The sequence below is a fragment of the Sturnus vulgaris genome, chromosome 1 (genome assembly GCF_052056855.1).
Source record: "Sturnus vulgaris isolate bStuVul1 chromosome 1, bStuVul1.hap1, whole genome shotgun sequence".
Classification (NCBI taxonomy): domain Eukaryota; kingdom Metazoa; phylum Chordata; class Aves; order Passeriformes; family Sturnidae; genus Sturnus; species Sturnus vulgaris.
This window is the reverse complement of record NC_142243.1, coordinates 95,843,162-96,327,151: the sequence shown is the minus strand read 5'-3', so window position 1 is coordinate 96,327,151 and position 483,990 is coordinate 95,843,162. Positions and strand designations below refer to the sequence as shown.

Sequence of the window (483,990 nt, the reverse complement as noted above, 5' to 3'; positions counted from 1 at the left end):
AAAAGATCAACAAGAGTAAGTAATGTATCTCCTTGCCAGGCTTTGGCTTCATAAAGTGATCAATGTGATGAAATTGAAATTACTTGAGAAATTGCTTTTGCCTTCGTTGTTGTTGTTGCAATTACTCCCTCTGGTAGTAGGGTTTATCATTTCTTATATTTGACTTTTCTTATATGTGATATAGCCATCTCAGACAATATGTCCATTTGTTTCTATCCCCTTTTTTCTAGCTTATGTCATTCAAATACTTTCACATAATTGTGTTTTCCTGTTAACCTTTTGGCCAATACGCATATTCTCCAGGTTTTTCCACAGATAGAATACAGCAGTATTTTAAGAAGAACATGCCTGTTCTTTTCTGGATTTGCTATAAAACTTTTTGTCAAGAATGACCTTAAAAGATACACAGGGCAAAATGATCCCTTTTAAACTCCATACAATAACATGTGTACCAGATATGTAGAGGCCATTGTTCTTAGCCTCTGTATTCCTATAAAGAGAAACAATGGCCTTCTAGACAAGGTGTGGTGAATTCTTTTATGATGCCCAAATTAACATATGCCTAGCTCCAGGTGCTGTCTTTCCTTGGAGGTAATCTAATTTGTTGCCTAGTATATTTTTTTTTCATGTCTTGATTTTCTTTTCCTACTGCATTTTTTTCTTATGTCTCTGTTCACCCTTAGTTTTTAAACCAGCAATATGAGCAGGGAGTTTCATTCAGAGATTGTGTTTTGCTCTTTCCTTCATCTTGCCCTGACTGCCCATATCATTTGAACATGAAATGGGTGCTCCTCTACTGTCACCTTCCCTTTGCACAGAAAGCATGGTTAGTTACCTTTTCCACAAGCTGCCAGTACATTCTGGATTCTGCAGGCAGGCTAGGAAACATATTAGAGGACTTTGAAGAGAGGTTAGTATTGAGAAAGGCCTGCATGAAGAAGAGCACTTCCTCCATTCCACCTCCATGTAACTTGGGAGGAGAGTCTGTGTCCACGAAGTCACTCATTGGGACCAGAGCTAATGCAGGGTGCTGAAGCTGTGTAAGTGATTTTGATTCTTCCTAAATCCTTGGGGTTCTGCAGAAGTTAGGTTTGAGGTTTCCTGGTAAAATACTTCCTTCTTTCTTGGTAGTTGAGGAGTCTCAGTGGAATCCTTTCACAGCTTCCTCAAATGGGAGTTATTACGTTGAGAAACAACTGGCTTCTATTCTACTTCTTTCAATGCCCAGGCTGCTTTATCACCAGAGCAAGGGAGCTTGTGGCTTGCCACAAATCCTCTCTCTGAAGCTCCTTCCTACCCTGCAGAGAAGTGTTCAGGCAGGGCTGAAAACACAACCCTCCCCAGCCACTGCTCAGAGAAGAGATCCTTACAGAGCAGGTGCACCTCGTGTGGCTGAGCTCAACACTCAGATTTTGTGCTCAGCACTCAGACTTTGAACTATTGCTGCTCAGGGTCACAATATTCCCATTGCAGCCCTGTGAGCAGAGAAAGAGGGATGGCTCAGGGCTGCCTTTTTCTGAGCATATAGTGCATGTGAGGATGTTACACTGAATTTTGTTTAAAAATTAAACAGGGAAACATTTAAAAATTAAGGAGCATTCATCTCTCTGTGTTTCCAATACCAAATTTTAGCAGTCTCCCAAGGATTTGTATGATTGTGTAGGTGTTTTTCAATGATCTTTTGTAGTTTTATTTCTGGTTGAAGTTACAGTGGCTTTTATGTGTCCTTTTCCTTCTTCCCCACTTGCATTGTTACATTCCAGTTTTGTTCTGAATATCTGTGGTTACAGTCTGTAAAACCACACATTCATGCAGTATTCATGTTTTCAGGTATTTTTCTCATTATGTCATTGAAATAATAAACTGCTACACATTTGTATTTTGCTACTCTGTGGGTAGAGGAATTACATGTAAATCTTAAAATAACATCTAATTTATTTTTTTTCTGGACAAGTCCCACACTAGTGGTCCTGTGATTTCATATTTTGAGCTAGATTGCTATTTTGGATAGTCTGATGCCCCTTAGTTGCTTTCATAAGATAATTACCAGTCTTTCCACATTATTTTTCTGTTTCTTCCCTAGAAAGGTGACTGTATACTCACACATCGTCACTCTTCCTGAATTTTGATAAAAAGGAAGATGACCATTTGTTGCAATCTGTAAGAACAGGATGTTTTCCAGTGAATGCAAGCAGTGGTCTGTTTCTGGTATCACAGACGGACTTCTGTGCTGATGATCAGCTTGATTCTCTGATATCTAAATAAGGTGCACATAGAAATATGGACAAATTGCTGTACCTAGAACTAGATCTATAAAATAGAGATGTACTATCCGTGGCTCTGAAAATTTTACATTTCTGATGGTGAAAGGATCAGGCATCTGACAACATTATCAGTCATGTTAATAAATTAAAAACTTACAAAGTCAAAAAGAAAAAAAGGGCTGGTTTTCAGAATGATTCGAAATGAAGACAGCTTTTAGTTGTCCCAAGAGATAACATTGTCACACACGTCAAACAATTTCCCCTCATTCACTTCTCTTTCCTTTAAGACTCTGGACATTTTTATCATAGCATTCACAAGTGCCTGACAATAAGAAAAGTAGCTTCAAGTAGGAATCGCACCAGAGTTATTAGACCTCACTCTTTGTAAAACTGAAGTTGGATGGTTTTCCAAGACTACATTGTCCAGAAACACATGCACACACACTGTGGAAAACCATGTGAAATCTGTCCAACACATAGTCTGCCAAATGGCATAGGATATACAGCAAGGAAAATGTTGTCCACTCCCTGGCTGTGAGTTGTATAACTATTCTGAAGAGTGTATGGATTAATCTCACCAGACAGTCAACCTCTCTAAGAATCAAGAAGTGTTTTTGCCAAATCTAATCTGTCAAAAGAGCCACACAAAAAAAAGGATCAAAAAAAAAAGGAAAATGAAGCACTCAAACTGCTAGAAGCAATCTGTTCCCTTCTTGATGAAGAGCTGGCTAGATACAAAGGCTACACCAGATATACATCTATTTAGGGAAACAAGTCTTTGTTTTACAGAAATAAGGCAAGATAGATTTGTAGATTGTAATTTTATTTAGGTAAATTTTTAAAATGTTGATTAAGATTGTTTTCCTTTTGTTCAGTCCAGCTTCAGAATCGTTGTGTGCTTCAGTCTCCAACCAACTGTTAGAGCACCTCATGAATCAAATTTGTTTGGCAAGAGAGTTGAAGTGGGTTTGTATTCAGCACAACTTGAGATTAATTGTATTCCACAAATCTTCAGATATTCCTTCTCAGATATAAGAGGCTGTTCTTGGAGAGACTTGAACCTGAAACTAATTATATGCCTATTTAGTAGTAATTTATTTTTTATATGGTACTTTCAAGTGTCCATATGAGCTGCTCGAGCTCTCCCCATTATTTGGTCATGTACAGATCCCTTTTCTCTTTTAGAGTTATGCCCTGAAATTATGTATTAAGCCACAAATGGACCAGCTGAATTGCCCATATAAACTCCTGCCACACATTCTGTGTCACACTATAATGAGGGGAGGGGGAGGAATCCTGTTTCTGTTAAATGGTGGAGTTTTGAAATGTGACCTCTTAGTCTTACCAAAGATTTGTCAAAAATTGTTTTGTTCGATTAGACTCTTATGTGGTCCCACTGATCACTCCTTCAGCCCAATTAATTGCTTGGCTTTATAACTATTTGAATTCTAATCCCATGGACTGTGTGAAGTCTGAATTGATACACACAACATAAACTCCATTTATTTGGAAAAGGTCTTATAAATACTGAGACTCTGAAAAGTGCAAATCAGGGAGGTGATGTGATGAATTTGGTATTTAAACCAGGGCAGAATTTTTGGCAGGCTGGGAGTTATCACTGCTGACCTAATAGAGAGGTTCAACCTCTGCTTTGGGAACAGTAATATCCAATGCAAATATTGCTTTACCTCCAAATTTCCGTCTAAAATGAAGTATAATGAGAAGTCCTTGCCAAATAAAGCAACACTGGTTTCCAAAATGCACTTAATTTGCTTTCAATTGCTGGCCTGCATGAGGGCTCTTAGGCTGGAATGGGAATTAAGTTGCACTCTGTTGGTGGCTGAGAGCATAAGAAGTCTTCCCCTACTGATTTTATCCTGTTTCCCTCAAATGCAATACTCCTATTGAGACATACTTAAGGCCATAGTGGTGCCAGTTGACCCATGGCAAGGTGCTCACATTCTCAGGTTGTCTGGCATATTTTCCAGTTACCAAATCAGCTGTGGTAGATGTATTTGAAAAATAAATAAGAGGTTTTAGCCAGCAAGAGCAACCATCATTGTTAACTGTATCAATGAGGTGCCTTCTAAAATTGATAAGGCAGCAAATTTAGAGTTATCATAAATAAATTATCACAATGGTGCTTTGTCTCAGCCAGTTAAAACACTGTCTTGTGGGGTAATCTTGCTTTTACTCCTCTAGTTCTTTGATAAATAAGTTGCATACTGCTGGTTTACATTTCCACAGTCCCACTGAAGACAGCAAATTGCTCTACACTGTGCCATGGCCTCGGTAGATGAGTGCTGATTTCTGCTCTCAATCTGGTCCAAATGCCACCAACTCTACTTCTGTAAATCCAGTGCAAGTGTGCTGTCAGGGAGCCAGGTTGAGAACATCAGGTGTGGGATGAGACTGGCTTAAACTTAGGCCCTTCTCTTACACCCAGCATGGACACAAGTGGCTCAAGCCTTGCAGCACAGCAAAATTAAGCCCACATCCTGCCACAGCTTCAAACACAAGTAAGGACATGGTGATAGCCATGGGCAACTTTAGTGATTCATAAAAATAGCTTGGGGTGGTAAAAAATTGGTTTTTAAAATTGTTGTACATTAAAGTGCTCCGAATCATGGGGCAAGTTAAAATTACGCCTTATCAGAGTTCAGTTACCAAGAGGAATAAATTAACACAGCTTCAGTCTAACAGGTGCAGCTTTCTGTCAAGATTCTTAAATAATAATTTAAAAAAAGCCAACTGTGTTAATCCATGCCCACTTAGATATATACATAAATTTAACCAAATAAACATTTTTTGTAGTATTTTGTATTCTCAGCTACATGTGGACCTTTACATTTGTTTATATTTTCCACCTTTTTCTTTTCCTCAAAAGTTTAAGGTTAAATAATGAGAGATCTGATCATCTTCTCAAGATGCAGAAGTTATGACATATATACAGTAGCTGAAAAAGAAGTTCTGGTATTCAGTAAATGCAAATAGAGTGATATTCCAGTCTGTCCTGCTTCCTACAGACCTAAAGGCACAGCCCTAAGAATGCCCTTCTTTTTGTAGCTGCATTTCTGAACTTCCAGTCACAAGATGTACAAGCTGTTTTACCAGCAGCTACCATCCAGCAGCACTCATGTAGTTACAGGGCTTGTTCTTCGGAGATACTGACCTGCTGGGTATTTGACTGACTTGTATTGCTCAGTAGGAACTTCTTGCTTTCAAAAAATCATGCAGTTTAACAGCATTATTTCTACAGTACTCAAGAAGTAGAAATGCTTTAAGAGATGTTTTCAAATGTGCTATGGCCATCTCTGCTAGTACTATCATCTTGTGATGGTACATTAATGGTGGCCATGTTTTGAGAAGTTTTATCTCTCCAAGGTGAAAAAGAAACTTTCACTTTAATTTGGCAGGGACTGAGGGTATTATTTGAGGTTATGCCAAGTGGTTCTTTCTCCACCATCACTTTTTCTTATCCAGCAGAATCTTTCCCTATTTTGCATATTCCGCCAGTGCTGAAATTACTCCTGAAATTGTTTGATCAAGGAGACTGCAAGGATTCTCTGAAAACCTCTGAAAGCGGTAATCTTTCCATGTGTGTTCAGGGGTCTCAGGATCACTGCAGTCTAAATGCAGAGGCATTAAAATTTGAACCTCTAAAATACTGCCATCACAGGAGCTTGAGAATCTCAAGGAGAAACCTGAATCTAGGCACTCCTCATTGTCTTTTTGTATAAATGGTCAAATACTTAGGAAATCACTGTTTCTTTGCACGGTGTTTTATGTGGCATTAAATTCTGTTGTATTTTAACAATATGTAAAATTACATTTTGTGATGTTTGTGCTTATGGTCAGTAAGAATCTGAAGCAGAATGAGCACTTAAGTACTGGGATATTTGTCATAAGGGGCTTGAACATGTATGACTCTTTCTGGTACTAAGTATTTTAATGGAGTATTAGATGGTATCTCTTGTGGTCTTTGCCTTTTAGTAGCAACAATTTTTCCTGGGGTTTGCTTTTTAAATGGTGTTTAAAACTGAATACTATTAAGATCTCCATTTTAGCCAAGTGGTAGCCCCTAGGTTGATCTGATATTCCTAGCATGGTGTCAGCCCAGTCACCTCAACTGTTGTAAATGTTATTTTAGTATTTTAGTGCCTCGGACACCACCAGAGCTGGTTCTGCCTGGAATTGCAAGTTTAAACAAATTTTTTTTGTACTGTTGTTTTTTATTAATAAAAAATACCCATATTATAGTTTGAATATCTAAGGACCTCATAGTATGTCTTAGTCCTTAGAAATGTGATTAATATAGTTTCCATTATCTTTATTGTGTGGCTAATTTTCAGACCAAATTCTTTGTTTTTCCTACAGAAACAGTGAGTAAAATAAAAAAAAGTAGGACCCTAAAATACATATATTCTCATGGCTTCAACAAGAAGTACCACTGGGGGAAGAAATTTAATAATTGTTTAAGCCAGGGGAATGTACTGTATGCTTGACACTCACAGCATATGTAATAAGGATGACTAACTGTACATTTTAGTGCCTTGTTGCTTGTAAAATGTTTAATCATAAATTACTAAACATAAATAATTATGAATTTCTGAGAAAAACATATCTAAATATTGCCAATAGAAACTGTATATTCACAGAGAAGCCAATAAATCATCATCTATTGTTGCGCTTTAATTAGATGAGATTTTTAGTCTCCATTCTTTCAGACTTGTTTTCAAATAATGTCATTTAATTTACACACAACTGTGCTATTTCTGTCTCTTAAGCAAACTCCACTCAACAGCATGGAACAGAGCAACTTCCTTAGTTGCACAGCCAGATTTTGTGGGAGAAAGTGCTGCTTGTGAGGCCTGTTGTGCATATTCACCACAGAACTTTATATTTTGTTTGATTAAGTGCTGATACAGTCATAGGTTCCACTCGAATGTTCTTGCTGTAGACCTATTGGCAGACCAGGTTTGAACTTGAGTTAAGCACCAGCAGTTTGCTTCTGGACAGCTTGTGTCAGGCACTGCTGGGCAATAAACAGAATTGGTTCCTACTAAGAGCACCTTAATAATCTCCATTCGAAGACTGTAGAAATCCAGGAAACTAAACCATGATGTGACACATCAAGAAACCAAAATCTGTCTCATACACGAGCAGCAAGATGAACAGTGGGGTTTGAAAACCCACAAGGCTGAGTGCTTAGATGGAAGAAGAGAATGAGAGCAGTAAGTGGATAAGGATAACCTGACCTTTCTCCCTGCTTCTCTAAGTTTTCTGCACAGACTAAGTGCTGAAAGCCATGCTGGTACGGGACAGTTTTCCGATGGTGTCTTGTCTATGCCGCATGTAGAACCTGATAGTGAGTATTCCAACGTCCATCCCAGAGGAACTGGGATGCAACTGTAGGGACAGCTGGATTCATGCACATAAGACCATGAAAAGCTGTTCCAAGTCAGGCTGCAGCCCCATCTAATCCAATGTCCTACCTACAAAAGGGATTTATAGCATCTCCCTGTAAAAAGTTAGAATAAGTGCAAGTGTATAACATTTCATAGCATGCACTGCTCCATGAGGCAGAGTGTCTGTGAAACCACAGTGGAATCTTTGTATATAATGATCTTTAATGGATTTTTCTTGTAGAAATCTGTGCAAGATATTTCTGAACCTATGTAAACTGTCAGTGTGTTCTAAATATAAGCAGAGTGAAGAAATACCTTTCTTGATCAGCTCTAAAGACAATTGCTGCTAATTTTGCTTCCTGCCCTCTCTCTCCATATATAACCTTGAGTTAGGAACACATAGATCTTAAATCTGGTTCAAATAAGATAAGGGCTAATACTAATAATAGCTCATTCTGTCCTTTTCTCTTACAGCAACACAAGGTTGGTTTTTAATTGATACAGAAAAATATCAACAATTCTCTTCCAGTACGTTTGATCAGAAGACCACAAATACTTTCATGAAATGTGAAAGAACAAGAGTAGAATAATTATATATAGAAGTAAGGACAGAACTTCACTTCGATAGCTTTCAAGCAGACGCTCTTCACTTAAAACTATTTGCCCTTTTTCTTTGCTAAGTCATTTTCAGTAAGAGAAGGAATAGTTCCACTAAGTTAAAAAAATCTTCATGCTAGATGGTTACTTTTGGCCAGCAGAGAGCTCCTCAAATCATTTCATCTTACTGAAGATTTCCAGAATGTGACCACAGGACAGCAAAACACAGGTTTGAAGGTTTCTGTCTACAACCTTTATATTAACACTTTGGATTCCTGAACAGAAGTAACCAGGTTTGTGGCTGACGAAACCATCAAACTTAACAGCTTTTCCATGTAATCAAATCTACAAGATCCAGTGCAATATGCCTTAATAAGGATTTTTTTTTTCCCAGATAATTTGAATGTTCTATGATAATGGTAAAAACATGAACTGAGGAACCTCATATTACAAATGTTTATAAACCTGTCTGGTTCCCTGAAATGGCTCGCTACCATGCTGCCACCATACCCCTTTAATTTCTAAACCAGCTGGGTTGAGAGGTTTCACACTTCATCTTCTTGGTGGCAAAGTGAAGAGAACAACACAAGCAGAGTCCACTTCAAAGTGGAAATTAATGTTGGCAAAGGGTGTTGTTTATCCAAGAGAAGGAAATGGAAATCAATAGTAATAAATATAGACAAGAAGGTTCAACAGTAATAAATAAATAGTGGGAAAAAAAGTCTTGATCAGCAGACCCAAATACAAGAAGAGAGTTTCTGAGATGTACAAGACAGAGAACAAAACCACTTAAAATTTTAAACTGTATGTTCCTATTAGTATATGCCAGTGGTAAATTGTTTTGGATACAAAAAAGGAAAATATTAAAAGTATTAGTACCTTTTATATTTAGAAAGCAGTGAGATATTGTTTTATGGGTGATGGCTTATTTGTTGTATGAGGATGGCTAAGAATCCCGTAGACCTTTCTACAAAAAGAGAGCACTGGATTTCTTCTAGAGGGAAAGACCAAATTTGGAGGTTTGGAGTTTTTTCATTAAAATGTGCAGAACACTTGTACCAAAAGTCCAAGGGATAATGGCTGACCATTACTGCTCAACTGATACTCATCTTGGAAGACTGGGAATATTCTGAAACCTTGAGACCCATTGATGGTTGCTAATTGAGAAAACCGTCATGAGGGAAAGCTGTGTATAATTAGTGTCCCTTCTAAGAAAAAAACCCACAACCTTATCAAATAAATCTGGTTTTGTTCTTAGGCAAAGTCAGAATTATGACCAAAAAAAGTAGCTGCACTGATAAAAATCACATGAGCATTGATAAACTCCTTGCTTCAGTCTAGCATGATTTATGAAAAAGAAACAGTCCAAATTAAATGGCCTTAAATCTACTTACCTGGCAGGCATAAAAACACTTGAAAACCAGTTATAGGTCAAAGATTTCTCTAGAGATGTTCCACAGGCATTAGCAGCAGGAATAATCTTGAAGGAAATGTGCAAGCCATCTCTGCCATTTACAGCTGGTACCAGTTTTATCAAGAGAATAGTGACCAGGCAGGGTGTACACGATGCAGCCTGGTTTGTTCTCTGAGATGGGCCAGTTTACAAAAGCATCTCAAAGCAAAGACAAAACTCTGAATTTGGAACTGGTGTGAGAGGCTACAGGGAAAAGCCTACACTCCATGTCAGTAGTGTTTCTGGATCACTGGGGCAGGCATCTGACAGGGGCTCCATAGGGCTTGCACCATCAAAAAGGATTAAAAGTAGACATAAAGGCAGGACGGTGGTAAGATATGGAAGTGCTAGCTTCCCACGTTGCCCGGGGGAGAGCAACAACAAAATACTGTTGGACCTCACACCTACACATCGATGTTGAAACTGAACAGGTGAGGGTGCTGATGGGAGCTCTCAAAGCGATGGGTGGGAGAGGATGTCTTATATCAACCATCTTAATGGGAGCAGTTGTTTGGGGTTCTAAATTGGAATTTGGTGAACTAGTATGAGCTGAATGCATAATAAATCCCCTCAGGAATAAGAAAGATTGCTGAACGGCTTTTTAATTAGAAAACAAAAGGAGCTCTAGCAGAGCAATCCTGAGAGTGAGAAGTGATGGGCAGCCAACATGCCGTGGGAAACGTCTCGCAGGTAACTGGGGCTGCTCCTCGTCCCGACGCTGTCCCGCTGGGATCAGGTGCCTTTCCAGGGGACGCGGTAATTCGGTGACGGACTCGATCTCGAGGCAGAGAACAGAACACCAGAGGCTGGCGGCCGTGCCGAGCCCGGGCCCCCGGCCCTGCCCGCTCCCTCCAGCGGGCGGCAGCCGCGGGCCGGGGCCGTGGGAGCTCCCGGCGGGAAGGCGGCTCCGCTCCCAGGTGCTACGCCGGGAGTAGGGGATCCCCCGGGGATCCCCCGGGGATCCCCCGGCCACCGCCGGAGCCCATTCAGCTGTCCTCGGAGAGCCGCTGCAAAACCGGGCAAGGATGCTGCGCAAGGGTCGGCGGTGCCGCTGCCATGGACGGGGCTGTTCCAAAACTTATTTCTTCGTCGGTGTTGGAAGCCAAGGCAGCATCTTTATTTCGTTTCGGACTAAGCCAGTGAGGGATTGGTTTACACTGAGAGAAGATCAATGACTTCCCTAGAGAAATCAGTATTGCACACTGCCTATATATAGCCAGCTCTAGTTTGCTTGTGAGCCCAGTAAGGGAGAGAAAGGCTTTCCACATCCTTCGGCTACTCCCACTAAATTCTAGGCTTTTGTGGGTTTAACACAACACCAGAGCAAGGGAAACATTGCAAGTGAAATCCTCCAATTTTTCAGCCTGTGTAAGTGTTCCCATTGATACTGGGCTCCAGGAAATCCTCCACAGGGGTCGGAGCAGGATCCGAACCCGCAGGAGATTTTGGCAGCCTACTCTTTGCTTCCTACTCAGAAAGAGAAATTCCCTAAATTTCCATCTGTCTGGTGTGTTCCTTGCATGGCCCGGTCAGGGAAATTCTTGAAAGTCTTCAAGGTATTTGTTTTGCACCAGGTTACATCTACTCTAAGAAAAAAAGTTTCATTTCAGTGATGGTAGTTGCTGCCCTATAAAACGTTAGTTAGGGCAAGCTGTGAGCATATTCCTAAGTAGGGCTTATTACAAAACCCTCCTTCTTTCATACAGGTTTTTCCTCATCAAGCCAGCATATATGAGAAATACCAGGTACTAACTATCATGTTTTAAAATCACACCATTTTGCCAATCCAGGCAAAGCCTCAGGGAAATTCTCCCAGATTTTGTTTATCCACATAGTGCATAAATCTTTTAACCACTCCATTTGCCTGAGGCCACATGGGGGTTACACACTGCACATAAGCACAGGGAACATGCCGTAGCCTTAGGCAATCCGAATTGTTGAAAAAATTGTATGTAAACAGTTATAAACAAGTTTTCAAGATCTCTTTTAAATAAGCAATAAACTAATCCTTGTCATAGACAGATAGGCTCCCATGTCTCAGCTGTTCAAGAGCAAATTGCGTAAGACAGTGCCTGAAATACCTCAGTTTAAAAGCACCATCATTGTGTTCATGTGAAAATGAAAACAAAGACAACCAAATACTGAGGAGGCTGATCAGCACAGATAACATTAAAGTACACACAAAATAACCAAAGTTCCTGGCTCTTGGTAGCATTCCTATTTGGGTTGAGTTTTCAGAGAAAGCATACCTGTACCTGCCAACGCAACTCCTAGGTACTCTTGCCACAAATGTGCTAAGTAGAACCAGTTTCAACCACTGTTCATAGACCCAGGAAATTTAATTATATGCGGAGAACTCAGCCATGAGTAACTTTTTCCCATTCTCAAGCTGAGAGCTAAACAAAAGGGCTCTAGACTACACATTTTTTGACCCAAGGAAAGAGGCCCCGGAAAAATAAAAACTGCAACAACATATAAACTTGGAAAACCTGCTTGACTAATAGGAAAAAAAGACATCCAGACAATCGTCCTGACCCAATCTAACTCTCAGCACTTCATGGTTGGTAAGACAGCCATTAGCCACTGCCCCAGCTAGTAGCTGCACCCTGCTCCCTGCTTATCATTTTGGCCTGGATGTGTACTGGTGAGCTGGGGATTAAAATTCAGGCACCATCAGTGCTCCTTCTCCAGGCAGCAGGCTCAGCTCTGGCCACCAGAGCAGCCACTGGCTCCACTGCCTGCAAGCCATGGCTCTACTGCCCACCCCAGCCACTGCAGTCCTGGCAGCTGTTGTTGTTGGACACTGACCAAACGCCAGCACCCACGACTCTTGCTCTCAGCTGGGCAAAGGAGAGGAAAAAAAATTAATGAAGGCTCATGAGTTGAGGATTGAGAGAAAATACTCTAAGGCAAAACAGGTTCAAATTTAAAGGTATAAAGTAAATTTACTATCAACAGAGTCAGAGGAGGATAATGAGCAGTAAAATAAAGCCTTAAAGCACCTTTTTTCCTGCTAGTCCCTCCCTCCTTCTCACCAACGGCACAGGGAGACAGGACATGGAGGATTAGGTTAGTTTGTCACCAGAGATCTTCTTCTGTTTTCTCAGACAGAGGAGTCTTTTCTCTGCTTATGCCATGGGGAACCTCTCAAGGGCAAACAGTCTTCCCAAAACTCTTGTGGCATGGGCCACTCATCCACGGGATGCAGTCCTCTAAGGATAGGTTGCTCTAGTTTGGAAGCAAGGGCCCTCTCTCTCTATCTCTGGAAGCAGGGGCTCGCTCTCTGTTTGGGTCTCCCACTGGATCACAGCTTTCTCTGGCATCCACCCGCTCCTGTGTGAGCACTTTTCCCATGGGCTGTGAGTGGATCTCTGCATCCCTCATGGACTTCATGCATTACAAGGAGACAGTTTGTTTTACCACAGTCCTGACCACGGCTTGCAGAGGAATCTTGGCTCCAACACTCAGATCACCTCCTCTCCCTCTTTTTTCCACTGACCTTGGTGCCACCACATTGTTTTCCCTCGCATGTCCTCACTTCCTCCTCTTCTCTGACTAGAAGAAAAACTACTGCCCCTAGATACCATTGCCAACAAGTTCCACCAATTTAAAGATTCTGACAGGATCCTGCAGCACCAAGAAGTTGATCTTGCCTAGGTTCCGCGTTGGGGACTTGCTCGCCATGTTCCCGCTGCCGGCCTGGCGGCCCTGCCCTCACCGTGTGGGCAGTGGCGGCCGCCGCGGTGCTGGTGCTATTTAAGGCCTCTCCTCATGGGGGGTGCCAGGAAGGAGAAGCCATGGCCACCACTGCCCTTCTGCCCGCGGCACGGCTGGCTAGGGGTGGCCAGGCAGGCGAGGCTGGCTGTAGGCCGCGCTGAGGTGGCGGTGGCCACAGCGGAGCATTCCTGCAGGCTGTGCTGGGATGGCCCCGGCAGTGGCACCTCGCCACTCCTGGACAAATACTGCATATACCGTGTTTTGGTTTTCTTCTTAAATATGTCATCACAGAGGCATTACCAACCTCTCTAATTGGGCCAGCGGCATGTCTGTCTTCAGGGCCATCAGAGATTGGCTCTGTCGGACATGGTGGAAGCAGCCCACCTCTGCTACCAAAAAACAGGCCATGCCAAATCAACACAGAGGCCCACTCTCCTTTTGGCCTCCCCAGCCTCTTCAGCTGTTTGGGATATTACAGACTTGTGCCACAGGTTTATTTTCTTAGGAGGCAAATGAATGGCAAACAGGATCTACATCTAATGCCTATAACCACAAGAAAGACATACTATTTTATTTTATTTTATTTTATTTTATTTTATTTTATTTTATTTTATTTTATTTTATTTTATTTTATTTTATTTTATTTTATTTTATTTTATTTTATTTTATTTTATTTTAAATTTTACTTAACTTTTATTTTCATTTTTTCCCCACTGTCTCTCTTCCATCTTGCTTGCCCAGGGCTCCTTTATCTTAGGCATCAAAGCCTCATAGGCTTCTTTTCACACTTCTCTTGGCCCTCTATCACTGAATACAAATTTAGTTCCCTCAGACCTTTATTTTAATGGGATAGCTCTAATCCAAAAGCTACAAACAGGCATCAACTGTGATGCACCCCACTCTAGTCAGCAGCTGGCACAGCTTTTCTGCTGGAGGGAAGAAGCCTGAGAGAGGCTTGTACACCTCATGAGTGAGCTCTCTCCGTGGTCTCTGGCCACTGGGATCTCATTAGAAATGGCACAGTCAAACCTGAAGAGCTCATAAACAAAAACAATTTTGTGTTCCGATACACTTGTAATACACCAAAAAATCGAGGAATTTTCTATACATAAGTGAGACTTCAAGGAGTAAATATTAAGCTATGTAAGCAGAGTAAATTGAATGAATAACAAACTGTTCTCTCCTTCCAGTCACTTCAGGGAGAAACGGAAGACTGCAAAGGACAGTAAAGAGGAACCTGTGGACTCCTGCTGTTCAGGCACTTACACAAACTACATGAAGACAAATCTACAGATATTATCAGTTACCTTCATTTCAGCAGAACTATTTATGACAAGTTTTCTGGTTTCAACTCCCCCTCCTCCCCCAATTTTTGTTTTTAATAAAGAGTATTTGTGCCAAGACTGAAAAATGTGACAGATCTCTATCTCAAGTTCCAGAAGAGTGGAAACTTGATATTTATTGTATTACTGAGGAAAGAGAATGTAAACAAGTAACTAAAGACCACTGTCTGTCTGGGTAAATCTGGAGTGCTCCTGGCTAGCCAGTTTACTGCTGTCCACAAATTTTATGCTGTCCTTGTCAGCAGAAGAGCCAAGCTATTTCTGGGCTACATTGTCAGATGAATATCTATTAGTTTGCATCCATGTGAGCTCGTTACCAACATTTTCTGAGCATCTTACGTCACTACCTAGTGCTTACCTAAATCCAGGAAGGCTTATTAGCTCACTGCTCAATCAGGCAGCAGCATGCAGCATCTCCTGGATGTGAACCTTCAGGGTTACTGTGATAGCAGGATAAAGGAACTCTGGGCATCACAGTGATCAGTAGAGGAGATTAAGAAGGTAAGACACCGGGAGAGAACTTGTGTCAGCTTTTGTCTCACAATGTTTAGTAGCTTCAGAAATTGTTCTACCACTGGAACACAGTGGTGACTATACGGGATGCAGATGCCCAGTGGCAGAGCTGGGTCAGTCCAGCAGGGGCCCATTAGCTCTGGATCTGTGCCAGTCCACATGACCCATGTGGACACAGGGAGAACTCCTTTGGTTCTCCTTCCTGCTCTCAAGTCCTTCACTGTCCATGAAACCTACTTGTCAATGTGCAGGCCCTCATAAGTACTCAGAGGTGTTTTTGATTCTGACATCATGCTCAAGCTGATAAGGCTTCCTGAGAACCACAGCTCTCGGAAATACCGTCATCAATGCAAACAGATCCTGCAGTATCTGTGAGTCTGATCTCTGTGCTTTTTTAAAATACTAATGCTAATAATAGATGAGGTCTTTCCTAAAAGCATTATAGCCATGACCACTAGGAGAAGGTCCAAATCAGCTCTGCTCTTCCTTCCTTCTCTTGGCATGTGTCAGTACCCTTACTCAAAGACTCCACCACTCATCTAAGTGAGAAGCATGAGGACACTTCCCAGGCCACCAAGACAACTGGGGTCAGGATGCAGTCAGGTCAGGTTTCAAAACCTGCATGAACTATATATCTCACAGGATTGTCCCAGTTCTCCTTCTTTCCACCAGATATCACTGTATCTTCACTGTTCCATTAGCATCTCCAATGTACGGTTCTGAAATGACAGAGTCCATACTTTATTTCTTGACACCATTTTTGTGCATCCTGCAAGCCTGATAGCAATTTTTGCACCTGAGAGGTCTGTCAGATACACAGAGGTGTCAAATCTATAGACACAGTTAAAGGGTTCCTTCTCTATCCTGGGGACTTGGGGTGATTTCCGGGGGAAGATTGTGAAGGACTCATATCCTGAATAGCACCAGGCTTCACCTTCTTTTCCACACTGATACATCAGCAAAGCTATTGCAAACAAAACCACCAAGGATATCTGACTCTTTGACCACTGCACACAGAATTACTGTTGTGCTGTTGATAATACCTATGTTTTCACGATAAATTCCTTGCTTTTAGGTTTACAGAGTGTGTCAACAGTACAACTAATAAACAAGAGACAGAGATCAGGCACCAGATGAACTGAATGCACTCAAAAGTGAGAATGGTGTGTATCATATTGGATACCACAAAAACCACAGGAGAAATGTACTAAGGGAAAGACTGACGCACTTGTCACAGAAATACCCTACATTTCTCTGTCTCTGTATTTCCATTCCTTCTGAGTAGTAGGAAAGCCAAGATTCATTGACTTTGAACTTGGACAGAAAAATAAGCAGCGTGAGTCATCAAAGAATTGGTTGGTCCTTTCTTGTGCAGTAGAATTCTGTGTGACTGAAGAAGATGCAGACAAAATGGGTAGAAAATCGTGGAAATTCTGTATTCTGACATGATGTTGATTACTATCTAATTCCTCCTTAGCAAAACATTCCTTAGAGAATATACAAGCTATACTTAACTGAAACAAAAAGACACTTTAAAACTATGATTCTGCCAATAATTTATTTTAGTGACAGAAAAAATTGACTTTGAGTGAGTGTTCTAAATTTTAAACAAGTTTTATTGGGTCCTTTTCACAGAATCACAGCAGATCACAGAAAGGCTGAGGAGGGAAAATTACCTCTGGAGGTTGTCTGAGCCAAGCCCCCTACTCTAGAAGGGTCACCTCGACACCATTACCTAGGACTACTTTCAGATGGCTCCTGAATATCTCTAAGGAGGTACATGACACAACTTTTCTGAGCAATTTGTGACAGTGTTCAGTCACCTTTACAGTTAAAAAGTGTTTCTTGATGTTTAGAGGGAACCTCTTGTGTTTCAGGTGGTGCCCATTGCCTCTGATTCTGCCACTGGATATCAATGAAGAGAGCCTGTTTATTCTTTGCAGCCCTCCTTCAGGTAATTATACACATTGATAAGATTCTTCCTGTTTCATATATTTCTTCATTCGTTTGTTGTGTAATATACTCTTTATTACCTAAATATAACTAAACAAACCAAATTGAAAAGCTGGCAAAGCTAACTTCAGGACTAAGTCCACAGAGTGTGTATGAATGGACATTAACTATGATCAAAATGATGTGATGATGACCCATTTGTGTTTTAAAAATAACTCAAATGGTAGACTGGAAAAGAGCAAAGAACAGATTCAGAAAACGAATCTTCAGTGCATAGGAAGTTCTGCTGGCAAGTGGCTTGCAGCAGATGCCCTGTTCTTCCTGCATAGCAGGAAAACTCTGTTCCCCCTGAGACAAGCCTGAAGCCCGGGATGAAGGAGGCCCAGTAGAGATGAAAAGCAACACAGTCCGTGCCTCAAACCCTCTCCGCTGGCTATGAGGACAGCGGGGGATGACTTCTGGAACGACACCACTTACATTCTTTCCACACTGTCTGTAGGGGCTGGACTAGAAGATAAGAGGGATGTGAAGAGAACACTCAAAGCCCTAGCCCTAGCGGTGAGTGACTCAGAAAGGACAGCATTCCAGTTGGCATGCGAGAGGGACTGCTCGGGATGCTTCTTCTTTTCTTTGTCTCCCTGCAGTGGGAGGAGTCCTCCTTGGGACTAGCAGAGGAACAGTCCAGTCCACTCCTTTTCCTAGGCAAAGATCCGAGCTATCTCTCCTTCCTCCACAGATGAGGAAGTAGCCGACAAGAAATAAGTTAGCTACTGGGAGGGGAAAGAGCTCTTTTCTACTGATGATTTTAGTTTCTGCATGGCGCAGGCTTTTGGGAAGAGTTTAGTTAAGATGACACATGCCATAGAGAAAAAATAGAACATAGAGGTCAGTTGAGGAGCAAGACACACTTAGAGACGCTGGCAGCAGTCTGCAGGTTTTAATAACTGGTTAATGTGTCAGTGCAATCTGCTCAGGGACAGACCTCATTCTGTAGCTACATTTTGAAAACAGGTGGTAAGAATGTAGCTGAAGTCTGACAGGTCTGCCTTTTGCAATGCACAGTGAATATTTCCCACTCCTACTTCCCCCTCCCAACATCATCATTAGTGAAGGTAAGATTACCAGTGGCATCTTGAGAAGTACTAGTTCCAGCCACAGTCTTTCTCCATACTGGGAAATGGAGCCTTGAAGGTGGAAAGCTTCCAAATTGCTGCAGAAGACCACCAGAAATCATCATTGCTTCATTTTTCCTTCCTGCTGAGACTTGTCATTCTTAAAGCTATGGGGAATGCTATTACACAAGGCTGGCCCTGCTAAGGCAAGAAAATTTCCCGACCATGACAGCCATCAGTGACACAATCTGCAAAACTCTTCATTCAAATATGGCTAAGGGTATTCTACTGTGGGTCCCCTACCCTAAATAGTTTTGCCAGGCTGTTTTAATTAATCTTGTCACTCTTTGGTGTATTAGCCCCTAATATAAGGAATAAACAGGAATTAACAAAAAGCAACGAGCAGCTTGGGGCTGTCTAATTCTAAAGAAATTGTTGTATCTTACCTTGAAGAGGCTTTTTATGGAAAAAAATCATAGGTTATTCTAAAAAGCTTTGTAAAACCTTTGAAGAAAGCGAAATGACATACAGAGTTGAATTCTGGTTCAGGACAAACACGTAGTTTGCCTTCTCTTCAAAAATTTTAATGTAGCAAAGAAGATTTTTTAGAAGTCTGCAAAGCATCCACTGGGTAACTTTATAAGGCTTCATTAAAAATAGATATGAGCACTTAATTTCTATATTGATTCTGTTTCTGGAATCTTCATGCTCCCCAGCCCACATTTTCACCAGGAAAACATAAGTAAACCACTTTGTTGCTCACATTTTACTTACCTTTCCACTGAAGAAATGAGCCATGCTGGACAAGCATCAGCCTATCTGGTTCTGGCCCTGTGGGAGTGCTGGTTTCAGCTAAGAGGCTGCTAGTGAACTGGAGCAATGCCTAGTTTCAAACACAAACCCCCCCAAAAGTGAACCAGAGTAGGGCAGCAAGAATGATGAGAGCTGTAGTAATAATGATGTGTGGAAAAAGACAGGAGAGTGGTTTTTTGTCCTGGTTTTCTCTCTTTTCTAGAAGAAACTTAAGTCCTGCATTAGGACTTAGAATGGAATGGTGACTACTTATTACTTGTCTTTACTGAGAAAAGGACCAGAATAAATGGACTTGCTTTGCAGAAAATAATAATGGGAAAGCTTTTAATAGGTTATTGAAGCACTTAAACAGGACGAAAAAGGAATTTCTGGAACCTTGCTGTCAGTCTGTCATCTGCCCATGGTCTGCATACAACTGGCAGTGTCTCAGCACAGAGATTTGGCCTAGAGAGGATAATCTCATTCAAACCATGCACCTCACCTGTATAGACTGGATGGGTCCTTCCACAGTAGAGGTAGTGATTAAGGTTGGCCTTAAAGGAAACTGCTCCACTTGCTTGTCCCCTAAACCACTTTTATCACTTTCTCCCCAACCGATTCTCCCTTACTCTTCTCCAAGCTTTCACTGCTTTAATCCTTCTCTTCCCTGCCCACCCAGAGAAGAAGATGGATGATGAGTTGTAAGAACAGTGGGTACTCTCTGCAGGCAGAAGTAATGCACGCCGTGGAGCAGGACGTTAGGAGGCGGCTGCGCACTTCCATCTGCAGCAGAGGAGGTTCGAGTGTGAAACGAAGCTGGCTCCTCGCCGACGTTTGCAGCTGAGCAAAACAAGCATGACACATGAAACGACACAATCACAGATTGCTCTTTTCAGATCTGCAGAGTATTCCTACTTCTGTGTTTGAGGCTTTGGTAGTTATGTGACAACGGCATCTGTCTCCCCACCACAGATTATGATTTCCCAGAAAAAGGAATGCACAGGGAAGAGGACATGGCTAGCTTCCTTTCCATGGTCAGTTAATACTGGAAGAAAAGGAGATAAGGTTTACCTCCTTTTCCTAGCCGGAGTACCTGTATAGGAACAACTGGTAGATGTGTAGAAGGTGGACCAGATTCTATTTTCAGTAGTGGGTAAAAAGTTGCTTAGGAGACTGGAGTTCTCTCCAATGGAGTTCCATTACTTTCCATTACAAACCCAACCATTAGATAAACTCCTACCTGAAATTATTTCCCCAAATAAAAAAATGTAAGTTCAGTAACACAACATAACCATCCTTGTCATCCAATTAATTTTAAATGACTCAAACTGAATGACTGGGCTGAATAGAGGCCTATTTGCCTTCTTCTCTACTCATTTCCCTCTTCTGACTCTATGTGATGTCCATGGAACTTTGATTAACATGATGACTCTTCTTAATGGAACATAAAGTCATATTTCTCTAAAACAAGGTAAGTTCAATGGCTGTAATCAACACCTACTTTTTCCTCCAATACAAGGTAAGTCCACGTCAAATAAGACATTTGAAGTAGACCAGGTAAACTAAGATGAAGTTTACTAAGTTTTGTTTTGCATGCTGATTTCCTGTTCAAATAACTGGCAATACAACACAATGTAAATTAATTATAAATAATTACTAGTAAAAAAATAGAAATCTCAAATAGAATTGCACAAATTACTGTGCTGAAATTTCTAGGAGCATATTTCCCCCAAAGGTTCCAAAGAATAGAATTACAACTAGAACAAAGATTTAAGCCAACATTGAGCCACTGTCCCTCACTAACTATATCTGTCCTTAAAAGTTACAATGTGAATAACATTAGCAGATCATGCCAGAGCAAGAGAGGAAGATGGAAATGGGATACACCCTGTCATTTTACCTATTAGTCAGAAGTCTACTGCTCTTAGGTCAATTGCATAGAACACATGAAAAGCACAGGTGGCTGTGATGATATTGTAACTTACCATGACCTTTTTTTAGTTTTAGCTTCTTTCACTAAGAACCTAAAACAAAACAAGAGTTTGCATGTGACTTTCTGTCCTTAAATGTACAGGATGAGCCTCTCAAGAGTAGAGGTGAAGAACATAAGCAAAAGTTCTGAAAGTTCAAAGCTATCAACAAGTTTGCAAAAAGAGCATTATTATGTACTTCTTACTATTTGTATAAATCTGCAACCACAATATTGTGTTCTCCATCACCAACCAGTTTTTATATATATGTCTTTTTGCCAAGGAACGATTAACTGTAAAAGGAAATGGATTCAATTTCCAGACATACATATCAAAATGCTTAAGACGTCTTGAAGCGCTTACTCCCAAACAAGGAAAATTAATCTGCACATCTGGACACTCAAAAGCAAGCAAAGGCTTTCCATTTGCAAATAAGTGGCATATAGAGGAGATTTAGAGAGAGTTCTTGAGGAAGGACAGTGCAAGAAGACTGTCAGAATCCTGGTGAATGGTAGATGAGCTTCCCACACAAGTGACTCTGGCAATAGTTCTGACGTAGGCTTCCAACTCCTGCGAAAGTATGAAAGACAGAGGGAGCCAGATACAACCTCTTGTCCCATTATGCCCCTGTCTAAGAATCCAGAACTAAATCCAGCTGCTCCCCAAAGTGATCTCTTGCCTCAGAGGGATATACAAACCTGCCCCATCTATAGGGACAATCACAGGATTGTAGCCAAGACTGGCTGGCCATTTGTAAAAGCCTGCTGCTCTGCAGCTGCCTCTTGCTTCAAGGCATGGCATCACGTGTTGCCTCATGGGAAGAATGGGAGGGGTGGAGGGAGAAATGTGAAGCGTGTTTCCACTTTTGGGGTCAAAGCCAACCAAAGGCACTGCTCCACCATAGTGTTGCACTATGGCCAATTGCACAATCTAAGAGTCAACAGGCACACACTGGCAAATCCTTCTGGGGTTTATCAGCTGATCCTGGTCATCACACATATCAGATGCCTGCCCCTGGGGTAAAGTGATGATGTAGACAATCCTGTATGGACACATAAACTGGTACCCTTGGTGGTATTGACACGGTAATGCTTGTTTAAGGCTGCAGATGCGACATTACAGCATAGAATGATGATCAAGGATTTGAAAGTGGCCAACAACACCACTTGAGGCAAACAGCACTCTTGGCAAGACTCCTGTCATGTCTCCCAGCTCTGAAATTGGACTGAATTGTTGGCGTGGTACACTCATTCAGATCCACACTTTTAGGCATGGCCAGAAGAAAAGATGTTGATGACAGACAAGAAGTGCCAAGAAACAAGATTGATGATTTCTCCTGAAAGTGTGCACCAGATAGCTGATGCCTGACAAGACTTTGCAGAAATGGGAGATGGCACACTATCCTCCTGCTCCAACATCAGTCATCTTCCTTCCCCTGGGAGCACTTGTCCTGTTGGCAACATTTCAGAGAAGATAGTAAAAACTGCTCTCTGCCTGAGGTTGGTATGCTGATTTCAAAGCTCAAATGCGCCAGAAGAATTTCCTTAGGATTCCCTAAGGAAACGACTATATGTTTCTTATTTCACTTTGTTTTATTACTGGAATATCAGAATTAACACCCTAGTGAAAACAACTGAATGTGAACACTTGCACATTCTTCTATGTATGCCATCTCAGTCTGGTTTTATTTTGCTTTGTCTCCTTTATTTCTGGAGAGTAAAAGTCCTGCCTCTTGCAAGCTTAGGAAAAAGATAACAATCGCCCCCCAGCTCTATCTGGGTGGTATCTGGTAAAGCAAGAGACAAAGTTAGAGATGGAGAAATAAATGTAAAGGTCTAGCAACATCCAGTTCAGCTGACCTGCCAGACCAAAACTCTAACACTTCATTGCCTTTGAGATAATTTCAGGATACTCAACATGAGATCTGCTAGTACTATGCATCCTGTAATTAAAAAGGATGACAAAATTTGTCCCCAATATCTAAAGTGTCCACCAAGGAGTTAAGGCAATTCCATAATTAGTTGTATTAAGTGTGTTTTGTAATTAACCATAAAATCTAGAAGTATTTAATATCTAAAGGGAAAAACTACCTTATTCCCCCTTCACTCCCTGGAGTCAACCAAATCAGTCCTTGTAGGACTGCATCTCCTCAGCATTTTCTAACCTTGGCCATTGCTTCTCCTGCAGGGCTACGTACCTGGCTTTCATGGACCATCCCAACACACCGTGAACCCCATCACAGAAACACTCAGGAGCAGAGCACTGCACAGGCTAAGGATTTGTTTTCTACAAAATACATTTTGGATCACAAAGGAAATCACCTCATGAAATTTCTGAGTTTCCAGTATGTATCATTTCAGAGCATTTTTTTGATAGTACAGTTATCAATCACTGTCTCAAGTGTCCCATAAATCACAGTGAAGAAGATGGCAAAGGAACAGTGAAACAACACTTCGGCTGTATTTTTTCCATGGAACCTTGTACCGCCAAACACATGCTTTGTGCCTGTTCTGGAATGTAATGACCTGCCGAGAAAAGACCAAACTTCTGATTTGAATGAGGAAAGGGAGGCCTTTGGCACAAACTGCAGGATTTTTCAAAGGTGTCTCTGAAGTAAGGAAAAGGTAAAGGAGGAGACAGAGAATGAAAGGCTAAGGATGACAGCAGAGGAAGGTGAAAATATTAAACTTGCCAGATGACCTGGCAGAAGAGGGACTCGAGATGGCTGACTGGTATTATGGCTGTTAAAAATGCCAGTTGATGCAGAGGTAACATGGCATAGTGCAAAGATGAGCAGCCAAACCCCACCAGAACGGGTGTAAGGCCCCAAACTATTTGCTTGGCAGGATCTTTGACAGGGCTCACAGTTTTTCACGTGCTCTGAGTTAGACACACAGGAGATATCCTCAAGATGTCTCTAGCAAGATATCCTCAAGAGATCAAAACAAGCAAAAAAGTTTGCTGGCAACTTTAGAAAGTCAGAGAAACCTCGGCAAAAGTTTTAGTGCAACATTCAGTTTACATACAACACCTCTCAAAGAGTTAACTTGGCCCATTCAAATTAAAGAATCTAAGTTCAATTATAAGTTACTCAGTTATAAGTTACTAATTATAAGTCACACAAAAGTTCCAAGAAGAGGGAATTAGAAGAGTAAGAAAGACAAAAAAGGTAAAAAAAAGCACACTTGCAGCTACCAGCTCCTGGATTCCACCAGCGTTCAGATAGAAATTCCAAGAGGAGGCAGAGTCAAGATATCTGATTGCCTCATGTTCAGCCTTAAATACCCATTGGCTTTCCTATCTGCCTCCTATCTTCTAAGCTACAGTATCCCCAAACCCAATTTCTGTCAGCATATAAGTGTTTAAACCACTACTAGGTTGTTGTGGTTTAACCCCGGCTGGCAGCTAAGTCCCACACAGCTTCTCACTCCCTGCCTCCAGGAAGATGAGGAAGAGATTGAGGAAAAAACATAAAACTTGTGAGTTAAGAACAGTTTGATAATTGAAACAAAAACCCAGACAAAATAATAATATTAATGATGATTATATTAATAATATAAATAATGAGAGAGAGAAAGAGAGAGAAAACAAACCCCAAGAGAGATAAGAATTACAAGAATTGACAAGCGCGTGTCTCAATTCTCCCCTTCTTGTGGGAGCAAAATGCTTTTATATCTAAAAATTTGGTTGCTGCCCTCTTACAACAACCTCGATCAATGCAGTTTACTCCAGTAACTTCATTTGGTTCATAATATTATCTCAAATTCTCCCCTTTCCTTAATTTTAACTTTTACTGTTAGCACAGTGCATAATATCTGCACTCTTGGTAACACTTATGTTTTAGGAACAAAGTCATGCCCATGAAATATCTACAGCCAAACTGTTTTCTAGGGGAAAATGAGAGTGTATGGTACTCCTCACCAAGATTTATATTTTATGGTAGGATAGGCAAGAAGCTGTTGATTGTGTAGGGTTCTCATTCAGTTGTACAATCCCTCTATTTCTCAAAATCCTCCATGAGGAACCTGGTAGGTCCAGGTGACCAAATTTGGCATCAAATTATAGTTTACAGTAGTCAAGACTTCAAATTCAGTGAAAATACTGAAATGTCTGGATGTCTACCTTCCCCTTCATCACTATATGCATGTATACGAGCATACACAATTTGTAAGTGCTGTTCTGACAGTCTGAAATTAATAAGGACATCCAGAGCATGAGCAAATGATTTCTCTACGTCTCTGTTTTCCACAGCATAAGTCAGCTGTGTCCTATCTTCAATTTATGGGCAGCTGCCCTTTGGGAAGGGCAGTTCAAGGCTGCTCCAGGAAGTTCTCCACAGAAGAACTGAGAGCTGCTCAGGACATTCCTGACCAGCATCACCTTATTGCTTATCCACATCACAGCCTGGCACTGATTCCTGTATCACTCTGCTTCATATGACAGAGGCTCCTTTAGGAAACAGCCTCATTTTCCCTTCTCACTAGTCTCTTGTTGAGGGCTGTAGAGAAGGAGCAGGTTAGGAGAGGCACAGAATCAGTGCACTGTGGGATCAGTCCTTGCCAGCCACACTTGCTCCTTATGCCTGCACTGTCCAAGCGAGTTGTGTGCAGGGGTGAAATGCACTGGTGTAGCTTCACACCAGATCCATGAGTTTTACCTCATAGAAGAAATACCCTCTATCTAATACAGGACTCAGAAAAAGATCAGGATGATTCCCCTCTTCAATGTGTTTGGTTTTGTCCCTTTGATTTGAGCTTAGCCTCTTTAGCAGTCCTAATCCTCTACTGGAAAAACTCCAGAAGAGTCTGATGAATGTGCAATTCCCACTTTATCAGTCAATGCACCAGACAGAGGAAGGCAGCAGGCAATTTTCTGAAGAGAATATGGTTACCATACTGTCATAATTCAGAGCCCAAGGTCAAAGGAAGAAGCATTTGGTGCTCCCCTCTTGTTGCATCTCTCAGGATGAAACATTTTGGATGCTTACCAGAGGAAGTGCTACACACAGTCATGAAAGCTCATGGGCTGTGCAACACATCACATTCTTCATGTGTGTGTCAATAAAAATTTTCTCAGCTCGGAGCCCTCTACAGCTATAAACAAAATCCACTGTACAGTGATACTTCCTCTGTACCTTAATCCAATGTTTCATAACAACTTTTCTGACAGCATGGCTTTTAATTCAGTTACAGACCTGTGTAGCAAGCATGTTTTCTATTCACTGGAGTGAGTTATTAAAAATACTTACTTATAATTATATATATACTTTCTAAATGTGTTTTCCTTTGGGATTAAAAGTCTAGGTTTCAGGTTGCATGCACCCCAGATTTCTGTAACAATGTGGAAAGAAAGCAGATTAGTATCTTTCAAGTTAGACATCTGTTTAGAATGTTTTGTGGCTACACTGAGTCTTAAATCAATTTGGTTATAAAAACAAATACTCTTTACAGTATTAAAATAAAAGAACGAGGATGACTTATTGCTTGTTTTTAGCAACTAACTTGTCTGAGGAAAGATGGACCATATGGAAAGAACTGACTTAAAAATTCACTAACACGATGCAGTTATTAATTGATTTTTTTATAAGCAATAATGACTTGTAAGGGCTCTGCTCTGCCTGTTGTTTTAGCACTCTCTTTTAATATTTAAAGAAATCAAATTTGTTTAGCTGACTGTATGATTTCTTACAATAAATGAAAATTATGACAAAGCATACTCATAATTTGTTGTTAAAAATATATTCTTATAATTTTCCTTCTGCTCACTTCCATTAGGAAAACAGAGTTTAGATTTCTAAACATTTTTTTCTTTTTCTCCAGTCTCCACATGACTGAGTTAAATGTTTCTCCTTGCATTTTACTGCAATTCACAGCTTCATCTGGACTTCTATGTTAGAGAGGTCAGGGGAATTGGTAGAAACAGAACTGGAGCACACAAAAACCAGAGAAGGATGCAGGTATCTTGTTATAAACACTCATTCTTCTTTTGAGCTCTCTGCATTTAAGACACTTTGTTTTTCTCTTTCATCTCTTTTTCTCTGGTGGCTTGTAAAGGTGCTTCTGTGCACCAGACAACACCCACTTACACTTTCTGTGCTAGACACCAGGTCTTATCCCCTCTAAAGTCACCTTGGTGGGGAAGTGAAGACAAAAGTGGCTGAGGTTCAATTCCAAGGCCACTGTCACTTCTAGAGTGATGCTGTCTGAGACCTCAGCTCTCCTGCTGCTCCAGACACCAGTGAGCAGCAGTGTCAGCCTTTTTGTCCCCCAAGGCTCCCTTAGCAAGCAAGCAAGCAGCTGTCCCTACATGAAGGCAGCAGCAGCACAGCAACCAAAGTTCTCTTTTTCTCTCTGCAGCATTTGGAAGTCTTCAAGAAAACATCAGCCTTACCAACCTGCAGCCTTCTACAGAGTGGTAAATATAAGCAAAAGTAGCTCAGATAATGAAATTTTTGTTGCTATGTAACACACTTGGCTTAGGTTAATAAAGACAATCCTTGGAAGTATGTCATTTTAAAGAGGTACCTAATACTGGCTAAGCACAACAGGGAAAATTTAAAAAAAAAAAACCCAAAAAACCCAAAACAAAACAACGACAAAAAATCCCAAACAAACAAAAAAAAACCCCAAATCCAAACAAAACCTATACAAAATATCTGGTCATGAAGATGCTTTTTAAGCTGCGATTTCACTTCTTCTGCATTTATTATGATCAGTTTATTAAATTGGAGGCTAAATCCACAGTGAGGACAGCTTGCAGTTTAACAAGAATGTTATCCAAACATCTCATATGCCTCTTTTCCTGCCTTGAAATAGCATAGTTCTGAAACACTATTCAGAGAAAATAAGTTAATTTGAAATAGTTTGAAATTGCTAGCTCTGGCAATCTGGAAACTGAGTGTATTTCAATCACTTTGTACTTTGAGAGTTTATAAAAGCAGTATGGAAGGAATAAGAAGCAACCAGTGTTGCTTCATGAGGAAATACTTGTGTTTATGAGAATATTAAGAATGTCTGTTTCTTTTTTCAAATACCGTGTGTTAAAGGATCAGAAATAAAATTACATTGGCTTCCAGCTCTCTGTTAGTTTCCTGTACATGATCACCTTCCTTCCCAATAGTCTAAAAATAATGGAGAATATTAAAAAATAAGCAAAAGGACATAGATGAGAAACTGGTTAGAGTCAAAAAGCTGCAACACTAGAGATAAAATGGATGTTCTAAATATGTAGGTGCTTGAAATAATTCTGGCTATAAGAAGACGGATGAAGACTGAAGTCAATAGTAATTTTCCAGAAATGGGGTTATAGGAAAAATTGATGGCATGTGGTCTTGAAAATGAAAGTGTGGATGAGTTGAAGTTCAGTGTTCAAATCAGCCTTTTGAAAAAACACGTATTTTCAAGTATGGGAAGTATTCTCTGAGTTTGGGAGAAAGAAGACTGAAATTTCAAAGACGCCTGCTTTGAAATTGCATTCAGGAAAATTTTAGTAAATGGGTGAAGCAACTAAAGTCTCTGGTGTTATAGACTACCAGTGAATCTCATGAATGGTCAGACTGGGGAGTTTCCTTTAATAACTCCTTCACTTTCCTTGCAGGAAGGAGCAAAGGAGGAGTAAGGAGAGCACTCACCCGCGGCATCTATGGTGAGTGATGGAACTTACTGTTCCATTTACAGTTCCATTTTAAAAATAGATGCTGGGCAAGTAAGCAATTAAAATTCAAGAAGGAAAACAGAAGTATCTGGCGGTCGTTCAGTAAGCCTAACTTGTATAAAAATGATCTGCACATAGCTGGTATAAGTATAAACAGTCAGCAGCATGAGATTATGAAAAACAATTCTTCCCTGGCAAGTGTAATTACTTTTAACAAAATGTAAAATCCAGAGAGTGAAGAGAACACAGCACAAATATTCTCTCTGTAGGCTTAGTCAATCAACTGTATGTGGAATGACCTCCCATAAAGCATCTGAACCATCATATTTAGTCATATCAATGCAGACAGGTGCAAAACAGTCCAAATTCCAAGCTGGACATATGCTAGCTTGGGGCCCCAGAAAAACAAGCTCAGGAAGAGATTTGTTAGAGTGACCTGAATACCATGTGGTGACACCATTTCTAATTCAAATCTGGTTCATGTCTGGTCAATGATCCCTGATGTGTCTTCACACACCAAGACACCTCCTAGCTCCCTGGCTTCTCCTCTCTGGCATTGAGTTCACCAGGAGGAGCGATGAACAATAGCAGTCCCATGACTGTCTCACCATTATCCAGCAATTTCTGGGTTCCACCCCCACCCCCCAATTGTCTTCTGGGTAAATCACTCCCTGTCAATGGCCTGGCAGCAGAAGCACCATTGTTCCATCTAGTGGAGAGCTATTCAGTGTTGATGGCCTTTGATTTCTCTTTCCAAACATAGGCCTTGACTCTGCCAGATAGGATTTTGCTGGTATGGTTACGCTGGCAAATCCTCCAAACATAAGCACAGTCTGTAGTCCCTGAAGATTTATTGCGGCCCAAGTAGTCAAGCTTACATTCAATCCTGTGAAAATAATAAGTGCAGACAATACCAAAGCCTCTCAGAAAAGTCCGATATAAAATATATGCACTAATTTACAGTGAAGGTTGCAATCATAAATAGCATTCGGAGGAAAAGTAAATAATGACATTCATAGTTTGGCATAGACATGCCGCCAGTGTGTCACATCCTGACGGATTGGGGATATGTCTGTGTCAAACTATGAATTCCGTTTTTGCTTTCTGAATGCCATTTACAATTGCAACTGTCCATGTGGATTATTACAACTATTTTTATAGCCAAGGCTCTGTCTGGGAAGATATAACAGGGCAATCAACAACACTGACTGGTTCTATTTTGCTGGAACAATAGTGTTCCTGTGAGCTGGGCTCTTCCATCTTTATGCACAGGACAGGAGGGCTGGGGTCTGGGCTTCCCCGCAAATTGAACAACGCGGGCAACAGAGAGATGGAAATTTATTATGTGGGTCCATTTGTCAAAATGCAGTTTCCCTGCTAAAACCAAGACATGAGTAGTCAAGCCAAAGATTTGACAGTGATCATGAGGTCAGGTGGTAGGGTGCTCCAGAGACACAGCTCTGAAGAGCTGGGAAAACTAGGAAGCTATAAGAGTGCAACTGTGGAGACTGACCATTGAGCTGGGGCCACCCTCCTCATCCACTGTCCAGACTGAGAGAGGAAAAGCTCGAGTACCCTCTGGTATTCCTTCTCCTCTCCTCTTCTTCCCCAGTAAATTAGTGCTTAGCCACTGTGTTTTTATTCAGTCTGTACCACAAGCAACCTGAGAGTAGAGCTTCATATGGATGAAACATCTATTAGGTCATTCAGATGGGATGAAAGGAAGAGAGTGTTTTACAACGAGGGTTGTGAAACCCTGGAAAGTGTTGTTCAGAGAAGTGGTAGATGCCCTATCCATGGAAATGTTCAAGGTCTGTTTGGATGAGCACCCTGATCCAGCTGAAGATGCTCCTGCCACTTGCAGGTGGTTTGGACTAGATGATCTTTAAAGACCCCTTCCAGCCCAAAATATTCTATGATTAGCAAAAGCAGAATTCTTTATATACATATAATACATATATATATATACATATATATACATATAATTCTTTTTTATATTCCTATATTACACATATAGTAAAGAAAATATATATTTGCCTCCTATATTCCTGCCACCTGTACTTGATAATTGACCTTTCCCAGAGGGTATAGATCACAGACAGCTGAGGCACTGTGTCCAGGATGAAGGCAGTGGGTGCAGGGCATTGCTGTCTGATCTGTACCTGTCACTGCATCTCCATCTGAGGGGACACCTCGGCAGACCAGGTCTGAGGAACAGCAGAGAATTTGTCCCCACAGCAAGGAGTCCCAGAAGTCTTCTGGGGGTTCAAACTTTGGATCTTCTCGCTAAGGACAGGCACCCCAAGGAGAGTTTTTCACTTTGTTACCTTGAATTTTCTGTATCAGCCTGGTCTGGTTTCGTCTCTCCTCAAGACTCCCGTGCAAGCGCCACTTTAGGTGCTTACCGAGCTCCAGCGTCTAACAACACCACTCACAGAAGGCGTCGCCGCTTGACCGGGATCCCCTGCCACTTCCACTACCCACCAGAAATCCGTCGGCAAAACGTTCTGGGGAAATACAACAAAACAAACACAACTAGTTGAAGACATTATCCCAGCTGCTGCTTGGCTTCCAGGGGAAGCCGGTGAATGCGGTGCTGTACTGAAGGCACCGGTGATGCCGGGGGAGCTGCGCTGATGCCGCGGGAACCGCGCAAGGCGACAAGCGCAGCGACCCCGGGGCCAGGAGGAGCGGCAGCCTGGGGGCAGAGGCACCGGTACAGGGGAGGCTGAGGCTGTTCCAGACGTCGGCGAGGCGGGGAAGGACCCGCGCGGCACTTTCCCCTTTAAACTTTTCGGGACAGCCGGGCCGCGGGGCGGCGCGGGCAGGTGCACCGCACGGCGGGCACCGGGCTCCCGGTTCCTCGCGGCTCCCCCGTGGATCCCGCGGCGGAGGGGCCGCAGCCGCGTTGGGCCGGGCGCCGAACGCCGCGGTCCCGCCCGGCAGATCCCGGCGGATCCCGGCCCCGCTCCGCTCCCGCCGGGCGCGGAGCCGCCGCAGCAGCGCCCTCTGGCGCCGCCGGGGCGCGGCGGGCGCGGATCGCGTGCGAGCGGGCAGCGCCGGCTCGCCCCGTCCCTCGGCCGCCCGCCCGCCACCTGGATCACGAGGGACGCGGCGCCCGAGCATCCTCCCCACCCCCGGCGCCCTCCGGCCCGCTCCCGCCGCTCGCTCCCGCACCTCCGCCCTGCTCCGCGGCCGGGGGCTGCCGCTCGCCCGGAGAAACTTTGCACCCCCGGGTCGTGGCGGGGACCGTGGGGTAAGTCGCTGCATCCCGAGAGCTCGCGGCGGGCAGGAGAGGCTTCAGCCTAGGTTGCGAGGGGGAAACGGGGGACTGTCGGCTCCGGCCGCCTCGCCCCTCGCTGCCCCCGGGGTGTCGGTGGTCCCTCCGCCCTTGTCGGAGGCGCTGGGACCGCAGCCGCGCTTCTTCCAGCCGGGCGCCGGTGCCGGTCCGTAGCTCCCAGGCGAGAGCCCCGGGGGTGCCGGTGCGGGCCGACCTTCGGATGGGTGATGCCCAAGCGGTGCTTCTCTGTCCCGAGGGCTGAAAGCGGGGCGGCGGAGATCCCCCCCGCGGCACCTTGGCCACATCCTTTGCGCTGCCGCTTCGAGAGACCTTTCGAGGGGAAAACAAGTGAACTAAAGTTTCACATTGCCTCTTTCGAGCCCCAGGTGTACTTGCTCGGAAAGGGACAGAGTGGGTTTGCCTTGGGGTCAGCCAGTACTTGACTTGGAAATAATTCTGAGCGTTTTATAACTTCTGCGCTACGGATTCTTGTTGTGTTTCAGTTTGACATACCAAAGGGAGAAAAAACAGTGAGGGAAAGGCTCTGGTGCTTTTTCTGACTTCGTGTTACTTTGTTTAGTAAACAAGAATTTTGTACGTCTTTGGGTGAAGCTGTAGTTTTACGTCTTTTTAAAAGAATAATTTAAATTGCATAGAACCAAGTTATATCATGTAAAAAAACTTTTTTTCCTGAAGACAGACAAAAACAATGTTTGTGCGTCATTTTGTCAGTTTCCAAGAGATGGACTATTTAACCAGAAAAGAAAAAGAAAAAAGCCCTCCAGAAAAAAAAAAACCCAAACAACAAGAATATGCTTAACGTTTGGTAGTTGGAGGTTTCAAAAAGATAACCAGGACTGGATTTAAATAAAACTGAATGATCTGGTTGGGTTCAGAAGTAGTCTGTGGAAAAGAATGTTGATGCACATATGTTTGTACTAGATAAAATAAAACAGTTCTCCTTTATGAACACGCAGAGAGTGTTACGACTGAGGGCTAAGACTAAAAAATTTCATTTAAGTGAGAGACTTAATAACTGACAAGATCAAATTCACCGGCAAGACACTTGGTTAATTTGCAACCAAGAGCGAGAATTTATTTCAGTGAAAAACAAAGTACCTTATACTGTAGATATTAAGATCCAGAAAGAGTTTCCAGTTAAGGCTTTGATTGTGACTTTCACACTGTTGCTCCTGCCGGCATCCTCTGCCAGAGCACAGGCTGAGGCAGTCTTCACTTTTCACTGCCGCATCCACCGTGTCTCTGTGTCCGCATACGTTTGTGACGAACGTTTTTTTCGCCATAGTTGACCATAAAAGTGTGTTCGGGTGTTCGTCAGTGACGAGGAGAAGATCGGGATTTTAGGGCTTGTGTTGGGCTGGTGTGCAAACACCTCCAGCCCCCAGCTCTGGAAGCACAAGGCTACACAGTCTGTAGGGTGAAGGTGTACGGAGGGGGACTGTTTTGGGAAGAGTGGTGGGGAGCAAACACTTGTACGTGGAAAAGTCGGGTTGTCGTGGCTTCAGGATTTTCATTTCAACTGAGCCGTGGGAGAGGAGAGGTATGTTATTACCTCAGCCTCCCATCGATTCAGATTTCTTCTCAGGAATTGTAAGGAGGAAATGCATTTCTAGGCCCTGTTTGCAATGTGAGTGTTTACGAAAACCAGCCAGCCAATCTAATATTGATTCATCGGTTTCAGGGCATAAACAGATTTAAACTCAAGCGAGGAGAATTTAGTACTCAGAAATGATTTTTCCATTACATTTTCCTTTCTCTAGGTATATCAAGAAATATAGCAAAGATGCTTTCAGTATCAGGAGCTGCCCATGTGTAGTTAAACGAGACTAGAGAACTCAATACAGCTTTTGCTGTTGCGTCTTTAAGGGGTTTGATCCCATCTCAGACACCACTGAACATGGGGGCTCTGCTATTGAATTATCAAAGTCCGGTGCCAAATCTTTCCTTAATATTCCTGGTAATTACTGCTGACTCATGCTGACATGTGAGTTCAATTAGCCCCAACTGGAATGTAAAGGATGTGGGAGTGTCTCTTTGTGCCCAGAGACAGCTAGGACAAAGCAGATTTTGGAGGAAAATTCAAGGAATTGCCAAGTTTGGGTAGGAAGTGTCAGCCAGGGCTTTTTTTTTACAATAATGTTCAAATAACCATTAAAGTTGAAGCTCGGGAAGGGGATATTGGATAGTGGACTTGTCTTCACTATGGAATAACTGTAGTCCTAACTCAGACATTGATTCTAATTTGAGTCATGTCCACACACACAAAGTCGTTGCTGAAAAGTGTTGATGTTTTCAATTTGAGTTGGCTTACCCATGAGGAATAAGCTATAGCTCAGATAACCACAGTTCATCAACTGTTAACCCAACCTGCCTGAGTGGCACAAGTGGGATTTTGCTCAGCCCTTTCTGCTCCCACTTGAAGGGGTTACCTGGAGAGCAGGAAGCTCCAGCCTGCTTCCCTGGTACAGGGAGAGCACAGCACAATTTGGCCATGAGGGAGGCAACGGGATATTGAACGTTCCCACACAATTGCTGCCTAACTGCCATGTTTGTGACAGGTCACTGGTGGTGGGCACTGTCACCACACGGCCATGGCAAAGCGGAACAGGAGGACTCTGCAGCAGTCCAGCGCTTTCTGGTGCTCAGAACAGAGCACTGCTGCAACAAGGCGTGGGAAGCAAACAAATGTCTTTGCCCCAGAAATTAATTTCCTGTCAGCTACCAGCTGGTGCAAAAGGTCACTTATGTATCAGAGGTACATGTTAATATACATATACGCATATATACATATGTATATAGCCACACTTGGCTGGCAGAAGCGGGAGCTACTTCTTTCGGGAGAAGCAGTTTCATTGTCGGGCCTCTATGGAAATTGCCGCTAGGAAACCGCAGGTCACAATTTCTACAATCACTTTGAGGTCAAAGCAAAGACAGTGGACACGACGGCAAATATGCAGCCTAGTGTGTACCAATTCAGCCTTTTTTTTCAAGAGGAAAGTGACCCTTCAGGGTCTGCATGAAGAATGAAAATTTCAAGGTGCTTTGCAGGGAATTTGACTGAGAGTCAGGAACCAGATGAACATCCTGAGATAGAAATGCTTTAGGATTATGTCTCTGTCTGTCCAGAGCTCCCACAGAGATGTTCACAGTCATGTTGGATTTAATTCAACTTACCTTCAGAGTCTTGAACTTTGAGATTTTGGTAGCAAGTCCTGTCTGCGTGGTATTGCTGTCAGCATATCAAATATGTCATACGTAACTACAAAACTCGAGTTGACAGACTTAAAGGGTTGCACAGGTGAGGTGGAAACAATTATGCCAGCATAACATCAACTAAATGCACCCTAAAGAATTACATACCCCTAAGGTTCCCTGTGCCAGTGTGTGATATACAACCATTTCAGCACAGACCAGGTCGAAGCTGTTCACTCAAGTGCAACCCTCAGGTTCACACGTGTGCAGCTACAATCACAAGAGACGCAGTGTATCACTTTTACCTCTTTGAAACCTTATTCTGAATCTTACCCTTTGCCTCTGAGAGGTTCCTTCTGGTGTGCAGGATGGCTGTGTAAAATTGTGCAAGGTGGCAGTGCTTAGCTGTCTGTGAGTGGAAAGTCTTCAGTATGAGCATTTCTGAACAAAGCATTTAGTCTGTACCCAGGAACTTGTCGCATGAGGGCTGGTCCGTACTGTCTTATGCTTTTGAATTAAGGCTGCATCTGCAGGCAACACAAATAATTTGCATGATGCAATCCATATGAAGCTGGGGCTGCAAAACATAGTGTTTGCAATCATGTTTGTTCTGTGTCTGCAGTGCTGCCTGGTGCACCAGAGCTATTGCTCTGTATTCAACAGCAATATCTGTGCATGCACTAAATTCGTTAGATATTTATTCCTCATTCTTTAACTGTATTAGTATTGATGCTGAATGGTCATTTCAGTATATTTAGCTTGCTGAAAGCGTGCTCACATAAAATCAAGTTTTGTCGTTTCTTAAGACTGTGGAAACCCACTATTAGAGGGCTTATCCCTCTTCTGTAACATTTCAGCTGAAACAGAGTGAAGTTGAATGCATGGCAGTTTTGGGGTCACTGTCTCTTTCCTGGTTGCTCTTTGCTGCATTTGGGAGTGTGCAGATCCCTGGGAGTCATGATGCTAAGTAATCTCTTGAACTTTTTTCTTCACTGAAACTTCAAATATTATGTTCTCACCTTACACTCAGGGCAGCATGGTTTGGAAAGCAGCTCTTCTTCTTCTTCTTCTTCTTCGTTGTCTCTCACAGGGATTTGCCTCTCCAAAATGTGTTTTTCTGATATCTGAGAACTCCTAGTGCACTTGTCAGATTGAGTCTCTCTCCTTGTCCTAAAATGAGGAATCATTCCACAAACATTGTGCTTCCTTCTTGTTTCAGGCCATTTATAGAGAAGCAAAATTTGATGAGGCTGTTTTGTGGGCATTAGAGATTTTGGAGGGGTATACGGAGAGGACTACTGTTCAGGTTGGTACTCCACAGGGTCTGTCAGACTGCTCTCTGTTTCATGAACATCTCAAATGAGGGGCCAGAGCATGTGGGCATTCAGCCTGCAGAGGTCACCAAACAGGTTTCAGGCACCCTGGAAGATAAAAGTTAAATTCAGAGTGATTTTTGACAGCCACAAACTCCAGAAAACCAACCAGGATATGAGTCTATGAGGTTTAGTGCAAAGGTTTATCTTAAATCAGTAGTAAATAATGTACTCAAATATAGTATAGGGAACGGCTAAGGAGAAAAGGATGTGGAAAAGTGGTGGTTCACAAGCTAAACATGAGTCAGTAGCATTGCACTGTTGTAAAAATAGTGTATTAGAAGAGAAATGGTTTTTCTGAGGTACGTCAATCTTTTTGTCCTGCTCAGCTAAAGTAGGTCTTCAGCTAGAGTATTGCACTCATTTGGGACCAGGGTACTTGAGAAAAAAATTGCAGATAGAATTAAGAGTCCAGAGGATTATCAGGTGTAGAAAAACATTTCTTACAAGTGAAGTTTAGAAAAATTATTTAGTCTAGAGGCAAGAAAAATAAAATAAATAAAGAGAAAGAAGTTTAAAATCATCAGAAATACGGGATTAGCTGCAAAGTTAGTTGAAGTTAAACTGTAATTTAAGTTAATGTCAGTAAGGGCAATAAATTATGATAGAAATACCGTGTGCTGTAGTAAGGAAAATGTAGTTTAACATGCTTAGGAAAAAAATTTGAGATTTTAGCGATAGTTAATTGCCAGAGTAAAATCTCTGGGGTACTCATAGAGACTGTACTTCTTCAGTATAAGCATCGTTGGGGAGTGGTTTAACAGCTGTGTTGTTACAGCTATGATGGCCTAAGCATGTAAAAGACAAGAAAGATGTGGCACTTTTTTATTAAATCAATTGATTTAGCTAGAAAAAACAGACAAGTCTTTCATGCTCACAAGCCATTTCTCAGATATGCAACCTCTGAATGGTTTTGGTACAGCTGCTTCTGTATGAAGCAGGGAATGATGTTCTGTACAGTCTCTTGAGGGTCTTTTCAGTCCCATTTGCAATGATTAACAAAATCTTTCTGTCTTGGGATAGATGGGTGTTAAGGGACTGGGGAGGGAAGGCAGGCTATAAAAGCAGATGAAAGAGCTCTCTCCTACCCTGTAATTGGGGAGATTCCCTGTGATTTTCACTCCATGAAAAATGCCTGTTTATTACTTTTCAGGAGTGGATGAGAATCAGTAAATCTTATACTAGCTTCTCTATAAGTGTCAGGTGGTTTTGGATAGTAGCAAATGCTTTATGACAAGTGATATTGTGATAGGATGTGATGTGATAAAATGTTTGCTTTTTTATCTTAGAATCCTGGGAGTTTTGAAGGCAAGAGATCAAATTTCCCCCCCATTTATTGCCCTAATTTTATGAAGTTGACTACTTGTAGTCATGACTTGTTTATGAAAATTAGTATTTTAAAATCTAAAAATACCCAAGCAAGACTTAGATGAGCGTATAGAAAACAACACCACTAGGATTATTAATGAGAATTAATTTTTATATATTAGCTACTTTAGGGTAGTAACAGATATAAATAATATTAGAAGAGAGTAGTATTGCAGGTAACTTCAAAATATATTTAAACTTTTCTTTTTTGTCTCTGGACACATGTGTCTAAAACAGTAAAAATATTTACAACAAAAAGTTCCAGAAGTTGTCATATAAAAAATTTAAAAGGTAGACATATCTACAGATCTCAAACCCCTAATGGGAATATTTTGCTTACAAAGGAGAAATTTGTGCTTCTGGAGAGGAAAACACAGAATTATAGATCACAGAGAGGTTTGAATTGGAAGGGACATTAAAGATCCTAATTCTTACCCCACTGCCATGGGCAGAGACACCTTCAGCTAGGTCAGGTTGCTCAGGGCCCCATTCAACCTGGACCTGAACACCTCCAGGAATGGGGCATCTACAACTTCTCCAGGCGACCTGTGCCAGAGTCTCAGTGCTCTCACTGTAAAAAAATTCTTCTTAACAATTCATCTAAACCTGCCTTCACTTTGAAATCATTACCCCTTGTCTTTTCATCACATGCCCTTGTGAAAATTCCCTCTCCAGGTTTCTTGTAGCCTTCTCTAGGTACTGGAAGGCTGCTGTGTGTAAGGTCTCCCTGGAGCCAAGTGCTCCTCCCCAGGGCTGCCCTCAATCCATTCTCTGCCCAGCCTGTGCCTGGGGCTGCCCGAGCCATATGCAGGACCTTGCACTTGGCCTTGTTGAGCTCTATGAAGTTTGCATGGGCCTTATACATTGGTAATTAAGGACCTGTACTTTTGTAGTTATCCAAACCAAGGTGATGGAGTAGTGCCTTGTCAGCACAGCAGACAAAACTAGACAGCCTTTCAACCAGTATAACTTGTTTAGCTGTATTTATATTAAAAGTATTAGCTACATCAGGCTTTATTCTTACTTTTGTTTTCAGATTCAGTATCCGAAAGAACAGGAACTTTTGAGTTTCCATTCTGATTTTCACATAATTCATTAAACAGAAGCCTTGCAAGAATTGAGCAAAAGCTTGACAACTCACACACCAGCCTGGCTCTTGGTGTGTGTTTCCAATCTGTGACCTGCTTCTTTCAAATTAAGTGGTTTTTACAATGCTGGAACAAACATTTTGAAACACTGAACTGGTAATAATAATAACAATGTCAATTTAAGCATCAAGCTAAGATAACTTTCAGAGTTCCAGGAGAAAATACTTCATGTTTCATTTCAATTTTTCCTGTGCTTTCCAGTTTTCCATCTCAAGCTTTGAAAAAGAAAAATAATTTTTTTTCCTCCCTGAAAGTTTTTGGTGGGTTTTTTTACCTCTGGATCTTCAGATATCTAAGCTCTGCTGAACCCCTGTTATGGGGCTCTTGTAAGTTCATCCTCATTTACTCTTTTTCTTCCACTGAATAACTGAGTAGGAACAACACAGAAGAGTAAAGCCTGGAGAACAACAGGATTGCATCTTCCCAATAAGCTGATTTTACCTCTAGATGTATTACTGGTTTTCCTGCCTGCCTTCCTAGTCCTACATACATTCCATAACTTTTAGAGCAGTCTCCATTTTGTTGGCCTTAGATCCAGGTCTCTTTTGCTTCTTTTCTTAGGGAGAATGCTATGCTGTGTTATCCTGGTGTCACACAGGCTCCTCTGAGGACAGGCTGTTTCTCTGACCCAAAGGCAGCCACTTTTGTCTCTTTCTACACTGTCTCTAGTGTTGCAGAAAAAGATGCAACTGTATGATACCAATGAATTATATATGATCTATATATATATGTATGGAAAAATAGATACTCAAAATATATGAGCTGTCACATATTTTACTCCTGCTCTGCACTGGACCACAACTAAAATCTTTTAAGAAGCCTTTTGTGGAAAAAAAAAGAGAGAAATCAGAGCAACGAGAGTACAGTTATTGTGTAGGACAGACTTTTTCGCAAGACTTGGAGTTGGATCTTGGCCCATTTTCAAAAGAGCATTGCCATCTTACTGGCTACTGTGGAGAGTCTCCCTGAATTTGACAAGCAATTCTTTCCTGACGAAACTTCCATTTAAGTTCCATTTTGGCTTTACAGTAGAAGACTCCTAGAAATTATTGCTAGTGATTCTGTCCTATCTCATCTATTCTATCCTCTAACCTTTCCATAGCACCACTTTGTGTAACTCAGGGTTTCCCATCACGCTGTTTGCATTTACTCCAAAATTACACCCATGTGGTGGGTTGACCCTGGGTGGATGCCAGGCACCCACAAAAGCACTCTATCACTCCCTTCCTCAAATCGGACAGGGGAGAGAAAGCATAACGAAAGGCTCATGAGCTGAGGGCAGCAAGAGGTTGCTCATTGATTATCATCACAGGCAAAACACACTCACCTTGGGCAAATGAATTCATTACCAATCAAAATCAGAGGAGGATATTGAGAAGTAAAACAAATCTTAAAATACCTTCCCCTCACCCCTCTCTTCTTTCCAGCTGTACCTCCTGCCTCCCAGTGGTGCAGGGGAATGGGGTTATGGTCAGTTCATCATGTCTTTCTCCTACTGCTCAGAGAGAGGAGTCCTTCCTTTGCTCCAAGGTGGGGCTCTTCCCACAGGAGATAGCTCTTCACTAACTTCTTCAGCCTGAATCTTTCCCACAGGCTATAGTGCTTCACAAACTGCTCCAGCGTGGGTCCCTTTCTACAGAGTGCAGTCCTTCAGGAACAGGTTACTCCAGCATGGATCCCCCACAAACCATGGGGGACACTCACTGGACACACTCTCTCCATGGGTTTGCAGGTCCCTGCCAGGAGCCAGCTCCAACGCAGGCTTCCCACAGGGTCACAGCCTCCTGTCAGGCATACACTTGCTCTGGTGTGTGTCTTCTCCACGGGCTGCAGGTGGATCTCAGCATCCTGTGGATCTCCATGGGCTGCAGGAGCACAACAGCCTCACCACGAGCTGTATCACAGGCTGCAGGAGAACCTCAGCTCTGGCACCTGAAACACCTCCTCCCACTTGTTCACTGACCTTGGCGTCTGAAGGATTGCTCTTCTCATATATTCTTACTCCTCTCTTCTCTGAGTGCAATTTATTCTGCACAATACCTTTTATTCCCCCCTTCTTAAATATATTATCACAGAGACACTACTGCCATCTCTGATTGGCTTTGCCTTGGCCTGCGCTGGGTCCAACTTGGAGCAGCCTGGTATTGGCTTTGTTGGACATGGGGGAAACTTCCAGCATCTTCTCATAAAAGCCACTCATGTAGCCCCTCTGTTACCAAAACCTGGCCACACAAACTCAGTACAACTAAACTCCTAGTCTAGCCTTGTGGATGGATGCAGGATGATAGATAGTCTTATCAAAGATCCTTGTTCTAGTATTTCAAAGAGAACCCCAAACCTTAGACACTGTGAAGTGTGAAATGACAAGCAGAGTATTAAAACATAGGTGGTTGGGAGAATAATACCAGGAAGGTCAGTGAACTTACAAGAGGGTTTGGAGGACCAGTGTTTAATTATATTTGCAATCTGTGGCATGTTCCGTGACTCCAAGTAGCATGTCTAATTTACTCCATCACAGTGGTGTGAGTATAAACCACCTTATGGTGCAACAGGGCATGAGGATAAAACAACCCAATAGGCAGTCAGTGCACAGCCACACGTGTTTTGTGAAAAAACGTGACACAATTAATTCAAAGGGATATTGTTATCCTCTTTTATCTGAGGATATTTATCCTTCACTTAAAATTGAAGACAAGCTAATGAACTGCATCATCTTGAGAAACTAATTAGCTCTAGAAGCCTTATCCTGCCAGCACAGAGTTAAATCTGGGCAGAACCTGTCTGAGAAATTATATATACAGTTAACAAGCATGCTCTAGTTGCTCTCTGTACTGAGCTTTGCGTTGCCAGCATAAAACTGCTGCCAAAACTTGAACCTAGCTATAGGCAGAAGACAGCTGAGCTGAGGTCTTGCTACACTAGTCATTCATGGTAGAAATATTTAATTGACCTATCTTACTGGCTTTAGTCAGATTTGCTATGGAAATGATGCTAACGCCTTCACAACATCTGCTTTTCTTGTGACCTGTTAGTCAGGTTCCAGCAAACACAACAGAGGGACAGAGATCTCACAGATACTATGTTTCTGGGAGTTTAAAAGTGAAACATGCTACGCTAATGTCCCAACCAAGAGAAAGATTGCCATGCAAGATTGGCTGTCTTGTTAGTCATCAAATAATCCTTGAGGTTCAGACAATATCCTAAATACCCCAGCTACAGAAAAACTTTTCCTTGCTGCTCATGCCTTTCTATGAAAAGTCCAGCTGCTGTGGCAACCTTATATTTTCCTCAGAAGGTAGTCTGTGGTATAGACAGTGGAGGACAAAAGTCAAGTCTGGTAGAAAGAGATACCACTCTACTAACAAAACGTCTTGTAGCAGACATATGCCCAATATTAATTTTTTTGGTATGTGCTACCATGTGCGTCCTTCCTCAAATGACAGAGTGCATGTTAGAAGTTCCAAAAACAGCTGCATCTAAGCTTTTTTAAGAAGTTATTTATTTACATCCTCAAAGCTCAAAAGAAGTGTCCTTGAACTTAATTTCAGGCTTTCTTATATAAACATATAAAGAAAGAAAGGCTGATGAGATAATTCAGTCCCCTGATGAACTTGTTTGTGAAGGAAGAATAATAATTGAAATTATTGTTCTGCTAAAGAAGACGAGTGGAGCTACATATCCATCCTGTAGCAAAGGGCTTCTCTTTTTTTAAAGTCAAGCACTTGTAAATCAGGAAACCCAGGAGTAAACATAAATTCATAAGACATTCAGATTGAAAAAGATCTCTAAGAACATTAAGTCCAGCTGTTAAATTCCTCACTTATGTGGACAGGCACTAAACTCATACTAATCTCATACTAAAATAGAAGTTGCGTATTTTGTTTCTATTATCCTCATTCACCTCATAGTCCCAGCTCTGTACTATGCACTGTTCAAATCCTGTGCAAAAAAAGTGCTATTAATTTTGTCACAGACTACTGATAATTGTGACTTTAGTATTTAAGTACATCAAATCCACCACTGAATCTTTATTATACTGCTGAGACATATGGACTTAATAGAAGTGATGAATCTGAAATACTTATTCTCATTTACTCGGTGCCAGGCACTCAGGAGATGATTTTGCAGAAGATGCAGCCTTTGGTGCACAATCCAGAGCTCAGTGCTGGCCGCCTCCAGCTGCAGCACCAAGTGCTCATCACTTTTATAGCAGACCAAGGCTCCCAGGAAGTGAGGGCTGGTGCCTCTGGTGTCCCAGGCTGTATTGGCATGCCTGGCATCCTGCAGCCCTAATTCCTACAGTCCCTGCGAGCCCCAATTCCTTCCCTCAGCTCTCCAAGCGGGGCAGGCGTCTGGCTCTCAGTGCTCAGATTGCTTCTTGTAGGGCAGGCAGTGAAGGCAAAGGAGCCACAAGAGACCTGGAAGGGAAATTGCAGCATGGAGGTGCTGGCCACCTTATTTCTGGCAAACCCTCCAAATTTTCAATGGTTACTTTGAATTCCAAATGATAATACAAAAGCAGTGCTCCCGAATGTTCCTTTTCTGGAGTGTTTCAGAGCACAGCATCTCTCTGCAGATCTTAGGGATGCTAAGAGTCAGGACTACACATCTTCCTTCTGCTTCTGTTCCCTCCCTGCCTTGTCCCAGCCCACTTCAGTCCTTGCCATGGCTGACTCCTTGTTCCCTTGCCTTTTATTTGGAGTCTTTTGTTGCACCAGGATGGGGAGGGACAGCAAGAGGGAAGGTCTGGCGCTGCCTTTGCTGCTTGGAGAGGAGGCCTGTGAAGTGCATGGGGATGCATATGCTCAGTGCAGATGCCTGTAGGAGGAATGAAGGGGATGACGTGTGCTCAGCTCAGGCAGAAGCTGCAGATAACTGTCAGACTACAACAAGTCTCCCCAGCACACGCAAGCCGGGTTTTTTTCCAGAAGCTCCAAACATAGCCAAATTTGTACACATTTTCTTCAAAGGAAATAAAAGAGAGATTTTATGTGTTTTTGTCAGACAACATATGATCCCTGGTATTTGTAGAACACCCTCTCTAAATCAAGCATTAAATACTTTTTTTTAAGCCTTCTAAAAACTCCTCATGTTTGAGATTTAGCCCTCTGCTCTTTCACTGGAGAAATAATTGAGGCAGAAAAGGAAATTTAAGGCCAGAAAGAGCCCTGTGGTCTTGCTCCAGTCTCATGTGAAACTGGACCATCAGATATCCTTCAACAAATTCTTACCACATGGATCCATTATTTTTGTTAAAAAGATTTTGATGAAAAAATGCTCAGTGATGGAGAACCCTCTACATGCTTTGGTAAATTATTTTGATAGTCATTTAATTGTTATTTGGATTTAATTAGCTTCAAGTTCAGTAAATTGGATCTTGCTAGAAATGTTTGTTTCTTGTCACGAAATGTTTGTTTCCTACATAATGTAGTTACTTATTGTACGGAAGTTGTCTGTTGCTGTTCTTCATGATAACCCAAACAGTTCGAGCTCCTGCACTCTGACTGTGGGGCTCGGTTTCACAACTCATATTAGTTCTTTGCTCCGTTTTTTTTTTTTTAAGTGGGGCTGCTTCATCTAAAAACATGCTATTTACAAGGATATATCCAAAACTGTTATCATATTTTCTCCTAAGACATGAGCATTCAATAGAAACAGAAGACTTGGCACAAATGTGCTAATCACAAGTAATTTAGTGACAACAGGCAGGTAGATTTCTGTCCTGTTGATGAGACATCGTGACTGGAAATCTTTTTCCAGAGTTGATCCTGCCAAGGTGTAAACACATAATCCTGAGAAAAACCAAGCCACTCTCCAGCCCCATCCCCTTCTTGCTTTGCTGGTGGCCATGGAGTGATAGAGATGAGCACACCCACAGCCTTCTCACTCCCGGGCTGCCTCTTCGATAACTGTGCCACTTTGAAGCTGTGGTCTGCACAGCCCTTTCTTGTAGTTCAGTCATTGAATGCATGGTATGTGATTACATTCGGGCAGGAAATGATTCATAAAATTTAGTGAAAGGAGAGATCATTCGATAATGTAATCTGACCTCCTATAGCTACCAAAGACTTTTTTTTTTCTGAGTATGCCTGCATTCAACTCAACTGTTTCTATTTAATTTAAGTATAATTTCTGTTAGGGTAAAGTGCATATTACAAAAAGGCATCTAACGGTGGTTTCAAGACAACAGGATCCATTAAATCCTTTTTACCTTGTTGCAGTGTTTAAATGCTCTTGATGTTACAGATTAATGCCTTATTTCTTACTTGGATGTATCTGGCTCAGCTTCACTTTCTATGTACTTGCTGTGTTTCAGATTAAAATAGTTCAGTACTCATACTTCCTCTGGAAGTACTTTACTCTAGTCACCTAAATATTTTTTCTATGTAAAGAAATTTCTTCAGCCTGCAAGTATTTATTTTAGTTTCTTTCCTCACTCTTACCAGTTTCTAACATTACTTAAAAAATACTTACATGCAAAATGTACACACTGTTCCAGCATCAGTCTTATCTTTAAACAGATGTGAAACCACTTCACTTAGGTTAGCATCTGCATTAGCTGCCTTTGCAGCAACTCTTCCCTGGCAGATCAAACTGTGGATTGTATTCATTTTTCACTTTGATCCCTAATTCCTTTCAAGAATCACTCATATTTCAGGATGCAATCCCTATTCACTACCAATGACGTGCATTCCCTATTCTGAGATGCAAGTGTTTGCATTTGGCTGTATTAAAATAGATTGTGAATAAAGACAAACAGCCTACTGGGCACTCCAGATTGATCTGTTTCACTCTATCTTCAACATTATTTATCAATCATTTTTATAACTTTGTTAATGTTATCACCAATGAGTTTGTATTGAACCTTTATATCTGTAAGGTCTTTATAAAACTTTTTCTATTTAGCAGTAATTTCTCTATGACTACTTTTCTTTTTATTCTGTCACTTGACAGATTATTTACTTGTGGAAACTGTGCACTGTAATGCTTTGTTGAGGCTTTTAAAAAGCAGAATCTTATGCTGCTAACTTAAGTTACTAACTAATACAAGTGAACTCCTCTGTCAGCTAGAGGTGATAACTTCTCAGTGAGCTATTTTCACTCCAAAGAGTATGATATTCCATAGAATTCTGCTAAGTGATGTAATTAATCTATCTTATCAGCTTTTCTGGTATTTTGCTTGGGATGGATGTCAGATGATCATTATGTTTCCCTTCTCTGAATATTATCATATAGCAGCTGTCTTTCAGTCCTTCAGCATTCCCCAGTGTTCAGAGATTCATTGTGACTTAATGTCAGTAGTGATTCCAAGCATCTGACAGAAGCAAATTATTATGATTCACATCTACCCTTTTCTAGCAATTCTGATTCTTTCAGTCCCAGCTCTCCTCCTCCAGAAGCTCCTCAAGCTTGTAAGTCCCTTTTCCTTCTGCTGGAGTGGTGGAAGATCGCTTCCTTGGGTTCGTTATCCTCCACCTCAAACATGTAGAGAGAATGTGAAGGCTCTTAAGCATTACAGGGAGAAAGCAGAGAGCACAGCTGTTCTGAGGAGCTGAGTGCTGTCCACCCAAGCTCTTTCTGTTTCTCATCCATATGAGATGGGTGGGCTGGCAGGAGAAGGAGCCCCCAGCCTCCTTCAGTCGTGGAGATGGGCTGTTCTGTCCTAGGGGTGGAGAGAAGAGCTCACAGGTGATCAGAAGAAAACACAGTCCAGGTAGGACTGTGAATACATACTCTTCTCCAGTTTTTAGAATAGATGTTTTCGTGGTTTATGGATCTGCACAGCTTAACAAATTCAAGTGCTGTTTTCAGACATATTTTTAGGATCATTAGCCATGAATCTCCTGACTCTGTCTTTATTCCTGTCCGTGCATTCTCAGACTCATTTTAACCATGCCACCACAGGCAATAGTGGCAGTGGCAGAAGCACCCCTTAGTTGTATGTGTATCTAGGACGTTGGTGCTCAGTTGCTGGGGCAGTGCTTCATACCATGTTGCTGTGGTAACCCCTTGTTCTAATTCTGTAGAAAGTTCCTGTAGAAAGCCTGAAGAGTGCATGGCTAATACTTGTTTGATGGTAGTGCACGATTCTCCTTCTTTTCAGAGACTAGAAATAAATCTGTTGAGCACTCTTACCTTTTATGCAGTTCTAACATAAAGCCATCTCCATTTGATTAGAACTGTACAGGTTTTAGAATTATTTTCTTCATAATATTCTTCTAAATGGCATGTTATCTTTTGACTTTAGCGCTGTGACTTGTGAATTTTCCATTGGGCCTTTATCTTTCCTAACTAGCATTTTGCACTCCATAAATTCTAGCTCATATTGTTTGCTATTTATTTCCTGGTTTTTAGTTTGAATACTGAGGTCTTTTTAGTTATTTCTATTTGCTGTCACATCTTAATCAACTGATCCAGAAAGGGTTGTAAAACACAGCCGCCCTTTTAGGAAATTGAATGAACTCTTAAGTTTCAGTTTTCAGTTGAATTATGCTGTTCAAGCCTTTCTCGTCCTTCTAACTTTGCTCATGAAGGCAAGAGAAGGGAAGTCTAGCATGTGACACTGTTTTGAAATATGAACTATGAGTCATATATTCATATTATGGACAGGAAGGACTCAGAACATGAAAGTATTACAATATTGTATTAGATTTGCATGGCAAGGATTTTGTAGTGGGGGTCTACAGGGGTGGTTTCTGTGAGAAGCTGCTGGAAGCTTCACCTGTGTCCAGTAGGTCCATGACAGACCTGCTGCTGGCCAGGGCTGAGCCCACTGGCAGCGATGGCAGTGCCTTTGGGATATTATGTTTATGAAAGGAGAAAAGAGAATATGTGAGAGCAGCAGGACACCAGGATCAGTGAAGGAGGAGAGGGAGGAGGTACTCCAGGCACCAAAGAGACTCTCCTTCATGGTGCAGCCCACCGTGAGGCAGCTGTGCCCCTGCAGCCCATGGAGGACCACACTCCAGAACAGGTGGATGCCTGAAGGAGGCTGTGGCCCCATGGGAAGCCTGTGCTGGAGCAGGGTCCTGGCAGGACCTGTGGACCCATGGAGAGAGGACCCCACACTGGAGCAGGTTTGTTGGCAAGACCTGTGATGCCAAAGAGCACCCATGCTGGAGCAGCCTTTCCCTGAATGACTGCACCCGTGGGAAGGACTCACACTGGAGCAGTTTGTGAAGAACTGCAGCCCGTGGGAAGGACTCGTGTTGGAGTTGTTCGTGGGAGAGTGTGAGGAGTCCTCCCCCTGAGGGGGAAGGAGTGGCAGGGACAGTGTGGGATGAACTGACCACAGCCTCCACTCCCATCCCCTCGTGCTGCTGCAGAGGAGGCAGAGAAAATGCAGTGAAGTTGAGCCTTGTAAAAAGGGAGGGGTGTGGGGAAGGTATTTTTGAGATTTGGGCTTATTTCTCATCACCCTGCTCTGATTTGATTGGTAATAAATTAAACTAATTTCCTTGAGTTCATTCTGTTTTGTCCATGAGAGTAAGTGGTGACTGATCTCTCCCTTCCCTTATCTCAACCCATGAGCCTTTTGTTACATTTTCTCTCCCTTGTCCTGCTGAGGAAGGGAGTGGGTTCGGTGGGCACCTGGTATCCAGACAGTATCAATCCACCACAAATACGAAGAAAATGCCTTTTAATGTAAGGTCTCAGAAGAAACTGCAGTTCTTTTGGTATCTCCTCACCATTTCTGGCAGACTGTAAAAAATAAGAGCTTGCAGATTAAACCAACTTAACAAGGTCTCCGAAGGTGGCAAGAAGGCTTTATCTAAGTAAAGGCTGTGGCATAATCTTACCCTGCAGCAGTATTTATTGCACTGTATCATATCCCTCATCAACTTTGGACAGGCATTTCACCCATCTGACATCACAGGAAATCATTCCAGTAATAGTGAGAAAAATGGTTCTGTTTCTGGAAGAACTTAATGCCTGTCACTGCGTCAACTGGAGAATGACTGGTGTTTCCACCGTAACCTGCATTTGAGAGAAGGCAACTAGTCTGATCTCTATATTATGCGTCATTTCAGAATGAATTCTCAGAAGGAAAGAACAAATAAACAGCTGTAGTTAGTTGGAGTAAAAATGGAATGTAGATTTAAATGATTTTGACAAAGTAACCTGATAGGTGTCTGTTGACACAATAACTGATTTTCCAGATGAGGGAAGCACAGTAGACCTAAGGTATCTCAATTTAGCAAAGGATGCTGTGCTTGCATGTATGAAATACATTTTTGATTTTGCTTAATGAACTGGGCTTAATTCTGTTCTCCTAAAATGATAGGAAGAAAAAGCAGTTTGTAACATGAGAGGGAAATAAAAGAGTTCTGGTTGTCCCAGAATAGAAAAATGAAGGCTGACTGAAGATATGACTGATATTTAAAAATATGCCAATGAGTAAACACAATGGAGGAGGAAGAGCTATTTAAACTAAAAGACAATGTTGGCAGAAGAACAAATGGGCATAAAATGACCATGAACAAATTTAAGCTGGAAGGCAAAAGGTTTCTAGTTATCAGAAAGCTGTCTTTCAATGAAAAAGAAAGCCTTCTAAATGGTTTTTAAATTAAGTTCAGTAAGTCTATGATTTGCCTTACATGACACACATGTTCACCAGCACGGGATATAATTCAGTGCAATAGAAGTTCCTTTTAATTTTACATCTTACACAAAGCAGTAATTACTCTTGAGATATACTAACCTCTCTGGCAGCATGCACCCACTGTTGAACAACACTTAGCATGACTAAAATATTCTTTCCAACAGAAAATCAAGAGACTTTGATATTCAGCTAATCAGCAGAAGATTTAAACAGACTGAATGTAAAGACTTTTTCCCATCCTGCAATGTCTCTAAGGCTTACATACTCAAATAAATCAATAAGACCAAGTTTTGTGTGAAAATTGTCACCTCAGTCAGCGCTGCATTGGGTCTTAGTGCTAACCACAAAACTTGTGTGTCACATTTTGAGCTGCCGACAGCTATATTCCCAGCCTTTAAAAATGAGGATGTGAAGATCTGGAGAAATGCTGATTTGAATAATTGCAACCTACTAGTCACAATGTCAGTAATGGAGATAATATTCTTGTGTATTTTAAAAGCTGTGAAATCCTCCCTGCAGATGATGGGTAGTATTATTCATTCTTATTTGTTTAGCTGAATTTAGAAATGAGCCTGGAAGGGGAAAAAAATTGGATATCCAGTAAACAGGATGTATTTTATACCCATTTTATATCATGCATAATATACTTAATTGGAAAAAATGAAAATTGAACATAAACATCAATATTCTAATAATATTAGGGTAGGAAATTGGAATAAGCTGTAAGCTTCTATCTTAACTAATGCCATCATGCTTTTTTAGCGTTGCTGAATGTCACACTCAAGGAACAAACATTTTCCTTGATGGAACTTTCTCAGTGCTGTCATTTTGTACAGCAATCTGAAACACAGAAACCTCAGAACTAAGAAACCTATTCCTTTTGTTTTTCAGTGTCAAAGCCATGATTCCTCCGGGGGAATGCCTGTATGCTGGGAGGAAAAGGAGGAAACCCATTCAAAAACAGTTAAGTATCATATTCATCAGGAGGCATCTGCCTCCAAACTTATGGGCCTAGAAATGGTGTAGAAGAAGGGTTCCCTTCCTCCTCTGGCCCACTGACACAGGAGAACCTAATCTTCTTCTCTGCAATGAGAAACCCTTGGTTGGGAGGTTGGCTCTTCATGGGTAAGATGTCTCCAGAAAGGATGCCAAGCCTGAGTCACAGCACCCTTACCCATCACTAGGGGTCCCAGGGGGACGCCAGGGATGGTTGTGGTGGCTACCACGGTGCTGCCATGGAGAGTGGAGAGGGATAGTGCCCTTCCATAGGCAGAACACACTGGTGGAATAAATGCCAGCTGGGCAGTGGGTTGGAGGGGTGGTTGCCACCTTTGTGCTTCCATGCTCCCTGCTCCCTGTTCAAGGAGCTTTTTGAGATGCCATGTGTTGAGTGGCACCAGAGCACTGGCATTGCACTCCCCCCTTCCCCTTTCCTGGGCTTAGCCTTGCTTGGGGCACTGCTAAGTCCAACATGTACGAGCTGGGAAAGTGGGTCAGTTCAGCCAGCTGAAAGATCAGACTGGTAAGGCACTTTTTGCATATACAACACATAATTTTCAGACTTCTATTTACTATGGGATCACTTTCATTAGGAGAAAAATGGGAGAGGGTAATTGTGTATGTGAAGGCAAAGCAGGAAAAGAAGAAATGCAATGGAAATTTGTTACTACAAGATGCTTGAAATGGGAGGGGGAATAAAAAGGTTGCTATCACTCAAATGTAAATGAGTTCCAGATGCCATAAACCGATCTGTGAAATAAAGCTTTTTAATGTAATCATCCCACATTTTCTATGTTACACTTGATTATATGATTACGAAACACACATTTTTTCGGTGTTGAAATTATGAACTGGCACTGGTGGCCTTCACATACAATTTAAGGATGAGAAGGTAACTAAAATAGATTTCCCTATTTTCAGTTGTTCAGAACTTCTAAAAATAACCCACTTGGCTTAAAATTGTACATATTGGTCTAAAGTCAAAGGGGAGTTTCTCTGATTGTTTTATTGACATCTGTTGATATTATTTGGATTTTGGGCAGTATTTGCTCATGAACCTCTTGTTCCCACTTAAAATGTGTTTCTTTTAGTTTAAAATGTATCATATTTCAATAGACAAAGATAATGGCATAAGCAAATGATTCTTCCTGCAAAAATCCTGAGTGTTGAATTCTGCACTACTGTTTCAGTATGTATGTGGATATTTGATTTTATAACAATTGCAAGAGGGATGGAATATTTCCAGTACATTAAATTACCTCTATGCAGAACTGTTTATGGATCATTACTTTTGTGAGAAAGGAAGGAGACTTGCAGTTGCTTTGAGAAATATTAAGCTTATGTTTGGAGTTTACATGCTAGCTAGAACTCCTCTCAAAGATGATTTCTAGATAAATGCAATGGCTAAGAAAACTACCTGCTAACAAATCACGGAAATGAACCACATTGGCCTTTACAGAAGTTCTGGCTTTAACACTCTCAGAAGCAAATTCTCACTTGCTTTACACAACCAAGTTTTCATCTTGGGAGCCATTGCAGTTAATGCTGCCTTGAAAATAGCTTTTCTATGACGTTGCAGTGCAGGTACCTGAGCATGAACTTATCAAGCCAGGACATGACAATTTTGATTAAGAAACATGGGTTAAAACAAAGGGAACTGTTTGGATTGTTAGAGTGCTGAACTCCCACACTGGAGATAGCACTCCATTTTCTCTGGTTAGTTACTTGCCACTTGCTGAGGATGATTTCTCAGTTCCTAGCAACACTGGTCTCTTCCTCAAACCTTATCTGTTTGTGGGCTTGGTCTCTGGTAAGCCTTTCCTGTGCTTAATTCCCTCACTTGGGGACTTTCCTCTAAAGAGGCTCTGAATGCCCCAGACTGGGTGACAGAGCTGCTTTCCCAGTCTGTCTTACTCACATTTCAGGACTCCAAGGTTGCTGCCTTGAATAATTTATCTTAAATTTAGAAGGGTAGACAAAGCCTACTAATTGAGCAACATATTTAACCATTATTTTATTCCATGTCGTACCATCTTTGTTACAGCTTATTCCTCCTGTTTGACAGCACAGCACTTTCTCCTCCACAGCTTTGTTTTACTTTCCCCCCTATCATTCTGCCAATGCATCAAGGTAGATACTGGCACCTGTTCCGGGAGCAGTATTTGTTCAGTTGTAAAACCTGATTTTTCACAGCAAATAAAGTTGATGGGTATTCTTTGGCCAGTCCTCTCTTTTTAATGTAAATAGTCCCCAGAATTTACCTTTCTTTTAACAAAAGGATAAGTGAGCTCAGGTGCCTCAGTGTGAGCAGGATACTTGGATTTCAATAGGGATTCATGGGTTAGTGCTTTTAAAGGTCAGAATTTAAAGGACAGAGGTGCAGCTTTCCCCTCTGCAGAACAACATTTATGTCTCCCCATACTCAGTGCATCCCAAGGAGCCAACTCTCTGACTCTACAAAATCCTCTCATCATTAGATTATCAACCAGGTGGTGATTCTGCAGCTGGTTTTTAATCCAGAATATCACAGAATGATCTTGTTCATTAGGTTCACGAATGTTTTTCAGGCACAGGAATTCTATTCTGAGGTGGTTTTACACAACAATGAAGAAACTATTTTTTGTGTATTGTATTTTGCATATTTGTATATTTTAAATATATTAAAATAGTCTTGCTTTCTACACAGAACTAGTAGAGACTATCTTCATTAGGTTGCCATTTTTCAAATAAAATATAAGGTTCAGGTTCTACTTTTATACATGCAAGAAAGTTTAAAAACCATAGTTGTTTTCCTTTTGTGTCCAAAAACTTCCAAACAAGCCCCATTAAATGTGATCTACAGTAAAGAATTTTGGCATTTATGGGCACAGTTCAAACACCTGGAGCTCAGACAGATTGAAAATTTTCCATCAGATATGCTTTTCAGCCAGGCAGCCAGCGTTTTGACTAAAGGAAACATTTTCTACCAAGTGTTTATTTCCTGTGGAAATCCAACATTTTACTGGTAATTCAAGCATCTGGAAAGTAAAGAGATCTTGTCTTTAACCTCAAGCTAAAATCACTCTGTTGAAATGAATACTTAAAAGTGCTAAGGCAGTGCTTCAGGACAGTCTCCGTTTGAGAACTTCAGCCACTTTATCTCAAACCCTCAAACCCTGGCATCTTGTAAAACCCTCTCCCTCTACAAAACATTTCTTGTAATGTTTTACAGCTCTTTAAAGGCACCTACACCTGCCCTAGCTCTGACTGTATCTATAACTGCTTCAGACTTCTTCACCAGAACCGTGCCAGGGTAAACAGAGACCTCGGGAGGTGCAGCTCTCTCCTGCTTCCCAGTTCTCATTTTAAGACACTTTGTGGCATAGCCCTTCCTCTTACTTGGTACCACACTATCCCACCTCTCATCTGCTCTGCTGGTGTTGTGTCTTCTTGACCATTAGTTCTGCTTTCACCTTTCCTTGATATGAAGAGGCAGAAGAGACATAGAAGGTGGCAAAGGGCCCCCTTCAAGCAGTTTTCTCTCATTCTCTCCTTTTGGTTCGAGGAGATGGTGAGGATCCATACACACATGGCTGCCACTGGAGCTCAGCTCTGCCAGGATTCCTATAAAATGTCCAAGCACAGCTCAGTGACTGAGGGTGCTGGTCAGTGCACTCATGATAATCATCTGCTGGTACTTTGCTCTCAGCCTATCTTTTGCCTCTCATGGTCTCTCTCTTCCCTTTCCCTTCTTACTGAAAGCTTGCTGTCATGGTAAATGATTAGACCTTTCTCAGCTCAGGTCTTCTTTGGCATACTTATAAAACTTATTCAGAGCAAAGTTTCCATTAACAGGGTAGGGCTCTGCAGAGGGTAGGGAACAGCAGACAGCTGTATTTGCAGGAAATTCCTCTGCCAGCTCACCAAACTGGTTTACACTAGTGGCGGTCTGTGTGTCACGGGCACACTGAATCACTCATGGGAAAATGGCTCAATGCCTCGTGTACCACCAGAACAGAAAATGCTCTCCACACCAGCTCCCACACAACTCCCACCACACATGGACTGCTAATGTGGATCCTGCACAGGTACAAGTACTTGTTGCTACTGGGCACTTTAACAACGTGAACAAAGGAAAGCCAGATTTATTGCTTTAATTACATGTGCTCCTTTACTATAGCAGAGTTGTATGGAAAGCAGAGTGATGAAGGATCATTGAGTGACTCCTATGTCTCTGTTTATAGTTTGACAATCCTGAGTTTAACATGAACACAACAAGCACCATGTACTTTCAGCTCAAAATAAAGGCTAGAATTGCTGTTTGCCTCAAAGCAGCCCACTGAAGATGTTCCCTGCCCGTGCCTTTCTGTTTATGGCTAGCTAACTGAGCCTTTCCATGGAACTCACATTGTTTAAAATCACATCCACTTGGCACCTTACTACCATTTACATCAAACCCCTGTTTGTTTGGATTCACTCCCTTACTGAATCATTTCCTTGAGTTTTCAGGAAGACTCTGTCCTGAACTTTCTCCCCTAGTCTTTTTACACCATTCCCTGCCATCTCCAGAAAACTATTCCTTGCACTCAGTACAAAGGCAGACCACCTAATTGCCTCAAACCATTCCTCTCTGGCATGGAGCAGCCACTATTTTATGTGGTAAATAGGCTTGAACAACTTCTATTTCATGTTACTCTTGACAATTTTTACTTCTTGAACTCATCAGTTTAATTTTCCTTATTGGAATTAATTTCTTCTGTCCTACTTTGCTTCCTTGCTTCAGCTGGTTTGTCAGATGTGAAGACTGATTAGCAAAAGCTTATGTTCTTTAGCTTCTGCTTAGTTATAGGCTATGTACCCTCAAAATTACTGCCCTTCATAGATCAGACATCCTTTTGGTGTTATTAGATGGCTCAGCCTACAAAAAGTAGCTAGCTCAGAAAAATTAAAGTGCACTATTCCTTCTTTGTTGATGGCATTTTTTATTCTCGTATTTCCTCTGTCTAGTATAGGAAACTTGTTCGTTCATTTATCCCAATCAGGAAAATCTTCTCCATGTCTTTGAAAGCAATTCATTGAGTCATTGAAGAACCACATATTAGTATCAGCAATTTTTAATGAAAAAGCAGAAATTACGTATTTTCAGTGGAACCTACCTTATATTTTTTCCATCCATTCTGTCCACTGATGCTGTTCCCTTGAAGTGAGGTTCTTAAAAGTAGCAATGAATATTTTATACCTGATTTGCTTTAAGAAGTTTTCAGTTAGCAGCAGTCACACATACAAAACTGCTCTTCAAAAACCTGATCTTTTGTTTTTTTACTAATTCCTAAATTAGTAATCCTAAATAAGTTGTCCTAAAAACACAACTTTTTTTAGAATGACAACTGCAATGACAATACTGTTGTAATTTAACACCTTAACCACCCTGTGAAATGTTAATGCTCAAAATTAAACTTATGATTGAAAAATGAAATAAATGTGTGTAGCATCAAAATGCAGTAGTAAAACGTGACAAATAATTAGTTCTTACTTTCATTGTCCACTGGAAAGTCAGCTAGCTACTTAAGATTATCATCCTGGGATTCAGTGAGGTGAAAGTAGAAACTTTTAGCACAACCATAGTTTTCTTACTTGCCCTTTCCCATTCTTGAGTATTCACGTAGTTTATGCCTCCAGTGTCCCATAGCTCATACCTGTATAATGCACTTGACTACTGCTGTGTCCAGCAACAGAACTGCTGGGTCCTGGCTACTGAAAGGAGCCACCTTCTCACCTCCCACTCAGTTCTCCTTGCTCAATGGACAAGCCTGTGCTTCAGCACTGAGCACCCCTCACCATCATGCTGGAAATAAGGTCCCCATGTCTGTGTGCGAAAGCACCAGCTTTTCCTTTACTCCCTCTTGAGAACATCTTACACTTCCTCTGGGAATATCTGTGAACATCTGAAATTGAGGTTCCTCACTTGTGATGGATTTCATCTTACTGAATTTTCAAAACAGCTATTCTAGGTTCTCTAGTACTGTCCATTATATAAGAGGAACACAAAATGAGGGCGGACTTGCTTGGCTTAGAAAGCTGAGTAACTTTAATCTCTGTGTTTTGTGAGGAATATCAATCTTCTTAAGAAACCAAATTGTTATCTTCATTATTACTGATCTAGGAATGTAAAAGTGAGAACGTACATAGGAATTTTGAGCTTGAGGAAAGAATTTCTCTTCACTTTGTCTTCCATACTTTTTAAACTCATGTCTAAAGACAGGCTCTTCTCTTAATTATCTCCTAAGCCACACGTTAACTTTGAGTCATTAAATGGAGGGAACTAAGATGCTTCGAATGAATACAGTGGGTATTGAATGGGTTCATGCATTAGTGACTGTAATTTCCCCTACTGTTCTGCCCCTCATTTGTACAACAAAGATGAGAAATTGTTTTTCCTGATATTGACTAGAACATGGAGATAGTACCCACTTCCCTAAGGTGAGAGGTCCTGACTAAGGGATACCAATTCTTCACTTTTTGCCTGATACGAAAAGAGAAGACAAAGCCTGTGTCTTTGCACCATGGAAAGCACAGAACAGTAAATCTCTTTTTATCAGAGGACAGAGACTTTAAAGATTTTAATAGAAGCTAAGCAAAATATTCCTATTATCAATTAATTGCATACAACATCTCAGCATCTGGAAGTAAAACAGGTAATCTAAAATGTGTTCTCCACCACAGAAGGCCTGCAGTTGGGAATGAAAAATCGAATCCTTCGAAGAGACACAGAGACCGCCTGAATGCAGAACTGGACCACCTGGCCAGCCTCCTTCCTTTCCCGCCTGACATCGTATCAAAGCTGGACAAACTTTCCGTCCTGCGCCTTAGTGTCAGCTATCTCCGGGTCAAAAGTTTCTTTCAAGGTAGGTTTCCTTAAGATCTCAGCATCCTCTTAAAAGTATCCCTCTAATTTATAGCCACTTTGTACTGATCCTGCGTAAAAGTAACAAATGGTATTATATTGATAAAGGCAGGGTAAAAAAAAATCTATTATTGAACTAATTTTGTTCATGGGATGTTGCATAGGAAATTTCATTCATTTCCTCTTAGGTAGTTTGTGTGTTTTTCACCAAATAGTGGGAAAACGTCCAGCTTTCATCAGCAGGCTTTCGAAAATGGGAAAACATAACTGTGAAATCTAAACTGGGGAAGAAGCTTGGGGTAAATGTAATACCTGTTAATAGTATGAATTCTCTATTTGAAACTCATGAAAGTTCAAAATGCCTGTTTAAGTACAATGGGAAAGTCAACCAAAAACTGTATTACCTATGTTTGCTGTATGCCAGGAGAAATGGGTTCACTTGAAAAGCCAAAATGATCACTGTCTTCCATGATAAGAGAGATTCAAAGTTTAAAGTGCTGAATAAAGTTGTACTAGGCTACATTTCATTTGTACAGTTGTCTGGCACACCACAAAGTGAAAGCCAAATGTGCGTTTTCGGATGCACATAAAAAGAATTCTTCCAAATTTGAAGATATTTTGAATTTCCTCTGTTGCTGAGGAGTTCACAAAAGCAAAATCCAGATTAGTGATTTAATAATGGAAATCTTCTCTAGAATTATTTTCAAAAAAAGGAAAAAAGTTCTGTGTATGAAGTAGAGTTGACCAAAACTTATAGTTGGACTGCAGAGATAAACAGAAGTATTTTTATGGACATTATTTTTCCTTTATTGCTCTTTATTATTTCTTCCTGTTACTATTTCTTATGATGCACAATGTATGTGTGTATATATATATATTTTTTTTTTTCTGTAACCAAAGAATATCTGTTGATTGCCTTCTTGCTTTTAAAATGCATTTTAGTATAAAAGAAGTGCCAGCTTGAAGAGATTTTGGCAGGCTGCAGGGCATTTTACAAGGCTGACATGAGATTACAAAGGGTGATATCACTGATAGCAGGAGCCTCCCCTGTCAGCTGTGGCAGGTGGTTGCCCAGCCTCCAGCATCCTGCAGTTTACAGAGTGCCTCTCTTTCCCTTTGAACACATACCTGAGTGCTGTGGCCCCTTCCTCTAAGCCTGACTTTTGTTTCTCTTGTATTCACAAGCAATAATATCTCTTCAGCTGCCTTTACTACTCTTCTGCCAGAGTTTCTAAGGTCCATTGTCTTCTTTTCTTAAAGGGATGAGATAAAAGGAAAAGAAGTAAACCCAGGCTGCATTATGTTGAAATGTTCTGTGTTCCATGTTTCAAGAGATTTCCTTTAATTTAATCCCCAAATTACCTAATTGAACACATAGTTTGTGTTCCCTTCATTCTTATTTTTAAATGTTTACATCATGAAACTAAGGTTACAGAAAGCATTGTTTACAGTAAAGGAAGGAAACTACATGCCATTTTAAGACAAGAGAGCAGGCTGGAGCTTCAGAAGGATGGAGTGGAGGAGAGGTGAGCTGTGGAAACTGAGCTGTGCGAGGAATGGTTGCAAATGTTGGGATTTGGCAGAGTCTGCCAAATCCCTCACGAACATCACGATGTACTTACTTCTAATTATCAATAAAAAAAGACAAAATCTGCTTGTTTGGGGGTTTTCTTAAGCAAAAACTTTGGTAGCAAGTCACCTAAAAAAGCAAACAAACATATTCATCCCAGCGTTTCAATCTGTCTTGTGATGAAAGAGGATAGAAGAGCAGAAATGGACTGTTTGTGGCTTTTAAAATCAAAGGATGGCAGTAAATTGGGAGCTTATAAACATTCTGAGGACAGAGAACAGACCAGGGGCATACAGAGATGGCAGAAAATTGGATAAAAAAATGTATCTGGAAAAATGGCTTAGTAAATCTGTACTAATTCACTCAGGGAAAATGAATCCAAAGAAACTGGTGTTCAATAGACAAGACAAACCTGGAAAAGAGAACTTAAAAACAATAATGAGAACATAAAAACAATAATTGAAGAGGGACTGTGGTCAGCAAGTTGTTCCATGCCTGTAACACGGTATGTTGACATAAACAAGAAAGCTAAGTGTGGATTTTCTTCTCTTTGCCCAGAGGCAGCATGCCACTACACAGGAGGGTTATAATCCCTCTCTGCATGAGACCAGCATGACTCCATCTGGAATAGAGCTTTCTGTTGTGGGCATCCCCTGGTCACAAGAGCATTAGTACATATTACAGGGTTTGGAACAAACACAGGCAAGAAGTGGCTATAAAGTTGCATGGGCAAAAACAAATCAATAAACAAACAACCTCCAAAAAGCTAAAGTTAGCTCAAATGAGTACAACTTAGATTCTTTGGCTGTTTTTCTTCATAGGAGGAAAAGACTAGAAAGGAAGGAATGCTTAGTATATTTTAGAGTGGCACAACGGAGGAGCCAAGGAACGATGAAGCCCAAGATGAAATTTGGCTTGAATATCAAGCAAAACATATCTGTAATGAGTTCTGTTCAGCTCTCTGATATTCCTAAAGTGGATGCAGTGGAGATTCAGTGCATTCAATCTTGTAGTGTGCAACAGACAGTACCGTGAATGTTTCATTTTAAAAAACTGTTCTCTGAGTTTTGAGGAAGTTAAGCTTAAATGTCATGTTTTTAAAACATGCTTTTAAGAATATTGCTTGCCATTTTAAAAAATAAATGAGCAGTGCTGCTTTACACATAGGTTTATATGTGACATTGCATATTCAACCCAAAACAGGTCAGCATTTCCCATGCCAATTACAGTGGCACACCTTCAACAATGCCAGCGGTTTCTGGGCACATTTACTTACCACTAGGTGTCCTTTCAGCAGCTACTCTGCCATGGTCAGGGCACAGTACAAACATATTTATGAAGATCAATAGCCAGCTATAGGAAGGAGTAACCTCACCATATTGACTTCAAGTGTGAAAATGGTTTTGCAGACAATTAGGTATTAATGCATGGAGAGCATCCATTAGTCATTTATTCCCATTTTAGTGACCATTAGACGTTAGCACCTTGAAGCATATGGCCAGTTCATCTTCCTTGAGTTGTTGACACGAAGGCCTGGTTCCTTTCCAAAACTTAGAGTTGGTTGTTGAAACAGATATTCCTAGGATTCAGTTAAAGTCATTGTGGTGAATTCCCTCCCTCATTCCTAGAAATGTTTTCCCTTTGTTTCAGAACCATTCTTCTGTCAACTTTAAGATTCTTCATATCTCTGTTATCAGTTGGCAGAGGCTCTATTAATAGCCCCACTTCCCCCAAGCTAGAGGCATTTAGTCATTTTGAATTTTCCTGATAAGCACTTCAAAACAGCTTGCAGCAATAACCTTCCAATCTCACCGAGTCTCGTGTATGAAGCAGCTGGGTCTGAACCAGGGTGAGTTGATGACGGAGACACACCAACTGCTACAGGAAATGGTGACTGTCATTTGGCCCTGACAAAGACTTGCTTTGGGTGGGGCTCCTGTGAGCATGGAGTGGTGCTTAGTGTCTCTGACCACTTGAGTTTGCTGGGCCTCTGTCTTGGATATGTTCCATCTAGTTAATTGTAGTCTGTCTTCCTTTACCACGCTTGACAATACATCCTTTAGTACTTCTCATTTCTCAGTTTTTCCACTGGTGGGGACATGGTGGTCTTGCTCCACTTCTAAACCAACTGCATTTTGTTGGTTGTTTAACTTGTTCCCTTCTAGTACAGGTAATGAGTTAGTAAATAAATGTCAGAAGAATAGCACCTTGTCCTTTCAGCAGCTCAGGTCCTTTCTGAGAGAGAAATAACTTATGTTTCCCAGTCCTTGTAAGGAAACCAGCTACAACAATTTAGATAGACCAACACAGTTACAACTAGGGCTATATAGCTCCTTATCTTTCAGTTCTTAGTGTAACTAACCTTGTATCAATAGGCCACTCAAACTTTTCCTTCAACATCTCATTCATTAATGTTAGACCTTTCAGCCATAAGCATTCCTGATAAATGATACCTGACGTTGAGTATAGTCTTAGGTGGGAAATATAGAGACCTCAATATGGATCAATTTTTAAAAATTTTAAATCCTTTACTACATCATTTATATAAAGCATAATTAAATTCAATAGCTTGTAATTTTGCCCATCTGGACATTTTTTGTATACACACATATACATATGCATAAACAGAGACGTGCATGCAAGCACAAAAGCAGTGTCTTCCCAACAAAAATCTCTCTCATGTATTATTTTGAATCTCTGTTTATTGCAGATTTCAGTGCCTTCTCTGTATTTACTTACTTCCAGACTTCATTTGATTTTGAAAGCTAAAAATCTGATAGATTTATGGATGACTAAATATGGACTGTAGAGAGTCACAGATGAACTCTGTGAATAAATATTCTTAAAGTTCCTGTAAGTTTTATATTTAAAGTGCAATCCAGATCTTTGCAAAATTAGTGACAGTCAAACATGGAGACATGTTGTTTGACCTGCCTTAGACTGAAGTTATATATGGATTGTAAACTGAATTACAGTAGAGGTTGAGAAATTTATCTACAAATGTTAGTTCATCTGTTTCCATGCAGAATTAAAATTTTTAAGGAACAAGCCTGTAGTGAACCTTCCTGAGTAATAAGTTATGCATTAACATGAGGGTCATTGTCTAATATTTTTGCAAATTTGCAACATGTCTTATTTAATACCTTCCTTTGCAATCCCTAAAATCCAAGCTGGAAGTCTCCTGCTTCAGTTTGAGCCCACCTTCTGTAGAAAAAAAATTGTTTCCATTTCTCATGGCACCTCAGCTTTTAAAGCCATGAAGGTGATCCTAGCAGATGGAAGCAAAAAGAGGCAATAAATACTAAACTTTTTTGTTTTCATTGTCTGTAGCTCCCCTTCTGCTGAGTAGCTGAAAACTATTTTCCTAACCTTGTATGGTGAAAGTGCTTCCAGCATGATTTTTATAACTTTCACTGTCTTGCTACATCTGATACTATACCTTGGCTTTTCTGTTTCTCTTCTCATACATTTGTCCTTTATTTTATTCATTTTTAAAAGAGATTTTCTGTGAGCTTCCAGTCACTGAAGAACTCAAGATTTTGTTAAGGTGGTCTTTTCTTAATTGCCCATTCTTCACTGCCACTGAGACAGTTTACAATTATCTCCTATATATTGATTTGTTGAAAAAACGGCCAGCTTCTATTTCCCTTAAACATGTATCTTCAGAGATTTTTCGAAGCATACTGAAATCTCCCTCCTGTTGGTCCTCTGCTTTCCAATGCTGTGGCTTGGATTGCTGCTGTTGCAAGAACCATTTATTCCAGGATCTCCTGGTCATTTTCGCCAAGCTGCCCTATCTCTTTCTAGCCCATTTCTCCCCTTCAATTAAACCTCTTCTATACATACACATACATACAGATAGGTAGATAGATAGATAGATAGATAGATAGATAGATAGATAGATAGATAGATGGATGATTTTTTTTTTATAGGTTTTTTATTTTTTCCCTTTTCTGACAGGGTAGCACACACTGTGTGGTTTTTGTCTTTCTCCTGATTTAGCATTTATATTAGTAGGTCATTTCCTTTTACTCATCTATGTATTTGGTGTGATCCAATTCCCATCAACGTTTCTCTTTAATGGAAATTGAATTTATCCCTTTTAAGAAGAAAGCAACAAAGGATTCCTCCCAGCTGGCCTGATTTTCAGTATCCTCAATTACTTGCAGTGTGTTCCAGCTTTGTTCTCCTCCTGCAGTGTCCATGGCTGTTGCTCTCCTAGGTCAGAAGCATACTCCTGTGACTGAGATTCCTCAGGTTCATTCATTAGACTCTCTAGGCTATTATTTATAGTAATATTTGAATATTTAATGCTGCAGCCCCCACTGCAGACCTGTTTCTGGTGTGACATGCATGACACTCCAGCGACACAGAAAGTTAAGGTCTTAAAACCAGAGATGGGTAAGGAAGCACAGAGTGATCTCGCTTTCAGTGCATAATCTGCAGTGCAATGCTACTCCACAGTGCTGTAAGAGTGCTGCTTACCTGAACCAAAGCTCCTGGTCTGAGGATCCAAGATGCCTCTACAGTGGATGTACTGTGGCTCTCAGGCATCCCTTTCTACCCCACTGCCTCTTCCTAATAATTCTGTTTTCCCAGAGTTTTCTTTTCAAACTCTCAGTAATTATTTCTTTTTCCTACACTGACACATTCTGTTTCTTTGGTATAAATACATTTTTTAGACTTTACATAAGCATGAAAAATTTTTCCACAACAAGATTCAACTGATTCTGAAACTAAGTTCATATGGTTGAGCTTACTGTTACAGTTATGGCCTATACTGGATCCATTTCCGTGGGAAAAATTTGTCTTTCATTTGTTAGACAGTTTCAGTAGCCTGAAGCTTTCCCTTAAATTTAAAACCATAGTCTTAGTGAATCACAGCTTCACAGATGGGTTGAAGATGGAAAGAACCTCTGGAGGTCACCTGATCCAAGCCCCCTGCTCAAGCAGGGTCACTGAGAACCAGTTTCCCAGGACCATGTCCAGATGGCTTTTGAATTCCTTCAAGGGTGGAGAGTCCACAGTGTCCTTGGGCAACCTCAGCCAATGCTTGGTCACCCTTACAGTGAAAATGTGTTCCCTGATGTTCAGAGAGAACCTTCTCTGTTTCACTTTGTACTCATTTACTCTGATCCTGCCACTGGACACTTCTGAAAAGAACCTTGCTGTTCTTTCCACCCTTCCTTGAGGTATTTATACACTCTGTTGAGATCCACCCTGGGCTTTCCCTTCTCCAGGCTGAACAGTTCCAGCTCTTTCACTCTCTCAGCCTTTCCTCATAGGAGAAGTGCTCTAGTCTCTTCATCATTTTTGTGTTCTTTCATTGAACTCTCTCCAGGTCCTTTATAATGGATATATTTAGAACAGATTTAGGAAAAATAAAATAATAAAAAATCTGAAATACCAATAAATATTATAGGAAAGATTTATAAGAACAGGATAAAATGCATATATCAACAAGAAGAAGAATGAGGAAATTATATCTCCTTGAGTCCATCTCTTCATTCCCACCAATCTTTTCTTGGTATGACTTATATATTGATTTCCATTATCTAAATAATTAGATTTCAGCTTATCCTCAAACTTTTTTTTAATGAAACCTGTACGTTGAGTCACAAATCAAGGATTCAAGTTGTGTTCCTCTGATTAGATTGGCTTGAAGCTTATACCTTGAGCCAAGAATTCCCCAATGTATTTGAGTTTTTTAACTCAAAGTTAAATTTGGTTTTTAAAGACATCTTCTATTGAGTTAAAGCATTCCCAGTCCTGTCCTCTGAAACTGAATGTCTGAATGATTTCTTTCTTGGAAGAGAAAGAAGAAATTTTCTTTTTTGAACACATATAAAATGTCTTTAGCATATGTATTGCTGTAGTCTAAAGTTGTAGCTTAATTAAATTTTAAGCATTTGGATCATTTAGGTTTTTAGGACAGCATATTCAATGGCTTGTACTGAGAGGAAACATTCATGGTCAGAGTGGGTAACAGGTAGGGTTGTTCCTGTGGCTGCATTGAACTGGCATATTCAAATTGCACCAATATTTGGAGTGTTTTGGCCAAAAATGGATTGTTCATGAAAGAAACATTTTCCACTCTCTAATGGTCTATAATGTTACCATCTTTTTAGCAATACAGCAACTGAAAAAAAGGAAAAATTGTTCTGCTGCATAAGTGATATATAAGTAAATTGTTGAAGGAAGACCTACTGTCTGCAAGTCATTGTCTAATCAAGTGCTAAAATACTACATCAGTGAAATTTTAGTAGAAGTGTCGAGACGTTAAGCAGGACAGCTGCATTAATTCTTCCCTGAAATCTGGCAGATCTTCTTTCTGGAGAAGCCACTGCAAATCGAACCTCCTCAACATTACCCATTTTCAAATATTATTTTGGATTATTTTTACTAAACTTTTAAAAATATTTAATTGCCAGGGAGAACATTTTATTGGGACATATTGCTTATACTAATGGGTCACTATTTTCTGCTTCCCCTTGTTTCCTGGGAACACCATTCATTGCATGTGACAAATAACTGAGGCTATTTCATACTACAGATCCTCTCGCATAACCTGGAGATCTCTCTGTCCTTGGAAGGTCTTTGCTGACTTTTGGAGGAGCACTGTGTCTGCTCTTGGTATCTTGTTGTAAGAGGGTGTACCTCCTTGTCCTGGCTAGCTTTCTCTTTAGTTTCCTGCAAACAAGATGGGTTCTGTAGGATGATTTACAAGCAGGATTTACTTCAGAATGAGCCTATATTCAGGAATAAAAAGACAATTTTTAATAGCTTGAATTCCCATAATCTTCGAAGATCAAGGGGATCTGTCTGTGCAACACTATGTTCAGTGTCATGTTCTGAGACTGGCTCTAAATTCAATACTTTTTTTTTTTTTGAGTAATGGCAAATGAAGGATCGTAGTTTCAGTTATAAATAAGTTTCAGACATTTTCTGGTGTTCCTTAGGTGCTTTTGTCATGTGCTGTGAGTCGTTTATATTACCAGAGCTATTACAAACTCAGAGCTGTTAGATTGATTTAATTACCTTCATGAGAAAGGCTGGACTACACAGATTTTATGCTGTCTTTGGGAAACACACCATCATTAGGATTCTTCTTGCAGAATTTCCTCTTGTAATGCTGATCTGTATCTCATACCACTTTTCCATTGCTGGATGCCATCCAAATGAACATCCCTGTAGGCTTCAATGTTTCTTTTGATATTATCAAGACTGATTAGAAAACCAGGGAGCTGGAAATGACAAGTGACATGAGGGAAATCTTTGTTAGATTTCTCTTGAGGGCATCTTGCACAGGGAGAGTCCCACTGTTTCTACCAACAGGACCAGACACATGGTCAGCCATGGACATGTGCCTGATTTTATAGGTGCTCCCACAAACCACAACTTCTACACTGGTCCAATGCTAGGGGAAGTCTCCAAAATACTTTGAGCCATTGAGTGTGGGTCTTCAGCTTTCTCCAGCTTGCTCAGTCATTCTTAACCATTTTGATTTGGTAGGCTTTTGTGCTCAGAGCATTTGCTTAACCCACCCTGTGCGTCCCATGTAGCATAGATGTAAATGAATGTGGCAAGGATGTGTAAATAAATGCAAGTGGCAAGGAGAAATCTGGGCCCATCTAATCCAGGAGGCTGATATGCACACAATCTTTTGCATTCTGTGATGTTCATCTTGCTTGTGCACTATGCTTGCTTAATCCCTGCTCTGCAGCTAAGGCCCTTCTTGGCCCAGCCTGTACCAGCTGTTGAAATACTCTCTCAGTCTGCCATGGCTCAAATTCCATTATCCTGTGCTGTAAGTAATGGACTTTCATTGATCTAATTCTCTTGAATTAAATTGTGTTTATATCTTGGAGACTGAGGAAAAACTTGGAGTTTAGTTCCACTGTAACCCATGTTTTCCTTGAATATATGGAAACAAGACTGGTTTTCATCACAAGAAAAAAGGCATTTTTACTTCAGAACTTGCTAGCAATTTCAGTGATTGTAGAGGATACTAGCTGTAGTTTTGTCCTTATCACTGATGCAATGGAGGGAGGCAGGAGAGCATTCCCTCAGGCATGAACTTTGGCTTGGTTTACACTTGTTCTCAGCTTCATGAGTGATTACCATCTCTGAGAGGAAGCGTGTATCTTTGCTGTCAAGAAAATGATTTACTTTGTTTCTTATTTTAAACACAGATATGTTTTAAAGGAAAGACAATACCTCTTATCCAACAGAACAAGGAATTTAGTTTGACATATTGTACTTGCATAGGACTTTGAAGACAAAGAAGACAAATAGTTTTAGGCTAGGGAATAGTGTGGGAGACTGTCCTCCTAGCTTCCCTTCTCACTTTCCTACTGCTGACTTTAGGGCTACAGCACATAGTAAAGCTCTGAAGACATCTCTGACACAATGCATATCACAAAAACACAGAATCATTTATTTTGGAAAAGACTTCTAAAGTCATCAGGTCCAGCCTTTGACTGATTAACACCCTGTCAACTAGACCATGGCACTAAGTGCCACGTCCAGCTGTTTCTTGAACACCTCCAGGGACTGTGAATCCACCACCTCCCTGGGCAGTCCATTCCAATACTCAACGATCCTTTAGTTAAGAAGTTCTTCTTAATGTCCAACCTGAACCACTCTAAGTGCAGCTTAAGACTGGTTCCTCTCCTATCCTGTCGCTGATTACCTGGGAGAAGAGGCAGACCCATACCTGGCTACTCTCTCCTTTCAGGTGGTTGTAAAGAGTGATAAGGCCCCCCTGAGGCATATAAAATACAAGCAGGAGGCTGTTTTCTGCAAACCTTGCCTCACTTTGCTATGTGATAGTCCTACAATTTGGCTCTATGGATCACTCTGAATGACTTGTCTTCATTTAATTGTATTTGGTTTAGTGTCTTTTTCATTTTATTAGAAAGAAAATCCCATGCGACTAACACAGATGCTTCTTTTCTCTATCGAATGTAACAGCAACATATTAGTCAGTGCTCTGAAAGTTCCCCACCACGAAATGAAATGCAAGTTCTTTAGATGAGGCACAGCAGATTTCCCTTAATAAGTCCAAGTTTTAATTTTGTTACACTTTTTGGTGCTAATAGAACTGACAAATTTTCTAAAATCTTGACATCAAGTAGAAGCAGAATGTGTATCATTAAACTTAGATGCTTAGTAAGAGAAGTTACAAGTGGACTTTAAAGCTTCTTTTAAAGAAGATCATAATTACTTTTGTGAAAGTTTGATACTGTACAAGAGTCTTGCCAAAGTATATATCATATGAACTTACCGTGTCCCTAAAATTCTACTGAAATCCTCTCAGTGCATTGCCTCTTTATAGCTGCATGGAATATATCAAGTTGAAGGTACATAGGAAATAAATATTTGTTATAATAAATAAATGTCCACTATTCGCATTTACCTCTGAACCTGCAATGTGAATTGGCTACTTACATATTGGTAACTGCTGAAAGAAGTTAAGAGGATGGAAAAAAAGCAAAGATCGGATCTAAATCAAAACACAACATATTTTAAGTTTTTTTGGTTTTTTTCTAGTCCATTGACAGCTTCATAACCACTTTTATGCAATACTAATTGTATATCTGCATAACATGTCACCTTATATTAGTCTCATATATTCCCCTGACTACTTCAATATCTGTGCGGAAAATGCTATCTTCTGAGTGTTAGTATTATGTTATATATCAGTGTCAGTGAAAACCTGTCACAAACTCTCTATATTTTGTTCCAAATAAATTATTAAACTGATGTTGTGCCATCAAATGACCCCTACAAACCTTGTATGGAAAAACAGTACAATAAATAATGCTTTATGAAAACCTTTCTTGAGAGGATAAATAATTCAGCCTTAATAATGTATCTTGAGCTGGTGAATGTAAGGATTTATGTGGAGAATATTCTAATATGTTATTGTAAGGAACACAACAGTGCACAGAGAAAAATGAAATTATATTTCTTCTTTCCATGCTTTTTCTGCACTGCATCTACACTGCAGCAAATAGGAAAAGGCTGTACATCTCCCAGCAAGTAATATTTGTAAGAGGAAATTAACAATGTTTGAAGTTACTTTAATAATTCTTAAAGGTGTAGTCATGCCAGGTGCAGAATGCTCTTAAATTACCACGGATTCAAGAGGTTTTTGATTGTTTTCAGCACTTCTTCATGACCACCAGAACTGTATTAAACTGTAGCAATGTAGTTCTTTCTATATGTCCCCCTAAGGGAAGAGCTCTTTCTTCTGAGCCAAACATACTCAGTAACACGTCAGAGAGTCTGAAGGTATTGCACATTGCAACATACACTCTTCATTTTTATTGACGCTAGCAAGCACCTTAGAAATATTTAATAAGTCTGGCAGTAAGTGCCATATCATTTCAGGACCGTGATGCACCCTGCATTTGTTGCTGCCAGTTTATGGTTAGGAAAGCAGAGACAATGCCAGTTTGAGGGTTACTCTGCCATCACACTTTAGAAGTATCATGGTAGTAGCTGATAGTATCTGTAAATGCAGTAGGGTGGCTGAGATTGTCACCAGTGTCAGCATGAGCTGGGAGAAGAGCTCAGTTTCAGAATGGACAGAAGATGTGCCCCTTGCAGCAACACTTAGTGCAGGGGCACTGGCTTCCAAGAGGTCATTTGGAAAAGAGGGATTTATTTATCTTGTCTTTATCTAGTCAAGTCAAGTCACAATCTCCACACAGGGATCAGCTTGCCTACTTTAGATATTGTAGCCTAGGCAGATATTCTGTCTTGTGACTCTCTGAAGATAATGTTCAACTAGTGTGGTTTCTCCAGCCAGAGAAAAGCTCCAAACTACAGTGTTGTGACTCTTCATCACTCTCTTGCCAAATGCCAATACAACAGCATGTGAAAAACATTTTGGGGAAGACTTTTAAGCTGTATATTCCTGTGCCCTGAGCTGCCTGTATTGGAGACTGGGAAATGTAACAGAAAGTTTCCAAGAAAAGAGGACATTGAGAAACTTAATCTCCTTTCCACTGAGGCAATTTGCCAGGAAAGACCTACTGTAGGCAAAATTTGGGCGAAAAGCCTATTCTCAGAAAACAACAAGTTTGTTTCGGGAGGAAACATAAAGACAACTGGTCATGTCCTTAATTCCTTAGTATGTTTTGCTTAACCTTGGCATTAGTGGAGTAATACAAGCCAGGCTTTCAAAATCTGCCCCAGTGTTTCAAAAAAACACATTGCCTGAAGTTAAATGTGTTTTTCAGAGTCATAGCAAAAATGCCACTGGAGGGGTTGAAGCCTGGGAGGCGTGAGGTCACAGCATCACCACACCAGTAATTTGGCTGGAGAATGTTTTGTGCTAGTTAAACTGGGGACCAGCTAGCCATATTATAGCCAGATTACCCATGGTGGAGGCTGCTGAAGGGAAAAAAACACTCAAAAATTAACTAAGATCTATATGGAGATAATGGGATGCATATGAAAAATTTGGGGGATTTTATCAGCATACTTTCATGTCAAGTTTTAATGAAATCTGCCAGTTTTCCTCTTTCTTTTTATTTTTGCTGCTTAACTTGGTGATTTCCCTTCCACCTACTTTTCTCTAGCAGCCTTTCTAGTGACAATCAACCTAACTTCTTTGTAAATTTTTTTTGTATCTTCGTCTTCTGTAGATTTTCTTGTTTTCTCCATATAGGTTTTTTCCCCCTGTCTTTTCCGATCTTTGCTACAACATTCTCCCTTTTCTTCGATGTTCCTTGCTCCACTCCTAAAAACTTTTGGTTACATCTGCTGTCTGCCATTCCAGAACTGGATCTCTATCTCTCCTCTCCAGTAACAGACTGACTTTGTTGGGAAAGCAATGATCTCCTCTTTCTTTTTTCCAACAAGGCATTGTTCTCGTCTCCTATTGGGTGAAAGCAGCACCAGGCAAACCTCTTTTCCATTCTCCTCCATGAAGAGATCTGGGTGTGGTGAGCCCAGATAGCCTGCTGATGCTTTCATTGCATGGGCCACAGGGAGGGGATGTACCTTTCATTCCCTCCCCTACAAAGAGCCCTACCACAGCGTCAAGATGATGAGAATCACTGAAGCAGAGGGATGAGCCTTAGGGCGGGAGGGGGGAATAAATAATGGCTTGTTGTCAACCCTCCCTTCTGCATTAGGCTGCCAGATGATTGCTTATTCCTTGCTCCCACCCACACGCTTCATGCCACCACCAGCATTTTTGGTCCTTTGTGGCTGAGGTTGTGGGCTAGTCAGCTGATGAGTCAGCTCCTGTAACCAGTGCTTTTCCAGCTCTCCATGGCAGGGATAGCTTGGGCGGAAGAGTTTCGGCCAGCACTATCTGCATGGAAGATGGGGGCTGCTTGGGCATGTTAATCGGTTTATTTAGAATTTCACCATTCTGCAAATAAAGAGCAGGTTTCCAGGGGTGTGCAATTCATCTCCTCTTGTTCTCTTTTCATATGCTCTGATGCAGGAAGTTTTGAAGCTACACCCTGTATACCATCTGTTCGTACAGGAGCGCGGAGTGAATGGGAAATTCAAACTTTGAATAGGTCAGAAAATCCAAAGTTTTGTTCTCACAGCAATTAACTACATGTTGGTCTCAGATGGTACTGTAGCTCATCGAGTTAATGCACAAAACGAATCTTGCGCCACAGCTGAACTTGGCACTGGGACCGAGTGGGAGAGGAGAGGATCCGAGCTCTGAAATACCTTTGTGCCTCCTCAATGCTGGGCAGGCCTGGACCTCTTTAGTGCTTCCCAGGGGTCAGAACACCCTCCGGGACTGGCTCATGCAGCCTCTCGCAGCTCATGGCAACTGGGGAACATCTGGCCAATGGAAAATACATCAGGCAGAAGAATGTTCCAGCTGCCCCGCTCCCAGCCTGCCCCATCCTGCCTTGACTCCATCGACTCCCGGCTCTGTTGCCGTGGCTGGAGAGCAGTCGTTGGGTAGTCCTGCTCCTTCTCTCAGTCTCCACATCAGGCAAAGGCTGTGCTGTGCTGGGACAGCCTGCATGAACCACCACATGTGCAATGCTCAGTCACAGCTAGTGACTAAACAACTAAACAATTAGTTTTAAACTAATTTCTACAGCTGCACTATTTGCTGTCCTTCTCAGTCTGCCTAGTACGAGCATATTTCCAGGCATCCTTCAGTGGTTCCGACCAAGGTAGACCTTAATTTGCATTGCAGTAGCAAAACACTCTTTTCCTTCTCTTTGAGACAAAATCTGACCATTTTCAAATATGTACAGTATGTTGGGGCAGAAGGAAGAGGGTGAGGGTAGAAGTAATTTTTTGTGTGTGTGACTATGCTTGCTGTAATTTTTATAACCGAGTTATTCAGAAAGCCTTAGGTTTGAGTCTAATGACTGTAATTTGTCACAGTACTTAAACCTATTTCTAATGAAAGAATACCTCTTAGTAGTTATTTAAAGTCAATTTATTCATTAAAAATGATTTATGGTAGACTAATCTGAAATTGTTTGATTTTGGATTATTAGTTGCGGTATCAGTGAACTCTATTATATTTCTCTGGATAATTTTCAGATTAAATGAACTTCACAAAAGGACTAAAAAAAATAACATATGGGTAGATTTGTAGCTAATCCAAATTACTGGATTATATATATAGGTGATGTACAGATCTTTCAACTATCAGGTGCAAGATATTAAGAGCCATGGAGGGAGTGAGGAAAGCTTGCAGTTATTATTTGGAAATTGGTGTATGAGAAGTCATTGTTTATCCTGATTTCACTATACTAAATTACTGACTAATTCTTCCACTAGAATTACAGATCCAGTGGGGTTTAGACACATGTATTAGCTGCCTGCTTGCATCTCCTTAGAAAATGGAGCAACTGACCACACTGTCTTTGAGTAGGAGAGGTCATATTCTGGAAAAAAAGATTAGAGATATTTTGCTTTCATATAATAGGGGCTATAAAAAGGACTCTCAGAAAGGCAAGACTTCTTAGGTACCAGCTCTGTGGCCAGACTGGCATGCAGAACAGAGCTGAGCAGCAATATTTTAGCAGCTGTTTACCCTCAAATGCCCATATATAAACTCATTTCTGCAGTTAGCAATGATTTCTTTGCCAACTGTCTCCAGAAGAACAGTGTAATTTGTTTGTATAGGTAAGGTAATCCAACAGCATTCTCACGTATCTCTTTCCATAGCTAGAAAGGAAAAATTGCCACATTCATTAAGTACTTGCATTAGTATCCGATGCTGTTTTTTCTCTATATAAACTTCTTGTGCTTTAGCCAAAGTTCATAAAGGAGGACAAAGTCTGTATATTTTTCATTTCCATGGGAAGTTGTTGCAATGATAAGTGAATGGGCACAAATCAGTAATATAAGACTAAACGTAACATCTTCAGAAGTCTCAGAGCTCTTTGAAAGTGTGACTTATCTTCAAAAATGCCTTCAGCTTTGTCTGCACTGGTACTGTTACCCTAGAGGTCACTCTGGAGGCTGTCAATACTCTCCCTTTGTAGACTGGTGTCTCATCACCTCCACTAACACTTGGACTGAGATGAGAAGCTGCAGTGATGCTTGGCACCTGAGGTTGAGCCTGTCTGTAGGATGTGAGTGCACCAAGCTCTGACAGTGAGGTACACCAGCAGTACAGTCACAATTCTCTGTCCAGTTTGCAACTTAATTCCTCTCCATAAATATAGGCCAGACCTGCAGCAGAGATAAGGCCAATTTTGGGGTGTCAGTAATTTCATATCAAAGCTGGGTTGGGACATCATCTTTTGTGTCAAACGGGAAACTTCAGTGCAGATGGGAGAGGACCTCTTTCACTGCTGGGTGAAGATACACATCACGGTCAAGCCTAAAGTGTAATTAGCCCTCATTTTGGATGAAGCCAAGGGTACTTAACAGCCTGTGGGTGCATCTCCAGAGTCCCTGAAACTGTTTGCAGCATGTATGGGCACACCTCAACAAGCTTTCACCTGTTTAGTGTGTCTAATAATAGCAATGAACTTGCAGGACGGTGTGCAAACTGCATCCCATACTGTGAGTCCTCAACAGGCTTAGTGCTGTGCCCTCATTCCTATTGTTACTCTATTTAAGCTGGATTATAAAGCTGGTTTGGGCAAGCCTGTTTGTGCTGCCATTAAATGAAATGTGTCTGCACACTAATCCTCACAAAATATCAATGAGCAATATAGCCAGCATAATTTTTTAAATTGTAAGCTTCAAAGAAATTTAACAGCTTTTGAAAACTTTATTTCAGGTAATTAGTGCAAATAATTAATGATGAAACAACAACGGTTGCTTTCATAACGTTAACTGCTTGTGAAAATAGGCCAAGCCCCTGCTTCATTGGATAGAGTTGACTTACCATAAGAGGAAAAATATTTTAAACTTTTTTTCTTTAAATTCTCCACTGCTTCTTAGCACCCAAAGTCATTCCAGCTACCACTTGCAAGAAATGTCCATACAACAGATTACTATATTGGTCATTTGTGGGATGCTTGGCTTAAATAGACTTTTCTGACCTAGGAACAAGCTCTGACTAGAACTTGCACTTTCATAGTATTCCTTTAGAATCAATTCAAAAGCCTGTTTCCGGGTTTACTATTTCTGTTTAGGTGTGTTTCTAACAGTGCAGCAGGCAATGTTTAATTCAGGGCAATTGTATTTGTTGTTTATTGAATCTAATATTTGTTTGACTGTTTACCATGACTTTAAAATATCTTAATTAGCATAATTCACAGTAGCGCCTGTTTGGCTCTAAGATAATAAAAAGAAACAGGCTAACTAAATATTTGCAAAAGGTGCCAGTATGGCTTAAAAGAATTGTAGAGCTATTTAGCTTCAGCTTTTATTTAATTCTGCTCAGGCAAACGTCATTCCATCCCAATAAAACTTGAAGCTATATGTTTCTTCCCTGATCAAACTGAAATAAAATAGTCCCGTGACAGATTTGGGGGAACCCCATGTGATAATTATGCGTGTGCCTTATATCTGTGAGGGCTGAAAGGATGAGCTGCCTCTTTAAAAATCTTCCGTGAACCTGTATTGTTGTAGTGAGCTCTGGTAGGCGAGGGGTTGCGTGACTGCAGCAGACTCATTTGTGACCTCAGAAAAGTGGTTATGAAAGTGATCTCTTGATCAGAGGAATAGAGCTCTGCTGCCTGCCAGACCAGCAAAGCAGAAATGAGCCTCCTCCCTGCAAATCTGCCCCGGCAGGAGAAAAAGCAGCATAATGATTCCTCTGAAAAATTCTTGGGCTTGAAACAAAGTGTGCTCTAGAGTATACACGGCCTCCAGTTAAATTTCATATTTTTAAAGATGATCTTTGCTTTTTACAATTTGTAGTTTTCACTTTCTGCCTTAAACCCACTCCTGTTTTCCTTAGTGTAGAGTTAGTAAGTCTTGTTTCGTTGGTTATTGGAATGACTCTGGCCATAGGCCACTGTGTATATCTAATGGAGATCATATTGTAACTGGTGAAAAGGCAATAAAAACTCATGCTTATGTCACATGATGAGTATAAAACAGATCTGATGAATCAGTAGGTAAGAAATCACTGTTTTTCATCCAGAGACCTGAGACAGACTAAGAAGCATTAGGAGTAATTTACGTATCATAGTTCTTAAACACACAATTCACCTTGCATTGATCACTCAGTGAAAGCTGCAATTGGCTATTACTGCCTAGAAAGCCATAATCCTATATATTTCATGAATGAGATACAAGATTGTTGTCCTTATCCCAAAAGGAATATTCGTTATTTCTTTGGTAGCTTGCCATGAGTCAAGGAAGCAAGCACCTTTGTAGGAGTCAGACTTGCCTGTTCAAGTCAATGACACATACAGAGGAGTTGAAACTGGAGAAAAGGTTATATTTTATTAGCTAAGACTCTGTTTCTGAAATACAGAACATTGGTTTTCCTTATCTTCAAATGGGACAAGTCTGATAAGAACTCTATGCCTACCTTGTAATTTTATCACTATATCTAAGTATTCTCTGGTTTTAAAAATTGTAAAGCAAATCAAAGCAGGAAGAAAATTTACTGTCTTAGAGCATTTAAATATTACCTTTCTTGACTTTTAAAAAGACAGAATTTTTTATTACTCTTAGAAAATTTGAAGGTCCTAATTCTGGATGTTCACCTAGGGACCATGGCACTTTTAAGAAAATTTATGTTGCTTAATGGGAGAGAAAATGTAAGCCCACTCTGTTTAGGGTCTTGAACATCTGCTTGGGATCTTTTTCTGAGTACAGACCTTGGCTGTCAGGAAAGGCAAAGCAAAACCTATCTGAGGAAGTGAAAAATAAAGGTTATTGAAGTAATTGAATACTGTGTGTGCACGCTTTTTCTACTTCTGCAGAAGGTTCCTGTTCTGCAAAAGAATTTATTTTTGGACAAACCATAGTGTCTTCTCTGCAAGCCCTCTGTCTTATGAGGGATTCCAGTTGGGAACAGCGTCCATCTGTTTGGGTAGCTTTGCAGGACTAGCTTTTAAATGCATACATTAAAATATTAATATGGATAAAAACACATTTAAGAAGTCCAGGGATTGTAACATTATCAATTTAGGCTTCTGGCAGTTCAGTTGCTGACTTCTGTTGTCAGATAGTTGTTAATTTTGAGCTTTTAGGTAAGATTGCCATGCTACTGGCTTTGTTCATCATTCCAAAATGTTCTGGAATGGATCTCAGTGTTTTAAAATTACCCTGGAAATTGATTCTGAAATAATTTTTTTAAACTTGCCCTTATCTTGTCTCATCACATGTTTTTACTTCCTGAAGTAGAAAATCCAAAGCTTAAGGACCCCCTCTCAGGCATGTTTTTCCCACAGCACATTAGGTGATGTAACTTCTCAAGTTGATGCCATCGTGGCAGCCTCCACAGGCAGCAGCAGAAAAGGCTGAGCAGAGCAGCTCTGCCTTAGAAAGAGAGTGCCCTGTTCTATGGGGTGTGTGTGTTTGTTGTTGTGCAGCAGTGTGCTCTGATATCCAGCTGATTTAAAGGTGGAGATTCCCATATTTCCTCTGTCAGGCTTCTTTAAAGTACCCTGGAAAGCAAACGTGTCTTTACCTTTAATATTGGACATAGTAAGGCTGCTATATAAAGCAAATATTAAAGAATTGTTCTTATGATATTCCCTACTCTAAAACTGTTGGATCCAGATTTGGTTTTCTGTGTAACACATGGATATCCTGTGCACTAAGGTCTCAGTGTGAATATTTTAGATGCAGTGTTTATTTCATCCTAAAGGTTTCCTTTATCCTCTCCAGATCGTGTGCATTGGCTATTTTTAAACAGTCTCTTGGATGATATACTGGTCTACTGACACATGTTCTTTCAACTCTTCTAAGAGATACTGACTTAAATTCCTCTTGGAACCAGCAGGTGTGAATCTAGCCTGTGTCTTTCCATGCAGAATGGTGCAACAAAAATTATAAAGGCACAAGAAATTGAGGAGTGGAAGCTCAGGAGATAGCCTGTTTGAATCATAGTCCTGGAAAAGAGGTTATCAAATCCAAAAAGGCTAGCAAAGATCATGTAAATCTCACGTAAGTTAGTCATTGTCAGGTTGTTTTAATCAAAAAGGGAGACAGATTCTTTCGTATGCATTTTCCTAGTTGCATTTATTTTCATGCTTGATCTTTGAGTTTGTCTTTCAGTGATTGATTACTAAATGTTCTAAACTATAGATCTAAACTGGAGAGGGTAAAATGGTGCACATCTTCTCTAGCAAATAGAGACGAAAAATGTCATGATTTTCTCAAGGTAAATCTGTTATCGAGACTTCATTGCATTTCTGCTGTAAGATGCAATTCTTACAATAACCTTTCCGAAAGCAGGAAAGATTCCAGTAGACTTCAGTTGCTTACTTACGAACACACAAACATTTCCTCTTAGCTGTCTTTTCAGTAAAAATGGATTTTGGTCTCATTACTTATGTTTCTGAAAAATATTTCAGACTCAAGTTTATTTCAATAGGCTGTTTATCACTAAAGAATGTTTTTTGTTCTTTTTGGATGCAATGATTAGTCACAAGCTGCTCTTTCATCATATGCTTAAATTTAGTCACATACAGGCTTTCTCATAAGGTTCTGATTTTTCTTATTGTCACTTCTGTGATATACTTTGCTTCACGTCACAGATGCTGCTGTTGTGCATCTGTTGTTTATTTTCTGTCTGCAACAAATTTTTTGGACAAGGCCATGGCATTGCAGTGAGAATATAACAACTTTAGAGATGCACTACTGTGTCACACCAGTGGTCCATCTAGTCTGGTATTCATGTCTTCAAAATTGCTGTCTTTTATCTACTTTAAAGCATTCTTGTGCTGATGTTACAGGGCACTTCACAGAACTCATATTGTGGGGTTGGGCAAACAGCAGTTCTGCATTCAGTTTATCCATTGCCCTTATAATTTTGTAAACCTCTGTTATATCACAGCCATATAAAAAATCACAGGCATTTTAGCTTCTCCTCCAAGGGCAACTGCCTCTGCTGTGGACATCAGTGTCCATTGATGTAGTATTTTCATCAGAAGAATCAATCCTGATAAAATGATCTAATGACAATGAAAAAGTATGAGCCATATCAAAAGAGGACAACATTCTTGGGCCAGGGAGAGAGAATATGCCGGAAATTCAGAGGATATAGAGAACACATTTTTAAAAATATATCTGGACAAGGGAAAAGATGAAAAGCTATTCAGACAAGAAGCCATTATGAAGGCTGTTTTGAAGAAGTATTCAAGTATTTTTGATATGTGCTCCATAGATCCTAGAATATGTATAATGATCAATGAGATTTGCTGAGATCCCACTCAAGTAATCAGGATGTGAGAGGTCAGAACACACGGCAATACACTTAAGGCTAATTGTGGATCAGCTGGGTGAAGTCACGAATGAAAATATAAAACTATATTCATTGTACGTTCTGAGGTCCTTAACTCTGGAACTAACCAATGTAAAGCAGATTTTCTAAATACAGAATAGTTCTCTGAAATTATTTTTTTATTCTACTCTAAACTTATGCTGGATATCATGATTCTGATTAATGGACATGTAATTCAAAAACTTAAAGGTGGAAGGAAGAAGTGTTGGAATCATCTTAATTTTTTGAGAGTGATGTGGGTATTGATTTGAAACTGGAATAAGTAGTCTGCAGATTTCTTACTCAAGGTTGCTGATAACTCAGGCTTGCAATCCATTTTGTAGTTTGAGAGAATAACCCATTTTTACTTACCTTTTTATGTGTTTATTCAGAAGGGTGTGGAATCATATACCCAGACAAGCTAACGTATTACAGCTTAATTAAAGAATGTAATAGTACACAGACAAAATTAAGGCCCCAGGACTGAACCTATAAATCAATAAGTTTCCGTGATCAAATCATCATATTTAATGTAGTAGAAAATAAATGGGATTGTGAAGACAAACAGGAAGACTGTTACTTGGAATAAGTCTTATATCTTGGGATAATTTCAGAGGACTGCATGTCTTTAGCAGTCATGTAGCCAATATAGTCTACCAGACCAACTGATAGCTCAAATATTTACTCACAGTGATGCAAACAGATCTCTAAACTATCTCCTTTGCCAAGGCACAATGTGGGGCTGTCTGTTGGGGAGATCATCTGTTGAGTCATATGAAGAGAGAAAGGTTGCAACAGTAAGCTACAGAGAAGAAATGTGTTTTCTAGACAAGTTCTTTTGAGTCTGCTGTTTGTATAGTTAGCACACAATTGGTTTCACGTGGAGCTTGTCTCTGGATCTGTGATCCCTCAGAAATTATGGGATAGGGGAGATGTTAGAGTCCCAGACTACATTTAAACTTGACATATAAGTGTGGTTTCTTATGACATACAGATAAAATAAACCAGAAAAAAACAGAAGAGTTAGTAACTTATTTTGCATATTCTCCATATACATACACCTTTTATAAAAACCACTTCACCATTCTCAGCATTTCTTAAATTATTCCACACATCTACAAACCAAGAATTGTGGAAACAGGAAGTGTCCATCCAGAATTTACCCTAATGCTCATTCACCTAAAACGTTAAACAACTCCTTATCTTACAAAATGAATCCTGTTTGTAATTAAATAATGAAAGATTTGCTGGAGGGAATGAGAAATGTCCATTACTCAATAATGAATACTCAAAAACTGAGGAACCTGCCTAAGTTAGAAATTAGCTCTGTTCTGATCAGGGTGAGGTAGGCCAGATGACCTTCAAAGGTCCCTTCCAACCTACAACTTCCTATGTATTTGTGATTCCCTATCCTGACACAGTTAACAGACCTGGGCTCTCCACAGGTGAAACACTTTCCTAAAGCTCCACAGAACTCCTTGCACTGCAGCACAACTGAACATTTGCAGGCAATTCTTTTCAGCTTCTCAGCTTGCCTCATGTAAACTCCATTTCCCAAAGGCACGTAGACCTCTTTTTCACATACAAGGAAAAAAATGATGCAGTCACCTCTGTACGAAGTCGTCAGTTTGTGTTTCTGCTTTCACCTCACCTGGGCTCTGTTGCTGCCTTTTTGCTGGGCTGCCTGCCCTGGCATCACACCTGGTGCACCCCAAGGACTCTGTCTGTCATGAATTCCAGCCCCAAAGTGATTCTGTTTCGAACACAACCTTTCTTGACAGCCAGATCAAGAGGGAAAAGATGAGACTGATGCGTTTTAGAGGGCAGAGTGAAGATGATGTTTTTTTTCTGGGAACTGGAGGAAAGCACACCAGGACTTCCCCAAGGCAAGAGGCTCGTCCTTCTCCCGTTTTTGCCTGCTGGAAACCCTGTCTGAGATCTCATCCTTAATATATTGCCAGATCACCACTAAATTTTCTAATGAGCCAGATCTCTCAGAGCCGATGTTTATAGAAAAAGTGTAGGAATGCTTCTCCCCTCTTTTCTCCATATTTCTGTAGAAATAATTTCCATGTGTACTTTTACACACACCCAGACAGCACTGGCAGCTGGATCACTGTTTTAGAAAGTTTATCTGATCTGCAATAATTTCTAAAAACACAAAACCCTCCAGTGGAATATAGCGAAACCGACCGTATTGATGATCGCTCCAGCAGAGTATTTTAGTGTTTGCAAAGGGATTTGACTTCGGGGAAACGCTCTTCACCCTTCGCACAGCGGGCTCTCTCCCTTCTCCCTGCCGCACGAGAGTTATTTTCCTGATCCTTTACCCTAAGCTCCTTTGCTTTTTTTAGGCAACTTCCAGATATCTGATACAGTCTATAATGAGGAATTAGGTTCCATTACACGAAGGCTTAACCTTCTCGAAAAGCATTCAGCGCTTGCCAGGAGTCATCAATATTTAACAGCTGTTGTTATTATGAAATACTTCATAGGGTAGCGCGGCTCGTCTGCTCGCACGCAAGGGTTTGAACGGCGGCCAGGCGCCTGTCAGAGCCGCCGGGAGATTGACAGCCGGCCCGGCTTGCGTGACAGCGGGGCCGGGGTTACTCAGCACTCTGCCTCCTCCGCAGCGGGCACTCCTCCTCCCCCTCGCTGCCTCCAGAAGGGCTCCTCCGGACGCCGTGAGACACGGGCCGGGGCGCAGGGGGGTCAGCCGGCCCCGGGGAGAGGAGCGCAGCCCGGCCCCGGCATCGCTTTGATGCCCCTCTCGCACCGGGGGAGAATGGATGAGGCTCGCTGGGAAAGGGGAGCGGTGGCTCTGGAAGGAAGAAAGAGCGGATGGGATCTGGAAAGCCGAAGGGTTCGGTCTGTACCTTAAATAAATGTCATGCTGTACTCGAGAAACTTCAAAGGGAAGTCAGATTTCAAAGCATCTCTTAAGAAGAAGCAGACTGAGAAAACCGCTAAGTTGGGAAGAAAAACCCTGCATTGCTGCTAGCGCAATTTCATCTGGTGCTCTGGTAGCCTCCGCAACAGGACCAAGCACCATACAGCTTTTATTCAGCTTTTATGCATTTTGGTGCTGATTTCTTTCCCAAAGCATTTGTGCTACCTGTGTGTTGTGGCCTTTCAGAGTGCAAACATCCCTTCCATGTTGTTTGGCAATGCATAACAACTGTTGTGCTGTTGTATTTTTTAATTTCAGTGTTCATCTAATGACCCCCATCCTAATTGTCACTCGGTGTTCTCTGTAACACAGCCAGAGGAAACAGACCATTTCAGTTCATGGCTCTAGGTTTGTTAAGCAGAATTGCTCATACTGAGTGTTTCCGAGTCAATTTGTTTTGTTTTCTTAGTATTCAGAGTAACACGCATAGCTGATCCTTCCTGCAGCTAGAAGGTCCAGGAAGAGAGACCCTGCACTCACTTCCTTTCGAGTAACAGTTACCAAACCTAAGATTTGCATGCTTATTAAAGCACTGCCTCTGAACCTGCAGTCTGGATTCAAGTATTTTCATCCACCTGTTTTAAGAAAAGATTTATCAACTGGGCATCACTGGAGAGAAACAGCAGTCCTTGTAGGAGTGCTTGAAACTGATTCAGCAGCCTGAAGCTGCAGAAGACTCTATGGTCCCCTTCCTACGTCCCAGATGGACCCAGGCAAGGTGTCCAGTTCAGAAGCAGCATCCCTTCACTGCTCATTTCTTGCCTGTGCTGTTGCTTGATGCAGAGGCCTGGGGCAGCTGGGGTACAGTTTGCCCCCATGTTAGTCTATTACACAACCTAACTTTGCAGCTAATTTTGCTAATTATTTTCTGAAGAATGAAGGTTGTGCTTATGCAGGAACAAGGTACAGAAACACTCTGGAGAATGTAATCCCATAGGTTTAAAAAGTATGGTTTTATGAGACTCCTGAAATCTCCACTCCTTTGAACTAAAGAGTATCCCACAATAAATAAATGTTCTGTTATTTCTGGGGGAAAGGGAACGGCTGGTTTCATAATGCTTCTATAGGCTGTGTTAGGCAGCCTTTCTCTTCTTTACAATACTCCAGATTTTGTTTTCAAGCCAAGGTGTTTGCAAATGCAGATAGCAATGCTCAAATCAGAACGGGAGGCTTAAAAGAGGTTTCAGATTTTTACATTGTTCTGGGCAGAGACAGTGCAGCTGTGAAAGGCTCAACAGCACTATCTGAGATGATCCCATATTCATTTAGCCAATCTAATCGTCTCCTCTGTGGACTTTTTTGCTCCATCAATTGTCAATTCTATCTCTACTCTTTTTTAGGTTTCCATTCCTTTCACTGCTTTCATGTTAGAAATTGAAATAATATCCTCAGATCTTTGACCTGTCTTCCAGGAAACTGGAATTTTATTTAATTTTTTTCCCCTCCTCTTCTTCCTAGACCCCTTTCCCCTCACCCTGTATATTTCCACAGGGTTATCCTTTGTAGGACCCAGCATTTCCAGACTTGTTGGCTTTTAATATTGCATGGGATTGCACCATGAACACTCGATCGCATGATCTTGCAAAACTGTCAGCCCTGGTACATGTATCTCTGGTATTTATCATTCTATGGTATCAATATGCTCATTCATCTTCTTTGGCAGAACAGCTCCATCTTCTGTTTTATTTCTTGTTCTGGAAGTGCAGGCTCGATACATGGTACTCAGAAAACAGTCTCTGGTGTTACCACTTCCTATCTCTCTGGTTTGCTGGTTTTGAACCTGGTAGATGAGCACTCTGTGCTGACTGTCAAGAGGGTTGCCTCTCGCATAGAAAGTAGTCCAAAGCTCCATAAAGCTAAAACTCTCAATTTTTTAATTTTATTTTTTTTACAGACAGCAGCATTCATTAGACTGCCTGCAGTCTCAGCTTTTCTCTTGCTCCATTCTTGATACATGGGAACTCCAGCAGCCTGTTTCCCCCTCAGGTCACTGAGTCATCCTTTGCTGTTTTTTATTTTTCAGTTTTCTGCAATTTGCTCCTCCCTGCCCACCAGAGACAGTACTCCTGCATTCTTCAGGCTCTCATTTATTTTCATCATCATAGGCTTCTCTGGTGCTCCAGAGGGACAGCACTTTATGAGATGTCTAAGCTTGATCACAGCTGTCTTGGCATCAGGGTCTTTTCTATCAAGCCACCCATCATAACCAATACTTGCTGTCCTGTTCTCTCTCATGATTCTTGGTGGTGACAGGGGTATTGTTAGACTGTTCTGTTTTCTTTTCCCTGTTTTTCTGCCTAGTCAGATAACATCTTGCAAGTTTCCCTCATCTGCCTGTCATGTCTTGGTTTTCCTCCTCCTCCTCCTCCTCCTCCTCCTCATTTCTTTCAGGATCTGTGTGATTTTCTGCCTGTCTTGCTCTGCTTTCTCCAGGTTACAAGCTATCACCAGAACCTCTCTTCTGAGGTGTCACTGCAGTATCAGCCCAGCCGTGGGTAGATTAATCCATGGTGAATTAATCAATATTTCCAGTGCGGGGAGGCAGAAGGAGAGCGAGCAGTGACTGACAGCTCTGCTGCCTCGGGTGCAGGGAGCAAACATTCCCATCTCGGAGGAGCATTTGCCTCTTGGAGCAATGGGGTTATTTGTCTGTCTTTGATGGTGCAGTGGGTCTCCTTGCAGTCAGGGCAGTGAGAAGGGCAGGCTATGAAATGGATGTGTGTGGCCTAACATATGGGTAACTCTAACTGGCAAAATAACATTAAAATACTTTCCGTTTGGAGATGGAATTTATAGTAGCCAGACGAGTTGCAGAACAAACATCTCTTGTGCTTCTGCTGCTGTGTTTGTATGAGCCTGAAGGCTAACAAGCAGGCAGGGAGCTCTGGCCCACTCAGTTGGATAAAATAATAGTTTCCACTAATGATGAAGTTCGAACAGATGGAATTTTCACAGCACCAAAAGAGCGCATCAAAGAAATAAACCTTCGTTTCCTCTCACCCCTCCCTGTCTGTCCTTTAACCTGAGCAGAGACCACAAACCACCATGTCAGTAATTATAAAAACGTTTTTTCTGAGGAGGGAAGCTCTGGAAGAGGCCATTGGAATAGGGCTTGGGCTTTTAAAAATTGTTGTCACAAGGTATTTAAAAGACGTGTGGATGTGGCACTTTAGGGACATGGTTTCGTCGCAGACTTGGCAGTGCTGGGTTTGTGGTTGGACTTGATGATCTTAAGGGACTTTTCAACCTAAATGAGCCTATGATTCTATGTCTGTTCTTATAGACAGGCTTAGCAGAAGGTCTAGCTGATCTGGGGGAAAAAAGCAACCATTTCCTATCAACTTTAGAGGTACACCAAAATAAAAAAAAATGCAGATTTAAGAATCTGTATATTCTATTCACAGCAGCCTAACTTACAAGTCCGAAATCTCAAAATTGTTTTGGCTGGAAAATATGGGTAGGGATCTGTTTAAAGCAGCTTGGGATTTTCCTGATGTGTTTTCCCATGCCCAGGGGAGGGATTTATTACATCTAATTATACATTTGAGATAATTGCTTTGGGGTAATGACCGACATTATCACTTTCAGCAAATATTTACAATGTAAGCTAAAAACCATCACAAGTATTCAGTTGGTGTGGTTCTGAGTTTCCATCGTTTATTGTAAAATGCTGATGTATCCTGCAACAGTCCCTTACTAGGCTGTTAAATTGATAAGGAGCTCTTGCACGGGCTCAGGACCTTTAGAGGCTTGCTCTTTCTCTCTTCTTCTTATTCTGGTTTGGTACAAACTATTCCTGCCATCTAAACCCTTTCTTGGGGGGGAGGTTTTTTTGGTGGGTTGAGGGTTTTTTGAGTTTTTTTTTTTTTTGTTTTGGGGATTTTTTTGGTGTGAGTTTGGCTTTTTTTTCAGAGGGGTGTTTTTTTGTTTTATCAACCATCTCTGGCTGTGGCTATTCCCAGTCCCCTTTGGCTGGAAGGGAGAATGTGTATCAAACGTCCCAGATAGTATCACTGGGATACTCTCCTCTCTCATTCTCTCAGTGAAAAGGAATAAAACCATAAAACTGGATTTCTGTTTGCTGCCAGAATATTTGTATGACCCTTCTCTGGAAGTAGGAGTGAAGCTGACTTAATTTTTACTGACCAAGTGATAAAGACAGATTCCTGTTGTACTCCCCAGATGATGCTGAAGCCCAATTGTCATGTGATGCCAATCTTTGCAGAAATTTTTTTATTATCTCCAGAAAAGGGATTTTATTTCAGTGACTTTTCTGTAGGATATACTGACTGGAAGAATTTGAGCATTCAAAGATATTTGAGATCAAGCAATGAGAAGGAAGAGCACTCACCAGCTGAGTTTCCCATGAAAGTTTAATCAGGAATAAGCTTTTTTCCCTATTATTAGGAAAAATAGATGGAATTTTAATCTATAATGAGAACTATTCATGAATTTCATGGAGTAAATGACCTGCTAAAAACAAACTTTAAAACTCTTTGTAAAAATTAAACAGTTTAAGAGCATTCCCTCGAATCTTACAGTCAGGCTGAAACGTGTAGAAATGAACAGGGTAAATTGAGAACAAAAATAATCTGATGTCAAGGAGGTCAGTGCAGAAAATAAGAAACTTATTCACTCCCTTTTCTTCTGAGCTATATAGACATTTCTCTGTATTGTCATAATACATATTTTTATAAACAAAACAACTTGCTAACTTTCTTTTGTTTCTTTCCTGTGGGTTTTGGTTGTTGCTTTATGTAGAGTAGACTAATGGAAAAAATATGTTCAATAAAAAATGTGATAGATATTTCATACAAAAAACATCTGGAATGCAAAATATGGATCTATCTCCAGCACAAGGAGAAAAAAAAGAAAAGAAAGTTGTCAGTAACCGAGATCCAGACCACAAAGACAGTAACCACCAATTAAATTCAATGCATGTTAAATGTCTAAACAAGAATTTTAGTTGTGACCTTAATCGTTATGATTTCTAAATTGATGATAACTCTTTCCAACAGCCATTCAAGAAAAGCACTTTAAGAAGCAAGTTGGCCAAACGATAAAAGAAGACAATATATCTAACAAGACTGCTGTTCAAGAAGGTGGACTTCTACTAGAAGTGAGTGAAAAAATGCTGGTTTTTTTTCTGGCCGTAATTTATACAGTCTGATGATATATTTAGGGTGATGATTTCTGGCAGCTTTGAACAAACAATCAGTCTTGGTGGGAGTCTTTCAAGAAGCACACTCGTGAATTCTTCTTTCAGGAGCAAGACTGGCAGTTGTGACAGTCACATTCAGTGTCCATTTGGGCAATTGCACCTTGCACCCTTGCTCACATCCTTGAAATTGCCAGTGAACTCCAGCAGGCCAGTCCACAGTTCTTTTTCACTTTTAGGTTTATTTTACTTGGCCCATATTTTGAGGATGTCAACATGAGCTTTCCTGGTTTCTGATGTGAGCTGAGAATATTCTAGGATATTTTAGTTTATCCTGCTTCCTCAAATCTGTGCTCTGCACACACACCATGTCAGCAAAAGTTATCCTTTCCATGTATTTTTATCCGCTTTAGCTGACTTTATATTGGCAGAGCAGCATACAGGGGCCATGCTGTTACTGAGAATTGGACCCATTAATTTTAAGGAAGAATTAATACTGCTGTGAACTACTGAACCAGCTAGAGCCCAGTGGTCCATCCCAGATACATCTGCATTACAAACACATGATGTAATAATGCTTTTTACACTCTGAGGTCCTTGGAAATTCCTATGTGATTAAGATTACATATGTACAGTTGTTTTGGATAGGATAATGTTCATGGTATAAAAATTGTGTTTTAATTACAGCCCTGAGAGGCATGTAAATTAAATAGTAGCCTCCAGCAAATAATTGCTGAATACTATTAAATTAAAACACATTTTGCCCTGAGACCCAATACCATAAGTTATTCAAGTCTATGGAATGGAAACTGGCACTCTACTTTCCTTCCTCTCAATATTTCAGAAGATTTTAATTTTAGATTTCAAAGCAAGTAACACGGAGGCATCTGATTAGTTACTACTACTGCCAAAACAAGATATTTGGCTGTTAGGTGTTATTTTGCAGCCATTTCCATTCTCAATAAATAGGAAATATGGGGTGTACAATAAATGATAAATATAGTGAGTATATAAATTTTAACGAGGGTCTCCTATATTTAGTCTGTGTATACATTGCACGCCCACAAGTTATTAAGCATCCTCAAACAGTAGACTGACTGCTGTGAGTACATGGAGAGAATGCTGGCACACAATTTGGGGCAGGTTACAAGAGACTCCTATAGATAAATATTCTCTGCTTACTGCAGGGTATGCAGGAGTCACATTCCCTCTGAATACAGGGGAGATATTTTATCCTGGATCATACTTAAAGTGGATCATTAACTGGATGATTAAGTGCATTTTAATATGAATGTACTTGCCAGGCTTCATTTATGGGCACGTCTGACCTAGAATAAGAGGGTGAGTTTTCCTTAGGGCTTGTTGGGAATGTTCTCTGAGGGCTGAATTTGGCTCTGATCCTCATTCAGTGGTTATGGCACATGAAGAAAAGTGTTGTTTTATGTTGTTCAACCAAATTCACCATGTTGGTTACTAAGAACTGTGGGATTTTAAATAAATATCACATTTCTGATTCCTTCCAAGAAGAAGCAAACCATAGTTGCTGTTCTGTGTATATTGACTTGTGAATCTGACCACTTTATTTGCTCTCAAAACATATTTTTCAGCTGTTAAAAGCCACTTTCTGTGTCATGACAACACCTTGCACTGTGCAACCTCTCCTAGATGTTTTGTATAATAAAAGCCAGAACAACCTGAATCACCAAAATATGTGTGAATAATACTATTTCTGAGAGCAATATTAATGGAAAATCAAGAATAATTGCTTTTATTTTTTTCCTAGTGGGTATAGTCACTCTGCTTTATGTATGGAGAGAAATATGGGATAACAAGAACTTAATTACTGGTAAATAGTGTATCTGGGACTCTTGAGTCTTGGAACAATGCAGTATTTCCCCTTTCAGCTTGAAAGAAAACAATGGAATTAGGCTGTCTTCAAAATATGTTTAAAATGTTTTTTATTTCTAAAGACTTCTGCCACAACATGTGTTTTTTATTTAAGATTTTATGGAGATTTTTTACAGCTATAATCAAATAGCTTTCATCAGCAATAATGGAATAAACAATGATACCAGTTTATCAAAGACTTTTTAGTGGAGCACAGCAGGTATCTAAATAAATAATTTCTTTTGGTGCTTTAAGATAATTTCTTCTGGATAAGAGAGACTTTGCTTGCCATCTTTGTTTCCCTTTGAAGGGAAGACAGACAAGGCTCTAAGACCCAAAGTCTAATTTTATGAAGGTTTTTTTCAAAAATATGTCTCATTCTCGCAATCTTTACTGTCCTTTGAGACTTCACATTCCAACAGTTTGACTGCAGTAAAGGTTTTGAACTTTGCATTTTCAAAATACTTTCCAAGACAGGTGGTTTTGCAGCCCTTGTGCCCCATGCCTTCTGGCAGAAAAGGGCCACATTCAGTTTCTGAAGCCTGTTAGGGAATACTTAAGGAACACTGGGCCAAACCCATAACCAGAAAAAGGGGAAAATAAGTTGTATTGGCAATCAACAAATCCAGATAGAATTTACGGGGTGATGGGGTGGAGAAACACAATAAAATGGTGACTTGGAGAAATAATGAATCACTGGTGGGTGTCTAGGCAATAGCCTTGATTGCAGGATTCATCTCATGGCTGTTAGCCACCTCCTGCTCTTCCCCCCAGCTATTCTGTGCTCGTAATCTGAAATCCAGACTCAGAGTCTACACTGTGGGGCAGGTAATTTCCCATCCCAAATGGCTGTGTAACTGTCATGTTTATCCTGTTACTGATCACTGGAAGAATTAAATGCCTGCTGTTGAGAGGGAGGCTCTACATGGACTTGCTTTCATAATGACACATAATCAGGCATCACCCCATCATCACCTCCAGCACTGCTCCTTGAGTAACCAGCACTTGTGCACTAAGCAGCACCCTGCTAAAATTGTCACTTGGGCTTTATTGACCACTTCACAGTTGCTCCTGCAGTTTTTCTGCTTGTCATGGAGGAATAATTGATGTTCAAATTTCTGTCTCAACCCTTGCTGCTAAGGAGGTGCATTCATGGACTTTATTTTCTTCTTTGTTATGTCTGTGGGTCTTCTACTATGCTCTTGTAGGCTGAAGCATAGGGTTTATGACATCTCTATCTCCAGATGTAGTGGACATAATTCTTTTCAGGTGTGAAAATAGTGTTTTATAACCAAAATGTCACAATAAATATAAAGAAATACGGACAATGCAGGCAGCTCCTGAACAGATGCTAGTGGAGTAAGGCTGCCTGGTTCTATCGTGCTCCCTTCTCACTGATGAATATTGATAAAGGCCAGACATGGCCTTTTTTGTCATTTCCATGCTCGCTGGCAGCTCAGACTCTTTCAGAGAAGATCTATGTTGCTTTTCAGGATGTTCCAAGCCACACTTTTGCACAGTTCAGGATCAGATTTCCATGAGTCTTCTACTGTTAATGCTTCAGGGCACAGGAATCACTTTTTTGTGGTCTTATCTCAAGTTTTTCTTTATGGCTGCATTGAAGATGCCAGTATAAGACTGTCCTGATATTCCTACACTGACACTGTACATTCCATTTAATACCTCTATCAAGGACCCGGATAAGGGGATCAAGGAAGCTCTTAGTCACTCTCACAAGACACAAAGTTGGATGGGAATGTTGGCCTGCTTGAGGGCAGGAAGGTTTTGCAGAGGGATCTGGAGAGGCTTACTACTTATTTAAATTTTTAGACAGAAACGCTGCAGTGCTTGGCATCTTAAATATCTTAAAATCACAGTCACATGATCCTTTACTTTAAAAATAAATAAATTACTGACACCTTCGAAACCAAGAAAGCTAGGTTTGATGGTGCAACCATTATAATTCTCCACTTATAATTAATAATCCTACCTTCATTACATTAGCTACTTAAACAGATGAAGTTGGGTTTTTCAACCTGAGCTTCCATGTTTTATAGTGATGCTTTTGTTCCACCAAAGCATGCAGATGAATTTTGCTGATTTGAGTTGTAAGTAGCAAAACTAGTGAGGTACTTCAGGTTATTTAGCTTCTGAACCAGCAGCATTTGTGCTTGGAAATGACTGCTGGTTGAAAGCCACAGCACATGTATTGCACACAACAAGCACTTTGTCACCCAGGCAAGTCCTTTATAATTTATTTCTTAACTCCATACCACAGGTTTGGAAATTCTAACTTGCTTCTAACTTGGTAGCTCCCACCAAAGTCAATGAGGTATGTTTTTTTTTGACAGCTTTGATACCAAATAGACCCTAAGTCTTCTTAATCAGAACCAATGAAAGTCAGACTTTAAATGCAAGCCAATGATTTAGGATTTGACACAATGTAAGTTTGAAGCATATAATTTAATATTATATTGCTACCTTAGAAAGGGATGCAAATAATAATCTTCCTGGGAGTTACTTTGGAGAGGTAAATGTGCACATTTTGGCACCGAAATGTATCTCTCAGTGGCCTCTACTAACAGCTTGAACTGGAGTTCAAGTTTCATTCTGAGGGAGTTGGAAAATGATACATTAGAAAACATCCTATTGGTGCTGTTCTTCACTCTGCATAAGGAAATAACATAGGAAACCCTTTTCCCACTTGGTTTCCTGTCATTTTTTAGAACTTGTTAGTGTAATTCCACTTCCTCCTTCCAAACTGATTTATGTAATCAGTTCTTGATAAAACTGTGCTCTTGAAAAAGGTACTCCAGTTTGAATTTCAGTCTGAGAGAAAGAGATTTTTCCTCTTCCTGTTATTTTTTAATTTAAACTTGAAAAGGCAAATTGCATGTCCAACATAATGCATGGAGATTATATGGATCTACGACCATGGCATAAACTTTAGGAATCAAAAACTGGTTGAAAGAGACATTTTTAGTTTATTCTGGTCTGAAATTCCTTTTCAGCTTCCAATAGTACTGACACTCTCCTAGCACAGTCCTTCTAAAGTAAATCCTGATAGATGATGATACAGTGCTTCATTTTCTTAATCTACTGTTTAAAATCGGACCATCAAAATACAAAATTCTCATAGAAAGACTCATAGTCTTAATGCTTTTTTTTTCAGTTAATACAACTTCTTGAAGTTACCCAAACAACGCTTTTGCTTTCCTTTGTTTTCAAACATGAACCTTCTCCCAGTAATTTAGATGACATGATTTAAGCTGACATTAGTCACTTGGGATGACTTACAGAGAATTTATCCATTAAAAAACCCCATAAATGGGGTTAGGAGTGCCGTTTTATCACATGCGTACATTCACTTTTTTCTTGCCAGGCATAGGCAAAACACAAAGGAACATTTCAGAGGCCCTGGTCCCTTTTTTTCTTTCTTTTCAAATAGGCATATTTCTAAAATCCAGACTTGAAATTTGGCATGGCCACAGCTCTGTGCAAAAAACATCCTTTCTCTTGCCCTTTAAACAAATAACTAATGTTCTCTCTTATTCCTTTCTTCTTTTATTTTTCCCCCCTTCTTCTCCAACAAATTTGGATAGAAAAGCCATGACCGCTAAATTCCTTTTGCTCTTTCCTCCAGTCCTTAGTGCTACTGTTACGACTGCAGCAATCGTGATGCAGTTTCTGAAATACAGGAGGTGGCACCATCCAGCTTGACAGGGGGACAGAGAAAAACAAAAACACGTTATCCCCTCCCTTCAGATTTTCAGCCTGACTATGAGAAAAGTGATAGAAGATGGATTTTGATGGGCAAAACTGTGTGGAAATAATGAACAAAATGGTAACCACAATTGCCAGCACACATAGCCTCTGAGAAGCTTGACTTTTGCCAGGACTTTTGCAATAGTTTTATGGAGGGATTTGAAGAGGAAAAATAGGTACTTGTGTAGAAGCTTGTGTGGAGCCTTTTTGTGAAAGGGAAAATGCCAGTAAGTGCTTCTTTTCAGGTTTTGTGACGTGTTGGGCTGATGAGGGTTACTATTTGCTTCTCCAACACAAAATTACAGATTATAATTGAGAGGGAGCAAACTGGGAGTGGATTGGAAAATCAGGGCCAGGAGCCTATGTTTGTTCAGAGTGACAGAGCAGGAGGAAAAGCACAGGTGTGTGGTGAGGACAGACAGGTATCATCCTCTGGTTGGTGCTGGCATCAGGAAAAAAAGTGTCTTCCATTTGTCAGGAGACAGGCAAACCTGCCGTCATATGAGGAGGGCGAGCTGAGAAACTGCAGTTGTAGCAGTGAACAGAGCAGCTGTCCATCCACAGTGCTAAGGTGAAGAATCAATTTTGGGCACAGATGCAGCTCTGAATTCAGGCTGCTGCTGCTGTCTGCAGACTGTTCATCACAGCCAACTCCACCCCAGCTCACTTTTCACAACCGCTTCCTCTGTTTCTGCTCAGGCTATTTCGGTGCCTCTTGGAGACAGTCCAGTGGCCACATAACTTCCTCCTCAACAAAACATATTCTCCCATTTCAGCTCTGTTAGGTTTTTTTTCCTCTCACTGACTTCAGAGCTAATCCTTGACAACTATTTCCATCGGTCAATAGGTTTGGTATCTGTATCTGAGGCCTGCATCATACAGATGCACCAGGACTTAGTCTGCTACTAGAGCTGACTTCCTGCATTCAGGCAACAAAGGCATTCATAACACAACATTCATTTCATACCAATTTCTGCATTTGCGGAAACATTTTTGAAAAGTCATAGTCATGTATTGCAGAAAAACCCCCAACAACCCAAAACATAGAAGAAATAGAAATGCACTTTGAATAATTGCAATTCTACATTGTTTAACTTGTCTTCAACTGGTTGAAGAGAAATTATGAGTGAGAAGCCTAAACTGCATTCACAGATGACACTTGCTTTCAGTATATTCCTCATTCTCATTTCAGAAAAGCTCATGAGCTGCAGCCTTGCTATCTTCTCAATAAGATGAAGTGATGAGCAAAAAAGCAGCTCCAGGATAGACTGTCCCGTCTTGAGAACTTTTGCAAATTTGCTGTGATTTTGTTTTGGAGGTTTTGAAAAAAACCTCTACATATTTTACGAGAAATATTGAATACATTCCACTTTCACTTTTTGCCTGCCTTAGTTAATAAAACTTAAATTCTCAAACCGAAGCAGGGGCTTGCAGAAGAGACTCGGGGAAGGATTCATTTAGTCTATAATGCAGCTTAAGATCTGGAGTCATTGGTGCTGGTTAGAGGAGTCGTCTCTAACTTTCAATCCTTATCCCTCTCCAGATGATCCACTGTCATCCACTTGATATCTTGATTAGAGAAAGCACTGCCTGCCTCTCTGGGCCAGCACAATGTCTATATAGCAGGATTCACCCCTCCTGTCAGAATGGGATAGGCTGTGTTTGATACAGGATACTTATAGGATACAAAACATGCATAAAATGATTATCTGCAAAGTAAAACTGTTCCCAGAGTCAATTTCAGGAATGCCATTCTCCCTGAAAATTCTACTGATCTGAAAGAGTGTTTTAAAAGGCTGGTTTAGCATATATTATCGTACAGAATGTGAAATACATATTGTTTGGCTCTTCTCCCCACCCCCTGAAATAGTTTCATGTTAGAAAATGTGATATATAGTGCTAAATACACAGAAAAAGAGTGCTCTGAAATTAGGACATAACATTCTGTTTTCAGTATATAGTCTGCAACATTATCTCTTTTAGGTTTTGATTCCTTACAGAAAGCGATGTCTGCCTTTCATCCTCATTAACAGTTTGCAAGTACAAATAAAAGTCAGCTGTGGATGGAATATTATGACGGCTTCCTCTCTTCAGGACTTGATGCACTTACATGTAAATAACACTGAAAAAAAATCCAGACATTTGGTACTTACATATGTCTAATTGTCCAACATGTTGGATAAATATTATTTGAGACTCTTTTCAGTAACTTATTTCTGTGAAAGATAATGCCTAATCTTACTACATTTGTTATTTCAAAGTCTACCTAACTAAATTTGTTATTACAAGTGCAGAGTAGTGAGCAATTAATGCTTCATTTTGAGTCTTCTCAAATGGAATTAATCAGGCTTGCATTTTCTATATTGAAATTGTTGAAGAGAAGACTGAAAAGCTCAGAGCAGCTGCAGAATTCAGAAAGGACGAAGAGCTGAACTTGCACTGAAGATATGATATTGCCCCAGCTTTGCTTCCATCTGTGAATACAACATCTGCTTTTGAGGAAGTGAAATGAGAAACTGCATGAATCAATGTAAAGATGGTTTCTATGTCCAAGTGTAGTCCAAGGCATAGTATTTGTGAAAGAGCATTGACAGGAGGGTTCCATTGCTAGTAGAGCACAATTTTAAATTCGACATCATGATTAATGAGGAGGCTAAAGAAACAGATACAATGATTACGTTGTAATTAATATCCTTTCATGATAATTGCTAAGGTAAATGACATGTTACTCATTCACGTACTCACTAACTATCTAGCAACATCATACCTATATATATGTACTAATAAATAAAATGTGCATTGCCTCAACAATTTTAGAATTAATAATTAGAATATTTTTCTTTATATTATTTTAAGTAGTCTTCAATGCTTGTATACCATCCATTAACCTCAGGTAGCATTCACATTCTTGATTTCCATATGAAATACTAAATGGTAATGTGAAGGGGAAAAAAATGAAATTTTTAAAACTAGACCTGAAAAAATCCACCAAATATTGTCATCAATAGAAGACATTTTTGGTGATAATATCTTTTCTAAACAAGCATGCCATATAACAAATTTGTACTGAGGTGTTCAGTGTGACCCATGAATTCACTTTTGCATCAACAAAACCTTCCCTAAGCTGCAAAACCTGTCTTTAAGCTATTAGTCATCTGTACTGCTCCTCTCTGGAAGCATGGTCTGTATTCTCTTTTCCAGTGCTTAGTATTTGTGGAAAAAGTGAGATTTAATGGGGATGCATCTCTTTCTACTATGCACCACATCAACTTTCTACACAAACAAAGTCAGCTGGTGCTTCAGCCGTGGTTTCTCAGCCCATCTTGGGCAGAGTAGTTGGTTTGGAGGCTCCAGGTTGGGGACCAGCAATTAAAGTATATGTTAACAAAGAAAGGCACTATCCCAAGGACTTGACACAAGACTAAGCAAGCTTTGTTACAAAAGCTTAGTGTGGAAGGAATATAATGGAAGAAAAAACTGCATTTTCAGTTTTGCATCGTGCATTCAAAACAACTTCAAAGGCAAAGTTGCTCTTGGTTGCGTCCAACACTTATTACATATCAAGCATATAAAAAACATCACCATGGTTTAAAATGTGTTTACATGTGTGCACACACTGCAATCTCACCCTCCAGGGAACTACTATGTTTTCTTGAAAGTTTATAGCTCACAATTACCGGAGCCCAGTGACTTACATTTTCCTAGCAGATTTCCAGGAGGCCGGTTTTGACTGCTCTCTCTTGACGAGCCACAGTGTTCCAGCTCCCTTGTTAGACTGAAGACATGTATATATAAACAAGCATCTCCAAGGTTTCCCTAATTCCTTCGTGGAAGTGATGGGATATTGAAAAATGGAATAATGAGAAATTTCACCAGCTGAATGATTCACAATCATTTGTGCCTTTCAGATGGCCCAGCTGTTCCCTCTGGCAGAAAATGGGAGGGCCTGGGCTCAAATCTGTCTGGCATTGTGAATGATTGTTGAAAATGTTGATCTTGGTAGTGCAGCACTAGATGCTGAATTTCCATACTGAAAGAAGCCTGAAGTAGTATGCAGGGTCAGGAACATGAACTTTGTATTATCTAGGGTGACAGGAGGAGTGAAAGGGGCACAATAGTCATAGGTAGATATTTCTTTGTATTTGGAAACAAACATTTGTGCTGTCTATGAAAACCAGTTGATCAGATAGAGCACTTTCTCTCCGAAAGGCTTCCCATGTAACTCCATCTCTGTAGACTTCAGCTAGTACTTCCTTCCCTGGCTCAAATGATGGAAATTTGTCTTCTGTTTTGTTTCTTTTGCCTGAAATTTAATCTGTACACGCAAACCCTTGATCAAAAATGAATGCTAAAACAATTCTGCCACTCTCCTTTGCACGAAATAGTGCTTATTCACAGAAATATTCCTTTTGAAGTTGCTTTGTAGTTACCAGAGAAATACATAAGAATCCAGAGGGCTAAGAGATACTGTACTTGTTGAGTAAAGGCCATGTTCTGATGTCACCAGATATGGTATTTCTGAATAGTCTTTTATGCTGTTTTTTTTTTTTTAATTTCAGGGTTCTGCAGGAGTTAATTTTTTTTTTAATGAAAAGAACCTCAAGGATTCAGAGGGGTTTTTGAGAAAGGCAATTAAGAGTCCTAAAAACACCAGTGGAAAGAAATACTGATTCACTAAACAATGCAGTTTAAGACAGAAGACACAATTAACTGTCTGCATTTTCCTCCTAATATTCACAAGACATGAACAAGTATATCATTTCCAGAGTTTTTAAATAGCTACTTATTTAGATCACCAGAAAACGGCCCCATCCCACATAGGATGCAAAACCACGTGATTCACTATTAAATGAAGCTGTTCCAGATAAACTGTGAGCCAACTGACCCTGGAAATTTAGTACCCAAGTTGCGTGACTCGAAAATCTGTTCAAAGCAAGGCATGGCTGCAGGCCTTGACTGTTGTACTTTAGTAGCCATAGTAACACGGTCTCTGGAGACTTAATGCTAGTGAATTTTCCTTTATTTCAAGGAAGAGTAATAAGAGAAATGTGCATTGGAACTTGTTCTCTCTCTCTTTTTTTTTCCCCCTCCTCCTTATTTTTACTATGCCATGACCTTGACCAAAATATCTTTGAAGTATTTTCTGGCTGATTTTCTGCTATGAGACCAGGAAAAAAAAGTCAGGATATATAAAGGATCTTGCCAAAGGAAGTCCTATCTTCCTCAAAATATTTGCCTTCATTCCCAAAGAGAATCTCTTGACTTATAAAATTTCAAAAACTTCTTAATGGAAGGAACTGATAACTTTCATCTAACAGCTACTGCAGGCACCAGAATAATATCATACTTTCTTTGAACTGACAGATTAATTGTTTTTATGTTTCAGTAGCAGGTGCAGCTTTTCGTGAGTACATAATTGGATGTACATGTTTTTTCAAAAGAACACAGGCCCCTATCTGGTGCCAAGCTCTTTTTTTTCATTTGGGAAAAAAGTCCCACATGATTTCATTTTTTAAGTACAATGTAAAAAACTCATGTAAGTGTTTTTAAAAAGCCAAATACAAACAAACAAATGTTCACAATACATACTTAAGTCCGTCTCACATGTTTCAGCTATTATCCTGGATTAGAAATTCCATCTGTCATTGAATCCATATGGTTTACCAAATGTCAGTATAAAACCATGTATTTTTTTCAGATTTGAAGTCAGTTGTTTTTTGTTGTAAAACTTTTAAGGCCCATACTAATACTTTTGTGTATTTGTTTCTATGTGTGCATGTGACCCTCTGTGCATGTGTAAGAATATGCAATGTTGCAAAAAAAAATTTTAGGATGCAAGTGAACTTTGCTGATTGAAACATACTTGTTGTATGCAAAACAAATACCACCAACACTGACTTGTGGAGTTTGGTTAAATCCCCCCCTAAATGCCAGAGCCCCATTTAGGCTTTCCATTATTTCTTCTGAGAGGATTAAACTGAAATGACGAGAGCTGCCTTTATTCCTCTGTGCTGTGTCCTCAGTGCTCAGGGCAAATGTGCTTTCATTAGGGAACAAACTGCACAGGTATGAGGCTGGTCCAGGTCCTCTTTCCTGTTCCCAAGTTATCCATTACCCAGGCACAAGGCTGCTGTGGTCCTGACACAGCACACCTGTGCAGCCTCCTGTTCACTGGGAATGAGAGAAAGCTATTGCTGAAAATTTTATTTCAATAACTGAGAATGTTTAAAAATCATAAGTGGAGCCATATACTTGGTTGTGCTGTTTAATGTGAGACATGGTAACTTCAAACAAAAAAGCTGGGAATAGTTTTCACTCATTCTTGTGGACTGAAGCTGTCTATCCTACTCAGTCTCACAAGTCACTAGGCTTCTGGCCAGAAAAATGGAAAAATCTCTATGCAGTGTTACTGTAAAGGATTTCAGTATGGAGTTGTATTTGGTACTTGAGAGATTTATCTGAGAGGTTGGAAAAGGTAATTCTCTACTGATTTGCAATCACCATTATCCTCTTGGGGTGGGTAATGTGCTAACAAACACCCTCCTCCTTTTCTCCACCTGTGGTCAGTAGATAAGAAAAGTATAGATTCCAGCCCAGCTCTGACTCTATTAAGAGCCTTCTGTGTTACAGATGTTTTTTTCTCACTGAACTACAGTTTAAGGTAATATTGAGAAAGCAGAAGAATTTGCAGGCATGGATGAGACTCACTGGTATAAAGTTTTACTTGATATCCAGTTTGTCTTTTTTTAATGTGTCTGAAGCAGCAGGTTTCCCAGCTAAAATGAATTTAGAGACATGGAATTTGTGTTAATCCTCAACTGAGTCATGTGGCTCCATAAAAGTTGTTTTTGCACCAAAGTGGAGATTTTGCTTTCCCTGCTTGCAGTGCAAAGCATCTGATGTCTGCAGTTGGGGTGGTGAAAACCAGGGGGTTATTTAAGAGATATAACCTCAGGAGAGGACACCCGCATTTTGAGAACAAACTGAAAACAAAGCAGTAGAAGTCTGGAAATCTCTTCATTTACATACATGCTTCAAATCCACACTTGTTTCTAGCTTAACCTAAACACATGGCTCCTTGAACTTTTCCTCCACTTCTTCTCCCTCCCTCCCTCTCACCTCTTTCTTAATACCTCCTCCAGCCTCACAGATGTAGTTGCCAATACACTGATCTGAACCCTTGGAAAAACACGTGGTGCCATTTCCCTTTCCAATTTTTAGAAACTGTTGCACCTAGTCCAGCCTGACTCTAGCTCTGTGAAAAAAAATATGTAAAGAAAATCCTTCCTGCTTTCCACAGTGGGGGATCAAGTCTTACATTTTAAGGGTAGAGACTTATGTCATATGTATGTGTCTAGGCCTAAAGAGTACGTAGCAATATGTTGAAGAAGACCAATTTTTTGAATAGATGAATTTATCTCTTGATTCATACAAGCAATCCTTGACAAAAGCAGATATTCCTAGAGGAGCTGAAAAACTCCAGCTTGCATGCAGGACAGTGGAGGGTGCATTTTAAGGATGTTCAGCATGCTACTGTGTAGGATTCTTTGATAATATTAAGATCTTGGGGTCATTGTTTAAGCTTTTCCAGGTAGGGCTTGGTCTATTTGTTTGCATAGCTTAAGAATTTTTTTTAAACTAAGTACATTTCTTTCATTTTTTTAAATGTTCTTAACTTCTGCCTGGTCCAGTTTCATGGGCAGGACTAGAGGTCTTTCAAAATATGCACGGTAAGAGCCACAGACAAAAAGGAGCTCTCTTAAGTGTCCTACAGTTATCTTTCTGGAAAATTTTAGTCTGCCCAAATTAAAAGGCCTGCCAGATGTTCAAAATGTAATAAAATTCCTAGCATCACATAACTGATGGTTTCATTGTTGTGAAGACATGTCTAAAGAGACAAGATGCCAAAAATGCTTTCTCCTCTCCATTTGGTGTTGGAAATGTATATGACAGATACCATCCATGGAGGGCTCTCTCAGTGCAGTGAGAGGTGCAGATGTGAAGATGCAGAAATCTTGACATACCATCTTCTGTTTGGTGAGGTGCTGGGACAAATTTGGGCATTATTTAGAGCAGGAAATAGCACCAGCTGAGCAAGTCCTTGTGCTTGAAGAGTTGACAAGGGTAACTAGTATTCAACACAAGCACAACTAGGCAGAGATCACTCTTACTCTGCAGAGGATCTGTCCTGATGGACCTGACCTGGAGCAAAACAAGATTTGCCATTGACTGTTCTTACCATTGACTTATGGTTACTGTTGACCTGCTTGAACCACTTGCTGCTACAGTCATTGAAGGCTTTCCTCTACTTTTCTCAAGTCATTGTTTCACGGGTTGTTCAAGGCACAGAGCCTCTGGCCAAGTGTGGTCCCACGGGGCCACGTTTCCAAAGGTGCTCCACATTTATGATGGGAGCCAAACCTTCTGAGGAGGTCAGTCTATTGTGCACTGAACTCTTGAAATTCTGCCCACCATTGTCACAGTGGGAACTGCTTTCAAGCAGTCTTGGAAATCTGGTCCTTATTTAGGAACCAAAAAGAGAACCAAGCTCACAAAAGTATGTCAGTGTATCTGGTTACTGAGCAATTGAAAATCTGTCCTCACTGTGTTTCAGGATTAACTCAGGATTAATAGGCACATCAGTAAATTGAGAGTAAGGTGAAGCAAGGATTATAATAACATAACAGTATTTCAGCAACCAGCTATTTGAGCTGCAATTTCAAAAACCTCAAAACCACCACATGAAAGGATCTAGACTGCCTTGGAATGCAAGCCTGCTGGAGTAAAGATACATTGCGAAACGTTTATCAAGAGAGGCAAAATTAGTCAGTCCTCATGCAGCATGACCTTAATGTTTGCATCATGTATTTAATTTTTGGATTTGTATTTAATTTAATCCTCAGTTTTGGATTTATCTAGTTGTTTTCCTTGCATCACCAAGTGTGTAAGAGTTAATTTAGCTCTTTTCTAGATTAAACATTGTTTTATACCAATGAGGCATTTACTGCCTACATTTTACATTCATTGCATTTATGCAATTATATGCTATATATGTATTTTTATGGCAGCTTAAGAAAAAAGCTATACAAAAAAAATACAGATCCAGTTTTAAGTCATAGTTACAACAGCACGTGTATTTAATTTTCCCTTTGGCTATTATTATATTATATGTATTAATGCACATACATTCTAAGCAATTATTATAGAATATGTAGTTTTTAATTTAAAGGAAAAACAAAGTAGTTGACACTTGCTATTAAACTTTTAATTCTATGAATTAACGAGAAAATATAATTATGCAGACAATTAAGCAGACAATAAACTAGTAATGTAATGTGGTCATTATAATGTATTTAACTATCTTAACCTTTTTAGAAAAGAAAGAAAGCATGTTCCAGGTTGTTACTCATTTTCCATGGTAGGAAAGAATTTAGTGCCCAACTTTTTGCAGAGTGAGTTTTTCATTCCTAGGATATTCTTAAAATTATTACATTCATGCTAATTTTAGTCTTTATCTTCTAATTATCTTTTAAAGTATTTTATTTTCCTTTTTCAGTCACTGAATGGTTTTGCCTTGGTCGTGAGTGCAGATGGAATGATATTCTATGCATCATCGACAATTGTGGACTATCTGGGGTTTCATCAGGTAAATATATTGGGAAGTACTTAGAATACCCAGTCACTGACATTGTATTGACTTTCTTGTCAATATACATGTTGTCGATATCATAACTTCTGCTATTATTTTTAAATGCAGCACTGTATCTTGCTGCCTTACCCACCTTATCCTTCTACTGCTGGTCAGATACACACTTACTGAAATGAGGTTATTTTATTATGCCACCTCAGACTAATTTTTTTTGCAAATCTGACAGGTGATGATTTATTTCTTGTAATTTCCTTTTATAAACCTTTCGTTAGCAGAAACATGATCTGTATAAAACCAAGATTTAGCTAGAAGTTTCTTTTCACTTTCAGTATAAGATTCAGCTTTTCCACGCTGATTGTCTGTGTGTAATAAATATATTCTAAAGTCACAGAATAATAGAACCATACAGTTGGAAAGGACCTCTGGAGGCCATCTAGCCCAACCTCCTGCTCAAAACATATCAAGGTAGAGTAAGTTGATGCAGGACTGATCAAGCTTTGAGTTTCTATGACCCCTCTGGAAGACGTGTTCCAGTGTTTAGCCACCACGACTGTCATTTTTTTGTCTTAATTATTAAGTCCCAGCTTCCTGTGTTGCCACTTGTTGTCTGTTGCTTCTTGCCCTCTCACTTTGTTCTTCTGTGAAGAGTTGGGCTTTGTCTTCTCTTCCCCTGCTCATTTGGTTGAGGTAGACAGCAATATGTTCTTTCTGTGATTTTCCCTTCTGAAGGCTGAACAAGCCCTGTTCTCTCCTGAATGTGCTCCAGCTCTCTTAAGTGTCTTGGTAGCACACTCCTGGGCTAATTTTGATATGCTAATCTCTTTCTTTTCATGGGGTACCCAAAATTAAGAGTGAAATATGCCTTTGCTGAACTTCCTGAGGCTGCTGTCAGCCTATTTTTACAGCCCTGCAAGGAGCTGCCTTGCCCTCCCCAGCTGGTACCCTCTGCAAATCTGCTGAGCAGGCATTCTATCCCATGAGTCCTTTGTCAATAAATTAAAGAGTGTTTGTCCCAGCATAAATCCCTAGGGGATGCCACTAGTCCATCACTTGCCAATTGGATGTCTATTACTCACATTTACATGTGTACAAAAGAGCTAAGAATAGAAAAAATCATCTTAGGATGTGAAGGGAAAAACCAGATGTTGAGAAGTAGGGGCCTCTGAAACAACTTCCCTCAATCAAACTGCTCTGAAGGTGTCCTACACCTGCTATTATTTTAAGCAAAGTATCAATCTAAAGATAAGCGGCTACCCCCCTACAGTTCCTAATTAACCATTCCTTGTAATTGTTTCAGACTGATGTAATGCACCAAAACATATATGATTACATTCACGTGGATGACCGCCAGGATTTTTGTAGACAACTGCACTGGGCCATGAATCCTCCCCAGATGTTGTCTGGACAGCAACTACAGTCAGAAACAGGTGGGATTGTGTATGTTGATTGAAAACACAGGCACCATTCTACAGAGGTAGAATTGCACTCCACCTACGCCCGTGTCAGTACTGTGTCAGATTCTTCACTGGAAAGATGCCTAGTGGCCATTTACTTATGTTATTGTCTCAGAGATGGTATTTCTTCCTGGTCCTGGGCATTTATAAGGTAGAGGGTACCACTGCTGCTACAAAGTTGTTTCCTTTACTTTTCTCTAACTTGCCTACACCTATTCTTACATGCTCAGAATGAGCAGCATCAGTTCTTCATACTGCCAAGGTTTTGTTCACAAAAGATGAGGACATCAGTAGTCCTCTCATTCATGAAAAAGGTTTCTGTACAAAACCACTGTGGCAGCATCACTTTCTGCCATTTGTTTTCCCATGCTAAATGATGTAGACAGGAACCTTCTGAAGAAAAAGTAGGTTTGGCAATGCACTTTTTCCTCTGAGGCTATACTTCCCTAGGATGGGAGTTGGATACCTGCGCTCAAGGTTTCTCCTACATGAGGTATTAAGCTGAAACCACAACTACTTACAATTACCACAAGAACTTACAATTGGGTTGAGATTGTTAACTTCATAAAGCATTATTGGTCCCAGCAAAATTTCTGCATTTTACCAGAAGGTGAGGTAGTGATTGAGGAAATAAATTGGGAAGTATGGTCACTAGATGAGCAGGGAGAAACTTACAAGAAATCCTTCAGCAATCTCTATGAAGTTCTCAGGAGCATAGTTATGAAACTTTGGTGTAACTTCTTGCATTTCCTGTAAAATAGTTTCTGTGTTTTACAAGTCTTATAAATATCTGAGGAGCTTTGCAAGATTTTGTAGGAAGTATGCAGGAAACAAGCAAAACAACGTGCATTAATATTTCAAATAATAAGATTTGCAAATATTTGGAATTTTTGTCATAATGTATATTGCAGAGAATTTCAGGTCCTGAGTTCACAGTTTTCTATAAATACTTGTGTTTTTTGGGAAATATTTCAAAAACTGTGCACTTTTACAAAAAAAAACAAGGAGGCGCAACAGCTGAACATTAGCTAATCATCTACTATCCATTTTTTTTTTGTTTTTTTTCCCTAGGATTAGCATTTTTCCTTATTTTGTTCTCCCGTCTAATGTATTTTCTGTGATCTCTGATCTCAATACCAGCAACATCTGTTACCCTGTTTTGCATCATTAAAAATCACAAAAACTCAGGAAAGAAAGCCCAAATTTCTGAAGAAACTCACCCAAATCCCTTTGCAGGGCTTTTATTTTTCTTTTGGTAGAGCATGTGCAGATGTATCCATACATGACACCATTGAATATTCACCCATCCATAAAGCAATTTTTAGCAATTTCCATAACAGCTTCCTCAATTGGCTACAGATAATTTTCATTATTTCTTAGTGCTATCTGATATATGTTGCCTCCACTGTTCCTCCTAGGAGAAGAATATATTCTCAGTAAATTGTTCAAAGCACAAGAGAATGACAGCATGACAACAGATTATTCTTCCTTTTTAACTCGCTGTTTCATCTGTCGAGTTCGCTGCTTGTTGGACAGTACTTCTGGATTCCTTGTAAGTACAACTCCACTTGTAGGCATGACATAATGGATTTTAATTACTTCATATGAAAAATTCTTCAACATAAATATTGTGGAAATCCATGGATAGGATACACTTCTATTTTGCTGCGTACTAACAAGAAATACCTAAAGATAATTATTAATATGGGTAAAGAGTGATGAGAGAAAAGAAGGTTGTAATACTTGAAACTGAAAGACTTTAAAAACTTTTATGTTTTAAGCTATTTTCGACAGTATCTGTCCTCAATTTGTACTGGGCATAGCACAAGGGTGGCAAGTCTGAATTTCAACAATTAACATTTAAGCCCTAAGTATTTGCTTTAAGGAGAATGAAAAATAATGATCTGTTTTTTCCTTTTGTAAAGAATCCTTTAATAATAAAACCCAGAATTAGAAAGTCTCTTGCATGCTCCATACTAGGAATGGTTCATTTCTAGAAATCACTTCTTCACCATTTCCTTAGTAAAGACCAATGCCATTTCAACTTAGGGAAAGTCCAGCACATGCAAAGAAAATGAAACGATCAGCATGAGACTGGGAAATGCCAGTTCTGTCTCAGATGCTCATTTGCTGGAAGGCTATGGGTTTTAACAGCCATCATTTCTGTATCCCTGCTTTAATCTCATAGCTCTGGAAAATGCCTAACTCAAATGGGCTGATTTTTCACTGGGCATTTTTTGGTTGTTAATTGTTTCACTGAGAGGCAGTAGCTTGCTGTTAACTTGATCCCTGCCTTCTGACTACACAGACATTTGAGGCAGGGAGGGAGGGACGGCTCCTTCCAAGTTATGTGCTCCATATCTGGCTATCCTGGGCACCCATCTGCACAGTCCTTGGGTTGTGCCAGTCTGTATACTTCCCAGAGAAAGTGCAGAGTAAGGGGAAAGAAACTAAGAAACCATCTTGCTGGAGAGAACAGAGCATGGAAAAATAATAGATCCAGCTTCAGTGGTGTGCAGAGGAAACAACTCTTTGCACCACTGCACGTGGCCCATTTTGGTGAACAGAACACAACACAAACTCCTACTTCTGAGTACACAAGAGAGAAAAAAACTCAACCAGCCTCAAAAGTCTCTTCTTACTGGTGACAGAACCTCCACCCACCCTGTCTCTGAAATGGCATGGTTTAAATTATATGAAGAAACTGAAATTCCTAGTTTTAATCCCTGATTCAAAACTGAGTTTGGTGTTAAATAACACAGTCCATAGGTTGTATTAGTATTTTAAATGTTTGTACACTAAATGCTTAAGTTGTTGTTGGGTTTTTTTGTTTGTTTGTTTTGTTTTTAAATACCAGACAATGCAGTTCCAAGGCAAACTAAAGTTCCTCTTTGGACAGAGGAAGAAGTCCTCATCAGGAACAGTACTGCCACCTCAGCTGTCCTTATTCTGCATAGTGGTACCACTTCTGCTCCCTTCTGTGACAGAGATGAAGATGAAAAGCCTGCTTGTGAGGGCAAAACACAAAGCTGATGATGCAGCAGCAGCGAACACGAAGTATTTACAAATTAATCTTTTGGTGTTTAGTGAAGATTATGGGCTATTAAGCATGTAAAACCCACAAATTATGCTAAATATCTCTCCATTTTAAAATCCTTTCTTAGAAAAGTACATAATTTATCTGGATTTAACTATTGAATACAAAATAAATATAATACAATTACTGCAATATAACATAATAGAATGCAAGATGATGCAATATATTGTGCATTATTTATAATACAAGTATTATATTTCAATATATAAAATTTTATATTAGAAATGGAACATTAGGATATCTTTCTAACCTTCAGAAGTTGCCAACACAGTAAGCCAGTCTACTAGCTGTAAAAGTGGAAAAGAAAAAGTATTTTTACTGCGAGGCTTCTAATTGCAGTACCCTCTGTTGACACAATTCAACTCGGGCATTTCAGTAACAAACAAAGGAAAAGGAAAACTTCAGAAAGCTAAATGTGTGTGCGTGTGTGTGGGGGTGTTCACAAAGAGTCTACTGAGTTGTACTTGGTGTATGCATTTATCTTTCAACAGAAGTTTTATGAACACATAAGTTTACAATTGCACTAAATGGCTTGGGGGTGATCATTTGGTAGCAATCACAAAAGATCAGGACAGATTGTGTTCAGACTCATCTCCTTCCTAACACTTATTTTTGTTACTCCTCTATGACAGAATCTGTTGATGTTTGGGGCTAGGATCATATTTTCCCTTATTTGCTTAAATACAACCTTACAGTAATGAGTTCTATTGCTGTGAAGTAAAATGCTCATCAATAAGACTGAGAGTATCATAATTTGGCTTTTAAATAGATTATGCTTGCATATGTGTGGACTCACTATCCAGATGTATAATGTGGTTCTAGCACATAGATCCTTTTGAGAAGAACGAAATTGCTGGAAGTCTGGTACAATGGACTATGCAGGCGTTTGGAATAGATTTGGAAAGTAATTTCTGCTTGCTAGTTTTTCCAGCGGCCCAGATGAAATTAACTGATGATCGGAACTGAGTTCCTGATAGAGAGATGCTTTACTACCTGACTGGACAGTGGCCAAGACCTTGACAAGAATGAAGCAATCACTTATCTTCAGTGTTTCCTTCGGTTCAGGCCTGAAGCATGGTAGCCAAGGAGGGTGGACAGATTTACAAAGTCTTATTTTTTTTCCCCTGATGTTCTTAATGCAGGGAAGCATTTGTAATGCAGTGCTACAGACATTGCACCCTTTCCAAGCCCTGATTCAAGCATTTTAACTAAAGATTGTAAGAAATACATTCAATTCATATGATGCCTATTACAAATTGAAACCATGCTAATTCTTAAATGCATTGCTGGTCACTGTGATGTACATACCTCAAGCGTAACTTGACTAGGAAAAGCAGAATATTCACAGTATTTGTCTCAATTCCAGATGAAATTTATTTTTCCAGATATAGTAAGTCATGAGCAGAATATTCCTAAACATAACTATTCCTCTTAATTGAATACAGAACCTCCAGTCACACACCAGTTTGAGCAACCAAAGGATTCAGGAAAAAGATAATTATTTACTGTTAGTTACTACATGCTTAAACCATATGTCTTTGCTGGTCACTGGCTTGAAGATCGTATCTTTTGCAGTCTGTGATTCTACTGTTGTCGTTCACTGACAGGGAATTTTCTACATTTTCTGCCCTCTACAGCTCCAGTTCAAAAGGCACTTCAGGACTCTGTGAAGCAACAGAATTATATGGAAGAAACAATCACCATGAAGGTGCTGCCTTCACTAATGCATTGCAGATTGCTGAAAACCAAATCAAAGGTACTGCTAAGTATTTCTAGATTATATACAGTTTGTGGAAAAAGAACCTCATCTTTCATTTTCTCCTGATAGGTTTTTCAGGTTTTGGTCCCAATGCTTTCTTTATTCCTCTTCTCCCTAACACCTCCTCTTTTAAAAAATACAAAAAAATTGTCCACCTACCTCAAAAGATAGTACTGAATCAGTCTGTGATTTCAGAGAGGGCAGAAAATTTACAGAGAAATAAACTATCATGGTAAATAGTAAATAAATGGTAGTAAAAGAATACTCAACATATGCTTGCTTAAAAGTGGCAGCACTGAATTTCATAAGTTTATGCGAAAATCCTAATAATTAATAACAATATCTATCCCTCTTTGAGGAAAACTGGATGATATGTTACAAATGTTTGTTTTCCCCAAAGATTAGAGAACAGAGGAAAATTAGAATGCATTGTCTCTAAAACTCATGATGTGCCCACAGCTTTGACTCATGCTTTTCCAGAGCTTGGCTGTGGAAAATTATGAGAGTCTAGGCTCTATTTCAGATTTTACAAGGGATAAAATTTTGATGGTAAATCTACCCCACTGGGCAACTTCATCTTGAGCGGACTTGTACTCGTCCTTCTGTTGTATCTGCTGGAAATCTTTAATGTCTTTAAAACCATTCCTCTCTTACAGCTCCATTTTTCATGAACATTTTTATAGTACTACTACTACTGAGAAGAAAATATTAGAAGGAATGAGTAATACTGAAAAATCCTTGGTTACAGTTTAAGTGCCTTACTAGGCTTTTCAAATTCTGGTTTTAAGACGTAATTTGCTTCCTTTTGTGATATATTTTACCTTGTACTTTCCTATGCTCATGCTTCCAGGGCAATAAAGAAATCTTTGAACATTTGCAATTTAGGAGCAAAAAAATACTTAATACTGCTTGTATTAAAATCTGTTTTCTTTTGAAATATATAGCAAAGAATAATGGAGAAAACGGCATTTCTCTAGTCAAAGTACAAACAAATGAAGATCATTGGGTCTGGGTTCAAGCTAACACTCAACTTCTGTATCGAAGTGGTTGTTCAGAATATGTCCTTGCCCAACAGCAGATGTTAAAGTAAGTATACTTTCCAGTACCAAAAAGAAAACAAAAAGGAAAATGGATGTTTTCTTTTTGTATTAAATCTTTCAAAGGGCTGCAGTAACCTAAGAGAAGAGCTGAATGAGAAAAATTTAGTTTACCTATGATATGAAAAACTATTTCTGTCTTGGAACATATGAAATGACTGTTACAATCCTAAACAATATTTCTTTTCTTCTTCAGCCTTTTCTTCTTCTGAAGTTGAGAATACATATACACTAACACGGGAAGAAAATACTTGATTTTTAATATTTGACTTCCTTCATGTAAGAGAGTTGAGCTCATGGTTTTGGCTGTGTATGTGCAACATAATCTAAAGAAGAGTACTCATATTCATTGTACGCTTGTAGACAGATAAATCCAGTTGCCTGTAGGTTCAGTCACGGAGTGTAAAACTCACAGATTTGCATTCAGAGAGAAGTCCTTGGATGAGTTTTACCCTTTCCTCCCAAATGGGCTTTTCATCCTTCCCCATGGGACTGTCTGTTGCAGTTCCTGTGGGCCTTGCTGAAGTACCTCTTCAAGCTGGTCTGAGGGAAGAGATAAGAGAGTGCACTCAGTGAGCAGGGGTTTTATGCAGCCACCATCTGGCCAAGTGGTAGAAATGTGGCTGTTATCCCAGATTTTTTCCTTCAGAATGCCTTGCAGGTGGAAGAAATAAATGAAAAAAGTCTTCTTCTTCTCACTTCCAGAGGACATATTCCTTGCAGGCAGTGTATCTCCCAAGATCCACATGAACAGTAGGGGAGCTCCCATCTGAGGATGCTGGAACTTTTTACCTTTGCTGGGTTGGCACAAATATCATCTTGCTGTGTCAGGAAGTGAATTTCTATTAAGAAGCAGATTAAAAGGGGCTGTTTATTTTATTAGTTTCTCTACTTCCAAATTGTTTTTGTGTGATTAAGCATGTTTATTTAGTTACATTTTTGCTTTCAGAGTGCTTAAAATCCTTCCTTTGTGCTTGATCGTTCCCATAGACTGAAGTATTACAAGAGTTGACCTTGGTGATTATATTCAGTACTGTCTTAACCTGCAACAGCCTTTGTGTTTGCTACAGCTTTTTTTTTTTTGCTGCTGTTAAAACGTATGCTGTCTTCCGGGAAACATATATTCTTTTAGAGAATTTTCACTGGATACTATTGCACTGTAAAATTCTTCATTTGGGTGTTTGATTTTTCTGACGATTGCATTTTGTTTAGTCCTGTGCTTCCTAATTTGACCATTTTCTGAGAAGCATGTTCGGCAGCAAACTTGTATCAGACCATTTGCATCTTGTCAATAATAAATATAAGAATATTTAGCAGAGGACTAAAAATATTTAATGCTTCATTAAAAGAAAAAAAAAAAAAGACAGAGAAAATATTCTTCTTTCATGGTGTACATTACTACAGTGGGATGTTCGTTCTCTCTTTGTAACAACAGGGACTCCCTCTACTGGAAAATCCTTTTCTTGCACATTCATTTGACAAACAAGAAAAAAGGTCTATTGTGAACTAAGAAAAAGCCTTCTAAACCCCTTAGTAGCTCTTCAGGTTTTCATTTACAGTTTGCTTTGAGATGTCTGCTTCTTGTTTGGAGAGGGATGAGGTGGTTTCAGAGCACTTGATCCCGCAGAGCAGGGAATCAGCACATGAGTGAATTCAAGACCTAAATCTTAGGATTTGGACCCCAATTCTGAAAAACAGCTGCTTTGGGCATGGAAGTGCTCAGGCAACACTCTCTGCCAGTGTTCCTCTTTAATGTTGAGTACTTCAGCTGGAGGTCATGGAAAATTTATTCACTGGCCATCTTAGAAAACAAAAGGCAACATAAATTAAGTTAGACATATGAAACAAACCTACAGCCAATATGAACATCTGTGACTATTTGTTTATTAATTTGGGCATTTAATTTCCTCTCAGCTGTGTTCTCGCAATGTAAGACCTCCACAGTTCTCCTTCAAATAACTCTGATCAGAAAGCTCTTATGTGTCCAAATATATGTCATTTAAGATACCACTTGTATTTTATCTCTAGAATTTTCTACACACAAATATTATTTAGATATATTTTAAGGGAAGAACAAAAGTGTAAGGGAATTACTGTATTACAATATTTAGGTCTTTATTGAACCGTGTGCCTGAAATGGAAGAGCAATGCATGAATTCAAATGAACCAATGCCTCAGAAAGTCAGCTGTGCACACACATTGACACCCAGATGCAGGGACACTCTTTTGTTCTCTCAAGCAAATGAAAGAGAGTGCAGAAGAGTGTGAGAGTCCCGTCTTGAGGACAATGTATGGCTTGTAACGCATGTTGAGCCACTCTGTATCCCAGAAAACAGCCATTTAGAAACCTCTGATTGACTGACTTCTTTCTTCTGTTGCTATTGAAAGGGAAGAAGATGAACAACTGAAAATACTAAGTGGTTTTGCCAGTTTGAAAGGAAACCTGGAGGGCCTTTCCTATAACAGTGCCATTGAAACTCTGGGCCAGTGGAAGCATCTTAACTGGGCAGCAGTGAAGAATGAACAAGATAATGTAAAAGTGAAGTTTGAGCCTCATACTAATGGTGAGTGTTTTACGCAAGAGGAGCCTCTCAGTTCTAACACATCCGTTTTGGGCATTCAAAACAACTGCACCACAAACAGTAGCTGGACTTTAAGAAACTCGAGTTCTTGTTCTATGAGCCAGAGAATGAACACGTGCCCAAACAGAAGAGCTGGATCATTCTACAATAGAGACCAAAATTTCTTAAATTTGGCATCAACTTGTCCTTCCCACTGGGGGAGCGCAGAAAACGGCCAGTCTTACTCGGGGCTCCCACAGCGCTGTGCAGAGAGCTATGGGACAGACCATCTGAAGCTGCAGAGACCATTGATATCCTCAGAGTCTCTCTATGACACAGCCATTCCCTTGGAGATGCCCATCAAAACAGAGTATGACTCTGATTCTGAAAACATTGCTGATAACTACCTGCTTTCGCAGAGCCGAGCCTGGCTGGATGAGAGCGGCTCGGTGAGAAAGCAGGTGTCCAGCTATCCCAACAGAATGCACCTCAAAACAGAACCGGACCTCTGCGAGCCAGCCTTGCCTTGCCAGAAGCCAAGGCACTGCCTTTACACACCCCACAATTGGCAATGCATCATAGCAAATCACCCCAACAACCTGAACTTGAACAGAGCGTGCAAGGGTTCACGGAACAAGGAGGTGGCCCCATTTTGCCCTCAGAACTCCTCCGTGTGTTTGGAAAGCATGCCTGACCCGCCACACACAGCTTGCTACAGCCACTTCTACAGCCCCAGCCCAGGGGAAGAGAAAGAGCAGATGAATGAGGTGTTCAAAATGCCATGTGAATTTAAAAACCCCTGCTTGGTTCAAGCAATTAAGCGTGAGCCCCTGGATTCTCCACCATTGCCCAACAGTGGACAGAACAGAGTACACGTGAGCTTCCCTGAAAATACATTAGCAGGTCCTGTGCCTCATAAAACCACTGAATGTACATTTTTGCAATAGATTTTATAACATTTGAAATATTTATAATGTTAAAAGCAAGAAGTTGTAGATTCTCTTCCAGTTGAGTTAAATGACTTACTAAAATCAAAAGCCAGTGGAAAGATTTTGAGAGAGTGTGTGTGTGTGTGTGTGTGTGTGTACCTGTGTGTGAAAAGAAACAGACACAGGTACACATATCCTATCCCCTGCTACTGCCCTTTTTTTAGTGATCTTTGGAAAGAGGAAAGAAAGATAAAACCTCAGGCACAGAAAAATAATCATTACTTGCTGCACAGGTATACCTGATCATTTTTCTTTATCACCTTTCCTCTCTTGTCTACAGTTCATTAGCAAGGTCTAGAAATTTCTGTTTCCTGTGTTCTGTTTGTTTTTCTCAAGCTGATGTGATGCCTCTGTGCAAATCAAAAATGTTTATGGTCTTCAGTGTGGCAAAGTGCCATAGGAGTTTTTGCTTTATAATTATTTTTCTACTCTTATAAGAAGGAGCAGCTATTCCTTCACCCCAGCATTAAATTAATGGCAACAGGAAAAGGCTTCCCAACACAACTTTTTAATTTAAAAGGACTGCATTAGTAACAAAAAACGACTCGCATAAATGCATTAGAAATTATTTCACTTCAAACTGAAGTTACTCCTAAGTTTCTTGATAACATTATTGTTTTAGAATCCATATTTTTCCATTTCACTGCTATCAGCCTTTCATGTTGCTGCTGAAAGACTGAACAATGGGATGTAATCCACTTCTATAAATGAGTTACACAATGCTCTTAAGTATATGTGAGAACAAAGTATTTTCTGATTATTTTCCTTGCTGTTACTTGTAACATCAACAAAGGAAATGCACTTTTTCACTTCATGGTATTTCTTTGACTGACAGCAGCTTGTTAGATGCTGTCACCTTACATCAAAACCAAATCCCACACTAAGATTATTTTCAAAAACATCCTAGTTTCAATCCCAAAAGAAACCCTTAATCTCACTGAGAGGTAGATGTACACCTTTCAAAAGCACTTCAGTGCACTTTAGTGCTTTTGAAAACAGAGTGTATACTTTTCTTTGAACCCAGACAGCAATGTGTTTCCACAACAAAAAAAATAAAGTTTTTTTTTGGGTTTTGTTATTGTTGTAGTTTGACTCCTGCACTAACTTTTGTTTTAAAATTGCACTATTTCCACTTTATATCAACTTCACCTATATAACAACCACATCATTTAAAAAAAAAGCTTAGATGTATGTATATGTGCTTTTTAAAAGAAGCCCTGTAATGAATGTTTTCTTTTTCAAAATGTTATAAATAATTATAATGTTTTCTTTTATCTATTAGTCACGAAGGGCATGGCTTTACATGCCATGTAAATCTGCCATGCCAGATGAGTGGCATAAAATTCTCCCAAATGCTTTAAATATGTGAGATAAGTGAAGTTTTCAGGTAGTGCAATGGTTCTGCACCTGGGAGGCTGCTCTTCTCCAGGAAGACTGACCATCTTTTCTGGTAGAATTTACTGCCTGTACCTTAGAGTTGGCAGGTGTAAAGATATACATTCTCTGCATGCTAGTGCTTATAAACTGTGGTATGAAATGTTGCACACTGGACAGTAAAGAGGGGCAACAACATCTTACTCTATCTTGGGTTAAATCTGTCATAGTCCAGTTGACCATATCCAAGTGATGAGAATGTTTCTTTTTTTGTGCCCGAGGTACATCAGCTCCCTGTTGGCACTATGCTGCCTCTTGTTTGAGACAGTCTTGATATCCTTGCTTTAATACTCCTGCCAGTGGTTGCAATGCAATATCAGACCCTGTTCTGAAGTGAGACCACAGTGGTGGAATTTACACTGCTCTTCAGCACACCACTGTCCACATCACAGAAATTCAAGCCAAGCTGCAAAAATACTTGTGGGCAAGCAAACTTGTTCCTTATGCACAGTGAGGCTGCCATAAATCAGTGTTCCTGCATAACCTCTGCCTCACTGATTCACTATCTACATAATTACAAGCAGCAGTTCTTTAGACTCTCACAGAGTTGCTGTCAAAGTCCTTTGCTTGGCTTGCAGCAGTGTCACTGCTTATGTGCTGGTGCCAGACACTTTATTGTGGGCCTCAGAGCTGCTTGTAGGGTTGTGCTATGAACCCTGCAATGTTCTCCAGTCCAGCTCCCTGTGCAGCTGCCTGGCAGAAACGAGATGATGGGGAGACATGGTAGTGTGGGAATAGATAGCTGGAGTTCGGTTTCACACTGCCTTGCACTTTGTCACATCACTTGCATTGATGAAGTGTGACTGTAAAACACTTATCTTCGTCTGGACATGCTGCATTTTGCACAACAGGAGTGGTCACACCAGGTGCAACTCTGTAGAGGACTATGCCACCAGAAGCCTTGTCTGTGCTTAGACATATTACCTGCTGTGACTACAGTGGGAGAGCTATACCAGCCAGGTTTCTCTCTTCAGTACAGAAGCAATTTGTACTAAAACCAGAAATTCTCTAATTGCAAAATTAATTCTTTTTTGTTGACATAACTCTATCTGCTCTCAGGCTTTCCTGGCACATATCAGTTAGAATTATTTTTCTCATGTTTCCAAGAAACCCAGACACATTTTACACATCTTGATCGATATTATAGAGGTAGATGAAGCTTCTGCATGTAAGGGAATGTAATCCGACACATGAGATGTAATGGGCTTCTAGGTGGGTGGATGAATGTGTGACTCAAAAGTGAGGCATCATATTCTGACTCCCTGCTGTGTAAATGCAGTCATGTTTGTTTCCCTATTATTCCATAAAGTCTGAAGCCAAGAAAAACACACTTATCCTGCACATCACATTTGATTTTAGCCCATTTTTTGTGACTGAGTTCTCATTTCAGGTCTCACATTAAAAAAACATGGTATCAGTAGAATTTCTTCTAGTCTAAATTATCACACATGCAGTACAGCAATCTCCCAATAACTGGGCTTATGAAGAGATCAGCATGTCTCCTTCTGGACAATTGCTAAACATTGTTGGTAGCAAACAAAGACCAGTTCCCTTTAAGTACTTGGAAAGAACAGAGGAAATAAATGCTTAAAATAATCTCTTGCCACATGTGTTTAAGGCACAGATCTGCCTTCATCCTCTCCCCATGATACGTGCTCTGAGTGGGGATTGCAATCTAACATTGCATTGTACCCTGTTAAATTACCACTGATTTAATCTTATAAAACTTTTTTGTATGCAGATATTAATGACCCCCTGGCACTGATCAGCAAATAGGATGAAAGAGCAGTTCTTTAAAATGGTTACATTTTCTTAGTGGTTGTTGCTGCTTTGGTATTATTCTAAAAACTAGCACTGAGAAGTGGGAATTAGCTTTTAGCCTTAATGAACTGGTATTTGTATCCCTGCAGCACAACCCAAAAGTCTATTTTAGGAACCTCCCAATGCATTTATTGTAGAAACAATAAAAAATTATTCTTGTAGAAGAAATGCCTAGTCAAATGGTTGCCTCATAGGAACTTGGAGCATTCAGGCTGAAAGAAATGCCTGACTGATAATAGCATTTAAACTTCCTCAGCCATAAATACTCCAGAGGTTGAGAAAGAATGGACTCATGAATTCCCTGATCTTTGAGGAGGGTATATTTTGGTATGGAATGTGAGCAGCTTGAAAAGCTGTGAGAAGGTGTCACTCCCTGGGTTATTACTTGGTCCACAGATAGCAGAGATTATTATCAGTGCTAAAGCTGATGATCAAGGTCCTGAATTTACTGAGAACATGACCTGATTTCAGCTGCCAGTGGACAGCTGTTGAGCACCATACAAAATGCTAGTCCAACACCATTGAAAGCTACCACTTTTACTGAGAAACAACGTGATTTGAGCTAGGGGTAAGCTTGAACAGCAAAAAGAGTGGATTTTTCCTGCACTTACATGGTGAGTGAAACTGGGGCAGACCTCCACTGTGGGTAACACTATAAATAATTTACACTGATTTTAAAGTCTTTGGATACCGAAGTAAACTTTTGTTTCAAAAATTCTGAGTGAGGGCAGCACTGTGTGAGTGGTAAGCTTGTTTTAGCTGTAAATTCACTGCAGGAAAGACTAACTTCCTACTCTTTGACGTAACATATTAATGCAAAGTTTAAATGTGTGGTTTACCCTCCCTTCACTGGAACAGTCATATATTCTTAAAGTTCTTACATCTGAGTCTGCTCTGGGTGGTATAAGGAAGTCTGACATTTGAGCATCAGTCAGTTCAGCAAGACTTTAGGTGCTGATCCTTTGATATGGTATTAAGATCAACAGGGCATGTGCAATTCTTCCGGAAATTCCTAGTGCTTAAAAAATTTAAGAGGCAACAAGCCTGAGGCAAAGAATATTCTGTGGGATAAGATCAGTTTCTTTGGCCTAGAAGCTTTTCTTAACTCTTTGTGTTGAAGCCATACTGGAACTTAAACAGGACAGCCTCATCCGCTGTAGTTATTTCAGGAAACACAATATTTTGTCTTAAAAAGGTGTTAAATTTTAATTAAAATAGTTAAAAGGCATGCTTTCCCCTACCTATGCACATATATTGCCTTAGGTAGTGGTAAAAAAAATTAACATACTTTTTTTATTTCATTTGAGTGTCACTTAACCAAGAAAACCAACCTCAGAACGACAGATGTGTAGACCCATTCTATTTTTTCTTGCCTTCCCGATCTGCTTGTTTTCTCTCTTTCTCTCTACCCTCTTAGGGTGTAAACATTCAAAATGGAAATACTTTTCTGATCATACTGAGACAAAAATCCTAAACCTTAACTAGACTGTAGAAAATTTGTCACTAGAGCAGGAGTTTCTTTCCTTCGAGTTTCTTCTTTTAAATCTTGCCAACTCCTATGAGAAACTGTGTGTCACAGCTGAAACATGTGTCTGTAACATGTAGAGAGCAAAAGATTGTGCAGGTGGCCACACTCAGGATGTAGTCACAAGGCTTTTATCCAGCTGAAGGAGATTCACACCAGGGCTGCAGCGGGTAGCTTATGTTCATAGGCACGACCACCCTGACAAACAGATCTTTGTCACATTTCAGTGACATCTGGCGTGTTCTTGTCACTATGAAGACATTTCCCTATCGGGCCTCTGAACAAAGTCATCAGGGGCAGGCTGAAATATATTCTAAACACACAAAGTACTTTTTAAAAAAGCAACTCAAACGTCTGGAGATCCAAGCACTTGGTTGTGCTTAGGCAAAGATGTTGTTCGAGTGGAATTTTAGAAGGAAAGTAAAAAAAAGAAATTTACTACAAATTTTGGGGAGACATATATTGCCATCAAGGTGTAATTATTCTGTGACTACAGCATTAATTCTTCATTCACTGTTAAAAATCCTGTGGTCTGAAATCACTTTTTTTCCCCCTGTAGAACTGGTTTTGTAATTTTTCAGGTTAAAAATAATTTCTTGGAAACAAGGACTGAGTCATTTCAGTGCTAAGATGCATTACTCAATCAGACTGAAAACATCATTCTAGGAGGCATGCTCCTGTTCCTTTCCTGGGGCTAGTTTTCCAAACTGGCAAATTCTGTGTGTGCATTAAGTCTCTCGCTGGTGGTAATTCTGTAGCTGATGCTCTAACTATGCAGTCTGAAGTTTTTCAAGATTTCCTTGATGCAACAGGGCTCCAGGGTCAGCTCCAGTTTCACATTTGTACTGGTAGAATTATGGCAAAGAAGGACGTGGCAAAAGGCAATAGAAAGAACATCAGCTGCTTGTCTAGTCTTATTAATTGTATTTTTAAAAAATCTGTTCAGTTTCTGGTCTAGAGCTCCTCGTTTTACACCACAAAGGGGGGTGAGCTCTCCCTTCTGAAGGTCTTTCTTTTATTTTCTTTTTCTTTTTTTTTTTTTTTTTAGGGTTTTGGACCATGTGTATCCTCCTTGTGTTGATTCAAAATGTGAAATAAGGAGAGGCAAGCATTAACTGTTGTAGGGTTTTTAAAAAAATTTTGTCTGTCTAGAAAGAACTTCAAAAAGGAAAAGTTATCTCAGTTCTCAATAACAGTATTCAGTTTTGTTTCTACTCTCACCATAGCTAAGAAGATTCTTCTCTGCATGGTCAACAAACTTCTGAAAGGGTTCTTCCTCACACTCTCTCCCCACTGAATTCCTTAAGAAAACCAAAGAACACTTTCATCCTTAACGTTAAAGTCAATTCCCTTTCCTCCTTTAGCTTTTTCACCTTTTTGATTGCATAGGATGGTACATTTTGGTCTCCATCCTTTCTGTTTTCTGTGTCTGTAGCTTTATTTCCACTTCAGGCATACTTTAAAAGTTTTGCCAAAAGAACAGTGTTAGGCAGAAGTGCGATCCCACATTTCTCCCCCCTCCTTAATAAGATGGAGGTACTGATTAGTAACAACTGTACCCCCAAAACCAGAAAAGAGGTCACTCTGCTGGTGAAACATCCTTTCTTCAGGAATCTGTACTGCCAAGAAGCTCCTAGCTACCACCAGCAGTTTAGTGCTGCAAAGTATGTATACAATGCCAAATCCTTTTTTCTTTATACATGGTCTCTCTTTCAAAAATCAAGGAACTAATTTTCACCTTTTTTTCTTCTCTCATTTTTTTCTACATGGGTTTATTCTTTCACTGTGCAATTGCACTTTTAATTTGCAATATTTTTTTCAATTAAGAAGGGTATGGAAACATTACATGACATGTACAGTGCAGTGCTTTCAATTAGTCCATTTTAGATTTTCAGATTAGAACCACAAATAAATATCAAGCATTTTAATGTGACTCCATGTAAAAGACTGACTGTTACAGAAATGTCCAGGTATCAATTAACATCATCAGCAAAGGGGTATAATCTGCCATCACACTCCACTTACAGTCCTGTATTAAAAGTGCCACTCCTGCTTCTCCTGAAGAAACACAGTGGAGGACAGGACTAACTCTTAACAATCTGGTCTAGAGGAAGGTGTCTCTGCCCATGGCAGAGGGATTGGAACTGGATAATTTTTAAGATCCCTTCCAACCCAAACCATTCTACAGTTCTATGATTAACAAACAGGTACACAGAGTTCTGCCAACAGTTTTGGTCTATTTGGCATCCCATGATCCCCCAAAACTTTTTTGGGGCGAGTGTATTTCTGGAAAGAACACTGCAACCACCCCAGCACTATTTCAAAACGTTCTAAATGATGCAGGTAATGCCTGCACTGGGGCATGTGACTGAGGCACGCATGCTGCCCATCTGGGGAGACAAGCAGCAGACAGGTGCAGCTCCAGCCCCAGGGAAGTCAACCCAGGGAATCTTGTGGGATCACCTCTCGTAATGTGTAACCCAACCAGCACCACTGGCCGTGCTGCTTCGTGCATAGGAGTATCATAGGTGTCATGGTATATCACTAATATACCTGTAAAAGATATTGTGGCTGATTCAAACCAGGCAGTGACCTGTGGATTTGACGTTCTGGCATGTTGTTTAAACCCGGTGCACTTTTCTGTTGTGTTTTGTACTGTCTCCTCAGCCTGCTCTTAGGAGGAACTTTCAAGCGTACTTCTTAAATTATATTTTACATTTATTACAAAGCAGAAGCATAAAGCTGAGACATTTTAAAATAAAATGTTTGCATTTAAATTAAAAGTGCTGCTGCTGTGTGTGTTTCTTGCCCCTTCCCAATACTGGGCCTAGTAACCCCCTTGCAGTGGGCCCAGCACTCCCTGGCCTCAACTGGTTCCAGTATTCCCTCTGGACTTGTTCCAGCATCTGCCTACCCTGGCTCCCTCCCAGTATTTGCTCTGGATTGGCCCCAGTACCCACCCTCAACCTGAACTGGTCCCAGTAGCCATCCCAAAAAGGTCCAGGGACCAACCCTGGTCTGAACTGGTTACAGTATCCCTCCTGAACCGGTCCCAGCATCCTCTCCTTGAAGTCCTCCCGGGGTTCCCCCTGAACTGGCCCACTATCCATGCTGGCCTCGTCCGCCGTTCCCTCCCGGCCTGGCCGCTCCCGGTTTCCTCCCTTGGTGCAGGGGTAAGAAGGGATAGGGGCGTGGGCTGGGGATGGGGGCGTGGCCTGCTGCCGGGCGCGCGGCCCGACGCTAGCTCCCCATTGGCCGAGACGAGCGGCTGCCCGCCAATAGCCGCCGGCTTGGGGGCGTGGCTGTGGCAGTGCCGGAAGTGACGAACGCTGTGCGGGCGAGGTGAGCGAGAGGGCCCGGATGTTCTGAGGTTGTGCCGGTGGTGGAAGGTGTGGATTGATCTACAGAATAAAACAATAGCTCTTAAATAGCAAATAATAGCTCAGCCGCCCGAGGCGTGGCCCTTGCTTCCACCTGGTCGCTGTAAAGCACCGTGTGAGCAAGAGTTGGTTTAAGTTTTCTTTCTGTTTTTATTTTTTTTTTCCCGGCCGTGCAGGATGACCGCCGTGCCTGAGGAAGTTAAGGCAGAAGATGGCAAAGCGAAACCTGAGAAAAAGCAGTTTTACTGCGAAGTGAGTGGGTGTCTTTGATGTGTTTCAGGCCCGGCAGGCGCTGGAAGGTGTGCGGGCATTGGGGGCCACGCTCCCGGCCGTGGGGAGCTGCGCCAGGCGTGGTGGGCAGAGCTGGGAGCGAGGGGGCTCTAATGGGGGAATAACGTGCCCGGTTTCTGCAAGAGCTGCTGGCCTCAGGATTCGGTGAATTCAGGTTGCTTTTGAGCAGTCATGGGTGCAGTGAATGGTTCTTAATTGCAGCCTTTTCAGTCTCTCCTGGATACTTCTGATGGGCGGCCCCAAAGGTTCATTTATCTCCAAAAGCTGCAACTCCGCGTTAGAACGCGTTGCTTTTTCAGTCCTGTAGTGTTTTTGTAGCGCAGAATGTTTTTCTGGCTCATTCATGTTCTGGAACAGTACGTAAAGGAAATAGACAATATTAGCATGCATTATTCGTTGCTTTTATAAAAGCTAAAGCTAATAAGAAATATTTGTATATCTGTGTTGTTTTCTCTTAATTATTGCAGTGGTATCTGCGTGTCTGTGGATCTTGATGAAATGCGTGTGTCTTCCTCCATTGTTTTTCTGATCCCTTTAACGTAGCTGAGCATGAACAATGAACGGAGTTGCAGCTATTCTAGGGAGTAATTTTGCCTCTGTTCCTTTGTAGTCACTGCACGATCATCCCGTTTTTGCTGACTCTCCATTTTGGAGAACTTTAGAAAACTAAGATTTCAGAAAGTGCTGGTAGCAGACGAGGAGGAGGCTCTTAAAAACTTCTTACCACCTAATTTATTTAAACATGTGTTTAAGTATTGTTTGAACGGGTTTACGTACTACTTCTGGACATTTTAGTAGTAAGCTGCTCTCCTAAAAGCCATGCAAAACGGTTCTGTTTGAGCCAGAGAAGACCTTGAGAATTACACGATTACGCTGTAGGAACAGATGTATTTCATATTTATAATTCACCAACGGCAGAATATTCGCAGCGTAACTGAAGATGTGCTTTCAATTTTTCTCTTTCAGGTTTGTAAAATTTCCTGTATGTGTGCCATAAATCTTCAGTCACACTATCGTGGTGCAAAGCATAGGAAGGTAAACTTTTCCCATATTAAATGTGTATGCAGATTTAATCATAAATCTGGGACTCGTGAAAGTTCAGTAGTTGATTTCACACGGCTTCAAGTGCTTATCTAACTTATTGGTTGATTTGTAATAGTAATTTGCTTGAAATATTCCAAGAAAAAGTTGAGGTGGGAATCTCACAACTCTGCTTTCTGCAGCATGTAACTTGAAACATCAGCTGTACCTAAAGGTAAACGTGTGCTAAGTATGAAATTAACGTTTGAATTACATGGGAGCCACAGATGGTGAAAGAATTCAACTTTTTGTTGGTTCAACTTTACAGTTGGTAAAAGTACTGTTTTGTCTTCCGGGTCTACATAACTCACCTGTACTTTGAATAAAATGAGCTTACCTTTTACTTTGATAGTAACACCATTTCTGATTCCTGAAGGAGTTACATAGACTTAACTATCAAGTCTGACTTGTGTTTGTTTGAAGCATCACAATAACAGCACCCTGGTTTAAGCACAGAACAAGTAAAGGCATTAAATAATTATGCACCGTTCTGTAAGGGTGTGTTTAGAGATGAGGCTTTTACAAATGATGTGTGTTGGAACCTTTGGCTGTTGATTGGCTGATGATTGTTTAAAATTCCACTACATTCTCAGTCTGTAAAGGTGAGACATAACTCAGTTGTCCGCACTCCTTTGCTGCCATCAGATTTGTTGGGGCACTGAAGACCCTGCTCTGATGTTTTCTTAATGGCATTTTTTTCTTCCTGGAACATTAGCAGCAAACAGCAAAACTGCCTTTCTTAAGTGTTGGTGTGCCCTCCCTCTTCTTTTTTTGAAGTGAGGGGCATCTCCCCACCTCTTTGCTATTAAGGCAGATTAACAATATTCTGTTACCTGTTTGCTGATCACTTTAATAACATTGATTCTTATTTGAGTCAGTGGCTTTACTTTCTCCAGCCCCTTTTTTTTTCCTCACAGCATTGAGTCTTCTTGTTCCCCATTGATCGAGTAGAAGTGTACAGTTGTATTTTTCAAGTCTTGCCAAATGTTCCTGCTGATGCAAAGAATTCCTTTGCGTTTGTGTTTTTTTTTTGTTTGTTTGTTTTTTAGCTAACCTTCTTAGCAATCTAATTATTGCTGTTTTTCACTTAAAAAGAAGGAAAAGCAGCATTTATTTTCTTAGAAAATCTGCATATAGTTTTCCTTCTGTTTCACGCTTGGATGTATGCTGGGCTAAATCTATCAAAGTTTCTTGTGTCAGTGAAGTCTTTGAGCTGATAGTGAGCAAGAGTAGGACAGGTTCGAAACTAGATTTTTATTAGGTGTGAAATCTGGTGTGAGGAGTTGTGGTCAGTCACACAGCTGCATTGCTGTAGGAGTGACTCTCCAAGCTTGCATCATCATTCTTTTCATTTATCTCTAATTTCTTTCCTTAAATTATGAACTCTGTGTGTGTCTGCTTTGGTGGAAAAAGATGAGAACTCACAGACTGATTTCAGGGTTTTGTATCACTGTTTTTGGAATAACTATAAAGGTCCTGAGCCTATATTTTTTTTTTTTTAATGCAGGGTAGGTGTAGATAGTGAATGGCTCTTAGATTGTTTCTTACTGAAGGAGTTCCTGTTCAAAATTATACCAAAAGCTGCCCTGACAACATAACAAAATTAAGAGAAGGCAGTAGTTCTTTTCCTAGACCACAGTACTAGCCCGACCAATCCATTAGCCATTTTTTATGACTTCAGTCATATTGCCTTTTTTTCTATCAGTTGCCCATTTGTTTTTAAAATGGCATTGGTAAAGATAACTCTATGCTTGTCTGCCACTAGAAGGTGTTTCAAAAATGCAAGAAAAAGCCCTTCATCAGAAGGACATTAAGAAAACTTTAAGAAACAAGTGTAAACACGTGCTACATATATGAAATGGTTCTTGTTTCATTGGCTTGTGTTTCCTATAGCTATTCAAAGATAGATGTGTTATTTTGAATAGCTGCAGTATTAAAGCTTGGCTGTCTGACAGATTTGTAGGAATATTTCAGTTGACTTTCAGTGTACATGGCTATTTTATTTTTTTTTTCTTTTTTTCCACCTGGATATTTTAGTTATTCTGGATTTTGAATAGGTACATAAGATATTTATCTAGGTTGTTTCTGCATATCTTTGTTTTATCTCTAATTTTTTTCTAGTGCTCTTAGTTCATAAGGCCAGACCCTTGTCAAAGAGGTGCTGATGGCCGAAAGATTTGTGGCTGGGATGATCACAGTACAAGGCTCTGTGTATCTTGTGCATTGAGTGTTCTGTGACCTCTGTATAGTAGCAGAATGATGGGATTTTATGGCTTCATTGCAGAGCAGGTATTAATGGGATAGGGAGTTGTAGAAAGTGAATTAGCCAAACTATTCATAGATGTGTGTATAATTCATGGCTCTGAAAATTGGAGTTGGCTGGTATTGGGTATTTTGAAAAACAGTTGAATTTTAGTTTTAGCCATTATGGTAAAATGTTTAGAAAACAACATTTATGTAAGTTTGCTAATCCTTTTAACTTAACCCAGCCTGGGAGAGTAGTGGGGGATATCATGCATGAAAGATGTGATTATTTGGTCTTTCTGGTTTTTTTTCCACAGCTGAGGAAAAATTTAGGGTTTTTTTGGGACAACAAAAATTTTATTTGGTCCCCAAATATAATACACCTGCTGTTAATATATCTGGAACATGGTGGTATATGATAAAATTTATTCAGTTTTTGTAAATATGCATTAGTTTTATAGCTCAGTTTACTAGAAAGGAAATCCTAGAGTGGAACATATTTTTTTCTATGCGTTTTGATCAGCCCTTTGCAGGTATGGCATCAGCAGAAGACCGTTGCCTATTTTGTGAACTGTGTTTGGAGCACAGATGAAGATTATTCTGGTTCTATCAAAGATTCAAGTTTCCTTGCCCTCCCTTCAGATCTGAAGTTAGATAGGCAGAAATGCCTGCCATGTCCCAAAAGGAGAAAAATCTGTATTCAAGACTACAGGCTCATTAGAAACAAGGAATGTTCAAATCTGTGAAGAGAGCTGTTAGTCTTTGTCTTCACCATTTCAGTGTTCTCATTTCTTCTGCCTCTTACCCCTGATTGTTGTGCATCAGAACCTGTGGTTGAAATACCTGATGTGCAGGCAACCTTTCTGTCCTTCTTTGTGGCAGTAGGATCAAGCATTGCAATGTTAAAACATTTCAGTCAGACATATTTGTGTTAATACTTGGAATGCTTACATAGCTAGTTGCAGGAAAATTACATTGCTGTTGGATTGTTTGTATTTATCTCAGAAAGCATGCTGTTGTGTTCTGCAGCATATCGTCATGATCCAGAGAAACTTTAATTGTGGAACATTCCTTTTGAGGGGAAAAACCAAACAGAAGACAAACAAAACCCCAAAACTTGATTTGCGTATTATGAGCTTGAAGAATTAAAATAAGTAGAATTTCCATGCATATCCTTTTATATCTAACTGATATATTTCAAGATTGCATATGTTTAAGGAAAAGCTGAATTATGTTCATGTAATACTTAACTATGCACTTGAAACTGTTCTGTTAGATAACCTGTGAACTTGAATTGTGTGGACAGCTACTTTATGCAGTAGCTCATACAGATGCACAAAAGGTTTGATCCCTTAAAACCAGTAGTTTTTGAGTTTTGGCTTCTCAAAGTTAGAAACTTTGCCAAAAGTTACTCTAACTTTTCATAGTCTTAGCTCAAAAACAGCTGGAATCCCTGAACCAGAACAGAGAATAAGTTTCTTACCAAATGTGTGAGAATCTTAATTCCTGATCTAGTAGCAGGGATCACAAGTAAAATGGACCCTTTAGCTTCAGTTGTGAAACTGCATTTCTAATATTAACAAGCAGTAACCCAGGTGCAGTCAAAGTTAATGGTCTGAAAATAGTCAGGAGGAAATTCTCTTTGAGGAGCAGCTCACAGCTGCTAATGTTTTCTGCTTGTCTGAAAAACTTGGTATTAGCAGCTGTTTGTTGTAAAACTGGAGAATGAGTAACAAAAGCACTTGGAACAACATAACTTCGAGGAACAGTGTCTGTATTTCTAAGCTTATGAAATCCTGCTGAGTTTATACAAAACCATCCACTGCCTGTGGCAATACCGGGACTTAGGTAACCTCCTTATCTTACAACTGCCATGAAAGTACAGCTACTTGGCTTTGCAGACAATTAAATGTTGTATCAGTCTTGCTTTCCTATTGCATTGACACATCCATGTCCAGCATCTCTTCCATGCCACTGAATATTGAAAATACAGCACTTAACTCCATGGACTACTCTAGACAGACAGCTGCTGTAGTGGTAGAATGATCACCCTTATTGTTCCGTTCTTGTAAATGACGAGTTTGTGTTTACTTGCCAGAAAACTCTCAAAATGAGTCAGGATTGCGTTAGCTATTAAATGGAAATTTTAAGTTCCCCTTTTCTTTAGGTTCTGCCAAAAAGTAATCATCTGTTCTAGATTCAACCAGTGAAAGACACTTTTCCTGTTCTTCATGATATGAATGATCTTTCCTGAGATTTGGCTAGCCTTGAAGTTTAACCAAATCCACTCAAAATGGTGGGGGAGCTGCTTCTAGTTAGTTTTTCTTTCTGGGATGAGTTTTTTTTAAAATTTTCTTTTTTTATTTTTTGGAACTACAGCTTCTGAAAACTTAGCCATAATCATACTTTAGGTTTTCCTGGCATCCTTCAGATGTTGTGTTTCAAGCCATAATCATCTCTTAAAACTTCATTAAATAACAGGGCTTTCTTGAAAGTAACCATGTGTTAACTGTAAGTACAGCTTTGTCAGTACTTCCAGCTTTTGCAGAAAATCGTGCAGGCTCTAATTTTTCCGATTTGACGGTGGAAAATTAGGTCTGTAATGCAATTCATCTGCAAAGGCTTTTCCGGAAGTGCTGGGTTTTTCCTTCGAATGATGCAGCACATTAATTTCTTTTTCTTATTTTATTTTGGGATGACTTGCATCTTCATAATTAAAGCAAGAGAAAGCCCTGAGACGCAGGAATTTCTATAGTAAGTATAATACTTTTTTCTTTCAGCCTCCTAGGATAGATATTGCTTGGGGATTTACTGTTTTGTTGCTGTTCTAATAGTTCAGGTATTTGCATTTACCAGTTTATATGTCTCTTAACTGTGTTTCTCTTTATATGTTGAACATTCTTCTGAGATTATGTCTACTGAACTGCTGGGCAAAGAATTGTTTTGGAGTAAGATACCTTACTTACGCCTTTTCATATATAAATATTTATATATCTATCTAGTGAAGGGATGTATAGTCAGTGTTTTAGTTTCTCGCCTTCCTAGGCTAAACTGTCTCCCACTTGTCTGTCAGCTTGTTGCACTCACTGCTGAGCTTCAAGGAAGAATGCTAAGAAGTTAAATCAGCAGGCTAACACAGCACTGTTGCAAATGCAGCTCTACCAGTGCTGAAGCTGCTTGGCTGTATCACAGGAGTGTTCTGCCTCTCTTTATTGTAGTGGACCTGGAGGAGCAAAGACGTATTCAAGGTGAATTTAGTTGTTGGGGTGTTTTTTCCCCAGAAACTGAGAATGTGAATCCAGACTGTCATATGTCAATGAAAGTAAGATGAGTGGTAAAAGGTTGAAAACGTTGTGTATGCCTAGCTCACAGTGAAAATTAAAATCTTGTTGTAAAGCTACTTATGATGACGTACAGGAAGCAGAGGCATAAGCAGATGTGGGAATGCTGATAAAAATCAATGAGATTATTAAAAACCAAAATGGTTATACAGTCAGAATACACAAGAAACAAGCCTTTCACTTCTACTTTATCTTCTTAGCCTGTTCTCCCAAGAAACAAGGCTTACATTCCACCTTTATCATCTATTCCCCAGTGTCCTTTGAACCTCTCAGCCTTTTTGAGCCAAGTTGATCAAAGGTGCCTGCAAATACACATCTGCACAGGGAAGAGTGACTGTGTACTGAGAGAAGCGCTGCCGGCTGAGCTCACTGCTTACTGGACCCTGAAGAATCAACACACAGGAAAGATCTGGGGAAACATTGGTCAGAGGTCCTTTTCTAAGAGACTGGGCTTCATTAGCTGCTCTCAGGATTTTGTGCTGATAAGGGAATTGGTGCAAGTCGTGTCATTCAAGTGTGAGATTTTGCCTCAGCATCCATGACCACTGCATGGTAATGAAGTTCTCGACAGAATTTGAAGAGTTGTGAGAACTTTCAAGTCTTCTTAAAGTCCAATGGATTCAAGCGCTACAAAACTGTATTTACACCTCAGCAACAAGAACAGATTTGTGTGGCTCTGGTCAAGGGGTTTTAGTGGAGGATGCTTTTTATGGCTTTCTTTAAACTTCTTCTCAGAAATAATCATTAAAAGTAACACTGATTAAATGAAAGAGGTTCTTTCTTCAAGATCATAAAATCTGGTTTTGGAGGAATAATGTATGGGATGCATGTGGCAGAAAGTGTGACTTGAATAAGAGGACAGAAGTGGTGGCAGCAAGACTACGAAAAGAGTGGTGCAGTGCAGGAGCCTGTTGCAAAGACCTATGGCTTTAGAAAACAGTACTATATGTACTACAGTCTGTGCTCCTTGGAGAATTAAGAGTTATTCCATAGGTTAAGAATGTGTACATGCTACAAATATTGTATCTTTGGAAATGTCATGACTTGAAAGCTTTCAACTGAGACGTATCCTGCAGAGCAAGTCAAAATATCTGATTATTAAAGTGAAGAATCTGGAAGCTTTGGTAAGCAAGTTAGCTGTAACTTCTGGAGGAGTCCCAACATCACAGGGTCCCACGTGTTGGAAGCATTGTGAGATGTGCTTTTATCCAGAAAGTTCTCTGCCTCAGCTGTCATTCTGAAGTGATCAAAAACTTACTTCTAATAAAAAATTATTACTAATGCTATTGATGTCTCTTTTATTCTTCTCTATTGCATTCTGCTTCACTGAAGGTCAATTTGCAAGCCACTAGTAGGGTTTATTTGTCCAAAGATGCTGAAATTTGGCCTGATGAAATGTAAAGAAACCCAAAGCAGTACAACTGAAATACACAAATACAAGTAGAAAAGCTTTTTTCTTGAGTAACTTTTCAGAGATGTTGAGTACTGCATTGCAGAATTATATAGTCAATATGTGTGTAGAACTTCTTGAACTCTTCCATGGACATATTACCAGTTATATAAAAAGTTGTCCTTCAAGGTCCAGCTGATCCAGTAAATTCATTGTGCTCAATCACTGATACAAAAGACTAATTTATGAATTTGTCTAACCTTTATTTTTTCATTTTAAATAGCTGATTTTTTTTTTACTGTTTGTAGACCTATGAACTAAGCATGAACAAAAATTATTAAATTCAGTAGTAAAGTTTTGTGAATGAACATGGAAAGTATGGAGATTCTTAAATTAGGTGCACTAGGTAAAGTATGAATCTTAGTTTTATTTCAGTATATAAATTAATGAGATACTTTTGTTAGTGTTGCTGGGTTTGCAATCTTGTTCTAATATTCATGCTATCAAATGTTCCAGTGAGGTTGAAATGTGACAGCATGTTCACAGAACTGGAGTTCAGAGAACCAGGAAAAAATGTTGTGAAAGTGAAGAATGAAGTTTCTTGGAAATCATTTGGGATGATACCTGACAAGTAGCTGAAATGTGCACTGTCTAAAAAGGAACAGGTACTAAACAGGATGAGGCTTGACATATTTAGAATGTTTTACACCAACATCTGCTTTTTCTTTCTTGCTGCAGAATTAAAAAAAAGTTCCTTTGTCAGTAGGGAGAACACCTCCCTCCCTTGTAAACTAAACACCCGTCATTTGTAAACCAAAATTTAAAAAGACAAAGTATTTGGATTCGGAGTGTTTCCAAATGGAATATGCTGTGTATCCTTTCTGAACCCATCAAAAGTTACTTGATAATCCAAAAGTGGTGAGTGTATGTAGCCTGTGTGAATGTACAATCACGTTGGCTTTGTAGTCAGTTAAGTGAGGAAATGCATCTGATTCCAGATGTTTGTTTTTGGAGGAGTTCCACTTCCTGTAAAAAAGGCCTCTTTCTTCATCACATTACCATATGAGTTTCCATATGGCAAAACTATCCACAAGCTATTTTTGTGGTAATGACATAATTGGATATCTTAGGTTGGGTTTTTTTCCCCTCTTTGGCAGTTCAGAGGAAAGCGACATAACAGAAGATGTGGAAATAGAAGATGCTGAAGTTCTGAGACTTTACTAAGATTGTTAAGTCAAAGCACACCTGAGTACATAAATTTCAATCATGTGATTCCTTTGTACAGTGATATAATAGGACAGATGGAATACTTCTTTCAGCTCTTTTTTGAGGCAGTTGCCCATGTGTTTGGGGATAAAGAGCAGAGGGAAATGGACGGTGGTTTTTTTTTTTTTTCCTTTGGGTCTATTGGCCAAAATAGAAATGTTATGCAAACTTTTTGCTTTGAGCGAGAGGCATTAAATGATGGGGCAATGCCTATATACACACAGGTAAACATTTACTGGCAGTAGCAAAATGCAAAATACTGTTAGCTCAGGCAAGGGGCTTAAACAAAGTATGAGCCCTGTTAAAGCCCTTTATGGGCTGCCTAGCTTTATTGGTGAAATGAATATGGCACAGAGGAACGGATTAATAAAATTTTTTTTGTACAGCCTGTGGAATTTTTCTTGCATTACAATATGATGCAGAGGTAGTTTGTCCTTCTCTTCCAGCATACAAATGAAAAGTAGTAAGGGAGGTTGTATGTTGTTAGCTGCTGGATCTGCTAATCTGCATCTATATCCTTCAACTTAAAACCTATAAATAGCACCATGAGTAAAGAAAGTTTCGTTATGGTTGTTCTGGAAAACATGGAATCAAGGAGAGGGATCCAGTCTGAAGATTAAGCTGCAAGTTCTTTCTCCAGCGAAGGCACAAATGTTGTGGATTCTGCCTTGTGTTCACCACTGATAACCTTAACCAGTATCCTGATGAATATTTCAGCTTAATATTTTAAGAAATTGATATGATTTAACATGATCCTTCATACTCAGTGTCTGTTAAATATAGATAAGAATGCAGGTTTTGGGTGTATAATTGCTGCTAAGTCTTCAAAGGGAAACCCTGGAAGTTCTATTCTGACTGACAGAGTAGAAGAGAAAATGTTTCAGAAGCCATAATAATAGAAATACAAGATGGAACACTATTTCAACACCCTTACTGCTTTTCTTTTGGGGAATTCCTTGACATGGTGGAATCTGGCATCTTTGTGCACTTCCCTTTTGTTTTCAAAAGGGAATCTGTAGTGCTGAGCTTGGGGCATCCTTGTTGCTGCTGAGTAGCTGGATTGACAGTGTCTGAAGCTGCCCTTTTGTTTTGAAACATGACTGTTACATTTCTGGCAGTCATTAGGAATGTGTGTGCATTACAAATACATACACAGATGTTTCTTTGTTCTCCACCTTTTTGATGTTCAGCACTCTGTAATTGAATGTTGAAAGGAAAGGGTTTTTTTGGGAGTTGTTCTTGTTGGAGTTTTTTTGTTTGTTTGTTCATGTACACAGTATACATGAGCTAGTATTTGGAAAATAGTTCTTACTAAATAAAATAATTAGGTGGAAGAGATTTCCTGAGACTGATTAGGTGATTTCCTAACTTCCTGATTGAAGCAGGACTACAGCCAATGCTGGATCATCACTTGCTTGCTGAATCCTTGAACATCTTCACAGGCGGAGAGTCTGCCACTTGTGTGTAATCAGTCTGTAGTTGCTCCTCTGTTCGAAGAGGAATTTTATCCTATTATCTAATCTAATAGCAACTATTTCTGGATGCTGTTTTTTAGTGCTTTTGTCACATTCCCACAGGGCTGGACATTTTGTAGCTGCTATTCAGGTGTTTATGCTATTGTATCTCCTTAGTGTCTACCAGTCTAAAGAAGTCCTGCTCCCAAACTTTTTCTCATAAATTATCTGCCTTGGGTTTGTTGTGGTGGCCATTTTGCTGGGCCTCTGCTATCTCTGCATCCTCCTTGAACTGAACAAGGATGATAGTAACCATCCTTACAAGTCCCAGATAGTGGGGGAAAAATATTGGGCAGTGAGCTGCCTGTGCAGTATCTCAGTGTTCCCAAGGTCTCCCTCAGCTGAAGCTGTGGCATCGATTGTGTCTCCTGAATTACTGTTGTCTGCGAGTTTCCTGAGGGATTTTCATGAATGCCAGCATCAGTAGCCTGTTTGGGCATGCAGCATTGCAGGCCCTGACATTTGCTCTTTGGGGGATTCTGCTGCTTACTGAACACCAGGAGGCTGCTTTTTTGGTTCTTTCCCTTTGAGCCTGATGAACCAGCTGATTTTCAGCTCATTGATCAGTCTGGTATGCTTTAGAGAAAATACTGTTTTGGTTTGGTGTTGAGATGCTTAAGAAATATATTATTGATAACGTTGCAAAGTAGTGTGGCTAGTAAGCATGAATTAAATGTTAGCCTGGAAACCTGTAGCTGAAAGGGAGAGTCTTCAAGATCAAAACTACTTTGTTAAACTTTTGTGGGCAGAAATGATCTTTACTTAATGCCTTTTCTTCTTTTTGATAAAAACAATTTAAATCTCCCAGTCTACTACCTTTGGCAATAGCAGCAGCTACAACTTGATTTTTAGCTTGACTGTATTTGTAAATTCTAACCATGTTAAGGCAGAATGTGCTGTGAACTGCTTCTGGTATAATTCTCTGTAAATTCACTTTGTTTGTAGAAGTAAACGAAATAAAGCACTTTTTAATATATCTATTCGTATCATATAGCATTCAGCCATGTTGTGCATGCTGGACCTGGAGTCTTAACTTGAGCTTTGGACACTAACTGAACTGTCCTGACATCGAGTAATTGTTATGCTTGCAGAATGCCTGGGGATCTTCTTGCTACCAGATGCTTTGAAGCTTTGAACTGAAAAAGATGCATAATTTATTTTAAGGAATCAAGGGAGATATGCTTTCCCATACCCCTTCCTTATGCTAATATTGCAGAGTTGTTTGCAAAATGTTTGTAACCTTGATTTGATTCGATCTACAGCTTTGATACCTATCTCTTAACTCCCTGTCTTGTGCAGGAAGAGGGAAAAAATTATGTATGCAACATGTTGCGTTTGCCATGACTGTAGAAAACTTTAAAACTTCAAAATTAGGAATTAATGTGTGCAAGTATTTAATAATTTAACTTTTACTTTTTCCATCAAATGAATATTAGTGTATCACCTTATTTTTGTCTTGGATGCTGTGACTAACAAAATATTGACAACGTCATTAATGCATGGTGGTTGGTTTGTGTCTCTGGATTTGAGGGAGGGGCAAGGGAGAAATTCCAACAGGAGTGTAAGTGCATACCTTAACATTCACTTTGAAGCTCTGAGTGATTAGGAACAGATACAGATCCCTGTGTAAAAGAAGATGTCATTTAATGACTACATTAATTGTGTCTGGGACTGTGTTTAGCTCTGAATGTTTAGACCAGAAGCTTTTGTTGGGTACCTGAAGCACAGATTGATTGTCATGCATGATACTAAATAGTTAATTAAAATAAGTATCCAATATGAAAAGCACTTAAAAATCAAATAAGAATTGAATATTTGCGGTTTCTGTGATTGTATGTTTGGTAATTTGTGTTGAAGGGGAAGGGGAATGGAATGGGAGACATAGAGCAATGAAGTTAATAAAGAAGTCTATCATGATGGAATACTGAGCCTATATTAAACTGCAAAATGAAGATAACTGTTCAATTCTGTAACATATTTCGATGATCTATGAAATACTTAATAAAAGCAAATGAGAAGAAGTAATCTGACTGTCAAACTCTTATCCTAGGTTCTTCAGCTCTAATCCAAGTTCCGATGAAGTTTCGAGTTCTCAGACCAGGTAGCTGAATATAAATAATGCCTTTTTCAGATGCAACTTTGAAATCAGTGGCTTTATTTCAATGATGACTAAAGCAGGTGCTTTGATTAAGGTCTAAAAAGAAGCAGTGCAAGCTGCCAGACACTTGAACCGTTGCGTTTTTTTGTGCACTGGTTAATTTATGTAAAAAAAAATCTTAGGAGAATATGAAGTTACAAGTCTTTCTACAGAAATACTTTCAAACTTGAGACATTGGTTTCTGTCTTCATGATTTTCTGACAATATCGTAGTGAATCTAGGTAGTTTTTTTTTAGTTGGTGAAGTTTTCAATAAAAAAATTTGCAGCATGCTCAGTGTAGAGTGAAGGACTGACAGACCGAAGTATATAAATCAAGAACAGCATGGGTTGTTTGTTATTAAGATGATAGACAAGAGTATTTAGACAAGAGTTGTATGTTAGGAAACAAGAAGAAAATGGCCATTACCTTGATGAGACCTTAGACCTTTTCTGTATACACCTTTCCACATTAAGTCTGAAAGATCACATGCCTTTGTCTGTCAGCTTGGGAATAACCAGCTCACAGTGAGTGCTGCACAGGCACACAAATGCATGAAAATGACATAAGGCATTTAAGTGTTGATAAAAGTGTGTCTGTGGTGATGAATTACGTGGCACCAACTTGTTACGAGTTGCCTCTGTCACATGCTACTGCTGCATGTCACCTCAGGTGAAAAAAACCACCCCAACCAAATATAGAAAGATTTTAAGAAGATTAAACTTTTAGGGGGGGAATGGGCCACGTTGTTGCTGTGGCAGGAGGTATCCCATCAGGTATTTTGTAGCACTATTAAATTGCAAGTGGTTTTTCATCTAAATGGTCCAACTTAGTGAAGTTTTTCTGTGTGTAAAATTCTGGAGTTTGACTTGATGGCAGCAGAGACATATTTCTAATGGAATGAATATTTAAGAATGAGTATGGAATTCCCTCTTCTTGTGAAGCTGTGTTTGGGATTTTTTTAGCTATAACCTGACATCCTAGTGGGAAAGAATACAGTAACAGTTCAGTGCTTGATGCATTTCTGTTTATTTGCTCTGATTTGAAGAAACTAGCAGTGTTAATTGCTCTTATGTAATTCAGTGGTCAGTTATATGTAATTAGGTAGATGAGTTCTAGTTCTGCACTGTTTTTACAGAATAAAAATATGTATTTTAACACTTCATCATGGTCTTTTATAATTCAAATAACATTTGAATATATGTAATGCCTCTTTGAGATTGTTTTGCAGGTATATTTAGCTGAATTCTGGTGTTCTAAGCTAAGCAGGAATGCCTTAGAAGTGTTTTAGGCAGAGCAAAAACTAATTTTATTAGGTTTATCCTAATAAATAATAGCCTAAAACCAGGCTATTAAAACTCAGTAAGGAGCAAGATAGAGCCCTGATTGAAACACTGCTAGTTCCAACTCAAATATTCCAACTGTGTCTGTGCAACCTTTGGGCTGCCCAGAGCTCAAAAGGTATTTGCTGTATTAGTGAAGATTATGTTCTTTGTTAGCCTTAAGGCAGTATAATTCTTGAACTTCAGACTCCAAACAAGCAGTCCCAGAATGCTGTATGAGAATTAGGATTTTAAGAGGAGGATGTTGGTGGCTTTTCTTTTTTTTATTCATGAGAACTGATCAGTCTGATACATGCTATTGGAGTAACATATCTTGGTATCTTCCCCAGTAAACTGAATTGTGTTAGAAGTCTTGTTTTGCTTATTTGATTATTTTCTTGATGACATTAAACCCTTGTGTATAAAATTGCTATGGAAGACAAAGTGTTGGACTTTTTCTGTGGGGGGCTGAGTTCTTGCCTGTTCTCCTTATGCATTTCAGAGTGCGAAGGAATTTTGTCACCATTAAAGTCTCCCATTAGAAACTCCTGTAAGATCATAGACATAATGTGTAAACTATGTAATGTGTAATGTTTCTTTATATGTTTTTACTTTAGTGAAGAGAGCATTCACAGGGTACATAACCTGTCTGAAGGATTTTATGAATGATCCCAGAAGAGAAGAACCTCTAATCGGTATGTTTTTTTGTTTTATAAATTGTATGCCTTTGAATTTGTTACCAAATTGTTTTCTTTTGAAATAAAAGGGGGATTTTAGTTAGTTTCATTTTCTGTAAATGTATTTAATAACTTACCTGTCTCATACCATTTCAATTTTAATTTATTGCATGGGGTATTACAAAGGTCTGCTTAACTGTTAACTTGTTAACTTGTTCCTGAAGGAGACTTCTAAGTAACGAAGCTTTTTCCAGATCACAGAACAGCAGAGGCTGGAAGGGGCCTATGCTGATCTTAACCCCTGCTCAGGTCCCAGAGGAGGTTGTCTGGGACATGTCTTTTGGGCTTTTGAATATATCCAAGGTGAAAACCTGCAGTCTCTCAGGGAAATCTGTTGCAGTGCTCGGTCACCCTTGCAGTCAGAGTGTGTTTCCTGATGTTCAGACAGTATCTCCTGCTTCAGTTGTGCCATTGCCTCTTGTCCTGGCACTGGGAACCACTGAAAAGCTCCTTCTTTGCACCCTCACCTCAAGTATGGTGGCTGTTCAGAGACTGTGGGTGGGTATTGATTTGCTTGTGGGGAAGTTGAGCGATGGGTTTTTGCATGTTGGTTGGTTTTGGAGTTTTTTTACCGCTCTTTCCTTTACCTATTAAACTGTCTTTAAGTCCGTGAGTTTTGTTGCTTTTGTTCTTCCTGTGTTCTTTCCACCCTGCTGAGGGGTGTGGATGTGAGTGAGCAAGCAGCTATGTGGTGGTTCTTGACCTGCTGGCTGGGATCAACCCATCACGAATACATAGTACCGGAAAATATTACATAAGGGAACAGCTGCAGGATTTTCCTATTTATTTTAAACTGCTTTTAAATTTATTATGTTCAAGCTTTTCAGAATAAAACTTTTCATGCTAGGTAAGAAGCCTTAAACTTGAAGATTTCTGAATACTTTTAAGGGATTGTCTCAGTAATTTCTAGAAAAAATGAAAAAAATCCCATTTTCATTCTTATCATTCTTAAAAGTTAATTGAATGTTTTCAGATTATGAAAGATTCAGTTTTGTGAAGTGATTAATGTCTTTCCTACACCTGCTTTTACTCACTGTCCAAATTATGTTTGACTAAGCATTTTAAATGCAGTTTTTAAATCTAGACATTTGTAGGACATTTCCTATTCTCATTCTCTTTCTTAATTTCTTGAAAAAATATCCCAGACAGGAGTAAAGGTGCATGAAATATTTTTGGTGGGCCTGGAAATCTGCCATAGATGGTGCATTTCCTTTTAGAATAAGACATTGGAAAGAGATGAATTTAGCTGATGTGAGTAATAAGTCCAAAGAAGTCTTGAAGTGATCCTGAAGGAGTGTCAAATTCTGAAAATGGAATAATTTCATAGATTAATTTTTAATATTATGAGCAGCATTGAAAACAATACATTTGTTTCAGTAGTCTGTTTTAAAATAGAGATATTTGTAACTCCTGCTTTTACAGGTTTAGAACATGTGGTTGAAATCAGATTTGAAGGAAGGAAAGAGCCACGTTACGAGTGCAGGCTGTGTGGGTGTAATGCAGAGCTGGCACCTATGATAGAACATCTTAGTGGACATAAACACAGAAGAGAATACATTGTGAGTAATTTTGATGCATTTTGATCAAAATTTCTTAATGATGCTCCTCTTTTATTTTTTTTTTCTAAATAATTAGGTCATTTGAAGTTTAAACCCCCATATGATAAATTGCCAGTATTTGTGTAGTTGACTCTCCCTGGGTCAGACCAACACGAAGAGCTCTGATGCTGTGGGCCATTGAGACAGTGCAGTCCAGGGTTGCCTGTCTATTTCAGCTCCAAAGTCTGTTCCTAAGTGTTTAGATTGCTTTCAGGATCAGGTTCCAGAAACAATGTGATACTTTTTTATTCCCCAGTTGTAGGGACACATATTGAGAAAGCAAGAAAATTACAGCCTGAAAAATACTCCAGGCTGGGGCTTTTCAGCTCTGTTCCCAGCTGATAAGCTGGTCCAGCTCAAGGCTAGGGAGAATTTCTACCAGGGTGATAACTTGGTCAAAATAAAAAGGAATTAATTACAAGGTAGAACACCTGTTGTGGTGTGTGACCAGGCCCTGGGAATGGGGTGCCTTCTCTCTGAACCAGTCACCTTTTCTCTGCCCTTGGAATTGCGAGTCATGCTATAAAACCAAGTGTGTCCTGAATAAATTTGTCTCATTCTATTATGAAAGATGACCATGTAGCTGTGTCTTATTTCTGCCGCACTTAAAGGGTTAAAACCCCTTTGCACGGCTACCCAGCATTCATATTCATTCATATTCATTCATATTCATTCATATTCATTCATATTCATTCATATTCAATTCATAGCATTGCTGGATTTGGTACAGAGGGTATTTTCTTTGGTAGCATGCTTTACATGGCATCCATTTTTTGTTTTGAAGACTACTTTAGTAACTCTAGAATTTGAGTAGATATTTTACAGAGAAGAAATCAGCTCATAATATTCAAATCAATGCTTACCAGTCTTTTGGAAGCTTGTCCAGAAGGTGAAATGTGTAATTTTTAAAATATTGTGATAAATTTTGATATTAACATTTTCAAGCTGGTTTTGTTTGCAGTCTAAAGAATTTCCAGATAAAATGAGAAGAAAACCAACAAGTGGAAAAGAATGCAAAGTCTTGTTTTTCAAACGGATAGCAGGAGAGCTAGAGAAGAGTGAAGGATTAAAAATGTATAAGGTAATTGGAAGTAAATGTAAAGTATCTGTTAATGTGCCTTTTATCAGTGCATTTATGTTTAATAGAATACATTTTAAAAGTGCTGGTGGCAAAGCTTGTTAAATTTCTGTGCTTCTAGGAAGTGTATTAATGAGTTGAACTCAGGCTTACCGTTAGGCTGCCCTGAAAAATATGGGGAAAAGAGCAGTAGTATTGAAATTCATCTGGAAAAAAACCAAAGCTTTATATTTTCAAAGTTTTAGATGTTTTAAATTGAAAGTTGTTTAGTCTGAATTCAGTGGTTCAGAAATTTTGTTACTTTAACTTCAATAATTTTTATTTTTTGCAACTTTAATTTTCTCAAATATGAACAAATTTTCTCTCAAACTTAATTTATATTTACAGGATTCTTTATCTGTATGTGAGGCATTTAGTTAATTTACTTTAATTCAATTTGATTATGTTAGCATAAATAAAATAACTTGTTTGTTTCCTAAAGGCAGTTGCAGTAGAGACTGTTGTTACGAAATTTTAATCAGAAAGTCTAATATGAAACTTCTTCTATTTTCAGACTGAAGGTTACGTGAGGCCAAGTCCCTCATGTAAGTCTGTGCATTTTTTAAATATAGTAGATTTGATATAATTGGTATTCGGCCTAATTTGACTTACTAGTTGAACTCAAAGGGTTTTATTGATGTAAAACATTCAACTTGTAATACTACAAAACGTTTTCTGAGATTTTTATGGTTTTTGTGATTTTGAAACAAGGATAGAAGGAAATTTCCAGTCTTCCTTAGATATTTTTTAACTTCTCAGTTCCAGAGATATTTATGATAACTGCACTAATTTGCTCATCAAGGAAAGTGAAAAAGTACAGAAAAATGGTACTTGATGGCTTTCTCTGAATAAAGTGATAAAGTCTCCTCCACCTCATTTCTGTCATCAAAAGACTTACGTGCTGAATCACTGGTGAAAGTGGAAATTACCATTCTTTAGCAAATCCATTGGAACAAGTGGTGGAAACCAAACCCACAAACATAAACCCAGCATCTTCCCTCATGGAGTATGGCTTTGTTACATCTTTTGTTACTGTAGAAGTGCTTTAGATCCTTAATGATGCTGATGTGGAGGAATACCTCCTTGCTACCTTTTGACCATAGTATTAATATCAGAAGGAGGGTGGGTTTGAGTGAAGTGAGTGAAGGTTGCATAGATCAACAGAATTTGTCAGCGTGGGTCCTGCTGTAGGAGCCTACCACAGCAGTGCTTTTGTCTAAATCATTGGTGGCTTCTGTGGCTTGTACTTCTGAACAGTGGTCTACAAAACAAGGTGGCAGAAATCTTTTTGATCTCTGTGCCTCTTCCAAAGAAGAGGGAATGTGACCCGGTAATAAGCTCAGTAATTCTCAGTTCAGAGTAAACTGGTATCAGTCAAGTCTGCAGACTTCCATGGAAGTGGAAAACACAATCAAATGTCAATTTTGAACATCGAAAAGTGTGATCCCACCCGATCCTACAGGATATGAAACTCTGGAAAAATGGATAAGAGGGAAGCGTTGTGCCGTTCAGTATTAAGGTTTGCTGTGGTTAGGTGATAAGGTCAACATCAAGTGAATTCCAAAAAAAAAAACCCCTCTGGTTGTTTAGAAGAAAATCGTGGTTACTGGCTTAGCATCAGCAAGTAACTTTAGATCACACTGGCAAATTTCAAAACTTTCTTCTGACAGTGAGAATGAGTTTGGGGATGTGTACGAGTGACAAATGGACATTAACAGCTTCATCAGCATGTGTTAACCGAGTTAATGGGAGCTGGTTAATATGCAACACAAGTCTTTTGGCCTGGTCTTGTAGGGCCAAAGATGTCACTTGTCCTGACAATTATTACGTCCTGTTGTTTATCTTGGAACACCTGTGTTGACAAATGCTTAAAAAGTGATGAGTTATAGACATACCATGCAGTAGCTGGTTCTCTGAATCGTAGTTACTGTTTTAGACTGTCTTGTTTTGCTGAGCTTTCCCTCCCTCCCTCCTCATGCTTATACATTGATAGAGATGATCAGACATTCCAACCCCCATAACTTCTTACTGGAATCTTAGCTATTGTATGTACGCAGGTATTTACTCAGAAGAGACCCACATGCAGACTTTTTTTCATGGAAGAGACAGGCCCACCTCAGTTTATTCCATACAGCGTTCTTGTATAGGATTCAGCTTCCTGAATACAGATGCTGTAGGGTACCCTGCAAAGCCTTTAAGGTGCAGGTCTCCCACAGACTTTTCATCAAGGATGTCTGGTGGTTTCTAAGGTGGCAGTGTGTGCCATCTGCTGCTGAATCCTGCCCTTTACAGAAGCTGCAGCCACTTCATGGCCAGTAACTGTTCTGTTTGTATAATGCTTCTGTTGCAGTAATACAGTGCAAACCTTGTGATTTTACTAATAATTCTTTTTCATTTTCTAGCCCCATTGAAGAAGAAAGCAAGGTGAGAGTACTACCCACACAGGAGAATCAAAAGTGATTTTTAAATCTGTTTTTCTGTAGCAAACATCATGACATACGTGAAAATATTTTATATTGCCTTTCCACTGTACCTACTCCTCTTCAGTAAATTGTTCCATTTTGTCTGTGGGGAAATAGTAGCTATGGCTTTTGAAATGCTGCACTCAAAAAGTAATTGCAATTGAAATTTCCAGCTGCTTCCATTCTATGTGGGATATCATTGGCTGAATGAGTTTTGTGAAAAGCTGTTTATATAGGAAGAAAAAAATCCAACTCACCATTATTTCAGTCATCTCCTTTAGCTGATTTGTAAAGAAGTTCATCTGTACTACTGGTCTCTTTGAGAGTCAGTCAGAATAAGGACCTTACGGTATATTTAAAACACTGTAATTTCTTAGAGAAATATCCAGTATTGGTAGATGATATAAATTTGGAAACAGAAATATCTTGGTTCTAGATACTATGAGTAAACTTAATGTTTTAGTAATTTTTGGAATGCATCTTAATACTGTAATTTCTTTCTTTTAAGGTGGGAAGATGATTATAAGCATGAGGTATGTAGAGACAGTAACTCAACACAAGTGTTCACATACCCACAAGTGTCTCATGGTGTAGCAGTTTCTTTATGCTTATTTTTAATTTTTTTGGGAAATGCTTACTCTTGGCTTCATTTGTTATTTTATTAATATTGTTCCAGAAGCAATTGACCTAATGAGTCAGAGTTTTGTGTTTATCACAGCAGAAGAGAAGATAATACAGTTCACCCTAGCTCTCATAAATCCTGTTTAGAGCCACTGAGAGTCTCAGAGCCAGTGTCTCCAGGCCAGGTCTCAGCCTGTGCTGCAGTCTCCCCTTCCCTGTTTTGTCCCTCTTCAGATCAAGACTATTCTATACTGAAAGTTTGGTTTAAATCTTAAGATATATCTAAAGAGTTACAATCCTTTTTTCTAACTCAAAGGTGAAATTCAAAATGATCACTGGAGTATCTGTCCTGATTAGCTCTGGAGATAAACACTGAGAAATGCCTTGTTTTTATCTTAGTGGCAGAGTTGGTTGTGTAGGCCTCAGGCTGGTCAGGTACTATGCTAAATGACTTTTTTAAACACGATTTTGCTCCTGAGTGAGGAAAGGCTGGAAAGATAGCTCTTGTGGGTGTGTGGCTTAATGTGAAGTGTGTTCTTCCTGGTATTAGAAGTAATGCAGCTGTGTTTGTGTAGCTACTACCAAACTGATACTGAGGATCTAAGGTTACATGTTTGTGGCTCTGACCTAAAATTATATCTTTTCTTTCTGTTGACTTTTGTTGTTGAATAAAAGATTAAAATGTCTCATTTCTGTACAAGATGATGCAACAACTGCTGTAAAAATCAGTCTTTTAATTTTTTTTCCCTATTCTGTAATCCCACAGAACGATCCTGTTCGGAAACAGAAAGCTCTGGAGTTCTTGGTATGTATGTAAAATAATTGTGATGAGAGTTGTGAGGTTTCACCAGTACGATGCAATGAATATTGTGAAGGAGCCTATGATTACTGATCAAACTCATTTGACTGCAACATTAATTTCTATTTTTGTGGACTCTGCCCTGAAAAGTTAGTGCAGCTGTAGTTTAGCTCAAAGTAATTGTCTGGATTAAATGTGAGCTCTCAGCCTGTTCTGTGGATGACTCTCCCCTTTGCTGAGAGCCAGCCTGACAAGCAGTGTTAATTAGCAGCACTGATGGTGCTCAAGTGCTGCTGGCTGCCCCTATCTAATGGGATTGTTGATAATGCTGAGCGAGAGGAGCCAGTGTGGTCTGGCTGCCAGAGAGAGCACAGCTGCTGGTCTTGGAGTGATTGGGGAAGTTTTATCTGTTCTGTTGTTGTTGACAGGAGCATAGTAAGCCTCAGTTTGAGTTTATGAAAATACCTGACCATTGTTGTGTTCGCTGTTTTACTCTGTGAAAGTCATGTTCTGTACCTAAGGCAATTAGAAAATTTTATTTGAGTCCGAATTGTGTTTATACACCAAAATCAGAAGTAGAATGTTTTGAAATATGTGCTTCATGTCTTCCATGCTGTAGTTACTTGTGACTTCAGAAAGAGAGAGAGAGAAAGCAAGTCTAAGGGATAATCAGTAAACTACAAAAAAACTTGGTAGTTAATTGACTTTTATCTACAGGAATCACAGCTATTTCTTACAAAAAATGCTTATGTTCTTCTAACTTACTGTAATCACTTACAAGTTCATTTATTTAGTAATCAGCCTGAAGCTTGTTTTTTAATCAATTTTCTACACAGAAAATATAAATTTAGGATTTGTCCTCTTCTCTGTCTGCAGCAAAATGTTTATGGACTTACAGTATAGGAGTGGCACAGAAATCCAGGTTTATGTTTTACCTTTTATCAAGCCATAATTATGTTCCAAATTTTATTTTTTTATGTTTTTGTGTACATTTATCATGCCATATGTTAACCAATGGTATAAATTTGGTTATACCAAAATCAAAGTATAACTTTGATCTGTTTGTGTATATGACCCTTCAGCATCCTAATGACCAATTCTAACCATGTTTTTCAACAGGAGACTTTTCACATCACCTCAGATTCAGAAGCAACGCTTGTTGTTCACATTACACAGGGACTCATGGAGGCTTTGAAGGCCTTTTGTGAAAAGAAAGCAGCAGTAAGTAACTTGATCTTGTCCAGAGCTGTTTTACCAGTGGGAGGAAAGGAGTGATTAAACTCACTGTGTTAACACCCTGCCAACCTGTAACAGTTCAGGCATGGGTCAAAACCCCCAGTTAAATGTACTTGAATTTCCTTTTTTTACGATTTCTAAGTAACAAAGATATTAATTACATAGCACATTTCTCTTAGTATTCTATCTTCATGTATCTGTTTTGGCTTTTTGTGTGTGTGTGTGTTCTCTTCTGGGCACCATTTTGCTTCTTGATGACAGGTTGTCATCCTTTTTGTGGTGGTCCCTTGCTTGATAGCTTTTGTTCTAAGATCGATGAGGCTTTAAGTGCCACTCAAATGTGCCACTTTTTTCTTTCATGGGCCTGTGGGTAGGTCTGTCTTTCTCATAACTTGTAGCTCTGCTCTCAGTTGAGAGTTTTTTAATCTGTTAAGACTAAGGTAGGCAAGATGTTCTTGACTATCTGTTGGTCCTTACAAACCTCCATAGCTTCTTTGCAAAGATGTTGACTGCCTGTGGAAAAAGGAGTCTGAAGAAGGACCAGAATTTGTGAAAAAATGAGTCATCACTCTGGTAGCTACTGGTTCACAAAATTCAGGATGTGTTTTTTTCTGAAAGCTGTTTCAGATGGTTTTCTCAATTGTATATTCCTTGTCAGGTGAGCTACAGTAACTATCTCTGTGCAAATGCTGCCACTAAAACCAGTTAAATACTGTTTTCTGTAGCTTAATCCCTTAGCTGGGCTTTCCATTCTGCATTCCCCAGATGGATGCAGGATTTGCATATGCACCAGTTCTATATTTTAGCCAGGTGATATGAGAGATGAGGCAATACATTTGAAACAGAAGATGTTGTCTTCACCAGACACTTCCTTCTGTTCTCGAGATATGTACCTTTTCCAAATAGCACTTTGGAAAATTGTGGTATAATGTGGTAACAACATACTCCTCATATAGACTTTGCTATCACCTAAAATTGTACTTTGCTAACTTTCTGTGGAAAATTCGTTGCTTTTTAGAATTTGCAGGTTCTTAAATTCTTCCATGTGCAAACAGACATTCTGATCTTTTGCTTTAACCTAGGATAATGGCACCAACAGTTCAGGCCCACTGATGTCAGTACCTCAAGATGAATTTCCAGAAAGGAAAAGTGATCCAGAACACTATGGGCCAGATGTAGAATACAGAGGTAATTTAGATATTTTGTTCTATTAGTTTGTTTACTCTGGAGACTGCACAGATTGTGAAAATTTACTTTTATGACCAGCCATACTGCTTCTCAGCTGGTGTACTATATGTCTTTGCCCTCTGAGTCAGTTCAGGATATCATTTTCTGATTCTTTAATGACTTAACTGTCTGAAAATATTCCTGTCTCACTGAACAGTGTTACAGCAGTTAAGGTTATGGAAATTCAAGCAGTAACCCTTCCTGATCTATTTACTGCCAAACTCAGATAAGACATAAGTGCAGGAAATGGGAAAAGAACAGAAGGACACGTCATAAAACCTCAAAGTAGTTGTGTTTGCAGTTGGTATTTTAATATTCTGCTAACTTTTGGTGCCCTTTATTTATTCAGAAAGTTCTGACTGGAATCAAGGTTTTTTGTCTCAGTATGAAGAGTGTTCTGAAGATGCTTCTTGTGCTCCTGCTCACCCAAACAGTTACCAAGCAGATGATGGAACATCCTACTGTCATCTGAGATCAGACAACTTTGCAATGATGTCTCCACTCACGGACTCTCCTGCTGTTGAGCCTGATAGTGCTACCAGTGGTGTCAGCAAATGGCTGAGACAGCTCAGAAACTCTGTGTCCTGCAGGAATTTGGCTGTTGGGACTTCTTCATATGAGACCAACCCAGTGAAGGAGTACTCAGCAGAATACATATCCAGTGATGTGCAAGGAAGTGAGCTTTGTGATAACAGACTGTCATTTGGCAGGGAAAATACAAAATGGAGGAATCAACAAGTATGTAAAAAAGCAAGGCATATAAGTGACCAAGAATTACCCTATCCCAATTCTTCTGCCTCATATCCTTCATCTGGAAGATACTCTACAAACTATCCTTCACAAAGCTATTCCTCTTACAAGAACAATGAGTCTGTGAATACTTACACATCTTCTGCAAATTCTGCTGTTTCAGGAAGAGGTGGCTCCAGGTGGCACCAGGACACTAGGTGGAATGAGTGGAACGAGGACTGTAGCTGGAACGAGGACTATAGGTGGAACAAGGACTGTAGCTGGAAGCAGGACTACAGCTGGAAGCAGGAATCTAGGTGTCAAGGATTCAGGTATCAGAAATCAGGCTACCAAAGAGACTGGAGTTCGCATCAGGACGCATTTTCTGGCAATGGTTCATACCGAGATCACCAGCAGTTCAGAAGCTCAGATGGACTTGATGTTGGTCTTGCTCCCAACACTGTGAACAGACTACTAGGAAAGGGTGTACCTACAATGACCAGGATTCTCAAACAGCTGGCTCCATAATATCCAGCACTTCAAAGTAAGATTGTGATCAGTTTGCATCATATGAAATGAGTTACATCAGCATAGTTGCTTTAACATAAGCAGGAGATTGCAGGTTGCAGAAATAGGATGAGCTGTTCAGGGGAGTCGAACTCATTTTTCTCACATCTGTATCAGCTGAAGAAAGGCATTGTTGCCTCTCTGAGGACACTGTGCCTCTTGGCAACTAGATGGAGCAGTGAGTGGGAGGAGATTTTGATAGTGCAAAAATTTCCTGAATTGAAAGGTTTGTCCTAGGTCGTCTTTCTAACTAGCAGTTTGTATCATGAGTTGTGCTGGTAAGTTTGCAACGATGGGAGGGGAATGTATTGGCATAAAGGAAAAAATATTGGAATGCATGCAGAACCAAACCTGAATGGAATTATAATGGATAATCCAAATGACTCAAAACCCACTGGGATAACAAGGGAAATGTTATCAAAAGAGATGGTTCATTACGTATCAATTACTTTTTTTCCAGTTACTGTAGAAATAGTCATTAATGTTGAGAATAGTGATACACAATTCAAAGTGAGAGTTTCTCCTTTGGAAATAGATTATTAGAGGGATTTAAAGAGAAGTGGGCATATGCAACTGCATAGCTCTCATTGAACAAATGCAAACTATGAGTTTGGACAAATGCAAACTATGTTTCTGGTACTAGATTTAATTAGGTAGCTACTTAATAGTAAAATTTTAATTTTCACATTCTCTATGCTGTATTATGGAAATATTATGAGATAGAAGTAACTCTAAATGTCTTTATCTCCCCTTTCCAGAAATAAATATTCAGACATTCGTCAATGTGCTAATAGAAACTAGAGAGAAAGATTTAGGAGCAACAAGAGCTGAACTGGAAACAGATGAAGAGATTTGAGAATCTCCATCACTTGGCTTTCAGGAAAGAGATTGCATTTAACCCTGTGTTTCGCTGGCTTGGGAAAGGTAAAGGGAGGTAGGGTTTAAGTTTATAACATGTGAAATATAGCTGGAACATGAACTTGCACATAACAGGTGAACATACTATTTTGTTTAGGCTTTTTGTAATGTATTTGTTATATCTTAGTATATTAAAGAGAAATAAATCTTCTGTTATTTTTTGAAAATCTGTTAAAATTATTCTGTCAGCAAAAGCTAATAATCCTTTTAATACCCCTCTCTTCAGAAGAGAAAGAAAGGTTTACTTTTATGTTACCCACTTAGGAAGAATATTCATTGGAAATACAGGTTTAATTTTCTTCACACAAATGTAAGGCCAGTTCCATTAATTTGAGGCTTTATAATTAGCATATTTTTAAAAATTGATACACTACATTTCTGTTTGCACTAAGAAAGGAGAATGTCACAGCAAAGATATTCTCTCTATCTTAATGTGATGCTATGTGAGGAAAATGTAATCTATACTAGAGAACTGGTATGTAATGGGGCAAATTAGTTTTGTTTTTGCAGAGTAAGAAATGGTGTGAAATACATGCTGGTTTTCTAATCTTATTGTTCAAAATAAAATGTCTTAAAAACTCATTTAGTAGATGGACCCACGCTAAAATAAAAATTCTTGACTTTCTACTGGCAAAAGCATATTAATAGTAGATCCCATAAGGCAATCAGATAAAATAACAGGAAAAATAAACAAAATGTCATACCGAGTAATACTTAGCAGTTCATGGTGTGTATCAGAGCCACATCCTCATGAATGCCTGGCTTTAGATATCTGCTTTATGTAATTAAAACCAGCTTACATGGAGCTGAAGAAAAGAAGTAAAGTGAGACAGTTTACTCCTGAGTGTCTGTTTTCCTTTTCACTACTGCATTGTGGACTATCATTTTTCTTTTCACCCATGCCAGAACTGTGTCTCTGTGCATTAAATACATGCACTGAAGCAAGGTTAGTCTTAATGAGGTGTCATAAAACATTTTGGATCTTGTTATGTAAATTTTAATAAAAACTCAATGAAATCATTTATTATTGAGCATGTAAACTCAATTCCCTAAAATTTTTCTTCTGTCATTATTTTGTTTCTGCATGTGAAAAGATCCACTTTCCTTTTTCATTCCTGTTCACTGTGTCTTTTACTGCTCATAGGTACTGAAGTGTTGGAGTGGTTTATGATGTCACACACCTCGTAGTTGTGCCATACACTTCCATCTACTGAATTACATAGTCAACCTTCTTGCTTAAAAGGGAGAACTATGTTTTTTCTACCACAGGTGTCTGCCAGACACCTTGATTTAAGTAAGGTTGATCAGTTATTATATCTGGATTTAAAAATGACCAGAAGTTATTTACACAAATGTTATTACCACAGTTTTTACTCACAGAAAGTGTAATGCAACTGAAATTCTTAACTGTAGAAAAAAATATCGCTAGAAAATATTACTGCTGCAACTCTGTCAATTCAAGTTAAGAACTTTTCATTTGAGGTTGTTGCAGAGAACTCTTTTCCCCATTTCTCACTCCCTTTTGGATTTTACTGCCATCACTGTATACCCCAGTGGCATACAGCAGCTGGATGACCTCCATCCAAATTAGATGCTCTTTCCACCTACACGTTCTGTTCACATTTTTCCTTCTGGGCAACAGTTATTGTCCCGCCTTTGTTGTTGTGCACAGTCCTGTATTGGAGAAACAGTTCTTGCATTTTGAAATGGAGTTGGAGTAGTTACCAAATTAAGTCAGCACTGATTTACTAAAGCTTTCCTGAACTGTAGAGAGCTGAGTACTCCTTACTCTCAAGAAAACCCTTTGCCATTTTTTGCTCATGTGTAGTACAGAATTGGAGCAGAACTATGTCTAGACTCCAATCCTTCTTCAAGACACAACCTCACAAAGTAGGTCCCACAGCCTGCAGAGCAGCTTTACATGCTGGCACCTGTCAGCACCAGTGCAGCAACACCACAGGCCTTGGCATGGAGGCAGTAGTTCTTGGAATGCATCTGAGCCCTTGGAGCAAATTTGCAATTTCTTAAAAAAGCTAGTGACAGAAATCCAGACTGGAACATGTCTTGGACTGGGGATAAATGGTCTACTTTTAGCCAGTTTCTTAGTCTGTGGTCTACCTGCTTTCACACCTTTAGAAGTGTGTTTCCCACTGTGACAAGTGTTGTTCCAATCCAGAGCCACCTTGATGATTCTCTGCATCAGTGATGCTCCTTTAGGAAGTGCTGGAGCCAGCTCTTCTGAACCAAGGGCAGTGAAATACAAGGCCAGCTGGACATGGAGACATCCTTCAGGGGAGACAACTTGGGAAGTTTCTCAGATTCCAGCTTTTTAGTTTGTACCATGGACTTACTAATACTCCTCAAAATGCTTCCCAGAATTACTGGATGTTATGTGGGTGTATGATCCAAAGGGACAGATTCCTTATTGGGAAAGAAAATGGGGAGATTTTTGAGCCCAGAAATTTGGGGCTCTTCTGTTTTGTTTCTGGAGAGCATATATAGTTACTACCTCAGCTTTCTAGGGAAGGAAGGTTCAAAAAGTAACTGGTGGAAGTCTTTTCCCTTGTTTTCTTCAACGTAAATAACTTTCATAGCTGTTGGATGAGGTGGTTTCTGACACTGGTCGTTATTCCTGATATCTCTCCTCACCCAAAACCAATTCCTTGCCTTTTGGGCAAGGACAATGTCAAAAGTGTTTTGGGAGAACTCCTGGTTTCAGTGTGCTTATGCTATGGGGGCCATTGGTTTTTCCCCACATACTTGACACCAGAAGAGTTCAGAGAGTTGCTGAGCTGTCACTGAGGGTCTTATTATCACTTGACAAATAGTAGCAGCATCTCTGCATGACGGATGTTTGATTGCAGGGTCTGGTGTCACCCTGACACCAGACATTCTACTCAGGGTGAGACACAGAATCACAGAATTGTCTGAGTTAGAAAGAGTCCACAAGGATCACTAAATCCAGCTCTTCAGTGAATGGACGGTGTCGGGATTGAACATGTGACTTTGGTGTTATTTGTGTCATTCTGACCATCTGAGCCAATCTCAGGGTCACCTGGAAGTAACATTGTAACTTTCTTTTGGGTTGAATTTGCTTCCTCCAAGTTGTTTCTTCAGAGTCACGGCAAGAGATGGTGTGTGATAGGAATCTGTTTTCCCACTCTCTCATTAGCTGTAAATGGTTAGATGTAGGGTAAAGTTACGAGACTATCAATTCAAGGCCACTGCAAATAAGTACTTCAGCACAAAAAGGAAGGTTTGTGTTGCTAAATGAATACTTAGCAAAGGGAGCATATTCAGAGTCCATTTTTGTGTGGAACTTACCAAGGGAGGTGCAGTATGAACTTCTTCACAGGTGTGAAGAAATTGTATCTGAAGCCATCCCAAGGATACCCTGAAAGGAGGCAGCTAAAAAGTAAAATAAAGGCCATCCAAGTGGAGAGATCCCTGAATCGTAGAGAATACAGAAATAAAATCGCCATCCCCTTAAAGCTCTACAAAAGTGAAACAGACTAAAAGTTGATCTAGTATTTTTACTTAATTTTAAATTCTGTATTTAAAAATTAATACATTAAACTCTTATAAAAAGTAAGGCACATGCAAAACATGTTGTGCAACTTCTGGCTTTCAACTGATATAAACTAACAAGCATTATTTTAATTTGGCATTTCTAAAGAGTCATTTCCCCCATGCAGGATATGTGTAAGAGGTAATGTTCAACACGATACTGGTTAAATCTAGATTCTGTGCTTTCTGTACTACAGTAAGCAGAGATGGTCATATCATACAATAATACAAAATAAAAACCAACTCAAGTACAGATTCTGACAATGATTACCAACATACAAAATTTAAGAATGTGATGTTACATCCATTATAATACATCAATGATCTTATTCAGTAGAGGATGATTTGGCAATTCCAGTCTGTGTAATGCTAGTGTGCAATTCCTGGTTATGGGTGTCATACGATGCTGAAGACCATGGAAAGATACTGCTCATAGGACACCTGAATCCAGCCATCCTGATCAGTATCGTAGCGTCGGAACACATCAGTCAGCCTCTGAGGAGGAGAGAAAAAAAATAATAGACATTTTTGTTCTAGGGGAGATTCAAACTGACACATACTCCCCTTGCTACTTGGGCTTCTACAGCTTAATGAAGCCTTTCTGTTCATCCCCTCTGTAGCCATTTCACAGTCTTATATATAAGATAGCTCACTGCAGTAATGATACAATTTACTTGAGATTCAAATGAATTACAAATGAAGACCACGAAGATGTTTCTAGCACTTGGCATATACTTAGTTCAGTTGGGTTACTATAAATAAAAGCAAGTTCTAAATCCACTGTTAAAAGTGAGAACCAGAAAAGCTTAAGAAAAGGTATTTTTTAAAAAATTGACATCAAAGTACATCTCCTTTCTTACCTGTAGAACAACACAGCACTGAATAAAATCATCAAAAGCAACTTGTCCTTTTCCTTGTCTGTCAAATTTCCGAATGAGGATATCGTAGAATTGATCAGACAGTCGGTAACCTTGGAAAAAGAGAAATACTTTAAAAGGATTCAATTACTGCAGTCTTTCTATAAGAAAAACAAAGTTGTTTAGCAGGCATGTGTAATAATAAAACCAGAAAACGGTAAGGAGTTACAATGATTTTCGTAAATATCTCTGTTAAACTAAAAAGCATGCAAAAAAACCCATGCACAATAATAATTATATACAGAGTCACAATAAATATAATTATAGATTAAGGTGACTGTTTGATTGAGGGAATGGTTTAGGGCTGCAGCTTGTCTTTACAGGTGAAGTGACTGGAATGAAAGTTCCTTAGCCACCAGAATGTTCTCATAGCATGGACATGTGACCTTGTTTTAAAAAGTGGCAAGTTCTACCAAGTACCCTGCAAGCTCAGACTTTGCCTGAAGCATTGGTAACCCTCTCAGAGCGTGTCACAGAGGAGACTAGAACATGTATCAGGACATGCATGGAATGGTTTTCTCTAAGGACAAAGCTTTAAAAAACGTGCCTCTAGCATGGACATCGTTAAAAGGTACCTTATACCTAAAAGGAGAGCTGCCCTTCACCTGCCTCATTTTTAGTCACAGTTGTCAGAGCAGTAGAGCTCTGCAACAGTACCAGTAAGCAGCTCATTCTATGACATAACTCAGTCATAAAAATTGTAATTACTAATGAATTACCAAAACCTGTTAGTGCTTGCTTTAGTTCATTTTTGTCAATCATTCCAGAATTGTCTCTGTCATACGTTCGAAAGACATTCTGCCAGTCTGTGATGTATTTCCAGACTCCCGTGAATTCATTGAAGTTCACACCCCCTTTGTTTTCTCTGTCAAACATGCCTGAAATAAAAAGTAAGAAACACGGGTAAAACCTTAAGTCATACTACTCCTCAGCAAGATCTGCCTGGACTTCAAGTAGATAGCAAGAGTGCTCTGTAGAATGTACTGAATAGAGAGAAGAAACTGCTAAAATCCAAGTGGTAATTTGCAAAGTTCTGCCAAGGAAAAGCAAGCAGTCATCCACTGAAGGAAAAAATGATAAAGCAAGATAAAAGTACCAGAATAAATCACAGAATGTTTATTTTTCCTAGGTTTTCATTTTCAGTTCAAAAATATGAGGGCTTGATTGATCGTCGAGTGATAAATCAAAATGGACAGAGGAGTGGACTGCTCTTTTCTAAGGACACATTAAAAAGTCTTACATAATTTCCAAGAGTGCTGGGATGTTCATCTGCATTTGACTTACTGATACTGTTATCTTTATGCAATAAGCATGTCACCCAGCAATGGAACTCAGACTGCTGCTAACACTTATGGAAAACAAAGCAAAAAAATGTAGTCCTTGGATTTATGAACTTTGTGATAGAAAAGATTTGATTTATTGTGCTTGGATCTTCATCCTGTTCTACCACCATCATCTTCCACATTACTGGCAATTGGTTTAGATACTAACAGAATTCAACCATTGTAAAACTTCTGTTTGGTATTTTTGGAGTAAAACATAGGCTTAAATTCAAGACAGGAGAAACTACTTCCCAAAACAATTTATATAATACCTTTTTAGAAAATTTAGGATAACAATCTCCTCATGCATAAATTACATTTATTATCTAATCAATTATGTAGTAACATTTTCTCAGGCTGCTTTGACAAGTGTACATGTGTGTAAGCAAAGAGCATTCCTCTATTAATCAAGAGGGAAAATAATTTAGCTTACTGCTGCTGGGCACTGACCAAAAAAAAAAAAAAAACAGTGTAGCAACTGAGCATTCTCAATCAATCATCTGAACATATCACAAAATGGTATCTTAGGACTATGTCACATCACACAACCACACTCACCAAGAATTGACTTGACTGTTGCTGGATTAAATGGAGTCCATGTGCCTGAAACAGAAATAATTACTTAACTGAGAATTAAGAATTCCTCAGCTTTTAAAAAAAATGCAACCAACCAACCAACCAAATCAGTTAAGAGCAGTGAATTCAGAGCTATGTAACATGGAACTGGCATATTAAAAAAAAATAAGGCTGCTTGAAAGTAGGAAGGTCTCACAATTCAGAGATGACTTCAGACCAATGCTTTCCAAATATCCCACAGAAACCTGCACTTTTAAGGCTGCAACAAAAAAAAAAAAAACCAAACTAACAAACCTTAGAAGATCTAAGGAATTTTTTGTCCCAGGATGTCAGGAAGCATTGGATAAAAAGCAAGATCTAAACTGAAGTACCTCTTTACTGACAGGAGCAGAAGTGTTCTAAGTTGTAACTCAATCAAGGCCTCTTATCTGTTCCCCAGTAAAAACCCATGTGCTCATTTCCTTTTTACAGGACTACTCCAGGGCATTTAGTTTCTGGCAAAAGTAAAGAAAAAGGGTTCCCAACGCAGCAAAACCATAACATTGCAGTTCAGAGTTGTTCAGTACAAATCCCACCTCCCCTGCTAAAACAATTAAGTGTTAGTTTGAATTAGTATTTTTAGACCAAGAAATGTTGCTGCTTGAAAGGGCCTGAGCAGTAATCATCTGGAGAGAAGCTCAGTACTTCTCTGAGTATTTAGAGGCTTGTCATTATGAAATAGTTTTCACTTGGCTGAGAGCATTCCCTTGGCTGAGAGCTAGGAAGCATTAAGCTTTAAACAAAGAGGAATCTTGCTGCCTCATGCAGAAATTTCACCATCGATTCTCCAGAGCCTGTGAAGGAAGCAGGAGCACGAAGCAGCGCGTAATTAACTGGCTGCGGCTGCCTGCAGGGACCCAAGGAATGGGTGGGGGCACAAAGGAGGCGGTGAGCCCAGGGCACTGCAGAGGCGCTCCCAGGGATGTGTCAGCTGACAACAAACCCCAGCAGAAGGGCCGAGCTGGAGCTGGGATCGGGATCCAGCACGTTGGCTTTGCTGGGTCACGGGCAGTGGTGTAACTCTCTCTACAGGGTGAACCCTGCACTGTAGGCAGACCCCGTGACTGTTTGCACATAAAGAGAAACGGAAGCAGAGAAAGAGAAGAGGAAAAACAGCTCTGAAAATGCTGAAGCAGTATTTTAGACAGAGAATATCAGCACCTTAAAGCTGTGTGTCTCCTCAAAAAAATAAGAAATAATGGAATTAATAAGGTGTCAGCACTTAACACTGAACAGAATAAGAGGAGAAAGTGAAAATACAGTCTGAAAGTTGATTTATTTCCCCTTGAAACATTCAAGTGACTCATACAGCTGCCACAGAGTGAAATCTGAGCAACTCCAGAGGTGAAGAACTGTACAGATTTCTGATTTCAGCCTATTCTAACAAACACTGAAGACTATTCCTGTCTCTCCTCTTCTGGCTCTAGTATTAACTTCCCACAGCAGCACAGAAGAAAACAAGAAGGAAGTGAAGGATTTTGTTGTGCAAACAAAGTGACGATCAGCCCCTCCCAGGCAAGCACACTATTAGCTGCATAAACTTCACAGGTTGAAAATGTCAAATTGTCAAAACTACACTGAACTTCAAATGTCAATGAGCACGATGCAAACTTTTTTAATGTTTTAGAAATGAACTCATAGTATTTTTTTAGCCCATGTTAAATTGCAGGATAGCCATGCACAATCATCCCATCCACTAGAGGATATATTTTGAAAATAATAAAGTGAATTGTTACTGACTTTGGTGTACAAGATCTAGAATCTCTTGGAACACAGGAAGCTTACAGTTAGACAGTTAGACAAATATTTTGTCTAACACTTGTCAGGCATTCTTCATAACTGCAAAACACTGAAACTGCTAATCTACACTGTAAATAAGGAAAGAAAAGAGCTCCGAGAGCCATCACTGCCTATTACCCTTAAATTCAATCGTATGAGGAGGTATTTAAAATATATAAAATTAAAAATACCAGGTTCATATGATAATATATTTAAAATATATAAAATTTAAAACAGCAGGTAAAATTTAAAATTACAGTTGCTCACAATTCTAAACAGTACTGTAATCTAAATGAAAATGGTGACTTTAACTTAGTTTTTGCTAAAGATTTTATTCAAAATTTTAATTATGGATCAGGTCTGGCAGCCACAACACATTGCTTTTAATTTATCAAGATACATTATTAAATAAATATTCTAGTAAATCCAGTTCAGTTACAAGACTGCAGTTTTACTGAATAGAACCTTATAAATTTATTTCAAGTCAGACAATTACTGACAAAAATGGGCCCTTCAGCCTGTGTGTGCTGCAGCTCACAACATCAGTTTAAGCCTTTCTCAGTCATAAAGCACAAGAGGGATAAAGGAACAAACTCTGGGAGAAGGGGAACTTGGTATGGACTCAAAGGTAGACAAACAGCCTATATATGCCCTTTTTCACATTTCCAAACAGAAAAAAAACCCCACAGAGTACAACCCTACCCACACTGAGTCATGGAAGTAAAGTAAAAATAGGCTACTGGAAAAATGTTTCTTTTTAAATTTTGTTTCCATGACCCTAATTATTCTTTGAGTATTATAACAAGGAACTGACAGACTACTAGAAAGTTTTAATACTAGATCTAGAGTGCATCTTTCTACTCTGTTAGGAAAAATGCCAAACATACTTTATTTCCTGTACCATACTGTATGAAAAATAATTTATGTGCAATGAAAAGGCTGGTTGTAAACAGCTTTGCCCAGGTTATACACTGATTCCGGTTAAAAACAAAGGTTCAGTAGTGATGAGCAAGGAACAGATTAATCACTGGTTATGATTTCTAGGAAGCAGAGCTGAGAAAAAAATAAAGGGATGTGCATGCCCTCATTCCTCAGAATACAGACACCAATAATGGTTACAATAGATACTCAGATTAAAACAAACAAAAAATCGCAGGGACTGTTCATTTTTTTCCCTTTACAGCCTTTTACTGTAGATTAAATACTAATTAGTATTTATTTGAGTGGTAGGAACACTTCCCACCCCCTTCCATACAAAGAATGCCAGCATCAAGTAACCACTGTCACAGAAAATTTATCATGAAGTTTACAATGATCTACTTCACTGCTCATTTAGAGACTTACCATTGGATAATGCCTGCTGAAGTTCATGATCAGATATTATTCCACTCCTGTCTTTATCAACTCTGGGAAAAAGAAACAAAACAAAACAAAACCAGGTAGTAAGCTTTAAATGGCTGAAATTAACAGGTTCCACTTACTGAAGACTTCAACATTCTGGTTCTTACTCACCACGTGAGATTATTATTTTCCTGAAAAGTCTCTGGAACATGATAAAAGCTCCAAAGAAAACTCCAAGACTTACTTATGAGTGAAGAGACACATAGAAACACACATTGATAATGAAACAGTTTGGGCATGTTCGGCACAAGGAAGTATTCTTATTTATTTCTGTTTAAGAGAACTGCAGAGCACACATGCTGGTTTAAATCCACAAAATGCCTAATGTCACAGTAGTAAGCTATTTGTTTCGAAAACTGGAGCAACAGGTTTGTCACCCAGACTCTCTCAGTGGAGAGAAAGTCACTAATGTGACCAAAGTACTGAAAGACTCAATCGATTGCAGGGCCTTGACCCTACAGAAGGGGTTCAAAGGATTCAAAGAGGAAAAAGCACAGGTAGGCTCCAGCTTTCATTGAGCCTTCACAGTTCCTTGTCTTAATGATTCAAGTTCTATGCCAAAATTAATGAATTAAGTAATTTCTGCCCAAATAAAGAATGATAATGCCTTCTTTAGAAGGGTATCTGAAATTGGTGGGGACTTCCCTCCATTTCATACAAGGATGTTCCCCTTGGACTGACAGTTTTCATTTCCCCTCATTTACTATCACTCCAAAGCAGAGTCTTGCTCAGTTGATTCCTGTTCGCAGAAGATGAATTTCTTTTCCTTTAGTTCTTGCTGACTTTTCCTAAACACTTTCTGTTCATTCTATTGCTTCCTTCCCCATCTGCAAGAATTATGTAACCTGCATGCAACACTAAAATTGCAAGCATAAATTGCAAAGATTTCAATTACAAATAGATACTCCCCTTTTTTAATCAGTTTCTTATTTTAGTATTTTGAATTTAGTATTGGGAACATTTTTTACCTTTTATGAGCTGCTACCAAGTGCTAAGCTGATATTTTCATGAAAATGCATTATGACCTACTTATCTTGCTCTTGAGCATCATCAGTCAGCACATTCCTTTTATAAACAAAAATATGCAAAATGAGAATGGGTTTTCCTTATGGACACCAGGTTCCTACTCTGGATTCCACCTGACGTATGGGGATCACCTGTCATACAGGGATCATGATCTGGCCATGACAGGCTGATACAGCCCAGTTATTCAGGACTGTAAGGTGCTCCTGCAAACTTTCACAGGCCTCAGTTACTGCAAGAATCAGCAAACCTCACGTGACCATTCACCCTCTTTTTGCAGAATCATAGAACCACAGAGTGGTTTGGGTTGAAAGGAACCAAAGATCATCAAGTTCCAACCCCTTGGCTGTGGGCAGGGACACCTTCAATTATACCAAAATGGCTCAGAGCTCCATCCAGCCTGGCCTTAAACACTTCCAGGGATGGGGCAGCCACAGCTTCTCTGAGCAACCTGTTCCAGTGCCTCACCACGCCCACAGTGTAAAACTTCTTCCCACTCTCCAATCTAAACCTACTCTCTTTTTCCCAGCTGCTCCCAAACAGATTACATAAAGATCCCAGGAGAGCTCCATCTGTCAGTGTGGCGCATGACCACACACATCCCCTTCAGTCAGTTTTCCATCCACTGAAGAAGGCTTCCATTCATTCTGCGTTTACTGGATTTCTTCAAGGGCTTTTTGATAGTGTTGGGAGTATTTTTGAAAAGCATACAGATTATATGAAGTGCTCCAATTCTAGCCATCATATCCAAATCCTTACCAAACATAGTCCGGGATTTTTACAATAGTCTGCCAGAAGAAATATTTTCAACAAAAGCCATGCAACTCTCCTGACAAACTACATTATTTAAAATTATTTTTACTGATTTTCTTGGTGCAGAAGTCAGACAGACTGTTGATCTGTTTCTTTCTGGACCCTTTAAAAAGAGAAATGGCTTCATGCATGCCTCTGCCGAGTCCTCAGAGGAAGTTCTTTTACAGCAGGCTGGGTAGGTAAGCTGCTGCATTCCTGAGTCACTCCGTAAATATCAGCCAGTTTTGGAAACTTAGTACTGTTTGTCTACTGCTTAACCTCTTCTTGCTGCTGCTTGTGTCACAGGATCTGTCTTGACTCATCTCCCATAAAAATGGATCCAACGTAGGCACCTCCCCAGTTTCCTCAACATGACATAATTGGGAAATCTCCTTTGGCATCTTTACTGATAGGATCTTGCCAGTGCGTTTGTTAAGCACAAGCTGCTAACTCCCTTGCTGCTCCAGGGGAATTCAAGGGAATACTTCACAGAATCATTTAGGTTGGAAAAGACCTCTGAGATCATCAAGTCCAACCAGGCCATGGCATTGAGTGCCATGTCCCATCTTCCCTTACACACCTCCAGGGACGGTGATTCCACCGTCTCCCTGGGCAGCCCATTCCAATATCCAATCATCCTGGCTGAGAATAACCTAAAAGTGTCCTAGTGCAGTTATGTCTTCTTGTCGGTAGCTTTAAAGTCTTCCATTAACATTTATCCGATTCCTTTTAACAAACCTTCCCTGTACTGCCACACTTATCCTCCAGACTTTACTATCCTTTCCGCAATCTAAGGTTAAAAATTTCTTCAGCGCTTTCAAGGTTACCTTCTCGCTGCCATCAATCCCCTTTACCCTCCTTATAAAATACAGCCACATTTATTCCTCCTCAACCCTTTCCTACAGATTCTTCCCACGGGGAAACCACCGCGATGTTCACAGCGCTACCAGGCGCCCCCGGTGCCCGGACTCCCGCAGCAGCCGACCCGCTTCCGGCACCTCCCCCTGCGCGCCAGGCCCGCTGCCCGTCGGTCCCACCGTGGCTCACCTCTGGAACACGTTCCACAGGAAGGAGGGGTCGGGCAGGGGGGCGCCGCCGCCGCCGTTGGGCCGGTACTGGTACCCCGCCGCCATGGCCCTCGCGCGCGCCTGCCCCGCGCGCAGCCCACACCGGCCGCCCCTGACGCAGCGCGCCCGTGACGTCACGGCCAGGCGGGGGCGCGCGCCCCGCCCCGCCGCGGGGAATCCCGAGCGGAGCCGAATCCCGGGCGGAGCCGAATCCCGCGGCACGGGGCGGGGACCGAGGGAGGGAGGCAGCGAGGCGGGGCTGCAGCACGGCCTTAGCGCGGCGCGCAGGGCGTGGCGGGCCTGCCGCACCCCGAGCCGCCACCGTCCGTCGGTTCCGGCGAGGGCAGGAGCACTCCCTGTGACCGATCCCTGCTGGGTCCCCGCTCAGGGGAGCTGGCGTGGCCCGGAGGGGAAAGAGAGTAAGTTTAACATCCAGAAAATGCCTCCGCACCATCACTGAGAGGAAGAAGGGACACACGGGGAAACAAAGCCCGCTGAACAGAGAGAGGATTAAAACACAGGGAAAGAATTTCCGGGACAGGATGGAGTCAGAATACAAGCTAAATTTGTACCACCTCACTAATCTTTAACTGAATGCTTTACTGGAGGGCTGAACACAACCCTCTGAAAAACATGCAAATTCCCCTGTGCATACCCACAATTTCTAGGCAGAGTTTACGGTCCCACGGGCCCCAAGGAGCTCCTGTGCTAAGAGCCCTCAAGCACAGAGGTACCCAGATGATGCTCCACTGAACCATCTCTGGGGACACACCGTCACCGCAGAAAGTGACAATCTCAGATCTATCTTTTATGCAAACTGCTGATCCTGTATATACTTCTTCTAGGGTACAGAGGAGCTGGGAACAGGGCTGGAATGGCACAAGGCCTGGGTGGCCACATGCTGAAGGCGTTACATACACAAACTCCAGAACGTTAAATTAAAATAATGTAGGCTCGTGTCTTGCTTATGCTTACCTCTGACAGCTCCGGTCAGGTACAAAGAGGTAATGTCTTAAATGTGTCCTTCATCAAGGAATTTTGAATCTACAATTGTCTAGTACTATTTTATAATTAGATTAATCTGAAAATACTGTGGAAATAAAACCCAATATCTTGTGTTTTCAGAAAACTATTAAATCCAATTTTTATTCACACTTAACAACAAAAAAGATTTACATGCTCTGTAAATCTACAAGGATGCAAAGAATCATAGCTGAACATAGCAACGGTTTAACATTTTATTGAACTGATGTGCTTTATGTGCTGTTTTTAGTCAATCAGTGAAAAAAAATTGTACCTTATCTCTTTATTCAACCTATAATCAAATTGCACTGTAGCAATTTCATTCAGTCCTTTAAGTCAGGAAACTGATTTCATAATTAAGTTTTCTGCAATAAACTATTTTACACCAAAGTAAGTACATACACAAAATATAATGTGAAAGTGGATTGACATGAACACTGAATGCAGTGCCATATAAAGACAGTTCTAAAGGAGCCTGCTTAGGTATTGTAAGTGATGTATGTTAGTATATCCAGCACTAATACAGCTCTGCAGGTTTTGGTATAAATATCTTTATATAGCATTGCAGTGCACTGTGCAAACATAATCCACAAGAAAAATGTATTTGCTGACAGCAAAACCAGCTGTGACAAACGGGTCAGTTAAAAAAACCCATGCCATTAAAAGCTTTGTTCTTCAAACATGACCTTTAATCCTTCTTCTTTCAGAAATCCCACATTTCCTCCTGTCCAAGTCTTTAGAAAGAAATATGCCTAGCAAGTATCAATGTATATTGAACTTTACTCAAAATAGCATTGCCAAATTTGTCCACAAGTATTTCAAACCTGTTGATCCCAGAGCAGTAATGACACACAAACACAGAGTTGTCAATTACTTCAGAAGTTTTGGCACAGTGAGAGTAGGAACTGTAATTTCTTTAAAAATTGGCACATAGTTTGGATTTGGTTGGCTTGGACCTTGATCCAGAGTTTCAATGATAGTCTGCTTCATATCTCTGCTGGCATCCCCTCTCACTGTCAGCAAAGCTGCAATGTGGTCATCCCTGCCAAAGGAAAAGGGTGTAACTGGCATTAGGAGGCTTCGTACAAGTAAGATTTTGTCAAAAACAGCACTTACTTGGCAATCTTTTCACTCAGTTCAGCAGATACTTTTTATTAATCAGATCTCTACTCAGTGAGAACTGGTTTTTCCTACTCAATATGAAGCACTGTTTTGGCTGCTTTTAGGACTCTAAAATCTATTTTATCCTCCCAACACACAGAACTGAAGTATTTTAAGTATTTCTCTGCAGTACTTAAGTAGTTAGAACTCCTAGTTCAGCACACATACATTGTACATTAGCATCATTTTCCACAAGAAAGTGGTTACATTCTAAAATATGAAAAATATGAGCACATTTTCACACTATTTTGAATTTCAAAACTTGCCCAAAACCCAAGGAACTTATGGTGTTATCTATCTATAAATCAGATGTGAGGGTAAAGAGAATTACCTGATATCTGGGTATTTGCTGACTAAAGTTGAAACTTCTAGATAGAGCAGTGAAGGATCAGTCAGCTTGATAACCTCTGCAATGGCTTCAATGATGTCACAGAGTCCTTCAGTGTCCTCTCCAGAGCCCTGCAAAAGTAAACAAAAAATATTTAAAAAGCTGCAAAACAATAGCAATATCCCTCAAATCTACAAATGATCCTTTAATTAATATTTTGTCAATATCCTTGAATTTCCCAAAAAGCTGAATTTTCAGACATTAAAAAACTCAAAATATTTGTGAATTGTCACATAATAATTTTCTTTCCCTGTTCTTCATTCAGAGACCTACTCTGAGAATATCAGTGAAGGAAGTAGTGTCCTACAAACAATATTTATTTGTATTTATCCGCATGGCGATACACTCTAGTCTTCAACTTTTGGTAATTACAAACATAAACATAGGAATAACTGACATGAAAGCGAGATCTCGTCTGAAACATTTCTTCAAAACTGTCCCTCTGTTAGACTCCTTCAAGTCATCTGGCCACCAAAGCAGCTTTCAGCAACTGACTGATTGACCTGTATCTATTTAAACTGGACTATTTTGCTATCTTAATTCAAGTCATCTGGTTCTGCCAATCAGGTATGGGGTGTTTCCTTTATTCCACAACCTCTTCCATCAACTACCCCAGTTTTTCAGGCTTTATCTTTTTGTGCATTCTTTTTGCATTTTATCAGCTCCTAGGGCCAACAGATTTCTTGAAGATTCCTGTTCCTTATGCAGTTAAAGCTTTTAGGCCTGTCTTGTACATTGATTTTCAAATACTTTTTTTAGCCTGTCTTCTCTATTTCTACTGGACTTCAAATGGGGTCAACATACTCGTCTTATTGATCCAAATGAACACACTGCATGCTCCTTAGGTAATAAGTAATGGAATCTGTTTGATGCCAGATCAGCCTTTCTTCTGGCCAGGGAAAGCAAAGACAGATTTTTTTAAATGATTTTTTTTTTCACTTACTACTATGAATTCAGGGTACCTACCTCTCTGGGGCCATTCAAACATTCAGCTGCAGAGAGCTGTATAAACACAAAGCAGTGGAAACTGGTGTTCAGGAATTTTAGCAGCTGGTCTGTGTGTTCAGAATCTGTCTGTGCCCTCAGCTGGCATCTTTGATATCCCCAAGTCACTCAATATTTTGGAGACATGAAGATTTAACTCTAGCCATTTCCCCTAAGCAATAAACATGTGTGGTTATTGCAAATTACCAGGTTAACAGCACTACCCAAAGCAAACACTTACAGCTGCAAGCTTCTTAAACAAAAATCTGAACTGTTCTGCTTCTTTGATCATTCTTTCTGCACCCTCTTTTCGCTCTTCCGCATTCTTGAAAGATATACGTTTTAGCATGATTGCTCTGATGTATTCCACAACTACTCGCCGATGGGCCTCAAGAGTCATTGTCTGAAAGAAATGGAAAAGGTGGTGCATTATGCCAGTGATACCAGCAGATGTAGCCATTATTTTTAGGCTTTGAACTGTGTAGTTGCACTTAAACAACAGTATACAATTTTTGTTACTATAGATTAAGTGGTTTTATATTTTCACAGTGCTAACAGAAATGAAAATCTCTCCTTCCCTAACAATGAGCCAATCACAAGAAGCAACAAACCCAAGATATCTTTAATAACATGTCTTGAGTTTTTTGAGGAGCACCAAAGAACAATTACTTTCTCAGATCTTCCTTGACTGATTTGCTGTTCTGCACTTGTCTCTTTATGGGAAGTATCTTCTGGTACCTGGATGAAGCATCTGGTATTGGTGCAAGAGTAATGCTGAGATTTGGAAGTAAAGAACAAAACTAAAACCCCAAAACCTTCACACGCTTATTTTTCAACAGAAATGTATGCAGAATCCTTAAATCCCACAGGTCCTCAGGTGCTTTTTCTTCCCCTTAAACATGGTGGCAAAATTACTTACTATTAAGAAAAAGCTGGCATAACAGGTAGTCACAAACTTTTTATAATATTTTATTAGTAGTATGATCAAATTTTAGTTTCAAGTTGTTCTTGAAACATGTTCTTCAGTCAAAATTTGAAAAAAAAAAAGTTTCAGGAAAGAGAGAAGGGGGGAGAAAAAAAGGGAGAAAACAACAGATTGCAAAGTACTGGAAGTCACAACCCTCATCCAGAACACAGAAAATAAAATTTCAAGCTCTGCTCTCAAGAGTCTGCAGAAATACCAGAATTAGGTGGTTGCTCAGAGATGGCTTCTCTTGCGTTGGTGGAATTGATGTCAAGTGCACAAAGGAAAATGAACTGCACAGAACAGACTGTGGGGAACTGACATGTAAGGCCCATCCTGCTGGAAAGGAACTGAGAAACAGCTCCACTACAACTGAGAACACTCCACAAGAGCCAACAGTGCTACGACAGAGAATTCAATTCACAGGAGAGAAAGAGCAAAGTAGAATGCCTTGATCCAAATTTCCTCTGTTTCAGAACTGTGTCCTTCCCATTGGGCTACAGTCTTCTTGGAGGTGCTTTGTTCATGTGGCTTTCAAAAACTGTACTTTCAAAACAGGGTTATCCAAGAATATTTTAAAACCTGAAAAAAATCCCATCACAAATCAGGGAAACAAAAGTATGGTCCAGCCTGTGCTAGAATATATGGTATTTTTAAGGGATATTTTTTTGTGCTGGGAGACAGGGGAAAAGCAAATATGCTGAATGCCAAAGAATCTGCTTGTAAGCATCTTCCCCACAAGGTGGCAATAAATGCTACATGATGAAACATATGTGGTTGAAGAGATTGGTATTAACACCTCAAAACTCATGCCAAGCACTTGTACCTCACAATAACAAACTAAACCTGGAAAAGAAAGCTGTTCCATGGTTATAGACTAATTCTGGGACTGACCTAACTTTGTGCATTTCTTCTCGACTGAAAATACTTACATAACAAGGCCTCTAGGATCTGCAAATGCTGAAGTTTAAGAGGTCATCAGATAAACTCTGAGCACTTCACTTTATCACTTTGAGAATTAAGGTAAGAAAGAGTAAGTGTATGATTTGGAGACTATCTTTTAAGCCCTTCTAAGAGCTTCTTCAAAGATCTCACCTAAATACTGATCTTCTCCTAGCTTCTACTTAGGTTCCGAAGTGTTAGACAATAATTTAACACTGTCTTATTACATGAAGCTGCCTTTAATCTTCCACATTATTGTACTTGTTTCTATCAATGGAGAAATCAATTTATTCTTTGACAAACTAGAGGGTAAAAAAACCATAACCTAGCACATTTACTATTGTAAGAGCACTTTAAACAGCTATCCATTTGTTAACCCTTACGGCACCAAGTTCACTATGCGTCATTGTGTATATTAAAACTAGGAATTACTTGATGTGCATTTATAAAAGAAAGTAATTACAGACCAGCAAAACTAGTTTCAGAAGAGCTAATTTTATCTACAAACTTCTGAGGAGATGTAGAAAAGTACAAACTGGTAAAAATATCTAGTAACACACCAAGAAGTTTCCTGGACTAAATACTAAACTTAGATCTGTCTTTGACAATATTGTATGCCTGGGAACAACAAAAAAAAAAAAAGTAGATTCAGACTTCTGCAGTATGGCAATGAACATTTTTTCCTTTCCAGTAATGAATCCATTCAAATTTCTGCATTTCAGTTCTGAATTCCATGTGGTGTTCAGAAATTCCAAATCAATATAGTGCTCAGAGTACATGAACAAAGTATCACTAAGTATTTTGCACTTACCTTTTTGTAAGGCTTTTTAATTTTTGCAAAGTCATTGAAATAATCCTCTACAGTGACACAGATTGTCCCCACTGCGTTAGATCCCATCAGCCACTTCTTCGTCATCAGCTCATTCAGATGTGGCTGAGAAGGTGACAAACAAGGGATTAGATCAGGTTTTTGATAGTTTCATCAGACCAATGCAGTTACTAAAAAATGTGAGACATTTTAAAGTGTTGACAATTTCTAAACTATGCTTCTCCCACATTCTTCCTCATGTGAGCCATTCAAAGTATTTATATTAGTTCTAAATTTTATTACAAATCTAACAAGTCCCAGAGCATCTCTCTTCACCATTTCCTGCTGTTTCTCTAATTGCCCTGTTTCCCTCCTCATACTCCCAATTTCTTTATAGTAGTAATTTTTTCCCTGGGGGATTCTATACAAGAAGCTAGAGTGATTTAGATTTAGATTTCCTAAACATGGAAATCTACCAGACAGAAAGGGCTCACTGTTAGAAGCAATTAAATATATTAATTACAGGTTAACTGGACCTGCAATGACAACTTAGTATCAACAGCAGTTTTCCCAAATAATTCTTACAACTCAACAGCATAAGACTGAGTACGTCTGCTACAAAACATTAATTATATACAAAGCACCTGCCTTAAGTCATCCTGTGAAACCCAATTAAGCACCTTCCAGTCTCCTACATGCAAACTACACCAGTGAAGAACAGTACTAATGTTTACTGACACTTTGCTAGCCCATATATAAAAACCATATATTTTATATATTTAGCAATCAAAAGGCTCCACAACTACTTCATTCTGAATTATTTTTTCTTTCTAAATAATACTTCTGAGTTTTTTGAGGAAAAAAGTTCTAACCTCTAAATCCATGAAGACTTCATCTAGCAGGCTAGAGCAGCCTTCCTTAGCAATGATGTCTAAAGTTGCATCCATGTTTGCATGACTGATTGACAACGTGTCTTCCATGTCACTTTTCAAGTATTTTCTCTTCAGACTGATGATAGATTCTCTGAGACAAAACAAAAACAAAACAAAAAAGGCTTTTCATCACCCACTGATGCACAATTACAGTGTTACATTTTGGAGTACAAACACAGAAGAAGCCACAGCAAACAATTATTTTTGCAAGGGGAAACGATGCCTGCTGCTTGCTTTGTAAGCCATAATTTACTCTCCAGTATGATTCTGGAGTGGTCAGTGCAGACTACTTGAGTGTTGGTAGAAAATTGCTGATGTGTAGACCTGCAAATGGCACCAGTTATGGATGAACAGGAAGTTGGATTGTCCATCACTGAAACGTAAGCCATTCTGATACTCTTCCCAGAAGGTCTGCCTTTACTTTTCTCCAGTTCAGGTCACCTCGATCACATTGCTAGAAGGTGATCTGAGAGAGATCCCACGTAAGAGAAGGTGGCTGGACCCAGAAAAACTGAAAAGACCTTTTCAAATTCTGGAAGCTGAAGATAAATTTTCCTTTGGCAATGAAATTCTTGGAATAACAAGTGGTTTTTTGCTGGTGGTTTGGCTTGCCAAAGGCAAAAGCAATCACAATACCTGCCTCTTAAAACAGTGCTATCTTTAAACCTGTTGTCTTTGTTTAAGGCTAAACTATCTTAACTCAAACCCTCTTTGTATACAGAAGAGAAGTTTCTGGGAAGAGGTAGTATTACAACTGAAATATCAATAGCTCTTTTCCTCACAGTACTGCAAGGATATGCAGACTTACTTGAAGGTTTGACAGTTGTTGATGACTGCAATCATGTACTGAACATAGCATTGAGGATACTGACGATTTCTAAGATGATCTTCTTTATACAATTGTGCTTCATCTTTGTACCTGTAACACATAAAAGGAATGGCATTAAACAAACTCAAATCTGTAAGAACTCAAATACGCCCATAGGACCAAATGCTTCATAAGGGTCTGTAAAGTATTTATAAGTATTTTATAAAGGGTGTGTTGCTCATGTGATGTTTAGCCTTTCTGTTCTGGGCAGAATCCAGCCAAGGATGTGTTGTCTCTCTTACTTTAGAGAAAGACACATAAATTTGAGATATAAGAGAAAGCGGAACTGACTCAAAAAATTAAGAGCTGTTTGCAGACAGGAACTGAAAGTGCCACTCACCAGCACAGAGGAACTTCTGTAGTGAAATTGGGTAAGGGGAGAAAGGAAGAAAAGGAAAAAGAAGAAAAGCCTGGTTGGCATGAATGTGATAGGAGAAAGCCAAAGCAATAAAGAAACAATCAAACAAAAAAAAGACGAGTACTGAACTGTAGGAACAGAGACTGAGGTAGGATAAAGCATTGATATTTTAAACATTATGTTACCTGGTTAGAAATGAATTCATTTGCTGAAGACATAGAATGAGTACCTTTGTTTTCAAATCTTCATTTATCTGAGCAGCCACCTGAAGATTCTGCTCAAACATCTAAGACAAAAATAGTTTAATTTATGAAGAGAGGCATTTATCAGTGGTAAAACAAAGATAGAACTCCTATCTTGGAGTCTCTCACTAGCACCAGCTCTACATATGTGTTTTGTTCTTTTTTTTTTCAGACAAGCCTATTGACTAAACCAAAAGCCACTATTCTCACAAGTGTAATTAATATATTACCAATGCACCCATTAATGCATGCTGCAGTGTTCTCCTGATACTGAAAACAGTTGCATTTTTAATTCATTAAAACAGTACTTAATTTCTTTAATTCAGCAGTGCTTTGGCTTTACAGTGTATCAAAGTTCTAGGGTCAGCTCCTGCAGTTAGTAATGAATAACGCTACAACTCAAATTCCTTTGCTTCTCCCATATATGAAAGCAGTGAGCTCACAACAGTTAAATAAAGGAGCCTCTAAACTTTAGAAACACAAGCAGTTACACGATCTAGGTGACTTAAAGGCAACTATGTTTGAGAGGAGGGAAACTAGAACGAAAGGACAGCACAAATACAGTTGGAAACATGAGCTGTTTCTATGCTAAGATGATTTTGAAAATTTCACTGCTACATGCATCTCAGCACTGCAGTCCCTCTCAGCATGACACTAGAGCCAATAATCAGCCACCAATTTCTTCAAAATCACACACTTTCTGAAATGATTAGATGAAGTAAACCTTGCCACTAATACAAATGTGAAATAATATAAAATATTATAATATAAAAATCCTGGTATAAGGTGGAAAAAAAATAAAGTGGCAAACAAATACAGGAAGAAGAGATAATCTATCTTTCATTGAAGGTACCTAACACAATATTTGTAAAGAAAAATTAGAAAGTGAGCATAATAAGCGGACATTTTACTGGTCGATAAAGATCACTTTCAAAACTTTCCACTACTGAAAATAGGGTGGTGCTGGTTTGGGTATTTTTTTTTTTTTTTAAAGGATCATAGAAACAGCCTTATCTTTTCTGGTTTTAATTTGAACAGGCATGAATGTTAACTGAAGTAGTGTTTGAAACAGCAACAGTTTCAACCTTCAGTGGAACGTTTTATTCTAGTATTAAGGTGTTTTTATATAATGAATAATTTATAGCAACAAATACATGCCTCAGCATTATATTAACAAAAGCTGTTCGAGTAAGTCACATATCAATTGGTGGGCCTATACTACAGTTTTACATCAAGAGACCTAAGTAAAAGCAGCTCACTAAATACAAATATCAACAAAACAGGCTGGGGAAAATATGTTTCTAACCTACACATAAAAAAGAACTATGTCTTTAAGCACTGAAGTAAAAAAGGTAAACAAAAACCTTCAGAGAAACAATCCCTCCAACTAACAGCTCTACAGGGGAAAAAACTGTACTTCAAAAGACATAGAAACAATAGTATTCTAGAGAGTTTAGCTTCCCCTCCATTCCCCCAAATCCATGTACTGCTTCTGTAGATCTTCTAGAAAAAACATATGTGGTCTTATACCTGAAAAACAATAGCTGGGAGGGTAGTCTGATAGTACCCATCTTGATCTGCTTCTGGTTCAGTTTCTTTTATCCAGTCTTTTTTATCTGTCTCCAGTGCTTTTCGCAGCCAGCCAATGATGTTAGACTTCATTTAATAAAGCAACCAAGAGAAAGAAAAGATTTAACACAACAAAACCCCCTGCTACAATATCTAGAATAGCAGTCATTTTCATATTGAAGAGTAGCATAGTAACAGATAATGCTGACCACTTTTGCCATTCCTGCAGGATGTAATTAACAGACAAAGTTTACATTGACAAAAGTTAGCACTGAAACACAAGTGGTATAGTTTGAAGTTTGGCACATTTTGGAAGGGGAGTGCTTCTAACACAAAGGGCAGGTGGGTTTTCAGAATCAACATGTTTACTAATTTTGGAAGAATATAAGGCTTGGGCTTTAGCTTTGAAACTGAATTTTTCCCCAGCTGAAAAAATTAGGGTAATAATTAATGTAGGAAAAAGAGCACATATCTGCCTGTACTTCCTTTTACACCTAGGCGTTAGGAAACTGGTGCTCGTTACTGCCGGGAACAAAACCCCAGGATAAGACTGAATGGGTTGTGTTTCTTGGAACACAAGTGCTGCAGAACACAGCGATGGATACAATGGCTGGCTCTCCTCCCATCTGCCCAGCACACTGTACATTAAGAACAACTGGGTTTCGGAGATTAAGCCAGTTCTCTGCATGCACATACCACAGACCTATTCACGAGAGTAAAGACCAGCATGTTTGCTAAATATATAACTGGATTCTTTGATTTCTGTCTTGCTTGGGCTGACAAATTCTGATTCTTTTCTTCTTTGTCCATGTTTGCTTAAAACCTGTAGTAATATACATGTCTGTACCTCTTTCCAACATGTTACAGGTATATTACTGTGCCCTACCATGCACAATTACATATTACCAGTAGGCACAAACAGAAAGGTCAAAGTCCATATAGTAACCTCTTCAATTGTGTGAAACGATGCACTACCTTTCTTCCTCATAAGCATGGAATTGCTCTAATGAAATATGACCTGCATGACTTAATCTTTTAAGCCAGCAGTCCAGGGGACATTTTCACCTTAAGATCAGCATTTACAAGGACTTTTTTTCAAGCTGAGGTGATTGGAAAAATAATATGCTAGAAATCTGTTAAAATCTACTAGCATTTTACTTCTCATGACATTTTTGTTGATGTAAACATCAGTATTTAGGTTGATACTCCCAATTACTTATACTTAGCCATACAGAATTAGTTCATTGTGTTTAAAAACACTTAAATAACATCAAAAGAAATAAGTTAGAAGTGAAAAAAAGAGGCAGTTTTGGTATTTTCTGCCTTAAAAGAAAGATACAGCCAAAAAATAAAACCAACAAAAAGAAAGCCTCTGTTTAACAGAGTAGCAACTTTGTTTTATTTATATTCTATAAATAAAATAAAGCAACATTCTAAACATAGTATTTTTCAGTGGATAAGAAAAAAAACAGTTCTAAAAAACCAATATAGGTGTATTTTTCATGGTAAGTGAGGATAAAATTAATCCAAAGGCATTTCCTAAGTCAAGGCAAAAGCAGCTTGAGAAAACAAACCAATGTGCTTTTTGTCCTAAAAGTAAGTGCAGTAAAATAAACTTGCACAGAAGTTCTAATAAAGCGAATGGGAAGCAGAGCCTCTACTGACAACTTCCTTGAGTCATTACAAGACTGGTTCACATTATTGTGATGAGTATAAAGTCCAAGTAGTTGCTGTTGGACATATTTTAGTAGTTGACACATCGAAAGAAGCATAAAAATTTCCCTCCTCTGCTTGGCAGAGCTCGTAGAGTTAGGAGGAGTAGGAATTCGTAGAACGATTTAAGAACAGCAAGTCCAAAGTTACAACTACCCGAATATCCTCTCCTGGAGGCAATTAGTGGATCTGACAATCACATAATGCTTATTTTGCCATGAAGTTGACCAGTTTCTAGTGACTCTTAGGATAACAAAGAAGCAGTGTCTTTATATTTAAGATACACTTGAAATGGCATCCACAAAAGGAAATTATGCTCATGCAGTTAACAGGCATGAAAGGAAAAAGGCTGTTAAAAGAATCAAACTGGCAAACATCCTGATTACCTTGAAAAGATCACATCTGTATCAAATGTTGATGTAGTTACTATGGGGACCAAACTGCCTACAGTGACTTTTTAAGTGCTAACATACTAGCACTATGGATTTTGGCATATGAAGACTGGAATTCCTTCCTTTCCAATAAATTATTATTAATAGTCTGTAAAGCGTAACTACTCCTTGAAATGCCATGATTTACATATATAAAATCATCTGATTATGACCTTATAAACTTACACAAAGGATATGAAATTTTTTATAAAAGGGATGGTGTTAGATTCACATTTGTCTGCTGATGGAAGAGCAGCACTGAGGTACTAATGCTGCTATAAACTCATCTGAATGTGCCTTTGCACTGTTATTACTCACAGTGAGTGTTGACATATACTTGTTGAGAAGCTGGTCTACCACATTTTGTGAAATCAGAGCATCTAGAGAATTTACATCCACTTCAGGAGACAGTTCTGAATTTCCCATCATCTCTGCACTGAATTAAAAAAGGAAAAAGAAAAAAGAATAACACATTGCAGATTAAAAAAGAAAAATGAGATCAAAAGTTAAAAACTAAGAAACTATGCAAATTCTTCTGTATGTTCACTGTAAAGGGCAATTTTCCAATACCTAAACATTTCAAAAAGTTTTTAATAGCAACTGCAACAATAAATGTGTTTACAAGAAATATAAATAAAACTATGAATGAAAGAACAGAATGTAAAAGCTACAGCCTGGGATATAATAAAAATATTATAGACATTTAAATATACAACCTTTCCATGCATTCTTTACTTTTATTAAGAATTAATGATGACTTGAAACAAAATAAAAGCCAGCTGGTTCAATCTGTGGGCTCTTTGTAGGGGACATTTTTATATATTTTTCAATTTCAGATGTAATGACAGACAATTTATACATTTTGAATTCTAGAACAGTAAAGATCAGTGACAAGTATGAATTACTGTCCTCAGATCCTCAAAAGAGCTTCTGTTTTGGTACTTGTATCACATCCATGTAAAAATTAAAATATATTAAAAGAAAAGCTACCTATGCTTCCTTTTTTGGTACAGAATATAGCTAATCTAAGAGGAAGAAGCATCTTTCAAGACAAATCAGTGGTACTGTATAAAGACAATTGCTTGCACAGGAAAGTTCTTGATTTTATAGGATTGGAAAGAAACTAGAGCAAAATATTAACAAGGATTATGTAAAATTAATACTTTACAGTGATATTTTGCATCTGTGTAAGATCATACAATGAGTGGCTTGTGCAATCAAAAAATTCCCAAAGCTATGCCAAAGCACAGCGTAGCAAGAACTCTTAATATTTCATGCTCAAAAAAATAAATGAGTCAAACCCACACTCTTCAGAGAGTGCTTTACTAACAGCTGATGGAAATATATTCAATATCATAATAACATAAACTGTTTCACATTCCATTTATAGTGTGTTTTTCAAAAGCAAACCACAAATTCTGTATTTGCAGAGGCTACTATAAAAACAAATAGCAACTTAATTTCCTAAACAAGTGTCCAGTTTGTACAGTTCTGAAAACTGAAGTTGTTCTCTGGGTACATGCAGGGACTCAGCATGGTGTTGCTTCCACTTCCTGGAAAAAATAAATCTCAAAGCATTGAAAAAAACCCACTAGAGTTACCAATTTAGAAGACTAAAATTCTTGTACTTGAAACCATAAAAGCTAGTGTGACAGAACATCCTACACTAATAGGATCTTCCTGCATCTTCTTGACTTGTACAAAAAGAAACTGAAATTATTTTAAGTGGCTCAATCTATTCACAAACCTGAATTCCATTCAGTTGCTGTTTACAGAAAGAACACACTTAATAGCAGGACCTGCTCTAGGTTGATTTAGAGGAAATGTGAGAAGCTATTTATGGCACTGTGCCATGTTACAAAACATTTCTAGCCTCATTTTACATAATTATCCCTGTTCGCAAGGCCACAGAGACAGTAACCTTTTCTCAAAGCACACATCACCTGAAACCCCAAAACAAAGACCAGTAACTTCTTCCTCCGGCCCCATAACCCGAGTGCCTAGGGGAAAAGAAGCGACAGACAACCCTCTTCCAAGTGGCACAACACTTCTTGGGAAGTTATTTAACTTCAACAAGAAGCTTATAATAAAGTTGAAATTTCAAACATAATTGCATTATTTGTAAAGTAGCATTTTAGAAAGCTTCTATTCTGCCACCAATCATGCTCTGTCTGGTGAAAAAGAGATACTGGCTCCAGAGACAGCATCCAGCCATATGTATAGTGGTATTCCTCCTATTCCTTAAAGTGAACATTGCTGACACCATTGGAGCAATCCTAGCAGTTTTGTCAACACTTGATCAGTATCTCATAAAATGATGCTATGAATACGAGTATCAGAATCTTACAAGACTTGTAATTTTCCTCAAACACAGATTAGAGTCTTGGTCCCATCCCAGCACAGATTTAATAATAACAGTATGTTTCCAAAACTCTCATTGACTTAAACACGAAAGAGAAACCCACCTAGCACAGTGAAACTCCCACTCAAATATTAAAGGCTATTATTCTCCATATAGCATCACTTTATTCCTGAGCTGTGAGTCAAGCGTATTTCTAAAAACAGCTTCCATGCAGACATGCTCTGATAAAGACACCCTCATGATTCTTTTGTAATTCCTATGTTTCAAATACTGAAATAAAGTTGTGCATGACCTAATCAATTCATCACATGAAAAAAAAACCTCAATGCTTCTTTTCAGTCAGTATACTCTCAGTTGGTTTTGAAGTGCAGCTGCAATATGCAAATACAATACAATTTTTTCTCCTCTATTATTTACAGTTCTCATGATGCCAGATAGTCCATTCTCCTTCCTAGTTTATTATAAACATACCCCTATGGAGAGTTTTTTATTGTATTGTTAAAAGATGTCTAGCAACTGTGATTTGGTAAGCTCTGCAAATATCCCTGTTGAGAACTTTACTTTCCCACTCAGAAACCTGAGCTGATTTCTTCTCCCACTGTGCACTACCAACACACAATGGCTAATTCTCATAGAATCATAGAAAATGGTTTGGGTTGGACCTTAAAGACCATCTAGTTCTAACTTGCCTGCCATGGGCAGGGATGCCACTCCCTAGACCAGGCTGCTCAGAACCCCATCCAAGCTGGCCTTTAACACTTCCAGGGATGGGGCATCCACAACTTCTCTGGGCAACCTGTTCCAGTAATTATCATCCTATTTATAACCTTTTATTGTAATATACAAGAATACAATTCCTGTACTGCCCTCTTGGGCTTTTTTTTTTAGAGAAGAGAGAAAGTCAAAGCCTTAATTTTTTTCCTTCAAGGAACTTCCTCTAATTTCCATCTCACTTGTTATGCATATACACAGGGAGAAGAGCATGCTCAGATATCCTGTAGTGTGTCTACTCCTCTCACTGTTTCCCTTTCTTCTCAGGACTCAGCCACCAGGTGCTATGAGCCTCATGACTTGCTTTAGCAAGATTTGTTTGCTTTGCAAATAGACGCAACACTGGTTTTGCTCCCTCCCTTTGCCATTCCAATGATGGAATACACAGATTTAGAGCTTTAACTCTGAATTGTCTAACTCAGTAACAATCTACTCTGCTTTCTGAGGGAAGGTAGAAGGGCAATTTTAAGACCAAGAATTGCCTTACTGGAACATAAGCCCCAGGACACAAATGAAGAGCCTGGAAGCAGGATTTATGCCAAGGTCATGCATAAGAAGGATTAATATCTCTGATTTTCATTCACTGTAAAGTTATTCCTCTGGCCTTCAAAAGAAGAAAAGGCCAATTAACTCAGCTGCTAATTAGTAGCTGTATCTCTCTTATACCCTGCATGGGTATCTAAGTATACACAAGTGGGTGCTCCTGATTCTTCCTTGCAGGGAAGAAAAACCAGGAAGACTTTGCAGTGTAGAGTAAAGCACAGAGTGCTGAACACAAACCTTAAAGCTAGTTATGAAAACTCTTGAGAACAGTATTATCTCTTACGTATGTACTTTATGGTACTATACTCTAAATTCACCAAATGACTAAACTTGTCACATTAGTGATATTAAACAATTGAAGACATCAAAAGTACACACAGTACAGAACCTGGGTCAGTGCCAGCTATTCAGAACAGGATTACAGTCATGAGCCACAGAAAGGCTAGCAGCACTTTTTCCCAAACAAATCAGTTGCTCTAGTAACTACATGCCAGCAAAAACTGAACAGTTGCCATTTGAGCTGTTTCTACCTGGAAGATGAGGAAAAAAAGCAACAAACCCTCCACAATGCTTAAGTTATCCCAAGAAATCAGACAAGTCAAAAGAAATAAGCATATGGCTATCATAGAAACAACCTGTAAGCAGAAATTCTTCTAAATCAACAAATCATCACACAGTTTTGAGAGAAAGCCTAAAGGAAGTTACCACATTCTTTCCATTTAACCGTAATGAAGCAACTGAAGCAGTCCCACCCCCTGTAGAAGAGAACAATAGAAAGTTAATAATCATACAGATCTTCCGGGGCTGTGGCCATAACAAACATTTTGTTTCACACACGAGCTCTCAGTCTCCTTCCCAATACTTCACCAAACTGGTACACAAATACAAGGTGACTGTAGTTCCATGTAGGTCTTTAGCTGCATTAACATTTTAAGCAACTCAACATTATATATTATAAAATACAAATTTTAAGGAGCAATTTCCAGGAAGCAGAACATGTAATGAATAGAGTGATATTATCCCTTTTCTGTTTTATCTTTTTGTATATTAATAGAGATGCAATTACTAACACAAACGGCGTTTTGCATGTCTCCTCGCCCTTATGGCTAACAGAAAAGATATAGGGGCCTTACCTAGTGTATGTATTCAAAACCCAAGTTAGAAGGCTAACAATCTCATTTGCTTCCAGATCCTCCGCAGCAAGTTCTTGCATTCGGGTGGCCAAAGCCTGGTGGTACATGTTTAACAACCTGTTGAAAATGTCATAATGTGGAGGAAAGCATTGATCCAGCAGGGTCTTGGCCACGAGCAGGTCATCGAGGACGTATTTACGGATGATTTCGAGATGCCGCACAAGCCACATTTTGTCGGATTCTCTGGTGTCTGCCTGAGTGCCTTCAATCCGCGTGCTCACAGTTCTCTCCAAAATATTGAACATTTTTTCTTTCCACTTCTTTGGTCTGCCAGGAGGTATGAACCCAGTCTGTTTTTTCCTGTCTAACATGCGCCTGTCAATTTTCTCCTCCCTCTCAATTATCCTCACAACAGAGACAAGCAAGGTTGGATCTCGACGGACCGTAACAAGAGATCTTTGAACCACCATCCAAAGCTGCTTTGCCAATTCCTCAGACAGCTTCTGCATATCCCCAAAGTACGTGTGGATGAGGTTCATGTCATGTGTGTTTTTGCTGTCCATGCGATACTGCTCATACATCAGGTTATCACGAGAACACTCCAAATCCATCAGTTTCCGGTGAGCCTGCAGAAGTTCCCCTCGCTCAATCAGGTCATGGGTCTCCCTGACTATCTCTGGAACTGAAAGGCAGGCAAAGAAGAAGAAAAATCACATAGAGGACAACACTGCTATCAAAATACAAACAATTAATACAAGACAATAAAAGTACTAGGAAAAAGGCTGGAGAATGGCTGTAAGAATTATTTTTAAATACTTGAAAGGAAATTATTTTCAAGTATTCAAAAATTGTTAGCAAATGTTACGTATCTTTATACATTATTAACTATAATGCTGCATTTTGATCAGTGGCTAAACAAAGATCATAGTGCCACCACAGTTTCCTCTCTTCCTCCAGATGCCAAAAAGTAGATAAATGAACCCTGGAAAGTCTACTGTGAAACCAACTGCAGTGCTGGCCTTCTTATATATTATATAAAAGGCTTTTAACTTCCCTGACCAAAAGGCTTTTAACTTCCCTGACCAAAAGTCACTCTGTTGAACCTGAGGCTGCATAAACCCAACAAATGCCAAATTTTATCTCCTTCTTGAACAGTTTTTGCCTGCTTACAGCACAAATGAAGGATAGAGACTATGCTGCTAAAATATGTAGAAGACGTTTTGTCTTTATTACTTTTCAGTATTTGAGGAATCCTAGAGAAGATCAGGATCATGTGGGGGAAGGACTGAAAAATCTCATCAGAAAAATATATCACTGCAAAAAAGGCAGCTAGTGATAAAACTGGTAGCCCATAAAAAGTTCTAGTGATTGTAACTGTCTTTTCAATCATGATAAAAACCACTTTGTTTATAATACATTTGATCATCTCTGAGCAAAACAACTACACTGTTTAACAGCTCCAGGGAGAGATGCTTCATACTAAAAACCTCTCAGAAAGCCTCAAAAGGTTTATTGTCTCAGCCGCATTCATCTGTGTAAAATGAAACAACACCCCCAAAACAACTCCACATGCGTAATTTTGCTGTTCTTTGTTTCTTATTGCTAGACATTGCATGTAAACACTTTTCTTTAAGTTGCACACTGTATCTTATACTGTAGAGGTTAGGTACACACAGAGAGTAAACAGATCAACCTGGTATGGCTGCGAAGCAATTTTGCTTTATAGGTACACTTTTTGTATTAGTATCAGAAGATAAAAGGAGAAAATGCTGTTTAAATGAAATCAAATTAGTCTGATAGGTTTAGTCCCTGTTACAGGAGTAAGATACTTAGAATTATTTATAAATAGAGAAGTCCTGGCAAGGAATTCACCATGATTCAAGATGGTATAGTGTCCATTCCATCACAGCTACACAAAATCACACATTATCTTTACAGTATCCATTTTATTACATTAATCTTAATTAATTTTGCAAACCCTCACAGATGTACAGTGGTGCAAAATGTTTTTGCCTCCTAAAATTCTGTACTGTTTGTACCCAACAGGCTTGCTGTAGATGTCCAAACTCAAGTGGCAACACACCAGAACTTTACAAATAATCTTTCTGTATTTGTTGCTTCCGTATTTCAGTCTTTTATCCTAAACACGTATCCCAGCTACCGACTGCTTGCAAGAAACTTCTGTGAGTTGTGTGTGATGGCCAGAGTAGAGGCTTCTACAGCACAATTTAGTCTTCATCTATATTAAATGGTTACCAGCTACTGTATGGTTACCATACTTCTGTATGTGATGTGTAGGTCTTTCTTCCTTAATGGTTTGTTCCCAGCGAGGTTTAAAGCTCTCAACATTACCTGACAACCTTACAGTTGTTAGCACCACATTAAAGTGTTTTCAGTATGTGACGGATGATATAAAGAACAGTAGATTACCTGAAAATATATTCTTGAGATTTTCTACAGCAGCTGCCAGTTGGCTATGTTGCACTACAGCATCCTTAACATCCTTGAGGTTTTCTATAGTGTTGATGCTCTGTCTCCAGTCCTTATTGACATCTATCAAAGACTGCTGAATGTCCTTCACATCATTCAGTGCATTGTGCAGTTGGCTTAAACCTGTTCGTACTCCATCTAACTGTGACTGTATTGCTGCCTTGAATACAAACAGACAAAGAAAGAACCCATATTAATCTTCATAAATTTTATATTGTCATAATTTCTCAAGATTTAATTTTAATTTCAGTATCTAACATTTTCAGCAGAAAAAAGCGCAAATATTATAATTTACTAGAAGTGTGCAAGTTTGCATGTGCAAAATGTTGTGTGTGCCCACATACCATTTTTTTGAAGTTCTGAAGCTGTATCTAGTTTTGAAGGACCTAGATACAATTAGTCCACCCAGAAAATAACATAGGAGCTTAGGGAGACGACTGTAAACTTTATAAATCTATATTAAACCAGGATCAAAGGAATGAGACTTCTCTGCATTTCCTTCATAATTTAATTTCAAAGAGGAATATCAAAGAAAGTTGATGTTTCATCAGAATGTTTGGTATGTACAGATTCTCAAAGCATTTTACCAAAGCAATTACAAATTTTTACTCGCAATAGAATATGTTCTAAAAAGTCCAAATTTAATTCTGAAAAGTTCTTAAAAAAAAACCCAAGAGCTCCTGGAGGCAAAAAAAAACCCCAAAGTAATTCAGTAAAAATAAACAACAAAACTCCAAACTGAATACAATTTTCAAGCTGTGAAACATCAATGACCAGACCACCAGACCAAAAATGCAACTACTAGATTATTTTGTCATAAAGACAGGTTATTGATATGGATGTTTTGTGACAAGTGACACTTGAAATAATGATTCTTCACAGAGGCTGTTAGGCCTGAATATCATTCAGGTGTCCAGACACCTTACAGAAAATGCAGTATAGTGCATATCTGAGTGAAAGAAATCAAATCACATCCACAGCACATTTTTAGATACATAGTTTTAAAAAATGTGATGAAGGTGAAATCAAGGGAATGGAAAATTGAACTAGAAATAAACAGGCTTCAAAAGACAAGCAAGTCATCAGTGAAAATTCAGCTGCATAACTTGGGGACTTGAGGCAACCAGTAAAGAAAATGAGGCACTAATCATTTTGCTAAGATCAAAACACGTTTTTTGCCAGACTTTTAAGGCCCAAAAGCTTGGACAGTTGTGGAACTTTTTGTCGGATACTAGAAGCCAAAGAGGAAATCCTGGTAACTGCAAACAACATTTACTGTTTTGTATGTAGTGGGAAAGTCCCAAAAAATGCAGTGATTTTTAAACTAAGATTATTTACGTACTTTCAATTTATGACATGCTGATTTTATTGATAAATAAAACTGTGCTGACTGGCAGTCAGCACAATTAAGCAGTAGTAAGGCATTTTTATACAGTTTCTATCTATAGAACTGCTGCATTAACACATTTTTCCTCTACAGGAACTGAGATAATTAGGATACTCAAACACAATCTTCTGCAGCTGACCATAAATATTTTAAAAATCACATGATCATTAAATGTTCAATACTTCTGCTTTGATAATTTCTTCTGAGGCAGATCTTCCAAGTATTACATATTCAAATTTTTGCCTAATTATCTTTTGCAGAGACTCGATAATCTTGAACTGAAACAGTCAGGGATCTCAGTCTCTAACACAAACCAGCAAGGAAAATTCTAAAACCTGACATAAATCCATAAATGCATGTTCAGTTTGTCTTCAAATAGTCAGCTGGGGCCAAGGGATGGGATAGGGAATAAATCATGTCCCAGCCTAGCATTGTAGACTCTGCTTCCTAGAATGCATATTCCTATTTGGCTGGACTGATCATCCCTGTATTAAAGAAATGAAAACAAAACTAAGCCATCCTGGAAAAAGAGCTCAAAACTTCTCTTTTCATGTCTTTTCAAGAGACAGGTTTCAACATGAAGCCAGAATCCTGGCTTGCTGGTCTTCCTATGGCTCAAATCCACAGCAGCTAAGAATCAAAAGGGAAAGGATTCATGCATATTTATATTCTAGAACACCCACAACCTAGAAACTTCCCTAGGATATGTATATTTATGCACTGTTTCTTCACAGAAAATTTCTTCCACTGATTAAGAGCACAAACAAAAATGAAGGCCAACGATTATAAATTTACAGGCTCTGGAAGAGATTTCAAGCAGCTCTTCTACATTCTGGACTAGAGAACCCAAAAGCACCAATCTACAATGCTATCTGGTGCTCTTCCACATATCCTTTCAAAGTTCTGCTACCGAACCCCAAAAATACTGCTTCATTGAATGCCATCAGTCTCACACACAAAACTGATGAGTTTGATGTATTTCAAAGCAGTTTTTCTTCTAAGAATTTCTGTTACATGGGAAGAATTGCAGTGAGGGATATAAGAACTGGACTTATCTAAATATACAGGAGATTTGGAGAGGATATTTAGATTCACCTGAAGAAAATGATGACAAAGATAGCAGCATATCCAGTCAGAAAGAAGCAACTAACATGTTCACAGTGAAAGATTTCCCATGTGTTCATTCACTCAGATGAAGCAGCAATCAATTCAGTCTGAGAAGTCAGCAACTGGTGACCTCGGGCTGATGATCCTGATGTTTGTCTCCACATCTTCCACACCACACACAGATACAGTTTAAATCCACAGCAAGAGTATTTTCTACATCCTCTCTGTGCTCCCATCCATTAGAGTAATTCTCATGGGAAAATCAGTACTGCTATCCATTGCATCACTAACCAGCACCTTTTTCAAATATGCATCCTGAGTGGATTAAGGGCTAGTGAACTTCTTTTTGGAACAGGTATTTCTGATAACCTATGGATGACTGAACTAACTTAAGGCAAATAGGGAAAATAGCTATAAAGTGGATTTAGGCATTTACAAGACTTATAAAATTTAGTCATGACTGTCTATGGAAGCAGCCAGGCAAATGACTGTACTCATATATTATAAATAGATCACAGTAACTAAACAGCTGATTCATTATTAATAGACTCTATATGCTTTCTGACTTAAATCTGAAAAGCCCAGTCATCAGAAAAATTTGTTTCTATGCTACAAAAATCAACATGTAATTTGCTATATATAAATGGCACATTATATATAAATACCATTTTTTTCACTGTGAAAGAAAAGTGGCTTTTTTCTACTTCATACAGATTCCCACAAAGTAGGAGCCACTAAATAGCTATCAGATAAACTAAGTGAAATATAAGATTAGATGTAATATTATGGACGATAGTATAAGATGTGTGTGTGAATGTGCATCCACTCACATGTACATATGCAAAGGAGAAGAAAAATCACGGGGTAACTTCCACAAGAGACAAGAATGTGTTGTATTGCAGCTATCTTCCCTAAACCCATATAAAAGTCAGAGAGGTAAGTGACTGATCTTTTTTCAGATGCAATCATCAACTTTTTGTTACAAGTCCAGTATTCAATCACTAAGACAAAGGTCTGTTGGCTGACTGGCTACACAGCAGGGTAGCTCTCCATGAATAAACTGCAGAACGTACAGGACCTAAGAATACTTGAAATACTTGAGTAGAACTTTAGTAAGATGTACAATGTTAGTCTGCATTACGTTCAGGACACAAGTTTTCTGGTTTGGACACAAAGCAAAAACTGAAGCTCCTGGTTTAAAACTATCCATCTAGCTGAAATGCAAATTAAAACAAAACAAAACAAAACAAAAAAACAGAAAAAAAAATAAAGTACACTCATGCTACACCACAGACACTCAGGTTTATCCAACTTTGTACCTTGAGTCGAGCTTCTACTGAAGCCTTCTTACGAGCTTCCCTTCTGCGATACTGCTCCACTTTATCCAGCTGATCGGGACGCTGAAGCATTCCTGCTACTCTCTGAACAGCTGTTGCAACCGCTTCCCTATCCGTTTCCTCCATGGCTGATTAGGACTTCAGAATGTCTTCATTACTTAACAGGACTGAAAAGAAATAAAACATTTTTTTAAAAGCCACCTTTTTTCATTAGATGGCTATGTTACATTTCAAAGTTAACAACTGGAGAATTAACTTTGGCAATAAAAGCAGTGGAACTTGACAGAAGCATCATTAAACTGCATTCTAAAGAGAAGCAATTGGAATACTACGAGAACTGCACTTAAAGACACTTAACAGAGTCTCATTAGCTCCCCTGAAATGCTTTTGGTTGCTGTTTTTGCATTTACCTTGCTCTAAGTTTGAATTTTAAAAAAACCAAAACAAACACCACCAAAAAAACCCACCACAAAAAACCCAGCAAATTTTCATTAACAGAAGAGATTCTATTTAATCCAAGGGTAGGCTGGCCTATTAAAATGGTAAGGCAAGCATAATGGAATCTTGTAGAAAGTTCAACCAAAAGTCTTAACTCATTCTCAACTACAACTGGGTGGAGTTGAGAGATCCACAGTCCTCCTGCAGCAACAGGTCAAATTTGCTACCAAAACTGGGGAGAAACATAGCAGTGGAAGCTCCAAACCCAGAGAATTAACTATAGAGCACTTCCATTTAGGCTTCTGATGGGAAATTTTTTGATTTCCTACTCTTGTTTTCAGTTCTTCTCACAGTATCAGTCTAGTCCATCAGGGGTGTAGGGAAAAATTACTCAAGTATTTTACCTCAGTTTTCAGCAGAATTTCTAGTGAAACCAAGACATGCAGGCAAACAAGTCTGGGGAAAAGGTAACATCTGCTGCCCACTGAGGCAGATCTGTTCTCTCAAACTTCAATAGCTACTAACAGAAAATATCACCAAAGATGCAATACCATGGTGTCCACAGACCTCTGAGGAACGTATCTGGACCTCCTCATTGCTTCCAAATTATTTCCTACATTTTTATGTCTTTTGTCTTGCAACCAAAAAGAACATCTTAGGTTCTACTGCCAGCTGGAGATTATACTCTCTCACACCCATATTATTCCTTGAAATTAGATATATATTTTCAGAGCAGTCTGCATTCATAAATCCAGCACATCACTTAATCTCAGCCAAACAGTGATCTAAAGAACTGTGCCAAGTGCACAGCACTGAAAGAGCAAAAGCAAGAAAACTCATGTGACAAGAGAAAATAACTTTGATAAATGAAGGAAACATCCCCTACCCAAAAAACCTTAAGAAATAACCAAAGCAAAGAAAATTGCTCACCACTCCTCACAGGCAAACTAACGCTCCAGCCAGTTTCTGAATAACCACTATCCCGGAAACAAAACTCCCATTTTTTATTGCTAAGTATGATATACATTAAATAATTTCCCTTTGGCTAGTTTGGGTCAGATGACCCGACTGTGCTCTCTCAATCTCTGCCCATCCCCAGCCTACTCAAGGGGAGTGGAAGGCAGATTAGGAAAAAGAGAAAGCCTTCACACTGTCCAAGCCCCCTTCAGCCATAGCCAAATACCGCGGCATGAGCATCACTCTTTTTGCCACAAACCTAAGAAACAGACTGTACAGACTGTTATAAAAAGTTAACTACGTCCCAACCAGACTCCGTAGAGCATTAGTAAAACTCCTAATTTTAGAACTTGTCATGGCTAAAAAACATTCTAGGCAAGGTTTGCCTGTGAGTCTCAAGTTCTGTATCTCTAGTACCTTCAAGAATTACATGCATAAGTTTGAACTTATTCCAGAGTTACTTCTACAGTGTAAACTGCTGTAATTCTTTACTACTGGCCTGGTTAACTCAAACCATGTTTGATTTCTTATTCTTCATCTAAACATGCAAGATCTATTTCTATCACTTGTGCTTTGGAATGAACACTCCAGTTTTGTTTGGCTCAATCCATTTCCAAAATATAAGGGCTCTACCCAAAATTGAAAAGAAACCACTTTCAAATATGATCTTACTACAGAAATAGTATTCTGCAGCAGAGAGCTTTATCCTGAATTACTGCCCTTATTAAAAACTCTGAATACACCCCGCAGAGTTACAACACCTTTAGCTCACACAGCCACTACCCAGGCACATCAAGCAGACCTCGTCAGCAGAATCAGAAGCCAGCACAATGTAACTAACACGCCGAGGCGGACAGGCTCTTGTAGAACCACCCAAAAGGAACAGCAAACTTGAGGAAGCCATGTCAGCTTCATATAGAAGCTGCGAGTCAAAACTACACACAGCTTCAGGGCAAAATAGAGGCATAAGCGAACAAAACTATGTCCCGAGCCGACTCGGGAAGGCTCCAGCTGCAATCGCACCCTTATGCTCCGGACTCACGCTCCAGAGGAGATCCAGCGGGGGCGACAGGCTCCCGGGGGAGGCCCCTGCACCTCTGCAGAGGAGCTGCTGGGCCAGTGGAACGCAGCGAACCCTCCGAACAGAGCCCGGGGTAAGCAGCGGCAGCAGCCCCGGCCGGCAACCCCACACCTGCCCGGCTCCTCCCTGGCAGCGGTGGCTGAGCTCGACTCATTCTCACCGACGCAGGTGCCCGTCAGTGCCGGGCAAAGGCCGGAAAGCTGCCCCCGGGCACGCCGAGCTCCTTCGCCCTCCGCCGCGGCCCCGGGATAGGACGAGCCTTCAGCACCCCCTTCGGTCCCGGCACACCGAGGGGCTCCCCGCATCGCCCCGGCCCATCCCACCCCCCACTCTCTCCGCTTCCCACTGCCAGACCGGGGTCCCTACAGCCCGCGACAGCCCGGCAGGGCCGGCACGGCGGTGCTCACCGGTCGGCAGCGGCGGAGACAGGGCAGGGATCGGCGGGACCCGCGGCCGCACTTACCGGGGCCGCGGCCGCCCCTGCTCGGGAAGGCGCTGACAGCCCCCGGTGCGCCGGCGCACGCCCGGCCGCGCACGCGCACCGCGCTGCCGGCGGCACCGCCTCCTCCCCCTCCTCTTCCTTTTATTTTTTTTTTTTTAATTTTTTTTTTTTTTGGCAATTTTTCTGTTAAGGGGAGCTGTGTGTTCTACGGGGGTCTGGTCCAAAGTCGCCGAAATCGGTTAAAAAAAATAAAAACCAAAAAATAAACTTCACGACTGCTGTGGGGTGTTAAAGCTTTGGGTCGGAGTGGTCGCCTACCGCAGTGGGTGTCGTCTGGGAAAAAGAAGGAAGCACGCGGAGTGTTTTCTTCACGGGATGGGTTGTTCAGCGTTGGAATGGGCTGCCAAAGGGACGTGGTGGAGTCACCTTCCCTGGAGGTGTTCAGGAAATGACTGGATGTGGCTCCGTGCCACGGTGTGTCTGCGTGACACGGTGGTGATGGGTCAGCCTGATTGGACTCGATGGTCTCAGAGGCCTTTTCCAACCTAACTGAATCTGTAATGAAAATGGATAAGCTGGATAAGCTGCACCTCACTCGGTGGCTTCAGATCCGTGTGGAAGCTGTTTATCCCGGCAGAGGAGAAGGGCAAGTCCTCACCCCGCCGGGATTTGGCTGTCTCCTCACGCCTTTCCCAGACGCCGGGGCGCTGCCGTGCCCACATCCCGAGGGATGTGTCGGGAGCGTGGTGCGGCTCTCACCGCCACCTCCCCCGAGTCAGCGCCCCACAGCCGCTGAGGCTCAGGGAAGCTGCGTGCTTAGGGTTTAATTTCTACGGTGGTTTTTAAAAGACGGGTAGTTAAGAAATTAGCACCGGGTTGCTGAATCCAGTGGGAAATGGGGACAGGCGCGGTGCCTCGTGGGGGCTGGGTCGCTCGCTGGGTTTGTGTAGGGGTTGCCATAGCAGCTGCCAGCAGGTCCAAGCGCCCAGGAGAGACCGCAGGCGTCAAAACCTGCCTGGGATTCAGGAGGTGCCGCAGCCGGCGCTCGGTGCCCAGCACTTCGCTTTGGGACCTGCAGCAGCTTCCGAAGGAGCTTAACCTGTCCCCCGAGGCGTGAGTTCCCACCTGCGGCAGTCTGACCGGAGAGAAAGTGTAGTTGTGCAATTAGAAATAAAGTTTTGGTAACAAGCACCCTTAAAGAAGCTTTTATCATTTCGAAAACGGCTTAGATCTTCTCTTTTTAAATCACCGACTGAAAGTAGAGGTATTTTTCCCCCCTTTCCTTGTTAGTCTGTCATATTGATGCTGTAACGGGAAAAAAATACAGAAGGTATCTTTATTACACTGTTACACTGTGTGGTCATTTTCTTTATTGTTGATTTAGGTTGTTTTTTGTGTGGTGGTGCAGATGGAGGAGACTGTGGGAGGTGAAACGGAGTTAGGGGGACGAGAGGAGCCCAGTTCCTCTCATGGTCACTCTGCACAGCAGGGATCAGAGCAACTGAGAGCAACACAACTTTCTTCTAAACCTCATATTGATCTCTCTCCACCTCTCATTGCTATTAAAAAAGGTAAGGGGGAAAATAAAAAATACTTCATGCCAGCTTTGTATGGGAAAAAAAATCCAGGAACAAAAAGAGAAACCAATTAAGTAGAGTTTTTGTATGTACTGGTTGGGTATGTGCTATTCTGAATCTGCCAGTGGTAGGGACTGTGTATGCTGAATGTGCAGTTTTCAGCTTTATAAATAATATGTACATATAAATAAACAAATGCATATATGTTTATACATATATAAGTATTTACAGGGCCATTCACAGTTCAACTCTGATACAATAGCGGATTTCCTAATGTTGAATCATAGTAACGTGATTCAAACAATTTTTCTGGAATTAAAATGAGTAGTGCTCCATAATAGAGTGTACTTTACAGTGTGACACATAATATGGTATCATTTTTTCTGGAATATTTTAACATTGGAAATAGGTTAAATTAGTTAGTTCAAAAATTATTGAACATAGCTATCGCCCTCTGTGCCTATGGGTGCATCCCTTACCTGTGTACATTTTGCTTATGTATTCACTGACCTTGTGGAAGAGGATCACTATAGAGAGTACTGAATAAATAAATATCCATGGCAACGGGAGAGAGAGTAAAGCTAATGCCACTTGTACAGTGTACTCTGGGGATCAATACGGGGTCCAGTCATGTTCAACATCTTCATTAATGATCTGGATGAAGGGGTAGAGGGTACCCTCAGTAGGGTTGCTGATAACAGATAAAAGGGAGGGTTTACCAATGCACCATAGGGTTATGCTGCCATCCAGAGGAGCCTTGAGAGGCTGGAGAAAATTCCTGCACCTAGGGATAAACAAGTCCATGCAGCAATACTATCTGAGGGCTAAAGAGCTGGAAAACAGATTGGCAGGAAAGAACCTGAGATTCCCAGTGGACAGCAAATGCAACATGAACCAGGAATAGCTCTTGTGGCAGAGGAGCTTGATGATACCATGAAGTGCATAAGGAGTATTGCCAGCAGGTTAAGGGGGATGATCCATCCTCTCCATTCAGCCCTGGTGAGGCCTCTCCTGGAGGTGTCCAGTTTTAGGCTTCCCAGCACAAGAGAGACATGGATATACTGGAAAGAGTCCAGTGAAAATAATGAAGGCAGTAAAGCACCTCTCCTATGAGGAAAGGATAAGAGCTGGGATCTTGTCTATGCATGTAAAAGGGAGGGTGTAAGGAAGAAGGAGTGAAGCTCTTTTCCATGGTGTCCAGTGATGGGACCAGAGGCAATGGTGGAAACTGAAACATGGGAGGTTCTCTCTGAATATCAGGAAACACTGTGAAGGTGACCAAGCACTGGTGCAGATTGCCCAGGGAGGTTATGGAGTCTCCATCCGTGGAGATACTCAAAAGCCATATGGAAACATTCCTGGGCAACTGGCTCTAAGTAACTGTGCTTGAGCAGGATCCCTTCCAAGCTCAACCATTCTGTGACTCTCTATACAATACATATTAATCAGGTGAAAAGAGATACAGTTTGATAGAAAATTTATATGGAAATGAGTGTTATTAATATTCTAATTTTAGTCACAGTCTTATGATTTATAATATTTATATTTATATTATTATTATATTTATATTTATATTTTAAAATAGATTAAATAGTAATTCATGGAAGTTTGGTGAGCTGCTTATAAGCATTACTGCATGCTCCACTGGGGATCCTATCTGCTGCCAATGACGGGATATAAATATCATTTTTTGAGAAATAAAATGGTCTCATTTTCCCCAGTGTGAGAAGAGGTTAGCTAGCCAATATGAAGACACAACACTGCAGGTCTCGTAAATGCATTTGTCGTATTTGAATAATTAGAACTTTTAATTTCTTTTAACTTCTTTTAACTAGAGACAGAAAGCAAATATCATAGACATGCAGGGAACCTGAAGACAAGGAGCACCGAGCTAGGATCTACTGTCACAGGATCATCTTTGACTACTGTTCTTCCGGCAAGTGTTTTTGTTCTGAAACAGGTGGTGACTCAACTACCTTTTGTCCACTGAATGTTATTCTATCCAGATTTTTCTCTAAGTCTTCACTGATAAAAGCTTGTCTAATACTGAAGCATGCTGAGTCCTTCAGTCTCTGTTAATTGCAAGGAAAAAGGAACAATGAACCTCTCGAAAAAGGCTACAGTGTTTGGGCACTGACTTTCTGTGCTCACAATGTGTGTTGCTGGGATTTTAGGTTCTTTGATGTATTTTTTATCATCCACTGGTTAATATGCTTTCTTTGCCGTGATGAAAATTAATGTTGTTTAAGAATACTTGAATAAGGTCATACTGCATCAGGGAAGGCATATGCAAAATAAGAGATCCAGTTGTTGACATGGAAACCAGAGATGATAAAAGACTGATATAGATGAGCTGGGGACTACATGGTGAATCACAATTAGCTTTTAGAGATATCAGAAGGGTACTGACCAGCAACTACAGGTATTCAGACATTGTCGATGTCTCCTGGTCTCTAAGAGATGCAGGTAGAGACAAGAGTGGATGGAAAACATCCATTCAGAGTCTGGGGTAAGACCAAGTGGTAGGAAGCAAAGGTGGAAGTTGGACAGCTTTTTTGTTTTTTAATCCAAGAGTTGGATTGATTAATTACAATTCCAATTAGTGTATAGTACTGGGAAATTATGTAATTTATCCTTTTTTTCCCTCTCCAGTAAAAACTGTAAGGTACAGAGACACTTCAGACATTTCCAAACCCCAGATACTCATGTCAATGGGAGCTAGAGAGTAGAGAGAAATGATCAGTGTGGTTATTTATTTACACAAATCTTTAGTTTTCTATTTAGCTTCTGAAGATTTTCTATTGACTTAAAAATGTTAGCCACCATATCTATTTTCAGTCTTGTTCACATTGATATGAAGATTTTGAAAAATCCTTTTTTTTACATAAATCTCCCTCTTTATAATTGTCCTGCTACCTTTATATGATCTGTATATTAATCATCAATTGTATATTTATTCCTATGGTAACTGATTTTTTAGTGATCTGGTTTATTTATTTCCTTTAGAGAAATAACTTGATACTATATATTAAAATGCTGGCAGTGTAGAGATCGATCCCAAATCGAGAATATGGACATATAGAAGTTTGGAACCTGGATTCACAAAGCTGAGATTTGAATTAGAGCTGTTATAGTACTAAATTTATATTGTGACCTTAGCACGGATCCACACTTAGTTCTGAGATCCTTATCTGGAGTTCAGATATGTTGTTTTCATAGCAGCTTTATACTGAGAAATAATTCTGGCCTAGCAAGTTAATCATTACTGATTTTTTTCCCAGTAATTTTTTCATGTTCCTCCTTGAAGTAGTTTATGAAACCAGCTTAAAGATCAACAATATAAAATACAAACCTTAAGTGAGGAAAAATAATCTCTGTATAACAAACTTCTGTTTTGTAGTCTACTGTTAAGAAAAGTATAGTACTTTCCAGTGAAAGCAGAAAAGAACTAGCCAAGCAAGCCAAAGTAACCAAAGAGGAGAGAAGAGCTCGGATAGATGGAAGACACAGGTATATGATATCAAGATTAGCAGATGGGATAGACTTGAGTGAACAGCAAGTGGAGGAGACTATTATTTCTGATGACAAGGTAAATATTAATTAAATTATTATTACAAGAAATATTTCCAAAATGCTTAGTGCTTTTAAACTATCTCACAATTAACTACAATTGTAATTTTTTTTTTTTTTTTAGTTTCAACTAATAGAACAATTCTTTGCCCCTAGTGGACTTAAAAAGTTGCTCTTCTTTTATCAAGATGTATTGCAGGTATGTTTCCGTTAATGCTTCTGCAAAAGCAAATTTGCATTTAAAAAAAAATCACATGACTGTTTCAAAATTCAAAAAATCTTAATGGATCTATTTTTTTGCTATTTATGCCAGTGTGGAAAGAACTTGGACCTCACTGTTGAAATACTTCCATCTTGGCTTACGTGGAAATTGGAGGATGCCTTGTGGCATAGTTTGACACTGTTCTTGTTTTCTCAAAAGAAAACTTAAAAATGGCCAAGTAGAGTAAAAATTCATATTCAAAAGTGATAGAGATTATGGAGACAAAATGTTCATGATATTCAGAGTTTAAAATACTAGAGTAGTAAGCATTATAAGTATTATAGGAATGGGGGAACTGTCTGTGTAAGAACCAGTTCATTTTCTTTTGGTTTGGACTGTACCAGCTCCACTGTCAACAAAGCACTCATTCAAGAGGATGAAAAATAATGCAATTTTTTTCTAAATTAAGGTGGCATCATGTTCAGGTCTGTCCCATTCCGCAGGAAATAGGATTGAAAAACTGTGGCTAGAAATAAGGCAGTTGTGGTCCCCAGGTTGTACTTTTCTCCCTTTAAGTTTTGAGAAGGAGAAACCTCTGCATAAAGAGTGAAATAATTTGTTCAGCTTCTGCTGAGTATGTGATATCAGAAGGTGCCAAGTGACCTTGACATTGTCTAACATAGCTCTTCTGGGCTTCCAGAACTGCAGAAGTCCTTCATCAGGCCTTTCGAATTATGCCAGTGAGGAGCCATGATAGGGAGAGCTAGCTCACCCTGTGGTGGTATTTTGGGGTCGTTGAGGAGAAAAACTAATTGATAATTCTTGATCATCAGTTAAAGGCAGAATGAATTGCAGAATCATTATAATCTAGATAAATTAAAAGAACTTTTGAATGTTACTGGAATTGCTTAGAGACTTTGCAAAGCACAGAATGAGCTCTGCTGTCAAAGCAGTTTAATCAGATTTTTGCTTCACTGGGACTAGGCATACACATTTCTGGGATAAATGTCTTGTTCTCTGACTTAAATCAAGATGAAACAAAAAATATTGGCATTATTTTCCTTAACTGACAAATCAGAAATAAATGCCCAGCCTGGGTTAAATGAAACGTTTAGTTGCTGCATTTTATTTTGTTTTATTTTGACCCTTTTTACCATAAAAACACTGATTTATGGATGTTCTGTTTCAGAAGCAGCATAGCATAAAAATGTTTCTGATGGAAAGTATGAATGCCATCTCTAGCATCTTCCACCACATTCTGATGAGTGAAGAGATTTCATTAGTTTGCCTGTTCTGTCAACAATTTGATTTGAAGCACACTGGAGAATTGGAGTTTACTCAAGGGCAATATTAGATGTGCTTGCCCTGTTGTTCTTGGAGACAAAATACTGAGCAGGGCAGACTATTGGCCTGACTAGTAGGCATGTCCTTATCAAGATTTATCAAAGATCCTTTTTTTGCTGCTTCTCATCTCTTCACCTCTCTTTTTCACCATCTTAAGTGCATGATGTTCACTTGAAACTGCGTGGAGGGGTCATCAGATGATGTTTTGGGGTGGAAGTGAGGAGCCACCCCTGTCTATCACACATCACATGTTTAGTCTAGCAGGAGCTGAACACTTGACTTTCGAGGAAGAGGGCTCTCCTCAACTTTAAAAAGAAATATACCTGCAAGCTTCTTCCACATTATTTTCTGTCACATTTTTCCAAGTTTCAACAATTTATTTTCCAAAATATATGACACGTAATTGGAGGGAAGCAGGCCTTTTTTAGGTTTAAGCTTTTTTGTTGCTTCAAAGATGATTCTTTCTGTGAGACATTCAGTTTGTCTTCATAGAGGAAGTTTCCCTAGGAATCACTTCAGATTTAACTTCAGATTTAATTCCATTATCTTTTCTGAGAGTTTTCCCCTTTCTTGTTTTTTTTTTTTTTTCTTTTTTTTTTCCCCCCTGAAAGAACAGGGCTGTGAAACTGTTTACTGGGATTTACTGGGATTCAGGCAAATCTTACTCTCCAGAGAATGCAAATCTCATGATTTCTATCTGGGAATTACAACCTGAATCAATATGGACTTAGTTATAATTCACATATTCAAATGGATTAAGTATTTGTATAATATAGTTTTTATTTTATTAACCTCTTATTTATAATTTGATTGCTAGCAAAAGTCGAATGCATCATGGAGGCCAGATGGGTCAACAGATAATTTGCCTCAGAAGAAGTTATTTATTACCATGGGTTCCACTGAGGTATGCTTGAAAAAATTCATTAGATTAGATATTAAAAAGTAAAATATTGAACGGCATAACAGTTCTGCAGTGTTATGCAGTTTTTTGTAATTCTTGGATAGATATTTAAGTACTTAGTCTCTGTTCTCATAATGGAGTCTCCCAGCATTTCTTGAGCTGAGGCTGGCCTTCATCAGTAAAGAAGTAGTGATTTCACTATCTGAGAGCAGAGCAGGTCAAATAAATCCTTGTTAAAAAATTGCAGATCCTAACATTTTTTTAATGACTGCATGTTAAGTATTTGTCAGGGCTTGTGCACTTCTTGTTTAAAAGTGAAGTTCTTCAGTGGTTTTCTATGCCCTTTCATAAAATAATACTGCACATTACTAAAAAAATACCTTTAATAAATCCTTTCTTCCATTCAAATTCTTATAATAGACTCTTCCCTGTAATATCTAAGCATTAGTCAACAGCATATTAAGATTTTTGATTATTTTTGGATTTTTCCATCTCTTTTGGGGGAAATTGGCTCTTCATATAATATGGTCTTAGAAAAAGGCCTGATGATGCTTTGGTTTTCATTTTTGTTGTTGTTGTTTTTGTTTCTTATTAGCCCCAAAGAACTTATGTTAACACTATAATGCCAGAAAAGCCATAGCAGAAGAATTCTTTCTTGCTTTCAGGGGAAGAGTGAGGTTCGTTCCTCTGCCAATTAGACCAACTAGAATGGCTTTTCAAATTTGTTGCAGTTGAGTTATTATTAGGTTTGTTATTAAGCTTAATGAATAAATAGATAAAATAAGCATCATTCAATAAAAGGAAATAGTCTACTCACACTCACAAGCTCTCCCAGAACTGCATTTTCTTAGTAGAGGTGCAACACTGAACCAGTCTGTACAAAAGGGCGTTTTTGACATTCTTGTGTCAGGTGGGGAAAAATCAGTATTTGATTTGAGAAGGACAGATTTTCAAATATCCTGCAAACAGTTTCATGATCTTTTTGAGTAATTGATTCTTTACAGTTCTGTTTTCGGCACATTTTTAGGTTAGGTAAATTTTAAAGTAAATTAGATTTACAGTATACAATGTATTCTTTTTAACTGTATGCATTTGGCCCTATTTACAGGACTTTACAGGAACTTGTGCATTTTTCCTGAGAACGTCAGATGAAGTTATAACTGCATCAAATGTCTCCCAGGTCAGAGCAAAATCATGCAGTATTCACATACTCATGTTTTCTCAGACTTTTATTCATGCAATTGGAGTCAGAAAAAAATAGGGAATGCTTTCATGAAAATGTCTAGTTGTATGATTAACAGAAGTTTTTTTTTCCATAAGCGTATTTGTGATAAAGTAAAATTCTAATGATTTATAAATTAGCTACTGCAGCATTATTAAAGTCCAAGATTTTAATTAATTAAAACCATTATTAATTAGTCATTCAAATATAAATTTTAATGACAATAGGGAATAAAGACCTAAACTGGAAGATTTTAAGTAATGAGCCTAAATTATTGAAATGCTGCACTTAAACTGTATCTTTTAGACTTCTAAAATAAAGATAATTCTTGAAACTAACATGAGGTTTTCCAGCCTCTCATAGTTTGTTATATATAAACAGACTTTTCTGACTTTAAGACAGACTTAAACAGACTTTAAACAGACTTTTCTGACTTTTATGTAAGTCATGTTACATAGTTGTGGACGGTGAATGTGTCTGCCACGTATCTAAATTTCACTCAAATAGTGTAATGCTGCAGAAATTGACATGCATTGTGGTAATTTTTGTTTCTTCCCAAAGGAGGTGAATTTTGGCATGTTTGATTGTACTAATGGAAATATCCTTCAGGGTCTAGAATTCTTTTTGTCACAGATCATGATACCAGCACTTAAATCCCAACAGGTAATCAAACAATCTGCCTTTTTTTCCCAAGAACACGTGGAAGTAATACATGCTGCTGCAGCAGTTCTGTTTGTGCATCTATTGGACCTAGAATAGAGAATATAAAAAGAAAAAAGTCTAATATAGGCCTTTGTGAGAGTCATGAAGTTTGTATATACGCAAATGTTTGAAATTCATGTAGCTACTCTTTAGTTTCAAGCAGTAGTGCCAGCTTTAATTCTTGTGACAAAGAGAATATAACACAGCAACCATATCAAGGTAAAGCTGTGATGACTTTATGAAAACCAGATTAAACCTGGATTGGAAGAAGTGTCAAGTCCTTCTGGCAGCACAAGGGAACAATCCATGACTTTATTCTGGAGCATGGACAGCAAGAACAGTGTTATATCTAGAATATCAGCTTCTTTGAGTTGTCCTTATTCTGTGGCATTCATAAAGCATCACCATTTGTTCAGTTGCCTGTGGAAGCACACGTTCAGAATGGCAAACACAAAGAAGCTCACTGTCTGCTGGGAATATTGTGTTATGTGCTGTTACACAGCATACACTGTCATTTTCTCTGCCCAGTAACAGAAAGGGAGATTAGAGTCTGTTTTATTTGTTCAGAAGGAGAAAAATAAAACTAAACAAAATACAATCCAGTGTGAAATCAGTGACAGCTGACTTCAGTCAAGCCAGAGTGAAGTCAGAGACTTTTATTTCTTAGAGCCTCTTACTTTTTTGTCTCTTCTTGTCTAACAGAATAATTAAATCAATGCACACTTTAAAGTATTGATGAGTATATTTTGAAGGGCATGTTGATAAATCTTTTTATACCGCCATGAATAAGAAGTACTTTTCTGATGAAAAATAGCTTTTGTGGTCAAAAAACAAAAGGAAGCATGACTCTCATTTTTTTTGGTTTTTACATAAACCATAAAATAATCAGAACTGGGGAGCTGTGAAAGAAGGCTTGAAGAACAGCCAGATACAAGAGTTTCTCTATGCAGTGGATAAATTTGTGAGTACTTTGTCATCATCTAGGCAGAATATAGAAGATAAAATTCAGCTCACAAAAGTGGATATTGATATTTATGTCAGAAACTTACAGAACCCATCTGACTACATAACTGCAGGTGAGTAATTCCTACACCAAAGCAAACACAATGATGCTATTTATAAAATAAATGTTATGTCATTAGTAAAAATTCACTTTGAAGAATTAATTTATCTTCCCTGAGCTGTAGACATTTTTCTGCTTATTCTTAATGGGTTTGCGATTGTTTAATTACAAGATCATCAATCATTTGCCCATACTTTAGTTCATAGATCTTAAAGGCTTAGGTATTTGCTTGATATATCAGGCAAGCAGTTTTCTGAATCCCTCCTAGTTTACTGGCCAAGTAGTTGCTGAATGAATCCACATACTAGTGTGTGTACTATTCACTTCCTTTTATACTGGGAAAAATCTATCCAATGCTGTCTGACTCTGTGGATAAAAACACCTGTAGTTATAAAAAATATTTACATATATGTTTTTGTAAGAAAAAGAGTAGTTATGTCTCTTTCAACAATAGCTTTCTACCATTACTTATGAACTCGTTTTATTTCTGTTTCCATTGGAAAGGATATGCAATAGTAACAAAGTGAGTAGACACAAGTATTATATGTGTGTATCTTGTTACAGTCTTAATCTTTTCCTGCTGGTTGGTGATTCAAATATACAGAGTTTACATAGTCTCAGATTATGTTTGACAAGAACATTTCGCTTCCGTAGTTAAAATTTTTATATTACTTCTTGGTGCTTATAAAACTGTCCAATTCTATGGTTTTGAAGGCACTAACACAGAAGTCACTGAGAAACTTGAAGAAGTGGTCATGATTTGGATCAAACAGATTAGACAAGTTTTAGTGGAGAGTGAACAAATTAGAAGAGAAGCTGATGATGTTGGTCCATCTGCAGAGCTGGAATACTGGAAGTCAAGAATGTCATCATTTAACAGGTGAAATCCCTGCATTATTTCTCACAGTCTTAAAAAAAGAAGAAATTTTAAAAAATAAGTGTAACTTTTATTCCATTTATTTGTTTCTTTCTTCAAAGCCTTTTAGATGAGATCAAGAGTTCAAGAGTAAAGAAAATTATAAGTATTCTTCAGGCAGCAAGATCAAAGACATTAAAGCAGTGGAAGGAACTGGTAATCACTACTTTCTAATTAGAATTTTAAATTATATATATAACTGAACACAATGCTAAAAATAAAAATAACTTTGAGTGTTTATGCTGATTTTACACTGTCAATGTTTATTATCCACTGATAATCCACCACTGATGATTTATTATCCATTTGTTAGAACATATAGCATCAATGATTCTGAAATTAAATAGATAACTTGAAAAGAAATTAGTGCTTTTGTAATGTGTCTTTTTATTAACATTATAGGTGGAAAGGTTGTGTGAAAGTAAAGCAGTGAAGCAATACAACATTTTTCTGTCTCTGACAAGCTGAACCCTGTGCAGGCCAACTGTAGAAGTCTGAAAGTCCATCATAATGATTTTAGAATTGTTGAGAGCGGACTTCTAGTGGCATGACTGCTACTTCATATAAGTGGATATCTGTAACGTAAACTTATCAGGCAGAATTGTGGGCAAGCCAGAAAATAAGCTGTAGGTCATATGGAGTCAATGAGACCCCCACCCACCCCATCTCCAGAATGTAGGTCTCATGTTGCTTAAGAAAGTATTCTACTGTTTTAAGAATAGATCAGGAGAAGTTTTTGATTTTGTGATTACCATACTTGCAGACTTTTATGGTAAATGGAATTTGTATAAAAGTGTCTGTACAGAGCAGTACAAGCCAAGGATGATGAACTAGATTTCTTTCTTCCTATGAACTAGCCCCCTAAGTAGTGGATAATTCCACCTGACATGAACATAAGGGTGGACAGGCATTAGTTGAGAACTCGTCCCTAACAAGTATTTATTAAAGTGTTGGGAAACACCCTGGTAACATTTTAGGGATGTTGTCTAAGTTCTGTAGATTGGGTCCTGTGCCGAACCATTTTAAAATCTAAGTTGGATCCATGAGGAGGAAAAAGCTTTGGAAGTCTAAGGAAGGAGTTGCTTTAAACCACATCCAAAATGTTGCTGACCTTTGAATATCTTACCAATTTTTGCATGTAAAAGCAGTTATTTCTTATGTGAAAAATAAATACCATATTTGAAAGTACTTCTGTGGGAAAGTGTTTGCAAGATTTAATCACAGTCTTATGTGATGTAAAAAAGAAAGAACCTGTTAAGAAAAATTTCAAAGTAATAATTCTATTCCTTCCTTTTTTTCTCATCCCTTCAGGATGGTAGAATAACAATTGCTGCCAATGAAGCTAAAGACAACGTGAGATATTTATATACATTGGATAAATTTTTTGGACCACTTGCCAATGCTTCACCTGTAAGTACTGTAAAGGCACTTAATATGAAATTCAGGAAAAAAGAGGAAGGGCTTTTGTTGCTGTAAAAAAGCACTACTTTTCCTTTTAATATTTAACTCTTTTATTTAATCATTAGTGGACAGCTTAACTCCTTAGGCATTAGTAAATTGAGCTTACTGAGTTTGAATTAACCAGAGACAATAATACCTTTTTTTTTTTGAAGTAGTTATCATTCTAGAAGATAATGGAAGGGTATGAAAAAAACTAAGCATCAGATAGTGGTTTTTGTAACCCAGTAATGAGCTGAATTGCCTTTGTGAGCTTGGGTCTCACAAATGCAGCTCTTCTGTTTGCATGCTTTAGTTAGGAATTACTTGTGATTATTTTATTGCAAAAGTAAAAAAAATGATCTTAAACCTTGGGTTGAGCTGAAATCGGTCAGCTTCCACTTATTTTACAGGTTAAAGCTGTTTCTCTGCTAGGTAGCACCTTATAGGTTTCAGAGTTCATTTTTTAAAGTGAGAACATGAATGTTAACTATACAGACACTAGACAAAATTGTCCAGGCTTTCACAGTTCAGAACATTTACACATAATCCAGCTGGAAACAATTTTTCTAAATTATGTTTTCAGGGCTTGATATCTTTTGAATCCATTCTTCTATTTTACACTGCACTTCTTTTGCAAATATTCACTGTTCTGCCATTCTTTTAGATATCATACTTTTTTTTACCTTTTCTAGACCAGTCTCTTGTTCTGAGTTCTTAATGTATCTGGCTTGCATACGTTTCTCTGAAATATTTCTGTGGGACAGAAAATTCTATAGTTCCAGTAGAGTGTCCAGTAAAAGTGAGATTATTGTTGCCTTGCCTCCCCCTTCTGGATTTCTCTTCTGTACAGATCTAGGCAAAATGAGCAAAGGCCAACTTTCTTCTTGTCCTTCCTACAGAAATCCAACTTTTTTCCAGTAGTGTATGACCTCTTTTCCTCAGGTAGTATGTTCCTCTGCAAAGCAGATTACAGCACCTCCTTATACTGGAGGCCATGGCCAAGCAGAGTAGGGCCTCTGGTTTTCCTGTGGAAAATCCCAATCTGTAAAGGACATATTCCTTTATTCATTGCCCTTTTCCCATGCTTTTTTTCTTAGTCAAGGTGTGATAGGTGCCCGCTAGTGAATTGGATTTCATCATGACAAAAACACAAAAATATGTTTGTCCACTGATAAACATATTCCCAGAGTGGTCACACTTTTCACTGTATTAAATTCAGATTTTTCTCTTTCCCATTTTCTTGCTGTTGTAGGTAACAGTGATGGAACACATTCCCAGTTTAATGAGCACTGTCTTTATGATCTACTGTACATCACCGTACTACAACACGTCAGAGCACATGACATCCTTGTTTCTTAAAATCACCAATCAAATGATTAACACATGCAAGACCTATCTGTGTGAAGGTGTTTCAAAAATCTGGGACCTGGACAGGTGATAGAATCTTAATAATTTAATCTTCTCTTGTTAACATTAGAAGTAAAATTGCAGATTAATCATCAAGATTATTAATAGGTAAATTTAAGTAGCCCTTTGTCTTCCTACAGATTCTATGTTAATTTTAAGCTGATAACTACTAATTCTGTGTGGAATTAAGTACTCTGCAAAAACAAATTTAAAAATTTGTTTGAAAAAACTGTTGTTGGAAACCGTGTAACAGATACTAGTATACAACATTCGATTTATTGTCCATATGGATTCTTTTAGACCAAAGCACAATTAAGAAGTTGGAACTGGAAGCTGAAATACTTCATTAAAAAGCTCCAAGAACAGACTGGCAAAGTTCCATTCAAGATTTATAATTTTCTGTTACTGGACATGAAAGTCAGTTTGAGGAAGGGAACAATATATAGCAGGATCAAAATCACAACTCAGTTGTATTGTGGGACATTTCAGGGCAGGAATGAGTTAGCTGCTGTACAGCTACTTGTACACTCAGCATAAGTATGGAAGCACAGAGGTGTTTGTATGAAACTTATTCATTAGGTGGTGTGTGCTGATGTCACTGGCAGAACAAGTATATCTGAGGGATGACAAGTGCAGGTAACACGATATAAGACCAGTTATTAATTAGAAATTATTTTCATGCAAAAGAAGAAGTGGAAAACTCACTTAGAGAGAAGTTAAGATGAACATCTCTGAAGTTGTCAACTAGAAAATTAATAATTGGAATAGTCTCTTGGAATAGTCTAACTGGAGTAAGATAAAGGATATTGACATGAAAATGAAAAGGTGTTACAAGCTTCATCAAAGCATATAGTCAGGATGTCTCTGCTTAAATTCCAGCCAAATCAAAGTGACACTGAGGTAACAGTCTAGGAGACATAAAAGTAAATCTAACAATTTTGATTCCTCCTGGGAATATAGAGATAAAGAGAACTTTTCAGAAATTACCTGTAGTCAATTAAGTACTGGTTATGTTTATTATGAAGAATTAATGTAAGTAAAAGTAGAATATGGGTTTTTTTCGTTTATTCTAGCTGAATTTATTTTTGAGACATTCTTCTCATTTAGTTAATCTGCCATCCCTGCAAAAGTTTGTTCCAGTTAATGGTTTCAGCCTATAAATTCGACTATCATTTTAATTCCCAGTAATCTTTTGGAAGATGAAAGACAAAGCCAAAGTGGAGGAACAGCTCTGGGCAAATGGCTTATCGCTTGTTTCCATGCCTCATCTATGTATCTCATGTGGTACCTCAGGGTTAATGAACAACTCTGTGTAAGATGTAACTATCTGTGGCCTTAGGAACTAAGTTCTTCCTGGTGTATCTTTTTAAGGAAAAAAGAGGCTCCTCATTCTTATTTTAGTGTGGAAAAATACTTTTCCAGTCTTGTCTGTTTAGGAAAAAGCCAAAGAAACAAACAAAGGAAAACCTATCAGCAATACTCAGTAGAGAAGATGAGAAATGGCCAAACTGCAAGCATTTGGTAGCCAGGATTAACCTGGTATACATCCTCTGTGGACTATGCCATGCAATTTTGGATTGATGACAACAAAACCCAAGATAAAAATATCCAATCTAAATAACAGTTTCAAGGCAAAAACTTTTGACTCAAAACCATCATATTTTGAGTGTTTTTCATGTAGTGTATTACTTTGTGTTCTCATTTTGCAAAGTTGCATATTTGACAAAAATATTTTATTTTTATTTATACTCTTTTGAAGACTTAGGATGATTCTCTGTCTTTTGTATTTTCTTCCTCAGGCAAGAATTGCTAAAGAGGATACAACAATGCATTTTCCTCAAAGAAAAGTACCGAGCATCCTTTCAGAAAATTAGGGAGGATCTAAAGGAAAATCCAAGTGACAGGCAATTTGATATCAGGTAAATAATTCACTCCAATATTGAATCATATCGAAGAGTACAATTTATAGATGAGATGTAATTATATCTGCTGGCTAACAGAAAAGCTAAATATTCAATTAAAATTAAGTACTTTTAAAAAAGAGAAGATAACCTTGCAGAGTGGTTTTTTTTACTTTTATTCAGGAATAAACCAGGTTTTTGCCAGTCACTTGTTGATCCAACACATGTCTAATGGGACTGCAGCAGAATTTATGCATTTATTAATTGAATACAAATATATATGTATGGTAGTAAATCCTAAAAATTTTGAATCATGAATATAAGTGAAAACACTCTCAGGGAATTCAGTCAGCTTTGAGCTGGGTTCTCTATCACAATGCCAAGGAATGTTTTACCTGTATTGGCACTTAAATCATGGGGCATTTCTTAGTATTGTGCATTCACATTTTCTTCTGCAAATATCTTATTTGGAAGAATTACTCCTGTGAAATGTGATAAAGGCTTTTAATTGATACATGTAAGGATTAAACATTTTCTGATTTATATAGATGAGTTTTTTGTTTTGTTGATATGTAAACATTACAGTATGATTTTTTTGTGTGTGTGTGTGAAACTTGATAGCAGCTCTGGTAGAATATATGTGGGTTAAATAAAAATCTGTTGCAAAGAGATTTTCATAGAAATATCTCTGGATTTTTTTTTTTATTGTTAGTGAAAACTACGTATTTGGAAAATTTGAGACCTTCTGTAAACGTTTGGAGAAAATTTCAGATATGAGCAATACTATGGAAAGCCTTTTAGACCTCCAGCGTATAAAAATAGAAGGCATTGACAAGATCACTACTCAATACCAGAACATTGCTACAAATACAAAATCCAAACAGTATGATGTTCTAGACCACAGGAAAAAAGAGGTACTTGCATTCGGCACTTGTGTGACAAATCACTCTGTTGATTCTGTGCTTTTCACTGGAGTTATGCAAAGAATGTTGACTATTATAAAAATGCATATGTTATTTTGCAGTAACAATAATACCAATACTCTCACATCTTTTAATACAATTTGAAGTGTTAGGGTAAATTTGTTTTTTACTTTTAATGCTTTTGTTAACTTTTTGTAAACTAGGTTTTGTGTGATAGGTAATGGTATAAACTAATTTTCCTAAGCCTGATTGTTTTGAGATACATATATTTTGAGATGCAGAATGAAAACTAATTTAGGTATGTTAACACACCAAATACGGTTTGTCTAATTGTAAGTGTTACTGAGTATTATTAAAAGTAATAGTAATGGCAGTATTATAGCAAAGTTAGTAAAGGCACATAATTGTACATTTTAGAGGGAGAAGAGAATGTTATCACTCCCAGTGCTGAACAGAATGATAAAAACTAAAGTGGCTTTTCAAATTCTCTGGTCTCATGTTTTAATCATATACATGCTGGAAATGAGCTGCTTTTCTTGAGCTATAGCATGCCTGTTTTGCAGGGTTAGAGGCCTCATATTAGAAGTTCTAGAAGTGTTGACTTACTCTCCTGCCTTCCTGAACCAGAGCTTGCCACTGTCATTAACTTTCCTTTAAGCATTTAGCTAGGGAGTACTTTTGTCTTTCTTCCGACCTTGATGATGTATGTTTCTCTAATACTTGCTGCAGGGCTCCTACCTGAAAGTGTGCATTTGCTGTTCACTGGAATTTGGAGGGGTTAAAAAATGGCATGACTCCTCTACACCTAAATGTTTGGAACAATGTCTATTATGTACTGTCTTCCCAAGCTTGTGCAGCGCTCTCTTTGAATTGAATTGAATTATTTTTGTTAGGCCCTCAGTATTTTAGACTCTTAAGAAAACATTGTTACAGATAAGTACCCAAATTACTTGTAGGAGCTGCCAGATTTGGTAACCACTTTCATTAGTCTGAAGGTGCTCTAGAGAGCCTGCCAGTTTGCTCATCTTCGGTGGGTTTCATACCTGCACAGTGAGCTGGGCACTCTCCTGTGGCAGGGCTACACGTAGCTGGTGAGTGTGCTTTGTTCTCTCTGATGAGGTTATGAGTTTTCCTTGGCCTGTCTGTGTTCCTCTGTGCTCCTTTGTGTTCATGAAGATGAGGCTTTAGTCATTTAACCTAGCACTGCTTATGTTTTGTTTGTTTTGCTTAGTGTAAATGCTTTTGCTGCTGGTATTCCTGTTCTTTTTAATGCGGTGCTGAACACATGCACCGGGTAGACAGAACAGATTCCTGAAAAGCTTTGCAGGAAGGATTTTTTAACAACATTATAGATGATTTTTTTCTTTTGCTTTTATTCTAGTTTGAAAAAGATTACCTTGAATTTAAGAACCAAATTGCAGCATTGTATGAATCTATACAGGAATTTGTGGATTCCTGGTTTGAGAAGACTGTAACTGTAAGTAAGGTTACAAATGCAAACCCCTGCTTCTGGTGCTCGGAAGGGCTGAGTACCCATAGCTCCTACTAAGCTCCTTCATTACTGCCAGTAGTCTGTACTGTGCTGGTGGCTGCCTGAGATAACATTGGAGGACATCAAACCTATTACAAATGTTATAAACGTTGCTTGCAGAAGTGCTGTAAAGGAATGTTTATTCTTACTTGGTGCCAAGTGTGTGGTCCATCTTCCCATACCAATTTTATGGCTCTATATTTTGAAGTTTATTTTCTTTCTTCATCCTGTGTTTCCTGTTGCGTTTCTAAGTCATTCCTGTTTCACTGGCAGGAGTAATGAAATAATGTCTGCCATCTGTTTCCTTAATGTCAGTATTGTTCATTGGATAAGGCCCTCATCAGATCTGAGATGTTAATGAAGTGTGAGTAAAGGTGTAGGTGTTCTACCGCAACTGTTTGCTGAAAAAAAGGAGTGAGGATTTGAGAGTCAGAAAAAAATCCAAACTGTAGTGATAACAGTTTTTTGGTTTATACAGTGATAAGTATGTCCTGTGTGGGGCAAAATATAAAATTCACAAACTTGTCTGGATGGATTTTTCTGTATTTCTTAGAAAACTACTTACAAATTAACACATAACATATTCTAAATTAATAAAATACTTTATGGACAATGACTTTCCAAACTGTTATCTTCTGAAGTAAATGTTCCATCTTCCTTTTTAGACTGAGCAGATGCTGGGATTTCTGATGAAGCTTGAACAAATAGGACAAAATAATATTGATCTAAATGAGAAGTATACCATTGTGCTTCAACAGTACAGCCAAGACTTAGAGTTTATTCAAAAACTCTATCAGAAGGAAAAGGAAAATCCACCTGTACCACGTAATATACCACCAGTAAGTATGAAGTAAATGAGAGAGAAAAATTACTTTATTTCTCGACTGTTTTTAAGTTAATGAAAATATAACTTCATATCTTCTGTGTTTTAGGTAACAGGGAAGATTATGTGGGCTCAGCAGTTATTCAGAAAAATTGACCATCCAATGATGTTCCTTAAAAAGAAAACCACACTTTTGAAGGTTGGAAATTAGCAGAGGAAGATTTATCCTAAGCTTTCAAGGATGTTATTAACAGACAGACAATTTATTTGTATATTTCTACACTCACTATTCTAGCAGCTTGTATCCAAGCTCATCCCAACTGTGAGATCATTTGTATACCTTTTTCAGTGGGCCATTAGTGCCTTATATATGTCATAATACAGGTTTTGTTCTATGAACAATATTGGGAGGAAAAATCAGGAAGAGTTATGTTGCTTAGTGCCCTTGAATGCTACTTATTAATTGAATTCCTAAATATATTGCTATGTTTCTATGTCTTATCTTGTCTCTAAAACAGAATAATTTAGAGATTTCTATTTATTTTGTTTTCCTGTGGTGGAGAGGAGAAGCCTAGTGGAGGGCCTTTCTACTGTGTTAAACTCATTGAATTGTTTAAGTGATGCTTTTTCTTTTTTTCCCCCCTAAATCGCAGACAATGGAAATGAAAAAAGTTATCAAGAACTATAATAAAATGGCTGCAGTTCTTTTGGAATTTGAGCTTATTTATCATAGGGCCTGGTGCAGGTTTGCTGACCAGGCTAGGAATGCTCTATGTGCTTCCTTACTTGTCAGGCACCCAGAAACCAAGGTAAATATGATCTATTCTTTGTATTACTGTTACATGATTTAGTATTAACATGCTACTTTAATCATATCATGGATAGACAAGAAAGCATGGAAGTAATCTCAAACTAAATAGAGTTAAAAAATTAGCTACTTGAGTTGAAATATTTTTTCCTTTTTGTGTTTATTTATGGTATGTCTCATAATATTTCTTCTTCATAAGGCTTCTGTCTTATTCAGGTTATAAAAGAGGCAGTATCCAGCAAATAGATTTCTACTACTGACTTATCTACATTCTTTAGATAATATTAACCAAAATTGTAGTCAAGGAAGGAATTTTTCATTAGGTCATGGTCATTTCTGCAGTGATAAATATCACCATGTTGAATATATTGCAATAATTCATTCATGTGCTTTCAAAATTAATTGCTGAGGCAGAAAATTTTACCATTCTTACATCATAGATTTCTTTTCTGCTGTAGCGCAGAGAAATGGTTAAGATGTGGCATTTTTTGTACTAATGATTCCATAATGGACAACTAGAACATAGTTTTCAAATTTATGTAGCATCTTTTATGTAGTATTTAGTGCCCCGAGAAGTGTAGAGATTAACCTTCAGAATATTTCTCCCTAGTTACTAATGGAGAAGCTGAGCTGAAAAGGCAAATTAACTTCCAGAGAATGTAGCTGCAGAACTAGAATTAAGCTTGGGAAGTCATGGGAGCCAAGTGGTTAGGGCACAGTGAAGGAGTCACAAGAAATTGAAATCAGTGTAAAATATTGATTGATGAATACTTTGGGAAACCTGTATATTTCTGGAGGAGGTTGAAGAATAAACATGGGTGAATATTTTAAAAATCCTCTGCAATCATCTACATCTCTTTATATGATCCAGTTATATCACACTACGTGTGGGTACCAAACTAGTGTCTTATTTGCTATTTCTTCTTTTCACTGCTACATGAAGGAATTATTTGTAAACTTAGATCCAATGGTCCTGGAAGTACTTTATGAGACAAAATACCTGAGAAAAATGCATTTTGAAGTTCCAGATGTTGTCCTTGGCTTGTGTACAGATGAAGAACAGATTAAAAGACATCAAAGGGAGTGAGTGAACACTTTTTGGATTTGTTTCTCATCTGCAAGTGGGAATCCCCACCTTTGAATCTGTTGCATATATTACTTTTGATTTATTATAATTTTTCTCTTTGATGGAGTTTAATTGAATTTTAATTGCTTTCCCTTCTATTTCCATATTAACATGCAGTTGTTCCTATTTACACACATTTCTCATTACTTGGAAACGCCTACATGTTTTTGTTTTGTTACTTCAACAGCTGCTCTCTAAATGGAGCTCCTAGGTACTGCTATTATTATTGTTAGAGTGCATCTGTGCACTCTAATGTAGCAATTACACTCCAAAATATTGTACTTAGCATCAGAAGATCTTTTTTTCCTGTCAGAAAAATAAGCTGGAATTTACCATTTGATTACTGCACAACCCAAACATGTGTCAACATGAATACATTACCTAAGTTATAACTTGGTCTCTCATGTTGAATATCTAAATTCACTTTTGTTGATATAAAATAATTTCTTTCTGTTTCTTGTAACAGTCCAAATCTCTGCTGCAAGAGTTCTTTCATTCTCAGGGATGCTGGTTGTTAATTCTAGAACTCTCCAAACAGGGATGTTCAGTTTTAAAAAAGCAATGCTTTGTGAGGAGTGTTCTTCATTTCTTAATTAGAATTGGACAAAAAGGGATGAAATTTAAAGACTTTCATAAATACTTCAACCCCTCCTCTTTTTTTCTGTTGTTGAAATTTTCAGTACTTCAGTCTTACAATTTTTCGTGCCATTTATTGTGAGATGAGAAGATGGAAGCAAAAATGCCATGTTTTCAATTCCCTGTTTCTATTTTTTTTTAATTGTAAATAACTTTTCTTGGGAGAAAAATCCTGCCAATTGATCACAGTCACTTTGCTGGAGGTACTTATTTCTTCAGTCTGGTTCTGATGTTGGTAAGGACCAAGAGGCTTGATTGGACTTAGGAAGAGCTAGGAAGGGTTCTTATTTTCAAGATGGGATCAGAGTTTGCAAATCTTATTAACAGAAAATGTGTCCAAAATTCTGTGTGTTTCAAATATCTAAATTAAGCACATTATAAGCATGATGATGTCTTTCAGACTCCAGAACCTGTTGATCAGTTACAAGGAACATCTGAATAGGATCCCTGCTGTGCTGAAACCTCTGATGAAGCCACTGATAGGACAAATTGAGGATGCCCTTACCCCGGGCCTGGTGCAGCTGTCATGGACTTCTTTGAACATCAATAAATGTAGGTAGTAGGAGAAGTGGTGAGCTTACTGCTCATACTGTTAGGTGCCTGCATTTATTTTTGCTTCTCTGTGAAAAATGTGTTTGTGGCCTGACCTCTTCACTTTAGGCAGATAATTTTAGCCCAACTGCTACAGGAATGTGAGACAAGAGAATGGCTATGGGTGTTTTAATAATATCTTTTCTATTTAAAAAAAAAATCTTCATGACTTATGCTGAACATCCTAAAAATGACATGTCTGAAATCAAGGTTGGAGATTTCTGCCCAAATCTTAATTTTTTTCCAAGAAAACATATTTTGTTAGGCATTGAGATTTTCCACACACCAGTAAGATACAACCTTAACCCTACCAAATGCAGCATAAAATTTATTGACTGTTGTAAAATGTCATATACAAAACCATCACCAAGACTTTAATGTTGCAGTTTCATGAGAAAACAGTAACTCGTGCTTGTAATTTAGTTTTTCAGTTGAGGTTGATTGATGTTAGGCTTTCCCTTGCTTCTTCAAAAGGAAAAGCAGCAATATAAACAGGAACAGGTACAGTCTAAATCTGAAAATGAAGTGTGGTACAGGTTTGTGCAGCTGTTTATTTATGACTCTGCCATGTGGCACTGGTGCACAGGGCTCTGACCAGAGCTAAAGGCAGCTCTGGTCACCTTTCAGCTTTACTTGACCTTTGCCTGACCAAAGCACAAGAACCAAATGGCAAGTGGTTTTTTATATTTGTTTTGTAACTCTAAAATGAATTTTTTTAATTTAATTTGCATTTTTTAGTAACACATGATAAAGAAGGACTTTACAATAAATTTATTTATTTATTCATTAAGGTACTCTGCATTGTGTTAAGTATCTGAATAGGTATAAATCAAGTTGTAATGGTTCTTTGTATCACCATTAGTTCTGGTGGAAGCTGTCTCTTTTCAACAATTTAGATATAATGCAGGTATCTGGGCTGTTTCCTGCTGCTGCAGCTGAAGTGCAGTTACACCTACAAGGGAATTCTTTTCTCAAGTGTATGCAGTATGTCTTTTTGACAACAGGCAATGTCTGACATGCCCAGAATGTTTGTTGGACACCTAGAAATTAGCCACTGGTTTGGTATACACAAAATAGCTCTTACCTGCCAGCAATGTGCTGAACTCAAGCCTAATGTCTTATGTGTCTTTTTTCCTAAAAGACACTAAGGGAACTCCATCTAGAAATATGGGGGTCCATAGTTGCCTTCTAGACTAAAGCTCAGGAGACATGGCAGATAGATTTAGGACTACCAAATTTATATATTAAAAAAAAAATCTAAGGATTGTGTTGGATTGCTTTTCTGTTTTGAACAATTAAAAAGACAAGTTCCATCATTAGCTTCCTAGTAGCAATAAATTTCCCACTTAAAACATAGCACTTGGACTGCCCTGTCACGCTGCTGTGCCTTAGATATTGTAGTTATTTCTTTCTTCATACAGTAGAGATATACATATATATTCATATTTATATATATAGAACTTTATGGTGATAATAGTGACAAAGGATATCAGGTGCTGTATTTCTTTTTATTTTGCAATGGAAGTATGAAAGGGGAAGAATTTTCCAGTCTATTCAGAAACAGCTGAAACAGTAGATTTTACCTTTAGTTTAATAAACACCTTTGTTAAAGCAATAAGTTTATCTGTTTCCATAGTAAATTAGGTCATACATATGAAAGAAGAAATCTGATGGTTTAAAAAGGCTGTTGTCTTGGCTGGGGAATTTTAGCCATTTAATTTATAAGTTAATTACAATGTTAAAGTACTGCTGTGTATATATATAGGAGGACCACAATAATTTTTGGACACTTGAAACCTTTCTGTTTTCTGTTCTATTTTGTTGATCCTTTTCATTACAATGTTACTACTAAAAAGAAGAGATATTTTTACGAGTATTGTTCTGTTTATTATGAAATAGTTTAATCTAAAGATTGAAAAGTGCAGCAAGTCCATCATGTTTCAGGCCTCCTTATTTCATTGCCACTGAATCTTCATTTTATTATAAAAGCTGGGAGGAGGCAGGGGTGGGTGGGAAGAAGGGGGGATGAGGCTTAAGTTTAATGTTTTGCATTGATTTGTTTTCATTTTGTTATCCTTGTTTAGTTATTCACAATGTTTACAGTACCCTGAGGGAATTGGACTATGTAGTGAAATCAGCATCTGATACCCTGGAATGCAGAATTGAAAGAATTCTGAAGGACATGTCAAACACTGCTCTGATAATTTTGCCAGAAGATGAGCCTGTAGATGTCACTTCTTTCTTGGAACAAATAGAAATGCTTGCTATCTCCACTGCTTCCAAACTGTCTCAGTAGGTTTCTTAATTGCACAGACTTGAAGGCCTTTTTTGGGAGGGTTTATTTACTTACTACTTTTGTGTGCATAGAACCTTTACTTTTAAAATGCTATTGTAACAGAGTACTAGTCCAGAGCAAAGTGATAGTCTTAGGATGCAGGGGAAAAACTCCAAAGTATCTTGAGCACAGCAGTTATGAAATAGCATAGTATTTGGCATTTAGCATTTATTTAGCATTTCTTACCTTTTTTCTTATAGCATACTAATAATAGCAAGAAAAATGAAGATGGATAGGACTTAAACTCTCATCCACATGTTACTTGCTTGTTTCTTAATTTTTTTTGTTTTTATTTTAATCATTCTGATTTCACAGATTATCTTACTGCCTCATCATGATAAACCTGTTTTATTAGCTATAGCTGGAAAAAACCTTTTTTAAACAAAATTATTATGAAGTCTAGTTGAATCAGATATACTAAGATCTGAAAAATGGGTTTCTTGTTAGTCAGCATGTTTTAAAATCTCTGCATGCCCAAGGAATAGGAACAAACAGAAAAACATCAAAAGGGCATTTCCCTGCACACAAGTGCAGTGGGACAGGGGATGTGTGCCTGGGAAATAACAAAGGGTATTCCTTATGTTTGATTCTCCATGGGTGACTGTAAGATTATTTTTGTAGGCAGAGCCAACAAGTGGAATGCTCTGTGTATGAACTGATAGATGTTCTTAAGCACAGTCTGAAAGCAGATGCTGGAAGAACTCTGGAGGTAAGACCTCTACAATGTAAAAATTACAATGTAGCCTTCTACAACCTAATCAGATACTTGATATTTCTTTTATATGCTGGATGGTATGTTTATTTTCCTACGAATTTCCGTTTCACTGTTCAGGATTCTTTGGCCTGTACACATTTTGACATGAAACAGAAAACACGCTGCCAAGAATGCCTGTCCTGTAGCTACTATAACCTGATGGGACAGCTTTGTCAGAAGAATACTGACTCTTTGATCAGATGTGAGTCTGGTTTTTTTCAGATACGTTTAATTTTTAAAATAAAACCTTAAGATTCCCTCCCACTCCAAGCTTATTGTGGTAAAAAATAATATTCTCACTTAACTATTGCATTTATTTAGGCGTGAAGATTTCTTTAGAATCCTTAAGACATCGATTGCGTGTCATTGACTCCAGGTATCAGACAACTAAGTTTGTAGAGACACACAGGGTTCCTTTGTTCAGAACTGAAATTCAACTGGCTATTCCAAATATTGTCTTGAGACCAAGTCTTGAAGATATTCAGGTAACAAAATAATTGCACATCTCAGTCATTCACAATAAAACATTTATAAGGGCATTGTTTTAAAGCAGTATGTGCAAGTTTAATCTGGTATAAGAACTAAAAGGAAGGGGAGGAAAAGGTAAAAAAATCACTTGAGTTTGTGATGACATTGGATGCTAAGGACTTGAAACCATGGATCAGGTCTGTTATACAGGATGTTAGAAGGAACTGTTTTTCTCAAAGCTCAGTTACTCAGTAATTCACAAACCTCTACTTAAAAGCAAACATTTCAAAATGAGTGGAAAAAGTAAAAATGTATGCCATCAATACAGCCTGACTGACTTCCTAGTCTCTTTAAACTCTTTAAGAATTTAAAATCAGTTTAAAGTATCATTCATAAATCAGCATTCAGCAATAGTGAAATGTAAAAAAAAATATTACCAGCCTGAAGCCCTAAACTGTGAAAAAATTTAAACACTCAAACTTACACTAGTTCAGCAAAATTCTTACACACATATTTGCAATATCCTATGATGTGAACATTAGTTGTTTCTGGTGTTGATTTCTGGACTTTTCATTTAGCATGGCTAAATTAGTCAAGGCCAGTAGCTGAGTTATTTCTCAAATTTCATGTGCAGCCTTCACGGTGTTGTCAGTGAGAAATCAGGCCACAAAGTGTGATTTTAAAATACCATACGTAGAAGAAGTCATGTGATAATTTATGTAGCTGCCTGTATAGATTATAGAGTATATCATCACTAATTCAGACAAATGTATTCAAGCATTCTGGTGTGAACATGAAAACCATAATTAATAACACAAAAAATTTTATAACCAGTTTAAAGGGAAACAGTACTTTAAATAAATTATAATCCCCAGTGATTCATGATTACTGTTCATAAAGGTCTCTTATTTTCTTGTTTGAAAACCACATAAACTTGGAAGGACTGTGATAAATCTTTATGGAGTATTCTTTTCCCTTACAAAATATGTTCTTGAGTGATCCTATGTCATGCTTATAAGAATATTTCCTTTAAAAATAAGTCTATTTTTTCAGTTTTATTATTGTTTGGATTATCATCCCCCACACACATAATATCTCTGTGAGCTCAAGGTGAATGTTTCACTGTTTTCAGAGTGCTGTGAACAAAGCAGCAAATATTATACTATCAGTAGCCAAAGATATTCCCCTGTGGAAATTTGCTTACCTACATCATAAACAGCAACAGGTGAGTATTTTACTTTGATTATTTAAAAAAATCTGGTGTTTTGGTTAACATTTCTTAAGATTGTATTCTGTACCAATACTTGACTTTTTACCTGGTGGATCTTCCTGTGAAGTGAAAGCCTAGTTTTTAATCTCTATGCCAGTAATGAAGCATAAGAGTAATAGTTCATAAATCTTATGTTTGGTAGTTTCTAATATTAAAATAAAAAGTTGCTTTAAAAAAAATCTTTTGAATATAATCTTCAAGTATGATGATGATAATGTAGAACCAACATTATCTGTAAGTACTATCAGCTGAATATAAATTGTTATCATTCTTCCCAGGCAAAAACTCTTAAGTTAAACTGCTAGCCTTCATATGGCACCTATAATACTACAGTTAATACAGTACAAATATTTTAATTGGCATGAAAATTAGCACTAAAACCTTGGGAAGGTCTGAGGTTTAGATAGAAACTGAAATTTGTTGAAGGACAAGAGTGCACAGTACTGGTAATCATTTGGCCTTAATTGTCTCCTCTGGGAATAAAATATAGATGTCTGTAGATCTGTGCTGAAAAGTGTCTTTGTAAAAGTATTTTCTTTTGTTGATATGACATGAAAAACAGATCAGCTCATTTCAGTGAAAAAAAACACATTCAAGTACTGCAAATAAATAATAATTAGGCTAAAAAAACCCCCAAAACAACAAAAACTAGAAGGGAGTGGATTGAACTCTGTTTTTTTAAGCAGAATGTTAGCTTGTTTCCAAGCAGCCAGCCCTCCACTGCCTCCAGGACTTTCTATGGCCAAGAATGGGTATAGATTGTAATTCTACACTAAAGAAGGTAGAAAGACTTTAGCAGTTGTGTAGGAGGAGAAAACAGCACAATTGTATATGGTGCATATTTGACTGATATAATTCAGAGATGATTAATACAGAGCTCTGCATGACAATTTTTTATAAAATCAGTTTTAACACTAGAACTATAACTCTGTAAAAATCCAAGCTGAGAACAGGGAGTCTCCCTGTGGATGTTTGTCTGCACTTTCTGTCTGTTCTTAGAAGTACTTATTATCTGAGCCTCATTGTGCATTCCGTAGTTTGAAAATAAAAACAAAATCCCAAACAAACTAGTAGACTTTTTTTTTTTTTCTTGTTTCATTTATACCAGGTTGAACAAGCTGTTGCTTTAGAGTTAGGCGATGAGAGCAAACTCACCAGGATGGTGGCACTGAAACCTTTAGACAAGCAGATCATCGAACATAAGGATGTAAACAAAGTGGTGATCCAACTAAATACAATTATTTTGTCTCTTAAAACTGAATCACTCGTTCTTCTGAAGAGCTTTTCTGAATTTTCGGACATCTGGAACAAGGTTAACTACATGCTTAATATAATGTGTTGCTGTGTTGTAAAATCTAAATATAGTTTAAGAAAAGTTATTGGTTGCATAAGGAGTCTGTGCTCAGTAGGAAGCGTTGGTTTCATTATTCGTGGTAGAATCCATACATCCATCATTCCTGTCTGCTCTTGTGTTGACCAGAACTTGCAAATCTTTACCAATTAAGCCATCTAAGAAAGCAAGTAGAAGAACACAAAATAATTTTGAAACATAAACAAGCTTATGCTTTCATATGCTTATACATCTTTCTCATAGCATATTGTCTGCACGTGTTATGAAAAAAAATAGTTGAGCAGAATCTCTTAGAAACTGAAGACTACAAAAACTATTCCTGAATATTAAACTGACTAGTTCTTCTCAAGCAACCACTGCTGAAAGATACTTTTCTATTTCTTCACAAAAAAAAAAAAAAAAAAGAAACCCAACAAACAAAAAATAAAGAAACTAAAAACCTATATCTAGGAAATCTTTCAGCAATGAAGATTTGAAAGCTGAAGTGAATCTGGGCTGATGGAGTTTCCATAATTAGGAAGTGGGTCCAGTCACATAAATGGTAAAGCTCTGAGGAGTGTTTTGTCAGGAGATTCATCTTGAAATAGAACCTTGTGTACATTCTGACTAGTGAAATTCAGTTGTGTGAATGGACAGCTAGCTACTGGTCTTACCTATCAAAGGTGCTTTAGTAAGGCCAAGAAATAAACAGGAGTAATCTTATTTTTGTAACTGCCCACTATTTTTAACTTCCCCTTCCTAAATTAAGCCTTAAGTGACCCCATTCTCACATCTGACTCTTCTGTCTGGGCTGAGAGAGGGCATTTTCACCTCTTCCTGGCTTCTGAGGTTCCAAAGCTTAATGCTCAGTTTGGTTGAGATTGAGCTAGATTGAGCTAAGTACTTTTTGGTAGCACGTCATTTCACACAGAAAGACACAATCAGGTTAGGTGATACAGTAGAATGATGTTTCTTTTTTACTAAAATCTTCTAAAATAGTCAATTAATGACAATTTTACCTCCTTAAAGTTAAAATTCCTCAGGAGCTGGTGCTGTTCCCCCAGCTTAACAATGTCTGTTGGACCATTGGGAACTGTTGCTGGTAACTCATTACTGGCCAGAGAGGTGCCAACAGGTTCTCAGGGATCTCACAGTGCAGACTGGCTGAGACAGGTGAAGATCATCTCTTTGTAATTGAACTGAGAATCTTGCACGTTTGTTCAGCTGGTGACACTGATTTCTCACCCCTGCAGAGACAGGCCTGCCTTATGACAAGGAAGGCTGCTCAATGCTCTGTTGCCTATAAACAATCTTCAACCAGCTAAATACCCTCTCTCCCCTTAGATCCATCTTTCCCTGCCAAACCATTTTCTTCAAATGGCAAGGAGACCATCTGCACCTAGAAACTGCAGCTTAAAGATGCTATTTGAAGAAGAGTGAAGATGGCTGAGTGCAATTCCTCCCATTTAAATACCTGTTAGAGGACATGAACTGCTTTTATGGGGTTGCAGACAGGAAGAAATCTAGGAAGGAAATATTTCCTGCAAAATTTTAGCAGCTACGCTGTAAATTTTGTAGCAACGTTTGGATGGATAAGCGATATCCTGACCGATGTCAGTTTTTGAGTTACAAATTTCAAGTTCTTTAAAGAGTATTTTACAAAAGTCAGGAAAGGCAGTTCAAGTAAAATAATTTGTGCTTATACTAATAAATACTTATATCTCAAGTCCTTTTAGAGAGGGAACATTTTGTGTTTGTACAATACATCAGGCAGCTGGGCGCCTGTAGTTTATTATAATACCAATGCTAAATAGTAATAAAAATAAACATTTTTTAAATAGGATCCAGAAGAAAAAGTGAAGGAATTTATAGATACTAAACCAACAATGGCTGAATTCCAATCTCAAATCAGATACTTTTCTGTAAGTATTTTATCTTTAATAAAAATGAAATGCTAGATAAATTTTAGTGGAATTAGATGCTGAACACTTGTATTTTTCTTAGCAATTAGAAATGCAGATCAGAGAACTGCCCAATCATTGTGCACTGCAGTCAGTGGAAGTTGGAACAGAGTCATTGAAAATAGCTTTTATTCAGGAGTGCCGCTCAAGACAAAGAGCATTTGGATTAGCTTTAAATAAAAAGTCTGCCACAGACGTGGCTGAAATTTATTCGTTCATCGAAAATGTTAGCAAGAGGTTAAGCAGATCTATCCATGACCTTGATGATGTACGGGAAGCAATGGAAGCACTGAAGGAGATCCGAGAGAATGAGACGAAAATTGACATGACAGTTGGACATATAGAAGAATCTTATTCTGTGCTTCATAAATACAATCTGCTCTTTCAAGATGAAAATACAGAAAGAGGTGATGGATTGGCCTATGCCTGGAAGAACCTAAACACACAGGTATTGTAGTTATATTATTTCTCAAACCATTAGTATCATCTCTCTTAATGTTGAAATGATAGAACAAACCTATTTACCTAATTAATTTTTCTGTTTCCTGCATTCATTTTTTTGGGCCTGCTTTTTTCTCTTTGTCTGCATGTAGGCACGACGGTTTGAGGACTCGCTGCTGAAGTTACAGCCAGACATGAAAGCAGATTTACTGAGAGGTGTTCAAAAATTCCAACTTGATACTGCAGGATTTTATAAAGCATATGATGAAAAGTAGGTGACCTGTGTTGCAATACAATTACGTGATTCAATAGTGATTGTTTGAAAATGTTGTACCTAAAGGCCTTCAGAAAATAAACACAGCACAGCATCACTCTATATATTACACCTGAAAAAAGGCCTAATTTCAGATTAATATAAAATGGGCATACAGTCTTACTGTCAATGATTCATTCCTGTAATTTCAGTGCTGGAGTCAGTGATATTCCATAAGAGTTAATAGTTTAGGGGAAAAAAATAAACCAAATTCTCTATCCAGATCAAAATGTAAAGGTTTTTTTTGAGTCTGAACAAAAGTGCTTTGGGAGATATTTAGCAGTAAGAATTAAAGAAGTGTCTTGGATGTGACTGGAGATACCAGTTCTAGGTACTTCTAAATTCACTGCCTTACTCAACCTTACTTTTAAAATTACTTTAACACTCTTGAAGATGTAAATTGTGGGATATTTGTGGTTCATTGGGCACTCCTACAGTAGCAGCAGGGAAAGAAAGACAGGATTTGGCCTGCTGTGATCTGTTATGGCTCTAGGGCAATACCTGACTTTTGAGGGCTTCCCTCCTCTGGGGGACAGAGGACTCCCATGCAACCCTGCTGGGTGGCCTCAGCAAGGCTGACACCCCATCCTCTTGGATCTGCTTTTAAGCTGAGGCTTCACTGCTTGGTCCCTGACTGCAGCTCCAGCTCTGCCACAGCTGTGCCTGCGCCTGGCCATGGACCCTGCTGAGCTGAAGCTGGGTCCCAAGGCACAGACTCACTCCTGAGGCTGACCCAGAGCAGCCCGGTTCCCACTGGACTGTGTCTCATCCTGGTTATCTTCCCTAGACCTGCCCTGGACCCTGATTTACTGACTCACCTTCCCTGCTTGACCTTGGTCCTGTGTAATTATTGTGGACTTGTCTGAAGACCTGCACTACCATTTGAACCTGATTGCCACCCCAAGGGCTCTGCTTTTCATGCTCAGGTTCCGTGGGATCGTGTCTTGGCTGCCTTTGCCAACTGTGTTTCCACTTCCATCTCCTCGTCCCATTTCCCTTGCCAAGCAGCCAGCCTGCTCTGCTTTCTGCCCATCTGCCTGAATTTCTTTCTAGAAATAACCATTGAACAATAGAAGATGACAGAGTTCTCATCCCAAGAAATTATGATGTGGCCAAGAAGTGGTCCCAGGTGTGAGATCTGGGAATTGCACCCAGTCATACTGCTGAGCTGTGCTCATTAGGCAAAATTATATATTTTTTCTCATCTTTTTCTGACTACTTAATTATGGTTCTTGTGCCAACCACACAGTTTTCACTTCTGATTTATATATCTGCTATATTTCCCTTTTTAAAATATAAACGAAAATAATTATTAAAATTCGTTTTACAGAAGAAACGGGAAATAACAAAGATAAAACATTTGCAGATATTTAGCTGTTTGTAAGATATATGGTAACACAGATGAATTTTTTATTAGAAAATAAATTGGGCTTTCTTTCAGGGACTATTGAATATATGATCTTGGTACACTGAATATGTGCTGCATTTTCTCTTTTAGTGTCTTGTGAAAATTTACAGAAAAAATGTTAAAAAATATTACATAATGTTCAGTAAGTGTGGTTTGGGTTCTGTGGTGCTTCTCCATGAAACCTGTGTGGTTGACAATTTCACTGAATTTGTTTTGGTTTTTACAGGGGCCCCAGCGAGGACAATATTCCTCCCCGTGAAGCAAGTGACAGATTACAGATCTTTCAGGCCAAATTTGATGAACTGTGGAGGAAGTATCTCTCTCTTTCTGGTGGGGAAGAATTATTTGGTCTTCCCATCACAGGTAGTTTCTTAGGGGATAAAGATACCTGTTTCTAGGCTATTAAAATTTTCTTGTGATTTGTGCTAAATGCATGGAAATTTAGAAAAATTGCAGGAAAAATCCTTGGAGAAAATCTCCTTGCAGTAATTATTATAGTCTTTCCTATGAAAAGCAGTGGGTGAAACTGGCTCTTGGTGCACATACATAAACATCAGGTGGAAAAATTCTGCACTGCTCTGTGTGTCTCAGGGTCCAGATGCTTAGCACTCTTGCTTTTCTGTTCAGAGCTAAGCACATCTCCTGCCAGTACAAATTCTGCCCCGTGCAAATTTGGGAAACACTTTGCCAAAGTACTCAAGTTGTCCCTGCTCCAGTTGCATAATGAATTCCCTTGGGCTGTGCAACTGATCTGTAATGTCCTTATGTCTCCTAGTCAGACACAGTTCCTTTGGAAGACTGTGGTGTGAACTACACCACATGTGTGATAAGCACTTTAATTTGTGCGTACTAAATTGAGTATATTTTCCTGTCTGAGGACATATGCAGTAATCCAAATATATTTTACTAGGAATTCCAAAAGATACGAGAGAAAGCAAATAAAACATTTCTGTTAAGGATGTCCATTTAAAATACTTTTATTGTCTAATATATTCTATATATTTCATTTGAAAGCACACCTGTCATCCCCAAACTCTGCATCTTAAGTAAATAGTGTAAATTGACATAGGGGATATTTTACTTCTTGTCTAAAATTATATTGTGTTTCATTGCAATTTCATCCACTTTTTCAACGTTGTCTCCCTCAATCATAAGATTACATCTATTGCTACAGAAGAATATTGATTTAAAAAATCAGTGATCTAAACAATTACTGTGCATCAAGATCCGTTGTTCTTACGTAATGTAAGTGGAAAAGTTTGTCTTCCTAGAACTATCTAGAAAACTGCAAGTCTGATTTCATTCATTTGTTAAATAACGTTATTAGAAATGCATGGATTCTTATGTTCATGAATACATTTGATGTGAACATCTAATTAACACACACAAATTTCCAATTTTAAAATTTGAAACAGAGTATCCTGAACTTCACAAAATTAAACGTGAACTTTCCTTGCTTCAGAAACTTTACAGTCTTTATGATACAGTTACTTCTAGTATCGACAGATACAATGAAATGCTTTGGAATGACTTAAATATTGAAAAAATTAACAGTGAACTTCTGGATTTTCAAAGCAAGTAAGTTGTCTCTTTTTTTTTGAGGTACATGCAATTTTTATTTCTAGCTCTGTTTTTTAATTAGCTGGTGAAAATTGCTCCAAGGGGCCGAATAATGTTGGTGCATCTCATGCTCAATGTTGGGCACAACTGCACTGTGGTGCAGTAAGCAGCTGGTTTATGAGTCACTTGAGGCTTGTTGGGGTATATTGACATGGTAGGCAGTAGCTTATTTAATAAATCAAGTGCACAAACCTGTGTCAAGGTGGTTGTAAGTATAAACTTTCAAAGGTAATCTTATACAGTATCTTCTCAGTGATTTAGGTTACAGCTAATTAATTGTTAGTCCATGATATTAGATGGAATTTTGAACCTACTGTTTACTTCTGCACGTTTGTCTAAATTGTAATTGTTATTTCAGGAAGGGTACATAGCCATGCTAAATTCTGAGGGGTTATTTATGAAGTTGGAAGCAATAATGTTTTCCACAAAAAAACTGACTGAACTGTCTTTTAGTCATTAGTTTGAAAAAAACCAACCTCTTTTTTTAAAATAAGAATAGAAAAAATGAATGTATGTGAAACATATATGCTTCTGCGTTTGAACAATGTAAGTAATCTCATTTCAGTAAAATTCTGGAATCTGCATAATATTTTTTTCTATAGTTAATTATATTTTACTGTAGGACTTTTCATACTTCCTTCTCCAGAAGCCTGAAGGAAGCCATTGCACAGCAATGGTTTTAATTTATGTGTTTCTCTTTGAACTTCATGTGTGACATTTTTGCTTTTCCTCTCAAGTGTCAAGCTATATTTGGAGCAGTGTGACTACCAACAGGCAGTAAATGCTTTTTTTTTGTAATAAAAGTCCAACTTAGTGCTGTCCTTCTTTTGTCAGTTTGCTAGCATTATTGCATCAAGATATTCTCTTTAAAACCAGAGAAATGGAAACAATATAGAGGGGGTACTCACAGAAATAGTTAAGATGGCATGCTGTGTTAGGAAAGAAGCAGGAATGCTGGAAGTGCAGTTACTGTTTTAGGCTAGTTGTAAAGATATGCATAGTTCTTTAATGTAATTTTGTTTTCTACTTTTTAAAAATAGTAATATAATAGAAAACTTCTAATCATGAAAGGAAAAATCAAAATAAAAAACTGTAGGTAAAAATAAATCCAATTAGAAAGAAATAAGGAGTAATATTTAGAGAGCATTATAGAAGTTTATAATAATAGCTGGAGAGAAGTTTCCCTTTATATTTTACTGTAATACAGTATAAAGAGAATATCCACTAAATTTAGGACAGAAATGTAAACCTGATCAATGAAGTAGTTTTTTAACATGATGTGAGCTCGTGGAACTTGCTTTTAGGAGATATTATTAGACCAAGGCAAAAGAAAAAGTTATTTGAATATTTTGAAAAATTGCCATTTTCGTTACCAAGCTAAGATTTCCAATTTCTAATAGCCATCCCCAGACAAGTTTATTAGATGTTACTTGCTAAGCCTCAGGATAGAAGCACCCAGGAACTTCAAGCCTTCCTGATGCAAGGCAGAGTATACATTTTCCATTCTGCAATGCTTTTCTCCAGCATATTTTGCGCTATCCACTGTTGGATTCAAGATGAAACACTATAGCAGTTATTGTAGTGCCATGACAGTATGCATATGTTCATCTGCAAGCAGTGAAGAATTTGCACATGTTCCAGCATTGTGTGACAGATCTGTCTGATTTTGAACTGTGAAAAATGGAGAATTTTTTTGGAAGGAATTTGTCATTATGGGCAGGTTTTATGCAGCTTTTAGTTTCTGGAATTGAGCTGTAAGAGAACTGCTGTCAGTCTTTGGTCCATCGCTTTGGGAGATGAAAATTGGCAGGACTGGCTTAGAAGTGAGAGGAGCTGTGACAATTCACAGCACAAGAGGTTCTTCATTTTAAATTTGTTTTCATCTTAAACTGTGCATAAAGGAAAACTTTGCTTTGAATGTCTTTCATACAAACCAGGTATGAATTAAGACGTGTTTGATTGAAACAGAAGAATTTTTCTCTTTGCAAGCAGGTTAGTTTTAGTTTAGGATGTACTTAATTTTGCTAGGAAAATACATGTTGTTTAATCCTTTTACCTCTTTACAAGATCAGGTGCATTTTCAAATTTTACTAAAATAATGATACTGCAGGAACTTAATTTCAGGTGTGAGTTTGCACATGCAATTAACTTCCTTCAATTAACCCAAACCATTCTAGTGTAATTTGTGCTGTCTTTAGCAGTGTTTCATGCCTGCAGTCACAAATGACCAGCTATATATAATATTTCCAGCTTGCAACTGGATTTTTATTTGCAATCTACTGGTCAACTTATTGAAAAATGACAGTATATTGTACTATTAAGCAGTAGATGGTGATTATGAAGAATAAAATATTTCTTCTTTCTTTTTGTGCTTTTTAAAGAATCAGAAAGTTACCAAAAGCATTGAAGGAATGGCAAGCTTTTCAAGACCTGAAACAAAAAATTGATGACTTCACTGAGAGCTGTCCTTTGCTTGAAATGATGAAAAACAAAGTATGTTCAACATAATAATTTAGAGATGAGAATCACTTGAGAAACTCTATGGAAGGCCATGTTATATGACTGCAAGATGCTTTCCATAATTCTTTTTTATAGATAAAAACAGCTGTATTTACAGCAAAAAATCTAGTTAGGCTTAGTTATAGAAAAATAAAACAAAATACTTTGTAATGTAATAACTACTAATGCTTTCAGTAGAATGGAAATCAAGACTCTCCTATTTGTTTAGCAGATGCAGTGCAAAAGTATGTGATCATTCTAGACCTAAAATTAATACAATTTTTAAAAACCCCATCCCTATGGACTTTTCTAGGCAATGTTGTCAAGACACTGGGACAAAATTGCGCAAGTAACTGGGCATCACTTTGATGTTGACTCTGAAAGTTTCGCTTTAAAAAACATAATGGATGCCCCTTTATTAAAACATAAAGAAGATATTGAGGTATATATACTTTTCTGTTTTGGTTTGTTTGATTTGGTTTGGGTTTTGTGTTTTTTTTTAAATTATTAACTTGTGATCTGGTGCTTTTGAAATCCTGTTTCTAGTCAGCTTTGTAACATTAAAAAATTTGGTTTAGTTGAAGAATTCCTTTGAAAAAGTGGACTTTGGTAGTTGGTGCTGGCGCTGATGGTTAGTTTATTTCCCTTTTATTCTGGAGAAGATATAAATACGTAGATGGTATTACACTAATCCTTCCATGGGAAGACTTCTGTTGTTTTAAGACTAGTGTGATTCTCTCATGCTTCTGATTTAGGCTTTCTGCCTACTTATATATTTTTTCTTCCTTTTAAACGTCTAACCAGAGAGAAAAAAATAGTTGATGTTAGACTGATCCTATTTAAGTGCTAAAAATCCTTTGAATACAATAGAAGTGGAAGATATGGGATTAAAGAAGAATGAAGTTATTTTGTATTTCAAAAGTGACCCTTCACAAGGGCACGGATAGATGAGAAGGCATATGGAGTGTACACAAGCTACAAAGCCATTGTCTCCTCTGTTTTGGGGACAGAAGTTATCTGGCTAGTGCCTTAGCTTCATGCATGTTACCTTTTACAAGAACAAAGCATAGCTAAAACTAAAGAAGTAATACCCCAACAGTTTCTAACTTCAGTTCCATGGTCACGTAGCTAAATCTGTATTATTTCCAGAGTTGTGACCTGTTTTGTCTTGTTCCACAAATGGGCATTTTTAAGGCAAAACCATGAAATCAAACCTCTGCTGTACCCAATTCCCGGACAAGAATTTAAGCCTTGTGAAATGTTCAGAGTTCCAGCTTTACACTTCAGGAAACACTTTAAACCTGTGATAGAATCTGATGTACTACAGAACTGGAATTTGGGATCTAGTCTGAGTGTTTGATCCTTTTCTCTCTGATGCACTAACCGGCTTTATGACAATCCTGTCCTCACTGTCTTCAAGAAGTAGCAGACAGGGAGGTTGTCAGCCTACACTCTGTTTTTGGAATATTCATTGATTTTGATTGATAGTGCTTATTTTCTTTAAACCCCTCTGTCAGTTTATTTGATTTCAAATATTAATACATACAGAGAGGCAAATTCTTCCTGCAGATTCACTGACTTGGTGAATTTTCTGTGTATAAGATCCTAGTAGTAGTGAAGATGGAGTACAGCCCGTTAAATGTACCTCTTACAAGTAGTACTAGAATATAATCTTATTTGAAATATAATAGCTTTGTGGTGTTTCAATGTATATTTTCATTAGCCTGAACTTATCCTGAGATCTGGATCAAACCGATATATTTTAATAGTCTTTTAAAGTGTGCTTTATAATAGCCTTAAATGAATGTAATTTACTATTTTAATTTTACACAGGATATCTGCATCAGTGCTGTGAAAGAAAAGAATATCGAAGAAAAATTGAAGCACATCATCAGTGAATGGAGTGTTCATGCGTTCAGTTTCAGCCAGTTCAAAACTCGAGGAGAACTCCTTCTGAAAGGTTCAGATGTATCAGAGAAAATAGCTTTGGTGGAAGATAGCATCATGATGCTGGGGTCGCTGATGAGCAACCGGTACAAAACTTAATAAATGTACATATTGTATAAATCTAATCATCCCCCAGAGGAAACAATTATCATCTTAGGTTCTTCTTGCCTTTAATTCATGTTCATGCAGGTATAATGCACCATTTAAGTCCACTATACAACAATGGGTTCAGAAGCTGACCAATACTGCAGAGACAATTGAAAACTGGATTACTGTACAGAACCTCTGGATTTACCTTGAAGCTGTGTTTGTTGGTGGAGACATTGCAAAACAACTACCTCAGGTATATTGATGTATGATAATAATATGTTGTATCAGGAGATTACCCACATCACAGAGTTTATATGCCAGTGCATATAACTCATATAAGATTTGTGGGCTGTGCATAGGCAGTTCAGGAGAAGCTTTGCCAAACTAGGATCTGTCTGGTTAAATTGCTTAGAACTTGGTGAAACGTACAGTAACACAACTGTTTATAATTCAAGCTTAAATGTTCCTGTCAATGTGCAATATAACTGAATTAGTACAGGGCTCAGAACTACTTAATGGCACAAAACTGATTTATTGCTTTTGCCATATGTACAAGTATCCTTTCTTCCTGTATGCACATGTTTATAGGCTATAAGCTGTAATAATAGAATGACAGATTTTGTATATGAATTCTGTACTTGCTAGGACTCAGTTTAATGAAGTCCCACAGAGAGATGCTGCCAGGCTTGGGAACTGTACATGTGCTAATCTGTGTGAACTATAGCAACCTCTTCAAAAGGCAGTGATGACCTTCCAAGGCAGCAGCTGCACAAGAGCTAAGGAATGATCTGAACAGGAGAGAAATAGCAGGAAAAAAGTCATCCTTTTTGTTGTGTCTCCTAATGAGGGGTTTTCACACAGTTCTAACAGACCACAGTTCAGTCGTGCTGGATGAAATGGTGTAATTAAACAAAACCGTTATTATTGGGAAATTATTAGATACTAATTTATTTCAGGGTACATATTTTATAATTAAGGGCTTACAATATCCCAAATTAAGATTAATTTTTGTAAGCTAACTAAAGCTTTCTTAATTGTTGTTTAGATAACAATTTTTTTCTGTTGTTCATGAGATATATTTATGTTTTAGGAGGCTTATCAGAGAATCAATAAGCAGCTTGTGCAGATGAAAAATGCTGCTAAAGCTACTTCTTCCAAGGATGATAGATGCATGAACCAATATTCTGGAAAAAAAAAACAAATGTAGTGACTGTCTTTGATGAAGGAGAAGGAGCAGCTTGGTGGAGGAGTAATGAGGAGTGGGCTTAATTGCAGTTTCTGCGTGAATACTGTAACAAGTAACTGTTAGCATCTGGAAATTATCAAGGAGATGAATAATGTTCAGTCAATGTGAATTTGTTAGGAGCAAAACATGTTGAACAAGTCTAATTTATTTTTAGGGTGGGCAAAGCTTTGTGGGTAGAGGAAAAATATAGTTGCTGTATATTTTGATAGGTTTTTGCCATTGTCTCTACCAGAAAATGTGTTTTAGCTCGCTGGTGTGCAAAATGCAGAAGAATGGAATGTATAAAGATCAATAACCAATAACTAAAGTATTGTATCTGATTTTGGCCAAAGAAACACACTGACAAATTTGAGACAGCATAGAATAGTGTGGTAAGAATGATGAGGCACAAGAAAAGATTCAACAAACTAGACTTGTTTGACTTGAAGAAAAGGAAAAACTGAAGTCAAGAAGCAATATTCTTTTTAAAATATTAGGGTTGTTCTCAACGGGAAGGAAAAAACCTCGTTCTCGGTATCTGATTTAGCTTAAATATTAGAAGAGAGTCACCAGTATCAAAATTGCCTGGCTTCTAAATCTCCATCACTACACACAAGACAGATAGATATTTTGGGTATGATCTGGCCTTGTGATAGACAAATTATGTTGGATCTTCTTTTGAGATCTCTTGTAGCTCTCACATAATTTATGATTCCGTTAACATTTCATTTGTTTAGGTAAAGAAAGAATTTTTAATGTCAATATACTCAGCGTATAAAAATATTTATTTTTCAGCTTCTGGTTTGAGAGTTTGTCTCGCTTCACCTACAACACTTGTAATGTACAGGAGCAACTTCAGACTGTGTATACTGGTTTTGTTCATCAGATGTTGCTACTAACAGCTTACATGACATTGTGCATTGCTGTTAGGAAGGCTATAATTTCTGAGAGACCTGCTTTTTGAGTTTTCTCATGTATGTTGGAAAGCTTTTATGTGGAAAATTTTTGGTGTCCGATATGAAGTAAGACATTTCTGGAGCTGTCCCATTGTACTCTTTCTCTTGCAATTTGAACTCTGGTCAATAATAAGGATGCCTAGAAGTATTCATACATTAGTCCTCCAAAGAGGACTTGAACAGCAAGGGGAATATTAAACTGTTACCTTGTCTGATAGAATTATTTAACTTTTAGAATATGACAAACATGAGGAAAATCTAATGCACTTATCGTGTACTTCAGGAAGCCAGAAGATTTCAGAACATTGATAAATCATGGCAGAGAATTATGCAGAGAGCCCATGAAACATCAAACATTGTGCAGTGCTGTGTTGGAGATGAGACTTTGGCACAGCTGTTGCCACATTTGCTGGAACAGTTGGAAATCTGTCAGAAATCACTGGCTGGCTATTTGGAAAAAAAGCGGTTAATATTTCCAAGATTTTTTTTTGTATCTGACCCTGCTCTTCTGGAAATCCTTGGTCAAGCATCTGATTCCCACACTATTCAGGTACAAGTAATAAAGCAATAGTGTTCTTATGGTTGATATTAGTAAGTGAAGAGTGGCAGATTTTGTTATTTATTTGAGAGAATTTCTTTGACTTATGGAAAGATTTACAGAATATTCTAATGCAGCATTTAAAGACAAAGTACTAGAATGTACATATCAGATCACTTTATGGAGGTGTTTTTTATGATTCTATTGCAGGCACATTTATTAAGTTTGTTTGACAATGTTAACCGAGTGGGATTTCATGAAAAAAACTATGACCAAATTTTATTGTTTGAATCTCAAGAAGGAGAACGGGTCAATATTATTGAACCAGTTTTAGCTCAGGTAATGAAAGTATATATTGCAGTTTTTCATTACTTGATTTAAAGTAGATTTATGTTTTAGAGGCCAACAGTATTGCATCATGCTATTATTTGACTAGCTGAATGAAAACCTCCCAATCTGAGCAGCAAGAGCAAAGCTTAGAAGGGACAGGACATTTGTGTCAGTTTGTAACGATTGCTTTACCTGTTTTCACAGCAGTACTGCTGTGAAGTGCCAAATCCATCACATATCAAGGGCAGTGGAGCAGAAAGAGGAAAGGAATCTTTTAAAAATTAGAGAATAACAAGTACAGAAATGGGAGTATGAAGGACTGGGAAAAAAGTCACGTAGAGCTCTTACTCCTTGTGAATTATTCATAAACTAATTCTCTAAGAGGACTTTCTTGTTTATTTCAGGGCAATGTGGAATTCTGGTTAGGTCAGCTGCTGAATGGGATTAGGAAAACAATCCACACCATCATTAGACAGGCATCAATGGCCATTAACGATTCAGAATTTAAGATGTATGACTTTCAGGCAATGTTTCCTGCACAAATAGGACTTCTGGGAATTCAAATTATCTGGACCAGAGATGCAGAGAAGGCGCTGAACAGTACCAAAACAGACAAAAAGGTAGTATTTAATGAATCTTTGGGGATTTATGAAAAGCATTGTTTGTAACAGTACATATTTTGAAAAGTTAAAAGTAACATGTAGGAAAAAGCACAAAGTACTAGTTAATTACTCAGAATAACAAATAAACTAACAGGAAAACAGAATAATAAAAAATGTGTTAAGGAGTCATACCTCCTCATTATCCCCCCCGCATGTGCTTTAGAATTATTCCTAATCCTACAATTTTCTCTGTTTTTTTGTTAGGACAATCATCTTGGGAAGGGATAGTTTCTTAGATCAGGAAGATGGGGAATCTTATCCTGTTATTTTCACAAAATCAAACTAGGAAAGAAATAAGATCTCCTGAACTTTGGGGAAGTAACTGTGTTTTGTGGATATTGTTCTACTCTATCCAAATGTATTACATCCTTCAGCTGATGAGCTCTTTTTTTAGGAAAGGGGAAGAATAGAATCTGTTTCAGGAGGTGTTGGTTTAATCTCAAACACATGGAGAAGATGCTGTCAACAACCAAGGTGCTATTCCTAATGGTGACTCTATGAAAGAAGGAGAGGATGTGAACTAAAGGGTTGCAAACCACCATTAATAAGGAATATACAGTGAACTTGAACAAAGATCAAGTAAATAAAAGTAAATGTAGTGCAAATTCCGTGCTGTACTTTGATAATGCATGAAAATAAGGGCTTAGACTATGGAGAAAACCATGTACTGCTACATTTTCTGCATTGTTCAAAGTTTAAAAAGGGCATAAACCTGCTTTTAGTCCACTCTAGTTCATAGAATAACTAGGTACAAAGATACTTTTGCATTAACAAGAAAACAACTTTTGTGGCTTTTTGAGCTGAACTGCATGTATGTGTTTGGAGGGTGTGGAGTTTATTTAATTCTCTGTTAGTTTTAACAGTGTTTTTAGAATTTTTTTTCAGCAAACTATGTGAGTTTCTTAAATCAAAAAAGTGCTTTTTGTTGTGTACCAGGAACATCACTGGCAGAGGCTGATGCTATTTACATAAGTCAGTATTGTATAGTCAGTATTTGTGGAACTTATAGTATGTTTCCCCCCTCCTGTGGTTAAAGGATGTGACAGATCTTCAGGTTCCTGTTCCACCTAAAGTGTAGATACAGTTTGAGCTGATATATACTACCCAAAATCACTGATGGTTCTGAATATATGCAGGGATGCAGTCAGCTGAAAATGTAATGTCTAGTAAAAGGAGCAAGAGTCTTGGAATAAAATCTTACTGTGTGACCTGTTCATCTAGATATAACCTTATTGTACTCTGTTGGGTAAGAATGCATGAATGGAAGGCAGCCTCCAAATCCAAATTTAGAATTTCAAGCCTAATAAATACAAAGCAGAATATGGACATTATAACACTGGATGTTTTCAAATTATTATTTTTTAATTTTTAAATTATAAATATTGGAAGAATAAATGATGTTTGTATTAATATAATCGTTCTTGCTTGTGGAAAAGGTAATGCACACAACAAATCAGAAGTTCTTGGAAATTTTAAATGATTTGATTGACATGGCAACACACAATCTGACAAGAATGGAGCGCACAAAATATGAAACTTTGATCACCATTCATGTGCACCAGAAGGATATCTTTGATGATTTGGTAAGTTTTTTTTTGGAAAACCATCAAGGGACTTTCTGTTTGGAAGGTCTTGCACATATAAAAAAATTATAAGCAAAACTTAGAATCTATTCTCTTTGAGTAGCTTTGATACTACTGCTGTGATAGAGCATATCAGATTTATTTTGATTTAATATAGATGTGATACAGTAAGAAGAGTGAATTTTTATATAGGTATGTTCATAGATTTAGACTTCAGCTCTCTAAATGTTGTTTATACTCATCATACACAAATTCACATGAGCAAGTTAACGTTTAAAATTAAATTATCATCTCAATTTGAAGATTTAATGCAGTATTTGATTGAAATGTAAATGTAAAAAACCTACCTTTAGTATTCCTGTCAATCTTGTGATTTTTGATCCAGCCTATATGTTGATGTAAGGTAATAGTTATTCAAAGGTAAAAGCAGTGAGGCTTCTTATATTTGAAGAGGATAGCAATAATAAATATAACAGATATTTTAATTTTTTTTTGATAATTGATTTGCATCAGCCTTCCTTTATGTTGAATAAATGAAAGCATAATTTATAAAAATGGAAGTAAAATAACTTCCGAAGGACATGAATTATATAAAGGACAATAATTCAATACTGATTGCTTAATTTATGCATATATATTGGGAAGATAAAAATTATGTGCATGTGTAAAGAAAATAGAAAACAATAAGGAAAAGTACAGAAATCTAGAAAGAAGACTGCTCGCTTCTAAGATAAGCATGGGTTTTACCCTCTGCCTGTAATTTTTAGTTTATCTTCATAACTATTTTCTTAATTAATTTAATGCCATATTATAATAAAATTATGGGAAATTGGTTAAATTTTTAGGTCCTGTATACAAAATAAGAAGTCAGGAGCAAGTCCAAAACTGGGGAAAGGGTTCTTAAATGGTATATGTAATAATAAATAACATTCTGTCTTGAAACATTCTGTTCTCTGCTCCTTTAGTGATTGAGATAAAGGAGAGGGAAGTGGCTGAGATTCCAGAACCTCCTCTTCACCTTACACTGTGTTTGCAAGGCCAATAACCAGGGCAACATTTTCTGTAAGAGGCCACTGGTCTTGAGATCCAATGTCAATAATGATGAATCTCATAATTACCACAAATCTAAATATGTGCGTGGCAAGTTCATACTGAAAAACAAAATCCAAATAAACAAGCACTCATATGTCTACACAATGTATTCAAATACTGTGCACAATTTAGTATTTCTGTAAGTGATGGTGCAGCTACCATGCAGGACAGCAAGCATTGTTCATTTTTTTATGTTTTCCATGACTGTTTTTCAATATCTCTGTAACACACGATTTATAATCTCTGTGCCCAAATCAGAGGAAAATCAAAGTGGACAGAAGGTTCAGAGCATGTCATAGACCAGATTTGAAAAGATAATTCCGGATATCTTGACTCCTGACAGATTCTGTGCTCATTCTTCAAGGTCAAGAATTTATATGAAGTAGACTTTTTTTTTCTATATGGAATTTAAGATTAATTTCTTACTGATTCATTTCTCTATTGATGATTTTCTTTTTCATAATAGGTCCGTATGAACATTAAATCTCCGTCTGATTTTGAATGGCAAAAACAGTCTCGATTTTATTTTCTTGAAGACTTGGATAAATGCATTATCAAAATCACTGATGTAGAGTTCACCTACTGCAATGAATACTTAGGCTGTACGGACAGGCTTGTTATAACTCCCTTAACTGACAGGTATTTATAAAAGGAATGAAGTGTACTTCATAGTACTGGAACTAAGATTTAATTCATTTGACTTAATTCTTTTAACTCTCATGAGTCAGGATTACTTAGGTTGCACTACAATGCTGCAATATCGCTGGTGAACAGCAGAGGCCAGTGCTTATATATTCAGCTATTGAAATCAGATTGAATTTGAGTGTTTGCTTGAGCTATTTGAGCTGCGATGGGCATTGAAAAACTTACTTATTCTCAAGATAAATATGCCTGAGCACCATATACTTCACCAGCCTAAACAGAGTCAATCTATAAACACCAATATTGCTGCTTTCAATAAGCAAGTAGTTGCATGAGAATTTGGAATTACTGGAAGTGATTAATTTGAAGTCACCCCGTAAGAAAAAGCAGTAATTCAGGATATAGCATTGCATAATGTGCCAGTATGGTTTTAAGCAAGGCCTGTGGAGAACTCAGGACTACAAACACAGAAAAACTCTGAGGACAATCATAAGGAGAAGTTTTTATTGCTGGAGTGTTAGTTATGCAGCACAGTATCAACTTCATTAGATGCCTATTTTCCCTAAAGTGCTTGGTTGGTGCTTCAGTGAGACAAGAGACAGATGTATTTGCTATGCCAGAGCCTCTTTTATATGTGGATATGAATGTCAAAATATTTTGCATGTTCAGTCATTTATAGAATTACAGAATGGTTTGGATTGGAAGGGGCTTTAAAAATAATCTAATTCCAACGTCCTTCCCTTGGACTTAGACCAATTTGCTCAAAGCCCCATCTTGAGTTAATGTTGAATTGTCTTTGCATTCTTTGTGCTACTAGATTTTATTTATTAATGAAAATTCAGATTTTTGCCTATTTCTGAACAAAATTTATTCCCTGTGAGCTAGTTAAGAAAGCCAAACCTCTCCATGTGGGTAGCTGGCTTTTAATAAGTAACACACATCTCCCAAGTTCTATGTTATGCACTTTATTGTTCCTGTGTTAGTAGAGGTTTGTTTGCAGCAGTACACATGCAGTGGATTAGTGGCTATGGCAGCACTAACACACTGAAAATATTTTTACCCACCAGGAGAGCCAGTATCAAGAAAATGTCAACATTCAAAATTTGTTCACAGAATTAAAATGCAGCCAGGGAAGTGGTTATGGCATTAACCCTGCCAGAGTTCTAAAGGTGTTTGGACAAAACTTTCAGGCACGTGGTGTGTTTTTTGGGTTTTTCCTGTGCAGATCCAGGAATTGGACTGGAACTGGACATGTAATATATAATGATTCTACAAAGTGCTCTGTCAACACAAGATTGAAAATTAGCACAGGGTGACATGATTGAAGAAAACAAGCCTTTTAAATTAATTCAAACTATAATAATAATAACAACAGAAAGAGCAGGAACATCTCTCTTTGGAACAACCTGGGAGAGCCAAACAAAGCTGCAGTGATTGGATACCCACTGTCCCTTGAAAGGGTATTTGAAGCAGAGATGTTTCCTAGTGTTAGCATGGGAAACTTATGTACCTAAGCAGTGTGGCACGACAACACATTTTATTCTGCTTGTGGGCTTTTTCCGTTTTGGTATTTATGATACTGCTGCGTGGAATTGTCTGATCTTCTGAAAATTTTCAGGCAATTAGTGTCTTTGTTCCATTAATCAGTTTGAAGTCCTGTTTGGCTGATTTCATGTTCAAAGAGATTCCCTAAGCACATGATAAATACACAGAGCTGATAGTACATTGCATTAAGATAATGGCACTGAAATTGAATGCTCCCACACAGTCCATGTCATGGCATACACCAAAAATGAAGTGAAAGGTCTATATAGAACTTGTGCTGTGTATTCAGTTTGTCCTTACCTTGTTTTCAGTAGCACAATTGTCAGGAGTGGTATTTTCTATGTGTTAAATGATGGCCTGTTAACTGATCACTGAGTAATAAGGTGATAAAGCATTCTTACTGCTATTTTATTAGAATGGGTATTCTGTTGTTTCATGAGAAGTCATACTAGGTGCTATCATTTGGGATTTTTTCCAGTGTCCATTTTTGATCCCCACATATATTATAAAGCTATTGAGTTTCACAGTGCTAAAATGTGTTTGCTGTGATTTTGGAGCGTTGGAGGTTAGAACAACAGGCTTCCTTACACCCTTCAGTAACCTCCACACCATCTGGGAAGCCTGAGACTTAAACTTTAGGATCTCAACCCAGGATGGAGGCTGAAGCAGTTGATCATAGGACTCATGGATTCCTCCTCTTTCTCCACTGCAATCTTTGCTCTCATCCATCATGCTCCTGGAACTCAAAGACCTCACATGACTGGCAGCACTGCTGTGATTTGGTGTGCTGCTATGGAAATGTCAAAAATAGGACGTGCTTCCAGGCCCTGTACCTTCCTACTGCCAGATCAGAGAGCCCATCATGAGTGCTCTGGGGAGACAGTAGGAGGGAGAGGGAAAAGGCAGAAATCCAGTGGCTCTGGGTGCTGCAGAATAGGCTGTAATGGAGGAAGGGTGTATGACCGTCTGAGAAAATCACAACACTACAGTATTTTGGCATTCAGCATTTAGAATTGGCCTGTGGATTTCCTGGGCTGTTGCAGTCATGGCTGTGCTGGATGGGTGCTTTTCTGCAGGTGGAGCAAAGCTGGTCCTGGTAACTCAGCTTCACAGTGTGCAAAGGGGGTGACTGAGGACTCACCACATGGAAATACATCTCTGCCCCCTTCCCCAGCTCTGGATAATACGTGTGCTGTGATTGCATTGATGGACTTCAAGTAATTAATGGTAGGAAAAGATTCACAGATCTTTTTGTTCTGTCTTTAGGTGTTACATCACTCTGGCACAGGCTCTGGGCATGAGTATGGGTGGTGCACCAGCAGGACCTGCTGGGACAGGGAAGACAGAGACCACTAAAGACATGGGCAAGTGCCTGGGAAAGTATGTTGTTGTTTTCAATTGTTCAGACCAAATGGACTACAGAGGACTTGGTCGTATCTATAAAGGTAAGAAATTACCTGCTTTATTCATTTCAGAGTTCTAAGTTCTTGCCCCTTCAGTTGTGAGTTAGCAATGATTTGGAGGGCATTTTCATCTCTGTTGCCTCCTATTTCTAGGCATTCATCAACTTTACCTAATATTTGATTTTATTTGATTTTTCCCTCTTTGTTCCTGTATGTTTTCCAGTACGTTTTTGTTTGAATATTCTTCAGTGGTGTTTCCCATCTATGTCTTCTTTTCTTTTTCCCTTTTAATCCTTTCTACTGTTTGGGGTTTTTTAATGCCTCTATCCTACCCATCCCACGCAGAGAGGGTTTATATTTATTTTTGCTATTTTTGTGTTGAACAAGACAATCAAATGTGAAGCTTAATGATGTTGTGCAAGGCAGGGAAATATGCAAAGCGTTGCAGTGTCTTATTTAACTATAGGACTCTTTTGAAACCAGGAAAATTGACACAGTGGTCAAACTCTGATAACTCTTCATCACGATTAGCAAAATTTTGAATTTAGTTCAGCGATTAGGGATCCCAAATGTGTAGATTTCATTATAATGGTTTGTTTTATTGTATATAGCTGCATTTATATATGGACTGACAGACTACTGAACACCACCATTTTCTGTAAGTGATGGGCTTTTAACTATAACACAAGGTATTATAAACAAAATTTTCACTGTTGTAGTATCTCCTGAAGGCTAAAATATAACCTGGGGATAATGCTTAGTTCCAATTAAGAAGCCAGCAAAGCTGGCCATGATTTTTTAAACAGAGGATCATCTGAACCACCTATGCATGTGAATACCTTCAGTTCAGGTCACAAGTTTCTCAAAGCACCTCTTGTAACCCCCACAGATTTGGGTCAAGTTTTACTTGCACATCTTTTATCATATGTGAAGGCATTTAGTGTCACAGGTTTATTTTGCTCATTGTTATTAGACAGAAGAAGCCTGGGATATCTGAGTGTGCTCATAATGCCAAGCACAGTCATCTGCTGGGTCTCTGCTGTACGTGCAGCCATCAGTCTGTAAAGGAAATGTCTGCCTTTGTTTCTCCTTGCAGTGGATTTGTCTTTGATGTCACCAAGCTGTTGTCTTCTGCTCTACTCCTTCTGTGAGAATGTTTGTATCTCTTTCTGTGAACACCTCTTTTCCTGACTCCATGGTGATTTCACTTCTTTGTATTAAACTGTTTGTAACTTTTGTCAGTTCAGACATCTAGTTCTGTATCCTTGCCTTTTTTCTGTCTTTTTATTCTGAGCACTTATCCTTTCCCATTTCAATTTGAGGCAGTAGTGATCATTTCAGCTTGTCATTGCTTTCTTTTATTAAAACTGGACATAATTTCTATGTCTAAAAGCATAAGTTGAGTTTTAGGGCTCAGCTTTCTTTTTCTGTTGTTTTTCTGTAAGCCAACCATTTTCCATGTAGTATTGTCATCATATGCTACAGAAGCAAAGTAATACTGTGTGATGTGTCCTTCTTCTGTGGCTGCATCATTTAATGGCATGCTGGTGTTCAATATGAGCTAGAAAAAATGTTTATAGAACTCATCTAACTGCTGCTCAAGCAGCCATGATGCCTATGACTGCTTACTTCAGTAAATACAAGTGGGATGATAGCTTGCTTCTCAGAGAATTTGGCTGAGAATTAGGTAATAGATTCAGCTGAATGGAGCCTGAATAGAGGGGTTTTTTTTCAGCATTCCTATGGCTGTTTTGTGTCTGGGAGTAAAAGTAAGATTCTGTTCTTACATAAGTCATTGGTGCTTTCGTTAGTGAAGGGACATTGGAAGTCAGTTGTTTTGGACTTAGTGTCACTACTTGGAAGGGCTTGGCTTGCAATCACCTTTTTATGTCTTTAAAATATCTGCAATTTCTTGAAGAGTAGATATACTGAAGTTAGGGAAGGAAATGAGCTCTTTTTGATTTAATATAAAGGGCAAAGAGAGTTCAGATAAAGATTCTTTACTATACATGAGGTCTTTAATAGAAAAAAGGATAGTTTTTCTCAGCTGTAGAAGCTCTTTAATGCAGACTGATAAGAAAGTTCTCATTAACATATTGCATATTTCAGTGGTCACAATGGGAAATTTTTCAGAATTCCACATGTTTGTGATAGGCTTGGTGCTCCATCACCAGTGTTTCTACACCCAAACTTTTCACTTTGGTGCTGTGGGTCGTCATCAGACATTAGCAGGTTTAGCAGTAAGTAGAAAAGAGGCAGGGAGAGGTGGTGCAGTCTTGTCTGCAGACATGTCTCCAGACTTCTTCTGTAAAGATGAGAAGTTTCCTCTTCAGAAAAAAAGAAATAGAAAAATATAAGATAACTAATACAGCATATATTGTATAGCATAAAAATATGATTTGAAGTTCTTCTGGTTGGGTCAGGGCTGAGGTTTGGTCTTCCTGTTTCCCTCTTTCCATCTGTTTTGTTTTTCTCCATGACTTAAGAAATTAATGGGCAGATGATCTAGCCGATATGTTCAAGGCCTGGACTTTGATCTTTGATAGTTTTGTTTTTCATATTTGAACCAAAATGTAGATTCAGATGCAACTTGTTACCTGAACGGGACCAGAGGTAACCTGAGAAAGTATCAGGGATGCAAGTGGGAAGATGAATTTTCAAGTTTTCTCTCATACCTAATTCAGTGTTGAAATTGCCCATGAATAGCTAACCAGGGATACTTCATCACTGTTCCTGTAAAGTGTTGGTGGATACCCTTCAGAAAACCTTTTGTCTGTGGTTGTCTGTGGATAGGTATAAAAGTTGTTTGTTTTGATTCTGTTTTCTATATTTACAGTCAGACAATTCCAGTATTACCTGAAGTAACTTTCTGTGATTTGGTATTTAATGCAAGATTTTATATTTATCTTAATTCAGAAAGTGAATACACAAGTCATCCTTTAAATTCTTTCAGGGCCAATGATTACTTTTTAGTTTGCTGCTTCTGAGTTGCACTTTGGCTAGACAGAGCTTTGTTTCACTGACATTTCCATTGAATTGTATCACTATAGCTCTACTCCAGTGTAAAATCTGGGGAAAAAATGTGGAAAAATACATAGAAAGAGACATGGCACTGCATTGCAGATATGCATTTTATGGTCTGGGGATTAATAGCTATTCTGTGAGTTTCTTTCATCATATAAGAACTAGGTTTGTAGGATATCTGTACTGATTGGGGCAGGGGCATTGCCACATTTTTTAGATATAATTAAAGATCTCTTTAGTCTTGTGCTTTATTTTCTGCTTTTACTCCATTTCTGTATTTGATAACCATCATATGTTCAGCATGGGAACAGAATTTAATTCACAATATGACAAAATTACATTGTCTCTGACTGTCTCATTGTTTTGCAGTGGGGAGTTTGCTTGCTGTGCCTTTGCTTGTGTGCGTGTTTTTAGCATGCATGTGTCTTTTCTTTCCTTTTTCAACACCACCAGAATGAAATAATTTTGCGAGAACTGAGTTTATTCAAAGCTGTGGTATATTGGCTTTGTCTGAGAATGAGGTTTCTTAACTCCATGCAGCAGGTGGCATTACAGAACAAGTGAATTTTTTTCCTTTCCCAAAGAAAAATTATTTGGTCAGAACTGAACCTCACCATTCTACAGAGAAATTACTTTCAAAACCCTTTAAAATACAGACAGTAAGTGTAATAGACAATATTATATGGAATTAAGTTTTGACTTAAAGAATATATAGCTTTAGAGATTTTGCTTGTTGTATCTTGAAGAGTAGATATTTATGTTTAATAAACAAAGCAGAAAAAACCCACTTTTTTGTGTTTCTTATTAGAAAGGATCCTAGGAGTCATATAACATATGTTACAAAAGGGAACAAATGAATTTTAAAAATCTCTGTAATAAGTCTTTTTGTCAGGGAGCAGCAAGAATGGGGCAGTTCCATGAGGGAAGATGATCCAGGAGCCCAGGGTGGTCAGCACAAAGGCAGGGACTTCACTCCACAGAGCACGATCCCACAGTACCTCAGCAGGGCAGGTTGTTGACAGCCTGTTCCCACCAGCAGTCCAGTGACATCAAACAATGTGGAATGACCAGCTGGATACAGGATCTGTCTAGGAAGTTTAACCAGAAAGAGCAAGAGGCAGGGCTGGGGGTAACACTGTGGAGCTGTGGGCTCCTCCAGGAAGTTCATTCCAAAATTCAGAGTAAGAGGAGGTGAGACTGTGCACAGCCTTACACATAATACAGTTCAGACCTGCCTGAGCTGCAATGGAACTCCTGGACTGGAAGAGACTCCAGAATCTGAATAGAAGCCTCAGGAAGGGCTGTTGAGGGCACCCAGGGCTCAGATATTCCTCACAGAAGGAGAGGAACATCAGTTAAAGGACTTGCTGGCACACCAATGAAGTCAAGGAACATTTTCCATTTGTTTTCAAATACAGTAAGATTGAGTATTTCGTGTTTTAAATTTGGTATCTGTGGATAGAATTACTTTAATCTTTGTATCATTATGGCATTGTGGTATTTGTATATATTCCACTTGCTTTTAAGTTTTTAATTAGGTCCATGTAACTTTTCATTCTCTTCAGATTCTTTTCCTTTGGAGTATCTTTTTTCCTTATAATATCACAGAAATTAATTAGAAGCAGTTTAGGGAAAGGTTACATATGGAATTGAGATAAGTTTCACAGAAGATCTTCAGTATTGCCCTGACTGAATCAAGCCTTAAGAAGCTGATTTTGGTTGTACTACCACTGATTTTGACCTAGTTTGACTCCTCTAGTTTTGTTCTTCCGAAATTACGTGGGTAAAAAAGACCAATTGATGCAACATTATTAAAATAATTGGTTAATGGGCATGAAAAAACATAAAAAATGAATGTCAGAAAAGAAACAAAAGTGACATTAAGGGCATTTGGATAAACATCTTAAAGGGCAAGAGAAGATCAGACAAGGAAAAGTAGAGGGAAGGGAAGTAGCACATTATGAGAAGAACCGGCTGAGCAAAGGCAAGAGAAGAAAAAAAAAATAAAAGAGAAAAGACAAAGTGAAAGAATATGTCTTGATAGTATTGTTATTGATTTTTGAATACTTTCTCTTCGATTATATAAAGTTATTAAGGAATTAATTTCACACATAAACTACCCATAGATTTATTTTACCACTGCAATAGACATTGCCATATAAAGTATGGGGATTCAGGGGAGCTCTGGGCATGGTTATTCAACATTGCAAACACACAAATACCTTTTCTTGGACACGTGCTTTATTTCTGCATTTAGTACTACCTTCAAACTGCTAAAGCCAAGCTGAGCTCCCCGAGTCAGTGGAGTGAATTAAGCACTTCTGAGTATTTGTAGGTGTGGACCGGGGCAATTGGAAATACTAGTCCAGTGTGGTCTTTGGGAAGGCAGGGATGGCATCCCTGTAGCTCCTGCATAGACTTACTAGCCATGGTCTCTTGTGAAATGGGTATGGAAAAGCAGAGGATTATGCAGCTTTCCTATTACTGGTCTGGAAGGCTGCCACTGTAGACTCTCCTATTTCAATCCTGTTATCATGATACAGAGGAATGAGTACTTGACTCTCCAAAAAGCCAATAATTTAATGATGTTTGTGGGTACTGCTGTCTGGCTAGAAATCCATGGCCTGTTTCAAGTAACAATTCTACGTGTAACTCTTGAACAGTAGGATGTTAATCTCCAGTAATTTTTCACCTATGAATTTATTGTTATACAATGCTACAATGCTTCTGTCAGAAATGTAGTGGTCTCTGTTTGGTTTTGTGCTTTTCCATTTAGGTATGTGTTTCTCATGCTCATCTTTGACAACTTCATCCCCTGCATAGATGAGTTTCCATGTCACATGCACATTTATGCCACTATGTGGTACTATATACAGTATCAATTAACACTTTCTGCCTAATGGTTGCTATAGAAGTCTAGGACTTCTTTGTAAAGAAGTTTATGTATCTTTCATTCAAGGGATGATACTTTTTCTGAGTGTCATTAATGCACAGCCCAACTTATTTTGAGTTTTTACTTCTCATTTTATTCTGTGTTCATGTCCTCTATTCTCATACACTAAGCTGTATAAACATGTTCTATTTTGTATATAAATTACTCTTGTTTGATCTGCTCTTTTAACAGAATATTTCTCTTTTTGCTTTTCATAGGTTTAGCTCAGTCGGGTGCATGGGGTTGCTTTGATGAATTCAACCGCATTGAACTTCCAGTTTTATCAGTTGCTGCTCAGCAGATATATATTGTACTTCAGTGTAAGAAAAAAAAGAAACTTCAGTTCACTTTCACTGATGGTGACATTGTTGACATGGACAGAGAATTTGGTATATTTCTGACTATGGTATGTCTGTAAATACGTGTAAATGGCATCATTGTGAAAAATCTTTTTTGTTCCATTTCCTATTGAAATTTCCCTATTGAAATATTGGAACTGTCTGTTCGAAAATAGTTAATGAAACTTGAACAATAATTTGGTAAAATAATTATGATATCATTTTCTCTTGTCCATATTTTTTAACTGGATCCTAGGACTTGGGATGTGCATTTATCATTAACTATGTATTTTAAGGACTTTTTTAGTTGAATATTTGACAGATTGAGATTAAATTTAACCCCTTCATATTTTTAGTCAAAGTCTGTCAAAATAAACCAAAAGTAATTGACCACTGCAAGGACTATTGTAGCTGGTCTGGTCAGTATTTTACCACCTCTGAAGAAGTTTTGACCTCAGTCTTAGAAGACAGCATGAGGGAAACCACCCTCACTCTGTTCTGCTGCCCTCCTGAAGATTTATCTTTGGTGCCTGTGGGCTGCTTTTAGCAGTGCAGGAGGCAAAGTAGCAGGAAAATGTAAGACTACCTTAAATCGTCTTTGTATCTCTCCCTCCTTAGCTACTTACATACCCACAACTCAAAATGGAATCCTTTGTCTTTATTTTAGGAGGTCCTACCTTTGAAAAAGTGTTATTGTTATCACTGTAATTTGAAAAACAAAGCAAATATGTGCCATAAAAAGGCCAGGGGGAAGACCTGAAAGAGATTAAGAAGTTATCACTGCACAGCTAGTGACTACAGTTGTCACAACTGAGCTGTGCAGCACTCATATGAATGACTTAGACATCTTCAGTGAAAGGTCAGATCCATTAGTTTAAATTATACTCAGTAATGGCTTGCACTGCTTGACTGACTTTACACTGAAATGGTCTGGGAATGCTCACAGGGGCCAGTAACCTCCAGCACTGGAACACTGTCAAGACTCTGAGGAAGTAACCATTTAAAAAAGCTCCAGCAAGATCTGCAAGTGGCTGGCTGTCTCTGTCTGTGAGTCTTGGACATCTCCAAATAACGTGTAATACCCCATACTTCATTAACTGTGTTCTTGTGTAATTGTGACATGCTCAAGTTATCCTTCGTCATCTCCCGTGTGCTCCTGTGCTTGCTGTATGGTTATCAGGAAAGACAAACCTACCCTGCTATCATTATATATTGTTTGAGTTTATAAATTGCATTTTCAGAACCCCGGCTATGCAGGACGACAGGAACTTCCCGAAAATCTGAAGATTCAGTTTCGCACGGTTGCCATGATGGTGCCTGACCGTGGCATTATTATGCGAGTCAAACTGGCAAGTGCTGGTTTCCGAGACAACCAAGTCCTTAGTCAAAAATTCTATACACTCTACAAACTCTGTGAAGAGCAGTTATCTAAACAGGTAAAATAAATATTTGTCCAACTGTAAGCTGTCACTGGAAGGATATGGAGATAATATACTTTCATAGAATATGTAATTATTTTTACACTCATGAGGCTATACATTTTTTAGGGTTTTCAGTTTCAAGTTCCAGAAACAGTGTCTGGAATGATCATGTCGGTTTTTATTTTTCACTGTAAATTGAGTAGTATAGGAAGTTTGATTTGTGGTTCTTAAACAGAGTGCATTTACTGGAGAAGTTATGAGGAATAGTGAATATTGCTGTGCTGAACATGCAGAGGGCACATTTTTCAATGTCTTCACTTATGAAGGCCAGATCTATTTCAGAGGCAGTGTAAGAATTGTAAATAACTACAGAGTACCTATGAGGCTCTGTCTTGCTGAATGCTGCTAGAAAGAGAATACTGCTCTTCTGTTTGGGATGGAGTGTTTAAATAGAAACAAATCTGGTTTGTGCCCTGTGCTGGCTGTCCACTAGAGGCTCTCAATGAGAAATCGTATGAACAATAGAGAAATTGTCCTCAAATGCCTGCTTTGGTTGGATAGTGATGAACTTGTGCAAATTGACTACTATACATACTTTATTATACTGTACTATACTGTACTATACTATACTACACTACACTACACTATAAAATATTACTATATTATGCTACCATAATTTTAGTTATATACCACATATTTGTTAGTGCTTGGTCTTTGTAAGACTAAATTTTCTTATTACCTCAGTTTGTGTGGTCATTTTTTGTCCAGGACATGATTCTTTCCTTCAGCATGCAAAAGGCACGTAAGCAGGCATCAGAAATTTGACCTACCTCTGCAAAAGTGGTTTGCTTGTTTTGTGTTGTCACAGGTGCTGGAACTGGTTCACCCTTGGACAGTGTACTTAAAAATTTAATGCACATACCAAAACAAAACCTAACTGTACAAAACTTATTTTAACTATCTTAAGGGTGTACAGTATTTTATACACAATGATTGCTGCATTTACACAATGATTGCAGTGTTTCTCTGTGTAGCCTGGTCATTTCTTCAGCAGAAATTGCCCTCTGGAGCCTTGAGATAAGGAGATTCTCCATTTATCATGTTAATCAACACACTGAAGCATATAAGTAAGCTTTATCAGTTGGCCTAGGGATCATAGGAACTACCTGGAGGACTGTGAAACTGTCTGAAATTCCCACCTGGAAAACTCCTATGCCAGTTATTTAAATGCTTTGGTGTGAAGGCAGGTAGCTCAATCACTTTGTCTCAGACCAGTCCTTTGCCTCATATATGCTGATGATAGCAAGGGAGTTCCTTGGTATTTACTAAAATTAATGACCAAGTGCTCTAGGTGTGCACATAGGCACAGCCCTTGCACTCAGCTACATCACAAATTTAGATCTGTGTCTTATGCTTATCTCTCTTAAAACTTTAATTCCATAGTTCTTACTAAGTAAGCCATGATGTCTGTGGGGAATAGTCTTCCATGCATATTTATAATTTCTTCAGGACCACCTAACATTTCTACAGTATCATCAGAGAAACCTGCTATAGTGATCTTTCTTCTAACCATTCATATCATGTATCATATCATGGGCCACTATACTTGGTAGCATGAGCCAGGAAGCACAGCTTTCTCCAAGCCCATGGTAGTATGATAGTTTGTCCTGCCTGTGCCTCTGAGCACACCTTTGGACACTCCTGCTCTTCTCTAAATCTGTTCTATACAGTCATAAAATCAGAGAAAAACAGATTTTTTTTTCTCTGGGACTTCTGGAGGTGAACAAGTTCTGTACCTCTTCTTGAAGTGAGATCTGCTAGAGTAGGTGGCTCAGCACCTTGTCTAAGTAAGCTTTGAATATCTCCAAGGATAAACACTGCACAGCCTCTTTGGTCAAGCTGTTGAAGTGTCTGACCACCTTGTCTAGTCACCACTTTATCTGTGAGGATATTATTTGAGACAGTGTTGAAATCTGGAATGGCTCTGCCCTGCTGTGTTGCCCTTCCAGCAGATATTGGGATGTGTCAAGCCCCCAGTGAGGATTGCAAAAAATGCAAAAATGAGCTTGCAAAAATGAGGCTAATTCCAATTGTTGAAAGAAAGATTCATCAGCTTCTTCCTTATCAGGATGTTTGCAGCAGACATCTGCCACAATGTTGTTGAGCCCTCTAATTCTAACACAGATTCTCTCAACTGGCTCACTAGACATCCTGAGAGAGTGTTCCCACTCTTTCACTTTAAAGGGCAATTTCCCATCTCTCCATCCTGTCTTGTCCCTCCTAAAGAACCTGTATCCATACATTGTACCTATGCCCCCATATTTCCTAGTTGACTGTAACCCTGTACCTGCATACAGAGCTATAATTTTCCCGTTTTGTTGTTCATGCTGCATGCCTTAGCAAACAGGCACTTCAAATGAGCACCTCCTTCTGCTGTGAGAGCTTCTGCCACGATGCTACTCTCTCCACCTGTCCTTATCTGTATATATACACTTGAGAAGGGTCACTTTCCACACTGTTCCACCATCCTTGATGTCTCTGTTTTCCACCACAGACTGGATCTTCTGCTTCTCAGTTGGGTCCACCACTTCCTCACTAGAATGTGTGTTGTTATTGTAGTGGTAATGAAATAATTTGAAACACTTACTGGACTTCCTTGTGAAGTTTGTTGTAGGTTGGGGAGTGCAATATGTGATTATATATAGAGAGAGATCTAATGAGTTCATCCGATTAGATATGGGAGTCTCATTAACTGAACGCATTTCTAAGAGTACAGAAACAGCGGGACATAAATTGCTTCTGTGTAGTCAGAAAACTAAAATTATAAAGTACAGGCAGTCTTTCTTAGAGGCATATTCGATTAGACATTAATAAGAAATTCTTGACTGTAAAGGCTAGTGAGACACTGGAACAGGTTGCTTGGTGAGTTTCTGGACTCCCCAGGCCAGGTGGGACTCTGAGTAACCTGGTCTAATGGAAGGTGTCCCTGCCCATGGCAGGGGGTGGGAACTACATGATATTTAAGGTCACTTCCAACTCAAACCATTCTGTGACTCTATAATTCGTATTAATCTTTCTTTCCTTGTGGAACTTATTAAATTTTTTAATGGTAAATTTGAAATTCCAAGTTAAGTAATTCTGGATTTTCCAGGCAGTTGACTGGAAAGATCAGGGCCACATAAAGAACCAGTGCAATAGGAAATGGCAGAACACTGCCTCTTTTCAGCAAATACAATATATCAACAGAAGGAAATAAAGCAAACAAGCCTTCACCAGCTGAGCTTACCTCACAGAAAATCTAAAAGGAATGTGGCAGAAGAAATACTTAAGTCCTCCAGACATTTTACACACACAAATGCAGACTCTGTAGAAAGAGAAACTCTGACTCACAAGTAGCCAAAGGCACCCTGACTGACTGTCATCTCCTTCAGTAAAGAAAAACAATAAACAATGAAGAAAAAGAATAGTCCTTAGCAAATGTAGGAAGCCCAAGGTGTCCACAAGCCTGTGAAAGAGGTATTCTGACAGAGCCCCAAAGGTGAATTATTTGGCTTTGTTATGGGACTTCTTCCCTAGAACCTTCTTCCACAAAGCCTCATACAGCTTAAGGAAAAACAGAAACTGAAAAGAAGAACCTAACAAAGCTTGAAAGAAAATGAGGTGATAATCCCTTTTTGAGAATCATCTCTTTAAGATGCTTTCATATGGAGCAAATCACTGATATCCCTTTTTTCCTTTTCCACATGGAGGAAACTGCTTCTAGTTCTGAGACTTTTTTTTCAGATTTTTAATTCTTGCTTTTAAGAGTGTCAGCTCTACCACTGCAGGCGCAGTCTTTAAAGATTGCTGCTAAAAGATGTAGCAAAGAAATAACTCATAATCCACATTTGCCAGTAAATTCTGTGCCATTCCCAAAAAGTAAAGCAGTTGTAAAACTAGAAAACAGATTAAGGTAAATAAAGGATGGTCACCTTGAACCACCCATCACATAGGTCCATTGGAATGCACCAGAAATTCTATCTTTAAAAGTAATTTGAGCTTATTTTAAATTTTCTGGTAGGTATGAAAGCATTTCTTCAAATTTAATAAAGTCATCACTTCTGTGGAATCACAGACTTGTGTAAGTTGGAAGAGACCTCCAGAGGTCACCTTGTCCAATTTCTTGCTCAGCACATTAGAGCAGGTTGCTAAGGCACTTTCTGAGTTTTGAATATCTCCAAGGATGGAGATATTCAGTCTCTCTGGATACCATTTCTGTGTTTGGCCACTCTTATTGTGAAGATCTTTTCATTATGCAAACCATTGCAATTTCCCCTGTTGAAGACTTTGAGATTGCCTCTTTTCCTCTCACGTAGTCATCATTTTCTGAACTTACTCCAGTATGTCAATGATGGTCATCTAGCATGGAGAAAAAGAAATATATCAGTCCTTGTCATGATTCTGGGAATTTCACTAGCACATGCCATTTACTAAATGATGATGAAGTCAGGTGACATCTGAGTTCATCAATGTCACACGAAGTTGTTAATCTTTTTGTGTTAATGTTTCCATCTGCAAATGAGATTTCCTGGCAATACATGGCTGTGTATTCATATCTGACTTTTTCAGCTGGTAACAACTTGGCACCTGATTGAATAATAGAAAATGAGGCAGGGCAGAGCCTTGAGGAATCATCCATCTACCTTTCTGGAGCAAAAATAATTCATACTTAAATAATTTGCTATTAATGTTTGTCAGTGTTCTTGACATTTTCTGTTGATGGATAGGTTGCAGTTTCCCAGGCAATCTGATCCAAAGTTTCATTTTTGTTATGGTCACAACATAGTTAAGCACATTGCTTCCTTTCCTGTCTATTCCTCCTCTCTTCCCATTTGCAGGTATCTTTTGCATGTGGAAGACTTTTATCATCACTCATCCTACATATTCACTCTTCCTATTTTTATAGTAGATTTTGTATTACTTTTTCCTAATACAGTATGTTTTCTAGTCAACCGATGGCTTTTTTTTCTTCTCAAAGTTCTCTTCTGTAGGGTTCATCTTCAAATGTGGAATCCAGCTTTTGGTCACAGTATAGAAATGTCAACTACAATGGAAATATATTTTCAATTTTCCTAAAAAAAAGACATTTGTATTTTTATTGTCCACGAAAATTGCAGATAAGTCATTGGGGAGCCTGTGACATCAATCCAATGTCAGATATTTTTCTGCAAATTAGGTGCTTTGTGCACCTAATTTGTTTCTCAACTCAATAAAGAAGAGTTGTTACTCTTTATTAGTGCAGTTAGTTACCATCTTTAATATTTCGGACTTGCCTTTATTTAATTGCTTCACACGTAGATAATGTATTGAATTTCTCTTGGTAAGTTTGAACTCTAGTTGAGATCTAGTTCACCAGTTTGGTGCTCTGAAAATCTAATCAAAAAGTTATTTCTTGCTGAAAATTCTGGGATTTACACAGTGTATCGTTTCAATTTGTCAGCCTGGGCAATAAGGGTGAGCTCTGTATCACCAGAAAGTACACTTTCTGATATAGACATACAAAACTAGAAAATACCTTCAGGATTTGATAACAATGAAACTGGAAATCTATTTGAAAGGACGAAGAGCTGTGAATTTAATAATATTGAGAAGTTCTGTAACATTTATTTATTCAGGGATCTAATTTTCCTCTCTTGATTTTTGTTTTGATTTATTTGATCTATATAGTTCCAATTTTGTTTATGCTTTATTTAAAGGTTCACTATGACTTTGGGCTTAGAAATATCCTGTCTGTTTTAAGAACACTTGGAGCAGTGAAAAGATCTAATCCCCAAGAGCCAGAGAAAACTGTTGTGATGAGAGTTCTGCGGGACATGAACCTCTCCAAACTGGTACTGTAACACTGGTGACTGTCCCCAGCAGAGTATTTTGTTTGCATTTTTAAGAGTCTTTATTATGCACTTTGAAAAGATATTTTTCTTCACCAGTTGGATTCATTATTTTGCAGTTTTTAATATGATTTATAAGTGAGTTGAGAATCTGAATACAGCTACTGCGTGAGCACAATTTGTCTTTTAAAGAGAGGAAAACACATCATAAGCTTTAGCTGAAAAAAATCTTTGGAAATACCATGAGATCCTGGGGGATCTACCTGGTCCTCTAATTGGCTCTTGTTTTTAATTTTTTTACCCTAAGGAGAGAAAAGAAGAATACATTGTATTAACTCTTAATAATGTTACCAAAGATCCTTCTTAATCCAGAATTTCAATTTATACATTTCTCGGGAGTCTATTGCCTTTCAGAACATCATAGGAGTTGCATAAAGTGAGGTAATTGGAAGCAGCTAATACCTACTTGTATAGGGTAACGTCTTTCGATAATACTATTTAAAGAATTCCTCTTTCCTTTTATTGCTGTAATTAAAAGGTTATTGCATGTCTAGACTCTGTGCATTTACCTTGGGAAGCAGTTTTGTGATGGAACCAATTACTCTGTTTCTGATGTTAATCTATTCATCACGTTGGTACCTGTGTTCAAACCTATAGCAATGCTTCAGTGATTTACAGAAAGAAAAAATCATAAAAATTCGAAGACAAAATATGACTGGAAAAATCTTGCTGACTTATGTAACAAATGAAAAAGTATGTATGTGTATACATTGAAGAAAACTGTATTAAGTTGTTTAAATTTTTATCAGCCTAAAGTATTTAATTTAGAAATTACTATTTGTGATTTCATTGTATGAAACTCACTTCATAAAACTGATGGATAATTATAATATTTACTTTGGAAGAGTTAAGATTTTCACAGCCATCTTTTAAATGGCTTATCTTGAAGATTGTTTACAACTATAATAATAATATTGATAAATAAATAATGTGTTTCCCCCTACTTTATCCTTGACAGGTGGATGAAGACGAACCTTTATTTATGAGTCTCATTAATGACCTATTCCCTGGAATTACTCTGGATAAATCTGGATATCCTGAGCTACAGTCAGCCATCCAAAAACAGACAGAGGAAGCAGGGCTTATTAATCATCCACCATGGACACTTAAACTTATTCAGCTGTACGAAACTCAGCGAGTCCGACATGGTTAGCATGCTAGATGAGACTTTGAGACCACATTGTATTTGAGACTACATTATATTATCTGCCACTGGAATGCAGATCAATTTCATGAAAAATGTTTTAAAAAGATTGAACAGATGCCATTTTTAAAGCCTATGTGGGTATTTTGCTCAGGAAGCTGTTAAGACCTTTTTTTAGTGTGCAATCCTTTGTTGTATTACATTTTTATGGGGAGTATGAGTGCGGCCTTTGGTGATTGAAATTTCTATAGAGCAAGTTAAAATACATCCATTCAAATCCAGATACAGCAATTTTGCTCAGTATTCTGAAAACAATTGTTGCCCTCAGACAGAGTTCAGTCATGAAGCTCAAGTGTAATGTTACTGTGAGATTTTAATGTTGAGAAGATTACAAAAAAAATTTCTCACATCTTTATTTTGATAGATTCTACAATGCATTCAATATAATTCCAAGTGTTTTCTTTGTGATCGATTCTTGCCATTTATAGTGAGGAGAAATAAGCTTTCCTCCTGCTGGATGAGGGGAGTTAGACAAGATGGACTCCAGAGGTCCCTTCCAACTTCAGCCATTCCTTGATTATATGAAAATGCATTTTTACAGTGCAGAAAAAGTAATTGAGTCAAGTTTATCCTGTCCTGGGAAGGGTATAAAAACCAGTAGTGAATCCAAGTTTACTATTCATAGCTCAGTGTAAAAAAATTACCCCTATTTTGAAGTATCCCCCATCTCTCTAACCTCTAACTAATGATTTTTTTGTATCATAAGGGCAAAATATAAAGGAAATGTAATTAAAGCAGCAAAGATTTATAAAGATATCATTCTTCTTATTCTCCCTTTTCTTATCATAATAAAAGAATAGTCAGCTTAAACTAATGAAATAAGTGAAAGGAAATAGACAGTCACATACCACAGTTTGAGTCCCTAATGCCTCAAACTTTTGATTCAGATTATTTGTTAGACTGAAGAACTGGTTAGTGGTGTGCAGATTTACTAATTTACATCCAGATTTCTGGATGCAGTGTTCCATAACAGCTATTTATATAGCTGTTATTTATATTTATATAGGAACCATGGGAGTTTTAATGTTTTCAGTCATGATTAAGTATGTCTATTTTTAAAAGAAACTGGTTGATCTGTGGGACACTACACTCTATTCCTCAAAAATCTTCAGGATTCACCATGACATTCTGGTTAGATGCCTCTTCTCTCCACACATCCCTACTATTCCCAGGAGGTCATGCAACTCCAATTATCTGAACAGTTAGATGCTCAGACCAAAAGTTACTGCATTAAAGGAAAAATATGTTATTTTTCCTGACTTCCACTTCTACTCATGAACTTGAATTTATGGAGAGGTCACCATGGGATTTCAGATAATGAGGAGAAATATGGCCGTATGTGCACATGAAGTACTTTTATAAACAAACATACACACGCACACACACACACACACTCTCACACTCACACATTCACACACATGGAGATTCCTGAAATCTCTTTGGCATAACAATTTTGATTGAAATATCACTGAAACCAGCAGAAAAGCCATTTGGTTAACACTGAAGTGTTTGTATTAGATTTCCTCGTATGTGACATATGGCATAAGTAATTTTCTGAGTCCTCAGATTGTTTCAGGGAACATCCATCTCCCTTTAGTTTTAGAGGAAGTGTCACATGATCTGGATGTTACTAGATTAGGTTTATTATTTGTGTCTCTGATTGTTCCATACTTTTGTTGAAGAAGTTTTAAAAGCCAGCTAAGGATTTTGTTGTCCAGTTACCTTTAGAGCTAATAGGAGTTATCTAAGTCCCTTAAATGTCTTTGGAAGTCTCAATTTGAAAGTCCCATCTGATTTTGGACAGATTCTGGGCTTATTGAGTAGGTGATTTAGAAAACATAACTAGAGATCAACAGTAGGCTCAGTTTATTATTGAGGACACAATTTATTTTTCTTAGGTAACATGTAACTGATGAATTAAGTATGGTTGCTCTTAACTGGTTTTATGAAAGAAAGATCTAGTAAAATGTCAGCATGGGTGAATGCAGGTACATATTTTTGTTACTTTTGCATCAGAAAGATGCACTCAATTTTGTATATCACTGGAAGATACTCATTCTAGTTAGATAAATTTAGAAATTTCTGGATTTGTTTGCCACCATTCGTGTCGATGTCATTGCATGAGAACATCAAAAGGCAGTTGTGTTGTCCCATTAGAAAAAGGAAAATAGTTGCCTGAGGGAGGATACAGACCCACATAGGCTTGCCTATCACAATAGAGAGACATTTATAGAGCCCTTTAAATAATAGTTTCAAATTCTGTTTCAATCAAAATTAAGTGGAGTGAAAAACATCCTTTTGTATTGGCTTTTGACAAAACTAAAACAAGGATCGTTGATGCAATGAACTGTTAAATGATAGCATGACACACTGACATTTCATTTTAAACCATGTTTATATTGTTTTTAGGTATGATGACTCTAGGTCCAACTGGTGCAGGAAAGACAATGTGCATTAATATTTTGATGAAAGCAATGACAGATTGTGGTGCTCCTCATAAAGAGATGAGAATGAACCCAAAGGCAATCACAGCTTCCCAGATGTTCGGTACCCTTGATGTTGCTACAAATGACTGGACAGATGGTATTTTCTCTACATTATGGAGAAAAACTTTAAAGGCAAAGAAGGTAATGGATATTGTATCATGACAGACATTTAATACTGTTTCCATAAGGTGTCATTACCTGTCATTTATCTGAAAGGTCTTCCATTATAAAATCAAACGGGAATATGCAGTGTTAATTTTGCTTTGTGTCTGATGAACTCAATGTGCACAGGAGTCAGAATTATATATATATATGTATCCCAGATAGCACTAGGCTTCCCAAGAATTTGAGGTTCCAGTATTAGAAAAGATTTTAAGTGGTTTGCTTCCTTCTGTAAGCAGTCCAGAGACAAAACCAATGTGTGTTCATGTTTTGATGTGAGGATAGGAAAGTAGTTTTTCTCCTGTCTGGTTTTAAGTCATTGCCACTTTATTTCACTAGTTATATCAGAATGAAAGGCTTTGGAAAGAAACCTATGTAGGCATTTTCCAGTTCTCTTATCAAACCTGCAGATCACATTTCACAGAATCATAATTATACTCACATCTACTGAACAGCCACGCAGTTCTGGCTTGGAAAATGGGACACCTTACATGAAATGCTTGAGTAACATCCCACAAGGACTGACTTTGTGCCTGTGTCTATAACTGCAGTTAATGGGAAATGTTTTCATCCATCTTGGTGGATGCTGGGTTGGCTGATGGACTTTTGTAGAAGAAAGACACAACTTTCTGCTCAGTACAGCATAAATTAATTTTTGTTGCTATTTCTTAATATCCTTTTTAGTGTGACACAATATAATAAAAGAAGAATTAAAATCACTGAGCAAGTTATAAAAATTGAATTTTATATTTTTTTTGTGAGAACCAAATTATGACATTATTTATATCTAATAGTACATTTTCTGATATTACATAAATATGTATTTTTAATCAATGTAGGTAAAGTTGAATGTATCTCTTTTTTTTTTTAGGGTGAGCATATCTGGATAGTTTTGGATGGACCAGTTGATGCAATATGGATTGAAAATCTGAACTCTGTTCTGGATGATAATAAGACCCTTACTTTGGCCAATGGAGATCGCATTCCGATGTCGCCCAATTGCAAAATTATTTTTGAACCTCACAACATTGACAATGCTTCCCCTGCAACAGTTTCTCGTAATGGGATGGTCTTCATGAGTTCTTCAGTGTTAGACTGGAAGCCTATTTTAAGAGCTTGGCTGCAGACACTACCAGTTACATACTCCAGTATCCTATGGAATTGCTTTAATGCTGTATTTCAGGTACTTAATTAACTACTTCAGAAAAAAAGTTGTATTTTTTGTTCTTTTTTTTTAATGAAGCATTGCTTCTTCCTAAGTGCTCTTTCAATTATTTAAATTTCTTTGCTTCTGTAATAAACTAAAGATGAAGAATTAAAAAAGGAGATAAAATTATCTCTCTCATTAATAAATTACTGAAGCTATAATGGATGAATAATCTGAATGTTTTGTTTTGTCTGAATACGATAGTTGGCAATGAATTGTTAAACCTTTGGTCATTTTATATTGCATGTTGGCAAAACAGATACTCTCTTTGCTTGTAATTTTAATACTGCAATTTTAATTATTGTTAGGATACACAAAGGAAGTGTGTAAACTTCTTATTTTGTTTTAAATACAAAGAAGTAAATTTAGAAAGAAATTGAGCTAGATTTACTCTGGTGCAACAGGAATGCATTTGATCCATTACTTATTTTTAAAAAGACATTCTTTTATTCAAATTAATCCAGGGTAGTTCTGTGCTCTTTGCTGCTCTGAAGCTCTGACTACAGTTCTGAAATTCTGACTATAGTTGTCTCTTCTGATTTCATTATCCATGTTTCTATTCCAGTGGAAATTTTTGAAACTGCATCTCTTTGATACATTGTCTGACTAAATTGTGTTCAAACAGTGGATCCAAAGGAAGGATCCTGAATGTTTTTCCCCCTCTGTTTGACCTTACCTTACTGAATCATTAGAAAGGTTCCAGCAATATTATCAATAGCTGTACTCGATAGTGGGTAAAAAAGCATAATCTCAGTAGTATACTTCTTCAATCACACTTGAATATTTTTGCTTTTGAATGTTTTAAAAATATTATTTATGTCTCTGCAACCTTTCAGTGTTACCTTCTAATTTCCTTAATATCTGTGAAATAAATGCACTTTCCATCATACCTTGGTTTTCCAACAACTTGCTCCTGCCTGTTATGTGATTGGTGTTGGATTTCACAGGCGTTTCTCCAGTAATATTTTTCATTGCTCTTGCATTTTAAAAATGCAGTTTTTAATGAACTTTGAGTGACATTTCAGAAAGCTTTTAATAGATCATGATAAAAGCAATGATTGATATAGGTTTAGAATGCCCTGAATGTTAACAAATGTCTTCTAACGTTCTGCTTTTCATTTCAGTGCACATTTACTTTAAAACTAATGTTTAACAGGCTATTCATTTTGTTCTACCTCCAAAACATAATGATATGACATAGTATTTACTGCAGCAGCAAGAGAAACAATTCTGATAATGAGTTTTAAAATATGCTTCCAAAGTAATATATATGTGGGTCAATCTACTGCTTCTTTGCCACAATTCTATTTATATTTTATGCTACAACTTGCTCTGAAAACATAACAACAACACTAAAAATGCCCAAGCCTGAAGCAATAGCAATAAAGTCCAGAAAAATATGTATTTTATTAGATTAAGAAATGAAAATGCAGTGAAATATGAAGTTAGTTCAGTGCTGAAGGCTGCATTTAGAACTATCAAAATGTAAATGAAAGCTGTCATGCTGGCAGTTTTCTTTCACTTTTAATGTGCTGTCTTTGCTTCTCAAATAATAGAGTCAATAAAAGTGATTTTACAGATGAGAGTAACACTACTTTTGTGTTCACATGGCTCTTTTTTATAGTTATTATTTTCTGCCACATTAAAAAAAAAAGATAAAATTCAAAAAGAAGATTTTTGAAATTATTCATCAACATTGGTAGTCAAATCCCAGATATAGACCTTGTTGAAGTCAATGCTAGTATTAAGAAAAACATGGATATAAACATCTTACAAAGATCTGATTTTTCAAAGAACATGAAGATTAGTGTATAGATTGAAATATAGTAACCAAGGAGACAGTCTTAAGTAAACATATAGAGACTTTCTGAATTTAATCTAAACTCAACTAAAATAGATGTAAGACAAAAGCTATAATAATTCCATTTTGCTTTCAAAAGACTCTCATTATTTATGCTGATCTTAATAGTATTTGTCACTGAAAGTCTTCATGTTGGATAAAGTAATTGTTAATAAAGGTGCAGCAGGTAGCAGTAATGGAGGAGGAAAGAGCAGAGAATAATAGTTTTGAATCAGTGGAAAGAAAGTATTTATTCTTTCCATGTGTGCTATAAATGGCACTGTAAGTCACCATTTTTTACACTTAAAAAAATCGAAATCAAAATAGAAAAGACAAAAAGTCCAAAACCAAAACCCCAAACCTAACCTTATTTCAATTTAAGGTGATCTTAGAGTCCTTTCTATTTCCACTGGTTTTTTTTTAGAACAGTGATTGAGGGGTTGGACTTTCCCCCTCCCTTTCCCAAGTTTTTCTTCTCAGCAACATTTCCTGCTTTGCAGTAATTTCAAATAAACTCCCATCCCTATAAAAAGTCTCTTTTAAATTTAGAAGCTGCACTGCCAGTTCCTGGTCTGTGAATGATGCTGCTACCTGTAAGCAACAGAATTGCTTAGCTGATGGAAGTAATTATCTGAGACAGTTTCAAAGAACTGAAATAATTAAAATAGTTACCTGGGTAGTGGTATTGAGATTGTCTTCAAAGTGTGAAGCTCAAGACAGTGATGGATGTTATGTGAATAACATAAGTTTCAGCACATCCATGTTTTGTTTAAATGAAAAAAATGTAGCGGCAACTTAATTTTCAGATGTGACTAATTTTCTTCCTCCACATCAAATCTCACAGTAATCCAATTTATGTAAAGGCTGCTATGCTACTGTGCCTGAAGCATAGAGCTGCATATATAATCCAGAGTTTCTTACCTTTAATATTTAAATGCTGATGTTAAAATTAATATTACGAGTATTAATAACTTTCTGTTACTGAGTTGTTCTTTGGCTTCTCTAAACTCTTTGGATATGTTACCAACCTCCTGTCCTGAAGAGGGTTCTGTAGTCCAGTGAATTCTATAGTGACTGTACTCTGTGAAAAAGGATATTTCTTTCATACAAACTTTTAGCATGACTTCATTTTTCAGCCTCCTTGTAAGGGAATGCAAATTACTGATCCAAATTCTTAGAAATTTAAGTGTATTTGTCATGACACAACTCATTTTTCTAGTCCCCCTGTCCAAACAATTAATGCAAATTTCTGTGTTAATCCTGCATCCTTTTTTCAGCCATGTATTGTTTTAAAAATCATAGTAGTAATAAAATACTAGCATATATGGAAATGATTTCTTTTCCCCCATAAACTCAAAGAAAATAGAAAACATTAAAAAAACCCTTCATAAACTACAGAAACATCATTGGAACCATAAGTACCATAAAACTAGTTCTGGTGAAAATTGGGCTCTTGATAGTACAGAATACTTTGACGCATGAAATATCTTTATTCTGTGCTTTTCAAATCAATTATTAAACAATTTACAGTGCCCTATGAGACATCTATTCTATTTTACAGATGAAGAAGCTGAATCTCAGTGAGATTCAGCTCCAAATTCTAAAAGTCTTAGATTTGAATTTCCCACAGTGCTTGTGGGCACTCCTCTGTGGCACCCAAAACACCCTCAGTTCCTCAGCTGAGCACCCTGTGTACCACTGGGGATGAACCAGGCATTTTTGGAGGAAAGCCACAAAAAGGCAGCACACAGAGGTGGAAGCACTTTTGCTAGTCAGCAAGAAATAACGAAAGATGCAACCTGATAGAGTGGGTGGCATCCCTGCCCATGGTGAGTTGAAGCAAGTAGATGACCTCTAAGGTCCCTTGCAACCCTACCTATTCCATGACTCTGTGTATGCTCACACTCAGATTGTCTCCTTAGGCCACTTATCCATAAGCCCAATTGTAGATTAAGGTGCCTAAGTGATTTTTTGATCACAATATATATTTATGTTGTGTGTGTGTTACCTTGTATTCTAGTGGGATGGACCTCAGGAAGGTGGGTAAACATATTAATTCATTCTGTGTGACAATGAATATCAGCAGTAGGGCACTTGGAGAATTTCAGTGGCAAAAATTAAACCAATTAAAACATAGCTGGTGAGCATGTGGGATAACAGCTCAGCGATTTTTCAAAAGTATCTAAGTAAATTGTTTATGTCTTTGGGTGATTGAATATTTTTGTTGTCTTAACTTTCTCCTTGACAGGACATGACATCTATAAATGGAATTCCTCCAAAATTACTATCTCCCATAGTATCCCTGTTATACTTTCACTTCCCAGAATGAGTGGCCAGTGTTGATTTCCAAAGATTAAAAGGGCAAATACAGCCCATATGGAGAGTATTATATTGCAGATTGTTGAATGAAGGTGGAAATAGGTTATAATTTACATCAGTCTGTACTATTGGATGGCAACTGATATTTTAAAATTTTGCACTTCAAATTTACATCAATTTGAAACTTTGCTCAGGATGTTGCAAAACGTCTGGCAAAGGCAGACATGGTAGCCATCACTATGAAGAAACCTGAGGAAAGTCCAACTTCGATTAAAATAAATTCAAAAATTTTTTTTGGATCTTGCCAGGATTCTACAGGAAAATGAGAGTATTGGTTTCAAGAGAGACTGGTACAGTATGGTGCAGTCAGAACAGATCAGGCAGATAGAAATCTATAGTGGTAAGCTTGTGCATTATATATGTATGTATCATCAGTGCTTTTATCTTCCTACAACAAAAATATCAGTGGTAAATTAAAATCTCCAGTGGAGAGCACAAATGCCAGGCAGATCCCTGAAGTAACTGAAAAGCATTCTTCAAATTGCTCTTCAGGAAATTACTCTGTGGAGCTCATATGAGTAGCTCTGCTGACTCTGATACATCAAAGTTATTTTTCTAATATGCTATTGTTAGATAAAATTCATGGTGAAGTCTGAATATTTATAAGCCGAGAAATGGGGAAAATTGTTGTTTGGAAATAAAGTTTAGAATGTATTTGAAAATAAGGAATTGATCTTGTCTAAGAATAAATCATACCATTGAAACTGGTAAAGAGAATCTTTAAATAATGTTTTTTTCTTCCCAGGATGTGATGGATTTTGTTTTCTCTGCTGTGACACCAAAAATGTCGATTTTAGAATGTATGTACATCAAGCAAGCTATTGACATCCTACAGGTAAATATGGCATCTGTTTTTCTCTCTCTGATTCTGTGATTTGTTCTAGGAGGGCAGTAGTTCTGTATTGCACCCACTTTGCAGGGTTTGCTGTCTGGCCGAGACGAGAAGCAGCTCAGTGAGGAACATATTGCTCGCCTGTTTGTTTTCGCTCTGATGTGGTCAGCTGGAGCTCTTCTGGAGCCAGATGACAAGCTGAAAATGGAGCTCTTCCTACGGAAGCACTCTGCAGTGAAAGAGCTTCCAGCTGTGAGTGGAGAGGAAACCATGTTTGAGTTTGGTATCAATGCCTGTGGCCAGTGGGAGCACTGGTCAAAGAAGGTTCGTATGCTGCAACATGCTAAACTTTCTTAATAGGTACACAAGATTTATTCCGTGAGAGACATTTTATTTCCAACCTTACATGATTTGGTTAGGAAGATTAACCCTACCAATTCTCAAGAGCTTCTGTTTGAATGATATTTTTCCTTTCCCCATAAATATCTTTGGCAAAGAACAGAAACGTGCATTTGAAATAGCTTTGGAAGTGAAACAGAAGTGATCTTAACTCTGTGTACTGTCTATCACCCTACTCTTTAAGAAATTCCAGCAAGGAAAAGCTTTTATCAGGCGCTGGAGAATGAAAATATCCTGTTAGTTTAACACCCTTTTAGAAAAGCATGACAAGATACTGATTGATTACAAAAGGATACTTGGCTTTCAGGAAGAAAAGTTTTGATGATGTAAATTTTATAAAGTACATTTGATTTTGTCTTCTCAGGCAAAGTGATTGTGTGGGCAGGTAGGAATTTTCAAACTTTTTGCATATCTTTCTTATACAGGTCCCTGAATACATTTATCCTAAAGATTCAGTACCAGAATATACTTCCATTCTAGTTCCAAACATAGACAGTGTCCGAACGGACTTCCTAATGCACACTATCATGAGGCAAGGAAAAGCTGTTTTGCTAATTGGGGAACAAGGGACAGCAAAAACTGTTATGATTAAGGTAGGTGGAACAGAAAAATATATGTAACATATTAGTATGATAACATTGCAATAATTGATATTGGCACAAATGTTGAGTTGAAGTTAAGGATAGTTTGATCTTTCTTCAGAGTACATACTAGCATTCCTACGGAGGCATTTTTCCAGTACTGACATGGACTACAAGCAAAAAACCCTCAAGTCTCTACACTTTAGTATAAAGGTTTCTTTTGAACTTTGCTAACTGTGGCCACAGGGTCAGATGATAAAGCCTCTTTCATATGCTTTCTTTTCTTTTGAGTAGTCTAACAGAAGATTTTGCTAAGAAACTGTTGATTATTGGAGGATTTTTTATTTTCCTGTGCTTTGTCGGTGGTGCCATGTGTGAACTGATCTTTTGTACACCCCTGTTGCACAGCCTTTCTTCAAAAGGCAAACAGAAGAGAGAAAAAGAACTTCCTTCTTCAGTAAAGGTGTTTTTGGAGGGTAAATTTACTGTTTATTGTCTGCTTTCTCAATTTATTCACTGAAAAAGACATGTTCTTTCTCTAGAAGGAAATGACGGGATTGCTATTTAATTAACAAATACATGCTTTCTGTACTATAAAATGGTGCAAGTTAATCATATGACACACACACACAAAAAAATCTTAATACAGAAAAGTCAATAATCAAAAGGCTGAACAAACCCAGGATGTCATACCAACCTTGGCATCCCCTATTTTAAAAAATGGAAGCATAATGTTTTTCAGCAGGGTTTCTGTGCTTTTCAGGGGATTGTGTGGAGTCTTTGAACAATGAGAGGTAGCTAAACAAAACTGATCTACTGTTGGGACAGATGAATTGGCTACACAGGCATCTGTACCTCCACTGGAGGATTTGCAGAGGTCTTGAAATGGAAAATAGCTGAAAAACACCGGCCCAAATTGACCTTTGGCTTTCTTAAAATCTGGAACCATTTTGTGTGGCCCGGCCATGTGCTCTCTGAGCCCTGATGGAGAGTGAGTTGTACCCGTGCCAGCAGCCATTAATGCTATTTTTTCATCATAGCTGTCGATGCCAACAGGCATGCCGGTGTAATGTCAGCTTCTGTTCCTGGCACCAGCTGGAGAACTATTTTAGCAGAGTGAAGAGGCGGGGTCTGGGTGGTGGTCTTGATATTCCGCATACTGGATTTTGTCCAGATACTGGCAACCTCCAGCCCTCAGCTGCCATTCCTGTCCCTAAAAATAATTGGAACTGATTCTTGGGAGTTGCTTACGCTGAGTCTATACTATAGAGCAGAGTATGTTCCTTACACAAGGGAGCATAATGCCAGCAGATATTTGATCTCATGTAAGGTTAGGAGCGAGTGTAAACTGCCTTCACAACTGTTCCCCTTCTGCTTTCATCTTCTGTAGAATTTTGTTTTACTACACCTAGTGGAAATTTTCAGATATAAACAGTTGACTTCATGAAAAAGTAAAAGAGTCTCAATATAGAACACTTCGGGTAGTAATCTGAATTAATCTGAATAATCCTCAGTATTGACTTAAGCATAGTATGAATCAAAATAAAGAACTTAAAATGCAATGTTAATTTAAGACCTTTATTCTCTGTACAAAATTGCAAACAACTTTTGGAAAGTAATACTAAACTGGAAAAGGACAGTTGAAAGTTCTCTGACAGTTTAACTAACAAAAATAGTCATATTCAATACCCTCTTCTTTTTCAAAGACAGTTCTCATTTCTGTCCTGTGCACTATTACTGTTACCATGCAAACATTCTGAAATGCCATAATGAATAAAACACAAATATGTTTTTTGAATGGTTGAGAATTCGTAGTTGCCTTGGCCAGCTGCAAGACCCTTACCCAGCTGCTGATTGCCTCCCCCTCCTCAACAGCACAGGGCTGAGGTAAAGACAGGGAGATCCTCAGCTCACCAATTGCTGCAATAGGAAAAACGTTTGACTTGGAGAACACTTAAAATTTATTTCTAATTAAAAATATAATTAGATGGTGGAAAACAAATACTGAAAACACCCTTTTCTCACCCCTCTCTTCTCAGGCTCACCTTTAGTTCTTCATCCCTGATTCTTCTACGCCCTCCCTGGCCAGCAGTGCAGGGGGGGTGAGAAATGGGGGCTGTGGTCCGTCCATAACAACGCCACTCTGCCTCTCCTTCTTCCTCGTGTTGCTCTCTCCTCCCACATGGGATACAGTTCTTACCAGGGCTGTGGTTCTACCTGAGCTATTCCACCCGTGGGCTCTTCATGGGGTCACAAGTTCTGCCAGCACACCTGCTCCAGTGTGGGCTTCTCTTTTCATGGGTCTGCAGGTCCTGCCAGGAGCTCCAGCATGGGCTTCCCATGGGGACACACTCTCCTTTGGGAATCCAGCTGCTCCAGTGTAAGGTCCTCCATGGGCCTTAGGTCAATCTCTGTTCCACTGTGAAGCTCCATGGAATGCAGGGGGACAACCTGCTTCGCCATGCTCTGCATCACAGCCTGCAGGGGAATCTGTGCAGGAGCACCTCCTGCCCTTCTCTCTGCTCTCACTTTGCTGTCTGCAGGGCTGATTTTCTCACATTTTTTGCTCTTCTCTCTCAACTCCAGGCAGCATTTTGCCCTTCCTGACACAAGCTGAGTGTCTCCAGTGGGTCTGCTGGAAGTAGCTGGAACTGTCTGTGTCTGGCATGGGAAAGCCCTGCCCTCCTCTTGCCAGGGGCTGCCTCACACCCCGCTTCCAGCACCTGGGCACCTATACCTGGCACATGAGCTTTGTACAAAATATTGGAGTCCTGAGGAGAGGTCTGAGCACTGACACACACCAACTCCTCAGCTGTGAAGAGTACACACCAAAGACAGGACTATTGCATATACATTGCAAGTGTGGGTTGTCATTTATGTGAGGTCTGAAAAAAACCTATTTCTGAAGGGCACCTTTTCTTGAACTGCTATCACTGTATCAACAAAATTAACAACATTCATCAAAATATCTTCAGGGGATCTAGCTGTATCATCCTTTCTCTTGCCACACATAGTGTATGTCTCACTGAAGTTCTTAGAGCACTTCATCAGCAATAATATAGATTTATTCTTCTGAGGTACCAAAATGGGAACACTTCTAGTCAACCTTCTTATACAGATAAGAATTTAAATGACATTCAACTTTGTCATCGTTGCAGAAGAATCAAATCTTTAAGAAGTTATGTTGGAAATAAGGAATTTTTAGTGCTATTTCTAAGCTCCAGGACTTTTCCTGAACAAAATATTTCCTATGCGCTCTCTCTCTCTCTACATATATATATACATCCCTTGGTGTGACTCCAGGGTTATATATTTTTATTATAAAACCTCACTAAATATGAAAAGTGGAACCTTGTTGCTTTGGGATATCCTCGGTGGCTATGGGAATTGTACATATTCATAAAATTCAAGGATTACTTTCTTCATTAAGAGAAGATAGTTATCAGTAAGTGTGATGTAGCTGGATTTAATTTTACACTGCCATTCTTTTACACTGCCTTTGTTTTAAGAGTTTTGATTTTGTAGTGTCCATGAAAATGGATTTGTTTTTTCTCTTGTTCCTTGCAGTCTGCTGTAACAGATCATCACTAACAACTTAAATTTAGAAAAACCCTGACGATTGCTAATGCAAACTTTATTTGCATCTTGAGTTGGCATACATCTACTTGTTGTAATACTTAGTGGAGGCTATTAAGAGCTTATAAATTTTAATACTTAAAAATTTTATGCAAAACATTAACTGAATTTATTTGAATTTCTGGTTGCAGATAGTGTACTTATCTTAAATAAACTGTGTTTGGAGACTTTGAAGTTAATAGCAGGAGTGAGATTTTTGCAGGGCTGCTGAGCATCTATGTCTCCTTTTGTCTTAATTCACCTGGAGTTATTGATGCACTTTTAAAAGTGGTTTATCTTGCAGAATTACACAAGCAAGTATGATCCCGATGTTCACTTGACCAAATGCCTAAACTTTTCATCTGCAACTCTGCCACATATGTTCCAAAGGAGCATAGAAAGTTACATAGGCAAAAGAATGGGTGCTACACATGGTCCTCCAGCAGGGAAGAAAATGACTGTCTTTATTGATGACATCAACATGCCTCTGGTTAATGAATGGGGTGATCAGGTAAAATGAAAATATTAACATTTGGGAGTTGGTGCTCTTACCATTGTTGCTAATGGAAATAATGATCTGTGGTTGGAACAAATGGGACAGGTTAGAAAAAATATATCATAATATGGATTAGAACAAATATGTTTACTAAAAACAATTTCCCCAAGCCAGCTTTTGATGCAGCTAATAAGTTGTCAGTCCCAAAAGATCAAGAACAGTGTCAAGCCACTTGGTGCAGTATTTAAGCCTTTTTGTTTGGTTGCATACAAAACTAGCAGTCCTGAGAACCAGTCTGGAAAAGGAAGCATGAAAATCCAAGGCACATTCAGAGATTTTTTCTTTGATCTGCTCTTGACTTTAAATTGCAATTTCTATTATGTGAAGTCTAAGCTGGTGGTGAGTCTAAAGAACAAGACTTATGAAGAAACTGGGGCTGTTGAGCCTTGAGTAGAGAAAGCTCAAAGATCTTCTTGCTCTCTGCAACTACCCAAAAGGAGATTGTAGTGAGGTCAGTGTTGACAGGACAAGGGGAAATGGCTTCAAGTATCAGAGGAGGTTTAGATGAGATATTAGGAAAAAAATGTCTTCACCAAAATGGTTGTTGAACCTTGGAACAGATTGCCCAGGGAAGTGGTGGAGTCACCATCCCTGGAGGTAATTAAGAGAGGTGTAGATGTGGCACCTGGAGACACGGCTTAGTGGTGGATTTGGCAGTACCAGTTTAATGGTTGGACTCAATGATAAAAAGGTCCTTTCCAACCTAAACAATTCTATGATCACAGTTGACATTAAAGACTAGCAAGCTGTCTTGAGATATTGATGAAAAAATACTTATAGACCTATACTCTGAAAATATGACTTAAATTAAAAAAAAACAATCTGCTGAAAAAAATAAATTTGCCTGCTTCCAGTATAGCTCTGTACTCAGTGCCTCTCTGCAAGTAGACGACACATTGTGCTAAGTTAACCATTCTTTGTCACTATCTGCCTATGTCAATCTGAAGATATAGTCTGGATTGAAAATTGAAAGTGCTGTCTTTTCTTAAACTGAAATTATGCAAATCCAGTTGAATTACTTCATGTCCATGACTACTTAGCATATGAAGCTTACATGCAGCCAATGCACTGCATCTGAGTGCTTGATTGCCACGTTGAATATTGACAACCTTGAAACACTTAACTCCTCCATTCCCTTTTTTTTGTTTGTTTTTGGCTATATTTAGATCACCAATGAGATTGTAAGACAGCTGATGGAACAGAAAGGTTTCTACAGTTTGGAGAAGCCGGGGGAATTCACAAATGTGGTTGATCTCCAGTTTGTAGCTGCTATGATTCACCCTGGGGGAGGTCGAAATGACATCCCACAGCGCCTGAAACGCCACTTCACCATCTTCAACTGCACACTGCCCTCTACTTCCTCTATTGATAAGATATTTCAAACAATAGCTGAGGGCCATTTCTGTGAACAGCGGCACTTCCCCGCAGAAGTATGTAAACTGGCTTCAGCATTAGTATCTACAAGTCGAAAGGTTTGGCAAATGACAAAAGCAAAGGTAAAATTACATCTGTTAAGCCCTTGAAACATCTGACCCTGGCCTTTTGTAGTTCATATTGTGGAGATGTGACCCATGGGTGTAACTGCTGGCTGATGCCTCTCTTCTGAATTGGTTGCTCTTAGCACCAAGTTACTAATGAAAATCCTAATCACATGCAGTTTCTGTAGCTGATATAAGCATCACATTATATACATATAATATAGTAAGCATAACTGATAGGAAGATTGAGGGATCTTCCAGCTGAGAAAATGTTGAGAGCACAAGGAACCAGAAATTAAAAATTAGATAGGAATCTTTTGTAAAGCTGTTTGGGATTTTGAGAAAATTTAAAGATCTGAATTTTAGGAAAGAAGTCAAATTTGTCAGAGAGGGAATCAGTTAAAAACAAATAAAAACAAATAAAATCTGGTATTTTATATAGTAATTTATGAATATTTACTTTTCCATTTTAAAGAGACTGTTAAAAACATTTGACTGCCATTCCTGGGTAAATTTTGCTTTGAAAGGGACAAAAAATATTAGGTATAGAATAAAATTTGAAAAGAACAAAGCTACAGCATAGAAATGTGTGTCAAATTTGTTCTTCTTAGAAAAGGGGAGGAGAGTGGTTGAAAGATAGGGATTTGTTAAATTCCTGTCCAGAGAAGGTTGGTCAGAATTTCACAAATAACTCACTCTTGACCTGTACTTGGTTTACACAGAGAAATAGAGGAACTTCTAGTGAAACTATTGACTAGTCACTATTGACCAATATATTCAACAGAACTGGTGCTTATTACTACTAATTAACTTCCTTTCCTAGAGAAAAATGTAGCTTTTGGTAGGTTGCAAATATTTCCCAAAATACTGTTTTCGTGTTTTCTCAAATCTTTCCTTCCTTTTCCTTTTCCTTTTCCTTTTCCTTTTCCTTTTCCTTTTCCTTTTCCTTTTCCTTTTCCTTTTCCTTTTCCTTTTCCTTTTCCTTTTCCTTTTCCTTTTCCTTTTCCTTTTCCTTTTCCTTTTCCCTTCACTTGTCTCTTCTACTCTCCTCTTCTTCTACTTTCCCCTTTCCTCATGAACCTTTCCTGAGATATGCTTGGAAAGGACAAAAGGGAATAAAAGAAATGATCTGGAAGAAACAGGCAGGAGCAACACCACAGGATAGGCGATATTGACATTTTTACTGTGGTCTTCAGTGCCATCATTAACTTAACCTGTCTTGGCTACCCTTCAGTGCATGTTCCTGGGACTCAAAACAGTCAAAGAAACTAAAATGAAATCTATGTGAAATTAAAGAGCTGGTTGTTTCTACTGTCATTTCTTTGTTTTACGGTTGCCTCTTAAATGCCAAGCATGTATTTCTGCTTTAATGCAAGGCTGAAGTTTGTGAAAATATCCACATTCACTTTCACTTAAGCAGAAAATATTTTCATTTAGCAGTTATTTGAGTATAGTTCATGACATTATTTTGCAGATGTTACCAACTCCAGCTAAATTTCATTACATCTTCAATTTACGAGACCTCAGTCGTATTTGGCAAGGAATACTTACAGCTACTTCTGATGTCTGCCAGAGCATCAGTGTTTTGGTAGCCTTATTCCAACACGAGTGCAGGCGTGTTATTGCAGACAGATTCATCAGCCAAAACGATAAAGACTGGTTTGAAGATATGATGAGGAAGGTAAGCAAATAGGATTTTAGTATTTTCCACAGAAAGAGGCCAATGACAAATTTCATTACTAAAGCAATCCTTAATGTATTGTTGTAGATTGTTTCTGAGGAACATGGTCAAAATCTGTTTGGAGATAAATGCATGGAATTATACTTTGTGGATTTCTTGCGTGATGTCCCGGAGACTGCTGGAGATGAACCTGAGGATGCAGAGTTGAAGGCTCCTAAAATTTATGAGCCTATCCCATCTTTGGATTACTTGGCTGAAAGATTACGAATGTTCATGCAACAGTACAATGAAACTGTCAGAGGATCAAAGATGGATTTAGTATTTTTCAAGGTATTACTGCTTGTAATCGTATTAATACAGAAAGTGCCTGGTCTTTGCACTTAGTGATACATAGATCTTGTACGTTTCTATCACATTATTTTGGAGATAGCTCAGAACAATCAGGTTGTTTATACAATGCACACTGTGGATGTCATCTTGCTTTCCTGAAAGTCACCTCCTTGTCAAACGTCTTGATGCACAATTCTTTCCTCAGCTTTAGATTGGGTGGTTTGGTAGAATTTTAGGGCGTTTCAGATTAATTCTTGCCCCAAGATAACTACAGCAGTTGAATAAGAAATGCCTATGGTGCACTTGTATTTTACTTTTGTCAGTCTATTTAGAGAGCTTGTAAATAGGTCAGCTAAAAAGCTGGAGGAGTCCTTTCTGCTTTTCCTTCTGTCCCCTAAGGGGCATGCCCTCAGCTCTGCTGATGACAAACTGTGCATATGACATTGCTTCATACAAGCTTGACACAAGGACATTTCTCTTGGGCTAGCCCTGCTGCCCACTGAAGTCAGGGGAAAATCTCCTGTTGATTTTGATGAGTACAGGACTGAGTACTTTGGCATAGGCTCCAGAGAAGCCATCTAGCTGTTGGGAAGCAGTTGCTTGGTCACATGCTGCTAGTTGATTATACAATGCATAATTTTTGCATCTCTTCATCCCCTTTTCTCTCAATACACAGGATGCAATCATCCATTTGATTAAAATATCACGGATTATTCGTACTCCACAAGGAAATGCATTGTTGGTGGGTGTGGGTGGATCTGGAAAACAGAGTCTGACCAGACTAGCATCATACATTGCTGGATACAAGAGCTTTCAGATTACTTTAACAAGGTAACACAATGCAGTGTACATTGACATTTATTCCTTAATTTGCCATAGAAATTAACTCCTCACAATCAACTTAAAGAAATTCAAACCTCTCAAACATTTTATCCATCATTGTAAACTACATTTCTGGTCTTATGTAGCCAAACTGCATTATGACAATCTCTGTCAATGACTAGTGCTGGAATTCTGTAATTTATAGAAATTTGAAGTGAAAAGGAGTAGCAACTGCCTTCCTTCTGTGTCTCTTTTGACATAGGGTTTACAGGGGTAAGCAATGAAGACCAGCAGAGTGTATTGTCCTTTGAAAACTATTTAAAATAGTGAGAAATATTCTTTAGAGAGACATATCAGGTCTATGAATAATGTTATAAGGCTTCTGATGAAAGGAAAGATAAAGAAAGGCATTTCACAATCTCTTCCTGTGTCCCAGAAGAAAGGAACACTAAGAACAAAAAAAAGGAGGGAAAGAAAAAACCCAAAGTGATAGAACAGAATCCCTAGATTTCCAAGATTATTAAGGCAAATATTAATAATGGCAATGAATGTGGAGGGAGGAAGAATGAAATTCTTCCAGTGAAGAGTGATGCTGGGTCATGTTTTGTCTCCAAGTATAATTTCTCATAACTGATGTTAGATTATTGAACACTGCTCTTCTGACTAAGTAGAGAAATTCTTATGTTCCTATCAGAATACCACAAATCACTGTAATAACTGTAGCTGACTCATACAAACTGAAGAGTTGGATTGTTTTTCAAGCTCTTCAGTGCCTTTGCAGGTATTTATAGAGCAGAAATAAGATGGAGCTGAAAGAGAATTGGGACATATCCTGTGTGGCATATTTAATATGTGAAGAATGGGTCGTGTGTGTATTGCACAAATTACTTATGACTTTGAAGAGATTCTTGGAAATAAGAGACTGGTTACAAAGAAAAGAGGTTTCTAATTTCAGCTTTAGTTGGCTAGGGACAAAATCTGCCATTTTATTAACCTTACTTTGCATCATTTTATATTGCATAATCTGAAATCCGTAGTTTAATTTTTGTGGACTTCATCTGAATCTTACTGTGTGCACCAGCTTTAAGACACATAACAACCAAACAAATCATGGTCTCCATTTGCAGGAGAGCTGATCAGCCCAAGTGATAATGTTCAAACATCTTTTCTGGGGCTTGATTTTAGTTAAACCATATAACACAATAAACCCCTTGGTTTCATTCTCTCTTGTCTCTTAATGATTTCTTTTAACCTGCTCTCAATATCTTCAGAAGATAATCCAGCTGTATTTACATAATGGTTACAGGTATCAGAACCTATTTGACAACTTAATCCAGCTGTATTAACCTATTTCTAATGAAAAATTTACATCTGAGAATCATGGGGATACAGAACAGCATCATAATTGCCTTAGATACAGTATTGCTCTCACCATACTTTTCCTCAGCACATTATTTTGTTAACTTCACCTCATTTCACATGATTTATGTTACTGAACATTCACTTTGGGAAAATGTTTAAGAAAAAGAAACCTAAAAAATATAACCAGGAGCTATGGTATTAATTTCTTATCTAGATTTTTTTTCTTGCCTCCAGGAAGCTGATACAGATGATACATATCTCCTAAGATGTTCTGCAATTCTTGTTCTCTCTTTCCTTAACCCTTTTCTATTCCAGAACATATGCCACCAACAACCTTCTGGATGATCTGAAAACGTTGTACCGCACTGCTGGGCAAAAAGGAAAGGGTGTTGTCTTTATATTCACGGACAACGAAGTCAGAGATGAATCTTTTCTTGAGTACATGAACAATGTTTTGGCTTCAGGTGAAGTCTCAAATCTTTTTGCACGAGATGAAATAGGTGAAATCACACAAGACCTGATTCCAGCAATGAAGAAGGAGTACCCAAGGCTTAGTCCCACTGGTGAAAATCTTTATAATTACTTTCTTGCTCGAGTTCGGAATAACCTGCATGTGGTTCTTTGTTTTTCACCTGTTGGGGAAAAGTTCAGAACTCGTGCACTGAAATTTCCAGGTCTGATTTCAGGCTGTACCATGGACTGGTTCCAGCATTGGCCTAAAGATGCTCTTGTAGCCGTTGCACAACATTTTTTGGCTTCTTACCATATTGAGTGTACAGATGAAGTAAAACAGAGTGTTGTTAACACCATGGGAACAATTCAGGATATTGTAGCTGAAAAATGTGTTGAATACTTTGAACGATATAGGAGACGAACTTTTGTGACACCAAAATCTTACTTGTCCTTCATTGGAGGCTACAAAGCTATTTACAAAGAGAAGTTTGCCAGTCTTGGAAGTTTGTCTGAACGCATGAAAACAGGTACTTTAAAAGCCTCTTGATTTTTGTTTCTTCTTCTTCTTTTTTTTTTTTTTTTTTAAAGGGTGAGAAGAATCTGAATAAAAGGATGTAAAAGCATGGATTTAGATTGTGAGCTCACATTCATTTAGAAGCAGACTCATGTATTTTCAGCTCTATTGTGTGTGATTACAAAATATGCAGAGATTTTGTTTCAGTGAACTTTTTGAATGTGCAGATTAGAGAGGAATTTTGGAAATTGTATTAGTTAGCAGTTAAAATACCTGAAACTCTTGCTTTGACATGCATATATGCCAAGGAACTACTGAGATCCTAGTTTTCACGTGAAAGTATGCCAAGAGTAAATCTGAGAAAAGGTAATTAAATGCTCGTATTCAGTATCTCTGAAGAATTTGTAAAGAAACAGGTATGCCAAAGATAAAATTTAGAAAATATTGCTCTGCACATGGTCATACATGGTAAACAATTAAAGAGTCTCCCAAACTGAAAGCTGTTTGGAAGTGAATGTGAACTCAAACTGTTTCTTCTTCCCACCATTCACAGTTTTCAGACCTGCCCTATGTCCAAAGGTAAAGGGTGGCTGGCTATCTGGAAGAACGGGGCGGGGTTGAGCTAGAAAAATATATATGATGCATTTACATTTAGTTCCATGCATTTATATATAAGGATGTTTAAATTTTCATAATTTGTTCAAATTATTGGAGCATTGTATTGCTCAAGAATCTGTAGGTTTTTTTACCCCCATCTCGTCTGGATCTTCATGTAATGTTGAATTTAGACACTCCACCTACTCTCCTTGTGTCTTCACTTTCACTGCCAGGTTCCTCCTCTTTGTTTTGTACAGAGTACAGCCTAGTACTTTTTATGTTCTCATGGATTTCAGAAATTTCACACACAATTGTTAAGAGTGTCATTTTCCATGCTAATGGTTTAGAGCGTGTGTGTTTAATATTTAGTCTCCTTTGTATAAGAATATAAATAAGTGATCAAGTGACAGATTCTGAAGGCTTTTACGCATTAAAAGAAATTCCCTTGCTTAATTTTGGTGTTCAACCAATGGGATCACTCACTGGTGTTCCTAAATATGAATCAGACTGACTTATTTTAAATATCTACATCGCTTCACTGAGGTTACTCTCTCCATAGGCCTTCCTGTTGCTAAAATGGAATTTGTCCACCACAGGTCTTGAAAAACTGATGGAAGCTGAGGTTTCTGTAAATCAGCTCTCCCAAGAGTTGGTTATGAAGGAGAAAGATTTGGCTATAGCTTCAAAAAAAGCTGATGAAGTTTTACTGGAAGTAACTGTGAAAGCCCACGCTGCAGAAAAAGTTAAAGGGCAGGTGCAAACAGTAAAAGACAAAGCTCAGGCTATTGTGGATGACATTGGCATTGATAAAGCAGCAGCAGAAGAGAAGCTTGAGGCTGCAAGACCTGCACTGGAAGAAGCCAAGGCTGCTTTGCAGGTCAGAAGCAAATATATTCTGAACATGCATGCAGTTAATGGTTATTATGTGCAATAATATGGCTTGTTCTTCTAACTTGGGGGAAAAAAAGAGGATTGAAAGAACGACACTGACCTGTAAATCCTTGTAGAAAAAAACCCTGAGTACTGAAGAGAGGAAGAGGTAACATGGTCAGTACTCTCCTGTCAGGTAATAAAGCAGTTGTAGAGTGTGTAGAGTCTCTGTCTTTAGGGACTTTCTGCAGTAGTGCTTCTGAGTGACCTGCAAACCTGCAGCAACTGCATTACATATACAATCCTCACAAAAGAACATAATTCTTTGCAATCGAATGACTGCTTAAATAAATGGACTGTTTTCTTCTATAATTTTTCAGACAATAAAACCTTCTGACATTGCAACTGTTCGCAAACTGAGTAAACCTCCTCACCTGATAATGCGGATCATGGACTGTGTGCTGCTTTTATTCCAAAGGAAAGTAGACTCAGTGACACTAGATCATGAGCACCCAGGTGTGAAGCCATCATGGACTGAGGCTCAGAAGCTAATGAATAATTCAGGATTTCTTAGCATGCTACTTACTTTTCAGAAGGTAAGTAATTACTTGGGGCACTCCTGCTTCAAGAACCATCCTCAGAGTTCACATGATAGTGTCTTCTACCATCAAAGGCAGTTTGAAATAATTTTGTCTATCTATAGTTATAGATACTTTGTGACTATTCTTCTTCTTTTTCATGGTTCATTACCTCAGTAATTTATCTCCTGGGCCATGCAGTGGCTTCTAGTAGACAGAAGTATCCCAAGAACTAGACCAAATCTTGACAAGCTTAGTGTTATCTTATTCAGGCAATTCCTGCTTCTAAGTAGGAATTTGCCATAAAAGGGCCCACTCTTGGTTTTTCAAATGGCTTACTTGTTCCAGTGTTGTTTGCCTGTAAGGCACTCAACAATTCTGTCCCAAATTTGCTAGGGAGCTAGCAGGAAATAAGAAAAAAAATGACCAGGAAAGGTAATGAGATGAATGAGATGATTTGGGAACTTTTGGGGTTCTTTCACTAGAAAAATAGTGAAATTAAGAATAATCTTATTCTCATCTGTAAGAAAAATTAAAATGAACAGGTTTTTATTTCTGTCAGGACAGAAACTTTTGCAGAAAGGTTCACTGAACTGTGAGACAAAGGAAAATTCTCTATAGGGAAGAGAAGAAAGATGTCACAGGTAGCTGGACTAGAAAAAGATCTAGGGTAGAATATGAAATGGCAGAATCATAGCCCAAATTTCTAATCCAGGAGAACAAGCAGATTTCAGCAAAACCTGGCTTTTCTGCAATGTTGCAGAACATACTTTCATTTGTACACTGATGTTTTAATCTACTTAGCTGTGCATTTTGCTGTTGTCTTTTCTAAGGTGCTGGAGTGTTTTTGTTGTGAAGATCATTCTCACTATCCTCAGGAGCCATTTTTCCCAGAAAGCTGTATTGTGGAAACTTGCACTGCCTCTGTAGACAGTTTTTTCTGGGGCTGTTTCTCTGGTCACTTTTCCAAGTCATATCTTCACTAAACAGAAAGAGGAAATTAGTTTTAAGATAGCAAGGACTAATTATGCACTCCTTACTCAAGCTTCTGTCTAATGAGACTTCTAGTTTTGGCACTTATTAATAGTGTATGCATTCCTGCTGGTAGTTGGCAGCACATTTAACTCAGAGGAGTCAGAACAACTTCTGTGGGACCGAGTTCTTGCAGGAAGTGATACTGATGAATGTGGGGGAGAATGCTGGACTACTTCAATCCCTGATGAGGTCCCTCACATGCTGTCCTCCTGTCTCATTTCTCATTTTGAGTATATATGACAAGAAAGCTCATTGTGTCTGGAGTTCTGAGTAGACAACACAGCTTACTTGTTTGTGAGATCTTTGTTTCTTCCCTAATATTTTTTAAGCAATGAAAATTAGTGGATGAAGAAGTTCATTGAGTTCAAAATTAATTACTTAAGAGGAAAGCATGACATTTTCCAAGCTTTTGAACAGAGATTTAGGCCATTGCTGATTGATCTTTGCTTCACCTTTGCCAGCTTGTGAGCTCATTATTTTGAGAATAAAAAAGTCAAAATTTTTGTCCAGCACTATTTTACATTTCAGCAAACGATTATAGTAAAAACATCATCGTGACTGATCTTGGGAGTAATATAGTGAATTTCTTTTTTATTAAAGTAGCTAAGGATCAGATAAATATAAGGCAGTCCTTTCTGCTGTGCAGAAAAACAAGAAAAGGGTAAATTGCTTTATGACAGTATGAATGGTGGATGATTTTTAGATGCATTAGAAGAAAGGCGTTAATACATTGCCAAAAAAAGGGAAGATTCTTAACATGTCTATTGTTAAGCAGTCATTTTTAACCTGCATAAGCTCTTCTACTCTCTACCTTGCTCAAAGAGATGAATTCCATTTTCTTCTGACACTTACATAATTATAGATTAACCACCATCATCAAAGATCTGGCTTTTCATGTTCTCAGCACATTGTGAAAGGGAGGAAAAAACCGGGATTAGAATAACAGCTGAAAGAAATTTTTCTTACGGTTAAGGAAAAGGGTTAGCTTCAGTGAAGTGAAGACAGTGCCTTGCAGTTTCACCCTTTTCATTCCAAAATCTGCATGTTTGCTTCCTTTAGCTGTGTTCACACCAGTGCCTGTCTGACACCATGGTGAGCTTGTGTATGGAACTAGAAGAGAAGAAAATTAATCAGTAGCTTTCTGACTTATATTTCTGTCATAACAGTTTCCAAACTAGATCACTAAGCATTGAGGAAGGGTATTTAAGATGGGGCAAGGGTATCTGATTGAGGGGGAAAGGGAAGAAGGTGGAGCAGCAATAACTTAGAACAGCTAAAATTGTCATGGAGAAACGAGCACTAGTAATGTCTGTAAATCTTATGTGTCAAATAGGGATATTAAATGCCAACTCAAGTCAATCTGTTGCAATGGAAGTAGGAGTTATTTTCACTAGTTCACAAAAACTACTAATCTGTCCTTTATAAGAGTGAAAGGCAACAGTGTTGCTTTGTTAATTTATTCCGTGGTTTTAAAAATAAAAATGTTTCTGTGAAGCAGACATTATTCAAAAACCGATTTTAAAAAATAGTTTTTCCTTTTCATTTACTAGGACTCAATTACAGAAGAAACTGTGGAGCTTTTAGAGCCTTATTTGGATATGGAGGATTATAATCTTGAGACTGCTAAAAAAGTGTGTGGAAATGTAGCAGGTCTTTGCTCATGGACACAAGCAATGGCTTACTTCTACGGTATTAATAAAGAAGTTCTTCCTCTTAAGGTATTTTTTATTGATAATTTTATTTTTTTTGAGGGATGAATATAGTCAAGTGGAAAAATTGTCATGTTATTTTGGCTAAAAAAGAAATTCTTCTTTCTTCACACCCAGTTGTTAAGCACACAGAGGTTTAATATGTCCTGGCAACTTTTTCCCCTTACACACAACTACCCTGTGGTACAGTATTACTTGTGTGAACACAGTAAGTATTCAGTTTGCTCTTTATAGAGCCTGTCTAGCTGTTTGTGGGAGACAATGATGCCTTTTCTGCCCTCAGAGCGGGTTCCTAGCACTATGGCTTCAAGAAAACTGCTTAGTCCTACTGGCATGGGAAGGAACCTACTCACTGTGGTCATGGTAGATTCTGGGAGAGGAGAGGAGAGGAGATGGAGAGGAGAGGAGAGGAGAGGAGAGGAGAGGAGAGGAGAGGAGAGGAGAGGAGAGGAGAGGAGAGGAGAGGAGAGGAGAGGAGAGGAGAGGAGAGGAGAGGAGAGGAGAGGAGAGGAGAGGAGAGGAGAGGAGAGGAGAGGAGAGGAGAGGAGAGGAGAGGAGAGGAGAGGAGAGGAGAGGAGAGGAGAGGAGAGGAGAGGAGAGGAGAGGAGAGGAGAGGAGAGGAGAGGAGAGGAGAGGAGAGGAGAGGAGAGGAGAGATCAGTCTTGGCACAGAAGCATTCTTTAAGGAATGTGGCTGGAATTCATCTCCCTAAAAAAATTTTGGAGTTTCAAACTACTACGTTCAAGTGTACCTATGTAAAATAGAAAAGAGTTGCAAGGTATGGAATTTTGTTGAAACATTGAACTGAAGTAGAAAGGGATCAGCCACTGTTGTATGCATTCCTACAGATAGCTTTATTGTCTTGGAAATGTTCCATTTATGAGCATATTGACAAAAAGGGACTTTGCATATTTATATAATGATTTATAGTCATTGCTCCTAGAGTTTTATGGCTCTTTTCTGAAGAAATACATCCAATCCGTTATGCTTCCACTGCACTCGAATTTCGTTTCATATTGAATAAGCCACTGTATCAATGGCACAGTCAAAACTCTTGGCATAATCTCTTAGTATACCTAGACAGATCTGATTCAAATATGTTAAAAGCATATTTTTTTTATTCAAGTAACTCAAGAGAATGCCATATTTTTGTCATATATAAGTAGCTATTTCTTTTTCAAATAATGGGATGTTCACTAATGAAAACAGAATTTGAAATGTTACTATTGAGAGCTATAAAAGGGAGCAAGACCTGGGGGAAATAGTGGTTTTATATGCAAATGCAACCCTGAAAGTTGAAAACGTGCTCTTGTAGTTTTTATTTGAATATATATGATTTAAGATTACATATAAATTTAGCTTTGTATTCAAGTACTTGCATTCTTGTCACACTAGCTGATAAAAAATGAAACATACATATCTTGGCAAAGTGGTGCCTATTGTCAGGTATAGCAACAGTCACAAATATTATAAAAACTGAAGATGGCAGAGGGAGGGAGGAAGGAAGTGTTTAAAGTATGCAGGAGATATTGCAGAAAGCAGTGGAGTGATGCTAAGAAAATAATTGAAAATAAATGTACAATTAAACTTCATAAAGTACTAGCCCAAGCTAATCCATCCAGTGCTAAAAGCAGGTTTACTGAATGAATTAATCAAGCTGCTTTATCCTAACTACTTTCTAGGGTATAAATCCTTTTCTACACCTGCAAAATGGATTCAATATATTTTTAAATTGCATCTTAAGTGAGACTCATTGCCTCATTTATCTTAAATATGACAACCTGTGAAAACTATTTAATAGTGACTTATATTTTAGTAAATACAGTGTGCAAAAATTACCTAATTCCTAAGAATGGATACTGGTATTCTTTAGATAAGTGACCTGCAGCCCAAGGGTCATTAGTTAGACTTTTCCATAAGCATTCTGCACGAGGATGAGCTGTTCCTCCCCAGATTGCTACCTAGTAAGCCAGCCTGCTGCATTAACCTGAGAATTTTGAAACGCCATCTGCTCTGTATCCCTTATTTGAGGAATATAAGAGCAGAATAGAGAAGCCCTGACTTTTGCTGTGATACTGTTAGCCTCCAATTAAAATACTGTGTACAGGAGTATAATTTTCCTTAGAGATGTCTGTAGTGACTTTAATTAAGTTCTCCTTAGGCTATTTCAGTGATCAAGGGAAGTTTGTTTACAGTTTATAAATTCCATTTGATATTGAGGATTCTCCTTGTCAAACTCAGTTTAAGTATGAGACTTTATGGCCTTTTCTACTTTCATTTGTCTGTATGATGAACTAAAAACCATAGCAGGCAATGAAAGGAAATCTTGCACCTGAAGAAGAGGTAATAGTCAAGGAGTGTTGAAATTTGATAGTTGTTCATTTAAACAAGTGTGGCCTTGACAAGGTGATGCCCACTGGGCAGGAAAGCAAGCATGCAAGTCTGAATTCAAGGCCCACAGTAACTGTGGGAAGAAAGCACATACTTTGAGGGGGTGAAGGCGAGGATTAGATCACCTAACAAAACAGAGTAGGTCAGGACTTGTAGCTGAACAGATAATATGAAAAGTCTTTCACTAGCTAGAACAGACTGTGAAAAGCAGATAAGAGATATGATTTCTGTTCCTTTCAAATGCTATTTTAATCCCAAAGAATGGTCACTGATAGCAAAGAAAGTGAGGCCAAGATTTTGTTAATGTCACTCTTGCATGGATCTGTTTGCATGGGTACATATGTATATATGTATGTGCAGGTGTATATCTACTCTTTTAAGTTTGTATTGGTGAGGTAAAAACATTGTTTTTGGAATGTCTGTCTTTGTCTTTTTTACAATCTTTCCCTAAATAATGGTGGATACAAGTATACCATCATAATGAGTCTCTGAGAAAGCTGATCCAAAACCAATGGTGTGTCTACAGGAAAGATCTGCAGTAATCTGGGACAGGGGCAGTTTTGAGATTGCATTTACATGAAGCATTTTCAGTCAGATGCCATGTTCCCAGAACGGGACTGAAGAAAAAGGCAAAGATGAGCACTTAGCACATCCCCAGAAGGTCAGGAGCAGAGGGACAGAGTCAAGTGCAAGAAGCGTTCTGGCCTAATCCATCAGCAGTGAGTGCTCAATGTAGTGTAAGAACAATTAGACTGAAATTCCTTTGAAAGAGAAGTGCTAGGAAAGCTCCAAATCATCCTTACCTGTAGTGAAGTCTATAGTTTTGGACACTTTTCTTTTCTAATGGGATTCTTGTAGTAACATTTCCTGAATTTAATGAGCAGCAGTTGCTCTTCAGAATGATTTGGGGTTGATCTGGGCATTCCATAAGATCAGGAATGGCATTAAATGGCGTGAGGCTTCTTTCGGTTGGAGAAGTCATTTTTATTGAACTGCTTCCTTGGATCAGGGTCAGATAAACTCGGTACTTTGCAAAATTGAGTTTGCAATGAATCAGCGAGAAACTTAATGTCTATGTCAATGCTACTAAATTAAATAGTATTAGTGAATTTTTCTAGTTACTGGAAAGTGATCATTTACACTGGTAAATTGTTAGAATGATCCCTAGTATGGATTTGCTTTTGGCTAAACAGTATTTTTCAGTAGTCTCTCGGCACCTTTCATGTTCCTGCCTGGTCCAAGAGCCATTCCCACAAGGCTGTCAACATGCAGTCATAGTGTTTTAGAGAATCAGAGAGCTTAATGTGAGGTTTTTTATGCTGGTCAGCCTCAATGCCAGAGAAAGATCCTGGGCATGTTTCATTTAAGATTACAGTTGTGATTGTAATTATGTGTTTGTTTGCTCTGGTTTTGTGTGGAGTGCAAAGATTTTTGCATTTTTTGCAAAGATTTTAAGATTTTTATCTTAAGAGAGGCAGGATCACCTCAACACCTGCTATGAAGTCCTCTCTGAGGACAGCTTGGAAAAAGGCAAAACGGCTGCTTAACTCTTTAGCTGTGGTCCTTGTTGGCATAGATGCTGTACCTGCCCCAGGCAGACAGATGCAGAGGGCAGGTAGCAGCAGGGGCTGGAGCAGGTGCTGAGAGGATTGTCTGTCTGGTTCCCCACAATGCCAAAGGCAAGGAAAGGCTGAAGCTGCTGTTCTCACATGAGCCCAGGCATGTTCCAGCGTAGCACTGCTTCTCCAGGAGCACAGATCAGAGTGTGGACCTCATGTCTTGAATCCTCGTGATTCATCTGCATAAAATCCATTTATTCAGGCTTTCACACTGCATCCAACTGGAACAAATTGTGTATCTTTGCTTTGCTGTGTGATTCAAAGGGATGAAATGAAGGGTGTGAAGCTTGTTCACAGAGCAATGCCACTAAAATTAGAAAGGCCACAGTGGCTCTTAATGGTTGGGAAACATGTTTCCTTCCTGCCTATTATTGGCTGGAAATGTTTGTATGGAGCTGATTGCAGCTGTAATAGTCTTCTTGTGCAGAAGATTCTCTTTGGCAGCAGAACTTGCCTCCTGCTCTCATGGCAGAGCCCTAGACAGGAGGCTGCCAGCCAACCTGCCAGTGATGTCAATACAAAAGCTGTGTTTGTACCCATGAAATTTTGAAAACTCGAGTTTGGGGGAAAAACAGGGAGAAAGCAAATAGTGATGATTTCAAAGGGTCGTCTGAAACAAGTAGTCTTTCTGCCTTTGGGAATCACATAGGTTGGTCATCCTGGTATGTTAGCTGCCAGTCTCATGCAACCAACCAGTGTTTATCACATATGATCAAATAGCCTATAAATCAAACTAGTATTATATCTTATATTGTTATGATTTCCCTAAAGTTGGCTGAGAATTCTGGTTAAATTGTCTGCAAAATAGTTTCTTATTATAGGTCATCTTCCAGAAAATCTGTAAAGTCTTGTGTAAATAATTTTAGGGATTTTTTTTTTCAGGTTAGAATACAATATACTTTTTTTGTATTCATCTCTGAAATACCTTTTTGTTGTCCCTACATCTTCAAACCTGATAGCCTTTTAAGAGTTTTTAAGAATGGGGAAGTCTGTTTTAGCAAACTTTTTCCACTTTTCTGGGTAGTTTATTGCTTCACAGAGACCTGCTTTTTGTATTTACAAGGCATCATTGCTCATATGTATTGGGAATCCACATGCCCATCCTTTTCTACTGAAGTTCACATCCTGCTGTGGTAAATGTCAAGGTGTTGATATGAATCCACACAGCCAGGTGTAAGTTCTCTGTTGTTCCAGCTGTTCTGCCATGGCTGTTCCTCACAACCCTCCAAGGATCTTGTTTCCTGTGTAACCTCAATATTTGTCAGCTGGGACTGAAACAATATGTCATAATATTGTTTGACTCCCATTTTTATCCCTCAGAGAATTTAAGGTTAAAAGGATGCTCTGCAGTGGGGAAGGAGGCGGGGGAAGGTAGAAGAGAGGTGGTGCAGGGCTCCCTTTGGATCTCAGTAAGAGAAGCCTGACAACAGATGGCTAAATGAGGAATCTGCTTTAATAAGACAGAATAATAAGAGGAGTTTAAGATAGTTTGAATGGCCAAAAGAGAAAGTTTTCTCTTCATGGACAAGATCTGCTCTGCACGGGATACCATGGGCAAAACCATCCTGGCTCTCTCTGATGCTGCATGAATGTGGGGTGTCCAGCACTTGAAGGGATGTAAAATTCACTCACTGTCTGTCTTCTTATTAATCTTTTTAGGGCAGTTGTCTTATTAAGCCATGTGTTGTCAGGCCTTTCTTATTCAGATGCACTTATTCAGAAGGAACCCTGCACTATCTCTCTCTCTCTCATATCTCACCCTTTCCCCTGGTGCAGGGTACAGCAATACTATGTCACCTCCTAAAAACTCCTTTGCTGTTGGAACTTTGCCCAATGGTCCAAGATGCACTAAAACACAACAGCAGTTGTTCTGAAAACTGCTTAGCTGGGTTTAATCAAGACTCACTGATTGAGCAGTGTTTATTTCTAGGCGATGCTCTTTAATGTGTTTTTTGATAAACAGTGGGGTAGAAATATTTCAGCATTCTTACATGATGGAATTTTTGAGCAGCCATTTTACTGGTTCATCTGGATTCCAAAATATTTTTTTAATCTCTAGGATCTGTCAATATAACAGGTGGCTACAGCAGATGAAATTTTACTGACAGTGCTATTCTCTAGCATCTCCTGTCTGCACATACCTAGATTGCTAATGTAGATGGGCAGAGACACATGTGATTTACTTGTATCTAACTCACATGTGTGCAACATACATGCACATAGATACTAGCAACCTACTTCATTGATTAGTACCTATATGCTTCTCCAATTCCCTGCTCACAAACTTCTCTATTGAAATAGGCCAGACCCCAACCCATGGTTCTGCTGTTAGCTAAGAGTTACGCCTTAAGAGAGATGCCTTCTACTGCTGCTCTTCTGATGTGACATAATGCGAGTGTCAAGCTTCATATTCGTAATAAAATAGGTTTTACAGATTTTTGGTTTCCACCTTCATAACTCTTATAGAAGAAAAAAACAGAAATAAGATACATGATATTTAAACAAGCTTTTTTAAATATTCAGAGTAAATGGAAGCAACCTTTATCTGTAAGTGTGAATTTCATAAGAAATTTGTCAGGCTCTAATCCTTTGCAAATGTATATGGAAATACATTCCGAATTCACAGAATATTTTTTTCAACCCTGTTAGGACTATAAAAGTTAAGAGGCCACATTTAAATGGCTGGTAAGTCATCATGCAAATTTATAGAGAGATGTGAAAATAATCTCTAGAGTTTTACTTTCCAGAGGAGCAAAAAATTACATTTGTTATATTTTTGTTGTAGAAATAATTGATGGAAAAAGAGAGCAAAAGAGTCGTTTCTGCTATAACTTTTTTTATTTTATAATTAATGAAGACAATATTAAATTTCTTTTGCACTGAGAATATATTACAGGAGGCATATATATGAGGCAACCTATTGTATATGTTGCCTCATATGTCTAATATGCAGCTATTTCAAGTGTATTGTGATTTAAAATCATTGGTCATTGTGTGATCAATAGACCATTCTGAAAATATTATTAAAATATCTTAAGATTGCCTTGAATAACTTTAATGCTATGCTTCTGTTCCAGAAAAAAAAAACCACACAAACTTCTGCCATCTTAAAACATGTATAATTTTTAAAAGTACCCAACACAGTACAGTGTGTGTCATTAAATTAATGTCATTTGCTTCTGCCAAAAAATAGGTATTAACTACTCTTTGCTTTTAAATATATGTAGGCAAATTTAGCTTTGCAAGAAGGAAGACTTGCAGCTGCCCAAATGGAACTGAATAGTGCACAAAATCAGCTGGACGAGAAGCAAAAGGAACTGGATGAAGTCCAAGCCATGTATGATGCTGCTGTGAAAGAGAAGCAGGCCTTGCTTGATGATGCTGAGGCGTGCAGAAGGAAGATGAACAATGCCACAGCTCTGATTGAAGGGTTGGGGGGAGAAAAGGTATTAGCACACACGTGTAGGTTTCCAGCACAAAGCAGATGTGCAGTTTTGAGAATGCTCTGTAATGATCGTAGCAGTGCTCAACACACTCAAGGCATGGTGACATCTTGATATCACATGACACTTTTTAAAGTTATATGCATGTTTTTTTTCCTTGATGTTAATGTATCTAAAAATGTAAAGCAATTTCTTGTGTTAATTCTTCTGTGGGAAGATTTATGTTATATCATATGACTCGTATGAGGATAAAGTTCAGATTTAAAGCCAAGGAGCCAAATTCCTTGTAGCTTTATTAAGAAGAGACTTAACCTAAATAATTGCCCTAAAATATTTATAAGAAGGATTACTCTCTTCTTCTCACCAAGTATGCAAGAATACAAATTTGAAGCTTGACTAATTTCCTGAATTATAATTGAAGCTTGGATTTCTACTGGAGCCTTTTACAGAATTATGGACTAATTGTTATCCTTTGCACTGAGCTTGAAATTTACCTTTCCTATGCAGATCTTTCTAGCTTCAGCCTGAAGGTTTTCAGAGGAAGCAGGATACTCTTTTTCCCCCTCTTATTATTTGCTTTGTTAATTCCTTCATTGATTTCACACAAAGTCAAAATTGATGAGAGTTCTGACTTCAACCATTGTGTCCTGTGAGGCCAGGACCTCAGCATTTATTTGCATAGCTGGCCTTCAAATTACATCAGTGAAAAATCTTGGATGCTTTATCATATTTTTTCAGTGAATTTCTGAATTTAAGAGCAACACGAAAATAGAAAATTATAGTGCCTTACTGTGGGTTTTTTGAAGCCTTGTGCTATGAGGTCTTGTAATAGCTGTTATTCCACTCTATTTCTGAAAATTCAGACAAAAAATTAAAGAGACTGTATGGCACTTGGAGTATTGGGCAAAACTGACACTGGGTTAAATGTGTGTTTTCTAAACTTGAAACATGTAGGTCCTGACCAAGATTGAGTGCAGAGTGATTTGGAACAGAAATCTGTCATCTTCCTCTTTACACCTTCCCATCGTGTATTTGTGCACATGGATACATGTGTACAAATTTCCCCTGCACTCTCTTTGTTCAAGGCTAAACAATCTCAGCCAAGGCTGCCCCCAGATTTTAGATCCCTGATCAATTCTTTATCTGCAAGTCTGAGGTTAAGCAAACTGCCTTTCCCTCATGAAATCCTCACTTGAACTTTTGTCAATGCCTTCCTTAAAACCTCAAGGTTTGCTTGTGTCTTTCTGCATTGTCCCTTCAGATATTGGGTTGCTTAAGTTCCCCACGTAAACCAAGGCCTGTGGATGCAAGGTTTCTTCCCTCATGTGAAACAGCCCTCACCTGCTCCCTGTTAATCACGTTGTCAGTCACAGACACACACATCTCCCATATTGATCTTCCCTCTGATGCTAACCCATGAGTTCCCAACAGGCATATTGTCCATCCTTGAACCTCCCATGCCAAACACATGCATTCCACTGCTCTCTCACGTGTAGGAAAACCCCTCTTCTCACTTCCCAGCCTGTCCTTCCTAACAAGCCCATAGACAGCTGATGCAGCTCTCCAGTTGTGGATGTCTTTCCACCAAGTTCCCGTGACCCCCATTGTGCCATGACACTGCAACCATGTGCAGAGTTCTCTGTGCTGTGCACGTTCATGTAGAGGCACTTCAGAGAGGTGCCCAGTTGTGATAAATAATGTCCTATAAGCAGTATGGAATCTGTCCCCACCATTCTGCCTGGTGGACACTTCTTTGTTTATGTGGGTATCCTTAGGGTGCTCCTCCATTAGCCCTGTTTTGTTGATTACGGGGTCCCTGCAGTTTATCTCACCCCACACATTTTGTTTGCCAGCCCACTCCTCCACTTCCTCACATGACTATTGATCCTCTTCTGCCTGCCACTTCATTCCTCCTTTAAAGCTCTTCTTACCAGATCGACCAGCTTGTTCACAAAGATGCTTTTTCTCCACTTGGTCAGGTGGTTGCCATCACTTCCGAGCAAACTTCTACTTCTGAAAAGAATGATTTAAAGAAAAAATACTTCTGTTTTGAAGAAAAATTATTTAACAGAAAGAGATAAATTTTTAAGTAAGATGTTCGTGTTAGTTTTGTGTCTGCTTAAGTGAACTTTTAAATATTTTGCATACAGCTTCGTTGGACAGCAAGCAGCAAAAACTTTCAAAATCAAATTTTTAATTTGGTGGGGAATGTTCTTCTGGCCACTGGATTTCTCTCTTACTCTGGACCTTTCAATCAGGAGTACAGGAATTTGCTACTCCAATTGTGGAAGAAAGAGATGGACAATAGCAAGATTCCATACAGTAAAGTAAGTGTTCATGTTTTGTTCTGACCTTATTCTTTGCCTTGCTGAGAAATTATATGCAGAACATTTCATTCCAGAAAAGTACATAATTGGAAGATTATATACAGGCTGTCACATTCAATCACATTTTTAATAAATAAAAAATCTGAACATTTGACAAGTGAGCTTCTAAACCAATATGTTTTAAATTCCTCTTTATACTGTCAGGCATTTCACAATTGCTATGTAGGACACTGCTTTGGCAAATCTGAGAGAGAAATGTTGTCTGAGGTCAGCTGCCCTGGGAGACATAGCATAATACAGGAAACAAAGTAAAATTTATCAGCTTAGAATACATTTACCTTTTCATAAGAGGAAACATCACCTTTGCACTTCCATGTGTTATCAGTATATACCCTCTTATCATACCCTTTGCTGTGTACCCACAACATTTAATTTAGTTTAATTTGAAGCATCTTGTAGAAATTATTGATTTAAACAAACCCTGCATTTTGCAAGGCTCAGTTTGCAGCACTCTGACACTTGCTCCAGTGTTAGCTTTTCAATCCATGCACCTTTGTCACCAGTGAGGCTCAGGAGTTCCAGACCTGGCAGATGTTCTGGTGCAGAAGCTTTGCTCATGGTCAGCAGCAGCCTTGGTCCTATTCCATGACTTTTAGGAGTTCTGTCTAATATTTTTCCCTGTACCTATGAAAGACATATGGAAGACATATTCATGCTGAAGACAGAATTTAGGCCATAGTAATCAAAACTGTCTTTCTGAGTAATCTATGTTGTCTTTCACTCAGTTTTGTGAATACCTGTCTATATTTTCTTCTGCAGTAAAGGCTGGAGAAATAGTTCAGGGACTCTCTCTTCCTCTCAGCACAGGAGTTGAGGCATTAAGCTCAAACAGTTCCTGTTCACAGCTGTCAAAGATTTTGACAGAGCAGTTGCTGCTGAAAAATGCTGTGAGCTGCTGCTCAACCTGTGTACAGCTGTATCATTGTGAGACAGCTAAAGGTAGAGCTGCATCTTCTTTTCATGTGTTTTGGGATTTGGCACTTAAACCCTCTGTTAAGGAGAGCTCTTTTCCATGAGGGGTTTGTTCACTTCATAGAAGTTACTTGTGAATGTCTTTTTTATTATTTTTTATGTTAGGTTAGCATAATGCTTGTAGTGCTGATTAACCTTGACCTGACGGAGTGAAACTTGCAATCCAGCCCAATTTATGCTGTGACTTAAAAGATAAATGACTCTGACCCACCCAGGAAAGCTCTCTGAAAGCTGCTGATGATAAAAAATATGTAAGGCCAAGATGGATTTATTAATAAAGTACCAGGAGCAGTGCAGTTTCAGGCAAGATTCTTAACCAGTGTGGCATGGGAGTTATCCTACATACACTCATCCCAGAGAGGCTCTTTCTCAAATTCAGTGTACAAAATGCTCTTAAAAGCTACTTACCTTGGGGAATATCTGTTAAGATTCTCACCATTTAAGGATAAGAAACTGGATGTATAATGTCCTCAGAAAGCAATACATAAAGAACAAAAATTCTGCTTCCATGAAATTGTTCTGACCACATTACTATTTGACTGCATCCTTGAAAATTTGAGGAATATTTATAATTTCTATGTTGCTTTCCCTCCCCTCCCCAGTATGTCTCAATTAGATGGAGAATGCCATAGTTAATGAGTTTCAAAACGTATTTACCATTCTGTTTAGACAGTTCCCATTAAAGACAGAATTATGATTTCCATCATGGTGTATTAAAGAGAGTTTTGATTTTTCCCAGGGAGTTAAGTACTCACAAAAGGCAGTGTATGGGCCGTTTTTGATACTTCACACCATAGGGAAGAAAGCAACTTTGCAGTTCAAGCAAAGGCTTGACACCTGCCTCACAGACTGATTGTGGGTGTGTGAGTCATTTAGACATAACAATTTAGAAAGATCTGTTTAAATTTAGCCACTTATCTGTTTAGTTAGGCACTTAAATTAGCTGAGTTTCGGAGTTGCAGAGTGACTGATACTTCTTGCTGTAGGTAAGAAAAAGTTCAAAGCTGTTTAGATCCTACTCATCTGCTTAAGGAGCTAAATATGGTTTTACGTTCCAATTGCTGAAAACTTTGCCTTTTAAATGCTTTTCTGTCCTTTGCACAAATGGAAGCTTGATTCCTAAAATTTCTCTGTCTTCTCAGAATGGTTTGTGTTGCTTCATTGTGAACCTTCAATTATATTAGCAGTAAAAAAATCAAAGGGGTAAAAAAGCCTTGGCCTCTTGCAACCACTGGTATCATTAGGTCTCATGATTGTATCACAGCTCTCACAGTATTTGAAGTTTTGCTTTAGGTTTCAGATGCTGAATTATGTGATTTTTGCAAGATTTGCAGGTATTTTCTCTTTCTTTCTTTCTTTCTTTCTTTCTTTCTTTCTTTCTTTCTTTCTTTCTTTCTTTCTTTCTTTCTTTCTTTCTTTCTTTCTTTCTTTCTTTCTTTCTTTCTTTCTTTCTTTCTTTCTTTCTTTCTTTCTTTCTTTCTTTCTTTCTTTCTTTCTTTCTTTCTTTCTTTCTTTCTTTCTTTCTTTCTTTCTTTCTTTCTTTCTTTCTTTCTTTCTTTCTTTCTTTCTTTCTTTCTTTCTTTCTTTCTTTCTTTCTTTCTTTCTTTCTTTCTTTCTTTCTTTCTTTTCTCTTTATTTCAAACATGTTTTTAGAGAAAGCCTGCCAGTAGAATTGTTGAATGAAAAATGTAAGGAGCAGATTAAAAAAACCCTTCGATTTTATTCTTTTTAAAATTCTCAATCCTTACTAAGTTGCTTTTCTACATTGGAGAGTTTGGTTTGCTATTTTTAGCACTGTTTTCTTCACATACACATTTTTTAAGAGGACAGTCACTTTTCATAGTGAATAAAATAAAGCAAGTTAGTTGACAAGTGCAAATCAGACTTTAGGAGAATATGTGAACTGTGAAGGGTTTTAGCTTAGCAGCAATAACCTTTCATGATAGTTCATGGTTACTGATCCACAGCACATCTTCACTTTCTTCTCTTAGTCTCCCACAGCCATCCTGTACTTGGAAGGCACTTTCCAGCAAGTGGAAGCTCTTCTGAGCAAGATGACACTTCCACTTGACGTAGCAGGAAAAAAGTTTGCCGTTAAAATGGCAAAAAATCAGTTTCTATTTTGATTTTGAACTGGCTTCAGAGTTTTTCTGACACTCTCTGATGGACATCAAAGCCTCAACAGAATTCACTTTCATTATTGCTCAACTGCAATGACTGAGCCTGAATGGACTTTAAAGAAAAGAAACAGTAAGCAATAACTACCAAATACACTCTATCATGCATTCTGATCAGAATAAGAAGAAACCATCCAGCAGATGTTTTAGTGTAGTTCCTCTAACTGGCACTTATTTTGTATTTACATGTTTTCTACTGGTACTAATTTTGTAATTGCGTATTTTCTGTTAGAACTTGAACCTTATTGATATGCTTGTTGACAATGCTACAGTGGATGAATGGAACCTCCAGGGTCTTCCAAATGATGACCTTTCAATTCAAAATGGCATTATTGTCACAAAAGCATCTAGATATCCTTTGCTGATTGATCCACAAGGTCAAGGAAAGATCTGGATCAAAAATAAGGAAAAGAATAATGGACTACAGGTAAATAGCTAATTTAAAATTTTTTTAAATGTTTGTGTCATTTGTGTCATCATACTATGGCCATGTGTAATTTAAATCTGATGTTTATTGGTATACAGTTATGCAGAAACTAAAACAAGACTGACACAGAACCTGTACCCTGTATCAGGGTATCAATAACAGGGCAAAATAGCTTGGAATGATATGTTATGGCACATCTATTTTTATGATGAATCTTTTAATTGCTTGCCATAGTGAAAGAGAAACAAAGAGAGAAGTAAAAGGTTGTATCCTATTCTCCACCTTCCTGGAGACTTGTATCTCCTGCACTGAAATTGAGTTCTCCCCAGTATGTCCAGGAGGAACAGAGTTATGCCAAGAGTCTAAATACACAAGTGTGTAAATTATGGCTTACATCTGGGATTTTGTGATTTGCTATGGCCTTGTTAATGTTTTGTTGTTGGTCACCCAGAAAATAGCTCTATCCCTCAGCTGAATTTGAAATAAAAATGTAGGCAACATGCTGTTTTGGTGGATACAGATATGCTTACATTATAGCAAACAAAAAGTACCGAGTGGTTGAACAGAGTATTAATTTTTAAATAATATACTGGTTTAATTCTGTGTAATGTGCCTCTAGATATTTTAATTATACCTTTTTCAAAGAGCTTTGCCTACAAGACAAAGATTTATTTTAAAAACATGTCTATCCCAATTATTTTTCCTGGTAAAAAAACCACCCGAAAACCATGACTTAAGAGATGCCCAGAAAGGCTATTAAATTATCATCTTCAAGGATTGTGCTAAATATATTAAATTTAAATAAATGAAAAGGAGTCTGTGTGACTTATAGCAATTTTATGATTGGTGGAACTGAATTGGAAATTGAATGTCTGATGTCAGATCAGGCCTCCTATGTAACACTGGTTCCCCTTCTAAACTCCATAAATGTTTCCTTACTTCACATTAGTGTTCTAAGCATAAATCTATTTCTATTTAGGAGAAAATAAGATATTGCAAAGATTAGATAGATATGCAGATAAATAAGTAAATAGTAACAATAAGGAAATGTGATCTCCTATCCTCCTAAGTTTAAAGCAAAACTTCCATCCATGTCAGCAGAGGCAAATTTTGGTCCCTAAAATGTGGCCATTTGTCTAGATATCCCAGGATGAGTATAAATTTTTAAAGCTGCAATAGATTTTTCAAGTGCATGCTGTGTTGTGACTCAATGTTCCTAGGTTACAGCTATGAACCACAAGTTCTTCAAAAGTCATATAGAAGACTGCTTGTCCCTTGGCCGACCTCTGTTAATTGAAGACATTGGAGAGGAACTTGACCCTGCTCTAGATAACATCTTGGAAAAAAATTTCATAAAATTTGGTTCAGCACACAAAGTAAGATGAATTACAGACATGAAATTAAAACCCAATATGACAGATGTTGGGTATGGGGTAGTCTGAATACTGACATGATTTGTACCTTTAAAGCAGTTAGAAAATGAGTTGTGAACTCATGGGGTTGTGTGAGGGGCTTTTTTACCCTTAATCAGAACTTTTAAAAAGTGCAAATAACAGCATAAACAAAAGAGTTCATAGATTTTTTTTTTTAAAATCAGATAAAATAACGCTTTTTCTGAATTCAGCTTTTGAAAATTGAGAAATGTTTCTCATTTTCAGGTGAAAGTAGGTGACAAGGAGGTAGATCTGACGAAGGGGTTTACCCTCTATATGACAACAAAGGTGGCTAATCCTGTTTATACTCCAGAAATTAGTGCAAGAACAACTGTGATTGACTTCACTGTTACTATGAAAGGGCTGGAAGATCAGCTCCTTGGCCGTGTCATCCTCACAGAAAAGCAGGTATTGAGTCTTGTGGTATTTGAATAGAGGGAAGGCTTGTTCAGTATCTGCATCAGGAGTGCACACATATTCAATGGCTTGGTTGAAGTCAAATGCAAGAACAAAAACGTGAATGAAAGTTTAAAGGTTGTGCATTTTCTGAAACACAATGTGGAGCTGTTTTTTAATTGAATGGGGGAACCTAGACATTTATTTTAAGATCCAGCCTTGGAAAGAGAAGAAAGAAAATGATTCATTAAAAATACATCACAGGCATACACATAACATACATAAAACAAATTTATTCCTTCATATATGGAAAGGGCTTCTTGTTCAGTAAGAAATCTCTTTTATTTCTGAATTCCTTTTTAAACTTAATTTGAATTACATGAAAAAATGCTTATGAACTTGAACTACTTTTGCTAGCCAGACTCTAGTGTGCAAGAAGATAAAAGATTCTTAAGGAGCCCTGAACACTGACTTGACTCTGTTCTTACTAAAATTTGCATTGATTATGTGGAAGTTAATATCAGGAAGAAAATCCGCTCTCAGGTGAGAGAAAAAAATTGAGGTTTGCATTAGCAGAGCTGCTGCTTTTGTTAAGTAGCTCAGGTAGGCTTGCTCATGTGAGAGGATTTGCCTACCTAAGAGAATTAATTCTTCCTTTAACTTCCGCCAAACAAGTTCTAACCAGTGTTCTTTAGTGGTGCTGTCATTTTCTCCAGCCAACACCCTTCCACTTTGCACAAAATGAGCCTTTATTGAAGTAAGAACTGGAATTAAGGTGCCCTTCCTTCAGTCTGACAGTCACAAACAGAGGCTGGAAAGTCATTGTTATGCACAAACTTCCTGTGAATTGTTCCATGAAAAACAGAAAGACTGTAACAGGAGGTACTGGGGAAAAATAGGGTGGAACAAATGCTTTAGATGCAAAACTTTTCATCTTTACCCCAGTAGCTGTAGGTTTCTGTAAGCAAAATTGAACAGCATCAGCAGGAGTGAATAGGAGTATCCTGAATAACCTCTGAAGGGAGGGAGAGGTCTAAATCAAGATAGAAGTGAAAGAAGTGTAATAGGTTACTCATGACCTACATATAAAACTCCTCTTCCTACAAGATAGCCTTGCTCTATGGTTTTTCTTTTCTTTTCTTGGACGGAACTGTTAGAGTATTCATATTGAATGTACTTAGAAACACCTAGACTGTATTTTGGGTCAAAAATATAGTCACTGAAAAATATTCCTTCAGTGCTGTACATCAGCTGAAGAGAGTTGCAAGGGAACCTGGTTAATATTGGCATTACGTGCTGCACAGGGACATGGTTGCAGCTGATCAACATTTATTAAACTTCTTTTGGCAGATATGAAGACATCATAGTTATTCTGTCTCTTCTGTCTCAGTTAGAGATGAATGTTGTGGTGTACATAGTCAGAGCCAATGGGATTCTGAAAAATTTAGTTCAGAGAAAAGTCACAACATGAACAGAGATTCTGAAGAACAGGTTTTCTATTACAAAGAGACAACTTTATGATTGCTGAACTAAAGTAATAGATTAAAGGAATCAAGACATTCTTAAAGATTGTTCTAGTGATCAATGAAATATGATCAAAGAAGTGTTTATTCTTCTCAGCTTTATAGGTTGATCCTGTATACATAGAAAAAAAAGTAAGCATACTTCTGTACTTTGATAATGAAGTTGCTGCCACTATTTGTGTTCAGAACAACTATTATTTATGTTACAAATATGGTTGTGAAGTTCCCTTGCAAACAAAAACTTTCAGTTGGTATATTTGCTAGTTTTCTGAAAGATGTCTTATAATGGCTTAAAAATAGTATGGGTAAAGTGTCTGATCTTAAACAAAGCACATCCCTATGGGGCATTTAAGCATGTAGTTCAATGTATTTTTGAGTGTTTAATGGAAGTATTCCTTTTGTGTAATTCTAATTTTTTTTTTTTTATTAATGGTATAGAAAGAGGAGTAAATGTAGAAAGCTGAATTACTGATACTTAAACTGTTCCCCTCTTTTGGAATGCAGTTACTTGTAGCTTCCACAGACCTATACTCTGTAGCTCTAGAACATATTTCAACAGGTTTCCAAATGAGCAGTTAGTGAAAATAAAGAAATTTGTCACTTCTTCGAAATACACTAGAACCTCTCCTGTACTGTATAACTCTGTACATCCCCTTTTTCTGTAGCTTGACATGTTGACAAAAATGAAAAGAAACTGAAGCCATAGGTGTAGATAGATTATTATTAACTCCCCTTTTCTTATAGGAAGGTTGACTTCATTGATTAAATAAAGACAGCCAGCAAGAGCATCCCTGAGCTGTGCAGACTGTGCCATATAGATACTTCATTTAACTTGGCATTGTGTTGGCTCCTCTGCCTTCTTCCCTTGTCATTGTCTGTCTTGTAGAAAGGGCAAAAACATCCATATGACATAGATAATAATTGTAACATTTCCTGTTTTATAAGCAGCAGAGGATTGTATCTTTCAAAGTCACAGAATCATAGAAATTAGAAATGGAAAAGGTCATCCAGTCAATTTTGCTCACAACGTAAACCCCATCCATACAAAGCATCTTTCAGGCCTTTATCTGATTTAATTTTGAGTACTCGATGTAATGTGGCTTTTATCACTTTCCATTGGAAACTATCTTTAGTGGTTTGTGCACCTTACTATGAGGAAGCTTTCCTTGGTAATTCTGATGTGTTTTCATTCTCCAGCATTTATGCTTCATTAATCAAATCAATACAGGATACATATAAATTACTGTAATATATATATTCAGTGTGCATATAAATTATTTTAGTACAAACACATTTAGTGATATTTCAGTATTTTATGGAAAAGACAACAAAATCCCCAATCTGACATGCATGAAATTACATGTTTTCTGTGTCTTTATAAGGGATTTCCCTTTTAATTGATGTTAAATATCCTACAGTAAATTTCTTGAATACAGGAACTGGAAGCAGAAAGAATCAAACTGATGGAACAAGTGACTTCCAACAAGAGGAAAATGCAGGAGCTTGAAGATAATCTTCTCTGCCGTCTAACCAGTACAGAAGGCTCACTGGTTGAAGATGAGTCTCTGATAGAAGTCTTGAGGATCACTAAAACAACAGCAGAAGAGGTGAATTTTGAATGTATTGCAGATACATTTTGTAATTGTAGTGTAAAGATAGTATATATATAAAGATATATGTATATATTTTCATTCCTGTTTTATTTTTTTCCATTCAGAGCCACTATATAACATCTGACTTCTTAACAAAATGTAGTTGAAGCACTAATTTTTTCTTCATAAAAAAATCGTAAAATTAAACTGCTACCTGGATACTGTTTATATTCCAGGCATATTTTGCAGGTGTAAGTTTGGATCAGTTCCCATTGTGACAGGAGTTGGAACACATGAAGACACAATATTTGTGTTGAAACCCTGGCAGAGGGAAGCAAAGCTCAACTAAAAATATTATTGTGATCTTAATCGAGACCTTTTCTTTTTGCTTGTGTAGTATAAATCACAGGTAATACAACTTAATCTTCATGTTCTTTTCCATTAATTTTAAGGTCAGTGAAAAATTAAACACAGCAATGGAGACCGAGGTGAAAATCAATACTGCCCGTGAAGAGTATCGGCCTGTGGCAGGTCGTGGTAGCATCCTTTATTCCCTGATTGTGGAAATGAGCTTAGTTAATATCATGTACCAAACCTCTTTAGGGCAGTTCCTTGGCATTTTTGACCAATCAGTGGAAAGATCTCGGAAATCTCAAATTCCAGCCAAAAGGGTAATTTATATCATCGAGCATCTCACCTACGAAGTCTTCAAGTACACAGTTCGGGGGCTGTATGAAAATCACCGGTTCCTGTTCACATTGCTTCTGGCACTGAAGATTGACTTGCAGGCCAAGAAAATTTCACACACTGAGTTTGAGACACTGATCAAAGGTAATTTCTCAAAATGTTCCTGTTTACATATGTCTGTGTACTGCCAAATTCAGATTTTGCAGTACTTGCATTAACAATGTGTTATATCCTGTGGATCTACTTGTTTTTAACTTGTGAAGGAAAGCATAAACAGACCAAGAAGGAATTAAGATACAAATTTTCCAAAACAAGAGCAATATAGATTGTTATCAAAATAATGCTTAGATGAGGATTATTTTAACTGTTATACATTGTAAAATGGGAAAAATAAGTCCATTGCTTGTAAGAAAACTTAGTCTCTACCATCTGCCTCTATTCCAAGTTGCCACGTATCATGTCTGTGAGACTGTAGACAATCAGCAAAAGCTCTCTTGATGGCTGATGAGCTGGCATGTGAATGCTGTACCAGACCTAAGTATCAGCACAAAAAAGTGGAGCTCTGTTACATGTTGTAAAACACTTTTATATTGCATTGCATTATGTCACCACTGTATGTCACTACTCAGACACAATGACAAAGAAAAATTTGAGTAAGGTTTATAAAATTTGATGGAGGTTGACCTCACTGTCTCCAAGATAAGATAAATGCAATCTGGTACAAGGACAAGTGCAGTCAGGTGCTTGGCATCCATATATCCCAGTTTGTTTGGCAAACACTGAGTTACTGTTCAGCTGTGGCTCAGCTGTGCTGGGTGTGCAAATGGGCCTGAGGCTGAGTGGTGGTTGAGCTAAGAGGCTGTTGACGTTGCACCGTCCTGGAAATGAATGCACCATGTGCTTTCTTATTCTTTAGTATAGATGAAAGGAGGCTGTACTAACCATTCTACATCTGCTCTGAAGAACTGGGTTTGAGTATCCTTTTAGGTGAGCATGTTTTATTCCAGCTCTATAGACAGAGTAGAAGCAGCACAAGAATTAGTGGGCTATCAGCTTTGAGAGGAACTGAGACCACTTTTCAAGTCGGTCTTTGTTAAGTGTTTCTTCCATGCAAATTCTAGGTCTCCATATCCTGATTTACATAAAATGTTACTCCCTGAATTATATAAAAGAAGTATTTTTTATTACTTGTCATTTTTCTGTAAAACAATGTTTGTTTTCCTCTATAATACTTTTCACTTTGCAGGAGGTGCCAGCTTGGATATGAATTCTGTGGAACCAAAACCAAAAAAGTGGATCCTTGACACTACATGGCTCAATCTTGTGCAGTTATCTAGCTTGTACCCTTTCAATCAACTTCTGGTGCAAATTGTTAGGAATGAGAAGTCTTGGAAAGCCTGGTTTGATGAAGAAGCCCCTGAAAAATCTGTTATTCCTGATGGTTATGACAGCTTACTGGATCAATTCCATAAACTGCTCCTTGTCCGTAGCTGGTGCCCTGATCACACTGTTGCCCAAGTAAGATACACTTTTGTACAATGGTTATGCCATGTGACATCTCCTGAAGAACTGCTAATTCCAAACTTAGGTTCTCTGAATTTCTTGTTAGCATAATATTTGTTGCAGAGTGAGCTATTTTGAAAAATCAGATATTGAAATGCTCCTAAAAAATATGTGTGAGAACACTATTTTATTTAATTGCAATAAACTAGGAAGCAGAACATGATACAAATTGTGTAGGAGATGCAAGAATACCATTTTATTTGTGTGGTGCTTTAAAAGTCGAGTCATGAAACCTGTAAAGAAGTTACATTCCTCTGGTGAATCAAAAGATACATCCCTGTTCTTTTTCACAGAAGCGGTGGAAAAAGAACAATTCACTTTTATGACAGGTGCACTAAACCAGCAGATAAACTGTTTACTTACCCTCTCTACTGAGATTGTAATAATTAAGGCTGCCTCGTGGCAAATGTCATAAAAGAAACTTCAGTAGACTAGCAGTTTCTCCACAATTTGTGATATTTTGATTTTTCTTCTCTGTGTAGGTATAAAAGAGATGTATGAGCCTATGAGTACCCTCTTTTCACTTTTTTTTCTTTTTGTACTGGAAAGTAGTAATTTTTCTTTCCTGCCTATCTCAACTTTACATATTATTTGCTGTGATTGCATCTGTGTTGTATTTAGGGGATACCATAGTTCATGGACCTCCTTTTCAACAAGGCTCACTCCACTCTTTTTCACTTTCTACTCTTCTGTCAGTAAGTAGGAGAAAAGTATGGGAGTTCCAACTGCCATAATTTAAACAGAGCAAAATAATAAAGCTGCTGCTTCTTATTTATCAACTTCCTATATATTAACAATTATCTATCAACTTATTTATCAATTATGTGTTATTGTCTTGCACAACCATCTCTGAAAAATAATGTCTCTGAACAATGGTTGCAAAAAAAGGTAATTATTTTAATTTTTGAGGCGAGAGGGGATTTCTTTTGTTGCTCTCTTCTTTATTGCTTCTTTCTCTACTGTGTTTTCCCAAGTATTAGAAATTTTACCTGTCTAGGAAAAAATTTACACTTAATAGTGGGTGACTGAGGGTTTTTTTTCTACAATTGATGTCTTCCTCAGTCCACCTTGTTCCTCAGTGCTTCTCTTCATCCTACATGCCTCAGAATCTGAGAGTCATTGCATAGTTAGGAAATCACCTCGGACAAAAAAGAATTTAATGCACTAAGGTAGCTTTAGAAGTTCTTTTAGAAAATATTTTTGAAAAGAAAAAAAAATAGAGGCATAAAGAAGGTTTGACCTTTAAGGATCAAGTCTGAGCTAAGTTTATGTTTTGTAGAAATAGATATTCAGCCAAAGAGACTTGGATAACCACTGGACAGGAGAATGTGTTTGAAGTTCCAATAAATATATGGGAGATTGTAACTGGGTCAGATGAAAGATCTGGCTAATCCACTCTGTTATAGAGACAGTGTCAACAATACATACTTAGAGGAACTAAGAATGGAACTGGTATAGAGAAACTCTTTTATCTGGCTATTCAACAAGTTTTAACAGGCAGTAATTTAGGGGCAATATCTGGGCTGTCCTCAGAGCTGACACTGGATCTATTCTGCACGGATTATTTTTTTCCAGTTCTTTAAAAAAACCCATTTAGCATTTTCTAGAAACAGTGTTCACAGGATGGCTGTTGCATGAACAGAATTCTTTCTCTTCTTTGTTTGAAGTTTGCTATCTGAGAATTTCAGCGCTTGCCTCCTGTGGATCAAAGTTGAAAAATTAAGTTTAGACAGTTATTGCCTTCTGATGTAGGTATTGGTAAATTCCACATCACTAATTAATGCTAAATTAAAAAAGGTAAAAATAGACATATTTTTCTGGTAATTTTTTTCCAGGCCCGGCACTACATTGCAGAATCTCTTGGAGGGAAATATGCAGAAGGATTTATTCTTGACATGGAAGCAATGTGGACAGAAAGTGGCTGTCGAACACCTTTGACATGCCTTTTATCAGTGGGGTCTGACCCCACTGAAAATATAGAACGTCTTGCAAAATCTAAGGTATCCTCCCTAACTGACTTTGCTAGAGCTGGTAAAGACATTTTTAGCTCTTCTTTGCACTAGGAGTGGTATTTCCACATTTTAAAGATGTTCAAATAATGGTATTTATATTCATACTAGTGTTCCCTGGGAGTTAATTTTTGACCAGTAGCCAAAATGCATTTGTTAGGAAATGAAAATATTGCAGTCTTTATCCAGCAGACTGTGATAGTCCACTATTTAGGAAATGTACTGAACTATGAGAACAAAGCAAGATTTGTGGTTTACACTGTGTTACATTCACTGAAGGAGCTGACAGTAATGACAATTACAAGAAGATACAGAAAAAAATCATAAATATGGTGACAAGAGCATTCAATCTAGCATTCAATCGGTGCTCTTGATGGAGACATTCAAATTTCCTGCAGAACAGCATCACTTTAAGGCATTCTGTGCTCTCGTTTATGGTTCACAATGTAGCAGCATGTAAGATTTTCCAAAGAAGTTATTTACTTTAGATCTCCATAAATTTCCCTCCTCATTAGAATGCATCTTCATTTAATGGTGCAGGATTTTAGTATACACTGAGTAAGACGTACTTGCAACAGTGGGGGGGACCCACAAATCTCTTTAGCTTATTAATTAGAAAGTGGAGATGCTTATTCAGTTTGAAAATCAGGACCCTTATTTGTCTGTCTTGAAGATGGCTTAAATTAGGACCTAACTCTCACTTAGTGTTTAAATTTAGGAATCTTAAATCTGAAGCCATTAATTTGATTCTTGTCTGCTGTTAGACCAAAAGGATATTGCAGTGGACAGTCTTAATATGTTTTCATGCTTTCAGGAAATGTGTACAGAATAAATAGAAAGTGAGGTTGTGAAAGAGCTAAAGGGATTGCCTTGTTTATTCACACAAGGTTTATGAACAAAGCAACATCATCTAGGCTGTCATAACCTGAAGCTCAACTCTAGTGTCACCTGTAAATGTAAAATCAACAGCACTGTTTAAGGTTCTTTTCTAATCTCTTAAAGACCTAACCACACAGCACACAGAAACCTTTCAAGTTTACAAAAGCTATCCAAATGCCACAAAACAAAATGTAAACACAGATGTTTTTAAAAATAAAAATGTATATAACAATATGGAACTTGAGCTTTTCAGCAATTCTTTAGCTTTTGAAACACATATGTAGAAGTAATTTCGTTTTCAGAAATATTTTCAAGGGAGCTTTGTGTTCATTTTGCTAGTATGTCAACAAATTGTACTTGGTTCCTGTCTTTCTTTGCGATTTGTCTGCTTTTTTCCAGACTAAATCTTTAATATAGGTTAGTTGTACCAGGGACCTGATCTTTAAGGGAGGTGGGAGTGGTGCTGGGTTTTTTTTCTTCTTAATGGTAAAAATCTTGGGCCTCTTTTCCCAATAATTTCCCTTTTACAGTCATGATTTGTAGCCTTAAAATGGATTTCCAGTACTGATGGTGCCTCTAAGTATGATATTAACAATATAAATCAGCTATCTGCTGTTAGTAACATTAAAATTTGTGCCCAGAATTTATTTTTCACTCTAAAATTTAGTTGTTCAGATGGCACTCTCCCAAAGAAACGAGAACAGTATCTGTGGCTACTGAGCTATATAATCTTGTTTATAAACCAAACAAGTTCTATTTTAGAACTAGTTGCATTTATTTCCCCCCTTTACTTTCACTTTAAGATGGTGTGAAAATTTAACTTTAAGGATTAAAATGAAGTTTCTTATGCCAGCACTTTGACTTCATTAAAATCAGATTTCTTAAAAATTGTAGAGATAATTTCTTCTTTTAGGGAATGATGCACAGAACTACAACAGAACTGTCAGGGACACTGTAGTGACTAAAATGTCAGCATTTTCATCTGGATAGTGATGTATTAAGATGGCATGGATATGCTAATATGACTCACTATTGAAAGAAACATTCTGTATGCAGACATTTGATGGAGTTCTTTCAGAAGGAGTAAAATGAGGACAATTCATAGTGAAAAATATTTTGTTTCTTCTCTTGATGTTTCTATAACCTCTAAAGATTGTATATTTGGGAGGTAACATTGCTGAGAAGAGCAAATTGTGAGTAGATACTTTGTTAGGGAATAATGTACCCGCTGAATATTTATGCACTCTTATGCAGGGGTAGTCGTAGTCTTTGACTTATGGGTGTGCTAGCTGTACTCAGATGCATCTTAGAAAAGGTAAAGTGTTTTGGTTCTCTGGCACATAGCCAGCTTCACAGACTGTTCAGCTTTGCTCCTTTTAGCTACAGCTTCAGGTTTCACTGACCTGAGAGTAGGATTTAACTGCTTTCTTATCTCTGGCATTCTCATCTCCTTAAATCTAGCCAGGATACAGGGGATCATATACAGCAGCTGTATTTATACTGTTCTGTAAAATCAGGTCAGGGCCCATTCTCTGACCCCAAGGCCAAATGACCCAGCACAGTTTGTGTCCATATGCTTAACCTCCTTCTCCTGCAAAAGTAGGGCAGCCTCCTCTACGCTGTTTAGGAGTGGATGTCTTCCTTCCTTTTCATTTCACAGCAAGAATCTGAGTAGCTGTACAGGTCAAGACTAACCTTTGTTAGTCTTCACCTTTGTAGCTCTCAGCCAGCTGAAGACAGGCCCAGATTGATAATGCAGCTCATTGCTCACTGCATGTGGGATACTCAGCTGTAGGTCCTGAACATGAAACTGTCCATGAAACAAAGTCTCTTCATCAATTCTTTTGCCCTCAACATGTAGGCAGAATAATATGTTTAACTGGGTTTGATAATTCTGGTTTTCTATGGCAGGATTCAGGCAGCCAACCTGACCCAGACTTAAAAAGAGTAAGTGTAGCAAGAACAATAAGCAAGAGAGGACCTGCCTGCATGTTACTGACAGACTTGTGTGGTCCTGATCTCAGCCTTCTCTCTTTCAGATCCCTTCATGAGAGTTTGTATCTTCTGGTTTTCTGAACAACTGGCTTTACTTTCCCATAGCTTCTGGAGAAGATGCCATGCACTTCCAGAATTTTATGTTTGCATTTATAAGCTTTCTCTCTTCTGAATCTAGATCTGCTCTAGATCTGCTCGAGTTAGCAGATCACCAAACTGGAATCCTCTGAATCAGTGTCTCCACAGCTGCCATTTAACAATACAGCATGTCTCCTGAGTAATGCTTTAATCTTTCCTGTCCTACCTGCTTCATTAACAGTTCTCTTTTAAATTAAATATGTTCAGACAGTAAAAAGTCACCAGAACTGTTGGGTTGGGTGTTGGGTTTACAGTGTGCATTAATTATTATCTGAAGCCCTAATATCTGCTCATCTCAAGATATGACATTATAGGAAAAAGAATGGTCAGGCTGTTTATGTCTTGCTTTATTTGAAAAAGTGGTAAAAAAGCTGAAAAAATGTTTCAGATGCCTTATCCCACAGATTTTTTTAGACCAGTAAAACAATATTATTTCCAGTGGGTGTAGTTTTCTTCCAACAGCTGGAAGATAAAATGAACTTGAAGGGTTTTGTTGTTGTTGTTGTTGTTTTGTTATCTTTACTCTGTTGTAATATAATCAGTCCCCATTGACATTAATGGCTTTCTTTGTGGCACTATGTCACTACACATGGATCTATGGAAACAATACACCACACATATAATTCTAAGGAACTATATGTAAAATAAACTTTCTTTTTTACTTTTAGAACATTCCATGTCGTGCCATTTCAATGGGTCAGGGCCAGGAAGCCCATGCAAGGCACCTGCTAAACCAGTGCATGCAAGATGGAGGATGGCTCCTTCTACAGAACTGCCACCTTGGCTTGGAATTTCTTAATGAATTAATGGACACCATCACCACAAAAGAGTCTATGAGCGAAGATTTCAGAACCTGGATCACTACAGAGGCTCACCCAGAGTTTCCTATTAATCTTTTACAGTCCTCTATAAAATTTACCAATGAACCTCCTCAAGGTAGGAGTTACTTCCCTTCCCATTGGAGAGATCACTGCTGGTCCAGGAATGTTGGGCAGAAAGTAATGTTGGCTTCACTGTGCAGCTACTTGAAGCTGCCAGTCTAGAATATTACTGACCTATGTTCCTGGGCATCCCCTGGTCTTCTGGGCCTCCATGCACCTCCTTACACCTAGGATCTTTCCCCACTTCCAGGATGTTTCCTCATATTCAGACATTCAACTCCTGCTTTCTGAGCCTCTAAGCCCCCAGCTTTCCTACCCTAAGTAGTCTATGTGCAGAAGCACAATGTGAGATCTTAATTGGCAGTTTGGACTCATGTTTCTGTATTAATAGGAGTGCGAGAAAGGCATGGATGGAATGAGTCCAGTGAGAGCCCACAAAGATGCTGAAGGAATTGGAGAACATGCTATGTGAGGAGAGGCCAAGATGATTGCTAAACCTTGAGGAGAGAAGGGATATCTTACCAATGCCTACAGATAAATATATATACCCTTTCTTTATATATATGTGTTGCCGCTGGTTTCAGTTGATGGTGTCAGTAGGAGCTGAGAATTTTTATCCAAGGTCCTAGTTAAAGCTGCAGACATTTAAACCTCTTTTTTCAGTATTTTTAACTTCCTCTGAACATTAGTAAGATGTCTACAGAATGCTTGATGTTGTGAAACACATCCTGTTTTGAGCATTTATACTCCATCTCAAGAGCAGGTAGTCAGTCTGTTGATATAAATTTCTTACTTCTTCCTCTTGTCCTCTGCTCTCTCCCTTTTTAATTCAGAGCTCAGCATCTTTTTATTGCACAGTGGCCCTCTCCTAATCATTCTAATGGTAACAACCTATGGCTCCAAGACACTATTTTAGAGGTCAAGTTATAGCAAATTTGCAACTTGCATTAAGCGGCTGAAAAAAACCCAGTGTAAAAATTTAAGTCAGCATGAAATATAGACAGTTTTCGTTTCTTAAAAAAGAAAGTTTTAGTTTCTTCTGTCCTGCCACATTGGTAGCACAATACAATAAGACACTTTTGTTTGATTTTGGAACCCTCTTATGATACTCGTTCAATATTTTGAAAAGCTATTTGCTTGAATATTGTTCTACCGGATCTTTGTGAAGTATGAACAAAAGCAAAAGTAGTTTTACTGTGTCATGGGAAGTAGGACGACTTAGAGAACCTTTTCACTGCACTTAAATCTGCCCTTCTAAACTAGTATGAAGAGGATTAGGTGGAAAGTATCATAAGAGGGACCTGATGTCAGTAACTCAGGCTTAGGTTGTCTGCCCAAGGCAAAAGATGCTTGAGTAGCACTGCCTGAAAACATTTGGGAGCAGTCGAGCTTCTGTATTCCAGGGAAGCTGTGAGTGTATCAGTATGAACTGCCTAAAGCTGTTCCTGGAATATGAAATGTCAGTGCTCAAACAAATCTCCCCAAGCATTAATATTTGCAGTATGAATTTAGGCTCTCATCTCATCACCTTGGTGCCTGTAGGCCATATGGAGAGCCTGCATACTAAATTTTACTGATATTTTTATAGGAATCAAATCTAAATAAAATTATCTTAAATAAAACTAAACTCTCATATTTTAAGTAAATATCAAAACAAACTCTTGGATACCCAGTGCTATATTTCATATGATGTTAGGTGTCTTTTTCATTGCCATATAGTTGCTAAATAGTTATGTTTCTATTTCAGTTGTTAGTGGGAACATTTAGAATGTGATTACTTAATTTTAATTCCTTCCAGACTCTTGAAATTTATTTTTTATGTTATCTACCTAAACCAAAATATTATTGAAGTTTGCCTGCTATGACCAGCTGGACAGATAATTCATTCTAAGACTTTATTTGAAGATGATAAGTAAGATGATACGGCAAATTGGAAGAGAGAATTATGTGTAACAGAAGTTGGACTTGTGGATTCCATACATTTTTTTTTTGCTAATGCATTACATTTTTATACTTACTTTTCAGGTGTGAAAGCTGGCTTAAAACGGACATACTCAGCTGTTACTCAGGATCTGCTGGGAGTGAGCAAAATGCCACAGTGGAAACCACTGCTATATGCTGTAGCATTTCTTCACACAACTGTCCAGGTTTAAAATGATATTTCTTCTCTTCTGTCATAAAGCCATGTTTCATTTATTAATGATCCCTGTTATTAAATGAAAAACATTTTGAAAGGGAAGTCCCATGTTGGCAAATTAACACAAATAAAATAAGAAAGAGAGCAACATTTCTGTATTAGTGCAACTGTTTTGGAAATTTTGCTCATGTTGGTCTTGTACCTCCAACAGAGATGATACTTCAGAGGAAAAAAAGGACAATCAAGCAGTGATCAATTAGAATACTCTTCTGTTAAAGTCCTGGGCAATGACTGTGTGATCTGTCTTTCAACTAACTCGACTTTTACTAATATTTTAAATCATAAAAGCATATTAAATAAATTTACAATTTATGGTTTGGAAAACCATAGTCTTAAAATGCTGTGTTCACAATGAGAATGTGTAAGAGGGTGAATATAAATCCTATCTGCTCTGAAACTTGTCGGAGGAAATGAAAGTAGATTTTGGGTCTTGACTTTCAAGAATTCCATTAAAGAAAGTGCTTTATGGATTAACCACAACTTTTCATCATCCTATCTATAGATTTTGCAGTTTCCTTAGTTTATATTTGGAGCCTGGCTAATTTAGCTCTGTGGCATCCATGCACTGATATATTGTGGTCCAATGGAAGCCTGTGGTATGCTTTCCTTTGTACCACTTTGGTATCACTTCTTTCTTGGTGGAAAAATAATTAAATTTGCAATTTCCAGATGTTGCCCTAACAGCTATGTGCTGCCAGCTGAGTCTGTAAATGATTCACTAAGAAGCAGTTTTTCCTACTTGCATCTGCACCATGCAGACACAGCAGTGATAGGAATAAATCTAGTCCATAAGAAGACCCTGCACAATGATCGTGGCTGATGATTTTGAACACCCTTGCCTCAAACAGTAGCTTGATTTTTGAAATTCTAAAGCTATGGTTCCAGACTCAGTGATTTAAAAAATACTTTAAAAAGAGGGTTTTTTCTTTGTGAACATGTTAATATTCCTATTCTTTGTTTGTGCAAATTTAGCTACTAGATAATTAATCAAGTGTTTGGCCTTGTCTGTGTTAAATGTATTTTTTTCAAAGTTGGTGAAATAGAGTTCCAGCTGGACTACTGCATTCTTAATATATTTCATATATTCTTCCACACTTGAATTTTCTTGACAATTACTATCAATCAGTGCTTTACCTTTAATTCTAACCGTTTTACAGGAAAGAAGAAAGTTTGGCCCGTTGGGCTGGAATATTCCTTACGAGTTTAATCAGTCAGACTTCTCAGCCAGCGTGCAGTTTGTTCAGAACCATTTGAACGATGTGGGTGTGAAGCAGGGGGTGAACTGGAGCTGTGTTCGCTACATGCTGGGAGAAGTGCAGTACGGTGGCCGTGTCACTGATGACCTGGACAAGGCACTGCTGAACACGTACGCGAGAGTCTGGTTTGGAGAGCACATGTTCCGTGAGGAATTCTGTTTCTACAAAGGTTATGTCATTCCGAAAGGGAATACGGTGGAAGACTATCTCCAGTACATAGAGCAGCTGCCAGTGATTGATACACCAGAGGTAAAATATTTTGATATATTAAAGGGAGATTTTGCCAGATGAATAACTTAAGGAGGTTTTTTTTCAGGATCAAGTATGCATAGGTCAAGATTAGCAGGCAAACCATTATAGTGGGTACTCAGTGTAGATTTGCTGACCAGGAAGAGGTAGATGAGGCTTTCTTCAAACGGAAAAAAGTCCCACTTTCACAGGCCCTGGTCCTGGAGGAGTTTGAGCCACACTAATTATCTTCTGAAAGGTTGATACAGCAAGGTTCAAGCATTCTTACCAATGTGTCTAAAAACCTGTTGGAATACCATAAAGATGGAGCTGGAGCATTTTTTATAATATCCAATGGAAGGACAAGAGGCAACGGACATAAATTAAACAACAGGAAATTCCATCTGAGAACAAGAGCAATATTTTTTATGTGAAGGTGGTCAAAGACTGGAAGGGTTTGCCCAGAGATGTTGTGGAGTCTCGTCTTTGTAGACATTGAAATCCCAACTGGACTCTGTCCTGGACAGCCTGCTCTGTCTGCCCTTGCTTGAGCAGGTGATTTGGATTAGATGACTCTCAGAGATCCCTTCCAAACCAAACTATTTTGTGGTTTCCCAATTCTGTATGGGATTGAGCAGACATGCAATCTGAGAAATAATGAAAGCAAAAAAGCCCTATGGTCTCATTTTGCAAGTTATAATTCAGAGTTTACTCCATTTTGACAACAGAAAGGTATGGATGTTGCCACGAATTGATGGGGTAGGGTGCAGGGTAGCTCCTGGTTGTATCCAGTTTTACATGACCTAATGTGTGCATATCACAGTGGTCACAGTGGCTGGAGGATGGCAACTCTCTGCTCCCTCCAGTACACATGATAAAGTTAGTTAAAAACTGAAACAGAAGAGAATGCTCTGGAAAATTGAAACAGAAGTGAATGGTCTGGATTTCTGTCTCATTTCTATTAAGTTGATAAATGCCATTGGAAATAAGTTCTACTAAAATTAAATAGATGGAGTGGAACAGAAAAAAACTGGTTTTCACTTACTGATAATGTGCTGACTGAGAGCATGAGAAGTTTCCAAGGTCATAAAATAAGCTTGGAAAGTTCTGAATCTCTGAAGATAGTGAAACGAGAATGCAAAGGTATTTGTGCCAGCAATGATGTACCTTTTCCAGGTGAGAGTAAATGCAGACATGATAATGCATCAGTGGGATCCATTTGAGCCCAGCTCATGGGGTGGTTCCTATCAGTGTATGAACCTTGGGTCTATCAGATTTCAGGTTCTGCTTTCATGAATCTGCTCTTTTAAGCACTTGGGAACCTATCTCACAATGCTGCAATGTAATTTTAAAGTGTTTTGATGCCTGTAAAAAATCTGTATGTATGGTTTGAGGTAGGGGAATTTTACCTTTGGCTTTTATGTAAATAGAAGCAAATGCAGGAATGCAAACATTTTTTTGTCCTTCACATTTTCACTCGTGAGGAAGAAAGCTGTGACTTCTGTCATTCTAAAATCTGTCAAAATTGCTCATAAGAACCTTTAACCTTTTAATCTCCCAATCTTCTTCATTTCACAGAGGATACTGTGCTAGCCCAAACTGTATCCTTGATTCATTCCTTTTCCATTTTTAGTTAAGAAAGACTGAATTGGTCTGCTTGCACTGTCCTTTCTTCTTTGATGAAATGTCATTCTCTGAGCAGAATGAACACTGTCTTCTGAGAAGGGCAATCAGACTCAGTATATTGGGTTAGCATGGAAAGGTTTTTCAGTAGCAGGGGGCTAAGGGGTGGCTTCTATGGGAATCTGGCAGAAGCTTCCCCCATGTGTGACAGGGCCAATGTTAGATGGCTCCAAGGCAGACCCACTGCTGGCCAAGGCTGAGCCCATCAGCAGTGGTGGCAGTGCCTCTGGGATAAGGTATTTATGAAAGATAAAAAGCTGCATGTGAACATTCAGTCAGAGAGAGGTGTGAGAATGTGTGAGAGGAACAACTCTTCAGACACCAAGATCAGTGAAGAAAGAGGGGCAGGAGGTGCTCCAGGTGCCAGAAAAGAGATTCCCCTGCAGCCCAGGGAGGACCCTACCCTGGAGCAGGTGGATGCCTGAAGGAGGCTGTGACCCTCTGGGAGGTCTGTGCTGGAACAGGTTCTTGCAAGATCTCTGGCTCCATGGGGAGAGGAGACCATGATGGAGCAGATTTTCTGGCCAAAGTTATGACCCTACAGGTGACCCATGCTGAAGGAGTTAATTCCTGGAGGTCTGCACCCTGTGGAAGGGACCTACACTGGAGCAGTTCAGCAGGAACTGCAGCCCATTGGAGAAGTTTGTGGAGGACTGTCTTGTGGGGGAGTGACTCCATGCTGGAGCAGGGGAAGAGTGGGAGATGTCCTGCTCCTGAGGAGGAAGGAGTTGGAGACAGTATGTGATGAAGTGACCTGTTCCCTGTGCTCCTGTGGGAGGGAGGAAGTAGAGAATTTGGGAATGAAATTAAGTCCAGGAAGAAGGAAGGAGTAGGGGGAAGGCGTTTTTAGGATTTGGTTTTATTTCTCATGATCCTGCTCTGTTTTGATTGGTAATCAATTCAATTAATTTCCCCAAGCTGAGTCTGTTCTGCCTGTGATGATAACTGGAGATTGATCTCTCCCTGTTCTTATTTCAGACTGTGGACTTTTAGTTGTAACTTCTCTCCCCTGTCCAACTGAGGAGGGGATGATAGAGGAGTGATTTCAGAGGAGTGTAGAGCTTTAGCAATTGGTTTTGAGGATTCATAAGGCTGGAAAACCCTGAAAGACAGAATCCAACTTTCTCTTTTAAAACAAAATTCCCAGAGATTTTGAGTCAAAAGGAATGAGAGATCTGGGTCCTTGATTAACATGCAGGACATTCAGAAAACTGGTCCACCCGCTGGTTTCTTTTTTCTTTCTTCTTCATACATCACTTGCATAAAACCATAGGACCAGAGCTGTCTCCCCTGTCTCCCTGTCTTTGTTAATATTCTCCAATGTTTAAGTTAGCCCTTGGACTAGGGTTCCATTCACAGATGGTATTCACAGCAGATATTCTTAATGGTGCTAACTTGGGCTATAATATTGCCACAAAATCTGCTAGAGCAAAACCAAACACATAAGCCCTCACTGTGCAAGAGAAAAAGCAGAAAAGAACATATCTTCAAATGTGTATTTCCTTCCACATAGAATATGAGTGTAATAAAGTGCATTGGTATTTTCGCCTTTTACAGCTCTAAATATTCAGTTTGAGTAAACCACTATTTGCAAAACATTAAATCCTATCTGGAGTCTACCTACATGCTATTATAGTCACACCCTCACTCAAATGTGGTGTTAGGTCTGTACTTTGTGCTGTTGTAAGGATAAGATTCCCAAATGGTATAAATCAGTGCAGTTTTGCTGGCTTTAGCAATGATGCAGCCACTTACATGCCTTGTCCCCGAGTTTCTAGATTTACATTTATAACAATATTAAATGGCCCTTTTAATTCTGCCTTCAGAATATGTAAATACTGGTTTCTAGAAGTGTCTTCTTGCAATATACTGATTCTAATGTAAAATATGAAAACAATATATGAAAAAATGTGAAAAATGAGGAACAGAAGATTGCTTGGCTTTTGTGCTCAGTTTGAGGGCAAGCCTTCCTCATTGTCAGATCAGTAGTTCAAAGTTTGTAAGAGATATGTAATAGCTATAATTAAGTGAGAGCTGGTGAAATAAGTCACAGTACATACCATTCCCCCTGGAGAAGAGTTGCAATTGTCAGTCTGACAATTACAGACTTACTGGTATTTCAGTGGAAATTTCTGCAAAAGCTATTATCATTCAGACAAAGGGCAGCTTTGCAGTAATTCTGTGCTAGCTGTATCTTAAATAAAATAATTCAGTTTCAGGAGACGGAGAATTAAGGAGGGGGAAGCTTCAACCAAAAATAGCTAAACCATAAAATATCCTAAATATATCACCGTCTTTGGGTACTTCAGATGTGGGCATTATTTTATTCACCATGCTGCATGCCTTATAAGCCTAAGAGTCTGAGTAAAACAAAACATGTTAGAAATGTTGACTGGTCAGATAATTAGGGGCATCTACTTAAGCTGGTACAACAGCAATAAACCCATAGAGACAGAACTAATGCTAAGGGGGTCAATGTCCCACAAATGACATTTCCAACCAGCTCTAGTCTGAACCAAAGGAAAGGGGTCTGTTCTTAGCCCTTGATCCATTTCACAGCATGATCCATGTGAAAATAATGAGATCAGATAAAAAGCCCTCCACTGATAGGAATGAAAACACCATTCCATATGCAGCTTATGTTAATGTTTTTGTGTATTTCGGGTTTGTCCTTGGCCATTAAAATGGAAGAACTCCACTGACCTGTTCGTATCTATTGTTTTATGGAGCTTAGAATTTTCTTCCTTGTTTATCTATTTCATGGATTCTTGTATGTATATAGTTTTGGAAGAAAAATCACCTTTTTCACCCCAGTTTTTTTACCTTTTACTTTAAGGTATTTGGACTTCACCCTAACGCAGATATAACTTACCAGACCAACCTGGCTAATGAGACATTTAGTACTATAGTGAACATCCAGCCCAAAGACAGCAGTTCCAGAGGGGGAGAAACCCGGGAAGCAGTGGTGCAGCATCTTGCTGATGAGATGCTAGAGAAGTTACCTCCAGATTACAACCCTCATGAGGTATGTGCTACTTTATAAAACAGATGTTTTATGTATGCATGTATATACATTCGTGTTTTATAAGTTTTATTATGCTTCTTAAATTTAACTGGCATATGTTTTAAAAAGCGCTTAAAATTATGCATAAGTCTGTTCTGGTTTGTTATCTAAAATATTCCTACATCAGAAATATATATTTCAAATGCCACAGTTCACTTAATCACCTCGGCTCAGAAGACCCATTAAATGCTTCAGAAAGTTCTTGCTTTTCTTAGTAGCTTACAGAAGGAGCCTGGTGCCTCTTTCTGAAGGACTGCTGGTCCTATAGTGGTTACAGCATTCAATTTACCTACTCCCATTATGACACCACCATAATGAAGAGTGAATTTTATCACTTACCTTTTCATGCTCCAGATATTTTTGGGTCTGAGCCATAAGAGTTATCTTTATCAATCTTTTCTTGCATTTTTAATTAACAGTCCTATTAAATGGAAAAATCCAGCATAGAGAGTCTTGCATCAGTTTATAAGTAGGTTCTGCTGTCTTGCCAAGTGTTTCATGAACAGTAAATGTTGAAAATCCCATATTTCCATGATTTTATTCTTTACAATTCTGTTTTGCATTGACAGTACCTTTTTTTACCCCAGTTGTAGTTCAAGCTTGTAAAATGCTCGGTATGAATTACAACTTGCTATGCATGCTTTGTTTTCTTCTCTGGCCAACTTTGAATGTCCACCTAAGTAACAACTAATAGTCTTGGGGCCCATAAAATATTCCCTCTCTTCCTTTCTACTATTAATCTCAGATTTAATATATCTTGTATAAATAACCACTTCTGTACTGTCATAATTCAACTTGGAACTTCTTTTTTCATTTCCCTGTTGTCAAGCTACTTGTGGTCTGCAACATTTTTTGGTGACATTTCTTGCCATCTATCTCCATGTTGTTATTTTTCTATCCATCCCTGCTTGCATCTCTCCTTTTTGTCACCTTCTTATTGAGTGATTCTTAATGACAGTATATAAATAACTTTTTTGTAGAATTTGATTAAGAATGGACTCTGTTTTCTAGTTTTCATGTTATTATTTAATAGTGAATAAATATTAAAAATAGAAAATAAAATTAAATCTAGTAAGTGTAATAATAATTCATAATTTCATAAATGTAATAATTTACATGTTGGATCTACAACTATCATTTACACCTCTCAGTCTTCTTCCCTTATCCTTCCAATCAGAGTAAAGCTATTTTATGGAACTAGATTCTTCTAGTTTCATTCAGATCCTTAATTTTTTTTTCAATTTACAGTAGCAGTAAAATACTGAATGCTTGGATAGCATGTGTGCTTTTGACATATTCGTAATATGTGTATTGAGCTAAGTTTTTACAATATACTTGCTAAATCCTCCAAAGGACTATTTCTTCATTGCCTTGTTAAGCTGCCAGATTTTTTCCTCCTGGAGAATTTGTAATACTTAGAAAACATCAATAATACTTACTGCACTTTACATTGTAACCAGAGGGTAGTCTTAACCTCAGGTTCTACCCCTGGGAAATCTATGCAGTGCCTTTTAGTCATGTAAAATGGACACACACTTGTTTAATCCAAATTTCACTTCAAAATTATTTGAACAAATACTGCTTTTCTCTGGCATTTCTTCTGTTTAATCTTAGGCTCATTCACTTTCTTTCCTTCTTGGTTTATTCGCTGAGGTTATGCACACAAACCCACCTAGAGGATGCCTCCCCTTTTCAGTCACTTCATCAAGTCTTAGCTTTGGAGACCATCCATTTTGGAGCCAGGGGCTGTAGTTAAGGACAAAGGGCCTGAAAAGGTTATTTCGGACATTTTGTCCTTCACTCTTAACTTGTCTCTCTATTTTACTGCTGTATTCTGATATAATACATACTGTTTCATGTGACTGTATTAAAAAAATCACCACCAATTGTTTTCATTGCACTTTCATTCTCATCATCAAGCACTGTGACAAACTATTCATCAAGCAGTATGACAAACTCTTATCTTTTCTCATGATCTGCCAATCATACAAGGAGTTTTATTTTCTTATAAGGAATCATCATTACAATGATGCTCAGAATTAACATTTCTTTGCTTCAGTAGTGTTTCTCTTACATCTTCTATGAGCTTCAAAGGAAACTTTTGCTTTAATTTGCTTGACAGCTGCCCTCTTATGATTCAACCAAGGAGATTTGAGTTTGTACAGAGGATGTGCTGTTGGATCTACTTTTTTTCTCTTCTGTGTTTCTTTTAGATGCATTCTGAGTTCAGTAAGTGTAGATATCACCATTTCCTGGGAATATCTAGTTTTCTAAGGCTCTGTGCATCTTGATCTGTGAATTACACTTCACTTTGATTAATCATACCACCACTGTATTTACGTGCCTTTTCTTCACTCTGCACTACAATGAATGACACGGTACTTTTCCACATAAACATCCAAAAAGCATGCTTCATTTCTGTAACATGGCAGTCATTCCTTTGCTCTGACCATCTAGAGAATACCCTCTGTTCATTTTCCTAGAGTTTTTTATTGCTAGTAATGTATTCCTCTGTATATCTCCTTGGCTGTCTCAGCTGCACTACAGCTTCTACACAGATTTTACTTCTGTGGTAACATTTGGCATTGTTCCTTCTGGACCCTGATTTTTCAATATTTCTTTCTTCAATCTGCTTAGTGAACTTAGACTTTGTCTCTTCCTCTACATTTTAGAACTTGTTTCATTCTTTACATCTCAGAACTTGATTTGGTAGTTACAAATTCTTTCTTTGTTGTAGAGGAATTTCCCTTTTCTGCTATTAGTGCCTAGTTCCATGTCTTATGTGTTGCTTATGTGGCAGGAGTGTGGCCACATCTACACAATAGCAAAAAATCTATATCAAATGTGTTTCTCATCTGAACTTTCACTCCATTTTTCTGAAACCTCTTAGAAAGCATGGGTATGGCTGGAGTGAGCTGTAAGAAAGCTAAGTTTTTTAATGCATAAACTGAAAAAAGCCCCAAACTCAAATGATAAAATACCAAAATATTAATATCATGTTAAATAACATAGAACCAAGAATTTCAGCAATCAGAGCAGAAAGGAAGGGAGAGTTTAGGTATTCTCGGAGGGAAGAAGCAACAGCATTTGGCAGAAGCTACAATATGGCAAATGAAATTATGCTTGCAAGTATAAGGACTGGAATGGATTATGTAATTACTTCCTTCGATGTCTGAGGTAAAAAAAGGGAACGAGATGAGTTCTGTTGTTTGTCAGTTTAAGCCAACATTTGGTCATTCAGGACGTTGTTAACTAACTAACCAGTTTAATAATTCTGAAACAAATAAAACCAATATCCTAAATTGTAAGAAACTGAGGGAATATGTCAGAAAATAGTTTATATGCATGCCTCCTTGGAAAAGATCAGTAAAAAGAGTAACATTCATTAGTCCTAGCAGTGCAGCTTGGGTTTGCTTTTAGAGTAATGTTGTGCTCTAGCAATGCCATGAGATGTTAGTCTTTGAAAGCCTAGGTATAAAGATACTATCAGTGGAGAAAAGGAAAAAAAATTTGGAAACAATGAAGGTAATTAAAAGCAAACTCTCTCCAGGGAAAGTGGCAGGTGCTTTTGCTACCTTTGATCAGTTCTTCTGGGTCCCTTTAGAAAGCATGGAGTGAATTTGCACAGAGCTGCAACCCCAAAAGACTGGGTAAGGGACAAATGGTGCCAAAACCAATTATTTGCTGACATTCAGAGCACAGGATTGTATTTTCTCTTGATACATTGTGAATCCAGAGAAATTTCAGGCTGTCATAGAGAGGCCTTCATTACTCAATTATTAGCCTTCAGCAATGACTTCAGTCTCAACAACTTTCAAAACAGAGCAACCATTTTACTCTATGATATAGATATGCTGCTTCTTTTGTTGTTGTGCTCCTGTAATGCTTCTCAGTCAAGTAACTTACCCAAAAGAGTGGAAGCAAAACAAGTCACCTTTGCATGCTTTCTCAGCCTGTGGTTTGACACAGGTGATGGAAAAGCAAAATAAACCTTCCTCCTGACCTAAAACTGTCCTCATTTTTCTCTGAGTGAGAATTCTGCTTTCATGACCCCTTTTGCCTCTGGGTCTTGCCTTGCAGGTTGCAGAGAGATTAGTGCTAAAATGATTAGGTCCAGTCAGTCCATGAGTGAAGGCAGGTGCAGGAATAAATGTCAGCCTGTCACACAGAGAAGTTTACAATGAAAATGATACTTGCATCTTGAAAAACAGATTTCTAGGGAATTGCAAGTAGCAGCGGTTTCTTTCCTTAAATATTTTTTTGTAGAATTGATTTAGCTGCAATTCCTCTAAGGCTATGGCTACATTAGCAAGAACTGCCTGGAAATAGGAATTTGTCTGAAGACCTTCATTAGATATTTTACTGGGGAATTTGCCTTGGTCTAACTCTAGTCTGGACCTATAGGCTGAACTCATTAGTAATTGAAGTACCTTAGAGTCCCTGAAGCACACCTTTTGGGTTAGTTTAATTTGAAGCTAAGACTTTTGTGTGCCTGGAATCTAGTTTCCAGTGCAGGATTTTTTGCTACAAAAAAAACCCTAAAAATAATAAAAAAAATCACAATCTGAACTGAAACACTGACATAGATGATTATGTAATGTGCCTCTGGTTTACTTATCAACACTATCAGATATGAGGGTCATCTGGCTGGAGAGCTTCTTCTATTTTGTACATATTTTACTGTCTGCTTCCTTATGTACAAGGAAAGGGTTCTCGACCCTTGAAAAGAGCTTTGGCTTATCCATCTACAGAGTGATGGACTTCCCATTTCTGCTGACAAAAAATGTAGCAAGTAACTAAGTCTGATTGAAAATTTACTCAGCATTTACTGAAAAGCATAGGCAGTCACTACTACAGAAACTTGATCAATCAGCAACTACTTTTCTACTGATAGCCCTGTAAAGTATGTGCTGACAAAGAAACTGTTTACCTGAGGACAGTAAAATATGCATAAAGGAATCTGACACAGTAGAGATATGCATTGCAAAATCATGTAGACAAAGCTATTAAGATTATTATTTTAGTAGCTCCTTTCTTAAATCACATTGTTTTATGTTAGATGATAGCTGTTTGCATAATGAAAAGGGGATGTTCTAAGTGGGCTTTATGGAATTAGTATATTAATCTCAGAAAAGCTATTTTGGTTAATGAGTTTAGTCTTTTGAGGTTTTTTTCTCTCACAGTCAGTATCCATATCTTTATGTCATAATGAATACAGCACTGAATGTAAGTCATCTGATTGCTTGATAAGAAGAATTCTACTACAAAACTAGTTAATCATACTTCAGTGCTTGTATTTGAAACGGATCTTAGCAGCAAGCTTTCCAAGAAACGCACTATGTTACACCCAGCAAATCTCACCATAGATGAGGATTGATTTGTATACAATAAAGTAAGAAGTATGTAATTCTTTTTTCCATTTTGGTATCTGGTTATGCTTGGTGCTCCAGACTGAGTGCTGTGAGCATATCTAGGTTGGACTAGCAAATTCCTGCTTTGTTGGTTGGCTCCATTATTCAAAATATTATAGGTGTTTTTGTAGGTACATGAAAGTAAATCAGAAGAGTGTGTAAGTTTTGATAATTCACTAGTTAAATTGTACAATTATCAGCTCAGTAATATTTTAGAATCTTTATTTCATGTCCTCTTTGTAGATGCATAAATATTAATATTTTGGAAAATGACCCCTTTAATAACATCTTCTGTACAATTTTTCCTCAAATGGGAGAGGTCTTTCTCTAAATGATCCCCAAAAGGAACACATGCTTTGTAGATCAGAAAGTAAAAGTGTGTTTCTTATTTAAAGGAAAAAATGCATAGAATATATTCTGTATAATTCCTTTCTTATTAGTGGCATGCACTAGACTACTAAGTATTCTGTAAAAAATAAATCAAATGTTTTTACTTTTTGTCAAGAAGCAAAATTACCAATTCCTGTGAATTTTTCAGAAAGCAGAACTTTTCCCTGAATTTTGTATGAAATAATCAGAATACTTCATTGTGTGGATTATCCAAAAACTTTATTGTCTCAGCTCTAGTCTTGTAATAGCTGATTTAAGTATTTTTTTCTCTTTCACAGGCAGGATGCATTAACTCAGTCTGTAAAATGTACTGTCACACTGCAAAGCATTAACATAATTGGCTGGCACCTATTTCTTGGACATTCTGTCTGACAAACCCATGGGTCCTTGTGATTAAAATATGATGTATAACCTTGCTGATAGCTGTCTCCCAAGGGGGATAGCATAGAAATTTGAGAAGGAGTATTTTATTGGGCTTGGAGTTAAAAGTTAAGTTTTGGAAATTGCCAAAGTATTTGAATATTTATACTAGTGTTTAAAACTACTCGTCTACCATATGATATTCATCTTGCAGAAATTTGCTATTCATGGCAATAATTAAATCTTTAGAAATGTTTATTATTTGTATTAAATGTATAGTATATTTAATAATGTGTTCAATGAGATATATGCGCTGTTGGCTTTCTAAAAATGGGGAACAACTCTCAAAAGTCTGAAAAGTCAAGAATTCTGGTACAGTGTGAGGTATAGGCACCGTGATTTTTGCAGGTGCCATTAAGCCTTCTCTCATGCATCATATAGTATACAGTAATCTTTGATATACATGGGACATGAGTGTGTGTCTCAAGCACATTCCATACACATCATATGCAGAAGCTAGACAGGGAATGCTGTTGCTACTGTTATTATATCATGTCCTTAACCAACACAGACAACTGATTCTCAGTTGAACTTGAGAGAAACTCTTATCCTTAAAAACTAAAAAGACCAAAGGCTTCTGCTTGCAAAATGGTGCACATAATGGTGTAACAGATTTCTGTGGCATCTGTATTATTTTTGGCAATCTTGCTTCTCTAGTAGTGTATCTATGAGCATCTTGTCTTAAGAACAAGTCACATGCTAGTGAAAGTAGCAGCTTTTACATATTATTTTACTTGTTAAGTGAAACTCCATTTGTTGCATTACTTCAGCTCAGCAGGGCAAGAAAAGGTGAGAAAGTTCACACAGCACAATTTGGAAATACAAAGAAGTTACCATCAAACAGTGCTTTTGTATAGCAAGTGGGGTTTTTTTATTTTAAGATCTAAGACCCTGCAGCCTAACAAGGACAGAAGGAACTGCTGTGTCCCTTCAAAAAGAGGGAACTTTCCCGTCTTAGAATGATGGAGGAGCTCGTTCTGGTAAGCTAATGAGTCACAGTGTGCTAAATCTTACAGTTGGCACAGGACTTGAATGGCCATCTGTTACTAAAATGTTTCTTTTCTGAAAATGTTTTTGCTTTCAAAAATTATTGCATGGGAAACAGGACATTGGATTTTATAATCACTGCACTATTCTTTTTTAGGTGAAAGCCCAGCTTCAAAAGATGGGAGCTTTTCAGCCCATGAACATATTTCTCCGTCAAGAGATTGACCGGATGCAGCTTGTTATATCCAGAGTTCGAACTACACTGACTGATCTCAAATTGGCTATTGATGGTAAGCTGCAATATCAAAAATTGTAATTAAGGTGCAATATTTATTACTAGCAGCTGCTTATACCATATAACTAAATAAGTATTTCTCGTTTCCTTCCTTTCTCTTTTGTTCCCTCCCTCACTCAGTTTTTCTCTTTTTCTCTCTATCATATGACCACTAATTCTAGTCCTTAAAATCTCCTGATTGCATCTCTAAGGACACTCCACCTAAATTTATTCTGCATGTACGTGCTCCAGTATTGCAGTTTGTGTCCCTCAGCACTACTTCACTTCTGTGATTCTCTCTAGGATCCTACAGAGCTCAGAGGAGCTGAATTGGGTGATTAAGTCCACGGGTCATGTACCAGAGTCATTTATGAAATTAAGCTGAGACATAATGATATAGAACAAGGTAGAAGTGTTGCTGCTAAGTAATTGAGAGACAGGGAACTCAGGAGGCAAGGTGATAAAGACTCTAATTTAAGGTGAAATTGGACATTTTTATGAAACTGGTTATACCAACTGGTATGTCTCTAAATGGAAGCTGAAGTGAGTGGCAGTGTCAGTCAAAAGCGGGAGAGAGACAGTTCTTTTAGGCATCACAGGAGGCAGGAAACAGCACTCTATATCTCTCAGAGACAGGAGTATTTGGCTGAAAGTGAGCAATGGTGAATGAAGTTAAAATAAACCAAGAGCAGAGGCAACTAGAAGCAGATGGAAAATTTGATCAGAAAAGGAGTGAGGAAAAAGAAGGGATAATGATGTTGCCATCTGCTTTTTGTTTTCAATTCCTATTTTGCTCATCTGCAAGAGTTGAAATACCCAGGAAGGAAAGAGTACTGTTGATCAGCCAAGCTTTTTGAATTAACAAATTAACATGAAGCAGGAATGGGTCAGTTTCACTGGTAAAGCTCCCACCCAAGTCTGCTGTTCTCTAGCAGAGAGGCAGAAATTGTCTGAGGCAGCAAACTGTCCTCACAGGGAGCAAGTCAGAATGCCTCAGAATTAGTCCCTTCTGACATAGCTGATGGCATTACTGTAATCTGTCTTACTGGTATTCTGACAATGTCTTTCATGAAGGGAGATTTTTTTTTTAATTTGTATTTTTATTACATAAGGATCAAAAGGGATTTTTTTTCCTGTCATTTGTATGATACACTAAGACAATAATACATGCTTCAGAGACCTCATGCCTATAATCTGAATCTAGGAAAGAGGTTCATAAATGTGCTCAAGGCTAATAATCTTTCATATCCTGTAATAACATATGCAAAGATCAAGCTGGAAGAAACAATTGTCCTCTCTTCCTGAGCTGAAAGTTCCATTTTATATGTGAATAGAGTCCCTTTTCAAGTAAATAAAAAGAATGTTTTCCATCCAAGAAAGTGTTAATCTTTCCATGATTGTGACAGATATATTTAAATTCTCAATATGTATAATATTCTGCAGAGGGGTGGATGAGTAACATAATTTATTTGCACTTCACATTCAGTTCCACAGTGGGCACAGTCCTCTGCCAGATGTTTAATCAAGTTAATGCTATAACTTTCATGCAATTCTCTGAAACATAATTTCTTACGGACAGACAAGTTAAATATAGTGAAAAATTGCTCTGAAAACAAAATTGGATGTACAGTTAACAATAACAATTAATGGCTTCTGGCATGTTCATGCTATATCAAGTGCATATAGTAGACTGTTAATTAGGGGATGGAAAAAACATTTATGCACTCTACCTCAGCAAAAGGGAAAACCCCAAACTGTCTCATACTAGATTCTCTCCCAAAACTAGTCAACTGCAATCTCAGGTCATCTGAGGTGCTTAATTTTCTTTACAATGAGGTAAACTGATGTGCCTGCTCAAACAGGTCATGTACTTTTTGACATCTGCACTGCTCATGTGTCTGGCTCTGGCTTCATGAGCCTGTTAAGGCCCCAGCATTTGCTTTTAGCAGACCTAAAATATCAAACAAATTTGGTTTTTAAGAATATAGTGTGTCTTTAGGTTGTGAAAGGAGATCTGAATATCTGATTCTGCAGTTTGAATGTGAATTATGGACCTTGTTATTTTGATGTTGCTCACCATTGCCTTTCATGTAATGTAAAGTCCTCCTCAGGGAGAGTAAACGTGCAGCTGAACATGAGGGATGTAGAAGGAATTTGCAGGCACAATTTTGTCCCTCTATCCAGAGGGCAGATTAAGCAGTTCAGCTTTTGGGAGGGGTGAGGATGCTCAGCGTGTGTCCAACATGTTTGTTGGCAAATATGCCCCAGAAGCTTGCATCTCTACCAATAAACTTTGCTGCCCAGAGGGATACTTTTTCTGGATCAAACTGTAGTAATTAGATTGAAGCTGCACTTTGTACTCTCACTTATGTCCCAGCCATTACTTCTGCTTTAATTACTTATTGATTGCCCAGAGTTTATTTCACTGTTGGCATAATACAGAGTTTCACCATAAATCAGAACACAGCAGTGATGGTTGTCCTCTCAAGTGCCCTAAATAAAAGCCATGTTCGAAACAGAGAAAACAGAGACAAGGAGAAGTAAGACATGGGGTTTGCACCAAAAATGCCACATCTTAATGAGTTATGAGCAGCAGAGCTTGAGCCCCTGAAATGACCCTTCTTCATAAAGCGGTATCTGAGCTGTAAAGTTCCTGTGTGCTTACATCCTGCCTCTGGCAGTGTAGAGGCCTCTGGCACAGAATTCTAATACCCCACTTTCTTGTAAAGTGGGTACTTCAAATCTCCTCTCCCACTAGTGAAGATAGTGTCTCTAAATGCAATAAAATCTAACAGCACATTCAGTTATTCCTAGCCTTTTGAAGTTTGTTTGAGTTTATTTGAATGTGGTCTGTCTGAGATATTTTGTGGGGTTGTCTTTATTTCTCCATGCACTGAATAAGAGTGGTAAGAATTTTGATGTTTTCTCTTGGTGAAGAAAGTGAGAAGAGAGATTCTGTGGGAGTGTTTTCCATGAATGAAGTGGAACATACTTGTAGTAGTGCTGAAAGTGGGTATCAAGTCCTTGGCAATGGAAATAAGCACAGCTTTTAGTTTGATTTTAATCCTCATTCTTTTAAACCCACTTAACATTGTGTTTAATGGCTTCTTAAAAAAAAAACCCAAACCCACTTAACTAATTTACTTATATCTAGGTTCTACTTTGGTCATAAAACTGCATCCACTTGGTTCTGGTTTCTGGTACCTTACAGCTTTGTGTTTTGGGAATTGCCTAAATTACTACTTCATGAACAAGTGAAGTTTAGAAACCTTGGATTTTTTTCTTTTCATGTCATATATGTGCCACATGATCACAGAACCCCCACTGCTATCTGTACAGTATTTGCAGAGTTAGGAGAGAGAAGTCCTTTCCTGATAACACATTTCCTTAAAATACAGCAGTTCTATGGCAAAGTAGTTCTACACATGTTATAGGACTTTTGTAGTATTTTATGTCATCTACACAAGTTTGTGTGTGAAGCCATAGGTAAAGATTCAGTACTTTTTTCCAACTCAGAATACCATGAAGTGAAAGTAGCTTTTGTATCATGATGCTGCGAGGAATTTCTGTTTATTTTATGTAGCACCTTATAAGAAGGATATAAATGAAGTCCAAAAGAGTCAAAAGACGTAGCTGGTAATTTATTTTAACTTATATGGTGAAAAAGTGAAGCTCAGGAAAGTAGTCTTGCCAGAGTGCACAGGAAAGGTAATTTCTCATGAAAGGAAGAAGTATGGACTCATTCCCCCTCTCTGGCTAAGTTCTATTTTGACTCGTAATGGTATAAGACTGCTAACACTAACACAGTTTTAGTTTGGCTTGCTGACAATGGTAATAGAATTTTGGACTGAAAGATCTTGGGCTCTTATCTTACTAAGTTCTACTGTCTATGTGTCTGTGTGTGAGCCTTGTAGGGATTCACCACTTTTGGATGAGGATTTTATTAGATTAGATTTTATTAGAAAATGATTAAGAGCACTCGGTAAAGACGCTAATGGAATGTGACAGTGAGGAGATTGTTTGAGGAACGAAGGGGATGAGTCTAGTGTATCTTATAGTGTAGTTACTCTTGGCTCAGCAGCTCTCATCCATTATTTACTTCTCATCCTGATAAGAATGCCAGAATGCCTCCTGTTGTCTTTCACAGTGTGGTACATAATTTCTGAACTTCTTAATAGGTATTACATATGCTTGCCGTGATGTTGGCCAGGACAACTGCTTAGAAACACACACTGCATATTAAGGACAAACTGTAGAACAAGTTTATCTGCCTGTTGTATTGCTCTAGCTCAGGGTAGTGATTTGTATAACTTTTTTGTAGAGTTATGTGTGGATTTTCATCTTCAAATTACTGCTTTAAACTTTTTATTTTCAGTTTTTTTGATGGAAAGGACTCTTCAGCCAAGACCATTTAGTACTGGAGATGGTAAATTTTCATAACAATTTGCAAGGTTACTTTCAAATTGCTATCTTTCTGACTGAAGAATTTAGCTATTGAAGAGAATCTAGGATTGTTGCCATCTTCTATATGAGAAATTGCACGTTACTCAAATTTCTTAGTCCCTCTCATCTCTCCTGACTTTTAGAATTAAATCAGAGGATTCTGCACCAGAAAAGAAAGGTGCAAAACAAAGAGAAAACAGAGCAGGGGCAAAGGTTAGATGCATCTGGAGAGAATACCAGTCTACAAATAAAGGACAGAGAGAGTGTTGTGCATTGCAGGTCTTGGCTGCCTGTTTTCCTGTTCTAGAGCAGGAGCAAAAAAAACAGTGACAAACTGTTGAGGGGCCTTGGCATTAAAAAAGCGTGATGGAGTTAAATGAGCTTCTGAGAACTTCCTAGGAATTACCTCCAAATGCTTAAGTGCCCAAGTACTGCAAGTGAAGAAGGAGTAAAATACCCAAAGAACTGCTTGAAAAAAAAAGCCAACTTCTATCAGCGGTGGTCACAGAGCTGGCAGAACCATACTAAAGCTTGCAAAAAAAAAAAGTTTTAGGTATAGGAAAATATACATTAGCTTTTATACCTTGTGCCTTTGGGTGGAATAATTTAAAAAGCGTTGGAGAAAACACAGGCAAGTGTTACCTGTTGCTATAATGCAGAAAGAGAGGAAAATTTAGGAAGTTATAAACAAGCTGGTATTGTCTTTTTAATATGTTCAGCAAAGAAGAGGGAGTTGGAGCTTGGTGGTGGAGCAAGGTGTGATTGCTTCAAGAACAAAGCAGGTTGTTTGTGAGTTAAACTTGTGTGGGGATTAAAGGCTGGAAAGGTCAGCTTCTGGGGTTGCAACTAGGACAGTCAATAATGGATTGATGCTTTTGCTGAGCTTTTTTCTCCATGTACTGTTCAGGCTAGCTTAACAGACATAGTGTCTAGCAAGTATTGTCCTCCAGGGCTAGTCTCCAATTTTGTTATAATGATATCAGCTATTGGCAAACTGTACTTGATGGAGAAAGTAGCTTTTTCTCATCTCATTTATATCCTACATAATTATTCTTGTTATTTTTGATTTACAGTTGTGCCTGTGGGAAGAGAATCAGTCAGTGGACCAAGGCTTTTTTTGGTTCATGCTGGAATTTAAGATCCTTCCTTTGTTCCTAACTTTAGCTACTCATTTAAATGAGCTATGCAAGTTTCCTAGTCAAGATAGACACTTTCATAAATGTGAAATTAAAACAGATCCAAATTTCTCAAATTCCACAATTTTCTGATTCAGTTTGTGGGAGGCATGGTAGTGAAAAGGGTTAACTCCAAGAAATAATACAAGATCCTGATGTAGTTTATTCAAAGCATTATGTCTATTGAATGAATCACCCTAAAACCAGATGCCTTTAAAAGAACAGACTATTTACTTTAATTGTCAATAAAAACTAGTTATCCTCAGAACTGAGAAGCTTTATTTGGGTTATTCCCCACTCAGCAATCAGATAGATTTAGATGTGGTTTAGAAGGGAGATGGTATAAATGTCGGGCAATCAAAAAGGGGAATCCTCATTTCCAAACTGTGTATGCTGTGCAAACAGTATAGCTACAGTAGATATTATTTTTGAAGTATGAAAATGCCCTATTCTTTAACTGACCTAAACCTTCATCAGTCATTTTCAGATAGGCTCTGTTCCACTCAAGAAAGGGAATATCATGGAGTAACCCCCAAAATAACCAAGTTATAAACAGTTGACCTGTCTGATTCATAGAACATTTAAGCCTGTCATGTTAAGTTCATAGGACATTCAGTCTCTTCATATAGAACAGTGCTCTGAGGTTCTCAGAAGTTAAATATGAGAAGGCTATGGCATTGTACTATTAATTCCATTTATCAAAGATAGTTTTTCAAACGCCTTTATCACTTTTTTCCAGAAAGGTGGCATGATTTTTCTCCTATGGTACTGATTTTCTTTCTGAAAATTATTTTATTTTGTTAATTATTTTTATTTTTATCAGAGTATTTTGGCTGCAGGAATGCACCCAACACCCACAGATGCCATTTAGTGCTGAAATTCAAGCACTGGATGCCTACTGCCAGAGATGACACCCACTCACTAGGAATATTTATGCAGATATATGGGCATGGCCTGAGCTGTGAACATACCTCATCCTCAAGAACACTCTGGCTTAACATTCTCAACAGCTGCTCTGAGTCATAGCAGGCAGACATCCTATGGGATTTCACAATGCTTCAGGGCAGAGACTGGTTGTATCTCCCTGTTTGAAAAGCTCCAGCCTGCCCAGAAGAATAGAGAAAGAAAGGAGAAAGTTGAATGTACCAGACTGAAAACAAGGAATAACCAGAGATGAAAGATTTCTTTCTTTCTCTTTTCTCTTTCTTTCTCAATGGTAGTGATCTCCACGGCTAAACCAGGATGATCCTCACTTGTTTTGTGCTTTCAGTACAGTTGCTCTGAAGTTGAAACCAACATGCATTGCAAGACTTTCCCCCCCACTTTTTCTGTCTCTGAAAGGTGAATAAAGTGTATGGTGCAATACTTCTAAGCAAAGTGGAGAAGACATGGAATGGGCTTCTTTCTTAAGTGTTGGCTCTCTTGGTTATATATTAGAGAAGATTAATACCCAAAGAGAAGGTTTATTAACTGTGTTATAAGTCTCTTAATTACCCCAGAATGTGATTCTGAGCCTGACTGCAAAGCAATTGTAGAGAATGCAGCATAGGTGTTTTTTAAAAAGTATTTACAGTTTTGTAAAAATTAATGGTTTTCTCAAAGAATTTTTTGCACAAAAAGAGGTGCATATAAATGGAAACAGATCACTCATTATCCACTAGAGGAATATGCCATATACATATTGTAGAAAGCAGTAGATTTTCATACAGTGCTACAGGAGGGCTTAGGTTGTAATGCTGTATTCTTCAAAATTAAGCTGGTGTTTGGTTTCCCGATACTCTTTTCCTTCCCTTCAACTGAAGCCCTGTCAACCTCAGTGGAAGGAAGGGAATTGAAATGCTTTCTTTTTACAGGCCAGGTTTCCTTATGGGTATGTTTGCATGGACCCATGGACAGTTTTTGTTTGCAGTCATCCAGACTAGTTCCCTTTTTTTAACATGTTCTGTGGTGGAAGCCACTTAATTCTGTTTGGTATCTCATGTTGTCCTTGTGGCAATTACAGCAGCTGTGTGTGTGATGATACATTGAACTTTTACTTTATGTGAATATTTAATCAAAGCTGGAGTACCAGACCAGTTTCTATAAGAGAATAATAGATTCTGGAGCAGAGAAGTCATCCTGAGGCATGGCTGTGTGCCAGATTTCAGTACCATCGAGAGTACATGAGGTGTAGGAACTTCTAGCACACGGAATGGTGTCACTGAAAAATCACTGTCTTAGTAAACGCCAACATTTTAGTGGAGAGAACAGCACTTTGCATGCATGGAATACGTGAGCACACACTGCAAAAAAAAAAGAAATAAAAACAATCTGGCCTCTAGCTTTATTCTACCTACTGCTTTCCCACTGAGAATCTTGATAATGGAAATGTACAAAGTTATCATTAATAATAGTGAATTTCATGAATATAATCACTGCTAGCACATGCTTAGGATATAGATGAGTTACACAGTGTATCTCTATCATTGATCATGCATGTAGGATCCATTAAAATTTATTAAAAAGTTTTCAATGATTAATCACATTCCAGACACACTGTGAATACAATGAATATAAATAATGTGTATGACGGAGAAGAAGTTGTTGAAGAAACATATCTTTCTTTCCGATCAAAACAACAGAAGAAATATCATTTATCTTATCGCCTTTAGCTTTGAATCAAGACTTATAATTTTGAACAAATTAACTGCGAACTGATAAGACTGCAGTGCTACAGGTGTGCAATTAAGGCACAACAAAAGAGGGTTTATTAGACTTGGAATGTCATTTGGAAGTTTTAATTGCCTTTGCAAGCTAGGGGAAAGTTCATTCTTAATGTTTTACTTATCTTCCAGGAACCATAATTATGTCAGAAGAATTGCAAGATGCTTTAGATAATATTTATGATGCTAGAATTCCAAAACTGTGGTTTAGGATTTCCTGGGAGTCAACTACTTTAGGATTTTGGTTTACTGAGCTTCTTGAGCGAAACCAGCAGTTCAGCAGCTGGCTGCAGGATGGCCGTCCAAACCAGTTCTGGATGACAGGATTCTTTAATCCACAGGTAAGATTGCCACGTTGACCTTTATAACTTCAGTTAAATTAGACCTTGTGAGAACTTCAAGTTGACTTAATATTGACTATATGAAGTATAACCTATATTAAGTTTTTAGCATAAATAAAGGATAAAACATCTTCAGTATCTACTGAAGAATTTTTTGCTAGAATAAAATAATGCTCCTGAAATAATGAAATACATCTTTTGGCTGCTTTAATTATAGTGAGGAGGTTGGGTAAGTACATGCTTTCACATTTCAACTTAGTTTTCCTTTTTTTACCTCTTCTGTTACAGTAATCTGTTTTTTATTTATTGCATGAAAATCCCTCTGAGTACAAAACAAGATAAGTTCCAGAACTTTGACATAGGAAGAAGAAATTTGGACTTGGTTCTCAATCCTTGCAAATCAGTTCCTTGAAATGGAAGGTTTGTTATTCATACCACCCCAGAACTGTGCCAGACATGGTCTGTAGAGACATATAAAAAATACAGCCTCTCGTCTCCACCATCTAAAATAAAAACCTGGCATGAAAAGAAAGACAAAAAAGGAAACAGCTGAGAGCAGAGTTAAAAGAAGTAGAGTATACATACCTAGATGATGTGTAGTTTCTTTGCAGAGCTATCCACATTCATTAAAGCTTTTTATGATTCACAGATGTTTGTGGGAAGTGTGAGTTGTGGAAATGAGTCATTGTGAGAGTATCCAGCCAACAGGTTTCTATGAAGCCTTAGGAAAGAGCTATTTTAAAGATCTATTTTAATCTCAGTACTTGTTAGCAATGCAAAAGCTAGCTTAAACAGCTGCCTAGAATAGAGAAAGCAACAGTGGCAAATATTCTCTAGGACTACTGCTGGGAAATATCCATCTATCATCTGTCCTGTGTGTCAGCTGTCTGCCTGTACAACTTTATAGCATGGAAGGGGGCTCACAGAACCCCTGAGCAAAGGGTTCTCAAGTATGATGGAAAGGAGTAGAAGTTCTAATAAAATGATTATGCTTCCACACTTGGTTTGCTAACAACACACTGATAGCAGCATTCTAAAATACTTCAAAGTAACTTTTGCAATGACCAGGCTGGATGAAATCCCAGCAGGCTTTTGGTTTTGTTGGTGTTTGCTTTTGCACTACAGATGAGCAAGAGCTGATAGAGATTTTGGACTGAACGTTTCAGCTGGCTTTTTTGTGCTCTGGGGTTATGTCAGTTCTGAAATTTTGCCAGCCCAAACTGGGCATCCTACATTTTTTTGGAACAAAATGTCTGGATTTCTGAAAAGAGCTGCCAAATAATCAGTGTAAAATGTCCCCGAACAAATTGTGATTTAATAGACCATAGTAAATGAGAAAGCCTCTAGAAATACAAAAATTACACACTTCATAACCCCTAGTTCTTAAAGTCCCTAAATACATTGTGTGCAGAGATTAAAAAATTTATTTGTGCTGACAATCACAAGCTTAAGAATCAGCTGGTTATTGTTATAGTCACCATTTTCTGTAACCTAGGCTGTAGGAGTGGCTCATTCTAAAAGCAATTCACCTCAGCAAAGACTAATTATCTATTTAATTAACTATTATTTTGTTTATAGTCATAATGCTATGTTTAAAATCAGTATTTCATGTGTTAAGAAAATTGATTTTTGTCTTCTCAAAAAGGCTGAGGTGATGAGGTGTTAGTGCTGCAGTTCTAATGGCTTGTTTGTAATACCTGAGAAATTGTCAGAGAAATCCTTTCATTTGTGAGATGAAATGCAGCTCCTAAGTCATTTGCCTACGTGCATATATCTCACTGTTTTCTTCACAGTCAATGGATAAATGCCACAGATAACACAAGGCAATAAAGCAGATTTATAGCACTAGTAAAATGAGGCATTCTGGCAATAAAAAATAATATAGGACCAGAATCTGCCTTCTCTTGGACTGTTTATACACTAGGATATATTCAGTCATTTCACAGAAGTTAATCTTTATTTTTAGTGATACAAATGAGGGCTGGCTCAGACTTCTATGTGAAAGAAAGAAACCTGATTCCCCATGGGTGTCTGCATTGGGCCAAGAGAACTGGGCTGAACAAAACAAGAAATGCCACGAATTTTGTTCCCTCCTGGAAGTTAATCTAATGTTACTGGATTTTTTCATCAAAAACTTGACATTACGCATTTCTCATTTCTACCTCCCAATTTCCACTTAGTGGCTGACACTGTTTTATTGTTTCCTTGTTTGCATCTCTGTATCCAGTTCCTGTCACTTGTCCTATTTTAAGCACTGTGGGGAAAAAACTGTCTTTCTGGTTGTGTGGTACTCAGCATAATGGACCCTCAACCTACTTCTGTGACCCTCAGATGCCAAAGTAATGTGAATACTAATCAGAGTATGAAGTACAATGCCTCCATTCCTCAGTGTCCTCTTAGTTCTAGAAAACCTGCAATAATCTGCTGTGTATTTGCAAAGTGACATACAAGGAATCTCCAAACTAAGGTAAAGGAGAGAATATGATTCTGAGAGCAATAGACTTAACTGACGTTCATATTTTTGGTCATAGCTTCCATGTGTGCCTGCTTTTCCCTCACTAGAAGGTTCAGAGTTAGTTCACGTGAGTTGTTAAAAGGCAAAGGGGCAAAGCTTTAGCAGTCTTCAATTAGCTGGACAGCGAGAAATTCAGGAAAAGGCAAACATACAGGTACAGGAAAAATACCAAAACCCTAACCAATCAACCAACTAAAACCAACCAAACCAAACCAAACAAACGCCCCCCCCCCAAAAAAAAACAACAAAAAAAACCCCAAACCCCAAAACAAAAGAAAAACCACAAAAGCAACAAGAAAGACAAGGATTACCAGAAATTGAAATAAATGTCATGGCAAGTGGTTCATTATGTCCCTGGCAGAGGATTTCGGGATGAGCCAAAGCCTCAGCTGTACAGTGGCACCTCAAGCCACTTGGGTCTGTCTTGCTCTTTGTTGTGCCATTCACCCACTCTGGGACACCCAGCTGGGCCTCCAGCTCACAGCTGCAGTCTTCAAACGCTGTCTAGGATTCATTCAAATGAGCAGATAAGCATGAAAAGTCCCACTGCAGAAAGTGTGTAGGTCCTGCCATCTCTGTAGGAATAATCTGCTATCTAAACCTTATCCCTGAAGACAACTCACAGCTTGGAGCTTACTTTTATTCCAGTGTTTCCATGGTGCCTTTGAACTGATTCCCTTAATACAGTCATGGCTCTGTCCTCTTCAGGCTCTTCTTTCTTTAATATTTCAGTTTATCTGGGATCCAGTAGCCCTCTGGGGCCTTATGGCAGTGAACACTTCATGTATTTTAAACTATTGGTTCTATCATATTTCTACAAATTAAAATTCCACAAATTACTGCAATGATTCTGCTTTCATTTAATGGCATTTCTGATAGAAGAACTTGGCCTTTAATCCTGTCTCCCTCAGCTATACACTGGAGATCTCGACTACTTCAAATGCAATTACCATTATCTGCACTATCACAAAATCTCTTTAAAACACTTGTCCTGGGGTTTCTGGTATTATATTAATGAGAAGCAACCACAGAAACATCTGAGTTTCTGAAAGTCATCTCACATTCTCATAACTCAAAGGGTATTGCATGGCTACCAAGTGCTTGGAGCACTCCAGTCCTATCAGCCAGAGAACGACCCCTGCATTCAGTAGACAATTTGCTGATTTTCCCACATCTGACTTCTTTCCATTCATTTGGCCCTAATGGTAGCTCAACAGAGCATCCCACTCTGTGAATATTGAAGAAAAACAAAAAATGTTTTCAATTCCATCATTCAATTCCCTCATTCTCATCCTGATTTCTTCCTAGTTGTGCTGTTGGCTCACTGATTCCTGCCTTTGTGTGTTCCTCATGTGGCTCTCTATCCCCCCTTCTCTGTCTCCAGATGCTTTAATTCCCTGTTCTGAAATATGCCAGTAAACTTACTCTTTCCTAGGTGTCCTTTTTGTTGCTCTTGCATATTCAATTTTGTGTTTTATTGTTCACTTCCTCACTACACAAATGGGCTTCCACAAGATAAAATAACATGCACATCTACAGCACGACCACAGGAACAGCAAAGGAGTCTGCCCCTCCATCTCTAAGGACTAAGAGATGTCCCATGTACTACCTCCCGTGCCCTGAACTGTGCTTTCCCATGGACAGCTGTATCCAGGAAGCTAACCAGCATCTTCAGCCTGGCCTGTCTTTTGATAGCTTATACCAATGTCATGAGATTGTAGCTCTCTAGAACAGAGTTAGTTTTTTTCTGTGCTGCTGGAGTGCTTTGGGTTTAACTTGCTGTTGTCTAAAATACTGTGTTATTGTAGTATATAAAGACTTCACTGAGCAAAGTGTCAGGGACATTTCAGTATTCAATGGCATTATTCCAGCTGGTACTTCCTTTGTGCTCTGTAAAATGCTTATTTGTTGACTGAAAAGCATTTCTTGCAATTTTAGTATAAGAAAAGATGAATAATATAGCCAGTGTTAGAGAAATTAGAAATGACCTGTGTTTGGAATCTCTCAAAACACATTAATCTGGCAGCCTTATAAACCTCTCTCCATCTGGTTGGTTGTAAAAAAAGTCATGAGAAGTGAGTTATACAGGAACTTCTGATATGTTAAATAAGCCAGCTTGGGGGCTGCTTATCACCAACATGTGCACACCAATTATGTATGGATGGATGCATGGTACTGAGAAAGTGCTGAAAACCGTTGGATTTACACTACTGAATTTAGTTTATATGCACATGGAATTCTGTGGGATGAGCTTTAATACTGCTGGTGTCACTTACATAGGGGGAAAAAAAAGAGTTGGAAATGGTTTCAATTCAAGGCTTTTTAAAAAATCCTTGTCATATGTCATATTCCTGTGTGTCTCCTTAGGGATTCCTAACGGCCATGAGGCAAGAGACAACTCGCATGAATTTAGCCAAAGGATGGGAACTGGACAGTGTTGTTCTATACAGTGAAGTGACCAAAATGATGAAAGAAGATGTAGTTGGCCCTCCTCCTGCTGACATCGGTGGGGTTTACATACATGGCCTGTTCCTTGAAGGGGCAGGCTGGGACCGCAGGAACAGCAGGCTGATGGAGTCAGCACCAAAGGTAAGGATCGAGGGAGTGCAGGAAGCTGTGGCATAATGCATGTGCTCTGGGAAAACCAGGAAGTATGCTGATGCCTGCAGCAGTGGCTTCACAACAGGTTTTAAGAGGGTAACCAACACTAGTGGTGCTGGGAGAGGACAGACTCTTTACTTAATAGAAGGGAACAAAAAGCCTTCTGTCAGAAAATTAATTTAGGATGCATAGCACTAGAGCAGACCAGATGCTGGGCTTCTTGGCTTCAGGGGCCCTAGCAGCACAGTTATGTTTGAATAAAATAGTGCAACCCATAGTCAGTCTTCTTTTGACTTACCAAGGGGGACCTTATCAAAGCTTCCAAAGCCCTGGGCTAGGTTTGATATGGACGTCATTGGTTGGTTGGCTAGAAATCCCTAATGTTTGTTTTTTAATATGAGGAAGAGTATTAATTCTGGGCTTATGCTCAGTTATCCATGCACTGAGTTACATTTCACTGATGTGACTAAGCAGATTTAAAATCTAGCTATGGAGTTATGATTAGATGCTGTAGTCACAGTCCAGGGAAAATTGTCATTGTCTGCACTGGTACACTTTTTCCAAGCCACTGCTAACTGTCCTGGAATTGGAATTGAGGTAATTCCTGTTCATAGGTAAAACACTTCTGTGTCTGACTGAGAGAAAATTTTTCCGAACCAAACCTTGCCAGCTGTAATTTCTGTTGCCTGTTTGTCAAAAGACCCCTTCAAACATGGAGTTTACTCAAGTGCTCTGGAGTGTTAGCAGGGGTACATGTTGCTCTTGAATCGGGGTCTGTTTTATCCCCTGACAATGAATACTTTAACTTGGTGGAAGACCTGAGGGAATCTAGTTTGGATAAACACTGAAGAAGCACCTTGGATGTTAGAAGCTCCACTGTCAGCAGTGCAGAGTTAATAAGGAGGGTTGCTAGTTGCAGTTTGGTTTTTGTAGCTCCAGTCCTGCCATTCAGGAAAAGGGAGGTGGGGAAAGAATGGGAAACATCAGTGAAAGGGGCAAAGGAAAGGAAAAAAGACTATAGTTGCTGTTTCTCCTAGAACCACCCTGACATTTTCCCATCTACCTCCACAGCATGCAGTTTTCCAGGTTTCAATTTTTCTGCTTTCCTTCCTGATGGCTGTTGTCCCTGAACTGCCACGGGCTTATAGTTAGTGTCAACATAGTAGTGAGCGTAGGACTTGTATTCTCACATGTACCCCTGCTGAGGTTCTGATGTTTTGCTGAGGGCCAGCACTGAATCTAGTCGTAGTGTTTAGAATTCAGATGCCCTATCCCACTTCTCTAATAGTGCTGAGCCCTGTGTATCTTCTGTCATTCTCAGGTGCTGTTCACGAGCCTTCCTGTAGTCCATGTGTACGCTGTTAGCACGACAGCACCGGACGACCCAAGGAAGCAGCACGGCAATGTGTACTCCTGCCCCGTCTACAAAAAACCTCGGAGAACAGACCTCACCTACATCTTCTCTTTGTACCTCAAAACGGTGCAGAATCCTGATCATTGGACTTTGAGGGGGGTTGCACTGCTCTGCAGTTCGAAGTAAGGACAGAGAGCTGTGTAAGAAAGAACCACCAAGTAGGATTAAGCTGCTGCCAGCATTGCATTGTTATTGTCAAAGTGGTGGCTGCCTTCTCACAGGGAGGTGGGAATTGGCAGGTGATACGTAGAGATTATGTTAGTTGCATATAGATCAGCTTACTCTATTCACAGCAAAAATACTGAATTTATTTATCCTGGGAAAATCAGAGGGAAAACAGCGGTAGGTGTAAATTTGGCAACTCTTATAAAGCAAGTGAGAATATAATCAACTAACTTGCTCATAATGGAAGCACTACATAAAAAAGTGTTTATGATAGTGACAACTGCTCTGACATCTTATGGTGGTTCTTTTGTAGATGTTATCTTTCTTATTGATACAATAATTTTTCATTATATAATTATTTTTAAATTCAACTTTGTAGTTAAAATCTTGTCATCCATAGCATTATTCAAGCTGTAATTACAAGATAATTAAATGCATGGTAAAGTTTTATGTTTATCTGCATATATTTCGATGCACAGTTCCTTTGATTTTGCATTTCTAAACTTGCTGTGTGGTTTTACTAATGGCCGCGACCATTTTCTTGAACAGTCACTTTTTAATGTAAACAATCATAGAAACAGAAGTGTTTATCTTTGCACAAGAAGTGCCTTTTGCACCTATTAACTAATTTCTAAACCTGTATCTGCTTGCAAGGAAGGTGTCCACATCCCCAGTTATTAGCTGGAAGAAAGGTTTTAAAGTTTTCTCAGAGTAAACACATCTGAACACCATTTTGGCTCTATTAGTACTCGTTCTATTTGCATTAGTGCCTGAATCCTGCAAACTCAAACCTCTTAATTGCTTTTTGTTCTGCATTTTGCATCAGTTTAGTTAAAAAAAAAAAAAAAAGACGCACAGGCCATATTTCACCTGAAATGGTTGAAGTACTTTTGTGTTAACCACCATTCCTGTCTACCCTGTAACTGAAGGATGATTGATACTTCTCTTTTAATAGACAGATGGCTATTGGCAGAAAATGTGTGTGGCTTTTTTCACTAGCACAAATTCAAAGGAAATGGTTGTTGGATGTTATGAAAGAAGGACTTGCAGTCAGGACACTGTTAATATATTTTTTTCTCCTTGTAAACACTTTTAATTTTTGTATAGCAAGTGTCTAGGAAAGTAGTTCATCCCTTTGCATAGTCAGTTTTACTCTGAAGTTAGCAATTGCAGGGCTCATTTTCCATGAGGAAGTTTGATATTCACACTCACACCCACAACGAAGTACAGAGTGCCAGCTTTCTTCTTGGAAAACAGAGCAGACAGGGACAGGGTCCCTTTTTTCCACTGAGCTAGGAGCAACAGTGCCGGCAAGATTATCTTTTCAAGTGAAACCAACTGTTCAAAAAATGTACACCAGACCTCCCTGCAGTGCAGCTGTACATCAACCAATTTCATTGAGAATTTTGTTTCTGAGACGGCTGAAGGATTTGGCTTCCTGATCATTGATCTTGGAAATTATGAAGAAGGTGAGGAGACTTCAAGTAGCAAAGGTCTGTGCTGTTCCACAGAAACTGAGGTTGCAAACCATAGTGCTTTCCCCATTCATGAGGGGATATGGGGTAATTTAACTTTGATCTCTTGGTACATGTAAAAGTCAGGTCAGTAACAGTGATAGTAATTTAAAATAAAAAATGTACATTGAAATACTTTGCACACCTGAAGAACTCACTGCTTGCTATGAAACAAATAATCCTCTGATCAATTGAAGAAAGAAGTAAACATTAAAAAATACATATTTGATAGAGGTTATATCTAGTGCTACATGATATGCTCAGCGGAAACTGCATCACTTCTTTGTCAAACAAAATGAGAAAATTAAGTGCTATATGAAGAAAATCTATAGGCAATGATGTTCTAGTACATAGTGTTCTGCTGTATAAAAATGCAAATAAATAGTTTATTTGAACATCAGCATTTTCATTTCAATAGCTAAACCCTGTTTATCAGTTTAGGAAAATGCCAAATCTTGCAGAACAGAATGCAGGCCTTATTACTGAAGAACCAGAAAAATCATACAGTATTTCACTGGAGAAAGCTACAGTTTTATACAGAACTGAAGAACATAAAATGACTTTGCTCCAAAAAGGCTTCTTATCACTAGTAAAGAACACCAAACAAAAGCTTCTGTGTATCCTACAAGCAAAACACTCTCCTTTTTGCATGTGATTATAGTAGAGTGAACAATTTACTATAAAAAGAAATGTGTTCCTTTCCCTCTCTCCTTCTCTTGCTCTGTCCTGCCATTCCGCTCAGTGGAGTTGCTGCTCCCAATCTGACAATATTAATTTGATTTGAAATGTCACAGATATAGTAAAACATTGACCTTCCCCAGCCAGTGTTCCCTAGTTACTATTGCTAAAGCTGTTTCTCTTCAAGTGGGATGTACACCAATCTAAATGAAAGAACTGGTAGGCAGAATACTTGAAATCAAACTAATTATATTTGAATGATAGATTAACAATTAGCTGGAAGTCTTCAAACAATGGATATAGATAACCAAGTTATGCTCTTCTGTTAAAATGAACCCGAGATATTAAATACAACCATACAACTTTTTTGGCAATATTGTACAAGTTTCACACAGATAGTAATGACTAACATTGCTTTAGATAAGTGCTTTGAAGGCAACTCCATTTAAGAATGAAGAGAGCAATACAGTCCTGCACCCCATGTCAGTGTAGCAGTCATGTTTATAAACATATCTGATGTCAGGGCACTAGCTCCTGAGAGTTGCAAATAAACAGCATTCCATAGTCCAAAGGGTGTCTGTCTCATAATCCCTGAGGCTGTGACTGGTCAATAACGATGATGATAGGAAAAAAAGAATTGGGTTATGGATTGGCCCTGTACATCTGCGACTTTGTAGAATAGATTTTCATTTCAGTGAAGCTCGGAAAAAAACACAGAGTGGAAAACAAAAGAATTCCCTTGTCTGGTCAGATATGCTCATAAACCCTATGATCCTCTGTAAAAAATAATAGTTTTCTAAAAGATCTCAAGGAAACTGTAGTTATAATATTCTAATTTTTCTCTCAATTTATCCAGAACCTACGCATTCATCTTATTCCACTTTTACTGCTTCATATCATTGCCTTTTTCACAATCTCATCTTTCCAAAACATGGATGTGATACCTCCTTCCCTTTTCCTCCTGCTATTCCATATTTAATGTGTCTTCTTTTTTATTCTTAGACCATAAATGCTCAAAACTCATTGCTTACTTACAATGAACCTTTCTACTCCAGAAATCTGGAAATAACCTGTAGTAATTTCAGGAGTTTCTCTTTACCACTAGGAAAAAACACGATTTACTCAAAACCCTATAATTCCTGCCACATTTTTTCATACCATGAGTAAAGCAGGAATATGTTCTTCCTGCTTTTTCTGTGAGGGCCCTTGACTGATAATATCTGTACAGCTAAATGACTTTTGCCATAGTTCTTCCTTTTTCTATATATGAAGTAATAGCTTTGTTATTGTTTTCTGATTAGATGAGTTGGTATAAGATAATGAAAATAAATTTTATACTGTTGTACATGAAACGATGAGAGTGATTAGGCTGTAAAGTGACTGCTAAATCAATCCTGGAAATGCAGCAGATTCCCATCTCCCTTTGACACTGCGAGTTCCATTTGGGTTAACGATGGCTATCGGCACACGCCAAGACAGAGGGGGAGCCCCTTCCTTCAGTTTGCATGGCTTGACTTTTGTCAGGAAGACAACACTACAGACATCTGTGTGGATGGCAGAACAACACCAACACGGTTTGTGATATAACACAAATTCACACATTTTCCTAAAGCTGAGTGAGTACATACTGTGCTCTCTCTTGCTCAGTGAGGACAGTATGGTGTGTGTGCTCATTGACTCCTTACACCGATTGCTTTAAGTCTAGCAAAGGGACGTCATCATCACCTCCTTCTTTTCTTTCCTGCTTAAGGACGACTTCTGGGATAGTCACCCCTATTTCAGTTGACTGGGAAGCACCTTTTGTTGCACTATTCTTGTCTTTCTTTACCTTAGTGATCACTTCTGTGTAAGAGATTTCTTCAGTGAAGGGCTCTGCTGCTGGGAGCTCAGAGGTGATGTGTACACTGCCTTCCTGGACCCCCTCCTGACCTTCGGCTCCTGTTCGCTCTTTATTTTTTTTATAGATCTTGAATGTCTCCTTTGTCGGAGCAGCTTGTGAAATGGTTTTCTTGAATCTTATCCCAGATTGTCTCAGTCTCTCTCCTGACTGCCTGATCCTCTCTCTCCTCTCAGGGGTCACTATTCTAGTTTGAAGCCTGTTTACTTTCTTGCCAAAATTTTGTCTTGTCTTTTGGATATTTTCCCTTGAAAATGCCTTTTTGATGTCATCAATGCGCCTCATGCCTGATTTCTTGAATTTGGTTGCTTTGCTTTCTTCAATATAATATTCTTCATCGGAAGACAGATCATCAGGTGGGAAGAAATCATCCTCTATAGTTTCACCCGCTGTCATCTCTTTGATTACAGAGAGAGATGAAGGACACTCGGTTTCCTCCTGTGAATGAAAGCAGAGAATCATGTTCCAGCAAGTGTGTTTCCAAAAGATGGTGGTTCAAGCTTTTTTTTTTGTTTGTTTTGGTTGGCTTGCAGTTAATTAGTGCTAACTGAAATATAATACTGTAACAAAGTAAGGTGTGCTTGTACCATCATACTCAATCTATGCATAACACAAATGGCAAAAGAAATCTTTGCTGAGTTCTCTAAAGAATATGTCTGATTAAAGATTTCTTTTCACTCTGGTTCTACCTGAAATTAATTAATGCAATGGTCCTATGAGTCCTGGCCTCTAATGGTTTTCAGAGCTTTTTTTTTTTTTTGAGCTTATCTGCTTTTCTGGATCAGACCTAGATCCATTTTTCCTCACCAATAAAAGCAGACACTGTAGACAAAAAAGGCTCTTGGGCTTGTGTCAGCTATGTACACTGTCCAAGAAAATGCCTCAAAGTATCTTCAGTCTATTACTACTATCTTTAGTCTGTTACCTATTACCTATTACTACTATTACCTATAGTCTATTACTATTACTACTATTACCAAGACAATTGCTCATTTTTGACTGTTTGGAACTTAGCAAACACTGCTGTTGCTGCCCAGAAGGGAATGAACCCCAACATATTAACTTACATGTGCTGGCTGCACAAGGGGACAGATCAGTAAAGCAGGGAGATGTTATTTGGTAAACTCAGTAACACACAAGTCATTCAGCACCTGCACCATCGCTGAGGTGAACTTGATTTGTTCCATCTGGAAATGTGTGATATTCCTAAGCAAGCACCTCTGTCTCCTGTGGTGAGTTTGGTGGCCTGTTTGAGCATGCAGAATTCTATATTTATATGACACATCTGATGTGTATCAGCAGCATGCTTGGAGATGGTGACTATCCTAGATATCTTAGCCCTAGGAATTCATGCAGCCTCTACAAAGAAAAGTTGCTAGAGGCTCAAAGCTCAAAAGCATGGAAGCCTTCCAAAAACTGTCCACAGTAAACAAAAAATTTACCAAGAATGAGCTAGTGGTTAAGGACATCCAAGAAAAAAAAAAAAGGAAAAAAAGTTTATGGCAATGAAGGATTTATCTGAACAGGGAGAATCTCCTAAGAAAGCTGTTTCCTTGATCTGCATGGACAGTACAAATCTGTGGCTCAGTGTCAGTGAGTTATTTCTATCTAGAAGTGCAGTGTATGCAGAGTAAAAAAACTACTAGGAAGGGTATGAGATGGACAATGCCACCCCCTTCTTCCCCACCAGCTTTTTACATGCATGTGCCTGTGCTCTTCTCCCAGGTGGAGCAGCCTTTTTGGGGTGCAAGCAGGTACAACAGCTGTATGACACTTTTCTAAGCTGTTTCCCATTAGTACTAACTACTTCAGCTGATTTCTGGGGCATGGCAGCCTCAGGACTCTACCCTTAGTGTTATCATCCTAATGCAGACAATAGGAGAGAAATTGAAGCTGTGAACCCATGAATAGCAAGTAAGACTAACTGAATATTTTGCTGTGAACTTCTTTCCAGCCAAAAAGATGCCTGTCACTTTTCACAGTGACTCATTAGTAGTGAGTCATGTTATTTTACTGAGTGGTAGCAGTACATAAAATAACATACATTGAGCTATTTGACAGATAAAACCCACTTAAGAGTCTCTCATCATGCTTTGGCTTCAATAAAAACCCTCTAGTAAAATAGTTGTTAATGCTTAGAAAATATAGGGACAAATTATGTTACACTGATTACAGCAGAATGTTGTTCAACTCATCTGTCAAAATCAGCAGGAGCAAAACTACAATGCTTTGCTAATAATCCTCATTAACATGTGCAAATTAACATTAATTATATAAAGACTTCTACATATAAACATAATCTATTTTTTTTCTGAAAATTAACTAAAACACAGCTGGATAGTAATTCCTCAATGTTTTTAAATTATACCCCACTCCTTCAGCTGAAATGGTAACAAAAATATTTCCAGAATGAATATTCTGAAATTTCAGTACATACAGAGATGAATACAATATGGGAGAGGAATATGCCTTTCATATGAAGATTACTTTTTAAAAGAAAGGAAGGCAGAGGCACTATTTTCTCTGCAATATTTGTCTTCCTTGAGAAGAAAAATTTGCCTGTACTTTTTGTCAGTTACCAGATTTTTATTGTATTTACCTTTAGTCTGTTAGCTACAAAAGAGAGCATTTATCTTTTCTACACACGTTAGAATCAAAAGTTATGAGCAAGAACATGTGAGATGAAGATCTTGTAGATGAGACACAGAAACTAGAGCTGCAGATCCTGAGAAATATTTTCATTCTCCTACAGGCTCTCAGCATGAACTTTGCCAAATCTTTGATTTTCTTCTTTTCCTTGGTCCCTGCACACATCTTGCAGAATCAAATGTAGCAAGGCAAAACATTAGTGTGAGTTTCTATCTCCTCTCAAGATTTCTGGATGTTACCGAAGTGGAAAGTATTAGTGAGCCTGTCTAGCATGTTAGGAAGGTTTCAGCATAAAAATTCAGTGATTTAGGCTCAGTAGGTGAGGTTTTTCATCTGCTTCGTTTCTCTCTCTCTCCTGCTCCAAACTCATTTCTTCTTATCGCTAGATATCTGTGGGGCAGAGAGAAGAGAGGAGCTCATCCTTCCTAAGGCAGGAACAAGAAGTTTTAGTACCAGGTGGGGGAACAGAGAGAGCCAAGCATATAGCTGCCAGCTCCTTTATAAACTCACTAAAACCGAAAGACCAAACACCTACTGGTTTCAGCAGTGCAGAACAAAGCCCTAAACTGGGTGAGAGTTTTCTCCTTGTCTATAAAGCAGATGGGACTGGGAATAGCAGGACTGGGCAGTCCAACTTTTGGGGAGAGGGAGAAGGGAGTTGAGCCATTGATGCTGCTGCTTTCAAGCTTTTTGTTAGAAATCTGCTTAAGCATTTTGCTAGGAAGAACTTGTACCCACCATCACCACTCATGGGAGGTAAGGGAGCATCTAAAATGAGGACAGGAGTTTATTTCACAGTAAAATATTATACAAAGCAGTCAATTATTTTTAACAGGAGGAAAGAGGCATGCAATCATAGGGGCTGTCTATCAGTTCATACATAGGACATGTACTCTGCTTGCCTCATCTACTGGCAAACACCAAAGACATGCACAGGCCAGAATCAGAAAACAAATCTGTGAAAGCTGAGCATTCCCATTCCCTTTCATCACTCGTGCTAGAAGGAGCACCTGCAGAGGGTCCTCACACTGGTCCTGGTGTCTTTGTTGGCCATAATCGCTCACTGGCCATAATTTCCTGAAAAGTTATCCACCACTCAACACACTGGAAACAGACCTAAACCTTTCAAACAGAACAATATTTTATCCTTCTCTTCCAAGGAAAAGGTCAGTAAGTCTGTCATGTAAGTGGTTGATTTGGAAGTTTTCTTCGATTTGTACAAGAAGAGTAATAACACACATGCTAGTATGCATCTCCCAACTTCTCACCCTTGCATGGCCCCTCCACTAACACAGAAACATTCAGGCATTTTCCATCAATTTGAGAATGGAACTGGGTTCTGGCACAAAGAAATAAGTGTTTTTCTGTGAAGCTGACTGTGTTCTGAATCTCTCTGTCCCCTCCCAGGCTGACATCTGTTCCAAACAATTATGTCATGTCTTGCTTGTAGATCTGAACGTTGTCAGGGGACAAAGGTGCTGAGAAGAGGGCTTGTGTGTTATGAATGCATGTAGGAGGAGAGAAGGGAGAAAGGTGTCAGATTAGATGGTGTGCTGAGACTGGAAATGTTTTGAGAAATGCATGTGTCTGGAAGGACATGAAGCCTGAAAGGAGAAAGACTTCAGGTGTTGTGGTAGCAAAGGAGGGACTGAAAGCACTGCTTGAATGGTTAGGGAAAATCCTGGAGACCTTTGCAGTTGTAGTTGCAGGGTAGTTGGAGCCACTGCTTAAGGAAAAACTTTAACAGACAAAACTTAAAGGTATAACACCATAACAGAACAATTGCACAATTCAGGAGTGGCTGGTGAAGCCCCTGGCATGGCAAGTTTGCTAAGAAAGCATATTAAACCTGAACTTTGCTTTTTCCTATTTTTTGAGTAATCTCTCAAATATGCCTAGCCAAAGAGTTTAGAGTTCTTAAGGGCCTGGCTGAATGCAAAGTAAACATATAAGTAACCCTTGGCTTTGATGAAGAAGGCCAGCATGGCATTGATTTGAACAGATGGCTTCAGGGGCAGAGAATATTGAAACTTAACAGAGTCTGACTGCACCAATGACATTTTCACCCCCTGCTCTCATTTCAATTTCATTCACAATTAGAAAATTTTCAAGGGGACATAGATTGTGCCTTTCAAACCTTCCTTTTGCTCTTCAAACCTTCCATCAGCTGCCAAAATTCTGGCTGCTCAGCACCCATGGGAGGGAATAGTGACCAGTTTGCAGGCACCACAGGCATTCTTCTAACCACAAGGAAGGGATCAAAGCAGTAGTATTTTTTCCCATAAGCTATATTAAAGCATTTATGAGGGAGGGCTAATGCAACTGCTCCTCAGCTATGGAAAGGGAAACATGCTGACCTCACCTCACTGAAACCTTAAAACCAGTAGGCAAATAATCTTAAATGTGGCAATACCTCTGATCAACCCTATGAGACTCTCAAGGTGGGAATACTCAGATAATTGAAATGTGTGGGGAAAAGAGGCTGTTTCAGAATGCGCCTGCTTGATAACCCTGCCTGCACAGTCAGGCTCTCCTCTTCTCTGGGCAGAGAAAGGGAGAAATGGCAGAGCAAATTGTTTAGCAATGGCTCAGGTAGTTTGCAGCCATGGTGTCCTGGCAAAGATCAGGTTGGCTCTAAAAGCAGCCTTCACTTACTGCTGCACTAGGGAGCCAAAGGGGGCTGCTGGAAGAATGTCATGCCTTCAGCAAGGACTGTGAGGCTGGGAAAAGAAAAAAGAGTTGTTGAAAAGATTTCCTCGCAAACTTATTAGCTAAATTTCCACTCCTTGGAAGCACAGATGGGATCAATAATTAACAGCAGCAGTACTTTTGTTTTCCTTAAGAAAATGTATGTTTTTCATTTAGAGTTCGCTTGATTTGCTAAGCAAAGCAGCGACATAATGTCACTGTAAAATGATACTTAGGCTTTATTTAAGTACATGAACATTTAAAATGATAATTTCAGTAATAATTTAATGTCATTTGAAAAGAAAAAATAATGGAATATGAAGGAACTTAAATTAGTGCAGCCAATTCAAGAGCTTTACATTCCTTGTTCTTTCTTGGGTTTTGATATATACATTAAAAGCTTTGTATTTCAAAACTCAGACTGGGCTTCCAAAATTGGCAGAGAGAAAAAGGGATAATACACTGTGTTACATGTAAATATTTGCTAGAAATGCTATAAACTGGTTTTGTGTTCTCTTTCCAAATAGCTTGAAAATGTAACTCTATACAGCTTTAATAAAGGCAGCAGTTATCAGCTCTAAACTGCTACCCAATTTCAATCAACACTTTAGCAGAACAACGCTTTTTAAAATAAAAAATCCTCAGAAAATCAGAATGACTAAATAATTCATTTCTATATATCTAAAATAACACACACACACACACACACACATATACATAATTATGTATTGTAAGTATAAAATCAAGATTCGAAATGGTCCTAAAGAAACTGCTCACAGCATGAGTAGGGAGGAAAGACTGATGAAACTCCATAACTTGGAGTCATTGTGCTGCACAGGGAAAAGGTCACAGCAAATGATCTTTCAGCCTTGGGGTGTATGACATGGAAAGTGCAGGTGATGATTAACATAAGCACAGATGGCCTGGCTGGTAATCACCTGACAATTTTGAAGCAGAGCACAAAGAAGCAAAATGGTCAAAGGCTGCCAGTGCCGGCTCTGGCACTGCTGCTGTGTCTAAGACAACTGGAGATGCACATGATGGGCAGCCTATGGGCAGGAAAATGCATTGCCACAATGTTCTAAACAAATCTTAGAAATTTTCATGTTGGATGAATGATTTGTTATTCAGACTGGTAGCCAAGGTAAATCAGTAAAACACCTCCTTGAAATTGTGCTCTAAATCAACATGAAACCACTGATGAATAACCAATTACAAATCATTCAGTACTTTTACTCATATTCTAAGAGTTAAGAGTGAAGCTTTATAAATCTCAAGTGATCCCCTCATTTCTTCTGCAAATATGTAATTTCAGAATCTTTGACAGCAGGCCAAAAATGTGCTCAGATGAGAGAGAAACAGGATTATTTTAAAAGGCCACCTAAGAAATTTTGTCAGGTAAACACTTCAGCTTGTAAGACTTTATGGCTAAGTCCTGTTGCTGCATTTAGAATTATTTTTACACAATGGAAAACCAGACTGGTCAGAGCAGTCAACTCCCCTCATTTCTCTTTCGTGAAACCTAATAGGCATCCCTTTTATTTAAATTCGGACAGAAATTCATTAATTCAGCCACCAGCATACAGTGACTACAAAGGAACTCATCTCAATCTCCCATTATCATTGTCTGTGGCTTGCAGCAGTTCAGGGAGCAGCCAGTTCCCAGTTACACCACATCAGTGGAGAAGCCCTTGGCTCCAGGCTACCACATGCTGCATAAAAAGGACGACTTCAGCTTCAGGAGAAAACAGAAGCTTCACACTTTCTCTGCTCTGCTATTGCTTTATGGAACTAGACCAGGGAATAGCTCTGCAGGTCAGCTTGCAGGCTTGCAATAAAATTGGTAAAATTCCTCATTTCCAAGTTTTCTGGAAGCCCCTTGTAAGTGAAGGGGAAAAAACATCATAAGAGGTGATAAGACAAAAAAAATATATTAGGAAATGTTTTGATTCATTAATTTATTATACAGTGATTGCTCCTACAAGTCAGCTAGACCAGGGAAGAGTTCTCAAGTGAAAGCCAGTTTTCAGGAGCTGCTGAACTTGTCTGCCCAAGAAAATGTGTCTCCATATGAACTCATCTCTGGACAATGTTTTAACTACACGGGGAAAGCACATACTTATAAAGCAGGAACTGTATCCAGAAGTAGATGTCACCACAGGTTGGGAGAATCGGGTTCTACACACTTCTCTCTGCTTACTTGAAAGGAATATACAGGCAAAATATATAGACATCTGTATTACTCGTGTCTAATTACTGCCTGGCAAGATGAGTCCTGTCCCAGATCCTAAACCTCCTGTTTGTGACTTCATACATTCCTCATCTCCATTCCCATGCTGTTTTGATCAACTTTTTTTCCTGTACTAAGGGAATAATTGCAAGGTTCTTCTATCTTCAGTAGTGTTGAGAATATTAATCCCAACTGCATGTCCCCAGTCAAGTCCATTCCCAAATCTGTGTCTCAGGAATGAAGGGTTTTGCTGAACAGCTGGATTTGATGATCTCCGGAGGAGTTTTCCAATCTAAGTGATTCTTTGATTCCATTCTAAGATATGCATGTGCCCACAGCAGCCAGCCACAGCTCCTGGACAATTCCTAGAGCAGCCTCTAAGACCACAGAGGAGAGGCAGGACACAGGAGGCTCGTGTTGTAACTGCACTCCTCTGCTGACCCGCAGGGCAACCCCAAGGGAAGCCCTGAACAGCTGCATCCAGTGCAAATGTAAACTAAGATCAGCTGTTTCCACCACTCAGTGCTAAGAGGTGGAGAAAAATCAATAGCAGCTCTGAGAAGAGGACAGCCTGTCCCCTTGTGAGGATCATCCCAAAGGAAAGATCCAATGGTGCTGAGTCCAGTTTGTAACCTGGTGTGAACAAAGTCCTATGAAATACGGAAACGATTTCATTTTAGGAACACGGAAGCAGCCCAATATCTGGTTTTTTATATTTTTTAAACTTTTTCTTTCTCCTCATTCCTTGCAAACATGTCACTAGAAACACAGCTTTTCTTTAGCTGGTTGATAGCTCCTCCATGAGTGGCTGCTGCACAGCACGGGGCCAGCTCTGCACTTTGAACTGGAGCACTGGGCTCGACAATGCAAACAAAGGGCTCTTGTGACACTCTCTGACATAGTCATTAGGTTTATTTTATTCTCTGTTTTCTCAGCAGAGGCAATTACCTATCTCAGCTGTAAAAATATTTATAAGGTTTCTGCCACAAGACTCCAACAAAGGCTCTGTGTCACTGGGCTGCTGAGGCCAGTGTTCTGCTGTCAGAGGTAGTCAGTCAATTCACACCAGTTTTTTTTCCCCACTAAGTTTTCAGTATATACTTTAATAACAATTTAGGTTTCTCCTCTCCCCATGAGTTCTAGAAGGCAGTTTTGTTCAGAACCCTGTTGTCTCCAGGACTAAAGACATTCATTTATGGTTTCAGATCAGAGCTAAAAGTACAGGAATTAGCACCATGTACACTAAAATTAACATTATTCCAGCTGTAAAAGTAATTTGGTTTCTTTATTATATTTCTTTCTACGAACTGACAGCTTCTAATTTTGAACACGTTTTTTTTACTGTCACCTTTTCTGTACCAAGATTTTCAAGGAACATATTACACAGTTGACAAAGACAGCCATAGAAACACACTTTCAGAAACCCATTGCAAGCTTCACTTCACATTTCAATACAATGCACTGCCACCTGTTGTTTTTCCAGACTATCTGTTATGAGGTAAGATACCAGGTACATACATAACGAGAAAGGATAAGACCACCCAAGTAGTTTCTGCAGAACAAAAAAAGTTATCAAATATGAGCCACAGAGCACAATCTGCTCTGGGTGAGCTCTTTAACTCCATGCTACTAAGGATTTTGTTCTGCAGGGCCATTTTTGAGCTTGCTATTCTTATGCCCAAATGGTACCAAATTAATGGCAATCTCCTGACTTCTGACACCCTAATTTCTACTGCCACTTCAGATGAAGGTGCTTCCACCTCAGGTTTCCAGATTATTATCCCCATTGTGATCTCATTGTCCTTACTGTCCTAGTCATTATAACTACAGAATGGTGGTGGGCAAGAGAAGACACATTTTAACTTATTTATGCACAGTGTCAGCAGCATACACAAGGCTGCTCCTGTGAGCCTCTCCCTGTGTGTGCAGTGGAGAAACCACAGGGCAAACAAATCCATTGTAACCCTACTGTGTAGGTCAGTCAAGCCATAATCTTACTTGGTATTTGACACATCCACTAATTTTAAATGCCAGACAGCATTGTGAGTGAGTGAGCATTGTGAGCATGTGAGTGAAACAAATGCACGTCTCCCTTCATAGGAAGCAGTTACTCATTTATGGTGCTTATGTGAAGCAATAATAGACAAAAATCCAGTAACAGTAACGTGGACTTCCTGGTGCTTGTACACTTAAATAGGGGCTTGCAGAACGTGCAGAAAAGCAAATGAAACAAGTTCATTCAAGGTAAAAAAATTATCCCCTTTTATTTCTGAATAATTTAGTGAGAATGATTTAAACTGTTAAATGCTCTTTGACTTCAGAGAAATTATAGCTCTTACAGCTGGTTATTCAGACTAACCTGAACAGAAATGAGCAGTGACCTGTATAACCTACAACATCCTTTTTATTCCCTGCTATAGTCCCAGGGCACATAGCACTCCAGGGTCAAAGACTTCACTAGAAAGTCTGAAGTAACCTGGCATTTTTAATCATGCAGTCAGCCTAGGAAGGAGAGCTGCCTGCTACCAAATCTTTTCCTCAACCACAAGGCCTTCTCTCAATTCCCTAATCATTCTGCTAAAGGACGATCACTTTGTCTTTTTTTAATGTGAGGATATCGCCAACTCTTTTCATCATTGCTGAGATCTCTTGGGACAATCTCCTTCAGCCAATGATCCTTTTCAACCTGCCTACTCCCTCCATCAATGATAAGATCAAAGCTCTCCACTTGAAAGAAAATCTTTAGTATTTAATTGGTGTTTCCTTTTTCTTCATACCCTGATGTTCTGGCAAAAGTTAAAACTAAAACCCACATGTGCTCACCCGTGTAAAGATTCCATACCAGCAACACACGGGTCATTGGCCCCCTCACAATGCTTCAAATAGTTCATCAGAAATAAACCTCACTACAGAAGAGCTGTCAATCACAGCCACAGAGTAAACAACTTGGTTGTATCCATCTGTAAGGTATAGCACAGGGAGTACGCTGGTTCCCTGGCTATTAACAGACTCCCACTCATCCTAGCCAAGCTCCAGTCATTCAGGTCTTGGCACTGCAGCACTGTGCCTACCCTGGTGTAAATCAGCAGTGTGAAAAATCACTGCACTTGTGTGAAAGAGACCTTCCTAAGTGTACCTGTGCCTGCACTCTTGCCTGCCTAGACTGTTCCAGGTTTCGTGCAGTGCTGCAGTTATCCCTCTCCAGAAAAATGTTAAATGGTGGATCCTAGAGAGATCCACATATCTGCCTCTCCTCCATGCAAGTGGGAAAAGGTTGTATAATCTACCTTACAGAAGGAATGGAAGTTAAGGACAAAGTCATTCATATTCTCATTGACAGTTCTAAACCACTGGAGGAAGAGGAAGACAGAAAGAAAACAAAAAATGCTGTTTCCCTTCCTGAAAAGTACCACTTAAACCTACAGAACAGGGTGCAAGTCATTCTTGTCCAACAAAACCAGTAGAGAGATCATAAACTCCTACTGAAGGGGATTCTTAGAGAAAGCACACATTGGGAGAGCCACCTTCTGTATGAAATAACTGAAAATACCAATGGCTGTTCTTTACACCTGTGTGTAAATCCATTTTGACTATATTTTTAAATAAACAACAGCTCATGTCTTGCTAGCAGAAAAATTTACATCATGTAATGGATACTATTTTAAGAAAAGATCTTTTCAAAGCGTTGATTCTGCTGCAGTCATTATGGTAAAGGCCCACCAATGAAATGGCATTATGCCATTAACCAGAGGAGTCACAGAGATTTATTACCTTTAGCTGGGAAATTATTTGCAAGCAAAAAGTGAAAGTACCTATTTTCTATTCCATGATGATGATGCAGCTTGCAATAATGGTAATAATAGGACAGATTTGGCCTGTTCTTTCTATTGAACAGCCGTATTAAGTCATTCAGTCAGAAAATCTGGGAGGCACAATTTGGCTGTATATGGTACTAAACATAACATTAAAGAGGTAATATTCCCTACCTTCAGCCTTTTCTCTTTTTTTATTTTCAGCTTTTTTGTCCAAGTAGTGGAAAATGAACTATTTAAGAAAGCTAGGTTATGAAGAATTTGTCAGCTGTACATGGTGGCGAATAAACTCATTGAAACACATGGCTCCATTCATTGCAAATGATGTTATTTATGTACAAACAGATGCAAGACCAGGGTGTAAAGCTGAGTGATGGGGGTGCATTGTGTTACTCATGAGGGGTGGTATTTTCAAGAATGCCTGATGAGAAATACAATTCATTTGAAAGAAGCTTTGGCGACTTGCTGGTAAAAAAGGAGCAACTATGCTTCTGGCAAAAGATCAAACACTTACTTTCTACTGACCTTCTGGGAAGCTGGGAAGTTTCAGCAAAGGCAGGATCAGACGATTAGACAAATAGGTTTCACAGCACTCATTGACAAGACCCCAGAACTGTCTGCAGTGTTTGTATGGATGCAAGTGAGACCATGCTGTTTCAAGAAACTTCTCTTCAAATGCAATTATTTTAATGTACAATGCACATCCTAGATTAAGGTCAGTGAAAGAAGCTGTATGATTTCCTTGCCCACTGTGATTGAATGAACAGTACTATATTAAACCATTTCCAAGGTAGAACATGCAAGGGAGTATTTGTTGTCTTAAAGGGTTTGTGGGTCTAAGCTTTAGTTTGTACATATACTGCTACACACTGAGACAATGAATAAAGTCCCAATTTGTCAGCAGTATGAAAGCCTGGGCAATGCTGCAAGTTAAATAAGCCGTGTTTTGAAATTAGTGTTAGAAGAAAGTCTGCATTTCAAGGAGCCTGAAAACACTTTGGCTATTTGCATTTCTACCTAATACGGTGAAAAAAATAACAGAGATGAATGTCAGGCATGGTTTGTATGACAAGATTTACAGGGGCTGCCTCATATTACCTTTCGGACAGGCAGCAAATAGTCCTTGCTGATCTGCAGTTAATCTTAGACGACTGGCTCAGAAACCTACCCACACTAATAATAGACCCTGTGTGCTGCTGCCAGTAGGTTCACACTGAAAGGCATTGGGGAGCACAGATCAGCGTTAAAGAAAGCATAAAATAACTCCTATGTTCTACAAACGACACCTTTTGCTTTGTTAACCAGCACCTACCAGAAATCACCAAAGAGGTGGCAAAGTGACAATACCACAGGAAATTAGGTTTGTGGTTACCTGATAGATCACGACCCGGAATTTGTTTTTTCTCAGCATCTCCTCTTGTTTTGCTTCCACCTTCCGCACGCTGGTGCTCTGCCTCTCCACGCGCGCCCGCACCTCCTTCATGGTGGAGCTGACTTTGCTGGTTTTCTGCAGTAACTTGTCCACCATGAAGCCTGTATTGCCATGGGCCTGGGCAAGCTTCAAAATGTCAATCTGTATGGTCTTGATGGCATTTTCCATCTCCCTATGCTTCTCCTCTATCCTTTTCTGGCTTGCCTGCACGCTGTCAACAATGTTGGCCACTTTGTCCAGGACTGTCACAATGGTGTAAGCTGCATCTTGCTCTTCTTCCTCCTCGATGACGCTGGAGAGGCGGTTTTGGTGCGTTTTGTCAGCCTCCGAGGTGATTTCGCGGCGATCCATTCTGCCTGCCTTCAGCCAGGTTGGAGGGAGGCGAAGTTTCGGTGATCCTGCCAGAACGATTCTGGCGCTGTTGCAGGGAGCCAGGGCGACAGCTGGCTCCGGCGATGCTCAAAGTAGGGCGTGAAACGCTGCTCCTGGAGCTTGGTCAAATACTTCTGACTACAAAATATCCACACATGATTGCTCAGATACTTTCAGCAACATGAAACCCCTAAAATTAGGAAGCAATATCTGGAAAGGAACATACGTTTAAAGGGTCACGCTTCTGTACCGATGAAGTTATTAGCGTTAATCCAGGAAAGTTAAGTAACTTGCTAATTAAGCAGGAAAGCAAACTTGCATATTTTTAAAGATCTACTTTTGTTTTCGTGTTACTGGAGTGCTTTCCTCTGAGGGAATTCAAAAAGCGGTCAGGAAAATTAGCACGGTTGTTTCTTTTCCGGCAAAACAATTTCAGGTCTTCAGCTTGCTGCAATTACCCCGTGGGGTAACAAATAAACACACTAAACCAGAGGCAATATAGTGAAAACGTTGTATTGTGACATGCTTTTCCAGTTCAAAATGTTGAAAGCATTTTCTTTTTTTTATTGAACAAATTATTAAATCCTACATGCAAAATTCTGAAAGCCTACACTACATGTTAAAACAGCTGAACACATCCTATTCACACTTTATCTTGGGATCTTTCAAACGACAACTAACAGTCTATTAATATAACTATGACCAGCAGACTAATTTGGATGGAACTTCTTTAGCTCTTGAAAATACTCTATACAAGAGCACTAGTAATTCATTCACTTTTATTTTTTTTTTAATTTTAATCACAAACACTATACAATCTGTATTGTAGGTGTTAAAACATGTATTTTCTTTAAAAAAGTTTAAGAAGTATTAAAACAGTTTTAATAGTGATAAAGTAGGCTTTATTCCAATTATTTGTGTTCAATTATTCAACACCAATTTTTACAATGCCTAAATCTACTAAGACCTACTTCTTTTGGACCTGTGCCATCTGTTCTACCAGGTAACTTCCCAAATTATGAAATTTATAATTTTCATCTTTAAAAATAAATTGTTGGAATTATTTATGAAGATGGCAGTGTTTAGACCCAGCCCACACATTTTATAAATATGTTACAACTACACACAGCACACAGCTTCACAGTTCATGCGATAGGCAGTGTCTAAAAAATCAGTTACTAACTTCCAAAAACATTTAAATATCTACGGTATTTAAACACAGTGTTTTCTAGTTCCTCATAAGAAAAGTAAGCTGTAAACATTTTTACCTTTAGTTCATGCCTTGTTTGTTAGGTAATGTGGACTTATTTTGTTGGTTTGTTGGGGGTTTTTTAAGTCTACAACCATTATTGGAATAAATCTGTGTTCCCAAAAATATTACATTCCATGGATAAAGCACAAGTCTATTATATAACCATGTGATACAGATACAGAAAATGAACTACTGTATTCAAAAACATAAAAGCGAAGATACTAAAACAGTCCATAGCTGTTAGAGCTGATGCTTTCAGAATACAGACCAACATTGTTACACTAAAAATGTTCAAAAATAAGGCCTCTGAAATAAATATTTCCATTCTTTAAAAAAAGATATAATAAAAATGTACATCACATGGTCAATGTAGGTATAAAAAGCACTAAGTTAAACCATTCTGGATGATGTATCTGAAGTAAAATGGCCTAGGTTTTGCTTCTGCCGACGTCCTCTATTGTTTTTGGGGCATTTTCTGTTAAACAAAAGAGAGAAATAGGAAAGGAGGGCTGATTTTATATATGCCACATATAACTGAGCCTAGCAATCATGCATTGACTTAATTTTCTGTACATAACAATAGCAAGGAGTCTATGATCTGTGCTGACAGGTGGGATGCTCCTGCTGTTCAATACTGGACTGTGTCCTGGGAACGTCTGTAGGACCTCAGATCATTCAGAAGGGAGCCCTGCTTGACCCAGAGACTGAAACCAGCAAGGTGCTACACCCTTCAGCCTTGATCCAGCAAACACATTCCTGGGGAAATGATTGCGTTAGCTTTACCTTATACATATTTCATATTTAAAACCCAGTGGATGGTGAGACTGGATCAATCAGCCTTTTGAAGTGCTGGACCTCCAGGTGCCTTGCTGCTCACAGCAGCCCATGAGACAGAGCCCACACAGGTCTCTCCATGGGATGACTCTGGTGATCCCTTTCTTGGGGCCAGACACACAACTAAAAAGATTCACAAAAGCCAGCAATCCTGAATGGAATGGCACTTAGTCAGCCAGGCAATGAATGATGGAGTAGTCCTGCTGAGATACAGCAAGAGAGACTGAGAGCTAGGGAATGGTCATACAGAGGCTGAAAGGAGAGGTGAACCATAGCCTTCCACACCACTTTGTCCAGTAAGATGTTGTGTGAATAAGGGAATGGCATCAATTGCATGAGCCAAGTAACTCTTTTACATGTGCAGGTGGTGTTTTATACATATGCTAATGTCTGTTAAGGTTTGAACCTTAAAAGGGATACAGGGAAAAAGGCCTATCTTGTTCATTCATGGAGTGTCCCTCTACATCACTGAGTTTTGGGAGCTGTAAACAAATGCAGTAGCAGAAAGTTCTATTGCCCCGTGTAAGTGGAGCTGAAAAAGTGAAGTCACACTGTGGCACGGATGTCTAAGTGTAAGACTTAACTACTTCATATACCTATATGGTAACTAAGTCATCCTTAGTCTATCTCAGAGACCTCAGTGCTTGTTTGTTTCCAGTCCTAGAACAGAATGTCTTGTCATTGAAAAGAACCCATGGCTCTCATCTCAGTTTTTACACAGGGTGAGAATTTGAAACAACCCAGAAACCTGAACTCTATGCTTGTGTGTGTGTCTTTAAGTTTCATAAAACAGGTTCTTCTGGTGTCTAATAACGGCAGTAAGTTGCACACTGATTTTCAGAAAACATATATGGTGAGAGAGGTACTTCTTTCTCTGTGTAAAATCATTTACAGTGGTACCACAGGGAACAGCATCTTGTCAGCTTCTCTGGTTTCACTGAGTGGTAGCTGGGGATCATAGCTTCCACAAAATTTCAGCAATGCTTCAATAAGTCCAATGAAAGTCTAACAGAGTAGCTTAACTCTTGGATTTGTTTCAAGGCTGATCTGTTCTGCTGTGTATTTGGTCTGGAGATTCAGAGTTACTGGTGGTTTCTGAATTCAAAGAAATCTGTCTTTTGTGACCAAAGAAACAAAGGGGCGGATAGGATGTTACATAAATCATCCTGCTTCAGTCATTAGGTAGTTTTTAAGTGGGTATTAAGCAAATAACATTTTGGGCATCATATAATTAAATACAGAAAAACTATATCCATGCAATGTGTAATTTTTCACTGTTTTTGTCTTTACCTACCTGGTTATGCACATGACAATTGCAACTATAATGGCAATCTGTACAGCTCCAATTATTGCTGCAATAAGGACATGCGTAAGCTTTTGTCTACTTGGGACAACATAAAGAATACTAAAGTCTGTCTTTTCACAGTGCTGTCCAGTATATCCTGATTCACACCTGAAAAAGAAAAGGAATATTTCATGGAATCTGTAATTTAACAGCACCCCAGTCATTTTGCAGATGAATTGAGAAATCCAAGGTGACTCCAGCTGAGAAAGAGCTGGGTGAGCAGGAGCACGTGAGATAATACTTGGGGTTAGGGAATGGTTTGGATTTGTGTGGCAAGAGAAGAGACAGAGCAAGTAAATATGCTCTGCTTTTTCTGGATAAGGTTACTAGTGGCCCTCTGAAAACAACAGCTTGGGGAAGGCCCTGATTTGTCAAAAGAAATATGGGGGTCATTATTATATTGGTACAACATTTAGGAAAAGTGAAGCAACTGGGTAGAACAAGTAAACACTTGGAAGACAAGTAGACAAGGCTAAATGAAATGCAAGAATTTCATGCATGCTCATGAAACACAGAGAGAGCACAAGTCATTCAGCTCCATTGTCAATATGGGACAAGTGACAAATAGGAAGGGGAACCTTGAAATATGGGTTGAAAATCACCTTGAAAAAATAATATCTCTTTTCAAGCTGTAACCTAGAGAAGTGGAATCTTGTAAAATCTACTGGACAAGACCAGCACCAAACCCACTTCTGCCTTGTGGCTGAGTCAGAATTTGATGGAGGTCAGCTTAGAAAACCCAATGGCTCACAACTGTTCAAGTGAGAGTTCAAGGAAGAATCAAAAAAAAATTTGCATTGGGTGGGGGAGAAATAGCTGGAAGCAGAAGAGAAGCAGCTCTCTAAATGGTAATTTGCCTGAGCAAAGCAGCAGTTAGCTCAATGAGAAACTCAGCAGAGGCTGTTCCTGAGCAATGACATATTCCGGCAATGCAAGATGTGCCAGTGCAAACACACTCTGAAAAAATTCATGTCTCAAGGCAAAAGAGGCTGAAGCACAAGAAAACACAAGAGCCAACCAAAATACTGAGATGAAGTCTGCAGAGTCAAAGGCCACCACTTAGAACCCTGAGCAAGTTCCTTGTGCAGCTGTCTTCTAGAATCTACTGACACAAATGCATCGCTCTGGACAACTGAATCATACAATTGGCCTCTAGCTCTACAGCTGGAAAAGAAATACTCACATAGAAGTAGAGCAACAATCCTTTTGTAAACTGGATCTGACAAGCCCGAATGCAACACAAAATCAGATTCACCCATTCAAAAGCTTTGTGCTAGGGTAGGAATTAATTCTGTTTGGAGCAACAAAATAATTACACCAAAGACCTTTCTACAACTGCAAATGCAACTTCTAATCCCCCTCTGCATGCAGGGATAATAGTTGGGGTTTACATGTTCATAATCTTGTGGCTCTAATTTCTCCAGCCATGAGATGCTGTGTAAGGAGTTTTGGTTCAGGCATGAACCAAATTCTGGTAAGACTTGTTAAAGAAAACCTTCCATGTACTGAAAGTGTGCCCAGTGGTAGCCACGAAGGGAATAAAGAAAACTCTGTGTAAGCATACAAGAAGAATGAGGACCATGAACACACTGCTAATCATGCAAGAAGACACAAAAAGGAAGAGGTCTGCTTGTTAGTCAAAAGGACTTAAATCTTATTGTTACTTTGCTTTTGTTTTCATTAAAGAAAGTAGCAGATGAAGTATTATCAATGTGAGAGCTGCTTTAATGCAGAGGAGGCAAAACAAGGCAGAGAAGGCACGAGGAATTCAAAGATGTTTCCTCAGAAACACTGAAAATTACAAGAAATTATTTCTGAGAAATACTGAATGGAGATTCAGGAGAAGAAGTGCTTGCATTAAGAATTACATCATGGCAGGATGAAGCAGTAGGCACTAGTTTTCTACCTTAAACCATTTTAGAACAGATTTTAAAGCATTCTGCTGCATAAATGTGTAACAAGATAATATGGCATTAGTATAACAGCAAGATCAATAGAGGTCAGCAAGGATTTATCAAAACAAGCTGATCAATCAATTAATTGATTTAGCATAAAGAAGTTTAGATTTCTTTTTAAAGGGCTGCACTGTGTGTCCTTGACAGAGCCTGCCATAAGGACAGGGCAGAACTGCACTGCACAAGGGGGGCAGCAGGAGACAGACCTGATCCCATCTGTACAAAGGCTGCTAAACTCAATACTGTGCAACTGACTGCTACAAAACCTTCCTCCCACCTGCCTGCTGGCAGTCCTGGAGGGCTGCTGTACAATAAGCAAGGAGATTCATTGCCCTCAGTGAAAGCAGAACTCAGAATTTGCTCTGTGCAAGTATTTTCTGCAGTTTTATAGGTCATCCGATACCTCACATACATTTCTGCCAGGAAATGAGGACCAAATTTAAGTGTATATGCTAGATGTGTATGAGAACTGAAAGCATTTGAAAATAACAATTTGCCTTTAGCATCCATCATTATATTTTCCTTGCTGGAGAAAGAGAGAATTTTTTTCTCTGATAGAGGTACATGATTACTACAGCAGATTGATGTCTGTTATAAACTATTTGTTTCCTTAATAACTCTGCTCCAGGAAGAAACATGCATAAAGCATGAGACCATCAGTATTTTAATTGCCAAGAAAAATCTAAAGGAGATCAGATACTCAGGGTCAAGAGCTGATAGTCACAAATTCTTGACTGGAACCACGTGAGGTTTGTTGTGCTAGGCTCAGTGCTGAGATATTATTCAGACTGTTTAAATACATAGGTGGAGGTAGTAAAAGTAAATGTAACTATAAAATAGAATTTTAAAGGATGGCACGTTAATTAAATTCATCAAAACATTGATTATCAATACTTACTAGAGTAATAATTAATATTTTAAAGATTGAATTGACACTGAATCATAAATTGACAAATTACTATGAGATTAGCACCTTCCAGAAAAAAATTTAGAGAAAATAAAAATTAGTTAATTCAGACAGGAATGTGTTCCGTGAAATATTGCTACTATAAACATTTTGAGGACAAATACATTATAAATTGTGTTAAATACAGTTCTGGATCAAAAGAATACTGTAATTGGATAGTGTTGCCTAATGCCCATCAAGATGATGTTGAGGATGCACCCAGTTTCCCAAGAGAAGCAAAGCCATGTTGACTTCTCTGGGTTCCAGATGAAAAGAAAACCAAACATTCCTGGTGGAAAGGTGAAAATAAACAAGAAAGGGTCTTGCATAATAAAAGAAATAATAAAAGCTTTCAAGTGCCTAAGTTGACAACCATACTGGCTCTGCCGTTTGGGCTTCCTGCTCTCTGATCTGTCTGGAAATCCTTAAATCTTGGCAGTGCAAAAACCACCTAAATATCATCAATCAATAAGGATCAAGGGAGAAAATATGAAAGTATCCAATGGATTTACGGCTGAAGTTTCAAAAGCAAAGGAAAGAAAAGAGTTATAGCAGTTTCAGCCACATTAATCTGAAAGTACAAGCTTGCAAGATAAAAAGCTCAGGATTGAAACCTCCTAATAAGTAGGGCACTGAATCTTATTGCAAAGTGGCCTTTTGCGATAAACAACTTTAATAAAAATAATAATAATAATAAATTTTGGAGGAAAACAAAGATACAGAATTTGATTGGTGAAATGTAAAGAAAAAAGTTATCTGTGAGCTAAGGAATATATTCTGGGTAACACTAAAGGGCTTAATACTGTGTGTTCTGAGTTGCTAGTTTACACCATAGACAAAAGGTGAGGGCTAAAGAATATTTTGCAATTTTTTATTCCCTAGATGAAACCTATTATTGTGAAAAAGGGCAATAAATGTTAAAAATAAGGTATTGATTCTCTAGAGAGAGTTTAGGACAGGAACAATAAAATGTACAGATAGTGTAAGAACAGGCTGCGAGGTCAGTGAGGAAAGAACAATCATAGAGAGAAGCCATGCAAGGCAAAGGCCTTTTTAATGTGTGTCTGCTTTGTTTGGTTTTTTAGCTCTGGATATGATTTAGTAGCTGAAAATAAGAAGACACCACTGAGGCTACACTCCTCAGAGGGATTCAGGTTCTGATGTACCCAACGGACTGAGCCTCTCCTCTGAGCACTATCTCCTTCCTGACTGGAGCAGCTGGGTGCTGCCCATGGCACAGGGATGCTACTCCTGTCAAAGTGATATATCCTGTCATTGTGTCTAGAGAGCATTTTGATTAAGCTTTACAGTGATTTCAATCCCATTTTGGAGACATGAAGGACTTACCGGCAGGAAGCCTTCTGAGTGGAATAAATGAATTCACATTTTCCATGTATACAGTAACCATTGAAGCTTTCTGAACAAGGTATGTGGTTTCCAATGTAAATGTCTTCTCTTTGATCACTGGCGTCTTGAAAAAGAAATATACATAAACAATTATACATGGGTCTATGATGATAATTTAAAACTCAACCAAGAATAGCATGCCCTTAAAAACTTACAATGAATAAAGGAATAAAGAATAATAAAGCAGAGGCTTAAGGGGGAAGTTTCAGAGGCACCTACAGAGATTTTCTAGAATGTACTGCACCGAAAATGATCCTCAGAGACATCTCAATATGCTTTTTATATCAGGTTTCTTAAAAAGGAGAAAAGTGTTTGTCACAGAAACAAGTCAAAGCAGGAAGATCAGCAGAAGCTTTGTCAGTGGCACTGGGGCAAAGAGCTAATACACAGATACAGAGAGCTCTCTCCCATGTGTAAACAGATGAAAAAGAACCCTCTAAAAAGGATTAGAAAGATGCTGAACCACATTTTATGATTACTGGGTAGAAAACCACTTGATACGACCAGATCTGATTGGTACCACCGGTGATTAAAGTTGAAATCAAACACACTTCAATAGCAGTCCTCCTCAGAGAAACACTTTTATGGAGACAGAACTTAAAAATACTGAAATGTGTTTAAAATACCCATTCCTTTGGGAGGTGTGCTGGTTTTGGCTGGGATGGAGTTAACCTCTTTCACAGCAGCTGATGGAGTGCTGTGGTTTAGATTTCTGGCTGAAATAATAGTGGTAACACAACACTGTTTTGGCTGCTGCTGAAGGGAGCTTACACAGCATCAAGACTTCTTCTCATTCTGCTTCCCTCCTCAGCAAGAAGAGTGGGCATGGGCAAGAGCTTGGGAGGGGACACAGCCAGGACAGCTGACCCAAACTGGCCAGAGGAATATCCCACACCATATGACATCGTGCTCAGCAATAAAAACTATAGTTTCCAAGTTGGCAGCTGCTCAGAGGCTGGCTGGTCATCAGCCTGCTGATGGGATATTGTGAGTGACAGCTTTTGCATCACTTGGTTTTCTTCCTCTTCCCCCACCCCCCGACTTTGCTTCTTCAACTGCCTTTAGCTTCACCAATGAGTTTTTCTCATGTGTGGTTTCTTGATTCTCTCTTCTATCATCCCGAGGGAAGCTGGGATAGAGCAAGCAACTGGTGGGCACTTAGTTGTTGTCCATCTCAGCCCAGCATAGGAAGGCAGTCCCTTCTGCCCCAACATCTTTCATGCTTCTATCATGTTACCAAAACTATCCAAAGCTGTGTTCATTTTCAACCATTTTTTCCCCAATTTTTTTTTGTAAATTGTCAGCAGAAGTTGGTATTTAATAATGAATTTCTCTGAAGGACAGGGATCTTAAGATGTGAGTGTAATTATGGAATTTTGTTCATTTCCATGGCAATAGACTATAGCTTCGCAAATAAAAGACTATAAAGCAAAAAGGGCTGTGAGGAAAAAAATCTCTTATACAATTGCAGATATTTGAAATGACACCAGCAAGAAAGAGAATGCATTTTTACAAGACAAAAAGAGATATGCTGCTGTTTGTTTTTTTTTCTGAAAAAAATGTCTAGAATGTATTTTAATTTGGTTCTCGAGAAAAAAAACCCTGCTCTGTATTACAGATTTTAGCTATAAGGAAGCCTTCTAACTCAGGTTGTTTTGAAGATACAGATGACTTGATAGAAGGGAAAAATATTGACTAATACTGACAATGCGTCCACCACTGCACTGATGGAATAGACTATGTCATGACATGTCTAAGAGGAGAAAAGTGGGGATGTCTCATCCCAAAACTATCAACACCCTCCTTTTCCAAGAATTGTCATATGTGGTCCCAATCAAACCTTGTAATGAGCTACAGACAGTAATATTAGTATGTTCAGAGAGTTGCACCATATCTGGTTTTAATACATACACTGATACAGACTGTGAGGCCCAGTGGAAAACTGAAAGGTGCGTCCCCTGAAAAGTGGCCAGACAGCCACACACAGGTCAGAGGCAGAACTTATATTAAGCAAGAAGATGTTAAATGCAGGAGGTGATTTCTAGTGTAAAATAGACATTTACCCCCCTTTTGACAGGAATCCATTTTTAATCTGAGAGATCTGCTAGACTGTTTCTGAGCTTCAAAGTAAAAGATATAACTGGTGTAGGAGCCTTGAAAGAGTGACTGGATATAGGAGTTCAAATACTTCACCAGAAGGAAGAGTCATGCATAAAAATTAAACCCTGATGCTCATCTTGGTGCAACAAAACCACCAAGCTAGATGAATCGGAGAAGAGAGACCTTTCTGATGGAACTTAGGTAGCCACTTGCACTGCAGGAAGAGACGGTCACAGTTCTAGAGACTGAAAGATGTTATCCATTCAGAGAGCAGAGTTTAAAAAGAGTAACTCACAGGAACTGAAAGCAAAAGCAAACAGGTAGGAGTGTGGACTGTTCTCTTATCCTGGATGAAAAAAAAACAATTCAAAGAAGTTCACTTCAGGGTCTCACTATCTGAAGAGACCTGAGTCCTATATTAAAAAAAATTCAAAACAATCTTTTTCGTGAAGCATACTCTCTTCATGCACATCATTTGCTGAATGTGAGACTGCAAAAGCCATACACATTAATAATAATAATTATATACAATGGTTTTTCCACTAACTAGATTTAAAGGGCAATTTACATGCAATGAATAAAAGGCTGTTACCTCTTTGGAATAGGAACTGAAAGTGGTGTTTCATTACATTACATAATAAGATGTATATTGCATTTTGTGCCTTTTATACGATCATAATGTAAGTGAAAATTGACATTAAATCACTCCAACTGGTACATCATATGCAGCGAAAATAAGAGAATTTGTGAAAAGAGAAAATATATGAAGCTTTTTGGCACTGAATGACTTTTCACTAAGAACACAAGGAATGTTGAAAGCCATGGTGGGATGGCTTTCCTCAGTGAAGCCATGGGAGTGCAAAACAAGTATAATGACAGAAAAAACTGAATACCAGAGCTAACAGAGGAGGTACCTACCCCTTGCAACAAAACCCACATTAAGACCAGCACTGAGGAGAAAGAGTAGTGAATTATGTTCATTTGTGATTCCTTCCTGTGCAAAATATAAGCATCCATTTGCAGACTGGATTCTCTTTTCAGGGAAGTTTTCTTCCTCCCTGGGACCTGAATTAGAGATGTCATCACAAGACTGAAGAGGTTATTGCAATCTTCAGACTACTATTCATTCCTGCTCTTTCACATGGCTACTAATGATCATGTAGCAACAAAAATCTTAGGTCAATCAATGAGATTTCAGAAGCCCAAGGGACAATGCTAAAAAAATTTGGGAACACAGACAGTGATTCCCTTCACTCCTCCCAATAATGAGGGGAAACTTGAAACAAACAGGTGAGCCGAGGATGTCAATATCTTGCTCTGGGACTGGTGTTTTCACCAGAACTTTGGGGTTTTAAGTTGTGGAAGATACAAGGTATGCTAGAACCTGATGGAACCAACCTGTCCTGAAGGGTAAAAATGACTTTTTGGGCATAAGCTGGCAGGATGGAGAGGGCTTTAAACCAGAATTGATGGGTGAAAGGGATTCTAACACCATTGTGGTAGGTAAGTCACATGGCATCACCTGAGGGTAGCAAGTGCTAGCGGGAGCATTTGCACTGCTCCTGGGAGCATGGAGAGTTCAGGAACACATTCAAAATGCTTGAACACCAACACACACAGTATGAGAAGCAGACAGGATGAACTATCAGCACTGGTCAGCTCCCACAGCTGTCACTGGCATTGGCATGAATTGGTAAAATGAGTCCCACAAGTGGAGTGTTGAGGTGGAGGGCTACAGGCTGCTCAGGAGCAACAGGCAGGGCAGACAAGTTGAAGGTATCATACTGTATGTAAGGGAGGGGTGATTTTACAGCACTTACAGTTAGTGCTGATGTGGTTGAGAGCCTCTGGGTGAGGGCTAGAGGGATAGAAAACAGGGAAATGTGGTAGTGGATGTCTACTACTGAGTGCCCAGCCGGGATGTGAGCACTGATGACTTATTCTATAAGCAATTATGAGAAATTTCTGGATTGCTAGCCCTTGTCCTTATGGGAGATCTTTAACTTCCCACACACCACCTGGGAATATAATACTGCTGTGATGAACAGGACATTCTTGACATTTGCAGGAGATAATAACTTCTTGTCAGAGGTACTCAGTGAACCAAGCTCTCCTAGGCTTGCTATTTGTGAATAGAGAGCTCATGAGGGGTGTAATTTTAGGTGTCTGTCTTGGCCACAGTGATCATGAAATGGTTGAGTTTAATGGTTGAGCTTTCAGTGCAATGAGAAAAAAGGACACCAGCATTGCTACCCTGGATTCCAGTAGAAAAATCCTTTAAGCTATTAATGGAGCTCTTTAGCAGAGTACCCTGGCAATCTGCTTTGGAGGGGTTCCATGAGTGCTGGTCAGGTTTTAAGAGGTGCCCTTAGAAGCACAGGAGCAGACAATTCCACTGCATTGTAAGTCAAGCAAGTGGGGTGGAAGACCAGCTTGACTGAACAGGGAGCTCTTTGTGGAGCTCAAGAGGAAGAGAATTTGTATGGCCACTGGAAGCAAGGTCAGGCTTCACAGGAAGAGTACAGAGCTGTGGTTCATATGTGCAGGGAGAAGACACAAAAGGCCAAAGCTCATTTAGAACTGAATGTGGCCAGTGTTGTGTAAGATAACAGGAAGGGCTTTTTCAAGTGTGTTACCAGCAACAGGAGGTCTAAAGAAAGCATTGGAGTGATATTCGGTGTGTATGATCATCTGACTAGCAGGGATGAAGAAAAAGTTGAGGCATTAAAGGTTACTAAAAGGTAGGTGAAACATTTTCAACCAATGTGATTCAGCATATTAGTTTATTAAAAATATTTTGAAACAACCTAACAAATACAGAATCATCCATTTTCCCCAGAAGTTATCAGAAAAGATGGGATCATGGCAGGGAGGCTTGTGCTATGTAATTTCATCAGGAATGTCACAGCTTGGTGTCTTGCAGTAAAGTAATTTTCACAGCACTTGGAGAGAGTTCAATCCTGTGGCCACTGCACAGGGTACAGCTGGGCATCCTTGAGGAATACAGCAGGCAAAACTTACAAATCATGCACATCTTCCTGCAAGCCTTGCAGTACACTGCAAGAAAGAAGCTGTTCACAGGTGTGTCTCAGTTACAGGAATCAGAGCTGTAAGGCAGACTAGAAGAGACTTGCATGCTCTATTTTCTCATCTTGTGAAGCCATGACCAAAAAGCACAAAGTCTGCACTGTACCTTTCACTTCTGGTCGGTACTGCATGCCATCATCTTTCTTTCCAACTGCATTTGTGTCATCTGTTTCTAGGTGATAAATACATGCATGGTTACTTATTAGGAAATGCTATTTTCCAGACCACTATGTGTGCATCACTGATAAGCCAGAATAATATTCAAAGAACTATTTTAAATTGCAGTAAAGCTGGACACACTCCCACATTGCTCCTCTCACACAACCAGGTTGGTATCACACCTACTCAGTAACCCCAGTGTCCAGACCAACACATGGCACACCTCAAGCTTTAGGTTTTGAACTAAAAACTTTTCTGTGGTATGGACCTAGATTATTTTGGTGACAGTCTGTTTTGGTGTTGGAACTGCCCAAGTTACAGATATAAATGTAACTGGCAAAAAAGCTGGTAGAAAGCTGTTATTCCCATGAGAAAGTACTAAATAGAAGCCCCCAAAACTGAAGGATTATGGACAGGATTAGCTACAAGGCAGTAGACAGAGGGCTTCAGTGGACCATTCCAACACTGGAAAAGCAAATTATAGAATCACTTTGGTTGGAAAAGACCTTTAAGAATATTGGATCAATGTTTGTGTAGTAAGGGCCCAACCCAACTCACATTGGAAGCACATTTTACAGTCCACAGCAACAAGAGGGAAGATTTCCCACACACCTTTATTCCTTCTGTTCTCCTACCACCCCCTCATGTAAGAACGGTTGGATTATTGCCTAGATTTTCCTAAAAGCTTTTCCTGTCATTCCAGGTAACAGCAGCCAAAGAAAGGCAATGTAAACACAGCACTATGTGTGTAGTGTGAGGAATTCAAAGTTGCAGGTGATGAGTTCACTGATAACTGCATCAGTGACTTCTGACCAGAAATGGAAAAAGGAAAGTCTACCAATGCCAGTTATGTCAGAATTTACATTTACCAGAAAACCAAAATTAATCCTACCTGAGCAGTGCCCAAGGTGTCTGATGTCAATCTGCTCTTGCCTCAGACATGATGCCTCTCTGACAAAGCAGGGATTGTTATAGGAACTTCCATCAGAAGCACATACAGGATTAAAACTGTATCCACTGCAGTCTATGTTACATACACACCTGTTAATTGAAGCATACAGCAAAACAAAATTGACATCCAGCAAACAAAAATTAAGTCATGTTAAGTCCTAGGTAAACACTAGCCCATGCACCAATGCCAGGAGGGGAGAGCGTGCTGCATGAGGATGCTGAAGAAGTCATTGGCATCTCAGGCTTCCAAGCAGAATGTACAAAATTGTGAATACATTCTTCAGTGTGCTTTTCAAAAGTGTATTAATGTTTCTTGTAGTTTTACTCTGGTATCAATCTCATAGAATATACCTGAAAAGTGATAACACATTACTAGGGAGATTTACTACATTAATATACCAGTTCGTAGTGTTTATTCTCTAGTGTGAACAAAACCAGAAAAACATTCTAATTTTTTCAGCATCTGGATCCTTGGTAGGGAAAACAAAAAGGACTCCCTTTTCTGTTAGGTAATAGAAAGAGTTCTAGTTCAAAGGCTGTATAAACTCAATAAGCTTGGTTAATATTGGTTAATATCTTGTGTCATTTCAGCAAGACTTTCATTCATACCTTTGAAAGTTAATAATAGGTCTTTTATGTTGCATTTAAAACAGGATTTTGCAATCTGAATTATTTCATATTGCATCCCATTAACATTTTGGTTGAATCATTTTCCACACAATTTGCAACTAGGGATTGTAAAATGAAAGTGGGAAAAATGAAGACCTAGTGTGGTGCTGGTTCCTAACTACAAAGAGGTAGGACAGCCAGAGACTCAGACAGGGCTATGACTGCTCATGCTTGGATACTTCGTAGCCCCAGAAAGAAGTCCAGAAATTTTACATATGTGAATGACATAGGAAAACTTTGCAACTTTCCGTGCCTCACACCCCCTGATTATTTTATTCATTATCCTGCTTTCTAACCGAACTTCTATTTTTGAATGAAGGTTTCTGTGCATGCTTCACATTGCTCTGCAAGTTCATCTCCACCTTTGGGATGGGGAAAGTAAGGAGTGTGGCTGCAGAATGAGGGGGAGGACAAGGTGGGCACTGTGTCCAGCTCTCAGTCAAGTTCCTCCTGATGACATGAGTGTGAGAAAGCCACTCTGCAACTTCTGAGAAGTTGGCAGTGGGCACAAGATCCTGTCCTTGGCAGAAAGCTCTACTGGGGGCACAAGGTCTGACTGCCAGGAGTAACCACTAGCTTAATCTTGCTCCACTCTTGTAAGTCACAGGATGGGGAAAAATATCCAAGCTACCAACTTACCAGTTTTTTTATGTTCTTTCCCACTACTGCAGATAAAATTAAACTGTTAAGCAGACTAATGTATGCCTCAAGCAAGCTAGTAACAAACCTGCAGCAGAACTAAATTCCATGCTACAGAAACACTGAAGATGGCCAGCATACTTTTCTCTTTTCCTCTTCTTCCATGAGAACCTTTTGTTGCTTAATTTAAATATGCTAATTTTGCAGGTAATTTTCCATGCCTGTGAACTTCAAATTGTTGCTAGACAGAACATCTCTAGTGCAAACAGGGTTTTAAGTGCACCTACTGACAGTGAAAAACTGCCCCAGTAATGAGTCTCTACACATCTTAGGGACCTACTTTCAAGTACTAATGAAGCCTCTAAATATCAATATGATGAACATATGATAATCTTTCTTACTAAAATGGTAATGGTTGTAAACCTTAGAAAGAACCAGGAAGGAAATACTATTTTGTTTACCTGCTCCCACATGATGTTAGGAGTAATCAGGGGTTTATTTGGGTTTACTACATACAAATAAAAGGCTCATGGCTCAGCAGTCATGCATATTTATCAACACAAACTAGCAGAGAGCTGGTCCTCATTTGTATGACACTGGCTGTGTGCAGACAGATACCTTTTCTCTCCCTTAAATCTGCCTGTAGTCACCATCTGATGCTACCAGTTTGTAGCATCATGATTATGGCTGGATTTTGTCATTCCTGGTGGCAAATAAGGTGAGTTTTGAAAATATCTTTTTCTTCTTCATGGTGACATTACAGGCTAGAGTTGAAACTGCTTGGAAACTGCTTATATTTCCATATGCTTTACTGTGTTTAGATTTAACAACTAATATCAAATGCTTACTTTTTCCGAATTGTCACATGCTTGCTTTAGGGGCGCTTGTGTGTTCCTGACCCCGGTTTTCTGATCAACAGTCTCAGTCTTATCTCTAACCACCTCCTCAATGTACAGAAATGTAACATGTTGACCCCCCCTTCACATGTATCTGATTATCTGCTTGATGCCATTAGCTGCTTCTTTGCTATGACCATGATGCCAAGTGGTCCTTCCAGCTTCCAGCCTTCCCCTGGCCAGTTAATCATTGGTCACTTGGCAGAGCTGTCTGACATGTAAAAAGTTGGTTTAAGTACACTGTGGAGTAATGAGCAGTTGAACTGAACTGATGTACTTTTAAAAAAATTGAAACTCATTCCAACATAAACCTCTGAAGCCTTTCAGAGGGCTGAAAGAGGAAGAGTTAAGGAGAGGACATGGCTCGAGTGCAGTGGTCTGAAGGGAAAAGGGCCTCCACAAATGCAGTAGGATGGCAGAGATGGAGTCAGGAGCACATGTTAGAAACCTGCACTCGTCAGAGAGTCTGCAGAGGGTGCAGTGAATTTATCCTTGCTCATAGACTGTGTCCACTAGACCAAATACACAGTCAGGACTGCAGGAAGTGCCAAATCGTGAGATGAGAGCAGTGACAGGTGGGGAGTGCTGCTCTTGAGAGAAAACATGAAAAGAATGTTGTTTTTAACCACTTGGTGTTTGTGTAGGAAGGTAAAACCGTGGGAGAACAAGTTGCTGCTCTGATGTTGCTCATCAAACACTTTGAAACTGGAGCCTGAGTCCCTGTGTGGGGACTAGACCACCACAGACTGAATCAGAAGAGCAGCTCAGGAAAGCATTGGAAGATCTGACAAAAAAATCCACTATGAAATACTGAAAATATGTTATATCCTGATGTCAGAGAGCTACAGAGGGCAGATAATACCTTGGTATGGAGATGACAGGAAATCCAACTGCTTTCTTACCCCACCAGCCAGTGTGGGAGCCAAAGCCAGGCAGAAGTCAAAGCTCAAGGCTACCAAGAAGAGGCCATGGGTCTGAACCATACCACAGACCATACAAGAAGCACACAAAGTACGTGAGAAGACACGGTAGACTGTGAGAGTGAGCTAAAAATGGTATCTCAAAGGGCAAAAATATTATTAGACGACTTTGCAAGCAGGAGAATCTGTAAGAGGCACCAAGCATTGTTTTCCTTCACAGCTAAGACTGAAACTGAACACAAAATTGCAGTCCCATGTTGTAATCTGCTCCTTGAAGTCTCTCCTGCTGAGAAGAGAGCACAGAGAGAGCATAAGGACAAGGCAGAGAGCTGCTCACAAAGGCAGGGCAGGAAAATCTTAAGATCGTGAAGGGGAAGCAGGGACACATGGGAGAAGCACAATAGGCACCCAGGAAGAGAGTGAAACTTAAATGCAAAATTCAGAAGAAAAGAGTTAGTCACTTAAGGTAAAGTCACTTAACAGAATTGTGTACTAAGGACATCTTGAATGTGCTTGATGCTTCATATGAGAAAGAAGTGAATGAATGCTTCAAATTTTTGCTGGAAAAGCTTGCTGCAAAAGCCACATTGGAATAAAAGGAGTGAGAGCCCTACTAACATTTTCTTCACCTATTGGTTTTAACCAAAAGGATTTAAACAGGTAGTTAATGCTCCAAATTGATGTCTGGCTGGAGGAGGTTCCTGCTTAAATGTCCTCAGCAGATCATTTCTCTCACTTAGCCCAGGAAAGTCAACAGGATATATTCAGATGTTTTCTTGATATACTAGGATATACAGAAAAAATCCCTGAATTTTGTCACCTGTCATCAGAGAGCTGACACCTTAGGAAAAAAGGCACCAGCTTGCTGTGAAAATGTGCTTTTAGAAGTTGCATACATGTCATTCATTAACACCATTAGTTAAACAGAAAAGCATTTGAATTTCAAGAAAGTACAAAGTGATATAATTAAACCAAACAGATTTTTTGGGTGGTTTTAATAAGCAAGAAATGAAGATGCACAACTCATTTTTTAGGGGCTACTAGGTGTAACAAAGCAAACGTGCTTAGTAAAATGAAGTGACAAGCTCAGGCTGTAAGAGCACTTGCTGCTATTAGTAAATTAATTAGATCCCCAGAGATCAGAACACATTTCAAGGCTCCCTTTTGTTTTCAGCCTTCAAGGTGTACGTGGTCTGTTGGAAGTTCTGTGTGCTTAAAAACCCTGGTAGGTTCAAAGAAAAGAGAGGAAACAAAAGGAAAGGAAAAGCATGACTGACTTGTGGAGTGGGCTAGGCTACTGGGAGAGACTGGCTTTCCAACCAAAGGATCAGGCTGCTGCATTTATGCCCACCTAGGACTATATATTTTTCTGGCCTGGCCTCACAGGGAACGCTGCTTGCTATCCCTTCCCAGTAGCTGACAGCAGTGAGCATTCTCAGGTACTCACCAATTCATTGGCACATCTGCTTACAAATGTAAAATGGAAACACTAGAGTAAAACAAAGTGTTTGAAATTCACACAGATGGATAAGGGTATGCTTGATGGAATAAATTTAGGTGAATTGAAATAGCAGGGGTGTTGCAATTGCAGTTAAGAATATAACCATGCTAAATGAAGGATTACCTTTCATTTGATGCTTCCTCCCTTGTGTGCAGTTCTTCCCAGATGAAACTCGAACTAAGAAAATCTGGATTTCAAAGTGATTTTTCTACCTATTTGACTAGAGTTGAATCTTCATCAGATTTTTGTTATGTTTTTTAAAATCCCTTTATAGCACAAGAGAAGTAGAATTCAATTCTACAAAGCTTCTTTGTGCCTGGCTTTAACACTCTGTCTTTACTTCTGACCAGGAATCCAGAACACCCTTTGAAAACCATAAACTTCAGCTATTTTCCAGACGTCCCTTTTCCTACATTCCCTATTTCATGGCATGGCTCTCTCTGACCACTGAAGAAATTTAGTCTTTACTGCAGTGAGCTTCTCATTCATGGTGAACTGATGTTTGCTCTCTCAAAAGCAGCCCAACCCTCCCTCCTCCCTCAAATAATAGGAACCTTCAGACTTGGCACATACTGCTGCAAAGATCATTAGAAAACCAAACCTGGATTATTACCCATCTAGGATCTATTCAATTTCTTAATAGCCAATATAGTGAAAAAACCATTATGCTATTCCTCTCATATCAGAATATCCTGCACCTAGATTTTCAGGATTAATAATCCCACGACACAATCTTAAACCCCTTGTTTAGGTTGATTTTCTCTAATGTCTGAATGGTTTGTTTTGCACACAAATACTTAGGATTTTTTTTCCTGTTGTATCAGAAAGCTGTGAATTGCATTTACACAGGATTTAGATATCCTTCCTTATGAATACCTACATACAATATCATACCCTAAAATGTTAATTTAAAAAAGAAGTTGGCAAATGAGTGAAAAAGTGCTCAAAGGAGTAAGTATAAACTTGCATGCCAGACTTCAAACAGGCCAAATCTTTCCCTGGAGGACAAATTATATAGAAAAGATAAAGACTAGGACTTTGAAATGTCCACACTGGCATTTCTAACTGTTAATACTAAGACTTCTGAAATTCTGGTTTGGCCTTTGTGAAAACAGACACTATGTAAATTATAGGCCAATTGAATCTATATATTGCTGTGGCACCTTTGCTTGCCAAAGTAAATCTCATAAAATGTTAATCTCAAAAGGTCTACTTGAGGATCAGCTGTCAATCTTTCTTGAAAATCTACATTATAAGTCAAAACATATCTCTGACAGCATAGTACACTTATTAAAAAAAAAGATTGAATGTGCTCAGAATCTCATTTCCATATTTCGTCTGTTAAAAAAATAGGTAAAACTGAGAACATGATAAATTTGAATTTTTACAGTGAGGCTATTTTAAAGTAATGATTTTCTTATCAAAAAAAGAAAAAAAAAGATAACAACTCAAGTGGGGCCTTGACAAGATGGAGGAACCTCCCAAGATCTGAAGATGACAGGACATGTGCCACACTGCCACGGGACAGATTGTGGGTGGAGCAGCAGGGAAACAGCTCTTCAGAAAAGGACCTGAGGTGCCAGGGGAGCAGAGGGCTGCAGGGGCTGCATTGCAGGAGGGTCACCAGCAGAGCAAGGGAAGTGACTCCTGTCCTCCTTTTAGCACTCATGAGGTCCCACGTGAAGCACTCTGTTCTGTTTTGGGATGCCCCCAGGAACAGCAAATAGTCTGAGAAACCGGAGAGGCTGCAGTGGCGAGATGCTGAGATGGGTGGAGGGATGGAGGGTGAGGAATGGCTGGGGACATTCTTCAGCCTGGAGAAGAGAAGGCTAAGGACGTGTCTGCTGTCACCAACACCCCAAGAGGGGTTATGGAGAAGCTGAGACTGAGGCTCTTCTCAGAGGTACACGAAGAAGAGTGAAAGATAAGAGTAGCAAGTCGCAAGGAAAGAAATTCTGATTGAGCATAAGGAAGTTATTCCAAAGCGAGAGAAGCTCAGCCCTTCAGCAGATATGCCCAGCTGTGAAATCTTCCTTCATGGAGATAGTCAGAGCTCTCCTGGAGAAGTCCTTGAGCTCACATGAGGAAATTATCCCTGATTGCAGTACAGGGCAGGAGCCCAGACCCTCTAGAGATCCTATCTTTCAGTTGTGTTCTGATGGGATAACCTGTTTATCTCATGAACAGCCAGTAGAACTGAAAATCTCAGTGTGTGCTAAGAAAAAGTCTGGATACCTCAGGGTATATCAAGAGCAAACCATATATATTTGTGATGATGACCTACAAAATTTACCCCATCAGCTCTAGATGGTCCCAAACTTTGTGCTGCCCCCTCCGTGTCCACTTCTCAACACAACTGCATTTCTAATTCAAAATTCCAGCAGAACACATACAACCACATTCATACTACCTATGTTTTGGGCTTGTGGTCACTTTCTCACACAAGAGTATAAGTCTGCCAACCTCTTGTGGTCACATTTTGCACCACTATGCATAATATGTTGTATTTTCAACAAAGAGGAGAAAGCTTCTGGCCAGAGACACATTTGATGGTCAGAGGAGAAAGGCAGACACTCACTGAATGGTGTCAGGCAGCAGCTTTTCCCATGATATATACAGCCTGTTTCAGTTTTGTCACTAAATGGGAAGAAAGTCCCACCCAATCCATGTGAATCCTGTTATTTGCATTCTGTTACCTCACTCAGACCTACAGAAAATCACTGTTCAGGCAAATGATATGTTATGTGTTTATGCAATTTAAGACTATTTCGTCCACAAGTGATTTTCTATGCCCTTGAAAAGATTGACCACAAACTAACAACTCTTTAAAATACTTACAAGCTGTATGAAAAGGGAAGAAAAATATGGAGAAATATATTTCTTTGATGCTTCCTCAACCTGATTCCTTTCTGAGTTTAGATGAAGAAATAATGTATTGATTTGCATATGGTTGAATGCAAATTTTCCAAGTGTGCTGTTTATTACAACCCTCTCCTCAGGCTCTATTTCTGTGTCTCAACCACTCCACCTAGAATCAACGCTGAAATTTTTCATAGAGGCAGTGGAAATTATAAAGTTGCTTATGCTTTTGCATTCAGTTTATTATGCATTGTTACCACTCCTGGTTTAGACATATAATGTTTCTGTGAAATCACACAAAATGAAGATACAGATCTAAAATCCTGTGCAAAACCTGATTTCTTCAAACTACCTGTGATATAGTGCAATAAAAGCATATGTACCATTTTTGATCAAGAGATAGCCATAATGCTTTAACACCAAGCATGAAGAGTAAGAATCTGTAACTTTTCCAAAGGGGAAAATACAATTTAAGAGCAACAAAAAATTAACATCACTAATTTGTAATACGGCACATAGCTCTTTACAACCGATCTTCTTTAAATTTGCTATTAAAATGCACCAAAATTCAGTAATTACACAGATTCACAGTTTAATCTAGGCTTAAAAGATGTGTAGAGATCATCTAGTCTCAGCCCCTGCTCGAAGTCAGTCCCAAGGTTGTGTCTCATCAAGTTCAGACCATCTCCATGGATGGAAATGCCAGACATGGTGCTGGAGTGTCCAACCACCCTCGTGGTAGAAACATTCTCCATCATGACAACCCAAAATTTACCATGCTTTGACATGTGTCTATTGGCCCTCACAATATCACTGTGCACCTCTGAGAAGAAAGGACCTGCTTAGACAACTCTAAGAACCTGCAAGTTCAACTCTAAAAAATCAGGAAGTGACAAATGGTCTTGCTTCTGCTTCTCTGCTGTAAGGGCCACTCTGCAGTTTTCACTGAAAGCATCAGGTGCCACCATTTTTTGCACAGGATCCCACAGCTTTCCAGACCCAAAATACAAACCACATTCTGCAGGGAATAAAACAGTCTTTAGCAAGATGTTTCCATTATTGGGAGAAAATTTGCCTATTCTGCTCCCTAGGCTATTGTGCCTGGCCTCTTGGCAGGTCCTGGGATGCTTCATTAATTCCACCTCAATTACCTCAAACCATTCAACATGTGGTGGCATGTGTGGCACCCTTCCCACTAATTCACCAAACTTTTTACCCATAAATTAATTTCCTTATTGATAAATGAGGAGTACAGATACTATTTTGCTTCTCAAGAGCAGTTGGAGCAGAAGGAGCTGGTGTTTGTAAAGTCTCAGATTGCACAGCTTGGAAAAGAGGCTGAAAAAATTAATAATTGTGTGTTTACTGTTTGTATCATAAATATGGCTTGAGATTATCTACTTAACATTAGCGGACAGTTACTCATCTAGTTACTATAATGGAGCAAAATTTTCTTTAAATGTCTTCTGTTACCTCATGGATCACTCTATTAAGTGTTTTAACATCACAAGATAGAAGCAAGACCTGCCCAGGCCTAATAAACCTACATGAATGGAACTGAATGTACTTTTTCTTTCTGGTTCAGTAGACATTACCACACTATCCAAAAAAGTTCCAGTGGCCATTCTTATATGTTAAAAAGGAAAATCAAAGGAGAATATTTTTAGGAAATTAGCATGCTTTGTGATTTTCTAGAATTAGGGCTGATAGTGTTTGTAACCTATTGAAAATATGAATTAAATGATTCAGACTAGCAATGCTTATACATAATGAAAGCTATTTGTGTTGCCAATAACTTTATATGTCATGAAATCATTTTATGATGTTAAAACCCACACTGAAACACAGCAGGAAAGAGAATAAAAATTAGATGTTAAAAGCAGTTATAAGGGGCGGTCTACTAAAGTTTCCCAAACAGAAAACTTCAATCCCATCTCATTTCTGCCAGGTAAATAACTCTTTTGATTCTACGAAAAAAATATACCAACTCCTATATTCTACTTTAGCAAGTTTGTGACTTGCTATGTGACTTGTCAAAATCAACCTTGTGAATCTGTGCAATCTGCATTATCAGACCCTGATTTATCTATGGCTAAACAGTGAATCTCACTGAAGCCTGTTTTAAAGGCACTGGGGAAAAAAAGGTATATTAAATTCCTGTATAGAAGTGAAAAACATTATCCAATAAATTGCAAATAACCTACATGGGAATATTTTCTAACTTTTGAGCATCTTCTACATAAAAGTTCTTGTTTCCACTAGTATTTTTAATGAGGACTTATTAAAGAAATCCTAGAGGCAAAGGGCGCTCTCTGCCTGTTGTCACAAAGTGGGAACTGGTTTCATTTTGTATGAGTAGAGATTAAATCTTCTGAAGCTTTCCTCAGCTTCATCCTAATTTTCCTATAAATACTATAGCTGCAGGAATGCCAGCTCTACAAGTGCAGAAAGACTAGGCAAGCTTTTACTGAAGTTGAATGCTTCAGGATTTATTTTCCAAAACCAAAAGCACATCTCAGTGCATATAGTACACACACATACACACACGCACACACATATATATATAATCTATACCATCTTTCTAGTCATAAATTAAGCAGGCCAAGGCAATATTCCAAAAGATTATTAGTATTACAGCTCTAGTTCATTTGTCTCTATCCTGGAAAGAGCAAGCTACCTTCAGTACTGTGGCATTTTATGAAATGTGAAGTATCATGCTAGTGTTCATGAACAATTTTACCACTTTGCTTTCCCTTTTATTCTACAATTTAATCCTGAATTCACATCTTGAACATTAGTGCTAAGCTGCTTTACTGCCTGAGATGTCTTCATGTTGGTATCCTGTAATAAAACCTGGTGCAATTAAGACACATTTCAACATTAAATGGATTCCAGCTGGAAGACAAGAAAAGGGGGAGCGATGTTTTCTCCGATTAGTGATGTTCAGGCACTGTTATTCTGAGATGCTGTTCCCTCTGTGGATACAAAAATGTACCACTTGCAAGTCTGTCAAACACCTTCATGCACCGTGCCTGCAGCTGCAACCCCAGTACCTGCCACCAGCCCAGATCCCAGTAAACCTTATTCCCTACTGGTGGCCACTGCCAGGACAAAGGCCGTTGGTAAACAAAACCCCACCAGCAGACAGGGCTTCTTTTAATTCCCTAAAAACCCCTTAAAGCCTCACGGAGCTGTCTGAAGAATCCCTTTCCTTCGTGATATCTCTGCTCTTTCTGAGAGCCACACAGAGCCTGGACAGCTGGGGTGTAATATCACCAAGTACCTTGAGTACCTTGAGTGGGGAAATTTGGTGCATCTGTTTCTGCATTATGGATTGTCTTTAAAAGTTTCTTTTTCCTTGATAATTTATTTTGAATTTTGACAATAATTAATATTTTTCATTCATTTCCCCTTGGGTGCATCTAAGAGATCAAATGTCACAGTGAGTATGGAAGATCTGACTGGCTCAAGTCCCCAGTTCAACTTCACATTTAGATCCAAGGTTGGCACGGATGGAAATACCTATATATAACACTTTATGAACCAGAAGAACATAGAGAAAAAATCTCAGGGTTGAATAATCAGTATTTATTTTGCATTCCTGATTGATTTTTGAGCTGTTTTGTTGGCAAGATAAAACAAATCAAGGCTCTTTGTTTGAAAAATATTAGCTAAAGATTTTCCAGTACAACTCTTTGTTGTTTTCTCCCACCACTTTACAACTGCAGATGGTTTGTTCTTTACAGACACATCTCAAACACATTAGTACTGGACGGCACTAAAGCTTCAGTTAACAAGAATAAACATAGCCGAGCAGATAATAATGTACTTTTAACATTTTTTCCTTTTTGTTCAGTGATATTGTTAGGGAAAACATTACATACCCAACATTCTCTGCATCTTCATCACACTCAGCCCTATATTTGCAAACTCCACATTTTGAGTGTTTTCTCTGAACTTCTGTCCCAGATCCTTCATACTCTGAAAAAAAAAAACCAAAAACCAGAAAGCATGACTTTCAGATTAAGCTCTGTTTTTGCTTACCTAAATCCATTTGCCTTCAGGAATACTGTCAACATAAAGCTATCATATACTGAAGCTATTAACCTTAATAGTGCTCCCTTTTTGAAAGTCAGTCAATTGGAGGTTGTTAGAACTGTACCAGTGATAGGAAAGCATCCCTGAAAACACTAATGTTTCATTGATTGGCTCTTCCTTTATTCTTATTTCAGTCATTTTTATTTATTCCTGCTTCAGCAGGCACATAACTGGCATTGACATGTATCCCAGTCACCATTACTCTTAATTGCCACTGATAATGTACAAACCCTGTCCCTTTAGATGTCCTTGAATATAAGGTACTGGGGATTTAGATACTATTTTCTGTGACAGTCTTTAGTTACAGATATCCTTATGCAAGGTTACTGCTTGCTTTTTTCCCCTTTTTGATTCCTGACTATGAGCTTAGACTGTGCTCATATGTCATATATGCTGTGGTGTATTTTCCAGACTACTTTGTTTAGTTCTATAGGAATAAAAGAAAAAAGTCATCCTAACAGGAATCTGGTAGAAATGCTATGTAATGTAAAAAGTAAAATCAATGTCTCAAATATTCTGATCCTAAAAACATCTACAATAATTTTATTGTTGATATGGACATGAAAAGTCTTCACCAAGTAAAAGAGAAATAGATTATACTCTTACTATTTCACTACCATTAGCCACTCCTATTTTTGATTTTTAACAACATGATGAAGGAGAGCTAGGTATTTGAAAGGAGGGAAAAGAACCACAGAAATCTGCAGAGGGAGTCGAGATCCACTGAAAGTATCACAGTACTGTGGTGGAGCACAGCTGACTGCACAAGGCTGCCGGATGGACAGAGATCAAAGTGATTCCAATTCCTTTCCTCATAGCAGCTTTATGTGCTGTAGCAACAATAAATCAAATACCACCAGTGAAACAGCTGAATTTACATTCTTTAAATACAAGTAGGAAAAAGAAATCCACAATAGCTCTTCCTAATTTCCCTGGATCTTGGCTGCAGGGAATCTCTCCCTCTGACCTGTGGGGCTGTGTTTCCATGAAGAATGGTGCAGGTGAGACCTGCAAGCTAACTGCCTTCTGTCTAAAGCATGCTGTGTATTTTCCAGAGATTAATACCTATCAAACAAAATTCCTGCTACAGAAATTCCATCACCACTCTTATCAAGTTGCAGTAGAGGTCGTCTGCTTTTATCTTTACAAATGCACATCTTATTTGATTTCTCCTTCTTTCCAGGTGCCACATTCCTACGCCTGCATTTGCCACTTTAAAGTGTCCTTTAGTGTCAGATTTCACTTTTCCATGCTAATAAGTGATCCCTTATGGTTTGAATAAGTTAAACAAATGGCACTGCTTTCATTCATGGCATTTCCACTTCTTTTTTCTGTTCTTATGACCCTTGATGCCCCTTGCCAGCAAGTTGACACCTTCTGGAGTTACAGGTATAAGAGCTGGACACATTGTTACAGAAAAGTTGTTATAAAGCCAAATACCATTCATGACATTCTTCATTTTAAACATCCAACAATCATATTACTTTTTGACCATTTTTCTGCACTGAAAATCATATTTATTATCCACTTTATTCCCCAATGAATACTTTTCAGGGTCAACAGTCTGTAGGAGAGATGTTTTCCTGACATCAAGGAAAAATTACCTAGGTCCTGGAGTCGCTGCAGATAACTGTGCTCAGACATTAAAATCCTGCCTGTTTATGCAACCTGTTAGCTCAGTGACCTGTTTTCTGTCATCCACACCAAAGCAGTGCTGACTGATTTGCTCCCAGGTCACCAGTGGAAGGGGTCATGAGGCCAAGAACAGTCTCTAGAAACACACTCATTTTCTACCAACTCCTTAACATTTCATGATCTATTGATTTGCAGTATTTTTTCACGTTAGATATGCAATGTGTGGGTGCTGTGCTCTCTAGTTACTTAGGCTTCTAGGGGATTAAAGATCACATTTCACTGAGAAAGGTTATGGCTCTGCGGTGGCATGCTTAAATAAAATGCTCTGTTGTACAAATGCCTTTCTTAGAAAAATCAGTTTTAAAAATTGTAATTTTCTCAATAAAGGTTTTCCATGAACTCATAGTGACTGGCATTAATATTTTTCCCCTCACTTAATTCTGTACTCAGTTGGTTTTTCTACCTTCTATTTCACTGCTGTGCTTCTCATAGGTGCCAGAGTGATAAGCTGTTTCATCCCAGTCATCACATTTATCTTTTCTGAAAATATTTGTATACTATTTGTCATTATTCTACTGAAGAAAAAGAGATGAAAAGTCATCAACAGCCTAGAGAATTCTTTACCACCCATTTTTAAAGCTTTAAGATGCAAACCTGGCAAATCTGCTGTTTACAAAATACTTCTTTAACATTTGGTGCTTAATATCCTTCTACGGTACCACTAGCATGGAAAATATTTCATCATACCCCATTTATACTATCTGACTTGACTACAAATGCAACCAGAACGCTTTACTGAGCACTTTTACCGCACTATTAGCATTTCAATTTTGCAATGGGGCAAAACAAGTAACACACACACAAGCACGTGCAATATACACACCTTTCCTCTTGAGCTCTAGTTCTGCTCCCTGTGAATGTCCCAATACCTTTTTTATTTTCAGAATCATAGTCCACAACTACTTGTTCATTATTTCTATATGCTATTTGATGTAAAATTCTCTCTCTCTCCTTTCCTCCTCCTCCCTGCTGCCTAAAATTGTTTTCTTTACCTTTTAAAATGAGGTTTGTTTTTAAAAAAGTGTGACTTTTGGTTTTTTCTTGATCAAAACTTTCTGGACCTCATGTATATTGGTCACCTACAATATTCACAAACATTTTTCACTACTATGTTTTAGCAGTAACAGTATTAGACACTGCATGTAATATAGACTGATGTCCTGTTGTGGTTTAGGAATGGTACTCCCCATTCAAGAATCTCTAAATCATGTGCTGTTCTCTGGCTCTGCTCTCCCCTCACCTTTGCCCCTGTGGTGGGATGGAGTGGCAAATTGGAGGCACAAAAAGTAAAACTCATGGGTTGAGGCAAGAAAAATATACTGGAGACAAAGAGATAAGAAAACTAATACTAACAGCAACAATATTAATAAAAGTGCATAGAAGAGAGAGTGATTCACGTGCTAAAATGCACACAGCAGCACCTAACCCGACTGCAGCCATGCAGAAAAGAGACATTCCTTCTGGAAAAACCTCCCCTTCCCCGCCCCCAGCAATGATGTGAGGTGGTACAGAATAACTTCTGGGTACTGGCCAAGCAAAAATGAACATTGTCCTGGTTGGAACCAGGACAAGTCCTTCGAGAAAACACAATACAATACCCCACAATACAATTTCCCACCAATACAGAGTAGATGAATATTGTTTTTCAACCTGAATTGGTAGCAGACCTGTACAACTGTATCCTGCTAAAATATGTTAACCCATTAATATTTGAGAGCATGTTTCTCTGGTGTAAACATCTCCAAATAAGCATTATATCCCTTGACTTATTGTCTCTCCCTTCTCCTTTCTTCCCCTCATTTGATTGTTCCTACATAGGTTGTAGGCATTAATTTTAATATTCCAATCAATCAGATCTTTCCTGTAGGTTTCAGCAATAACAATTAGTTCAAAATATGCTCCCAAATGAGCAATTGAGGCTCCTCTTGTTTATTATTCAAGCTTCTAATATTGACATATAGATGACTACAAGAATTTCTTCATTTTGGTTTTGTTGATATTCTGATTAATTCTGTTCTTGAGATATTAATCTGATATTGAGTGAAAGCTCATTTTCCCTCTTCTCAGCTTCCTTACATGTTTCAGGGCAGTGCCTTATTAATGCTCTGTCCTTCAAAAGAAACAAGGCACAAAGATAGGATCAGTGACTCCCAGTTGTCTCTCTGAGCTGTGCTCCCTAACCCTTCTCCTTGAGTCATTATTCCTCTGCAAAAGACGGCCAGCTATATCTTAGGAGCTGCAGGGTAGGAGCCTGCCAATGGACAGCAGCTCTAGAGGAATTGGGCAGCAGTAAATTGCTTCCCTCAGCAGCTCATTTGTGTGCTCCTACAACGGTAATGTGGTTGGGTTTCTGCTGAGGGCTTTCAATCAGGCCTAAAGCAAGAGCATCCATCTGTGTCAAGGTGAAGTTTGGTCTGCCCTAAGGCGCAGCTTGGAAAGGGAGCTGTGCTGTGTATTTGTATCTATCACTGTTCCCAGTGAAGAGGGGGGAGCTGCAACTCCTCAGAGGCCATGTATAGATAGAGTTCCTTGATAGAATGTCCAGGAAAGCCTCTCTGGAAACCAATTCCTAACTGGTTTTGGATTATAATGATTTTTACTGTATTTTATGGGATCAACTAATCCCAAAAAGATTTCTGACTGTGATTCCCTCAGTACGGCTAGCACTGGAAATTCTTCTCAAAATACTACAGTCCACACAATTGCACATTAAGGACTGTAATTCACTCCAGAGCTTAGTGACTTATCCTACATTCCATTAACTTTTAGGGCAACTTTATTGACGCACTTAGTTAAAAAGGAGATTGTTCACATAATTCAAAACAAAGCTGCAAACCTGCTCTTTTTGTCTCTAAGCATGTATTTAAAGCAAGTGCAACATTACTGTTAGTTCTCCCAAAATTTTGGAAAGTGATGTCTTGAATTCTCTTGACCATGCTGCTGGATTGTATACAAAAGGAATATTTGGCAGTGTGGAAGGTCCTGCTCTCTTATACAACCACCCAGCTGGCTTAGAAGTAAAGCCTGGCTTGGTACAGCAGAGATCTATATGTAGCTGAAAGATCCTTTCCATTTCCAGTCTGGACCACACACTGCTGCTTCAAGCATGCTTCAGTAAAGGCACCAGCCATTTCAGCCTTTGGAATTGGATTTTGCATCCAGAACTGGCATTACAGGCTTAGCTGGAGGATGCCGGGTCTGCTTGTGACCGAGGTGCCTGGAGGAGGGGAGTTTTTCCCTAATCACACCCCAGCCAAGGTGGTTGGCTTGCCCAGAGCTTGTGACAATGACAAGGTGCACACTCACAAGGGAAGGACGTGAGGAGTGTAAGACTCCCTTCCACCACTACCCTCGCAGGGTGTCAGGGATTTCACACGCCTGAGAACTGGAACTTCTGGCTTGATTCTGTGCATATGACACCATGGATAATGGTAGGAAAAGCTGCCCTATTGCAAGGCTGGATCAGCTTTCACACTGCAGGAACGTCCAGTTAGAGAACTCGAGTTCCCATTCACTCCAGTGTCCTGCTTCAAATGCAGCTAACTCCCTTTTCTCCAAAGGAAGATGCAACAGCTTCGGAGAAAGCACCAGGGAAAATAAGCATGTCTAGATGATGGTAGAAAACAAAGGACGTGAAAGTCACCAGATGCCAAGGGAGGTGTCCCACAATTCCATGAACACACCGGACATCTTTCTGCAGGCCCAGTGCAGGGTAGATGAGACAAATCTGTCCTCTTTTGCTGCATATCCTGATTTAAGAAGGAAAAGGAGTCTGTCTTTATGTGCCTCTGGCTCCAGCATCCTTCCAAGCATGCTCCAGCATCCCTGAAAAACCTGCTTAGAATAAGTGTCCATCAACAGAGTGCCTGAACATTTAAGGCCTTTAAATCTGCCTTTATGAACCTTTGCTGTATAAACAGCAATTCTTGCTTGCTTTACTTCAGTGTTAATTTTATCTTCATGGAGTAGGATCTTGACAGCAATAAATAGGGTTATTTGGAGCTAAAGTGATACTCAGTGACAAGCCACGTGGTGGAATTTGCACTTAAATCTTTCTAAGTCACATACCATTATAAGAATAGCTAAAAGATGTGATGCTACCTCCTATCCAGGGTGCTAATCACCATCAAGTTTCTCCAAGTCATATTAAAATACATAAAAACAAATCAGTGGCACTATTACAAATTAAAATAGAAAATATTCGAGGCTCTAAATTGTGTGTGTTTATTCCACCCTGACTGTGTGACAATTACTGGATAAGTGTTGTCCCCAGTGAGGGGAAGGAACAGATGGCAGCCTGCTAAAAAGCACATACTGTATATCAATTTATTAATTACTAAATGCAATCTGCTAGACGTTCATCACAGGATACTTCAGCTATTAAATTTCAGAGGGATTAGAAATTCAAAACAAATTATTTTAATAATAATTAACTTAGCTATATGTATTGCAAGCGTGTTATTTCCTTAGCTTAAAAGCCTGAAATGATTGGGTACCATCTGTCTAACTACTATTACAACTTTTTTAACATCAAAAGGGCATTTTGCTCAGGTACACAGACAAACACTGAACAAAATGAATTAAAAATTAATGTTATGGGCATAGTAGGACACTTAGAAATCTCACCCTTGTTGGTTGATTACTAAAGCAGAGAACCTACCTCTTCTAGGACAGTGATTTGTTTCTGAGAGGCTGTCTTGAAAAGCCTTTACCATTTGTTAGCTCTTTCAGGGTGTATGTAACAAATGCTGATGGTTTTCAACACATTCTTGCAAAGGCCTTACTATATCACAAAGTCAACACCACAGCTGTGAGCTGGCAATCTACTTTTTGATGTGCATGTAATGGCTTCAGAATAATTTTTTGTGCCCCAATCTACAAGTTGTGGAAATACATCCAGCAGGCCAGATAGTGCTGCAATTTACAACTGACAGAGAGCCTGTACCTTCTCCCTCTTGAGTTCTGCCTCAAAGTCTAACAAAATATTGATTAAACAAAGGGCCTAATTTTATAATTTTATTCTTCAGAACAGGGAAATTGCAGGATGATTCATATGAGAATACAGAGAGAAACCCATGCCTTAGATGCAAATTTAAAGGATCCCACCATCTTCAGCCATATCCCCAGCTAAGCAACTCTTTAAAGTCTGAGTCTCTGCTCTCTGACATTGCCTTCTGTAAGGGTGAAACTTAATGGTAGAGTATGGAGATTTTTGAAATTTCTCTAATTTCTGAATTGACCATCATATACTCCTCTTAGAAATGTCACAGGATACCCATTGCCACAAGTGACCGACTGCTTGGTTTCATAACTACAATTTTTATTACGCTAATTGAAGTTTCAGACTTCTGAAATTAGAAAAATGGGTCATTTTATTACAACTCAATGCTAACAGAGCGTAGAAAATGGAAATAGCTCATTCAGAATGTCAGAGGGCAACTAGACAATTGTGTCATCCTTAAAAATTATATTACTTCATCTCATTCAGGCATACTGAAAAAATTCTCCCACTCTTCATTCTTTCCCTAAAATGTAGTATATCTTTGTAACAGTAAAGATGATTTGTGGAGAACCTCAATCAGCAGTTCCATGGTCTCTAGGTGTTTTTTCTTGTAGTACGTAATAATTACTAAGGCAAGATATTGTCTGAAACAATCTTTGAGGAAGAGGACTTTTGTGGATTTTTCTCTTTTTTCTAAATCTTCTTTTCTTTTTTATTTTTTTAACATAGAAATGAATGCATTAACATCACACAGTTTGGGAGTAGGAGGAAGAATCTGCGTGAAGTCAATTTCAGAATCATTAATGAGATTGTTCTGCAATGAAATGCAGAAAATGAAAAAGAACAGTGTGAATCAGAAGCACAAATCTTAGCTAAACATGAGGCCAACAGCTAATTTCAGCAGTGGAGACTGTCTCAGGCAGAGCTATAGCAACTGAAGAGCATAACTCGGATGCCTTCCCAGTACTTTCTTTCAAAGTTAAAAATCCACCAGCAAACAGTGCATCTGCACAGCACTTGCAATGCTTCCTGAATGCACACAAGCAGCTGTGCTCATCCATTCTGTGTGTGCAAGCATCACTGGTGCATACACAATCACTCTAATTGCATGTTTGAGAAACATAGCAAACACTGATTCTGTGATTATCATCTGGTAATGCAGATCCTAGGAAGAAAGCACGAGTATCTGTGCTAGTATGTTTGCTTGCTTGGTGGTTGTCTCTCACTTATCCTTGCATTTTTAGGGAGCTGAAGTTCCCTTGTGCTTCTGAGCAGCAACTGTACCTAATCCATTGGGCACAGAGGCTTCCCGGGGAATTAGGGTCCCATTTGAGTACCCTTATGCATGGATGATTATTTTATCTCAGTATATCCTGACTTCCTCCAAAAGAAAATGGGGAAGGCTGGGCCAGTTCTGCAGCAGACAGTCCCATAGCTGGAATAACCAGAGAGGCAGAAGTGAGGAGGGCACCATGGAGCACGTCTACTCTGCAGCTCACCCTCTGCCTGGGTTCCTATCCTTTCTTCTTGTTTGGATTCCAAACAGTGCATCTCCATCTTCAACAGGTTCAACACTCTTCTAGAAGTCTGGATTTGCTTCTAAATTCCTTTAACTTCTAGCAAGACTTTTCAGGTTTTAATGTTTTCATGTAACACTTTTACAGCTACTTTAATAATGAAAAAAAACCGAATTCCAGTTACAAAAATATCCTTGAATTTTCAGCCAGAGCAGAGTTCAATAACCAAAGCAGCAGTGGATTCCATTCTTTGAAGGATTGCTTTCAGACACAGAAAACGACTCAACATGCTGAAGACTAACCAACTGCCCCATAGATAGCCTATATGTATTAAAAAAAGGAAGAAGAGCCAAACAGGATTTTTAATGTCTCGTTTAAATTTCCTTTTCCTTAATCTAAAATTAAGAACTAAACCAACTGTTTTCACACTGAACAGAAGGAACATTTCAGTTGGCCCAAAGGCACTCAGAAGAAGCTCCAATAAATGAAGCCTAATGTCATAAAACTGCTGGAGGACAGAGTGGGTACATTGTTCCTTCTTAATTCAATACCCAGGCAGTGCAGAAACTCACCTGGGGCCAAGGGAACCAGATTCAATTCTTTCTGCCTGAAGTGAACTTAATCTCCGTATTCCACCTCCCAAGACAATGAACCAACTACTTCTGCAAGGTATCTAGGGACCACCAAACCTCCTAAGCCAGTGGCATTCTATTTTGCATAAATAATTCAAATGCACTGGCATGCTGAGCCCCAGCTAACAAAGCTTTTCCACAGCACGAATCCTTCCTCCCCAACTCTGTCCCAGGCTCAATGAACATTTCCAGTGAGAACAAACAGAACAGCAACGACAAAGAGAAACCCATGTGGCTCTCTCTTGCACCCACAGGTGGATTTGGGTTCAGCTTCCTGCCCCAAATCAAAGAATATTTGAACATGCACCTTTCACCTCTTCAGTGAGCAGCCAACAAAGCACAGCATGTTCTGGCCTATGTTTTTCCAAACTGCTCATAAAGTTACCCAAAGATTCCTGACACCTATCAATTGGCTGCCAATCTCTTCCAGATCAACGCAGTAACATTTACGAGGGACTTTAACCAGGATTTTTGTATGCAGTTAGAAAATACTGAAAGAAACCAAACCCAACTAATCTTGACAGCATTCAAACTTTTCTAAAATTGTTCTAAAAATAAAAGTGGAACATTACTGTCATCTGTCTCCTACAAGAGCTGCATAGCAGTACCAAGGCCAGAAAGGTTAGCTTGCAGGGAATAGTCACAGTGGAATAACAGGCTGGCTAACAAAGGGGGAAGGAGAAGCAAACAGCTGGGGAAAGAGTGTGAAGCATCAGAAAAAACACCTGCGGAAGTAAGAAGAGTAAGTGGGCAGAAAATTGTTCCTTCAGACGCTGCCCCAAAAGGAAACAAAGGTGAGAATGGCCCTGTGCTAGCAGCAGCCCAAGAATTTACTGATAGCAGCTTATTAAAGGAGAGGGAGATGCCCCCCATCACCTCCATACAGGAAAAAAGAGTGAGCTAGCTCCTGGTTTTTGAAAAGTTAACTGTTACACTTAGCTACACAGTGAAGCCATAGATGGTTTTCCACAAAAACACATTTTCATGTATCTATACAAGATTTACAATACTCCAAAACTCAGTCTCATCAGTATGAAATGCAATACCTTCTTAATACTACCAAAGCCTAAAAGCAAAACAGTTTTTCTGTATCTGTATACATCTCTGTCTCGTATTTTTCATTCTATATGTATTCTTGTTAATAGTATCAGAGATAGAATTAAGATTTTTTTTTTTTTAATCCTTGGAAAAAGATTAAGATGTATTGAAAGATGGGAACAGTTCTACTACCACCAGCTGTGCTACATCTCCTCTTTGAATATACAGCTTTGAAAAAAAAACACTTTAGCAAAATACTTTAAATAGATATCATAATGCAATTGTTCTATATTTTAGACAGTAACCTTGACCAAGCATAAGGTAACAACTAGATTTTTTAGACACTAAGGAAATATATGCAAGTTAAAAAATGGTAAGAAATTTATTGTGAATGGTCATTTTCTGGAGAGAAATACAGGTGAAATAGGGATCTAAATATTGCACTACACTGCTAGTAACAAATGAAAAATTATATAAGTCAAATCTGAAAAAACGATATTGGTGAAATGCACACTACAACTTATTCCTCAATCAGTCCTGTTCTGAAATGGTGCAATAACACTGCAACATTAAAGCTTATTTTAAGTGCCATAATTTTCCCTCAATTCATGTTTTATATAGTAGCTATGTGTGTGTATATGTATGTGTATAACACTGGCATACATTAGTTTAAAAGAAAGACCAAAACCAAAGGTAAGTTGAGTTTGTTACTCACCTCCTTCTCCTGACCCAGAGCCATTATCTGAAAAAGAAACAGAGGGGGAGAAAAAAAAAAAAGAAAGCAAATGAAAATATTGCTCCAAGTGCAGCTGTTTGATCAGGAACTTGTCACTGTAAAACATTACACAGATGTTACATTTCATGAGCCAGCTGTAAAAACAAACATCTCACATAAGGTCTGGCATCATTTAATATGGTTTGTCCATACTCACTGTGCCCTAGTCTCTCTCTTCCCTGTCAAGATGTTACTCAAGGAACAGCATTATTCAATACTGAAACCAAATATCTTTCTTAGCCTCTTTTCAACTGTTAGACATTAAATTTGTTAAACTCAAAAGAGATGAAGAGTACAAAATCTGATTTTTTGAATGTTTATTTTTCCTTACCCTCTGGCCCTGGAAGTGGTACTTCAAGGAGTACTTCAACATATAAATCACCTGACTGCAGAATACCTCCAGAAGACAACTAGTCCTCCAAGTAAAGTTGATTTAAGTCATCTAATGACAAAATAGCTTTTCTCTCAGTTGAGTCAATCACTCCGTATAAAGATGCTCTAATGGCATCGTTATTTCATTGACATTTGACTGACTGGATTAGCATCTGATGAGTGACAGCTTACAACTGCATCCCATTTGCATTGGCAGTTCAAGTGTCAGCAGGACCTGAGCTTCTTCACTACCCCTGGGCAACTGACTCTATTTCAGAGCACTATGGATCTGTTTAGGGATTTTGCATGTGCATCCTGCTGAGCAGCACTCTGCACAGGCTTCAGCTAGCACAGCAGTAAAAACAAGCCATTAAACAATGAACTAAGTCACAAAACTTCCTGTCTTTCTTGCTCAAAGTAGGAGGCGAGGAGAGGCGAGGCGAGGAGAGGCGAGGAGAGGAGAGGCGAGGCGAGGAGAGGAGAGGAGAGGAGAGGAGAGGAGAGGAGAGGAGAGGAGAGGAGAGGAGAGGAGAGGAGAGGAGAGGAGAGGAGAGGAGAGGAGAGGAGAGGAGAGGAGAGGAGAGGAGAGGAGAGGAGAGGAGAGGAGAGGAGAGGAGAGGAGAGGAGAGGAGAGGAGAGGAGAGGAGAGGAGAGGAGAGGAGAGGAGAGGAGAGGAGAGGAGAGGAGAGGAGAGGAGAGGAGAGGAGAGGAGAGGAGAGGAGAGGAGAGGAGAGGAGAGGAGAGGAGAGGAGAGGAGAGGAGAGGAGAGGAGAGGAGAGGAGAGGAGAGGAGAGGAGAGGAGAGAATGGAATGGCAACTACTGTCAGTGAATTGTTTCCCATTCCCATTAGATTAGCTTTTCTGGAAGCTGAGGAGAGGAGTGGAGCAGAGCATGCATTCTGCTCATCCCACATGTCTCCTTTCATGCCTGCTGGTGATGGAGAAGGCAGCTGAATTTATTTGCTAAAAACTGAGAGAAGAAGGAGGCCAGACAGAGAGAGGAGTGGGAATCTTACTTTCACACATGAGGTCGTTGTTCATATCAGAGGAAAAAACAAACTCTATGTTTGCTCAGTTCCCTCCTCTGCTTTTCTTAAAGGAATTTCTAAGAATAATTCCCTCTAGTGTGTGGATGAAAGTGTGAAATTCCACGTTACTGGGTCACTTTACACATTAAAAATAATCTCCTGTCACATGGAGTATCAGGAATAGAAATTTGTTTTTCTTTTGTCTTAATTTTCCTTTCTTTCCTCCTATACCACTATTTGGTGTCTAACACGCTGAGCTTATAACCTTACAGAAATTAATGCAAAAACCAGAAGGTTCCCTTTTCCATTGATAGTGACCCACTTTACTGACAAAGCAAGCAATCTCATATAAAATGTCTTTGTTGAGTTGCTGAGAAATATTCCTCATGATGTAGTATTGCTTCATTAAGAAATTTGAAGGAGCATAATTTACTTATATGAGTAAATATATAGGATTATTTGTGGTGGTGAAATTGTGTCATAAGCTGTTTTGGGGGAGAAGAAGCTGACAACACAAATATGAGCAAGTTCGCCATGTAATGCATATGAAAGACAAAGGGCAAAATGTGTCCAAGAAGCTTGTCTTTTTCTATGTTTTTATTTCCAGCTCTCGCTCTCACCTCACCTGAGGTGAGAGATGCTGCTCAGCCCCAGCGTGAGGGGCTCTGGCTAAATCCTGTGTGCGTGGGGCAGGGCAGGTACCACACATGGAAAACATCTTGTAAATCCTGGAGCTGATGCTCAGACCACCCGTCCCTATAGATCATTGGATTGATATACTTGAAGTCCACTTGACAGGACGTCACAGCAGCAGGATAGATTCATTTCTATTTGTCTGGACTTTCAGTTCTCAAAAAGGATTAAAAAAAAAAAAAAGTGTCATCCTCTATAACACTGTATCATTTTCAACTTTTCCTTGGGAGCTATGCTAGGACTCCTGTCTCCAGGGTAACCATGCTAAACTAAGCTGGTGTTCCTGCATTTTTTTTTCTTTTCCTGAGCCTTGGCTAGGTTTTCCCAGGCAGCTGCTGGTTAAAAGAGTAGCATTTTTTTCCAGCTTACTTGGACAAGCAGCCCTGCTCTTTTCAGGCCCTTAATGAATTCAGGGTTTTCAGAAGTTGCCTCCATGCACCAAGATCTGTCAAGAAAGATGCTCAAAGAAGTGAAAATGCTGGGCACAAACAGCATTCCCCAGCCACTGGTCAGTAATTAGAGCAGGAGTGATTGACCTCTATGTTTACTTAAGCCACCCTTTTCCAAATATGTGGCTTTTCCTTCAAGGTGTTCAAGGCCGGGCTGGATGGAGCTCTGAGCAATCTGTGGCAGATATCTCTACCCAGGGCTGTGAGATGGAAACTGGATTTTCTTTAAAGTCCCTTCCAAATGAAACCACTCCATGATTCTATAAAAATATGCTAATACACAAATATACAGGCTTCTGCTGCGAGCTGCTTTTATCCATAAGGAGTTTCTGGATAAAATACACAAAGAAGGACTCGGATCAGACACAGCACGTGACTGCTGTAAGCGCTCAGCTACAGTCAGAATCTCCTTTTTTGTTCTTTCTGAACAGGAGCCATTTCTGTACTGTGGGTCTGCTTTGGTGCAGAGGCAGAAAAAAGCTCCCCAAAACAAAAAACGCTTCCAGCCTCTCTCATTCAGGAGGGATGGCTTTTAAGGCAAAGCAGCATGAAAATTGAACCCATCTCTTCCCCATCTTGGGCAAACTGCTAAGTACAAACAGGAGGGCAAATAGTCCACTGACAAATTTTAAGCAAGCATACCCTTCTGTAAGCTGGTCCTAAGAGAATAATTCCTATGTTTTTTTCTAGTTCTGCAAATAGCTTTATCGTAGTTTTTTTGTTTGTTTGTTTGCTTTAACTTAGAAATCCCAATAGGAAGCAGTGGACTGTGGCTTCCAAATGTATAAGAAACTGTGAAATGTATATGAAATATGCATATAATGTACATCCAAATGAATAAGAAACATTGAGAAACTGCAAGTATAATCAAGTACTACATCACTCTGTGGTTACATTTTCATGTGCATATAATATAAATCTGGCAGCAGTCAAAATATTAAAACCTGTATATGCAGACCCAAAATTTCAGCCATACATTCTCTTTCATTTCTGTAAACAACCATTTTTAACGTCAAATTTCGCTTTTTGTTTATTTCTAAAGCACCTATAATTGACTTCTTTTTTAAACATTGCTTATTTTAGAATCTTGAAACTCTGACAGCCTTCTGACAAAGGAAATAAATAAATATGCTGCAAATCACCTGTGTCTGTAAAATTTTAATCAAAATATTACCCACCAAGAAACAGAATAATGATTTAGTGACTAAACCACTCAGTGCAGCCTGTTCTAGTGCCGTAGGTACAGAAGGTATCAATTCTTAGCAAATGGGAAGTATTTTATTCTTGTATGAGATTCAAAGTCAGATATACTTTAAATATTAAACAGTTGTTCCAACACAAAGGAGGAATTTAATCCTATTGTCTCGGGTGCATCCCACCAGAATGAAACTTTGCTTTGAAAAACTCTGATAGGAAACCAGTGAATCTGTACTTGTCTCTCAATGATGCCCTAGAAAAAAGCATTTTAATGGCAAATTGAAAGGCAACCAGTGAAAATTAATGGGAGTCTACAAAGCATCTTTTAATTTGAGAATCTGATTCTCCATTATACGTGTAACAGATCAAGAGCACAAATATGTCTTGGCAGGGCATGGAGAGGTTCCAGATGATGGCTTTTATCATCCAATATATCACTCCACCCAAAGCACATCAGACACTCAGGGAGCAGCAGGTACCATTCTAGTGGAGCTCTGCCCAGGCACTTGAAGTTGCAGCAGTGTAAGTGCAGTATGCAGCCTGAATCAGAACTTCTGTTTCACAAATGTGTTTTCAGTGCTTTCTGGAGTGTTGTGTTTCAGCCCGTTTCTTGATCTGTTACACTAAGTGCTAAAAATTATGCTGCATTTCCTGGGTTTTGTGTAGGACTGAAAGAAAAGGGGAGGAAGGTTGAGAAAAAATTCCTGTACTAGCTGAATAATATAGTAATTAGCTTCTAGCAACCTGAGAAGAATCGCTTTTTAATTTTGGAATTTCTTTTTATTAGTGGAATGGAATGCATCTATAAACAATCACTTGTTGTTGTTCCTAAAACATTATCCTAGAAATTTTTTTGTAGTGATAGAAAGAAACTTTCATGCTGTGTGTCCATTTCTTAAAATTATTTGGGCACGAAATTTGAAAATATTATTTACTTATACATCCTCAGTTCAAATTCGTATTTCTTGGGTGTGTTGTAGTAATATGTGAGTCCTCCAAAACTAGATTGTATTTTTTTTTCTATATCTACAATGTTTGGAGAAAATTTACAGGTGGGAGATTGGCAAAGACAGTAGATGTAGTCATCTGCCTGAGGGATGCTGGACTTATGCTTCTGAGCTGGACACAAAACATGGTCTTCCTTCAGCATTAGGACCAACAACACGGATTATTTTGGACCTTAGTAAACATGAGCCAGACCTCAGGATAGGTCTGTGCTGCTGTAGTCAAAGGCCTTAGAGCAGCTGGTGTGAATCACAATGCATTTAAATGAGGTACCTGGGACTGGCAGCAGTGAGGACTTGGACTAGGTACCCTGCACATGCATTTACCCTAATTTCCAGATAAGATTCTGCAGCTATCAGTGAGCTCCAGGTCCGATTACTCTAAATTGTCATTGCAATTGACCAACATGAAGTTAGTAAGGAGTGTGCATCTAACCCATGGTCACGCTTTTGGCTACCATACAGATATAACCTTGTTTAGATCAATCAAAACAACCATTCTGTATCCAAAGATGAGGGATGTTCCCCAAATTAATATTTTGTATGTGTTATTTATATACCAAAAATTACAGTTGTTGACACTACTGAGTCATTTAATTTTACTCTGAGAAAGCCAGCCATGTGTTTGGTCTCACCAGCTTTGAATCTACCCAGAAGTTCAGAACACCTCTGGAGGCTAAAGTTTCTGTGTCTAAGAGCATGTTGCAATATTCAAGGCAGTGAAAACCTGTTCCATGTACTTGAAATATGGACAATCTATGCTTTAAATGTGTGGAAAGACAAAAAAGACAAGTTCATTAGAAATGTCAGGTGGAATGATTTTGTAAGTTATGCATATCTTCAATGTAATGACCCAAAGTCAAAGATGATTTCTTGGATAGTGTCAGAGTGGCAGTCAGGATGATCATCGTCACTTGCTGGATGCCACACTAATTCTGTATGTCCAAAAAATAAAAGTCCTTAAGAAATGGCTAATTTGGATCCTGCTCCAAATTTGTTGAAAGCCTTTTGATGGATATCAAGGCTCCTCTATAAGCACCACAGAAGCATCTATTTTCTCAGATAAAATATTTCAACTTGCAATGTTTATTTATTAATCTGTTAGCATATCAGAAGATAAATCAGATTTCTTGTCTAGAAAAAGGTTCCATTCCTAAAGAGGATTTAGGCTTTCCACATTATTTCATTCCATGAAAAGCACAAAAAATTTTAATTATTGGAATTAAGGGCAAAACTAAAGAGCTAACCATAAAACATCATTCATTAGTGAGACAAAGTGATGTTTTACATACCAGAATAACAAGGTCCTCTTGATACCATTGTTATCTCTTTCTGGTGCTTGCAAGCAGCTCTCCTGAGGAAGCATTCATTTTGGTAAGTGTCTCCATTTGATCCACAAACTGGAATATAGTTTGTGTGACACTGGAAAAGAAATCATAAAATAACCCAGTTATAGAGAAATCAAGTGATTAATCTCAACTGCATATTAATATCCAGGAAAATAGTTGTGTTATTAACAGCATCTTATACCCCTTTTTGCTAAAGAACAATTTGAAATATATTAGTTTTTCAGTATCACTATATGTATTCCTCTCGGATTGCTGAAATAATAGTCTAACTCCACATGGACTGAACATAGGAATTCAGTAGGAAAGATTAAAAGCACAAAATAACTATGGTGGGACTTGGTACTGGCTAGAGGGAATATGTCAGGCATCTAGAAGTATTTGAAGGATAAACACTGAGGAAGGAGAAAACTTCTTAAAGATAATGCAAGAAAGTATGACTAGGCACAGGGGGATGGAAACTGAGCAAAGGAGAATTTAAGGAGAACAGTGCTTAAGGGGAGATTTGACAAGCTTTTTGGTCAGAATAGTCTTACAAAGGAGATGGAAAACAATCACCATTCTCATTAAATTCAAGAGTGTCATGAGTCTTTTACTTGGTCAACAACTATAATAATGCTTTTCTATTACTACACTGAAAAATTTAAGTCTTAAATTTTGTAGAATTTGATACAAATAAAAAGAAAGAAAGGAAGAAAGGAAAACTTATCATTCAGAATAGCTTTCGTAGAAGATACCTGCATTTTGCTGTTTTCCTATATTCTAACAGAAATGGATTATAAACCCCTTGTACACATAATGTGCATTAAGACGCTGGGATCACCAATCTGCCCAACATTCTAGAGTGCTGCACGACTTCCTGCTGAACTGGAGATCCAAACCCTGCTTCACAGCATGGAGAAAGAGATATTGACCTGTTTGGGGGTGCATTGATAGCTGTAATGTCAGACACCTTTTGCATCTTCAACACCCCAACGTAAAAAGAACCCAACCAAAACCAAAAGCCAAGAAGTAATGATGAAATACAGAGTAACTACCAAATTTCTTAACCACATAAAGTTTATTATTAAACTGTTATTGTTCAACCCAAGAGACTGCATGCAGAAATAACATTGGTTAAGCTAAAATGACTTAAAAATACAGGAGTTTCTTCTCCAAATTCCAAATGAGAGTCTCTCCCACAACAGTTTCTTCATGCTTTGACATACATAAAGGTCAAAATACTGAAATCTTAAAATATAATTTTGAAGGGTATTACCCTCTAATCCTTTGTCATCCTGCCATAGATGACCAACTGAAAATGAACTAAGCAGGTACTGACAGAAATAAATCATGCTGCCAGCTCTGAAAATGATTTCTAACAGTTTTGTAATACTTTCTTATAGTGAGTAGCTCTCAGACACTCAACCACAGCTATTAGTCCTGTCACATGCTATACTGAACAGTCATTTCTAGAGAGTAATTAACAGGCAACTCCTGAGGGGGACAATACTTTCCAATAGATAATTCTCTGTTCAATAGATAATTCTCATTTCTCCTTAAGTCTCTGTGATGTTTTAAATTTACAGGTTCTGTGCTGAGGATAGAAAATGAAAAGTAAAGGAATTCCTTTTTTACAGTTTGGTAAGCCTTTAGTGATTTGGTACAGCACAGTCCAAAGATCTCCTGTGAGGTCCCTGTAGGAGTAAGATTGTTTTCTTGTGAGGAAATCCTCTAATACCTCAAATGGCCAAAAGGGAGAGCATCTCTTCATGCACAGAATCTGCTTGGCACGGTGTGCCATGGGAAAATCCATCCAAGCTCCATCCAGTGCTGTGTTAGAGTTTCCAACATCTCAATGGGTTGTAAGATTTGCTCACTGTCACTTTGCTCCTTTTCCTATTCTCTCTTACTAAAGCAGTTACTTTATCAAACTGATTGTTGTCAAATCTTTCTTATTGAGATTGGAAAAGAGCCCCATGATGTCTCTCTCTCTCCTCACCCCACCTCATCCCATCTTACCTCCTCCAGTGGTTCATAACATACTTGCTAGTTGTTGATCAGTTTTTGCATTCAGGTTTTGTAAAACTTAACCAAAATACAGCAAAAGATCTTTTAGCCTGCAGAGCTCTTGCTGCCATGACATTATAGCTGTTTCAAGAAACACTGAAATTTGTCATAATTGTCTTCCCTAATCTGAAGAACGTTTGTGTAGTTGTGCCCCTCTGCTCCTCAAAACACCCCTCTGTCATGCAGACCTCAGTGCAGTAACAACTTCCTTGTGAGGGGAAGAGGAGGGGCAGGCACTGATCTCTTCTCTGTGGTCACCTGTGACAGGGCCCAAGGGAATGGCCTGAAGAAGGGAATCTGGGGAATTTAGGTTGGGTATTAGAAAGAGGTTCTTCACCCAGAGGGTGTTTGGGCACTGGAACAGGCTCCCCAGGGCAGTGGTCACAGCACCAGCCTGGCAGAGCTCAAGAAGTGTCTGGATATCACTCTCAGGCACATGGGGTGACTCCTGGGGTGTCCTGTGCAGGGTCAGGAACTGGACTCAATGACCCTTGTGGGTCCCTTTCAACTCAGCATATTCATGGATTCTGTGATTTCCCCTCCAGCAGGAACATCTCACCTGACCACAACCCGGATCCCAGATCAATTTAATTTTGCAACTCTCTTGTTAGGGTACATTTTTTAAAAATTGCCTTTTTAGCAACATAAGAAGTTACTTGCTGGATGAGACCAGTGGCACAGTTATCCAGCTCTATGATGAATAGGAAACACACTTTGGTAGAACAGGCTGATATTCCCACATCTTCCTTTCAGTGCCTCTTCAGCTGAACCAGTATACACAAATGTGTCTATTTTCCTTTCAAAACCTTGCAATATCAGGAAATAATTAGCTAGCTCACAGATAGTCTTGAATGTGAAGAACATAGGAGTTTGGGCTGGGGGTTTGTTGCCTGGAAATTTTGGTGCTGCTAGTTGCAGCAAATTGAGTTTTAGAGCTAGTTGCAGGTCAATTAAGTTTGAGAGTTACAGGAACATTTTCAACCTGCTATGTCTGAAAAACACAGTATCTTCTCCTTACCCATAGACTTCTTTCCTAAGAGCATATAATAAATTTTTCAAGAAGTATAAGTAAACATGTAAGTAGTTTAAAATCAAGATTTTTTTAAAAAATGCACTCTTCAAAAATAAGTATCAGTGTGTCACATGGACTAGTTCCTTTTTTTGTCTTCAAGACCTGGTTATTAGGAAGATACAAAATTTACCACATACAGAAAATAAATGAAACCTTTAGTTTTCCTAGGGTTGTATTTACTTTCCTTTTTTGTTTTAATCATTACTGAGTTTGATTTTCCTATGTTGCATAAATGAATGTAACAGACAGACTGAGACAGATGAAAAAGCCTCTTCTCATAATATTTTTTTCTCCCTTTAAAAGGCAGTTAGAACAATGTCCCCAGCACAGGTGAACAGCACTGTCTCAAAAACCAGCTCTGAAACAGTGAAATCTAAACCAGTGTATGACCATATATACAGCATTGCTATTCTGGTTCCTTTTGATTTGTTATTTATTGGAAACAGAACACACAATTATATTTAAAACACTGAAAGACAGCCCACTCCAGGGTTTGCTGATAACACTGCTAGCTCTTCCAGTTTTACCATGAGTCTTGTACATAATATTTGATATATTTGTCCTGGATCTAAACTTTGAAAACTAAAGAACTGCTATATTGCTTTTTCTCTAAAAAAGTTGGTTGCACGAGGGGTGAAGAATTGCCATTATAGTTATAAAAAATGTAAACTAAAGGCTCAAAAACCAACAAAAAATTGATCCTGCTTTTCACTTCTTTTTAAAACTTCAGAAGACCTTTTTTTTTTTTTTCCCTGAGCAGAACTAATTCATTGTTCTAATTCATAACCTTTATGATCACTGGTGACCCTGCTATTATTTGATCCAATCAGTGCCATTGAAAAAGAGGTTTATGGTTAGAGTCCACAAGCCTGTTGCTGAGTGGACTTTTTGAAGCAGCGACTCTACAAATGCTTCAACACACCTGGAAGATTTGTTAGAAGTGGCAAACAAAAAGGTGAGCAGCCCTTACCTGGAACTGACACGCACATTTCAAGCCATCGCCCTCTTCCTTGCACACTCCTCCGTATTTACACGACGATTCATCACACACTCTTACGTCAGACTCCCTTACATTTAACTCTGCAGAAAGATAGAAAAACGAGACAGAAAAGAAATTGTAAAACAAGTTATTTTGAGGACTGCCTTGTCCTTAAACCCTCTGAGCACCCCCTGCTGCTTTACTCCCATATAGAAATTAAAGGAAAAATGCCAGAGCAGTCCCCCAGGCTGCCCTGCATGGGCTCAGCCCTGCCCTTGGGCTCCCTTCCAGGGGCAGGTCCTGCTCCCCAGAGGCAGCTTTGCTCGGTTGGCAGAGAGGTTGTGGCTAAATGCTGATGCACCACATAAACAGATACAGAGAAAGCATGTGTTTATATACCCACATTCTCTTCCATGTTTCCCCTGATGGGGATGTCACAGTATAAAACTCTTCTCCACAGAAATTGTTTCTAGTAGGAGTCAGGAGCTTTGCACAGGTTATAGCCCGTGTTTCACACCTGCTACCTCTTTTTGCTTTACTCTCCACAAGGGTCCTGAGGAAGTAGAAAAGCTGAGCCATCAGAATTTCTCTGCCTGGTTTTCCAGTCTCTGCCATGGCCAGATTGTTATCCTTCAGACTAAAAATAAACCCAACTGTGTTTAAACTATAATAATTTGCTTGCACTGTAGGAGCCAGAATAATGAACCAGAGATCTGTGTCTTAGCTCCTGCATAAAAATATGGAGCACAAGTGGCAGCTCCTGTCACTGTAAGCTTGCAGCAAGGCACAACCAGCAAGAGGGAAACCAAGGGGCTTTACACACCAACTGCATAGGCACTAGCTCCAGCCAAAGGTCACAACTAGCTTCAAGCTCTTTTTGGATATCACAATCCAAGGCTAGTTTTAAAAGATAATAAATACATTATTTTGAAATAAGTATTTTATTTGAATTATATCTAGGAAAGAGAGCAAAAGAAACCACAAGTGGGATAATGGAAGTGGTCAGTGTTCACCTAAATGTGACCTCATCAGGCTGTGTGAGAACAGTGGTGGCATTATTGATTCCCATGAAAAGGTGAAAATAGCACCAAGGGCTCTGGAAAAATCCCCTGACACTGTTAAGTGTGAAGTGAAATCAGAGGATATCATTCCAAGATGTCTGTGCTGCAGTTCAAGCCAGAAACCTTCAGGAATCTATAGGAAGTATGATCCACTAAAGAGATTCACTGACAGCGCTGTGATTTAAAATAATGTCTGTACCTTTTAATAAGCAAGCCCTATCCAGAAAACTGGCTTAAAGAAAGAACTGAACACCAGCCATTCAGAAATGGGGAAAGGTAGGTCAAAAGCAGAAGAAAATAATCCTCACTGCCACTTAGAGTCTTAAATAGGCAATCAGCCTCCTCCTCACAGCAGTATCAGCACTTTGGTGTGACAGTGATAGACACCTTGGAAAACTGCTCCTATGTGTTTATATAACATTATACACCCACATATATAGCTTATATAAATAAATAAATAAATAAACTATAATTACTGTAATAAATTTTATAACTTCTGCCACATGCTTCTATATTTAACATAGCATAATTACGTATTTTTTTCATGGCACTGAAGTTACAAGACTACAGCTCAATGGAAAGTCCAGTAATAATCCACATATTTTTTGGTCAAACACGAGAAAAAATTGAAAAATATATTGATTCTTTTCCCTCTATATGTCCATCACTCCCAAAGGCATAAATGAGGAGGGCAATGTCTGTAACAATGGGCAAGATAGGTATCCTGGTTGCCATCACAACCCCGTGCCTGTGTTCTCTAATGTTATCCTTAATGTCGCCGTTTATCAAGCGTGACTGCTGCGTTGTAGGGACCAAGCTAATGTGACACAGAACATCGCAGCTTTTCAATTTAATGTGTTCATAGCTCCCTCTTGAAGGAAATGTGCCTTTCTTTCTCTTCATGAAGATCTGCTCCATGAAGGTGAACAAACTATGAAAATTAATTAAGGGGAAATGATTGTCATATCTGAAAAAAGGGTCTACCTTTAGGTGATACCTTGAGAATATGCAATTCTAAAAGCCACATTTGAGAAAATGAAATTCGAAAAAGGAATAACCATACAGTCAAATTAGAGCAGGCACTGCTTTCAAAACACTTTGTTCATCAGGTCAGGAAAATAATGAGATGTTGATCCCCCCTGCTCAACTCTCAGCTGAGCACGCTGGACTCAGTGCTTTGCAACATCCTACCCCATGCTCCCGACCAGCAGAAGAAACCCCTCGGCACCTGCTATTCCTGCTAGAATTTCTGGGAGTCTACACAATGTCCAGTTGCCTGAGCAGTGTAGTGCAGACTTTGCCTCAATTTTGGTATTCCCCCAGTGTGGAGAGGGCACACAAGCATACAGAAAGGAGCCCCTTCACCACAGCGGTGGGCAAGGCGCCTCACTTTTTTGCAGAGAGGAAGGATATGGTGGGCTCAGAATAAGAGGCCAGATAGCAATTCAGCATCAAGGCTGAACTCGAGATGTACTTGTTCTTAGCTTAGCTACTGGTCTGCCTGCAAAAGCCAGAGAGAAAGGGAAAAACTTCAGATCAAAGCTATAAGAAAGGATATGAAGATGGGGGTGCAGAATTAGCCCTTGTGAATATCCCTCATCCTAAGAAAAAAAGACTTTTGGGGATTTTTTTTGATTCCACAGGAGGAATTAAGAGGACAGAAAGCACACTGTGCTTTTAATGGTTACTTCATTTTAAGCTGTTTTTCTTTCCACATATATGATAAATACTGATTATAAGCTTTATGGCATTAAATGAACACTGAACAGGAAAGGTCGTGCAGAGACCAGGAGACAGCATGATTTCCCAAAGTTGTACAAAAGACGAGATATCCTGGTGATTGGCACTTGAACATGACAGATGAACTTTATTCTGTGACAGGATGTCACCTAATCCTTTATTCCATTCAGTGGCAAATTCCAGCAGCAGCAAAATCAGGCCTCCAACATGTGCATGATTACATCTGATGGAATCACAAGTACCAGGAAGTGTGGTGGATATAATTACTTCTGCACCCACAGCATTCCATTAAAAAATGAATACATGTGGATGGGTGGATGGTTGTTAATAGAGTGATGTGAGGAGGAACTGTAGATGTCGTGCATGTCTGAAATGTGCTCTCTTTTCAGTGAATTCCCCACAGACAGAGAATTAAAATGGAGTTTCTGCAATTATTTCCAGAATAATGGAATCATCATTGTAAGAACAGATCCATGAGAGGAGCAAGAATGGTTCAGGGTAATTTCTTGCGTGGTTCTTTAATGCTTGTTGTAACTTATTTCCTTGACTTTCAGCAGGTATAAATAAGAGAAAGCCTCAGCGCGATTCATTACGCACAGTGAAAATATGCTAGGTAGTAATCCATCAATTCCCAAGAGAAAATATAATTAGTGCAATTAAATCAGGCTTCCAAATTTATGATAAAATTAATCTCCAAAGACTTGAAATGAGGTATTAAAAAATGATTTGCTAGTATCTGTTCAGCCAATACACTTCCTGGTTATGTGAGGCCTGACTGGCACAAAGCAGCTTGCAAAGACCCACAGCAAGGTCTTCCGAGTACGTTTTTTTTCTCTGTTGAAAAGAATTCACTTTATGAAAATTTGTTACATCACTAAAAATGAGGAAAGCCTTCTCCATTTTGACTCCTTTCAGAGAATGTGAAGTATAGCTCAATACAAGTTGCTGTAGATTGGCTTTTTGCCTGTGACCTCGAAATGCATTGCTCTGAGGCTCTCGTTATAAGGTAAATTACATATGTCAAAATGCTGAACCTGAAGATGAAATCAAATTTGTGGCTTTAAGTACATCAAATATGTTGTTTCCATCTGGATACCTCAAGAATAAAGTAGAATCTAAGGTGGGCAAATCTGTTTGCTTTGCTTTTTCATAACTCATGTTTCTCCTGGGGTTGGCAATAGTACATAGTAATGACGAATGGATATAAGGAACCAAAAAATAACTTTCCCACATGAAAGTGAGCATGTGAATATTGCAGCTGTGCCTGAGAAAAAACTCTCTCTGCCTGCCTGTCGATCTGTTTTCTCTTCCTATGGGTGAGATTCCAAACAATAGAGGTGTCAGGACCTCTTGTTGCCTTTTGGTACTGGCCTATGGTTTTGGTAAAAAAAGGAAAGAAATTTCCACCATTTGCACTAGAGGGAAAAGACAAGGCTTTTCTGTCCTCCAAACAGTTTGTTTTTTGTGAAGCCAAGCTTTAAATTAGGATGTACGACCTCTCATGGAGGTCATATATAGACACATGCACACAGGCCTGAGACAGTTTGTAAAAAGTCTGTACAGCTTAATAGAACCCCCAAAGTTGTAAGAACGGTTGAGTTGAGTCAACACTGGCTTGGAAAAGGGCTCAGGAGAAATTATGTTGTGTAAGAATACGTTAGAGCACACGAGGTCTACTAGAGATGGTGATGTTATGACTGGATGAGCTCTCAGGACCACAAAACAGAGTCAAAGAAGGCAAAATCTGATGAACAGAAAACCTATAACCAGTTTTGGGAGACAATCTTATGACTCTGGATTGGCTTGGGCAAATCACTGGCTTTCTTTTCCGTTTTGCCAAATTATTCATAAATGAATGGAGAATTTAATGGGGGAAAAAAAGCACCCAACAAAATCTTTCCTGTATAAAGGGAATTATAAAGCTGAGGTGCTCACATGACAAGTACAGTAATAACCTGAGTCTTAAATCAAACTCTTGAATAAACCTTTACCTGCCGGTCACAACCTTTGCCGCACAACAAAGATGATACTCAGAGCCAGGCCTCTGATCCCAAGCTTCCCAAGGACAGCATGCCCACTTCAGCCAGGTGAGTTTGAGTGGCATTGCAAAAAAGATTATCCAGGAAGTATTTTGGATGTCCCTGGAATACCTCTGCTCACCTCCTGCTGCCAGCTCAGAACAAAACTGCGCAATTCTCCTGCAAATCCTACCCATCCCTTGCAGACATACGAGCATCCCATCTGGTAGTGGCTTCAGTCACTTCAGATTTCCATCACAGACAGTGACTCTGACATTGGTTCAGACTCTTAGCTCAAATGCACACATCCATACATAAACATTTACATTTCTTACATGTCTTAATCTACAAGCTCAGCTCCATCCCACAGCTTTTCAAAGTACACCCAGAACAGCCATTCCTGCAGGAAGTCATGCAAATGCTTACAGAGTTGTTTCACCCAGGCTCGGAGCAGAAAGAGTAATTGTGGGAACTTCCTAATATCTATAAAATGTATTAGGGAAAATAAAAAAGTTATATTAGGGAAAATATTTTAAAAATACCTAAGCCACCCCTGACACAGCTTCAAGCCTTTCCATCAGGTCCTGTAACTGTTCACCAGAAAGAAGAGATCAGTGCCTGCCCCTCTGCTTCGCCTTGTGAGGAAGCTGCCAGCCACAGGGAGGTCTAAGTTCCTCTTCCCCAGGCTGAACAGACCAGGCGACCTCAGCCATTTCTTGTGTGGCTTTCTATCTAGACCCTTGATCCTTCCCTGTCCTTGTTGCCTTCTTGGGACATTGCTGGCTTTAGCACTGCAATCAAAGGAGAAAGTGGCTTTTCTTGCTTCATCATTTAGAGAACAAAATATTACTAAACATTGGAACCACGAGCTTCCCAAGCAAGTGTGTATCACTGACAAAACCTGAGATTACCATTTATTTGGTAACTAATAAACAATCTCTGCATTATGTTTTCCAGAACATTTTATTATCCTCATGTTTCAGCAGTTGTGGATTATGCAAATCACAATAATTTGCACTGTAGCTTTTATGTTTGCTGATTTTCTTCTTAGAAATTGTTACAGGTTATGGGTGAAGAAAAAGAGAGCAGACAAGTCCCTAAGACAAAATTAGCAATTAGTTGTCCAAATAAATAGTACTTGCTTGTGTCAAATAAGGCAAAGCAAGACAGAATAGGTCATACTCTCTTGTTCAAAGGAAAAATTATGTTTTTCATTAAAAAAACAGACAATAAGACAAACTACTGGGAAATAATTCAGGGAGAAGAAGGATGCCCTTCAGACATGCATATCTGCTTTGGAGATGACTGTTGACACTGATTTCAGGTGGCAGTTTAGCAAAACAAAATTAAAAGAAATTAAGAATGTGGAGAGTGGAAAGTGAAGAACAACAAAAAGGATTTTTTAAATAAGGGCAATCCGAGAACAAAAAGAGAAAATGAAAATGTAACACAAAGAAATAGAAAACAAATGTAAGCTTTAAATAATTAAACCAGTTAAAAGTCATTTAAATGTCTTTTTCGTGATATGATATGGTATAATTTTCTTTCAGACTTGAATTAAAAGAAAATAATTCATTGGGACAGCCAAGAGGTTATATGAAAAAAAATTAAAAAGAAGCAAAATTATTAAAGTTAATTTACCCTAAAAAAACATAGACGACTGTAATCTAACAGCATGCAATTGCTCCCACATTTTTTTTAATTGGTCAATTGATGTACGCCTTGTGTGGCTGATGGCAAATGTGCTGTTTTGAAAACAATCTTAGGCAGTATTAGAGGATAGCAAAACCTGTTTTGCTGTGTCTCAGTGCCATATTTAATGCTCAATTGTGCAGAAAGAAAAAATAAAGCCGTGCTTTGGCTCTTGAAAATGCTATCTGAGTGAATAAAGCTTGAAATATTTCCCTAAAACTACTTTTACAAGACTGCGTTAGCTTTTGATTGCTTAAGTGCAGTCCAATTTATCTAGGATGATTATACTTTTACATTTCAAATCGCCATAGTCTCCTTTTTGAACAGAGGAAAACTGAATGCATACATGCTGCTGAAGCAATTAGTATTCTTATACACAATAGGAAACCAGAACAATTTTTAACAACTAGCACTCACACAGCAAGGTAACAAGACTGGCTTTGAACCTGAGAGTCTCCCACACTGCAATATTCACATTGCTAATGTGCCTGAGACTAACTCTATTCAGTGTGAAAAAAGTAAGGAGAAGTGCCATAGCGACGAATGTTTGTGTGACAGCTCCATCAAAATATTGGGTGCAGCCGGTGGTACATTTCTGTTTCCATCAAGGAAAAAAAAAAAGCACTTACACTGAAAGTTAAGGCACTTCTTTCTTATATTAAAAGCTTTGACAGTATTTCTGAAATTCTATATAATCTGCAGGTGAATATGTAATCAAATGGTACAATCGACAAGCTGTGCAGTTGGTTGGAGACAGGGATAGATGTGGTGGGTGCCTGGAATTATTTTCTCTCTCATAAACACTTTTGTATCAAGGTCAGGCAGTGTAGCAATCTGGCCTTCAGAACTTGGGTCTGGTGTGCTTCTCTGTCAGCAGATATCCAGGACACTGACTTCAAAACTTGCTTACAAAGCAGAATATGTCTTACAACAAAAAATTATTGACTATTATTATGCAAGGCCATTATAAAAAATAAGCATGTTATTGCATATTTTTACATAAAATTACAATAAAGTATTCAAAAAGGAACAAGCTCATATAGCATATTTACAGCAAGATTGATTAAAACATATATGATCAATCTTCAGTCGCTAAGGAAACCAAGGCTGTGCAGGAGCTGCAACTTTCCAGACAGGTTGGTTTGTTCCTATAATTTTTGCACTCACTGGGCAATTTCAGCCAAATCTGACAGCAGGAGAAGCCTGAGACACTGAGCTTCCTATATGCTAACGAAAAATTAGTGGCTGCTTGGAGAAAGGGGGTTTAATGTCTAGTGTCTCGACTGCCAGTTGAAGGAATTCAGGACATGTCCTGATTTCAGCTAGGGTACAGTTAAATTTTTTCTCATTAGCTGTTACAGTGATATTTTGGATTCAGAATGAGAATGGTTTCTATAATACACTGATGTTTTAGGTTTTTGTCATGTTTATCCCAAGTCGAGGACATTTTTTTTTCCTTGTCTCATGCCCTGCCAGTGAGAAGGTGCACAAAAGAAACTGTGAGGGAGCACAGCTGGGACAGGTGACCCGAACTGACCAAAGGAATATTCCACACCATAGAACATCATGTCCAGTATATAACATGGGGGGAGTTACCTGGAAGTGTGGCTGATCTGGGTTCAGGAAGGGAGGTCTGGCATCAGTCATTGAGTGGTGAGCAATTGCATTGTGCATCACTTGTTTTTTTCCCTTTTTAGTATCATTATTATTTACCATTATTACTGTATTTTACTTTAATTTCAATTATTAAACTGTTCTTATCTCAACATATAAGTTTTACTTTGATTCTCCTCCACACTCCACTGGGGCTTGGTGGAAAATGAGAGGGGATTAAGAAGTGGCTGCATGGTGCTTAATCTCCAGCTGGGATTAAAACCATGACATTGGGACAAGGCTCATGAACAAGAACATGTGATGTGGTTCTTTTCAGAAACACATGCAACCAAGTGGCTCTTATTGACTCTTTTCCACTCATGGCACTCTCATGGTCCTTGCCATACTGAGACTCAGAAATTTAGACTTGAATCTCGTAAACACATGGATTTTCAGGATACTGGAAAACTCGTGCTGCTGAATGCTAATGCCTATACAAATGGATTTATTCTGGTAGGTTAACTTTAAAAATAGTGCTCTTACACTTCACCAGCCGTTGACAACTAATGGGGCTCCTAGGAAATTTTTCATTTGGGTAAATTATACTATTAAGTCTTGACAGTTGTGCAGCATGTGCAATTACAGTCAGTGGGAAAATGTTATTTGTCCTTGTTCTCTTAATGTTCCCTTGCTTTCTTGCTCTGGCTCTCAGTTTGCAGAGTAGATGGTCAGATACCCAAAACATTTGCAAGCAATTTGCTAAGGGTCTTCTGTCTGTCCTCTCCCCTGCCCCCAAGTCGGGGAGCTTCTCTGGCTTTCCAGCATCATTGCCCTTATAAGAACACATCCAGCAAGCACAGTGCTCTCATGGAAGCCACAGCTTTGGTTAATGAATCCTTGTCCTCAAGAAATCATTCCGTGCCAATTACAAACCAAGGCGAATTCTTCAGTTCTGTTCATGAAGTAAATCTGACTGTTACTTCCCTAAGCCTGTAGAGGAGTGGCAAGCTGTTCAGACACTGAAACACCAGAGCCCTCATTTATACTCCTGAAGCACCTGAAACCAAGTAAAATAGTGGTAAAAATGAGCTCTAAAACAATCAATAATCTTCCATAAACATTGTAGGGAATTTCTTATTTGATCTGCAGGTGGCATATGTAACTCAAGTTGATTTCCAAACTGGAAAATAATATTGGTCAAATTCTGATCCCATTCCTTACACAAAACTCAAAGGCATAGAGCCCAGGGAGCAGCTTGCCAGATTAAGAGTCAGAATAGAGGTGTCATGTTCTGTTGGGTCTCCAGAATTACAGTATTTGCATACAGGTGAGGGATGGATGGCTCCACCTTGCCCTGGTGCTAATTCCTGAGCTCCTTCTGTTTTCTGCTCCTCACTTTCATTTTTCCTACAGCAGAAGAGGAGCAAGCCCTGGTGTGAGCAGTGCTATGATGCCAAGAAGATGTAGCCTTTCTATTACCATGTCAGTCATCTGATCACTGCCTGCAGTGCTCCGGGATGCAGTCAGAGAAAGGAACCTTGGTCTCTGTGAGCAATATCAAGGGAAGCAGTTAAAGAGCCTGGTCATGAGGTTTTTTGTCATTGTTGAAACAAGGGCTGAAGTCAGCAGAAACCTGATCACATCAGAAGTATGTCCATTTGCCACAAAGCCCATATATTTTCCCCACTCTAAAGGTCGTGTCAATCTATATTTGTCTTCAAGTCCTAGCACGAAAAAAACTGAGCTCTGTGGATTGACACCTTCCTCTAAGCACAGCTACGGAGGTGACTTGGCTTCTTGTTTGTTTTACTTCATTTTAAAGACATCTGGGGGGAAATCAAAGCCAGCTATAATTACTCATTAACCTCCCCACTTTCTTTTTCCCTTATTCTTCCTGTGTTTTGAGTGTCAGAGAGATGTTTAAAGAGGAGCTGAGTCCTCTTTGGTCCTTGAAAGCTCCACAGAAATTGTATTCACAGCTACGGAACAGCCTCCCAGGTTGTCATATAGGGAGGAGTTGACCTCCTGGGAGCCATTATTTCAAAAACTAAAATAAATTCAATAATGACTTTTTAAAAATAAATATCTCCCAAGTATAATGGAAAGCACTTAGAGAGAACTGCTAGGGTTTCATGGATGAACCAACACAATGCTGACATAGATTATACTGCAAAACTCAGGTTATTGCACATGCTCTGCATATTACACACATTATATATGATTGCCAAAAATTGTATGTTTCTTGGGGGAAAAAATATCTATATTTTAAAGATAAGAAATAAATATATATACATGCATTCATAAAATAATAATAAATAATAATAATTCAAAAATATTTTCAGTGTTCACTGTTGGCTCCTATGCTACTACTCCTTCTCTTCTACTTTTCCATTTATCCTAACATTTTTCCTTTAGAGTTAAAAAAACAGAAGAAGAAACCTCTCTGGAATGGAAAGTCTTTGCATTTCTCAGCTACAAACCCAAGAAAAACAATTGTCTTTTGGTGAATTTTCAAGAAAATACTATTTTTACAAAATGGTGTTCAATGAGGAACAAGTCTATTTGAAAAAGTATTTTGCCATAATTTGAGGCTTCAATCCTATAAATGTCTGCACAGACTTAACCTTGAGCATTTGTGATATCTAAATAAGCTAAATGAAACTGATTATGTGCAAGACAAAGAATGTCCTTAAGTGCTTGTAGGACCAAGGACACAAGCAATTTTTTGAGGATCTGGTTTTTATGCAGAAAGCAATTAACTTGACTTAGGCTTCTGTCTATTGGTTTCAAATGTGTAGAATTACAGAGTGGAGAAATTTTTTTTAAGCACTGTTTATTCCTCAGATTTGAAACTTCCCTTAAAAGCAGCAGAAATTATCTGACAAAAAGTTGTCAGATAGTGTATTAATCTTAATTATTCACTCTCTACAGGGAAAATGCTGCTGTCTGCAAGACCATTTGATAGAAGAAATCTATAATGTGACTTCAAATAGCTTAAATTTTAGATATTACTCATTGCTCCCAGTGACTATCATTAGCAGCTATATGAAATACCTAGAGGCTGCAGTGTAGATCAGATCTCCCTTCTGAAAGGCATGGGTGAGAACCAGCCCATTCCTTACAGTGTAAGCACAGAAGTCATACAAATTGTGATAAAAATTAGATAATATCATTTCCCTTTCAGTGAATGTGAATGAGGAAGGAAAGCATATATAGAGGGAAGGATTCATCCAGGGCCAAGGCAGGATGCCACAATAGAACTTGTCCCTGCCCAATTGTTTTGCTACAAGGTTATCTTTTCTCACTCTCATCACCTTTCCTTTGATAGAAATATTTTCAACACCACAGCTAGAGAATCATTGTGATCACCAAAAATGGAGCAGACAAAAAATGATTTAGACAGTACATGCTGATTAATTTAAAAAATAAGGAAAAAATTAATACTAACTCACTAAGGCTACTAATGCTAACTAAAGAGTTACATTGATGAATTAATGCAGCTTGCAGGACACATTTGCTGTATTCAAATAGCTGATAATCACTGCTCAGAATTCAAACTGTGCTGCTGTGATAGAGCCTAATGCAGACAGTGCCATGCAAACCCAGAAATGTGTCTCGTAGTCCCACTGGGAAAAACTCTTGTTTGTTCAGGAACACAACACTGTAGGGGGTTGGCTCTTGTGCAGAAACACCTAAACATACGGAGGAGCCTGAACAAGCTTTTGGGATGTGATTTGCCCTAGGGAGGGTGCGACAGGGGGGCAAAGAAGAGGGTAAGTTTGGCTTAAATCAAATACAGATACTATTTTTCAGAAAAGACACTGTCTTTGCAAGGGCGTGACGAAAAGGACCTATGCTCACAGCTCCACTCAATGTGGTCTCCTCTGACAGAGCAGGAGGTGTCCCTGTGTACTCAGGACCAGTTTTCTACCGGAGACACCTCGTCTCACACCCTCTCTCTTTCTAGTCAACCAAGATTTTCAGGACCTGATCCGTTCCTTGCATGAATTGTAAGAGAAACCACTCCTGCAAGGCTCAGCTATGAGTGTAGCTCAAGGCTGACTGCACATGGGGAGAAACCTGCTGTATCTAGAATATCCAACTGACATTTTCCAAAAATGTCAGCACATCACCTGTCACGAAATGATGGGGGCAACAATGATCTTCTAACAAGATCTGAAGACTGCAAACCTGTCGTAAATCTTATTTCTAGCTTTGCAAAAGAAGAAGAGCCTGCTAAACTTTACACAAATTTCTGAAGAAAAAAGTAAATTTCATGTCTGCATAACCTCTGCACTAGAGAGACTACAGATCAAACTTGACAGGTTATGGCCACAGAATAGGAAGATCTTAGTTCCAGAACCAAATTTCAAATTCAATTCAAGTTAGTAGTGCCTGATACCCGTTTTCTATCTGAAAGAGTCTGCCTTGCCTTTCCCAGAAAAATCAGTAAAGCATTTCCCATGTCACAAATACCCGTTCAGTGCTACTCCTGGAAACTGTCCTGGCAGCTCTGCAGGGGTGGGCCACCATCTTCAGCTGGCTAAACAAGGGGATAGGTAAGTTGAACACTTGGTGAGGGATTCAGCATTACCACTCTCATCTGCACCAGCATTTTCAATGCTCATAGAGACTGATAGAGCTGAGGCAAAAGGAAAACTTTCAGAAAACAATGCAATGATAATGTAAAGCATTACCTTCTTGCAATGATAATGATTATGAATGTTTTCCATAACCTCAGTCAAGCTCTTTGGGCAAGTGTCTCCACTGACACTGCTGATCGATTCTTTGTACACAGGATTACTGAAAGGCCTGTGAAAACAAATAACTGGAAACACCTTCCCTCCAATTCCCTAATGCTGTTCACAACAGTTTCATATAAACTTACTTGTAACCAGGTGAGGGAAATCAGCGGGACCTCATGGCCTTCTCTTACATATTATATTCTGCTCCCAGCAGCTGTAAATTCAACACTTCACTAGGCATTAAATTTACTCTCAAGAAACATTTTCTAAGAGAGGTGACAGAGTTATTGCACTGTTGCAGCTGTGGAGTCAGATGGCAGTATGCCAGAACTTCAGCAAAATTTTAAATTAGAAATTTGACCATCTGCTATAGGTGAGAAAAAGGGGCTGTTATGTCCAGGCTCCTCCCTTAGTTTTGTAATTTCTCTGGTACCAAAATGCATGGCCTGGTGTGCAACAGATGCCATATGCTTTCCAACGACTTCTTATTTGCAGCTGATAAGCACTGGAATGTTTTAAATATTGAAGAGAATCAGGAATTACTTCTTAAATGGCATTATGATCTGCTATTACTCAGCCTGTGACAAAGCAGGGTAGTTTTGCAAAAACTTCCTGTTACTTTGGGATATCCCCGAAAATAAAATCTGCTGAGGTTTACTTACTTTCTACTTGAAACAGGATCAACAAGGAGAACACAATATTTTTTACCACCTGCATCCTAAATAGTTCTTCAATCAATAGTTAGAGCTGATGTATCTTCAAATATTATGGTAAACTGCTTAACAGTTCTTTGAAACATATAAAATGTGGGAGTGTCTTCAGAGAGGAAAGCATGCTTTTGGGGTCTGACCTTTATATAAAAATGTTATGAAATTCTAAATAAATACAGAACTGGAAACATTTTATTAATGCTTATATGAACATTGACTCTACTGTTTTTATATAATTCTAAATCACAGCCTAAAAGAATGGTAGAAAAGTATAAAAAATGGATCTGAAGTATCACACTATACATTCACAGATGAGAAAACACATAATGCATTGAAGTAAGGCAGGTCCTGACACTAAAATGTGCACGTCAGTAGCTCGTTTAATCAATAGTGAAAACGAACACTAAAAGGATTCTGTTTAAGTGTATATTCTAATACTGAATTTTAATTGTATATATATCATTATAATCCCCCATGCATTATTCAAATGATCACTCCTGTTCCTATTTTTGCTATTCAAAGTGGGGAGAAGAACAAAGCCTCTGAATTATATCTAGAGCCAGGTATTGACTCAATAGCTACTTCAAAGGCCAGTTACACTTATCAATATTAAACTTTAAAAAAAATTAGAATTCACTGTTTCTCCTGACATAAAAGAGTCAGACTTTCTAGGGGATATTTGAACAGCCCATGGGCCACCTCTTTCTTTCCTCTTCTTCATTCTGCACAGTGCTCTATCAAATATGTTTGGGGCCTCTGGGTCCATTAAATGCACATCTTTAAAGCAGTCTGGCTCAAAGGGCCCCATGATTAGGCTGAAAGAGCTCCTTTCTCCAATGTGAAATGGCTCTAGAGACACTCTAAAAGTGTTTAAATCCCAAACACCATGTCTGCACCCGAGCTCAGCCCTTGTACACACAACACAGACATTTGTAATATCCACTGTGCAGAACAGTGTCTTTTCCAGAATGCTCTTTGAAATCCGAAGACATACCTGACAGACCTTTCGAAAACTAAAAAAATCACAGAAACTATTATTAGAGAAGTCACCTTTCCAAAGCCTTTTAGGATTACTACAGAGAAATGCCATGAAAATTTAGCCAATTTTTAGTACTTTCTAAGTACATTTTAGTAGCTTTTATAAAGCTACTGGGTACTGATGGGGAATTATGCAGTCCCTTAGTCAACTTTCTATTCCTGTTATATTTATGTCACAGTGCACAGGTTTCCCACAAAAACTGGTTTGGGGCTAATCTCTTGATGATTTGATGGCTGTGGAAAAACATTCTGTCTACATGAGGCTGTCTGAAACATTAAGATATCAAACACATAAATCTGCTATTATGCCACTGCAGGCCTTCAAAAATAGTATAAATATGTATTCTGTAATACATAAGATGTCCACAGGACTTTAAAACAGATGAACACATATTTCAAAGGTAAGGTAAATATTAATTCAGTTAGATCAAAATACAGAGGGAATAGATAATGAAGAGCAGTGCCAAGAGTCAGATAAAGGATGCCAGGCATTAACAATAAACAAGAAGAAACTCTTAGGAGAGATTCAGTAGTTCCTCTTAGCTGCCCCTCACAATAAGAGTTTTCAGCATTATTTACTGGCCATGTTATCTTTTTAAAACTGATTTCAAATCATATATTTAATATCTTTATTCTAAATTTAGGCTTTAGACTCTCATTAAAAGCTCTCACAGCGGGTACTTTTAGAAGGTTTGGAAAGAGTGGGCTAGAAGCACTCGCTGTTCAGAACAGCATGAGTCTTTTATGAGTTTTTTTGCTGGTGCCATGCAATTTTACACTTTTTCGTGCATTTAGAACTTCATGTCTTTCCTCAGAGCTCATGCAGCTTTTGGAAACAGCCATTACCTAACACATTAACAAGAAAACCAAAGGCTTTGTGTCAAATACCATCGTATGACACTTATTGATACACTTATGCAAAATCCCTCTGCTGGCTTCCAAGGCTGTAGCACTGTAAATGCCTGAGCCACAGATTTGTAGGGGGAACAATAAGTGGCTCCTATGCTGAGCACATGAACCAAAGCTGCCCTAGGATCATTCCTTCAGCCCACAGGGGAGAGGGAACATGGGACAGAACACTTCTAAATAGCTCAGGAACTGTGAAACCCCAGAGAGATCCAAAGAAATGTGCTTCCTCTCCTTATCCTATTTACTTCTTCCTCTCCTATTAACCTCAGTCATCTTGCATTGCTCAGCTGGACAGCATCCTTCAGCAAATGGAAAGGACCTTTAAAATTAGGCAAGACTGTAAGACAGTGATCAGCTGAGTTCACCCATCCTCTCTGTTTCCTATTGTAAGCTCCGTGCATCTTCCCTGTTCTTGGATACAAGGGAAAAACCCACCTTTGACAAAGTCCCATTTTCACTGGTAACCATGAACTGGCATAATTAAATGGTTGAAAAGGTTAATAATTCAATGCTATTATTAAAATACAAGATAAAAACAAAATGGGCTAAAAAGTTCATCTTTGAGAAGCATTGTGTAGAAACCATCAGCTATTTAAAACCTACTATGGTGGGTAGGGAATTTTTATTCTATTTTATCTGTGGATGATCCCAACTACATTCTTTCTTTGTCCACGTCTTATCTTTCTTTTCTTAGATTTTTCACCTCAATTTTTGTAGTAACTTAGGATTGGCTTCCATTTTGGAACTTAGGTTGGAACATATTGGCAGCCAATACTTTGAAGAAGAAATTGGAGTCAGGTAGGTATTGCAAAAAGGAATTTAGAACGTGTAAAATGTAATTATGATATTTTTAAAGAAAATAAGTTAGAAATAGTACAAAAATGGATTATAGTGGTTATAGGCTATACTTATAGTACGCACCTTACAGTTTTAACCCAACTAGGGGAGCAGTTCTCATTATAAACAAATTTAGACAATAAAGATAGTAGCAAACCTGATGCAAGAAAGCAATTATATGAAAATGCAATTATGCAACAAGAGTCTACTTCATATATCCTTAAACTTGTAGGCAATGATGGGTCAGTAGATCTGTCTTTGGAAGCACTGACTGCAAATAGAGCGCATTTTCTACATGCATGAGTAAAATTTATGCTTGTATTTTATGTCTTACAGAACTGAAACAAATTTCTTGCCCAAATTACTTTATCCGAGTAGCAAGATGGTGACATTCTCTGAATCTGTCTCTTGAGCCTTTTTCTAACCTATTATATATGGTTCAAACAATTCTTTAGATAGGTTATTAAAAATAAATTCAACATTTCCCTTCCTCTTCCCAGTATCTTCATTTGAGATCTAACTCTTCAGTGGTGTCTGAAAGTAAAGAACTGTACAATATATTACAAACTACAGATATAAAAATGCAGCTGCACTCAACATGGGAGAATTTTTTCTCTTTCAGAGTACCTGAATGTTGTACTTCTTGCAGCCTTTCCTCACCATTATGGCATTTATGCTTCCTGTATCTGACATTTCAAATATCCCTTAAAGAATCTGAAAGATCTTGGGCTCTAGCTTTTTTGATGGTATTTGAGCAGGATTCTTTGAATGATGCTCACTCAGAATTACAGCTTTTTATTGTATTATTTATATCTTAACTATTTTAGTAATATATTGTTAGCATCTTTTTGCAATTGCTTTGTACAACGTATTTTGTATGATAAAAATTAGACATTTTTTAATGTGAGTGGGATTTGCACTTAATATAAACTCTCTCAGCTTCTGCAACTGAGCAGTTAAGACATGCCTTAAACATGTCTCAGCTACTTAAGAAGGAAATATGAACACAGGGCAAAAGCGAATCTCCCAGCACTCTCTAACCAGCCCCCCAGTAAAGGTAACCAGGGGTTCATGGCTGCAGCAGCTCTGCCCTGTCATCTGAGTGAAAATTCAGATGATTTAACCTTCTAAAAATTCCCATGGAATTCAACAAGTCATGGAAAGAGAAAATGGAAATGCATACTGCTTTTATACCTGGTTGTTATAGTTCAGATTATTTTAGATCCAAAATCCTTTGTGCAAGGATCTCTCCTGCAGGTTCCACATGACTGAGAACAGAGAAGATTATGACAGAAGCAAATGGGAAACCACAAACTACAGCATCAAGAATTTTTTAATCATTATTTAATGCACAGGACCACAGTCAGTCATGTGGAAGGCACCGTCCACAAATACAACAGCTGATAGCCCATGATCAAAGAGCAAGAAAGAGCCTTCAGAAAAGACAAAAATTCCACAGAAACTAAACAACTTCTTTGCCTGAGTGTTTACTGTGAGCACTGGGGAGAAATTCCTTCCTTACACACAAAAGCTTGGAACCAGATGACCAGTCAACTTAGAGTTCCCCAATTTATGTAGGGCTCCTGTAGAGTGTTCCCAGGCAAATCAGCAGAAAAGCAGTCAGAAGAGCAAAACTATAGCAGAAAAAAAAATCACAAAACAGATATGGAAGAGTCAGCATGACTTTGCAAAAGGGATCTGTACCAGAGAAGACTGCTGGACTCCTTTGAAAGAGTAAAGGAGAAGGTGGACAAGGGAGATCCCCACATGCCTAAATGTGCACTTGATAAAAGCCTTCACCAGAAACTTTAAATGAGCTAATGCACCAAAGTGCTGGTCACATGGAGAAAGGGTTGGCTAACCCCCAAAAACATTAGGCCATGGACAGTCACTTTCACATCAGCAGGATGTACCCAGTGGAGGTCAAGAGGTCTGTGGTTGTGTCAGGGTGCTAAAACAGATGGCTAATGGAAAAGTTGAAGAAACCTTACAAGATTGAATGGCTGGGTTATAAAATGCCTGGTGTAATTCAATGCAGACAAATGAAAAAGAAGCCATATGGAGAAAAATCCAACTTTCTTTACACATACATATTAGAGATACAACCTGAGACTGTTATTACCATTTAAGAACAAAATGCTGGTGTTATAATAGACAGTTTTACAAAAATGTCAAGTCTGTACTTAATAGTGGTAAAACCCCCAAGACTGAATGTTATGAATTATTAGGAAGAGAACAAAGCATAAACCAGAGTACATTATTATGCCACCATATAATCTAGAGTGCCTTTTTAATAATGTGTGCTGTCTGGTCCATTATTGCAAAAGGAACATAGAATGGAAGTTCAGAGACAACAAAAGAAGATGAAAAACATCAAACCTAGCTCTTCTGTAGTAAAAATGGAATCCAAACACAGTTGTTTCCCTTTTCAAAGATAATCCTAAACATGTACCAGAACTCAGGATGTTTTTCTGCAGCTGCTGTACAGTGAGACTCCTGATGTTTACAGCTGTAAAGCAATTAGAAACATTTGGCTGAAAATCACCATGTAGATAATAACATTATCATCCAGTGTCCTTAAAGGAGAAAGAGGAAAAACTTTTTGGAAACTACTATGAGGTCTTAGTGATGTGTCACAAACTAAATTTAAGGCACAATCTTCTAAATTATCTTACACAATTTGTGTTTCTTTTCACTTAGAGTGTCACAGTCTCTAAAAAGGCTGTTTAGCTTCCTCCTGAGATAAAAACCCCAAACTGCTATTTTTATTCTTTTTTTTACTATATGCACTCCTAGCCATGTCCATTTTCACTCCCACCTCTCAGTGCAACTCAGAAAAAAGCATTTTCTCAGCATGGATGTTAGAGAGGAAAAGAAAAAAATTTAGGGATACAATCCATGCTGTTTTGTGGTCTCCATCTGGCATAATTTTGGCAGCATTTTGGCTACCTCCCAAGAGGCACTTGGGTATTTAATTTGCTGCTGTAGGAGCACAACATTCAAGCTAGCACCACACTGCTTCTTTTACTGTGTCAATCCCCAGGCCAGCAGCCGGGATCTACCAGGGTTTTGCTGAAGTAATCGACCATTTTGGCCAAACACATCTGATTAACACTTAATCTAGGCCGGCATCATACTCTCTCATCTTCCTCTACCTTCCTCACTAGGAGCCCTGACACAACTCTCCCTGGTTTTCCACTTTCTCGGGTTTCCCCAGCTCAGGCTGAGAGCCTCACTACATGCTATAGCAACAGGGCAGATGCTTCTCTTCTCATACACTGCCTTTCATTGGCAGGGCACTACAGAAAGCAGACACAAATCTTTCCTTGCAATGCTGTGATGTCAGCATGACCTCCTGAAGCTGGCCCAGAGCAGCCACCATGCCTGCTCCCTAGGGAGGCAAGAAAAACTAGAGACGGACTCAAAAGGGAAGAGGGAGAGAGAGGAATTCTCAGATAGCTGAAGCCACAGCCATGGATTTTTGTGCTTCACAGCTTACCTGAGTCAGGCCTGCAGGTGCCCTGAGCATTGGACAGCTTTTCTCAAGCTCTCTTGGTGTACATCACAAGAAACCAAGACATGCTGCTCCAGGTTCTAAGTGTGCAGCTTTACACAAAAAGGTAAAATAACCAGCCTTATGAGGCATGTATCAGAATTGGTTTTAGAATAATATTTTAAAGTTTTATTTATGGGAGACTCTTTATAAGCAGGTGATGGGGCATTTGAGGAAACATCTGTGCATTTATATGTGCAGCTTTCCTCTGTATTTGACCTCTCTAAAATTGGGTCCAAATGGCAAGAAAGATAAGGTGAAGCCTTCCTTTTACCCACAGATAAACTCAGGATGATTAAAGTATTCTTCCAGCATCATAATGATTCAGGCAATAATAGAAAAGGGTAGTCTCTCCTTCCAGTGTGGGGAAGATGGAATTCAGTTGGACTTTTTTCCAGCTTTCTGAGTTCCCTCAGCATTCACCACCTGCAGTGGTCTCTGACATATATCCACGTCACCTGTGACACATTACATCCGAAGCCAAATACTCTATCTAGGGGTTTTATATGGAATAAAACTGGTGGGAAGGACTGAAGGAGAAGCAGGCAGCTATTACACATAAATCTGAAAGGTAAGTTAGTGGGAAATATGAGACCATGTTTTCCCGAAGTTCAGACAAGAGGTCTGAAGTTTAGTCTTTAGGACTATAAATGCTTGTATTAAATTTCAGTATTTGAGGCACCACACAGAAAGGCTTTCATATATGAAGATCCATCAAATATGCCATGAGTATTGTGTTACAAATGATTGAAACTAAACCACTTCACGTAAGCAATGAAGATACTTTCCCAGCATAACTTCTCAATTTAAGTTACTAAATGTAACTACAGCATGACTTAAAATTGTAGGGTCAAAGTATATTATAGAGTAGGGCAGGTGGTTCAATGAGATTTTCACGGCATAAAGAGGTACCCTAAGTGAAGCTGCTTGAAAACCTTGCTATAAACACATTTTAGTCCAGGGGTGAATTCTCTGAAGAGTCTTAAGCACTTGAATACAAAGGGAGTAAAATAAATAATGTCTCCTCAACCATAACTGCTGAATACTGGAAAAGATATTAAAATAAAATGCCATGACAGTTTATCAGGTGAAAAAATTTGCAACCTTTATGTTTTCACCTCCTTTTTCAATCAGGATCTTCCATGTGTGAGTGTGGCAATGACTAACTTGCTGCACCTAGAAGATGTGCTGCTACTCACTGAGCACCCTATGCCATGGCACACAGAGAAAGCAAAGATAACAGCAGGTTGGTAATTCACTGGCCCCACAGAAACCAATATTTAAGCCTTTTAAAGCAATCTGAGATGAGGGGGAGGGAAAAAGGAAGCACAACTCATTAAGGCTGAAGCAGAAGGGACCATGTCAAGAAAACCAAAAGGGATGTCCAGGAAAGCCTGGGATATGACTACCTAGTTACTTCAAGGAAAAGATTTTTACAGAAGAGGAAGATGGTCTCTACTTCAGACAGACAACCTGCAGTGAATGGGACACAGCTCCCCACTGTTCAGCAGCCCTGGGCCCCAGAGTGCCCCCCAGCTTTCCTGCTCAGGGGCAGAGTCCTTCCTGAAGGACTGGACTCACCCAGGAACATGGTCTGGATACCCTAAAGCACTGGCAAAACAAACGATTATGGGATCTATGCTGTTAAATCAACATGGAACAATGAGATTCAAAGAAAAGTACTGAAATAAAGAGTGTAATTTTGACTGAGCAAACTGCTGGAGATATGCTCCATTAGGCATAACTTCTTGCTTTCTTAGAGCTTTCTTTCATCCTTAAGTTTACTTTCTTTGCTTCTTTTTCTTTTTTTTTAGGTGAAGAATTTTCCAGGCTTGCTTTCTTTATATTAATCATATTTCTTGAGAAGTTATTGTCTTTTGGTGTTAGGAATTTCCAAGATAGGAGAAACAAGTGAAAAAAATGAAAACAAACCAAACATGCTGTCCTCCTGAATGGCAATGTTCAAAGTTGCAAATCTAACAGTGTTCTGTATCCCTGGTGTTAAAAAAAAGTCCCTCTGTAGATACTCACAATCCTTGAAGAGTACATCATTTATCACATTTTCTTTTAGAAACTGCTGGGGAACATTTTAAGTGTCCAACAATATATTCCTTTGTTTTAATTTTTCCTGTTGTGGCAGAACTTAAATATTAATCCTTCTTTGGGTTCCAGTGGAATTTTCAAGAGCTCTACTTGGCCAATTTACTCCCACGGACTTCAAATAAAAACAGGATGATGAGCATACTAGAAGAGCCTATACTAGAGGTAAATTTGAATAAAAAGGGAAGTTCTTGAGCCCAGTTTGGAACTGTATCCACTTACATTAGGAATACATTTGCCATCCTGGTAGCAATTATTTCCATATTTAACAGTTTGGGATGGGTGCTCAACTCAATTTTCTTTTTGAAAATATATGTTTGGATACCACCACGAGTATCTTGAAATCTCAAGTCTGAGAAAAAGAGCCTGAAAGTGCTTTGGTAAGTTCCTGGCAGGGTGTGCCTTGTCTGCTCTGCATGTATTGTTACATGTAAGTCAAGCAAAGTACAAATCAATAGCACCCTTTTAAAAGCTCCAAGATGTTTTGCCTTGAGCTCTGTTTTTTGCTCTCACCTGGCCAAGTGTGGAAACAAAAGCAAGCCTTCACAAGCAGAGGTGAAAAAAAATGCATGTCTTTATTTTCGCCTTCCCTCTACTTAATTCTCCGAAGCAGAAATAAACAGTATCCCAGCTCTGAGGAAGAGCTCATTTCCATGCCTGCCAGAGTAGAGCTGAGAAAAGGCAGCGAGACAGGGACTAAGGCAAATGTGAAACAGAAAAAGAACATATTTTGTTTGAAATATCATGCAACACAGGTAACATTCAAGGGTGGGGGGATAACTATGTCCTTTTCAAAAGCCCAGGAATGCAAAGAAGCACAGGTCATCATTATTAAAAGGATGAAGTGGATTGCACACTGCTTGAAAAGCTTAAGAAGTCTTCTCATTTACAATTAAGAACTGCAAATGATCACAGTGCTTTATAATTTGACCCCATCTAAATAATTCAATATTCATTGTGTCTGGTACAAAGCAGACTTCCATTGCAAATGTATTAAATATAAATTAATTAATGTTGAAACCTGTTCTCCAGTAAAATAATGCAATGTCATTTAATATTTACTTTCCCTTGAATAGATGGTTAAATTCTGGTTATAGGCAGCTACAGTCTTCCAGTGAATTTTTGTGCTGTGTTACATGGTGTTGCATCTACAATGTATTCTCCTGAGATTGGAAAGCTAGTGTGCAACTCAATGTAAATGTCAGCATTTGCTCAGGACTAGTAATAACAGAGATATGTAGCCGAAGAATGAGATGCTTCTCTAAACCCCTAAAGACTTAAAAGGAAATTATGATATTCTTCAGAGAAAAAGATGATGTTCTTCAAAAGTTCCTGGATGAGAACTGAAACCCAATACTAGCCTTGGACACAGCTCCTGTGCTAATAGAGTGCTTTGTCAGAGTAATTGCCAAGTAGATGTTCAAACAAGATAGCTTCTAGCTAACTTGGAGGTGTCCAGATGTTAAAAATGTTTTTTACAATTCCCATATGTTTTTCCAACGATATTAGATTCGAACTATTGTGTTTTTGAACAATAATTATTGTTCAATCTCAGCAAAGCAAAGTTATTTTAGATAACTATAAGTTACTGTGACATTATCTATTTAGCTTTGCTTGACCACCATCAAGAGGAATAAAGCCATGAGACACCCTGGTCCTCTTGAATTAATTCAGTTCTCTTCAGCTTTAGAGATAGGGAGCCATCAGCCATTCCTATACCCTAAGTACAGACACAAGTAGCCAGGCATTGCTGCCACCATCATCAACAATAATTATTCAGCTCTGTGGTTCATAGGCATGCACAGAACTGCAGGTCACTCAGGAATGCTCCACCCTAAGGCACACAGTAAGTCACATTTCAAACCCAAATACAAGGTACAGGCTGAAAAACAAAGCTTCTAGGAGGGTGAGAGAAAGAAATGGTGGTGATGAAGGTGCCCAGTGTTTTCCTTGAAGGAAGGAGGGCAAGGAGAGAAACTGCTCTGGGTTTTATCAGAGCATGGTAAAGGAGAGGAACTGAAGAGGACCCCATGAAGAAAGTGCCTATGGGGGGACAAATAGTACTGGGTTGAAATGTGAAAGCCAGGTAAAAGCTATTTGCATGAAGGAAATTGCAGTGCAGAAAACTAATGAGGATTGAACAAGCTGATGCACCTCTGTCCTTTGTCCTCCTTCCCCTAAAATTGCACAGTAGAGCCAGTACTACCTAGCCTGTACTTAAAGAGTTGTGACAAAAACTTATTCCAAATGTTCTTGCAGTGGCTTGTTAGAAAAGAAATTCAGATACTGATTGAGAAGATACTGTTGGCAGCATTTAATGGAGAGAGAGCTTGCCAGCTCTTCCATCAGCAGCATCTTACAAATCATGTTCTGGGGAATTTCCAATGGGAGTAGAAGTAGGCCAGCCAAAACACCATAAATTAAATACGAAGGAAGACAAAAATCCCACTTGAAGGACAAGACTTAAGCTGCTTTCATTGCAACTGTGATATCAAGAATCTTCTAAACCAGCATTTTTCCTTTGCTTAATTATGTGAAATATCTTGGGTTGCGTGTGGGAAGAGAGAAAATAGAGGGTTGCTTGTGTTTGCCATTAAGAAATAAAACAGTTTTCTAAGCATAGTATTTCAGTGAAAACAGTAGAACAAGACTGGGGCAACCTGTAAGGATCCAGAAACATCAAAGGGAATCCAGACTAAGGGGAAATTCCCTCTTCTCTTGACTTCAAGACAAAGATGAATGGTGGAAAGAGGGCAGAATTCTCATTGTTTATAAAGTAAGAAGCTTATAGCAATTTTAACATTTTCTCAGAAACAAACAGGTCTGGGTAAAGCCGTCAGACTCCCAAATAAAGAAGTTTAAAATAGCACTGGTTTTGCTAATAATAAAACACTCTCTTGTACCTACGTGGATTGTGCACAATGTCAATGGTTTTGAAAAGAAGAAATTCCTTTCCCTTGAACCTCAGCTGATCTTTCTTAGCTTATGGAGTATTTGTGAGTGCTGCTGTTAGTGTTTTGCCACACACACAGACTGGAAGCCTCTGAAGTGTCAGAGAGGACACTGGCTGCCTCTTTATTGCTCCTAGAGTACAGTCACAGAGCCATGAAAAATCTGTCTCCTACAAATTGTCTTGCCAAAGGTAGAGGCTTCCTTTTTCAAGAAAATATAATCCACAAAATGCTTTTGAATTGCAGATTTTCATTTCCATTCATATTTAACTGACTTGTCCAAATAACAATTTATTTTCTTTCACATATATACAAACATTATTATTTTGGCTTATTTTAGCCATGTTTATTCTGTTCCTCTGAAAATAAAAATGGAATTATAAAATTGAAACAACTACTTGTCAATAAAACCTCAGTGAAATTCATCAGGAATGCTCATGCTTACCTGTAAATAAAAAGGCTCACAGAAAGCAATCTTTTTGTATAAACTCCCATCATTCAAGTATTATGCCTTTATATATTGTATCTCTTAATTAGAAAAGCATTCCTAGAGCTTACTGTTTCATTATAAAAGCAAGTAAGCATTTTTTTGCCATAAACATAAGACTGGAAAACAAATCTTTGTATTTTACAGAACAAAATTTTCCCTACAATAATTACAGAAAAGTGAAATAGACGTTTCTTTGTTATCTTGGATAAATTGCTATAATCATATTGGAAATGCAATAGGTTTTCCAGTATCTGCTTTATCAACCTCCCTCAGAACATTACCTTAGTGATAATTTGAATTTTCTTCCCAAATCTCAATTTATTTGTAAAACTAATCTCAATTCCAAAAGGATATAATTTTTGGAATAGTCTTTGCAGTGTGAAAATCACAGAAAATAGGATAGAATACAAACAATACCCATATCTGTAATCTTCTATTATCATGTCAATTATCTGGCATTAGTAAATGCAACTAGAGTTTTATTCAGTTCATGTCCCCACTGCTCAGGGCTGTGCATCTGACATTTGTGCATTTTGTTCATTTGTCTATAAGCTATTGAAATGTTTCCTGGTACAAAATGCTTTTTTGGGGGGGATTTTGCTGTTGTTGTTGTTGGGGTTTTTTTGGATGGATAAAAGGAAAATAAATTATCTGACATTTTCTATAATAGCCATCAGATGTTTCGCAGCAAACATATTATGTTAAACAATCAGGGGCTCTGAAAAACTCGTCATCATGTCCCTGAATAAGGATGGAGTAGCAGACATCCTAAATTCAAAATATCAGAGGCACAGGCACACACTGCCAGCTGGCCATTTCTGTCAGCAGTGCACATTTGCATTGTGACCGTGTATCAGATGTTAAAGCAGAGCCTCACAAACCACTCGGCTGCCATGGATCCAGGAGGCTGGAGGATGCAGTAAGAGGAGTGAAGCAAACCACAGACAATGCTTTATGGTTTCAAATAAGGGGAATAGTGCAGTGCCAGTGCTTTTAAGGTCTTGTATTTGTGATGCCTTTGGCACTACTTAGGCCAATTCATGCCCAAAAAATAAAAGAAAACAGTAAAAATCATGTTTGGTGGTCATTTTTATGTCTGCAGAGGCACTTCTCTGGTTTTGCTGCATGGGGTGGCCTTGTGATTGTGGCCAACAATATGTCCCAGACCTGCTCTGTTGTCCCTGCTCTTCCCAGGCATGGTCAGAGCCCCTGTGGCTGAGAAGGCTGTGTGGTCCCACCCCAGTCACAGGTGATGGGAGACACCAAGTCCCCTCCCTGCTTGGCTGCCACAGGCAAAGCCCCTGAGCTCCACAGAAGAGGATGGGAGCTGCTACCTGACTGTCCTTCATCCTGCACCACATCCTCCACAGCTCAGACGAAACCACAGATGACAAGCAGTGAAAGACCCCAAACCTGAGACATTAATGTCTGCTTCAGCTGCTGGTCAAAGCTGGGAACAGCTGTCCACAAGTTGCACTCTGCTTGGGCCACTTTGAAAGAAACCTGCTTACAGCTGGGAATAACAATAGAAGTCATAGAGTTACTTTTCTGGGAGGCATGGACGATTCTCTTTTTCTCCCTTTTCTCTTTGTTTTAGTATTTTTTTTCAGGGTTTTCAAATTTCTTTGTCTGGATTAAGGGCAGTTTCTGCTTCTGGTAACTCAGAAGTTCCATCACTCACTACCAAAACTTAAGATTCAGTCCTCAGGCTCTTCCAAGCTCAGCACATACAGATAAATGAGTTTATGTGTTTTAGCGCAAAATACTGATGTGGTTAAAAGTAAAACTCCATCTGTGGTGATTTTCTGAGCTGGGGTAAGGCTGTTGAATTAATGTCAGAAATAAGTCTTCACCCTTTATGTTAGTTAGTAAGGGTGCACATCATGATGTAAATATATATTTATATTATATATGCAATATTCCTTCCTTTCTGTTAAAACAACTTAGTGAGAAGTTGCTTTCAACTTTGAGGTATCTCAATTGATTTGAATTTATTCTTCCTTTTCACAGCACAATAGCGTATTTTATATTTCTGGTGAAATTACTAATGGTCTATAGCTATCCTGATAAGGTGTCAAATGATATTACTAATATCACTGTAGCAGTAAAGTGTTTTCCTTCAGGAATATATTATCATTACCATAAGAAGTAGTATTTACCAGCAGCACTTTCAAGAAAATTTAAGTAAAGGCATGCCACTTTATCCTTATTTTAAGCTTTGACATTTTTTCAAGCTAACCATAGTTGATCTTCAGGATAAGAATAAGAAAGCTTTTAAATTGAGAAAATATGTTATTGCTGAGCTCTATTGAGAGTACAAAGTGGGGAAAGAATTGTCATATTTTGATAGTGCTGTTCATGAGAGAACTGTAAATCTTGCATGTTTTAAAAGATCCTATTTAATTAAAAAATTAATAACACTTCTGAAAATCAAGATATGTATCTGCACAATTCCTTTCTTTAAAGATCCATTTTGGTTTATTTCCTCTTATTTCCCTTTCTTTCTCTATTGTATTTGCATAAGCTTTTTCTGTGAGGGCTAGAAATATCTTTTATTACTTCTTCGTTTGTCTTCTTGTTCTCTGATACTGAGCCCATATTAGTTGGTATGTTTTCTCTCTCTCTCTCTCCAGGGCGTCTAGGCACTTGTTTTGCAAATATTTAAATGAGTTTATATGTGCATTTAATTGCAAGCAAAACCTATGGAACCTTCCAGTGCACATCTAGGCTCCCACCTCATTCCTAGCAAACATAATCAAACCTCAGTGGTATTCCACTAAAACCAAGCTAGTTTTCTTTCAAAGTCAAACTGTAAAAGACACACAGAGCATCAGAGATTATAAAAATCAGTAGTTTCTGAAAAATGCTCTTTTTCAAAACATCCATTGTGATTGAAACAAAAGAATTTTGATTCACACCTACAGGAAAGCACATAATTCTAAAATCTTCACTATACTTGCTTGAACCAGTGGAGTCATACTGAGGTACTTTGGCACAGGTGTATTCTGCAGTCACCGACACAGTTCCTACCTGCGACCCCCTAAAAGCATACAAGGATGCTGATGTGAAATAGCTAAAGTGGGTGTGCCAAGAGCTTGCTTACATAGCTACTCCATCTGCTGTCTTGAACATTGCTTCTCTCTCCCACAGTCCCACTGGGAAAACTTTTTAACTCCTAGACTAAACTCTGACCTCCCTGTTAGTCTGAACAGAGCCACAAGACAGAGAGGCAAAGGCAGCAAAGCCTTTGCTAGCAGGTAAAGTCACTGCTCTCTTTGCTTCCAGAAAGCACTATCTGCTCTTTTAGCAAAGAAGCACTGTAGCTTATTATGATGCCATGAACTTAATTTCACCTAAAGTCTCCAGACCAACAGGACAAACAGGGGATTCCATGCTGCTGTCAAGCTGTGCATGAACTATTGGTAATGAATAGGCAGAGCTTGAGGGACACCAAGTGCATAATGCCTGGGTAATTCAGGGATAAACACTCTCTCCCTGGGGATTCGTGCAACACCTTTTGCCAAATGTTTCATCTAATATGGAACAGAATCTTAGGGGGAAAAAAATCACTCCATTCCTCCTATAATAGAGTCACACTCATGCTCATCTCTTGAATCCATGTGTTACCCAGCAAAACCCTCTTTTCCCCAACATGTCTGAAAGATCCTGAGATGTTTTCCATAACCAGCTCCCGTAACAGCATGCTGGAGTAGAATTTTAGCTACTTAGCCACCGGCTTCTAGGTATTATAAGGTATCTGAGAGATCTGCATGTGGATGAAAGACAAGGTGTGGGATTCCCAGGATACCAAAAGGATGCAGTACTTTAAATGCAGGTGGGCCTTCTGAGATGGCAGCACAGTTGTTAAAATAGCAGACACCCACTATAATACTAAGATGCCTAAATTTGCTGCTAAGTAGCAAGCAGGAATGTTGTTACAACTGATACCAAAACTGGCACCCTGAATGTGAGGTGCTTGTCATCATTTTCAATAACTAACAGTAGGCAGACATCTTCAGTGATGGAAAAACCACTCATGAGATCCTGAAATATGTTACAGCCAGTGAAAAACTCACTGACAGCGAGAAACAGTGAAAAACAATTGCTCCCAGTAACAGTGGAAATACTTCATGCTGAAAAATGAACTTGTTATCATCTCACACAGAAGATGTGATAGTCATCCCATGTCTCGAGGTACACCTGCTACACAAAATGTCCAGTCTCTCCTGACTGAAGTCCAACCATCCATTTCAGGCAAGAAATTGCAGAGAAACGACCTGCTGCCTTCAACAAAAGTGTGACAATACCACAAACCTGAAACCTAGAGATTGGCCCAACACCTCTAATATTGTCATACCTATATATGGCACTATTTCTGGGCTATTGAACCTTTCTGCAACTTCCCTCATATTAAACCCACTGTCTGAAAAACACAAAGCACACTGGAAGCAAAATATTTCTGCAAGTTCAGAATTCTAGAAACCATGGCTAGAAGCCAGTTCATTTTTGTTAGATAAGACTGCCCTAAATTTCAGTCTTCCAGAGTGGAAGGAACAGGAGGATCTGCAAAAAACTCTTGTTTGGTCTTCAGAACTCAATGCTGTGTGTTCCCTGGCGTTGACATTTCAGATGAGCTCAGGGATGGCCCCAGGTACAAAATGACCATTAGCACCTGAAGCATTGTTGGGGCAACCCTTAACTGCACATTTCAGCTCAGTTTTATCTGAAATTAACCCAGTGCATGTTCAGCACAACCACACCTTGGTGTAAATCAAAGTACAGCAAGTGTGGACAACTAGGGGATTTGTTTTGGACCTTTCTGAGCTCAGATGCCAACTTTCAGAGAGATATCCTTGGCTGAGAGCCTCTCTCTCTCTCTCTCCAAGAGTTGGATGAAATCTGCCTTCAGAGGGCTGCCTCAGCTGCTTGTCTCAGGAAATGGAAGCTTTCTTTAGAATGGTGGCCTCTTGGTGGGAAGTTTTTTATGCAGTTAACAAAAATTCTCTGGCCAAAACATACACTGTTGAGAAATACCAAATCTACAGTACAGAAGAAAAAGAAAAAACACGAATCTCTGCAGGCTCTGCCAAGTACCAGTGATATTACTTTTTGCTTCTCCAAAGCTGTTGGCAATTTTTGTTGTATTTTAAGACGTTTTCCTCAGAATGTCCAAAATAAAACCAGCACAGATGGAAGTACAGGAGAGGACTCTTTTGCTGGTCAGTGCCTCTGAAGGTTAGAAGTGTTGACTTCCCAGTTAACCACAGGCAGAGTACCTCTGACATGCTCCCCAAAAGTCTGCCTTTTTATTGGTATTGGGCTGCTCTGCCCTGTAGCAGCTGATCAGAGGAACCACACAATTCTGAAAAAGATATTCTTCCTGTCTGAATGCCAGGTATTCATACTGCAGAGGATCTATCTGTGCCCATTCAGATCCTCATTCAAAAGCATTTATCTCCAAAAGTCAGTCTTGATAAGATCATTAAAAAGCAAATAATCAATACTTCAAAACTAAATCAAAAACTACAGAGGAGATAAATTGTTGAATCAGGTACATTATTTGAACATTTCTCTCTATCTTATTTTGTTTGCACTTATTCCTGGCTCCAGAAGCAACTTTGAAACTGAGCTTTTAAAGGACACCCTCTCCTGAAAAGAATTGAGTTTCTCTTAAATTTTTGTTCAGTTGTTCGCCCTGAACTCAGGTCAGACTGAGCTCTTCCCTGAGGATTAAGGACACACCTGCCTGATAAAAGGAAGAACTGAGGGCAATATTCATGAGTTACATCACCTCTTCCATGCACAGAGCAGATCTACAGAGTGCTCAGAATTTGATAACACCGTCAGAGAATGTTTTACTATTCATCAATTAATTTTTACAAAGGACTTTGCAGATGAAAATCAGTTCTTGAACGCGTGCTATTGTAAGTCACTATGAGGTGAGGAGCACTCGAACTCAGGAGCACTGAAGAAATCTCAAAAATTCTGCACGCAAACCTGAGCTGAGGAGCAGAAAACAACAGTTTCCAAAAAGCAGGATGGAAGGTAACTGTATCCATAGGAGCTGCTCACAGATGAAAGTGAAAAAGGAGGCAGAGAAAGAGGGAAAAATAAAAGAAAGCTACAATCGGTTAAGCCTTGCAGAGAAAAGATAAGGGCAGCAGAAAAGAAGAATGATTTAATGCTAGCTAAAGTGATTACAGAGAACAAAAGGGCTCTTATAAATTCACTGTGGCTGCGAAGGGGGAAGAAATACAAGTGAGGAATTATGACTGTTAATAAATAAGGAAGGAAACAATACAAAATAGTACTGTGAAGTGGCTGAGCACATGACTGATATCTTAAAAATCCTGAGTCTTTGATAGAAAAATATTTTTCAAAGAGATGCAGGTAATTCAGAAATTAGTAGATTTTTGTACACATCATTTTCAATACATTAAAAAGAAATGCATATAAAATGTAAGTCACTTATTCCAATGACTTAATTTCATCAAGGAACTCTTTTTAAATTAGTGGCTTTTTTTAGTCCTACAAAACTGGACAGCATCCCTGAAGGGATAATACTGGTTTTCTTTAAGATCTTTAGCAAAGCATAAAACTACCAGTATTTTATATATATACATATATAAAGGAAAACAGTAGCTTGTCAGTAGGTGTCTAGGAGATATCATTTTGTCTAAGACAAACCCTATTATCACTGTAAAATAAAATCAGTTTTCAACATAGTCTTGCAGAACCAATCACTGAAGCCCTTTAAATAACATTTTTCAATACGGATAAAAACTAAAGCATATTAGTAAATTTGAATTTGATAAAGCATGACCATCATAATGTAATATTAGAAACTTAAAACTTTGTCAGATTCAAAGATCCTGCTGCCCTGCTGAGCACAGACAATGTGTGTGGACTGCAAGCATGATGCCCAGGCATGGGCACTCACTGCTCACCTTGCAGCAGCTCTGCCAAACCCTCTCCTCTGCAGGTCTCAGTGTGGGATTCACAGATACCAGGTAGAAAATGCAGCTCAATATATCCTTACATGACATCTCTCAGGTAGCAAAAGGGTACAAGTAGTTACCAATAAAATATTAAAATTGCAGGTGGCTTTTGCAGACCTTATTGCAGAAGAGGGATGAAAAGGAAGCTTCAGAAAAATTGCCTTTCTCTCTGATTTTCATGTGTTCATACAAAAAAGCGGAGATCAAATATATTAGAAATTACTTGAAGGTTTTAAGGCACTCAGTTCTGTACAAGAGGAAACAAAATGTGACCAAAAGGCAGAATAAAATAGAAGACTATAAAAACATTAATTTATTTTAGCTCAATGGAATGAGCATCCATAACTGAACCCTGATTTGTAAATGCAAATAGAGCAAACTATAAAACATACAACACAATTAGCATGCTTCAAAGCGGTGGAAAGCCATTCATCATTGAGAAAAAAGGCTCCAACTCAGAAAACACCACTCAGATTTGGCAGTGGTGTCCTGAGCCAGAACTCAGTGAAGACAGTGGGGAAACCAGCTTTGCCTTAGTGACAACCAAATGCTCCAAAGTCAAAATCACCCCTGGCCTCTATAGGCCTGAAATGCCATGATTAATTAGTAAAGCTCCTTTGACATTGTCTGAGTGCTTCTTAGACAGCTTGGAGTGCAGAGGAAGAGAATTCCCTCCCCAAGGTTACCCATGTGCCCTGGCCAGGAGTTGGTGCCAAGCAGGGGCATATTAATGATGGGCAAGGTGACCAGAGCCAAGCCAGGAGCTCCCTCTCGTCAGGGCACAGGAGGAAGTGCAGAAAAACCCCAAGTCTCTCTTCCTTTGTCTGAGGAAAAAAAGCATTGATGCTTCTTATGAATGGATGTAGGCAACAAAACCATCGAGGCCCTTGCAGCCCAGGTCACGGGGAGAGGGCTGCGTGACAAGGAGAGAGTGAGAACGGCAGAAGCATCTGAGCAGAAAGAGATGGGTGTAGGATAAAAAGAACAGGAATCTGCTTGGCTAGGGAAAGAGTTATGGGAGGCCTGAAGACAAAGGAGTAAGAAATTTAAGCTACAGGCAGTCAAAGGTGTCAGCACAAGGATTCAGAGAACGAGGTAATAAGGTCACCATGACAGGCAAGAAAGGGGATATTGACGGCTGCCTTTCATGGGGCTTTGAAGTAGGAGGTGGAGGTGTCAGCAGAGATTACAATAAGTGAAATGGAAGGCAACACATAGATCTTGGTTTTTCTGTTGGAATAGGGACAAAAGGCCAGCCAGGGTAAATGTTTTTGGGAGTAATTATCAGGATTTAAACAGACTCTAAACGTGCAGGTCACAGAGGTGGTGGCAATGGTGCTGAGTTGCAGATGTAACACCAGCAGAGGAGAGAAAGGGAATTTCACTGCTCTTCCTGGAATAAGGTTTGGGGAGGGGGATGTGCTTAAGAAATAATAATAACAAAGAGGACCCACTACAAGCCTGAATGGACCTTGGTATCTAGTTGTGACAAGTTTCCCACAAAGGTTTCCAGGGAATGCTACAGTACTTTGCTGTTTCTCATACACACATGCTGTCTGCTATAGGAAACAGCATCAGCAGAAAGTGATGGAGAATAGCAAAGAAACCCTATGAGAAATAAAATTCGGGTAAGAGGAAGGCTCTCTGGTGAAAAAGAAAGCAAGTCAAGAGGAAAGGAAGCATACTGTACAACTGAGAGTCTGATGGTGAATCCATAAAAATGCAATGCTTGCAATAAGGCGGCTGGGGGCTGGGGTATAGATGGACAATTGACCGAAAGATATGTATAAACATATTGCATGAAATTAACCAGCAGAAGAGGAAATTACTGCAGGGCATGGGGACAATAAAAAAAACAAGGCCATATGCTGGAAATACATTTTTTAAAGCTAAGGTAAGAGTTACAATGACTCGAAGGTACCACAGTGAAGTGACTGATGGCAGGTACAGAGCTCAGATCAGGTTATTTGTCCAGATCATTAGAAACCTCAGTGAGAGAAATTCACAGAGTAGAATTCAGGAAAGTTATGTGTTTGAACAAAGAAAGAGGGGAAAGGTCAGGCAGTCTAAGGGTTCAGAACATGACTTTTTGAGGGGAGGGAAAGGGTATTTTGAGGACAGAAGGAATTGATGGTGCCTGCTCTGAAGAAAGGCATGCAGGCATATGACCTGAGTGTGCCAGTGACAAACTGTGACCGAGGAAAGCAGGAAAAACAAGAAAATATTTCCAGAAATAGCCTGGGTGGTCCTGAGATTTCTTCTGTGGAGGCACATGGCTGACATATATGCCAGGAATAAGGCAGAGCTGGATGATTTATCACACAGTGGTGAGAGAGGAAAATGGTATCCACGGGTTGAAGACGAACTGGGCAGAAATGAGAGGAGAAACAAATTAGCGAGAGCAGTGAGGGGAAGGATGAGATTGGGAATTACATGTCAGGGGTTTTGACAGACGGAAGGTCACAGAAAGGACAGGTGAGAATGGGCACATGGGATGGGGATAGGGGGCTTTGGAAGAAAAGTGGTGGTGGTGGTGGTCAGATGAAGGAACTGGGTTAGTGGGAGGTCAGAGAGTGACTGCCTCCCCCTTCCTGCAGTGGAAAGGGTGGATATAAATGTGTCATTTGCTCAGTATTTCATGCCTCCGTGTCAAAGGGCAGGATCCTTAATAGCACAAGCATTAAAAAGCATGGCAGGTTGGAGGGGTTTTTTTTGGGGTGTTTTTACTCTCACAGGACAAAATAAATGCCTACATTTTGCTTACATATTTTTTTCCATGATTTAGTTACAAAGCTGCTTTAGAAAAACAAAACACCACCAAACATTTAAGAAAGTTTGCAGCTACATAAATAGATAACAGCTCACCTTGATAGATAAAAGCATCACAGCACTTCAAATGCCTTTAAATGTTGGCATGAACAAGAGTAACTTGATTTTAAAATATCATTATTTTCAGCATTTATTGTAGTACTTTCTTGTTTTACTGCACTTCTATTGTATTCAATAAAAACCACATCACTTATCTGGAAATTTAACACCAACACACCTAGCACCTTTTCCCCACAAAGCAGAGGGATTGATAAAACTTCCCACTATAATGGCAAGATATGTATTCTGCACACAACCCCCTACAAACTTTAATTATGAAGAGAGTGGGTGACATGGATGTGAGGTGGTCCTCTGCCTGAGGGTCAGTGTAGATGGAGTGCACAGCAGTGACCAGGAGGACATTATGAAGCCCAGCTGGCACACAGGAGAGCTTACAAACACTTGTAAATTGGTTAAGCTACGGTCAAACTAACTCTGGGGATAGGAAGAAACCTGTTAGAAGAAGCTTCAGGAAATTATGGAAAACACATTAAAATCTGCCTTTTTCTTCACAGAGTTTTTGAATTTTAGTGATGTTTTGAGGTTAAAGTTTAACCTTCAAAGCCTCGTCTTTAAATACCAGCTGGTAATAATCAATAACTTTAGATTACAAAATTCACAGTGTGGTTTTATAAATGTTACTTTCTTGTTTAGTGAAAGTTAGTGCTTAACTGAACACCAAATTTCTCTGGCAATTCTCTGTGGCCTTTCCCTCAGAGTTCCTCATTTTTTGAGCTCCAGCCATCATTTCTCAGGAATCAGCAGGCAGACACTTAATTCTGCAAGTAATGACTAAGTGAAAATAAAATGCCACGTTAGCACCCTGAGCCTCCCTGACTCACACTGCTCTGAACAAAGCAGATGTTGATCAGATGCTTCATGGCTATATTTTGCCCTCTCATACATTTCCATGAGCTGGATTAACATTCCCCAACATTGTGGCTATTGGCTTGTCTATGCTGAGAGAACCACAGCATCCACAGATACCCAGCACTGCAAGCACTCACAATTCCTTATCAAACCCACACACAGAAAGAGCTGTGCCTCCTACTCAAAAACTTTGTTCCCTTAAAAGTACACGTTTCTCTCTCAAGATGTCATCTGCTTTATTAAGCCTATTTATAGATAAGTAAAATGAATAGCAGATGGCCTGTGCAGATTAGGATTTTAAGGCACGCTGCAACCCATAACGTCTTGTCTTTGACGTGGCTAACGTGGACCAGGAACAGCCATCTGCAACCTGGAATGCTCCTCTCTGAATTTCCTCCATTAGCAGATGCAGCAGCAGCACTGGCTAAGAAGTATTGATCAGAAATCTTGATGGATTATTCTAGTTTTGATCAAGACAGAGGGAGGCACACGGCAAGGGAGCAGCGCTGCTGGGAACTGAACAGATTCTGGCAGGTTCTCCCCTCCACTGATTCACTGATGACTCTTCTCATCTTCCCAGGTGTCTGGGCAGCTCTCACATAGTTTTTCCTGCCATAATAATTCACCAGAATAGTCTACTTATTGAACAGATAGCTTTAAACATCTTTACGAGCAGTCCCCTAAAAGTAGCTGTTAGCTTTAAAGAAAAGAACTTTGTGTCTCACACAACTAAATTCTTTTTTAAAGCCAGGGTGAATGGTTACTATGAAGGTGAGAACAAAGTCTTTGGAACAACAGTGTTCAATTTTTAAAGTAAAAATTAAAATGCTAATTTGAGCATGGTGCCTTCCTATTCTTATTCCACTTATACACAAACTCCCTAAATTATAACTGGCTTACAGGGGAGGCGTTTATAATTAACTCATTTTTCTGACAGGTTTATTCTTGTGTAGTATCTAAATATTCACTTAAGAATAAGTTCTCTGCTGTATGGTATCCTAAAATGATACAGAAGGCTAGGAAGGTTGGACTTGGACAAGGCTAATGGACAAGGCTAATAGACACATTTCTGTTATGTGAACATGAGAGAAAAGCAGATTTGGTTCATCATTTCAGCTTCTTTTGTATTGTAAAAGAATCATAATTACCACTTAGAGGAAGACAGTTGTGTAACTCAGAACACTCATTCCACAGCCATATTCTTTTCAGGCTCTCTGAAGCATCAAAAGTCTCAGAATGCTCTAAAAAGACCTCCAGGAATTAATTTCTTTACCTTCAAATCTAAAGGAAGAAAGTTGCAGAAGCCAGCCTCTGCTTCAAAATACAACATGCTCATTCTTTAGATTTTCAAGACAGGAGCACAAAAATCCTCATCAGGCTTATTCTCAACTCAAATATGGCCAAGAAAAGAAAAACTAGGAATAAAGGATTTATGCAGGCAAGAAGCTATTTAAAAAAAAAAAAAAAATTCTAATTAAACTGACTTGTCTCTTTGCAGTTATTTGCAGTAAAAATGCTCTCAACCACTGGGTTTAAGCAACCTTTCTCCCATCCCATCTCAATTGGAACAGTTTATGTGATAATCCAGCCCTGGAGATGCTTAATACCACTGATACCTACCGGGACAGAAGCTGATTGAGAAATCCATTTACCCAATACCCAAATTCCAATATCCTCCCGTTTCTCAAAATAGAAGTACATGTTTTCTGCTACTATGAGACAGTGAGGAAAGTAGGTTTCATCAAGTAGGATGATGGCAAAGAAAAATAGCAGCAAGATCCATTATACATCCAGTCTTAAGCTTATAAAACCTCCCCATATTTCTGTGAAATTAATGAAATGTTGTGTGGAGGTAAAAATTAAAATTCCCTGCATTCGTCTTGGATTACTCGGTGTCTAACATTTCTCACATTTTTCTTGGCCATTACAAATCATCTGGTCTGTTCACTTACTTCTAAGACTTGACACTTTCCAGCTCTTTGCAAACTATGTCAGTATTCTGGACTATGTATTAAACTACAGCTTAGTTTCCTCTATAAGAAAACAGAAGAAGCAACTGAGGAGGGTCTAACATACAAGGAGAAAATGCTTATGTTGGGCTTATAGCAAAGGGACTTGGTGAGGCTGTCCCTGTCTGGTTTAGTCTGGCGTTTTAGGGACCATATATTTCATTTTCCAGCCTTTGCTGAGGGCTGATGTTTGGATGTCTTGCCAAGGTGCCGGTAGATGACTAGCAAGCTTATTCAAACACAGCTGTGGAAATTAAGATGTGAGGTCTATACAGAGTCTGCAGGCCATGAAGAAGTTCAGATAGGTTGTTGAAGTTTGTTGGAAGTAGCTGAAACCAATTCCTCATAAAATTTAGAGCATAAATTAGATTCCTGGATGATTTGCTCACTTCAGTTGCAGAGGAAGGCTGGATGGTTTTTCTGACTCTCCTTGCTGCCTGGAGAGGTGTCTATGCAGCACCATATTTTCTAGATGTATCTGGTTCTTACGTCATGCTGTCTCTTTTAACAGTCTGCTATCACCCCTTTCTTCTTATTTAAAGTGACATTATCTGCATTGTCACATTCATGATCATGCTAGAGGAATTCTGAAGGAAATACTGATTTTTGTCTGCTGGAATCAGCTTGATGGCCAGGCTTTGGTTCCTCCTTTCCCCCCCTTAATTGAATATTGTGCATGGTGTGCCACTTCCTTCAGCTGAGATGCTGACTGGCATGTGAGTGACATGCAAAGCTGGACACATTTTCTTTCCACCTAGCTGAACAAATTTTGCTGTTGTTTCACAAAATCTACTCTAATTCTGGGAAAATTCACATCAGCCTCAGATAAGGTCCTCCCTTGGCATGGGGAATTAATTCAGTTTGCTAAGGACAAGAAAGCTCCAGAGGGGAATTGTGTTTCTCTCTAGTAGAATGAAAATTGAGAGGAAAAGCTAATCAGGAGAGATTGTATAATAGATGCAGCTCCTTATACAAATAATACTGCTTCATACACTCCTAACAATTCATGTTAGGCTGATGTTTTCCTGGGTAACATCACAAAACAGCAAATGGGCAATGAAATGTGTATGCTGATATCTTAATTTCTTAATTTACTTTTATTATTGTGAATTGACAGTTTCATGACTCAAAGCAAACTCGATACTGTCTCTGGTGATATTACTTCTCCTTTGTGAAGGACAACTGTTGGAAAGAGACTTTTGCAAAGCACTTAATTTAGAATTACTTTTAAAAAATCATACACAGGTATCTGTGACGCTTATTGTCTTATAGATCAGCAATAATTGTAAATCAGAGATTGTGATTTCTGTGGGGGCATTTTCAATGAGATTCTCAGATACCTATTCTCAGCCTGACACCATTTGCACTTTTATTGATGGTCTGAGAGAAAACAGAGAAAATATAGTCTTCACCCAAATAAAGTTCACAGGTCATACAACAGATGAAAGGGTGAACGATGACAGAGAGAGGTTTAACTGCAGAGTGATCTGTGTTGCTTGGTAGCTTAAGTTTCCTTGAACTCCCAAAGGGCTTTTAACACCACAATACCAAGTCATGGGCAACAGTAGGAAAAGAGAAATGATGTTGTTCATGTCCATAGAAAAAGGAGCTTTGTCATGGTAAAAATGTCTCAGAATAGGATTTAGAGGTCACAAAAATAAGTTTGAAACCTGTAGCTAACAGGAACTGACATTCCCGTTCCCACTTCCACCCTCAAAAGGGAAACCTTGATAGAAGTATACTAAGAGATTGGGGATGAGTGAAAAAACCCAGAATTTCCAAAGCAAAACCCCTGCTTAAGTGATTGTTGAGTTGTTTAGCTTAATCATTGTCTCCTAGATCAAAAGGCATGAAGATCTTTGAGACATGTGACCTGTTGGGCTGCCCTCCTGGCTGCAACAGAATGACTTTTCCCCAGTCAGCCACCACTCCAGCCTGCTCATTCTTGGAAAACTCTCCTGATGTGGATAACAAGCATTTCCCAGAGGAGAATCCCATTTGATATTTTGAAATATGGTGAAAAAATGCTGGAAATTTCCCCATTTTCAGCCTTACTCAAACTTAGAAACAGCCTGAAAATTATTATCAGGTGCTGTTTAAAATTATTCCGAGTCACTGTTGAAAAGAATATACTTTCTTCTCCTTCTTACTTTGTATACATGTATCATTTGGCTTTTTTTTACTTTAAAAGAAAATGTTTATTGAGTGTTTCCCGAAGCTGTGCACTTATCTGTATGACTGTTGGAGTTTTTCTGCTCTGTCTTCAGAGTTATGAAAAAATATCGTTGTTGGGTTGGGTTTTTTTTCATCCTCTTGTCCCTTGAAAACATTCTGCAGTGTTCTTACCTCTGCTGGGCATTGATTTCTTCTCATTCTTGTCTTCTTGCTTCCCTTTTTCCAACCACAACTCTTCTTAACATGGGCTGGTATCAACATCCTCATTTTTCATTTCATAAACACATACATATGTGTGTAAATACAGAGATATACACACATGTATAGGCACACACTCCAATGGACTAGGCAGCTTCTGGAGGTAGTTTGCAATGTAAATATTCCGTGATTCTATGACTGTACACACATGCATACAATTAAACAAAATAGTACAAATGGACCTGCTAATGTGAATGTGGAAACTTTAGTTCACCTCTTAACTTTGCTTCCCTCCCCTCTGCATCAGACCGTGGATGGATAAATATATTCAAGCATTTGGTAAAGCAAACTTAGCATTTAATCTTAAAAGGAATATGCATACTCAATGAAAATAGTTCTTCCTCAGAGCATAATTAGTATTAGCAGCTTTGTGCAACTGGTACTTTTAAAAGCCCAAGTATATATATGCATATATATACACATATATCCTGAGATGTACTTGTCTGGTGTTTATGCTTTTCTCCTATCAGTCATGTACTGATGTACAAAAATTATTATTCGTACCTCACCAAGAAATCCTTTTGTGTCGAGTTCCCTTTTTTCTGAGCAGGGCAGTATTCCTCTGCCACAGGCCCCTCTAGGCAGGGAAACTGCCCCTGGTTTTCTAAGAGAAGAGACATCAAAGCAGTGCTTAGCATGGACCCTTCAGCCATGTCCATGATATTTTCCAAGCACATGCACTTCCCTGGATCACGAGCGTCTCCTTTCCATCATTGTTGGGACTTGCCAAAGCAAAGACCAGAAGCACCCTGCTTCCAGCCTCTCCCCACTGCCCTGGTCATGTTGTGGTGCCTCTCTGGCAGCTTCAGCCCAGCCCCTGGCACCCACCTTTGTCTCCTCAGCCCACCCACCTGCTCTGGGTCTGCTCCCGAGCCCGTGCTGCTGGGGCCCCCAAGCCTGAGCAACCAAGCAGGACATAGAGACTTGCAAAGGCTTTCCTTATACAGGCAATTAAATGCTCTCAAGCCCCCCACCCATCTCAAACTAGTAGAGGAGGAACTCTGCTCTGTAGTATTCAGAAATTTCAGGGACAAAGCTCTTGAACCTTGGCTGCTTGTGTTAAAACAAAGCTTCACATATGCACTAAACATCAGTGCTCATTTATCTGGGCATGCTGAGTCAGGTGTGCCATCATGTGCACCCCCAGAGCCCCGTGGTGGCCCATGGCAGTGGGGCCTGGGACATCCATCCACAGACACGGAGCACAGCTTACACCTCGGGTGACAGTGAGTTGGAAACAGGCTCCGCTAGTCCTGGCACTGAGCTCTGGCAACCTCTGTCTCAGCTTGAAGCTCAGGAGCTGATGGTGCTGTACACAAATGCCTCAGCAGAAAGATGGCCCCTGACAGTAGAGAGCACTTTAATTTAGGAAACAAAAGAACAACAAGTTTTGGCTGCTGGAAGCAGAAGCTCAAACAAATTCAAAGCCACAATGTAGATTTCACACTGAGGAGGACTAAGTGCTGAGACAATGTACCTGGCGATTGGCAGATGCCTTGCCTATTCAAGTCTTTAAAAATCAAGTTTGCAATGTCTTCCCAAAAGCCACATTTTAGCTCAGACAGAAATGATGGACTTTTATATGGGAATTACTGGATGAAAGTCTGGACCATGCACATGCAGAGGTCAGGCTACAAGCCCATAGCAGTCCCTTTTGGCTGTAAAATTATATTTCAGATTGCTTTCCCTCCCATTTCATGTTTTGTGACTATTTAAAATTGTAATTTCTCCTGGCTTAAAAAAGGTAACATACACACACCTATGTGCTTTGAAAGAGTTTAACAAAGGCTTATGTTTGTAAACCAGCCATAATCTGAATTACATTACATTACATTAAAGATGTTCAATATTCAAATATTCAAATGCTATTATTTGCAGGAGAATTTTGCAACTCTGCAATAATGCTGTTTGCATTTCTCTGAGTATTTTCATTGATTGTATTCAAAAGACTACCTGCAAAAATCCAGCTTTAAAATGTTATCCTCAGTGAAAGACTAAGGTGGAAAAAAACCACAAAATCTTTCAAATTCCCTTTGAATTTGTCTTTAAAGAGATAAAAAAAAATATTAAATAGACCTTCAGAGACAGAAAAAACACTTTTCTCACAAATAGTTAGTTTTACAAAGTCATTTGCAATCCAAATGCCCTATAAAAATGCTGTGTTTGCTTTTTGCAATGCAAAAATTGGTGTAATCACACATTTAACACAACTTGCAGTGTATCATTCATTAAGTATCTTACCACATATTCTGTTGACAACTGAATGAATTTAATACTTATATATCAGACACAATTATTTGTATCAACTGGACTTATATGTTAATTATTCAATGAATATAAATTCACGGGACTGCTGTGCCATGTAAATTCTGCAAAAATACATTTTCCCCAGAAGTAGATAGTAGATTGGCCATTTGTTACCTTATGAAATAATAGCAACATTACAAGGAAGAGTTAGGAAAAAAGGTATACTTTATTATACGTTAGTAAATTGATCTGGTGAGTATTTTGATTTAGTGTTTTGGGTTTTTTTTTAATTACCATTTTTTTCCAAAGAAAGTATTTGCATTTCTTGCTAAGCAAATAACATTTTTTACACAAGTCCTCTGTGGATATTTGGCACAACACAATTAAATTCACAAATCGCAGTGTCTTTTTTTTCCTCCATTCTACCCAAATAGAGCAAGTTTAGTACTTTTCAAAAAATGTAGACAATAACATCTAAATCTCCCATCATAAACATGAAATACTAATATGTAGAGATGAAATTAAAATGTAGGAACAGGCACTCCCTCAGGTTTTTTTAGAAATAGTCGGAAAACCTGCCAAACTCATTGTTTAAAATCCTCATTGAAACTGGTCCTAAGATGCTGAGGAATTTTCTGTCCTACTGCTGCACAGAGACAGAGCCTGCTGCTGACGCTTGTTACAGTGCAGAGCAGGCAGGGAGCCACACCACGTCCCTAATTAGGAATCTCTGTCTCCAGGATGCAGCTACTCTAATGATGCTCTCCAGAGCAGATCCAAACAGTAAAGCAAATTTGTCTGGACCTCACTGAAGTCTGGAGCAAAAAGAGGGAGAGACACAATGTTTATTTGCCCACACATCAAACCTGCCCAAGGAGGTTTGATATGGACCAGCTGGACAATAATCTGTCCAAAGAGCCTCCCCATACAGCCACAATCAATATCTGCTGACTGCTGTAAGTACCTGTACACACCTCACACACTTCAGAGAGGGCATAAGGGGATGTCAGTAAAAATGACTCGAGTAACTTTACACTACAGCTTTAGCAGCAGGACTAAAAGGGCCATGCAGAACAGCTGAAGGCAATGCTGGGTGAAAGTGATTGATGAAATCATAACTCCATTTTTTCACTCATCCTGGACTAAGCATGCTTCTCAGACAAGGACACAATGACTATGCCTTCCCCTTGAGGATCCTATCACTGAGAAATAAAATCTTGCTTGAAATTCTCATGGTCCCCTGATTGTTGGATCACTTTCAATTAAACAGAGAGGAAAACATGTTTCTGATTTAATTCATGCACAGCAAAAGGTCTTTGCCCTGCCACACAGGAAAGTCAACTTCTGTGCAAGATGAGAAAGGCAAAAAAAATGTAGACTAACAGGAGTAATTATAAAGCACAAGAAGAAATTGGAAGTGAGTTCTGGTGAAGGAAGATGATGGCCAAACACAGAGCATGCCTGAACACTCAAATGCTAGGAAATGCATGGTCTCTTGCATATCCAATGATGGTGCTTGTGACAGCCCTTAGATCCAGAGGCAGCATATTCCACCTGCTGCCAAGGTGCTACATCTCCTGCTGACAGGATTTGTCCTCTGCCTCACACAGTTTTACCATCTTGACATATCTGCTCCTCCAATTTTTCCTCTCTTTGTGTTTCTCTACTCCTCAATTTTTGCTTCACTAATAAGCTCATTAAGTATGGCAATATAATCAGCATCCAATTTTCCCCAGAGGATGGAGAGAGAAAAGGGAAGGACCCTACATGACAAATGCTATCATTTCATTTAATGTACAGCAGGCAGGTACCCAAATACCAGTCTGTGGGCTTGTCACAGCAACACATCAGCAGAACAAAATGAAGTGGAAGGGCTGCCTTTATCTTCTCTGTCCCTAAGCCTATAATATCACAAACCTAAGGAGGAAAAGACGAGGAGAAGTCTTTCCTCAGAGCGAAAAAAGGTGGCAAAAATGGGTGGCAAGACGGACATAAAAAGCCCCCAGAGCTACAAGATCTGGAAAGATCAAGTAAACAATGGACTGCAGGGGAAGTTTCTAACTCTTGTGTCCACTGTGAAAAGCTGGAGATGCTGGCAGGTTTCTCAATCTGGCTGCTGCCAGAGGTTGGGACAGTGGCTGAAGTCAGCAATGAGCTGTTTCCCAAGGGCTGCAAGACCATTTCTCACAAAGAGAGATATTGCCAGAAATACTCTTGCTCAAGGATGTATCCTGTTTCCACCACAGTTCTGCTAACATAGTTGCAGGGTACTGTTAGCAGTAGCACACTAGTAGAACTATTGCTACTCTAGCATGCTGCTACTGGAGCACATTAAATGGAGAACCTGCCTTAATGGGCACAAGGCCACGTGTTTCTGCCAACCCTACAAAAAATATATGCAACAGAATGCACGTGTTCTCTGTCCAGCACTAACCCACTACGTTATTCATCCATCAGACAGCTCGGTCATACCCAAACACTGCCCGAATGGCAGACCACTTAAATTGTGTTGTCCCAGGGACAACCTTAACATAAAAATCCCTGTACGTACACTATAAGTACGCCAACAAAGCATTTGCTTTGTCTTCCTCAGAGTGTGGAACATGAATTGTGGGAGCAGAGTCAGACTCAGATGGCCTTGTGCAATGGAAAGGAAAACAGACACTCATTAAAACGTTGTCTTCCCCTCTGCTTCCAGGATGGGTCAGTAAAATTTCTCCAGACCTAGGAGATGGAGATCGTTTTTCAGTCTGGCAGACACATTGAAGGGAGAAGTACTCAGAAGACTTTCTGATTAATCTGTCAGTGGCCTGCATTGCTTTTGGGACAGCATATCAGGACATGGTGTTTCCCCAGGAGCTGAACACATAAGGGTGCCTCCTGTATTTAATGTATGTTTTTCAAATACAGCTGTAAAAAATTAGCTTTCACAAAAGGGCCTTGGTAACAACAGAAACATTTTTTTCATAATTTCTTACCCTACCAGTTTTTTCTCCAAAACATGCATTCTCTTACACTTCTACCATGCAACAAGGTGTCTTGCTTCCACAAAGTGACCAAATCAAAACACAGAACAACAGCAAGGGCATTTAATTATGAGCATATTACTTTTTAAGACCCAGAGAGAGAGCAATGCAAATTTTCTGAAAAATATTGTAGTACGTAAAACAATACAGTCATTTCTGAGTTGTTAAAAAAACAACTTGTAAATTTAAACTTTACCAAATAATTTTAATATTTAAAAAAATACACATATAGGTAAATATAATGATTTGAGAATCTCAAATCAGGATACCAAATTTCATCACAGAACATCTTGCTGTGGCCAAGATAAAAGGCGATGAGGATCAGCATGTCTACATTAAGCTCTGACAGTGTAATAACATAACATCTGTTATGTTGGAAATAACTAAGTAAAAGAAAGGAGGAATAAGACTTACTTTTCTAAGTCACAGAAATGATGCCATCATTTCTCCATAAAGACTAGGGGACAAAAATATAACATTGGGTGATTCCATACTTATAAACAACAGGTATCTATGGACAAAAGGGTACAGTTTCTTCGTTACCAGTCTAACTTTCTTCATCAAAAGTTTGCAATACCAAAGAAAATAATGCCAAAAATAAATTGTATTTTTTGAAGTAGAATGGCCTCCAAATGAGTTTAGAAACTTCTGTCATATCAATCTCATTAATTTTAATATGATATTCTAGGAATAAGAGTACGCTCAGAAAATCCTGACAATATAATTTATTTTTAACTAGAAAGCATAACTAAATATTCCAATGAAAAATCTTAATCCAAAATCATTAATTAAATGTTTTGAATGAACTTGATACGAATAATAAAGACAAAAAAACCAACTTGTGCGTATTCCCTACTTCTAATTCCAAACCAAAAAATACCTGGCCAGTTTAAATGTAAAGACTTGATCTGCCACTGCACGTTAAGTCCAGTATCATCTGTGATTTAATTTAATTTTTCTGAAATTAATTAGGAGACTTTTAAGGGTACCAATAACCATTAGATAAGTAATTTCAGCTTTGAAAAATCTCATTAATGATGAATATATGGAATGAAGACATCACAGCAAATTAAAAATTATGTGAGTCTTTCAGGGTGAGTTTTTTAAGTATTCTTGATCTAATATCCATATCTGTTAAGTCTGAAACAGTACTAAATCCTTTTGAAAGCATCTTCATTTTCAATATTTAAAGGAGTTGAGTACTTCAGCTCTGATCTAACAAAACAGTTAAGAACATAAGTATATAACTGTAGAATTAAGCACGTGCATATTTTCAGTATTAGAGGCTTAATCTGTCATTTTTCCTCATGGTCTATTAAAGAGAGAATAAAAATCTATTTCTAAGGGGAATCCACAGTAACTGATAAAAGAATTTGGGTAAATATCCACTAGCAGGAAGAACATTTGGTTCTCTGGGTTTTACGGAAGAAAAAAAGAAGAAAAATTACATTTTTGATGAGCAAACTTCTCCTTCCTGATGTAGGATGCTTTTTTCAGGAATCTTCAACATGTTTCTCTTTTCTAATTATTTACTTTTCATCTCACTTAGCCAACAACTCAGTTAGATGCAATGCCATCCCTTCCTGTCTTCTTCCTGTCACAACATCCTTTTTCCAGTTTCTTGTCCAACACCCTAGGTGCTGTCTATGACCTCTCCTGCCCAGGTCCCAGGTCTGTCCCCTCCTCATTGCCTCTTGTCTCCCAAGAATCCAGTTTTGCTCCCTAATGGCCAGAAAGAGTTCCTGTTTTCACCCCGTGTTTTCTCCTTTGTTTGAGGCCAGCTAGATTTTTACACTCTTTCCAGGCCGATGTCTTCAAATTTTCTTATTCTTTTGCTTCCTGTCCTTACATTTGCCTCTTCCTCTTTCTCCAGCACTTACCTTGAAAAAGCAATTTTAGTCTTTGTTCACTTCTGACTGAAGATCATTCCTTTTTCACTTTTTTTTATCCTGTCTCAGTCTCTTGATTCAGACTTAATAATGAACTCTTCCTTCTGATCTTTTAATCTTCAAATTCCTTTTCTCTGAGGAACAGCTTTTCTCACCTGCCATTCTGCCACACCTTTTCTGATACCCAGCCAATTGCCCTCTCCATCTCGCCTTACACACTGACCTTCAGCAGACTCTTCCTGCATCGACACACACATATATTCCATTTCCTAGGAAAGCTCTCTGCTTTCATTACTTTCCTGCTGCCCTGTCCACTTTTGACTCCACACAGTGAATTGTGCACAGCTGGCTTGGTAGCAATGTGGCTGCAGTAATATGAAGTTTAGCGTGAAATGAAAAATTTACTGAAAAGCAGGACAAACAGTCTGACATTTCACCCAGCCTCATCTCCTTTCAGTCAATGTCCTCTTCTTGGACAAAGACAGACAACACTGTGTCTTATTTAGAAGTCCTTGCCCTCATCAGCCTAAATCTCTCGCCTTTAGAGAAGTTGTTCACCCGCTGCATTTCTCACAAGTGCACCTTTATGTGGCTCTGACTGTTCCCTGTCTTGACTTCACCTTTCTGGCAGCGTGCCTGCTTGGCTGAAAAGAGTCTTAACGAATTGAAAATACAAAAAGGGAGCTCACAAGTGTAAATAAAGATAGGCAAGACAGGAGGAGAACAAAAGCATTGCCTGGGCACTCTGGCACAAAAACAGGAAGGCAAAAGCCCAGCTGGAGCTAGCAAAGGACATTAAGGTTAAAAAGAAACTATTCTACCAGAATGCTATTTGCAAGAGGAAGGTCAGGAAAGATGTGAATCTGCTGATGAATGGGGAAGAGACAAGTAACAGGCATCAAAGAAGAGGCAAAACCACTCAGTGTCCTTTCTTACAAGTCTTCATAGACAAAGCCCTCTCCCAAGTCCCAGCAAATACCAACCCCATTCAGGGCACACAGGGCCAATCACAGCAAAGCAGCAATAGTTTAGAGACGACTTAGAGGCAACCAGGTATGTTCAGATTCACCAGGCTGGGTTTCACCAAGGATCTGACAGAGCTGACTGATGTGACTGTGAAGCTGTTGTCAATCAAGTGTGAGAAATGAAGGTCAGAGGGCAAGCTCCCTGATGACAAGGAAAAAGCTAACATTATTCCCATCTTTATGGAAGGACAAGCAATGCAATGAAGGGTATCCAGGGAATAATTAGTGGGTCAGCATCACCGCAGCCCCAGGTGAACCGCCTCTTATAATCCATCACTGAAGACAGGAGAAGATGACCAGCAAGAACAGCCAACACGAACTTTTCAAGGGAAAATCAGGCTTGACTTCCTCACACTCTTCCATGAAGGAAGAGTCTGAAGGGAGAGAGCAGAAGACATGCACTGCAATGGGACTTGTGATACTATCTTCCCTTTTAAGTTAAGGAAATATGGATGGGATGGACCCATTGGCTGCAAACTGACTGGACTTCCAGGCTCCATGGCTTGACATGCCATAGGTGTCAAGGGACACATACCCCTGGATACCTTCATCCACAGCCTGTGCTGAGACAGAAGTTACCATGAGCAAACACGCAGCACACATCAGGCTGCAAGGAAGGGCAGGAGTAGATGGATGGAACAGGCACTGTGTCCTCAGTTTCCTGACTGTCCAGTGCCTAGAAATCCTGCTTCCATAAACGCAAAGGGGAAAAAAACCCTGCATATTTTATGCAGTGTTTCAAATCAACTGTCTTGCTAAAGTGGAGAGGCTTCACACAGCTCTTTTAGAAACACTGCTCTTTTTTTCCTTGGGGTTTGTGCTCATGAGCCAAGCTGGCAGATGCAGATCTTGTAAGCTCAGGTGATGAAGCGGGCCCCAAGAGACAATGAGTTTCAGTAGGTTAAAAATCATTAATGTTTCTATTACTTGTTTGATGAGATGATTAAAATTTCCCACCAAGTGTGTTTCCAGAGATGTGAACTCAGAAAAAGAGGATTCCTCTGAGATAAAAGGTTTGTATTTTGTTTTTTTTGGGGTTGATTTTTTTTTGCCGTTCAAAGTGAACTCAGTTGCTCTTCTTTTTAGCTGCCATGCTTTCTTGGTTTAATCCTGCCGGGGTTTTTTACCTATAGCTGTGTCTTGTTGTCTTGTTCCTCCTAGAAAATACAGCAAATTTAATAGCTTTGTGAGTCTTATGTATATCGTTGTTCTTGTGGCTGAATTATCACTGACATTTAATGAAAATGTATTCCCTGTATTTTGTTAGCCAGACATGCAACTGCTTTTAACTTGCAATAACTGCATACGCCCATTAAGAGATGTTTCCCATTATGCTACCATATTACTTTACAGATTTCACATTTTTAGTGGAATAAAAAGTTTAATTGCTCCTCAATTTTGGGAACATCAGTGCTTAACATCTTGCATTAGATTCCTGCCTCATCTTTTGCTGTTTCACTCTGTGTCTATAAAATCTTTCTTGCAGTTAAAATTCCTTTCGTGCAGATAGATTCTGTCATGTGTAATGGCAGGAATAAAAGTAAATATATTTAGTGAAGTGTAACATGAAGAACAAGGCAAATTAAACAGGAAAATGAATCATAAGCAGCGCTTCTGTGCTGGCTGTGTAAGGCTCCAAAAAAGCGAACAAACTCTTTCTTTCTGACAGACTTCTTTATTCTATAAGATTTCTACCCATTTTGCAGAAAGAGAAATATTGAAATTCATTATTTCAATATAGACATGGAAATCTGTGGCATAAGATGTACTTATGGCTGTAGTGAGGTCTGTCCAAGACAGGGAGACATTAAAATTTCACTAAAGGGTGTGAGTTCATGGAGAAATACCAAGAACCCACTCAAAAGTTAATCTACATGTAAAATGCATGCATGCACCTCTAGTCAAACAAAAAGTTAAAAACTTTTTCCTAGAAGTTTTATCTTCCTATTTGGTTGGCCTCTGGAGCTCACGCTGCCCCACCAGCTGCACAGTGAACCATTGGCATTCCTGCTCCAGGACCTTCTCCAGGTGGAGCAAGGGTACAGTTTGCAGGCAGCTTGCTGGTGCCAACAGGGACAAGGACTCCTACCTCCTTGCAATCCCTTCCTGCTCCCCACCTCATGGCCTTGTCATATCTGGTTCTTGACACAGAATCACAGAATCATTTAGGCTGGAAAAGGTCTCCAAGATCATCAAGTCCAATCTTTTTCCAATCTCCAGCTTGTCACCTAGAGCTTAGTACTAAGTGCCACCTGCAGTCATTTTTTGAACACCTCCCTGGATGGTGACACTAAGAACCAAGAAATAACACTAAGAAAAGAAAATATCTACTTTTTGCTGCCCTAGGGTTCTCCACTTTTCAGCTGGTGCTAAAAAGCCAGTTGAGAGCAGGGTGCATTGAAGGGTGAAGTAGGTGAAACCCTTGGCAAGGTCAATCTTCAATACCCTCTATTATAAAAGCATTCTTTGAAGTGGGATTTCTGTCACATTTAAAAACCAAGATAAACCCACTCCCCAAATCTAAACTACAACTTTCCCTTCTAGCTCTGTAAAAGTTTTTACAGTGTCATCAAATGATATTATTCAGCTGATGCTTCTAAGATATGTAGAATAAATACTTTTTTCACTTCTATTATTTTCCTTTTCATAGCAAGAAACAAGACAGTCTTACTGACCTTGGGGAAAAAAAAACTGCACAGAGCTTCTATAGGATAAGTTGTGAAAGAATCTTAGAAACATGCCCATGAAAATAAGGGTATTTGACTTATTGGAGAAAATGGGTTTGATAGTCCAAAATGTTGGGATTTTGTAACTTCTGAACAGCTTCTCAAGCAAATGGGGAGTTCTTTGATTTTAATGCAACTTTCTAATTCAAAAGCTGCAATAATAAACAGAGCTGGGAACTGTATTTTTAGTTAATGGTGTATAACATTTTCCATCATAAGATCAAGTATTAAGTTGCTCATAGCATGCAGGCTCATTGTTTTCATAGACAATTTCCAGCTGTGTAGTTTTTAAGAATGAAGCTGGGGCACTCACAGTGTTTTGTTTGGTTGTTTGGGTTTTCTTTAAGTGACTAAATTGTAGCTATTGAGTTATTGTGTTTGAGCATGTTTGCATTCAGGGGCTGGGATACGAGCTGCAGTGGAGGAGGTATGATTTCCGAGGCTCAGACCATTTTATTCTGCTATGGGAAAATCCATCCAATCCACCTGAAATTTTAAGCCGCTATAAGAGGTTTATCTGGTATGCTCCACCGGCAAAACTGGTCACGGGCTCCACTTTTCATGCACTCTTTTTTAATGATGTCCCAGGTGAGGTCTGGCTTCAGCACCAAAAATCAGTGCTGGCAAACTTGTGTATCTCTCCTCCTTGTCACATTCATATGGTCTCAGTGGTCTCCTTGCCTGAGAGCAGAAAACAGTGCAAGGACAAAGCTGAAAACTGGCTGTGAAGGAAAGAGACCTGGCAGGTACAGCATTGGTGGAAAGAAAACCACAGGAAAGCCAGAGGAGAGGGAGCACAGACTGGAAGAGGCAAGGGTGGATAAAAGCACTGGGAAACATGGGATCTCAGGCCTGGCGAGACAGCCCAGGGCTGCTAGGTCCTTGCTTTCTGGTAAATATGTGGGAAAATTCCATGTCTGTTTTTCAGGTGGCTGGTTGATAGAGAACTACTTTCAGTGGTACCCATTATGCCATTAATTCAAATGAGAGGTCTGTGCCAGGATATAATGGTCTTAGCTTTCCTCACAGCCACTTAAAAATCAGTCCATCCTTAGAAATGTCTGTATTTTCCTTGGTTGTTAGTGGAGAGGTTTGTTCTCTTTTCTTTTTCCCTGAAGAAACTTGTGTTAAGCAAAGGCATATTAAAAGCGCAAATCAAGTGCTCAGAAACAAGAAGATTCTTGAATTAATGTTATTTGAGCAAATGTAATTTTTATGTTCTTGTGCAATGCTAGACAAGTTTCTCAAATCAGATTTTCCAGACATGTTCACTAATTGGGCATTTCTCATCGTCTGGATGCTTTTTTTCCTCAAAGCAATTCAAGTAGGGATGCAATAATTCACAGCAGTGGAAGCTGCTCATTGAATATATCAAGTTCTATTTAAAAAATCTGAGTACCCATATCCACTATTTCCCCGAAATCCAAGTTTTAGAGAAGTTTGAAAACATATCCAAAAAAGTTACTGATTATGTTGCCGAGGTGGGAAGTTTCTGAATACAGAAATTTCAAGAGCAAAATTATTGTAAGAATGTTTACAACGTTTACAATAACGCCCCTGATATCTGTTCTATTTAATGTATTTCTAAACCAGGTTTTTAACTCCATTGGTAAGACTGAGTTAAGAAAATAGCATATGATGGGATCAATCAGAAAGAAATGGGACATAGGCCTGAGTGCAGAAATAGTGACCAAGGAGGCTCGATGCCATGGGGATGACAGACACCCTGTCAGCATGACAGCCAGCATATATGACAGCTCCTTTGTGGGAACATTCTATTTACAGGAACAGAAAGAAATTGCTATTTGCAAGTTGCAGAACTTTACTAGATATAGGAAATGAAACATCGGCTTACCAAAACATGAGTTATCCAACCAAAAAAAAAAAAAAAATAAAGGCTGTTGCAGTTATCTGTTGTCTGAAAGAATTTAGTGCCAACACTGCATGTTCTAAAGCTACAGAGACTTTCAAAAAGAAAACAACAGGGATACACTTCAAAACTTAATTAGAGGGAAATGTACCACAGATCCTGCCAGTCTATATAAAAATCAAGAATTTATAAAAATATCTTAAGTGGTTAGTGATTTCAAAGAACTAAGTACCTTTTCACTTTTAGAATACTAAATAGAAGTTAATTCCAACAAGAGGGTATTCTTCATGTAAGAGATTAAAATGTAACAGTTAGATCTTAGTTTCCAAATTAATTTGAAGACCTCAGTTACCTCTTGCACTTCGCTCTCATTAAAAATCCTTTAGCAGATCTATAAATTTAAAAATAATTGTGGTGCATTCTTACGATACACAGGCTTTTGTAAAATAATATTCGATTCCTATTTTGTATACAGAAAAAGGAAATAAATTAACTCCTGGGTAATATCCCTGAAACATTAGCAGTATGAATGGTGCTGGAGCATAATTAGGTTTGCAGAAACTCTCTCCTCTGAACACCCATACACTATGCTATTTAGGTCTAGTTTTGAAAACTGTAATTAAACAGTCAGAAAACCACTGGAAAAGAAACAAAATAACCAGCCACATAAAAGTCACAGGGAGAAAACAAACAAACAAGCCCCTGGTTGATCATTTAGGTTTCTTAATGAGTTCTGGTAATTCCAGTAAGTCACAGAAGCCAGGAAGAACCTGAGCAGCCAGCTCCTTTCCTTTCAAACAACTCTATTACGCTTCAAAAAACCAAATCACTGCTCAGCTTACTGAAATAACATTTTTCTCCTGTATGCATACTTGTCAGATAAATCTATAGCTAATAATTCCTCTCTGCCTGCTCGTTTATCCATACTGAAACACCAGGAGAAACGCAATTCCCAGAGCTCCTGCTAAGCCCCTTTGCCAGCCTGGAAAGGATTTTCAGGGGCTGGGAGTTTATGGTCAGGCTACAGCATGGCATCCATAGAGCAAGGGATGCTGTCCTGTTTCATCACCTCTGGCAACGATGGCTGGCAGAGGGCTGGAAGAGCACCAGGTTTGTGGAGAACTGCTGGACCTGACTGGACCTGTGATGCCCAGCATTAGAGAGTCAGAAGGAAGCCTTTTCTAAGGGACAGACAGAACGTCGCCTCTTTTTCATCACGTTCATCCATCTCTCCCTGTTGCCATCGTGCCACTTACACAGTTCGGAGCAGGTGGAAATTATTCACGGTTGCCTACTGGGGATTCCCTGGGCAAATGTAAGGCTGGATTAGAGAGCTCACGAGTTGTCTCCCCGGCGGCTCCGGGGGCAGGGAGCACAGCCAGCGGACACTGCCCAAATACACCTGGTGTCAGCTTACAGCTCTGGAGGGACACCTCCTAATTGCCGAAAATTAGCCGCCACTACCCGGTGGACAGCAGAGAATCAAGGAACTCTGACTTGTTGCTGTCGTTCCGCCCTCGCCCAGATGCTGCAAAGGACACCTTGACTTTGCCAGGTGTTCGGACAGCTGGACAAGTGAGCAAGGAGCAGAACCTGGTCCTCCTGCCGAGCATGGCCAGGCAGGCCAGGGGGATGGGGCGGGGAGAGGCACCAGACGCGTTATCGTCCCTGCTCTGCATCATCTCGCTGCTGGGAGACCTCGTGTCGCTGCTAATCTGAATTTAATCTGCGTTTTCTGTTTGAATGCAGGGCCACAGCCACACTCAGTTCACAGCCTCAGTCAGCTGTCTTCTACAGTGTTGTGCACACTCACAATGGCAGAAAAAAAAATCAGCCAGCACAAATCTTCAAATAAATATATTAGGAGAAAAAAAAGAAAAACCAAGAACAAACAAACTTACAGGTATGCGTATAACTGAATTCTGCCTTTTGTCTCACACCCACATCTCTGAAATGGAATAAAAAGGCAATTCAGTCCTGGGGTACACAAACATTGGCTGAGGTACAGTTCATGAGGCTGAACTGGACATAAACATGACAGTGTGGCTTGAAGAAATGTGGGCAATTGAGCCCATGACTTTGGTACAGCTTTGGCTGCAAGCTGATGGAATATCATTATTTCTGTAGAGCTATATGAGAGTAAAATTTACAGGTTCTTACTCCTTACTCTGAACCAAAAAAAAAGCTGGTTTTCACAAGGATCATGATCTAGGAGCTCTCATTGATTTTAATCAGTGGTTAGCAATTCTGGGAAAAAATCCTTAGGTAGTGGGTTTTGCTCTACTGTTTAGGCAATCAGACCATCAGCCCCCTTCCCTTGTCTGTAGAAATCTTGTTTAGTGAGTTATTCATGGAGAAATACTAAGAAATACTAAGAAAATTAAAGACAACGTGGCTATTAGATTTGCATGATATACATGAGAGTTTTCTTGTGTGCTTTGTTAGCTGTTTATCAACCTAGCAATCCTCACACCCAAGGGAAAAAAAAAACCCCAAACCAAATGAGAAAAGGGCAAAATGGCATAAAGGTCTCCAGTCTCCTTGTCTCTTTTCAGAAATAAAAGCATTTATTCACTGAGGATGCATAACAGCAGGTTCTGGTTGCTTTACACAGTAGAAAAGACACATGTTACAACCTATTTCTTTCAGTTACCTGCCGTCCCAGAAATGCATTGATCCCTTAGGGTGGAGAGGGGACCAACAGAAAGATTTTCCACCTGTGTCCAGTGGCCCCACACCAGCATGGCCAGACCTTGCTGCTGCCTTTCCTCCCTACAGAAGCAGTCTGTACATCATGGCACTTCCCAAACAGCCTATCCTGCACCTAATCCTTACAACTGAAAAAAAAAAAAAAAAAAAAACCAAAAAACAACAGAAACATCTTAATAGTGGAAAATGAGCATAGAAGCCATCTCTTCTTAGTCTTTTCTAGGTCGACTCAATGCTTCACGAGGAAAATTGTAGAAAAGTCATGAAGAGCTTTTGGTGGTAAAACTATTCTGATACTGTAGCCTGAGTAACTGAAAGAGACTAGGGACACATTTTCAAGACTTTTAAAGAAAGATGTAATTATAGCACAAAGCTAGTATTGGTATCTTATAATCTTTCATTAAGTAATTCTGAATGCACTATAGGGTGACTTTAAATAGAACAGAAATATCTATTACCATAATACAGAATACTAGTAAGTAACTCCTGTGACAGAAAAGCCTATGTATTTGGGAAAGAACTATGAAAGCAGTGTAAAGCTTCACTTTTCCAAATTAACTCTGATCTCCAGATTTTTGATACTGAATTTTTGAGTCATTATGTTTGAATAATATAAGGGACTTGGTATATAATACACCGCTTTAGATTAGGTTTATCAAGTGTCTAATAAAGCAGGATGTTCATCTCTTTTGTCTTCTGGGTGAGGGCTCTTTTATTATAGTGTAGTATCTTTTGTTTTAATGCTGCTCTGCAGTGGATTGCCAGCTCATTAATTTTTCTACTATAACACTCAAATCCCTTTGCTGATCAGTGTGCTGAATGATTGATTCCCTGCTCCCAGACTAATTTTTTACATTGGACTGCATTTACCATCTGGTAGATAAATCATCCAAAACACTCAAATTCGGAGCCTGATTCCAGTGATCCTCTTTGTTTGTTCAGTCAGCAGCATGAATATCACTTGCAAATGTGGAGGTTGTGTTCTCTCACCTGGATAACTGTTCCATATTGCAGACACAGGTTTTAACAAAGAGCATTGAGACAACAATAAACCTCTTCTCGTTAACAGCAACAATAAGCCAAAAAGCCCCCCAAAACAACAAAAAAGGTATATGTTCTTTGTGTTTTCTAGGCAAAATTTTTATTTCATCCTTACCATAGCTACTTGCTTCTCACATGAAAAAGAGTATTTCTTACAGCACAGAACCAATTTTGCACATTCCAAACATATTTAACTATTTTCACAAAGACATCCTTTGTAGGTGTAAACACCTGCACAAGTGAAGAAAAGAACATCCTTTTCAGTTAAAACAGAGAAATACAACGAAATAAATTGCCTTCCCAACCCATGTTTTATATGAGAAAACAATTCTATAACCTCAACAGGAGCCTGCCTGTTTTATTTTCACTTTTATAACCCCTGAAATGATACTTCCATAAAATTATACTTCCAATCAAGACAGCGAAAAAGGACTCTGCCTCACAGAATGGTCTTGGCAAAATTCTGGGAGAGGTGAAGGATGAAGAAAAAGCTGTGGGAGAGAGATGGTGCTTCAGGAAAAGAACCATTCATCTGCCCACTGTACGTGGCAATATTGCTCAGAGAAGGGACAGGGCATCCCTTTCTTTAGTCTAAGGATTTTTTACTGCTCTTTGCTTTTCTGGAGAGCCCATTTGGCACAACACACTGACCTCTGTCTCTCCCAGAGGGATCAGGCAGAGGCAGCACACAATCAGAGTCAATACTAATTAGCAAAATGTAAACATTTCATTAGATCAATGCTTCCCTGAATTTTTAAAGCAACAAAATGCTATCCAGCCACAATTTTTTATCAAACTTTCTATGGAAATATCTGTTGAAAGCACTGTTTTTAGCTGTCTTCACCAACCAGCTAAAAACTTTATAACTTGTTCATGTGTTTTATGGACATCTTTAAGGATTAAAACTTGTATTTTCAAAAGCACTCATTCGTTTCGAATGCCTAGCTTGGACACTTTCTGCACCTGCATGAACACCTTTAACAATCCGTCTCTCAAGCTTTTGTGTTGCTTTGGCTAAGAATCTTTTCCAGTTCAAAATTTTAGAGTAAATAGAGCCACTTCTGCAAATGATGTTTATCCAAACACTCATTCTTTGTAGTTATATGTGAAGTGTCTCTGAATAGGAAAGAAAGCAAGTAAATCTCCTGTGAGGTACAACAAACTCCACCATACACTTCAGGCTTAAGCAACAGGACACTTTGTCACCCACTGCTGAAATATGTGTATTTACAGGAGGTTTTCTATAGCCAAAAACAAGCAGATGTGACAGCACGTTTCCACGGGGGGCTGTGTCCCTTCTTCCCTCACCGCCTGCAGTGCTCTCATCAGTTAATAACTGAGGCTGGTTAAAACCCTTCCTAAAGCAGGATTTTTTTTTGTCAGCCACAGGTAAACACTGATATGTGTCAGATTCCTGAAGCTGAAAAGTGTCAGTCTGGGAAAAAGCCAGGGCTGAATCTGGGATAAAGCAATCGGAGCCCCTAAACGAGCATTTTGTGTTCCCCTCAAACACACTATGGTGATCTAGGGTAAATTAACCAGAGTTTGCACAGATCCAACTCTCTGGCTTGCCTGACTGCCCCCATTCACCCCATCTGCTTCCACATGGATCCCATGGGACCGGTGTGAGGCACAGGAGATGCCCCAGGGCCTTTCCTTGAGGAACACGGCTGCTGCTTGCCAGCAAGCCAGGCAACTGGAATGAGGCTGCCTACAGCTTTGTGGCCAGGCTGAGCCAGATTTCAGCAGGTTTTGGCCTCCAGACAAGACCTGAGACATTCCATGTCCTGAACACCCTTTTGTCTGTTTGTCGACATTGTACCTGCTCTCTTCTCTGGCTGCTCTCCAGAGGATGGTCTCTGTATCTCACAAAAGGACAGAGAGCTTTGCACCTATTTAAGATACAAAGGAGCATGCCGAGGTCTCAGCTTGGTGTGAAAAGGTGGAGAAGACCCAGCACCTACCAAGACAAGTCAGATCACTTCAGAAAAATTACTGACAGTTTTGTCTTGTTCCAGATTTTCTTCCCTTTAATTTTTACATGTTTTCCTGCTGGTCTTAATTAACACTCTTTTTGAACCATGGATGAGGATCCTGCCAGCTTGAACATAGTTATATAATCTGGGTGTTTCAAGACTGTAACTGCAACTAAATTTATTTTCATAATAGGAAATCAAAAGAGAGGTATTACAAGGGTTTAGTTTTATTCTAAACCGGATCCTTTTAAACACTGTTTCTGTAACACACAATCTACTATCAGAAGTCCTGCCTTTTCAGTCCTTAGAAATTATCTACTGTAATGAGAATTTAAATTATCCTAAAATAAATTCCGATTTGCTAGTCAAACACTGCCTCCTCACAAACCACGCTATGACCAGTGAGGCAATTTTAGAGCAACTTAAAAGAAATAGAACTCTGTTATCAGTGTAACATTAAATTGCTCTCTTAAATGGAGAAATTCACATCAATAGATATGCAAATGCATGCAGAACCTGATCTGCCCACCAGCTCCCAGCCAGCCCGGCTGTACAGGGTGTAATCGGGTCAGTGAGAGCTGAAGTCTTTCAGGTACTCTTGTAGCAAAGACTTTCACTGGCATCTTGCTCCACAGAAGTTCCCTGGCAAGAGTCTTGAGAGAAAAAAAGACCTGGAATTTTTTCTCCTTTAAAATAAACAATCAAATAGTAAAACATATGACCCATAAATCCCAGATACCTAATGGCTCAACTAATGGCACCACTAGATACTGTCCTAATAATACAAGATTAAATAATTCTGCTTTTACATCCCCCTGAAGCCATCTGTGAACTAAATTAGAACCAAAGATACATTGTAGCTGTTTATCAAGACAACTAAACAGATTTCAGGTTCTCCAGGAAACTTTAATTTCATCAGATCACAGTTTTGACCACTGAACTTACTCCTAATCAGATTTTGTCTGTAACTTCTTATCCTTTTGTGGAAGAAAAATATCATACAAAGAAGACCAAGAAATACTTTCATAAAATAAAATTTATTTTTCAACTGATTTAGCAAAAAAAGCTCTTCCTTACACACTTAGGAGTTCCACAAAATACATCTCCACTCTCCCACACTCTCCGTTTTTCTTCCTCTATTTCTCCCTATTTCTAAATTGTTAGAATTTCAAGATGATCTAAGAATAAACTGCAACAATTAGAAGGGACTATTTAGTTTACAACATAGTATTTAATTATCATTTTCTTATTATCTAAAGCTATTTTTGGGATAGAACAATTTTTTTAAGGAGTACTTCTACAAAGAATGTCCTTGCTCTTGGGTTCTGCTGAGCACTACAGTCAGTTTAGAAAAAGACAGGCTTCCACCTCAATAATGCCAACATGCCCCCATCTCTACTCTTGTTCCACAGCACCTGTAGGGACTAAGTGAGGAGGATATGCAGGAGTCCCGAGTCCGAAGAATAGTTCCTTTTCCAACATTCCTGATGCTCAGCATTATTCCTTCCACAAATGTTACAGCTACTGTTATCCTGGGAACTCCTGCCACTGTCTGCTTCGTGGACAGTCGCCAAAGTCTGACCACAGGCTGGAAAAGTCACAAGTGCTTCCAGTTGATGGATCAATGGTGGAATGTAATGATCTCTTTAGAGGAAAAGGGTACAGACTCCTGTCAATATCTCTGCATTTGTACCTCTCTACCCAAAGTTCTTGGCCACAGCTTCTTTTTTTTTCAGGTCCAAGTAAATATTAACTCTCCCCTTTATGCAGTCTACTGTCAACTCTAGAAGAAAACTGACAAGATGCAAAATATTTATCCTTACATCAACAGGAAGAAAAGGACCAGACTTCTTGTTTTCCCCTTAATAGGAATTATCAGAGAAATCTACGTACAGAAAGAATGTCTCCTTAGCAGTGTTTTACACAAAAAAGCTTATTTTTCCTCTTTTCAAAAAACCAATAAAGAAATTGGATTCAATCCAATCTTCTCAGTCAAGCCTCAATTGCTCCATCACACTACCAGTTCCCACTAGTGACAATGATGGAGTGACACCTGTTACAAGATGATTTTCTGCTATTCTGACACTTTCAATTCTCCTTTAATTACCTTTTGGCTCTTTAATCAGCATAAGAATCTGTACTGCAAGGACATTTCATGTCTAGGCAATTACACTAAGGGGAAACAAATACATGTATGCTACTGTCCGAGTTCTAATTTCTTTTTTTAATAATTGTTTTACTTTTTATTTATAATTCATTTATATTCATGCCTTATGATAGTTTCTCAAAGAGACATGTAACCTGAGTTTAGATCATTTACATCAGAAATTCGATTGGCACAAACACATATCACATTTTATTTTGCTTGACTTATAATTAATTTACAGGAACATAACTCATAGTATCTTAGATAAAATAACCAATTATTCTAGTCCCGTCTACCATTTCAGACCAAGTGTAATTATGCGAACACAAAACAACACGTAATTCTTAAAATAGGATAATTTACCTGAACCTGTATCTCTCATACATCCCTTGCTCGTAATGTTCTCACCAACATGGCTGCATACCTTTAGCACAAATTGGTTTTGCTCTGTGTAACTTAGAATAATATACCAAACAAAACCCCTCATACACTTAATTCGAGCAAAAAGCACAAAGGGTATGTCTGTTCTAGCTGATAAGCACAGATGAAAGCCAGTCTTGAGGCCACATCTCATTCTGGTTCACAGAGCCCCCACTGAGCCCAGGCAGGAACCACGGCTGAGCTCCAGAGACCAGCAGTGCCTGAGGTTTATATGCTCCAAAATCCACGGTCACATCTGCCACGTGCACTGGGCCAAGGGAGCTACATGCTTGTGTTCACTCTCCCTTGTTACAGCAGGGACAGCCTGGATCCAAGCTTCAGACAACACAATAGAGTGAGAAATAGGGCACATAAAACTCATTTTGGTCAACTCATTAATTATCTTAAGACTTCACCTCAAGTGTAGACATACCAGACATGCGTAGCTTTAGACCCCATCTTACCCTAAGGAAAAACAGCTACAACAGCACAATAATAGGTATCCAGCAATAGTAAGCCTGGGGAATTCCTGCTACAGGATCTGGAGGACAGATGTGAAGGCGTCTAAGAAAGTAATGGAAACAAATGCACCATATTTGCCTTTAAACAGGATCTCATCTTGCTCATTCAATCCTCAATAAACTATCTTGAAACAACTTTATCTTTACTCACTTCACTCTGAGAGATCTAAAGAAAAGCAGGGGCAGCATACAGTCTGTGAGACTCCTCGGTGGTGCAGAGAATTGTCCCTAGCCAGTCTATTTTATCACATGAGGGAACAGCATAGCAAAAGGCTTACAAAACAAGCATATCCCTGTTAATTAAAATCCCAGGTGTACACATCCATACCAGTGCACTGTGCAATATCTCTCATTGAGTCTGTGTACCTTCCACCTAAATCTGCAGCGTTTGGTCACTTGTGGTCCAGCAACCACCCCTGTGTGGTCACCACAGGTGACCAGAGCATATCTCACACCAGAGATTCTATCAGACTAAAACTGAAGCTGACGATGCCCACGCACAGTTTGTGCCTCTGGAGAGCACCATCGGATTAGGAGCTCAGGAAGGATCTGCATGTTGTACACACCTTCACACACAGGATGCTCAATAACTCCCTGTAGTTCCCAGCCCCCTCACTAAGGACCGCTACCCCAGAGCCTGAGCACAGCATCACACCACCAGCGCACAGGCAGTCAGGGAGCATTGGAAATGTTGCAGAAAAAGACTACACATAGCGCTGGGAATAATACATCTTCAAAACACCAGCCTGGGACTCTCTTCTCCAGAAATAAATATCTATTTTGGTTTTACCCTATTCTAGTTAAAACGGGGTTATTTTATTTCATTATCTTAGCAAAGTATGGATTGGCAGATGAACAAACACACACAAGTCCATATTGTCAATTAACTCCAGATACGTCTTAATTCTCTGTTTCCTGCTCTAATCACTTTATCAAATGTTCTTCCCTTGGCCAGGGATGATGCAATTATATCATAATTTAACAAAAGGCCAAGCTGAAATGCATGTGCCAAAGGAGCAGAATCAAGGCTGAAAAAGCCATCTTTATGTTCATGCTGTCTGCCTGTGTCCTCCACTTGAAATGTTCTTTTGTTACAGCAAACTCTTTCTCAAGCAGCATATTCTGTAGCAATAAAGGACAGGACTTCAGCATTTCTGAAAAGAAATAACAAATAAATAAAGGTAGCTATATAATCTAACAATGATAAAATGTTACCAGCCCAGGAACCATCTCAAGAAGTGCAAAAAACCTGTTAAGGCAGCAGGTCAGACTGATGTACAAATTAAACTTGCAAAACAGCAGAAGAAAGGAGAAGCATTTTGCTTCTTTGAATATGGAAAGCAATTTAGAGAGTCCAGTCATTTGAAGAAGTAGTAGTAGTGCTCTCAAGTTTAACTTTCAGTATAAACAGCAATGTACCTTGTAGCAGTCCATTGAGAAGGGTGCTAATGCCAACATCTGGCCCCATGTGTAAATACAGGAAACTCATCTTTTTCAGGGAGTAGCTCCTTCAGTAAAAGTTAATGAAGCTATGCAAAGGTAAGTGAGGGGAAAATCTGACCCAGTTATTGTGTGTTGATGCTAGTTCTTTCAAAATAAAGTTGAGTACTGAAACCCTGCCATTTCGCACGAAACAGTTAACACACAGCAGAATCTGACTATTGCATTTAAAACAAAATTTTCCTTCCATATTTTTGGAGTTACCCTGAAAAGAGTGCCTGCCACAAGTATGTATATAGCACATACATTTGCTTGTGCCTATTTTTAGTAGAACCGAATCATGTTGAATGCCTTCAATATAGCATACGGTTTTCTAATTCCAGGCTGGAAAGCCCTCTTTCTGTGACGGTTTCCAAATAATGATGTCCCTGTGTTCCACATCATCTTAGAAACTTCCTCATACATTTCAGCAGCCTTCCATATTTAATCTCACTGATTAATGCTCATGCCATGGTCTAATGACCCACATGTCTCTGATGGGTAAGCCGCTAACGCCAGTGACACATTAACCTATTAACCTCTCTTTAAAATAACCATCATATTCATACAAATAGAATGAAAAGTCAGGCAGCAGCAGCAAAACAGTAGCATTGTGGTATCACACAGTAACACAGTGTATATCTAAACTGGGTAAAATGAAGAGGAGCATTTCAGGAATGTGTAGCAGATTTATTATATTGCAAGACCGTTTTGCCACAGTTTGCTGGTCTGCGAATTTGATAGCCTGCTTTAGCAGCATTATCCGTATTGTAAAATGTAATTGGGAGGAAGATCACTCTTCCGTTCACTCATTTCTTGAAATCTCTGGTACAGTTTGGGTACCTCACCCTGGAAGGTACCGAGAGTTCCTTCCAACGCGTAAATTGCCTTCCAATCTCGCTGAAGACAATGGGAGCGGGGGATCTGCGCACAGGGCGAGAAACCTTCATCACCTTGGAGAAGGCACTTTGCACAGCTCTCGCTGGCGATTCGTGCAGTGGAATAAACCTATCATTTTAAAAGGCAGGAGGAGGCATGCACAGCCATTTTTCAGAGAAAAAAAATAAATTCCCTTTTCTAAATAGTAGTTTTAGAAGACAAACAAATCTTTCTAAAAACCTGAAAACTTTATATTGTATGTATTTACTTTGTTCTACTTCAAAACCATCATGTCCTCAAGATCTAAGAAAACGTGCTGCTGTCATGACAAACCACATTGCAATCTTACAATACCAGCATATAATTATGTATATTATGTATAAATCATGCAACCAAAGCAGGGGGAAACCCCAAAAAAGCTTATTCTGAGCACATCACGGGGTATTTTGCTGCCTACACCTTATCCAGAGCGAATCTACACAACAGCCGGCAGACGGACGGGCGGAGAGGCTACCCCGCGTCTGGGCTGTTCACAGCAAGAGTGAGACCCAAGAAACAGCCCGTGTGAGCCATCGGGGGCTGCGCTCACGGCTGCCGCCCGGCTCGCACCCTCTGCTAGCGGCAGGACGGGCGCGGGGCAGCGGCAGGGGAGGGGAGGGGAGGAGCGGGCGGAGGAGCGGGCGGGATGCGGGCAGCCCCCGGGGCGGCCGGCGCGCACCTGCCGGCACCGCGGCGGGGGACAGCGGGGAGCAACCAAAGCCCAGAGGCGGCGGCAGAGCCCTTCCCTTCGGCGGGGAGACCTCGCGGAGGGGGGTCCCCGCGCCCCGGAGAGGGGCATCTCCCTGCCGGCCGGGGAGCCGGCTCGCCGCACCCGGGGCCGGGGCGGGCGCCGCTCCTTTGTTTTCCGCCGCCCGCAGCGCCACGCCGGGCCGGGCCGGGCGGAGCAGGGGGGCCGCGCTCAGCCCTCCCTCCACGTGCACGCGTGGGCTGCCCGCGGGGGTGGGCGCGGGGCGGGAGCCGGCGGGGCATTACCTGAGCAGTTGATGCCTTTCCCCTTGCCGCCGCCCTGGCACTCGGAGCCGGGCAAGGGATGAGAGGCGCGGCCGGCGGGCAGCGCGGAGAGGGCGAGCACCAGGAGGGCCGAGGTGTAGCAGAGCGCCAGCGGGGGTCCCGCCCGCAGGAGCGGCCGGGCGGCGGCAGGGCTCTCTCCCAGCATGGCGAGGGGCGGCCGAGGAGCAGCGCCGGCGGCAGCGGGATGGCGGCGGCAGGCCCGCAGCATCAACCGGAGCCCGCGGCGCCGCCCGGGCGGGACCCTCCTTTCTCCGCCGCTCCGGAGCGCACCTTCAGCATCCCCGCCGCAGCGGCCGCACGGACCCGCTGCCGCCGCCGCCGCTGCCGCCGCCCGGGCGCGGGCAGGGCTGTCCCCGCCGGGGCCGCGCTCCGTCCGCGCTCCGTCCGCCCGCGGTGCCGCCTCGCCCCGGCCGCGCTCCTTTGTGCGCGGCGCCCGGCAGCGCCGCCGCTCCGCCTGCAACAAAGGGAGCGGAGCCGAGAGGCTGCTGCTGCCGCCGCCGCCGCCGCGGAGGGGGAGGAGGAGGAGGGAGAGAGAGCGAGAGAGAGAAGGGGGAGGAAGCACACGTGATGGCAGCCCCCTCCCCCGGGACCGGAGGGGAGGTGAGGGGCTTCTCCTCGCTCGGCGGGCAGGGCGAGCGGCGGCGGCAGCGCCCGCCCTCACGGCGGGGCCGCCCCCGCGGGGAGCGGTGCGGGGTCCCGGGGCGGGCCGGGCCGGCAGCGGGCACAGCCGACAGGCGTGAGGGGATAGCAGCGATGGGTGAATGGAGCAGAAAGGGTCCCCAGGGGCGTCCAGCAAAGAGGACCGGTGGCACAGGGTTTGTCACTGTCCGGGGTGGTTTTTTTGTTTTTCACTAATAAGCCGGCGTGAGTAGGGTTGGGAAAGAAAGCAAAGAGACCGTCGCTTCTATAATTGTAAGGATTGTGTTTAATTTTTACTGAGCGGAAGCCCAGCACGTATAGCGGGAGCATTTGCACCAGTCCAAGTCAATTAGTATGTTTACGGTGAAGGCAGTGAGTTTTGTGTGCTTTTACTATCTTCGGGTTTTCTCATCCTTTACATGGAGACACTTCAGAGGTCAGAAGCACAGCGCAGGAAGAAGGGACTAAGCATATATCTTCAGTGCAGATGCTCAGCATGTATCTGTGTGGCTGAAAGCTTTGTGTAAATTGACAGCACAGTGATTGTTTTCATATAGCGGAAGCACAAGACAATGCTTTACATTCAACGAGATTTTTTTCCTGTCTCAGTTGTCACGTTTCATGCGAGTTTTTAATCCACTGTGCAAACCATTTGTTTTCAGGAATAAAAACTGCCTTTTTCCTTGATCTCTGCCGCTACACACTGCTGATGGGCTGTAAAATGTAGAGCTTGTGTGAGGAGATCTGGCTTGCACTAAGGTATAGCTCTTGTGTGAGGAGACCTTTGAGTAGTTTGTTAACCAGAGCAGTCAAGAGCAAGGCCATAAATCCAGGAGTAACCTCTGGGGAGGCACAGTGGGCAGACATAACAACAGATAGTTGTGTGTTTAAATACAGCATTGAAGACTAAGTCCTGTATTACTAAGAGAGCAATTTCCTTTTGGCATAGGAGGTTCAGCACTGGCTGCCTCTGCCAAGTCAGTGTTCTGTAATTACTTAGCGATGCTAGATGTGAGAAGAGCTCTGCTCCTCAGAAAGTTAGAGCACTTTAACTCGAATGGAACTGGTTCTGATGGAACTGGGCTGCTGAGGTGTACTGGCCAAGATGTTCAAAGCTCTCTAGGTTTGCAAGCTGGTGTCTGGTTTGCTAAGCAGATAAACCTTTGGGATCTTTGGGTCATGGGACTGACACAGATGTTTTGAAGGTAGTGTTTTGCTGTTGCAGGAGCAAATGCTCTGTATAACTCCTACCATAAACACATCTAGATCCATCTTACACTAAATATGCTGTTTTCCTGTATCTCTTGCTGACGGGCTGGACCAGAAGAGCCTTCAAACACATTCAAGACCAGTTCATACCCATTTGTCCTTGTGCCATCCAGTGTTCCAGTTCGTAATTTCTCTTTCCCTTTCATCTAAATCTGTAATATATATATAGGAAGTAGTCATAGCCACTCTTCACTGGTCTAACCTATCAGTACATTTTACATAGTCTCCTCCTGTAAGACAGAGCCTCTGTAACTCAAATTTTGCTGCACTAGATAAAGTTTGGATTCGGCTTTCTTCAGCATAGCTGCAGTTTGTAACAGCTTTTCATAAACTATTGCTAGTCTCTGCAATGGAGGTAGTCTCTCTTGATTTCTTCCAAAATTACGTTTTCTAATACAGCCAGTCTGCTTTTTATATGACCAAATCTCACTGATGGTTCAGGTCATGCTGTGAGTGACAAATACAGGCTTCTCCTCATATTTGTCATTTACAGTTCATATTAATAAAAATAATTTTTATAAATGTCTAAATGCATGACTGTACCTTTTCCATTGTTGCATTTCATCCCATTTCTTTTATTCTAGTCCTCAAGATTATGTAGTCATCTTTTCAATATATTCTGAACCTCCTTTCTATTAACAATCTTGCGCAGCTCTTTGAGTCCACTTCCACATCTACAACAATGAACAAATAGGTAAATACAAACTGTAGGTCTCAGAATTAATTTTAACTGTAGCAATACTTCTCCGAGTTCAAACATCCCTCTTCCAGGGCAGTGGGCAGTACACTGTAGGGAGTTCCCAACTGAATTTACAAAGTTGTTTCAGTTCCCAATGTCCTTCAGCTTACATAGGCAAAATGTATGCTGGGCTTGTAGAGTGGTTTGGGATGGAAGGGACCTGAACTACCGTCTAGTTCCAACCCTCCTGCCATGGGCAAGGACACCTTCCACTACACCTGGTGGCACAAAGCTCCATCCAGGTCCGCCCTGAACACGTCCAGGGATGGGACATCCGCATGTTCTTGCAGTTTAAAGTTGCTGCCCCTTGTCCTATCCATATAAACCCTTGTAACAATACCTCTCCAGCTTTCTTGTAGGTCCCCTGCAGATGCTGGAAGGCTGCTATAAGGTCTTCCTGGAGCCTTCTCTTCTCCAGGCTGAACAACTCTAACTCTCTCAGCCTGTCATTGTAGAAGAGGTGCTGCAACCCTCTGATCATCTCTGTCTCTTTTCTGTACTTGCTCTAACAAGTCCACGTCCTTATCTTGGAGTCTCCAGAGCTGGCCACAGTATTCCAGGTGGGATCTCACAGGAATGGAGTAGAGAGGGAGCATCACCTCCCTTGATCTGCTGGCCATGCCAGTTTTGATGCAGCCCAGGCCATGTTTGGCTTTCTGGGCTGCAAGTGCACGTTGCTGGCTCAGGGTGATCTTTGCACCCACCAACACCCCAAATCCTTCTCCTCAGGGCTGTTCTCAATCCATTCTCTGCCTGAATTTGTGCTTGGGATTGCCTCGATCCAGGTGCTTTGCCTTATTTGTGCTTCACGAGTTTCACCAGACTCACCTCTCAAGCCTGTCCAGGCCCCTCTGGATGGCATCCCTTTTCCCCCAGTGTGTCAGCTGCACCACACAGCTTGGTGACATTGGCAGATTCCCTGAGGGTGCCCTCAATCCCGCTGTCCTTGTCGCCAACAAATGTTAAACAGCACCGGTCTCAATACCAACCCCTGAAAACATTGCTCATCACCAGACTCCACTTGGACACTGAGCCATTGCCTGCAACCCTTTGAATGTGACAACCCAGCCAATTTCTTATCCCCTGAGTGGTCCATCCATCAAAATTAGTCTCTCCTGTTGTGCAGAACAGTGTCAAATGTTTTGCACAAGTCCAGATAGACGATGTCAGTTGCTATTCCCCTATCCACCACTGCTGTAACTCCATGGTGGAAGGACACCAAGTTTGTCAGGTATAATTTGCCCTTAGTGTGAAAGCTCTTAACGAGTCCAGATAGATTGTAAGTAAACCTTATGGGATTTGGTTTTGGCTTTTTTTTTTTTTTGTCGTTGTTATTTTTTTACTCTTGGGATGAATGGCATGCCATTTTTTATCTAGAAAAGCCACATCTGAGCAGTGCTATCTGTCTGGAAGTATCTCTAGCTAGTTTAAAGTGAGTGATATAGTCATGCTTGATTGGCAAATTCACACTATGCCAGCTGGGTATTCATTTCTATTCTGTTCTCTGATATATGTATTAAAAAAGAACCCTAAACACTTTCCTGCCAGCTTTAAAAGCAAAAGAATTCAGAAAGAATTTGAGCAAGCTGCTTCTGCGGTGCAAATTGTTGCATATGGAGGGAATGCCACACCAACAAAATGACAAATCTTGTGTGTCTTTGGGATCACACTAAACTCTGCCACATTTGTTAACTTCCATCTTTTGCAAGTAAATGTAAATTTATTGCAATTATCCAGCAATTTCACTTTTGCTCACCTCCAATTGCTCTTCTATGAAAGTAGGAAGCTATACAGATGGTTAAAAATTGTTGTCTTTGGTGAACTCTTGAATACCACCAGCAGTTTTTACATCCCCTGCTGATGCACACATACAATTTCTGCCCTCCTCCCTCCTGATTTTTCTCTAGTAGTTGTAGAAATGAAGATGTATAACCAAAGGGAAACAGGGAATATGAAGGAGCAGAGAGAAGCTGCCAGAGCAGTAAGAGTGATTTCATTTGCCAGAGATCTGGATACAATACAGATACACTTAATTGTGAAAGCACTGTTTTATTTTGTCTTGGAGAACAGAGATCTATAATTTAGCGAAACCATCAAAGTGTTGTTTGGAGCCCCCTGCGGCCTTGTGCATCAGACAGTGGAATCCTGCTCTTGCCAGGTATATTTGCCAGAGAACTGTGCTTATTAGTCTCAACTTTCCTTCTTATCCAAAAAAAAACTTCCCAACTCCTGTACTTGTAAAGAAAACATCAAATATATTGAGAGTATAAACTGGATCAGTGTTCACAGAATCAAAGAAACACAAAAATATTGAGCCTGGAAGGGACTTCTAAAGGTCACCTTGTCCAACTCGCTGTGTTCAAGCAGGAGCACCCCGAGCTGATTGCTCAGAACTGTGTCCAAATGGTTTTTTAATATTTCCAAGGATGGACATGCCAAAATCTCCCTAGGCAACCTGTGCCACTGCTTGGTCACCCTCACAGTGAGAATGTGTTTCCTGATATTCGGAGAGAACCTCTTGTGTTTCACTTTGTGCCCATTGCCTCTAGTTCTAAATCAAAGACATTATCTAATGAAATCTAGCACCAACCTCAACGAAAGACTCAGGAGTTCTCTCATACAAACTATTTCATTTTTGTTACTTGACCAAAAGTACTCAGGTTATCCAATAGTTGAACTTATTCATCTATCTCTACTAGGGAGGTTGTGCCCAAAATCTCAAATGACACCTACCAAAATCTGCCACCTTCAGTATTTGCAAGTTGGATAATACAAATAAATATCTTAAGCATATAGTCCCACAATATTCTAATAAAATAAAATGCGTGCAAAACCAGGAAAGAACCAGGTGGCACTGGCTATTTCATTTAGTTTCATACATAGCTCATTAGCTATTAAACCTTGTATTTAATTAAAAGTTTTTTTCAACACCACAGAATTTCTTCTGTGTTACTCCCGAGTTCTTCAGCAATCAGATCCATGGCCCAGGATTTACAGTGATGTCAGATTTGGGAGTCTATCCAGCAGACCCTGCACAGGTTGTTCTTGCCACACTTACCAAGCAAACATAACTGTGGAGAGGTTTTCTTGCCTGGAAGGCTCTCAGCTGAACAGAAGGAATGTTTAGCATAGTACTCTCTTGCTCCTTTCCATCCAGGACTAAATATGTGGCACCAGTCCCAGATCAATACTTGCCCTCTGTCAAAGTTTCACATGTCTAAATTTTGGTCCAGGAGTTTGATCAAGTGATTCAAGTATCTAACCCCACTCAAAGCAACGGGGAATAAAAGCCAGTTTAGGCCAAACTGAATTTGCTGTCACAGTAATGAGGACAGAGTGAGGGGAGGGCAAGAGCTCAGTAAAGCTGGGCTTGATGCGGCTGCTCCTAAGAGCTGGAAAAGAGAAGGTTGATTACTATTTCTGCCCTTTCCCTGCCTGTGTAACTTCATCAAGGCTCTTGGGCAAACAAGACAGGCATGATGCTGTGGCCATTTTACTGCCCCCCCAAGCACCCTGCTGCCCGGTTCAGCTGTGTCCTTTCCCAGTGCATAAAGCTGCCTCAATGTCTCACCAATTGTTGAGGCAGCAATGTGCTCAGGCTGGTTATTATTGGGAAGCTGAGAACTCTTTCCCTTGTACTATACCACTCTGTTTTGCATTTTCTACCCTGCTCCTATAGTCCTTCTCTATTCTGCTCCTTTTAATTTAATCTTTAATTTTTCAGATGTTTCCCTAGATTTTATGCTCTTCCCTTTTCCAATCACCATGGTGCCAGATCTGTTTCTCTTCTTGCAGTTGTTTCACCTCTTCTTTCCAAGAATATCTTTATTCAGTCAAAAAGCATGACTAAAAACCCATTTGGGTCAATAAGACGATTTTTAAGAACCAAGCTGAATATATATTTCTTCTCATTGAATTTCCTGTCACAATGTCCCCATGAGTCAAGAAATATTACTGAGCCCACTTTGCTGCTGGGAAAACCAGGACACAGAGAGATTTCTTTTTCTAGCAGCAGCCACGGGACACAAAGGATTCTGTAGCCATTGCAAAACAAAATCTTTACTTTTCAAAACCCAGTTTCAAACATATGCTTCTCCAGCACACTTGAGCTCCTCCCAGCTCTAGCACCTTCTGTTGACATTTATTCAGAGTGGTGGCAGGAACAGTAAAGGAAGCTTCAAACCATTCTCAGGATTGGCACAAATTTGTTTGCCCGTATCACTTGTTCTCAGTCATCTATTCCAAACAATTTTTCTTCTTGTTTGGATTATATAAAAAAATATGAGCTGTCACTTAACAGCTTCACATCTTTTAATCTTTCCTAATGAATCAATTCTTTAGTACATTAATCAGTTTGTTACCCTTTTCTCAGTTTCTTCTAATCTGTTGACATCTCTCTTCTTCAAATACTTCCAGACAACTGCTGATCAGTAAAAGTGATTTCCAGATGCTGATAAATGCTTTTGTCATTTATTGATCAGGATGTTTTGGTTCTTTGCTAGTGAATTGTATTTAAACAGCAGCTAATTCCCAGCACAATAACCTGTATGTGCCTGGGGGTACCGGGAAGGTCACCCTTGACTCAGTTCTGCAGATTTTCCACCGTGTTCCTAAAATCATGACATTTTTTCAATCCTGCTTTTAGCTTTTGGCATCCTCAAAGGCAAAAATATAAAATATTTCATTGAACTTGATCTCCATTGCCCCAACAGCTCTCTGTATTCTGCATCAGATGGGTATTCAGTTTGCTTTAAGTTTAATCTTCAGTTAATGAGTACTAGAGCTCTTGCCAATTATAACCCTTGCTTTGAGAATACCCTTCACATTGTTATCTGCAATCCTTAATCAAAATGCAAGAGCAGATTAAAGAATGACATGTTTTGTGCTGTGTTTAATTGTCCCCAATGACTGGTTTTAGTAGTACATTATATGGTAAAATATTCTCAAACATTTTTGTCAAGGGCTTTTGTAATGTCAGTTTTATTTAGTTTTAATTTTTGCTGCAGAAACACACAATTGGATGCAGCATACAATTTGTCAGTGCACTGAAGTCATATAGAAAGGGACTATTACTTCCCTGTGCTTGTGACAGTGTGTAATTCAGAATTACATAAGCTTGTCTTTATTGTTATATTTCATTGCATTTCTTGGTCTAATTTTCTCCAGCCTTCTGCCGTTCTCATACTCTGGTTTTGCATAACTTTTCAAAGTTTATTAACCATTTTCATCATGCTGTACATTGATTTCTGTCGTTATACAGTTAGCCTTCTCAAGCATAGCCATGTGCATTGTTATGAACAGCTATATTTCTCACCCTTGTATCATTACCAAAGAGTCCAAACTTAATTTTCTTAGTTATTTTAATGTTTACAGAACACAGACAGATTGGGTTGTTCTTGATCCACATTATATATAATGTTTACAAGCACAAAAGCAATTACATTATCATTATGTTAGTATGTAACAATATACTTAGAAAAGCAGAACTGTCAAGAAAGTAAAAGAGGAACTGAATCATTTTTTAACATAAATAGAGATTGTGGCATATAAAAAAATTAGACATGGTGCCAACTCTAACCTAATGCACATTAAGGTTAGTGAGATACTATGGTCTAGAATAATGACATGCTTAAATTATGATATATTCTTCTCTTGTTTCTCCATAAAAATTCAGAAAGAACTTCTGAAACTCATGGAAGCTCAGCATGTGTCCATTAACATAGTAATATGCTTTTTCCAGTGGAGCACATTTCTAAGTATTTGCAAGCCTTGACTTATAAATGGGAGGTTTATTGGATTTCCAGAACCTTGTGAAATCTCCTTTGGTGGATAATAAAGCCAAATGAATACATTTCCAGAGGAACTTGTCTAATATGATTACATTTGTGCCCAGAAATATGAGACTATTAGGGATTTAGATTGTCCAGAGCATCAGCTATCTTGTTCTACATGTTTCTGTCTGTCTGATGGAAGCTTTCAAGGTAAGAACAAGACCTATTGGGCGAGGTGTCACTCTCTGTGACAAGTGACAGCTGATGCACCTTGAATAGGGTGTACCTGAAAATATATAATTTTTGGTTTCTGCATAATGATGTTTTTGTAGTGAATTAGGACGATTTCACAATGGCTTGCCTTCTTTTCTTTTTTTAAAGGTAATTGTACAAACTATTTCCATCACTTATATAACTGTAATGAAGGTCTGAACCCAGCTTTTTGACAGAGTGATCTAATAAGTAATCTCTTCATATGAATAGTGAAATTTCTACCTGGAAAGATAGGAGATAAAAAGAAATGTTTGCAGATAGAGCAGATCTCTTGACTCTCTGTAATAACGTGATTTCTTTGTAGACATCAGTGTCTCCTGTCCCAGCTTACACTCAAGAAATGTTGTGTCTCTTTCCCTACCTAGGCATATTGCAATAAAGATTGATTTGTTTGAAGACGACCTGCTTCTGACAGATTAAAAGCGCTTGTTTAAAGACTGAGCTGCTTCTGTGGGATACTCCCACCACAACTTTTCTGGGTTGCAGTGGCTGGGAACTGCTCTCCAGACTTCCCGGGCCATCAGCAGGCTGCAGGGCTTTCCATCTTTGGGCTGCTCTGCCTCCTGGCGTGGGCACAGATTACTCTGCTGTAGGGATGAAACCTCATTGCCAAGTTACCTAAGTACCTGGAGTCCCAATTGTCTCCTAGCATGTCCCAGTTTCTCAGCTGGAATGTGGAGGGCAGCTACCTTTTCCTTTTCAGAGGCACGTGGCTGATGTAAACTCGTCAAACATACAGCATTGCATATACTCTTGAAACAGCATTGCTCTGTGTTTAATGGCTGGGGTTGTTTTGTAGAAAATATGGACAGCATTAGGGTGCAGGTTCAGTAGGTACTGCAGTACAGTCTCAATTATACACTGTTTTTAAACGTGGAATGTTGTGTGTGTCGCAGGATGCTTCTACGATTGAAAGGTTCAAAGCAGTCCTTCTCCCTGCCCGAGGATATGTGTTTTGTGTCGGGAAGTGGCACTAATTGCTTGTAAGTAGGGAGCAAGCTAAATTGTCTGAAATATATCAATCAATATGAAAGCACCAGCTAAAAGTATTAAGAGAGATGCACTCCATCTTATACAGAGAGAAATTATATGACTATCGTGCAGCCCCAAGAGATGCCAAGAAATGTTATTCATATTTGATTATTTCCTCCTCTCCCCAAAAGACATGATGTTGTGGATACTGATGTGAGTCATAGTTAACTTCCAGAATACCATTAATCCCTTTGTTCTTCATCAAGTCACGCATGCTATGCTGATACTTGAGATGATGAAAGCAGTTTTAGTTCACAAGACCCTGAACTTGCTGCACTTCTTCCTTTTACAAAGAGAGAAATAGAATTGCATCATAGCCACAAAAAGTGCAGATTGCTCTAAAAAGACATATTTTACCAAAGCACTTTCTATGCCTGCTATCGTGGTCTGTAGTGGACTTATTGTTGACACAGCTCTGGATATTTATATTCCTTCAGGAATAGCACAACATGATTCTGAATGTCGTGTGGAGCTTGACAATAGGATTGCTACCAAAGGAAAGAGAACTCATTCTGAACCGTGTTCAGAATTTCAATCCGTGCACAATGAACTTTCACATGAAGGCTGATGGGAAGTGAGAAATAAGATTCTTTTGATAGTTGAGTTGAATTTTATGGAGCATTTTTTAAATCGTGTATTGATTAGTAACTAGTATCACTGAGATAACTCATTTCTAAAAGAATGTTCAAGTGAATTTGTAGTTATGATGTAGCATCTAATCTGCTTTTAAGACTCCATTCTTGGAATAAGAAATGTTTCTGTTTATTCAGCATAATGTTTTAAATTGAGCAAGAAGACTTATATCACAGTTTCTCAGTTCCATTTTTCTCTCTGTTATTTGAGGTGTTCGAGATGTGCAACATCTATATTACTTATGTACATTGTTTTGAAATACATTTTAGCATTCGGGAAAGTGTGTTTTCCAGATGGATGTATCAGGTGTTTTGGTGCCAATGCCCCCAGAGATGCACCTGGCATGCACTGCTGGGGATAAGGGCTCTTGCTTGAAATAGCTTCCTATGCATATCATCTTTTCACATTATATCCACTTCTAGCAGGAGACTATCCCTTGGAACAAATGGTGGAAAAGCTGTTAAAGTCTCCTTATGCTGTACAATATCACAATTTGTCTGGCATGGCTGCTGCTGGATGAGCCAAATACAGTCAGTGTAACTGAGGATAAAATGTTAAACTCTTCTCACATTAAGAAACAAGGCACTTTGAATTTGCCCTCCAGACTGCACATGCACTTTTCACAGCCTCAGCGTACAGAAGTCTCCCACACCAGCAGGATGTTTGGATTTTTTTTATCCAGGTCTTCACTTCCTCTTCCAGGACAAGACCCATAATTTGAGGTTGTGCACCACTCACCCACTCACGATTGTGAAAGGGTAGGCTTGCTACCAAGAAAACCAAAAGGGACAAATCAATGTGCATGTCTAGGAGGTGGATTTGGTGGATTTCTCCTAGAGGTCTCCTAGGCACCACTAGGCAGAATCAAAATCCAAATTCTGTTTGCCTTTTGGGAGCCTGTAGTAACAGGAGCTGTCAAAGCCACATCCTTTATTGCCTTCCTGAAAACCCTCTCTGCAAGGCAGACAGTGGGCCTGGAAGAAACAGAAAACCTCATCTGTCATGCAGGACTTCATTTTTGGAGTTGGGAAGAGTCTGAAAGCTCCTCAACAGGGAGCTTAGCAGACATCCCCACTTATCTGAGACACTGGCAGTGGCACAGCTGGCATGGCAGGAAGCACCCTGGCTGATGCTTACCAGAGCCACAGGTTCAGACAACCCAATTTGTCACATCTCTGATTTATTTTAGTGTACAGCTGGAACGAAAGAGACTGAACTGTGAGGAACATTGTAGTCATAGTGATGATGAACAGCACAAGTGCATTTGAGCATATATTTTATTAGAGAACTATTGCTGTACATGTTCGTTATTTGCAGACTGACTCCTGCAGGCTATAAACTCTTTTAAAATATCACTGTCCTGGTGATGCTTTTTTTCCCTCCATTATTGTGAGATTAAAAGGTTTCAATTTGAAAAATCTTCCCCCAACCAACACTTATATGGACTGGGCTTTGTGTTTTTCAAAAAGATGTTACAACTATCTCTTTGAAAAAAACATGTTTCCCTTAAACATTTACATGCTGAGATTGAAAGCAGCTTACAAATACCTATGATATATAACTAATAATCCAATATAATTCTATCATATGCTCTTAGACATCTAAGAAGAAAACAATAGAGCTGATTCGCTGCCATTTTCTATAGACTATTGTGAGAGAAAGAGAAAAAGGCTCCTGTTAATTTATGCTGTCTGGGAGGAATGATGTGTGACATGCCTTCCCAAGAAAGGATTAGAAGCGAGGTAAGTTATTAATAAACTAATTTTTATTTTTGGTTCAAAAAGTTCTTATTTTTATGGCTAGACAAATGAACATACATTTCTGATATTAAAAAGGCATTTTTCCACTAGGAGAGAGAAAAAAGTAATCCAGCTCTACAACAGCATGATGTTGCTATTTTAAACGTCTTATTGCCAATTTGAGCTATCTGACTAATGAGATATATCAAGAGCTATGTTAAAAAATAGGTAATCTTTTTAATATTATAAAAATGCAATTAGAAAATGAAATATAATATGCAATTTGGAAGAATTTAATATGAAGATATAAAAATAGATTCTTCTCATATGTAGGCTCAAATACTTATTTATAAATTTGTTGACTCATAAGATACAAAAGGCCAGTCTCATCTAGGAAAAGAAATGCTGCATTTGGAGATACTGTGCTGCCCTTACCAATGTCCTGGCAAGATCCAGACTGGGAACTACTAACTACTGTTTGTTCATCCAGCTACTGTATGTGTTTTGTGTATTGATATACAGACTACTTTGGAAAAGCTGAACTTGGAAGAGTAGGAACAAAGAAACTGAAGAAGGACATCTGGAAGTTTAGGTAAGTCCTCAAACTAGAGTATGTGTGGTAATTTTTCCCTAATGCCTCCAAATGTCCTGAAGTCTAGAGGAGCCCAGCATCCAGCCGTTTCCACTTTTGGGCTCTCTGGAAAGCCTGTCTGCCTATTTTGAGGTCTAAATGTCAACAGCTTGCCAAACTCTTCTTGAAAATCCAGTGCTTAGTCTGCTTCACTTAAAATAAAAGCTATGACAACAACTATTCTAATTCACAGAGACATGCAACTTCTGTTGCAGCATCTCTTCACCACCCCTCAATTGCTCCTAACTTTGGTAATTTATTCTGGGTAGTAATGCTCCAATTATGGTTTCAGCACAGCAACATTTTCTTTTGAAGTGAAACGCCAAGCTCTGTTGTGTTATTTTAAACTCTGCATGGAAAGGCATGAAGTAGTGAGCCCTTTATTTAAAACAACCAGCATTTTTTATTATAAAATGGCTTCTAGCAGTATTTTAGGAGCAGTGCTTTCTCCATGATTTATTGATGGTGCCAGGGTTGGCCTTGAGTAAAAAAACAAAATTCCTTTTTTTGGTTTTATAAAAGCCAGTAACGGGCAAATTATCAATTTCCAGGCCCTTGCACCTTCTACATCTAATTTGTTTTGTCCAACCTGAAAAACTGACAGAATCTCTTAAAATGCTAGAAAACCACTTTTATGCTGTTCTAACACCTCAAAGCAGCATTGTGCTGGAGGAGAGAGAGATGCCAAAAGCACTCTTTTGCCACTTCAAATCACCAAAATATTCCTTGGTTGATAGGATGTGTGCCCCAAATTGACTGTGCACAGTGTATCTGCTCACTTCACAGAGCCCACAATTTCTCAAAGTCATACTTGAAGATGCAGAGATAAAAACCTGGCAATAAATTGCCGAGGTCAAGCAAGGTCGCCACAAAGCCTGTGTTCACATTAGCAGGCATTGCAGCCAGCAAGAGAAGATCTGTAAAGCAGCTGGTTCTGAGGATCTATCATGCTTGCAATATGCATTTTAAGATGTCTTCCTTCAGCCAGGTTTAAGTTGGTCCCAGGAGCACCACACCTATTGGCATCTGGACTGCACCTTGCAGTTTAGTTTTATGCAGAAGGAATCAAATTCATGCTTTCAGGGACCCCTCCATAATGGAATCAAAGCAGGACCATTAAGGAGGGCTGGGAGATGCACTCTGGGACTGTGCTACTGATCCAAACTCAACAAGGCAGATACACCCAAAAGAGAACAAATGTCTGTGCTTTCTGTCTGCAAAGTGTCATTTCTCTGCAGGGAGCTTTGCTGCCTTCTGCTCCACAGACAGCTGTGCTTCCAGGAGGAAGATGATGAAAATACAGTACTGAGTGAAGAGCTGTGGATCTGGGGTTCCCACAAGGAGTTGAAGTGCTGGGTAGATGTGAAAAGTGAAGAGGGGAGAAGGCTAGCCTACTGATGTTTACCAACAAACACAATAGCTTAAATTATACCAGTATGAACATTTGTTTCACTAATTTAATATTGATCAATGACACAATGTGAACTCACAGAAAGCAAATGAACCCACAACTTGTGAGCTTTTCTCTGTTTCGAAAGGCAGTGGTAGAAAAGGCCCAGTGTACTGCTACGCATTTACAGAACACTGTTACTGATCACCTTACAATGTAGAATTGCACAGCAGAGTTGTATCAACTTATGTTTAAAGAAAGAGTTGTTCTGCAAGGCCTGATCATCATATTTCCATTGGAGCCACAGCCCAGCTGACAGGAAGCACAAACACATGGCAGCTGCAGCTGTGGCTAAACCCTCCTTTGATTTTGAACTAACTATTCCAACACCCCTCACCCCAAGCTCTGTTTCCAAGACCACACAGACATGACCCTGACAAAAATGAGCACTGTCTAGAGAATCAGCATTTATCAGTCACCACAAAAGGTGTATCTGAAGCGGAAGTTCCTTTTCCTTGAAGTAAAAGTTTTCCCAGCCTAGTGCAACACCTCACTGATGACTCTGTCTGATATTGTGGGATGCTAATTATGAAAATGCTTATGTGATGTACTCATACTAAGTCAGATTGCAAAAAAAAGTAGATATATTCTTAAAAGATCTGCTCATACAGGGACTGAATGACAGAAAACCAGCCACACACCCCCTACATAAACTAATTTTTCCATTTGTCTGTAGAGTGTAATCCTGTATCACCAGTTCCTTTCCTTCACTTTCTCTCTCTGCCCTTGAACTTTTTCAGTTGTAGGGCTCAAACACTGCAGTCTATTCATTATTTATCTTACCATGCCACTTTGGGAGAGAAGCACAGCTTTTCATTCAAGCCCTTGAAAAACAGCACAAAAACATTTCAAGCAGAAATCAATCACTTGTTTTCATTGCTTTTGGGGTGTTTTGGCCTTTCAGGGTTCTAGCAGAGCAATTGTCAATGTAGTTTAGCAACTCCCCCTTCATGCTGGCAGTATCTTATCTGAGCCAGTTTTAAGCTTTGCTTAATTTTTCAGGCAGTACTTTACCACACAGACAAAAAAATCTGATCTTGGTTTTGACAATATATCTATGGGATGATTATAAAATTCTACAGATATTCAGGATGATCCATTTTCCCCTCCCATGTTAACTCCTTTGTTCAGTCGTGTGCCAGGCCATGACACAAACATCAACATTTCTCTGCTCACAGCTTCTAAAGAAGTTTTTGAATTTGACTTTTCAGATTATATTTGAACTTTATTAGGCTCTTACATAGGGGCTGCATAAGTTAATTAATACCTATATTAAGGTAACTTACTTATCTTAAATTTATCAACTTCAGATAATTTGGAGTTTTGATTATGGATTGTAGGCTATTTGGGCTACAACATGTGAGTTTAAAATACAGTAAGACAAGAGAATTGGAAATAAATTGAAAATGTGCAGGTGCAGGTGTCCAGTGCAGGCAGGGAGGCTCCAGGGATCTCTGTGATGAGTGGCCAGGGCTGCTCCATGCTGGACACAGCCCTTTCCATCTGGCTCCAGTGGCCCCACTGCATGGCATGGCTGAGCCCTGTAGCCAAGGTGGTGGTCCCTTGAGGAAAATGTATTTGGAAAAGGGTAAAATGCTGCCTGGCAGTGCGGGGTGAGGAAAAATATGAGAGAAATAACTCTGAGGGGAAAGCTGAAGGAGTAGGAGGAGGTACCAAGTGCCTGAGCAGACACTCCCCTGCAGCCCCTGGAGAAGACCACAGTGGAGCAGGTGTTTCCCTGCAGTCCACAGAGAGGACTATGCTGGAGCAGAAATCCACCCTGCAGCACCTGCAGGACCCTCTGCCACAGCACGTGGATGTTTCCTGAAGGAGCTGTGGTCCATGGAGAGCCCACACTGGAGCTGGTGTATCCTAAAGGACTGCAGCCTGTGGGAAGGACCTCACTCTGCAGCAGGGAGACAGTGTGAGGAGGAAGGAGTGGCAGAGAGAAAGATTTATGGGTTGCAGCCCTCATTCCCTGTCCTCCTGTGCTACTTGGAGTTGAGGGGTAGGAAGGGAATTCAGAGATGAAAGAGCAAAAGTTGGGCCTGGAAAGAAGTGGGGGAGAATTGTGGCTTTTTCTCCTTGTTTCTCAACATCGAAATCTATTTTATTTGGCAGTAAATTAAATTAATCTCCCCCGAGTTGCCTGGTTTGCTTGTGATAACTGGTAAGTGATCTCTCTGTCCTTGTCTTGACACATGAGTTATTTCAATCTAATTTTTTCCCCATCCTGTAGAGTAGGGGAAGTGAAAAATCTGCTGACTGTGTGACTGACAGCACTCCAAGGTCAACCTACCACAACCAGAAAGCATCCCTGTCTGACTGGAAGGGAGCAATCAGAAAATTTTAGGGAGCTGAGACCTAAATCATGTGCTGTCATGAAACCTAATGCCTTCTGAGTTCATGGGAGTTTGATGTTGCCTTGAGACTATGACTGGGAATACAGGCATGCTCTATAATCCAACCTCTCTTATCTGCAGAGCATGTTATGTATTTTAAGGTGAAATAAAGAATACTTTAGTTTTACCAGCAGAGGCTCCGTTGAAAGATTTAGTGTTTATTGTAATTTGCACTGTGAAAAAATCTTAAGAAACCCAAGGGAAAAAGCTTGCAAAAACCTTTGGTAGAATCAGTCAGTCTCCAGCTGAACTGAACTTTAGGTAGGCTATTTCCATTCTTCTCTGACAGAAAGGCTCAGTGGTGGCTGACAAGCTTTGTGGCTTTGTGAAAAATTCAAGAGCAATCCCTGCGCCAGGACTCTGTGGACATGGTGGCAGATGGACAGAGCTGGAACAGAGGCTGCTCAGGAAATCCTCAGCAGCACGGGGAAGGGAGCCAGCAAGCACCAGACCCCTCGAGCATCCAGCTGTACAGCAAACCCACCACAATTCCTCAGCAAATCCTCTGGTTGCCTTCCATTTATGACTTCTCCTGTAATTTCTGCATCTCACAATCCTCAAGTAAGCAATATATATCCTGTAATTGCTGCCTTTATTCCAAGGTCTCATAAGGTTCAGACTCAGATTTTAATTATCACACACAGAAAATGTGTTTGCATTTGTTTGCTTATTTTATACTTGACAGTGTTTCATCTGTGCTGGAAACCTAACTTTTCTATCACTAGGGTAGTTCTGAATCCTCAGTGCTGAGTCAGAAATACTGCATTTCTTATATATGAGTCATCATCAATTTTATCATTTTAGATCAAAAGAAAGCAAACCCATCTGGATTTTGTGGCTTCTGTGATGTATGGAATTATAATAAATCTGGAGTTGTTTATGCACTTACTTCAAGAAAGTTGTCTGAAGGTTCTAGGTCATATGAGATGCAACTTTCTTTAGCTGTTTCCATCTTCATATTTTAGAAACTTGTATTTGTGAATAATTCTACTTAAATTAACTTTACCTCAGTCAAAACCAGCACAGCCTTTTATCCACTTTTATACGAAATGTCAATTATCTCTACTTTCAGTGGAAGAAACTGTTATAAAACCTTCTGTGGACTGACACAACTTTGTAAGATTATGAAGAATCTCCTCCTCGTCATACCTGAAAGAAAGTCATTTATTCTGAAAATGTATATGGGTAACATACCTTTTGTGAACTGACAACAACACAAACATCCTTTATGTTCAGGAAAATCATTACATTCGCCTAACCACATGCAAGTTGTACATATTTTGCTTACCTACTAAGACAGTGTTCATCTTAAATGAGAATGTAATATGAAATCAATAAAAAGTATGTAAAGATTATTGATATCTGAGGTTAAATTTTAACTGCAACCAATTATTTCACAACAGCAGTGGTGAGAATAGGGCACGCAAGCTAGAACTAGTAAATAAAATAATAAAAAAACCTATTCATATTTCTATTCTGGATCAGTATCAATAGCTGGTGCAAGAAAATTACATTATAATTAATTTTTCTCTAGTGGATTTCATTGAAGAGAGGAATTTTATACACATTTCCAGGTTTGGGGTGTTTTTCTTTCTAATAGTCATGACATTCAGAATTTAAATTTTATTGCATAGATGCACAAGTTGCATCTGACTGCCATTTCAGCTGCCTAAGTAAAGACTGTAGCTTCTCAGGGCTCAGCTGGCAATTAGTACCAGAATTACACTTAAGTGTACAGCTACGCTGGCAATTTACATCCACACGGCAAACTATTTCACATGCTGCTAAGACTTTTTTTTCCATGTCACTCCTTAGTCATAATCCATTCTTCTGATTGTTGGAACTGTTTTATTCTCTGCAAATTGTTCTAGTTTCAACTCTTGACCCCAGTCCTGGTAATGGGCAGAGGAGGAGAAGAATTTGAGCACTAAGATCAAGTAGTGCCTGATATTACCAGTTTCCCAGTCACGTGGTGCATGATAATTTGGGTTGACAATAAAGAAAGCTGTGTGGACATATGAAGAAAATTTATCCTGGTAACTCCCCTGGGGCACATTCCTACCCTAGAGTAGATGTGATATGCTTTTACAAAGAGACAAAGCATCTCTGGTTTACTATGAGGAAATAATGTAGACCGGGGCCACTGTTATGGAGCAATTGATGCATAATAATTTCTTATCCTTCAGCAAGGTATTTCTGAATCTGTAATCTTCCCTCTCAAGTACAGCAGCTGCCAGTTCCCACAAACATCAGCAAAACTCCCTGCAGCAACTGTCTCTCTACTGATACCTGTACTTCTGCATGGAGTAATGGGGCAGGAAGCTTGAAATGAAGAGAGCAGGCTTCCTGGCACACGGGAGGAAGGTGGGGAGAGTAAAGAAAGAAGTTTTGGATGTGCAAAATGAAAGAGGAGGCTATGAAGGTAGGAATATGTGGTAAAGAATAATAAAGGACCTATATTATAATGGGGCTTGGAAATGGTGAAGTAGTAGCATGCAGTTGGAAAACAGGATTTGGTGGATGCACTGCAGAGTGGTATGGACTGATCTGGCTTCTGATAGCCAGAGGGGTTGGAAAGGGATACAAGAACTTTAGAGTTGGAATCAGAGCAGATGGTAACAGCAAGGTGTTGTCAGGCACATACGTAGGGGACTAACCAGCTGGAAATAAAAGTAACTCAGAATCCCACACATTCTCCACATACATTTTAGAAAACAGACCTTACATCTGTGGGCAAAACCGAAGCAATGCAGCCCCATCCTGGTATCTAGAACGCTGCTCGGGGAGTCAGGGTTTTCCACACAATCTCCCATGCAGTGTAGCTGTGCAACCTTGCTACAAACTACTCTAGGATGGGACCTTCTTGCTCCATTTTGTTTCTCACTGTTTAAATTTGCACTGAGCAATTACACATATCCTGGCCAAGGAGAACATTCCAGCTGTAGAAAAGACAAGTTACCTGCTCTCAGCCAGAGCAGAGCACTGGATTCTGGTCTTCCATCTCTCTTCTGTGGACCATTACATTTTTGGCATTCCTCCAGGAATATAAAGAGAATGGAAAACACCCTCTGTTTACAGCCCTCTGAACTAAAAGGTTGTTCTGCACTTTCTTTTTTTCTTGTAGAAAGGGCTTATGCTCTTCACATTAGGCCTAACATATTTGGGGTCAATGAAACCCTAAATCCCCGTAGTCCAGCACTGGGTAGCTAAAAGCCGAGGCTGGTGCATCTTAAAAGACTTCTCTCTTTCCTTCCAGCTTGAAGTGACTTCTGGCCCTGCTCTTAGATACCCTTATCACTTCAAGGAGAAAAAATATAGCAAGTGAAAGTGAGGACCTTACCCATTATTCTAGCTGCAAATTAGGTATGTTAGCAAGCAATGTCCAGCCATCATTACGTTGGGCAGCAAGTCCTGAGCCTTCCAGATAAGACTGGCTCTCTTACAGACCACATGCCTTTCCACCTCCTAAAGTGCTGCTGTAGGAAAAGTAGCACCAAATACTTCAGATCTGTAGAGAACAGCCGTGGGACTTTGAAGAAGGGAGACCTTCACAATAAAGATGTCATTATTAACAATTTAGAAGGAAAAGATTATACACTTGAGAGAACTAAGTCTCCAGTTATACCAGCTTTATTAAAACTCACAGCATGCTGGACTCCCAGATTAGGTAATTAGATCCCTGCTAGTGTTTACACACGTTAGTATGTTTTTAATGGACATGGAGAATATT

At 39.0% G+C, this 483,990-nt stretch overlaps 7 protein-coding genes and 1 long non-coding RNA gene across 25 annotated transcripts; 4 read left to right on the top strand and 4 right to left on the bottom strand.

The window, feature by feature from the left end:
* The first annotated feature begins 31,908 nt into the window (after positions 1 to 31,908).
* On the top strand, positions 31,909 to 116,372 carry AHRR (aryl hydrocarbon receptor repressor). The gene is made up of 11 exons (XM_014875174.2): positions 31,909 to 32,031; positions 50,652 to 50,723; positions 57,462 to 57,643; positions 87,033 to 87,133; positions 102,381 to 102,470; positions 103,771 to 103,900; positions 105,346 to 105,479; positions 106,785 to 106,984; positions 108,662 to 108,780; positions 109,728 to 109,869; positions 112,269 to 116,372. Exons 2-11 carry the CDS (start codon positions 50,662 to 50,664, stop codon positions 113,386 to 113,388), a joined length of 2,280 nt encoding a protein of 759 aa, XP_014730660.1. The 5' UTR covers positions 31,909 to 32,031; positions 50,652 to 50,661; the 3' UTR covers positions 113,389 to 116,372.
* A 5,157-nt stretch (positions 116,373 to 121,529) lies between these two features.
* LOC106852505 (uncharacterized) lies at positions 121,530 to 149,205 on the top strand. 3 transcript variants are annotated; one of them, XM_088172019.1, is made up of 16 exons: positions 121,530 to 121,552; positions 121,767 to 121,842; positions 122,848 to 122,916; positions 127,926 to 127,959; positions 134,767 to 134,817; positions 136,792 to 136,869; positions 138,334 to 138,470; positions 139,471 to 139,590; positions 140,141 to 140,171; positions 142,029 to 142,050; positions 142,597 to 142,621; positions 143,476 to 143,514; positions 144,628 to 144,729; positions 145,827 to 145,932; positions 146,321 to 147,244; positions 148,026 to 149,205. In XM_088172019.1, the coding sequence occupies exons 2-15, from the start codon at positions 121,768 to 121,770 to the stop codon at positions 147,226 to 147,228; spliced, it is 1,797 nt and encodes a 598-aa protein (XP_088028145.1). In that variant the 5' UTR covers positions 121,530 to 121,552; position 121,767; the 3' UTR covers positions 147,229 to 147,244; positions 148,026 to 149,205. The 3 variants fall into 3 exon arrangements, with proteins under 3 accessions (XP_088028145.1, XP_014730663.2, XP_088028151.1); XM_014875177.2 differs by having other exon boundaries at positions 121,530 to 121,599; XM_088172025.1 differs by lacking the exon at positions 127,926 to 127,959 and having other exon boundaries at positions 121,550 to 121,599.
* Positions 149,206 to 151,704: 2,499 nt separating this feature from the next.
* PDCD6 (programmed cell death 6) lies at positions 151,705 to 160,830 on the bottom strand. Of its 2 annotated transcripts, none has more exons than XM_014875181.2 (6): positions 160,649 to 160,830; positions 157,730 to 157,791; positions 154,550 to 154,594; positions 153,389 to 153,547; positions 152,613 to 152,722; positions 151,705 to 152,247 (listed from the first exon to the last, which is right to left on the bottom strand). In XM_014875181.2, exons 1-6 carry the CDS (start codon positions 160,732 to 160,734, stop codon positions 152,149 to 152,151), a joined length of 561 nt encoding a protein of 186 aa, XP_014730667.1. In that variant the 5' UTR covers positions 160,735 to 160,830; the 3' UTR covers positions 151,705 to 152,148. The 2 variants fall into 2 exon arrangements, with proteins under 2 accessions (XP_014730667.1, XP_088028166.1); XM_088172040.1 differs by having other exon boundaries at positions 153,395 to 153,547; positions 160,649 to 160,791.
* A 951-nt stretch (positions 160,831 to 161,781) lies between these two features.
* On the bottom strand, positions 161,782 to 188,008 carry EXOC3 (exocyst complex component 3). 3 transcript variants are annotated; one of them, XM_088172056.1, is made up of 14 exons: positions 187,758 to 188,008; positions 187,418 to 187,654; positions 184,164 to 184,348; positions 180,291 to 180,510; positions 177,861 to 178,542; positions 173,370 to 173,487; positions 170,869 to 170,994; positions 169,282 to 169,382; positions 168,679 to 168,789; positions 167,811 to 167,961; positions 166,942 to 167,064; positions 164,466 to 164,627; positions 163,184 to 163,311; positions 161,782 to 162,733 (listed from the first exon to the last, which is right to left on the bottom strand). In XM_088172056.1, exons 3-14 carry the CDS (start codon positions 184,305 to 184,307, stop codon positions 162,562 to 162,564), a joined length of 2,238 nt encoding a protein of 745 aa, XP_088028182.1. In that variant the 5' UTR covers positions 184,308 to 184,348; positions 187,418 to 187,654; positions 187,758 to 188,008; the 3' UTR covers positions 161,782 to 162,561. The 3 variants fall into 3 exon arrangements, with proteins under 3 accessions (XP_088028182.1, XP_014730678.2, XP_088028178.1); XM_014875192.2 differs by lacking the exons at positions 187,418 to 187,654; positions 187,758 to 188,008 and adding an exon at positions 187,065 to 187,226; XM_088172052.1 differs by lacking the exons at positions 187,418 to 187,654; positions 187,758 to 188,008 and adding an exon at positions 187,121 to 187,217.
* An 84-nt stretch (positions 188,009 to 188,092) lies between these two features.
* LOC106852522 (dynein axonemal heavy chain 5-like) lies at positions 188,093 to 337,848 on the top strand. The gene is made up of 77 exons (XM_088171968.1): positions 188,093 to 188,363; positions 188,484 to 188,670; positions 190,512 to 190,612; positions 192,077 to 192,265; positions 192,371 to 192,445; positions 194,610 to 194,696; positions 195,802 to 195,873; positions 196,477 to 196,578; positions 197,507 to 197,693; positions 198,395 to 198,560; positions 198,659 to 198,752; positions 199,908 to 200,006; positions 201,289 to 201,470; positions 203,243 to 203,362; positions 204,057 to 204,258; positions 205,649 to 205,744; positions 206,464 to 206,637; positions 206,731 to 206,820; positions 207,275 to 207,430; positions 208,373 to 208,512; positions 209,592 to 209,743; positions 211,867 to 212,074; positions 212,739 to 212,826; positions 212,950 to 213,073; positions 213,193 to 213,356; positions 214,472 to 214,564; positions 215,718 to 215,921; positions 217,781 to 217,861; positions 217,944 to 218,348; positions 218,494 to 218,612; positions 220,289 to 220,425; positions 221,478 to 221,640; positions 224,064 to 224,175; positions 224,495 to 224,623; positions 226,015 to 226,214; positions 226,318 to 226,471; positions 228,683 to 228,949; positions 229,148 to 229,276; positions 229,672 to 229,887; positions 231,366 to 231,512; positions 233,071 to 233,243; positions 236,058 to 236,236; positions 242,369 to 242,556; positions 243,730 to 243,924; positions 249,645 to 249,779; positions 250,795 to 250,984; positions 253,450 to 253,667; positions 254,560 to 254,871; positions 259,860 to 259,949; positions 260,034 to 260,270; positions 260,771 to 260,938; positions 264,846 to 265,052; positions 266,264 to 266,593; positions 268,050 to 268,256; positions 268,344 to 268,586; positions 269,263 to 269,417; positions 271,086 to 271,750; positions 272,931 to 273,211; positions 273,585 to 273,800; positions 276,368 to 276,535; positions 283,764 to 283,982; positions 286,130 to 286,306; positions 289,748 to 289,942; positions 291,163 to 291,318; positions 291,601 to 291,783; positions 294,731 to 294,901; positions 295,339 to 295,717; positions 296,820 to 297,091; positions 298,972 to 299,136; positions 302,826 to 303,093; positions 305,064 to 305,185; positions 306,393 to 306,740; positions 311,239 to 311,427; positions 318,832 to 318,964; positions 327,401 to 327,609; positions 332,492 to 332,713; positions 334,047 to 337,848. Exons 2-77 carry the CDS (start codon positions 188,508 to 188,510, stop codon positions 334,263 to 334,265), a joined length of 13,971 nt encoding a protein of 4,656 aa, XP_088028094.1. The 5' UTR covers positions 188,093 to 188,363; positions 188,484 to 188,507; the 3' UTR covers positions 334,266 to 337,848.
* Positions 336,729 to 351,926, bottom strand: CAVIN4 (caveolae associated protein 4). Its single transcript, XM_014875145.2, has 2 exons — positions 351,145 to 351,926; positions 336,729 to 338,831 (listed from the first exon to the last, which is right to left on the bottom strand). Exons 1-2 carry the CDS (start codon positions 351,553 to 351,555, stop codon positions 338,178 to 338,180), a joined length of 1,065 nt encoding a protein of 354 aa, XP_014730631.1. The 5' UTR covers positions 351,556 to 351,926; the 3' UTR covers positions 336,729 to 338,177.
* A 147-nt stretch (positions 351,927 to 352,073) lies between these two features.
* On the bottom strand, positions 352,074 to 463,890 carry TMEFF1 (transmembrane protein with EGF like and two follistatin like domains 1). The gene is made up of 10 exons (XM_014875138.2): positions 463,644 to 463,890; positions 398,034 to 398,143; positions 393,889 to 394,018; positions 387,794 to 387,820; positions 376,981 to 377,077; positions 365,554 to 365,702; positions 364,609 to 364,674; positions 359,256 to 359,379; positions 354,957 to 355,115; positions 352,074 to 353,303 (listed from the first exon to the last, which is right to left on the bottom strand). Exons 1-10 carry the CDS (start codon positions 463,888 to 463,890, stop codon positions 353,219 to 353,221), a joined length of 1,194 nt encoding a protein of 397 aa, XP_014730624.2. The 3' UTR covers positions 352,074 to 353,218.
* On the top strand, positions 463,011 to 481,619 carry LOC148225363 (uncharacterized). 13 transcript variants are annotated; one of them, XR_015806330.1, is made up of 5 exons: positions 463,060 to 463,175; positions 473,270 to 473,356; positions 475,636 to 475,780; positions 476,300 to 476,369; positions 477,647 to 481,619. It is a non-coding gene; the product is annotated as an uncharacterized LOC148225363 (long non-coding RNA). The 13 variants fall into 13 exon arrangements; XR_015806323.1 differs by adding an exon at positions 464,984 to 465,080 and having other exon boundaries at positions 463,118 to 463,175; positions 473,270 to 475,780; XR_015806331.1 differs by lacking the exon at positions 463,060 to 463,175 and adding an exon at positions 464,198 to 464,282.
* The last annotated feature ends 2,371 nt before the right edge of the window (positions 481,620 to 483,990 follow it).

Coding starts and splice junctions, on each gene's coding strand:
- TMEFF1 (XM_014875138.2), bottom strand. CDS start 463,890: ATGCTGCGGGCCTGCCGCCGCCATCCCGCTGCCGCCGGCGCTGCTCCT. Junction 398,144..463,643: donor GAAAGGCATCAACTGCTCAG/GTAATGCCCCGC, acceptor ATCTTTCTGCAG/AGTTAAATGTAAGGGAGTCT. Junction 359,380..364,608: donor GTACCGACCAGAAGTGAAAG/GTACAGTGCAGA, acceptor TTCTTTTTCAAG/ACGCCAGTGATCAAAGAGAA.
- CAVIN4 (XM_014875145.2), bottom strand. CDS start 351,555: ATGGATCGCCGCGAAATCACCTCGGAGGCTGACAAAACGCACCAAAAC. Junction 338,832..351,144: donor TCCGGGTCGTGATCTATCAG/GTAACCACAAAC, acceptor TTTCATTCACAG/GAGGAAACCGAGTGTCCTTC.
- EXOC3 (XM_088172056.1), bottom strand. CDS start 184,307: ATGGAGGAAACGGATAGGGAAGCGGTTGCAACAGCTGTTCAGAGAGTA. Junction 173,488..177,860: donor GTTTTGAATACATACACTAG/GTAAGGCCCCTA, acceptor TTTTTAATTCAG/TGCAGAGATGATGGGAAATT. Junction 169,383..170,868: donor TCCCAGCTATTGTTTTTCAG/GTATAAGACCAC, acceptor TTTTTGTCTTAG/ATGTTTGAGCAGAATCTTCA.
- LOC106852522 (XM_088171968.1), top strand. CDS start 188,508: ATGGAGGAGACTGTGGGAGGTGAAACGGAGTTAGGGGGACGAGAGGAG. Junction 188,671..190,511: donor TCTCATTGCTATTAAAAAAG/GTAAGGGGGAAA, acceptor TCTTTTAACTAG/AGACAGAAAGCAAATATCAT. Junction 228,950..229,147: donor CTGATTCCCACACTATTCAG/GTACAAGTAATA, acceptor ATTCTATTGCAG/GCACATTTATTAAGTTTGTT.
- AHRR (XM_014875174.2), top strand. CDS start 50,662: ATGATTCCTCCGGGGGAATGCCTGTATGCTGGGAGGAAAAGGAGGAAA. Junction 57,644..87,032: donor GGTCAAAAGTTTCTTTCAAG/GTAGGTTTCCTT, acceptor TCTTTCCAACAG/CCATTCAAGAAAAGCACTTT. Junction 108,781..109,727: donor TGCTGAAAACCAAATCAAAG/GTACTGCTAAGT, acceptor TGAAATATATAG/CAAAGAATAATGGAGAAAAC.
- PDCD6 (XM_014875181.2), bottom strand. CDS start 160,734: ATGGCGGCGGGGTACCAGTACCGGCCCAACGGCGGCGGCGGCGCCCCC. Junction 153,548..154,549: donor AACAGTCAAGTCAATTCTTG/GTGAGTGTGGTT, acceptor TTTTTATTTCAG/GCATGTTTGACAGAGAAAAC. Junction 152,723..153,388: donor GCAAGCACTAACAGGTTTTG/GTAATTCATTAG, acceptor TCTTTTTCCAAG/GTTACCGACTGTCTGATCAA.
- LOC106852505 (XM_088172019.1), top strand. CDS start 121,768: ATGACCGCCGTGCCTGAGGAAGTTAAGGCAGAAGATGGCAAAGCGAAA. Junction 140,172..142,028: donor CGTGAGGCCAAGTCCCTCAT/GTAAGTCTGTGC, acceptor TTCATTTTCTAG/CCCCATTGAAGAAGAAAGCA. Junction 145,933..146,320: donor GCCAGATGTAGAATACAGAG/GTAATTTAGATA, acceptor TTATTTATTCAG/AAAGTTCTGACTGGAATCAA.